The sequence below is a fragment of the Lepidochelys olivacea genome (genome assembly GCF_965140295.1).
Source record: "Lepidochelys olivacea isolate rLepOli2 genome assembly, chromosome: 4".
Taxonomy (NCBI): domain Eukaryota; kingdom Metazoa; phylum Chordata; order Testudines; family Cheloniidae; genus Lepidochelys; species Lepidochelys olivacea.
In genome coordinates this window covers 67733807-68310522 of record NC_140414.1, presented here as the reverse complement: position 1 = coordinate 68310522, position 576716 = coordinate 67733807, and the positions used below count along the sequence as shown (strand labels likewise).

The 576716-nt window shown below is 40.2% G+C and overlaps 3 protein-coding genes and 2 long non-coding RNA genes across 6 annotated transcripts; 2 read left to right on the top strand and 3 right to left on the bottom strand.

The window, feature by feature from the left end:
- Positions 1-186943: 186943 nt before the first annotated feature.
- Positions 186944-198952, bottom strand: LOC311519296. Of its 2 annotated transcripts, none has more exons than XR_014711247.1 (3): positions 198517-198952; positions 197385-197585; positions 186944-188699 (listed from the first exon to the last, which is right to left on the bottom strand). It is a non-coding gene; the product is annotated as an uncharacterized lncRNA (long non-coding RNA). The 2 variants fall into 2 exon arrangements; XR_014711248.1 differs by lacking the exon at positions 186944-188699 and adding an exon at positions 193767-193928.
- A 5822-nt stretch (positions 198953-204774) lies between these two features.
- LOC311519295 lies at positions 204775-476618 on the bottom strand. Its single transcript, XR_014711246.1, has 5 exons — positions 476512-476618; positions 284320-284474; positions 212321-212461; positions 207815-207882; positions 204775-204824 (listed from the first exon to the last, which is right to left on the bottom strand). It is a non-coding gene; the product is annotated as an uncharacterized lncRNA (long non-coding RNA).
- Positions 476619-476712: 94 nt separating this feature from the next.
- On the top strand, positions 476713-494617 carry CTSO (cathepsin O). The gene is made up of 8 exons (XM_084625686.1): positions 476713-476975; positions 479735-479843; positions 481743-481876; positions 485025-485192; positions 486187-486308; positions 489773-489936; positions 490461-490553; positions 492736-494617. The coding sequence occupies exons 1-8, from the start codon at positions 476793-476795 to the stop codon at positions 492768-492770; spliced, it is 1008 nt and encodes a 335-aa protein (XP_084481812.1). The 5' UTR covers positions 476713-476792; the 3' UTR covers positions 492771-494617.
- A 1687-nt stretch (positions 494618-496304) lies between these two features.
- TDO2 (tryptophan 2,3-dioxygenase) lies at positions 496305-510219 on the bottom strand. The gene is made up of 12 exons (XM_084627427.1): positions 510112-510219; positions 509619-509727; positions 507123-507213; positions 506210-506280; positions 504275-504402; positions 502227-502413; positions 501819-501926; positions 500590-500701; positions 500199-500256; positions 499702-499781; positions 498901-498991; positions 496305-497361 (listed from the first exon to the last, which is right to left on the bottom strand). The coding sequence occupies exons 1-12, from the start codon at positions 510144-510146 to the stop codon at positions 497208-497210; spliced, it is 1224 nt and encodes a 407-aa protein (XP_084483553.1). The 5' UTR covers positions 510147-510219; the 3' UTR covers positions 496305-497207.
- A 15215-nt stretch (positions 510220-525434) lies between these two features.
- ASIC5 (acid sensing ion channel subunit family member 5) lies at positions 525435-546650 on the top strand (the record flags this gene model as incomplete). The annotated part of the gene is made up of 10 exons (XM_084625743.1): positions 525435-525486; positions 529893-530199; positions 532408-532636; positions 533794-533916; positions 535023-535172; positions 536521-536668; positions 538739-538795; positions 541789-541957; positions 545871-545962; positions 546460-546650. The coding sequence occupies 10 exons, from the start codon at positions 525435-525437 to the stop codon at positions 546648-546650; spliced, it is 1518 nt and encodes a 505-aa protein (XP_084481869.1).
- Between the last annotated feature and the right edge of the window lie 30066 nt (positions 546651-576716).

Below are 576716 nucleotides of genomic sequence, written 5' to 3'. Positions count from 1 at the left end.
TACTCTGGTCATAGGTTATGCTAATAATCTGGGGGGGCGGGAGAAAAGGGGAAGGAAGATGGTAATTTATTGACAGGCAGATTATGGGAAAGGGTGTTCAGGCTACAAAAGTAACAGACTTAATAAAGGAATTAATGGAAAATAGTTTAAAACAATTATGGGATTCTGTATCTTTTTGGAGATGAGAAAGCAGGGATCTAGCATTCTTTTTATAATGAATCTTTTGCATGAGGGCCCTATGGTTGACTGCTGCAATCCTACAAATTAAGGTTTATGATTTAACTGGGAATTGGTCCTGCTTTGAGCAGGGGGTTGGACTAGATGACCTTCTGGGGTCCCTTCCAACCCTGATATTCTATGATTCTATGATAAGGTTGGACAAAGTGTACTATATGCAGTTTCTGAAAGGATTATAATGAGATTGTGTACCTAAGCAGAGGTAGGTGAAAATTTTTGATGAAACTTTTTTCCACCAAAAAATGCAGATATGGCAATACTGGAACATTTTCCAAAATCATGTTAGTTTCTCTTAATTGTTTTGGTCAACCCATTTTCTCCGCCACCCAAAATTTAAAACAAAACAAAACATTTTGTTTCAAAAATTGCAAAAATAATGTTTGGACTATTTGGTTTGAAATTACTTTTTTTTCCTTCAAAACTTCCTTTTCATTTTATTTTTTAAGAGCAAACATTTAAAAGCCGTCCAAATCAAAATGAAGTGTTTTGTTTTTTGTTAAAACAAAGCATTTCATTTGACCCCAAACAATTTTTTTTTAATTTTGCTTTGAATTGCCAGTGAATGAAAAATATCTGTAATTCACATCATTCTAATGCTAAATTATTTTAAAATACTTTTCAAAAATTTCTTCATTTTTTAAAATTTGTTTCTTTTCTTTGACTTACTCACATTAATGAATTCATCCTTACAATACCACTGTGAGATGAGAAACTATTGTTATCCCCATGTTACTTATGGAGAACAGAGGCACAGAAAGATTAAGGCCACATTTTTTGAAAGCTTCCACTAATTTTGGGTGTCCCAATTTCTGATAGTTTTTTTCAGAGATGTTGAACACCTGCAATTCCCATTTACTCTAAATGGGGTTGAAGATGCTCAATACTTCTGAAATGAATGGGACTTGTGCTCTCTAAGCCCCTTTTATCACCAGTGTGTGGGATTTTCAGAAGGTACCTTTTTTCAGATCATGTTGATGTAGTACAGTAATTGGATACACATTGGCAGAGAACTCTACCTCTGACATAGAAAAGGCTTCCCTGTTAAATATTTTTAGATAATCATATATGCTTCCGGAGCAAATGATCAAAATAATTGATTATTACCTGAAATTTTACCAGTTACCTATGGTAACTGTGGTACCTACACGAATAATTATATGTATAAGTTGGTTGTCAAACACCTTCTGACCAAATGGAGGTCTCTTTCTTTAGCAGTATGTTTATGGTTAGAATGGAAAGGGGAATTTGGTGTATTGTTAATGGCTTCCTCCCTTTTGTTCCCTGTGTTTGCAGCTTGGTTTCAAGCTATTCTTTTATAGTTAAAGTGAAAATTTAGGAGAATGGGACTTTGCCTTCTTCAGAAATCTCTGATTGAGCAAATCATTTAGGCATGTGATTTAGGGGAATGTCTACACTGTAGTCATGGGGTGTGTCTGAAGCTCATTTAGATATATCCAAGCAAGTTTCAATCTAGCTAACTCAGGTCTTAGATCAATGAAACCATGGCAGTGTGAGCTTCAGCATTGGCTAGCTGCATGGGTAATTACCCAGGATTCTGGGCAAACTTGTACAGTCCATGCTGAAGTGCATGCTTCAGCCTCACTGCTTTTGTATCCAAGCTATCTAGATGCTAGCTATCTAGACGCTATGCTAGCTAGGGTATGTCTACGCAAGTGGAAACCATACCTTGTGATTGAAGTGTCGACATACCCTAAGTCGAGTGCTAGTCAACAAAGCACTTCACCATAGGCTTAAATGCCATGGAAGTCAATGGAACTCTGTTTAAATGTTCTCTGATTAGGAATGCACTTAAGCGCCTCCTCAATTGTTTTGCTGAGAGCACCTCAATGTTGAAAAACCTCATTTTGTTAATATTTTTGTCTGCATTGTCATCCATATTCTGGTTACTTTCCTGGATATAGCATATCTTATCTGGGGGTTGCATTTTCAGTCTGCTTCCCAGTTTCCTTGGTCTATTCTTGAAGCTGGTGCCAACCTCTGGCTTTTTATTTCCACCTAATTATTTTCAGTTACACATCTGCATGTCATCACAACCATTCAGCACCAGGACAGGAGACCTATGTATGCCTACCTGGAATAGTTACTTCTCATAACTAATTTGCTAGCCTGATTGGGGATGGGGAGTAAATTCTCATGAGTTTTGTGGTTTTATAGCTTCCTGATAACCTGGGGGAAGTTTCAGTAGGAACTGTTCCAGAGGCTTATACATTTGGCAATGCATATCTGGATTCCCATTTAAGATATATATATTTTTTCTCCTCTTGCCCAGATTTTGAGCCTTGCAGCAACATCTGCTTAATGCAAATAGCTCCTATCTGATGTGGGTGGATATTTTCACAGCTTGCTGCCTTGGGCACTCACCACATACTGTATAAAATAAATGCTCATTGCAAACATGTTCTCTGCACAAGGTATCAAAAGACCAACATTTTTGATTACTGTCCCCTTGCTGCCAACAATATGCAATACAGGTGCATTGTGAAGATTACATGATTTAGGCGAGGCATACCCTAAAATAATCAATGTAGTGGAGCTTTGCATTATCTGGCTTTACAACTCACACACTCTGTTTCTGATATGTCCTAGGGAAACTGACGACCAGATGTTGTAAGCCCGTTAATGCTGATGTGAGGTCAGACCCTCTCATACCTACACTGCAGGTATAATTTGGCCCAGAAGACATTTTAAACAGCTTGGTGGAACACCTCAGTGCACAAAGCTGATGCAGGGACTCTTAACTCACACATACCTCCACTGCCAGCTCAACAGGCAAAAGGGAACATGGCTGGACAAAGAGAGGAAGCTGAAAGGCCCTTGGCCTATGCTAATCCTCTGCTGTGGTTACATCTTCTTGAGGCATTGGCAGCTGGAATAAGTTAGAAGCTGCTGTAACTGTACCTAAGAGTACTGGCGATGCACAGGGAATGGAAAGACAAGATAAGCCACTATTGCCTTCCTACGTTCCTTACCTGCTCTCAGTGTAAGTCAGCTATATCCCGGTATCTGGCGTCTGATCTTTTGTCCAAACATTATATTCCTATATAGTATATTCTGAGGCCTCAGAGCATGTCTATGTAGCATGTTTATGCTACAGTTAAAGACCCATGACTGGCCTGGGTCAGATGACTTGGGCTTATGGGGCTCAGACTGCAGGGCTGTAAAATTGTGGTGTAGATGTTCCAGCTTGGGCTGGAGACTGGGCTCTGAGACCCTCTCCTCTCACATGGTCTCAAAGCTTGGCCCAAGCCCAAACATCTATACACAATTTTACAGCCCTGAAGCCCAAGCTCAAGTCAATTGATATGGGCCAGCCATGGGTGGTCGGGTATGTTTACACAATAATTTGAGAGTCTCTTGGATATTACCGGGTGGGGATGGAGGAAGAAAGGGGTGAAGAGGAGGTGGTGTTTATAACCAGTGGGTATACTCCTATTACACAGTATTGAAGTTACAAGGATATAATATGGTATTTTTCCTTGATACACAAATCTGTTTCCTGTGTAATGATGGTACTTGCTTTTTTTAATGTGTCTGTTCTCTAATCTGTCTAGATATTGATTCACCACTGTGGTATCTGAATGTCTCCTCGAGACTGTGTATCTGATGTGGTGCTGGTACATGCATGTTCTACATGTAAGCATAAAGAGACAGAGCCTGGACAGGGCAACATTCAGGCTTTATTCTTCCTTTATTCATTGCTGTCTCTCATCAAACCTTTCCTGAAAGTACTTTCTGAGCACTTAGACATAATCACACAAGTTCTAGTGGCCCGTACTGGGAAGCTCTGTAATGTAACAACACCCTTAGTTGTGTTGCTGTTAATGAGGTACTATATTGTGCTTTGAGTCTCCACTGAGAAGACTAATTTTTGGCCCCTGACTGTCTATTTTGAAATGGTATCTTAGTGATCAATGAAAGAAAAATCATATAGTATCTTGTTGCTCGGGAGATGATGGAAAGGGATACAAATAGCATACTTAAGGGAAAACAGTGTGAGACTATATAAATCCTCAACCTCATAGATCTGACACTGAGAAATTACCAGCATTAAGATTTGAATTGGAATGAAGTTGTGGTCCTCTTGTCCCTTACGAAATAGTATGTATAATTTTTCTGCTACCATGTTGGTACGAGTGTGTCTATTCTGATGACTAAATTAAGCTTCTAAGCATGTCCACTGTGTTTCCAAAAGCATGTCCAAGATCAGAAGGAAGTGGATGCTTCTGCAGTTAAACTGACTGCAGTGGAGTTGGATTAGGCCTTTAATAAGAGGACCATATCTCTTCTCTCCTAACAAACCCAGCTCCTGAGTGTTAAGTAAACTCTGTCAGAAATTATATAACAGCAAAGACGGAATGCTTATTTTCTCCAAGTCTGCTGGATTTGTAAGGAAAAAAAAGTATCCATGTAAGCAACACCAATATATTCTCACAGAAGCATGTACTGTATCTGCGTACTTTGCATCCCAGAAGCAGTGTGTGTGTTTACATTAAGGAGTATTATATAGTGAAGTACAAACTGAGAACTTGCTTTGATTTTTTTTTCTAAAATAAACAAACAACAATCCCCCATCTTCATACTTTGAATTCCTACAGATCTCTTTTCAATTGTGTATTTCCACTTTAATGTTATGTATTTGCAATTACAAATGACACTTTCAAAAAATTAAAAATAGGATCCTTTAGCACTTTGCTAGTACTCCAGTTTATTATTAACTCCACTCTTAGTATATTATTACTCAGTGAAATCAGATCATTGGATTACAATTTTCTCCTGACTTGTTTGGTCTCTTGGTAAACTACATAACTTCATGGTAACCAGCAACATGTTAAGCCATTTAGAAGGTTCCTCACCCTGAAGAATAATGGAAGAAGATTGCTGCATTTCTGAGTTCTTTGCGGATGGATGAAATCAATTATTTCAGCACTATTAAGAAAGGGCTTGTGTCTCAGATAACAATTACAAAGCAGATGCTCTTAAACACCCAGACCAACCATCTGGATCATGTTGACTTCTTTACCATGGTGAAAAGGGTGAATGAAATACAATTCCTGCTTGCTGATGTCATGAGGATTCCTTCAGTCTAACCCCAGCTGGAGCTCCCAATCCTAAAGCATTTATAATTTTTAAAAAAGTTACAGATGTTATGTGTAAAAAAATGGCTTTAGTTTGCATTAAAGCTACTGCAGTCTGAAAAAAAGATCAATTGATGTACCTACTATATCTGCAATGTTCTTTGTCAGTCATTGGTTTTGAACAAAACAATTAAAATATTGATGTCTTTGGATAGGAATACATGACATTTGTAACTTCTAGCACTAGTAAATTTCTCTTTAATTAATGTTTATATATACATAAACTTGCTTAACCAGTATCATTTTTTTTTTACACATTTATTCTCATGGTGTATTGAAGTATTTTCTTGCCTTTTTGCTTTATGGTTTTGCCACGGAGTTTTCTCATTTCAGGTATCAATGCAAAATGCTCTCTCTAAAGTAGTATTCTCAATAGGGTATAAACTTTGGTGACAAACTGTAGCAGGCATTTCTATATGACACAGACAAAACTGTGCTACATTTTAGGTTCTTTGCTAGGTTTTAAAAACAAGGAAGTGCATTCCAACAAATCCAGTCTGACTCTTTCATGTGGTAGATTATCGCACATTTACTGCTTTGAAATCTGGTAATCAGATAAAGTTCTGCATAAAGCAACTGCAGCTTTTTGCTCTAATGTTTACAGTCTGGGCCAATTTGAGATAATTGATCAAGATGAAGGTACATTTCAAAGAAGAATTCCTTCAATGAATGCTGAGCACTACTGATTGATCAAAAGCATTGATCTTTTACAGTGAATAGAAGCAGATAAGCAGTTACTGTCTTGGGTGCGCATGTTGTGGCCCAGTGGCACTCAGTAGTCTTTAAAATGTGCAAGGTTGTTGGAAAAGTGAAGACGCAAAATCCAGTTTTGCTGTTCCTGTCAAATGTCTATAAGTTTAATCTTCTGAATCCAAATTTTTAATTTGCCACTTTCATGTCTAGACAGCTAGGCTCTAATGCTGGTTTAGGTTTCAATAGAGTAAATCCAGCCCATTTGCCTGTGATTGTGGAGGGCCCTTTGACAGCAGAACTGATTCGGTTTTGCTGAGCAAGATGTCTGGATGGCATGGTGGCGTGGGGTGGGTATGCAACTTGAAGATTTACCACAGCACAGAACCCTCCTCCCCTTCCTGCAGGAGGCTATACTAAAGCACATAACAACTTGTGCAGCCACTCCAAAGCTTGGGAGAAGTATTCCCCTTCCTGTCCCTACTTAGCACAGTTCTCTTGGCTGAACTCTGTGCTCTAGATTTGAGCACAGGTGAAAATGGGTGAATAAAACAGCAGTAGGTCACAGCGTACTACAGAACTTTTAGTGTCTGGTAGCAGGGCCCACATGATAACTCTAGTGTACAGCAGGCTAGTGTTCTGTAGATTTACACCCCAGATTGCCACACGCTAACTCTCTGTACAGACAAGCCCATGGTCTCTTTGTGATCACATCACAAAATCAGGGCTGGTTCAGAGTGGATTGACTCTTGCTCCCAAAGTGGCAGGCACAAGCCAAAGTGCCGTAAATTGCTTGATTTTGAATTATTCCTGCTCTCCTGAGAGGAGAATCAAACCTATTGTTCATAACCAAATTCTGAAATGTAAAAAAGAGGCTAGTATATATGCTACTGCCTTTTAATTAATGCAATCAGAACTACTCATTGTGTGACATAGACCCTTACTCCTACCAGCTAACGTTGATTCTCGGGTAACAAATGTTGAATGGATTACTGATTATGGAGTGGGAGGACCTGAATTCACTATCCTGGCTGCTGCCATGAAATTCTGAGTGACCATGAAGTGCAGCATAACTCTGCATAGCCTTGCAATTGTTACAAAATACAGGAAGAAGGAACTGTTTCTTTTCAGCATAAGATGTATTGCATAGGAAAATTACAGGCATAGGATTTATTGCTTTTGCCCTCCTAATTAATCCAAAAAATAGTATCCAACTTCTATCTAGCAATTTTACCATATAGTACCGACACCTTTAATGGATAATATACAATTAACTCTACTTTGCTTTTTAAACCCTTCCCATAGTTCGTTTCTTATGGATGCTCCTCTGCTTTATTGAATTTTTTACCTCCATGCTAAGAACAGTCTGAATACTGTCCCTTGGACTGTATTGATGTGACAAACCGCAGCACTGTGCAAGGTGATAGCAGATATCAGTGGTCCAGAAATAGTCTAGAAATCCTCCAAAATGACAATGAACCATTAAAGAGAAGATGCTGGGTAAAGGATAAGCAGTGTCAACATTTACTGGCAAGAAGAGTGATTTGAAATAGAGAATACATGAAGTTTAAACATTGGGATGATTTTATCGAAGCAATCTTCTCCCAATGTACTTTCTATCTGGGTTATAGATGCAGTGGGCCCAAGATAATGGTTTAAAAATGATGAATATGTTGAAATGCCTGGAAAGAGGTATTTGATCACTGAACAGCAAAGGTGCTTACAAGTTTACAAGTAGTGACACACCCTTGGGACTGTAGCGATTTGTGTGTATTTTAAAGCCTCTATTAATCAAGCAGGACAGAGAAGGCTTTATGCTGTATATCAGTGTTTTCCAAACTTGGGACGCCCCTTGTTCATGGAAAGCCCCTGGCGGTCTGGGCCGGTTTGTTACCCGACCTGCCAAGGGCTTTCCCTGAACAAGGGGCATCCCAAGTTTGGGAAATACTGTCCTAGACGATGTTGGGTGTAGTCAAATATTTTTGGGATGTGTGTAAATGGGCACTTAATATTGAGTAATGTTTAAATTTTAAGCTTTTATTTCATGTGCAGAAAGAGGTTTTTTTGCTGTATTTTATTGCATTGTACTTCTGTATACTATCTTACACTGAATACATAGAATTTTATACTTGGATTAAGACTAATCAGAAAACTTATCTTCTATTTTACCCTTCTTGAGGTATTCTAACTCTCAAATGCCAGTAGCTTTGCTTCACCCCTTTGACTGAATTGCCACAGATAATGAAATGATCTTTGATACATTGTTACCATAATCTGCCTACTTTGTTTGCAGAAATGTTTTGTTTTATACAACAGAATATATATGTGTATCTACTATCTCAATGCATGCTGTAGTTAATTTGTACAAGTAATTTGCATATATTGTATAAATAAATAATAGAAGCAGCAGAGAAATCAAAAACGTTCCCTATGAGCAGATTATTCTATACTTATCTATTAGGAAGTGTCTTGCCTTTGTTTTGAAACATCTGGGATGTTATCCAACACCCATCTGAAGTCAGTGGGAGCCTTTTCACTTGTCATGGAATCAGGACCTTGGTGAACAAAATATTGGACTAGAAGGACAACTGGTCTTATCTCCTTCTGCTGTTCCTTTGTTCCAGTGTTAACAGAATATTTGGCAGTAGAAATTATAGGTCTGCTCCTATTTTCACAGAAGCTAAAAGCAAAATTCTCCGTAACTAGAAAAGGCACAAACAGCACTGTTTCACTACACAGGAGTGCTTGCTCTTTACGCTGGTTAGGGAGCTTTTAATTAATATATTATATTTCACATTTTGCTTCAGTGATTCTGCAATGTAACTATGTTTCTTGCTAAGAAAAAAAGAATGCATTTACATATTCTGCTTTTAAATAGTGCATCTTGGACTGGGGCTTCATTGACATTGCATTACAATATAAACCCCACACACCTTGACTAGTTGCATAGAGGCAAAAGCTACAGTGCCTTGTCTCCCCCAGTGGCACCAACTGGCTATTTAGTAGGGTGAATTCTCTTTCCCCATGCCTTGCTCAAAGTTTCATGGGCTATGGAGCCGTAGGGCCGTACTAACTAATGTGGTTACTACTGCAGCAGTCCAGAGCATTGCTCCAGCTGAGTGGTCGCAACACCATTGAGATTTAAATCAAGCATACTTATGTCCAGAGGGCAGGGTGACTGGGCTAACATCAGTGAGTGGTGTTGCAACCTGGCCCATCGGGAGTCTGCTTCTGTATGGTGGAGCACCAGGGAGTCTCTGAGAACTTGACTCCTGGAAGCACTGGCTCATGCATGGTGTGGATTAATGAGAGGGGAAACTCCCCTGCTTTGAGAGACCAGGGGAATCAAGGACTGGACTCTTGTACACCCCCACAAAGAAATATCTGTGAGTTTGGGCTTAGTTTTTGATGGGTGGTGCAGCACTGAAATTGGGGACCATCTTAAAATACAATATTATAATAAAGAATTAGTATAGTTCTTATAAAGTATCCGCCCCAAGGATGGTAAGATCGTCTTTGTGGCTCTCTGGTCTGGATTCAAATGTATAGGTAAGCTGGCTCTTGGGAACCTAACAGTGACTCTCCTCAGCCTCCTGAGTTTCTGGTCTGTCCTGAGATAACACTGTCCAATGTCCTACAAATCCCAAAGTCTTCATTTGAGTAGGAATGTGGAGGGTAAAAGGGGCCTCCTTATTGTGTCTCGGCTCCACTCCAAAGTCCAAACTCTGCCAATAGTAAAAACAAATTCTTTGTCTTGGAGTTCCGGCTTGTAATTGGTTCTGGTAGTGTTTCTAGCCAGTTCTGTCTCTGCCCCACATCCTAGGCAGTCTGGGAAAAAGAGTTTTAAGCCTCTACTACCATTGCTACTAAAGTCTGGGGTACGTCCCCTGGAGAGTCAGTGTGATATTTCAGAAGCACCATCTCCAAAGGAGTTGCACGTATTATCCTAAATGATGATCATCCTCAATAATTGGAGCAGTGCACTGTTTAGCACAGCCACATGGCGGGGGGATAGCTCAGTGGTTTGAGCATTGGCCTGCTAAACCCAGGGTTGTGAGTTCAATTCTTGAGGGGGCCATTTAGGGATCTGGGGCAAAAACTGGGAATTGGTCCTGCTTTGAGCAGGGGGTTGGACTAGATGACCTCCTTAGGTCCCTTCTATCCCTGATATTCTATGATTCTATAAGCAGATAGCAAGACAAGCATAGGCAAATTATTCTTTGCTGCTGGGATTAGTGGGCCTTTACATGGAATTCTGTTTTACATTTTATGCCTCCATAAATGAGCAACTTACTCTATTGTTACATCAGAAAAAAACAGCTCCCCAGTTATTTGATCACTATTAAAATATGATGTCCTTTTTGATGTTTGTAGTCAAGCAGCACAAATGGTAAGCAAAATTCTGTGGGTAAACTACTCAACAAAGTTTTAGTAAATGAATGCTATATCCAGCCAGCAAAGTGGTCATCTTTCAGGGGGAAAGACTGATTTTAAGTTACTATGTGGAGCAAAGCTGTGGGAGTAAATAAATTATTGTTTGACCTTTGAACTATCATTGTAATTACACAAATGAAACCGAGAAGAACAATATTTTGCTTCAAACATTAATACATTTCCTTCCAAACTCTCCACACTGTCAGCTAGATTCTGATCTCGGCTACACCGCTATACATCTGAAGTAACTCAGCTGAACTGAAAAGCTATTCCAGGTTTACAATGGTTTAATTGAGAGACTGGAATCTATTCTTCTACTACAGAGCACAAGCCTGTTGCAGTTCTGCAAATGGTTCTGTGCGGTGGGATTTTTGACAAGGTGGTTGTTTTGATGAGATTTAGAGAGTCAGTTCTGGTTGGATTTGTAACAGCTTTTGTCCCTGTCATCTTTTATTTAGTCAGTAGAGAGATGGGAATAATAGTAACTGGAGCAAAGCAGAAAATGAACTACTTTTTGTATTCACAAGTGTAACATTTGGGTTTTTTAGGTTATTTGGCAGCAGCTAGGCCATTGCCATGACATACTGGTTCTATATGGTTATTCAGTGGAGATGTCCGGAGATAAATTGTGTTTAATGAGGAGCCTGCAATTTTACTGAAAAGCAAGCAAGAAGTCTTGAAAATCTTTCATAGGCTGAGGCCACCAATGCTCTACATTTCAGAGGTTAACTATTCTTGGAGTGTAATATATTTAGTTTTTCCTCCTTAGAGGTGGGAAACTCAAGGAATATCTTTTTAAAAAGAGGGATTTGCTTGCCAGGAGTATAATTCAAAGCTCCCACAACTCTAATGTAGAACAACATTTGGATTTTAGATGTGTAAAGTAAAAGTGAAAAGCTATGATGAAATGAGAGAATGACTTTGAAAGATACACATTTGATTTACAAGTTGTTTCAGGGATTTTTTTGAGCAATCTGTTGTCAGTGTTTCATTATAGAGAATTGCAATCAAGCTCCCCAGGAGAGAAGGAATATCAACAGATGGTGATTATCCTAATTGCACAGAATTCGTATTCTTGGAAGTGGAATAACCTTATCCTGCAAGATAGATTTACATGCTCAGTCAAGTTACAAAATGCTTCTGTTTTTCTCATGTTAAAGATTTCAGCCAAAATTGTGAAACATACAAATATAACACTGAAACTTTACTTGAATACTGTGGGTTTTTTAAAATAAAATATAATGTGTCTTGACTGTGTAGGAAACATATACACAAACATTTTGACTCATGTACGAAAAACACCACAAAGTACATTTTTTTCAGATATATAAATTTTAACAAATGTGTTTTTTTTTAAATAGATCATCTTTTAAATTTTAATGAGTAGGTCTCGTGATGACCGACCTTGTTAGTAACTGGCATTTCATATCATTGTTTTCTGGACTGATATCTACATATGAGCCAGTTTCTGTAAATAAAGACATTCTTTTAATAAAAACTTCAAAAGAACTTGTATCATGTGAATTCAATGAGCACGTACAACAGCCAGATTGACATTAAGAACAGAGCCTTTGGGAGACCAATGGAGAGAGGAGGATGAACTGTTTAAAGAAATGCTGAAGGGAGGAAAGGGTAATGGCTAAGGAAAGGGGCACAGGGGAGAGGGACTGGATGAGAAAGTCAAGTCAGAACTACCTTCTCCGTAGAGAAATTAAGGAGATCCCGGGAAGAAGAGGAGGAGGAGGAGAAAGGGTTTAAGGCAGAGACAAGTATTGTGAGTTTATAGAGAGGATAGAAGAAAAGACAGATGACCTTTATAGTAGAGGAAGTTCATGTGGTCCTTGGATGTCTATAAAAGACAAGATCAAAGGAATGCATTGAAATAAGCGCAGAGGAAGTGGCTTGGGATTGGTGGTATAGAGTGAGGGATGAAAACAGAAGGCAAAGGATGTTGAAAGGGAAGTTGAAATTGGAGCAGTTGGTATCCGTGAAGACAGTAGGGGAAGGAAGGGGACTGAAATCTTACAAACCTGGAAGACAGGACTAGTATTCAAAATTATCTTGACAAACAAGATGGTCTGAAATAATAGGATGGAATTCAGTAATAACCAACTGCACAAATACAAAATGGGAATGCCTAAGAAGGAGTTTTGCAGAAAAGGTGATCATAGTGGATCACAAACCAAATAAGAGTCAACAATGTAATACTGTTGCCAAAAAAAGCAAACACCATTCTCTGGATGTATTAGCAGGAGTGGGAGTGTTGTAATCAAGAGACTAGAAGTAATTCTTCCACTCTACTCAGCACTGATAATGCCTCAGCTGGAGTACTGTGTCGAGTTCTTTGGGAAAGATGTGGACAAACTGGAGAAAGTCCAGAGGAGAGCAACAAAATTGATTAAAAGTCTAGAAAACATGACCTACAAGGAAAGATTGAAAAAAAAATTGGGTTTGTTTAGTCTGGAGAAGAGAAGACTGAGGGGGGATATAATAACAGTCTTCAAGTACATTAGTTGTTATAAAGAGGAGGATGATAAATTGTTCTGCTTAACCACAGAGGACAGGGCAAGAAATAATGATCTTAAATTGCAGAAAGGGAGATTCAGTTTAGATATTAAGAAAGCCTTCCTAACTGTAAGGGTAGTTAAGCAGTGGAACAAATTACTAGGGAAGCTGTCTAATTTGTTTTTTAAAATCTCCAATGACAGAGATACCACAAACACCTGTCAGGGATGGTCTAGATAATACGCAGTCTTGCCTCAATGCCGGGCACTGGACTAGATGACCTGTTGAGGTTCCTCCCAGTCCTACTTTTCTATGATTCTATGAAAAAGTCAGGGATGCTGGTGGGAAGAAGGTCATGGGAAAATGATTAGTAAAGTCAGAGAATGCAGAAGGAGGAACTTATTTTACAGACAATATGGTGATGACTGGAAAGACTGAAGTGGCACTTTTGTGAAGAGTAGGCAATAGGGTGACCAAAGCAGTAAGTCCATGAACTGACTCAGAGTTTCAGATCAAACGAGGAAGTTAGAAATCAGAAATGTACAGGGGCACTGGAACAATTTGTATAGTGGGGGGGCTGAGAGCCACTGAACCAAACTGTAAACCCTGTATATGATGGAAACCACTTCAAGCCAGGGAGTGCAGCACCACCCCCAGTACACCTAGTTCTAGCACCTATGGAAGTGAAAGACAGCAGAGTCAGGTAGGTCATCACCAGAGGTTAAAATCACTGAGAGTAGGGGGCTGAGATGAAAGCAAGAGGGACAGCCAAATGCTGCTTTATTTGGCTAGGAAGACCTTCAGGACAGAGACCTTAGCTTGTTATTTGTTTGTAAAGTATATAGCATACTTTAGGTGTTATATGACAAATAATAAATTCAGGGGGGGAAGATTATGTAGAACCAGAGGACAACCAACAGTAGCCATGTGGAGGGAGAAGGAAGAGAAAACTCAGATGCACTTTGCAATCGGAAGCACTTTGAATGAGGAGACTGTGTGGGAGATGGGAGCAGAGAGGTACTGGAAACATGCAGTGAGGAGATAGGGGAGGGACTGCGAGTAACAAGAATTATAGAGCCTGATTCCAGGACTACCACAAAGACCATTAGGGTGGGAAGCATGATGGAGTGAGAGGCCACCAATGGCCTAATGAGGTCAGCTAGAGATTGATTAAGCCCTAAATGAGCCACAGTCTGAAGAGGAGAGCCAGGTTTTGGTGAGTACAATGGGTTAAAGGGATCAGTCATTCATTTTAATTTGGCAGGTATTTCCTCCCTCCAACTCTCTTCCAGTGCCATGCCCTGGTGATGGCTTCAGAGGAGCATGGGGATCTGAGTGGCCAGACACCATACTTTTCTGTATTTAACCCCCTACATTTGCTCCAGGGGATCTGTGGAACATGTTGGAGCAGGCGGTTCCAAAACACTCCCTCTCTTTATACTGTTCTGTAATGACCACTTCTTTGGCCTAATCCTAATCTCAATCATGGTGCTGTAACTGACTTCTAGTTTTGATTTATTTGGAATTAACCTCTTAATTGCTACTGAACTCTACATACACTCCAGCAACAGTAGTGTTTACACTGAAAGGAATGGAGTATAAACACACACTGTACAAAATATGACTGGTAGTGCATAGATCTGAGGATGTACACATGAGAAACGGTTAACTCCCTGTATTTTAATCCAAACTTTGTGTGTCGATTTTAAAATATTTATGTAAGCTTGCTTGGTAGTTTCTCTCTATTGTAATATAAATGGTATTTATTCCCACTGCCACCAATGCTGCTGCTACAGTTGTCCCTATATAAATGTTTCAAATAGATTCAACTTATTGTGACCTTCTTTGTGCATTTTTGGTGCCAGTGTCTTTTATTAGAGGTCTTGCTCAATGAGCCCCGTTGCCTGCAGAACTAAAATTAAATAATTGCTCAGGAAGAGTCCCACTAAAGTTGTTTTATTCCATAGTATTTAATGACAAATCTGCCCAACAATCTAGCTTTGCAGTTGTAAATACACTTGCAGTGTGCTTAATTTATTGCAGGTTGAAATGAATATATTTATGGCTATTAAAGGGATGGTTAGTGGGTAGACTGCAAAGCTGATTGAGGGGGAGTACTAAATTTTGTGGGAAAGTCGAATATGGGAGGAGTGGTAGATAATTAAACCAGAGTAGAGAGGAAAAGGTTTGGGTTTCAGGAGGCCACCTGGATGGACTAATTATTTTTCCATACTTTTTATTTTGCTTTGTTGTTTTTTTTACCAGAATATGGGTTTATACTGAGTCTAAATGCTTAAGAAGTAGGTCAGTAAGCATTACACCATCATAACAATCTCTGACACCTGAAGTAAGTCTTTATATTAAATTTGCTGTGAGGTTTGTGGAAAACATTTTAACACTCAGCATATTCAATTTCTTCTGGGTTTTTTTCTTTCTTAAAAAATCCTCAGATTAGTCTGGGAATCATTAAGTGCCAAATGCTTTCATAAAACCCATAAACAGTAGGCAATTCCAGAGTAAATCCATTTACTTCTCGGGAGGTTTCAACAAAACACATTCTTACTTATTCAAATCAGGGGGAATAAATCTGGACCTCTTTTTTAAAAGACTAGCTTTCAGCCCTGGAGACTGACACTGTACTGGATTTAAACAAAAGCTGTAACAAAGGAGTCATTGACAGGCTCAGTAAATTCTGGTGACATTTTGTAGATCTGCAATACATCTGCATGTGAGAGCTATTCTGTTAGTCCTCATTAAATTCTGCTCATCCTAGCAACATCAATATCCTATGAGAGAAAAATATGAGCTACACAGATGCTGAGTTTTGATCAAGCACAATAACAGTGACTGAGTCAGCTTCTGGGCAGAAAGAAAGATGGGCCTTATTTTCAGTGAGTTGCACTGAAGCAAAGCTTAAAACAATAATTTCATGTTTTACCTGTATTTAATCACCACATACTTTTCTATGAGTTTTCTTTCCCTTCAGAGCTTCTTTTTATACAAAAGATATCCTGGTAATTAACTTTGCATGATTTATTTTGAGATGACACAGTCCCTTCCTTCCTAGTGACTGCAGGCTCAAGCGCGGGGCTCCTATTACTGCTTAAGTAAAGCACGAGAAGCTGGCTAACTACAAAGGTGAACATTCTATATGCACATGCATATCTTGGGTTGCAGCCAGGTTAGGGTAGACCCATATGTCTGGAGCCATCTGTCTCTTGTCTTTTACTTAGATTATAACCTTTTGGGGGCAGGGGCTTTCTTTTTGTTCAGTGTTTGTACACCTCCTAGAACAATGGGATCCTGGTCCATGACTAGGGCTCCAAGGCCTGACTCCACCAAGTGCTGCAGTTCTAGGTGTTGACTGTGGAGTGATTCTCACATTAAAGGTGTGATTGTAGCTCCGGCAGGCATACCCTGCTTTAACCTAGCTAGTGTGGCTAATGATAGCAGTGATGGCACAGGGGTGCAGGCTTCAATGTGGCCTGCACAAATCCTCTAGCAATGCAAGTACATCCCCACATTAAGGCTAGCGTGGGCAACCAGAGCTGCAATCACACCTCTCACTGCAGTGTAGACATACCCTAAAAGTATAACACATACAGAAGCAATGCAATCAAGAACAAAGTGGAGCAAGTCAGACATTTTTTTTCTCATAGATGATTTAGATGGAAACAAATAATTTTGTTTTACTGAATTTTTTTATAGAAAATTTCAACTTTTTCATCAGAATCCCCAAAACTGGAAGGTCAAAACTTTTGGCAGAAAGCAGTTTTTTTACATTGAAAACCCACTTTTCCATCCAACAAACAAATAGCATGAACAGAGTTACAACAGACACAAATGTTGCAAGACCATTACAGCGGGAACACTATTTGGATTTCTAGCAAATGCAACCTAGAAGGTGGTGGTTTTTCTTTTTTAACAATAACCTCAGTTTGCAGGAGTGGTACCAACTCTCATGATATTTGGTGTTTTTCTTAAAACGCAGTCTCCTGTAATGAGGTGATTACTTGATAATCTTTGCTTGTGTGTGTGTTAACAATAGAGGGGGAAAGGCAAGTTTCTGGTCCTTATGGTTGCAAAGAAAAAGCTGAAAAACCATGGACACTAAGAGCTCAAAAATCAGGAAAATTAAAAGGCCTAATATTTTTTAATTCATATTTTTTAAACCAGTCTCATCGTGTTGGGGGCCTGATTCACGATTTTTGAATGCCTGCGGTTTTTGAATGCCTTGCACGGTGTGCAAAGCTGTGGTGCAGATCAGGTAATACTGAAGATATGCTTGTACTCTGGTGCGCACTGCTCTGAGTCCCTCGGCAATGTCCCTAGTCATAATGGGGGTGGATTATAAGAACACAGAGTCAAATTCTCTGCTTGTGTTCATTGGTGCAGCTCCATTCAAGTTGATGGCTCATACTCTTGGCTGCTAATAGCAGACTTAACTTTGAATTTTGCTTTTTATTTTATTTGCAGATGAAGTAATGAAAATAACTAGGGAAAGGTTTGGAAAAGTAACAGCTGTGTGTGGAAGAGAAGACTTAGCAAGGTGTGGACGTCAGCTGTTAGGATTGCAATATTGCCATTCAGCTATGGGTGTTGAAAAAAATAAATAAAAGTTGCCCTTAAAAGTACATGCTCTTTTTTTGCTATAATTACATTAGAAAGCTCACAGGCATAAAATGGTAAGGCATGTTGAGGTATCATACTCATGCATAGTGGAGAACTCTGCAAAGCAGCATATTGGAGAGGTTTTGAGACTAAGATTTTACGTTGATAGGGCACTGTATTCAGGATGAGTGCCCAAAGCAAACCGCATATTTAATCCCAAAACATAGAAGACACAAGCATAACCCACTAGGGAACAGGATTAATATGTTAGAGATGGGTTGTTTAGCATCTGCAACCAGAAAGAATTTGGGAGGTTAAAAGAGGATGGAATGAATGAATCACTCTGTGTGTCATCTCCAGACTGGATACATAAAAAGTAATAATCTGCAGAAGAAATAGAGCACTTTCTTATTGCTAGAATGTATTTAGCCCATAGCACTTGACTTTAATAATAAAAACCAGTGTTACTTTTCAGGGACAGAACTGGGGACATGGCATCATTATTCCAGTACTAATAATCCAAAGCAGTGATTGCATTAACTCCAGTTTGGCTGTGCTATCTATTGGGGTGGGTATTTGCTAGCAGGGAAGAGTTAATGGGGAGAGCCATTGCATCGTCCCAGCAGGTGATTGATGGGCCCTATAGCACAACGACCATATTCAGGAGTTATTAGGTACTTTCAGCATTTAGACATACACTGACCTTTGCAATGGTACCTGAAAAATATTTGCATAAACATCAGTCAGGCGTAAAGCTCTGGTTTGGCTAGGATGACAAAAACCCCTGACTTTGTTTCCACCACTACCATTGTGCTACTGAGTAACAGAGCAATGCCTGGGTTAGACAACTCAAGTGAAGTGGCAGGAGCAGAAGCAAGTTAGATGACCTAAGTGCAGACCGGGGTTACCAGTGGCAGATCTTCTCCAGGTTGGACCTAAGCAGGAGTTAGAGGAACGACTGACAGAAGAAAGGAACAACTCAGCCTAGTATACAGAGAAGCAGGACCATACTGAAATGGAGGCCCAAGAACAGCAGTAAAAGGCCCTCTCATTGGGCAGAGTTTTGGAGGAAATGCCAAAGTAAACAAACTTCTGTTTCTGAAGGCTTCTTTTTTCCAGTCTCCCACTTCCCTCCAAGACTCTTTAGATGGAGAGACTGCCAGCAGTTTATGAATCTGCATCTCTCCTAGGCAGACTTGAAAGAAGGGAGACAGGCCTCTTCTTATTCCCTCTGACCACTTTCAAGCTGCTGTCTTTTCCCAAATATGTGTGTGATCTGGTGACACTACTACTAATTAGCAGGTTGAGCAGCTTCTTCAGGGCATGAAAAGTCCTCTGCCTTACTTGTTTTTTGTAGAGAATTAACCCTTTTCCTGCCTGAACAAGTATAGAGTGTGCCCACCCCAGCACAACTCTGCTAAGGTCAGGGACGACACATCTTCTATGGTTCTATTTCTATACTGTGTAATTAAACCTCTTTTCAATGCTTACAATTTCAATTTCTAATGAATAGAAGAAACACCGTTACTCATCAGCAATAGACTTGTACTCTACGAGTTAAAGGCCTGGAAGAAGATACTACTTGACAGCACTAAGATTTATTTATATTTTTTTTAAATTCAAGTGGAAGAGCAATGGCCTTTGGAACGGTTGGATCCTTGGCTCGACATTCTAGTGGAGAGTGAGTCTTCTCAGATTGAAAAGGCATGTCTAGATCAAAGCGACTTTCATAATTCTCCCATGAGGGTTGCTGGAAGGCTGCTATTTGACTTCCGTGGAGCTTTTGTATACTGTAGGCATTGCATGGCAAGGCACCAGTAGTGGCAGAAGAAATTTTTGTTTGAGCTTTATATTCTCGCTCCTCAATCTTTGTTCACATGGTTAGGCACAGCACTTATTTATCACTAGTGTCAGAGAATGAAACTTTTCCTTTTGGGGCATTATTTCAGCTTGGGCTTCTCAAGGGCTGTGGGAGTATGTAAATTATGCTGCAACTGTACTGCTAGAATTGTGGGAGTTAGGTGAGGGTGGTATAGAGAGTGGACATTCTGATTCTTCATAGCTATAGAAGATAAATGAACATGATGGAAAGCATTCCTGGCTTCTTAAAGCACTATATAGAACAAAGTCTTGTCTCTGTAGATCTGTAACTTACTGAACTTCAGAAATGGCTTTTTTTAAACTTGTTAATTACTTCCCATAAGAGTTAAAAACCTTGACTTTTAAAACTTTTCACAGTTTTTGTTTTTTGTTTTGTAATACTTAAAAAAAAATAATTTTCTTTCTCTTGTTAGCTGTAACTTTCTGGCAGATTTCTTTTGAACAGCCCTGCAAATTGAGGCTTCTGGCTCTCTTCCTCATAATGACTGAATGATGAATGCAGTTTCTCTTGGCTTTCAGTACACACAGTGGAAGTCCCAGCTTGGAGTCATGAACCTCAGGCAATACAGTACACAACATGGGCTGAGCTGTGAAAATTGGAAATATGCACTTAGAGAGAGCAGGCTCTTATTAAATAGGAGGAGGGAAGGTAAAAACTTCTTCAATTTCACAAGTCAAAACTGTGATCAATTTGTGTCAATCAAGACTATTGCTAAATAAGTCTTATGAAATACAGTTAACTAATTAAAGTCTAACCCAAACTTTGTAGAATTTTATTCAAAAGTTAGAAAATGCTACTTTTTCCAACTGCAATAAGCATCAGTTAGGTACAACAGTCATTGACTTATCTGTATGATATTTATATTTGTAATATAATGTATGTGTCTTAGAGCTGGGACTAGATACACTCAGTTCCTCCCTGAAATGGGAGGAAAACTGCCATAGAAATGTATTGGGTACCAGCCATTTGAATAGCCTTAAAGACTTTTCAATCCAGGCATAAGTATCAACAGTGAACGACCATAGATCTCTTGCAGAGTGAGGTGATGATACTAGAGTTTCCAAAGAAAAAAGGTTTGTTAAAGTGAGATGGTGAGGTTAAAGGTGTAAATATACAATAATTTTAAAGGATATGTGACGGGGGTAGACCTTAATAAAATGTTTAACATTCTAAGAATGCAAACATCCCAAATGCCATGAAATTCATAGTTATGGTTACAAGTTGGAAAAAAAAAATTAAACAAAGGGATAACAAATGAAAGAATGAAAATGCAGCAAAGTGCCCCAAACAGTCTTCAGCTTTGCTGTCATGTTGCTGTCATCCTGTGCCCGTCCCGCCTCATGAAAAGTAGACAACATATGTGACAGATATCACAGCTAGTTGATATGTTAAACCCTGGATAGCTTTCTGGACCTAGAACTGAGGTGTCTGGTATAACATAAATATTGGCATTTTGCCCCCAATATAATCCATCTATATAAGCCATACTAGATGTAGTTTAAGATACCTCCACTATGGGTGATACAGATGGATTATTTTGTCAGGATTTAAAGGGACCTGCAACCACAGAGACCTCTGTGAGTAGCAAAGGGCTAAACTGGTTGTAAGATGTCCATCTCTTGAGGTGAGGGAAGTAAACCCCTGATTCTGTAGAGACTTAAACACGTGCTTCACTTTTATGCATTGACCATAATTTCAGTGGGACTATACACAGCGCATATAATGAAGCACATGTGTAATTCTTTGCAGGATTCGGGACTATGTTAGGAAGGTGGAGAGAGAGAGAATCTCCCCCACTTACTGAGAAAATAGTGTGGTACTGAGTTCTTGCTCTGACTGGATATTTGCAAAGTTCAAATCCAGAACTGTATTGGAATTTACCTGATGTCTGGGGCATTCAGATCTTGCATTTTGATCTAGTCCTTTTTTAGAGATAATGGGTTACCAAGAAGTATTTTATGTGCGCAGGACTCAATTTTTTACAACATATGTGTCTCTACAATGTATGCATGATGTGAAAATGAATGATCCATTTGCATTCACAGCATTCCCTTTCCGAGTCTGGAAAGTGGACATACTGATAAATATTTGTCACTCATTTTAAAAGCAATCATGGGCCTGATCCTGGGATTTTTTTCCTGAGCAAGGTGGCAGGCCTGCAAGATTGGTCTCCAGTTTGTTACACTTAGAAAGAAAACATACTTTTTCCTTCATTCCTTCAGAGGGTGATTAAGGTTATGGCCCCAAAACGGTGGCACATGTGGACACTTGCTCCCATGCAGAGTCTCACGATAGTCAATGGGACTTCTCTCATGGAGGTAAGGCTCCGCAAGGGTGGGTCAGTTTGCAGAACTGAACTGTTACAGTTGTGTTGAAAAGTATCTCCATAATGCTAGCTTTCTTAATTCTCTGAAGCCTGGTTTTACTACTGCTCCCCCACACCAACTCTTTGTGTGGACGTGCTTAAATACCCCAAAAGACTGATTCTTAATACAGGCAGTTCATAAATTAATAATGTTGTCAGTTTTGATTTTACTTCTTCAGGAAAGAGGAAACCCAAAGCAAAATAGGAGAAACAATGAGTTGTGAAAATCAGTGTTGTGACTTGACAGAGTTATCAACAGATAATATGAGAGAAATCTTGGAATTTAGATTTTTTGACTGCTGGAGCAGTAGCTCCCTGTGGACTGGAAAGATGCATAAATATTCATAAGATGACATTCTTCACATTCCTGAGAACTGAGATTTTGAAGACCATTGGTATGTGGCCCCATTCCAGCTTTTATGTATAAGAGACAATTACTTACCACTCATGTATATAAACCTGTAAGCTATTCTCAACCTTGACTATTCTGATTGTATTGCTCCATTGTAATATTTGTATCTGTGTGGATCATTTACTAGCGATACATTGCTAAATGAGCTCTATACTATTGAAGGCAAACAGGTATCTACTGGGAATAAATAATATCTTAAACTGTCCGAATTTGAGACCTATTTGCATTTTGTAATTAGTGCTCCATATAAAATGCCCCTGCAACTACAGTAGTACTAATATTAATCATCATAATGATTAATTATAGCAGTGTCAGACACAATCAAAAACCCCACACAGTTGACAAGATAAGTGCCTAAAGCTTATGATTTCACTCTCAAATGGGAGGGAAAATGTAGCCAATATGTAATAATTAAATTACATATATAGCCACTATAAAAATAATTTAGCAACATCTTCTGTTCAGATCGTTTGGGTTTGTTTAGCCTGCAGCAGGGGCTCTAGCTACAGGCCAAATTCCGTCACTGACATTCTGACCTGGTTTGGGGCTGTGCAGAGCTCTGACTGAGGGTGGAACATGTAGCACTGCACGGCTGATCCTTGGCTTTTCTCAGTGTTTCTTGTGTGGTTCATGGATCACATAGTACTTTTGTAGAGGAGTTGGAGATAGAAAATGAAGATAGAAAATGAAATGTCATACATCTTCACCTTTGCTTTATAGCTGCTCGTCTGGAGATTTTTCTTCCCTTTGATAATTGCCGGAGGCAGAGTGGGGACAGAGAGCCCCAAATCCTCAGCTGGTGGAAACAGTCATAGCTCTATCAACTATACTGATTCACAACAGCTGAAGATCTGTCCAAGGGACTGTATCTGTTTTTAAAATAATTCAGTCACCTTTTATTTGGCGACACTTCCACATAACTACATCTCATATCAAATTGTTTAAAACTCCCACAGTGGGATATGGACATTCCCTTGGGAGAAATTGTCTACTCTTGAGCAAATGCCTTATGTTTCCCCTTTCCGCCGCAATCTCATTTTCTTTACCTGATGATTCCAATACACTACCTGTGTCACAAGGCTGTTTAGCAAGCAACCTTCATCCCACATGGGTGAAGACTCCCATAAGAATGAGCAAAATTACTGTGTGAAGCTTTTCAAAGACCATAATCAGTAGAGAGGAATCTAAATGTTCAGGATCCCTTTGGAAGCAAAAGGATACAGGGTGCACTACAAATGATGCATGATCTACATAATGAATGATGTAAACTATGTGATATGAATTCTCATCTTTATATCAACCAGTTTTATGTCCAATGAAATATGCATGATTGCTTCTCAATTAATCAGAGAAATTAGAGATTGAAAAAGATTTATTAGGTTACCTCCTTCAGTGGAGGAATAATTATTATTTTGGTGCCCTGTCCATTTGGTGTTGGTAAGGTCTATTGTTTGCTGTGTGTAATCCCAAGAGAGACAGCTAGGTAGAATTATGAAAATTTTGGAATGAAACTGAGACTTATGGGTCTCGGGGACTGCTCAGCCATGCTAGGAGAAAAGGCTTCTTGTACAACCTCTGCATTTCCATTACAATCTGATCTTGAGGAATAACACAAGTGAAATCTGCACTTCAGTTTGGATTTAGATGAATGCCAAAAGAATTGGGAAGATCTAATGGATTTTTATCTCTAGATCTGACAGCGTCCTTTGGGGCTCATCAAACAAGTAGACAATTTTAGGCTACATCTGAATAATATAAATTACAGTGTAGGTTCTGATTTATTTTTTAAACTGTTCATCCAGACTTTTCTCACCATTATTTATATGTTTATAATAGTAGTGTCTAGAGGCCTCTGCTGAGATCAGTTATGCCCTGTTCAAATGGAGTAAGAGTCATTTTCCCTGCAAAAGAGCTTTTTTTTTTTTTTTTTTTATGGTTCAAGTAGAAATTTGGAGGCAGGGAGAATGTTGTTCCTCTACTTACCTGGTGTGTGATGTGTTTAACAAAGTGCTGCATAATCTGTCATTTAAACAAATGTAGCCATAATGATTATACTATTTGGAAGCTATTTTATTGTTTAAGGAAAGTGGCCCAGCAAACAAATACAGAACAAAGATAAATGTTAACGCTGCATCTTTGTTATTATCATGATATCATCAGTAGATAGCTATTGTGCAAAAAATGGAAAGGCTACCTAAATGGCTGGACAAATAGGGTCACTTCTAGCTGACCTAGGGATGGTTCTTCAAGCAGCTCTGGAGCAAGGCCCGTTAGAGACAGGAGCCGTTCAAGCACAACCATTCAATTTGGCTCAAGGTTCTGTGTGTGACTTTCTCTCTATTTGCTACTCCAATGTTTTGACAACTGGAGCGGTTCATACCTATAGAGGTTTGTAGTGGAGTAAATAGGTAATGTATGTGTCCAGAAGTGAGGTGAGTTCATTGGCAGAAAGAAAGCGAGATGGAGGTTCTGCGTTCCCTAGGAGAAGGGGGGAACTTAAGACATACCTGGTCTGTGAGAGGCATCATGACTCCACAGGTAGCTTAAATGATCACACAGAGCTCGCAGTCATCTTAAAGGAGCACTTACTGAACCCTACATGGCACTAGAGTATGACTAGTATAGATCATACTTGTCCTGATGGGTCTTTTGACCCACAGGTTACCTGCCTGCAGCTGCAGGTGAGGCATCATTGCTTGAAGTCGCATCACTAGCGCCACAGCAACATCTGCTCCCTTTGTTTCCATCTCTGTCTCTCGGTTTTTGTGCCTTATTATAAATGGCTTTCAACAGCTGCCCCTCCTGACCCGGTAATTGATGCCCCCTTCCTGTTCTTCACGTCTTCCCTTTACAATGTGCTTCTTCTGTGGGAGTACAAATCCATTGTTAACAGCATCATTATTGTGGTTTTTTTTAAGTACTTACCCCACAAGCTGTATGTATTACTAACCAGAGGTACTGTATGATCATATAGCTGTTAACCTCATTTTCCCGGCTCTTAGCCCTATGCTGCCGTGTCTTAGGCTGGACCCTATCTTGGAACCCTTTGTTCACTCAGCTAGTTCTTGCTCAGATGAGCAGTCTTACGTTCAAGTCAGTATATTGTTACAAGATCAGGCCCTAAGAACCCTTAGGGCCAAGGACAGTGTCTCTCATGTATCCATGAAGACTCATGGCACACAAGAGGAGACTTTTGAAGTTTACAGTGGGCACACAGTATGTTTCTGTTCCCTGATTGGATGAGCATAGCTCTTAAGGAGCCTGATTCTTCAAGGTACTCAAGAATGTTCATGACTTAAGGCACATGAGTAGTCCCACTAAATGTGCATGCTTATGTATCTTGCTGGATTGGGGCCACAATCAGGTTTCTGGTGTGAAGGCTCATGTCTGAATTCAAAATTTGCTTTTCCCAAATATTCTTCCATATTTTCTCTTAAAGTGTGCTGTTACCACAAACATTCCTCCTAGTTTACTCACTCATTAGAATACTCATGGGAAGCAAGCACAAAGGAGTATGGAGAGGAAGGGCGGTGGTGGTGGTGTGGTTAAACACGTGGACTGGGAATCAGGAGACTTGGAATCCTGGCTCTGCTTCAGATTTTCCTTTGTGACTTTAGGCATTGTGTCTCAATGCCCCATCTGTAAAATGGGATAAGAATACTTCCCTGTCTCAAAGGGGTATTGTGAGGATAAATATTTGTGAGGTGCTAGGGGACAAAGGCCATATATGGAAAGTGATTAAATAGATTAAACAAAAGTTGAAGCAAATATATTTAAAGTTTTGAAAGAGCAATTATAAAGCACTTGCCCAGCTCTATACAATATACATGCCTACTGTGCCTATTACCAGTACCTAAAAGTCAAATTGATACCACATATCTGTGATTGTTTCAATGAATTAATGTTGAATTTTGAATTAGGTGGGTTTTGCATGTGAACATTTCACACAGCTCAGTGCTAGTAATGGGTAAACTGATCAAAATGGAGTTTCCCACTCAGGTATTATTTTTTTACTTTTAAACTCAATTAAACATTATTCATAAAAATAAGCCCCCACTCAAAACTCATTATTATTTTCTTCCAGTCCCTGGTTTCTAGTTCTAAATCATAGCTAACATATGTGAACTAGAACAAGTGTACTAGGTAATTTTCTTTCTTCTACCATGTGGTCTGGTATCCTTTTTGCCCATTTTAACTAATATTCAGTGCTCAGCATCTCAGAGTATTCCCCAAGCACATAAAGGAATCTTTATTTTCATACCCTTCAAAAAAAGTACTCGTCTTTCTGCAATAATGGTCCCTAGGACTGTTGGGCAATTTTGGTGGAGCACCAAAATGATTCACCGATTCAGACTGAATACAGTGAATAATTTCCTTAAAAAGAAACCTGAAAACAAAAATGCTGAAAATGTCAAAATGGCGTTCATTCTACCAGATTTTTTTCCCCTGTTTTGTAAAGAAAACAGCAGCAGATGGATATATTCTGGTCCCCATTTTTTCTAAATTGGGGCATCACATATGATAGAGGCAATAGGACAACATAACAGGAATTATAGGGTGGAGATACAATAGTCCCTAGTGGTAATTCATTTTGCTTTAACTTTGCAGTGGATTCTCTGGGGGCTGAATTACTGGCTTATACAATAGGGTGGCAGTTCCATCTCTTCAGTGGAAAATAACTATAACATTCTGGCTTGAGTTTACCTGGGGAATAAATTATGACTATTTTATATGTATGTTCTAAATTGTGCTTTGTTACATCTGTGGAAATCCAGAGTAATTCCACCTATAAACTGGTGTAATTGCCAGCAGAATTTGGCCCTATGAGCCCACTTCCAAACACAGTCAGCAAGGGGACAGTAAAGCGTGCACAGAACTAGAACTACTAATGATTAGGAGTGACCCTTCTGGAACAGCTCAGGCGCATGATGAGACTCCAAAGCTCCAGACACACTGCAATCAGAAAACTAACATTAGCTCAGACAGGATGCATGAGTCAAAGATATTGCAATGAGATGAAAAACATGGTATTCAGGCATCTGCCGCCTTCCAACTGCCAGGCACTATTTGCGGTTCATGCTGCTGATCGGAGCATACTGGAAAAGAAACAAAAACAGTTTAAATTGGGTTTAGCAGCTAACACCTCTCATGTGACTTACTGAAAAAGAGAAGGTTTTAGCTGCAATGCCATGGACAGGGGGACAGCCTGTTTTTTTACTTTTTTCAAATCTGTCCATCTGAAATGGTAAGGTTTACAAGTCTGAAACTCAGAGTCTACGCTGACTAGAAAAAAAGCACATGTGGTCGTAAAGGTTGAGGTCAAGATTATGCTGTCTATTTTCTTTTATAACAGGTTCCTCTACTGAATTAATACCTGGGGTTCACACACAAACCAAAATAGTGATCTTATGATATGGTCCATTTATCTGGTTTGGCTTAGAGGCTAAATTAAAAACCGGAGCCTGGTGACCTTGGTCAGATTTTAAAATAGTTATTCCTCTTTCAGACCATACTTCACTTCAGTAGTAACACTTACAGGTATTTGGATGAATGATTGTAGTCAGCAAACGTTTCAACAACACAGGACATGACCTTCCATATACAATTTATGCCAAATAATGTGAATTTGCTGTGAGTTTTGGATTGAAACTATTGTTCTAATAAGGGAAAGTGTCTTTCCCTTCCCCACAAACCTTTAACTGAAACATGAACTAAATGTGAACTATATCTTGAGGTTTGAAAAAAAAGTAATTATATTATTTCATTATTTGTCATTTTTTATGCCCTACTTCTTGGATCCAGCTAGACAAGAGAACTGACTTTCTTGCCACATCAGTTTTGCATTCGTGCAACTTCATTAATTGCAGTGGTTATTCCTGATTTATACCAGTGTAAGAGAAAGGAGAGTCAGACCCAGGAAAAAAAGCTATTCTCCTGGCATTTCTGGCATTTTCCAGAAGCAAGATGTACCGAAATTCTTGAGAGAGGGTCTGTTTTCTTGAAATTTCCAGGCCAGTTATATTCACCCAAGAGGGTCTAATAGTTTAGATAATAATTACCTCAGCCTCTGAATATTTTGTTATTGTTATGAAATAGACCTAAACAGTTATTAAGATGGTTTTTACTGTAGTCATTCTTCTTTCATCTTTTATACAGATAGAGTCGATTTCAAAATAGTTTTGTGGGGAAAAAAACTGCACAGTGAAACCCCATCAGTTATTTTTAGACACACTATAGTAAGAATAAAAATGACCTTATGTTTGCTGTTAAATGTTCAGCTCCTTTTCCTAGCTTTATAAAACTGAAAAATAAGATTGTTACATATTTTTACTTGTAGCATTTTTCCCACTTACTAACCTTCTTTACAATAAATCAAGGAGATTGCACTGGTCAATGGGTGTAGGATTGCTTGCTTAGATATAACTGGGGGCAGAATTTGACTCTGTATGTATGCTTCCCAAACTCTCAATCTCTAAGTTTGTGTCAGTGCATTGTTTGGCCTATTGATTACATAAAAGGGCCCATTTTATTTTATAGAATAATTGATTGCCTCCAAGCATTGATTAACCACCAGAGTTATCTTCAATCAATCCCAACTGACCTAATTCTATCCTGTGAACAAACCCATCAGCTTTACTGACAAAATCCCCAGTGGGAGAATTGCAATAGGATATGTAGGGATCTGCCTAGACTGTCAATTTGCTTGATTTGTTAAGTGAGGCAGAAGCTCAGAAACATTGCTAGAAAATTGCTGAGCTTTCAACAATTAGAATCATATTTGCTGTGGCTACTTTATTCCAAAAGCAAAACCGAATAATGTCTTTGCTGCTTTATTGTCCATATCAAAGTGAGGTAGTCTCCTTGCCTTATAAGGTAAACTTTAGTCGATAACTGTCTGTCAGTCAGATACTTTATTTGACTAGATTGGTGTAGCTAGAAGGTCTTGCCAAAGGACAATTAGGACATCTACTGCCCAGAATATTTATTGTAGAACAGCTCAGTTATGTGAAAAACAACTTTTAAATGATGTGACTGTGACTGTTTTATTGTGCTTCTTTAGGTTTGGTAGGAGTAGATTTTCTTTGAAGACTTCTAAGGTTTCCTTTTGATTTCTTCCGAAACATTAACTGAACCCTCCCCCCAACCAAAAAAACAACCCACCTTCAAAAGAATAAAGACAAAAAATATGTTGAACATTATCCCAACAAACCTTTCAATAATGTAATAGCTTGTGAGAGCACTTTAAGCTTTCCATAGCTTTAATTTCTGATCTGAATATTTTCTATACATTTTGTAGTAAGCACTGAAATTATATGTAGAATCTCAAAAATAGATATGGAGGGCCAGATTCTCAGCTGTACCAGACCTCCACTTTGTGCAGATGAAGGGAATGTGAGGGGAAAGGTGTGTCTAATCTGCCTGGGTGCTACTCTAAATTATGCCACTTGCAACAGCCCCTAATGGTCTGTTACCCTAGCTGAGGATCACTGGAATGCAGTAGTGTTTTTGTATACCTTTTCATTCTAGCCATGCCCCCAATACATTACCTATGCCGGAGGTTCCTAGTTGGATTGCTTCATGGCACCCAAGGATTCTCTTATGTGAGAGGAATGCCTTGGTAACTGCCATCTGCTTTCACTTCCAGAATGAGGCAAACAGCCAAGGGAGGCAGAGGAGAGGCTCTGGGCGAAAGGGTGAAATTCAGCCACCCCAAAATGCAAGGGTAAGCATGAGCAAGAAAAAATCAACTGGACATTAATGCTCTCTGATTTCTATTTGCTATTGCAATTATTACAAAAAATAATTGAAGTCCTGACTATGGGTTAACTTTGAGTTTACAAAGCAGGGCGCACTGGCATTCTCCAAACATCATTAGAAAAACAGCCAGTTCAAACATCCTGCAAGTAAAGCTTGTGGCAAGTGGCTTTGGACTCCATACAGAAGATGGATTATGCACAAAGATGAAACTTATGCTTAGTAAAGGAAACTACAAATTGTGAAATATTTGGCACTTATTTGTTTGAAAGTGTAGTAACTGTTGCATCAATATGCAGAACTCAGAGTATTTTCAACATTGGGATGTTTCATTTTCTGGCCACAAGGATAAACAGAAAAATGGAAAGAGTTTTCGAACACTGTAGTCAAACATGAATCTTTATCGACTTTTTGGAACAAAGTACAGTTTAACAGATTATCCTGGTGAAACTAACAGAAAAACTGCAGATATGTCTTTGGGAAGTCAAATGTCTCTTTCAGTGCATATTTGATACAATAGGCCTTCTATAATTTTGTGTAAGGTATGTGCAGTCATAAAGAATTACGCAGACTGTTAAGGAGGAGTGCTTTTACTTTAGATCGATAAGGATCAGGTTAGCATTAGTGGTGCCAGCAATCAGATAAAATTTCACTTCAAAACTGGCGCTATGCTGATCTACCTGTATTCGTTACCACTGTTGTAAGCTATGAATTAGGCCCTGGCCTAATTATAATCGTTTAAAGTCAGCAGTATGTCATTACTAACTTTCTAACTATGGAGATGCTGGTGGTGAGCCCACAGGTGCTGTTCTACTTAGACCTCCACTTAAAGCAGCACTTAAATTCCACTTTAATGATTTGAAATTCTTCACTAAATTGGACACATTAACTCTGCAAAAGATAACGGATCCCTCACCCTCCACCCTGGATTTAACTGTAAAGATTTAAAGAGGAATGATTTAAAAATGCTCCCCTTTTAAAAAGTGCTTAAGGGAAGAGCTGATATATTCTTCTGAGTAACAGCCATGTTAGTCTGTATTTGCAAAAAGAAAAGGAGTACTTGTGGCACCTTAGAGACTAACCAATTTATTTGAGCATAAGCTTTCGTGAGCTAGAGCTCACTTCATCGGATACATACTGTGGAAACTGCAGAAGACATTATATACACAGAGACCATGAAACAATACCTCCTCCCACCCCACTCTCCTGCTGGTAATAGCTTCTCTAAAGTGATCACTCTCCTTACAATGTGTATGATAATCAAGTTGGGCAATTTCCAGCACAAATCCAGGTTTTCTCACCCTCCACCCCCCCACAAACTCACTCTCCTGCTGGTAATAGCCCATCCAAAGTGACCACTCTCCCTACAATGTGCATGATAATCAAGGTGGGCCATTTCCAGCACAAATCCATCACATTGTAGGGAGAGTGGTCACTTTGGATGAACTATTACCAGCAGGAGAGTGAATTTGTGTGTGTGTGTTTTGGGGAGGGGGGTGTGAGAAAACCTGGATTTGTGCTGGAAATGGCCCACCTTGATTTTCATACACATTGTAAGGAGAGTGGTCACTTTTGATAAGCTATTACCAGCAGGAGAGTGGGGTGGGAGGAGGTATTGTTTCATGGTCTCTGTGTATATAATGTCTTCTGCAGTTTCCACAGTATGCATCCGATGAAGTGAGCTGTAGCTCACGAAAGCTCATGCTCAAATAAATTGGTTAGTCTCTAAGGTGCCACAAGTACTCCTTTTCTTTTTGCTGATATATTCTTGTCTCTCTAAAACCACAAATGCCCCCAAACGCCAAGCTGGAGATGTGCGCGCACACCCACAGAGCCCCCCACCTTCTCAAGCTTAGGCCACATTTCTAACTTACATAAAAATAAAGTTATTCTTCTTCATTGACTGAACAGTTTCCACTCACTACTTTCCTTCTGCAGTGCTGTCATCCGGCTTCCCTTCCAGCAGATGTGATCAGCATACTGGATCCTCTGAGCCTGGGAGTTAGTCTGGCTTAGCAGGGGAGGCAGTGGGGTATATGGGAAGAAACAGGGCTAGTGAGGGAGCAGGGTGTCGTGCAGAGAGACAGAGGGAGAAACCTTAAACTATTGGTCCTCCCCCTCTCTGTGTCCCATCTATGGCCCCTTTTTATCTTGCGGCCTGGGGACAAGGGAGCTCAGTGTGTCTTGGCTATGCTACAGCTGCAGCTCTGCAACTATACGGTTGTAGGCCTGTAGTGTCCATGCCTCCTGCATTGACAGACGGGCTTTTCCCATTAATGGGGGTAAACCACTTCCCTCCCTGGCGGTAGGTAGGTCAATGCAAGAATTCTTCTGTCAGCCTAGCCATGTGTACACAGGAGGTTAGGCTGACTTCACTATGACACTCGGAGGTGTGAAAAATTCACACTCCTGAGTGATATAGCTAGTTTCCGTCTAAATTTTCAGTGTAGACCACCACTCCACAGCAGAATCATGGACTCACCACTTTTATCTGCAAAAATAGTTTTGAAACACTTTCTGTATTAATCCAGCTCTAAGCCATCCAAAGGGAATAGCTATAAATAAGCATGTATAGTAACAGGAATGATTCTAATAAATCACCTACTTTTTATCACCCTTGAAAACAATTTAATAAGCAACTTAACTGTTCAGAGGGAGAGCCAATCTAGCATATGCCATCATTGAAATAATTCTTCAGAGTCACTGTATCAAGATATATATGCAACATTATAAGAAAACTGTGCAGTCAATAAACAAGTATAGAATGTCTATAGTTATGACACTTCACATAAACATTTATTTTTTAATGTTACTCCTCTTGCTTTTTTCATTTAAACATGCTGGCTAGTTCCTAGAAGATGTAGCAACTTCCTCAGTAAGTAGTGAAAGACAAAACTGCACTACATTTCCTGGAGAAACTATAACAACACATTTCCAGATAATTACAGAATGAGAGAGAGAGTGAGATTTATTATTCAGACCATTAAATGAAAGGAACTCAACACCCAACAATATCAGAGGGGTAACCGGGTTAGTCTGTATCCACAAAAACAATGAGGAGGCCGGTGGCACCTTAAAGACTAACAGATTTATTTGGGCATAAGCTTTCGTGGGTAAAAAAACCTCACTTCTTCAGATGCATGGAGTGAAAATTACAGATACAGACAGAGATATATTTCAGAGTAACAGCCGTGTTAGTCTGTATTTGCAAAAAGAAAAGGAGTACTTGTGGCACCTTAGAGACTAACCAATTTATTTGAGCATAAGCTTTTGTGAGCTACAGCTCACTTCATCGGATGCATACTGTGGAAACTGCAAAAGACATTATATACACAGAGACCATGAAACAATACCTCCTCCCACCCCACTCTCCTGCTGGTAATAGCTTCTCTAAAGTGATCACTCTCCTTACAATGTGTATGATAATCAAGTTGGGCAATTTCCAGCACAAATCCAGGTTTTCTCACCCTCCACCCCCCCACAAACTCACTCTCCTGCTGGTAATAGCCCATCCAAAGTGACCACTCTCTTTACAATGTGTATGATAATCAAGGTGGGCCATTTCCAGCACAAATCCAGGTTTTCTCACCCCCCCCCCATTTTTTTTCCCCAAAAACCACACACACAAACTCACTCTCTTGCTGGTAAAAGCTTATCCAAAGTGACCACTCTCCTTACAATGTGTATGAAAATCAAGGTGAGCCATTTCCAGCACAAATCCAGGTTTTCTCACCCCCCCACCCTCATACACACACAAACTCACTCTCCTGCTGGTAATAGTTATAGTGGCACATGAAGAGAAGGGAGTTACCTTACAAGTGGAGAACCAGTGTTGACAAGGCCAATTCAGTCAGGGTGGATGTGGTCCACTCCCAGTAATTGATGAGGAAGTGTCAATATCAAGAGAGGGAACATTGCTTTTGTAGTGCGCCAGCCACTCCCAGTCCCTTTTCAAGCCCAAATTAATGGTGTTAAGTTTGCAAATGAATTGTAGCGCTGCAGTTTCTCTTTGAAGTCTGTTTTTGAAGCTTTTTTGTTGAAGGATGGCTACTTTTAAATTTGCCATTGAATGTCCAGGGAGATTGAAGTGTCCTCTTGCTGGCTTTTGTATGTTACGATTCCTGATGTCAGATTTGTGTCCATTTACCCTTTTATGTAGAGACTGTCCAGTTTGACCAATGTACATGGCAGAGGGGCATTGCTGGCACATGATGGCATATATCACATTAATAGATGTGCAGGTGAATGAGCTCCTGATGGTGTGGCTCATGTGGCTGGGTCTTCTGATGGTGCCCCTCTTGCTCTGTCAATCTGTTTCCTAATAGTGTAACTGATAACAAAATTCCCTGCTAAAGAGAAGAACAACATGATCAGCATGCTAGAGACAACTGTTCCTTGTTTTCTGAACTGGCTGCTTACACTGTTTTAGTTGGTCAGTACCAGAGCTGTTCAGTGGTTCTAATTTTCACTTCACTAAATCTCTGAGATTAAATCTGCCATTATTGGACTTCTTCAGATTCACAGCTGTCCTAAAGCGTAATCATCTACCCCTCTGTCATTTCCATCAGTTATCCCTGGAAATGCAGTGTTATCATATGGAAAGAAATTAGATAGTGATTATGCGGATGTGGCTATTTAATGGATGAGAGGGAAGATTTACCATTGTTTTTATAATTCCCCTTACAAATTTGTTAAAAGAAGAAAGCTCTTGGCAGCTGCTCCTCTACATCACTGAAAGTAATGAGAATGTGCTCCGTTGCTTTTCAACTAGCAGAATTCATGAGGTCTAGAGTCTGATGAAGCTTTACTAGAATGTTATCAAAGACTTATCCTCTTCATGGTCATTGAGGAGACACTACACCACTCCCATATGCCTTCCCCTGTATATATTTTCTGGGCTTTTCCCACACTCTTGCAATTCCTTCTGTGTCACCAGATTTAATTATTTATTTTGTTCTCCATGGTTAAATAGGGAATCCGTGAAGTACTTAGCCACCACTGCAATCCACAAAACTTCCACTTGCCTGCCATGCTCCTAAGGTCACTTGGCACCAACTCTTCTGCAGTAAAAGTTTCCTAGGTGCTTATGTTTCTGTCAGAGTTAGAATGACTCTAGAGACTAGCGGTTAGGGCACCTCCCTGCAGCCTAAACATAGGAGTCTAAACCCCATCAGACTTGAAAATCTGGGCCTTAGTGCATGGCAGACTCAGGCGGGGGTTAGATCTATCGCCCAGCTTGCCACGAACTAAACATACATCTGCATTTGAGCTGTGAAGTGTGATTCCCAGCTTGTATAGACGTATGAGTGGTAGCTCTGCTCAAGCTCGCACACTGAAAATTGCTAGGCCCCCAATTACATACCAAGGGGGTCTGGGCAAGTAGGTACTTGGGTGGCTAGCCTGACCCACCCCCTGCTGTGCTCCGACTACATTGTTATTTTGTAACATGCTAGCTTTAGAGCATCTTCATGAACTCAGAATCACACCTCCCAGCTACGTATCCTAAGTGTTTGTGTAAATGAGCCCTCAGATCATATGGGTATGAGGCTTCTTATCTCTGCATGGCTAGTGTACATGCTCTGATTGGTTTCACAGTAGCAGCTGTGTTAGTCTGTATCTGCAAAAAGAAAAGGAGGACTTGTGGCACCTTAGAGACTAACCAATTTATTTGAGCATGAGCTTTCGTGAGCTACACCTCACTTCATCGGATGAAACTGATTGTGTCTCTTATACAATATTCTTCCCCTCGTAGCACTATAGACATAGGATAGACCTGATCACTACAGTCGCAGGGAGGGAGTTTGCTAAATGTGCACAAACAGATTTGCAACAAGGGATGAGAAGTCAGAGATAGGGTGAATTTAAATAAGAGAGCAAATGAGGGTAGATGTGAGTGTGAGGCAGCAGGGGACAGGAAGTGTGGAAAGGGGAACGTTATTAGGGGGCTCCTTAGAGGAGAAGGGCAGAGATAGTAGAAGGGGAGGAGATGTTTTTGTTTGCTGCATATGTTTGGTAAAAAACAACCAACAAAAAAAACCCAAAAAACAAATCCCTCCGCTTTAGTGGCAACTAGAGTTCAGCACAAGATCCCCGAAGTCACATTGTTCCCATCTCCTCCTCATTTTGTGAGGTTGTCTTTGTAAGGATTTTTATTTTGACTTGTCTGTAATGTAAATCTCTAACGGAACATTTTTACTCTTTCGACTAAACTTTAATGATTTACATTAATTGCATTGTACGAAATACATGTGAATTCACTGTACTATAAAATTCTATATTTGTAATTCATCTACAGGAGTGTCCGGAATCCCCAGTCTAATATGGGCCCTATTGTAGTAGGCGTACAAACTTACGGTAAGGTCATGTCTGCACACACAAGTTATATTGCTTTAACTGCACTGGTATAGTGATCCAACCCCTCTAGTGCGGATGCAATTATCTGAGTATAAAAGTGCTGACAGCTTATTCCTCTACAGGAAGGGAAGTCAGAGATACCAGTCTGGCACCTTTATTGTGGTATAGTTACATGCACTCTAGGCGGTTGTACAAGTATCTATTTAGATTTAAAAAATCATACCCCTACCTGAATTATACTAGTACAAAAACAGCATGTAAGCCATGCTTAAGAGGCTGCTCCTGCTTTGAAGAGCTTACAGGTTAAAACCCTGACATTACAATGTACAGCACATGGTTGGACTATTGTACTCATGCAGAACCCTATTGATAGTCCTGTGTGCTATGACTTGCAGGCTGCGAGCCTACATTTAAAACCAGGCACAGTAAGTGGGTATATTAACAGATAGGAAATGAGCAAAGAGAGAGGCGAACAGACATTGGAACATTTTTATGTAAAATGGATGGATGCAAAAATTGGCAGATATAGAGAAACAATCAAATAAACATATCAGTAATCCGTGTTGACACCTGCCTACCTAGTAGAAAGTTGTTTCTCCATTTTTCCTTTTGGCCTCAGGGTGGTGGGGGCGAAGAGAGAGAGAAGAAGAGATAAATGGTTAACCTTTTGCAAAAGATTATTCAGAGTGAGAATCTGGCTGTAATTTATCTGCTAGTGTCCGATAAGACACTTTTAGTTTCAGTTAAAATTGAAGGGGTTAGGGAAGCATTATTAATTAATAACTGGATATAATATCCTAAGTGCCAATGATGAAATTCTGTGCTATCTGCAATCCATTTCTTAGGGCTATTTTGTGCTAGGCTTGTTAAAAAGTAACCACTGAAGTATTAGAAAAACAAGTTTTAAAAAGTTCCGTTGGTAATTTATTATATTTATTGACTTCTAAGGGATTGTTCAGACATTCTTCCTTTATTTGCATGGTCCTTGTGAGAGATTTTTGTCTCATTCCATTAGTGAATAATTAAATTGTCCATTGTTACGGATGTCTCTATCTCCCTGCTCTGGAATGCTTACATGGTGGAGGAGCTTTTTAGCTTTACATTCAGCCTCCCCAGACTACACCTACTTTCTTACCTTTCTGCGTGGCACTTAGGACTCAAAGGTGAAGGTATTAGGGACTGGTTATAACCTCTGGTGACAGGCAGCATAAGCTGAAGTAGAGCTGGAAATTCTCAGATAGAATGTTTTTCTCTCTGAGAATACTGATTTGTTAAAATCCAAAGATTTTGTGGAGATTGTTCCATTTCAATAAAGTTGCAGTGGAACACAGGCATGGTCTCCTGCCAGCTCACCCACCTGACTTCTCAGCAGCCTGGGCTTCTAGGTCCCCAGGTCTCTGGCAGCCCATTTTGTGGTCCGATGGGATGCCAGTAGTGTGGAAGCCCTGGGAACTGTGGATCCCAAGCTTTGAGGCTCCTAGATCCACAAAGGCTTGCAGACTCCTGGCTCCCTTCAGACCACTAGTCAGGTTAATGGGGAGCCAGGAGCCTGCAAACCCCAGCTCCCAGTTCCTCAGCAGCCTGCGCTTCCAGGGTCCATGGTCAAAGTATCTAAATCGTCTGCAAAATAGAATCACCTTTTCTCTGCACGACTCTAGTCCAGAGTACGGGGCACCTGACTGGGAGTCAGGAGGAATGAGTTATTCCTAGCCATGCCATTGGCTTGCTGTCACTCTGATATTAATTTAGATGGAATAAGTGGGCCAAATGTAATAAGTCACTCTGGTATTAATTTAGATGGAATAAGTGGGCCAAATGTATTGACATAACCTCATTACTGTTTAAGATTAAACAGTTTTAAAGGCAGGCTGGGGTTTGGTATACAGATACCTTAGCCCGCTTAGTACCATGACAAATACACCATTTAATTTTTTTAACCTTTTATTCAAAGAAGGAAAAACAGTTAAAGCATTTGAAATGTGGAGTATTAAATAAGGCTTTCATTTTAACATTCCCTTTAGCAGGAGAATGTTTTAGAAGGAAAACAAACAAGCCTTGTTTGACCTTTTTTTTAGATGGTATGAAAGATGGTAATAATTGTCATTTAAAAAAAGGAGAAAAAAAGAAAGATGAGACTAGCTGAGATGAGCTGCAGCTGTTGTTGCTGCTCTTGTTAATCCTGTCTGGGATTCAGTAGGAGCTGGTAAGGGGTAGCAAGGTCATCTGGCTTCCTCTCTCTGGCCTGGTCTAATCAAAATATTTTTAAGATCAGGATGATGAAGGCCCAGTGTCCCAAGATAGAGTTGGGGGAGGGAGAGACGGCAGCCATGATGGTGAAGCTTCCTTCAGTAGCTTTTTTTGTTCTTTCAAGTGTTCTTTTTGTTATTCTTTTGTTACTTTCCCACCCCATTTTTCTTTTAAGGACCCCCAAAAGAAAAGATAGGTGGAATAGCCCATCCCTTCATTACTTTGTTTACCAGTTAGGCCTAATATCTGACATAGCAATTTGGCTTCTTAACTTTCCGTTTCACATTTTCTGTTTTTAACAAGCATAATTACAACACAGTTCTTGAATCATATTAATTTGGTCTTTTTTGTTTAAACTAATTCAATTGTTGTCTCCCTTTTGCACCTTTTCCCATTAACATTTCTTATGGTACCTTATCATAACTCTTTATAAACTTTGACATATGTTTTACAGTTGATCTCACAATTTGGGTAAATTTTCCTGAGTTGGGACCTTAATCTCTTTCTGCCTCAGTTGTCTTGCCTGTAATGATGATTATGCCTACCTGTCTTTGTAAAGGTTTTTGAGACGTACAGCTGAAAAGGGCTAAGTAACAGCAATACCCAGTCTTGAACAGCTTTCTCCTATGGGTGAAGAGAATCACAAATTACATCGCAGTAGTGGTTTGTGATGTGTCTTATGATGTTGCGTCAATGTGTTGTTATAAAAGTCCTCATCCCGGGGAAAAAGGATTTCAATTGATCTCATGTGACCAGGTCCTGTAGTTTAACATTCTCCAAGCTGCATGGCGTATATATTTGAAGAAACCTGGGGTAGGACTCCTGTAATCATCCTTCTGTTTGCCAGATTCTGTATGGCCCTTACAGTGTGGCACAGTGGTGGGTGAGAAGAGAGGGTGAAAGGGAATGGTGGGTCATGGTGAACCAGTATTTGTGTTTCTCCAATCTCATTATATAGATCAGTGGTTCACAACCAGGGGTACACATACCCCTGGGGGTATGCAGAGGTCTTCCAGAGAATACATCAACTCATCTAGATATTTGCCTAGTTTTACAAAAGGCTATGTAAAAAGCAATAGTGAAGTCAGTACAAACTAAAATTTCATACAAAGACTTGTTTATACTGCTCTATATACTGCACACTGAAATGCAAGTACAAAATTTATATTCCAATTGATTTATTTCATAATTATATGGCAAAATGAGGAATGAGTATATGTAACAAGGATACTGAGTGGGATTGTATGCCCATGCTGAAGCCTGTGACACCACATACATCTTCATTGCTATTTTAACCATGTTAGTTAGATTAAAGCTAGTATGGGTATGCTGACCTGAGCTGCAATCACACCTCTGATTGCAGTGTAGACATAACCTAAGGGTGGGCTTTTCATTAACACTCAGCCTAATTCTGCTCCTACCAAAGGCAATGGGAGTTTTGCCATTGCCTGCAATGGGAACAAAGTTAGACCAATTCTTTTGAAAATCTCTCCCAACATCATAAATCTGAAGGGGTGGGGGAATAAAACCCAGATTTCCTTTCTCCTTCCAAACCAGCAATTCACAGTAGGAACTGCTTATTCTGTGATGGAATTTATCTGGAAACACAAATCGATGGATTGAGATGAGTTCCTTTAACTAAAGATTCTGGCCAGATAGAACATTGCTATTCAGTTTGAATTCAGCATCTTCAGGGCTTTATTCACAATTTGGTTTTCTTATTTTTGGGCCTACATAGCCTTCAGGGATTTTATAGTGACCCCTTTGGTGAACTTAGTTTTGACTTCAAAATAGACTGCCAGATCGTCAGGGATAGCCCATAAGAAGCACACAGCACAGGTATGGATGAATGAAAAGGCAGCATGAAATTCAACTTTTCACTCTCCCAGTCCCAGGCCAGCAATGTGCCATTGTGCCCCCCTCCCCCCGCCCAGTAAATAGAGTAGTCAGGAGGTTGCATTGTATTATGCTGGCTGCCAAATACCCCCAAGGTGCCAAAATATCAGCCAGGGTTTTGTGGGTCTTGGGGGAGCCCCAGCTATGATCAATATATTAATACAGTATTTTCAGCAGGCAGCCATCTTATAGAAGCTGCTACACCAGTTTTGTGCCACCAGGGGATCTTCCCATTCCTCCCATTGTTGATAATGCTGCCCCATATCCAATTTCAATTGGAGAGATGCAGGAAATCAGCTCATTGTACTTGAGCAACTGTCTGGGTCAGATTCTGAACTTTGTTCCTGTGGAACTTAAAGTATAGGATTTAGGAACAGTTCTTTTCCTGTAACCATTTTGATATGTTCTATTTGACAATAAATTGTTATAAACCAATAATGTATGTATCTACTTTACAATGAGTGTATGGAATATTTTTATAAGTTGAGTCTGGTTAACCTGTGTTTGTCAAATATTTGCCCAATACTTTGTCCCATTGCCTAGTGGTATGCAATCACATAACCAACAAGGATATAAAATGGTTGAATTAATATTAAAGATTAACATTAACACACACACTGAGTAGATCCACAGTGAATATTTCAGCAGATAATTTATTATTAAAGGCACGTAATGCTGGGTCATTTAGGGTTTTAAAGTAATTTTCTACTACATTTTGCCATTTTACCACTTTTCACATGAGAGTTTTGATGTTTTCAAATGCCTGATGGGGCTTTACAGTAACTAAATGTATATACTCTAATGACCAGTAAAAATGTCTACATTTTAATTTCTTTTTCCCCTAATGCTAATGGCTGTAGGCAATATTCAAATGCTTAATAAAATGAACTAGAATGTGTGAATGAATGCAGTTTCCTAAAAGTATGCTTAAGAAAACTTAAGTATGAAATGCTTGAACTGCATATTTAATAACTCTCACTCATTAAAAATAAAGATAAGAGTGAGGATTTATGATCTATTGCACTGAAAATGAAAGTTAGTTTTTCCTGTTGTACTAGTAGAATGCTGATGTTTCAATCATATTTAAATAATTCATTCTGAGAAGTTTTGAGCAATTGTCATTGTGGAATTTATGATATCTTAAGACAATTCAAAATAAGTGCATGGAGAGTAAATCCTATGGTGCTTTAAGTTACACTTGTGTTGCAAGTTAGCCCGAAAGTAGTTCTAAGCGAAGGGAAAAGTCTAAATTTTCAGTGTTTGGCAAATCTGTAGTGATGAAATTTGAGGCCCCCAGTGCTCCAAGCAGATGGACTTGGCTCCCATCTAGAACATCATTCACTTTCATGGGACTCTGAGTTAGCACACAGTTTCACTCATACAAATCAGCATGCAGGATGGTGACCAGGGTTGAAAGGAGTTTGTCATAGCTGGCAGAAGCAGCATGGCCAGGCAAAAAGCGTTTCCCAGAGAGCACAGTGGTTCCACTACGGCTACCATATACCAGGTAAGCAACAAAAAAGCAACTGAAGATAAAATAGGGTAAAGTAGCCTATTCCCCTCTTTATGTTGGCCACACCACACTAGACAACCCCATCACAGATAACTGCATAGGGAGAACCTCAGGAAGAGGCCCCATGTTGCAGGAAAGCCTGCTGGGAAACTGAACATTATTTCAGCATTTAAAATGTTTTTAAAATTATGAAATTTATCTTTGGATACTACTTAAATATATTCTGTAAACTGAAAATATGATGCATATTAATAGATACTGATTCTGATCGTACTTGCAACAGTTTAAAGCTGGAGTAGGATGGAAGCCAATGGTGATATTGCAACATAAAATCCATGTAAGTGAGATTAAGAATCATGCCTAGTATGTATATATTTTCCTCAAATACATTGATATTGGCTCACTTATATACAGATATGTAAATAGTTAATGTTGACATATTCTGAATATACTGCCTGACACTGTATAATGAAAACGATTCTCCTGCATTGAGTTGAGGTAGTGCCAGGGTCCGGAAAGGTGTGAAGAAATTTCCCTGAAGACCCCTTTTAAGCAATCATCTGTGGTTTGGGTTTCAGGTTTATTTTTTTTACATGCTTTCCGTAAAACCAAATAGACACATCCAATCACAGTTTCCAGCCACATTCTCTTCATGAGTCTTAAATCCTTAAACATCAAAGAACAGAACCTTCTAGAGACACACAACTATATAAACAAAGCAACTTTCTTGCCTGTAGGGCTTCCCATCTTGGCTTCTAGACAACAACCTCCTTTTCTCACCTAATTATACCTAATTACTTCCCAGATAGGAGTGTCACCCTGAGCTGATTCTGAAAATCTTTGCTGGAGTTTAACTCTAAAAATCTCAAACGGTTGTCTTGCTCAGAGTCTCTTAGGCTAGGTTTACATTACCACTTAAATCAGATCGCTGAGGAGTGTGAATAAGCACCTCCCTGAGCGACATAAGTTATAGCAACCTACCACCAGTGTGGATAGCGCTATGTCAGTGGGAGAGCTTCTCCCACTGACATAGCTACTGCCTCTCACGGAGGTCGATTTATTATGCTGAGGCATAGAGCATCTTCAGCAGGAATGTGCTACAGCAGTGCAGCTGCACTGATGTAGTGCTTCTACTGTAGACTAGCCCTTAGAATAATATTATCTAGCTCTTACTTAACCCATTTCATCAGTAGATCTCAAAGGTCTAGGTGCCTAGTGGGATTTTCTAAAGCCCCTAACTGCCATCGAGAAAGGAATTCTCAGATGCCAGCAAGCTTTATGGGGACCTGCCTAATTTGACCTAGTGCACTTGATAGGCACCTTCCTCCACAAATGCTTGCCTGAAGTTAGGCACCTAAACCAAATCAGCCCCTAGCATCTGAAACAGTCTGTCGCCGGCTTACACTTGATACATCCCTCACACTCCCTCAAGGTTTCCCTGTGCCTCCCAGCTGTCTTTTGTGTGGGTGTGCTGCCCTCCCCACCTATTGGAGCCACTTGCTTCAGGGTTGACATCTATTAGGTCTTAGGTATGCTCTGAGCGTGCCTCCAGGAGCGGACCCCACTAGTGAGAGAGGTGTCCCCCCCACACCTAATTTGAGAATCCTGCTTCAGGGCCTCCAAGGCTTCAGTGAGGGCTCTGAGCTGCTTATTAGCTGTGGCGTGGTATCAGGGTTTAGGAGTCTTTGCAAATGCCGACCAGCAGACATTAGGGAGGGCAGGGAACTTAGGGACCTACAGGGGGTGGTAGCAGCTGAGTGACTTTTGAAAAATGTCCTTGGTTCTGAAATGCTGAACCTATGTGTCTAAACAGGCATCTTTTGAGTATCTGGACTCTGACACTGGGTGGAAGGAGGGGGAAACACCCTGAATGGGGTGTGTGGAGGCTTAGGAGGGGGAGTGAAGGAAGGAACTACTTGGGGTGAGGGTGAAGTAGCCAACTCCAGGCTAAGAAGGAGGATCCCAGTGATTCCTATCTGCTCCTGGGCCTGCTTGGCCTACTCCTCCAGGTGCTGCTTTCTGCTTCCCAACCCAGTCCCATGCCCTGTGGCAGCTTCTCCTGCCCCCTCTAGGTCCCACTTTCACCTCCATCCTCCACGCCTAGCTGGGTGCGAGTTTATGTGGGGGTGAAGTCCCTACAACATTTCCATTGCAGGGGCATTAGCTTAACCCAACCCCTCATATGCCCTCCCCCCACACCCCCGGACCTCTGTTTTACCATCCCTGTTTGATACTATTGTGATGAGTGCCATATAAGTACCTTGACAGAATGGAAGAGTGGCCCCCAGGTCTGATCCATGCTGTAATCCTGCTCTCCCTCCCTTCCCCAGCAGATTTCCTGGTATTCACTTTTAAAAATCCTGCAGTCTAATCTTTCTGCCCACTCCTCCACCCTTGTTATAGCTGTCTCATCTTGCACCTCAGAGTTTTTTTTGGTTGGTTTTTTAATCTTCTTATTACTAATCCTCCAAACTGAATTATACTGTTAATGCCTTTTACACCCCCTTCACCGTCTCCTTTTCCTTCATAATCATCATCTCATTTTGCCAATGCCAAGGTTGGGTAAGTCAAAGGTTATGAGCAGATTCCATCATTGTCTATTTTGAGCTGCCAGTGATGAGTGTACCTGTGACAATACCCTAAAAAGGCATTATGACAGGTGTTCTCAGTATGGCTTTGACACTGTGTCCCCTTACATTTAAGGCAAGCCCCTGATCCTCTTTGCTTCTGGTTTTCTACCATACGTACATTACAGAATGTTATGAGGCTCAATCAATTAACATTTGTAAAGCATTCTGAAGATGAAAACTGATGTGCAAGACCTAAATAGTGTCATTTTCACCTTACTCTAAAACAACTGGTATACCCCACTGCTGGAAAGATGGTAGATTAGGTGAAATAAAGTGGTCTGATCCAGTATGGCAAGTCTTCTATTTCTATACATTGGATGATTAGCTCTTTCCAGGTTAAACTTACTAGAATCTTAATCAGATCTGGTTTTGCCTGAATTCACAGTTCCAGCTTTTGGCTTGTGCATTTTGGCTTGATTCACACATTTTAACATAAATGAAAACAGAACTCTGGATATTGGATAAACCACATTGAACATTAACACAATGATCTCATCAGGTGTGTCTGATCTATTGTCAAAGTATGATGGGAGCCGCATTAAACATAAAAGAAGACTTCATATATATTTTTTGCCATATGTGACGAGCCTCCCAAAAAATGGATATTGGACATTAGTCATACTAGCATAATAATTAGAACTGTAGTTCCCAGCAATTGTTTTGCATTATGTGCTACCGAAAAAGAAAAGAGTAGGCATCAACAAACTCACCTCATCTGGAAGACCTTACAAATACTGAATTGCATTTTATGGCCTTTCTTTCTCACCTGAAGTCATTAACACCATTTACATATATATGGGGGTTGTGTAGGGCAGTATTCTGTCATTGCACCATAAGCACAATTAGATGAGACTTCAGTTCCAAATTCCGCTGATTTACACCCCATGGAATCACAATGTGCAATGTGTATAGAATATAGATCTTAATGTTTTAGAACTATGCAGATACTCAGCATGCAGAAAGGCTACTGATTCAGACCATTTATATAATCCCTATGGACTAACTGTGGTGATGATGCAGGAGTAGACAAAATGGTGCTAGGATGGCTTCATTGTTTCACCTCTGATGATGTGAGAGAGTAGTGCTCATTCTCTCAGAAAGTTGTCATCTGCAGAGTCCCATGGGACTCAGTCTTATAATTTCTCATCAGCATACATATAAGGCTGTTTGGAGAGATCATAAGATGCTCAAATAAAAAATGCCAGCAATATGCCAGGACATCTAGCTATGTCCCTCCTCAGCAAGTATGGATATTGTTGTTTCTCCGTTAACCCACTGTCTGGAGGAAACTCAATCCTGGGTGAAAAGTAGTTGCTCAAATTCAGTGCAGGTAAGATAGAGGAGACTCTAGCAGGTATGAAAAAAATGGAAGTAGTGGGACCTACAGCTTGCCCACCTATTGTGGACATCCACAACCTTTTATTGTCAATGTGAGGCACTGTCTGAGGATGCTTTTGCGTTCCTTGCTTTTTCTAGCCATCCAAAGACCAAGAAAGGCCAGAAATGTCATCTTCCCTTGGTGATTGACTGCCCATTTCTCCTGGCTACAGACCTAGCTCCATGCTCTATTTTTATTACTACTACTACATGCTCCACCTAGGTCTGACTGTGAAAGTAACATGAAAACTACTCTACAGCTGTCTAGTATGCAGCATCCTCTTAACTAAGCAAGTTTGACTGATGAAACCACATCACATCAGTGCTTCACTTTTTGAACTGGCTAGCACTTATCTTTACAGTTTTCAGTGGGCAAAAAGCCAAGCTGTTTCAAGTAACCTTTTCCCCCATGATCTAATCAGGGTAAACTGCCCCAAGTATGGAGAAAAGCTGAGCCCAGGAATAGATATCAACTTCATCTACTCTTCTAGTTACTTCTTACTGCAACCCACTGACATACCTTGGATTTTGTCTGGATTAAGGCTCATCTCGCTTGCCCTCATACACTTTTGTTTTATGAGGATGAGATAGTCATTCCACTGCACAAGCTATTTCTAGTGTGAAAGCTATGCAGAGCTGGGTCTCTTAAGCATACTCAGTACACCTCAGCCCATGTATCCTTAAGATCTCTCCTAACAGCCTGGTAAACACATTGAAAAGAAGGGGCTATAAAACTGGCTCCTGCCATATTCCACACAAGAACGTTTGGGACCAAGAAGCAATTACCCAAAACTAAAACTGGTAGAAAAGTTTTAAAATTTGAATTATTTTTTTTCCTTCAAAAATTTTAATCCATAAAAATGGGTCAATTATTAATGCTAACTCTGATCCCATTTTTTGACCAGCTCCACCTAAAACTCTTTCTAAGAACTCTCAGAGGGAATGAATGGATCCATTAAGAAACAGGCTGACTGGCTGAATATTCTGTCAAAACTTCTGATAATTGGAATTTTGTCTAAACAAAATTTTTCATGAAAAGGTGTTTATGGGAAATTGCAACTTGGAATTTTAAATCAGGTGTGTCATACCCGTCCTCATCTGTGGACCAGGTTCCCTGGCTAGATTTTATCTCCCATCATGCACTGCGACCAGGCACTCATATTATTCATGATGTTTGGCAAGTGGATAGTATATCACAGGAGATGTAGTCTGGCCAGAGAACATGGTCTATACAGGACAGTCAGGACAGAAGGCACGTGAACTAATTCCCTCCATAAGTCACCTTGGAAACACTTCTCAATTAAAATTTTAAGTTTTCAGTTGAAAGTGTTAATATTTCACCAAAAATTTCCATGGAAAATTTCAGCAAAAATGAAATTTTCTCATAAATATTTTCTATGGGTGGAGGACCCCATTTTATGAGCAGTTCAAATGAAAAGCAACTTTTGTCAGTCCTTCTAGATATTTTCATCCTGCTAGAATTTAAAGGTGCATTGACAGAGTTACTGTAAGGAAAAATCTGTTCAGTATTTCAGGGAATGGTACTCTACTCAAGTGGTAGCTTATTCTTCTTATTCTTTAGGGCCAAAATTATGATTTATATAGATAATGGACCTGATTTGCCTCCTGTCCCTTTTTACAGCAGTGTCGATCTATTGTCACCTTGCAATTATTGTTGAATTTTCACTGGTGCTGTAAGTGAGAAGAGAGTTAGATTTGTGACTGGCAACTACAGAATACAATACTATGACAGATATGGTAATGTCCTGGACAAACACTACTGAATAAAGTTAAACCTTACTGAATTAATATTATGTACCTTATGAGTTCCTTGCATTAAAAATGCCAATGTTTATGTATTATTGTGAGATTAAATGCAATGTCTAAAGTGGGGGTGGGGAGACATTACTAATGTAAATCTGGGAAGTCTTATGAGTTTCAAAGGAGTATTTGAAACAATGTGCCAGACTAGAATGAACTTTTAAAGTTAAGCAGGTTTCCCAGGAAACCTTGAGAGGAAAGTGTAGGCAAATGAATGCCCTGCAGAACTCAGCCTTTCGAGGAGGGGATTCTTGTCTGTTTATTACCTGTAACAAGATTAGAGGCCCAAACTGTATAAAGGCGTGACTCTGATTTGTGGGTGTGCTTGTTCTGAGCCAAGGCACTTATGCTTTCACCTTAACAAATGTACTTGCTTATGTGGTAACTTATGCCCTTTTTATAGACTCTGAGGAAAAAGCAAAGTAGGCAATCTGACTTACTGGGTAGTTCACAGTGTAAACAGAATTGTGCAGTCTGGAAAAAAAAAATCCCCATCAGGAGAGAGAAACACAAGTCTCCAACCAAGAGAGGTGACAGCTGGGGAGCAGAAGCCTAAAAGTGGATGCCCTTGGTAGACCACAGAGAGGAAATATAGGAGCAGTTGCCCTAAACTTTGACAAATAAAATTTGTATAACTTTATTTTGTACAGTTTTTCATACAAAAGAAAATAGAGAAATTATTCCAGAGTGAAATTCATTGTGTGCACGAGTATAAGCACACACACAAACACTGTTAAACACCAAGTATCTCAAATGTGATGTGAGCTACGCATGAAAATAAGTAAATTACAAGTAAATTGTAACAAAAGAATACTCAGCTCCTTGACTTTAAAGCTGCAGTTTCTAAAAGCAAATTCTAATTGAAATAGCAATTTAACGTTCCATATCTGGTTTTATAGGCTGCTAATATTTCATCACATTCCATGGAGGTCACAGGGAGCAATCTTTCCACAGGCAGTGACAAAAGGAATGGTTGCTGTCTCTAAGGAACATTTCCTTGAAGTAAGATTTGTTTCTCAGTGTTACAAAAATATAATCTACATTAATAAAAAAAAAATCTCTCAGCTATTTCTCATTTGCCTTAAAATAGAAAGCAAAGGCCATGACTCCTTTTACTAGCTGATCTCAAGTTATGTTTAGACCTAGTAATGAATCTAAATGTAACAGAACAGATTTTCATCACAGGCCCAATTCTGCTCTCATTGGAACCACTGGGAGCAGAATGCAGACTCTTATTCCCTACCTCTAAACTATATGCAGTTCAAACTAGATTTTTATATATGTACAGAAGAGGCCTGATTTTCAGAAGCGCTGAGCACCTTAACTCTAACTGATGTCACCAGGAACTGCAAGTGCTCATGAATTAAAACTCAGGGCACAGCCCTTGGCTCATTGCAAGAATTAAGAAATTCTATACAGGTTATACTTGACCTTAAAAATCTATGGAATGAAATTACTGCTTCCACCCTGAAACACAAGACAGGTACCCAAAAGTCTGAAGGTATTGCACTTCCTGACCAGATTTTAAAAGTATGTTGTGTGAGAGAACATGATTTTCAATGTTGTATCTAAAAACAATATTATTGCAACCTAGGAAGTTAACTTTGTGGTCTAACTTTTCATAATTGACATCCATGGGCAGTTTATTAAAGATCTGTGCAAACTGTAAAAGAGCACCTGTAAAATTCATTCATATTACCAGTAGACTCATACCAAGAGCCACTCTGTAGGCCATGATACCCACAATATTCTGATAACTCTCAGCTCTCTGGGTTAGATTCTGAACAGCTTAACATTTTTAACAAAGACATCATTCAATTAACCTATTCGTCTTTCAAACTATAACTCTGTCATCAACATGCCAAAAAAAAAAAAAAAAAGTAGGGGGCAGAGAGGAGAAAATGAAGGACATATGGTAGTGATGTGAAGAAAGACTTGTGGATTGGGGGTGTTGAAATATACATTTTCTCTTTGGGGAGAAATTAGTGGGGATTAAAGGCTATAATACTCCCACAAATTTGGCACCATTACAGAAGGGCTGTTTTCTCCCTGCAAGTTCCACCTTATATAGTCATTTACACATATGTAAACTGGTAACAACAGTGACTGTTAGCATTTTGCACCCATGTAACTGACTAAACAGGACAGTGAAAATTGGGCGTGATCTAAGTGCTATCGCTACTGCTGTACAGGTTTTGTCTTAATATCTATTGTTGATTATTCAATTTGCATTTTTAAAACAACCTAAATATAAATTTATTACATGTGGCATTGTCTCAGACCAAGATAACCTGTCTGAGAAGTTCCTAAGTCATATACTAAAACAGTGGTTTTCAACCTTTTTTTCATTTGCTGACCCCTAAAAAATTTCAAATGGAGGTGCGGACCCCTTTAGAAATGTTAGACAAAGCCTGCAGACCCCCAGGGGTCCGCAGACCACAGGTTGAGAACCACTGTACTAAGATAATTAGTGTTACTATTTCTGGGCCCAATCCTACTCCTGTTAAAGCCAATGGCAAAACTCCATTTTCCCTTCAAATGGGGAATTTCAAAGTAAAGTATTTATTAATCTTTCAACTTTTATCCTAAAAAACAAAACACCACTTACCTCTTCTCCCCTCAAAACATAGTAAAGTTTTCCATCAGAACAAAGTTTGACTTAAAACTATAAAACCAGGGAGATTCAGAATTAATGCTATCTACACCAGCTGCAAGCCAAACTGGGTGTCTTGGAGAGACAAAACAGGTGGTCCCAGATCCCTGCAGTGCTCAGCCTAGTGTGTGAATTAAACATGTCTCCTGAATTTCCTTGCTTTGTAGATTTATCACATTAGTTTAATTATCGTAGTTTATTGATTTAATTGAAATTTACATTTTTATAAAGTTCTGAATCACCTCCATTGAGTCCGGTACCAATGTCAATGTCTGATTGTTTCATGATAGAGTTACAGCATCAATAGAATCTGAGAACACTTTCCAAGATACTTAATAACAATGTAGATGGTTTCAGACATTTTTTTTTTAGTGGATTTTAAAAAAACCCAAACAATTTAAAGGATGGATTTAATTACAGGGAAAGAAATGTATCAAGTGAAAATTAAGGATCATTCACATACAATCTTATATTCAACTCAGTGCTAATGAGAGATGTCCTTATTTACTGGCAGTCAAGACAGAGCTGGACTCTATGCGTGAAATCCTGGCCTCACTGAAATCAATGGGAGTTTTTGCTATTGTTTTCAGTGGAGCTAGGATTTCATTCAGAGAGTGAGATATTTCTTTATTGGAATAGAAAATGAGTGCAAAGACTCAGGCTAGTCTTGCCTATTTTATTTTTAATATGAACACTGTTCCTATTAGTGCTCTGAGAAGGAATCAACTGTAAAAGCATCAAAACTTACAAAATGCCAGCAGAGAGCTATGTTTAAACCGTCAGTCAGCCAGCCAGCAGCTTCCATCATTATCTATGTCCTCGCATGTATGTAACATGCTGGGACAAAGTCAGCTGTAGCATGAATGGGAGAAAGTCTCATGGAGTCTTAATTCCTTCCTGACCACAAGCCCACTCTCTTCAGAGCATGTGTAATGGTTTTGGGGGGAGGCCATACTAACAGCAGGTACAGTATTTCTCCTTCCTATTCCTAAGTTTGCCTTTCTGCTGTGGTAAGACTAGCATTTAGTCTTTTTTCGAGACTTGTGTCTGTGCATGTGTGTGTCACACATACACACAATTATACAATTAAACAGTTAAATCTCTGATAGGATGAAAGTGACAATCTCAAAGGGAAAACATTTATTAAACCTCAATTCATAAATACAGATTTTAATTATAACCCTTGAAATAACTGTGACTATTGGTAACTCTTTGAAAGACAACACTTTCGGGGAGTTCTCCCTCAAGTTTTGGTACTTATTACTATCACAAGCTGAAATGCAAAATATAATTAGGCACATGCTAGTCTCTTCTCTGAGAAGGGTAAAACCTCCCAGTCTCTGTGGAACGATGTCCAACTCCCCTGTAGGGTACTAAAGCTCCTTTAAAGACTGGAAAACAAGTCATAGTCCCAGAGTCTCCTTCAAACTTTGTCTGTCTCTTTAATGACTGTCTGCAATTTGCATAGGTTGCAACAATTCTAGTTGTCTTTTCCTGTGGAGTGAGGGGACCTATAATCTGAATACAACAAAGTGGCAAGGCCCTGGAACACAATCCTTACAGCAGATCCCTCTGGTTCTTGCACTACTCCACTGCTGAGTTCGTCAGTCTGACTCCCACTCATATTTATAAAAGTCTCCCTGATTTCCCGTTGGTACCATTCTCAGAGTGACTCTGTGTCCTGCCAGGCTGCTTGCCCTTAATGAAAATCATCTATGTAGCTTCAAACAGCCCATGGCCATACTTAGTACCCATCACACTCAATTTCTGGATGTTTCTTGTCCATTTAGAGTCATTCTGTCCACTTGCATCAAGGCTGCAGGCACACAGAGACTTCCAAACCAAGAACTATGTATCTTTCCCCACTGTTTCTTATTTACACCACTAAATGCTGCAATGCAAGCATGTGGTTACACGTGCTCCTGGGTTGTCATTCTCAGCTACTGTCCTCACATAACCTGGGTGATTTTATTTTAAGACTTTGCCTGCAGCGGGGAAGTTTTCTAAAGATTTCTCCCCACTATTGCTAACGTTGGTGCAGCTCAGCACATTTTAATGCTGGTAGCTCTAGTATAGATGTTGATAAACTCACGTCAACTGCCAGCTTTCTGCTCCTTGAAGGCACTCCAGAATTGTTCAGACACTCTGACACAAATCCTCTTCTATGTTTGTGGAGAATTCTCTATTTGTGCAGACGCTGTAAGAGATGATTTGTGATTAAACCCTGAGTAACTCCAGCAGGCATTATTGCAGTTGAGTGTAAATCAGATACTTTTGTTGATGTTTAAGTGAGTTCAGGTTAAAAGGACTTTGCAATGGGATCTATGGGTCAGAAGAAAAAGAAACCCTTAGTATAATAGGCAAGATTTTCATCTTTCTTCCCATCTAGCTATTCATTACACTCGCTGTTCAAATTCTGCCTCGGTTTTTTTGTATGCACAATTGTGCTATACCTGTACTTTTCCAGAAAACTGTTTGATTGGGCAATGTTTAAAGGTTTAAATGTGCATAGACTGAAAGAAAAATAAACTGGCTTATTTTAAATATAAGGTAGAAAATAAGCTTTAATCCTATTGTTACTGAAACACCTGCTGAGTGCTCAAGCACAAACAAGAGCACTTTAGCACATAGACACAAAAAAATTGCTTATGTGTTGTATTTTGTTGTTTACCATCAGCCTGGGGTTAAGGATCACAAAGGAGGCTGTCTGAACTGCACTTGTTTTTCAATCTGTATATTGCAGATCAGTCAGGCACTCCTGTTTGCCTTTTCTCATAATACAAGCATAAGGCGATACAAAATTAAAAGGCCATAAATATAAAATGAGAGTAAAAACAATACTGCTGTCCTTTTTGGCCTGAACAGTTAATTAATATTCAGGGCCTTGCAGATTGTTTCTGTTATGAGAAATTTCTGATAGAATTGGGTATTTCTTTAATGCAATCCTGTTTATTTGCAAAGAAATGTACATAAAATCCTCTTTCCCTGAACACACAGAAACAAACAACAGGAGACTGTTTCCTTGCTCACAGTTCCAAGCCTCGCTCCAGCCTGCACTTTACCCAAAAAAGTACCCTCTCTTGTGTCTCTCTCCTAGGACGACACTAAAAGTGCTTCTCTTGCTGTCTCCTACCTTTTCCAATTGCCTTCTTCCAAGCTTTTGGCTACTGATCCCACAGACAAACAGCTGCAATCGAATTAATTCCCCGTTTCTCGTATCACTAAACAGAAGGATATTTTCATAGATTCTGAGGCCTAACTTCCTGTATAACACAAGCCCTAGAACTGCCCCCAAATAATTCCTAGAGCATATCATTTAGAAAATCATCCAATCTTGATTTAAGAATTGTCAGTGATGGAGAATCCACCATGACCCTTAGTAAATTGTTCTAATGGTTAATTATTCTCACTGTTAAAAACTTACATCTTATTTCAGACCTGAATTTGTCTAGCATCAACTTCCAGATATTGGATCATCTTATATCTTTCTCTACTAGATTGAAGAATGTGTTATCAAATATATTGTCATGGTTCCTCCCCCACTCTGAACTCTAGGGTACAGATGTGGGGACCTGCATGAAAAACCTCCTAAGCTTATCTTTACCAGCTTAGGTCAAAACTTCCCCAAGGTAACAAATATTACCCCCGTTATCCTTGGAATGGCCGCTACCACCACCAAACTAATACTGGTTACTGGGGAAGAGCTGTTTGGACGCGTCCTTCCCCCCAAAATACTTCCCAAAACCTTGCACCCCACTTCCTGGACAAGGTTTGGTAAAAAGCCTCACCAATTTGCCTAGGTGACTACAGACCCAGACCCTTGGATCTTAAGAACAATGAACAATCCTCCCAACACTTGCACTCCCCCTTTCCTGGGAAATGTTGGATAAAAAGCCTCACCAATTTGCATAGGTGACCACAGACCCAAACCCTTGGATCTGAGAACAATGAAAAAGCATTCAGTGTTTTACAAGAAGACTTTTAATAAAAAATAGAAGTAAATAGAAATAAAGAAATCCCCCCTGTAAAATCAGGATGGTATATATCTTACAGGGTAATTAGATTCAAAAACATAGAGAACCCCTCTAGGCAAAACCTTAAGTTACAAAAAAGATACACAGACAGAAATAGTTATTCTATTCAGCACAATTCTTTTCTCAGCCATTTAAAGAAATCATAATCTAACACATACCTAGCTAGATTACTTACTAAAAGTTCTAAGACTCCATTCCTGTTCTGTCCCCGGCCAAGACGACTACAGACAGACACACAAACCCTTTGTTTCTCTCCCTCCTCCCAGCTTTTGAAAGTATCTTGTCTCCTCATTGGTCATTTTGGTCAGGTGCCAGCGAGGTTACCTTTAGCTTCTTAACCCTTTACAGGTGAGAGGAGCTTTCCCCTGGCCAGGAGGGATTTCAAAGGGGTTTACCCTTCCCTTTATATTTATGACATATATGTTCCTGCTTAAAGGTACTTATTATCAAGTCACCCCTTAATCTCCTTGTTAAATTAGGGTGAGCCTTCCTTGAGCCTTCCACTATAAGGTTTTCCTATCCTTAAATCATTGTTGTGGCTCTTCTCTGAGCCCTCTCCAATTTAACAACATTACATTCCTCTACCATAACAATACACTACATAATTAATCAGTGGAACTCAAATGATTTAAAAGCAGAATAGGATTAAAAAAAAATTAGACATTTGTGTGTGTAGTGAGTACTTCCACAGTTCCTCTGGATAGAAATAAAATATGCACAAGGGATATAAACCCATATTATTAATAAGACAGTATGGGCAAAGGAAAAAAGCTTCCCTTAAAGGTAGATTTTTCCATCACTGTCCATTATGAGAATTTTGCACCTTCCTTCAAAGCATCTGGGGTTGGCGATTGCCAGAGACAAGATATTAGATGAACTGTTGGGCTAGCATGGTGACTTCTGTGTTATTACAGTTGTGCCCATCGCAAGTGCAGCAGTGACAACTGGCCAAAAGTTCCTTTCTATGTGGCGCAGAGAATTGCAAAATACAGTGGAAGACCCTTAAAAGAAGGTAAAAGGGGAAATAGAACATACCTGGCATGCTCCCTACAAAGCCACCCACCTATATAATGGATGTGTGTTACATGTGATCTGCTGTGCTTGAGCCACAGAGGACGGGAGTCTTGCTCCTATCCCATTTTACACATGGACTTAATGGGGATCTGCAGGAGAGATGTTGCACCAAAGGTGGGACAGAGCCTGGGAGAAGTTACTCCATGTACTGTAGTACTGTCTGGCAACCCGAATGCCACTTGAAAAGCCAGCAAAAGTAAACGCATCTGTCACTAACTCTTGGTTTGTGTATTCTACCAGCTGGGCGAAGACTTAGGATAAGATGCAGGTTTGGCAGCAGAGCTGGTGGTACTAAGGATCCTGAGGGACCTTGCTGCTGGATGAAGGAATCATCCAGTGGACAGTTACAGCATAGTTGCCCTAAGATTCACAGTGTTGGAATTTGTTTTTCCTGTAGCTACTTGAAGGTCACACACCCTAACCCTTCAGCATGGCCACAACATACTAACCCTCGAGGGGAGAAAGTAGAGGAAATGCTGCAAATCTGAACTCATATCATTTTCAGATCCCTTTCCCCGCTCCCCCAGAATTGTCTGCAGGAAGGAGCACTAGTTTCTGATTGCACCGCCTTATTTTTCCCTAATGTTCACCATCAACTGTGTTTCAAACTACAGGAAAATAGAATTTCTTTCCTCTTTTCCAGGTTGTATCTACCATTGGTGAGTGACTTTAGTACTCATGAAAGAGGGGGACTAATGGTAGCTAGCAACAGCAAGATGCAGGGTGGGCAGGAGCAAGCCTCCCCCCACAACTCTGCATCAATCCTGACACCTGTCTCTCTGCTGTGCTAGTGCGGAGGTTTTCCTGAGTGACCACAATGGGTCCCAGTTCTGTAATATATACAAACTATTTTGTGTTCAACCAAATGGCAAAAGTAGTCATGCAGCTGATGCCCAGGCCTGACTGAAAGAACCCACTTAACTTGCGAACAGGAAGACATGTTGGACTCAAAAACCCTTCTTTGGCTACACTGGAATTCAGATGTTGACTTTTCAAACTAAAACAGATATGAATCATGAGAAATATTTCCTTCTTAGCCCCTCAAAGCACCCAGTACTTGTGGACCCATGCACCATACAGTTGTGTGTTGGCTTGAGAAATTACAACTCCTGTGCCAAAGGTTAATTTATAGTATTCATCCAAGTTTAGTTGCATAGTTTTAAAACTGTAAATAAATTCCTGTTCTTAAACAGCACAGGTTTTCAAAGCAGGGAGTATAATCCCCAGCCTATAAAAGGAAAAGATTTAAAGCAGAAATAGGACATTTGACTTCTGCATATTTTGAACATTTAATCACTCGCTTGGTAATATGGAGTAAGTTAGACTAAGCAGCATTTTTTTCAGCTGCTTCAGGAAAATACCTTTCTTTAATAAAGTCTTAATGGGCTATAGGCTGATTTAGCATCTGATCCTGCTTTTGCTGAAGATAACTGTATAACCGTTACTGACTTCAAGAGGGAACAGGCCCTTAGACTGTAAGCTCCAAAAAGGGCAAGAACCACAATATTTTGCTGGTTTTTCAGTGTCACTTATTCTTATGAAGCTCATTATATGATAATAAAAGGTTTTATTCTAAAATGCTATACTAAAATACTTTCGAAGTAGATTCAGTGAGGTCAGGGACAGAAGCCCACAGACAAGTATATATAAAAAAAGGTGACCTTCAGAGAGGGTTAGATGTTTGGGGGTGGTGGGGAGGATCATGGAAAACTTACAATTGGGTCAAAGGAGCAAGAAGGAAATCATTAGGTGAATCTGATCAACAATTTAGATGTTTGTACACACATGCATGGTTTATAGGGAATAGAACGGGAAGTATTAGTATGTATGCTAAACTCTGATTTAATTGGCTGGACAGAGACTTGGTGGGATAAGTGCTCATTCAGAAAAGACAGGCAGGGAAAAAGGGAGAAGCGGTTGCATTACACATAAAGGATATATACACTTGTTCTGAGGTCCAGAGGGAGGAGGTGAGAGTCTTTGGTAAAGATAAATGGGTTAAAAATAGAGGGTGATGTCATGGTGGGGTCTAATATAGACCACCAAATCAGGAGGAGGAGGTGGATTAGGCATTTCTATAACAAATAATAGAAATATCCAAAATACAGGACCTGGTAGAAATGGGGGCCTTAATTACCCAGACATCTCTTAGGAAAATGATACAGCAAAGCCCAAAATTTCCAGTAAGTTCTTGGAATGTATCAGGGACAACTTTTTGTTCCAGAAAGTGGAGGAAATAACCAGGGCAACAGCCATTTTAGACTTGATTCTGACCAACGGGGATGAATGGGTAGCAGCAAAACTGAAGGTAAAAGGCAATTTGAGTGACTGCGATCATGAAATGATAGATTTTGTGATTCTAATGAAAGAAAGGAGTGAGAACAGTAAAATAAGGATCATGGCCTTCAAAAAACAGACTAGCAAACTAATAGAACTGGTAGGTAACGTAGCATGGGAAGAAAACCTACGGGGAAAAGAAGTTCAGCAGAGCAGGTAGATCCTCAAGGAGACAATATTAAAAGGCACAACTGCAAACTATTCCGATGCAAAGGAAAGCTAGAAAGAATAATAAGCCTGGCTCCATCAGGAGCTCTTTAATGACCTGTACATCAAACGGGAAGCCTACAAAAAGTGGAAACATGATTAAATTGATGAGGACTGGAGAAGTACAAAAGAACAGCACATATATGTGGGGACAAAATCAGAAAGGCTAAGGCACAAAATGAGTTACAAGGGACATAAAAGGCCATAAGAAGAGGTTATTTTAATCCATTCGGAGCAAGACAAAGGAAAGTGTAGGTCCTCTACTTAGTAGGGAAGGAGAGCTAGTAACTGATGACATCAAGAAAGTTGAGGTGCGTAATGCCTATTTTGCTTTAATCCTCACTAAAAAGGTTAATGATGACCAGACACTCAACAAAATTAATATTAACTAACAGGGGAAGACACGCAAGCCAAAATAGGGAAAGAAGGGGTTAAAGAATATGTAGATAAAATAGATGTATTCAAATCAGCAGCCCTGATGAAATCAATCCTAGGGTACTTAAGGAATTATATGAAGTAATCTTGGAGATGTCAGCAATTATCTTTGAGCACTCCTGGAGGACAGGAGAGGCCCCAGAAGACTGGAGAAGGGCAAACATAGCACCTATTTTTAAAAAGGGGAACAAGGAGGATCCAGGGAATTATAGACCAGTCAACCTAATTTCTATATCTGGAAAGATGCTGGAGCAAATTATTAAATTATCATTTTGTAAGCACCTAGAGGATAATAGGGTTATAAGAAATAGTCAGCATGGATTTGTCAAGAACAAATCATGCCAAACAACTTAATTTCCTTCTTTGATAGGATTACTGACCTAGTGGATAGTGGGGAAGCAGTAAATATGATATATCTTGATTTTAGTAATGCTTTTGACACAGTTCCACATGGCATTCTTATAAGCAAACTAGGAAAGTGTGGTCTAGATGAAATTACTATAAGATGGGTGCACAGCTGGTTGAAAGACCAAACTCCAAGAGTAGTTATCAATGGTTTGCTGTCAAATTGGGAGGGTGTACCTACTGGGGTTCTGCAGGGGTCAGTCCTGCATCTGGTACTATTCAATCTTTTCATTAGTGGCTTGGATAATGGAGTAGACAGCATGCTTATAAAATTAGCAGAAATGACACTGAGCTAGGAGGGGTTGCATGCACTTTGGAAGACAGGTTTCAAATTCAAGATGACCTTAAGAAAATGGAGAATTAGTCTGAATTCAATAAAGACAAGTGAAAAGTACTTCACTTAGGAAGGAAAAATCAAATGCACAACTAAAAATGTAGAATAACTGTCTAGGTGGTAGTGCTGCTGAAAAGGATCTGGGGGTTACAGTAGATCACAAACTAATGAGTCTTCAATGTGATGCTACTGCTGCAAAAAAACTAATATGGCTCTGGGCTGTATTAACAGAAGTGTTGTATGTAGGACACAAGAGGTAATTGTCTCACTCTACTCGGAACTGGTGAGGCCCCAGCTGGAGTACTGTGTCCAATTCTGGGCACCACAGTTTAGGAAAGATGTGGACAAATTGGAAACAGTCCAGAGGATACTTGTGCTATGAACAGAAGTAAAAATTTCACAGTGCTACCAGAGAGTCTGTTCTTGTGGTACATCCAGTCCTGCTGGAAGCAATAAGGACCATGGATCTTGCCAGATACCATGATCTCATGAGTGTTCCAGACTGCTCTGGCAGACCCAAGAGGGCTTGATGAGCATCTAGGTTTATGGATGCACAACTGAACTGACCTAAGCCCAGAAATTTTTGAAGTTGATACATCATTACTAAGGCTGCGAGTCTGTCATGGAAGTCACGAATTCCATGACTTTTTGGGACCTCCGTGACTTCTGCAGCCAGCAGGTACGACTAACCCCAGGGCCGCCTGAGCAGCTCAGGTGGCCCCAGAGCCAGCCACCCCGCCCCACCCCCAACAGTGGTGGTCCCGGGCTACCCCCTGCTAGCAGCAGCTGCCGCAGTCCCCTCCTCCCCCCCGCCAGCAGCAGTCCTGGGCCGGCGGGGCCACCTTCCCCTCCAAGTATCAGCAGGTGCCCCGGAGCCACCCCCCTGAGCACCAGCTCTGCCCTGGAGCTGCCCCCATCCCAAGCACCAGCGGGGCACCCTGGAGCCGCCGCAGCCCCCAGAACCAGCAGGTGCCACGGAGCTGCCAACCCCTCCGCCCCCCTGAGCACAAGCAGGTGCCCTGGAGCCCTCCTCCAGATCAGCACCTCTGGAGTACCCCAGAACACCAAAGATTTAGTATGGGTATATAGTACAAGTCATGGACAGGTCATGGGGCCAGGAATTTTTGAATATTGCATGTGACCTGTCCATGACTTTTACTAATAATGCCCATGACTAAATCTTAGCCTTAATCATTACATAAAAATCTATTATAAAGATCTAAGAGATCTAAATCTTATAGCACTAAAGGTACAACATATTTGGGCCTTTTCCAAAAAGGTCCCAAGTCCAGAAAGATGCAGAATAGACTGGAGATGGGGAAGGGCCAGCCTATGTGTGGTCAAAATGTGGAAATAAATGGTCCTTGCTCTCCAAAGGAAACTCTTATGGTTAAGTCAGCTTTCATCTCTTAAAAACTTCTTCTCCCTGATTATGTTCCATATGATGTTGTGATGGTATACTGTATTACTATACTGACATTCAAAACCAAGATGTTTTAGTGAATTCAAAATTGGACAAAATGAGTGTGCCACTTCTTGGTTTAATATATGAAGCTCTTAAAGATTTAAAAGTTTATATTTTTGATATACTATGTCATAAATATAAAGGGAAGGGTAAACCCCTTTGAAATCCCTCCTGGCCAGGGGAAAGCTCCTCTCACCTGTAAAGGGTTAAGAAGCTAAAGGTAACCTCGCTGGCACCTGACCAAAATGACCAATGAGGAGACAAGATACTTTCAAAAGCTGGGAGGAGGGAGAGAAACAAAGGGTCTGTGTCTGTCTGTAGTCGTCTTGGCCGGGGACAGAACAGGAATGGAGTCTTAGAACTTTTAGTAAGTAATCTAGCTAGGTATGTGTTAGATTATGATTTCTTTAAATGGCTGAGAAAAGAATTGTGCTGAATAGAATAACTATTTCTGTCTGTGTATCCTTTTTGTAACTTAAGGTTTTGCCTAGAGGGGTTCTCTATGTTTTTGAATCTAATTACCCTGTAAGATATCTACCATCCTGATTTTACAGGGGGGATTTCTTTATTTCTATTTACTTCTATTTTTTATTAAAAGTCTTCTTGTAAAACACTGAATGCTTTTTCATTGTTTTCAGATCCAAGGGTTTGGGTCTGTGGTCACCTATGCAAATTGGTGAGGCTTTTTACCAAACCTTGTCCAGGAAGTGGGGTGCAAGGTTTTGGGAAGTATTTTGGGGGGAAGGACGTGTCCAAACAGCTCTTCCCCAGTAACCAGTATTAGTTTGGTGGTGGTAGCGGCCAGTCCAAGGATAACGGGGGTAATATTTTGTACCTTGGGGAAGTTTTGACCTAAGCTGGTAAAGATAAGCTTAGGAGGTTTTTCATGCAGGTCCCCACATCTGTACCCTAGAGTTCAGAGTGGGGGAGGAACCGTGACATACTACTTTAAGGTGTGGTGGTGTATTGGTTAGAAATGGCTAAGAAATGGTACTGCTACCTTCATAATTTAACCTTACGTCATGCTTGTGCTGCCTTAGAGTATAAATATATTTATGGTGACTTGTTCTGTATTTTGGATGTTGAAGTTTTACAATGAATCTATGCAATTCCAGCATTAAGCAGGTATAAAGAGCTGTAGCCACATACATGTATTTCATGGATGAAAATTAAGCCTAGGTTCTTCAGCATCAAAAGCATAAGTCTCTACCATTTGAGCTAAAGGAGAATTCCTTGGGGCCAACCGCTGGAGTGGGTAATGATCACACATACTAGGCCAGATTTGGCTCAAGTGTCTGAAGTCCATAGGAGATCAAATCTCATCTAGAGCGTTACTTTGTAATGAACTATACAGACACCATCGTCATCAGCAGGGATTGAATCCTGGACCTTCAGTGCCAAAAATATCTATCAGATGGGCTAAAGAATTAAGCTCTGTACAGTGACTTAGGCTTATCACGATCACTTGCACTAGGTCACTGTACTTCATCAGTATCCTACCTATGTGCAAGATATAACCTATAAGAATTCCAGGCTTCCCTTCTAATTTGGCTATTACCACTTGTACTAAAACAAAGGCTTGTAAATCTTCTGGACAAGGTATAATGCAGCCAGAGCCAAGCAGTTAAAAAAAAAAACAAACAAAAAAAACCAAAACAGTCTGGGAGGTCACTCCAAGTAAATTGGCAACAAAGAACCATAAATTGCTTCCTGAAGCAGAGATGGACCTTAAATTTCTAAGAATTATTTGAAAATCCTCTGCAAAGAGCTGCTCTGGAGGTGAACTCCAAGCATTATCTACACATGTGCAAATACTACCAGGCCAACAGTCTTTCTGTAGGTCAGCTCTGAAGTCTACTACAACCAGGGTCCAGCTGCTTTACTAAATGGTTTATAATTCAATATACCTCACCTTCATCCTCTTCCATTCCCAAATGCCTGAAGGTAAGGTTGATTCTCAGGCTCCTGTGAATGGTAACAGCTACATCTCTACAGCTAAAATCAGATTCTTCCAGTATACTATAAAGATTAACATAAAGGGAGAAAATATTCATTCCTTTATACCTTGCACATTAATTTCAGTGCCTACATCAGACAAAATATCATGGAAACTCCTTGGCTCTAATAAGCTCAGAGTTACCCATTTGCAATTTTTTTTTTTAACCTTCAGAGACAAACCTCACACTCAAATGACCCTAGGAGAACAGCCAGGGACTTTCCCTTGGACTGTTGTCTTATATGTCTGCTCAGTAACCAGTAACAGAATTAACAGTTGGTGTATTTATAGACCCACCATGACCACCACTATCTCCCAGACTCAAATAACCTGACTTCACCTTCTCTATCAGCTCCAGGATGATGCCCGTTACTTATTAACATGGTTCTTGGCAAGACGGGGTGGGGGCTTACTGTGATTATCTAGCTAACTTAATCCAAAGTTCGTCCAAACGTCATCCAAAGGTATGAGGTAGCACAATAACACAGTGTACAATCCAAACCAAGGATTCCATTAGCTCTCATTAATAATAGCATACTGAACTTCTGGGATCTTAAAACACTGATCTTTATCAATACACAAATGAAAACATCACTTGCTTCCCTTCCTTCCCCTTCCCTTATAGAAAAATCTCCCTATATTAAACATCTGAATCTTTCTGTAAGGGAAACTTGAATTTGTTTTTAATTGGAAAAATTAGGCTCACAGGACATTTTCAAAATCATTTCCCCCTTCATTGAAAGCTACCTTAGGATAACTTACTAATGAGCTATCTCCTACTCCCTTTCCTCTTGGCTTAATTTACAGTCACTAAGTTGCTGCTGAGCAGGCTGCTACACAGGCACAACCTGACATACCGCTTACCCCTTTCTGTGCCTAAGAAAAGCCACTCTAAAAGGCTAAAAATATGTAAATGTATTGTTCAAGGAATAAAGAGATTTTTCACATGTGGGTGTTCGTTCCCATCAAAATGTTGTTGTCAGGTGAATAGGAGCAGATCTTTTCACCACAAACCTGAGGAGTTTCTAATTAATATTTTATTCAAGCAGGCTTTATTCAAAGTGCTAATTTTCTATCCCCAGCTCCTAAGATCTCTTTCCTACAAGTGTTCTCCCAGTAGGCCGTCGTCAGTCTCCTTCAGCTCAAATTTCCCCCAAAAGTAAGCCTGAGATGATACTAGCACAGGGACTTCATAGCCCCCTTGCAATCAGCTAAAGAGAAGCTAATGGAAACATCTAAGCTCCCTGTCTCCAGGGCCAAAATGTTTGCACTATTGAATGGGGTGGATAAGGGATGTCTGTGGCATCCTAAGGAGAGTCTTCTCATTTGCTATATGTGCTAGGAAGTCTTGTCTATCTTTACAGCAAACTCACCATTTTATTAGCAGTGTTGGGTTTCAAAACTGACACGAATAGACAAGGCCCTGCCAAAATCATTAGATAATTTCAACCTCTTTGGTTAGTATTATAGTGATATTAAGAGAAATGCAGAAATAGATCAATAGATGAGATGGTCACACATGATCTTTGGACGTGAAAAGTCATAACAACAGAGTAATGCACTGGTGAATCAGGCATCTGGTTCTCCTGGCCTAAACCTACTTGTAGGAGAATGACATAGTTATACATGCCATAGTTACATTGTGTTCTTGTGAATGAAATAAATTCCTTAAGGTAAAGAAAATGATGTGTCAAATGAATTGAAGAGTAGCGGAGAGGTTCAGTGCTAATTATTTCAGTAAAGAAAACAAGCCCATTCCAATCTGCTTTGCAAGGAATATCTTGTAGGGAAGGATGGGCAATGCATCTCATTAAACATTTATGGTTCTTTTTAGAAACAAAATCTGGAAAGTTTACAAGGCAGGTTAGTACTTTTAGGAATGACTGAAAAAAAATGTGGTTTTGTTTTCTGGGGAAATTAGGCAGGTTCAAAAACAAACTTTTCCTGAATCAAATAGATCAGTTGACAACTTGTAGGGAAAACAAGAAAAAAAAATTGAAAATAAATAAACTAGGTTTATAATTGCATCACCTCATTTCCCCTGGAATCCCTGTTCTCGATTTGCTCTCTCCTGCAACCATTCTCTTTACTCCTAGGAAGTTTGCCTTTTCCTTCTCAGGTGCTAGTCCTTCATGTTATTGCTCATCCCTTCTCTGTGCATTTCTCTGTCTTTACCACTGAACTTGCTGTCTGTAGCAAATCACAGCAGCCCTTCTGTCCTCTAACATCCTCTCACTCCTTGAGATTTCCTGATCCAGACAACTACTTCATTTTACCCACCTCAGGCCTGACCCAATTACTGAAATGGCCATTTGATCAAGCCTCTGTTGTATAATCTGAATGCCTAATTTACAAATAAATGAGCTATCATTCCCTCCCTTCAACCAAGCAATCTTCATGAAAAGAGGGGATGAGGAAGAGTAAACACAGGCCAGACATAGAAAATTATATAATCAGTGCAAGGGATACCAAGAAAGAATAAGCTTAAAGCCCTGACATGGCGTTGACACAGTGTGCTGACCACAGACTGATAGTAACCCCAAATGGTTTTAAATGAAACAAAAGTTAAACTAGCAGCTGGAGCATGAGGAATAAATAAAATGCTCAGAGAACTGCTGAAGCTCTTGACAAGTCAACATCACTCACAAATTATTGGAAGAGCCAGGTGGCACAGCAGCAGCTAATTTCCTTAGAAGTAGCAACCCAAAAGAGCGAATCTACTGATCATGAAAAGAATGGAGGATGAAAGAATTAGGTTCAACTGCAAAAGCTGAGGTGCCCTATCCACTGCTAGAGCCAGTGATTTTTAACTTTGATCTATGGGGCTTCTCCATCTGTTCTTGTGATAGGAACATGGACTGACGAGTAGAGATTTCTCAGTACTGTCTAATTGGAGAAAATAGAATACGCTACACAAAAAGGGACTGCAGGCCAGGCATATCAAATGACATCTTGTCATAAATGCCAATACCTTGTTCCTTCTAGCCAGTGATCTCAAAACACTTATCAATCCTAATTGTTGCTATAGGTCAGCAATGGGGAAAGCAGGCACAGCTTCAAATGACTTAATTAGGAGAAAGAAAAGGAGTACTGGTGGCACCTTAGAGACTAACCAATTTATTTGAGCATAAGCTTTCGTGAGCTACAGCTCACTTCATCGGATGCATCAGGAAAGCTTATGCTCAAATAAATTGGTTAGTCTCTAAGGTGCCACAAGTACTCCTTTTCTTTTTGCGAATACAGACTAACACGGCTGCTACTCTGAAACCTGTTAATTAGGAGAAGCTCTTGCTTCCGTCAGGACTGGCTCCCGGTTCTGTTCATCTAGCCACATGATTCCATTCCTACACCAGGCACTCCCTCTGACAATTATTTACATAGATTCATAGATTCATAGATATTTAGGTCAGAAGGGACCATTATGATCATCTAGTCTGACCTCCTGCACAATGCAGGCCACAGAATTTCACCCACCACTCCTAAAAAAGACCTCACACCTATATCTGTGCTATTGAAGTCCTCAAATTGTAGTTTGAAGACCTCAAGGAGCAGAGAATCCTCCAGCAAGTGACCCGTGCCCCATGCTACAGAGGAAGGCGAAAAACCTCCAGGGCCTTCCAATCTGCCCTGGAGGAAAATTCCTTCCCGACCCCAAATATGGCGATCAGCTAAACCCTGAGCATATGGGCAAGATTCATCAGCCAGATATTACAGAAAATTCTTTCCCGGGTAACTTGGATCTTACCCCATCTAAAAACCCATCACAGGCCATTGGGCCTATTTACCATGAATATTTAATTACCAAAACCATGTTATCCCATCATACCATCTCCTCCATAAACTTATCGAGTTTAATCTTAAAGCAAGATAGATCTTTTGCCCCCACTACTTCCCTCGGAAGGCTATTCCAAAACTTCACTCCTCTGATGGTTAGAAACCTTCGTCTAATTTCTAATCTAAATTTCCTAGTGGCCAGTTTATATCCATTTGTTCTTGTGTCCACATTGGTATTGAGTTTAAATAATTCCTCTCCCTCTCTGGTATTTATCCCTCTGATATATTTATAGAGAGCAATCATATCTCCCCTCAACCTTCTTTTAGTTAGGCTAAACAAGCCAAGCTCCCTGAGTCTCCTTTCATAAGACAAATTTTCCATTCCTCGGATCATCCTAGTAGCCCTTCTCTGTACCTGTTCCAGTTTGAATTCATCCTTCTTAAACATGGGAGACCAGAACTGCACACAGTATTCCAGGTGAGGTCTCACCAGTGCCTTATATAACGGTACTAAAACCTCCTTATCCCTACTGGAAATACCTCTCCTGATGCATCCCAAGACGACATTAGCTTTTTTCACAGCCATATCACATTGGCAGCTCATAGTCAACCTATGATCAACCAATACTCCAAGGTCCTTTTCCTCCTCCGTTACTTCTAGTTGATGCGTCCCTAGCTTATAACTAAAATTCTTGTTATTAATCCCTAAATGCATGACCTTACACTTCTCACTATTAAATTTCATCCTATTCCTATTACTCCAGTTTACAAGGTCATCCAGATCCTCCTGTAGGGTATCCCTGTCCTTCTCTAAATTAGCAATACCTCCCAGCTTTGTATCATCTGCAAACTTTATTAGCACACTCCCACTTTACATATTTTAGCCCAGCCCATAAAAACTTATTCACTTTTGGAACTCACCTTCGAACATTTATTCACCTAGTCCATATGCCCCAAGTCACATTTATGGAAAATCAGAGCGAGCAGCAGCCTGGACATCTCAAAACTTTCATAAGGGACGAATGGAAAAAACCCAGACTCATTTTTAATGTTGTGGTTTGCTGAATCTTTAATTTCTTGTCATCCAACAGGAATAATGCTAATGGTGTTGAAGTGCACTTTCGGGAATGGATAATTTGGTTGTCAAATGACTTATTTACCTTCAGCCTTTAATTCAATTTCATAGAAACCCATTTATAGTATTACATACTAGTTTACTTTGAAAATTATTCCTTAAATAGACACTGAGTGCTTTACTTTGTAAGCATAATAGTCTTTTAACTTAAATTTTTTCTGGTATAACTGTATAAAATAAAATATAATATAGCCCAGATCCTACAATTTGCTGTAAGTGGGGAGACCCCTGCAGCCACATGGAGTCCCACTGAACAATTCTTTTATAGTGTCTCTAAAAGGCGGTGCGGTACGGTACTTTCAGGATGGTGGTTGCAGAACTAATAAGTCAATATTGCCTCTGTTGTTCATGTGTGAGCAGATCCTCTGATGGTATAAATTGGTATCTCTATTAACTTTAATGGATCTATGCTGCTTTACCCTAACTGAGGAGCTGACCACCACAGAGAACTAGTGATTTGTGTGGTAAGATAGCCATAGGGCAACAGACACTCAGAGTGTCGCGATATTCCTGATTATTGGCCATGACATGTTCACACAAGTAATCTACTATTATAATCTAACTGTGGAATCTCACATTCCTTACTTTAAACCTTAAACTTCCTCCTGCTCTGCTGATGCATCAGGCAGTCCAGTTCCTCATTTGATGTCACTAGCTAGTTGTGATACTTCATCTCAGGTGATACCAACACATTCAATATCCTCTGCCACTGTCTTCTGCTAGTTTTTCCTTGGCCTTCCTGGCTTTCTCTTTCCTCCCTCAGGTACGTCTCCCATCTTCCATATGGTGTAAATGCCCCAACCACCTGGTATTTCTTTCTTTGATGATATTTTCTAACATGTCCTGCTCTGTCAGCTTCCTTACTCTCTCCTGTTTTGTCTTTCCATTAAATGTGTAGTACCTTCCTCAACTATCTGTGATGGGTGGCTTCCAATCTCTCTCTCTCTCTCTCTCTCTCTCTCTCTCTCTTTTTTTTTTGTTAGCCCTTGTCATTGGCCAAGTCCCTGCTCCAGTACAATTGGCAAAGTATAATCTGACCTTTACTTTGATGTGGAGACCTTTGTTTGACCAGAGGTTATTCATCCTTCCAAAAGTGGTGTTTGTTTTTCCTAATCTCCCCTGAATATCTTTATCACACTCACCATATAGCAGAACTCTTCTACCGGTTTGATTTCTTTTTAATCTATGTGCACTTTTGCATCTCTTGTCCTACCTTCATAATCTTGGTTTTCTCTGCATTTACCTTCAATCCAATTTTTGTTGCTTCCTGTTCTACCTCTGATGTGAGGGCAATCGTTCTGTTCCACATCATACTTAGTAAAGCAAAGACAAGTTCATGTAACTCATCTCCACTAACCCATTTTACACTATCCATGATGTCTTTTGTTGCCCACTTCCTCTTTCTTTAACTTCTAAGTTAAAGAAGCCATCAGAGGCCTCAGACACGGAAAAGCTCCTGTAATTGACACATGCTAAAGATGGGAGGCAAAATTCTGATTATGTAGCTAAGAAAGCTAACTAAAACATGAGTGAAAAACAAGTGCCATAAGACTGGAAAGATGGTATCATGGCATTGCCAAAAAACCATGATTGTACTCAGTGGGCAAACCAGAGGGCTGTTGCACGGCTGTCAGTCTCGTGCAGCATATTGACTGTCATCATGCTAATCAGAATGAAGGTAGTGGATGAAGTATTATCAGAAGAACAGACTGTGTTCTGTCCAGTTAGATGATGTTGTGAACAGATGTTCACTTTTCAACAGATCATCAGAAAGCTACCGTTGTCAAAAACCCATCTTAATCTACTTTATCAACTTTAAGAAAGCGTTTGACTGTGTCCGCAGAGAGACGCTGTGGAAAATGGCTTGACTGTATGGTATACCAGCCAAGCTGATCAACATAATAGGGAGTTTACATGGTGGAAGTAGATGCACAGTAGGATTGGATACAGAGCTGGAGGAGTGGTTGGATGCTGTTACTGGAGTTAGACAAGTGGTTTGTTATCACCAATACTCTTTGCGTTAGGAATCTTACATTATCAACTTGATTTGTAATAACAACATTCCATTAAGATCTTAAATGATTGCAAGGAACACTTCTGTACTATTTGTCAATAACTTTATTCTGAAGACACTTTGGAATACAGTACACCCTGATTTTAAATAAATCTGACAAAACGCATCAGAAGAATGTTTTAGCCAGAATGCTCTTGATCTACATGAAACCCTTTTAATACACAGAGAAACCTACAGAACTACAAAAATAAAAACTTTATAACCTGTTCTGCCTTCTCCTCCAAAAGGGGGTGTCAGATGGGATTGCCTGGGCTGGCTTGTGAACAGGCTGCTCCTGGCTTTCCCAGAAATTCAGTTATCCAGTTAGTCTACCTCCTCTCCTCTGGGCAGGTCTGGCTTTTCTCTAGCTCCAGGGAGGTCTGGTCTAAATCTTCTATTATTCTGCATATCTCTGGTCCAGATTTCTGCCACCTGCCCTCCCACCATACACAGACCTTGTCCTTAGGACAGCATTTACTCTGAGCTAGATGATAGTAAGGGAGCTGCAACATTAGCCTAAGGCTCCTCCTTTGCAGGCTCCTCACCCCAGTTTTGAGCTAAGCATAGATCAGTCAGATGGGAAAATCTGGCCTTAGAGGAATTCAATTTCCAGTGAATCTTGTCTGTTTAACATGTAGAAGGACGGAGTTGTGGAACTGGCTAATTAAGTTATTTTATGAGACAGTATAGTACTGTAGTGTGGGGGAAATACATTACTTAGCTGTTTGTGGATTTGCCCTTATTCTTAAATTCGTATCATAAACCAATGAGTCGAAACATTTTTTAATGAAATGATGTATTCAAAACTAAGATTTTGCTGAACTGTTATTGTATTCATTTGGATGTTATATTCAGCATCAGAGCTCAGTGGACGTTCAGCTAATGAAGCAGTTTTGGGGACAATCTAATAATTTCCATTTTAAGACTTTATTTTGGATCTTTTTATTCTGATGAATAATTTTCTTTTCCAAGGGTTGACTGGGTTTGGTCACAGAGACCCCCTTGAGACGGTCACCTGACGTGCTGAAATTACCTCTGAGCCCATCTTCCCTGCCAGCTTGGGACTTTGAGAACCCTGCCTTGTTGAGCCAGACATGCTAGCCTACTGCAACACAGATGCAGGGTCTCTGCCATGCCCGCAAAGCTGTGGGCTTTAAGTGAAAACAGCTCTGCAGGTTACCTGATGCCAGCACCCAGACACCCAGCTCCCAGTGGGGTTCAACTCCCAAAAAAGTCTGTTTTACTCTGTATAAAGCTTAAAGAGGGTAAACTCATAAATTGTCCTCCCTCTATAACACTGATAGAGAGATATGCACACCACTGTTTGCTGCCCTAGGTATTAATCACTTACTCTGGGTTTACTAATAAACAAAAGTGAGTTTATTAAGTATAAAAAGCAGGCTTTAAGTGGTTCCAAGTAATAACAGACAGAACAAAATAAGTTACCAAGCAAAATAAAGCAAAAAACATGCAAGTCTAAGCCTAATACATTAAGAAACTGATTACAGGTAATATCTCATGCTCAGAAATGTTCCAATAAGCTTCTTTCACAGACTAAACTTCTTCCTAGTCTGGGCCCAATCCTTTCCCCTGGCACACCCAAATTTGAAAATCTGGAAATGAGAAATTCAAGGGGAAAGACTTGTGTATTTCTTTCCATCTTCATATTGCCTACATACTGTTAATAACTAGGGCCTTACCCCATTCACAGTTCATTTTCATAAATTTCATGGTCATATTTAAGAATCTTGACTTTCAGGATTTCAGATATTTAAATCTTAAATTTCATGAAGTTGTAACAAAGCATGAATATTTATTGAACAATGCCAAAATACAAACATGTAAAACTCTTAAGTCAGCATTTCCCAAACTGGAGATCCCGACCCTAAAGGGAGTTGCAAAGCTATTGTGTGTGAGGGTGGAAGGGGGGTCATGGTATTGCCTCCTGTACTTCTGCGCGGCTTTCAGAACTGGGTAGCTGGAACACAGCGGCTGCTGGATGGGTGCCAAGCTCTGCAGGCAGCGCCACCGCCAGGAGCAGCGCAGCCTTCAGAGCTGGATTCCTGGCCTGCAGCCGCTGCTCTCTGGCCACCCAGTTCCGAATGCAGTGGCCCCGCCAGCAGCAGCGCAGAAGTAAGGGTGGCAACACCTTACTATGCCACCTTACTTCTGCCGGCACCAGCACTGCACTCAGGCCTGGGGACCTAGCCAGCAGCGGCCACTGTCCAGCCAGCTCTGAAGGCAGCACAGGAGTAAGGGCAGCAATACTGCAGCCGCTTTACAATATGGGTCAGGACCCCCAGTCTGAGAAATGCTGTGCACTTGTCTATATTTCACCCTATAGTATAAAAGAGTATAGTATAGGGTAAAAGTACACCAAAGACCATGTTTCACGGGGGAGACCAGACTTCACAGTCTCTGACCAAACGTGCCAAACCCGCAAAAAACACTCATAAATTGGGCTTGTTTTTGGCTTAATTGGCTTGTGAGTTGCTTGTTGGCTAGTTTTTGGCTTGTAGCTTGTTTGGCTTGTAGCTTGTTGCTTCTTTTTTTTAAAGCGGCTCCCGGCAAGCAGGGGCAAGTGGGGAGAGACTCAAGGGTGCACAGCAGGCCCACCACAGTCCTAGACTGCACGTTGTGGGGATCTAGTCACATAGAGTGTTGGGGTTCTTAGGGATTGGCTTGTTTTGAAATGGGATTAGCTTGATTTTTGGCTTATTGTGAAAGTCGGGGTGCTTATTTACTGCATGAAAGTTGGCAACTGTGTGACCGTGACATGTTTTTTACGGCCATGAATTTGGTAGGGCCCTATCAATAACATACTCTAACACTCCATAAGGCTGTCACTTCCATCATAAAAAGTGACCCAGAAGCAATAGACATCTCAGCTTAATCAAAATTGCACTCTAACAAATGTTTAACAGTGTCTTTATATCAACAGATCATAACATCTGACTGTTGCACATTCCAAGCACTTAGAAACGTATTTTACTTTAACACGGCTGAGGTCACTGCACTATATTTGTGAGTAGATAGTATTAAAAAACTGGAAAAGATCAAGTGTAGGCACTTCTGATTCACTTTATTAATCAATACAGCTATCTTCAGACATCCTTAGTAAAACTGCATTGGATAATTACAGCTTTCATACTTTCAAAGGTTAATTGAAATGTGAAAGAGCTGCTCTTAGAAACTCTAAAATATAAAACTGCTTTTACTAAATGTGTTCTTTTAAACACAAGTTCTGCAGAAGGATTACAGATTTTTAAAAGTTTGTAGTTTCTTTACTCATGTTATCGAAGTAGCTACTTTGTTTCAAATTCCTCATAGACACCTACTCAGAAGCTATTCATTTGAAACTTTGGTGTGTGACGTGAACTGTTTCACTAATTTATTTTCTAAACATTCAGCTACTTTTATAGCTGCTGCTAAGCTATGCAATATTTCTGTGGCTCAGCCACAAGGTTAGCTATACTTATTTAGCAGCAAGACAAGAAATATTTCTTTAGGTTGATCTCTTGTGGGCTACAAAGAGACATGTTGCTTTTATACCTAAGATTTCAATTCAAACAAAATATGATTTCTGGGGTTTTGGAAACAGATCATCAGAAGGCTTCTATGGCTCACATGCTGAGATCCTAATCTGGATTTCGGAGCAAAATGTTTTTCCACATCATTTCAATGGACTGCTGACTCACCACTTTAGCAACCAACCTGTCATCCAATTAACAGGAACCAAAATATAAGCACTCCTCCCAATCCTTCTATATGGAAGGTAGCCAAGATTGGTGAGTTTATACTGGTGTAACTGAGCCTGCTCAGAGAGAAAACACATGCACAAAGGAGAATGCTGTGGAAAGGCTGGCTAGCTAGATGAGGAGTTCTGTCATTCACAATTAAAGGGATGCAGTGAGAGCTCTAGGCTGAATTTATCTCCACGCTCTAGTCAGTGTAGTTACCCCAGGGTGAATTTGGCCCAATGAATCTCTTTATTATATCTGCTTTCACTTAGCCAAAGAAGCTCTTCAAGGCCATGTCTTCTGATGATTGCAACAACACACTGTGTTTACTTGCAGCAGTGCAAGACTAGAAGACTAAGTCTGTTGCTTTTCAGTTTCATTGACTGTCCCATACTATGGAAAATAGTGAATGGCAATGTTTGCTATCCTTTCTCTGTACATCCATTTTGTATACCATTATCAAGTCCTCTTTTATGTGCTTCTCTAAGGTAAACAGTCCCAGTCTTTTCAATTTCTCTTTATATGGAAATTTGTCTATGCCAGTCTCTTCACTTGACATTCTGAATCCCTTCGATTTCTTCTATACTCTTTTTGAGAACTTTAAAAAACTGATTCAATAGAAATAATTTCTCATAACACATAATTAACCATGGTACTTGCTGCCTCATGACTGAGGTCAACAGCTAAGAAAGATTTAAAAAACAAAACAAAAACAGAACAGGCATTTATATGGACAGCTATACTGAAACAAAATTGGGGGGTTATTTTTAGAAGGGATATAAATCCTCACATGCTAGTCAATTCTGTAGGTACAGATTGGTTCTGTAGGTACAGCCCTAAGTATGGGACTGAGTAACAAAACAAATGCTGCACTCCACAGAAAGCTACGTATGAAAGTGCCAAGAGATTGCTGACCTATCACTGCTGTGGCCAATATGTGGTTTTCTAAAATGTTCTTATTTTCATCCTAGTAAAACCCCTGTGGAATATCAAGTTTGACTACACCAACTGTTAACATGTGATTGATGGATGGGTGATCTGTTCTTGCAAACCAGGATACCAGGTGGCAGCTGTTGAGAATGGTGGGGACACTTGTGTAGACACAGGTAAAAGCATTAGCTATAGTATGCCAATATTTTTTAACTAATTTACAGAAATGACAGCAGAGATGCAAAATTCTCATTAGGTTAAGTTGTTCATCCTCCTGCCAGTACAGACATGTTCTCTTTAACATAGTCGTTAGTGCTTTGACTGTTTTGTTTTAAAAGATACTCTACAGGGCTTCCACCACTTCCCTTGGGAGACTTTCACAACCAAAAGAGTATACTGCAAGGAGTATTTTCCAGAGAGCCTACATTTTTCCTGCTCTGTTTCATCTCATTACTCCTAGTTGATAAAAGCCTCTTATCAATGTTCTCTCTCCACTACCCCGCCCATAAGCACAATTTAAAGATACCATATAACATATTCCTTGGAGATGCTTCTAGAGCCATTCAAGAACTCACCTCTCCTTGTACTGCATAGCAGGACTATTTACTTCTTTGTCCTGTGCTCCTGGTAGAATGTTTTTTAAAGGGAGGGGAAAGATATCCGTTTTTTTTTAAAAAAAAATAATCCTACTCTTTTTTAAATGAAGTGAAGTTTATCAAGTCACAATAAAGCAGAGAATTAGGTCTGGAGAAGATGCTTTGGGCCAACATTTTGAAAAGTACTCTAAATTTGAAACTACCCTACAATTATAGTATCTTTTCATTGAGAGAAAGGTGTTTACACCATTAGAAGCATATATTGCAGTACAACAGAACATTAATGATCCTTCAATAATTGTTTTATACTAATTCTTTATTTCAACAAATGAATGCAATGAGTCTGTTTGCAAGAACAAGGTGACCAGAAGTTGGCTCCATATCAGTATGAAGTTATATATTTTAGTGGTTCCTCAAGAGTGCAGTAAACAGAGCACGACATGTAGGGATTAGTTCAAATTGATATGAATTCACCAACTCCCTTTAGGAAAGATCCTTCAAAAGAAAATCATGATGTAGTCTGACATTATGAAAACACTGTCAGGAAGCACATTAAGTAATTTACTTTCCAATTAGGAAATATTTATTAGCTACATGCAGAGGCATGTTGAAGCTCACACTCCTTTCTACCGTAGTTTAAATGACATCTCAGGATAATCTCATTTGCAGCTTCCATTAATCTTTAGCAATACCTTTCCAGTTATTCAATTAACCCAAGCTGTGGAATTCATTTAGTTTTGCTTTCTCCAGAGGAGCATACAGATATCTGAAACTATTGGATCGGCATTAAACAAAAAGGAACAAAATCAGTATTTTTCACATTCCCTTTAGAATTACAATACAAATATCAGGCTTAGAGACCGATCATATATAAAAGCATAATTCATTTACATTCCACTTACTTCCCATTAGGTGAGAAATTAACCTGACCTACTGGTCATAGGGTTGAGCAGAAGGACAAGAAATGAATGAAAGAGACTGAGTTAGCTTTTAGCTATTTGGAAATTCCCAAATATTAGCAATCTCTGAAGTACGTGCCTTTGTATTATAGCTGCGGACATGTCACTACTATAAAGCTATTTGAGATGAGATAAAGCATTCTGTTGTGTCCATTAGCAGTGGCAATACTTATGAATCTCACCATGTGAAAACTGTTTTACGGTAAAATACAAATAGTAATCTGGGGTCATCAGAACCCTTTTTATATACATACACAGACACACTTGCAAAACCAAAATTAAATTCCAGAAGAGTAAAGGAATTAAAAACAAAACAAAACAGAATGTCTGGTTGTCATAGGATAATCACCCCCACAGGGGATGAGAGGCGTAGGATTATGCCTGATGCTATGTAGTGCCCTACAGTTATGATTATCTGATAGAAACCACACCCCATTTTGTGCATTAGTTCTTACTTATAAAAGTGTGTTACTCATAGAATTCTATGAGTATAAATACAGCAAGGTGAGGGGAAGGAAAGTGCTGTGGTTTCTGAAGTACTCTGTAATCACAAAGAGATCAATAGATTTGTGTGATACCTTTACTGTTGTGACAGTTGGTTAATCTTATTTCAATTTCTTAGTGTCATTTTCACTCATCATCATGGATTACAACCACCAATAACTAGTTAGATACTTGGTTATAGTTAGAAAAGCCACTGTCTAAAACGTTATGAAGGAATTCTATATTTAGGCCCTGATTCAACAAAGCAAATTTTACATACTTTGTTCGGTAGGTTAAATGGTTTTAGTTAAACCAGGACAAAACCCTGAGCGGACACTTTCATTTCAGTTTGAAAGGTTCATTTCAGTTTCAATTAAGCCTTTCATTGGATGCTGGGCAACTAATTCCCTTAGCCTTTGAAAATCCTAGTCTCCACCTTCACTTTGCACTCAAACATTAGCGTGGATCTAAATCTTTGAGCTTAGAAAGATTTAAAATATCCTGGTCAGAAAGTTATAGCAATTCTTGGGTTTGGGTTTTTTTTTTTTTTCCGGTCTCTCTCTTGTTCTCTAAAAGTAAACAAGTTGTATTCTCAGATTGGAGAGGAAAGGAAGAGATCCCAAACACTGGCATACCATCTTTCAGCCTGGTCTCCTCATATTGTGTCAAATAAAAATAAGTGTTAACCCTCACATTTGGGTTTATTAATGAAACACTATAGTATATAGTATAGAGCTATAGTAAAGTTACTGTGACTTTTAACTCTTTCACATGTCAAAACCTTTATACTTTGGCCAATGTCTACAGCTACCAGGGAATGTACCATGAAAGCAATAGTAACTTGCATCTCTCCTTAGATGAAAGGTGCGATATAAGTGCCAAGTATGAGTATTGTTCTGACTTCCTATCAATAAATATACACATTAGGAATGTAAACAGTAAAATGGAGAAACATTCAGAGATGTTATAAAAAAACAGAATAAATGAGCATTCATATCTGGCACTTAAACTCTTCTCTTTTGGATAATGATGTTGCCAGAATTGTTTGCTTTCATTTAATTATTTATCACTGCATAATTATAGGCATATATACATTATACACTCAGTGTTTGCAGGGGAAATATATATTGTTAAAAAAACTCTGAAGTTGCAAACCTCAGCACTCAAGCAAGAAAATGTTAAAGTTCTGCACTCTTAACTCAGCCCTTTTGTGCATATGTACTATATTACAATCTTCAATTAAGCATAACATGTTGCTTTTTCCTTTATTCAGTGATTACAGTGGTCTGCTCCTTGTCCCTTACTGCTTAAAGGATTTATTGTTTTAGAGTACAGTATCTGTTTCTACTCTTAATTACTCTTCTTTTTCCATTTACATTCTCGAAACTATATGAGATGGCAGTTACTGCATCCTCAGGCCCTGCACAGAGGGGTATGAATGCCGAGATATGGAACACCATCAATTTGATTGCATCAAAGGCGCCCTTATTGTGCCAAACTGGATAATTCAGAATTACACTTTTTTTAGTCCTTTCTTGCTCTATTCATTTTCTCGTCCTTGATAAAAGAAGCAATAAGTCTAGATGTGGACAGTCTTGGAGAAAACTGCTTACTGCATTACTCTGAAAAGCTCCTGTCTCTGGAGAACACACTAGATTTCTGCTACAGCCTAAAAAACCTACAAGGTATTATACATTTTATTAGACATCTCTTCATTTTAAGTCGAGGAAAGTAAAAAACAAGGAGTCTGACCTAGCCTAGCAGAGAAAACAGATTGCAATGTGTATTTAGATCAATAGTAGGGTGGGTTGATGGAACCTTCATGTATATTACAACACAAGTATCTATTTGCATTCTTTCAGATGCAGTTTTCCATTGTTCTAAATTGGATTCTGCATATTCACAGTACGCTCTTGTAAAATTACTATTAAAAATTGGAGCTGACTGTAAAACCTTGGTTGGAAAAAAGATGAAAATTCTCACAAGTTCTCTCCAAACCCATTTTCTTATTAGTTTTATTAAACTGTGTATTCTGTGCCAAACATGTACCTGGCATGTTACAAACATGAGCGGTCATCCTTCCCTTGTGAATAAAGTTACACACATGCTTAAGTATTTGTGGAATCAGGACCACAGAGTATAATCCTATACATCATGTCAATCTTATTCACGTGACTTACAGAACTCATACTGTTAAGAACAGGCCTCATGGAGCAAAATCCTGCAGCTTTCCCATGATTTCAGTAGGAATTTTGCCTGAGTAAGATGCCAGAATTTTGTCTCGCAGAACAAGTCTGCATTTTTTACCCAGAGATCTTACGGAAAGAGAGGATAGATTCCCTGTCACACTGTAAATCAGGAATAATTCAATTGAACTCAATACCGGTGAGTGTGAGATCAGAAAACTGACACCTGACAATGACAAATTTACCATGTTTGGTGGCCTGATTGTGTAGTTCTTACTCAAGCATGGCTACTGCTTGAATGGCAGTCTTGCCTGAGTGAAAATGGTAGAATCAGGCCTATGATATTTGTATATCTGGTACTGTTTTTTCATCATAGCATAACTATTATAAATGTATATAATTTTTTTTATAAGAAGCAAATATCCGTGACACACACAAAACAAACAACAAATTTGGTCACTCTGCTAATTTTGGGCCAATTCCTGCAATCCTTTACTTATTACTCAGGCAGTACCCACTGACTTCTATAGGAGGGTTTCTGATAAGAATTGAGTAGGGACTCCAATATTGGTCCCTACATATTCATCTCTAAAGATTAAATAATATATAGTAATGGAGTGGTACAAACATTTTAAAGTATTCAAAGTAAACCTGAATGGACCACCAATGGGCCTTAATATTGATCTGGAGGAGATTCAAGTGATGGCAACAGGGTATCTGGCTTTCTATGTCTGTTCAGCCTTTTGGTCTCTCTGTGGAGACTTCAAACAAGATGGCCAGTTAGCACGAGTTTTGGCGATAGTGTGATGTGGCTACTTACTTATTGGAAACTGAACTGAGAATTCCAAATTCATTTCATATCAACAATACTATTAAAGTTGAAAGTTACATACACAGATTATATTCCACTGAAAAGTGCCATATCTATATTGTCAGTATTTCAAGATTTCCCTCTGCAATGAGACTATTAAAATATAAGGAGGCAATATTTGAGGTAAAGAGTTTCAGCTAAACAGCTGAATATTAAAAGTTATTCCATACTCAGTGTGACGTTGCACTCCATATGCTTTATGAAAATAGGCTTATGAATGTGAATATGATGTAACTGAAATATGCTTCTTGCAAAAGGACTCTTGTAAGGTATCATTACAAAGCTTATAATCTACTGACTGTGTTCATCCTATTTGTATGCATGTGTCATTCTTGTATCTGAAGCTAGAAATATGAAGTATAACCCTGAGGTCCTATTGTAATTATGCAAAGTGTGGGCCATTAGGGTGGTTTAGAATCTTGATGGCTCCCATCGACTTGGACAATTAGTTGTAAATGGTTTATTTACCTACAAGCCTACCTGTGGGCCAGCCCCTGGGTAATGAAGAATGAGGTCTCACAGGGACATGTGACCATGTCACCTGATAATGAAATCCATCTTAAATCTGGTACTTTTCCATTTAGTGGGGACCCAGAGAGAGACAGAAGATTCCGCCTTGTGCCAATGCTATAAAAAGGGGTGGAGCAAGACAGAGAGGGCTGCCAGTCATGAGAAAACCCCTGCTTTCCACCTAGGATGTCTGCTGGAACTAACAAGGGCTGTACAGTTTTTAAAACAAACAAACAAACAAACAAACAAACCCGAGAAAGCATTTAGGTTTTAGCTATAGTTCATGTGACCTGAAACTTATCAAAATCAATGCTGTGGAAACAGTTCTAACTTCTAAGTTGATGGTCTTACCCTTCAGTTACTTCAAGCTTTCTCTGCTCTGTGTCACACACCAATGGAGAGAGAAACTTCATCTGGTACTGGTGTTTATTCCTTTTCTTTCCAAGTAAGGATTGGTGGGCACTGGTGCATTTAGGGTGGTTCTTGGTTTGAGAGTTGCGTCCATCTCTTCCTTAGAGACATATTATCTTGAATGAATAATGCACGTAAGGTCCTATGGGCATAGGCACTACCCAGAATTACTAGTAACAGCCCATCCCAAATAAGAACAGGAACAAGATTTTGTGTTCTACAACTAGATTGAGCCATTTGAAACAGTGCTTGTTATAGGGGCCTCCTTTATGGAGTGTAGCTTGTTCCCACTCCCCCAGGGATCTCTAGCCCCACAGAACACACATCATGGGTCTGGGCAGAGAAGGATAGTGTTGTGGGAAGGGGCTAATGCCTCTCTCAGGCTGGTATATGGAGAGAAGAAATTAGTGGAGAATGTCCCTTCCATGCACATATCCTGGCAAAAGTATTCCTTGTCTTCCCTCCAACCATGTTAGGACTGAGTCTCATTGGTGGGGTGGGACTAGGTGGCAGTGCAGCTTGCCCTGACACTGCCTAGTTCACATGCACTCAGGACAAATAGCACAGCAGACTTACATCTCCATGATCCTCACACGTGCTCTGTTAAAATAATGTCATTGCTTTTCTCCCTCCCTTTTTAAAAACCAGATTTTCTTCCTAATTTTAAAAGTTCAACTTTATAAACGAGGCATCTGCTGGTTACGTCACACTTGGTACCCTTGGTAACCAAATGTACTTTGTCTGAACATGTACCCGACCTAACATTGAAAGGAAAACTCTGTAGCAGCTGGATCATTGTAAGCAATAATCTGCTAAACCTTTTCAAATATATCTTGTGAGCCTCTCCGTAATTACTTACTCTATATAAATGTCATTTTTCTGTCCTGATGAGAACCCAACCGTATAGTTAGGTCACATTTTTACTTATTCCCCCACCCCCGAAACAGTTTTTATCCCGGCTGTGACATCAAAAAGTAACATTCGCACATGAGCGTGCACATACACACACAGAGTATCTTTCCAGCAAAGATGCATTTTTTATATTTTGTGAGAATCCAACAAGCCATGTACGGAAAGAACAACTACAATTTATAGTTGAACTTTTACATTCCCCTTCTTTCCCCCATATGCTTGGAAGCCTTAAATCGAAAAAGTTGTGTGTTTTTCTCTTTGACAACAACTTAGGTCTTAAAGGACTACATCTTCTTGATAATCTCGTTTTTAAAAAGAGCAGAAGTTGTTTCCTGAGGTGATACTTTGAGCTCAACTATTTTTTGTGGGATTTGCAAGTTATATTCTCCTATTTTATGTATGCACATTTCCCCTGTTGTTGTGTCAGACACATACAAACAATAGCTATATAGGAGAAACCATGAAACAGATTCACTTTTGTGGATAGTCACAGAATGATATCCACTAGTAGTCTCACTTGACTTCAGTGGGGCTACTCATATGAGTAAGCACTCACTGATATGAGTAACTGTTTCACAGTTAGGCCCATTTTATTGTCAACTGCAAAAGTAAGTAACAATTATAATAATCTTATACCACTTGGTGATAAGATACCACTCTTGTACCCAAGAAAGGTGGCAGGGTTATAGGCAAGTGTTCTAAAATGGCTTGAATTTTTGGTGGAGGGGCACACAGCTGTCCCTCTACCACTAGGCCCCTCACTTATGGAGTCCCAAAAGAATCAGTTCTAAACAATATCTACACAGCCATTGGGGAAACTGCTTCGACAATATGGACTCAACTGCCAGCAATATGCAGATGACACACAGAACTATCCTTCACCATGTATGACAATACCACTACCACCAAGATGGCCCAGTGCTTGGACAAGATCACTTGGACAAGATGGATGAAGCTGCACCTGAGAAACACAAAAGTGATGTTGGTGGGCAGATGAAAGCACTTTAGGAGTTTTCATCTATGGTGTGGTCTCCTTTATTTGAAAATACTCACCCACAATTAGTCAATTAAGCCTCTAGAGAGTGTTCCGGGATTCCTCACTGATGCTGAGCTGTCACATAGCAGCATCCTCAGGTAATGCTTTCTCTTGGTGGCCAGGAGACTTCCCCTTACTGGTGGATAATGACCTGTCCTCTTTATTACCTCCTTTCTGGACTACAGCAATGCAGTGTTCATACGCATAAAGCAATCAGCTATTAGAAAACTCCAACTGGTACACAAAGCTTCTGCGCATCTTATCAGCAGCACAGGCTACTGCCAATACATCAAACCTGGCTTCCCATACACTATCTAGTCATGTTCAAGGTCTCAGTTCTTCTCTTCCAGGTGCTCAATGTCCTGGGCCCCGGATAGCTAAAAGATTGCCTAAAGCTCCAGATGAAGATCATAACTCCACTTCTCAGGAACTTTCAACCACAAGGGTAAAGCTCATCTGCTCAGCACACAGAACTTTCTTGGGGGGTTCTGTCTGAGACAATGCAACAAGCTCTCACAGAAGGTACAAACGTTGCCACCTTCCTCTCCAAGTGCAAGGTGCAGTTCAGTCTTGACTTAATAAAACACGTAGCGGCATTTCAAATAAAAACAGAATTCTCTTTAGATGTGGCCAAACGGTGCTGATGTTTGCTTTATAGTAATATTCTAGTAAACCCATTTACTGGCAGTAATACTTCTAGCACATATTAGAGAATAATTGCAGAAAGTGATTTTTTTCCCAGCTTGCAAATGCAAGTACTTGTCTTGGACACTCTATTTAAAAACTCAACTCTATGAGGAACAGAAAAATATGAGGTAACCCAACTGTCTGATCAAAACTCAACAAAAAGGTTTGGATTTCAGTTATTAAAAACATTCACAAATAGTCCAGGAATGATCTTCAAATTTAAGATTATTCGTAGCATTTATTCTCTGAATGATTTCATGTAATTAATTAAATTATAAACTCAAACTACAAAACAGAAGGCTCTTAATTCATAAACGGGGGTGAGGTGCGGGGCCAATAAACTATTGAATAAACTGCTCAGATCTAATTAGAAGCATTTGAAACAACAGTGGTCACTGAGTTCTGCATTTGTGCCACAGCTGTTAGTGACATAGCCCATATTCTAGTTTAGAAATTATATTTGTGTTGCAAATAAGGATATTAACTTTAGGAAGGCCTCAAATCTTCAGGGAAAATACACTTTCTCTCACTCTCTCTCTAGGTGAAATTCACTTTCCCTGCTTGGCACAAAGTCTAAATAAATGCCAATAAGTGCTGGAATCCACCCCTTGTGAATATGGCATAGCTCTTTTACAGCCACCAATCCACTCTAAACCAACAGCCCATTATATGGGAGCTCTGTGTGCTTCCTAAATGCAATGTCAGTGTTCTCCCTCCATGTCCTACCCCAATGCTTCATTTCACACTAGCATATCAGAACTGGCTCAGTGCTCAACAACCTGGTGTGCATAGAGTACAAAAACTTTCCTGTATGACTGCTCCATTTATATGTCCCCATCCCATACTAGAAGAATATTGCCTTAAAAAACAAAAACAAACAACACCTAGATGCACTTCAGATCTGCGCCCACAGACTGATTACACTGCCAGAGTAAATAAGAGCTATAAAACAATGGAGTTGTCAGTGTTTGTCATTAATATCACAGAAGAGGAAGAATTCCAGGATTAGAGTAGTGAGAAATCACAGGTGAAATATACCAGAAGTGTTGCTTGTTGCCAGTTTTCTAAAATAATTTCCCAGTAATTTGTGGTGCTATAGTTCTTTCTTGCCTTTCATATTTCTTATATAACTATGTTCTACCATGGAAGAAAAAATATTTCTCAAATTCAATATGTTTGTATAACACAAAAACCCTCCTCTCCCCTCTTCAATGTATTCAACATGGTGCAGTCAAGGCTGCTTCTTTGCCCAATATTCTGTATGTCACTCCTCCTTGAATCCCTCAGCTTACTTCCAGTGCCCTTCTGCTTCAAGTTCAGACTCCCATCTTCACATTCAAAGCTCTGCTCCTGCCTGGATCGGTCTTCATTGCCCAGTAAATATACTTTGCTCCGTTGCTTTCATCTTCTTCTGCTCATGTACCTGTGCCTTTCTTTATGTTAGTCCCTGTTCCTGGAAGGCACCACTATCCATTTCACCTACCCTATTGTCTTCCTACTTGGAGTCCTACTAATACCTCTCTCTAACAGGGACAATGAGAAAAATCAAAGACTCATTCACTATTATATACATGCAAGCCACAAGCAGCAGTGCTGTTATGGATTGAGAGTGCATAAATTACATTCGCTTTTTCAGCCAACTTTCCACCACAAACAATTTTCTCAACCCGCTTCTAAATTCTTGCTTTCACTATTTATACGTGTGTATGTGCTTTTAACTGTAGACCCCTTTTAGAAAGTCATTCCCCAGCAGTTACCACCCCATGACCTCTCAATCTTTAATAGTACTTGAAATAAGAAATAACTGCAGTTTATCAGATAAAAATGGTGGCAACTTCACTTTTTAAATGGTATTGGTGTATGGGTGTGCCTCAGGACACTATTTTCTCATGATCAGGATAAGAAACGGGGCAAACCCATCAGCACTAATAGGAAGTATCATCTGCTTCTATCCACCTTCTCTCTGTTCTCAGAGTGCAGTCATCACCACACATGGTGATAGCCTACTGTCTAACGTTTTGGAGTTCTGAATATTTTTAATACAATGAGTTTTCCTATGGGTTGTGGTACAATGGCACCCTGATGGTGTAAATTCTTACAGTGAGTCTAGATGGGGCCTGAACTCCTCTTACTAGTATTCCCAAGAAGCAGTGTTTGGAGCAGGATGGGGTTAAACTTCTGCTCTTTATCTAGCTGCGATTGTGGAGCTTAATCTGTAGCTGAAAGGGTGAGGTGGGGCATGTAAGCAGCTGTTACCAAGAGCAATGAAAGTAGGGCTATCCCTTTAGTATGAAGTTCAGTAAATGAATGGTTGTCATCCTCCCAGTTATATCAGGGTGCAAAGGTCAGTCCTAAACCAAATTTTCTGTATAGTAGATCACATTGTTACCACTAAACTACTGGGCTGTCCAGACAGAACAGGGCTGAAAGAAATAATCTGCTAGGGCTGGATCATGCAGTTACCATGACCCCTGACACAGACCAGGAACCAAAACATGACTCAGATATAGAGAGAGTCACAATAACTTTACCCCTCACACACCAGGCCAGCTGTATTGGTTGGTTGCTTAGGGAATGGGATGGAGTCAAGGCTTCACCCCCTAGTTATCTTTGCCCATCCACTTGCAAGGCAGTGGGATTAGCAGACTCACAGAGGCTGTTTTCCTTCCCATGCTATGACTCACAATCAGGTTAGCTTGTGCAGACAATCCTGGGGATAGGATCAAACTGATTAAGAACCACAGGAGAAAGCTAGATAACAGCTATAATCCCCCCCCCCGAAGTTGACTTCAGAAAAATCAAAACATGCTTCTAAATTTTGAGGTGAAACAAGCTTAACTTGACACTAGCTATACTAGAATGGCCTGGAGATTTGTTTGGCCTGCCTGACAAAAACTGCCTAGGCATCTCAAGCCTCTAAGTGCAAATCTCAGTTGCAATGATACGCACATGCAGAGTGAATCTCTCCACTGGATAGCAGACTAACTGACTTAACCCAGCTGTTCTGGCCTCCAGGTAGCAGATATAGCATCCCCTTCTGCTTTCTGAAAATGGAGCATTCACACCAAATTAACCTGGGGCAAGATCAATTGTCATCAGTAAAGGAATTAACTTAAGTCTGACTTTGCAGCTAGGATGTGCACTGCAACTGGGATGTGTCTATGAAAAGCGAAGCAAGTATTTTATAATGTAAAAATCTTTTAGGGCATCCTCCATTCTTCCACTATTATTCCTCTGGGTTTGAAGAAATGACTACAAGAGAAGGATAGATGGTACCAGTAGTTAGGGCACTAGCCTGTGACTTGGGTTCAATTCCTTTCTCTGACACAGACTTCCTGTGTGACTTTGGGCAAATCATTTAATTTTTCTTTGCTACAATTCCCCATCTGGGACTAAAAATAGGGATAGTAGTACTTCCCTACCGCACAGGGGCCGGGGGCCTCAGCTACTGTCATAAAGGGTGCCATATAGAGATAGCAATATTGCATTTCCTACTCATCCCTTATTGCATAAAATTAGTATCATATTAGTGAACACATATTTATACAATTGGAAGTTCCTACCTGACTCATCCATAGAAGGCTAAAATTAAGGGGATTATTGTCCTTTTCCAGTCTTTCTGTACCTTAAATGGAGGTGAACAATGTGGTTGCAAATCCAAGATAGTGAATAAAAATGACTGTCTAATCTGAACAGTTACTTCAGAAACACACCATTTAATACCACACAATACATACTGCTTGATAGATGTAAAGATTGTGCTAGTTATTCAGAGCATTCACATAAAGAGAGCAAGGGACCTTTTAGTCCCTTTAATATTCTACTCCTCCTTCCGGTCAGTCAGTCAGTCTCTCTAAATAAAGAGCATGGTGGTTTCATTTTACATACTGAACATGTGTAAAGCACTTTCATTTCTTCTGTAAAACCTGTAGCACTTGCTGCCATAGTAATGCTCCTACTCTGGTGCAAATGTGCTCGTAGAATGACACCTGGTGGATAGACAAATGAACGACAAGACATTCCCCTGTCATTCCATTTCCCACTCCCTTCTCTCTGTTCTCAGAGTGCAGTCATCACTAATTAGAAATACATTACTGTTAGCTGTTAAACAGGAGGTTCTCTTGAGTACTTATAAAATACAGAAGAGCCTGTGTAGAAAGTCAAAGCAAAATTATACACTACATATGCAATTTTTCAAAATCTAGTTTGGACATTTACATATAATAGTATCTTTAATACAACTGCGTGAATGAAGCTGCAGACAATTCCGTGTGTGGAGTGTTTTGCTTCTTTTCTCTTTGCCTCATTTTTACAACAGCTCTCGTTCAATATATAGCAGCATTTCCATGGTATGGTCTGTCTCGGTTTAGGACTCAGCCATAAACAATTACTCCAAGCTGAGGAATACAAAAGTACACACTTAAAATACTATTTTAAAAAGAAAACCATTTGGCTGTTAAATTTTAAGGATGAAAAATAAATTGTCTGCAGGCTCTCAACATTCTCTGCACTAATAACTCACAAATGTCTTTGAATTAAAAAACATCTGGCAACCGTTTAGTTAAAAGCAATTAAGAAATATACTGAAATCTAGAAAATAGCTCAGTAACTAAACACCAATAAATACTTTACCTGAAATGTTATGCAAAACATAAGGCTTGCAGCCTCTTGTTATTCAGATATAACACTGAAAACAGATAGATAGAAGCTTTCTTGTGGAGGGGTTGGAACAATGGTAAACCATGTGGAAAAAAACCATGAAAATATGAACATTGCAGACACTTGCATCAGATAGGGACAGCTTTGAAATACATTGGCTTTAGAAAAAGGGAGTTCTGAGCAGATATTTTCTGGTTTTTTTCTTCATCTTTATTAGGAAAATGTACATGCAGAGGATTTTTATAGCTTGTCAGTTCATTTGCCCACACTGTTTCTTCATCACCATGAGGACAATTCTTGGTGATACGATTGGCTGCTGTAGAGAGGATTATGATGTTGCAAACAGAGGACTATGGCGCTGATTCCTAGTCACGTGAAGTCTGCTTTGTATTGTTCCCCTGATGCAAAGCAGGCTAAAACCCAGTGAGGATCCAGCAACGTAAGGATTTCGCTTGTGTAAGGAGACACTTTGGGTGGCAGGCCCTTTTGTGGCTCCTAAACCACTACCCTACCCAGCTGCCAGTGAAGGGGATGTGGCTGGGACACACCTCCACTTGACAACTAGGAGGCTTGAAGCCACCTTTGTACCTTCTCCACTTCAGCACAGTTGGACATAGCTTAGGATCAAACCTATGACTTAGAGTGAGAATGTAGCAGCTGATACAGAAGAATCTAAGTATTCCTACTAAGAAAAATAAGGGTTAAAATAAAGGTGTTTATAATATATAAGCAAAATTGCCTCTATGCACAAACCCTCTCTGGAGTAGTGGTCATTAACGTCTTAGTATGCTACAACTAAAGGTATATAATGATTATAAGTATATAATGATTCACAAAGGCCAGGCTCAGTAAACTATGCCTAGTTGCTTTGTAGTGCAAAAGCTAGCTGACAGGCAGCAAGTTGTACACATGGGCTTGCTGCTCAACCGAATTTATACATAAAGCATTTAAAGCCTGGGCAGATTCAATAATTTATGGAGCGTTTCCCAAATAAAAAGCATAGCAACAGAAGGCGTGACCTTCCACAGTATCAACTTTAAAGCTGGATATTGCCTAGAGACAAGTAAAGCTGTTAGACTAGGAGTATGCACAGAGCTAATCCTTGAGATACAGTGGAGTCAGATCAAAGATAGCACTGTAAAGGCAGAGGGAGGATTTTTAAACATGGCCATTTAAACTGCTGACAACTGATGGAGCTCAATTAAAGTTTGCAATATCATGTTAGACCGGCCAGAATTTTAAATACATAATGCCCAGAGACTAACAATATAAACACCAATTTTAGTCTTATCCCTCCATGGATGCAATACACCTGGTGACAACAGAAGATGGATATTATTTAAAATCAAAACAAAAACCTTTGATTCATTGTAAGTTTTCTTAAAGAATTAAAAAAAAAAAAGTGAAATTCTTGATCAGCAGGCAAATATTAATAAAAGAAAAGGAGTACTTGTGGCACCTTAGAGACTAACCAATTTATTTGAGCATAAGCTTTCGTGAGCTACAGCTCACTTCTGCAGTTTCCACAGTATGCATCCGATGAAGACATTATATACACAAAGACCATGAAACAATACCTCCTCCCACTCCATTCTCCTGCTGGTAATAGCTTACCTAAAGTGGTCACTCTCCTTACAATGTGTATGATAATCAAGTTGGGCCATTTCCAGCACAAATCCAGGGTTTAACAAGAATGTCTGGGGGAGGAGGGTAGGAAAAAACAAGGGGAAATAGGTTACCTTGCATAATGACTTAGCCACTCCCAGTCTCTATTCAAACCTAAGTTAATTGTATCCAATTTGCAAATGAATTCCAATTCAACAGTTTCTCACTGGAGTCTGGATTTGAAGTTTTTTTGTTGTAATATAGCAACTTTCATGTCTGTAATCGCGTGACCAGAGAGATTGAAGTGTTCTCTGATTGGTTTATGAATGTTATAATTCTTGACATCTGATTTGTGTCCATTTATTCTTTTATGTAGAGACTGTCCAGTTTGACCAATGTACACGGCAGAGGGGCATTGCTGGCACATGATGGCATATATCACATTGGTGGATGTGCAGGTGAACGAGCCTCTGATAGTGTGGCTCATGTTATTAGGCCCTGTGATGGTGTCCCCTGAATAGATATGTGGGAACAGTTGGCAACGGGCTTTGTTGCAAGGATAGGTTCCTGGGTTCGTGGTTCTGTTGTATGGTATGTGGTTGCTGGTGAGTATTTGCTTCAGGTTGGGGGGCTGTCTGTAGGCAAGGACTGGCCTGTCTCCCAAGATTTGTGAGAGTGTTGGGTCATCCTTCAGGATAGGTTGTAGATCCTTAATAATGCATTGGAGGGGTTTTAGTTGGGGGCTGAAGGTGACGGCTAGTGGCGTTCTGTTATTTTCTTTGTTAGGCCTGTCCTGTAGTAGGTGACTTCTGGGAACTCTTCTGGCTCTATCAGACTCCAGCAAGAAAACTGTGGAATTGGAATTCATTTGCAAATTGGACACGATTAACTTAGGCTTGAATAGAGACTGGGAGCGGCTAAGTCATTATGCAAGGTAACCTATTTCCCCTTGTTTTTTCCTACCCTCCCCCCCCCCCCGACATTCTTGTTAAACCCTGGATTTGTGCTGGAAATGGCCCACCTTGATTATCATACACATTGTAAGGAGAGTGATCATTTTAGATAAGTTATTAGCAGCAGGAGAGTGGGGTGAGAGGAGGTATTTTTTCATGCTTTGTGTGTATAAAAAGATCTTCTACACTTTCCACAGTATGCATCCGATGAAGTGAGCTGTAGCTCACGAAAGCTTATGCTCAAATAAATTGGTTAGTCTCTAAGGTGCCACAAGTACTCCTTTTCTTTTTGCGAATACAGACTAACACAGCTGTTACTCTGAAACCTGTCAAGTATTAATACTAACTGCCAAACTGTTTTTCAAAGATCTGTATTACGCCACAGAATGACATTCAGCTACAGGAGATTACTTTTTTTTTAAATGGATCCATGTCAGACAAACAGTAAGTACTGAAAGGCTTGTGTCATAAATATAAAGGGAAGGGTAAACCCCTTTGAAATCCCTCCTGGCCAGGGGAAAGCTCCTCTCACCTGTAAAGGGTTAAGAAGCTAAAGGTAACCTCGCTGGCACCTGACCAAAATGACCAATGAGGAGACAAGATACTTTCAAAAGCTGGGAGGAGGGAGAGAAACAAAGGGTCTGTGTCTGTCTGTAGTCGTCTTGGCCGGGGACAGAACAGGAATGGAGTCTTAGAACTTTTAGTAAGTAATCTAGCTAGGTATGTGTTAGATTATGATTTCTTTAAATGGCTGAGAAAAGAATTGTGCTGAATAGAATAACTATTTCTGTCTGTGTATCTTTTTTGTAACTTAAGGTTTTGCCTAGAGGGGTTCTCTATGTTTTTGAATCTAATTACCCTGTAAGATATCTACCATCCTGATTTTACAGGGGGGATTTCTTTATTTCTATTTACTTCTATTTTTTATTAAAAGTCTTCTTGTAAAACACTGAATGCTTTTTCATTGTTTTCAGATCCAAGGGTTTGGGTCTGTGGTCACCTATGCAAATTGGTGAGGCTTTTTACCAAACCTTGTCCAGGAAGTGGGGTGCAAGGTTTTGGGAAGTATTTTGGGGGGAAGGACGCGTCCAAACAGCTCTTCCCCAGTAATCAGTATTAGTTTGGTGGTGGTAGCGGCCAGTCCAAGGATAACGGGGGTAATATTTTGTACCTTGGGGAAGTTTTGACCTAAGCTGGTAAAGATAAGCTTAGGAGGTTTTTCATGCAGGTCCCCACATCTGTACCCTAGAGTTCAGAGTGGGGGAGGAACCGTGACAGCTTGTTATTACAAAAATAGTTGATTTTTGCAGGATAGTACAAAATGTTACTTTTTCTTTATGTGGACACACAAATAACCTGCAGAGTTTGTGAAACCCTGCTAGGAATCCAGTAAAATCTAAATGATAATATATAGCAACCTGCAGCTTCCTGTCTGCCTTTGTGCTGTGTATGATCAGGTGTCTCTGGTACACCTTTGATTTAAAGACTTATAAGAAACATCTAAGCACTTCAAGTACTGTTGTTAGACACTAATGAGCTTTGCCATGGTACATTAGCTTTGTTTTTCTGATGTCACTGTATATGCCAAGTAAAAATAATGCAGCGTGCTCTGAAAGGTTGCTTGTTTCACAATCATATCCTTCTATGACACTGGTTATTTGTACTCTTATAGCACCTTTTATCCAAGTCTCTCAAACACATTACAAATGACAGCATCCTATAAATAGATAAAGAATTCCCATTTTAAAGATGAAGACATTGCGGCAAAGTAAGTGAAATGACTTGCCCCAAGTCATACAACAATTCAGTGGCAGAGCCAACGATAGGACTCCTAGCTTCTAAGTACTACCAGTCTAACCTGTTTCTGTTCAAGTGATACCATTTCACATTTAGCTTGCCATTGTCTGGCAAGTGTAGCATTTCAGAGAAATGCCTGCATTCATTGCTGTAATAATTTGTTTAAATTCTTCATGGATCTATCTGTAACTTGGTTGCAAAACTAGCTTGACTTTTTCTTATCATATAAACATTCACCCATTATATTATCGTTTTTCCATATTTTTCTCATGATTATGTTATCTAACAAAACACCTCTGTGGAATGTTAAGAGATTAATTGGCCCTGAAGAAATCAGGGTGTTTGTGACCTTTTCTAAACAGGTAATGTCTAATAAAAATCTCAAAACTCACTGGTATTTGGGAAGATTTTCTCTCCAGCCCAAGGAAAAATACATAACAAATGTATTATACACTATTTTCTCCTGCTGTGATAGGAAAGTTAGATTTGAGAAGGCTGAATTTAAAAGGTTACAGACAAGAAAGACTATCTGCTAAATATCTGTATCCCTACCTCCTAAAGATATTTGGTCTCCTGTTTGGCAGCCTTCATTACTCCCTTTGTGATACTCTCCACTATGTTTTGAGGTATATATTTAAACATAGAAATTAACCTATTTTTCTTGACTATATTTCAGATTCATACTATATAGAAGGCCTTGTATTCACTAGGTAATGAATTGTGCCTTTCAGATTGTTAGGGAATAAGAAGCCCTTTTTCCTTCTTTCATGCTCATAAAATGTACTTGGGGATTATTTTCACTTTTGTTACCTAGTCCCTCCTTGAATTCATAACTAATGCATTAGTAGGGCTATTAGTATGTTGAGATCAAGCACTAGTTCATATAGCTTTCAGCTTGAAAGGTAGGTCTTAAGTTAAGAGACAAATAATAAAAATGTGCTAGAAGATAAGTACAAGTACTAGCTGTATATAAAAAGTTTATTTTTTGCATTCAGACTACTATCTACATGGTGTATTTTTCAACCAAGGGTTACAAATGAGTAGTCTTTCTTGCATCGCTGCTTCTCCTGATCAGAGTAAAATTTCTGCCATGATTCTCTAGTACTATTTTTTCCCCTTTAAGTAGTTTCATTAGTATGCAGGATTAGATTATATTTTTTAAACAAAAACACCTTAAGTTTTTAAAACTAAAGCAAACATTCCCAACTCTTTCTTTGCTCCCCCATCCAAAAACCAAAAAACCCAAAACCAAACCAAACAAAAAAACACCCTACTTTGATGTCTATAACCCTGTTCTTCAGCTGTGGTAGGTGGCTGGTGCCTATGAATTTGCTATAGTATATTCGGCATTCTTTACATATAATACAAAGAAAAAAACAGCCTCTTTCTACCCATAAAGGTGTCCAGCTGACCATTTATTTCTAATGTCCTTTAGCATGCTGCACTGTTACAGCTTTCATGTTTGACAAACATCTGTCTCACAATAAATTAGCTTGATATGACTTAACATAGAATCATAGAATATCAGGGTTGGAAGGGACCTCAGGAGGTCATCTAGTCCAACCCCCTGCTCAAAGCAGGACCAATCCCCAATTAAATCATCCCAGCCAGGGCTTTGTCAAGCCTGACCTTAAAAACTTCTAAGGAAGAAGATTCTACCACCTCCCTAGGTAACGCATTCCAGTGTTTCACCACCCTCCTAGTGAAAAAGTTTTTCCTAATATCCAACCTAAACCTCCCCCACTGCAACTTGAGACCATTACTCCTTGTCCTGTCATCTTCTACCACTGAGAATAGTCTAGAACCATCCTCTTTGGAACCCCCTTTCAGGTAGTTGAAAGCAGCTATCAAATCCCCCCTCATTCTTCTCTTCTGCAGACTAAACAATCCCAGTTCCCTCAGCCTCTCCTCATAAGTCATGTGTTCCTGACCCCTAATCATTTTTGTTGCCCTTCGCTGGACTCTCTCCAATTTTTCCACGTCCTTCTTGTAGCGTGGGGCCCAAAACTGGACACAGTACTACAGATAAGGCCTCACCAATGTCGAATAGAGGGGAACGATCACGTCCCTCGATCTGCTGGCTATGCCCCTACTTTTACGTCCCAAAATGCCATTGGCCTTCTTGGCAACAAGGGCACACTGTTGACTCATATCCAGCTTCTCGTCCACTGTCACCCTTAGGTCCTTTTCCGCAGAACTGCTGCCTAGCCATTCGGAACCTAGTCTGTAGCGGTGCATTGGGTTCTTCCGTCCTAAGTGCAGGACCCTGCACTTATCCTTATTGAACCTCATCAGATTTCTTTTAGCCCAATCCTCCAATTTGTCTAGGTCCCTCTGTATCCTATCCCTACCTGCCACCGTATCTACCACTCCTCCTAGTTTAGTATCATCCGCAAATTTGCTGAGAGTGCAATCCACACCATCCTCCAGATCATTTATGAAGATATTGAACAAAACTGGCCCCAGGACCGACCCTTGGGGCACTCCACTTGATACCGGCTGCCATCTAGACATGGAGCCATTGATTACTACCTATTGAGCCCGACAATCTAGCCAACTTTCTACCCACTTTATAGTGCATTCATCCAGCCCATACTTCCTTAACTTGCTGACAAGAATACTGTGGGAGACCGTGTCAAAAGCTTTGCTAAAGTCAAGAAACAATACATCCATTGCTTTCCCTTCATCCACAGAACCAGTAATCTCATCATAGAAGGCGATTAGATCAGTCAGGCATGACCTTCCCTTGAGGAATCCATGCTGACTGTTCCTGATCACTTTCCTCTCGTGTAAGTGCTTCAGGATTGATTCCTTGAGGACCTGCTCCATGATTTTTCCGGGGACTGAGGTGAGGCTGACTGGCCTGTAGTTCCCAGGATCCTCCTCCTTCCCTTTTTTAAAGATGGGCACTACATTAGTCTTTTTCCAGTTGTCCGGGACTTCCCCTGATCGCCATGAGTTTTCAAAGATAATGGCCAATGGCTCTGCAATCACAGCCGCCAACTCCTTTAGCACTTTTGGATGCAACGCATCCAGCCCCATGGACTTGTGCATGTCCAGCTTTTCTAAATAGTCCCGAACCACTTCTTTCTCTACAGAGGGCTGGCCACCTACTCCCCATGCTGTGTTGCCCAGCGCAGCAGTCTGGGAGCTGACCTTGTTTGTGAAGACAGAGGCAAAAAAAGCATTGATTACATTAGCTTTTTCCACATCCTCTGTCACTAGGTTGCCTCCCTCATTCAGTAAGGGCCCACACTTTCCTTGGCTTTCTTCTTGTTGCCAACATACCTGAAGAAACCCTTCTTGTTACTCTTAACATCTCTTGCTAGCTGCAGCTCCAGGTGAGATTTGGCCCTCCTGATTTCATTCCTACATGCCCGAGCAACAATTTTATACTCTTCCCTGGTCATTTGTCCAATCTTCCACTTCTTGTAAGCTTCTTACAGAGTGTCTAAATGACCTACTAAGAAGTCCTGAGAGAGAAATTTTATTAAATGAAGATTTCTTCCATTTTGACACACTTTCATAAGATTGAGGTTGACAGACCTGGTAATTATTGATCCTGATGGTCATTGTACTGCGTGGCTTTGCATCATGAGTTCATTGATGTAGTGGTGATTTGAAGAATTCCCTCTGTAGCTGTTGCTCCTCTTCATCACGCCACTGCTTTTGTTAAGTATTATTTACCATCTCTCACATGATTCTGTTGAGAAATGTATTGGGGCGCTGGAATAATTTGCACAGTGAGGGTGCTGAGAGCCATTGAACCATACTGTTAACCCTGTTTATAAGGGAAATCACTTCAAGCCAGGGTGTGCAGCGGCACCCCCAGCACCAATGGAAATATTTTAATCTCATATTCTAATACAGATGGTATGAGAAGTTATATTGATGTCTCAAGACAATTCAGCACATTGTTTGAATTATTCGATTTTTTTTTTTAATATAAAAGGACATCCTCTAACAGCTGTGTTTTGTTTTTTAGAGGTAGCGGGAACTCTGTTGGCAGCAGGGCCGGCTCCAGGCACCAGCGTTCCAAGCAGGTGCTTGGGGCGGCAGTTAGAAAGGGGCAGCAGTGTTTCCGCCGTGGCAGCAATTCGGTGGCAGTTTCTCTGTACCTCCGGCTGCAGCGGCAAATCAGCAGCAGCTTCTCCCTTTTGCCATCTGTGCTGGCAGTTTTTTTTTTCACTGCTTGGGGCAGCAAAAACTGTAGAGCCAGCCCTGATTGGCAGTGTGACTGAGTGAACAATCCAATTTTTCATTTGGGTTCTGTGTTCACTTGATGCTTATTTGGCACACAGTTAATTGGGTTCGTTTTACTCAATTTTATTTTAGTGAGTGTAGAACTGTAACTAGTTTATGAAGGTAAATTCTGACATATGGAGAAAATTCACTTGTCCACATTTCCAGTTTATCATTAAGTGTACAGTAGAATGTTCAAAGGAAAAATATTTAGGATGATGGTAAGACATAATACCAACAGGGAAGCTGTAGGGGTTGAAAAGATTACTGTAATTTGATATTGCTATGAAAAGAAGGAGCTCCTGTTGCAAAGGTGAAGACTTTGAGGAATTACTACTTAAATATACCAAAGCAGAGCAAGTGGCCATGCTCATCCTTTGCCTAAGATCACTTCACTCATGTCTTCCTCATCAGATTCAAGATCTCTCAGTATTGCATTTAAGATTCTGCTAAATTCAGCTGCTACCTACATTTAAGACCACACTCCCTTCTCTCACTCCGATGTGATCCTTTGCATTTAGAATCCTTTTCCTAACCCACCCTATCACCATCACCGTCTCCTTCTTTAAGTCCCTCCTTAAACTACACTGCTGTCACAAAGCCCATAATTTCATTCGAGTCTACTCCCATAAGTGTTTGGTTTTTTTTAATATCTATACTGTGCTTCCCTGGATACACACAGGCTGTGGTCCAGCAGGAAGTGTTTTGGGTTATTAGACATGCTTGCTGATATTTCCTCTATTCTGTAGTCCTAAGGACATGGTGGGTGTATAATAAACACACTCTTTAAACTGAGCTACACCCTCCTTTGCCGAGTGGTGATGACAAGGACAAAGTCATAATACATTTCCCTCCATAATTTCTTCACCAGTAGGAAATAGCACATGGCAGACCACCTTCCAATTCAGCATCAATTCCAGACTGTCTTGTCTGATCCAATTATAGCTACTGCAGAGGTAATAAAAGGAGCTGAAACAGGTGAATGTAGTGGCACTAATAAAAAAGACAGCTTTATGATAATGACTTGCTTTTAAATGAAAAGCCTCAGAACCCAGAAGTCCAGTGAAAGTGTGATCTTAGAGTATGCAAAAGATACATATATTCTAATACTCTGTCTCACACCGTGCAGTCTGAAGGAGATAAACCAGTAGCTGTGCCACTAATTGGGGTAAAAGACCTCCCTTTCAGCAAGAGACGGGAGCTGAACAATATAGTTTCAGTGAAAAGATGTAGGTACATTTATCAAGCACTTCTGGGAAAAAAACTGAAGACAAAGGAGAAAGAAGACTGTGTTAAATCAGAATAAGTATATCCAAGACAAAATGCCTACAACAGACTGTACTGTATAGAATGAAAATAGATGATTCAACAAACTTCCCTTTCCTTTGCAGGTTTACTAGGGACTCTTCTCACCCTTGTTTCTTACTGTCCCCTCTGCCTGAGGTAAGAATGCCAACTTTTCTATTACTATACTCTACCAGCCTGCTCCAGTTAATGCAAATAGTAGTATTAAAGTACATCTTTATGAGGAAAACTAATGGTTTAAAAATAACGTGAAAAAATAATTTGATGAAGGTCTGTACTTAAAATCAAGAAGGATTCTAATATACATAGTATTTTAAGTATAGATCCTTTGAGTTTTACACACACACAGAATCAAAGATGTCTGGTCCCATAAACATGTTAACATCAGAATCATCCAGGTGCCAACACTGCAACTGGCTCTATGTAGGCAGAGCCCTATTTATTTCAAGAGGTTTCACTTTGGTAATTTCACTGAAGAACTCAAACCCCGAGTTGTTCTTATTCAGCCATCTTTGTTATTTTAGTAGTATGCTTTTGTCAAGCTTTTTGTTGGGGCAGAGTATTAGGTAAATATAATCATATTTACATAATTAAGTCTTCATAAGGGACATACAAGCGAAGGACTAAAACTAAGAACAAAAGTGTCTGTCAGCATTACTTAAGTGCATTTCATTATAGCTTTTCCTTGGAATCCAAGACTGATTTTGCAGTAAGAAAATTAATGCCAACCTTCTATCTGGATTGATTTCTAAAAGGTTAAGACTGCATGACAAGAGTATTATTTAAAAAACAAAAACACCACCACACACTTTTAGAAGGAAGCAATCGAGAAGCAAGTCAAAGCCTCACCAGCTACATCCATTACTGCTAGTAGCCCTGTTTAGGTTTCGGGGTGAGTTCAAAGCTTTGTGGAGGAAGTTCTCCCCTTGTCCCCTTCATTTGGGGCTCCACTGGAAAAAATATAATAATGGTACAATTTTAAAAGCAATTTCTAAATCCATAATCCCACGTTCAATCCTGATCCACTGACCACAGTGAAAATGAACGTGCAAGTTTTTGGTATTTGAGTCATACTCCTCCCCCTTCACTCCCCCCCAGGGAGGGTTGGGGACTTAAAATTTTGTTTTTTCAATGAAATAAAAAAATAAAAATCCTATAGAAAACAGGTTTTCTTCAAAGTTTTCTACCAATGCTTCTTGTTAGGCACCTAAATATGTATACATTGGCCTATAAGCTATTCCACTATACATTTAGGAGCATATTTGTTTTACCACCTACATTTTCTGTGTATTTCTAGGGATGTCAACAATGAAGCAAAGAAAAAAAATGGTAATATTGCAAGTGTGCAAAATGAATGCAGTGATAGTATAAAAAAAGCAATTGAGAAAGTGGAACAGGCCCTTGGTCTTCAGTGGAGGACCACACATGGTGACCATTTATACACCTGAGTGTTGCCGAATTGTCCTCAGAATTTATTTGTAGGCAGCTGAGCGGCTTGCGCAAAGGCTACAAGTGAATCCATTAACAGCAAAGGAAAAAAATTAAACAAGAACTCAATGTTGAACAAAATAGAGGAGGAAAGTCAAATGGAAATTAGAAAAGACTAAGATCCTTGAGGCTGATACTCTAGTGTTAGGGTTTGTGTAGAGTTAGAATTAGTTATCCATGCACAAAGAATATGTAACACGTGCTGGCCAGTGCAAGCAGTGTCTGATCATTTCAATCTTTATTGCCTGATAGTTCTCATTGAGTCTAATGGGAAACCATCATCTTCCATGAGCTCAGAACAATTCTGAGCTGAGAACCTAACTGAGGAAAGCACTTGAGCATGGGTTTAAATCCCATTGCCTTCAATGGTGAGTAAATTCTTTCCTGAATAGGGATGTTCTCCTGAGTCAGGGCCAAAATGCTTAAAACAACCCCATGACTAAGAAAGTAATTCAGATGTAACTTAATAATAATGCATAGGTGGGTGATGGGGACAGTGGTCTGTAAGTAACTGCATCACTTGAAACTATTATAAATCATCAATGTTTGGTCGGAGTACAGGTTTCAGCCCTTTCACCCACTGGTCTTCCAAAAGGGGAATGTGCTGCATTCAGAAAGCATGAAGGAACTCATGGTTGCTGGCATTGTGCGTTTGACGGTTAGACATGAAAAGCAGATTCTGACTAAACACTGTAAGGAAGCAATTTCTGGCCACTACCTTTGCTGTTCTGATTTAAAGAAATTAGGCCAAACTCTGTCCTTAATTAAACCTGTACACTGCCAGTATATTTCAGTTACATTTTAGCCAGAAAACCTTCCATTAATCTTCAAATCTGACTTTCCTCTATGGAAGGAACTAATCCACAACTTGCGGATTCCTTCTTGCTATGAAGTTACCCCAACCTATGTCTGAACATTCAGAAATATTTTGCAGACCCTGGCATGGTGCATCAATGATTGATAATTAACCTATTTTGAGGTGTTCATTACTAGGAGATTAGCTTGACCGGAGAACGTTCAAAGTCATCCATTGTCAACTCAGTTAATTCTGTGAGGCATTTACCCTTGTGCACAGGGCCAGAACAAGGACTAAGCACCATTAAGTACCAAATAAATTGTCTCTGTGATTGACTAATAGTTTCTTAGGCATCAGCATTTTTTAAAAGGTACCTGTTTTTTTGTTAAATTTACAAAGGGAGTTGAGGGTATCTGCCCCAGCAGAGATTCCCCAAGCATTGTGTGGATCTTGGGGATGGGATCAATGTTTAACCAACTTCCATTTTTAAGGAGGCAAATACTGCCTCTCCCTTGATGGAACAATTTGGGGAAAATTCCATGAGGGGAACCCCAGAGTGTTTTCTTGCACCCAAGGATGCCTCTGTTGGCTTTACTCACACTAACAGGAACTATAACTCATGAATTATCCTGATAATATATCTAGGACTGGTTGGAAGTTCTGCCACAACTGTTCTTCAATTGAAAATTGGGTATTCAGCTAAATGAAGTTTTTGATTTCCACTGAAAGTTTGAATTGTTGTATTAGAGAAATAGTGCCCGAAAGCAGAAATATTCAGCATTTCCAAACTATCATGGTGCCTCATGTCTCCATTCCCTTCTGTGTGCTGTGCTCCTCAGCCAGCCTACATCTCCTATGAGTCACTGCCTCCCCTCTCTAAGATGGGAGAATATGTTGCATCATGGGTAACAGTCCAACTAAGGATCTCAACCTCTAGAGGAGAATGGAATCATAAAGGTACCTGAACTACAATTCCCATGAGGCATTGTCACCGTTCCAAATAGAAATGTTTTGGTTTTCAGCTGAAATATTTTTAGACTGGAACTTCTGCTGAACCTCCACCCCACCAAAGCTTTCTATGGAAAAACATAAAAAGTAACATCTCAGTCATGAGTCAACCTCAGCGGTCAAGATGTAGTCACTACAAATGGCATCCTGAATGACAGCCAAGGTCATCCATGGAAATTGGATGATGATAGTCTCCCACGCTGGGTGAATCATCATCATAGTGTCCTGAACCATCCTCCAGTTGCCGCTTGTTCAGAGCTGGATGATCTGGCAGTCACTGTGGTTCTGGGTCCAGACATTTGTACTAATGCACCAACATTGGATGAAGTGAAGTGTGTCATCTCTAAACTGAAAAATGGACACACAGCCAGTGCCGATGGCATTCCTTCAGAGCTGCTAAAATGTGCTATTGATCCCATAGCAGAATCACTTCTGGCCATCTTTCATCTGGTATGGAGAACTGGAACCCTGCCAGCCACCTGGAAGGATGGTATTGTGATCTCACTCTATAAGGGCAAGGGACCGTGCAGTGAATGTAAGAGCTACAGGCAGATCACCTTGCTCTCCATTCCAGGGAAGCTGTTTGCGCATATTTTGCTGGCACACCTGTAGCCTTTGCTACATTGGAAGCATTGACACCAACAGTCAGGCTTTACGAGGAACAGGTCCACATTAGACACCATTTTGGTCCTTCACTTGTTGTCGGAGATACATCGAGAGTTTAGGAAGCCCCTGCATGTCGTGTGTATGTTGATCTTAAGGCTGCATTTGATTCAGTAGACTATGTCACTTTATGGAAGGCCTTAAAGGGCATAGGTGTCCCTACCACTCTGCTAGATTTGATTAGAGAGCTGCATAATGGAACCACTGCCAGTGTTCTTCTGAGGAACCAGATGTCAGGATCTTTTAAATCAGTATCTGGTGTTAGGCAGGGTTGCGTTCTGGCCCCTACATTCTTTTGTCGGGCAATGGATTTCATAATACAGCATTCCATCAGGTCCATAGGCATTGAGATCAGTGATCTCTCACTCACAGACCTTGACTATGCTGATAACTTTGTTCTTTTAGTACGGAGCCCCGACAGGTTTCGTGAGGCACTCCAGCATATGGAGGAGGAGTTAGCTAAGATTGGTCTCCTTATTTCATGGTCAAAGATAAAACTGAAAAATCTAGAACCAGGTCCACCCGTGTCTCCAATCTCTTTGAACAACAAAACTGTCAAATCAGTTTCTAACTTTTGCTATCTGGGTTCTATACTTACCAGCTCCTCCAATTCTCACACTGAGGTTCTCCATCGGATTGGCATCGCAGCATCTGCCGTGGGCTGTTTACAATGGGTATGGAATCAACATCATCTTAGTATGACAACCAAGTTCAGGATTTATTTGAGCTGTATCCTTCCCATACTGTTGTATGGCTGCGAAACAAGAACACTATGCCGCTCAGACTGGACAAAGCTGGAGGCTTTCCACACAAAATGTCAACATCGTATATTGGGTATAAAGTGGAATGACTTCATCTGTAATTCAGATGTTTGTGGTTGCTTGGGATGTTGTTGGTTGTAATTCAGATGTTTGTGGTTGCCATTGTCCACAGGTGGCACCTTACGCTTTTCGGACATGTCACAAGAATGCTGCAAGACGTTCCAGCAAACACCATTCTCTGAGTGGCTTGTAACATCCAGGATAAAATTCCACCAACAGAAGGGTGTAGGTGGCCAGGAGGCAGACATCTTATTACATGGGTTCATCAAGTCTGTTCCGATGTTGGACACTCAGGCCGTCAAATCTTTGCGATTGTGCAGGAATTGACCAAATGGTGAACGACTGCTACGGCAGAAAATGGCTAAGCATGGAAGGAGGAAAAAGTCAAGAGGTACCACTTGTGGGCCATTAATGGTGGTTTGGAATCTTGATGGTGCCCATTAACCAGGACAATTGACTGTAGATGGCTGTTTACTTGCAAGCCTTTCTGTGAATCAGACAGGGAAGACTGGAGACTTGGGGTCTGACAGGACATGTGACCATGTCACCTGGTACTGGAATCCATCTTAAATCTGGGGCTTTGCCATTTAGAAGAAGGGGTGGGGACCCAAAGAGACAAAAGATTACTGCCTTGTGCCAAAGCTATATAAGGGGGTGGAAGAAAACAAAGGGGGCTGCAGTAATGAGAAATCCCCTAGCTACCACCTGAGCTGGAACAAGGACTGTACCAGGGGGAAAGGATTGGGCCCAGACTAGGAAGGAGTCCAGTGTGTGAAAGAAGCTTATTAGAACATCTCTGAAGGGGAGATTTTTTCTGTATTTTTTATTTTATTTTGATTGGTAGTTTACTTTGTTCTGTCTGTTATTACTTGGAACCACTTAAATCCTACTTATTATACTTAATAAAATCACTTTTTGCTTATTAATTAACCCAGAGCAAGTAATTAATTCCTGGGGGAGCAAACAGCTGTGCATGTATAAGCTTTATACAGAGTAAAACACATTTGAGGTTTAGATCCCATTGGGAACTGGATGTCTGGGTGCTAGAGATAGGAGCACTTTCTAAGCCATTTTCAGCTAAGGCTGCAGCTTTTGGGGGTGTGTGGTTCAAACCTGGGTCTGGGTTTGCAGCAGGCTAGCATGTCTGGCTCAACAAGGCAGGGTTCTGAAGTCCCAAGTTGCCAGGGAAAACAGGCTCAGAGGTAGTCTCAGCACATCAGGTGGCAGTCCCACGGGGGTCTCTGTGACCCAACCTGTCACATGTTCATCTATATACACATACATTAGTAGTGTGGATTCTAGAGTGAAACTTCAATTCTATAAGATATTACTGCCAGAAAAACAACAATGGGCCTGATCCTTGGCCACTGTAGTGGTCCCTTTATATCAGTGGAACAGAAGAAAAAGGACTTTAAATTAGTCCCAACTGGACACCTGAGAAATCTCTTAGTTTAGCTACGTTACATACTACCTCACCTCCAGCATAGGAGGTATAAGAAGGCAATGGCTAAGAGCTTGGAGTCAGTGCAGTGATCCTTAGTGTACTACTCCAGCTAGTGTAAGCTAGAGCATCCCTGAAGCTGTTCTCATTGTACCAGGGGCCAGTTTGGTCCTCCAATGGCCCTGGGATGGGATGAGACAGGTGGCTTAGAGCCAACTTTGCTGCATACATAGTGCAAAGGAATTCTGAGCTGAATTCAGTTGTGGTGTTCTTCCCCCTACCCCACTCACCCCCAGATATACTTTTTGTTTTTTGAAATTAAGATTTACTTTAGGACTTCAGTATTTTAGGGCTTGCACTTGATATCCACAAAGTCTTTTTTTTTTTTAAATAAAGAAGCTGATACTCGTTGTAAACCACAGAACATGTTGTAAATACAATATTTTAACCATGGGCAGCCTTTCTATTTCTGCAGTGTTAAAAACATGAATGCAGAGCATTGGCAAACATGGCTAAACATCTATTCATCCTACATCTCCTCTTTTCATTATGCTGGCATTATTTTATAACTAAAGCCTTCCGGGTTAGTCATTACCAAATTATTACCAACATTTACAAAGGTTTGGCTCTGGATTCTTGTTTGGGTTGTTTCATACTCATTCATTCATTACTAATTATAAACTAATATCAGTAGTAGAGAATATTCAAAGTTAGTTTGCAAATGGAAATAAAATCTCACTCTGTGAATCAGTTTAAGGTCCTAGAATTTGGCTGTAATTTTTTTTTTTAAATTACTCATGTCTAAAAATGGCAGAAAACAAAACCACCAACACGTAAAAATCACATTTTGATTCTACAGAACAAACAAACACAATAGAGAGAACTGTGGTGATGCAAATAATGTATTCCTTATTATAATAAGTTTGTAGCAGGTTTATTGTCTCTTGCTTTTTATTTCTTGAAAGCTTAAGGTGATCAAACCAATGTTTCCCTAACTGATTAAGAAACAGCTTGACAGTCAAAATCCCCAAAGGAAATTTTTTTTCCTTCAAGTTCAACCTTGAGCTTGACAGTTCCCTGCAGCTGGGTCAGAATTGAAATGGCTTACTCTAATATAGTTTATTAATACTACAATGTCTTCCATGAGACTGTTTTTCTTTTTGAACACTTGCTCTATACAAAGAGGCACTACATTCCAAAGCTAGGAGTGAGACTGAAAGATACAGTTTCATTTAATTGGGTATAAGATGAATTATAGTCTTAGTAGAACCCTTTGAGGCAAATTCTGTCCTGACTTAAGCTGTGTTGACCCTTTGAATAATATCCTGTGAATCACCCCTAAAGTCAATTTTGGTCTTAATATCTTCATTCTTCTCTCATGCCACTTTTACACCTGTTTTTTCCCTTGACTTCAGTAGAATAGTTCTGATTTACACTTCTGAGAGCAGAGTTATTATTATAATCGAGCGTGAAAATATTAGGCCAAATTCTGATTTAATTTACATGAGTTTAAGTCAGTGGAGATATTCTAGAATTAGACCTGCCCAGCTATGTGTTGCATTAGCTATGACTGCAATCTGGATAAGAATCACAAGTATTACATTAGGCCTAATGTTTCTCCCACTGAAGTCCATGAGAGTAATACTGGGTCCAGGGTCTTTCAGAAAGACTTATAATAGAATCATAGCACTTGGAAGGGACTGAAGAAGTCATTTGGTCCAGTCCCCTGCACTCATGGCAGGATTAAGTACCTAGACTATCCCTTACAGGAATGTGTCTAATAACCACAGATACAAAGCCATTCACCATATTCTTAACTAGTGTAAATCAATGCAGATTCATTGACTTCACAGATCTAACTCAATTTAAAGCAGGTTCACGGCAGCCCTCAGTTTGGCCACTTTCGTGGCTCAAATCTGCCATTCACTCAGTTAGCATCATCACTGGCCAGCATGGGGAAAAGGAAGAACAATAATCTCTGCAGTCTCTGCTGATCCACCAAGAGGATCAGGGAACAGGCCAGAGACCTTCCCCTCTGGTGGAACCCATAGTCCAGGTCAACTCCTCTGGTATCAAGTAGGGAGTTGGGGAGGATGGAGGGAACCCGGACCCGCCCTCTACTCCGGGTTCCAGCCCAGGGCCCTGTGGATTGCAGCTGTCTACAGTGGCTCCTATAACAGCTGCGTGACAGCTACAACTCCCTGGGCTACTTCCCCATGGCCTCCTCCCAACACCTTTTTTATTCTCACCACAGGACCTTCCTCCTGATGTCTGATGATGCTTGTACTTCTCAGTTTTCCAGTAGTACACCTTCTCACTCTCAGCTTCTTGCGTCTCTTGCTCCCAGCTCCTTGCATGCACACCACAAACTGAAGTGAGCTCCTTTTTAAACCCAGGTGCTCTGATTAGCCTGCCTGTCTTAATTGATTCTAGCAGCTTCTTGATTGGCTGCAGGTGTTCTAATCAGCCTGTCTGCCTTAATTGTTTCCAGAAAGTTCCTGATTGTTTGGGAACCTGCCCTGTTATCTTATCCAGGGAAAAGGGACCTACTTAACCTGGGGCTAATATATCTGCCTTCTGTCACTCTCCTGTAGCCATCTGGCCTGACCCTGTCACAAAGTCTAGAATTCAATGCTGTCAGATGGAAAGTGTGCTCACCGTTGTTGTTATACTATTTTTTACATTAAATCTACCCATACTAAAGTATATTGTAATGGCGAAAATTTTTTTACTGTGTATTTGAAAGAAAGAATAGAATTAAGCTTGATCTAAAGCAACTTCCATAGTCATGCTAACATCTGCATAAACTCACATATGCTGTATAGTAACATATGTAGGGTTCTTTTTATTCATATTTTTCCTGATATGAGAAATAAATGGAATGAAAGAAATGTGTTTAATGTCAACTCAGCAGGCATCTTTTGTTTCAGCACTAAGCCAATATCTTGTCTAATATTGGCCATATCATTTCACTAGGGGACTTCAGTGTTTGGATCAGATTTACAAATTTTCTAGGGCAAGTAACTGTGCTTACTGAATGATATTTCTATTTAATAAAATATTTATGGTCAAAGACTTGAACTGTTGCTACAATTTGCTAAGCAATCAATGCATTCAGAGATATTTTAGTTAAGCACTGTATGTTGCAAAAGACTAAAACCGGACATAACTTTGTCCATCTGTCACACTGCATTTTGAAAGTTATTTACAATTTGATTTATCCCCATAAGTGATATCAGTGGTCATTTGCATATGCAGTTTATTATGAAACTCTCATAGGGCAAATTTTTCCCTGAGTGCATGAATTTATGGCAACTTTTGGCAAACATGGGCCAAATTTTCAAACACACTGGAAAGCATTATTATTTGTACTGTGGTAGTACCTAGGAGCCTCTGTCACAGACCAGGCATAGACAAGAAACAGGTGGATACAAACAGACAGAAGGAGCAGCACAAGGAAATGAGACAATGCGGGTCAGAATGATAAGCCATGGTATCAGCACATCGTCTGCCTGATCTGTGTAGAAAAGCATATGTGTACATTTGGAAATGTGTTCTTGTATTGAAAGAACGTGTACCTATTTGTCCCCTGAGAGAAGTCCTCAGAGATAGGGACTTTATCCTTCATCACTACTCATACTGTATTGAACATATTGATTAACAAATAAAATATATGGGCTATCACTACTCTCCATTTTTAACCAAGCTTAAAATAACATTCTCTATAGCTTTCAGGTGAAGCAACTGAGCTACATGTTATCATGCAAGGTCTCTCCATTTTTTAGTTGCTTGTGGTATGGGTGTCCTTTTCATTTGATGGGCAGAATACCATAGATTCTGAAATGAAGATCAATATCTGGAGCAAACAGAGCACATTCTATATTTATAAACAGAAGCAAGACAATGATATTGCGCTCAGACTGATATTGCTTCCTTGGAGTTCTAGTATTAATACTTGGGTATTGCTCTTGCTGACTAGATTTTCAACTTCTTTCCTCAAGTCTATGGAAAAAACAACGTCTTCTCTCAACCTCCCCTTTCTCCAGTGAGAATGTAAGCTCTTAAAGGCTGTGCAGACTGTGTGAAATATTTTAAGATATTTTAAATGGATTAGAATGTGGCAGAAGTATACAAGGGTGAAGAGTCCATGAGAACAGCGATGATAAGAAGTAGGCATTATGGTCTTTTCCCTGTAAAAAGACTTAAAGAACCACTCAACCTGAATAATTCAGAATGAAAATAAATGCACACAAGCGGCACATTGATAAACAGAACCAGCTCATGCATAGGACTTGAGCTCTGGCTCTCCTGGCAGGCAAGTGCTGAGATGCTGTGCCAGGTGCAGCATAACCGGAAAAAAATTATGAAGTACTTCATTATCCTAGTTGCCTTGCCAGGAGCTCTACTTGAATGCAGGCTAATTATTTGTTTCTCTGATTGAACAGCATTAAGAGTTTTATAAAGGCCCTCATGGTTACTGAGACAGAATGAAGTAAGATTAGTGGATTGGTGCCCCTAAATTAAAAATACCCTAATGAAATGAAGCATGTTAATATATCTATCCTGAGCATTGCTACAATCATAGGTTAAGTAGTCTACTCTCCAAAATTAGGGTTAGAAGAAAGCCAGATATATATTCAGTCAAAACATAAATAAAAATATAAAATCCTCTTTAAGAGCCCCAAAAGATGAACTGTTGATAGTTTACAGAATTAAGGTAGATTTCATCTGTCCTAGCTCATAACTCGGAAATTAAATGCATTCTGCATCTTCAGCTCCATAACAAAACTTTTTTTCAAATTAAACAAACAACAACAAAACAATTTAAATATTCAGTCACAAAATAGCCTCAATAGGATGTTATAGCCACTAGCCCAGACTAGATGGCACCTTTTTAATCAAACATTTCACTGTTTGATAAAAAGATACCATTACACTACAAACCGACTCCCACTGGCCATCTCCCATCTAAAAACGCCTTGAGCAGGGCTGGACGATACTGTGGTAAAATCGTCAGCAGCCTACCTATAGTAGCACACCCACTATGACTAGTGCACTGCTAGTAGGACACCAATAGTGGCAATGTGCAACAGCAGATTTCATTCACACTTGTGGGAGTTCAAGGGGAGAGTGCATGGCATGGATGGGCCTCCACTTATAAGTTAATAGAGCCAATGACCACAATAACTACCTCATGGATTTCCTGCAGCACTGGAAGGGGAGAATGCATATTTCTCTCCCATCTGCACTGCACTCACAGTTCACTGGACATGACAAGCTCCTCAAGGAACTTGAAAGGGGGAATACAGGGACACAGAGGTGGCTTTCAGACTTTTGGAGTGAGCAGGGCCTCCCCTCTTCCAGTCCCTACACAATCATTAGGGCAGAAGCTGGTAAAACATAAGGAAAACAGAAATGAGCCAATGAGAGATCCAGTATATGGAAAGGCTAAACCAATTAACTCACAACAAGATGTGTAATATGTATAATCACCTGGGAGAATGGAATTGCTAAGCCTTTTATGCAGATTCTTCAGGCAGTGACAGAGCATTGTTGCTACTTAATGCTTCATACAAGTCCATACAATACAATAACATACAATAACAAAAAGGAGCTGTTGGACAATCTTTCTAAATACGTTCACCTGGCTAGTGCTCACAATGACAAAGAGGAGTCTTGTGTCAGCAAAAGGTAGCACATCTTCAGTATGTTAGGGAGGGATCCAGCCATGGATCAGAACAGTTAAGCAATTCTAAATAGCATTAATAGAAGTTATAGTTAAAATCTAGGCATAAGGTTTAAGGCATAAGAACTAGAGAGGAGCTTTGCTTTTAGTAGAAAATTTAAGTAATTATTTAGTATCCCATCATTTCATTCTGTTATGGCTTAGCTGAAAGGTGTCTCTTTCAGGAGATAGGGAATACAGAAACAGACAGAATAGCAGGTAGATAAGACAGAGGGGACATGAGTGGGTAACACACCCTGGACAATTATACATGAAACAACATAGAAGGGGAGAATGAAGGAATATGGTGCTGAACAAGGAAAGATGGTGCATTACCCTGTGGAAATGGAGGACATAGGAATGATAAGGATGTCACTGTTCAGTGGAGCAATTTTGTTATATTGAGATTCATTACAGATATTTGTGGAATGGTCTGAGGTTCTGATCCAGCTGTACTAGACATCAGTAAGAATGTGCTCTCCCCTCAGGAATGAGAAAGAAAAAACAAAGAGATAACAGAACAGGAGTTAAAATGTTAACTAGAAGGAAAGGATGACAAACCTGTTTAAATCAGCTGTCATGGATTATCTCTCAGGTTGAATGGACCAGTGCTAGAGGAGAGACAGACAGATGGGAAAGGCCAAAAGTTTGAGCCCAAAATGGGGAGTTTGATAGAAAATTCTCCAGCCAGCTTTAGTAACCATACCCTCTCAGTATCTCTCATCAGTTGCCTTTGTTAGAATGTATTAAAGAGAAAGTCCATCATCACCTGCACCCATCAACTGGTCTCGTTTTTGTCCTTAGGCTTATCCTTTATGTTCACTGGATTGTAGCCCATGGCAACTGATCTCCTGGGAAAGGATTTCTCAATCCATTCCTCCGACTGAAACCTTGAGTATATTTAAGACTCAACACTTTTTTACACCCACAGGATAGGTCGAGGAATTCTCATCTCCTTTGGGGAAGACCACATTAAGTTACAGATAACAGCATTCTTCTTTAATATAAGGTTTATTCAAAATAGTTTCCTATATCTTCAAAAGATTTTATTTGTAGAACAGATCCAGATTTATAATCCTCATAAGCCTAGAAGCAATAAAGGTACTCTTCTTTCCTACTCTAATTTCTAGAAGGCAGTGTCCATTCTCTCCTCTCTCAGATCTCTTGTTTTTTCAATCCCTTGATCCACTTTGTCTCCATGGTAGATCTCATTATCATACCAGTATTTTCACAAAGTAGTGTCTGATTAGGTGAATCATCAGGAGGAAGTGAAAAAGTTTCTGTTTCCCATATAAAGATTACCATACCCGCATTAAGCTATCAATTCTCCCTCAATCCTACCTAGCTCCGGAAGGCTTGCAGATTCCTTTCTCCAAGTCCAGCCACACAGAGATCACTGATCACCCCCACCTTAGGCATCTTCCCCCATCAAGCTGGCTGAATTCTGATATTCATGTCCATTACTCTTGGCTATTTGTATTAATCTGAATATGTGGCTTATCTGTATCCCCCTACTATATTGGCCCTTTAGAGAGAGGCAGAATGGACTTTGATAAGAAAAATTTACACTCTTTTCTTACTATGAAATTAATATATCTATTAGAGTAAAACCTTCCAGCATATCCAGCAGACTAAAACACACATCTCCTGTTGCTCTGTTTTTACATTTTTCCTCCCTCGATTTTCCCATCCTTGCTAATGTATTGTGGTCATTGAGAAGTTGTTTCATCTTCATTCCTATATCACAGGATCTTGCAGATCACTTGGTATTTCTCATTGAAATGAACGTGTGAATTTATGATAAATCTTGCTCAGATCAGGAGAACCTGCTGCTTTAATACAGTTGGCAGTGTGATTTTTGTTCCCACTTCTAAACAGACTTCCTTAGCAAAAACTCATTTCCTCCCAGGTCTCTCATAGATTTATGCAGTTTATAGTTAAAATTGTAATTTTATTTAAAACCATTAAATTATTTCTCCTGAATCATACCTTAACTGATCAGCTAAAACTACAAATCACTTAGTAAAACTAAGCAAATATTTTTAAATATGTGGAAACAGTTATTTTAACATAAAGTAAACTGTAGTAATACCACTTATTTATTAAATACATAGGTGATTTAGATTCCTGAAGACAAAGTCTGCATTTATTTATTTCAATATAAATCCAGATTAATTCTAGTGATTTCTGGATTTACACTTGTAAAAAAATAACAAAATAATGTATATTGTCCACCCACTGCAAAAAAAAAACAAAAAAACCACCAAAACCAAAAACAAACAATACATATCCATCTGTGGAGGAATTCAAGGCTAGTATATAGAAATGAATAACTAGATTTATCACAAAAATATATGGATAGCTTTTTTAATTGCAAACAATTTCAAACATCTATCATCTCACAGGGATTAACACACTCTCTCTTATAAATTTAAGTAGAGAACTGCAAAGTAAGTTAACCATGGACCCCATGATGCCAACACAATATTTAAGTTGCAAATTATTGCAAATAACCTCAAAAGATGCAAAATTTAAATTGAAGTTTGGAGTAGATCCCACCTCAGACTCCAAAGATTAGAAGTGTTTAGGTTTAGGATTCCAGTTCAGTCCATTATAACGAGCAGCCTAATTACAAAATTCAGATTTAGGTTTAGTTTAGACAACCCTAGCAGAATTTGTGAGGAAGACAGTCATATCTTAACTCAGAAGTTAATATTTATAATTAATTGTCTTGGTTTGAAAAATAAAGCTCGCTTTACCCACCAGATAACGAGGCCCAGATTTTCTCTTTACATGGGTACAATTGCATTGCATATTTATAACAGAGGAGAATATCGATCTTTCTGTCCACAATAGGAAACCAGTATAATAATTAATACAGTGCACTTAAAACGGGGAATATTCTGCTGGAAGCTCTGTCTAGTCAAGCTATCCAACTAGGTTTTAAAATGATGCCAATTACTATTTCATCTGAACACTAAAGTAGTTTAAATTCAATCCATAAATAGCTTTGCGGCCAGGTGAAAAAAAGGTGGAGTGAATTTTTTTAAAATTAGTGCAATTTGATTTTTTAATTCTGTCTTCTCCTCTACTATTTATTCATTCCTCCCTTCCTGCTTGTGTACATTTATTTCCTCCTTTGAGATTTTTAATTACAGTTATGGGAAAGTTAATCTGAAGGGGAGTTTTACAGTCGGGGCCAGATTTTTTTTGTTGGTTTTACTATATGCAGTCTCCTTCCCAATCATGTTTATTTAGGAAGGGCAAATGTTATGTTCCTCAAAATATTTGCTTTTCCCATTTTATCCTTCCAAAGAAAGCTCTACTAGAATAGTGTAATGAAAATGGAGTAAAAAAGACCTGTGCCTTCCCCCCCCCATAAATGTCTAGAGATTTCAGATGTTTCTAGCACTGATATGATATGCATGAAAAGATTTCATGATCACCCTTCGTATTTGGAAACCCCCTCTCCTAGGCCAGAGGATTTTTTTCTGTAATTATATTAAAAGCTTAATTTCTATTCAAGCATAGGTGAACAATAAAGATTACAGGGGAGATAAATATGCACATGAAATTAAAAAATTCAAATCTTATCTTTCATAAACTAGTGAAAATGAGTAGTCTTAGTCAATTCCTTATTAATTGTGCACAATGCCAGAACTGCAACAAAGTTTGTTACAACTGACATCTTTCACTTTAGAAAGAAGCCCAGGATTAGAGTGGTAGGGGAGTTGCAGGTCAAGACTGTGGTACACTGGCACAGTTACATGGGACACTTCAAAAACCTTTGTGACCATCGAGGGCCTAAACCAATGCCTACTGAAGTCAGAGTAAAAACGCTCAGTGAATTTATTGAGATTAGATCAGGCCCAGAACAGCTGGTGAATTAGCTCCTCCTTTACAGGTGCAAAACACATGGATATTTAGCCCCAAGCCTTGCCCAGGTACTTAACCCTAGTAACTCATTGTGGTTTGGGGAAGCTACAAAAATCCGAATAATCTCCCATCTTCTGTCCAGCAAAGCCCATAATCATTAAATGGCAAAAGAATGGTTTCAAACACAACTTCAGCATTAGGGCTAGAATAGCCTACACAGCCACTTCTTTCTCCCCTCCATCACCCATTCTACCAGCATACCCTCTGGCTATTTCCCTCCCAGAGAGCCATGGCACATAGCTGCAGTGGGAACCCCCATGAAGAACTTCCTATAGAAAGAGTACAGACTTTCCTGCTCCATGCAGCGGAACCATAGCAATTGCGATAGTTCAGGGGCCCTCCTCACTGGGGAAGTGGAGGAAGAGTTGTATCTAAGAACTACATGTTATTCCCATTGGAGTGAAAGGAAATTTTGACTTTGACTTCAGTGAGAGATGATGTGTACCAGAATTTAACAAAAACAACTAGACCACACCCAGGACTTAAAATAAATAAATGTAAAAACCAAACACCTATCTTGCATGGAAGTGTAAATTGATCAATAAGGGATATGAATTGCCAGAATAAAGTGACTTTGTTAGAGAAGTATTATACCATCAGCATTACCAAGTCACAATATTCAGATTTCAGTCATTTTGTGTTTCATACTATAGAGAAATACTGCAATATTCTTAACAGCATGGTAATGATCAGTAAATGCGGTCTTTTAAAATGATGAACACTGCATAATTGTTACTATCTACGACAAACTGTCACTCTACAGAAAATAAATCTAAAGATTTTTTAGTGAGTAACAGAGATCAAGATTGAGAATTTAAAGAAAAAACAGCCTTGGGCTGAGGAACTTTTTTATATACTTTGCTGTATTTGTTTGATATGCTTTTGAATTTCTCCCCTCCCATAAGAGCACAGTGCTGCATTGTCCTGCATTGCCTTTTAGATTTTTTTCTCTTTTCAGATCTTTCATAGATGTATTTTTACATCATACTGCATGAACTGAAGCCCTTTCATCATGAAAGGGCTTTCCCTGTGAAAGTTACAGTGTGAACATTGTAAATGTGACCACATCCAGACACTGTAGGATAGCAGCATGCTGCAACTTTAGCTACTGTATATAACTCATTCAGAAGGTGCATGTACTTTTGCGAGACTTTGTCTTCAGCTTCCAGACAGCCTATCATATAGCACTCTATGCAGCCAGGGCCTTTATGGGAAACACATGATGGGAGTGGAGGGGTGGAAAGGACCTGATTAGCAACATGAATGTAGAGTAATTTTTTTTAGATGGCCCTGATTCTCCTCTCAGTTCCACCCCTGTAAATCAGAAGTAATGCCACTGAAGCCAATGTAGTTACACAAGAATAGATGAGAGGAGAATCAGGCCCAAGATTAGCATTACTATGCATTCCATTATTTGATCATATCTACCAGGAAACATTTTAAAGTAATTATTCAATTAATATCCATGTGAAGGAACTAAATGGACTTCTTCTCAATTATTCCATCTGCAGGACATCACTTGCCCCCTCCCTTACAGGGCAAGCTATGGGACAGAATCCCAGATGATCCACAGTGTTGGATCTACACAGATACTGAGGATCTTCAGTTGGCTAGGACAGTTTATCCTATCTGTATGGAAATCCTATGCTTCTCTGACCCCCCTTCCCAGGCTTCAGACCGCAAACCACAATGTCCAGATTGTTATTTTTAGCATGCTAGCATGAGCCCCACAAAGAAAAGCCTGTCAACCCAGGCTGACAGACTTGCTCCCAGAAGCTGCGTAGACATATCCTTTTGAGCTTCTTACCCTTCAGTGGCAGTATGGCCTTGGTGGAGTTTCACTGTGCTGGCTGCCCCCAGTGCCCCCTTCTAAGGAATAGGGCTGTAGAAATGCCAAATCCAGCCGTCTCTATACTACTACAGTGCAAGGCTCCACTCCATCACCCATTTCCCAGGCTGATGTAGAGAGCTCTTCATGACTGGGGGACACGGAGAAAACTTGTTGAGCTGGGCCCAGAGTGAGGGAGGCCCCGCATTGTTTGGGACAGGGCTGGTGGAAAGTGAGGTGTGGGAACCTCAGAGTAGAGTAGAACCTCAGAGTTATGAACACCAGAATTATGAATTGACCAGTCAACCCCCCCCCCCACACACACACACCCCTACCTCATTTGGAACCTGCAGTACACAATCAGGCAACAGCAGAGACAAAAAAAAAAAGGCAATACAGCACAGTTCTATGTTAAATGTAAACTACTAAAAAAAGGGAAAGCAGAATTTTTCTTCTGCACAGTAAAGTTTCAAAGCTGTATTAAGTCAATGTTCAGTTGTAAAACTTTTGAAGGAATAATTGTTTTTTTAAAAAACAGAGTTATGAACAACCTCCATTCCCGAGGTGTTTGTAACTCTGAGGTTCTACTATATTATCATCCTTCAAAATTATCAAGTTCAAATGGCTGAAGACATGGGATTTTAGGCGCCTAACTCCCATAGACTTTTGAAAATCTCAACCTTAATTATTTAGCAGCATACTTCTGATTCCCAGTCTGGCCAACAGAAGAGGAACTCATACTAAGTTGCATTCTAGGGTAGGATTGACCCCACCACTGCAAAAAGTTATCCAGATTGAAAACATGCTACCAGCAAGTTCAAAAATCCAAAGCACAAAAGTAGACAGAGGTACAATATGTGATCAAGATTACTAGAAGTGAAATGCAAAGCATATAGGAGAACTGAGTTAAGCAGAAGTTTTGGTGTGGAAACTCCTATTAGCCAGGTTATGAGAGACATGTAGCACAGAAATATATTTTTAACTAACCTTTGAAAAAATCCTCTTGGTACTTCCTAGTTCTTTGAGTGTATCCCAGAAGTCAACATTTCAAACAGTATGTCAGTTATTGGTCATGTGCCAACTATGTACTACATGTGAGATGAATGCATAGTCCCTGGCCTGCAAAGCTTGCATTCTAGGAGTTCACAAATACTCTGCTTTGCCAAAGTTATGGAAGGGGTAACTAACTAAGTACCTCCAGGATGATCTCAGAAGAAAGGATTTAAGAGGCTAAAGCAAAACAAATAATGGACACACTTGGTTTGAATTTGATTGAAAGATTGATTGTTCCAAATATTTGGATACTCGAACCCAAGATCTCTGGTACAGCATGGTGCTGCTGCATTACACTAATTATCCTGCTATAAATTTTGTCTTAAAGACAGCTATGAGAAGATCTACCCCAAAGTAGTGAGATCCTCCAGTTAGTATAATTGCTCCTATGTTACCCCTCATCCTTGCAGTCAGCACAGGGAATGTTGTTCTTGCAGGAAGGGCTGTAGTGGATTCTCTGATAATACTTTGGGGTCATTAGTAAATGGCTTCCTTTAGACTGTACTAAAGTAAGTTTTAAGTTACTCCAGAGAACCTGGGTGCACAGCCCCATTGCAGCTTCCACTTCTGCTACTCTATGTACTATTCACCCACAACCATGGATCTACATATTTAGGTTTCCACTCTGAAAGGTTTGCAATCTGTGTTTAAGGTCATTTGTGGAGCAACAAGCACACTTGTGAGAGTATTAAAAACAAAAGTTAGTTTTAAGCCTGAATGCTCAAGTATTTTATTCTGCATAGGTTCTTATTCCACTTTCCTCACAGTCATGCATTAAGCAGCATGAATAATATCTATCATGTGTTTGTTCTCTCATCATCTCACCAGGAGAAGTGTGTGCAGCAGAGTGGATTATAGCTTGAAATTTGTCCCTAGAATTCTCCTTGGAGGAGACACATGACATATGATATGGCAACACAGGATTACACACAAATATACATATTGTAGGGTACAAGTGTACTTTGTGACTGGTGGTTAAGATGTTTCAGGAATAAAATTTGCAGTCACTCAACCTGAGATCACTGGATGAAAATTATTTTAGACTAATTCCTAAAAATCTACTCCATACAGTGGAGCTATTTTATAGTGAATTCCAATTAGTGAAACTTAATACCAATGAAGTTATTTCAATGAATTTCAGCATGCCACTTGCAATTCCAATTTAGGCAAGCCTCACGCTACATGAATGTTTTTCTACAGAAAGAAGACTCTAGTGTAACAAAGTGATGAACAACATTTTATCCAATTAATAAAGGGTCTAGAAAGACTGAACCAATGTTGGAGACAGGGGATATGATGAATATATCTTACCCAAAATAGAAGTTCTGTTTTATCATGTGCCAGGTTTTAGTTGGTTCTGTAGTGCAGTCAGAGCTTTTAAACATGCCTGGAATTTAGTCTACCAGTCTTCACAGAAACAAGAAATCCCTAGGAGGCGGCTGACAAAGGTCTCACCCTTTACCATGGAAATGGCTTTTTGTGATATCTTTATTTGATAGATGATCAAGCTGGTCCTTAAAGCATCCACATCATGCCACCTTACATCAGCAGTTGTTTTCTGAGGGTGATAGGTTCAGGTAGTCAGAGGAAGCATTAGAGCATTAGCTGACTGTTCAAAGTATGCAGGTCATCAGGATGCAGCAGGATAAGACAGCCCATCAGTAATCAGAAGTTATTTCAGTTATTGGCTTTGTTCTAGGGGTCAGACAATCGTGCTCTTCATTTCTGTTAGATGTTGATGAACTTGGTAAGGAGGGGAAAGTTGCCTTTTCTCAATCTATTGAACACAGTTAAATAATGAGACAATTAAAATAACTTCTCAAGCATCTTTTTGTCCCAGGCATGAATTACCACCTTTGCTCTCAGTGGAGGTGGGAGCAGTCTGGCACCTCTACACAACAGTAACTCTATCACTCCAGTGAGACTATTTCATGACTTGTCAGAAAAACAAAGATTAAGACTCCATTCAGACTGATGTGAGTTTCTCTTAACCACCCATCATTAAGTTAATATGAGTATGAGGGGGAGATCTAACCACACAAGCATAGTAGGAGCAGCTGTTGGGAAGCATTGCTCCCACAAGCTAAGGAGGAGTGAGATTCTACTCATACTATTAGCATAGGAGGAATTCTCTCTCTAGTTCCCTCCTCTGCACCACCTCACCTTCACTCCTGACTTTCATCCTTAGGGTACCAAGAATGAACACACTCTTTCCTGAGAGACTGGTGCATCACAAATCTCTCTAATTTCTCTTTTTGGAACGGGGGAAGCGAAGAATGGAATACCACCTTTCTACCCGTCTTCCTCGATCCACAAGTGAAGGTTTCCCTGCCACTGAGACATCCCCTTGCAACCTACGTCTGCTGGATACCATCTCAACTTCTGAGCGGACAATATTATATTCCCTGCTTGCTTTCCCATGCAGCATGTTTCCAGTTCCACTTTGAGGATGGAGGGAAAGGTGAGAAGAAAACAGTCTCAGCACCTGATGTGATATGTTTCTTTTTGCTGGTTCCTGGCCCAATAGAGGGGCTGGAAGAATGGTCACACTGTGTCTATAGGGTGGGCTGGAGAGGGTGTTTTATGGCAGTTCTGGTCATGGGTTGGGTTTGTTCTAAGTTTCCAACAGCCAGAAAAAGAAGAAGAGTAGTCTGTACAGGAGAACACGCCTTCCAAAAAACACTGGGTATTGACCACTGCAGGGTCAGTATTCTTATCCATTGCCCAAAGGGTTAATGTAGAACTTTTACAGCATGCTGCATTTGAAAATGCACAAAGCTCAAAACAAAAATGTATTCATCTTTCCATTTTTTAAATGTATTTGCTCTGCATTATCTAGTTATTGAAGATTTGGGTTCAAACAAGAGCTTGCTCCTTCCCAGGCCATCTTGCCTTCTGGTTTGATTCAGCAGCAAAGTCTTAATGCTGAATATGCAACCACATCAATTGTCACAGCAGACAGACAGATGACAAAGGATTATGACAACTGCAGTGCAGATTCTAGCAGTGACTAAGATCTTTTTACAATGACCATGCACTACAATATTGGAACAGCAAAAGACCAGGCTATGTGGGAATTTTTAGTACTTCATAAAGCATTGCATTATATGAGACAGTAAGACCACAAAGATGCCATGGACAACATTGGAGCTGGGCCTCCAAGAAAGTACAGTTAACACTTTGAGAAAAATCAAAAAAATATATATTCTTTTCTTTGAACTATGACCGTTGAGCTTAGTGACCTTTCATATCTGTTGGAGCTGAATATTGTGTGTTTGTACTGCAATATGTTTCCATTCCCAGCAATCACTTAAGTCCTGTGCTAGTTCAGCAAATGCAAGTTGCCACTGAAACAATTTCTTGATGGTTTAAAAAAAAACAAACAAATTCTCTTTCTTGTTTCAGAGCACAATTATAACTTCACTAAAGGGAATCACTGGCAAGCATTAGTTCTATTTGGGAAGCTGCTGCAAACTGTCCCTTATAACACACGATTCTCCTGGAATGTTTTCAGTGCAAATGAAAAGTTAAAGAGAGGAGGAAAGATCTTAAAATATTGTTTAACAGTTGGAGAGAAGAGGGTCCCAAGTGAGGGTTAAGAAGTCTTTATATGTTTTCACGTTAAAGGTTTTTCAGACGAGTCGAGCCATTTCTGGTGCAAACAACATCAGATTTGGTCTTTGTGTAATATTTATGTTACTGGATTATGGAAAAAACTAGATAGACCACACCCTGTATTAAGCCCCCTAAATTCCTGAGGCAAAGAAGCCAGTGGAAAATAGAGAATACAGATACCAAAAAAACCCAAAACCTGATTTATTAGCATTTGCCATTGTACTTAGAGGTTCATTTGGCTTTCTACAGAAAGCAGATGCACAGTCTTACTAAACTGTGTTTAATTATAATTAAGATTATTTTTGTAGTGCCCACAAGTGAAAAAACACTTCAAACAAGAGTGATGACATCTGTCAAGCTGTCCTGCAGTGGCTCAAGAGCCTGGGCACCAACCTCAGGACAGACTGTTAAGAGGCAACTTGGCCCTGAGTTCTATACTTAGATTTCTATACCAAGTATCAAATTATACCCCTCAGTCATCATAATAGCCTAACCAGGAAATCAAACAGTCGCTTGGGTACTCTGATCTTGACACATAGGCAATCTGGCCTTTGTGATAGTCCCTTATACCAAAAAAACCAAACAAACCCACAATAATATTAAGGTTACTCCCAGTCCCAAAGAGCCAGTCACTTACCCCAGGTCAATTGTGCCTTAGATCTCACACCAAAGACAATTCTTGTAGCCAATCCTATAACAAACTAACTAAAGATGTATTAGCTAGGAAAAGGAAATGAGTTATTTACAATGTCAAATCAGGCAAACACACACACACACAAAGGGGATAGAAGCCTCTGTAATAATAAGCAAAATCTGTAAGTCCTTTAGGCCAGCCCAGGCAAAACCCTGGGGATCTCTTGCTCATGCCTAGAAAACCTGGCCCTCAGAGTCTAATCAACTTAGAGAGTCAGTTTCTCCTTGTCAGAGATTCTTATCCCTTTTCCCCCTTCTTTGAGCTGCCAACTTAGATGATGGGAGGTATTTACTTGCACATTTCCTCTTCTTAAGGGGAGAAGGGAGAGCAATCAAAATCTTTTATCCTCTGATATTCCACAATAGTCTGTCTAGTATCGATAGACCTTTTCTGTTGGGCAGGACCCAACACCTTCGGTTGGAAGCCAACATTTCACACTCATTCATGTCTTTCCAGTCTGATGATTTATACAAGTTAGAGGCTTATAGGGCAAACGCTCAAATGTTACTGTACAATATAGGATACAGATGTTATAAGTGCAACTTAAAAGCACTCAAAGTCTAAAAACCCAGCATATTTTTATAACTAATATTGTTTTAACAATACTAACACAAAGATTAACCATACCGGTTCCAGCTGCGTGAGTATCAGTGTTCATTTGAGGCATGGAGAACTTGGCATGAGCTGGCACCTGATTTGCTAGATTCACAAGATCCCTTCCCAAAGAATCTTACAGTTTGAGGCTTCTGTCCTGTAATTCGAGCCCCATGGGCAGACACGTATGACTGCATGGATCTGACTGCAGAACTGAGGCAAGATGCAAACCTGTGAGAGCAACAAGTATGAGAAAGATGCAGGGGGAAGGGAAGATGAGCTGCTATACAGACAAAACTGAATTTCAATTATGTCTTATGCAAGGACCATCAGATATCGTAGAAGTGTTTTATTTCTTCCACTTCTTCCATTAAATAGTGCCTCAACATTTTTAAGCAGTCAACAAAAGTAAAGGATGTGCACACAATGCTACCTGACAATGACTTTTTATGGGGCAGCCAGTGGCTAGGACTCTGCTCCCACCAGTGTCAAGTTATAGTTTTACCACTGACTTCAATAGAAGCAGCATGGGTCTCATTTTTGGAAACAATGGAATTGCTAGGCCACTTTGCTCAAACCTGTATCACTTTTGAGCTTGTCCAAGATGCTGAATGAAATGTGATGCATAGAGAAGTGTGTAGAAAAGGATGCCAATTTCAGGGAATTTTCATCTGCATATGCAAGTGACCCAATGTGTTAAGAACATAAAGGCTTCTAGCACCCATTGACAACTGGACAGGCTGTCTATGAAGCGCTACACCAGTAACCGAGTATGTTTTTCCTGCAGCTTGAGATACAATGCCACATACAGAACATTTAGGAGACACTTGTGCATAAAACTAATTACTGGATTATGATGTCCACAGAGTGTCAAATGGTTTAAAATCCTTCTGTTTGCTGCTTTACATTGGATTTGATGAGTGTATGATGGAAACTTTGGATAAGATGGATATTTTACAGCTACCTCTGAAATGCAGCATTGCTGTCTGGTAAAAGGTCTTGGCTTTGCAAAGAGACAGTGAGGGAGGCAAAGAAAGAGGAGAACTTGGCATTAGCACAAGAGAGAGTCAGAAGAATGGGTGACTACTGGATTTAGTAGTGGCAGTTTTACAAAAGGTATTTGCCAGTACTTGCTTCCTCCCCCGAGTAATCTGGACTCCTACCCCCACTCCTCTTGCTGATAGTTTCTATAAGAGAGGTTGTAGCTGAAGTCATCAGTAGATCATATCAGGAACAATTGAAGAGGATGCCTCTTTAAAACAGAGATAATCAGAACAATTATTGGTGGCTTGCATTTCTACCAATCCTGGAGTAGTGTTTTTGTTTTTGGGGGCAGCGTCGTTTGTTTGTTTAAATCCTACTCATGCAGGAGGAAGGAAGTAGCTCAAGATTCTAGGCACTACTTCAGTAAATGTGACTGGTATTGTTACAAATTTACAATATACAGTTACCTGTACTGATCACCGTTTTATAATGTCTTGCTGCCCAAAGTTTGAAGGTCTGAAGTATTCCAGAGTTAGAGGCAAATGGTAAGATTCAGATCGAGGTTTCAATTCCAAACTTGTGGAAAATGTGATGGGTATGCAATCAGATTTTGGTTTAGAACAAAGCCAACAGTTACGCAAAAGTGAGGAAAATGCTAATAGCCAGATAAGGTGCTGTAAATGAAAACTTTCCAGTGAAACACCCAGCTGAATATGTTTAGGTGGCAGTGACTTCAGAGCCAGACTTCTCAAAACTGGAGGCCAAAATTCAGAATCAAGTGTTGCTTATAATATAAGCCTCATTTAGCTATTTTGATCACTGTATTAATAGAAGGCAGTGTTGCCAACTCTCATGATTTTGTCATGTGTCTCATGATAATTATTGTTTTTCTCAAAGCCTCATCTCCGGGAGTCAAGTGGATGTGTGATGATTTCAGTCTTCACTCTTAAAGAAGAAGAAAGTTTCTAGCCCTCGTGGCTGTGGAAAAGCTTCAATATGTGACCCCAGTGCATTCTAAAGGCTCAAAAAGCAGAAAGCAAATTAATAGACTGCCAAATATATTATTTTAATATAGTCTTATGATTTTAAAGCCAATCACATGATTTTTGTGAGCTTGACTCATCATTTTTTAACATTTGGGGTTGGCAATTCTGATTAGTTGGTTGAATATCATCAGCTACAAAGTTTTGACTGTCCCATGATTTTGGAGTCATGAAGAATATTCAACTAGTATTGCAAACAGCAGGCTATCTGATTTGGAATTCAGACTTAGAATTTGTTCACTTAAGTAATTTGATTCCCTTAGGGCAACAGAGGTCCTTAAAGTGGGAGGGACGTGATTATCCTTGCAGCCTGAAGCATTCATCAGAAATTTTCATCAAACTACTGAAGGTTACTGTAGGTCAAGATCGAAAATTCAAGAATGCTCTGAAAAAGCATTTAAAAAAATGCAAATTACACTTCTGCTGAAATTCAGAATGAAATAATATAATATGATAATAGGAAGATAGTTTTGAAAAAGTTATTGTTGAAGAGCCTCAGAAAGATGGTGATGTAGTGTCACATGTCAGGTAGAAGAACTTGACAAAAGATGCTATTAATGTAGAACATTTCTCCACTGTTTCATGCAACTCTGGTGATGGCAAAGCCAAGGAAAGACTTATTGGAGTAACACAGTTTGCATGACCTCACTTCTGAAGATATTACACAAGTTTTGAAAGACCTCCACAAACTCGGTTTTGACCCTCAAAATACGTTCTTGCTTTGATGGTGCCTGTCAAGGTTCCTCCCCCACTCTGAACTCTAGGGTACAGATGTGGGGACCTGCATGAAAAACCTCCTAAGCTTATCTTTACCAGCTTAGGTCAAAACTTCCCCAAGGTACAAAATATTCCACCCGTTGTCCTTGGACTGGCCGCTACCACCACCAAACTAATACTGGTTACTAGGGAAGAGCTGTTTGGACGCGTCCTTCCCCCCAAAATACTTCCCAAAACCTTGCACCCCACTTCCTGGACAAGGTTTGGTAAAAAGCCTCACCAATTTGCCTAGGTGACTACAGACCCAGACCCTTGGATCTTAAGAACAATGAACAATCCTCCCAACACTTGCACCCCCCCTTTCCTGGGAAATGTTGGATAAAAAGCCTCACCAATTTGCATAGGTGACCACAGACCCAAACCCTTGGATCTGAGAACAATGAAAAAGCATTCAGTTTTCTTACAAGAAGACTTTTAATAAAAATAGAAGTAAATAGAAATGAAGAAATCCCCCCTGTAAAATCAGGATGGTAGATATCTTACAGGGTAATTAGATTCAAAAACATAGAGAACCCCTCTAGGCAAAACCTTAAGTTACAAAAAAGATACACAGACAGAAATAGTTATTCTATTCAGCACAATTCTTTTCTCAGCCATTTAAAAGAAATCATAATCTAACACATACCTAGCTAGATTACTTACTAAAAGTTCTAAGACTCCATTCCTGGTCTATCCCCGACAAAGAAGACTACAGACAGACAGACAGACCCTTTGTTTCTCTCCCACCTCCCAGCTTTTGAAAGTATCTTGTCTCCTCATTGGTCATTTTGGTCAGGTGCCAGCGAGGTTACCTTTAGCTTCTTAACCCTTTTCAGGTGAGAGGAGCTTTCCCCTGGCCAGGAGGGATTTCAAAGGGGTTTACCCTTCCCTTTATATTTATGACAGTGCCAAAGTTATGTCAGGATACAAAGGAGGCCTACGAGAGCTTTTGCAACAGAAATTAAGCAAATACCTTAAACACAAAACTTGAAACACCAATTACATCTGGTGGTTACTAATGTGTTTGAGAAGAACTTGATAGTGGTGGATGTGTTCTTATATTGTAAGACTATACAATTTCTTTTTCCCCAGGCATGAAGTGATTGTGCTTTACCAAGGCTAGCACCTCCAAAGCTTTATAGAAACAGGACGGACTGGTCATCTGAAAATCTTCCAAGTTTATTGAGGATTATTTCCAAGAGATTCAGTATATTATGTCACCCTTTGTGAATCGATATGGTGACCGAGCCATTGAAGCAAAAGGGCTGTTGAAAGTTATGGAATCATACATTTTTTTTTTCTTACCTGAGATCATGAGAATTATTCTGAAAGTTTGTGCTCCTGTGAACAATTACCTTCTAAAGGAACTAATGCTTGCAAAAAGTAGTTGAACTGATCACTGTTGCCTGTGAAGAACTTCATCAAAAGAGAGACCTTTGAAAATTCTCTCTAACATGATTTCATCCCAAATATCCTCTATTTAAATCCCATGGTACACCCACATCTTGAATACTACATGCAGATATGGTCACCCCATCTCATAAAAGATATATTGGAATTGGAAAAGGTTCAGAAAAGAGGGGGGGGGAAGATTAGGGGTATGGAATGGCTTCCCCAGGAGGAGCGATTAATAAGACTGGGACTTTTCAGCTTGGAAAAGAGACGACTAAGGGGGAATATAACAGAGGTTTATAAAATCATGACTGGTGTGGAGGAGGTAAATAAGGAAGTGTTATTTACTCTTCCTCATAATGGAAGAACTAGGGGTCACGAAATGAAATTAAAAGGCAGCAGGTTTAAAACTAACAAAAGGAAGTTTTTCTTTACACAATGCACAGTCAACCTGTGGAACTCTTTGGCCTTCAAAACATCCTCTGGAAAGACAGTATTCAAACAGATAACAGTGTTCAAAAAAGAACTAGATAAATTCATGGAGGATAGGTCCATCAATGGCTATTAGCCAGGATGGGTAGGGATGAGGTCCCTAGCCTCTGTTTGCCACAAGCTGGGAATGAATCACTTGGTGATTACCTGTTCATTCCCTCTGGGGCACATGGCACTGGCCACTGTCAGAAGACAGGATACTGGGCTAGATGGACCTTTGATCTGACCCAGTATGGCCGTTCTTATGTTCTTAAGTCAAAGTTGAAATGGCTGTATTAAACCACTGATGCATAAGAGAAATTGCAAAGAATATGAAGAAGTTCTAGGTGCTGCCAAGGAATTAAAGGAAGCTTTCCCACGTAGTTTTGTCATGTCTTTAGTGGTCTTGTTGTTTGCAGCATCACCTGCAGCTTATGAGAATGCCTTCTCTTGTTTGCAAAGAACGTCATCACATCAAAGGTGAGCATCACCCATGAAAGAAAGAGAAACCTAATTGTCCTATGATATAAAAGTGATTTGACTTCAGAACTGAAGCTGGGTGTCTTTGTGGAGGAATTTGATTTATCCAAGAATACTTCACCTTTAGTTTCATGAACAATCTTTGCTTTAGATAGCACTTTCATGTTAAGATCTATATTTTTATACTCTGAATCTTTGAATGCTTGAATATTTGTTACATTTATGTGATCAGTGTATCTTGTTTCATAAAGATAAGTAAAGAAGGCTTCTGATTGAGACTGCATTTTTCCCCTCTACGTACATGAACTTCTTAAGAAAAGAACTACTGCCCCTCTTGTCATGCCGTCTGTCCCCCTCCCCCTCACATACATAGATGTCCTAGTTCTGGGGCCAGTATTCAAATGTCTCTCTAAGTTACTTTGCAGTCAATTTCCCCACCTTCATATACACTTAGAATCATAGACAATTAGGGTTGGACGAGACTTCAGGAGGTCATCTAGTCCAATCCCCTGCTCAAAGAAGGACCGACCCCAACTAAATCATCCCAACCAGGGCTTTGTCAAGCCTGACCTGAAAATCCTGGGCAGCACTGACATAAAAGTTGCTTGTTTTACTGCAATATTTTATTGTGAATTGTGGAGCATGCTTGTATCCATTTCTCCTTATCTTCTGCAGGTTGTCTTTCAACTGTAGGTTCTTTGGGTCAGATGCAATATCTTCAGGTGTTTTCCTACAGAACCTAGCACAATAGGTTTCTATTTCTGTGGTATGGCAATACAAATAATTAATATTTATAAACTTTAGAGAGACAAGCTGGGTGAGGTAATATCTTTTATTGGACCAACTACTGTTGGTGAGAGTCCAATAAAAGATATTACCGCACCCACTTTTATCTCTCTAATATCCTGGGACCAACGCAGCTACAACTACATTGCATTTATAAATCATAAACATTTATTAAGTTATCAGAGGTAGGAACTCAATTGTATAGAGTTAAGAACTGATTTTTTTAGATTAAGCTTTCCAATTTCACTCATTAATCCTATTGATAATTCCCACTGTTCTTAAAGTGCTATGCTACCATTTCATTTTTATTAGGTCAAAATGTACAGCACAGTATTGTGATGGCTTCACTCAAGATCTTGAAATGTTTTTGAAAGCTTAAACAAACCATAGAACAGGCTGGTTCTTGTGTGCTACTGTTCCAAGGTATTCAAATTGAAGTCAGAATCGAAATTGGAAGAGTTTCCATAGCAACAAGAAATAAAATTATATCTCATCCATGTTTGAGTGGGTCTAGATATACAGCACTTACCAAGACTCTTCTCATCTCAAAAATTTTAGAGGAGCTTCTGAAATTAATTGGCATAGACTCAGACTCCAAAGTCTGAAGGGACTTATCACTGCCAAGGAAAAATTGTTCCCTATTATACATTTATTTGTGCTTTGTCGAGTGCAATCTTGTGTGTGTCATTTAACACAGCTCTGTCAATATTCTCTCTTGTATTGAGAAGCTGAAGAGTATCACCCAGATTTGCCAGGCACAAAAGATCAGGTGTATTAAAAAAAATAAATTCCACAAATATAGAAAATTTAATCTGAGTAAAACCTGGCACATTACTATTACTGATACTTCTCATTCTTATAATGTACTGTTAATGAATGCACCAAATAAATAACTACTGAAGGAATCCAGGAGTATCAGGTTTTTTCTTTTTACATTTTTCCTTTTGTTTTAAAGACTACTCTTCTTTTGATTTATACTATTTATAGTAAAGAAGTGATCAAAGAGTGCCCTTGAAAAAAATCCTTAATATACATTAAAATGAATAGACTGCTCAGCCTCCCAGATCACAGTATCAGAAAATAATAAAAATAAAAAAAGTCTCAGCTCAGAATTATCTTGACCCAAATCCACTCCAGAATATAGTTCCATCCATCTCCTTATGATGGAAATACATGCTTATGCTTGTAACATTAGGCAATAACACCAATTATACGTAAGAGCCATCATTATTATGTAATGCATGGCTCTCCACTGCCTTAGCAAGAGCCAAAACTAACCACAAAAGGTAAGGTGATGTAGTGCTGCTCTGGCAGCATAAAGCACTTTTAAATCCTATTTAGAGGGCCAATGGAAGATGCACCTGATGATGATGCTTCTGGTGCCCTCAGGCTGACATAGTAATTCATGCATCACCCCCACTTTCAGCCACTGCAAGGGGAAAAAAAAAAATGAACAAGGGTGCATAACATGCCCTGGGAACCCAGCCACGATAACAAGCCTTTGAGGTCCAAGGCAGCCTGTATAGCACAGAAGGGTATGCAGACTTACGCTATGGCACTAGAAGAGGTTCATATATCTTTCAGCTAGGGCTGGAGCTTGGGCTCTACCACACAGGCTTCAGAGCCCAAGCTCCAGCCTGAGCCTAACCCTGTACTGTCTACACAGCTGTTTTTAGCACCATAATGCAACCCTGAAACTGTAGACCCAGGTTCTGAGACTTGCTGCCCCAGGTTTTAAAAATCAGCAGACTACACTAGGACACAGGCAGATTAGGATCAGAAGACTGTAAACGCTGCCTAAAGCCACTGTTGACCCCCAGCCTAGATTCCTATGCATTCCTCAACACCAGCTGATGATTGGAGCCTCTTTCTTGGTTTTACATTGATAATTTTGCTAACAAACTTCTGAGGTGTAGTTCTTTCACCACACGTGTCCAAACCCATGTTTAAGAATGTCTGAGGTAAATCTGAATTCAACAGAATGACTGGTTGAAGGGACTATCAAACACTTCAGATTTCTTTGGAAAGCTATATTTAATGGGACTCTGACAGAGAGACCATAACTCCTCAGCTGCTCAAACTGTATCCAAACTCTTTGGTAATAAGAAGAGATTGGAAAGGGGACAGTAAAACAAGATCTTTCTCCCTATTCTATTCCCTGTGGTACTTGAAGCAGCTAGTGTGACATACTCACTTATACACAGTAAATCCCTCCCATTCTTTGGATATCTCTTAGGCGACATTTCAAGGGATTTTTTTAAATGGAAATTGTAGAAGTAGTCACTAAGGAAACATGACTTACTTTTGAACTTAGCTTTATTTCTACTGAAAACAGTCACAGATGTTGCACAGCTTTTGGCTGAATGAGTGGTGTCACAAATCAAATATTTCATAGATGAACAAAGTCTGGTCCAACAAGCAGATATGTAAATGACTTTGATTTTCAGATTAGGAAGGGTACACCTCATTCTTTGTTTTCTCTGTTGGTGAAGACCTATTGAGGGCAACAAAGAGCTTACCAAATACTAAAACCCACAATTAAAAATGAGCATATGACTTATCCCATAAAAGAAAATATGAGACAACGTTGCTTCGTTGGAGGGATATCTGTTTGCAAAGATTCTTCTCTATCCTTCCCTGTCACTTGTCGTTTCTAATCTTCACATCTCAAGTAAAAATAATGGACATGATTCTTTTCTTATTTACACCAAAGATTTCATTCTCAATGGAGTTGCTCCTGGAAAATGCAAGGTGTAAGGGGGAAGGGAATTAAGCACAATACTTATTAACATTAGTCCAGTGGGAAACTACTAGACAAGCTGCTCATAGTGCAGTGCTTTCATTATATAGGATGTGGATAACAACCATTTTATTCTTCCTATCCTCCTGAGCAGGATGAAGTTGTATATCACCGATTCAGCTATACGCCTGGAACAATATGTCTGGCCAGCACACTTATGACAATTTTTTAAGAAGAAAAATAAAGGGTGTTTGCCAGACTTAACATAGACAAACATTAATAAAGTGTTGGGATGACTGCAGAGGCCCACAAGGACTGGTATGTTGGAGCCAAGAAAAGCTAGTGTGATTAGAGAGGCCCAGAACAGCTGAACAAAGGAGCAAGAATGGTAAAGAAACGAGGCAGTGTTGCAGCGTTAGCATGGACAAGCTTGAGATGAGAGCCGGGGGAAACAGGTCAGGAGAGATTTGGAAAGCTCACAGATTGAGGGGAAATTGAGGAGGCTGTGCATCAGGATGACAATTTTGCACATATACACCAGATAAATGTTGGAAGCTTTACAAACTTAAGCTCAAGAATATTAAGGGGCTTTTTCATCCATCTCACTGGCAAGGCAAACAGCTCACTGCCTCTCTGAGCAGTAAGAATAAGATCACTGCAGTAATCAGTCTCCTACTGAAATCAGTACATTGCATTCACCTTTATAGGGCTTTGAATATTCATGTTGAAATAATAGAGATTACTTCCCAAGTGCCTCTCAATATTTTAAAGCACAAGAAGGTAAGGCCTTCCTTTGTGATATTCAAAGTGCAGAAGATAGCAGAACCAGTGCTGTTTCCTCAATTTCCCCACTATCTCTTATCTCTGAGCACTGGCTGTCTCTTGGCTTCTCAAGTCTCTGAACAGTTTCCTTTGACTCTCCAACAAATGCACGGGGGGATGGGGGGACACCGGATTTGAGGAGCACACACTTTTCACCTGCACGCAGTGCTCCTTGAGGCTTTCTAATGATAGCACACACGGGAATTTAGGAACAATATTGGGGCTGACCAGAAAAGGTGGTGGTTGTCATTTTTTAAAAAGAGATTTTAAAAAAACAAAGGAGAGAGTCTAATCTAGGTGGTAAAGTTTTGAAGATGGCAGATTTTACAGAGGGGTTGTGTGTGGGGGGTGCAGATAACATCCTCACGATTTGCTGCTCGGCTTGTACTGAGCATGCTCAGTAACACTGCTGAAGGCAGCTGCCCTCACTCCTCCCCCCACCCCCCTCCACACACCACTATCTGCAGGCACTGGTTGCCCCAGTCTGTTTAAACAGACAAACCACTACAACAAGATCAGAATGCTGTAAGTTTTCATGCCTCTTACTAGCCCCTAGTAAACGGGAGTAAGTCAAACTTACCCTAAATACTGGAATCACCAAACTTCATTCACCCTTGAAAATAGAAAGAGATGTGAGGGGAAACCAAGTAAGTATGCCCTACTGTTAGTTCACTTTTACAAAAAATAAGCTTTGAAAAAGTTAGGTCTCAAAGAGACACAGAAGGCAGATCTTGGTGACGTAGTAAATAAGCATATAATGATCTCTCTCTCTCTCTCTGTAGTGCATTCATGAGCAGAGTTGAATTTTTTGTTTGTAAAATGCATGGGGACAGCTTGAGTATGCAAGGCTTCATGTTAACCAGGTTCCGTTCTAATCTGTTTCTTAAATAATAGAACATACCTTGGCTTTGCTCATAACAGAAAAATCTGCAAGCCTATGTTATGTGTTAATGCAGCTCCACCATTGCCACAAAGCAGTTGTCTAGACAGGACACAGTCATGGTTCCAACAATATTGTCTAACATTCTTCTGAGCATAAGACTCCCCGCACTCTCAAACCAGATGGAGAGAAAGGAAAAAACTCTAATGCGTTAGAGACACTCAGAGAGAAGGGAGCTCATACGTAAGTAAACCCCCATCTCCCATGTACATTTTCCTCGTATAGACTCTTCGTCACCCCTACCCTGTGATAGGAACCCGTAGGAGCAAGAATCCTGGTTAATTGTAGGCATTGGGGATAAAGGAGGAGAGTCCCAATCCACATGAGCAGCTTTTGCCATGACCTTGATGAAAATACCATCGGCTGTTATCTAGGACTTTTTTTATTGTTTGATATATGTGTGCTGAATATTCTACTCTGGTGTGCAAGTACTCATGCAGTGGCTAGCTTCCATTAATCCAGATAACGCTTTCCTAGCTGAAATGTGATGTTGCTTTAGAAACCCATCATGATTACAAAACAAAGCGACACAAGAATAACTTGGGTAGTAGCTTGATAAAGTGTTTTCATGCCTCTGCCAACAAGGATTATGATCCCCCGTCTCCTCTTTCATGTGCACAGTACTGGTGCCAAAACCAATAGACAGCCTACAAAATTTATTTGGTAAGTAAAGAAGCCATACACATTGGAAAGCATTTAGTGAGGATTAGCATTGCTGTAGCTGGCCTCTTGTCTTTTTTCTCTACTGAATAACTCTTGTTCTTATCAGGCTGTGACATTGCTTTAGAGTCTAATGAGGCATCAGCCTGCAGACAGACAGACTTCTTCTGAGCATCAACCTTCTTTGAATGGGTGCCTTTGTGGTGGTGATGTAAGGGGCACTAGGAGAACCAGAGACTTGAATAGTCTTTCTTTCAGATATAAAAACTGGAGTTTTGCAAGGATGGTTTTTTTTTTGGGGGGGGGGTGGGAGGAGAGGACAGCAGGGAGAGGAGAGGAGGGAAAAGGAGGAACAGTCAATAGAAAGCTTGCCAAAAGGAAGAAGTTGAAGATACTCTTTGGCAAAGTAACAGAGTAGATACTGAACAGTATTAATGATGGAGATTAAAAGTTTAAAAGATATATTTATAGAAGGAATTTCTATACAGTAAAAGATGAGTTAACTTCTCTGTTGAGTTGTAAGCTGTCACATTTTAAAGTCAAACAACATGATCTGTCATACAGAAAGTCCTTCAAAACTTAGTGGTTTAGTCACAGCCTTACTCTGAGTTTTGGTTGAATGTAGAATTCAGGTGAGGGAAATATGAACCCATTAAAATCACAAAACCAACCATAATTATAGCTAGGACACCCAGGTTATATCCCAAACTGATTGCCTATTACTGCCATACTTATGCACTAAAATCTCAACCAGAAAAGCAGCCTTGACCAAACAGAGGATACATGCTGAATATAACCCAAATGTACCCTTTCCTCAGGTTTGGCTTGTTTGATAACAGAGCTAACCATAACAAAATATAAACCTCACCTTAAACTTGCTCCCCATGTTGTGGTAGTGGTTTTTTTTCCTACATGCTTCCTTACAACAAACCCCTCTGATACAAGAGCCCCTATTTTTCCTCCATTCTTCTATCCAGATTGGCACTAACAAGATCCACCTGTCAGCCTGAGTCAGAAGTAATTACTCTTAACCTTTATGCAGAGTTGTGACACATGGGCTAAGGGTGACCTTAGCAGAACAGCTTTTCATCCACACACCACCCCACAGGTTTCTAGAATCAGCCATCCTGTTACAATAGCATAGTCTGTGCCTTCCTCAACTGTGAGAACTATGGAGAAGTCATATCACATTTGTGTACCTCAGTTTACCTATCTGAAAAATGAATCTAATAATAGCTATGTATCTGATAGGGAGATTGTACAGTTTAATAATATTTGTAAATATTTTGAGTTTCTTGGATGAAAATAGTTTGTACATTAAATGCAAGGTATTATTATTGACAAGGTTTAAAGTATATACATTTAATTTATTAGTAAATGTTTTGGATATTTTGAAAATAAGCACCTACACTGAGAAGAAAATACCTTCCAGTACCTAATCTCTGTGACATATAAACTTATGTATAGGGGAGTTTTCATGATAATTGATAGTGTCAGGAAAAGCCTTCACTATTCTAGATTTAATAAGTAGAACATCCTAAATGCTAAAGATGTTTTGATTCAGTTTTATTCCTACTTATTATACTTTTTGTCTTTAAGGGTAAATTATATCACTCTAAATCGTATCAGTATGTTGCCTCATTATTATCTTCATTTTATTTCCCTATTTTGAGTTTATCTTCACAAATGAAATACCTTTTGCTTTTCCTGTTTAAGAAGCAAACACAACACAGTGGTCAAATGGTTAAACAGCAAAATCCATGTGATAATAAACACGGTGGTGATACTGTGACAAAAATGGTGACAATGTTAAATGAAACCAAGAGATTTTTTTTATAATAAATTAGATTTAGACAGACATAAATATATCAGTGGAAAGGTCCAACAAGCACAGTGGATTGGCAGGTACTTAAGGGAGGAACTGAAGCAACAGATACTAAAAGGACTTACCTGAAAGGAAGGTTACAACACCTCTGCTCTCAATGGCAGAGAGTGCTTTGAAAAGTAGTGTTAGTGTGTTTACTCTTTGTAGTAGTCAGACCAGGGGGGAAACACAACCACCAGCCACATAACTGACATTTCTGTTAGCAGGATTTAAATCTTAACACTACAGTCCAGATTGTGGCTCCAAGGCTGTTTCTTGCATGAGTGTAAAGGGGAGGGACTGGCTACAGTTTCAGTTCTTGAGCTGTCCCAAAGGCACGCATGATGAACCCACACAGAGTTAATCAGCAGGCTTTCAACCCAGGATCTTCAAGCACCATAGAACAAGCCATTCTCACTCAAGCCCTTTGCTGGTTTGTCACGCACGCACTGCTCCTCACAAGCACAAAACGGGTGAGGAGGAAGTGGGGCCATGACCCCACCTCCTTCAGCTGAGAACACATGCTATAGCGTCTCGAGGCATGCAGCAACTGGCATGTTTCTCTTGTCTGTCCCCTGTGCCTCCTACTGCTCCTGATGGTGTAGTATGGTTGTTATGAAATCTATAGGTGCCAAGCTTTAGGTGACATATTGTAATATGATCTCAGCAATTTTACTCTTCCGTTCATGTATCTGTGCAACTATTATAACTGTCTCTACAATACACAGTAGGGTTTTTTCTTTTCCTTTGGAAGATCACTTGTTTAACAGGGTACCTCCTGGAACTCAGATTATACCAGTTCTCTATCACCACAAACACACTGTACCCAACAAACCCCTCACAATATTTATCCTCACAACACCTCTGTGAGGTAGGGAAGTCCTATTGTCACCATTTTCACAGTTAGGAAACTGAGGCACAGAAAGGCTAATGGCTGTCCCCAGGTCACACAGGAAGTCTGGTAGAGCATGGAATTGAACCTAGGACCCCTAATCTGGTGCCCTAACCAGTGGCTCATCTTGCTTGTCCTCTGGATGGAGTTTATGGTGCTAGGTTTGAATTGTAAAAACTAGGGCTGTCAATTAATCACAGCTAACTCAAAAAATTAAATGTGATTAATCGCAGTTTTAATCGCACTGTTAAACAATAGAATCCCAACTGAAATATATTAAATATTTTTGGATGCCTTGTGGGAGGAGTTCTGCAGCCTGCATGATTAGGTGCCACATGTAAAATTCTGCAGGACTGAGCTCTGAGCTTCATAAACAGTCTAACTGATGGTGAGGCAAATAAGTTTTTCATTACCAGCTAAGTGTCAGAGTTTCAGAACCAATTATGTTGTTACATGATAGATCTGCCTTCCAGGTCAGATTTTCAGCAATTAATTTAACTTAAAGATTTATGGAAAACCCACTGCTGTTAATTACTTTGGCTTGATTCTGCTGCCACTGAAATCACTGTGCACTTTGCGATTGATTTCAGTGAGAATAGGATCAAGCCCTTTGTGAGTGATATATTTATCTGCTGCATTCTCTTGCATTATAATTTAGGACATTTTCTTGGGTTTCTATAATTGCATTTGGAAGAAATAGTCTGAGTGTTGGTTTCAGTGTTGGATAGATCTAAATTAAGTAACTGGATATAATTAAAAATAGCTCTCAGTAATCCCACGCCCATACTCTTGTGTAAAAGGTACCTCAAAGAAGTAGTCCCTCTGTCTTTACTTAGGCAAAGCTTGTATTGAGGCTAGTAGGAATTTGGGAAATGAAGAACTAAGTATAGACTTCAGGGTCAAGCCCATAGTGCTGCAATGTAGTATGGCATAAAAATAGATATTGGGCCTGTTCTCCTCTCATTTACTGTGGTATAAATCTAGACTGATTCCACAGACGTCAATTGATTTACAACAGTTTCTATTTAAGGTGCGTATGGCCCCTTTATTGTAGTATCTGAGCACCTCACAATCTGTAATGCATTTTATCCTCACAACACCCGTGTGAGTCAGGGACTCGCTATTATTGCCATTTTACAGATGGGGAACTGAGGCACAGACGGCTTAAGACCCAGATCCATCAATGTGTTTAGGAACCTAAGTCCCAGTTTTGGATACCACTGCAATCCCCCAAACCTCCACTTGTCTGCCACTTAAACCTGTAGGTGTCTAAACTCTCTTGGTGCCTAACTTTTCAGGGTAAAAGCTCCCGTGGTTCCTAAGTTTCTGTCTCTGAACATGTGCACTGCTATGTCACTCTGTGCAGCTAGACGCCTGTCTCATGCCTGACCTCCCAGGTGAATACTCTAACCACTGGGTTGAAAGTTTTAAGGAAGGCGATGCCACTGTCACCATGACCACCCTCTCCTCTCGCTGTTTTGGGTGGAGTGAGACAGGTGCCTGACTTGTTCTCACAGGACATGACTTAGACACCTCAGCCTCCTGACTTTCGGAGACGGGTTCCCAGCTATGAATCACAAACAGCAATAGGCGCCACTCTGCAGCACAGACGTAGGGGGTGAACTTCGTGAGAGGGGCAGGGCTTAGGACACATGCCCTCATCAGCATCTCCCATTGGCTTGTTTAGGTGGCTCACAGCCTAGTAGACTGGCTTTTGTAGATAGCACCCCTAGGTGTCGATCTCTCCCTTTCCATATCTTAGGGAGCCTAGGGGCCTGACTCAGGCATTGTGAATCTCTCATTGTTGTTCCAATGGTTTCCTAGGTGCCTAAAAGTTAGGCATTGCAGCACTTAAGTTTCTTTGTGGATCTGGGCCTAAGTGATTTCATCATGGTCATGATGGAAGTCTGTGGAGAAGCAGAGGCTTGAATCCAGACCTCCTAAATCCTAGATTAGTGCACTAATCACTGAACAGAGCGCACAATTTGATCCATTATATATATTGCATCCATGATTTGCTAAGTACTATATGGGGTCAATTTAGCAATTTATGCACAGCCCTGTCTAGCATTGCTTTATCCCAGGGAGTACATAGGAAGAGAGCTTGGATTCCAGTTCCCATTTTTAAAACACATTTTTAATGATTTTTAAAAACACTTCTGTACCCCACCAGCCTTTAACAGCATAACAACTTGCAAATTTGTTTAAAAAAAATTGAAATGTGCTTTCTGTCTGCTACTTCAGCATGTTTAAAACACAATACATTTTTCCAGGGAGCAGAAGCTTCATTGTGTGATGTCCTGATTCTCACTTTGAGACTTATCCATTTGTCCTACAAACCCTTTTATTCCCAGTTGATCAGCCATAAACTTTCATCCCCTCCTAGCACCTGCTCACTAGAAGTTCCAGTTACTTCTAAATCTTTGAGATTAGCCAAATCCTACGAATGGTAGAGGTTTGAAATCGGGGAATTAATCTGTGTGAAGTGGTGAGACCATATCAAACAATGCCTTTTTTATTTTGGGGTTTGACTTCCACTTCAGAATTTTTTTTTTAGCTGTTGGCTGGCCAGTATACATTTTTCTGCCTGTCTCTTATATATATTATATGTTACTATTCAGGATGGGTCAGAGAAAGTAATTGCTTTTGAATATTTTTGGGAAAAGAGCATTTTATGACAAAAATCAAAACTCACACAACGTTCTAAGGAATAACTTTCACCATAACATGCAAACCACTATGTGCGCTCAATTTCCGAAACCTTTGTGCAGAAACCAGAAGGGACCTGAACATCAGGCAGACAGATCATTTGACTGAAATCAAAACAGAGACGGCAAATTCACAACTAAGCAAACGTGTAATCACTCTGGCTAAAAAATCATCTAAGAGACTGCCAAAACCATTGGCAGAAAAAATAGGAAAATGTAAGTAAACTAAAAGAGGCTCTCTATAAAAAAGAAAAAGAAAAGCAGGAAGGGGATAGCTCAGTGCAACATACTTAGACTCCCTGGCAACATAGGTTCAAATGTTGTTATGGCTGATTCAGCCCTTCAGACCATCATCATTTTGAGGTGTATACACTGAATGTCATGCAGTCTACTGTGTAGGGATTTTAAGATTCCGGTTTTCTCTTCACGGACATTAAAAATCCCCTGTCCTTGTTTTGAAGTAGTAGCTTGTCTTTTGTCCTTGTCCAAAATTTCTATGATTGTGCAGCTTATAGTTGAGTTCTGTTGTTATTCCGAAGGATTGGCTGCATTGGACTGGTGATGCAAGATGAAATTTCATGTATACATGTTAAGTGTTTTCATCATCATTATTCTATAACCCATCAATCAGAAAAATTATTCCTCACACAGAATGATTCTTGCACAGAAGAAAATACAAGAAAGATTACTATGGTAGAAAAATCACGCTTAATACCTGAAAGAGAAAAAAGAACAGAGGAGCCCCAGAGAACAAGAAGATAAAAACAAGGTCACAAATAGAACCATGCATGGAAGTGAACAGAACATCAACACCAAATTATCTTGTCACTTCAACAGACTCCCCGCAAACAATTTTTGATCTAATACTCCCTTCTTCTTCTTCAGGTACAAACACCCATCTCTGGTCAACATCTTTCACCCTCTTGAAGGGGATGCACAATTAACAGCCATGTTGTTTGGAATAAAACACAATGGTTGAGTCAGAAATAACCAGAGCAAACACACTGAATAGTCATTAAAAAAAAAAAAGCTAAAGATGACTCAAGAGATATCAAAATGTACAGAGAAAAAAATACATGAGTGAAGGCAAGAAAAACTAAGGTAAAAATTTCAAAACCACCTAAGTAACTTAGGAATCCCTCCCAACACACATTTTTATCAGTCACCACTTTTCCTTTGTTCTGCACACAAAATAATAAGAGAATCTTCCCTCTGTAATGAAATCTAATCTTTGTCAGGCAAATCAGATCCCCTTCAGGTTTTTATCCTCCCATCACATAATCAGAAGCAAGCCATTATTTTTCCTATGGCGTGTTAGCTTACTACAAAACCATTATCCATAGCCTTCTGGAACTTGCAGAGTTTATAAAGTCATATATGCATTGTACTGAGTTTAGCCCCTTGACCAATAATTGCTGCGAGTTTTATAAATATGTACCTCTCTTCATGACAGAAATGGTCATCATGGTTTGGTGTGGCATGAAGGTTTTATTGGCATGAATCTGGGATGGCCACATGACTTTGCCAGCTGTGAGTAATACAGGTCACACCAAATGAGTGCTAATAAAATCTTTATATTACCCACAGCTTGGATTCTGTCTATGACACATAACATATTGAAAATATAATTTATAAATACTTTAGGGAGTTTTAGAAGATACTTGTCTACATCCCCTGGATCACCTGGGATGTGGTTTAATGAAAATCTGGGGTGAAGGGAGGTGAAATGATTTTCTTACCCCTTATTTGTGACTACTCCATCTTGGGGCCAGTGGGTAGAAGCCTAAAAATTTATCCCAACTGCTAACATATGTTCCAGCAGCCGAGGATCTGTCACTTTCATTTATTTCATGTATTGGTTTTGCCACTAATATTAGGAAACATTATTTTGTTTTGTATTAAATATTGTTGTATTTAGCAATACAGTAGTTCAAAAGTGTCAGATTCTCAGCTTCTGAAACAGACGTTAGCAATGCACTGGGACTCCTAGCACTGATGGTTGGGAAGGGGATGTTATAGAAACATTTATGGGGGCCATACACTAAAGTAGAATCCCACATCCCCACACCAGAGGAACTCTGCGGGCTAGATCAACATGGTGAAATCCTGGCCATTGATTTAAACAGGGGCAAGATTACACACACTGCATTTAAGTTCACTTTTCTTCAGGGGATATCACGTCCATCCAAAAGCTGTGAAAGTCTTGGAGGGCAAGGGAGTCAGCTGAGCCTCTCCCCTGCTCTGCTATTGGTGCCATCAACTGTTATAGGGAATCTCTGCCAGTTTGAAGGGCTGCTCCATTCTTGGAAGCTCCTATTTATTTCCAATAGCTCATGAAACTGGGGAAAAGGGAAGGCAGTGGCGACTGGTTTTCCTGGAAAAAAGTGGTTTTGTTTTGTTTTAATTTTTATAGAATACTTTCTGTTGTTTACAAAGGAGAGGAAAACAAACATATGCAGTGTCATCTGCTAAAAAAATATGGGGGAAAGGGAATTTTGTACATTTTCTATTTAATACAGGCCAGCGGTCTGAAAGGTGGTTTCCAAGCAAATAAATATTTCTTAATAAGCCTCTTTTGGACTTACAATAACATGAGGTATTCAAATATAGGGGAGGGTTCAAATGGAATACAAAAACAGAAATGATATCCTGCACATGTTGGAAATATTTCTATTGCCCCTGATTGTGAATCTGAATTAAGCAGAAACAAGACATCATGGACCAAACTCTGTTCTTACTTAAATCCGTGTAAATTAGGAATAACTCCACAAAATTTAATGGAGTTGCTTTTGATTTATACCCATTTAACTGAGAGCAGAAAAATGACCCTCTTTTTTTACTTCAGTTCATATTCTGCTAAGACTGTGAACATGTGAAATGCTATCATTCCTTTTCTCATCAGATGGTCACTTTAAGTAGGGCAAAGATATTGGAAAATGAAAACAGATAAAAATAGTGAACTTCTTAGGCTGTTATCATTAAAAGGTAGGACTAGCCAAGAACAGCTATTCAGCAAGCACTGGGTCTCTCTCTATTTTTTAAAATCATGGTAGTTTCTTTCTTTCTTTCTTTCTCCATCTCCAAAACCGAAATCTTTTGCAGTTTTAAATAAGTGCACCTATTTAAAGTAACCAATCTATATCCCAACAGGATAAGAATTATGATGAGTTACCATTGTTAGATTTTCATGCAAACTCTACCTCTGTATAAGGTATATTCATGTTACCTGCGAGGATATATCTGAGAGAGCATAGTATTTGTTTTAGGCCAACTCCTGTTCTGTTTATTAAAATGAATAGATCCACTGAAATAAATAAGATTACATTTATGAGTAAGGCAAGCAGGGCTCTACACTAATGTTAGGATGGAGTGGAAATTCATTTAGTTTAAATATTATCAAAATAATAGTTCAAAAGTGACATTCATATAAAGTACACTCCTGCTTATCCGAAAGGCCCCAGGGATAAGCGGAAGACCTGTTAACTAACACTGGACTAAATGGGAGACAACTAGGATTTTCAAATAGAGTAAATTCAGATAACAGGAATTATACTATAATCAATGTATAGTTTCAGAAACTATATTCAATCAGCCAAATCCTCGGCTGGTATAAATGTGCATAGCTCCACTGATGTCAATGGAACTTCTCCAATTTACGCTATAGAAGGATCTGGTCCAAAACAGGGAGGGGGATCCTATAATCCTTACTCCTGAAAATGATCCTTATTCACTTGTGTAGTCCCATTAAAATCAATGAAATTACTTTTGTGAGTAAGGATTAATCACACAAATAATATTCATAGGATTGAGCTCTTGGTGATGAGTCTTTAAATACAAGTTTGTAGTTGCATATAGAACTGTCCATAAGTTAAGAAACTGCAAGCTTTTCTTCTAAAAAATCACCACATTTACCATATAGTCCAACAAATCTGAATACAAAAGTAGTTTCACTAGTCGCTAGTCATAAGTATGATTGATAATTGTAGCAGTAGACATATATCACAAGAATCCTTGGAGGAAGACTGAGAACAGGACACTCTTTGAAGCCCTGTGCACAATGAGAAGTCATGTACGTTTTAAAAGCCAAGGAGTACTTGTGGCACATTTAGAGACTAACAAATTTATTTGAGCATTAACTTTCGTGAGCCACAGCTCACTTGCCTGGTGAAGGCAAGGAATTATGACGTGATTGGAAGAACAGAGACTTGGTGGGATAACTCACATGACTGGAGTACTGTCATGGATGGTTATAAACTGTTCAGGAAGGACAGGCAGGGCAGAAAAGGTGGGGGAGTAGCACTGCATGTAAGGGAGCAGTATGACTGCTCAGAGCTCCGGTACGAAACTGCAGAAAAACCTGAGTGTCTCTGGATTAAGTTTAGAAGCGTGAGCAACAAGAGTGATGTAGTGGTGGGAGTCTGCTATAGCCCACCGGACCAGGAGGATGAGGTGGATGAGGCTTTCTTCCGGCAATTCTCAGAAGCTACTAGATCGCACGCCCTGGTTCTCATGGGCGACTTTAATCATCCTGATAACTGCTGGGAGAGCACTACAGCGGTGCACAGACAATCCAGGAAGTTTTTGGAAAATGTAGGGGACAATTTCCTGGTGCAACTGCTGGAGGAGCCAACTAGGGGGAGAGCTTTTCTTGACCTGCTGCTCACAAACCGGGAAGAATTAGTGGGGGAAGCAAAAGTGGATGGGAATCTGGGAGGCAGTGACCATGAGTTGGTTGAGTTCAGGATCCTGACACAGGGAAGAAAGGTAAGCAGCAGAATACGGACCCTGGACTTCAGGAAAGCAGACTTCGACTCCCTCAGGGAACTGATGGGTAGGATCCCCTGGGGGAATAACATGAAGGGGAAAGGAGTCCAGGAGAGCTGGCTGTATTTCAAAGAATCCCTATTGAGGTTACAGGGACAAACCATCCCGATGTGTCAAAAGAATAGTAAATATGGCAGGCAACCAGCTTGGCTTAACAGTGAAATCCTTGCGGATCTTAAACATAAAAAAGAAGCTTACAAGAAGTGGAAGATTGGACAAATGACCAGGGAAGAGTATAAAAATGTTGCTCAGGCATGTAGGAATGAAATCAGGAGGGCCAAATCGCACCTGGAGCTGCAGCTAGCAAGAGATGTTAAGAGTAACAAGAAGAGCTTCTTCAGATATGTTGGCAACAAGAAGAAAGCCAAGGAAAGTGTGGGCCCCTTACTGAATGAGGGAGGCAACCTAGTGACAGAGGATGTGGAAAAAGCTAATGTACTCAATGCTTTTTTTGCCTCTGTCTTCAAAAACAAGGTCAGCTCCCAGACTGCTGCGCTGGGCAACACAGCATGGGGAGTAGGTGGCCAGCCCTCTGTGGAGAAAGAAGTGGTTCGGGACTATTTAGAAAAGCTGGACGTGCACAAGTCCATGGGGCCGGATGCGTTGCATCCGAGAGTGCTAAAGGAGTTGGCGGCTGTGATTGCAGAGCCATTGGCCACTATCTTTGAAAACTCATGGCAATCGGGGGAAGTCCCGGACGACTGAAAAAAGGCTAATGTAGTGCCCATCTTTAAAAAAGGGAAGAAGGAGGATCCGGGGAACTACAGGCCAGTCAGCCTCACCTCAGTCCCCGGAAAAATCATGGAGCAGGTCCTCAAGGAATCAATCCTGAAGCACTTAGAGGAGAGGAAAGTGATCAGGAACAGTCAGCATGGATTCACCAAGGGAAGGTCATGTCTGATTAATCTAATCGCCTTCTATGATGAGATTACTGGTTCTGTGGATGAAGGGAAAGCAGTGGATGTATTGTTTCTTGACTTTAGCAAAGCTTTTGACACGGTCTCCCACAGTATTCTTGTCAGCAACTTAAAGAAGTATGGGCTGGATGAATGCACTATAAGGTGGGTAGAAAGTTGGCTAGATTGTCGGGCTCAACAGGTAGTGATCAATGGCTCCATGTCTAGATGGCAGCCGGTATCAAGTGGAGTGCTCCAAGGGTCCGTCCTGGGGCCGGTTTTGTTCAATATCCTCATTAATGATCTGGAGGATGGCATGGATTGCACCCTCAGCAAGTTTGCAGATGACACTAAACTGGGAGGAGTGGTAGATATGCTGAAGGGTGGGGATAGGATACAGAGGGCCCTAGACAAATTAGAGGATTGGGCCAAAAGAAAACTGATGAGGTTCAACAAGGACAAGTGCAGAGTCCTGCACTTAGGACGGAAGAATCCCATGCACCGCTACAGACTAGGGACCGAATGGCTAGGCAGCAGTTCTGAGGAAAAGGACCTAGGGGTGACAGTGGACGAGAAGCTGGATAAGAGTCAACGGTGTGCCCTTGTTGCCAAGAAGACCAATGGCATTTTGGGATGTATAAGTAAGGGCATAGCCAGCAGATCGAGGGACGTGATCGTTCCCCTCTATTCGACATTGGTGAGGCCTCATCTGGAGTACTGTGTCCAGTTTTGGGCCCCACACTACAAGAAGGATGTGGATAAATTGGAGAGAGTCCAGCGAAGGGCAACAAAAATGATTAGGGGTCTGGAACACATGACTTATGAGGAGAGGCTGAGGGAACTGGGATTGTTTAGTCTGCAGAAGAGAAGAATGAGGGGGGATTTGATAGCTGCTTTCAACTACCTGAAGGGAAGTTCCAAAGAGGATGGTTCTAGACTATTCTCAGTGGTAGAAGATGACAGGACAAGGAGTAATGGTCTCAGGTTGCAGTGGGGGAGGTTTAGGTTGGATATTAGGAAAAACTTTTTTACTAGGAGGGTGGTGAAACACTGGAATGCGTTACCTAGGGAGATGGTAGAATCTCCTTCCTTAGAAGTTTTTAAGGTCAGGCTTGACAAAGCCCTGGCTGGGATGATTTAATTGGGGATTGGTCCTGCTTTGAGCAGGGGGTTGGACTAGATGACCTCCTGAGGTCCCTTCCAACCCTGATATTCTATGATTCTATGATTCATTGGATGCATGCAGTGGAAAATACAGTGGGGAGATTTTTTATACACAGAGAACATGAAACAATGGGTGTTACCATACACACTGTAATGAGAGTGATCAGGTAAGGTGAGCTGTTACCAGCAGGAGAGGAAAAAAGTCTTTGGCAGTGATAATCAAGGTGGGCCATTTCCAGCAGCTGACAAAAACGTGCGAGGAACGGGGGGGGGTGGGGGGGAGGAGTGGAGGGGGAATAAACATGGGACTAGAATGAATAAAACCAAATGACCACAACCTGTCTTATTTCATTTTGCTGCCCTGGTGGCAGATCTCTCTCACATCTATTTTTTTAAAAGGATAATTCTTTAGAAAGCATATGGGATAGTGAAGAATTATAACAATAAAAAACAAGATATATCCTATTTAGGAGAATGGTAAAGAGGAAGAAATGAAATTGGGATTTATTTCTTTTTCATCATGATGAGTAATAAGATCACGCCTCCGTCAAGTCATAAAATAACTCATTTTCTCTCAGGTCAATAATACAGATTTATTTAATGAATGGAACCTTGATTTGGTTGATGGAATCCCCAGTAAAAATAAATGTGGAAATTTCTTGACGACAAGTTAGTAATTTATTTATAGAATAGATATGAGGTCAGGGGTTTTTTTTAGTTTAGTTTTAAAGCCAAATTTATGTTCACTTTACTCAAACAAGTACTCCCATTGATATCCTGTTATATTTAGAAAATTCACCAGATAAATAACAAGGAAGTTCACATTAACTGAAGATCTTATTCCACTATTGGATATCCATGGGCACTTTCAGATCTGGTTGCAGGATCTGAGCTTTAGAGAATGCATGAGAATAATAATAAAAAAGCATCTTTGGTTTTATATACATTAGCTGGATTGCTAATAGGGATGGGAGAACCTCAAGCGGTTCTGAGTTAAGTGTAGATTCAGGTAAACTTCCAGAAGTTCAGGTACTTATCTGAACTATCAGTTTGATCTGCAAACTTACCAGGTAATCCTACTCCCATTGACTTCATTGAAATTCTTTTTACAATTTTCTCAAATCCACCAGGAAGGAAAAAAACAACAACAGTGTTCTTTTAGTAGGGGAAAATCATATAGTAAACAGTATTTATTTTTATTATTTGTATCAGGAGTAGCACCTATAGGTTTCACCCTGGATGAGGGCTCCATTTTGCTAATCACGGTATGAACACAGGGATAGTAAGAATGTAAGCCCTGAGGAGCTTACAGTCTAAATAACTGTACAGGAGGTACCTGCTGCAAAGGACAAGCATAGTAAATACCTAAAATATCATGAGATGAGGATCAAAGGTAAATTTGAAGGCCAAAATTTTCAAACCCGGGAGCCTAAGTTTTGTCTTTGGAATCCATATTTAGGTTAATAAAAATATGGTCTGATTTTCAGGGATACTGATTACATGTGGTCAAACACTGGGAAAATATTGCAAAAAAACGCATCAACACTTTCTCCTATTTTCTGAAATCTTGACTATTTTGTGTTGTAATTTCAAACTTCAAAAAAGCTTTGAATAGCTCCAGCACTGAGCAACAGCAGTTCCCATTGATTTAGGTTCTAATAATAATATGCTCTCTGAAGGCTTTGAAACAGCTCATATTTTACCGAATTAGATCATACGCTATACTCTTGTTATGCTGCACTGTAAGCATAGGTGTTTTCCTGATAATATCCCTAAATAAAGCTGTTGTCTACTCTCTAGTGCCCATTTGAAGAAAAAACATGTCTGTTAAAATGATTTGACTGCAGTAGAGCAATTTTTTTCCCATGTAAATTACGTTTTATAGAGTTTTGAGACACAGAAAATTAAACATTTAAGACTGTTTCCAAGTGTTTTTGAATTGTTTAAGGTGAAATGTTAATCAGTTTTCAGTTTGCAATATGTCAGTTTCTGCAGTAGCACATTTTCCCCCTATGTTGGAATTTTAAGTTACTAAATTGCCTCAGATATAATGAAATATCTTAATTAGGCATGTTAGAGTAGGCATTCAGGCGCATTATTTTTCATTTGTATGAGCATTTCTACATGAGTGACAAATCTTCATTTCTGTGATTATGTTTCTGTGATTATGTATCTGTTCTTTTATATAGGACCTCACTTGAATAGACTTAACTGGCCATAATAATCTATTTATTTCAGGGCGTTTTTACTATATTCTCTTTCTCATATGTTCTGTGTCACCAGAGCATAGTTAATGAAAATATATCAGGCCAAATCCTATTATACTTACCCAACCAAAACTTTCTATGGTAGGAGCTGTCCCATTATTTGTATCTCTATACATTATCTAGATAATGTAACATCTATTTTCCTTAAAGCTATTAATAAAATGTTGGCTTTGAAATGTAAGTTAATTATCAGTTATCCTATTATTTTTATCATTAACATAATACAAGATAATAGCTAAATTAATCTTGCAGTTAGTAAGCTTTGAAAAATTTAGATTAATGTTTTAGAGATGTACTCTTAAAGTACTCATTCCTGACTCCCCCCCACTCATTTATATACTTTCCAGAAGAAACTGTAGCAAAGACCTATCTCAATATTCATTCCCTTAATTTTAAGTTTAATTTTAATATGGCATATTGGATTTATGGTCAATATAATTATATGTTGTATCAAACTAATCTCCATCAAAGAAACATAGGACAAGGTCCTGCAAGAGTTTAGTGTGTCTTCTGCAAGGTTCTGAGTGCCCTTGACACCTATGGACTTCAGTGAGAATTGAGAACTCTCCTCATCTCACAGGATAGGAGATACAGTGCAATCCATAAAGATACTAAAGTGCCTAAGTTGCATTTTTAGGCATCAGTGCAATCCACAAAACTCGCGCTTGGCTTCCGCCTAACCTTGTAGGTGCCTAAACTTACTTAGTGCCTAAGCTTTTTCCTCTGGGCATGCACACTGCAGCTTCACTCTAGGTACCTGGGCACCTATCTCCTACCTGAGCATGCACAGTACTACTTCATGATAGGTATCCAGATGCCCATCTCCTGCCAAAGCCACAGAGTGATTCACAAACCAGGACAGTTAGGTGTCCAGCTGTAGGGCCCTGACCGAGTAGGAAGCTTCTGGGCATGCCAACTGGATCGGGGTCCTCAGGTGAGTTCACACAAAAGAGTGGGGAGGAGGAGGAGGAGGAAGAGTTTCCTTATAACCTTAAGCCCACTAGTAGGGTATTACTCACCTAGGATGTGAGAGAACCCCGGATCAAGTTCTCCCATTCTACTAAAAGGGGAAGGGATTTGAATAGGGATCTGCCACTTCTCAGGTGAGTGACCAAAGCACTAGACCATGGACTATTCTGTTATGAGTCTCCCTCAGTCTCTCCTATTGAAGTTGTTCCATTTTAAATTAAATAATTCAATAATTAATATTAATTGGGCCAGAGAAAGAGTTCGAATGACTCTTAGAAAGTTAGGCTCTGATGCGCAGCGTTGCAATGCCTATTGATCTGGGCCACCTTGCTTATGAACTGGAACAAAGAGTTTATACAGGGGAGTCCTCAAACTGGAAATTAAATTCAGGAGAAAAAGGGAAGTCTCTAAAAGATTAATTTAATTAATGTTATAGAAACCAATGGCTTGACTTGCAACTGATCAAGGGAAATAAAAACATGCCGACAAGATTGTGTGTTTGAGGACTACGTTGGAATTGCAAGCTAGCATGTTAAGAGTACAGAGGTTTCCTGGTCCTGCTTTCAGACTAGAGAGCTCTTTAGAGCAGTGTTCGGTCATTAGAATAAATCAATCTGGAAAGAGGCTAGAAAAATGTGGGATGAGTTGAACCTCTCTGCCTCAGGGAGTTTCCTTCTTTTTCTCTTTCTGTTTTGGGATTTTTTTTGTGTGAGTCTGAATTCTAAGAAATAAAGTAAAGTTATATTGCAATCTTCCAGCAAAGAGTACATTGTGTTTCTATCTAGCTTCTGTATGTGTGTTCCATGAACATAGCAGAGGTCTTCTTTCTTCATTTGTGGAAGTATTTTGAAATCTTGCATGTGTGAGCAATGTGACTGCAGTGGACTTTGGAGTAATGAGTACCCCCGAATCAGTTTTGAGTGCAAGATTCCTACATCACTCGGTTTATTTGTTTTTTCCATGCTAAAGAACAGCGGTAGCTTAATGAAGTAAATATTAAAGAAGTATGGGCTGGATGAATGGACTATAAGGTGGATAGAAAGCTGGCTAGATCATCGGGCTCAATGGGTAGTGATCAGTGGCTCCATGTCTAGTTGGCAGCCAGTGTCAAGTGGAGTGCTCCAAGGGTTGGTCCTGGGGCCGGTTTTGTTCAATATCCTCATTAATGATCTGGAAGATGGCATGGATTGCACCCTCAGCAAGTTTGCAGATGACACTAAACTGGGAGGAGTTGTAGATACGCTGAAGGGTAGGGATAGGATACAGAGGGCCCTAGACAAATTAGAGGATTGGGCCAAAAGAAAACTGATGAGGTTCAACAAGGACAAGTGCAGAGTCCTGCACTTAGGACGGAAGAATCCTATGCATTGTTACAGACTAGGGACCAAGTGGCTAAGCAGCTGTTCTGCAGAAAAGGACGTAGGGGTTACAGTGGATGAGAAGCTGGATATTAGTCAACAGTGTGCCCTTGTTACCAAGAAGGCTAACGGCATTTTGGGCTGTATAAGTAGGAGCATTGCCAGAAGATCGAGGGACATGATCATTTCCCTCTATTCAGCATTGGTGAGGCCTCATCTGAAGTACTGTGTCCGGTTTTGGGCCCCACACTACAAGAAGGATGTGAAAAAATTGGAAAGAGTCCAGCAGAGGGCAACAAAAATGATTAGGGAGCACATGACTTATGAGGAGAGGCTGAGGGAACTGGAATTATTTAGTCTGCAGAAGAGAAGAATGAGGGGGGATTTGATAGCTGCTTTCAACTACCTGAAAGAGGGTTCCAAAGAGGATGGATCTAGACTGTTCTCAGTGGTAGCAGATGACAGAATAAGGAGTAATGGTCTCAAGTTGCAGTGGGGGAGGTTTAGGTTGGATATTAGGAAAGCTTTTTCACTAGGAGGGTGATGAAACACTGGAATGCGTTACCTAGGGAGGTGGTGGACTCTCCTTCCTTAGAGGTTTTTAAGGTTAGCCTTGACAAAACCCTGGCTGGGATGACTTAGTTGGAGATTGGTCCTGCTTTGAGCAGGGGGTTGGACTAGATAACTTTCTGAGGTCCCTTCCAACCCTGATATTCTAGGATTCTGTGATTAAAGGTAACAGAATGTGCTACTAGATGTGTATTCTAGTTTTTAATCTCTCCTTTGGAATCACACACTCAGAGTTTCTAGTTGTGTGATAATTTCTTCTGACCAAAGAAGCTAGGCAGTGACTATCTCTTTCTGTTTCCATGTGCAGGAACACTGCAGTATCTCCTTACCATAAATTTGGCTACATGGACTTTCTGTCAGATGAAAAGGAGATCTCAGCATGATATGAAAACAAATATATTAAAAGACAGTTTTATGTAGAATGGTATTTTCCAGCCAGCCAAGCCTATTCAGTATATAGGCATGCTATTGTTTGTTTATTCAGGTTCTCCCCTTTCTTTCTTAAGGAGACTCTGGGTGCTAGGGTAAAATTTTGAAAAGGTGCCTAAGACACTTAGGTGCCTAAGTCCCATCGATTGAAAAGTCAGTTAGCCACGTTAAAAAATGTTACACTTCATAATGAGTAATTTGTGCATTGAATAGGATTTTGTGTGGAAACTATAGGACTGCAAAATTCAGATTTTAAGCAACAACAGTTTAAAGGATTTGGAAACACATCCTGTAAAATTCTTGTCTGTATCTAGGCCATTCTCAGAAAAAACTCGCATGGGACTTCAAAGTGTTTTTACCTGTATAAAGACTGAAAATCATCTGCAGCACTGGGCCATTAAGGATGTTTGGAAATGTTAGGAAGACGTTTTTTAGATTTTTTTTCAAACATGGACTTACTACAGTTATTCTTTCTGATCAAAGCTGCAACCAATAAGTCTGAGTTGAACAGGAAAATGATAAAGTACCGTTGAAAACATTCTGTGGCTCCATCAGATTTGCACAGAGTATTTTGTGCAGCTAATTAAAATCTTCCTATCTTGGGTGACATAGCAAATTAGCTCCCCATGTTCCTAAATTGTTACTCATGTTGATAAAGATCACCAGGTATCATGCTGTCCAAGGCTGAGAGAAGCTGGCACAGATGTGGCCTATCTTTTACAATCTGGCAATCACAGATCCTCTTTTTGTGCCTTTCTTTCTTCTTCTTTACATCCCAGTTCCTGCTGGATTTCAATCATGATTATATTGTAAGTCCTTTAATATAGCTCAGCTGGGCATCCAGCTCAAATGAATCTGGCAGTGATATCAGAAACTAAATTGAGCAGGGCACATATTGTATAAGAAAAACTATATTCTTGATGACACTTTAAAATATGCTTATTCTCATTCTGGAGCTGCATCCAGTCAAAGCACGCTACTACTGCTCTCTTCAGATGTGTCCCTTGCTCCTGGGAGTAGGATTTGAGAATGAGGCATGTTCTTTGAGAATACCTCAGTATTAGGTTCAGCTACCAAAAAAAAAAAAAAAAAAAAAGATTTAATTCATATATGCTGAAACTCTATTTAAAAATTATACTCCTGAATTTAAAATATGCAGTTTCTCCCTCTAGGACTCACTTTGAGAGGCTCCTGTTCTGATGTGTTTCTGTGTGTGTCCAGGCACAATGAGCATATTTTAAAGTGGCAAGTGCAAAGAGCCTTCTAAATGTAATCATTATCTTGAGGATTGAATTTAATACTCTACAGCTGCAATACTCTATAGCGGCTAATCTTTCTCCATAAGTCTCTCTCAATAAATTATCCTAAGTCCCACAGTCTGCTCTCTAGAAAAGTAATCCCTTGAGGGAACATCAGAGTGGGAATGTGGGCTGGATGAAGAACTACAGTGCATGCTGGTATATTTTAAAGAGAAACACAAAGCAACCTTTGTTTTTTTCATACCATCCCAGGGGATTTATTCTCCAGAGTTCCAATCCATTTTGAACAAATCACTGCTGGTCTAATATTTAGCTTTCCATGGATGAAATGCCGAAATTTCTTATAAAAGATCATATGAGCTTTGGTTCACATTTTGATAGGACATTCATGCAAAAAAGCATCTTACTCACGTTCCCACTACTTAAGCCTTCTGTAAGCTATAGGTTGCATCCCTAATTTACATATAGCACAGTGATATAAGCTCTGCAAAGGCTGTATGTTTCCTACATAAATATAAATTATTATTTGTTGCTTTTCAGTGAAATATTGATTCCTTGATTTTCACAATTTCACAATTTAACTGAGAAATTGAAATTTTCCTTCCTGGGACTAAAATTCACTGATGTGCACACAAAAAAATAAAAAATTAAAAGTCATATTCTCAGTATTGTTTGGTGCCTGCCATAGCTCTGGGAGAGGAGAAGAGGTGCCTATGTCACCACGTGGCTTTTTGACCCTCAGGTCACTGGGTACTGGTCTAGTTCCAAAGAACAGTTGAGAACAATCTCAGAACTAATATAAGTTGTTCTGACTGTAGTAACTCTATGGGGCTATTCCTGCAGCTAGGGATCTCCAGCCACAACAATACTAGAGCCATGCTCCCTTTTCCATGGTCTCCCAGCCTTTGCAGTGCAGTCTGCAGATAGATGGTTAATATGGCTTTAACACCAGTGACACAAAGCAGCCTTAGTGAGGGCCACAATCTGGCCAAAAGTCAGCAATTAAGAAGAGAGAGAGAGAGAGAGCAGAGTTATTTGCATACAAAGGTCTGGAGATGTATTTTACATATCTTAGTTTTCAATTAAATATAATTGTATAAAGTACAATGTTATTTTTAATGTAATTACTTCTTTTGTTATTACACACTATATACACAATAGGCTTGACCCTGCTCCCAGTGAACTTGATGGCAAACTCCAATATACACCAGTGGGACCAGAATCAGGCTCAATAAGAAAAATAATCATTAAAGTGACCACTCATTCCCAATGTTCTTCAAATGAATTGAGGGATGTTGATGCAGGTACAATCTGACACAGGGATGAGTAACTGCAATCATGGTGGGTCCCCTAAAGCAGGCCCATTGTTTATTACTTTCTGATCAAAGAGACAATTTTGCATAAAGACAGCTCAACATTCACTTCATGCTTATGCATCCCCCAAGGCAGTCCATACATAACAGTGAAGAGAAGAAGAGAGGGTAGGTACAGGGAGGGTCTGGGCAGAGCCTGGTTCCAGAGCTTGCTTTAGCATTGTTGGATGCACTTGCTGATGTGCTTTTTCTGAAAAGGAATGATTTCCTGAATTGAGGCCTAAGTACTTTTGTTAGATTAGGATTTCAGACAGCATGTCAGCAGGCAGCATGTTCATTTTTCTGATCAATATACTTATTGGCATATTTCAGTAATTTATTTGAATGATGGAAAAGCATTTTTCTAGAGATGTGACTCTGGTTGGTTATAATGTCCCTGAGTGGTGACTAGGGTGACCAGTCAGCAAATGTGAAAAATTGGGACAGGGGATGGGGAGTAATAGGAGCCTATATAAGAAAAAGACCCAAAAATCAGGACTGTCCCTATAAAATTGGGACTTCTGGTCACCCTAGTGGTGAGCCATAATATTAACAAGAATACCAGTGTAAATGGAATATATTTATATTGATGATACAGAAGGCAAAGGAGAAATAGAAACAGATCTGTGAGGAAAGCTAAGATATAATTTTAACTTCTTCTGCAGAGGATTTATGTATCTTTTGAGCTTTCTCCAGAAGATTTATCTGTTTATAATTTAGAACTGAATATTTTTCACATATCTTCCTGTGATACTTTATGCTCTGTACCTTCTTGATTTATGGTATAGAGCTATTCATTCTTCCACTGAAACTAAATGAGAAGATCAATTTGGCCTTTTAATTTCTTTAAGAAGTAAAGTCCTTTCATTTTATTTGGAAAGGTGCAATAAAACTGAATGCAACACTTCAGAATGATTCACCATATGATCTAGTGGTTTGAACAGTAACATTGCTATAAGAGCAGAGTATCAAAGGATAATAAGTTTATTTTTTTTACACAGATATGAAATATACTAATATCTCCCAGAAGTCTATTTTGAAATATTCTGATAAAATATTTTTTCTGTCCAGTGAAAGAGTGCTGGTAATGATTTTCAGATGATTGGCATTGAATTGGAAAAAGTTAACAAGGACTTTACTTAGAAATCCTGAAGCAACAGCTGAAAGTGCTTGGCCAATTTAGTGAACTACTATATATACTGCTTCTGCCACTTCAGGTGAAGCGAATGTAACCTTGGTGGCTGATGGCAGCAAAAAGGGCTGGGTTCAATATATTTAAGATCCCCCTTGACAACTAACTAAACCAGCTTGAGCTCCACCCAGTAGCCTAGGAAAAGTAAACACACACTTCCTGGCTGCCCTAGCAAGCAGAACTTCCCCACTTGCAGCACTCTGTACAAACAAGGAAATCTTTATTAGGGGAAAGAGAATACAGTCATAGATATGGGAAAACATAGAATATATGTATACACAAATAAAGAGTAAAATATTCTTTCATTTAGAAACTTTGGCAGCAGTCTGTCTAACTCCCTTCTTGTCCACCAGTGAGAATGTCCCACAGGTCCATTACCTGTACCAATTCAGCCATCTATTAAACCAACTCACACTGCCACAACTATTGAACACCTTGTTAAGCTCAGGATGTTCCACTCAGTGTCCTTATATACAGGTGTGTACATTTACATGCTGTTGATAAATATCACATAAGAAAAACATCACATACACTGAGCCACATAACTTGAAATGATAATGGAAGCTTTGCTTTTTATTTAAATAGTGTGGTTCCACTTACTGACACTGCTTCGTATAAAATGAGGAAGAGGGAAGAACACATTCCCCACAGAGGGTCTGAAGCAGCTTATGGGAAACCTCAGGAGAACACACCCCACCTCCAAGAGAGCCAACAGTGGACAAAGATAGCTGTTTTGCCTCCCTCCCTAACAGAATGTGGGGCAGCCTGGAGGAACCCTCCTTAAAGATGACTGGGCTGGAGGTAAATGAGGGCACTGTGAGGAAACTGAGCAGGAACATTACTGTAAATGTCCTCCCATAGCTTGCCTGTGAGCCCTTTCCTGTGGGCCTTTGATTTACCACTGGGAGGAAAGGGGGTGTCTATCTATTCTCTCACCTGTCTTTTGCCAGATTCTTTGCTTCCATACACTCACACTGATCTATTCAGGCTTTTCATCCAAAAGTATCAGCCTGTTGACTTCCGGCAGCCCCAGGGAATGGTACTATGCTGCTGATGTATCAACTTCCCTGAATGAGAGGTGGTATTCGGAGATATGAAAAGGAGGTGATCACTCTGGTGCCAAAAGTGTCAACAGAAACAGAATAATAATTAATAAAGAACAAGAGTAACCCTTTGCCTACCCAACTCGCACATTTAGAAAAAGTGACGAGTAGTAAAACATGAGAGCAACTGCAAAACATCACAATTGTGAGGAACTCATTTAAAGTGAAACTCAGTGTCAGAGTAAAGGGTTTTGTTGGGGGAACCTACTCTATGTGAGCCCTGAAAGGAATACAGAACTGCAATCTGTGCAATCTGACTGGAGCCACTACTTCTCACTACCTACTGAGTGTTCTTCCCATCAGCTATTTACAGCACAATCCTGCACCATTGCAATCAATGGACATTATGCCACCGAACTAAATGGGAGCAGGACTGATCCTATAGTGCCTCATAGCCCATGGTGACAATCCTTATGTAGAGTGGTGCCACACTCTTGCTTCTCTTCTCGACAGTCCTGCTGTAGATTTTAGCTGTATAGTGCACAGAATGATCCTGCATGCCAGAGACAGCTGTTGTAGAGCTTGGCTGTGTCTTAAACAGAGTGATGCTGCATGCCAGCAATGTTGTTTCTATGTTTTGGGTCTTTACTGGCCACCCAAGGACTACAGGATTTGGTCCTATAATATGATGCCATTGCAAATGAAGTATTTAGAAAAGAGTGTAATATGAAGCAAAAGAACCAATACATAACTATACAAATTTATTTACATTTTATTCCTGGAGGGGATCAGCACTGGCTGGGTTGTTTGGGCTCTCAGTTACAATCCTGAAGCTTGTTACTTCGAATCTCACTCATTCTCCCACTGGAACACGACCTCCAAAGTGGTTGGACATGGTACTGGCTACATTACTCCCTTGTGTACTGCTGGCCATGAAAATTGATGTGCCTTTAACCGATGAGCCCGTGGCTCAGAGGAAACTTTGGCTTTGACATTTTATTCTCTTTCTATAATTAAATATCTTTGATGAAGGAGGATATGAAGTATATTTAAGTATTAAATAAGGGTGACAGAGGGAAATAAAACTGGAGGTAGATTCAATGGAAACATTTATTGTGTCACATATGGAAAAAAACATATAGTATGTATAATGTTTTGGTGGAACATAATATCTATTTCCCTTATTCCTGGGAGTCATCCCACTAAAGCTTTATTTCAGTTGTGTTTAGCAAAGTGAAAACAGCTAGAATTGCCATGAGCTGAGCATAGCTCAGACTTATTCTGTGTAGATTCCTCCTCCAACTCAGCTCGTACTCCTCATTCCTGACATGCATTTCAAATGCTGGATGTCTCACTGATATTCATAAAACTACTCACCTAAGTAAGAGGTACAAGATCTCGCCCATACTGTAACTTCTATTAGCATTAACAAGGGTTGCATCAACTATGTCTTTTGTAGCAAGAGCAAACGAGGCTCCCTTTCTCCTTGTGTTCTAATGTTCTAATGTGTTTAAAGCAGTTTGACTTAAGTAATGAAGAACCTTATGGCCATAAAAGTTTCCAGTGAAAATATTTAAGATCAAAAGGTACTGATCTATTTCTGCTTTTCACTCAAAGACTTACTTTAAGTGTTGGGTTATCTGGGAGGAATTTTATTGCAAGAACTTACACATCATCAGCCAGCTAATAAGGCCTTTTCCTGCAAAGCTGAAACTGAACATTTCATAGGTTTTTATTTTCTATTTATTTATTTAAAGGAAATGCTTTGAGAGTCTGCACATGCAAGTTTTATAATGGACATTTCTGAACATTCTGAAACTTCAAAAGGATTTTGTTCTATTTTAGACATTTATTGTTTTTCAAATATCCATTAATGTGTGGGATACGAGTGCTGCAAAAAGAGAACTGCTTGTTTAGTCTTCCAGATCTGTACAACCTGCTTTTCCCATTCCTACTGTGAACTTCTTTGAACACCATTTCCATTAGGTATGCCAACTTTTTATATTTTGTGAGCCAAAGCCTCCTAATTTCAAAGCCAGCTTGCATCACCATGCAAGTTCAAGTTCTATTTTATACTTTAAGGATTACATTGATGAAATCTGACTCAGTTACCTTAGGGCTAAAAAGATTGAGGTTTTGATCCATGATCACTGTCAGCTTTAGCACACATTTACTTTAATCCTGCTAGAGTGTTGGAGCCATTTGGATTGTTTTTGCTGTAGTTAATTCAGGGTTTTGGACTGGAAACAATCCCTTAATTTTAATCATAAAAGTTTATTCATGTCAGCTACATTTTTGGCTCTATGAAAATTTTGATGAAATGTATAATATGTCATCTGCTCAGCTGTGCTTTGAGACCTAGGCAATTCTGTGTAACTTTTATAAAGTAATTGATTATGACTCAGTCAATTTTCAGTCAAACGACTTGCATACACACACACCTGCCTTTGCATGTACAAAATATAGGACACTGACTTGAGAAGTTATGCTAAATAACTACAGTGCAGGAAACAATCAAAAATGTAGAAAAATGGAAAGACACTCGAAAAGAGGTGGAAAAGGATACAGGTTCTCTGTGCTACTCACATTCCAGCACTCTCAAAATATTCATAGGTTGTTGTGTTTTGTCCCTGCCCACACAAACACACAAAAGCAATTGGAACTTTATAAAAAGAAAGAAATACCATGTCGGGTCAGTTCTTGTCCTTAGGAAAGTTCAGGATAACTAGAATTAGTTATTGGGCTGTACATAGCTCAGATTTATTCTGTACAAAACACAGTCATTCCACCTCATCCTGACTACAATACACTGCTGAACTGCATCTTGGGCCTCTCCAGAGTACAGGCCTGAACATACCAAGTGGCAACAAATTGTGCAGCAGTTTGGTGATGTGAAATAATGGCCTTTGTGGACTAGGATAAAATCAATCTATTTTTTCACTTGAAATTTATGCCCCATTTGAGTCCAGGTCTCCAAAAGTTAAGTGTACCTATCTACACATCAGTATGGTCACAGGCAAACCTCTTGATTACTACATTATTCATTGCAGAGGATAATATGTGAAGGTGAAAAATTTAAAAACACATGCAATAATATTCCAAATGCTTGCTCTTTATTGTTTCCAAATTGTACATAAATATTTACTAGAATACTGTATTTGATTATCACTGAATTAAGAATACTAATACAATATTATGTTTCTCTTTCTGCAGTAATATTTGTATTTCCATAACATACTCTGTAAGACATCACTTATTGTGACACAAGTCTTTATTCTCTTAAAGGAACACTACAGATTTTCTTCCTACGTTAATTTACCAAGCACAGTAAGTAAATATTTTTGGGTGAAATTTAACCAGATGCAGAGGCCTATGCAAAGCACTCTATACTGTAAGGCTGCACGTGGCTGGCTGTTGGCAGAGCAGATACACAAAGTACCTCAAGCAGCTTGTATATATTGTGAAGAGAGACTGCATAGTCCTCATAGACACCATAGTGGAGGGAGTAGGATGACCAGACAGGAAGTGTGAAAAATCGGGACAGGGGATGGGGGGGTAATAGGCTTTTATATAAGAAAAAGCCTCAAATATTGGGACTGTCCCTATAAAATTGGGTCAACTGGTCACCCTAGGAGGGAAGTGTGGGAAGGTGCCATAATAGCTGGTATTATGTAGATTCTACAATCATATCACCCTGTATAAGTAGCGTTGAAGGGGTGTGGCTGCTTCTAAAGGTGCAGCCACAGTGGGGGACACTAAAGTGCAGTTCTACGCCATGAGCTTGGGTTCAGGTTGATAGATATCCCCTCTCCAGTCCCTTCCACACACATACTTCACATATTTAAAGCTCATTTATTTGGGTTTTATGAAGATGAACTGATCTTTATTATACAAACCGAGTATTTTTGCCCATAATTTAATGTTCCTGTGTTGTTTTTTTTCTAAAAACAATCCCAGCTCATAAATTACACTACAATGCTGCAAACACACATGCGTTAGTAACTAACTTTTTGATCTCATGATCATTGTTCTCATGTACACAAAGTTACTTGCGGTTGTAAGTGTTTGCAGGATTTGGGATTATGAGCCAGATTTTCAAAGGTATTTAGATGCCTAAAGTTGCAGATATGTGCCTAGTGGGCACCTAAGCAGGCTCAGCAACCAGCACTCAGCTGGCATAACTTCTCAATGTGCAGCCAGACACACAGAATTCTATAGTGTATAGAAAAAAATACTGAGTTGAATGTATAATACTACATAATACTTGCACAAACCAAACACCTTGTTTACGGGCCCCAAGTTAACCTGTGAGATTTATGGAACGTGAAATCACACCTTCCCACACTTCTATCTTTGGAAATCTGCAGGCAACTGTAATATCAAATAGATGCGACTGTCTACAAGGAAATGAGTAATCTGAAGGTCCTTACCATCACCCCTAGGGCTGAACAGGCATGCACAAATAACTAATAGAGTTCTTACTTCATCATTTCCACCTAAGCAGGAAATACTACAGGTCATTTCAGCCAATGAGAAACAGGCACCTAGTTTGTGCAGGATCCTCAATGAAAATTTCAGTAGCCTAGAGGTGAAGGAAATTGGTTTTAAAAAATTACCACAATTTACAGAGGTGTAGGGAATAGAGGGCATTGGTCATAAAAAATTCTATTCTCCATTCGATAACCAGGTGCACACTTTCATGTTAAAATTGGGTTACATGACCACATCAAGTTTTGCTGTCACACAACGGAAGTAATAGGTTTAAGAAATGGAGAAGTTCTTCTACACTGGGGAAAACTCTAAAATATTATCACAGCTAAGAAGAACTTCATTCAGCTCATCAGTTATTCATACATTTCTTCTGTTGTTTTACTTATAACCAAACTGTTTAAACATGCTCCCACACAACTCCTCTTCCCTTCTTTTCAGGCTTAGCCCACAGCCATGGTGACAGTGGGTGAGGAGCAATCCAGTAAGGAAAAATGGTGGAAGGGGAAGAAAGGAAATGGCTGAGGGGAAAAGGGGGGTTAATAAAGTAATGAGAAGAGACACAAGGGAAATGACAATAAAAGGGAAGAGAAGATTTAAAAAAAGAAAGAAAGAAACAAGGAGAAATAGAAGCAGAACACGAAGAAGAGAAATCTACCTAAAAAAAAAAAATTGAATATTTTACCTCTTTTCTTTGTGTGAAAGAAGGACTGGGATAATGACTGAATATTACAATCCAGTTTAATCTACCTAAATGTCATAGGAATTAACAATAAAAATCCAGCGAAGCAAATTACCCTATGGAAGTATTGGCTACCCGGTTGCCATAGGTTAATTGATGTCCCTTTTAAAGGTGGGAACCTGGATATAAATAGAAAAGGAGTACTTGTGGCACCTTAGAGACTAACAAATTTATTTGAGCATAAGCTTTTGTGAAATACAGCTCACTTAAGTGAATGCATTCAGTGGAAAATACAGTGGGGAGATTTATATACATAGAGAACATGAAACAATGGGTGTTACCATACACACTGTAACAAGTGAGTGGGATGTACAATAGGGGATGTGCAAGGGTTAAGATTCAGTTCCAGTTTAATGTCAAGTGTGACACAGCTATGTTGTGAGTTTCTGAAATACAGGACCAGAATTTGATTTACCATTTCAAAGAACAAAGGCAGAAATAAAGAATATTGTTTTGCAAATATAATAGCAAAGATATTGAAAATTAAATTAATGCATCTTTAAGAAACTAATTTTAACCAGCTGAATTCTTATATTCTTCCAGTGGGTTGGAACTGTGTCCTTAAAATTACACACACAGGATTTTCATTTTCAGTAGCAGTTGCTAGGATCCACTTCTGTTTCCTAGCAACCTAATTTTAACCTACTTTCTAAATACATGTCTTAAATGTGCAGGAATTAGTTTTAGATTTTTCTAGGGAAATTATTTAGCTCTTTTATCAGTACAAAAATACACATATACTATCTTTTCTATAGGAGCTTATTTAAAATTTGCTATTTTTTCCTGAAATGAAGTGCAGTGACTGGGAACAGAGTTATCAAAAAACCCTGGAGCACCATAGCTACTCCCTGTTTGCAGTCTTTTTGGTGCTAGCCTAATTATTCACTCCTTCTGTACATAAAATTATGTGCACTGGTCAATGAAAAAAATTGTTTCAATGGGAAAGATTCTTGGATAATGGAGAAAGATACTGTAGAACATTATGGCTGTTTAAGGGCTCAGTCTTCAGGGTTATATATATAGAATTGCAATGCTTAGAGAGATCTTCAGGGTGTCATATACTGAATATTAAAGCCCCTGGCACGCACTTAGGCATGCTCTCAACGCCTAAGAAAATGCATATTAAATGGATGGTGTATCAAGGGAACATACTACTCCCTTAGCAGTACCATTCTCACAAGTGCTGTTTAGATATCTTTGTAAAATTGGAATCCTTTGTTCTTTTCAGAAGCAGAGCACTGGCTTCCCTCTAAGGATTAAGAGTGAGTAAGTTAGTAAGGTGACAGTTTAATAAATTTTAAGTGGGACTCTGTTTGCCTGGTCATACTGTTTTAATCCCCCCCCCACACACACACACACATTAAACAAATGAAATGAAGTAACATAGAGTTGTTTGTCTCCCATACTAAGCCTCCTGGGGGCAGGCAGTCTCCAAGAGGATCCCCGCATGGAGTTCCTCCGCCATCATGTCAGAAGAGATGGGTGGGGTTTGCCTCCCCGCGGGAAACCTGACATATCCCAGGGAATCTGAAGGATGCCTGGACTATCCATGTGGTGGCACTATTTCTCTGTCTCAATGATCACCCCCAATCCTTGGCAGTAGGTCACAGAATGGAGATCCAGAATGACTTCAGTAGAATTACAGTGGTATTACTGAGATCAAAATCTGGCTCTGAATACTTGTCTGAACAATGCAAACCTACAGAGATCCCCACCAAGTCTTACAGCCTTCTATTCTCACAGAGCTCACCCTCCAGTAAGGTCTAGAGACAGATCCTTCCTACCAACAACCGTGTATCTCCCTTCCTAGTGTAATTTCCCTGGGGGGAAATGTTCTTTGATGGAACCCAAGCCATATTCCCCCTTGGTATATTGTGGGATTGTTTCTCTTCCAATATACCATGTCTAAGAATATAAGACAAAATGCCTTTCCCTGACTGTCACGAGTACATGTGGTAGGCTCAGTCCATCAGGGATCCAAAAGAAATACCACGTGGCTGCAATCATATAATAAAAATCAGCTAGTCAAGCTTGCACCTCAAAAATGCACTCCGGAAAACTGACTCTGACCAGACAGTTGCCAGAGAAAAGCAATGGGGATATGCCCAATTTCAGTGACACTTTTGCTGACTTTTTTTAAATGCTACATTTTTGTGAAAGTTCCATGAAATCAATATTGGCAAATCCTCCCTCCTGGGGTCCCAGAACTCAGGCTCCAGCCCAGCCCTGAACATCCACACAATAATTTTACAGCCTTGCAGTCTGAGCCCCGCAAGCCTGAGTCAACTGACCTGGGCCAGCTGTGGGAATTTAATTGCTGTGTAGATGTGCCCTCTGAGTACTTTTTCCAGACCCAAAGAAGAGCTCTGTGTAAGCTTGAAAGTTTGTCTTTCTCGCCAATAGAAGTGGGTCAAATAAAAGATAAAAGTCACCCACCTTGTTGGACTCATTAACATATGTGAAAACCACTGACTTCCTATTACTGAGCTTTAAATACACTTGATGAATCTGGGACAGGAACAAACAGATCTAGGAGTAGAGAAACACAGCAAACATTCACATATACCTTTGGCTACACTGCTAGAAAGCTGCTGCTCAAAGTGAACAGCTGTATGTAGTTCAGTAGGGACCTGATCTAAACCTCACTGAAGTCAATGGAAAGACTCTTATGGACATCATTGTACTTTGGACCAGTCCGCAAATACACAAATAATATACTTACTCTACCACTGCTGATACAGTAAAGAGGGTATGGTTTGCAAGGAGAAAGAGAGAGTTAGGCAACTAGGATATGCAGAATCCACAGAGCCATGAGAGATAAAGAGATATTCTAAAAGGCTTCTGGACATATGTGAAAACATTTGAGGACAGTAAGAAAACATGAAAATGGGCATAAGATAGAATCACAGTATTTCCTTCATTTCAAGCTGCTGATCCTTTTCAAGAGTGACAGCTGTTGTGAAGGGTCACACAAAGGCCTATGAAGCCTTATTTGGTCATTGTAAGAGTATAATAACTAGTGAATCCCATTCCTCTGATTTACAGACTTTTAAAAATACAGTTCTAAAATTAAAACCAGACTGGGAGTGTGTGATTCTCATAGGGGCACTAATATTCTAAAGGCAGCATTTGATAAACAATTTGATCCACTAGATTCAAAATCCAGGTCCAGCAATAGAGAATAATAAAACAATAGTACCTAGTTCTTATATAGCACTTTTGATCAGTAAATCTCAAAACACTTTACAAAAGAGGCCAGTATCATTATCCACTTTTTACATGGGAAAACTGAGACTCAGAGAGGTTGAGTCAGGAAATAGCTTTATGAAAACAACCCAGAATAACACTGTTTTTATTGGCTTAACAGAAAACTGGTACTTTTAATTTTTCCCTGTCTATTTGTTATAAGGAGGACATAGACACAGTCTCTATTTTTGAAAGCTTGACCAAACTCTGAAGACATACCTTTAAATTAATTAAGCATGCCAAGAGCGTTCATCTTTTACTCTGCAAACTATTAGTCATAATACAGAGCAATATATATATATATATATATATATATATATATATATATAATGAGGCCATGTGATTCCTTCAAGTATGAACTCAACTCCCTGGAAAGAAGGAAAAAGGGGATGAAATTCTGAGTGATTTTGTTGTTGCAGATACATCCAAAACTTCCTATTTGCCAGAATGAGTAAATTTGCCTCTCTCGGATTAAATATTATAAGATTTCCATATGTATGAAATATGTATTATGTTAACAGCTAGTATCCTGGGATTAGATCTTTTGGCCCATATTCTCCTTTCACTTACAGTGCCTTCAGACCTATATAACTCACTTGGCTGTAGTGGAGTTACTTCTGCTTTAAACTGGCATAAATTAGAACAGAATCAGGCCCTATGTCTTGGTTCAGACTATTAGTGAGATATTTCTTCTCTGTTCAGGTGCAATCTCAGAACCCTTGCTCATTCCCTTGCTGGTCTGAATATGCCTATTTAAGTTAATGGGACTACTGGCATGGGAGTAAAAAGATTATTTTACTATCAAATATAACTATAGTATGACCACATATCCATTTAACATTTCTAGCAGGATGCATGAAAATGCACTGAGCAGCAGATAGTCTTTTTGATGACAAAACGGCAAGAGTAATAACCTTAGCATAGAATTTAATGTGATCCTGATACTCTGACATTCTTGTTGCCATGGCAACACTTGCAACATTTTATTATCGTAAGATCTTCCACTGAAGAAATAAGACTACACAAAGATAATTTGAAGAAAATACACATACACACCCAAACAGACAAAACCAACCTGTACAAAGATCCTTTGGGCTTTAATTCAATCAAGCATGCTCAGACTCGTAGTCATGAAAACATACCTCTTCAGACCTCCTAGAGAGGTTTTGCATGTGCATTGTCTTTCATCTATTATGCTCAGGATGAAAGCTTGAAAAGGACACATGAAAGCTGTCTATATTTCTAAATTTCAAAAACCACAAAACAAACTGCACAAGTTACTCACATGCGTGGGTGTTCGCAGGATCATGGCCTCAGACAGCCTTGCTAGGGTAAGGTGTGTGGTGGAGGGAACTGAATGGAGTACTTCTGCACCTGTATTTTCCAGCTGGCAGAGAGGATACTTGGGGCTGGTACCAGTCACCACAATTTAGAGTTATTCTGAAGCTGCTCTGAGTTATACTAGGAGGAAATTGGCTTCCAGCTGGCCCCAAGATCAGGGGAATACCCGGAATGGTAGCATACAGCCAAATGCACATGCCTTATATATATTTGTATCCAGTGTTGACAACTCTCATGATTATATTGTAAGTCTTGTGTATTTGTAGTTTTTCTTAAAGCCCCAGCTCCTAGAGTCCTGGGGTTACATGAGTCTCTCCGGGTTTTTACAATAAATAAATAATCAAGTTTCTGTCACTCATGGTTGTGGAGAAAAGCTTGACCACACAAGCCCTAAGGTTCAAAATTCAAAGGGCAAATAAAAAGAAACCAGAATTATTTTTTTTTAATATTATGCTATTTTGGGGTCTGGCTCATGATTTTTGAATGTTCAATTTGGCAGCTCAGTGCCTATTTCCCACTCGTCTCCACAATTTAAATGTCATTTGTCTTCTTGGACCCTGATCCTGCAAACACTCATGCATGTGAGTAATTTTATAGACAAGTAGTCCCAAGGACACGACTCACATGTGTAAAAGCCAGATTGATGCACTTAACTCTTTGAAGATTAAACCTGAGACTGTAAAATCCTCCGAGCAGGAGTGTTTGCAAAGATTCTAGCACAATATGGCCCCAGTCCTTTTTAGGGCTGCTGGACAGTGATACAATACAAATGTTAAAAATAATAGTAATATGAACCAAAGGCTAAAACGTGTGGACATAAAATGTGAAATAATGTATCATGAAAAATTGTTATTAGATATGTATTCAGCTACATATCAATGTTCATGGTTATTCTGTAGCAACTCTCTTTGTCTAGGATTGGAGCCTAAAATGCTGTAAATTTCTTTTGCCTACTGCGCTTCACAAATTATTTTTCTTTTCATTACAGGCAGCATAGCTGGTTACGCAGTGAAAATTTTTGCCTAGTGGGAGACATTTTGTACTTCCTGGCAGTTGAAATACTGTGTTCACCTGATGATTTGTGGAATGTTATTAATGTGCTGAAGAATTCTGCAACAGCAAACTAATCCACATTTCCAGCTGAGGTTATAGACACTGGGCAAATGACAGAAATACTGTATGCATTGAAATGTCTCCAGCTTTCTTGCATTTAGTGATCTGGAGGCTTTTCTGGTGTCCAAATTAAAAAAATATATATGTCTAGTTATATGTCCTCAGAATGAATAACAAACTACACATCAATCTTACACAGTCTATTCATGTTTCTTGGTCTTAATGATGTATATGCACCAGGTATTAGTAATATTAGTCTCCCTGTTATAGGGCACATGTATGTTGTATGTGTTGCTTAAACTGAGCCTAACACATATACATCAGAAGCAGAAAGCCTGCCAAACAGTCAGTGGGGCCATTGGATGACTGAGGTGCTAAAGGAGCACTCAAGGAAGACAAGGCTGTTGCAGAGAAGCTAAATGAATTTTTTGCATTGGTCTTCACTGCAGAGGATATAAGAGAGATTCCCACACCTGGGCCATTCTTTTTAGGTGACAAATCTGAGAAAATGTCCCAAACTGAGGTGTCAGTAGAGGAGATTTTGGAACAAGTTGATAAATTAAACAGTAATAAGTCACCAGGAACAGAAATACTAACTGTGGTATGTAACCTCTTACTTAAATCAGCCTCTGTACCAGATGTCTGGTGGACAGATAATGTAACGCTGATGTTTTTCAAACAAAAGGCTCTAGTGGTGATCCTAGCAATTACAGGCCTAACTTCAATACCAAGCAAATTGGTTGAAACTATAGTAAAGAACAGAATTAGCAGACACACTATATTTTGGAGAAGAGTCAACATAGCTTTTGTAAAGGGAAATCATGTCTCACAGATATATTAGAATTCTTTGAGGGAGTCAACAAGCATGTGGACAAGGCTGATCCAGTGTATCTAGGTACTTGGACTTTCAGAAAGTCTTTGATAATGTCCCTCACCAAAGGCTCTTAAGCAAAATAAGGCATCATGGGATAAAAGTGAAGGTCCTCTCATGGATCAGTAGCTGGTTAAAAAATAGGAAACAGAGCAGGAATAAATGACCAGTATTTGCATTTCAGAGAGTAAACGGCAGCTTTTCCCAAAAATCTATACTGACACCTGTGCTGTTCAACTTATTGATAAATGATCTGGAAAATAGGGTGAACAGTCAGATTGCAAAATTTGCAGACTATACAAAACTCCTCAAGATAGTTAAGTCCAAAGCTCACTGCAAAGAGAGCTCACAAAACTGGGTGACTGGGCAACAAAATGGCAGATGAGATTCTATGTTGAGAAGTGCAAAGTAACACACCCTGAAAAACACAATCCCAACTATACATACCAAATAATGCAGTCTAAATTAGCTGTTACCATTCAAGGAAGAGAACTTGGAGTCATTAATGACAGTTGTCTGAAAACATCTGTTCAATGTTCAGCAGCTGTCAAAGAAGCTAACAGAATGTTAGAGCCATCAGGAAATGGGTAGATAATAAGACAGAAACTATCAAAATGCCACTATTCCAAATCTATGGTATGCCTACACCTTTAATACTGAGTGCAGTTCTGGTCGCCTCATCTAAAAAAAGATACACTAGAATTGAAAAAAGTACAAAGAAGGGCAAAGAAAATTATTAGGGGATGGATCATCTTCCATATGACACATAACACAAGAACTAGGGGTCACCAATGGAATTATTAGGCAGCAAGTTTAAAACAAACAAAAGGAAGTACTTCTTCACACAACACACAGTCAACCTGTTGGAACTTGTTGCCATGAGATGTTGTGAAGGCCAAAAGTATAAGCGGGTTCAAAACAGAACTAGATAAGTTCATGGAGAATAGGCCTATCAATAACTATTTGCCAAAATGGTCAGGGATGTAACCTGATTTCAGAGTTATGAACAACCTCCATTCCCAAGATGTCCATAACTCTGAGATTCTACTGTAATATAATCTAGTGGTTACTAATAGAACCTTTTATTATGTATCTACTTTTGATGTTTAATACAGAGATAATACCTTTGCTTATCAAAATTGTCTCATCAGCCTCATTTTAAAGTACTGAGTGCTGCTATCTTGGATGCTCGTTCTTGGAAATTACCCCCACACCTCAAAAATAATATTACAGTTGACCTGACTGGCTGCTAATGCAATATGATCCCCAGAATTACTGAATTTCATAAGAGAATCTTCTAATTATGAATCCAACAGAAACCAGGATGCTCTTTTCAGTGTGAAGTACCTATAGGAGAGCATATATGATGAGTATCTACAATCAGTCCAATTTCTAATGAAACTGAGCTGTTAATGTATACATATTGGATATTTCAAACAGTCTTGACTTTTGAATCTTTGCCAAAAGTATACCTCAGTGATAGATTGGAGGATCTTAAGCTGGAACTTTTGGGGTCTTTTCCTAGTTCTACCACTGACCAACAGTGTGACTTTGTGCAAATCACTTAACTTCTCAGTGTTTGATGTATGGATGTAATAAAACTTACCTACATCACAGGGAAGTTATGAGGATTCATAAATTAAGGTAACATTCAAGCTTCATATATCCATGTACAACATCCACTAGAGTGTTTGGGAGCCCCACATAATTCTCTCTGAAATCCCTTAAGATTTGTACAGAATTTTCAGGTGAACAGACTCCACTCCAAATGGGCCTTTCCTTAGGTTTCTTTTTCTAAGGAAATAATAACAATCATAAAAATACATAGAACTTTTCACTCATAAATTTCAACTGCTTTATACAGGATTATCTCCATTTTATGGTGGAAATAATTGTTACATTATTATTATTCATAACTTTAGGAATATCTTTGATTTGTTAATATTCAATAACTAAAAATATCTCCCTTTTATCTCTTTGCCAAACAGAAATACTATGTATTTCCAATCAGGCTCCTCGGCTGGAGCAAAAGGATTCCCCATCAGAACTGTCTCCCATCATGGGCCTGAATCATGCACCAACCAGTTGGACTTTATTCCTATCACCAGACAAAATGTCACCTCCCATCATTGTCTATGAACTGATCATTGATCAGTAGGTCCAACAGTACCAAAGGCTTAGACAAGCCCCCTTTAAAAACAGACTGTGTTCCTGTCCTTCCTTCTCTCTGCTGGGGCTGGAGACCTACATTTTATTTAATTTATTTATTTATTGGTATGTGTTTTTCAAAGAAGGCTTTTCTTTTGCCTTTAAGCAGAGAAAGGAAAACCATTTCAGGATTGACTCATTTTTTATTTTATTTAAACCACCTGTCATAGCCAACCCATTGTTTATAATTGCCAGCAATTACCATCTCACTGTTTAATTCCAACGCTTGCTTTATTTGTGACTTCCATATTGATTACCTCTCCAGGAGTCATGGTCTAGCACACCTTTTTATTGTCTGTGCTGCGTTGATGGGCGATCTCTGTCGGTAGCCAGCTTAACTCGAAAGTTTATGCTCTGTCTTACATCCACGAACAACATGATAGTTTCTAAAAATGGTTACAGAGCGGTCACTGGCACTGAATACAACAGATATGACAGAAGAACTGCCTGCAGCAAATTTTTCTTTACTTCTCCAAAACACAGCTCTAGAGGGAAGCTGTATCAGTAAGTCCTTTCTATCCGTTGGGGGGATCTTTATCTAATTCAGAACAGAGAACATGCCCTGTCCAATCTGCAGATGCTGCCTGTCATACAAATAAAGGAGGCAAAGCCTTATACTAACAGTGAATAAACTGCAAATATAAACATTTGCATCAGAAAAGTAGAAACCTTGCATTCTCATTCTTGCAAAGATTTTCACACTTTCTATAGCAAGCACCAGTGTTGCACTCATGGAAAGCAAAGAAGGACACTGGTTTTCTATTATAGGTGGGACAGGTAGCACCACCTATTGTTAAGGTTGCTGGATATATCCCATTATAAGACCCCCATTTTCAGTTGCTTATAACTTTGCAAAACTTGAATTGTTTGGGTTGAAATTTTCCATGCTGGGTGTCTGCCACAGGCTGAAATTCACTAGAAAATCTCAGCCAAATTTGTTAAGCCATTTCTGAGGCTAGACAAAAAGGACATATTTTTGATCATGTTAAAATTTTGGCAACCTTCTCTTTGAGAATCTCTAACACCTGCATGCTTTGGAGCAGGGACTTGAATTTTCGGAGGGGTGGGGGTGGCTTTTGAATCAGGGATGGGCCTTTTGCTGTTATGTGAAAATCCTCTTAAAATTTGGCCACGTTATAAGTCTTTAAACTTATAACTACAAGTCAGTTCACACCTACTCAGTAGAGACTTGTTAGAGATTTACAGCATCCACACTGAACATGGTCTCTAGCCTGAAGGCTGCAGAGCCATAGGCAAGATAACCTGAAATTGCAGTTTTGAGGTGCTGTAGGGCAGAGTCAGAGATGGGGTCAAGGCCAGAACTTGGAACCAAGAGTAAGAAGCTTTTCTCTCCTGTGTTCATAGAATCATAGAATATCAGGATTGGAAGGGACCCCAGAAGGTCTAGTCCAACCCCCTGCTCGAAGCAGGACAAATTCCCAGTTAAATCATCCCAGCCAGGGCTTTGTCAAGCCTGACCTTAAAAACCTCTAAGGAAGGAGATTCTACCACCTCCCTAGGTAATGCATTCCAGTGTTTCACCACCCTCATAGTGAAAAAGTTTTTCCTAATATCCAATCTAAACCTCCCCCACTGCAACTTGAGACCATTACTCCTCGTTCTGTCATCTGCTACCATTGAGAACAGTCTAGAGCCATCCTCTTTGGAACCCCCTTTCAGGTAGTTGAAAGCAGCTATCAAATCCCCCCTCATTCTTCTCTTCTGCAGACTAAACAATCCCAGCTCCCTCAGCCTCTCCTCATAAGTCATGTGTTCTAGACCCCTAATCATTTTTGTTGCCCTTTGCTGGACTCTCTCCAATTTTTCCACATCCTTCTTGTAGTGTGGGGCCCAAAACTGAACACAGTACTCCAGATGAGGCCTCACCAATGTCGAATAGAGGGGAATGATCACGTCCCTCGATCTGCTCACTATGCCCCTACTTATACATCCCAAAATGCCATTGGCCTTCTTGGCAACAAGGACACACTGCTGACTCATATCCAGCTTCTCGTCCACTGTCACCCCTAGGTCCTTTTCCGCAGAACTGCTGCCTAGCCATTCGGCCCCTAGTCTGTAGCGGTGCATTGGATTCTTCCGTCCTCAGCGCAGGACCCTGCACTTATCCTTATTGAACCTCATCAGATTTCTTTTGGCCCAATCCTCCAATTTGTCTAGGTCCTTCTGTATCCTATCCCTCCCCTCCAGCGTATCTACCACTCCACCCAGTTTAGTATCATCTGCAAATTTGCTGAGATTGCAATCTACACCATCCTCCATATCATTTATGAAGATATTGAACAAAACCGGCCCCAGGACCGACCCCTGGGGCACTCCACTTGACACCGGCTGCCAACTAGACATGGAGCCATTGATCACTACCCGTTGAGCCCGACAATCTAGCCAGCTTTCTACCCACCTTATAGTGCATTCATCCAGTCCATACTTCCTTAACTTGCTGACAAGAATACTGTGGGAGACCATGTCAAAAGCTTTGCTAAAGTCAAGAAACAATACATCCACTGCTTTCCCTTCATCCACAGAACCAGTAATCTCATCATAAAAGGCAATTATATTAGTCAGGCATGACCTTCCCTTGGTGAATCCATGCTGGCTGTTCCTGATCACTTTCCTCTCATGCAAGTGCTTCAGGATTGATTCTTTGAGGACCTGCTCCATGATTTTTCCAGTGAGGCTGACTGGCCTGTAGTTCCCAGGATCCTCCTTCTTCCCTTTTTTAAAGATTGGCACTACATTAGCCTTTTTCCAGTCATCCGGGACTTCCCCCGTTCGCCACGAGTTTTCAAAGATAATGGCCAATGGCTCTGCAATCACAGCCGCCAATTCCTTCAGCACTCTCGGATGCAACTCGTCCGGCCCCATGGACCTGTGCAAGTCCAGCTTTTCTAAATAGTCCCGAACCACCTCTATCTCCACAGAGGGCTGGCCATCTCTTCCCCATTTTGTGATGGCCAGCGCAGCAGTCTGGGAGCTGACCTTGTTAGTGAAAACAGAGGCAAAAAAAGCATTGAGTACATTAGCTTTTTCCACATCCTCTGTCACTAGGTTGCCTCCCTCATTCAGTAAGGGGCCCACACTTTCCTTGGCTTTCTTCTTGTTGCCAACATACCTGAAGAAACCCTTCTTGTTACTCTTGACATCTCTTGCTAGCTGCAGCTCCAGGTGCGATTTGGCCCTCCTGATATCATTCCTACATGCCCGAGCAATATTTTTATACTCTTCCCTGGTCATATGTCCAACCTTCCACTTCTTGTAAGCTTCTTTTTTATGTTTAAGATCCGCTAGGATTTCACCATTAAGCCAAGCTGGTCGCCTGCCATATTTACTATTCTTTCGACTCATCGGGATGGTTTGTCCCTGTAACCTCAACAGGGATTCCTTGAAATACAGCCAGCTCTCCTGGACTCCTTTCCCCTTCATGTTAGTCGCCCAGGGGATCCTGGCCATCCGTTCCCTGAGGGAGTCGAAGTCTGCTTTCCGAAGTCCAGGGTCCGTATCCTGCTGCTTACCTTTCTTCCCTGTGTCAGGATCCTGAACTCAACCAACTCATGGTCACTGCCTCCCAGATTCCCATCCACTTTTGCTTCCCCCACTAATTCTACCCGGTTTGTGAGTAGCAGGTCAAGAAAAGCGCCCCCCCCCAGTTGGCTCCTCTAGCACTTGCGCCAGGAAATTGTCCCCTACGCTTTCCAAAAACTTCCTGGATTGTCTATGCACTGCTGTATTGCTCTCCCAGCAGATATCAGGAAAATTAAAGTCACTCATGAGAATCAGGGCATGCGATCTAGTAGCTTCCGTGAGCTGCCGGAAGAAAGCCTCATCTACCTCATCCCCCTGGTCCGGTGGTCTATAGCAGACTCCCACCACTACATCACTCTAGTTGCACACACTTCTAAACTTAATCCAGAGACACTCAGGTTTTTCTACAGTTTCGTACCGGAGCTCTGAGCAGTCATACTGCTCCCTTACATACAGTGCTACTCCCCCACCTTTTCTGCCCTGCCTGTCCTTCCTGAACAGTTTATAACCATCCATGACAGTACTCCAGTCATGTGAGTTATCCCACCAAGTCTCTGTTATTCCAATCACGTCATAGTTCCTTGACATCACCAGGACCTCCAGTTCTCCCTGCTTGTTTCCAAGGCTTTGTGCATTCGTATATAAGCACTTGAGATAACCTGTTGATCGCCCCTCATTCCCAGTATGAGGCAGGAGCCCTCCCCTCACAGACATTCCTGCCTGTGCTTCGTCCCGGTATCCCGCTTTCCCACTTACCTCAGGGCTTTGGTCTCCTTCCCCCGGTGAACCTAGTTTAAAGCCCTCCTCACTAGGTTAGCCAGCCTGCTGGCAAAGATGCTCTTCCCTCTCTTCGTAAGATGGAGCCCATCTCTGCCCAGCACTCCTTCATGGAACACCATCCCGTGATCAAAGAATCCAAAGCCCTCTCTCCGACACCACCTGCGTAGCCATTCGTTGACTTCGACGATTCGACGGTCCCTACCCAGGCCTTTTCCTTCCACGGGAAGGATGGACGAGAACACCACTTGCGCCTCCAACTCCTTTATCCTTCTTCCCAGAGCCACGTAGTCCGCAGTGATCCGCTCAAGGTCATTCTTGGCAGTATCATTGGTGCCCACGTGGAGAAGCAGGAAGGGGTAGCGATCCGAGGGCTTGATGAGTCTCGGCAGTCTCTCCGTCACATCGCGAATCTTAGCCCCTGGCAAGCAGCAGACTTCTTGGTTTTCCCGGTCAGGGCGGCACATAGATGACTCAGTCCCCCGAAGGAGAGAGTCCCCGACCACCACCACCCGCCTTCTCCTCTTGAGAGTGGTGGTCGTGGAACCCCCAACCTCAGGACATCGCATCTCATGACTTCCAACCAGCGGAGTCTCCTTCTGTTCTAAATGACCTCCCTACTGGGCCTAGGCAGTGTATTAGAGGAAGATGCTAATTTGAATACAGAGAGCACCACAGCAAGACCTGCAGGGTAAGAAAGGGAGAAGATTGGGACAAGGAGTCTGGAGTGGGGTGGGAGACTGGGACTGAAGACCTTCCAGAAGAGGGAAGGGAGACTGGGAGTTGGACGGATGGGGGGAAGAGGGCAGATCTGAGACTAATTGGGCAAGGAGACTGGGAGATAGGGAGACAGAGGAGACTTGGATTTGGGGAGAGAAATGACAAGACAGAGATGCAGTGCATGGGAAACCAAGACCACACAAGGATACTGGAACTGGGAAACAATGGGGCAGGAGGAGTGGGGACAACAGATACAGTGAGGATCAGGATGCAGATGGAGAAGTGTGAGTGACTAGTGAAAGAACCTTGGGCAAGGAGCCAATGAGGGGATGGGATATTGCTATTGGGCATGAAGCCCAAGGAGGAAGGCTGGGATTAGAACCAGTGGGGAGTGACTTGACAGAGGGGAGGGACAAAGACACATCAGATACAGAGTAGGGAGGCAGGGAGCTGGGACTGGATGAGCAAGAAAACTGGGGACAAGGAGCAAGGGGGATTAAGAGGGAACTGGAGTGGCTGGGCAAGAAAAATGGCACTGGGAATGGGGAAGAAAAGACTGGGACTGGGATGTAGAGCCCAGACGAGGACACTAGAACTAGGCAAGGGGAATGGAACATAAGAATGGCCACACTAGGTCAAACCAATGGCCCATCTAGCCTATCCTGGCTTCCAACAGTGTCCAGTGCCAGATGCTTCCGAGGAAATGACTAGTACAAGGCAATTTATCAAGTGATCCATGACTGTCTTCCAGTCCCAGGTACTGGCCATCAGAGGTTTAGGAATGCCCAGAGCATAGGGTTGTGATAAGATGAAAAGCCTGAGAACCGGAGACTGAGACTGGCTAGGTGAGGACAGTGGGTCTGGTAAGAGACAGGACTGGGCCAGGGGATGGGAGAGCAGGGGACAAGCTTGTGTGTGGGGGGGGGAAGGGGGGAAGGGAAACAGGCAGAAGAGTCTGAGCCCACTTGAGCACACTCCCCTCCAGAGCCTTGACTGGATGCCACATTCCTGAGTCTCATTATTCCTCTGCTGCCAGCAAATTGTGAAATCCATTGGCAAAGTGTCTCATCCTCCTCTGGTGCTAGTCCACACAAAGGATGACAACCTACTACTGCTCTTAGTTACTCCTTTAACTCAAGAAGCAGAGTCCATGTGGTGGATCTAAAGGTTCCCACCTGCTAATGACCTGTGTCAGTGTCAATATGGTCTTACATAATGAATTTGTGTTGTTCAGATTGCTTTTTTAAATACCTAGGAAATTACACACAAAAAACTACATTAAAACAGTAAAGTTGCAAAGTGAAGTTTTCATACATTAGGAAATGCCAGAATTAAGGTGTTGGTGTTACCATAATTTGTCCCCCTTGTGCATATGCATTATGGTGCAAGGGTCCTGTGGGGGGGTGAAAGTATATGTTCATTTTAAATTAAAAACTGTGTCATAATGCACAGGCAACTTTGAAACTTCCTATCTTTTGAGTATTTAAATTTGCAACCTTAAAATTAATAGAGGTAGAGGGGTATGTGTGTGTGAATATATTTAGTTTCAGTTTGTTCATCATCAGTTGGGAAACCCTTGTCTTCAGCACAGGATCACATTGTGTTGTGCTTCAGTATCTGGGCATGATCCAAAGCCCAAGTGAAGTTAATGGGGATCTTCCCATTTACATCAATGGGTTTTGGATTAGGCAAACAGACAGAGAGTCTGAAAGGCAGAGTATCACATTACTTGGTGGCTGTTTTCTTGTTGCTGTATATTTCCCCCCTTTATATTATGTGTATTTCATTCTATTCACCATTCTAAAATTATAGAATATTTATTATTGCAGCAGCGAAAACAAAATACCATCTTTTAAAATAAACCAATCAAGGGAACCTGTAGTTTGTAGGTAGGAATAAAACTTCAAATAGGAATGACAATTTATTATGATTTATTTGCACATTGTTGATATTGCATTGATTTTCCATAAGATATTGGGAAAAAACCATGTCCTCTAAGGCAAAGGACATATAATTTTTTATTAATAAACAAAAACTATCCTCACTTGTAAGAGGAAAACAAAAGGTAATCTGTTGAAACCTGTGGAGGATAAGTATCAGTTTGACTGTGTATGGGTGTACAGCAGCTGCCATCTATAGCTTATGCTTACAGTATGCCAAATAGTGTGTGTCTATCCTTATAGTATGCCAAAACAGTGTCTAATGTGCTTGTTTTATGATAATAAAATATTATTTCAAAGATCATTAGCTCTTAAACTCTGATCACGAAATCCTGTAATTGCAAACTGAAATTAAGTTTTATACATTGCTTCTGCATTGCGTCTTACTATTTGATGCAAAACCCTCTGAGAGACTTATCGACCTTAGTCACAGTGGACTTTGAATCAGACCCTAGATATGTTGGTTTTAGCCATGAAATTAACATAACAGCAGAAGTCAATGACGAATGGATGGGAAACCAGATACCTAGTTTACTAATATATACATTCAATCTGCTCAGCCCTACAATCTTTATTTTTAAAATAAAGTTGACATTGAATTGATGATGGAGAGCATCCAAATACATTGTGGCTTCAGTTCATGAGTAGCATGTATGTTATAAAAAGGGGGAAACTAAATTACTTGGTCTGATCTTACTTAGAATTTGTTCTTGTGCAGGGCATTGTTCACTGTTACTATGCAACTTTGTAATTCTGCCCACACACTATGATTGTTGTTGCCACATTATGATTTATGTTGAATGTTTAGGTTGTTACAGCTACATAGTTCAAAATAGTAATTAATTGGAGTCACTCAGCATTTTTGAATCAAATACTTTTTTCTGCAATATTTGGCTTTAAAAAAATGAAAAAGAGAATTTGTTTATGAAACATTTCAGGCTTTATAAAATTCTGTTTTTTCAAATATGTTAGCAGGGAAAAACAACAATGAACAAAGAATAGCCTTATGTTTGTTATGCTGTTCTTTTGGCTTCAGGTTTTATTTGTTTTTTACATTTATTTGTACTGCCAATTTTGATTGGTCAGCTTAGTCATGTGGCTGGACTTTTTCAAATTTTTCCCATAACCCACATTTTCTTCAGAAACTGGAGTAGTCCCCAGCCTGTCTTTGAGGCATTGTCAGTCCTGCACATAAAAATACATTAGAGATGGGCCTGCTTCTTGTCTCCATCCAAACACATATTACACTGTTTCTTGTTTTACATAACCTCTACAAGAGCAGCTCTCTGCATCTGTCTTTGTTTCCAGCTGCTTCTACAGGGATCCACGCTCTTCCCGAAGAGGCTGGATGCCTATGACAACAGGAGGCAATGACCTAGAACCTAGATCAATCCACTAAGAGTTGCTAATACTTAAAAAAGAACAAGGGGGAGGGAACAGGAGCCACACTCAGGGACTGAGTTGCCAACCACCAGTGGGAGAAGGACGTACAGGGGAGTAGGGAATGAATGAGTGATGCAGTTTGTTCAATGGAGCCAGGAGAGAAGAGGGACAGGTGACATGTCCAGGTGAAGAGCCAAGTGACAGGGCAGTATGTGCAGGGGAAGCGGAGGATGAGTGGTGCAGGTGACAGAGAAAGATGTACAAGGGGATCAGTGAGTAGAGGAAGGGGGAGATGAAATGTAATGCACCAATTGCCTGAAAGTATATGAGGGTGGTGCTTTAATTGTAATCTATCTCAAAAGAATACCACAGTAGCTTCTCTGAAATGCTCTCCCCACTCCCTGCCTAAGAGACCTGGGTTTGATTCCCTGACTTGACCCTGTGTTAGGTAATGGCTGACAACTTTGGAGAGGTAGTTGACTCTGATTGACATAGGTATAAAATGGGAAGAAAGCGGCAGTATCTTGATATTATTCAACAGGGACCTTATATGCCAATTAAGGGGTAGGATAGATAAGCTCCAAAGGGTAATTCAGACCAGTTCTCAGACACATACATAGCTGACATAAGGACTCAAGGAAGCATAATTAAAATAGATTTTAGGAAGTGGGAGGTGTAAATAATGGAGCAACTCTTGTTCAGTGAATTTTTAAATCCACACCAGATTTCATTAGTGACTCGAAGGGAGTCTAAATAAGAGGAATTACACTCTGAGGAAAATGGATGAAGGTGCAAAATTATATAATCTTAGAATCAACTCTGAATTTAGCCTTGTGGGTAGACTGTGTTAGCAACCAAGAAAAAGACACAATGTGCATAGTCTGTGACCCTGATAATAGCTCTCTGTATATGTTACTTACAAATTAAGGTTCAGAACTGCATCATGCCTACTAGCACTAGACCATTGTAGGTGGACGTACGAAGGACACCTGTGGAGAAATAGGCATGAGCAAGCACATATAGTTCCCTGCATTTAGAAGGATTTAATAAACAGCAGCATGATGCTTTAGGGCCACCTCAAAGAGAGCAATTGCTGACATGTTCAGAGCTGTTCTGTCAAGAGCTGCATTTTTACTGAACTTCATCATGACCTTGAATGCAAATCAAAGTGGGATGGATCTATCCCAAAGATTTATTGCCGTGGTTTGCTCCAGCCTTTTCTTAATAAGCTGATTTAAAAATAAGTTAGACAGCTCGTTAGTTATACTACAATCCATTTCCCCCGTAATTTTGGGGATGGCAAATGCCCTTGTTATTCTTAAAGCAGCATTTCTCTGCTGTGCAATACCGATCATACCATGAAAATCAGGCTAGTCCTCTCTCCACTGGCTGCTTAAAGAGCACTAATCACCCCATGGACTATTTCTTTCTCCCCTTCACCAAACTGCATCAACTACTTTCAGCAGTGCCACTCTCCATTTTAATGACGTTTGCCTACTTCTTTGATTTGTCTTACTTCTTCTCCTCCAATTATTCTTTCAGAGCTCTTAGTCGAATCCAAACAACCTTCCTTCTCTGTATTTGGCTAGACTGCAATATAACAGAAAGGAAATATTTCAGAAAGTTACCTCACTGGAAACACCACAGAAAAGAATTCTTGTGGCATTTCCATTAGGTGTGCTCTGTGAAGGAATAGTTTTTCCTTCAAGGAATTTTCCACTAAATTGCTATGAGAATACTATTTCTCTTGACACTTCCCTTTTACAGTAGCATATTTTTATTCAGCTTTTCTAAAGAACATTCTAAAGAGCAAAAAGACTATTTCCCCTCTCTTTTACTTCTCTGTTTGCTCAGTAGCCAACCACAACCATCACTAACTGGTTATTTTTTACATTTCATCTACAACTATGCATTTTAAAAGCAAAATTATCTCTCTGTGAAGGACTGTAATTATTTCCTTTATCACTAGGCCCTTCATTTGCTTTGGTCACTACAACTCTGCACTCCTTATTGCTTACTCACCACTCGCCTCCCATCCCCAAATTGAATGGTCTTGGAAACCAAACAAAAGCAGAGAGGAGAACATTTCAAATACGGCCATTTCACACTAATATAGTGAACTCTGCTCCCAAAATGAAAAAGGAATATAAAGGGTTTGTATACAGAGATGCCAAAATTTTCAAATCTGGGAGCCTACAGTTAAGCACCTCAATCCATACTTAGGTACTTAAATAGTGTCCTGATATTTAAAGATGCTGAGCACCCTCAACTCTCAGACCTCAGTGGGATTTGGGAGTGCTTAGTACTTCTGAAAATCAGGCCTGTTATATGAGACACCAAATTTTAGGCCTCCAGTCATTTGAACATTTCGGCCATAGTCATGGGAGAAAATACATAAGAAATGCTTTGCAGATGTCTGAGAATACAAAGTGACAAATTTAGCCCAAAGACGGTGGAGTTGTGGCCACTTACACTACCGCTGAATTTGGTGTGATATTTGTTTTTTAGATTAATTTTGTATGGCCTCCAGGAATATTTAAGAATGGGGCACCATATAAATAAAATCACATTAATTGTCATCACTATAGTATCTTAAGAAGCTAAGCATCTGCCATGGATGTTAACTTTTAAAAAGGAGAGTCCCCCAGTGATCTGCACTTTCTCAAGTGTCTGGAGAATTTAAATAATTAATAATTCTCTGAAGTGGGAAACACTTAAGCCAATGAATTCATCAGTCTTCAGAATTCTAGTTCCAGCTGAACCAATGATTTGTTGTGTAACCTTAGAAATGCCATTTCCCCTCTTATAAATTAGTGATGATGATGCTGAGTGGGATTTGAAAATTGCTCAACGGGACTTGTGCTTCTAAGTCACTTAGGTACTTTTCAAAATCCCACTCACTGACCTTACAACACAGGATTTTTGTGGGGATTTATTACATACACATGATAAAACACCGTGGAACCCCAAAGCACTAAGTATTGTTACTATTTAAATTAAAAATATCACAAATGAAATCTCGCTCAGAAATGTAGCCTTTCTAAACCAGGCACTTTCAGAAACATAAGTTTGTTTGAGCGAAACTGAGGATTGGGAAATTAAGTCCTTTTTTGAAAGATTGAACATGGCATAAAAACTTGATTGATTAGTAAAGAATATTCCTCAATGTTTTAAAAAGGAAATTTCTAATATTAAAATGGCTCTTCTACAATTATGAATAAGCCCATGCCAGCTCTAATTGTGGTCAATACAGAAACAGAATCAAGAAAGGATTTTTTTTTAAATGGTGTTTTGAAAGATAGCATGGTTAGCAGAAGAACTTGCAAAACAATCGTGAAAACTCTTAATAAAGAAACCCTCCTTTATATTATTCTTATATCTAGTCAGTTTAATTGCTTATGTTTATTTTGACTTAAAGAAATAGATGGATCAAATGAATACAGATGGTAAAAATGCAATGTTTGCACAGCCCTGAGACTGCTATCCTCCAGGGTCTGCCAAGACCACATTTTGATAAAATGCAAGGTATGCATCCGTTCTTGGCAAAGTAGAGGCATATTGTTAGAGTTGGAAACAATCCAAAAATGTATGTTTCACTCACTGTACCAGCTACTTCCCTAGCATATGAAATAGAGAAGTACTGAACCAACTGATAATTCAGTGGGAAGCATGTAGTGTTGGCAGGCATGCAGTTGTGTATCCCATTCTCCCTACTACAGTTCTTATTACTTGCCTGTAAGCACTGGCTTTGCAGTGAAAAATGATTAACATAGTGTACTGTATCATGACACAGTGATACTTAAGAAGTGTTGATGTACTATGTCATGTCATCATATTACACAGTGTGACATGTAACCTGCTGTGATTATGCTACACATCAAAACACAAAGTCACACATTCTTCACATAACTTTGGCCAACAACCCAGATAAAGACTCTTCTTTATTGTTTTCTACATAAACAAAAGTGGGTATTTAAAGGGGGCTAGATATTCTGCTTCAACTTCTGAACTGCTTTGTTACTGTGCAGAAGTTAATTAAAACAGATGTGTGGAAACAGAGCATCTTATGTCAAAATGAAATTATATATTCTTCCTTAAGTCAGTCCTTTGACTTTGATGACAATCATGAATTTTAAACAGTCATCTGGTTAATATTTTAATATCCCCAGTTTCATATTCCCAGGCAGAATTATTTCTATATAATTGCTATATACTTTAATTTACTGCTCTTACAGTACATTAAAATTTATTATTCAATTTTACTTTAATTATTCCTGCCTTACTTTCCGTCTTTCAACCCTTTAATATTTATTTCCATTAAAAATAAGGATGATATTTAGGATGATTTCAAACCCACCCACACAATATTGGCACTAATCCATCCTGGTGGAGTTAAAGTGGCATTTAACACTATCCCTTAATGAATGTTTAGAGAAGAACTGCAAAAGAATTAGAGAATAAGTGATACATATATAAAATAATCTATTCTCTAGTCAGTCAATAGATATAGAACAATATTCCATAATCTAGCCTCTCCCAATCCTATACTGACTTCAGCAATGCAGTTCTTAGTTCCTTTGGCCCTATTTTTCCCCTCGGGGTACAGATAATTTTCATTATCTTCAGTGGAATTACTCATGTCCTACCCCTGGAGAAAGTGTATTGTCTGTCTGGAGCCCTTAGCAGAAATCATAAAGTAATGCTGGAAGATGAGAACATAAGAAGTAGGAAATAACCATGTCAGGCAATTTAGTTAGAGGTAACATCGCTGAGTGATGCAAATCAACAGACAAGATAGTGTTCAGAGTAGAGGTTGTGGAGTGAAGGCCTAGGATCCTATTTGAGGTGCTCACATCTGAGAGAGAGAGAGAGAGTAATGCAGATTTGTGTGTGTTAAATGCAGATTAAACTAAATTGTTTTGGTTAAAAAAAAAAAAACCCAAATCCCCAAAAGTCAAAACCTTTTCTTTTAACATTTTCTTTAAAAAAAATAATGGGTTTTTTTCATTCAAAACCTTTTAAAATAAAAATACTTCTATTTTATCAAAAATAGTTAGAAAAAGTTGAAAATGAAACAAATATTTAGGGTTGAATGAAATGTTTTGATCAACCTAAATGATTTTTTCCCCAGTTTGCTGAAAAAATTCATTTCTGAAGGACCCAAACAATTTTTCCCCAATTTTCCAGATTGGCTAGTGAACCAAAAAATCTATTCTCCACACAGCTCAAATCTTTAGGTGTTTGCCAACTTGGCATCAGAGTATCAATTTTCATGTAATTTATTTTATAGCCAGAAAATCAGCCATGTTCCTTCATTGTTTTAACTACCTTTGAGATTAGTTGTGAAAGGTACATACAATAAAAATAGTATCCACATGGAGGGAAATTTCATTTAAGATAGTCCCTACTTTTATTCCTTTATATTTTTCATTTTCTGCCAGAGTTGCCATTAAAATGGCAAACCAGGAAAGTGAAAGGCCTGCCATACCCACCTCGCTTTACTATAAGTATTTCAATTATATTTATTTTCCAGTTCTTTTTCAACTATAGGTATTTCATTAGCAATAAGTGATGTGGAAAGCAAGTAGAAATTGTAAGAAACAGAGCTTTATTAAAAATGCTAGAAAGTCAGTATTACTGGGCGAGGGTCTGCTGTTTGTCTCACAGTTCCCACTGAATTTCCCATTCCAAAAATAGAAGTAAAACTTCTGTGTGGTAACTTTGGCAAATGCTGACTTTTAATGGCGAGCACTCTATCATATCTTCAGATACTGACCAGAGGTGCCGATTTTGTGATTTCCCTGAAGGTTCTGGACCCCCTCTCCGCCCCAGACCCTGCCCCAACTCCACCCCTTTCCCCAAGCCCACACCGCCTCTTCCCACCCCAGCTCCACCCCCCGTTCCTCCTCTTCCCACTGCCTCTTCCTGTCCCTGCTCCTCCCCCACCCCCAACCCCCATCTCCTGCACACCAATGAACAGCTGATCAAGGGTGGGCAGGAGGTACTGGGGGGGGGAGGGAGAGGAGCTGATTGGTGGGGCTCGCCGGCAGGTGTGAGTCACTGTGGGGAGTGGGAGGAGCTGATCAGCAGTGCCTGCCAGTAGGTGCTGAGCACCCACTATTTTTCTTGCATTGTGCTGTAACCCCAGAGCACCCACAGAGTCGGTGACTATGATACTGACAACGGATTGAACTCCATAATCAGATTGTCATGTACAATATCCACTGACTTCCATTTAGTCAACACATTCATAATTTGCCTTCAGGAAAAATGTATATTAAATATTTGCAAAGATGGCTTGCACGTTTTTGGAAAACATTTAAATATTTTCTCTCTCTCCGTTTTCTGCAGGTTCTCACAGCACTCTGCAGAAACACAATATAATGAATGTGTGTGTTAATCTGTCAGTAGTGAAAAGCTTTTAGATGTAATGTTTAGCAGACAGGTCTGCGCTAATGAAGGTTTCAAAGAAACACAATAAGGGACTGAACAAATTATTTATTCTTATTAAATCTGAGCACCTTTATTGGAATATATCTGTTTTAAACATTCCAATTTGTTTAAATGTTTGAACTTGCCAGAACCAACATAGAATCATGAAATAGTTTTTGTCATTCTCCAAGAAGAAAGTTTAACTGAAAGACCATTTTCTTGTTGACATTTCACCCCAGGCTCATATTATCCTCATTTTAGATAAATACTGCTGTGCACAAAGGAATCTGAACAATTTGTTCATATACAGAATGACTATGTTGACTTTAACTGGGAGCCTGTCACCACCCTGTAACAGAATTGCATGACTGTTTTTGAAAGCTAACAAAGACCATTCCTTTTCAAATACATATTCCAGGCACTCCCGTCAGAAGTACCTGAAAACCACATTTTTGGCAAGAGAAAACATTTAATTTGGCTCATCCTTCTTCTAATCTTATCAAAATTTATATTAGAACAATAAACAGATGACATGTCCATGTTTTGCCAGGTATTTTAATGATTTGCAGGGAGTCCAGGCCCCCCAAAAAGCCCAACTGTGATTAATGCGCTAGCAAGATCCTAACATTCTGGCAAAATATGTACCCTGCTAAAAGGGCATAAGGTACAGTTTTCCAACTGTGAACTGCAACCTTGCCAAAAGGAATTCAATTGTTTAAAATACTAACTCTGTGCCAAATAATGCCCTCACTTTCATATGTGTACCTCCACGACTCCATACAAGGTTGAAGAGTTGTAAATCTGGGCAAAATATGGCTTTCTGAAAACAAACCCATCTCTTTTTCTCTCATGTTATCAAGTCTAAATTAGTTACATAATAATAACACCAAATGAATGGGTTGGTGGCTGAATCCAAACCATGGGCCTGATATTGCAAGGTGTTGAGCGCCCTTAAGTCCTTGTAACCTCATTATTTGAAATATAATCGACTGCAAAGAGAGAAGGGCACTGAGTCCCTCTCAGGACTTGGTTCTTAATCCCTGGATAGGTGTTTTTTATTCCTTTAGAGGGGCCAATTTCTCTGCATCATTTGCCCCTAAGAATCCCCTTCCCCTCTTTGAGAAAGTGTTGAGTAGTGGTTGGCAGACCTGATAACGTTCTCAGAACAAAAATCCCGCAGCAATTAGAAGTTCTAAAAGATTTTATTTAAATTTGCTAAGTGTGCAGTAGGCAGCTCTGAGCAGAAGGCCAACTTTGAGGGCATACATGGGACTTAAATGATACACAAGGTTTACATGAGCCCCCTGAATAAGGATCAAACTTACCCGCAGTGGATAAACTGGATAGGTAGTACAATATCACAGTGATGAGTGCAGCATCAGAACCCAAATAGAATAGAACCTTGGATTTGTAGCTGGCAGCTTTCTAAATTCTAGGCCTAGCTCTGCCACTGGCTCATTATATGGCCTTTGGCAAATCACTTGTAAGTCTCAGGTTATGTCTTCACTGCATAGTTAACTTGAGTTATCCTAGCTCAAGTGAGAGCAGCCATACTGTGAATTAACTATTGAAACTAAAGGAACTAAAGAGCAGCTCTGTGGGTACTCTAAATTATGTTGGGGTTTGAATTGATCTCATCAGCATGGAATTCTCTATTTAAAGTTGTGCACATCTCTAAGAAAGAAATAATTGCTCCTCATGCACTTTCCACAAAGCTAAGAACAGCTTTTAAAAACTGAAATCAAAATTGAAAAGGAACAAGAGTGTTTCACCTCACTCACCCATGGGTAAGCAAAAATGTATAGTGTCAACCACTATACATATTCTGACCTTCATATCCACACATCCTATTAGATGCATAATTTCCACTTGGCACAATAAAAACAGTTATTTTTGTAAATTTGTTCTTGTCTAAAGGAGATCAGAAATGAAATTGGTTTTTATTGTAGTTAAGTCTTTTTCATGCATGCCTCCTCACCACTGTGAGTGTGACCTTTCAGTATAAGGTTTTCTTTTTCTAACCTTGAGTCAATCTCACCTAACTATAATAAACCTTAATATTTCCCTTTTAAAAATCACTACTTTAAGAACTTTAGAATTCAGCTACAATCATTCCGGCTATACATAGTCCTTTGCTCAAAAACATAATTTAGATTAGAACATTTTGGAAAAAGAAGACACACACATACTTTTTCACTGTTTACATTCAGTCTGCCCAAGAAGTTCTGCAATGAGTTTGACAGCTGTCTTCATCTTTTACATGGAGCCGCTGCTTGCAGTGAATACAGTTCCTAGCACGCTATCCTCAATCTTGCTTCAAATATTTAAGCTTAATGGGTCAGAACAAGATGGAATTTTGTATGCTGGGATAGGTGAGAGCTGCATATTAATGAGGACTGATACAATTTAATTTATTCAAATAGCTTTTAGGATCCAAGTGTGTTGCTGATCTGGGCCCTGGTTCAGCAAGTTATTTAAGCATGTGCGTAACTAAATACATGAGTCTAAATACATTGTCTGGCTCCGAATCAGTTTGAGCACTCCTGATTCAGGCTTTCTCAAATTTTTCAGACCCCCAAAAAGTGAGTAACTTCTGAAGATTGTGTGATTTTATCTAAATACTTTGATTTCAGATTTGTAATTTATGGAGATACATGCCTATTATAGAGTGATGGTCATTAAAAGCATTACACTTTTGCTTTTTAGTCTGATGACTTCACCACAGTATTCATGACATTCTCTAACCTTATGTACTGTGGTTACTTTTAGAATACAATTGCAAAGACTTCAGTGGGGAAATCACTGTATGGTCTACTGACTGCTTTTAGTATTTTGAGAACTAGAATAAGTTTGACTACTCTGCATTGTGTAGTTGCTTTTTCAGTAATGTTTCAGAAAAATGTGTAACAATGAAAGTCAATATCACAAATATGATGACACATTGGGCTAAATAGTCAAAACATCACGTTTTCAACACATGCTTTCAATTTGTGTGTCTTCCAAAGTAGCACACAGGAATACAGATATTTAAAACAAGGTATGTTGGATAATTATGTGAACAATGCTCACCCTCCCCCCAAAGCATGGCATTTCCAATCATATCTTTCATGTCATTTTTAAGGGTGAAAAATGGATTGCTCTATCCTGACATTTTTGCCATTTTGAGATTGAGGCAGTTATCTTCTGAATATGGTTCATTCTATAGCTCCCAGAAGATTATTTTCATGTCTTTTGAATAACATTCTTGGCACAGTCTTGCAGCTCTATGTCAAAGGAAACAATATAAAGATTTATTCTCTTGGGATTATTATTTGAGTTGATGGTGTGTGTGTTCAATGCTTAAGAAAGTTATAAATGATGTGATTTCTGCCATTACAAACACTCTTTGGCTTCTGTGTGTTCAGCTTGTCAAATTTTCCCGAGAGATCAAATGTGTTCTGTTTGTCATACTTTTTTTGAAAACTTACAATGACCATGGATGAATAGTTATTCTGGCCTCATTCCTCTCTTTGGACTTAACTAGAATCCTTGTTTCTTTGCTGAGTTTAGTTGTCATTTGTGAAGGCTCAGTATTCGTTCACTTCAGAAGAAATTCATTTTTTAAAAAAATTCTTCTCTATAACTAACCTTCTCTGTCCCTTCACCTAGCCTGCCAGCAGGCCTCCCTTCCTGCAAGATCTCCAACTCTCCTCACATTACTGGGCCCAGATGAGTTTCTGCTGTGGATTCATTCTGATTCATTTCTCATGAACTCTGGTGCTTCATATGCCTCTGGCTGAAATGTGTGCCACAGCGCATAAGAACTATATGTACATTGTTCAAGGCCCAGAAAAAATTTTATTTGTGTCATAGTAGCACAAAAGAGCTATTGAGAACATTTCATTGTGCTAGGCACTGTACAAAAATAGACAGAGCTGTTGGAAGCCCAGAGGCAGGAAACGATTAAATAGGACAGTTGTACTGCTACTGATCAAAGAAACTGAACCAAACATTTTGGTGAGTTGAGAAAGTTCACTTAACATTTTCTGCTCTTACTTGCATACCACAGAATCATAGAATATCAGGGTTGGAAGGGACCTCAGGAGGTCATCTAGTCCAACCCTCTGCTAAAAGCAGGACCAATCCCCAACTAAATCATCCCAGCCAGGGCTTTGTCATGCCTGACCTTAAAGACCTTAAAGCCACTTCTTTAACTTACTGGCAAGAATACTGTGGGAGACCATGTCAAAAGCTTTGCTAAAGTCAAGAAACAACATGTCCACTGCTTTCCCCTCATCCACAGAGCCAGTTATCTCATCATAGAAGGCAATTAGATTAGTCAGGCATGACTTGCCCTTGGTGAAGCCACGCTGACTGTTCCTGATCACTTTCCTCTCCTCTAAGTGCTTCAGAATTGATTCCTTGAGGACCTGCTCCATGATTTTTCCAGGGACTGAGGTGAGGCTGACTGGCCTGTAGTTCCCAGGATCCTCCTTCTTCCCTTTTTTAAAGATGGGCACTACATTAGCCTTTTTCCAGTCGTCCGGGACCTCCCCCGATCACCATGAGTTTTCAAAGATAATGGCCAATGGCTCTGCAATCACATTCGCCAACTCCTTTAGCATTCTTGGATTCAATGCATCCGGCCCCATGGACTTGTGCTCGTCCAGCTTTTCTAAATAGTCCCGTACCACTTCTTTCTTCACAGAGGGCTGGTCACTTCTGTCCTGTGGAAGAAAGACAAACATGGCACATCCAGTGCAGGTCACAGCAGCTGAACGCTCCCCATCCATATTACCTTTCTTCTACGAGCTTCCTCAGGAGTTGTAGTAACTACTCAGAGAAGCCGGCAAGATGTAAGCCTCAGTGGGCTGTCCCCAGGCAAACTCCCTCTGTTAGCCTCTCTGCTGTTCGCTGCTCAGCTGGTTCACAGCTGAGTGGCTTTTTATAACAGTCAGGCCCACTCAAGGCTCACCTGGAACAAAGCACTCCCAATTCACACTTTTCAAACAAACAACCCATCAAGCACATGGTCAAACTGTCCCCACAACAGACACTCAGCTGTAGCTCACGAAAGCTTATGCTCAAATAAATTTGTTAGTCTCTAAGGTGCCACAAGTCCTCCTTTTCTTTTTGTGAATATAGACTAACATGGCTGCTAACCTGTCTGAAACCTGTCACCAACACAGCCTCCCTAATTCAGCCCTTAGCATACCTCCTCTCAGACAGATCCCAGGCAAACTCCCTCTGTTAGCCTCTCTGCTGTTCACTGCTTCTGCACCTCTTGCTCTCAGCAAAGATCAGAAGCAAGGGTACCCACCACCGCCACAAATACACACTCATTTTGCAGGTCCTCTTTAGTTAAAAAAGACATCTTGATGTTAAAATTTGAACTTCATATTCAGTTAAGTACCAATGGCACAGTTAAAAAGAAAAGTCACAGCTTAGCAAAAATTTGTGCAGGATGAAGAGAAAAATGGGAACCCTGCAGTTCAATATTAACCTCCATAAAGCAGCATGAGACATATAAGGCTAAGTTATGGGAAACCTGTGGTGCTCCACAGCTCTGCAGGGTGGGGACAACCAAGGACTTGATGAAGTTACTGTTTCTAAGGTGATGTTTATCAGTTAATTTGTACAGGTAACTTAGAGTGACAAGCTCCATATCCCAAAAATCAGGCCTCAGCCATCCAATCTTCCTTACCTGTGATATATTTGAAGATCTAACTCCTTATATCCATCTACATGACTGACAGACGCAGCACACATATGAGCTTAACCAGCTGACACTACTAGGCGATACATATGTTTGCTTTTAAAATGATCATTTATCTAAGAAGCTGATATTCAGATTTTACAAACATATAAGATGCATTCCAAAACTATACCTAATGATCTTTTTACTCCAGAGAGGAGAAATTTTAGTCTCTCTGGTAAATAATACTTTAATAGGTTGCCCAAATTACTGTATGTATTTAGCAGAGAAGTTGGAATGACTCCAAACCCACAATTCTTGTCTTTGGTATATATAATATACTATACATTTTCCAGCTGTCCATGATGGGTTTGGGGGAAAGAAATCACACACACACACAAAAAATCACCGAAGGTCTGAATTAAACAACTAACATCAAGAGCTAACATTTAGAATGCTGTATGTTCCAGACTGCTTGCCAAATGAATGGTAAACTGGGACATATATATGTACATGCACAGACATTGAGTATGTATAGCCTCCTAAGTGCTAAGGTTGATATTATGAACTAACGATCTGACACTCACACCTGTTGTCCTTTAACACTGCTATGCATTCAAGATGTAAAATTATGTAGTATTGCAAAACTCCAAGCACTGAGGACAGTGTGTCTCAAATAAGAAATCAGGCTGAAGCAAAAATTGTATTCTTATTAGCATCTTAGACACAATTCCACCATTGATCCCCACAAGCTTTGGGCAGAGGATTTACAATAGCCTTAAGAAGTCCACTGTCAACAATTACCTTGTCTTAATTATACAACCCAAAATCCCTCACCATACTCCTGGTGATGAGGTACTCTGTGGGTTATTATAGCCTGCAATACCAAGGCAGGAGGTAAAGATTAATAGTTAGCCTGGATCATAGAATCATAGAATATCAGGGTTGGAAGGGACCTCAGGAGGTCATCTAGTCCAACCCCCTGCTCAAAGCAGGACCAATCCCCAATTAAATCATCCCAGCCAGGACTTTGTCAAGCCTGACCTTAAAAACTTCTAAGGAAGGAGATTCTACCACCTCCCTAGGTAACGCATTCCAGTATTTCACCACCCTCCTAGTGAAAAAGTTTTTCCTAATATCCAACCTAAACCTCCCCCACTGCAACTTGGATTATCTATGATAACTCTGACTTGTCTCACTATATCTCTTAGTCTGACCATCATTATCCATTTGTATTTAACTGCTAAGACTAGCTGGAAATATGCACATTTTGTATCATGTATTACAATGAACTTGTTTTCAGAAACCAATATGTTCAGCTGACATCATCTTGGAGGAAGGCAAGGATCTGAAAGCCTGAAGAAACTAGCTCCAGCATCACAAAAACCCAAATTCAGAAGTCCTTACTGAGTTTTTCTTCAATCCTTACTCAGGTTAACTTCTAGTGAAGACAATCAGACCTCACCAGAATGTGGAATGAGGACCTGTCCTTGACTGCATTGTTGGGAGTTATGCCACTTTTGTGACACTGTTGTCATAGAATCATAGAACATCAGGGTTGGAAGGGACCTCAGGAGGTCATCTAGTCCAAGCCCCAGCTCAAAGCAGGGCCAATCCCCAACTAAATCATCCCAGCCAGGGCTTTGTCAAGCCTGACCTAAAAAACCTCTAAGGAAGGAGATCCCACCACCTCCCTAGGTAACGCATTCCAGTGCTTCATCACCCTCCTAGTGAAAAAGTTTTTCCTAATGTCCAACATAAACCTCTCCCACTGCAACTTGAGACCATTACTCCTCGTTCTGTCATCTGCTACCACTGAGAACAATCTAGATCCATCGTCTTTGGAACACCCTTTCAGGTAGTTGAAAGCAGCTATCAAATCCCCCCTCATTCTTCTCTTCCGCAGACTAAACAATCCCACTTCCCTCAGCCTCTCCTCATAAGTCATGTGTTCCAGACCCTAATCATTTTTGTTGCCCTCTGCTGGATGCTTTCCAATTTTTCCACATCCTTGTAGTGTGGGGCCCAAAACTGGACACAGTACTCCAGATGAGGCCTCACCAAATGCCGAATAGAGGGGAACGATCACGTCCCTCGATCTGCTGGTAATACCCCTATTTATACAGCCCAAAATGCTGCTAGCCTTCTTGGCAACAAGGGCACACTGCTGACTCATATCCAGCTTCTCGTCCACTGTAACCCCTAGGTCCTTTTCTGCAGAACTGCTGCCGAGCCATTCGGTCCCTAGTCTGTAGCAGTGCATGGGATTCTTCCATCCTAAGTGCAGGACTCTGCACTTGTCTTTGTTGAAACTCATCAGATTTCTTTTGGCCCAATCCTCGAATTTGTCTAGTTCCCTCTGTATCCTATGCCAACCCTCCAGCGTATCTACCACTCCTCCCAGTTTAGTGTCATCTGCAAACTTGCTGAGGTGCAGTCCACGCGATCCTCCAGATCATTAATGAAGATATTGAACCAAACCGGCCCCAGGACTGATCCTTGGGGCACTCTGCTTGATACCGACTGCCAACTAGACATGGAGCCATTGATCACTACCCGTTGAGCCCGACGATCTAGCCAGCTTTCTATCCACCTTATCGTCCAAGTCCTTGTCCCAGTCCTGGACCCTCTGTTGGGAATTCCATGAATCCAATTACCTTGTGTTTGGATCAGGCAGAATAGGAGGCTGACTATGAAAGGCTGCATGAATACCCCTGGTCAAAACTTTTAAATCAGTGGAAGTTAATTGCAGAAACTTTTGCCCAGAGATCCCCACTGCTGAAGAATCTTTCCTGAAGAAGATTCAGAAATAGGAGTGCTATGGAGCCTGTGGGTTGAAAAGCAGGGTGAGAAAAAGCACAAAGAAACAAGGCCTCTTTACATGTAAGCCCATGATACCACTACATTCTCTAAGATCCATGTGAGTCTTGGGATTCTATGGGATTTAAGGTAAAACCTAGTACGTTTAGTAGGGGGAACCCCCTCTTTCCCCTTTGAGGTTATAATTTATGGAGAATTCCAAAATAGAAACTTCGCCAAGTTTCCCTACCATTCTGAAGCAGCTGTCCATGAATTTTTCTACAGGAAAGTGGGGGAAGGGCTATCCCTGCCAAATGACTTCAAAATATTGATTAAAGTATTTTGTAACTGGGAAGCAAATAAGTGAATAGAAGGTGGAGAGGATTAGTATATAATTAATAACCACAAGGTGTATTTGAGCTTGTCTTTGTAACAACAAATCAGAGGGTGAAATTTAATACAGTAGGAAATATAAATTATACTTGTACCTCTTTATAGATCACTCTCTGTAGATATTTGTTGGCATTAATTTGTGATAATTATATTAGGCTCTTAATCTTCCTGAAACACTAGAGACTGAATTCTGTATGCCAATGTAATAATGAATTAGCCAAAAGAAAGTTGTATGTTAAAATAACGGTGTCTTTATTTTACAGTTTGATGCTATGGGGCAGATTCTTAGTTCATACATTGGAGCTTCAGTGGAACTATGTCAATTTATACCAGCTGAGGATTTTCCACATAGATCTCATCTTGCCAGGTGTTGCATGCCTTTTATTCCCACTGAAGTAAACAGGAACAGAGGGCCCTCAAATACTCAGAACCATGCAGGATTGGAACTTAGATTAGTACAACAATACAAAGGATTCTCTTCTCCAGCTGAGGCCAACCTTTGGTTCATACGACTTGTAACATTTACATGTAAACCCTAATGCAAAGTCCATTAAAGTCAATAGTGTCTTTCCATTGAGTTCACTGGGCTTTGGAGCAGAGGCTTACCATGGAGAAGAAGCTCACAGTTCAAGTCTGAAATGGTTGACTAACGTCCTGTATCATTCTTTTGGGTTAAAATTCCTAGATATTTTTACTGCACTATCAAGAGTCTGGACTTAATGTTTCAGTCAGAAATCTGATGGACCTTTTACAGATTATTTAATTATAAGGGATCTGATTTTGTTTCATTATGTCCTATTATAAAACAATGACCAGTAAACACTGTAAATGCACTAATGATTTGAAATTTTATTACTCACTTTATTTACCCATTTCAAATCATTACAGGGAATACACTCAGTAAATGGGTTAAATGCAAAGATCATTTGCACAAGAGATAGGTGACATTGGCTGAAGCTTGACAAGATCTGCAGCACTCTGATCAGTATGCTGATGTACAACATTTGGAAGTCAATGTGATATTTGGGAGATTCTTCCAACCTTTCAGACCAGGATTTGAGTCAGTACCCTGCATTTAAAAAGGGTGGGAAAATATTTGAAGAAAAGTTGTCACCAATGGAAATGAGGAAAACAAAATACAAAGAATTTCTCTTATTCCTAGGATTGTTCCCAGGCAACCACTAGTATTCATTTCTGCTGGCAGCCACTAAGCACTATGAAAAGTTTCAGTCTGCATAAAACATTAAAATTCTAATGAGCTTTGCAGCGTTTACAAAATTCCAGAAAATTAAGCACAGTGGGGATGAGTTGTCATTAACTGCATGAACAGGATACTACACAGTAGCAAGAATGTCAATTGCTTTCAAGTTACCATATTGTTATGGCAAAGTAGCATGTGGTATTTTCCCATTACTCCATAAATGACACATTATATGTCAGAGCTACTCTAATAACTTATTCTCAAAAGGTTAATACGCTAAACAGATGTCAGGACTGAATGAAATCTTTACTACATAAACAAGTCAGATAGGGAATCAAGTTTTTAGAATGCTCTCCTTTTGATTATAGTGTAATGCGAAATAAAATAAAACGGAAGTAGAGCTGGCTATAGCTGCAAAATTCAGATCCAGATTTGAAATTAATTTTTTTTAAAACCATCCCTATTAAGTTTGAGAGTGTTTGTATTTAGCATTAAAATAAGGATTATTCACAAAGAGTTCTGAGTGAGAATTTGCTATTTCATCTGTGTTGTTTAACAGTGTCAAGCCATATAAGCCACAGGGTATTGATTCTGTTCCCTGACTAGATGAACGCATAAGCCATCCATCACAAAATACTAGAGCCTGCCTATACAGAATTTGATATCAGTGAATACCCCAAGTGTCTTTGAAATGTTTTTTTATGCAAACATGTGCGCTTGTAGAAGTCAATTACATTAGAAAAATTATACCAAATTGGAATGATCATGACAAGAGAAATAATTTTTAAAAATCATGCAAATATCTACAGGATTTTTTGTTTGATTGTTTGTTTGTTAAAACGTATTTGCCAACTCTAATTACAACATTAGAGATGGGCCCCAACCAGCAGAGTTTGCATCTGGGACCAAACTTTGGGGATTTCTTAGATCCCAGGCATTGGTTCGGGTCTAAAGTACAGCTACATATATAGTCACATATACAAATGTGCAATGTACTTTTCAGATACCTAAAAGTAAGCATAGTCTATATTTAAAATGTACTGGACAGTCCTGGAGACTTTAAAACACCACCTGTTGAATAGGGATGAATTCCACTGAACAACACTAGGTTCTGTTTAATATTGCTGCTATTTTAAGATCAGATTGGTCAAATTTCTTGTTTAAAAAGAGCCCACAACTACAGCTTTTACACTGAATAATACTTACTCATATAAAGTAGTCCCATTGAGCTCATTGAGAAGCAGATAGATCTAGTGGCTGGGGCACTTGATTGGGAATTAGCAGACTTAGGTCCTTGGCTATACTACTGGCGATAGGACCCAGGCTCAGTGTCCTAGGAAGCACCTTCCAGTCCTACATCCTTAAGTACTACTAAACAAAAGTGTTGAAGAATTGGATCTTTTTAAAAAGAAATTTGCAGAATCTGGCCCCCAAAAAGTGAAATGAACAAACAGACAGAACTTGCAATGCCATACTATTAAGGCATAGAAAAACACCTGCGTACATGACATGCTTATAGTTCAGTGATTTACGTTAAAGTTCTTTTGTGCTGACTGAATTAACAGCATGTGGGTATGACAGACTCCTTTCCTGACAGCTGGATAAGAGAAGTGATTTTTGCTGCTTCAATTAAGATGTCCATTGTTGTGGATAATGTGAACAATTAAATGAAGTTTACATCTAAGCAATAATTTCATCCAAAAGTTACAGCATTGTTACAAAAACACAAGAGAACCAATGTCTAACCACTCAAGTGCAACCCATCCCTCTGGGATGCAAAAGCAACTATTTGTCACAGACACAAATTCACAGCAGCTTCCATTTACTTTGCTATTGGCAATTTTAATGAGTTGAAACTAACACCCCAACTAGGTAATGACTATGAAAATTAGGATGATTCCACAAACAATTACCGGTACATTGCTGGAAAAAAGTACATTTTTGTGATTTCTGTATTCATTTTTACAAATGCATCATTATAGATAATTATTTCATATACTGTAATTAATTTACATGAAAAGTATGCATAAATTTATAGCAGGTCAAGTCCTATGATCACTTCTCAGTTTTAAAGCCAATGGTGTTTGCCTGAGAAAGAACAGAGTAACATTCAAGAATGAACTTCAGGGTTTATCAATCATGCATCTTCCTGTAAACAGTATAAAACAAGTCTAAGGTATTTTTGTACACAACAAAATCATTAGAGCTTTATGTTTGTACCTATAAGTAAATCAAAACCTTTTAATTTCCTTGTATTTCACTTTGAATGTTATTCATAGTAGTTGAGTAATGTATGTGTGAAGCTGTCATTCTCTTTATCATCAACCATAGTTCAGCCAAGCTAATATATTAATCTCTTAATCTTTCCTTCATGCTCTATCCCTGCAGTGTTAGTCAATGTGGTTGCTTTTCCCTGATTTCATGCAATTTATCCACCTCCTTGTGGTAGAGAGATACAGAGTTATAGGTGCATTTCTAGTTAGTTTCACCAATTCCATATAGCAGGGGACTTTTATTCCAATGGTACATGTGTATAGAGCCCAAAATTGCATTTCCTCCCTCCCCATCATATCACATGGCAAACTCATATATAATTTGCTGTCCTCTATATCTCTTAAGTCTTTTTCATTATTACTGATTTTCACTTTATTTAAGTGTTTGAATAGTTAGTTTCAAATTTCTCCCTCTACTGAATATCAGGATTTCTGGTCATTCTTCCCTAAACAGTTACTCACAAAGTGATTCCTATTGAAGCCAGGGGAACTCCACACGTGGATAACAATTTGCAGAGTCTTACTAATTTATATATCTTTTTAATGCTCTGCCCACACTTCTAACTAATCCACTTCCTGTTTTATTATTTGACTGTGATTTCACTTCCTAATTTAGTTAGCATTTCAGAATTAAGGTCCTGTTTCAACAAGATATAAGCCAATGCCTAACTTTAAGCATGGTAGTAGTCTCTCTCACTTTACTGAACTGGGATTTTTATTTATTTTTACCCCCAGATCATTAATAAAGAGGTGAAATAAGATTGCTGTTTGGCCCAATGCCACCCCACAAGACACCTCTCCCAAGCTCAATAAATCATAAGTCATTATCATCTTTTATCTGTGATCAGGTTTCAGTCTATGTGACAGTGCTCATATCTAAAGGAATCTGAATAAATTTTCCAAGTAATAATTTCTCAGGCATTTCTAAGATGTCCATATCTACTGCAAAACATATTCTCTTCCTCCAATAATTTTATAATTAGCTTTAAGAGAGTGATCACATTTGTCTGGCATGATTTGATTTTTCAGACCTATGCTCTTTATTACTTACTGTTTATTTTCTCTAGGTGCTTATGTGACCGGGATAGCAGAGCAAATTAGGCATACTCCTTTTCCTTCCATTTAACACGCTGCTGAAATACAGGCCAGAGTTCTATCTCTCCAGGATTTTTCAGAAAGCATCTCACAGAGTCAAGCTCAGGGCCATTGTATTAGGCCCTGGAGTTAAGGTTCATTAGTAGCTCTCAGACACCTTCAAAGAAAGAATGCCTCATCATTGCTTAGTAAACTACAATTTGAGATTTAATGCAAGCAAACAAATGAACCAAGATTTTGAAACAGTCCATAAATCACTTTTACATTTTTTTAAAAAAACAATATGTATTAGGAAACAAACAATTAGTGTATCTTTCTAGTACAGACTTCCCTTTCAGTGACATACTTCTTGGTGATACTTCTTGGTCTGCAGAAGAGAAGAATAAGGGGGGATTTGATAGCTGCTTTCAACTACCTGAGAGGTGGTTCCAGAGAGGATGGTTCTAGACTATTCTCAGTGGTAGAAGAGGACAGGACAAGGAGTAATGGTCTCAAGTTGCAGTGGGGGAGGTTTAGGTTGGATATTAGGAAAAACTTTTTCACTAGGAGGGTGGTGAAGCACTGGAATGCGTTACCTAGGGAGGTGGTAGAATCTCCTTCCTTAGAAGTTTTTAAGGTCAGGCTTGACAAAGCCCTGGCTGGGATGATTTAATTGGGGATTGGTCCTGCTTTGAGCAGGGGGTTGGACTAGATGTCCTCCTGAGGTCCCTTCCAACCCTGATATTTTATGATTCTATGATTGCACCCACCCATGGTTGCTACTTGGACTAAGACTCCTTTTGGTGGTTCACCTGTGTTTCCCCGTCCCCCCCACCATGGACCTGCTTCTACTACTTCGTCCTGGGATTCCCCTACATCTCCACACACACCTAGGGTACCTTAACTCCAGGGAAGGTAGATGGAGTATTTATGGCATGTGCCCAGGATGGTGAGGTAAATGGGTATTTGAGGCAGGAAGGTGCTGGGCAACTCAGGGAATGCTGAAGTTGTTTGTGTGGGCGCATAGGGACTGCTGAGGTCACTGGGAGATGGGCTGCATTGTGGGAGTGATAGAGCTGGGAGGCACTCAGAGCAGACTCTCTTCCCACCTTCTATACTGTACCACTGCCCTGGTCTGCCTCCTGGTTGATTCTCCATGGTGGCTCAGATTCATCAGGGACCAATGAGAGAGAGAGATGCTGCCTGAAGAGTAGGTGCCACATCACTGCAGTATCTGCTCCCAGCCCACCCATTTTCTGGGACTGCCTGCAGAGTGGAGTGGCTTTCCAGCCAGCCCCAGTAAGAGGGAACAAAGTGGCAATGTTACCTTTTCATTTAGCAAAGGAAAGGGAGTTCCACTTCCCCTTCCTTTTTTCATGCACAGTGCACACTCGTAAGTACCAGGGACAATGAGGATGGATAGGAACATTTTATTTGGCCATGTTGTTTAAGAAAGTCAAACTATTCCCAAGGAGTAGAAGAAAAAGCAGATTGGTCAATAAAGTATGGAAGTCTATGTTACAATGACTAAATGTCATCTGTTGTTCATCCTCTTTTTTCAATCCACAAAAAATTGTAATGAACAACTTGAAATCTCCCAGAGCACCACTTGCGTGAAGATGAAGATGCATTGTATCAGATCCATTTCTAAACCAAATCTAATCCAAAATAAAATGATGAAGAGATTGTATTAGATGTCAGTATATTGTAACCTGTTGGAGATACAGCCATTTACATGCCTTCTTTGATCCAATCACGATTGTCCATATGGGGACAAGCATCTGCTCCTACATCTCAGAAGTATTATCCCTTCTGAGAAATTCTGCCTCCTCACCCTTGATGAGGATATCTCCATGATATATACACAGCTCTTACCTGTACCAAATTTTGTACTGGAACACTGGAAGTAGCTGGATCGTCCTCCAATGTCAGAATGAAAGTCCAATAGCAGTTGCTCCCTTGGGGCCTGATTCCAAGCCCCTTGAAACCAACAGATGTCTTTCTGTTAAATTCAATTGACTTTATATCCAGTAGTTAATGGGGAAAATAAATAATAATAACAACAAACACCCTCTCAGAGGAAACAGTATCTTGCTTTTCCAGTGTGGTGGGAAGCTTCAAGCCATTTTAACACCATAAAGAAATGGTCATATTTTATTGTAGGGCCCTCATTGAACAGGATAGTAGGGTTGTGACTTGGAAACTCTCTTCCTTTTTCCCTTTCTGAGCCTTGATTCATGTCTCTCCGATTCTTCTTCCTTCTCACTTTTAGTTTCAGTTGGATTGGGAATGCTCTTCTGTGGAGGTTGATTGATTACCTATATCTGGATGCCTCCTAGTAATTAGACTGGCAAAAATGAGATATTTAGTGGACTTTATGGAAAATTTTGCTCTGCTCTGGAGGTAGTATGTCTTGTTTCACTGGTTTGTTTTGGGGGTGGAGGGGTGTTTGTAAATCTCATTCTGTATCCCACGAAATAAGGCTCACATCATCCCAGCTTCATTTTCTGCATCCTAAAATCTCAAGAACTGTGCTTGTAATTGGTTTACAAGTGGTCAGAAATCTTGTGAGGCATGTAATGTTTGTATTATAATGATAAATGTATAAGCCTTATTCCTTTTTGTATTAACACTGATCTCCCATAATGCTCAATAGCTAAGCACAATTATTGTAGCCTACACATTAATGCCTAGGTTTTTGTTTATTTGTTTTTAAGGAACCTCAATTTGACCTGCAATTTTGCATCTACTATTAAAGGTGAAAATACTAGTAGTTTGACATCTAACTACCTAATTTGAGAGTGCAATCAATAATTAAATACCTAATGCTAGTATTTGTACCCACAGCTAATTGTACCACAAACACTGAGGGCTTTTTTTGGTGGGGAAAGGAGGGGCAGTGTTTTTTTTTTTTAAAAAAAGCAGTCTGTTTTGAGGACATCCCCATTCTCCACTATGGACAAACAAGTCAGTTCCCCATTATTATTATTTTTGTCACATGCTCTATCTGTTGTACATCCTTTGTTTGCTTGAGCTGGTAATTCCCCTAAATAAATGACAGAGAGTGGTTGGCACCTTCATTAAAAACTCTGAATTAAAAATCTGGCAAGACTTTGAGTAACTCCTTATCCCTATGTTTTATTACAAATAAAACTATTAATTGTTTTTTATGAATATGCCAAATAATTCCTATGGAAGTGACCAACGAACACGTAATTGGGCATAAGGTTTTTCTACATTCTTCCCAAGCTATTTTATCTAAACTGTAACGTTAACATTTCTTTTTGTGAAATGTGCTGGATGACATATCACACTGGAACATTACTTGGATTGAGTCAGTGAAACAATATATATCACCAGTTCATATATCATGCATATATAGTGTCCTGGCACAGCTTGACATAACATGTCACATCTCTGATACTTTAAACAAATTTCTTGGCTGTCAGTTAAAAAGGACAGATGGGCACACAACACAAACATACAGGAACAAAGAAAGACCTGCAAAGAGATTCTGATCACCTTTTTCAATATCTGATTTCCTTTCCCCAGCCCCACCACTTGAACAGTAAAGGACTGGTTTAGGAAAATATTCATCCAGGCCAAGGGATGCAACTTTCCTGGCTACCTTAACTAATGGGGGAAAAAGCTATTCTAAGATATATACAATAAATAACTAACAGTGCTTAATGGAGAATAACTCAAAACCCTGACATTTTTGGGCAAGATGCAGAAGAATTAGGAGTATAAAATGTATAAAATATGGAAATGAGTTTTATGAGAATTCACCTCTAAATGTAAAGCTCACTGCTTGCAAAAACTGACTTAGAATCACTACAATTTTGAGATTTTTTGGGGGGGGGGGTGTCTTCATTTTTGCCCAGCTATGAAACAGCTCATTCTTCCTGCTGTTGGGCTTCTCACCTTTTAATACCCCCCCTTGTGGTCAGAGTTAGTGACAGCAGCCTTGCCTCAGCTTCCCTTTGTATCAGTTTAGAAATAGAGCCTGCAGTGTTCAGCCACTGTTACAACTTCAACCCTCTGGCAGGGTCAGTTGAGTCCCTCCCCTCTTGGAGTAGTAGGAGTCTTAGTCCCCAAGGGCCTAAGTGATCTGTGATGGACCTTCAGTCACTAGCCCCTGATATCTCCCTCTCTTCTTTGTGTGAGAGGAACAAGGAAGGTTGAATGAGGGACAAAAATAAAGTCCAAAAAGTTGTGTGGGGACTGCCACAAGTCTGAAGTCTCAGCAGTTTCTGCCACCCTTCCTTGTGGAGGATTGTAGGGGGATCCAATCCCACCCTCTCCTCTAAATCCCTGCCCAGGGATCCTCGGTTACTGGGCGAGGGTCTGCTGTTTGTCTCACAGTTCCCACTGAATTTCCCATTCCAAAAATAGAAGTAAAACTTCTGTGTGGTAACTTTGGCAAATGCTGACTTTTAATGGTGAGCACTCTATCATATCTTCAGATACTGACCAGAGGTGCCGATTTTGTGATTTCCCTGAAGGTTCTGGACCCCCTCTCCGCCCCAGACCCTGCCCCAACTCCACCCCTTTCCTTGTGGAGGATTGTAGAGGGATCCAAGCCCACCCTCTTCTCTAAATCCCTGCCCAGGGATCCTCAGTTAGGCAGTCAAGGACTGTTTGCTTCGGTCACCTGCTACTTCCCCGGACTGTTTCCCACTTATGGCCTTTGCAGGCATCTTCTTCTCATGATCCTTCTCCTAGAGCATTGGTCTGTTTGGGTGGCTTTCCTCCATCTGATGGTGGGGAGTTTTTCCACAGTGACTCTCAGCCCCTCCAGCAGCTGCCCTGCTCTGTCTGGGTTGTAGCTTTTTATCCCAGTAGTCGCTAACGTGCCATTTAGCTCCAATTTGGAGAGTGATTGCTCTCTTCACTAACTCTTTTCTGCCATGTGGGGTCTATACACCCCATCACGTCCCAGTGTCTACCTTCCAATGTAAAACCCAATGTGACAAAAATCCAGAGTCAAGGAAACAAAAAAATTAGTCATCCAGGAAACTCAATCATGGGAATCATTCCTCTAACGCAAATAACTCCACAACACTGGCATGGTTCTTTATTTCTGATCTAAATAATTTTAAATAATAAGTAAAGGAACACCAAATGTGTAGGAATGTAGGTAACATTGGGACAAACGCAAATGACATAGCTTGACAGGAGGTATTGCTAAGAGATAATGAAAACATAAGTTTATGGTTATTTTTCAGCAATAATAAGTTGTTGAACAAGATGTCCCCTTTTTGCCTTACTGCTGATGATAGTTTATGGCTGCTAATAGCCTCTATACAGAGAAGTGACCATATCTAATATTTTGAGTTTAAGCTTTGTTGGGCAAGGACTGTGTCTTTGTTCTCTTCTGAGTGGAGGCTAGCTTATATTTGGGCACTATTCAATAATAATTAAAATATTACTATTGATACTGATATTAATTTGATATCCTACATCAGGTGGTCTCTAAGAATACCTCCTTCAGGAGGTGCCAATTCCATAAATGAGGACATTCAAGTTGACAGCACCAATAATTTGAATGGAAGTAGGAGAGGAAAAACATTAGCACTGAATAGGACTTGAATTTTCCTTCCAGAAATTCTTATACAAGAACAAATATAAATGAACAACAAAGTCTAGTGAAACTACAATACAAGAACATATCTTAGTAAAACTAAAGTATTTTCTGAATCTAATAAATGATGGCTTTTTATTGTCAATCACTGAGCACACTACCCAACATGCTATGTCATACACATACCTGAACAGTGATCTGTGTCTGCTTCTCCAGTAAAAAATAAGTGGTTATCCCGTATCCCCTTTTCTCTCAGTGAAGCAGGGGAAGGTAGGGAATAAGAGACAAAAACAAAATTAAATGAAAAAATGAAAGCTAGAGGTAAGGGAATGAAATAAAAGAAACCATATATAAACAGACAGAGGATGAGAGAATTAAAAACAGGATTTAAAAAGAGGGAACAAGTAACTAAATAAAACAAAAAGTGCATGGAATTTAAAAAAAGGGAAGTGCAGGTTAAACTTGGAAAGAGAATTGCAAAAGCACGAAAAGGAAAGTTAACTAAATGGACAGGATAGCGTTAGCATAAACTGCACACTGAGGAAAATACTACTCAACATGCCTACGTGTTGCACCACCAACATCTAAACAATGGAGTGTAATGAAAGATACAGTCAGAAATTTAATATAGTATAAACTTATTTTTAGTCTTGGTTTTTGTTTCATAGGAAATAGCTGCACACCGTTTTACGTGCCATCATTACTTTCTCCTATTATGATAATTATTTGATTCATTTGGAACTAATCATAACCTTAGTCTCAGTCTGGGTTCTAAAAGTAAGTATCAATAACATCATACCTTTCTCCTGCAACTGAGGAACCTACTAGTTTCTCGTTATACGGGTGGTGGTACCTGACCTACTTTCCCACAAATTTCCAAGATTCCCCCATACACAAAAAATGTTCTTAGGAACATTTAAGTTATTAAAAAAAAAAGCTCCACAGAAATTATTTCCAAGAAGTGTCCCAGCAACCCTTTTCCAGAGATGATTTGTACATTTGTTTATAAAGCCATTTATTCCAAGCACCAGCATCTATTGGAAAGTTTTTCATACTATTACCAACATTAAAACCACTTGGGATTTTCATTTTAGCACTAATCATGATGCTCACATTCTTCCCCAGGTCAGTATTATATGTACTGCTCTTCACCACTGCTAGACACAGAATACAAAGAACACATTCTCCATTATAATCTGCCTAAAGTAATAAAAATCCGGATGCATTTACATTCAAATGTTACTATATTGCTTAGTATATGCAGTTTGGGGTCAGGGTCTTTTAGGAAGGGCATAGGAAAAATAAATTTCTAAGATGTTAAAAATCTATAGCTATGGAACTAAATAATTCTTTGGCTTTTTTTAAAAAAAAATAATTGGTGGGCTAGGTTTATTGCAACACAATGAATTAATATGCTAGCCTTACGTAGATAGGCTTAGACTAGGAGTTCAAAATTTGTTTTACTTCTATAGGTTACATCTACAATAAGTTTAAGGAGCAAATTCCACTACACTAGCTGGAAATCTTGAAGTCAGTGGGTTTGCAATAGTGCACATGAAAAGAGAATTAGGCTCTAAATATCAACCTTAAGTTAAATCCCACCCCCATTGTAGTCAATGGGAGTTTTGTGATTAATTTCAGTGGGGGCCAGAATTTTTGATTATCCCCAAGACCTATGTTAAGGTTCTCCAAATCAGTATTGGTGCTAGTAATAAAAAAGTGTTCTGAAAATTGCCCCCTCCCACCCACACACTATTTTAAAAGTTACCTTTAAATCATCCATGTTTTCAAAGTTTTCAATATTTTTTCTCTTTCTCCTGCCTTTGTTTGCCACTGGGGGGAAAAAAAGGAAAGGGGGAAAGACAAATACAGAAAAAAGGGAGAGAAAAGGGAAGAAAGAAGAGGAAAATACTCAAACCCTCAATTTTTCCACAGTTTACATTTTCAATAAAAAAACCAAAAAATTCAAATAAATGAAAAAAATCACTCCTTTTCAAAACACGTGGAATAAAAATGAGTTAGAAATGTGTGAAGTTTTTCATAAAAAATCTTGACCTATTTTGATCAGCTGTAGTCAAAAAATAAGCCAGCTGTGTCTAGGTAGAACAAAGATCATACAATTTTTACAGCTGTAACCAATATGTTGTGTTAACAATTAGTGCAACCTTTTCAGACTCAGGTTTACAAACTGCTTCCTAAGAGGAAATCTCAGAAGTTTTGGAATATTAGTTTTGATAAAGAAAACAACCAGATATTTGGATTTACCACTGAGAACCTCAATCAGGCCCTGATTCTGTCCCTTCACAGGCAACTGTTTTCCCTCCCAATGATAAAGTCATATATCTTATGGGAATGGAAAAATGGAGATTCTCATATACCCTGGGGTTTTTCGTGAATATAATGTTTAGAGATCTTTGGGACAAGATCTGCAGGTGGAGGAAATTTGTAAAACTCCCTGGATTCCAGTTGAGTTACAGATTTACAATAGTTGAGGGTCTGGCCCTCTAAATCCAAGAGATACCTCTTTCTGGGTTCTAGGTAGATGAGCATAAAAAAAGTCATCTTCTCTAACACACCAACAAAAGAGCCAGACCCTACACATGGGAAAACACAAGAACTACTCTCGCCATGAACCTCAAGGGCAAAAGTTACACCAAAAGACAAGGGGTATTTAAGCATTATCTCTGCATATGGGGATCTGGAAGGGATAATTCCTTCTGCAGCTCTACACTGCCCCTAACACAAGGACATATATTATTTATACAATCTGGCCATAAATGCAACAGTAGCAGAGGAGTTACAAAGCCCTGGTCCCTTACATTGGAGGGGCAACTACTTTGAAGTCCCCAGAAGATGCTACTTACCAGATTGGATCACTGATCCATACAGGAAATTTTCAGTGTGCTATTCTTTTAAAAATGTACTATATAAATAAAAAACTGGAAAATGCAGAGATAGGAGAAGGTTAAGTTGTGCATAGTCATAGATTCCTTTACCGTATTCTGTTACCATGGCATCCACAGCAGTGCCCAAAATAGACAAAGCCGTTTCATCTTCTTTTCAGATAATCAACATTTTATTTTGTGTGCAACAATCGGAACATGGAACATTAAACCCTTAGATAAAGTGTACTGTTTAATGCAATAAGAAATGCTAAACTATTATGCAAATTGTGGCACAGAAAATGTATTTAAGTGTATTTTTAAAAAGCATACTGTAGTATTTGAGACTTGAATCTTCTGATTGAAATAAGCTTGTAAGATTTGTTTCAAAAAGACAATGTTAAACACATTTCAATGTGCTTTGTCATCAGGGACTTTATTTATTATGTATACCCCCAAAATGGTGCTTATCTCCATATTTACTAATAGGAAAATGGAAAGTTTGCAACTCATTTAAAACTTTAGCAAAACAGAGAATAAAGTTAATATATGACTAATAAAAATACCACTAATATGACTAATAAAATACTACTAATACCAATAATAGTACGATCCTAAAACCCATGGGATCTGTTGTTTTCCGTGGGATTCCATGACAGTATAAGGCTCTGTTATAGAAGATCCAGTTGAAGGATCAGATGTATGTTAATGCCAATACCAATAATACTTTGCACTTCTAATAAAATGCTGTGAATGTTTTTACAGTTCAAGCTTGCAAGTAGCCTTGGATGATATTCTGGCCCCATTTAATTTAGTGACATAACGATCATTGACTTCAACAGGACTGGGATTTCAACCCTTTTATACTTTCCAAGTTTGTATCCATCTATTCAAAATCTTTCAGAAATAACTGTTTGTGTGAGACTTTGGCCATTTCTAAATTGGAACTGAAAAGCAGGCCTCTTCTGTTTTTGGAGCCAACTCAAAATGAAACCATAGGAATGGATTATGGACATGATTCAATTCTGAGCCCCTTCCACAAAATCTGAAGGAATTTAGCTTCAGTGTCCTTCCACACTGATCTAGCTATAACATATATAATAAACATGTACCCACTTTTTTAATTTTACTTACCAGGTATCAGAACAACCTGTTAGAAAGCACTTAAAAGTTTGGAATACATGCAATTAAAAATGTGTCATACACAGCAATTTTCATGCATTAATTACTACTTACTAACAAAAGGCCAAATCCTGAAATCCTTTCTCGGCTTTTAACAAGGCCATCAGGATTTGGTGCATTGTAATTATGGATGTTAGCTTAAATATAAAGTATTACCACCTGATCTTTCAGCAAGTGTTCTAGTTGTAATCATTGTATCACCTCTCTAATTCTAATCCAATATAATCCATTCTGCAGGTAAAGAAAGGTAAAGAGTATACTGAGAACTCTTGTGGAAGGCAGCAAGTATGCAATTGCTTAGTCACCAAGCAAGCAATCTACAGTATACGTATAATGGTCAAAGATAATTATGTGTACAACCACTTTAATGCACATTAAGTCAAGCCAGTACAAGCTGAAGAAACTCCCACGCAATGACAAAATATTAAGTGCTCCAACATAGCTTAAATTCCTATAACATTTTCATTTCTAGAAAAGTAATAAAAGCTAATTAAAGAGTTTCATTTGTATTTTCCATTTTGCTGCAGCCCTAGACCACCACTTATTGTGTGTGGATACAGTATCACAAGTATTACAGTATTTTGGTATCTATTGGTCATTTTTATCATGCTCAAATTTATCATGGAACAACATTCTAGTAATGAAATAGTCTTCATTAAGAGCACTTATCTGGGCAGGGTGGGAATTTCTCAAGAGTTCAACATTTGACTAGATCTGCTTCCAGTGATGTCAATAGTAAAAAAAAAAAAAAAAACTTACTTCAATAGGAGTAGCATTAGGCCAACGTTGAGCAGTTTTGCAAATCCCATCCTAGTGTATCCAATAAACTGAAATTAGAGAACAAATGTTTGCATTTCATTTGTGGTCCCTAGCAGAGGATTTTTACTCTAGTGCTTTATGAATATGAAGGGATTTAGCCTTAACTCCCTCTGAGGCACTACATGTATTATTCCCAATTTAGAGATGATGAAAGTAAATCAAGGAGAAGATGGTTTACCTAAAATTATACAGGCAATCTGGTGAAGAGCTGGGAAAAGAAGATGAGTCTCCAAATTCACAGTCTTATGTATAGCTTTCAGGGCATAAAGAATAATAATAATCCTACCAAACGCTGAAGACTTGTTCAACATAATAAATCAAAACTGTAATTTATCTAACTGCCTAGGACAGATAATTCTTCCAATCATGTTGCTACCAGCCTGGTCATAAAAAAAATACAAAACACCCATCCGGATCCTGCTGAGCTTATGATCTCAGGTCTCTAGTCATCTGACCATATTAATCTCAGATCCCAAAGCCTGGCATCTTGTTACATATAAATGTACTTAGAATACTCTCCAGTCCTTATGCCAAAAAGACTGAGTCCTCCAGAGTAATCCAGTTAGTCAAAGGAGCAGAGTGGAAGAGGACTTCATTTGGCCTTACTATGACTTTTGAACCCACCAGAATTATCTTCTTGACTAGCCCCTGGCCTTCTAGAGGCCAAGTGCCCCAGCCAACAGCTAGGCCAGATCTGAAAAGGTGTTTTGTCACTGGTTATTGATGACAATACAATCGAATCTATGTGGCCCCACCAAGTGTGCCCCAGCTTAAGGTTGAAGCAAAATACTGAACAAAAAGTAAAAATTTAACTATTTTAATTAGCTTTTGTTATTTAAGAAATGGAAAAAAAGACACTGTGGAAACTAAGGTGTGGAGCCATTTATCATCATCATTTTGGCACTGAGAGAGAGTTTCTTCAACTTACATTGCTTTGACTTTATATACATGGCTCAGGACAAAGGAAAATAAAGAAATGGCCTAGAGAGGCCAATTAAATGTTGCCATAGGAGAGAAATTAAAGAACTAGAATAAAACAGATTTAAGGAAGACCAGACCCAAAGTGGAAGAACAGAGCTTAATGGACTAAGGATGCCAGAAAAGAGGCTTGATGTAATCTGGAGAGCTGACAAAAAATAAGGCCAAATGTGGAAGTTGGCGGAACAGATGCTGAATGAAAAGGTAAAATGTTGGAATACTTAACATGTATTTATGCTTATAAAATGTGTGATTTCTAAACACAACAATAGCAAAATCCATTAAAAAAACCATGGTTTATGTAGCCATTAAATCCTTATCAGATTGTTGTAGTCCCTCAGCCTTTAACCTTGTAACCTGGCAATATATCTGAGGTATGAATTAATGGTCCACTAAAGCATGTCCTCATGTGTCTTCTTGATTAAGTAATTTATAAGTGAACAGTTAAAAATCATTACATAAAGCAATAACCATGACTATTACAGATGATTAGCTACAGGAAAATGAAAATATTTGTTTTGATCAATTTTTCCAGAGGATTAAAAAAGATCTTTACTGAGCTTTCAAATTCCAGTTGCCATAGCAACTATATTTTTAGTTGCCATAACAACAACTCGGTTTTAAATAATACTGTTACCTCTCCCTCCTCCCCCCTAGAATTCAATACATTCCTGTGGCCAAGGAATAACTAAGTATTTTGCACATAAAGAGGAAATAGTGAATCTATATCTTGTGTCAGTTTCACATAATGGCAGACTGGAGGTTTGGCCTTGTAATGTGAGGAGACTGGAAACCAAGAGAAAAATATGTATGAGACTTACAATCTTCATCCATTTATCTTCTTTCTTTCTAATTGAATGAGTCTGACATTCCATCATCAACATCATCATCAGAACCTTATAGCCTTCTGATCTTGTCTGGATTTCCCTAACACCTGGATTGCTATTGTTCGATTCATCTGGAGCATTCCACAAACCTTTCCCCCTGCAATACTCCTTGCTTCCCCCCCCACCGCCAGTTTTGTGCTTCTGGCTAATGTGGCCTTTAATCCCATGTAAACATGAGCTACAAATTGGCCTCTACTTAGGTTACAATTTGTTGACTCTCAAGCAAAATACATACACAAACATATCCCCACACTATGTTTATTTTCTGAACATTTCAGGGCAAGAATATAATTTCACTACAGCAACAAATGGTAATAAAAGCTTCACCCTGTAATTGTGTCTCTCTGAGTACACTGTCTGCATCGCATTCTTTCAGGTTACTAATTGGAAGCATCAGGAACCAAAATAAATCCCAAATTAAAACATGATGATTAAAAAAAGAAAAAAAAATCACCAAAGAGAATAACACTAGGTATTGATTAACCAAAATTTAATGTGAGATGTAGGATGTTGCTGTTACTTCCTTAGCTGCTATTTCTCTCTTTATAACTGGAAAACATTTCATTAAAAAAATCTGAAACATGGCATGCTGCCAAAGTTGAATGCAGAGAACGCAAATGACAGGACTGAATAGCACCGGGGCAGGCACTCCCTTCTTCCCTTTCAATGGGCTGTTAAGAAAATTTGCTGTTGTAGACATAACAAGAACTAAAAGTGTTGTGTGGATGTACTATACATCAGAGCCTGTCTAGTTCCTACCAGAATAATTTCCTATCCTGTTGCACAGAATAGTTGGCAATTTTCGTGTGGCTTTGAGCCAGAAGTGGGAATAGGCAGTGTTTGTGACTCAAGTCCTGTGCACATTGTAAAGGAAGATTAGTGCCAGTGCATTTCTCATTTTCCATGTTCTATCTGCACCTATACAAAATGAAATGTTACAAGGACAAGTTTGCATTGATAGCTTGTGATTCAGGAAAACAGAAAGTATCCATTGGGCCTAGAAATAGAGTTGTGGGATCTCTCACCTTAGTTTATTTATGGTAACAGGAGATGTGACATTCAGTTCTTTCTCCAAAGAATGAGTTAATAAATATATTGGTCACCTTACCTCCATCCTTTATGGCCAGTCTAATATTTTTTGAGCTGTGTAGGATTCTATTGGTCCAAGGATAGTCAATAGGCAGACTGCAGGCCAAATCCAGACCACCAGATGCTTTTGTACGGACTCTGAAATCTTTACTTATTGTCATTATTATTTTTTTATTATTATTTTCTCTGGAGTGTGGACCTTGATTATACTTGACCAAGAAATTTGGACTTTGACAAAAAATAATTGACTACCCATGTCCTAGGCAAACGTGCATAATGCTTTATCATTTTCTTTATGTAATATATATCTGTATACAGAAGATTGTACTATATTTCTCATCCTTACAGCTGAGAGACAAAGCCTTTTAGAAATAAACATGGGGAGGGAATTAGAAGGCTAATTGTACCCCAAATAAAAATAATGTAGATAATTTAAATAAGGGTAATTGAGATTTATGTGGAAAATGAATACTCTGTAAAACATTTGTTTACTGGTTACGGTTACTATGACCTGAAGAAGCGCTCTGGGTAACTTGAATGTTGGTCTCTCTCACCAACAGAAGTTGGTCCAATAAAAAAAGATATTACCTCACCCACTTTGTCTCTCATGAGATGAGAGGATATTCATAAGAGAATGAACTGTATGAAAGGGAGTCCTAGAAGTGCTGGAAAAAAATTCTGTGATCCCGAGCTCTTTTCCAAACTCACATTTATCAGCACAGCATGAAGTGAAACAGGTTGTTTTGTCTTGTATGTTCTGACATTTGCTTCCACTGAATTTTGGTTAGGATTTTATTTCTTCCCTTAGTTGTCATGGAAATAGGCACACAGCAAATTATAACAGATAAAGCACTGCTGACAAAAAATAAGCTGACCCAGTTCAGACTGTGCTGTCTAACACTTGCAGTGGCCATCTCTCACTGTTTCCAATAGATCTGAAGCAGTCTGCCCTCAGGAAAGAGTGTGGCCCTTTGGTCACCTCATGTGATTATAGAAGGGCCAGGAGATGAGACTATGGAGACAAAAAAATGCAGGGAGGGCAAGGAAATCCTAGATGCAGCAGAGAGAGAGAGAAAATATGGACAGAGGAACATTGGGTGAGGCAGGGAAACTGAATGTGGGGAGAATGGGGAAAAGAATGTGATGAGACAGAGACTGGAGGGCAAAAAGGGGACAGAGGAATATTGTGGGCCAAGCAGGGAGATTGTGTAGTGCAGGAAAATAATTCTTGTTTACATAGGAAGTTTTTAACCTTATTTTTGGGTACAGTTTGTCCTTTTCTGTGCTTACAGAGAAGTTGCAGTGTGCACCAGTTTGGCTGCACCCATTCTCAGCAACTGGCAGTTTGACAGTACGGAAAAGACTTGAGAAGAAGGAAGGGAAAACGTGCAGGGCAGGAAAGGAGAGAAGCTGACAGGAGACTTAGAGGGACGAGCTAGGTGAATAGAGAACATGGCAGGAGAGGAATGGGATGGAATAGCAGCTTCCTTACCTCTGAAGTTGAGAGAGGACATGAAGCGAGTCCCACTCCAAGCAGCTGAGGAAGAAGCTTGTATCTGCGTATGCACTGAAGAGTGAACTTTGTCTATTCGCTATTAACAGTCACATACAGATTTGGGGAGGGTACTTCTCCCTAAACATTAAAGTCAGGCATTAGACCAAAATTAACTACTTTTTATATTTTAGAAACTCATGATGATTATGCAAAATTTCATGATTTTTTAACTCAAAGTTGGCAATACTGAGTATGTAATCATGTAATTAAAAAGCTATCATACACACAAGGCGATTCTGTTATAGTTATACAAGGTTGAATTGGCAACCTTATTTTTCTTTTCTGATTTCTGAGTGCCTCATTTTACAGTCTGAACATTCCCTTTACACAGACCTTGTTATGAAATTAATATAATTTTTATTAATTTTAGATGGCCTGAGAAAAGTTACATTTTTCCCTGTAGTCAGCAGTCCTCAATGTATAAGTATCAAAATGTGAGATTGTAGATCAAAAGAGCACTTGAACAGTTGAAATCAGAGAAGAATGGGTATTCTCTCTTAGGTCAGCAGTCTAAATTCAGTAAGGAAATATTTTTCAGTATACTCACTGTCTATAATGAATGAATGTACCAAATGTCAGGATTCTAGCTCAGTAGGCATGATTAATTTCCATGTTACTATCAGATTATTATAAGTCTTTGTATTGCACCAGAATGGATAGATGGATACTATTGGTTTAGATATAATTAAAGATGAAAACTATGGCCTCAACCACAAAGGGATTTAGGCATTGCAATGCTCAGCATTGTGGTGCCTAACTCTTAGGTGCTTTGTCACCCAGTAGAATTCGGAGCCCCAGGTTAGGCACATAGGCTCTCTCTGCAATGCATGGGGAGAAAAAGGCACTTCAGAATGGGTTCCACAAAACTCAGTATGCTTAGCAGGAGCTGCCTGAGTTAGCCCATAAGAAATGCTGAGGTGAATGATATGGTCTAAGCCCTGGTTTGACAGAAGTGCGTATCTCCACTTAGGATTCATAGCCATGAATTTTCTCTGGTAGTCAGGCACCTAAGCAGTTTCCCTCAAGAAAGGTGGCAGCACACGCTTAAACACACGTTTTATAAAAAAAACCCAAACCTGCAAGTTTGCTGCCTTAGTAAGGCTCTCTACACAAAGTTCTCACCAGGAGAAAATTTTCATGTGGTGAAAATAGTGGATAATGATGGGTTTCACACAGAACATGAAAAATGGGTGTTTATCATGCATGCTGTAAGGAGAGTGATCACTTAAGATGAGCTATTATTAACTGCTGGAAATGGCCCACCTTGATTATCACTACAAAGGGTTTTCTCCCCCCTCCCCCACTCTCCTGCTGGTAATAGCTCATCTTAAGTGATCACTCTCCTTACAGTGTGCATGATAAACCCCTATTTTTTCATGTTCTGTGTGTATATAAATCTCCTCACTGTATTTTCCACTGAATGCATCCAATGAAGTGAGCTGTAGCTCACGAAAGCTTATGCTCAAATAAATTGGTTAGTCTCTAAGGTGCCAGAGGTACTCCTTTTCTTTTTGGATAATGATGGAAATTCTAAGAATCATAATTATAGCAGTACTAACTGTTGCCATTTTAATGACCTGAATTTAATCTAGAAGATAAAGGGAATTTGAATGCTGAATTGAATAACTGCAACAGTGATGTAAACAATTTTAATTGTAAACCCAGCACATAATCTTTTCATTGGGAATAATGGATTGTGCTCCCCCCGAAAAAAATCTGTTAAAAGCACCACAAAAGGATAATACAGCTGGCAATATGCATCACTTATCAGAAGTGTGCTTTTGCTGATTTGAAAACGATATATAAGTTTATAAGACTGGCTTTAAGTTTAAATTTCTAGAAGTATTAGTGCTCACAAAAGTAAGAGACTATCTTGAGCCAGGAATAAAATTAATACAGAAAGAGAAACTGAGGTACAGAGAAAGTAAATAATCAGAAAAAACACAATGAGTCATTTCTATGACAGGCATAGATCCCAGATCATCTGATTCCCAGCTCTATACCCAATCCAGTAGACAATGGTGCCTCTTGAGGAGTGGAGGCAAACTATACAAGTGTTCCTATATAGCTCTAAGAATGCCCTTCACTCCTGACGAGAAACACCATATGTACTCCCCGGGGTTTTGAGCTGTGAACAAATGTCTACCAAGCTCTCCTCTATTTATAATTTCAGATTTTAAACCTCCCCTTCCCATAAGAACACCACATACTACATCACATGATGGGTGGATGAGGGAAGTGTCCAGAAACTAAATATTGATCTGAATTTGGTGGCTAGTCTTCAGTTGAACTAAAATCCAGACACAAATATCCCCAAACTGCACAGAGTTCAACAGCCAGACCAATCACTTCTATCTAGGTGAAGTCTCTCTGTACAATGAATGCCATGCTAGGTGTAGGTTCAGAGACAAACCATCCCCATGGACTGCTTCTGAACTTATTGTACTGTAAAAAGCCTCAAGGAGCATAGAGTAGGCCTGGCCTATTCACCACCTTGAATGTCACTCTCATGACCTGAATTAGTTCTTCTTGTTGGCTTGGAAGTAAGGATGGGGCTATGGGCCTACTGTGAATTCTAGCATTGGCTAGGTGACCTGGGGTTGGACTAGATGACCTCCTGAGGTCCCTTCCAACCCTGATATTCTGTGATTCATAGTACTAGACTTGAGCAGCCTTTATGCTTGGAGAAACTAAAAGATTGCTATTATAGTCACCCTAAGTCACATTTTGTGGCATGTTAGTGGGATAAATATCAGCATTTCTACAGTCCATGCTGTCACTGGCATGTAGACAAATGGAGGATTTAGTGCTCCAAAACTGTCAGTATGAGGAACTAAATTCACTTTAAAATTTGAATAGTCTTAGCAATTTCTGTCTATGTCGAGTAATCACTCGTACTACTTTTTGAAATTGATAGGTTCATCTCAGGAAATAAGTGCAGAATTACATATTTCAGATAATGTTATAAATATAATGGAGCAAAAACGGTGAGGCAGAAGGTTCTCTGACAAAAGCTGTCTAGAGAATTAATCAGAATCAGTTACAGATGTGTTAGTCAGGAATGTTCCTTTTCTGAAAAGGCCCCAAAAAGAGAGCCTTTCTTCTGAGCCAGTTTTCTAGTGTACAGTAGGTTTACAGCCCAGTTGCTTGTGATTAATGAATATGACAATACAGTTTATAATAAAGTCTGGTGTTTTCATTTTTAGCTTATTTTTATGACCCAAGAAGCTTTCTGTTTTAGCTGAGGCTACTCCATTCTTTAGCAACAGAGAAAATTCTTTTACCACATGTGTGAATAAAGATTAGGAACACATTAAGCTTTCAGTTAATGGAACAAATACACTAGGTCTTGAAAGCATAATAACCACCAAGCCAGTGCCGCACCTGTACTTTAATCAAGTCTGCTGTTTTCCATGCCCTTCAGCAGAATGACTTTGAAACTCTACTTACACAGTAAAATTACAAGCAGTTTTATTGTTAAATTTAAAACATACTATATGTACCTAGACTTTTCCTCAGACACTTAGTATTCCCTAGACATTTCAAGGTAGGTTGTGTGCATTTTCACACAACAATTTTATATAAACCATATTGCCAACTCTCTTAATTTTATCACATTTCAGGTTATTTGGTGTTTTGCTTAAACCCCCCGTTGCTGGAATCCTGCGAGAACATGAGAATCTCAGCTTTCATTAAAAACAAAAAAAAACCCAGACATCATGTTTCTAGTACTCATGGTTGCAAAGAAAAGGTTAAAAACCTTCTACCTAAAAGACTCAAAACCCACAAGACAAATAAAGACCCCATTTTAAAAAACATTTTTAAGACAATTTCATGATTTTGTGGGGACTTAGACTTTTTTTGATTGCTCGGGGCTGGCAATACTGAATATTTGTGGTGGGAGTGAGGCCCAACTGAAACTCCAACTCCATTCCCTCCTCCAACCCCTGAAAGATTTTTTTTTTCTGTGGGATTCAGTCAGAATTCAAACTAGGACTGAGATCTGATTTTTGAAACTCGCACAGTTCTTGATCTGAATGGCCCTGACATTTCAGGGGAGAAGGGATTAACATCTCGATCTGGGTACAAATTCTGTGTCTTGACTCTCTATTTAAATTAAACACAGAAGATGATCTAGCTTATTAATACATTAAAACTATGTGATATCATAATTCAAATTAGCTGGTCTCATAACTACTTTTTACCCACTGGACAACTGGAAAGGAAATGATCAAATACAATTTGTCATCTTAATATTTATCTTTTCAATATAATATCTGCTAAATATTTAATACTCAGTGTGACCTATTTCTTTCTATTAATATGAAGCAAGGAAGGCTGCTCTTTTGGAAGACTGATAAAGCCCTTTTAGGAGGCCTTTCAGCCTCTCTTTTCAGCTTCTAAATTAAAAAATAAATAAATTACTCATTGGCCAAATTATAGCAAACTCATTTGAAGAGGAAATGAAAGCCAGAATTTGTAGGAACAAAATCACCTTTATAGAAAGAGTTATAAGATATTATGAATTGCAAATCATTCAGGTTTTACATGTAATGTCACCCTCAAACTGCCATTAATGCAAAATGTGTGACCACTGTAAGTATCTCAGATGCTGGATCTTGTAAACAAACTGAACCATTTGGATTAACCATATCAGGAATACAAAAGGAAACAGACAAAGCAGGAAAATAATGCTTTAAAGGTTAACACAAAAACTATTTAAGACATATTACACATTTTTTAAAATATAAGATTAATTATCTTGCATTCTAGAATAAGTTAGAATACAAGATTCCTCTAAGCTTCTAAAATCATTCAAATCATGAGTAAAGTTACTCTGAAAAACTTCTGGGACAGATAAGGACCAAAATTGTACAAACATATGGCAGAAAGGGTAACTAATATCCTCCTAGATGTTTATAATGCCTCATTCCAAGAAAGATATATTCCAGAGACATTAACAGTTCGCTTTTAGGAGGCTGATTTTTAGAAAGGCTAAGATCTGGATGAGCATGATTCATATCAATTCATTTTCCTTGTGAAATTCTGGCACTTCAAAGCCAGACTGATATCTGGCCCCAGAATTATTCCAGCCCTCAACTGAGAACTTATTGGCAGTCCACCATGATGAAACATACCAGCACTGAGCTGAAGCTCTGAGGAGTACAGCTCTGTCCTCTGCTAAGTGAAGAGGCTATACTTCAGTTGCACTCCCTCCCTATTGCCCAGAAGCAGCATTTCCTGTGAACAGACAAAAGATGTGTATGTCTACTTGGCTGAGTAATGGACTTTACAAACTCCATACTGTGCAAAGACAGAAGGAAAGAGTCTTTCCTACTTACAGGCAAGCAGCTCCCTCACAACCCCACACAGCTGCCAGACCTGCCTATCATGGAGATAGACACCCACAGCTGTGACCAGTAGAGAAAACAAGATCTGACATAAAAGGGAGAGAAAGGTATGAAATAGCAAATGGTGATAGCTTCACAGCAGGTTGCCTCTGAGAAAGGAACTAGAAGGAGACTGTGAATCCTAGAATTGAAGGGCTGATAGACTCAAGTTAAGGTGAGGTTCTCTGAACTGACAGAAAACAAACAGAGGAGGGATAGTTAGGAGAAGCTGGGAGACCACAGCAACAGGCAATGACAATCTGCTTGAGTTAAGACTCTAGAAATAAAGGGCTTGAGTTTGCTCTCAGTTACACCTGTATAAATCAGGAGCAACTCCGCTTGTCAACCAATTATATCCTGGTATAAAATCAGTATATGTGAGCTCAGTGCCAGGAGCAAAGACTTTTACAGCTGCAGAAGTTTTTGTCCTGCTGCTGTTCTTGGTCTGCCCTGCATGTGACTTCAGAGGCTTTCTCCCAAGCTAGTTAAAATGAAGAACTTTTTAATTACTCAGGACTGCTGTATGGTGTCAAGTGAATTCCTTGTTGGTCTAGTTAGTATATGTGCATACAAGATGATTCTTAAGCATTCAATTTTTTGCAAATGAATCACCCAGGCAATGGGAATTCAGGGGAGTTAGGTACCTAGGTGCTTTTGAAAATTGCAGTGGGCACCTAACTGTAACTTTAGGCACCTAAATACCTTTAATAGTTGGTCCTAAGTCCATCTCTCTGTTCTGAAGGTGACCTCAGTAATGCAGTAGTAGTTTGTATTCAGAGTGTCAGAGACCTAGGACTTTGAATATACAATTGGGTGAGCTATCTGTGTTACTAGTCTGCACTTGCATCAGCTACAGTTAATGATTTCTTCAATAGACACACTACAGGACGGTCATCAGGGCCATCTAGCACTCCCTCCCTCCACCCTGGTCACTGTCATTGCTTTCATTTCCTTGAGTAGAGGTGGGGCCCTGTTTGCGATTGTGGGGGGAGATCATTCTCCCACCCTGGACACACCCAAAGAAAACACTCACTGGATTGCCATGAGGGTTTAATGGGCAGGGCCAAGAGTCCAAAGAGGAGCTCCCCCTCTTTGCAGCATACTCCCTGTTCATGGCAGAATGTATTTCAGCTGCTGTCTGTCCCTAAATTAATACTAGAAGGAGGATTTTCCACAGCCAAGAAAGAGCTGCTAAGGAGGTCAACAAATGAGCTATCAGAGGTTTGAAGAGTAAGGTCTCTTCTCTGCTGATTCCTACAAGCTGCAGGGTTAGGAAACTTTCCTCATCTCTCTGCTGTAGCCCTTAGGAGGGACTATTTGAAGGAAAATCTACAAGGTTGCTCTTTCAGTGTTTCCTGGCCTCTGCTATCCTTTGTATACACGTTTCTGCAGAGCGGAACAGTTCAGTTCATGATTTCTTGCATTTCCTTTTGCAGCATTAGCTACCATTCTGAGGGAATAAGTTCTTCAGGGATAACAGTATTAGGAAGGGAACAAAAATGATCCAGTTATGGTGGTAATATACTGCTCTGTGTATCACATCCAGCTGGTTCTGGGCATTATTAATGTTTATAGAGCAGCTTCTAGGACAGCATCTGGCTTCACATGTCATGTTGAGAGAGGAGCTGTGTCCCAGTTTTGTCCTTGGCCATTTATTATATGGCTATGAACAGGATTTATCAATTTACAACTGAGTCCTCCTATCATGTCTAAGTAGTGTACATCCCAGTAAACACCACAAGATTCTTCCCACTATTACGGCAGCAAGGCCAGGCCCAACAATATTATTCATGTACAAGAATTGATATATGCTCCAGATATTTTGTCTAGTTTCTCATAAATCTTAATATTCCATACATTAACATCTAACAGCCCCTGCATTTTCAGTGAGATGCAGGCTAATTTACTCACACAGTTACCAATAGATTTAATGGTATTTAGATGGGTAAATAATCCCCATATAATCTTATACTGTGTTCAAAGTTTTGTGGAAAACTATCTAGAAATTCTCCAGTGGAACGTAATGAAGTATGGTCACTAGTTGATCATTCATCCTATTAGTAGAGCATATGAGTTCAGAATTTTATCTTTTGGAATGCAAGATATGATCATTCATCCTTGAACTTTAAATGTGACTGTGTATACTAGTGTGTGCACTCAAGGCAATAAAGCCATGTTTTACACATTTATAGGATTATCACCTATTTGCTTTTTTATGTGTATGGGGGCAAATGAATAAAATAGAAAATAGAGACTGGCTAATTATTTTATATATATATATTATATAAAATGACCAAAATGCCACCTTGTATATCTTGTTTGACACCACTGTGTTAAAAAGTAATTTATACTCATGCTGCAGTATAGAAATTGAGCAAGTAACTGTGAAACAGTTGACACAAATGTATGGTGGTTTTTTTTATAAATGAACTTTCTTACCCTCAGTCTCTAATCCGAGAGGGTCTTAACAGTGATAGTAGTTTCTCCGCTAAACAGAACACCTTTCTGTGATCCTTTTATATCTTTGATCCACTCCATCATCTCTCAGGGACACGCAAGCAGGCATGCACCTTAACCACTTTACAACTAATTCTGAAACAGCAAGAAATAAACAATATGTGAGAAGCTGCCCTAAGTGGATACACTGAAGTTACATAAGTGAATTACCTAGAACTCTTTGGCCCTTACGAGAGGGCAGCAAATGTCACTGAAACACTCAGGTTTTGCTGAATTATAATTCTACAACTATTGCTTACAAAAGCTACGACTAATAAAGGGCCAGAATAAAGAAAAATCTCTATCTGGCTTATAGCTAGAGACTTGAAATAGGTTGTGAAAAATGCAGTCAACTTGGTAATTTAGAGCATATGCTAACCTCTGAAGGTTTTTAATATGCTAGAGCCAGACCTACTTTTATTAAATCTGACACTGAAAAAGAAGAACACCTCTCTCATTGTAAGATGCCAAAATGACGACACAATCAATAGCAGGGCAAAGGTTGTTTATAGAACACACACCCTTGAAAAGAAAAAAAATAAAGATCTTTTTTGGATAAGCTAAAGCATTTTTCCAGACATCTGGTATGGACCTTGTTCATTCTCACAGATTTGTTGTCATGCAGAAAAGGAAAAATGGCATTAATTCAAACCAGCAATTTATTAAACAGGTTTTTATATCTTTAATTTGAAAGAATATTGAATAATTGTCACTGAAAATATTTTTAGAGACAGAATTCTAACAGACAGCTACATTTATTATTTTAATCAATTATTTTAACAAATAGGCACTCCATTTACTGGCACTCTGAGCGTCCATTATTTAATGCAGCTCGTTTTGGAAGACCTTTGTTCTAGGTTCTTTTCAGCTCTGAGTTATTGTTAAGAGCCAAGAGTTCTGGCAGCTGTTGCCAGCTCTGTGTGATTTGTTTAAAACAAGGGGAGGGGGGAGTTGCTTAGCAACATCAGATCATACTTTTGGTACCCTACTGTATCTCACATTCCAAAATATTCTGCACATCTTCAGAATTTAAAGAACCAGTCTAATTAAGAATCATATTTTAAAAAGGGAATTTCCCTCCCTATGTTACCAATGGTTAGAAATATGAGGGGGAAGGGGAAAATGGAATCTATTATGAAATCTCATTTGAATGTTGCTGATTGTGGATTTAAAATCTTGCCACAGATCAGTAGGGAATAGAACTCCTGCTCTCTGCTGCAGAGCTACATCGGAGTCCCAATAGTCTGTGGCATCATGCAGTGGAGACGGCACTAGATGGGAGCAGGGCAAAAAGAAGTTGCTGTTTTCAAAGTGCCATCAGCAAGGAGCTTGATGGGGTAGATAGAAAAAGGGTAATATGGCTTATGCAGACTTATGATCTTGTTTTCTCTGTACTGCTGCAACTTTAAAGGTTTAGGAGGCTGCTGTTTGAATGGGAATTAAATATTTTCATGATGGAAGTCTCCAGAGGGCCAGATCAGAATTGGGACCTCATTTCTATATGAATACACAGTGGACTCTGGCCCTGGTCTGAGGAGTTTACAATCTGCTGCCAACTCATGAGGCTGACTGAGTGTGTTAGAGGGCAGACACATGCAGAAATTTGCTCTTCCTTGTTTTGCTATTTTTTTTAATCTAACATAAGTAAGACTGGAAGTAGGGGTTTGCTCTCTGCATTTGAACAAATGTAACATGGGAGCATGGGAGAGAAGAGGACAATAAGACTGGAGAGTGACACAGTTAGAATGGAGGCTGGAAGGCACACCATAAGGAACAAGGAAGAGAAGGGCACAGAGGAGAATCAGGAATGGAAAGCACAGACAAGTGGGGAGAAGTATAAAGACAAGAGTGAAGACTAAGGAGGCAGGGAATAAAGGAAAAAAGAGTCATTGGGATTGGAAGCTTCCACCTGTGGTTCCTCAACTTCCATAACCACAGTGTCCTCTTTGCAATTCAGCCCTCTGGGTAGGCCACCATCCGTGTTTCCCCCTTGCAGAGGTGCATATCAAGGTCCTATTGTCCAGCCTCTTCCCCAGTGGTGTGGACCCAGGCCTGCCCAGCACTACCGGTCCCAACCCAGTGACCCTGTAAAAGCAGCTTCATGTTGTCTCTAATTTCTCTCAATAGTGCTATATTTCCCTGAGCTGCTTCCTCATGGCCCCAGCACTTGCTTTGCTCTCATCTCAGGGCCCTCAGCTGCTCAGACACAGCAGCCAGCCAGTAGCTCTGTCTTGATCCCCCAGACCCTGCCAGCAGCTGCTTTATCTAAGGTGCTTACAGTTCTCTCAGCCTTCAAGTGATATAGTCCTTGCTCCCAGCAATGACTGACCCTACTCTGCCCTGCAGTTCTCTTTTATCTGAGCCTGCCCGGCTTGGATTGGTTGCTCCCTGCAACTCCTTCCTGATTGGCTAAGCTTCATGCAGCCTCTCTAGGCTGCTCAGAGGACTCCTCTCCATTGCTCCTTTTGGGGTAGGGCATGGTTAACCCTTTCTATACCTGTACGGATAGGTAGCCCATCACACACAAGAAGAGCTCTCCTCACGAGACTTCAGCTACCTTAAACCAAAACATAGTTCCATTTTTCGGATCTGACCCAGAACTAAAACTGTAGGGGGAAGTAAATATCCAGTTATTAGTATCCAAACTGCCAAGTTACAAAATAGAAAGGAGTTAAAATTTGATGTTCTTTTTCAAGAATAAGTCAAAGAGCAATTTTAGTCTAGACTGATAATATGCACATATATTTGCACAGTACCTGCTTAAAGAAATACCTTGCATAGGAACAGCCTTGCTAAAATAAATAAAATAAAAAAATACTTACAGTTCACCAGACCACAAACATATAAAATGAAGATTTTCAAAATAAATACTTGCTATAGAAATAAACTTTTAAAAAGAAAAACCTCCTTGCTCACCGAAAGGCACCATAAAAAAAATCATTTATCTGACAATTCTGTATAAGAAAGAATGAAATCTGTGTAGCTCTCCACTCTAAAAGTACTGGAGTAAGGGTTGGGACAAGAGATGACATTTATTAAAGATATCTGGTAATTACTGTATACCCATCCTATATCCCTGGGCCTTCATCCTTCAGTTCAACGTATGTCAGTAGAGAACTGCTGGGGGCAGCAGTACACCTGTGAATAGTGAATTGCAGGACCGGAGCCTTGATTTTGAACAGTTCTTAAACTGCTTTTGAATAATAAAAGTGGAGGGGCACTGAGCAGTGGAAAATGATAAGAGTTCTTACTCCAATAATTGTCATTAACACTTGAGCTGGTATTCTGAATCCTGTGGAGAAAACCTAATTTCAAAATAACTTTAAAAATCATACATATCCATATATTTCAGTTTATTTACCTGCATCAATGTTTCTGGCTAGCTTCCGGAGGGCGGGGGAAGGTGTGTGAGAGAGATCTATCAAAAAGGCTGTATGAATCATCTCTAGCTGGTTGTCCTGAATCCCAGCATATAAAATAGAAGGCTATTCAGAAGCTCTTGGGATGCAATATAGATCTTGGTCATCAAAAGTAATGAGCCCCTCTTGTCTTGTGCTAGCCAACATATTGCTGAGGAACACATAACTATTAGGTTTCATTAACCTACATTAAGACCTCTTCAGGTAATGTCAATGTGAGGAAAGTTTCAATATTCAAAAACAACTCCATACTGTCACATGGACTGCATGGGGAATACATTGTGTGGGACTAAGCTTCACTCCTAATTCAAGTACTGTGTTGTTCAAACCATGGGCCGTGTCAGTGGCATTGGAACAATTTGTATAATGGGGGTGCTGAAAAGCCATTCAACAAAACTGTAAACCCTGAATACGATAGAAAGCACTGCAAGCACTGTCACATCCCCTGCACTCCTCGTACCAGCACCCCTGGGTCGTGTCCTACGTTTCTCCAGTAAAACCTGCAGCAGGGCTGTTTTTTCAGAATGCCATGAAATCCACTAGTCTAGCCAATTTTAATGATAGACAATACTTTGTGTGTGTGTGGTGGTGGGGGTGGGGGTGGGGGCAGGAGAGAAGATAGCTAGAAACAACCACCCTCACATTATCCAGTGTTTTAGAAAACAGAAACCAAAAGGTTTTTTTCTGCTCAGTAGACCATGCTGAGATATGCTAATGTCTAAGGTAGAGAATGTCACCTAGGAAATAAAGTGACAGGAAAGGAGGATGACTGCAAGTGAAGCTTGGTACACTTGCTACAGGCTGAAAAGCATTGTCCTGTAACAGTTATGTGGCTCCTTTTTTTGATTTGTCCTGTCCATAGCTTAAAATAGTAATCTCTTTTCCAAAAGAGAAAAGAATACTGGAAGAGACCACAACAATCTAATCAGTCTGTGGTAAAATAAAAGAAAAACGTTTGCTAAGAAATATCTACCAAGCATGGTGTTTTTTGGTTTTGTTTTGTTTTGGCCCGTTATCTCCCAGTCAGGAATGTCAAGGCTCTTAAGTGCTGTCATGGTGCTATGGGATTGCTGTTCTGAAGATCCTTTTATATTATTGTTACAGCTTCTTATCTTGCACTCATATCGTGCAACACTCATCACTCTGTGTCAGAAGCTAGTTCAGTACCTGCTGCAGCAGGATGTTATGGATAAAGATTCTGTTTAAATTTCAAGTACTTTACTTACGTTAATGAACATGGACCTATTCCTAATGAATCATCTGAGCCATTTACTTAGTCACAGGGTAGTATAACAGCAGGTCTTTACCGTGGCAGTGCTAATTGCACAAGCTATATAACAACTCCTGAAAAAACTACAGAAGTTATTTTTTATTTTGCCTAAAAGAAAAGGAAAGGAAGCTAAAGTTTCAGAAGCCGTTCCAAGTGTCTTGTGGAAATGTAGTTCTGCATTTGAATGCAACTCTTACAAACTGACACCTCATTAGAAAACAAAATCCCTTCAGTCAAGAATGAATAACAATGAAAGAATTACTAAGGAAGCTAAACATAGCATAACAGAAGGTAATATATGTCCTATGGTCTGAAAATCATTGTACAAAAAACAAGACAGCAACAAGCCACCATAGGAGTTTTCTCTGGGCTCTGCAGAAGATAATTTTCAGAAATTTGCATGCACACTTTTCACCCCTCTCAAGGGAATGGGGCCCTCTTGTACAAATTGTCAGCTTCTGGAACATACCTAATATGATAAGAAAGTCCTGTAGCAAACAGAACAGCAAAAATTATAAAAAATTGGATCTTAAGCCAAGAGAAAGGTAAAGCAAGGTTGAATTATCTCATTTTCTCTATGGATTGAAACCCACAAAACATTTAATTTCAATTTCCATTAAAGCTAAACAGAAAAATAAAGAGATGGGCGAGAATGGCAGAATTTCAAATCTCTAGTGCTATGGAGGTGATGAGACTCTGCTATTTGGTTCAACACATTTTAAAACAGGAAGCCAAATGGAACATTTGGGTTGTCTTGGGCTTCAGATCCTGAACTTTACTGAGTGGAAATTTGGGTCTGGCGATTTGGTTCCAGCCAGTCTCAGGTTTAAACACATGTTCATTAAACAATTCCTAAAAAAATAATATTTGGCACCTGCCAATTACAAGAATAAGGAAATTTTAGGAAAATTCTTTCATTTGATACACTTCATCCTCCAAACTATTCCTGCCTTTGAATATTTTCTTCTCCCTGACAAAAAATAATTTTGGCATGGCAGTTCTTCTTGATAGTCCCAATGGTAGAATTTAGATAGTAGGAAGCAATAAATTATATTGGCATTGTTGATGTTGTGCTTGTCAGTGAAAGTGAAGAGTTGATAATTACAATTGATTTTTAACTACATGTTAAAGAAGGCAAAAACAATGACTTCTGAGAACAGATTCTTTCCCCAACAATATAATTTAGTTTTAAATAAGAAAAAAAAAAACAAGTGGAGTAAATCCTGCTCCCTAATTTTCATGGCATACGAGCAACTCGATCATTTCAGACGTGGGAAATCTTGGCAAAGTCCTGGTTGGTATTCATGTGAATAGAGAGTATTTGGAAGATAAGGGCTGTATCAGAACAAAATTCATGTTGGTAAACTGCCTCTTGCTGGCAGCATCAGGGTAGTAGATTGAAGTATAATGTAACTATGAAATAATGAGTGTCATGGAAACAAAAGCCCCATCAGTATATAAAAACACTATGGATAGGAGCATTTGTTATTTCAGATGGTCACGAAAAATTGAAGTTGAATTTATTTTACCCATGTATTAAAGACAATTATGCAACCTCTGGAAAATAGGATGATGCAAAGGAATGCACGAAGGAAAAGTTTGAAAGGAAATGCAAAGCAACTTGAAAATATTTCAAGAGTAAATGACAATTATGAAAGAAGGTTGTACAAAAGGTTTCCTGACCTCACAAATGACATTTAAGCAATGATGACAAATATGTGGAAACCATAATCATGAAAATTCAAGGATAAAACTAGAATTATAGACAGATGCAGGGACAGAAAATACTCGCTGAGTTATCTAGTCAGATCCACCACATTTTGCAGCACTAAATAAGATGGGGAAATTGTGACCAAGGCCCATGGGTGGTTCACTACTCTGTCACCAACTCGCCAGGCCTAACACACTCATTACACCTAACACACTGCTGTCATGATATATCCCCAAAAGAGGACATGTAATATATCATTGGAAAACTCATAACTCATGATCACTGATATTTTTGTGTGGTGTATGTACAGGTAACATATGCAAGATTACAAAACATATGCTAAAATCATAGAAAATGTGTACCAGGTGGGACAAAGTACTCCACCGCAGACAAAGGAATGTGGTTCCATCTGCTTGAATGTGTCTCTGATATAAATTAGGCAAGGACAAAGAAGAGCACATTTACATGCAAGGTAAGCAAAACCATCATGAGAGCAAGTAGGGAAAGACAAATACTTAACAATATCAACGGAGGATAGAGTCTGCGTGTTTCATAAGCCTGACTCTTGAAGCAGGGTTAGTGAATTTTGGGAAGACAGCATGGCTTCTACAGCTCAGTAGGAAAGAGATGGTTGGGCTGGGCTTACTTGTCAAAGTCTAGACATTTCAAAGGTTTATTGGACTATAAAACAAAATGAGAGAGAACCCCATAGTTATCCATCACCTGGGGGATTCAAGAAGCCACAGCTCTTGGAATCACAGAACACTGGATCCTTCAGCCAAGGGGGTGGAAGTCTCTGGGAATTGAATATGTGTGAGAAACCTGCTTAGGCAAAGATTGTACTTGCTGAAATTAAGTTGTAGTCTCAGAAGTGTATTTTTACTTTTGCTTGTTTGTAACCATTTCTATTTTCATTTGTTATATTTGGTATCACTTCAACCTATAACTTTTTGCTTAATAAACTTGTTTTACTTTTACTATAACCCAGTTCAGTTCTGTGATTGAAATAAAAGTGTTGATCAAGCCCAGTCAAGTTAATGAGCTGTAGTATATTATCTTTTTAAAGGAGCAATGAACTTAATGACTTCTGTGAGTGCTCCTGGAGAGGGCTGGACACTGCAGGGAGACATCTTTGGGGAACTTGGGAGTTGAGGTTCACTGTTAGTTGCAAGGCAAGGTTTGGATTAGTAGAGTACTGAAGAATTTGCTGACAAGGCAGAGAAGCTGGTGTGCCAAAGTTGTCACAGTTTAGCAGTAGCTAAACTCTCACTTGCTGAGGGGCCTCACAGTAATGGGAACCCCAGCAGAAGGTTTTGTGGGGGAATACTGGACTGACAGGGTGTTGGGGGTCACTCTGCAAAAAGAAATTGGGCAGTAGAAGCCAGGATATGACCTGCATGCTTATATGATGGCTGTGGGCATCAAGGCTGTGGGCCACAGCAACATAACATTTAAGGCATCCAGAATTACAGGGCAGGTGTTGATTGTCCTGGGTTGAAAGACAAAGTGTCACACTTATCTACTCTATTCTTGAACTTCAGTAGTAATGATACCTCCACAACTTCTTGAGTCTATTCTGTTGTTAGTCACTCTTTCTGTCAAGAATTGTTCCCAACCAAATCTTTGCTTTGGGCCATTACTCCTCATCCTGTCATCTCTTGAGATTCTGAATAATTCAGACAGTTTACTCTCTGTAAGTTTCAAATGCTCAGTATTAAAGTAGATTAGACATTTAGTTGGAACGTGTACTCCCATTCCTCCTGGTATGAAATGAGTTTGGTAATTTTAGTCCATTTCCCAGTGCACAGAGGCCTACATCACGAAACATGACTCCCCAAAATACAGCAACAACGAAATCAGCTAACACAAGAATTGATTGTTACCCTCTTCTAGGGGCTAAGCACTGAATGAAGATTGAACTATCCTCTCAATCCTAGAAATTTTTCCCAGAAATCTGGAGAAAGACAACAGGAGAATCCTCATCTTCATAAACTAGAAAGGAAAATAACCCTTATGGTAGCTTAATCTGGGGATCTCAAAGTTTGGTGCCATTCCTTTACATTTTCTGTACTGAATAAAGCAATTGATGATATAGCAGATCTATGTCAGAATGTAAAATATCAACTCCAATCTTGGCATAAGAGTGAAAACAATCATATTAGTGATATTTGGGTTCACCAGAAATTAAGTTGCAGTTTGCTAACTCCTCTACGTGTGCTCCAGCAATTTATTACAGTTATATATTTCCTTCTAAAGAAATTGGGATCAGCCACTTTAGAAAAATTAGTAATTTCCTGAAATGCATTTTTCACCACAAATAGATAAAAACATTTCTTTTTATAATACAGTGATATAATGTAGTCTGGACTCTGTTTCCATGTCTTTCGAAAAGGCTTATATTTTATTAGAATACAAAAGTTGAAAGGAAATTGTGTACTTCAGAGGAAAGAGTAATGATATTTTAAAAGTTTTTTTTTTTACTATTATTTTCGTTTTCCTTACTTGAACTTTTTCAGAAAGCGCCATAGCCAGCAACTGGAAAATGACAAAGAAAATTGAAAACCATATTTCATTCATTCCAAAGCCATTTAAATGTGAATTGTAGAAGATTTGAACATTAGTATCACCTCAAATGCCTCAGTAGAGTTATACAAACAGCACTAAAGTGCTCAAATTAATAAAGCATTTTTAAGGAGAGAAGGGTATTCTAGTCTACTCACATAGCAGGGAGCAGAAGCTCAGGAGTGCTAATCCAACGATAACATTGACTACTTCGGTGACATTGGCCAAGTTCCATAACCTCTCTAACTTTGTTTCTCCACCTCACCAACTGTAAAACGGGGTTAGTGGGCCATATTCAGCTCACAATTACATCAATATAAATCTGGGGTAATTTCACTGAAGCAAATAATTGAACCAAATTCATTATCTACCTTAGGAATGTACAGTGGTGATTAGTTTTTCTTTACATTACTTAATGATTTAAACTCATTTTCCAAGGCACAGTACAGCAAGACATGTCAAAGATACAATATGTAAGACAAAACACTGAGATGGAATTCTAATAAAAACAGACACTTCCTTGCAACCTGTGAGATCCATAGAAGATCTATCACATTGTGGGAACAATTGGACCGCAAAATGACATGTAATGGAAATTGAGCAGTTCATATTTGTATGTATCTTTCAAGGTGAAAAATGCTACACAAAATGCAAAATTGTTAATTCCTTTAGTGGTTTTAAAAATTGCCAGAGTGCTGCCGTGGGTGACTTGACTTGCTAATAGTGATCAGAAATCCCAAGATGAGCTGGAATGCTGAAGTATACAACTGATTAGTGCTGGAGAGTGAGGAATTGCTATTAGTTCATCTAGCATGTGATTAGTTTCTCTATACAGTACTTAGAAATAGCAAGGACTTGCCTCTCATAGTGCAAGATAGCTGACCTACTTTTTAAACGCAAAGTCCTGTTACTGATTACTGACATCAGCACGTCAGGACTGGTATTAGCTAACAGGAATCATGGGATCCATGGCAGCACTTAGTGCTCTTCAAAACAACTATAGAGGTATAAATCTTTTATTTTTTTGTATATTTCATATATTCATTATGGCAACAAAAGATTGGAAAAATGTTCAGATAAATAAATGTATTACCTTTAAATGCTATTTAGACCAGTATAATATCAATGTCATCATTAACCCCATAGTTTCACAAATTAGAATGTCTAGACATAAATAAAAAGTCTTAGGATTCCATTCAACAGATAGTGATTGTGTTAATGCAGTCACCCTATGGTAGAGGCTCAGCTGATAAATGTTATGAAGTACCATGTTCACACTTCCATAATACAGATGGGATTTTCAAAATTGTTCACTTCTTGCTTAACTCTGCTCCAACTGAAGTAAATTGTAAAATTCCCATTGACTGCAAGGGGAGCCAAGTTAACCCAAAGCACTTAGCACTTATGCAAAAATCATAGGTAATAAGGAGGGAAGAGTGAAACATCTGTCAATGAGCAGTGGGAAAGATCCTCAGATGACGTAAATTGCCATAGCTCTGCCCCCTGAGGTCCTGCTCTAGGGACTCTAAATTACACTAAATATACCACATTTCTCTAACCTTACCTGGAAGTCCCCGAATGTATGAACCATAACTATGAAAGTTAAACAAATTGTTCAATTTTCTGATAATCTTTCCCGACAGAAAATTTTACGTAATATCCAGATTTTTTTTTTTTTACATTTAATTATTTTTCACCTGGTGTTGGTACTGTTGTCCAGGCTAACAATCTTTATCCTCACTTGAAATCTTTATCTTCACTTGTTGCTTTAAAAGTATTTAAATGCATGACTTCTGTTGTTTATGAAGTTGTATCTCTTTACATAGTTTGTGAACCCTCTAAGGGTGCTCACTGTGTTCTATGATGTAGAAGCTGAGAGAAATCAGCCAGAGCAGTAGTATGTATGTATGTAGCTAGTTCTTGTATGTTTCTGTACATTTAGTAAACATAGTTATTTGGGCCCCAACTTTCTCTTTGTTGTTTCTTCCTTTTAAAAAACAAAAATAATATGAAGACACATCAGACCCTTACAGTTTTGATAGATGTAAAAGAATTCAATACAGTTAACCTTTCTTTCTTGGGCATATTTAGATCTGTGGCAATTTGGTTGTCTTTTCTGAGCTTTCTTAATCTCTCAGCCTCTTCTTTTAAAGTGGGAAGATTGAGTCTGACTGACTTCAGTTGGATTACATACCTTGGTAGGTAGGCATTACATAAGGAAGGCCTTGAAGGATTGAGCTTTAGAATTAGCTTTAATATTCCAGGTGCTGTCTCATCTCCTTACAGCTAGGCCCCAGAGGAGGACAATTCTGCTTTGTGGAAATTTTCAAGGTTTCCAAATTTGTTTTTATTCCACATTGTAACAAAATAAAAACCTTGTAAATATTTGAGCAAAAATGAAATTGTTCTGAAAATGGACATTTTCAGATCAAATCCTGAGAGACAGAGAGTGTGTGTGTGGTGGGGAGAGGAGTGGGGAGTGCATTGATCTGGGATATGGGAGACACATGGTCATGTCTGTACTCCATCAGATTCATAGAAGACTATTTGATCCCAGATCACTCTGGAGCAAGGACTTAAATCTAGATCTCCTCAGTGACTTAACCATGAGGCTCTACAGTCTCTTTCCTGTGCCCACTGAAAACTTTGACAAAACAGCATATCTTGGAAAAATTTCATTTAACCAAAAATGTCTTGACCAGCTACTAATAATATATAAACTCCACTGTCTCCATGAGAGGGCTTTATAGTAAATACACATCGCAGAAATGAATGATCATTTTTATAAAGACAACATACATCAAAAATGAGTTTATAGTATCATTACTTTCCTGAGGCTTCCAGTCAAAAATAGGTTAAAACTAACTTGAATCTTTCTTCACATAACACATCTGTAGGAAAGACGAAGACTATGGGTCTAGTCCCCTCTTACTGACATTAATTTTATAGCAGTATAACTGCACTGGCTTCAACGGAGACACTTTTGAATTACACCAGTATACTACTAGTTCACTATAAACATTCAATAGCCATCATTATAACTTGATTTATTTTCAAACTTTAATTAAGAGGAACCCAATTTACTTGTCAAATTCAAAAGACTGAAAAAATATGTATCAATTATGTTTGTTTGTTTACACACTCTTTTCCTTTCAGTGTGTGTAGTTTTGCAATTAGCTGGTGCTGTTTTATACCAGTATATTTATTACACAAACTCTGAAAGTTACTTCATGCAGGACTTGGTCATGAATATGAGATTATTCATGGATGCATCTTTTTGGATATACCTCATTAATTATTATTAATGTAGCACCAAAAGTGTGCAATATACTTCACATCCAGTTAAGACAAGGATTCTACCACAAGTATTTTACAGTCTCAGCAGACACATAGGCAGCAAGAAGGGGAGGAGGTGCAACAAAAAGTGACTGAACAAGGTTCCTCAGCTGTTTAGATTCTTTTATTTAGTCTAGTTTGCAAACACTTTGATGGGACAACTGGGTTTGGGGGAGGAAGGCTTATCCTTGAGATGGCAGCAGGATATCTAGGATGGGATGTTGGATGTGCACATCTGAATAGACAGAGATTGGGGTGGAAAAGAAGATCTGTCAGGTATCCACCAGCTAGAACAGCTTAGGTTCCAAGAAATATATCATAGAGGAAGAAGAGGAGATGGCCCAGTATAGAGTTCTGAAAGATTCCGGGGTATTGGGAGGAGCAACTGATGATGCAGAGAGAGGGATAAGAGAGGGAGCAAGAGGGCTCTATGACCAACAAAAGAAAATACAAATCTTGGGCCATATAATTTCTTTGGCTATGTCAATTCAAAGAGAGATTTTATTTTTCCCCATTTACAATGTAAGGAAAAACAAGCCCTCATCTGTTCAAATTATTTTAGGTTATGTTGTTGAACATGAATCAGTGAAATTAGCTGAAAGAGCTCCACACTCCTCAACTTCCTGAATTATCAGTGCACATTAAATAAGAGTTAATAGAGTAGAGTCTTTAGTATTGAGAGAAACAATACATACTTTCACTCAAGATATCAAAGTATCTTTATTTATTCCTCCTACTGTACCTCCGACTGCACCACTTCCTCTCAGGCTAGCCAGGACTGCATTTCCTTAAGTGTCTGACAAAAAACTAGAGATGTGAAAGTCCTATTAGGTAGTTTGGTCGTCGACCAGCCTCCCCCCTTCACCCGCACTGCAGGACTGTTTAGTGCCCCCAGAAGCATATGAAGTGGCAGAGGCAGCACTACTTATGTTAGGACCTATTTGAAAAGATCACGGCAAACATGCCTTTCAGGGAGATGGGAGAAGAGGAGTGCACACACAATTTCACCTAATATTTTTGTTCTTCTATATACACCTTCCTGTATAAGGAGGGCAAGATACCACTAATTCTACTGTATAGATTATCAATAAACAAAGAAAAGGCATAGCAAGCTTGAAATAGCCTACACCCTCTTTCTGGCCTTTCCTAATCTCTAACTGCATAGAATCGGAACCCATTTTCCCCACAAGCCAATGTGATGTAGTGCCACCCGGCAGGCACTGAAGTCTTTTTTCCATCCGAGTTTTTCATCTCAGGTAAGGTTTCCTGCTGCTGCTGGCTTTGGCAGAAATCTATGGATTTCCTCCTTGCCGTTTCTGTTCAATATTATACTTCCAGTGGTTTAGCTTTGCATATCGTTGGAATTTAAAGAAGCAGAAGGAAAGACATACGTCTTTTTATTAAAGGTTGACCCTATGCTTTTTTAGCTCTTTCTGTAATTTTTTTAAAATACTCCTTCACATCATTTTATAAATTAACACAAATTGTTAAAGAAATAGTTTGGAACAAAATGCCCACTTTTATAAGGGGACTATAGCTCAGAGCCTACTATATGTAGTGGTGTTTTTTAAAAGAACGTAGGAAACACTAAAATTTGATCCCCAAGACTTAGTTCAGAGATTTGGTTTATTTGAGTGTTTTAGCCAGAGCTTTTAAGAAATGGGTTTTTTATATGTGAGTTAACTGTACTGATTACCAGCTATTAATTCTTAGGCCCCCATCCTCCAAAGTACATCATGAAAGCTGACCTTTGCACCCACAGGTAGACCCACTTAGTTTTACTGCTCAAATCCATAGAACTCCAACCATGAAGATGACACCTTCCAAGATCGGGAGCCATAAATGTTTCATTCCTCAATGTGATCGTCTCCCTTTTCGGTCTAGAATATACAGGAAGATTGATCAAGCTCTCTGCAGTCAGAGACACCAATGAGAGAGGAGTTTTGAGGCCTGGCTCATGTTCACTTGAACTTTTAGAATTAATAAAGTCAAGAGTAAGAAAAAGAGAAAACTGTACAAAAGTAAAGCTGTACAATTTGTTTGTTTAGTAAAATGTAAAGTAAATTAGTCTCAACGAGCAACAATTTATGAAATTCATATTAAACAAAGACTTCTCTAATAAAACTATTTTAATTTAAAAATATACCAGGGCTGGTTAAAAATAAATGCTTATTTATGTTCATAATCAGAAGCTTGCAAATACTCTAGCACAACAGCCAAACCAGTAGGGAGAAGGATGTGTACACTTGATTAGGTAGTCATAATTTGCTGCCACTCATTCCCCTTCCCTAGAAAAGTCCCTGTCCATATGCTGGGTGGGAAAGGAGGGCTGAGTAGGGAGGATCTTATACCCCTGAAGTCTATTCAAATGTCCAAGGGTGATTCTTACTCCCTACATAGCCCATGATATTTGTGAAGACTTTTCTATTATTGAACTTTAGTATTCAGGTCAGTTTAGTCCTTGAGGGCCAAATTCTGATGCTTCACTCATACTGACTAATACCTTACTCCATAGATTGTGAGCACCAAAGAGAAGGGGCAGTCCTTTAAGTATTTGGCAATCACTCAGTATACCATGGGCCATGCTGTAAATAAATAACAAATGATAATATTAGACTCTGTTCCTAGTGAACAGAAACTGTCAAAGAGCTGACATTCTTACAAAGTTATATTTAACAGCAACAGTACAGATATCTTCATCATGTGTTCATCTGGGAATTTTCTGAAGGTTAAGCTTATTGGATGAGAATAATACAGGCTATTCTATGTCTTTGATAGGCCTGCACTTTTGAGATGCAGCCAGCATGTGCCATTTGAGGCTGTTTTATTGTGATAAAGTACATTTATTCAAAAGTTATTTGTTTCGGGTGGTGCCAAGAATGTGTTAGATTCTGTAATCAGAGTTACCACCACAAAAGACAACACTGCTGATAGACTTAAATGAATTCTGTGTCTTTTGTGCTTTGCCTACAGAACTCCACCTTCTTAATAATTACAGCTAGCTACATAGGCAGTTGTCCTTCTCACGGAAACTGTGACCATCAGAATATTGTAGGGTTGCATGTGTTTTGTTTTTTAATTATCTTGAAAAAATTTAACCTGGAGAACGACATAGTTAAAGTAGCCCTGTGCAAGTGAACAGATGAGTCTCTCATCAAATAGAAAGCATACTGCTCTAATTTGGAGTCTGTCCCGTGAAGTTTTGAGTATCTCCTGCAAGGCTCTTAGCACACTCAACTTCAAGAGAAGCTGAAGAAAGACAAGGTTGTTCCACCCCTCCCAGAACTGGACTGAAAATATTGTCATTTTGGTAGGATTTCTTCTCCAGTGAACTAACGCCTATGGGACATGATGTGCTGCCACAATTAGTAAATTTTCTACTATTTCATGACAGGGAACCATTAGGAGAGTAGCCTTTATTTTATATGACAATTTGAAAAACACACTAAGATCACCTCTGGCCATTCTAGCTATTCTAAGAACAATAAAACCGTGTAAAAATGGACTGAGAGTGTAAGTTTTCTTTGATAACTCAAGCATAGCCACCCTCTCTCATGAAACATAGTCCTAAATAGCTTTGAGAAGTAATATCACTCCAGGTGTTTCACTTATGGTTATAGTCACCAAGTTTAATTAGCTACTGCTCTGAGCAAAGTTGGAAAAAAACCTCTCAACTTAATTTACCACATTAAACCAACCAAGTTCTACATATTGTTCAACTCATGAGCAAACCTGCTGTTCTACTAGTGACATATACTGTATTTATGATTAAATTCAGCATGAAATAGGCATACTATAATGGTTAGCAGGATTTAATGTTTTAAATTCCCTTCCTTTCACACTGACTACTGAAAATATTATTGATCATAAAGTTGTGAAACAACCATTCAACAATAAAAATCACAATTTGTCTTACTGAATTGAGCATAGTAAAAAAGAAACGGCTCTATCAGCAAGCATTCAGTTTGTAATTGCACGATGCAGTCTTGTCTTAATTAGTGTTATTTAATCATTTTTGCTTCAGCACATTTGTTTCTCAACATGTTTGGTTCATATTACTGCAAGAGAATTCATTATCACCTCCCTCAACTTTATTTTAATTATTTTTTTTAATTACAGTACATCACTGGCAAGTATGCAACTTCAAGTCAACTAATTCTCATATTCTAGTTTACATTAAAATAAAGTATACACTTAAGATGCATTGATAATTTTCCTTAGGTTTTCCTCTACACCTAAATCATGTTATGTGCTGATACATCTAGCCAAAAGGTTGCCATTCAATAAATAAAAATATACTCTGTTAAATACCACTTGTAGGTGATAGGCATAATAATGATTAAACATTTGCTTACCTTTGGTTCATTGTGTCTGCTAAATGTAAGTGAGATTGTCAGGTTGCTCACTTGCAAAAAAAAAAAAAATTGTGTTGATTACAGGGACAGGTGCATAGGTGAACAGTGCCCTAAATAACCGGTACTGCTGGTGAAGAGTAAGTTTATTCAGGTATATGTTGTTTCGAGTGATCAAGCTTTATATTCATTTGCTTCTAATGCACGGTTTCATATGTGACGCTTTTGGTGGTCATGGATTTTTTTACTGCACTGCATCCACAGGAAAAAATATCACTACCTATAAATCAATTATGTATTGGAAGTGTAAATAGCTCATTCAGGGACTGATCTACAGTCTATTTAAATCAATGAGAATCCTTTTATTGACTTCAGTAGGATTTGGGTCAGGCCCCTAAGGGTAGGAGGAAAGGAAGTAGTATATTTTACATCTCCATTCAGTTTCAGGTACAGATGGATTTTTGGAGGAGCTGGGGAAGCGTCCTTAATCAATGCCTTTCCTTAGATCCTACTTGATGCACAGGCCCAGTGAAAGGATGCGTCCTTATGACTGAAAGAAAGGGAAAGTCAGTGTAGAGATATTTTATGAAAGATTGTGATTTGGAGATGCTCCCTCATACGGGACAGTGTTGTGAGTGTGGGAATTTGGAGATGTGCCCTGAAGGAGAGGGTTTGGGAATACTGCATGGCTCTGTGCAGCAGATCACTACAGAAGCTCTCCAGTTTGTTTTATTAAAGTTTTATTCCTTTCTCATTCACTGGTTTGTTATTTAATGAACCTCTAGATCATTACCGTCAGGGGAAAAAGAAGAGCCAAAATACTTAATTGCCAGAAGAGAGAAAGAACTGTAGAACAACCTGAGCCCATCAGTAGCAAAATGGTCACTTTAGGACTACAGCTTTCTACCTCTTCTGGATTTAAAAGGCCAACTGCCAGAGGAAAACATGCTGAGCTAGGTCCCTGAAGGCATCATTATTTATGTGGATATGCATTTTCAGTGAGAAAAATATTTTTTAGTTTGCTATAATCATCTGGAGCAATGATCTTGGCCCATCTCATAGCCAAAGAAAAATTCTGCAAATCCTTGGTCAAATCTAGCAGGAGTGCTAGTGCGAGGTGATTCACTGATTAATGAATTATCTGAAATATATAATTTGTTGTTTTTATCTACTGGAGGACATCTACTACAATATACATTATCACGGAAAATAAGCAACTTCTACTATGGGAACACTACTTAGTACCAATTCTTACATTAAATGAATATGTTTCTTCAATTGATAGGATTGTGAAATTTTGCTTATGTAGATCTTCATTTATAACAAAGTCTCTTTTAAAGTACTTTAAATATTTTGCTCATTTACAAATGGATCTGTAGATTGGTAACTAGTAAAGAGTAAGGAAACAACAAAACAATGTGGTAGTAAACACTTAAATAGAGAAAAAAAAAGGGGGATGGCATTTACTATTGTAATGAAAAATGCCCATCTCTCGCTTAGTGCCCAGTCAAAACTCATTTATTTAGATCAGCAGGAGTTAGATTGAAAATTGTTTATTACTAGAGCTTGTTGAAAAACAGACACAAATGTTTTGTACATTTTTTGCAGAATTATATTCCCTTTCTTCAAAGTTTTTTGTACTTCAACAAACCGTAGGAACCGCTTTATATATTATATAGAGGCAAACTTTATGCCTTTTGAGGTCATTCAGTGTGCATCCTGCAGTTCACATTATTTACACTATATATTATTTTGATGTTATTTTATTGCAGGGTACCCCTAAAGTCTTTTAGGTACTTCAGATAAGAAATAGAAAGGAAAAACACCAGTCCCAGATGTGTTGTTTTATTTCCAAGTAATCCACTCATCCTATTAATAACTCATTGCTAGTAAGTTAACAAGAGTGTTTATTAGGTACATAGTTAATTTATATACAGAGCATCTTAATTCAGGTCAATCTATCAGTCTACCCTAAAATCAACCACTTCCTCCCACTGTCAGCTCCCTCACCCTGCATATTCTATTAATGATCTTAAAGCTACAATAACACCTCTCCTTTTTTTATTTAAAGCACAAATTTATTTATATATATATATATACACACACACACACACACCCAGAATTATGTTAACAGCTTTCTATAAGTCTTAATAGGTTCATTTGACTTTATGAACATCTACTTTCTATACTTGCTGTATTATTAAAGTTATTACTTAGAGGAATGGTGTCATTTTCATGTTCTTGCTGCTCTTATTGCTGCACTATATCAGCTCTTCGAGTAAAAGATTGATATCTATACACATTATTAGTCATGATATCGTAAGATTGAGGCACTACCTCTTTTGTAATAATGGCTTTCTGAGCCTAATTTCTACCACTGTATATACATATTGTATCATTCTGTTTCAAGTAGAGTAGTTTCCGTGATCCTCATAATAATTCTTTTGATATAAACTTGACTGACATTTATACTTATTCCTTTCCTTATATCCTTCTTCAGAAAACAGAGGTAATCTGTTTCTAAGCTTTTTTAAATAACTCTGCAGGCGATAAATCTTGTTGTAATGGTGATGTTCTATAATTTAATAATGGCAAATATAAATAAGTATGTGTTTCTTCAGCTGTTGTAGTAATCTTTTTATTATTTTAACACCATTTTCTACTAGCCCATTAGATTCTGAGTAAGATGAATCTGATGCAATATGATTGAAATCATACGCTATGGCAAAACTTTTAAACTCCTGACTGTGAAATTGAGACCCATTATCAGTCATTATCATATTGGGTTTGCCATGCCTTGCAAAAATTTTTATTAATGACTTGTTTGGAACATGTTTTTTCTAGTATAGATATTTCAGGAAAATGTGAAAAATAATCAGGAACTATGACACATGCATGTCCTTTATATTCAAATAGATCTAAACCTAATTTAGACCAAGGTCTTACATTTTTTCTTAAATAAATATAATGAGTTGTTTAGACTGAGCCTTTCTGGATTTTGATGTATGTCACATTCTTTTATATAACTCTCTATCTTTTAGTTTATGTATGGCCAATACAGAACCTCTCTTGCTCTACAGTTACATTTTTCTATGCCTAAATGTCCCTCATGTGTGCATTTCAATCTCTGCTGTTAACCTAAAAAAATTACTACTCTATAACTTTTAAACAGAATTCCTCCAATTACTGATAAGTCTTGAATAAATTGCGTATGTGGCTCTGGTCTCTTTTTATTATATTCTTTTTCAATAGCTGTACTAAACCTCTGTAAATTCTCATCCTGTCTAGTTGCTTGTACCATTCCTTCCCATACTTTATCTGATATAGGAAACTTTTAAAGTATATCTACATGTACCACATCATCATCATCTTCTTCAGTTACACTGGTTACATCATAAGCTGTAGAAAGAGCAACAATTAATGATTTAATCAGCAACAATTAATAATTAGCAACAATTAATCAGCAACAATTAATAATCAGCAACAATTAATGATTTCCATGGCTGGTATTCTATTTTTTTCAGTTGTATTTATATGATTTAAATGAATCAGCTGGTATGTCTTGTGTTCCTTTTTGAAATGTTAACTAATGCTTTATGATCTGTTTCTGCCAGTAGAGATTTACCAGATATAAATGTGAATCATTCTGAATGCAAAAACCAATGCCAACGTCTCTTTTTCTATTTGAGCATACTGACATTCCTTTTTTGACATAACTCTGGATGCATAAGCAACTGATTTCCATCGATCACCATACTTTTGGTAATAGCAGTACTCCTAGGCCTTTTCTGGATGAATCTGAAGGCAATTTTGTAAGTCTGTTGCTATCAAATGTCTTTAATACTGTAGCTGTTTTTATTAGTTGCTTAAAATGCTTAAATTCTTGTTGATGATGTTTGTCCCATTTCCATTGATTGTTTTGTAAAAATAAAGCCCTTAACGTTGTTGTTTTTCTGCTAGGTTAGGCATTTATTTTCCTACAATACTTAGACCCCAAAATTTCTGTAATGACTCCTTCTATTTTGGGAAAGCAATATTACCAAGGGCTTGTATTCATTGTAGATCAGCCTGTAATCCCTGAATGGTCAGTTTTTCTACTAGAAACATTAATTCTTACACTCTAAATTAAACTTTTATTATTGTTAAGTTTCAATCTGCTTCTTTTTGCTTTAGATAATTCTCTTCTAAATTTCTTCCTCATATTATTCCATCATTTATGTATTCTTGTGTGCCATCTATATTTTTTAAAAAATCATTTGTATTGTTCTATAAAATACTTCTGGAAACTAACATAATCCAAAAGATAATCTTTTAAAACAGTAATGTCCAAAAGGTGTGTTAAACTTACATAGCAATTGACTTTCTTGCTCCAATGGTATTTGCCAAATCCATGCAAAGCATCTAAAGAAGAAATGTCAGGAGCAAAATACTTTTGTCCAGATATTTCTTTTCTGGAAGGTATTTTTAAATGTTCCCTTGTAGGAGCAGGATTTTATATTTGTACTAGAAGAATTAATATATGATTCGATCATCCTGCCAGCCACCCTTTTTGAATAGCAGAAAGGAATGACCCTCTGGGACATTGGTAAAAATGCATCTGACAGACTGCCAGGGTCTGTACTGATGTTAAGGCAGGGACAGACCAGAACAATCCTTATGACTGATTATGGTCACCTTCTGTTTTAGGATAAGATTTCATTACAGTATTTGTTAAAAGTATTTTGCTTCTTGTATGCATTGCAAACTAAGTTGGGCAAGGTTCTTTTGTAATCCCTTTAGTAACCATATAATCCTTTCCAAAAAGGACTCTGCCGCTTTTACAGATCCAGACTAACACGACTACCCCTCTGATACTGGACGCCATGCAAAGCAATGCATGTAGCCATATGGAGTGGAAATCCATCAACCTCATGAAGAAACTTGCACAAGTACAGACAGATATCATCTTCCTTTCCAAATGCAAACAGATGGACATCATACCAAATGGGCCAAAGGTGAAAAATCTATTGCTATCTACATACTGCACAGACCACAGTGAGAGATTATGTCATACACTATCAAAGAAACTGAGGAACCACCTGATCAGTATCCTATACAGCAAACAGGAAAACATCAAAAAAGAGCTCTCCAAGCTGGAGACTCTCATAAATAACCAACTTCCATACAAACGGATTTTACTAAAATAAGACAGGAGATCTACATTACACACTTCACTTCTCTACAAAGGAAAAAGGAGGAAAAATCCTACCTGCCACATGAGGCCACAACAGTGGTACCCCTAACTCACCCAGCAATATCGTCAATCTATCCAGCTACACACTCAACCTGGCAGAAGAGTTTGTCCTATCTTGGGGACTCTCTTGCTACCCCGCCATCCCCGCAAACATGATATAGTTCTGTGGTGATCTGGAAGCCTACTTTTGCCATCTCCGACTCAAAGAATAGTTTCAAGATAACACTGAACAGCACACTGATACACAGAAACCCTCCCACCAACAGCACAAGAAGAAGAACTACACATGGACTCCTCCTGAGGGTCGAAATGACAGTCTGGACATATATATAGAATGCTTCTGCCTTCGTGCACAGGCAGAAATTGTGGAAAAACAACACTGCTTCCCTCATAACTTAAGTCGTGCAGAACGCAATGCCATCCACAGACTCAGAAACAACCCTGACAGTATAATCAAAGAGGCTGATAAAGGAGGTGCTGTTGTCATCATGAACAGGTCTGACTACCAAAAGGAGGCTGCCAGATAACTCTCCAATATCAAATTCTACAGGCCACTTTCCTCAGATCTCACTGAGGAATACACTAAGAAACTGCACCATCTTCTCAGGACACTCCCTACACTAACACAGGAACAAATCAACATACCCTTAGAGCCCCAACCGGGGTTCTTCTGTCTACTATCCAAGATCCACAAACCTGGAAACCCTGGATGCCCCATCATCTCGGGCATTGGCACTCCCACTGAAGGCCTGTCCGGATATGTGAACACTCTCCTCAGACCTTATGCCACCAGCACTCCCAGCTATCTCTGTGACACCACTGATTTCCTGAGAAAACTACAATGCATTGGTGATCTTCCAGAAAACACCATCCTAGCCACCATGGATGTAGAGGCTCTCTACACAAACATCCCACACACAGATGGAATAAAAGTTGTCAAGAACAGTATCCCTGATGATGCCACAGCACAACCGGTTGCTGAGCTCTGTGACTTTATCCTCACGCACAATTATTTCAAATTTGGTGACAATATATATCTCCAGACCAGTGGCACTGCTATGGGCACCTGCATGGCCCCACAGTATGCCAACATTTTTATGGCTGACCTGGAACAACGCTTCCTCAGCTCTCGTCCACTCGTGCGCCTTCTCCACCTACGCTACATTGATGACATCTTCATCATCTGGACCCATGGGAAGGAAACCCTGGAAGAATTCCACCACGATTTCAACAGCTTCCACCCCACCATCAACCTCAGCCTGAACCAATCCACATGGGAGGTCCACTTCCTAGACACCACGGTGCAAATAAGCGACTGTCACGTTAACACTACCCTATACTGAAAACCCACCGATCACTAGGCCTACCTTCATGCCACCAGCTTCCATCCCAGACACACCACATGATCCTTAGTCTACAGCCAAGCGCTGAGGTACAACCTCATTTGCTCCAATCCCTCAGACAGAGACCAACTCCTACAAGATCTTCACCAAGCATTCTCAAAACTACGATACCCACATGAAGAAATAAGGAAACAGATCAACAGAGCCAGACATGTACCCAGAAGCCTCTTGCTGCAAGACAAGCCCGAGAAAGAAACCAGCAGAACTCCACTGGCCATCACATACAGTCCTCAGCTAAAACGTCTCCAACGCCTCATCAGTGATCTACAACCCATCCTGGACAATGATCCCTCACTTTCACAGGAACTTGGAGGCAGGCCAGTCCTCACCCACAGCCAACCAGAAGCATATTCTCACCAGCAACTACAGACCACACTATAGTAACTAACTCAGGAACCAATCCATGCAACAAACCTCCATGCCAACTCTGCCCACACATCTACAGCAGCGACACCATCACAGGACCTAACCAGATCAGCCACACCATCACCGGTTCATTCACCTGCACGTCCACCAATGTACTATATGCCATCATGTGCCAGCAATGCCCCTCTGCTATGTACATTGGACAAACTGGACAGTCCCTACATAAAAGGATAAATGGACACAAATCAGATATTAGGAATGGCAATATACAAATACCTATAGGAGAACACTTCAGTCTCCTTGGACACGCAATAGCAGATTTAAAGGTAGCTAGCCTGCAGCAAAAAAACTTCAGGATCAGACTTCAGAGAGAAACTGCTGAGCTTCAGTTCATTTGCAAATTTGACACCATAAGCTCAGGATTAAACAAAGACTGTGAATGGCTAGCCAACTACAAAAGCAGTTTCTCCTCCCTTGGTGTTCACACCTCAACTGCTTGAAGAGGGCCTCATTCTCCCTGACTGAACTAACCTCGTTATCCCTAGCCTGATTCTTGCTTGCATATTTATACCTGCCTCTGGAAATTTCCACTACATGCATCCGACAAAGTGGGTATTCACCCACAAAAGCTTATGCTCCAATACGTCTGTTAGTCTATAAGGTGCCACAGGACTCTCTGATGCTTTTACAAATCCAGACTAACGTGGCTACCCCTCTGGTACCTTTCCAAAATGTTATCCTGTCTGAAGGTCTCTGTAAAAGACTGTGTGAATGAGGAATGTATGCATCAGGAAAAGATAAGGTGTGAGGGCCATTGTTATAGCCAGGTGGTCAAGGAAGAAGGAGTGAAGAGACTTAACGACACCAGAGACACAATCAGTGCATCCATGATTGAGGAATGGCCGATTGACAACCCTGACGTGGAGGCTGGCACCCCTAAAGTCAAGACAATTGATTAAATCAAAACCAGGACAGGATGACCCTCTCGGAGGTGTTTTGGAATGTTAACATCAAAAGATGACACCAATTAAGGAGTAACCGGTCACAAACTGACACAGCAAAATCCATAGACTCCAACAGAGGAGGAAAAAAAAAACCTACAAGAACAGGGTGGTTGGCCATGGGACTTTGGGTTCATTTTGCCACAACTCCAGGAGCATTGGATCGCGACCAACAGAGCCCAGCTCCCCTCTGCGACCAATCAGGCTGGCCACTAGATTGATCCAGACTCTGGACTGGTAACTATAAACATCAACTGGTGGGACTGCGTGTGTGTGTGTGTAGCATATGCTAACTGCTGAATCCTCAATAAATGTGGCATATTGCCTTTTTCCCTGAAAAAGGTCCCGTGTGCTTATTATAAGCACAACACCCTTTTAACATACTTATTTAACTCTTTTGGATCCACACATAAATATAAGGATCCACCTTTCTTTTCTACTATTACTAATGAATTCACTCACTCACTCATTTGGCTCTTCCACTCTTTTTAATTATATGTAAATTAACGAACCTTCCCAATTCTTTTTGTATGCTATTTATCAAAGCTAAGGGCATTTTCTAGTTGCATCTATAACTGTTTTGTTTAATTTAACAATATTTTATACATTATATTCAATTTATCATGGTCAGTGAATAACTCTTTAAATTGGTGTTCTATTTCTAGTGTTTCAGGATCCCAAATAGTTTGAATTCTATTAATTTAGAATATTTAGTGTATTTAGAATATTTAGAATATTTAGTGCTAAAAACATGTTTGTAAACCTGGAACAGAAATACCTTGTCCCTTAACTGGTACATATCTTGTTATCTAAATTATCTTTAACTATGATCTGTAATTCATAAATACCCATAACAGCATTTTTTCACCACTATAAAATTGTAAATTAATATGTATTTTTTCCCTCTTACTACAGGTTTTACTTTTAGAAATTTTATAATTTCTTCTGGAATTACATTATCCTGTACACTACACAAATTACACTGTGCACTTCAGAAATGGTTTCAAAATACCCCCAAATAAATTTTCTTCATTTAGAATGTCAGCTCTGTATTCCTTATTTGGGATCTTCTGTGAAATGATTCTGTTTCTTGCAGATATGGCAAGTTTGACCATATGCTGGACATTGTCTAGGTTGGTCTCTTCTTCCACATCTAGAACATTCTTTCTTATGCTCATATGTTTTAATTAATATTTTCACTCAGTTTTCTTCCATAGACTTGTTTTTAACTTGTTCTTAAGTCTATATTCACATCAGTTTGTTTTCTTTCTAAAATGTGCAATCATTGTTCAAGCAGTTTGGCGAATTCTCATTGCTTTTTTCAAATTTAGATCTGTCTTTTCTCAAAGTCTCTCTTACACTGATATCTTTTATACCCATTACAATTTGCTTTCTTATTGACTGGAAATTAGTGTCTGACTTCATATCTTTAAATTGTTTAAAAAAAAATCCAGAAGTCTCTTCCTCTGTTTGATTTCTTGAGTGAAACTGAAATCTTTCAGATGTTTCATTTCTTTTTGGTAAACAGTATTCTTCATTTTTTTTTAAATACAAACTCAGTCCGCTCGTTCTCTATTACACTTAAATGAATTTTATAATTAAATTGCTTCAGCAGATGCAATATTCAAAAAGATGGCAATCTTTTGTTCATCTTCCTTCTGAGTAGATCCTGATGCCCTCAAAAATTAATCAAATTCTTGTTTGAACATTTTCCAATTTCCTGCAGCATTTCTTGACACTTTTAGAAATGTGGGGACTCTTAACTGAACCACCTTATTTCATTCAAACTTTTTTTTTTATAAAACTTCTGAGCAACCTTTACCTCAGTTTGTTTTTTGTTTATCTTCTTCTAGTTCTATCACTTAGCCCACTCCTGGTTCCATGTGGTGGTGTATATTCAAGTAATCCACCTAGTCTTAATAATAATTCATTGCTAGCAATTTAACAGTGTTTATTTGACACATAGTTAAGATATATACAGAGCATTTTATTTCAAGTCAATCTATCTGTCTATCCTCAAACCAGCTGCTTCCTCCCTCTGTCAGCTCACACACTCTGGATAGACTATTCATTCTCTTAAAGACACAGTAGCACGACACCCCAGACTTACAAACTACTGCCCCAGATCTACAATGATATGCAAGTGTATCCCCATACCTGCATTTATTCTCACTTACTTCAGTAGGGGTCTACCTGTGCATTTCTTTTGGCAGGATTAGGGCCTTATGTTATAAAGTGTGTGGAGCTGGTATTGTGTCTTTCTATAGTTTCAATGGGGACACTGCATGAGCATAGAAATCTGTGGCAGACATGATGAATAAGCATGAGGATCGCATCAATACAATCTCACAGTTTAGTAGCATATCCTCAGTTCCTGGGAGACCCTTTGGTCTCTGGTCACAGCATTGCACAGGGTCTTCATCTCTGGCACTTGTTACTGGCTTCTCCCTTGAACCTGCAATGACCTTTCTCCGCCTGCATCTTCTCCCAACTTCCACTCATGGTATCATGTGGCATGGCCCTCCATCCAAGTCACATAAAAAAGTCTAATCCCTGTCTGGGGTAGCATGACCAAGTCCAAATGAAAGTCCAATGAAATCTGCAAATAGTCCTCTCTCAGGCTTCACTGGAGCCGCTTTGTTGACTCTACCTCAGGGCTTCCCCTGGAGGAGCCTAACCTTCTCCAGAGGTGTTCTTCCTCTGCTATATCCTCCCTTTAAACCCTATTCCAGAACTTCTCTCCTCCACAAAGACCTTTCTCCTTTGTGGTCTCTTCCAAGCTGAGCTCCCTCCATCTACTCATAAGGCCTACCTCCACCTCCTCTGGCCAGAAGGCAATCAATCAATCACCCCCAAGGTACAGAGCATAACTAATTTGTTTTTTCCCCAATCCAAAGATAAACCCCATCACACAAGGTAAACATGCTTAAAATGAGTAACGTCTTAGTGTCTGATTAAGTTTTTTTATTTTAATAATTCAGGAAGACAAATGTACAAGTTAGTGAATGTCATTGACTCACTTATGGGCATTGCAGAGTAAGTGCGTTTTCAGAATTTAAATGAGAATAAATTTGGTGAATTAGAGCACAGAAAGCATTTCATGTATATTGGCAGCATGGAAAGATGCTTGTGGAAGAAATGGCTGAATGCAATCAAGGCTGGTATCATACAGTGGACAAAAAGTTTTACCATTTGATGGTATCATAGCACCTAGGAGCCCTGTTGACTGACCAGGACCCCATTGTGTTAGGCGTTGTACAAACAGAAGAAAAACTGAAAGTTTTTACTGGTTCTAGCCATATTCCCATTCTGAGATGGAGTCTGCTTTCCTTAATCACATTGAATGGCACCTTATTCAGCAAGTTTCTCTGTTGATTTCAAGTAAAATGCTATGTAACATGAATAAAGAGTGGCAGAATCTGAACTGTGTGCATAGGGAATGTCTCTCCAGCTGATACTTTCAAAATAAATAAAAATATCTAAAGTGCTCTCAGTGTAGTAAATCTTTTAAAAAGAATTTGCAAGACATGCAATATCTAACTCCACTCCTGTGTAAACTTAATACAAATAAATAAATCACAAGTACAGTGAGTGAAAAGTTGTATAAGCAGTGATTGCAGTTGGAATTGACAGTGACTATGATTCACTCAGAAAATAAAGCTTTCTTGGAAATAAGCCATACCTGGGGCACTGCACACATGATAGACTTTTGTTTCTTCAGAACTGTACAGTACATTATGCTGGACCACATTATAACATAAGATGATGCAATGAATCAGTTATTCAGGAAATAAGTTCCAAAAAGTGTTCATTCCCTCCTGTAAGCATAGCAGACAGTTAAATGTTTGCCCAGCTCACAAATGGACCAACAGCTCCAGTTCTTCACTACCATAAAGTACCTGGCTTTTCTTCCAGTGTTGTTGTTTTTTATCATCTTTCTTCATGCTGCCCTTCAGAGCAAGTGACACTGATTAACAGCCTGCTTGGAGATGAAAAAGCTCCTGTCAGAACTTCTATCCAACCTTTGTGTTTTAATGAGAGATGGGCCTGAGCCAGAATCCTAAACCTGAATGTTGGGAATGTACAGTTTTCGGTGCAAACCTCATGACTCTGGTCTATCTATCTATAAAAAGGGCCAACTCCATATCCCCAAATCTGAACATCTCAAATGTATTGAAAAGTTCAGAATAACAGCTGGATGCAAATCAAAACTTTTGAGACTCAGACTCAACTCTGCTTTAGACAAGTTTCCATCTCATTTCCTAAATCAGTCTGGACTGTTATGTGAGAAGAAAGGGCTTTCATCACATACTCTGTGCTCCTGTTTGTATTTGCCAATAAAGCAGGGAACCCAGACAGGTACCGAAGAGACTAGGCAAATCATATCCAGGCAGTGGTGAACCCTTCCAGAGCAAGAATCCATGCATTCATTAGGTTACCGGCAAGCGGAACAGCTTGTCTTTCTGTTTGGTTTTGACATTTATTATCCTGTCCATTTCCTGGTATTGGTCCTGTACACATGTGCTTTTGTATGTTTGTGATGCTTTTCTGGGGTTATCCAGGCTTGTGAGACATGTTAGTACCACCTGACCTTAGCATGAGGAAGCCGTGTCTGTGCCTGCTTTGGATCCTTTCCGCAATACCACCAGCTTACAGGTTATCAATAGGCACGCTCCAATTCTCATGTCCTCCAAGAATGTCCCTGGAACTCCCATCCCTGATCCACTGGACAAAGAATTCCTAGATCCTCGTCTCATAAAGGAACAGTACACCCAGCTTACCAGTTACACTGCAGAACACAGCACTGCTCAACACACAGCCCTTAGATGTGTTTAAGGAGAAATCAAGTGTAAGTTCATTTGACACTGAACAGAAATACAAATGATAGCAAGCAGAAATATTGGAAACAAAGGGTTACCTATAAAACTAAATCATAATGCACATATTTAAATCTAAACTTAACTAATACCACATTGCCAGGTCATACAGAGAAGAATTTTGGGAGAGCTTTTGCTATCATATTAATCAGGCTTGGCTGTGATCTTCTGTTCATGAGACAAACACACTGTCCTCTTGGCTCAGTAGAAAGAAGCAATTTGTCTCTGTAGTACAGTGATAGTACAAAAACCCATTGTCTTCACTTGTAAGCAATATAACCCTCCTTGCTTGTGTTTTTCTGTCTAGGATCTCCCCTGGAGACTTTGCAATCACTAGATTAGCATTTTGCTCAGATAGTAAATAGGTGTTCACTGTAGAATATACAATACTGAATTAACATGTAGACAGATCAACAGATACATCTTCCTGAAAAAGTCTTGTTTTTGTCAATTTCTGGTGATTGGCACCAACTCTCAGATTTTAAGAACATAATTTTTAGTATATATACACATAACTCCTTACATATTTTCTGTATTATGATCCCCAAGATACAGACTTTCAGAGATCTTACACGACGCTCTTTGGTGAACTAGTATGTAGATACCACACCCAGGGTATCCCTGCAAACCTTATGCACCCGTGTGCCCTCTGCCACTTGGACCAAGAGGTCCCAAAGTTATACCTCCCCTCTTACATTGACTGAGTAGGGTCAGCCACTGGCATCAGTTCAGGCCCCTATTGTCTGGACAGGGCATCAGCTACCACATTTTCTCTACCCTTAATGTATAGAATTTCCATATGAGATTCTTGGAGGACTATACCCCAGTGCAGCAGTTTGGAGTTGCCACCTTTTGCTCTGTGTAGCCATACCAATGGAAAGTGATCTGTGAGAACCCTGAACACCCTGTTAAATAGGTAGGGTCTTAACTGCTTAACCACCCACACATATGCCTAACAATCTCATTCTATGACAGAATACTTTTGTTCAGTGGGGTTTCATTTTTTACTCAAAATCAATGGGATGCTTTTTGTTACCTTCCCCTGTTTGCACTAGTATCACTCCTACACGGGTTAGATGCATCAGTGCACAGATCAAACAGGTTGTCAAAATCTGGACTGGCCAGAACAGGCTTTCCTCACAGAATTACTTTTAGCTCACCAAAGCCTTTTTGACAGACTGCTGTCCACATCAACATGTTAGACATGTACAAAAAATCAAAACCTGTGAGAATGGACACAAGATCACTGAACTCTCCCCACAAATCTGTGGTAATAAAGAGTCATAAAAGACTGGACTTGCTTTTTTGGTTCTGGGTACAGGCCAGTTAACAATGGATTCCACTTTCAAGGGATCCAGGAAAATTTGGCTCCCTCCCACCCAATGACCTGGGTAAGTGACTTTAGCTGTCCCTGGCACTTTCACTGTTAGACCTCCATCTTTGAGTCTTGCCACAACAATTCCCAAGCATTTTTTATGATCTTGCCAGGAATTGCTAGAGACTGCAATGTCAGCTATCTAGGCCCCTTCAAAGTCCTGCAACCCTTTTAACACCTGGTTAACTAGCCTCTGAAAGATGTCTCCTGCATCAATTAGCCCAACAGGCAATACTTTAAACTCAAAAAGTTCCAAATCAGTAATGGTTGATTATTTTTTTTCCTGGGCTTCACAGTCCAAGGGAATTTGTCAATATCCATTTGTTAAATCCAGGGTGTTCAGGAATTTTGCCTGGACTAAAGTGTCTAGCATGTCATAAATTCTGGGCATATATGTATACATTAGGAACTGCCATAGCATTAAGCTTTCTGTAATCAACATAAAACCGCATGAGCCTATCCTTTTGTGGGGATCATAACAACTGAGCAGCCCAGGGACTCTCACTCAGTAATTATTCCCACATCAGGCATGTTTTTTTATCTCCTTAAGAATTTGCTCCCGCATTTTACCAGTTATCTGGTACGCTCTGCTGGGTGCAGGTTGTGATCCTACACAGGTGGTGTCTTAGAATGCTCCTCTGTTCAGCATATCATGTTTACAATGGCTTCTTAGTTGTGATGCCTTTTAAACCTGTTTCTATGCCCAGCCTGAGGTGCAGCCCTACTGTAGGGGTTTCATATGTTGTAAGTAACCTTGTTAACCCTTTCTACCACCTCAAAAGCTCCCTCCCAGCATTCTGCATTTTGTACTTTGTTTTTTAACTAGGGATTAATACCAGCGCCAGATCACCCACATCAAATGGTTGTTCAGAAAGTATTGTAATCATACCATTCTTTTTCTGAGCTGTTTGGCTTTTTGTGAGTTTTTCTGTACCATTCCCACTACAGTTTTTAAATCCCCTCTAAATCTTTGCACATTTTCAGCCACTGATTCCCCTTCCACCTGAGTGCTACCCTTCCAGGAGTCCCTGATGAGATGATCCAGGGGGCCTCTGACTTCTCCCATATAGAAAGTCAAATGGGGGCAAATCATATGAAGTCTTGGGACACCTCCCAGCAAGCAAACATCAGATTGGGATGTAACGTTACCCTATCACTGGCCATCTTGTTTGCATATTTTCCCATCCCAGCATAGATTCTAGGGTCCCACTGAACCTCTCAACCACATTGTTTGGTTGTGGATGATATAGGACAGATTTTAATTGCTATACCTCCATGCACATTCCATGTGTCACTAAATAGCTGGAACATGAAATCTGACCCAAAATCTGATATTTTTTTTATTAGAAAATGCACTCCTCTGAATATAGAAAACAGTTCCTTAATAATGGTTTCAGCCTCCACAATAGACAGAGCAACTGATTCTGGGTACCTGGCAGCAAAATCCACCATGACTAATTGGTATTTCTTTCCCCTCTGGATTGGCTGGGATAATGGCCTTATGCTATCCATAGGGACCCTGCAAAATGCTACTTTGATTAGTGGTAGTGTGTGCAAGGGAGCCCTGCAGTACCCTACAGGGATTTTCTGATTCTGACATGAGTTAAAAGCCCTGCAGTAATTCATTTTGAATATTAGGCCAATAAAAGTTTCTCTTTTGCTTTTCATATGCCCTTTCTATTGCCAAGTGACCAGCAGAAGACAATAGGCTAGTAACATTAATGCCACATGATGCCTTAAGGGCACAATCAATTGTTCGTAGGGCTCCCCAGGACTTCTATTTTTACCCACCAAGGCCTCCCTGTACATCCTTCCTGCTTCTATAAAGAATTCCTTGCCCCATTCGCTCTACCTAGGGCATTACTGTGAAGGGCCTCCCTTATGCTTTCCAGTGAGGGGTCTGAACTTTGCTCTGCAGCAAACTGCATTTGGCTTTTGCTTTCACTGAGAGCTACCTCCTTCACTTAGTGGAAAATAGCAATGTCTCTCGTGGACAAGGGCTCAGATGCATCTTCCCTGCCTCCTCACGGCTATCCCCATCTCCTCAGAATTTACCTCTGGGAACTCAGAAACACATTCCCCTTTTCTACAGGTCATAATATTAACAACTTTAGGGAGTGAGATAGCGTCATTCCAACTAATGCATCAGCTGGTAAATTCTTAAGAACTCCCACATTCAAAGTATCCTTTAAACCTTCCCAATCTAATTTATTGGGAACTAAAACCACTGTGGTTTTAAACTCCCCTAGGATTATATCAACCTCCCTACTCACATCTCTCCTTACTAAAGAAATCCATGCTCCAGTGTCTTTCCATCCTTCATACACTTTACCATTTACCTTGGCCTGGTTAATGAACGTTGTGTACCTCCAGGGTGTCAGACTTGACAAAATTAATTACAACTACGACCTCTGAAATCTCTGACTGGAGGGTAGCTGTAGTAACCTGGACAGAGCAGAGAGTGGGCCCCCATATTTAGGACATTGCTTCATGTGTTTAAGGGACTCACATAAATAAAGCTTTCTTGGGTCTTCCTCTTAGGCTAGGTCTGATAGATATTAGTAGGCAGCCATACTGGGGAGGTATGAGTTTAGTCCCCCCCTCCACCCTCCTTTTCTGCCCTGAAACACCCCCTTTCTACTTTGCTATAGGCTTTTGCCCTTTCCTTTGTGACCTGTGCTCGTACAAACAAGTCAGCTGCTTCCACAGATGTTAGAGATTTCTCCCACATTGCAGCCCTCACCTCTTGAGAGCAGACATCAAAGAACTGCTCTTGAAGAAATAAATCTATGAAGTAGTTTTAAGTTCTTGCCCCTTTTTATCCATTTTTTCATATAAGCCACCATTTTTATAAACATATTCCCCGTGATCGAACTTGTCAGCCTAATCAAGGTTTCTAAATTTTAAGTGATATGTCCCATTTTTTTACCTAGCTACCTAAACCTCTGGCTTCTCACCACTCAACAACTTCTAAAATGTACATGTGTGTTGTCAATGCAAAAATCTGCATCATTAAACATTTGGTGAATGTCAAATTGAATTTTGACATCATAAACAACAGGAAGAATATACTGATTGAATATACATAATTCAATTTTTAGAAACCATATTTTTCTAAAATGTGACTTAATCTGTTACAGAATGTTCAGTTTGCTGCACCAGCGTGCTATAAAAATCCATAGTGCCTTTCTACAGAATTTGGGCCAGATCTTCAGATGGTGTAAATCAGCATTGTTTCCCTGAAGTCAGTGGAGCTTAGTGGAGACCCCTTTAATCCAAATGGCCTCAGAATAGAACAGGTCTTATTTATAAGAGGAAAAAGGACTATTAAGGCTTATTTGTGCTGTCCTCAAGAAGTTATACCAAAGGAAAAGGCATAAGACAGAATCAGACACACACACTAAGAACTGAGATTAAACAAAAAGCTGTTGGCAATATAATTAATTCATAAAAACCTTCAAACACATTTCGTCACTATAGATCCAGTACCTGTCAGAGATGGCTGAGAATAATCTTGATAAATGAGAGCAATGGGTTGATATCAATAAAATGTGGTTCAATAAAGACAAATGCAAGGTAGTTCACAAAGGAAGGAATAATCAGTTATTTAAATATATAGTTGAGGAATAGAGGTTAGGCAATATTACTGCAGAGACGGACGTGGGAGTTTTAGACCATGATAAATTGTATGCAACAATTCGGTGCATTCTCAGAAAACAAATACTGTAGGACCCATACTGGAGAACTTGGGTCCATGGAAGGAAGGAAGATCACTCTCTGAAACATGCTTCTATTCCCTGACCCTGGAGAAACCCATCCAACAGGTTATATAGAGCTTCTGCCTACCTCGAGGGGCCTGAGAGGCTTCTACTGAAGGTAGGGTTACCAGGGGAGGAGCTGGCTAGGCCGCTTTGTGTTTTCAACCATCCAGAAAATGCCTGGGGAAAAGCAGCACAAGTTAATAGAGCCTGGCACTGTGCTAACTTAAGTTGCTTCACTCTGTGAAGCAGAACCTCTACTTTAGAGACAGTTCTGAGGGCAACAGTAACAGGGGAAGTTCGTGCCAATATGATTCCTCCAGGCCTGAATTGGAGCTGGTGAGGCTGGTCAGCAGAGTAGAAAGGCAAAAGGGCAACTGTCTAGCTGTGCCTTATGTCCTGTGGTTTCCCCTCTTCTGCCTCCTTCTTCCCCTCACCTCCACGTCCTCTGGTGGAAGAATTAATAGGAAGCTATGGGGTGAAATCATCAAAATTAACAGCAAAACTTTGTTGACTTCAGCGGAGTCAGGATTTCATATCTGCAGTTGAAATCTGCAGCATTTCCTTTGCTCTGCATGACTTCTCCGCAAAAGCAAACTCTGCCCAGGAGATTCTCATCTCAGTTATATGGGTTTAACATGGGAGAAATTTAACAGATCTCAGTAATTACTTGTGATTTACACCAAAGTAAGTAATGTCAGAATCAGGTCCTAGATAGGCTTATGCAATGTTAATAGGAGCATATAGGCTCTTTCTATTCAGTACTGATAAGGCCTCAAAGCACTGAATGCATTACATTTTCATAAGGCACATTAGAAAAGGTATAAAGAAAAGCAATATGATACAAGCTTTGGAAAATATAACCTGTAAGGGACAGTTCAAGAGAACCAGCCATGTTTGGTCTAGAGAAAAGACCCTACCTACAAATATATTCAGGGTGTTATAAAGACAGCTCAATTACAATCATTAGTCAATATGAATAGGACTTGAAGCAATGGACTTAATGCCAATGGTGAAAATGTGGGTAAAGCTCTAGAACTAAAGGAAGATTTATTTTGAACTACTGAAGAAGCTACCAAGGGAGGCTGTGGAATTACCTTCACTGAAGGTATTCAAGGCTAAATATGTCATTCATCTATCAGAAATGGCTTAGGGATAATAAAATTTGCCCTGCCACAGTGCAGGGATGAAAACAATAAGCTAAATATTCCTTTCAACCCTATGATTCTATGCTAGTTATAACTATTGAATATGTAATAAATTAATTCATACCTTAATAATGAATATTTACCTCTGTTAGTGCTTTCCATCAGAGCACTTTTAATAGGTCTCTATGTATCATAATGATCCTTTTATAGATAGAAAAACTGAAGCACAGAAAGGTGAAGTGACTTGTTCAAGGTTACACAGCAATTGAATAGCACAGCTACATATAAAACCCATTTCTTTGGGTTCCCTTGACCCCTCCCCCCCCAAAAAGCAACCTTAGAGAAATTACACTTTGTCATAACAAAAGAACTTGACCCAAAACAAATCCATGCCAACATGTTGCAAAAAAACATGTGCGCGCATACTGAGCACTGAAACCATTTATTTGTCTCAGCAAGACAAACTGTTTCATGACCAGTTAAATTTTATTTTGGAATATCTGCTAACACCTTAGCCAGAATTTTGTAAGAGTTCCATTTTTTCCACTTGTGCAAAAATATAGTGCATTCTCCTGAGATCAGGAGATGAAGCAGAAATGAATCTCTTTCTTGGAGTAAAACCTTTAAAATAATCACCATAGTTGTGTCCTGGTATAGACTACTCTATCATTCAAGAAAAAGCACAATTTTCTAACCACTAATAGCTGATCAGCTTTATGTATAAGTTCTGTGCAGTGTGTCATAAAGTGAGGTTCTACAAGACATGCAGAGTTAATGGAGATTAGGGGTCAAGACAATGACCACACCGCACCTTAAGGGGGCATTGTCTGGCTTGCCAGAGGAAGGGGTACACTTCTAAAGAGTAGAGAGGCACGGACATTGCTGCAGACTCAGAATGGGTCAGCATGGGGATGCTGACTCATCCCTCAGGTGACCAGAGCAGAGGGCAGATTATACAGGTGAAAGCCAGGCAGAGCAGCAAGGACTCCAGCTCTCCAATCTGCCTGCCACTGCGTGGGAACAGGACTGTAGCAGGCAGGTTGTGGGAGAAGGTGAGAGAGACCAGGTTTCAGACTTTGCTTCAAGTCATAGCAAGTGGGTGAGATTGGGACTGGGGGCTTCCCCTGTCAGCGAGGCATAGCAGCAGTACTAGAACAGGGTGGGGAGGGGGTCCTTGCCTCTTGGACAAGGAACTGGACACGGGACTGGAGCTGGCAGATCCCAGGGTAGCCTAACTGCTTATCAAAGGATAAACGGAGGTGAATCAACTAAGGTTGATCCAGGGAAAACAAATTCCTGTGGGTGAGCTGGCTGCACTTGCAGGTGGGACAGGCACAAGAGAATTGATTCAAGTGGTCTGGATCTGGGTAAGCATTCAGCCTACTGACAAACGTAAGGGCAGATAGGCGATTGGAGATGGTGGAGGATGCAGTCATCGGGGTACGAAAGACACCATCTACTGCAGCACACATTCCTCTGTAACAGGTTGTGTTGGTGACCAGATCCTGAAATTGCGCACGCACATACACACCACACGCACCCACCCACCAAAAAAAATAAAATAAATAAAATCTCTCATAGCTCTGCAATGTTCACAAAGCCACTGACCTCTATGCGCCAGTGAAAACCATCTTACCCCAAGGTTCCACAGTGCTAGAAGCATCCACTTGGGTTACTTGCTGGCTCCTGGTGTCAGCTCCCAAAATCCATCCATCTGAAAACAAGACAATGCATCTGCATCAAAGCATGTGCCCAGGGTTGATATTAGCATTTTAGAATTGGAAAGGGTACAGAAAAGGGCAACCAAAATGATGATATCCATATGAGGAGAGATTAAAAAGTCTGGGACTTTTCAGCTTGGAAAAGAGATGACTAAGAAGGGGTATGATCGAGGTCTATAAAATTGTTAATGGTGTGGAGATAAAAGTGTTATTTACTCCTTCACAAAATGCAAGAACTAGGGGTCACCCAATGAAAATAATAAACAGCAGGTTTAAAACAAACAAAAGGAAGTACTACTTCAGACAACATGCAGTGAACCTGTGCAACTCATTGCTAGGAGATGTTGTGTAGACCAAAACTATAATGGAGTTCAAAATTTTTTAGATAAATTCATGGAAGATAGGTCCATCAATAGCTACTAGCCAAGACAGTCAGGAATGCAACCCCATGCTCTGGGTATCCCTTGCTTCTGTTTTCCAGAAGCTGGGAGTGAACAACTGGGGATGGATCATTCAATGATTGCCAGTTCTGCTCCTTCCTTCTGAAACCTGGCTTTGGCCACTGTCAGAAGACAGGATACTGGGCTAGATGGACCACTGGTCTGACCCACTATGGCCACTCTTATGTTTTTAGTACCTAAGTCCTATAAGGATTCTTCTGGAAGGGCTTTGGAATTCTGGGATATACCCTGGGAGGGGCAAGCAGTTATTTTAAATTTGTGCGAGTCAAAGACTGATCAAGGAGACTGGGGTGAATCTATAAACCTACAGGAAGGTGGTAAGCCTGGGGTCTGCCTAGTGCAGGCTTTCAGGGCATACACTGCAATAAGACCAGGGAAGGATGGGCCCCTCCCTATGCACAGTGACAGGAGTCCTCTCACAGCATATCAGTTGGTTACAGGTTGAGATGGGGACTGACAAGGTTGGGGCTCCCAGCACATGAATTTGGTTCCTACTCATTCAGGACTGCTGCAGCAATGGCACAGCTGGGTATGGGGGCTAGGGCTATTCAGGCAACTGACTGTTGGCATTCTGAAATGTACAGACCATACGCGAGACCTCCACATGGGGAAAATCAGTGTTAATTTTCCATTGTGTTTTCATTCCAGGTGCAGGAAGATGGGCCAGGTAGATGGTGGTGTGGATCTGTGGGCACAGTATTGTTTACTGGGCGTATAGACAGGGTTCCAGATTGTCTGAGCGTTCACAACTGGGGCTTGGTGATGAAGCAGTCCTGAAATGGAAAAGAAGGGGGGCATCAGCTGGTCCATAACATGCCCCTTCTGTACACGGTGGGGGCCTGTGAGTGGGCATCAGATATAGTTGTGGTGGACCTTGGGGGAAATTTGGGAATGTGTAAAGGGGTAGCCTTAATGCATAGTCCCTATTAGTTCTTGGAACTTCCCAGGTATAAAAATTGTATTCACATGCTGCAACACAAGGTGTGGTGGGAGCTGTGAAGATCCCTCTGGCTGGCAAAGCCAGGAGATATGTGAAGAAGGAGGTGGCCAAATTTGGGGCTGGGGGGTCATAGAAAGGTCTGTAATTTCACAACCAACATAGGATATGGGGCACCAGAATTATTCAAGGAGGATGGGGTTCATCCTTGGAGGCTGACATGTTTTTGCTTGATATTAAAGGGGGCATTAAGTCTCTGGGAACCAGCCAAGCTAATTGCTAGTGCCTTCTTGTGGCAGATGTCCAGTGCAGGTGCTCCCTAGGAAAGGGATAGTGATCAGATAAACGGGGTGTTAAATGGAAAACAGGGGGGTTTACAGCCTCTTTACAGCCCACCTTAACCTGCATTTAAGGGGTTGGAGGATGGCAAAGTCCCAGCAGCAGGTTGGCAAGGAACCAGGATGGGAAAAGGGAGGGGCTGGCAAAAGCCCCTGGGTAGATATTGAAATGATCATGGATCACTGTACACTTATCCACCAGGTACTCCCAGACAGTGAGTAATAAAGTTGTGGCCTAATCCAGAGCCAGCATCTCCTATACTTCTTTTGGTTTAGCTGAACAATTACTGTGTACTTCCGTTCACCTGAATAGCATAGAATCAGAACTGAAAGGGACCTCGAGATGTCATCTAGTCCAGTCCCCTAGGGGGACATATTTTATCTGGATAAATTGAGAGACTTCTGATAATCAAGAGGGCATTGAATAAGCAGCAGGGGGAGGCGGGGGGGAGTAAAATGTCAGACTACCACTTTGAAAATGACAAAATAATCAGGTTGCTAGGGAATGCTAGCTCACACAAAGCACATTGAATACAGAATCATAGACCATCCCAGTAGTCAGCTACAATACAGCAAAGAACTCTAATAGCAGCCTGCTCTTTAGTGCAATATAAATTTTTCTACTGCCGCTATGTGTGACTTTCAGAGGAGCAAGATGTTCAGGTAATCATTATTCTGACTCTCCATCCAGAGTAAACACTTGTTAAATGCAGCATCTGCTTCAGAGGTAGAGGGTATCTGATCCAAAGGTGCTGCTACCTTTGACTCCTCATTATCCTCTTCAACTGTGTCCATGAGCTCGTTATTCCAGGGAACGTTAACAATATCTTTGTCCAACAACTCACCACAACCCTCATTCTGAGCCGCACAGTCCATCCATTTCTGGATGGCATCAGGTTCCAAATCAGTCTGCTCAGCAGTTGCATGCAGCTCATTTCTTGCCTCAGTTTCCTGGGATACTGTAAATGCCTTAGGTTTGGGTTCATGTAGGACCTCTGATTTTCCACAAAACCTGGCTACTGTTTCCTGCCAAAACTTAGACCACAATTCAGCCAATAAGTAAGAGGCATCTTTTATAGCTAGCAACTTAATTGAACCCATCAGAGTCAGCTGCTCATTTTCCTCATCAAGGACATTAGCCAACAGTTTAGCACTGTACACACATTTAAGGGTTGATAGGATGGAATTTTGAGGTTGTGTTGGCAGGCAAAAACGAACACTGGACACCACCACTGATGGAAATGGGCTGATCAGAATCAGGGTAGGCATCTGCATGGTCTTTAATGAGACTAGCATGCTGCATGAGGTTAATGACCACAAATGCATTTGGACAGCTGGCACAAATTTTGAAATGTAGTTTCAGTTACAATCAATGGAAAGATAAGCTTAATGGCAGTTAACAGTGACAACTTTCTTTCAGCCCGCCACACAGACATGTCTCAGTCACAGTTGGAGAAAGTATTCTCCATTGTTACACAGGGTTGCTAGGCACTATTGAAGAGCTGTTTCATTTCACACAGAGATGAAATAGTGATGGGTCAAACAACTCGTATTATATGTAATACAGTAATATATATGTAATACAGTATCACCTAGGAGCTCCAGTCACAGACCAGGACTCCATTGTGCTAGGGGCTGTACAAACACACAAAGAGAGAGACATAACTCCGAAGTACAGGGGCTAAGTATAAGACAAGAAACAAGTGGACAGGGGAGCAAAAGAAACAATTAGACAATACTAGTGCTTCTCAACACAGGAGATCACAAAATACTATGTGCTGATTCCTACATTGCTCAATAATAATTCCCATTAATGAAAGCTATGATAGTAGCCGAGTAAGGATTTTGTCCAATACATGTTATTACCTTATCTTCAGTGCCCAGTTCAACAGGAACCAGAAATAAAGACAACTAAAATGATTGTAAACCTATTCAAAGAGTTATTAGCAATTGTACAACACTAACAAATACTTGCTTTGTGAACTTTATTTAAATGTCATATGTATTTCAATCAAATTCTGATAGCCAAAAAAAAGGGGGTGGGGATTTGGATTCCATGCATTGAATGATTTATCCAAATGGCATCCCCTCGCCTTTCCTGACCTTTGGGGTTTTGAGAAAGATGGGACTTTAGTCTGAACCAAAACCAGCCCTGTTTTTCCTCTACCTGACATATAATGCATACAACAGTTCACCTTCTGTGATCAATAAATTCTGTATTTATGTCAGGGTTAATATGAAAAAGATGAGTCTTCATCTTGAATGGTTAGAGACACATTTAGAAATGTTTCTCACCAATTACTGTAACCTCCCAGATCAGTCGACCTCAGACCTACTCTGGGTAGTAACAGATCGCTCACTCATGTTCATGTAATGCAGTACGCTATATAACCTATTTTCTGATTTCTATTGTAACTGATGGAATGGTTGTATATACTCTAATTATATTGCTACTTGTGTAATCGGGGTAATTTTTTCAATAGTTACCGTCAACCAGGCCCTTGTTCATCTGTTTTAAACAAATGAATATCATGTTTATTTTAAATCACTTTTTCTCTGTAATTGGTCAGTTGGTTTTAAATAGTTCTAGGGGAAAAAAATGTTTAAATAGTAGTGATTAATAATAATGTTATGTTGTAGTAGTACCTAGAAGCCAACATTGTACCAGTTTGGTACAAACATAGTAAATGTGCTGTTAACGAGATAAGTATCTGAATAATCCAACAGAGATGGCATCTAGAAAAACCTTTATTGCTCAGGGTTGTGATATATCTGTAACTTGAACTCTATGGCAATGATTGCATTGTTCTCAAAATATAAAAAGCGTTATAAATTCCCAAAATAAGGATGCATGATGGCACTCAGCACTACTATAGCTGTAAAAGCAAATGATTATCAGAGAGACAAGCACATTATTTCCATTTTGGGATGGATTTCGGTGCATGTGAAAACATAAAGGTCATTTAGCTAATGCTTCTGTAATAGAACCATTTCTCAGAGTGTTTGCCTGTGGATCCACATTTCTCCCACATCAGAACATGGTTTTTGACTAATAGAAATAGCTACATTTGCTGACTTAGCCTGTTATTGTTTTACCTTATGTCAGCAAAAATGCGTAATTATTTTTTATTTATCCAGCACTTGTCCTGGGCTGTAGACATGCCATATAATTTAAAATATGAAATAACTAGTCAAAAAAGGAAGCCATGTTTGTGAAAAATGTCTTTTTCACTTCAATCAAAAAGTGTTTTAAGTTCCAATATTTTCAACTTGCAGTAATGCTGGTCAAAAAGGGCAGTACTTTTTGTAAAAATGTTTGCAAAACACATTAGCCCTTTCTTGCCAAACTATTCAAAATTCAAATTATTTAGCCAGATGCAATAAGAACGGTTATAAAATTCAAAATTCAGTCCACTGCTTCCGTTATAACAGTAAGCCACCAGGTGCCAAAACTCCACCCATTCAAAACCAGGGCATTGAACTCCAGTGAAAGGTTTGAAGTCCCACTATCCCAAAAACCCATGAACAAAGGTGAGCTTTGAAGCATGTCCAGAAAGTTAACAAATACAGGCTTTGGCTGATGAAGCAAGGGGAAGTGAATTTCTGAGAACAAGTCCCCCACAGAAAACATCTTGCCAATAGTTCTCTCTCAAGTGGGCTTCTGATCAGGTGCATACTCTGATCACAATTTGCAACAGAATCATATATAGTAAAGACAATGAACAGAATGATTAGTTCATTTTACTGGAAACATGCCAATATGAGTTCTGTGCAGAATAATCCCAGGGAACTCAAAGACACATAAAACTTGCTTGGTTTAGAGTTTCATTACAAACTGGGAATTCAATGGAATGAAATTCAACCCACATTAATTGGACAACTCCCACAATTTGTGCGAACATGGGCCATGCAGAATTTGTGGGTTTGCATGGCTTTGGTGTGAAACTGGGCAAAACTTGCATTTTGCTTTGAGTTCTGGATCCCAGTTGAATCCAAACTCCAAAAGCGTAATTCAGTGAACAGAAAGCTAAGTAGGTCAAAGCTAAAGAAAATATGTAAAACTACAGACTTTTTCATAGCCACAATAGCACCTCTTTTACACATTATTCATAGCTAAACTGAGATTTGAGAAGAAGCTATCTGAGGCCTTGTCTATATGAAGAAATTAATGAATTAAATTGGTTTATAAATGGATTTGGTTAAATTGTCACAACCCCACTGTGTGGACAATCTTATTTCAGTTTCAGAAAGAGTGTCTTATATTGACTTCATAGATACTGAAACTAGGGGTGCTGTTGCACTCCCTGGTTTGTAGTAGTAACAACAACCCAAATTCATGGTTTCCGCCTTCAGTACTCCCACTATAAAAATTATTCCAGCACCGCTGACTGACTTAGCTAAAGTTGGTAAGGAATCAACTTAAAATTCATGAGAGAAACTTAAATTGCAACAGAAGTGTCTATGAGAGGGTTGCACAAATTTAACAAAATCGGTTTCTAAACTGATTTAGTTAATTGATACAATTTTCTCATGTAGACAAGGTCTGAGTAACAAGCAACAGTGAAACTGGAATGTATTTTTCCATATAAAACAAAGAAAGATTCTTCTGTGTCTGGCATTTTGCCTAGTCACCTCAGCAAAGTGCATACAATATGGCAGTCAAATCCTATGAAATCAAAATGGCAAGATTTTACACACACTTTGAACTTACTTTTCACAGGTGGAAAAGAGACAAGGTACAAGATAGCAGAGAATTAGAGTCATGCTATCAAGAAATAAATATCAAATTCACAGTTATGGTAAAAAAAGACTTTCTAAAATAAACACCTAGACACAGGAAGAGGATGATTTACTTGCCAAACAGAGAGCTTCAACAGATTAGAACAATCCACAATATCAGAACTGCAGAGAAAGTAAAGGAACAAACAGTAAGTTAACAGAGCTGAGGGTGTCGGCTAAACCTATCCTAGAGAAGCCCTTACTGAAACAGCCAGAGAGACTAAAGGAATGAGTATTTGTGTACACTGCTTTAGGTTGATATGGATTCAGTTTCTTGCTTTTCACCAGGATACCTTGTATAGTATTGTGAACTCCTCAAGTTGGGGAAGGGTATGTTTAGCTCTACCAACCGGCAGTTAGTTACAATAATCAGTACTGTATATGTGATCACAAAGGCATTAATGAATTTTGCAGATCAATCAAGTTACTACAGTGTCTTAATCTAAAATATTTATGCCTGTATCTGTCATTTTCATTCCATGCATCTGAAGAAGTGGGGTTTTTTACCCACGAAAGCTTATGCCCAAATAAATCTGATAGTCTTTAAGGTCTTTAAAAACTCCTAGTTGTTTTAATCCAAGATGATTTTCAGATAAATTACCAAAATGGAAAGAAGTGTTACTGTACCCATTTGCCTGGAGTGAAAGTTTAAAGGTAGAGCAGAATCAAATATATCCTTAAGGTTTAGAGGACCCTGTATGTATTGGTTATAACCCTCTAAGAAAAGGGGACTCAAAACAATTTTTCAAGGCTGACACAATGCCAACCCACCAATTTGCATTAAGGTCAAGCAATTATCCATTCTTGAACATTTTGCTTAATCCCATATTGACTCTAAGAGAGAGAGTGTCTGCCTGCCAAAGAAACATTTAAAAAGCAGTAAGAGTACTGTCTGCATGCTAATGCTATCTAAGACCTTAAGGGGACAGAATATCTGCTAATGCAATTGTGCAGACACAGAACACTACAAGGTCAAGAATTTATTTGCAGTCTTTGGAAGATAAAGCAACAGTTAACTAACAAGAATAGGATTTGTTAAAGGGCAACTGATCTGCTGTAGAAACATTATAATGTGAATAAATGCAGTTGGTGAAGCCTAATGAATAAGCAAATTATTCCAGTGAAATCAGTAGCATTAAATGGAGAAGGAACTTCAAAAAATAATGTGGAAATATCACTTCAGAACATCTTAAAGTGCCATAAACAATATATAATGATGCAATTGCAAAGCGATTTAAACTTGGATGCATATTTAAGACTACAAGTATTAGTCAAAGCTGAGATCAAGAAGGAGTGCAACTTGTTCACAGATCTTGGATATAAATACTTCTAGAGAGGAGTTTGGAGAGACTCAGTTAACACAGCAAAAGGTTCTTTTAAAATAGACAAAATAGCAGATTTAAAGGTCAAGGGCTCAACCTACAACAGTCAGAGAAGTAATATTTATTTTAATGAAAACAGAAAGCTCAAGGAGACACACTCAGATACGATGGTGATAAGCATGATATAGATCCCCAGACAGATATATAAACACTGCAGCTTTATTTCTAAAGAGCATTGCATCAGAGGTGACATTTTTTATTGTAAAACTTGAGATGTAGAAAACATTGCAGCCCAGCATGTTTATATTTCCTTCACTAATAAACCAGAATCTTTAACTCACCCTTTGTGTTTCAGAGTAATGGTCACACACTTCTCCATTAACATGCTGGCTATGTCTTCACTTGGAGCTAGGAGTGGGATTCCCCAATAATAAACTTACTGGTGTTATGTCTCATCAAGCTAGCATGCTAAAAATAGTACTGTAGCTTGGGCAGCAGTGAGCACCCAGCACAGGCTAGCTACCCTGACTATGTACATTCATCTTTTTATGATGAATTATAAAATGCATTTGAAAAAAGGAGCAATCTCACCAGAGTTTGCTTGCCTACTCATGTGTGGCCTTGAGATGAAATGAGTTGTTATAGCAAAATCCATTCTGCCCATCTCTGGTGGAATCTAAAGATTCCATAGCACCTTAATAAAAGAATAAAGAACAAAGTCTGGCCAGCAGTCCCCTCTCAGTAAAACAGGTGCTAAGGTCCAAAGGCATATGTATAAACACACACACCGTTAAGTGCATGATACACGTTTATAGTCATGGGGCCTGATCCAGCTCCCTCTGAAATACATGCAAAGACTCCAATTAACTTAAAACAGCTATGGAGCTGACTAATAGTCACTACAAAGTACTGAGCTGCACTGTAGTTACTGCACTGCACTTTTCTACTGGGATTCTGTCTGGTACAGCAACATGATACTATAAACAAGAAAGCTCTTAAGTTAAATGAAAATTTTCTCCCCGGGAGGGAGCGCCAATTTCCCTACCTCACTACTCTACTCTACAGCCTTTGTATCTTGACATGTCTCATCCCAGCTGAGGATGGTCACACCATTTCCTGCAAATGCCATCAGCGTCAGATAAGTTGTTTGAAATCAAATGAGGCAAACTCTCCTTACGCAGTAATTGAACATGCTAGGCCACATTCATCACTGGTATTACACTAGACATATAATTTTTATTTCCACTGATTCCAGTGGGCTTACACCAGTAAATGGGTTTCCACCAGGCATGAGTTTGTAGTTCCAGAAGCTGCATACCTGAGAGTGTGACACATTTCATGGAGATGGTGATATAACCGCAAAGATGTGACATCCCATATTTGCAAGGACTATTCAAGGTTACTAGCCATAGCTGGCTCATCCATCCCAGATGAGGGGTTATTATTCCCATTTCACAGCTAGGGAAATGAGGCACAGAGACATTAATGCCAAAAATGTGCACAGTTTTTGGGTGCCCAATTTGTGACTACCAGGGTCTGATAGTGTCATAGTTCATATGCACAAAACCTGACTGAGCTCTCATAAGTCTTTTTTAGGCCCAGGTGCTCCTTACTTAACTAAACAGCAGTCCAACTATTTAGGCAATTAACTATCCACAAGTGGATAGTGGTCTCAATCTCCTTAGAGAGCCTGTCATAGGTAAGCTGGGTGCCTGACCCGCTCTGACAAGGTGCTTCCATTTTCTGGTTGATGCCGTGGGGGCGGGGAGGGAGTCAAGGCAATGGTCCCTCCTTCACACTGCCCTTTCTCCTCCCCATTGATGACATTAGTATGGAGCAGGGGTGCAAAGAGGATGAAAGGCTCCTTGCGCCCTCCTCCCTCAACATGTGTTCCCCCCATGCAAGACAGCAATAAGTGGGCCTAAGGAGCTGGGAGGCCGAAGGACATGCTGTAAAGGAAACTGGCAACACAGATGCACCCAGAGGAATGGCTACCCACATCACATATAGCAATGTGGGAGGGGAAGCATGCTCTGCAGAGTCCCTATATTCATCCGTCACGCATCTGGGGTGGGGACTCAGCAGAGCCAAGCCCTCTGCCCCCCTCAATACACTAACCAATGTATCCATGCTGGCACACCATCACCATGCTGGGTATAGACCTGGTACAATTTGCTCCCTCCTTGGAGCAATGGGGGAACAGAGTGGAAAATCGTGACTCAGTTACAGTCTCCTTCAGAGGCTTCTGCAGGGGCAGCACACCACCATGCTGCCCCTTGTCTGGATCTTGTGGCAAAGCCATGATTCAGCTTTATATTATTTCCACTTACTGATGCTGTTGTTTAAAGTGCAATGGTGCCTCAACCACCTTGCCCATGTTTCTGCATAAGTCATCTTTTGGGTGAGTCCTCCAGACCATTTCTGGTCATTAAAAGCTCCCTGGCCCTTTTGGAAAGAGTAGAAGTGTTATTTCCCCTAATATTCTAGCCCTACTCTAGCTTGGGTAATTATACTGTACTCAACTAAGTTTCCTCCTGTGATTTCAGTTGGATACCTGAGCCTTCTTTACTTTGAAAATGTTGGCTAGTGCTCCTGTGTTCTGTTAAGCATCCATTCTTTAAACAAACATTTGGCACTTCTGGTTCTTCCATCATTTTGCAAATTCTTCCTGGGACCGAGATTTTGTGCAGTGTGTTATGGTTCAGTCGAGAAGAAGTTTAGAAAGTAGGAGAAAACTGAAAGTGGGCATCAACACTGCAATATATAATTATTAAACCTTTACCTGAATAATATTTAGACCAGCTGTTGGTACCAAAAAATGCATGTAATATAAATTCACTGATGTTAACATTTATTTATAAGCGTTTCATCAGCATTAGAGCCACCAGTAAAGAGTTCTTAAGGAAAATTCAAAGCAGTCATCCATTTAGCTAGGGTGAGTATTAATCAGGTCAAAACTAAACTGAATGCATTATAATGCGTTATCAGGACATTGATTAAGATTAAATCTGTATTTTATAATAAATCTTTGAGCCAGGGAACATAGACATTAGAAACTGTAGCCTGTCCATTATGGAGGTATGATAATTCCCTGCCAAAAAAAAAACAAAAAAAAAACATAGGAGGTAAAAAAAATATGTTGAATGAAAAAACATGAATTAAAAAGCCTTCTGTTCTTGAATTCTAAGTTTGGACTGATGGCTACGCAGGACTCAGACACTGCAGAAAATACTTACTGCCAGATTCTGCTGCCCACGTATGTTCCGAGCAGTACCTTACTCCATGAGAGGTCTCACTGATTTGAATGGGATGATTTCGCAGAGCAGGATACTTACTCAATGTGAGGAGGGTGTCAGAATCAGGTTCTAAGCGCAGGAGATCATAAGACAGACTTTAAACAATATATTTTACACCAGTTATGTTTATCCTGGATACCAAGTCACATTTCTGCATACCAATTTCCACACTAGAGAGAATTTTTACAGATTTTTGCCTATTGAGAATTTGGCCCACTGATTTTCACTCAGTTTTCCTTGGGAAGGGGATTGGAAGAATTACCACTTGCTGCAGTCTATGGCTTTGCGAAGGCAACACCCTCAGCGAATTGCACAAAGTACTGAAACAACTTTGCTGGTAAGACAGCATTTTTCCTGTTTCCGTGTCAGTTGGTCACCATTTAAAAAAAAAAAAATCTATGTTTGACATCTATAGAACATAAAATTTTGACTAGTGTATACAGCATGTCAAAAATCAGTCCTGCAGGAAGTTGATGGACAACAAGCCAGGATTTTATTATGTAAATGGTAGTGAACCATATTACAGTGCAGTTCAGCTTTCACAGTTGCACTTGAATGTTGTCAGAGAAGGAGAATAAAATGAGAGAAGAAATAAGGGTAGGTTTCACTCTTGGGGGGAAATCCACCCCCATCCCCTCCAGCATTCAACCCTGTAGCTGCAGAGATCTGGCGGGTGAGGGGGGGAAAGAGAGAGAGGACACCTCCCTCCTACAACAGGGAAAGAATGGCAGTAGAGCTTCTTTCTTAAGGCTTGAGTAGCCCATCAAAGTGTATTTGTAATTTTTTAAAATGGCTTCTTACTCAGTGAACTTCCTCCCTGTGGTATATCTGCGTAATAGGATGTAAACAGAGCTAGGCAGAAAACTTCTCATCCATCCTGAGACAACTTGTTTCAATAATTTCAAAACATTTAATTTCAATTTCAACCTTTTTTAAATTTTTTTTTTTTTTTAGTCTAAATTTACTGAAGTTTTGAAACGGAGAGTCATTGTTGGGAGGGAAGCCATGTTTAGGACTGATACAAGCCTGTTGTGAATTTAAGAGTCTGTGCTGATAAAGTTTAGTAGCATAAGCAGAACTGCACATCTGTAAGAAACTGCAGAATAATCGTGTTTGTGAGGAAAATAGAAGCTGAAGTGGCCACAGAGCCTGAAGAAACTCGTCTGATCTAACACAAAATATGTACTGACGGAGGTGGAGAATTGAGATGGAAATGAGACATTAAGGACATGTCTACACTAGCAATTTTGTCGGCAAAACTTGTCCCTCAAGGGTGTGAAAAAAAACAACAACATGTCCCTGAGCGACATAAGTATTGCTGGTATAAGCGGTCATGTGCACAGTACTATGTCACCAGGAGACGCTCTCCTGCTGACATAGCTACTGCCGCTCGTTGAGCTGGTTTTGTTATGTCGATGGGAGAGCTCTCTCCTGCCAGCATAGTGCTACACAAGTGCTCTTATAGTGGCACAACTGTATCGGTGCCATTGTAAGCTTGTAAGTGTAGACATGGCCTCATACAGATGTAGAAGAAAAGATGATAAATTATAAATAAGGCCTGTGTAACAAAGAGAAGTTGAAGCAGTGAATTGTCCAGCAGTGGAGGCAACTGCATGGTGAGACTGTACTGATGAACCTTCCACTTGTGAGTAATTGATGTTAGTCCCATCTGCTGAATAAGTGAATCCCTCTATCCAAGGGGGGGGAAAAAAACTGATTTTTTTCATTTTCAAAATGCCAAACCATCCCAATTTTGAAACTTTTGTCCAATATTTTTTGGGATCAGGAGATTCAAAGCCAACTCTGTTTTGCAAACAAAAACTGGTTAACTTTTTTGCTATCTGTTTGAATGTCCTTAATTAATTAGCTCAAACAGAAGATTCATGCAACACAGTGTACAACTCCCTTGTTTCTATTGATGGACATTCAAACTACATCGGCCTCATTATCAGAGCTGATGAAACTGAGAAAGGAAGAAGAAAAATATCATCCTTAGTATGTCTGCTGCAGTGGGGGGATTTTTGTTTTGTGACTCTGAATGTTCAGAGGATGTGGAGAGCAAGAGCCTCTTTCAAAGGCTTGAAACAAACATATGCCCATAGTATTCTTTATATGCTTGTAATCATATTATAATGATTAACCATACATCAGAGATAAAGCTGTGTTTTTCAGCCCAGACCCTCTGAAAACTTTGTATAATTGCTGCTAACTCAGTTGCAGATTTCAGATCATTGTGGTGAAAAAGTAGATTCTGCTGGGTATTTGCCACAATACTGCTGCAGTAGCATGAATTCTCTTAAATGCTAATTTGTAAAATGAAAGCTTCTGCAAGTGAACTGTAAGTATTTAGCCCCACATTTTACATAATATACAGACTGCAGGCTGGTTTCTGCTCTATTTTTATACTGTATCACTTCATGTGATTATCCACAATAAGAGATTGAACCATCTGGTGGGCAGTTTGCCTAATTGTGCTATCGAGCCTCTGGTACTCATGTGTTGTGTGAGAAGAGTGTTTACCACTGGATTTTATCTCCCTGGGTGCTAAGAGGATTGTTTTAGGTTTATATAATTTCATTGGATTCATAAGGGCTATTGGAACAAAGACAATTATGGTGAATTCTAAATTCCTTAAGTAAAGTGGCTTATTTTTCAGGTCTTTAAATCTCCAAATAAATGCTCCGTAAAACCGGGTAAAGGGTGCATGTGCTACATTCACTACTTTTGGAAATCTTCGTGTCACTACAGAACTTACACACAAACGCTGATGGTTTCCATCTCCTTGCTTTTTCTTCTTTGTTGAACTATTCTTGGAGGAAAAAAGATTCTCCTCCTTATTACAACACTACTGCCATCTCTAAGATCTCCTTATTCATTGTTTGGAAAGCTCCCTCAGTTTCACCACATTTATACTACATTTGGCTCTAACCACTGCTACTATTCATTCACTTCCATGAGCACTAAGTTTACCAAAACATTTTGAGATGGAGCTATTTACATCTAGGACACTGGAAAGAATCCAACCCACTTAAGTAAGGATTACAAGTTACCAGTACCACCGGATGTCTGCTTAGTAATATGCAGTCTGTGGTCTTAGTTTTGTACCATTTGGACAAGTGCCTACCACACAAAACCACTATCCAAAAATCCAATAATTGACACCCATATTGGCAGAGTCAGCAGAGAGACCAAAACTTAAATAGGCAGAAAGACTATCTTCTAACCTTAGTGGTTCTCTAGGTCAAAGTTGAGCTCTGGGTACATATACATGCTTTGATTGTCAATGGGGATCAAATGCAGCACCAAACACACTAGCCTCTACCAGCTGAGTTAAGGGAGACCTCCTTTAGCCCTGGGAAGTAGAGGGCTGTATAGCCACTGGGATATGAGGAGTCATGATCACATGCACTAAGGTAGTGTACTATTGCATATTGCTGAGGGATGCTTGCAATGCAGCTGCTGCTGCTTATACAGTACCTATTCAGATGATCCAGGGGCTTTGATTTCCTGTTTCACTGGTAACTTACATTTTTAAGATAGAAAATTAAAGGGACACATACAATTGGTGAATGTACAGTTAGGTCTCATTTTAATTTTCAAGCATATTCATTATTAATTTATTAGAGTTGACTGGAGAAATTCTGAAGAAACTTTTTTTTTTTGCCAGAATTTGCTGATTCATCAAAATTAGAATATTTTCCATGAAGTTCTTTCAGACACCAGGTATTATTCTAGTGGAATCCCACCTGCTGGGATATTTCTGATGGAGATCTCCTGGTTTTCTGCCAGCTTGCTGCCTGCCCAGCTCCTCAGCAGCCAGGGCTTCCAGGTCTACAGCTGTGCGGCTGTCTGCCTGGTAGACTCCATTCCCTTTCATGGAGAATTTCAAAATTGTGGGTTTTCATTCCAAATATGAATTTTGAGTTTGGAATATCAAAGTGCTCTGTGAAACAGAACGATCTTTCTTTGCCCAGATCTATTTTACATTTATATCATGGCAGTAACCAGAGGCTCCTATCAGGATCAGGTTTTATAGCATTGGTTGCTGTACAAACATATAGTAAGAGCCGATACCTGCCCCCAAAGAACTTGGAATCTAAAGGTACAATTGGGACCCATGGTGCATACCCATACAGCAGTGTAAAGGAGCATAAGCCCCTCATGAGCTACCTATGTTGTAGGGTTGCAGTCCAAGTGGGGACAACAACCTAGGATGGGTGTGAAGAGGGCAGACCCTTGATTCTCTACCCTGCCCCCCATCCAAATGCACTGGCCAACATGTCTATGCCATTTCAAAGCAGGAAGTAATTTCTGCCAGGTATAGGATGCAAATTACTCTAGGAGCCAAGGGAAGCAAGAAAACAGCTTGTGACTCTGGGTTAGTCTACACTGCAATAAGAGGCATGGTTGCAGCTCAAGTAGGTATACCCATGCTAATTTAATCTAGCTAGCACAGTAAAAATAGCGGTGAAGATAAAGACCTATGCAAATACATTCCAAGGGTTTTCCAGGTAGGCTTGTACAGTCCAGGCTGAAGCCCATGCATGCCACCACATCTTCACTACTGTTTTTTGTAGCCACACTAGCTAGATTAAAGCCAGTGTGAATATGCCTACACATGCTGAATCATACCTCTAGTTGCAGTGTAGACAGCCTCTGAGGCAGTCTGGTCTCCAGTCTGCTCTTGGTGAACCAAAACTATGTGCTGGCTCTCATTTAAATCTTGTAGTAAAGGCCACAGCATAACCCTGGGAAGCATTTATGAGTGCATATTCCTGCATTTTGCCTGACTGCTTTAGTCCAGACAGAAGGATCATTATAACTTTATGTATCCTGCCTATTCATAGGAACAGAATGGGCAGAGAGAGAGTAAAAGAATAGTACAATCAGCAAGTATGCAGCTGAAATAGCAAAGAATCCTCATGCCTTAAGCTTCTTGTGAGCTGGTCACCTTTGTGAAAATTTGAGATTTAATGTCTATTACAGACATGGTTTTGGAAACCTGACTTTTGTCTGGGTCTAGAGAAGTGAAATAAAAATAGGATACCTTTAGGGTGGGTGGAATGTAGGCATCAAAGTTAAAAATACAAAGTTATTTGGACATTTTAAACAAATCAGAAAAATAGAAGGAAAGCTGTTCAAAGTCAACTCCTTCAACCCCAGAAAAGTCCTGAACTGAAACTGACAGCCAGCCTTATTAGCTGTTGTTGAAAGCATTAAGGAAAACTAACAGAGAACAAAAATTGTAACAAAAAAATCCAGTAAGCTTGCCCATTGCTCACTGCCCATCTCCTCTTCCCTACTTCAAGTCCCTTTACTTAAATGTCATATCAAACTCAAATGTTGTCCTGCTTTCAAGGTCCTACACCTCATTGCACCCCTCTTTGTACCTCTGACCTTGTTTTCTTTGCATGCCCTCATTCCTCCTCCATTTCACTGAGGGGCATCAGAGAAGCTATGTCATTTGTTTCTCCCACTTCCCTCCTTCATGCTGTTTTTCATGCAGCTCCCTGTGCATGGAACAGCTTACCTCCCTTCCAATCCCACTCTCCCTCAAATCCCACTCCCCATGCTACAACCCTCTCTTCATTGAAATCCCTTCTATAAGCATACTCCCACCATGTTGCCAGCAGACGCAAGGATTTAAAAGAAACATCAAGATGGGCATATGCCTAAACTATGTAACAATTTATATTATTACTCGTCCTATCTTCCCCATTCCACGTTTTTGATTTTTCCCTCTTGCTTACATATACTTTTAAATGCAGATTGTAATCTCTGCAGGGGTTTACTTTTTCTATGAAGCACCTACCACAATTTTGGGTATGAAACAAACAAACAAACAAAACAATGAGGAAAAGTGAATTATATATTACCTCCTACTACAGTGTTTGGATTTATTTTAAGGCTACTTGTCATTTTCTTAAAATTCATTAGTGTAAAATTCATTAGCTTTAGTGTACTGAGTTGTGTTTAAGATTCAGTTTTTAACCTTCATATTTCCAACTTCTCTTCTCTATTCATGTAGGAGCCTAATGCTTAGTAAGGGCGACTTTTCCAAGTATTGGTACTCTATAACCTTCATGTACATCTGAGAGTGACAAAAAGTAATGTTTTATAGGCTACCTCCAAGACACTAGTATACTTGGCATTTCTGCTCATTTCTATAACTAATGGAAAACTTCTGCAAAGGGACTAATTAAAAAAAACCCTTAAATTTTAACATCTTCATAAATCTACCATGTTCAATATTTTAATCCTTTTAGACTGATGAGTACGGAGCTTCTCTTGAAGCTGGCATTTATACCCTTAGGCTTTCTTGGTGCCCCAGGCAAACTTTCTTCCAGCACTCTCCCTTGCACCTGAGTGTTATGACTTAATGACAAAGTACTTTCAATTCTAATCAGTTTTAGGGCAGCAAAAAAGAAACAGATGGCTGAGCCTGAAGCTCACTGGTGATAGAATCAGCCAACCCTGCTGCAATACTATAAAGCTTTATAACAAATCGTGTCTATCTGGCAACTTCACAGTTGTGTCTCTGGTGCACATCATGGCAATGAATTTCATGGAAATGGTGGGAACAGAACACAGTTTAACAGCTTCAGAAACACCCACCATTATCACTATGCTAAGAGAATATGTATTAGCTTTTTGCAATATGGAACCTATGACACATAATTAAGAATCATAGAATATCAAGGTTGGAAGGGACCTCAGGAGGTCATCTAGTCCAACCCCTGCTCAAAGCAGGACCAATCCCCAATTTTTGCCCCAGATCCCTGAATGGCCCCCTCAAGGATTGAACTCACAACCCTGGGTTTAGCAGGCCAATGCTCAAACCACTGAGCTATCCCTCCCCCACAAAAACATTGCTACAAGAAAAGTTCTGCTTGTCTCTACTCTACACATAACGTATACCCACAACAACAAGTTTGCTACAGTTTTACCAAAAACTCTTGGAACACAAGAGCCTCAAACCTCATGGACAGGGAATAATCAATGTAAACATGCTGAAATGTCCTCTCCTAAAAATCTGTCCACTAGAAGAAGAAAACAGCAGGGCTATTGTCTTAGTTTTGAAGGCTTTTAAGGTCACCCATTGGCTTTTCCTTCCTCCTGCAGCAATTGACACAGCTATGGAAGTACAATTTGGACAGTTGATCCACTATTAGGCATTTATTTGATCAACTGCCAGTCTCCCCACCCAGGAATGAGGGCCTCATTCATTCATTTTGCTCTAACATTATTCCACAAAAACATTGCTACAAGAAAAGTTAAACGCAAAAAATGTATCCAATGTACTGTAACAACCTATAGAATGTATAAACAGTCAAACTTGAGACCCACAGCAGCCTGAAACTGGATAACCCTTCAATATAGACTTACAGGAGAGAGAGGGAATAGCAGCATACTGTAAAATGTTTGGTGGAGAAAAATAATTTGGCTCAATTCACTTCTGCAGGCTGCACACAATTAAAAGCAGCATATCTACTCTATTAAGCCCACATCATGAGGAAATAATGTGAGTACTTATTACTTATTTGTATTACAGTAGCACCTAGAGGACCCAATCAGGATCAAGACTTCCTTTTACTAGGTGCTATAACAAACCCACAATAATAGACGGTCCCTGGCCAAAAGAGCTCACACGACAACGAAGACAATCTAGAGAAAGAGAATGCAACATGTGAGGAAATGGAGGAGTGTGATGATTGGTAAAACATTAGTGTGGATTTTTTTCTTGGAGGTGGATATAGTTTTTTTTTCTTTTTTTTTTTTTAAATGGGCTCTGTGGCTTTTCAACCAACTGTTTTTTTTCACATAACCTTTCCATGTCTGCGGATTAATTTTAGCAGGGGATGATTAGTTCCATATATATTTTCCACTCTTTTTCCCTCATTGAGGGATGTTACACTGTATTTAGAAATTTGCCTTGTGCATTTAGTTAATTTTACAATTTTTAAAAGCTGCTACTGTCCTTTATAGACAGAATATACTCAAATTTAAAAAAGAAATTGTTCTCACCTGCTATGAGAGGGGTTACAAGCACTCTCTTGCAGTATATCTGTATATCAGAATACACTAAGGAAAGCAAAAAAGCAACTCTGTTCCGATTTCCTCCAACAGATTATCACAAGTTGCAAGATAGCATAAAGACTAAAAGTTGTATGCAATTTTCCTCACAGACTTCCTCCAGTCAATTTTATTAGTTTGTGACTGATGTTCATGAGGACTCATGATCACTGGGTTTGTCTCTGATCTTAGGAGGGTGGCACATCAAAGTGACCAAACTGGGAGCACCTTTTCTGGAAAAAGAGCACTGGGCTTGTTTCATTAACTGGGGTCAGCCACCCTGTAACAGCTGGACTCCTCAGTTCAAGTTCACTTTCCATTATGAACCATGCCTATGTGACACCACCTCCTCTCACCAAGAGGCGAGACTGTGGTACAGCATGCCCAACCAGGGAGCCTAGCCTATGGAGAGAATGGGAGTACAATAAACCCAAATCACCCCCATGAAGCACTGTGACAGCATTTCACAATAAAAATATTTCCGTTTTCAGCCAAAATATTTGGGTTTTGGGTGGAATGTTTCAGCCAAAACCCAAGTGTCTCCTGAATGTGCTCATTCACCTGCACATCTAACCAATGTGATATATGCCATCATGTGCCAGCAATGCCCCTCTGCCATGTACATTAGCCAAACCAGACAGTCTCTACATAAAAGACTAAATGGACACGAATCAGACGTCGTCAAGAATTATAACATTCAAAAACCAGTCGGAGAACACTTCAATCTCTCTGGTCACTCGATTACAAATGTAAAAGTCACAATATTACAATAAAAAAAACTTCAAAAACAGACTCCAATGAGAGGCTGCTGAATTGGAATTAATTTGCAAACTAGACACCATTAAATTAGGCTTGAATAAAGACTGGAAGTGGATGTGTCATTACACAAAGTAAAACTATTTCCCCATGTTTATTCCCCCCCCCCTCACTGTTCCTCACACATTCTTGTCAACTGCTGGAAATGGCCCATCTTGATTATCACTACAAAAGGGTTTTTTCCCTCTCCTGCTGGTAATAGCGCACCTTAACTGATCACTCTCATTATAGTGTGTATGGTAACACCCATTGTTTCATGTTCTCTGTGTATATAAAATCGTCTTACTGTATTTTCCACTGCATGCATCCGATGAAGTGGGCTGTAGCCCACGAAAGCTTATGCTCAAATAAATTTGTTAATCTCTAAGGTGCCACAAGTACTCCTGTTCTTTTATAAATCCTAGTCATTTTATCTGAGATTACTCCGTCTTCAGCGACCATGTTCCCTGCCCCACAGGGATTCTTTTAGGCAAACCTGGAACAGGAGATACTGGCTTAGGAGGGTTTCCCTAATGAGTCTTAGAGACCTTCTTTAGCACTGGAGTCAGAGGAGAATTAAGCAGTACACTGTTATTGGCAATGCATTGTAGCTGTCTTCAAGTCTAAATACAGTATTTATATTTTGACATAACTAAGAAAGCATTAAAATAAATATTTGATTTCTTCCTAAACTTCTTATAAGGTTCAGAGATACTATTTTTAGTGTGTAAAATATTCTATAGCAGTCCTATTATAGCTAGGACAACAAAATGTGAATTATGAGTCTCTCTTTCTCTGTATATATCGTAGTAATGGTTGGAGCTTAGTCGCTGAGAATAGTCGGTCATTTGGGTCCAGCATGCAAGGTAGAAAATATCATTGCAAGACTCCCCTTGAAACAGTGACCCTACAGGTTGTGTTTTCATAAAAACCTATGATATTCAATAGGCTTATTAGTGCTGGAGACTTCATGAATTTGTGGTTATGAATAATATTTTAAGGGAGAGTACCTTTCAACATGAAGAAATACAAATAACCTTGATTCTTCAGCAGTTATAACAAATGACTCTCAATGGGGCAGACAAGGGAAAAGAAAATCTAGGGTATAAGTGGCCTTTCAAGTAATTATAGTATCTGAACATTCTATATTTTGGGACTTGACAGCAAGGAGATATTCAAGGACAGGGTCTTTCTTCATTCACCATTATGGGAAAGTTAAAATCCCAGAGAAGGACAAAGCACTCACAAATTGCAGAAGTGTGAATATGACAAGACAAACCTCCCCCACCTCCCTCAAAAAAGACAAGCTGCAAGTCCTCCATCCACTAAAAAATTAGAGGGTTTTTCTTGATAATCTTCCAAAGGTCTGTAAGAAAAAACTCATTACATTAGAATCCCTTATTATTTGCCTTTACTTGTCCTCTATACACTCTGTATTGCCAGCCAAGAGTTAAATAAATGACTCATTTATTTTCTGGAGTGAGTCTCTGATTTTTACTACATAATGTGGAATGCAAATAACTTTTAAAAAACCCTCAGAATTCACAATAGATTCCAGCAGCTTTCTCAAACTACTAAAGCTATTGCTAAAACAAATATGAATTTAGACTACAAAAATTAAATAGGTGCTTTTTATATATGGAAAAGCATGCATTTTGGACGAAGTTACTAAGGTTGTGGTGGAATGGTTCATATTTGATCCAAACCAGTTTATTCATCCCTAGCAGAAATTAAGTGGATGAATTTTTAAGGAAGATTCGCCACATTATTTAATAAGTGATGGTGGCAAAGTTCAGAGAATATAAGTAACAGCTTCTCTTAGGTACTGATCCATAGCCCACTGAAGTCAATGAAAAGATTCCCATTGACTTCTGTGGCCTTTGAATCTGGCCCTATGGATCAGATTCTACAAGGTACTAAACATCTTCTGTAACATGCTGAGCACCCTAAACTTCCAAACTCTCAGGTGGGTGCTCAGCACAAGGCAGGTGATGGGTCATACAACTAGAGAGAAAGAACTGGGTCCATAATGATTACCTTTTCTTGTAGCATTACTAATAAAAACATATACAGGTACTGAACGTTAAAGCAACTTAACATTAGCAGGTATCCATGAGAAGGATTTAAGAACCATTCAAGACACCTTTGTTAGCTACTAATCCATTCAAATGTCTTAAAACATTCAAGCAGATTGTATAGGGTACAGGCTTGATAAAGAAAGCAACACTAGATTGAAGGGGAAAAAAGTCAGATGACATTTTTGCAAGCACTATAAGTTTAGGAGACATCTGGCTAGAATAGAAAGTAGTTAATCTATTATTTAAGAAAGAGGAGATATGCATTCAGAAGTTACAAGTTAGTTTGTTGAATGCAAAAGTCCTGTTCAGATTATCATGGGCCACATTTTAAATGTGTCCCAGCCCAAAACACATGGAATATTTGACCCTGTGAAGACCACAAACTGGAACCAAATCCTGCAAGTCCCACTGAAGGAAGAGTAGATACATTCTCTTACTCATTCAGACTACACCGTGAACCCCTTACATTGGTGAGGAGTTACTTGTTCAAGTAGTCCCATGGAAGTCAGTGCGAGTAAGGGAGTCACAATCTGGCTCTCAATGGGATGACAGTTTGGATAATGCCACCTTTTTAAAGGTTAAATAATGTTTCAACCCACTGCACAAAGAGAATTTTGCATATTTCCCCAGTGCAGGTGGAGTATGTGTGTACTCCACATACTATTGTCTTTTCCATGTAAAGATTGCATGTTTTAAAATGACCAAAGCACAGAAGAGAAATATCACATCTTAAAAAAAAATTCAACCATTATTTATAAATATTATAAGCACGTATGCTTTGTTAACTAAGTCATGTTTAAAACCAAGAAGCTCTCATTGAAAAATTAAAAAGTGTGCTTTTAAATAAAGACAGGATGGAATTGTATGTGTATTGTTGTGGTAAATTCCACCCCAGAAGTAGTTATCATTCAGACCTGTGAAACTTTTGTACGTAACATGTAAAAATCTTTTGGGATCCTTCAAAAAAATCGTAATCATACAACTGGAAGGGACCTTGAGATGTCGTGTCCCATCTCCTGCATTCATGGGAGGGCTAAGTATTATCTAGACCATTCCTGACAGATGTTTGTCGAACCTACTCTTAAAAATCTCCAATGATGGAAGTTCCACAACCTCCCTAGGCAATTTATTCCAGAGCTTAATTACCGAACAGTCAGGAAGTTTTTCCTAATGTCCAACCTAAACCTCCCTTGCTGCAATTTAACCCCATTGCTTCTTGTCCTCTCCTCAGAAGTTTAAAGAGAACAATTTTACTCACTCATCCTTATAACAATCTTTTATGTACTTGAAAACTGTTATCAAGTCCCCTCTCAGTCTTCTCTTCTCCAGACAAAACAAACCTTTTTTTTTTTAAATCTTCCCACATAGGTCATGTTTTCTAGACCTTTTAATCATTTTTGTTGCTCTTCCTCTGGACTTTCTCCAATTTGTCCACATCTTTCCTGAAATGTGGCACCCAGAACTGGACAGAATACTCTCGTTGAGGCTAATCAGTGCAGAGTAGAGAGGAAGAATTACTTCTCGTGTCTTGCTTACAACACTCCTGCCAATATATCCCAGAATTATGTTTGCTTTTTTTGCAACAGTATTACACTGTTGACTCATATTTAGATTATGATCCACTAGGAGCTCCAGATCCCTTTCTGAAGTACTCCTTCCTAGGCAGCCATTTCCTATTTTGTATGTGTGCAACTGATTGTTCCTTCCTAAGTGGAATACTTGGGATTTGTCCTTATTGAATTCCATCCTTTTTACTTCAGACCATTTCTCCAGTTTGTCCAGATCATTTTGAATTTTAATTCTATCCTCCAAAGCACTTACTAAGCTGGTAGAGGTTGCATCATCCACAAACTTTATATGTCATTATCTAAATCTTTGATGAAGATATTGAACAGAACTGGATCCAGAACAGATCCCTGCGGAACACCATTTCATATGCCGTTCCAGCTTGACAGTATATTATTTGCTGCTCTGACTTGGGGTTACAGGTATATGCATCCAGGGAGACCAATATATATGAAATGACTATTCTTCTTCCAATATATAAAAAAAAAAAAAGAGGTTACCAGTATCCTGCAAATCTATAGAATAGAGATGTGGTTATAATTATATGCTTCATTTTCAAAGGCTGCTATATGTCAGTTCTGATTGCTTTAATGAAAGTTACTTAGCAGCTTTTACCATATTCTGTTTGCACTGATCAGTTTAAAAAGTTACCACCATTATGAGTCACCATGCAACCTGCTGGAGTCCATGTAAAGAAATATACACTAATGTTAAGGTTCCTTCCCCACTCTGAACTCTAGGGTACAGATGTGGGGACCTGCATGAAAGACCCCCTAAGCTTGTTCTTACCAGCTTAGGTTAAACGCTGCCACCACCAAAGTGTCTAACAATAACAACAGGGGAAGTGCCCACTTGGAAACATCTCCCCCCCCCAAAAAAAATATTCCCTCCCAAGCACTACACCCCCTTTCCTGGGGAAGGCTTGATAAAAATCCTCACCAATTTGTATAGGTGAACACAGACCCAAACCCTTGGATCTTCAGAACAATGACAAAGCAATAGGTTCTTAAAAGAAGAATTTTAATTAAAGAAAAAGTAAGAGAATCACCTCTGTAAAATCAGGATGGTAAATACCTTTCAGGATAATCAGATTCAAAACAGAGAATCCCTCTAGGCAAAACCTTAAGTTACAAAAAGATACAAAAACAGGAATATACATTCCATTCAGCACAGCTTATTTTATCAGCCATTTAAACAAAACAGAATCTAACACATATCTAACTAGGTTGCTTACTAACTCTTTACAGGAGTTCTGACCTGCATTCCTGCTCTGGTACCGGCAAAAGCATCACACAGACAGAGAGGGCCCTTTGTTTCCCCCGCCCCAGCTTTGAAAGTATCTTGTCTCCTCATTGGTCATTTTGGTCAGGTGCCAGCGAGGTTATCTTAGCTTCTTAACCCTTTACAGGTGAAAGGGTTTTTCCTCTGGCCAGGAGGGATTTAGGGGTGTTTACCCTTCCCTTTATATTTATGACAGCTTATATATTGTCTTAGCTTCTCTGAAAGATCATAAAATAAATTTCATTTTCCAATTACTTTCAGACAAAATGTCACTGCTTTGTGTTATCCTTAGAGTACTTAGAATGGATAAAGAATAGGAAAGTCAATAATCATTAGTAACCATGTCATCCAATATTTAAATCACTAGTGCAGTATTTGGATGTACAGTTCCCTCTGTTTGCTAAATTGCCTAACCATAGACACTTTATAGCCTTCTATATTTTAGGATTTGGACCCTAAAAGAAAGTTACTATCAGGAATGTAAATGAGGCTTTGCATATTTTCACAGTGCCTAGAAACTGACTTTTACCACTGCTTACAGGCCACAATTCAAAGCACTTAAGCACATGCTTAATTTTAAGCATGTGAGTAATTCCATTCCAATTCAGACTCTGAATCAGCAAAGCCCTTAAGTATGTGCTTAACTTTGATCATAAGCTTAGGTGCTTTGCTGAATTGAGGCCATAAACAGGAAAAGAGGGTTGCCAAGTTTTTCATTTGTACAGCCTTATGATCTGTAGATGAGCAGCATCCTAAACACTCAGCACTACTGAATACAAAGGGTTTCTCATTATTTCTGTAGAAGAGATTACTCCAAACTAACAACTGGGAGTGAGGGCATTGGTTTGAACCAGCTCGAACCTTGCCCTTCCATGACATCCAGTCCACATCTGAAATCGTGCAATGTAAAATGTGTTTTATGTACATAGAGTTTATGTGCCAGTCGATCTTCAGCTGGTGTAAAGCAGTGTAGCTCCATTCAGTTCAATGGGCTATGCTGATTTATTGCAGCTGAGGATCTAGCCCATAACTTTTTTTTAATATACAGTATATTACATGCAAGAACTGAAATATATGAAAGTAGCTGCTTTCAAGTATAAATAATATATGCTCTGATACATTAAGTCTTTGATATAAAACATATGCTTCATACATATTTTTATATATTTGTTTTAATATTCAGATTAATACAAAATTCTTAGCCAAAACTCAGATCCTCCAGCTGAAAAGCCTCAAAACCATCTGCCTCAAATCATCTCAAAACCAATTCCATTCCTTATAGGTTTTTATACCACGCTCAACACAGTAGTATCTGAGCCCCTTTCAGTAGTGCATTAGGCAATGTGCATACATATGTCCTGGTTGTTCTCGGATCCTTTCCCCATAGAAAGAAGCATGTGCAATGGAGTGTCTTGTTGTTGGTTTAAATAAGCAAACCTGTTGCTACGTGTTTATATTTGAGAAGGCTAGGTCAAAGAAATGGGTCTTGCATTTGGAGGGGAAAATGATAGAGATGCTTAGTTCTTGGTAGAGTCAGGATAATCAGCTTCAGGAGAAAGTTCTGTCTCACTATCACCAGGTGCTCTACTCACCACAGGATGGCACCTCTTCCTGGTCATTCTGGGGGTTGACTCTTCCAGACCAATACCCCTTCCAGTGATTACACTCTCCCACTCTCTCAGCCTGCAGCCCCTCTCTCATTCCAGGAACTTCTGCATCATCAGGCCAGGTCACTGTGTGGTTTTTGCTTTCAGGCACAGGCAGGAAAGAGAAGAGGGAGGAATATGTATCAAAGTCCATACTCATCAACAGTCGCAGGCAGTCCTCCCATTCACTCACCCAGATTCCATTCCCTTAATAGCCAGTAGGGGAACGCAGGCCTTCTCTCTACTCTGGGTTCTGGCTCAGGGACTCTCTAATCAGCAGCCAAGGTTTGGTTCCTTGCTGCCTTCCCCCAAACTTCTTCCTTACCTCCTGGCCTTCCCCATTATTCTGGGTTTGCCAGTCTCTCAACTCCCTCCTCCCCAGGGGTAACCATAGGCTATTTGTCTCTATAATCTCCAAACACATTTCCCTCCTCCCAGGGAGTGACTGCAGATTACCTCACAGGTGCCTCCTTTGCTTCCAATATCCTGTCTTCATACAAGCACCACCTGTTCCCACACAGGCAAGCTTCCTATAATTAGGGCTTTCCTCCCAGGCTTAATTCTTCCAGATTGCAGCCTAACTGGCTGATTGGGCGCACTTGACCCAATTCAATTCTTGCAGGGCCAGTGTGGGGAGTTCACCCCCATCACGGTCCCCCCACAAACAATAAATAAAATAAAGATAGCTATACGACTATCCAGGCCTGTGCATGCTTGTGTTGTAAATGTATTACATATCACAGGTAAAGCTAAGGATTTTGCCATAGAATAGAGGGTACATTTCACCCTCAAAGGCATCTAGGCTTTGAAATGAATACATGAGAAAACTGTACGACGAGGATACAGCCACTCAAAATAAATGTAAATGCAACAGAGAAATTTGGAATTATTTCAGTCATAATACTGTTTCATTACATGGGAGGCATACAAGATATTCATATTTGAAAATGGTACCATGAACAAAAATTATCAATATGTCATCAATATATTTGAAGATTACTGCCCTCCTACCAAATCCATATTTACACAGAAATAAATTAAAGTATATATGAATCATTACTTTTACTTAAATGGACTTTGGATCAGGCTCATATGGAGAGACAGAAATTAAAAAAGGGAGAGGGAAATTGTAAAAATACATTTTTGTTCAAGGCTTGATGAAAATAGGATGCTATTATTGTGTGGAATAGCAGAATCTAAAAGTTGCAATTCTTCAACAAAAAAAAAAAAACCTTCAAAAACAGACTCCAACGAGAGACTGCTGAATTGGAATTAATTTGCAAACTGGACACCATTACATTAGGCTTGAATAAAGACTGGGAGTGGATGGGTCATTACACAAAGTAAAACTATTTCCCCATGGTTATTTCTCCCCGCACTGTTCCTCACATGTTCTTGTCAACTGCTGGAAATGGCCCATCTTGATTATCACTACAAAAGGCTCCCCCACCCATTGTTTCATGTTCTCCATGTATATAAAATCTCCCCACTGTATTTCCACTGCATGCATCTGATGAAGTGAGCTGTAGCTCATGAAAGCTTATGCTCAAAATAAATTTGTTAGTCTCTAAGGTGCCACAAGTACTCCTTTGCTTTTTGAAAAATGTGACGTTTACTAAATTTACTGTGACTGCTCCATGATTTTTTATTACAAAATGCTGTGACAAATCTGCAGCCCTAGCTATAATTAACTCACTCCAAAAATCTTAGTCTTTATAGTCAAAGAAAAATCAAACATCAGAAAAGAGATAATGCTATATACACAGGGACAAATCCCCAAGAAACAACAACATTGGAAGTACACATTCTTGAAAGCTTAATCCATAAAAGACAGTAAATGATAAAGAAAACAAAGACTAGTAACACCCCCGACTCCCCAACTAACCGGAAACTGTGCTACAGTGATCATATGTTGGAGATATGAGAAGAAATAAATCTATTGGGTCACCACAGGATTGTTTTTTACTGGCAACTTCCAATATTTTAATTTAGAAATCGAACTTGGGGTAAATTCAGGTCTCATTTTATCCAACCCCCAAGCATATTCATTTATTTTGTTTGAGAGGTGTTGAATAATTATCAATTTCAATTCACTGAAACAATGATGATTTCTTCTGTAGACCTGAGATGTTATTGTTAGGAAGATTTTCCTTATATTTAGTCTAACTTTTAGCTCACTCCTCATTTTATATTGCCTTAGAATTAGATCACACTTCCTTCCCTGGTTCTCACACTCTTCAAATACAGTAGATAATTAGCATTTCACCAGCTGTCTTTCTTCAACCAAGTGCCAACACTGAACAATCCTACATTCTTTATCTCATCCAGTAGGACATTTATTCAAAATGATTTATGAAATCATTTATAATTTTAAATTTAGGCCCAAACAGGAGGATATTTAAGTACATGCTTATCTTTACTCACATGCCTAAAGTCAGACATATGGTTAAACATCTTGCCAAATTGAAACCTTAGTTATTACAATACATATTATGCCAATTTTAGAAAGGATAAGCACCTACAGGTAAATCCAAAGGGATTCTAGTTTGGCTTTTCCCCCCAAACCCCCCCCCCCTTTTTTTTGCCCAATTTTGCAAGCACTTTGCTGATATGATGGTGTAATGCTACAATATTTATTTTTTGAAATATTACCTTCTGGGGGCAATTTGGGTATAATCCGGTGGTGTACACTGTTTCAGAAAGTCATGAATCTTAGATAGCTACAGTCACTAGGACACTGGGTATTTTCATGGTGTCATAATGTAGTTATTACCGTGTACTACAAAGTGAAACATTATGATACAAATGCAACATTATGATTTGTTATTTATATAGCATGGACCATGCACAACAAATTTAAATAGAGGTTGCAAATTGTTAAGAGTTAATGATCACTCAGTAGGCAGGAGTAATAGGTGAAACAATGGGAATGCTTAGTTCTCAGATTGCACTTTTCATTTCTTTTCATTTTTATAGCACTTTACAAATACTAACTAATTCATCCTCAGAACATTCCTGTGAAAGTAGGGACGATTTCCACTAATAATTCACATAAAAAGTGGAAGGGTTTTTCACAGCCAATAGTGTAAACAGAACAGTTTGTGGCTGAGTTAAGTTTCTGTTGATTACAGTCAGATTTCGCAATTTACTCTCTGATTAATCAGTTGGATATCTTTCCTCTCTCTAATTACATGTTTTTCCCCCTCAGTGTAAGAGCACTCTCCCCGTTTGAAGGATATATAAAATAATGAAGTTGCAGCAGAATTAGAACACAGTCCAAAAAATCAGATAGCATGCTTCTGGCATTTGCACAGTGTACACCATAATGCTTCTTACAGTCATTCTTTTGGAATGTTGCAGGCCTTTGTCTTTCCACCAGCCCATTAATCACAAATGTTTTAAGCATATTTTAAAAATCAAAGGCTGGATCCTAACCTGCTGATCTGCTAGCAGCAGGCATCCTCTATGCATAGACCTCTCTCTGCCACTGTAGAGAGATTTCATCACTGTCTCCCGCAGTCCCTCCCCCCCCAGTCTAGATGGGACTCTAAAGGGAAGTTTTAAAAAAAAGTAGTGTCATTTCCAGTGTGTCTGGGGACTGAAGCCACTTACAAAAATTCCTCTCCCAACCCCAGGGAAGCATAACGGAGGATATTCCACAAGACATACCTTGAAGGGGCCCTCCTGTGAGTTTTCAGATGGAAGGGGATAATCCTGAACCAGTGTTTTGATTTGAGAGCATAACATTATTTATTTTGCAATCTCCCGACAAACCTACCTGATGTAACCCAATACTATTTACACCAAAATGACAAAGAACAGATGCCCAGACCTGGTTATTAGACCACAAGGACAATAGTTCAATTTGAATGATCTTGGCTAGGAAGTGTATGTCATTTGTGCTTTGAATATTATTTCCATTTGTAGTTTGTAATGATTGTACCACAAGCTATAGATGGATGCCTGGCAAACTGAATTATGTAGCTTGCAAAAGTGGAGGTTTCCACTATGCCTGTCTGTTCACATCTCTCTGAATGATCATATATTAGAACAATGAAGGAAGGATTGATTTAGCTGTAAGTAATCCATATGCAGTAAACATCAGTAGCAGAATCATACTGCTATGACCAAGTTAGCTGCTAAGGATTATAGCACTGTGTATCCTGTATAACTAAACCTCACAAATAAATCCTCATGCTGATTAATGAAATATGCCTTCAGTCTCAGAATTCTCTCCTTTTCTATCCACTGAGTTTTTTCAGACTGTCTTAAATGAAGATGTATGTAGCAGCTCTTTGATCTGCCAAGGCCTGTTTGATTCTCCGAATGACTAATGCACCTGAGAATGACAAGGAAAGAGTGCCATCATTTGACAACTACATCTTACAGCTTTTCGTTCACACTGCAAACTGTTTGACCTACTTAAACAGAGAAGGATTACAACAAAAACTTGAGAAAACACAAAGAATATCATTCCACAAATGGATCTTGGTTTTTCCCCCAAAAAACTGATAATTCATAACAAAGCTCCTGCAGTATCTATTCAAAAAAGCACTGGGAATAATATGATTTTGACAGCTATGTGACACTAATGGAACTGTAAGCTTTTAAAAGAAAATTCATTATTGCATGCAATTAAATGCCTGCCAGCTACAGGCAATTATGCCTGTCATAAATATAAAGGGAAGGATAAACACCTTTAAATCCCTCCTGGCCAGAGGAAAATCCCTTTCACTTGTAAAGGGTTAAGCAGCTAGGATAACCTCGCTGGCACCTGACCAAAATGACCAATGAGGAGACAAGATACTTTCAAAGCTGGAGGTGGGGGAGAAACAAAGCTTCTCTCTCTCTCTCTCTGTCTGTGTGTTGCCTTTGCTGGGACCAGAGCAGGAATGCAGGTCAGAACTCCTGTAAAGAGTTAGTAAGCAACCTAGTTAGATATGCGTTAGATTCCATTTTGTTTAAATGGCTGATAAAATAAGTTGTGCTGAATGAAATGTATATTCCTGTTTTTGTATCTTTGTAATTTAAGGTTTTGCCTAGAGGGATTCTCTATATTTTTTAATCTGATTACCCTGTAAGGTATTTACCATCCTGATTTTACAGAGGCAATTCTTTTACTTTTTCTTCAATTAAAATTCTTCTTTTAAGAACCTGATTGCTTTTTTCATTGTTCTTAAAATCCAAGGGTTTGGGTCTGTGTTCACCTATGCAAATTGGTGAGGATTTTTATCAAGCCTTCCCCAGGAAAGGGGGTGTAGGGTTTGGGAGGATTTTGGGGGTGGGGGAAGGGGAAGGAGTTTCCAAGAGGGCTCTTTCCCTGTTATATATTTGTTAGACGCTTGGTGGTGGCAGCAATAAAGTCTAGTGGCAAAAGGTAAAATAGTTTGTACCTTGGGGAAGTTTTAACCTAAGCTGGTAAAAATAAGCTTAGGGGGGTTTTCATGCAGGTCCCCACATCTGTACCCTAGAGTTCAGAGTGGGAAAGGAACCTTGACAATGCCCTTGGCATTCTCAGGAATACTGGATGGGGTGTGGATGAGCCATGCTGTAGCCAGAATCCCAGAAGGAACTCTGGCTGGCTCGTGTAGAATTGCTCCCTAATTGCTACCTGGAAATATATGCTAACAAAGCAGCTACACAATCATTTCTGAAGGTACAGTGTGTTTCTCCATCCAGACCTGACTAATGCCAGGGGGAAGTAGGGCCATGCCCCTGCTCACTTTCCACTTTTTGGGAAGTTTTTTTCTGCAGAAGAATAAAGAGGAAGGTAGGCCTGCAGTCCACCACTACATTGTGGCTGCAGGTGCAGCAGGGTGAAAGAGAGAGATGAGAATCTTCTTATAGGTTTTGTGCATCTGTACAGAGTCCAGGAGTGACAACTGCCATCTTGGCCAACACACTGGGGATTGACCAGGGGACTTCCAGAGACAAAAGCATAAGCTGCTACAGCTTGGCTAAAGGTACGATGCTCTGGTGTTAGGGACTGTAAAAACTCATATCCTCTGTGGATTGACACAGTGGGGGAACCTGCAACATATATTCACCAGTGGGTTACCCAAGTACAGTCTGACCCTGCACATTTAAAAGGCTTATTATTTAAGTGTAGGATGCTGTACTGCATAGAATTGGGTGAATTTTTCAACCAAAACATTTTTGTTGCAAAAAAAAAAAAAAAATGCAGATTTGGTGTTACCAGAACATTTTGGTGGGGAGGGGGGTTTGGAGGAGAGAGGTGTGTTTTTTTGGTAACATTAGCTGAATTGTTTTAGGCCAAAATTAAAAAGTACTTGAAAAATAATTGAAACATTTTATTTTGAAACAAAGCATTTTGTTCACCACCATTTTTTTTTGGATTGGCTGAAAAGTTTTTTTAAATTTGTTATTCAGTCAACCCAAAATGATTTTATTTATTTTTCAGAATTGTCAGTGAACCAAAAAATCTGTTATTCCCATAGTTCTAATACTGTATTTTTTTTATTCAGAGCCTAAATGAGCATATATTTTAGGATATATGCTTAAAGTTTTCCTCCTCACTAGTTTTGACAGTCTGGCCCAAGGATCTACGCCATCTTTGAAGTTTATTGTTACCTGATGGGATCCCCTCATCTTTTCTTTCCTATTCCCTGACTCTGCATCAGAATAGTAAAGGGAAAAAGCAAAAAGGACAGTTGCATTTTGTCCTATTTCCTATAGCAGCTGTCCATTAGCATGATTAAATACTGCATTTATTTGACAAATAGGAAAGCAGAAAACTGTCAAGAATAATCCCCCCTCCTGGAAAAAAATTCAGTATAGCTTTTAAGCAATTATTATTAAGAGTTATTTGTTAAGTACTAGCGATATGCTAGTACAGGACATAGATGAGTCATGGACCATTTCTAAGGAGCTTACAATCTATACTGAGTGATTGCATAATCATAACAAATTTACAAGCAAAGGTGACTTGCTTGGAGAGGATATTAAAAGGTTTCATTAGATTGTTCCGAAAGTACTGAAAAAACTTCTCCTGATACTAACCATAACATTAAAGAAATCAGAGAGCTGAGATAGAAGCTTTACTAGGAGCCACTGTGGGGTGTAATGGGGAACATGCTCCCCATCCAGCTTTTTACTATCTACGGATGACCTCACAGATGCAGTTGTAGGTCTCATGTATTCTCACACCCATTCCCCCCCCCAAACTTTTTTCACATTTTCACCTATTCATGCACAACCTCAAAAGATGTGAAAAGGGGATACACAACAAGAATATCAAAAGTTCCCCTTCCCATATACATGGGAACACACTAACCTAATCATGTGCTTAAATGCTTTCCTGAATCAGGGCCTTAGAATTCCCAACTCGCACATCTCCCTTCCAGTAGTATTTACTCCTTTATATGGAAAGGAGTCCAAAGCTAACACTGACACCCTCTAATGCTCCTATCTCCTTACCAATCTCCACCCCAAAAAACCCCACAACCCCCCGAAAAACCCTACTCCAAGCAGAGTTTCGAACTTGAAAAGGGAGAGGTGCCAGAGACTCCATGAAGACCACAAAGGTCTTCACTACTACTATTTATTCTACACAAAAGTTGCTCAGATACTACAGTGATGGGCAGCAGTATAAAACCCTACAACAGATGGATTGATTGATCTATAGATCGAGCACAAAAACCTTATCACTATCCTTGATGATGTAATGTCATGCATAGAAGTATTGTCTTCTTGATGGTGTGTCATCAGTAGGATGACCAGATGTCCTGATTTTATAGGGACAGTCCCGATATTTGGGGATTTTTCTTATATAGGTGCCTATTACCCCCATACTCTGTCCCAATTTTTCATACTTGCTATCTGGTCACCCTAGTCATCAGGACAGTGTGTCATTAAAAGGAAGTACATATGGGTAGATGAGAGTAGAAGGCATTTGATATCTCCAGTTAAAGGACCATCTTACATCCCAGTCTCATCTTGCTGGCTGTAAGTCTACAACAGAGAACTGTTTCACATTACAGAAATATTCTGAAATATTTATCAGTCTTCCATGAAATTATATACAGAACTTTATTCCTGTCTACATAGCTTTTGTCATAAATATAAAGAGAAGGGTAACCACCTTTCTATCCACAGTGCTATAAAATCCCTCCTGGCCAGAGTCAAAACCCTTTCACCTGTAAAGGGTTAAGAAGCTAAGATAACATCACTGGCACCTGACCAAAATGACCAATGAGGAGACAAGATACTTTCAAAGCTGGAGCAGGGAGAACAAAGGGCCCTCTGTCTGTGTGATGCTTTTGCCGGGAACAGACAGGAATGCAGCTCAGAATTCCTGTAACAAGTTAGTAAGTAATCTAGCTAGAAATGCATTTGATTTCCTTTTGTTTAAATGGCTGGTAAAATAGCTTGCTGAATGGAATGTATATTCCTGTTTTTGTGTCTTTTTGTAACTTAAGGTTTTGCCTAGAGGGATTCTCTATGTTTTGAATCTGATTACCCTGTAAGGTATTTACCATCCTGATTTTACAGAGGTGATTCTTTTACCTTTTCTTTAATTAAAATTCTTCTTTTAAGAACCTGATTGAACCTTAAGAACCTTTAAGAACCTGATTGCTTTTTCATTGTTCTTAAGATCCAAGGGTTTGGGTCTATGTTCAGCTGTGCAAATTGGTGAGGATTTTTGTCAAGCCTTCCCCAGGAAAGGGGGTGTAGGGCTTAGGGGGGTTATTTTGGGGGAAGACGTCTCCAAATGGGTTCTTTCCCTGTTCTTTGTTTAACACGCTTGGTGGTGGCAACATAGGGTTCAAGGACAAGGCAAAGTTTGTACCTTGAGGAAGTTTTTAACCTAAGTTGGTAAGAATAAGTTTAGGGGGTCTTTCATGCAAGTCCCCACATCTGTACCCTAGAGTTCAGAGTGGGGAAGGAACCTTGACATGGTGGCAGAGTGGTGGGATCATTTTGAGATTTTTTTTTAGATCATTTTTGAACCAGAAGCACAGCATGATTTTAAAAGGTTTTGTAAAAGAGGATTGCAGCTATAAATTTTGTGTCTCTGCCTGGGGGGAAGGAGCAGCAGGCATAACAAAGGGATCTTTCTTTTTTGAGCTAGAGTTTTCTCTACCTAAAGGCAGGGTAGTTAACCTCCTGCAGGGAAATTCACAAGTTTTTCACAGACCTGAAGAGGATTTTTTTTTTAATCTAAGAGCAGCTAGAGGGATTTTCTGTCTATTTTCCTGGAGACAAAGGTGTTAGGTTTCTTTTTCTTTTTCAAAGGATTTTTCTGTAGGCTGAGAATAGCTATTACAGCACAGCAAAATTTTACAAGCCGGGTTCTTTGTGGTTTTCTTTCTAACTCTTGGGTGTAAAGTTAAACAGAGAGGCTACGATGACAGAAACCAAGGCAAAACACAAACTGGAGTTAACCAGAATGGAGGCAGCAAAAGAGGCAGAAAAAACCCAAGAGGCTGCCCACAGGAGAGCTATGGAGGCAAGGAAAAAAGAACTGGAGGAAAAGGAAAAAGAGAGGAAGCATGCACTGGAGATGGAGAAGACAAAGGCTCAGCAGAATATACCAACAAACCCTAGCAATCCTTCTTCAGATACCACTTCCCATCCCATAAAGTTCCCCACCTACAAGCCAGGTGATGATACCGAGGCCTTCTTAGAAAACTTTGAAAGGGCCTGCCTTGGGTACAGCATCTCTACAGACCAATACATGGTAGAGCTGAGGCCGCAGCTCAGTAGACCCTTAACCGAGGTGGCGGCTGAAATGCCTAAGGAGCACATGAACAAGTATGAACTGTTTAAAGAGTCAGACTGGAGCTAACACCCGAGAATTCCCGTCGGCGGTTCAGAGCCCGAAGGTAGAAACCAGATGTCATTTACCCGACATGCCTACCACATTGTGAAACATTGGGATGCCTGGATATCAGGAGCAAGTGTTAAATCTCCAGAAGATTTGCCCTTCCTAATGTAAATGGAACAGTTCTTAGAGGGTGTTCCTGAGGAAATAGAAAGATACATCTTAGATGGGAAGCTCCAAACTGTAATCGAGGTGGGGGAGATTGGAGCCAAATGGGTGGAGGTGGCAGAAAAGAAAAAACTGGTCACAGTTGGAGCAGATACCGGAAGGGACAACCTCAGACCACACCCTACTACCACGGGAAGCCCAAGGCCCCAACTACACTCCAAGGAACACTCCAGCCGCCTTATCATCCCGCCACACCGTTCTCCGGCAACCCACCTTGCCCCAGTGACCCATCAGCTGGACGATGTTTTAAATGTAACGAGTTGGGGATGTAAAGGCTAACTGCCCCAAGAACCCCAATAGATTACAGTTCATTGCACCGGAATCACGCCAGAGGTCCTCAGGCCCAGATACCTCCCAGATACCCTTGAAGCGGAGGGAAACTGTGAGTGTGGGCGGGAAGAAGGTCATCGCATGGAGGGACACCGCAGTGCAAGTATTGGCTATCTATGCTTCCTTAGTGGACCCCAATTTAATCAACCAGAGATCCAAGTGATGATTCAACCCTTCAAGTCAAACTCTTTTGACTTGCCTACAGCCAAGTTGCCTGTCCAGTACAAGGGCTGGTCAGGAACGTGGACTTTTGCAGTCTATGATGATTATCCCATCCCCATGCTGTTGAGGGAAGACTTGGCCAATCATGTGAAGCTAGCCAAGAGGGTGGGAATGGTCACCCGCAGCCAGGCTAAGAAACTTGTCACACCTAGCTCTAATCTGGAAACTTCTACCAGGACCCAGTCAGAGGTGATGGCATGGGATCCAGTTCCAATGTCAGCAGCAGCAGTAGTGGATCCAGTCCCAGAGACCCAGACAGAGACAGTCCCAGAACTGGAACTGGTGGAACAACCAGCACCAGACCCATTGCCAGCACTGAATCCAGTACTTGCAACCCCAACACCAGAGGGCCCCACCAAACCTACACGAGCAGCAGCCGATAACCCTACACAAGAGGCTCAGCTGGAGCCTGAATCCCAACATAGTGCACCAGTGGAGAGCGGTTCACAGTCAATAGAATCAGCCCCATCCCCTGCATCACTTCCAGGGGGACCAAGAGTAGGTCCACAATCCAAAGAGGAACTGATATCTCCAGCATCAAGGGAACAGTTCCAGACTGAACAGGAAGCAGATGAAAGCCTCCAGAGAGCTTGGACGGTGGCACGGAGCAACCCACCACCTCTGAGCTCTTCTAATCGATCCAGGTTTGTTGTAGAAAGAGGACTTTTATACAAGGAAACTCTTTCTGGGGGACACCAGGAAGACTGGCATCCTCAGAGACAGTTGGTAGTTCCAACTAAGTACCGGGTCAAGGTATTAAGTTTAGCCCATGATCCTCCTAGTGGCCATGCTGGGGTGAACAGAACCAGAGACATTTTGGGAAAATCATTCCACTGGGATGGAATGGGCAAGGATGTTTCTACCTATGTCCGGTCTTGTGAGGTGTGCCAAAGAGTGGGAAAACCCCAAGACCAGGTCAAAGGCCCTCTCCAGCCACTCCCCATCATTGAAGTTCCATTTCAGCGAGTAGCTGTGGATATTCTGGGTCCTTTTCCGAAAAAGACACCCAGAGGAAAGCAGACTGACTTTCATGGATTTTGCCACCCAATGGCCAGAAGCAGTAGCTCTCAGTAACACCAGGGCTAAAAGTGTGTGCCAGGCACTAACAGACTTCTTTGCCAGGGTAGGTTGGCCCTGCGACATCCTCACAGATGCAGGGACTAATTTCCTGGCAGGAACTATGGAAAGCCTTTGGGAAGCTAATGGGGTGAATCACTTGGTTGCCACCCTTTACCATCATCAAACAAATGGCCTGGTGGAGAAGTTTAATGGAACTTTGGGGGCCATGATATGTAAATGAGCACTCCAATGATTGGGACCTAGTGTTGCAGCAGTTGCTCTTTGCCTACAGAGCTGTACCACATCCCAGTTTAGGGTTTTCCCCATTTGAACTTGTATATGGCTGTGAGGTTAAGAGGCCATTACAGTTGGTGAAGCAGTAATGGGAGGGGTTTACATCTTCTCCAGGAACTAACATTCTGGACTTTGTAACTAACCTACAAAACACCCTCCGAACCTCTTTAGCCCTTGCTAAAGAAAACCAACAGGATGCTCAAAAAGAGCAAAAAGCCTGGTATGATAAACATGCCAGAGGGCATTCCTTTAAAGTAGGGGACCAGGTCATGGTCTTAAAGGCGCTCCAGGCCCATAAAATGGAAGGGTCATGGGAAGGGCCATTCACAGTCCAAGAGCGCCTGGGAGCTGTTAATTATCTCATAGCATTCCCCACCTCTAACCGAAAGCCTAAAGTGTACCATATTAATTCTCTAAAGCCCTTTTATTCCAGAGACTTAAAGGTTTGTCAGTTTATAGCCCAGGGAGGAGAGGATGCTGAGTGGCCTGAAGGTGTCTACTATGAAGGGAAAAGTGCTGGTGGCATGGAAGAGGTGAACCTCTCCATGACCCTTGGGTGTATGCAGCGACAACAGATCAAGGAGCTGTGCACGAGCTATGCGCCAACATTCTCAGCCACCCCAGGACTGACTGAACAGTCATACCACTCCATTGACACAGGTAATGCTCACCCAATTAAAGCCCAACCTTACCGGGTGTCTCCTCAAGCTAAAACTGCTATAGAACGGGAGATCCAGGGTATGCTACATTTGGGTATAATCCGCCCCTCTGGCAGTGCATGGGCATCTCCAGTGGTTCTAGTTCCCAAACCAGATGGGGAGATACGTTTTTGCATGGACTACCATAAGCTAAATGCTGTAACTCGCCCAGACAACTATCCAATGCCATGCACAGATGAACTATTGGAGAAACTGGGATGGGCCCAGTTCATCTCTACTTTGGACTTAACCAAGGGGTTCTGGCAGGTACAGCTAAATGAATCCGCCAAGGAAAGGTCAGCTTTCACCACACATGTCGGGCTGTATGAATTTAATGTACTCTCTTTTGGGCTGCAGAATGCACCCGCACCTTCCAAAGACTTGTAGATGGTCTCCTAGTGGGATTAGGAGAATATGCTGTGGCCTACCTTGACAATGTGGCCATATTTTCAGATTCCTGGGAAGAACACCTGGAACATCTACAAAAAAGTCTTCGAGTGCATAAGGGAGGCAGGACTAACTGTTAAGGCTAAGAAGTGTCAAATAGGCTTACACAGAGTGACTTACTTTGGACACCAGGTGGGTCAAGGAACTATCAACCCCCTACAGGCCAAAGTGGATGCTATCCAAAAGTGGCCTATCCCCGAGTCAAAGAAACAGGTCCAATCCTTCTTAGGCTTGGCCGGATATTACAGGCGATTTGTAGCATAATACAGCCAAATCGCCGCCCCACTGACAGACATAACCAGAAAGAAACCGCCAAATGCCGTTCAGTGGACCAAAGCATGTCAGAAGGCCTTTAACCAGCTTAAAGCGACACTCATGTCTGACCCTGTGCTAAGGGCCCCAGACTTTGACAAACCGTTCCTAGTAACCACAGATGCATCCGAGAGTGGTGTGGGAGCAGTCTTAATGCAGGAAAGATCGAATCAAGAATTCCATCCTGTCATGTTTCTCAGCAAGAAGCTGTCTGAGAGGGAAAGCCACTGGTCAACCAGTGAAAAGGAATGTTATGCCATTGTCTACGCTCTGGAAAAGCTACGCCCATATGTTTGGGGATGCGTTTCCACCTGCAAACTGACCATGCTGCACTACAGTGGCTTCATACCACCACGGGAAATAACAAAAAACTTATTGGGTGGAGTTTAGCTCTCCAAGATTTTGATTTTGACATCCAACACATCTCAGGAGGTTCTAACAAAGTGGCTGATGCACTCTCCCGTGAAAGTTTCCCAGAATCATCTGGTTAAAATCATCCTTGAGATGTGGAAAATATTGTTAGTCTTTATACACTTGGTAGTATATTTAGAGGTGCATGTGTCTTATTAACTCTGTTTTTGCCTAGAGCTCCAGGAAGAAATCACAGCCAGCGTTTACCCTATCTGTGATTTTGGGGGCGTGTCATAAATATAAAGGGAAGGGTAACCACCTTTCTGTCCACAGTGCTATAAAATCCCTCCTGGCCAGAGGCAAAACCCTTTCACCTGTAAAGGGTTAAAAAGCTAAGATAACCTCGCTGGCACCTGACCAAAATGACCAATGAGGAGACAAGATACTTTCAAAGCTGGAGCAGGGAGAACAAAGGGCCCTCTCTGTCTGTGTGATGCTTTTGCTGGGAACAGACAGGAATGCAGCTCAGAACTCCTGTAAAAGTTAGTAAGTAATCTAGCTAGAAATGCATTAGATTTCCTTTTGTTTAAATGGCTAGTAAAATAGCTGTGCTGAATGGAATGTATATTCCTGTTTTTGTGTCTTTTTGTAACTTAAGGTTTTGCCTAGAGGGATTCTCTATGTTTTGAATCTGATTACCCTGTAAGGTATTTACTATCCTGATTTTTAAAGAGGTGATTCTTTTACCTTTTCTTTAATTAAAATTCTTCTTTTAAGAACCTGATTGAACCTTAAGAACCTTTAAGAACCTGATTTGCTTTTTTTCATTGTTCTTAAGATCCAAGGTTTTGGGTCTGTGTTCAGCTGTGCAAATTGGTGAGGATTTTTATCAAGCCTTCCCCGGGAAAGGGGGTGTAGGGCTTGGGGGGGATATTTTCGGGGAAGACATCTTCAAGTGGGTTCTCTCCCGGTTCTTTGTTTAAAATGCTTTGTGGTGGCAGCATAGGGTTGAAGAAGAAGCTAAAGTTTGTACCTTGAGGAAGTTTTTAACCTAAGCTGGTAAGAATAAGAGGGGGTCTTTCATGCAGGTCCCCACATCTGTACCCTAGAGTTCAGAGTGGGGAAGGAATCTTGACAGCTTTCAATCAGCCTCTTAAGCATAAAACATTATTAAAATAAATTGGGAGCCAGTGCAAATATTCTATCAAAGAGAAAAATCATTTATTCGACCTTGCCTTGTTCCTTTCCTAAAGCTCTATTTTCCTGCCCACTTATAAGGAGGAGTGAAACTGAAGTTGTTAGTCAAGTGGCTAAGATGAGTGTGCAGGAGGAACAGCTGCAATCAGAAGCTGTATAGCCTTTGGTGATTCACAGCTTCTCTGAATTTGCACAATGACACCTACGGGTCTGATTACACCCTCTCATATTGAACAGATGGCTGCTTTCCTGCCCACCAAACCCTATCCCAGAGCAGTACTGAGAACACTGTGAAGGATAAAACAATGAGATACTTTTCCTGTAGTGCTAGTACTTTCTATTCAGAAGTCTGAGTATAACTATAAGAAGAACAAATAGGGCTAGATTCTCTCCTGTGACAGAGAGCTCTGCTTAGTGCAGAAGAGAGATGGGAACATCATAGAGCTGGTTATAGTGCTTTGATCCTCAGTGTTGGGCCCAGGTCAGATGCAACTTAGAACAGCTACTCAAATGCTCTAAGTTGTACCACTTGAGAAGGGTCTTTAATGGACCCTACACTAGTGAAAGATTGGAGTAGAAGAGCTCTGCTTTGCCACATCCCCTTCCTGCTGCCTATGCCAGATGTGGGTACCACAGCCCTGAGACTTAAGTGTAGCACACTTGTACTAGCAAGGAGCTCTCCTACAACAGGGAACCCTCTGCTGAGGATTTGTGGCCAGACTGTGGTCCATTTGCACCACCTGGGCACTGCAAAAGGGCCTTATAATGCAGTAGAAAATCTGGCCCATGTTCCTGAGTCCAAGCCACCTGTGAATAACCCTGGAAGTGCAAATCAAACAGTGTAGGCGTATTTATGAAGGCCAGCATAATCAGTTGCTGCTAGTAGACATTATAGTGAAATTTCCACCACGCTTTGAATAAAGTTAGTAAATGGAACTGACCCACACTGTTGCATATCCTTCTCCTGAAAGGCTATTTTGTATTTTTACTCAACCGGTAAAAAGGAAAGCATGACCAAAAAGAAGCAGAGATACTGAGGGAGACGATATTTGAATTGAAGGATAAGTATCTGTTATGTTGCAAAGTTTGTCCTAGGTGGCTTGTTCTCAAATATTTCTAAGACATTTAATTTTGAGATCCTCCTGTTCTAAGCAAAAGTTAAAATGATACTGAACAAACCCTTTGTATTCTCACATTGCTGGTCTATGAATCACCTTAATTAAGGGGAATCATATTAACACTGCAGACATGAATCGTGTGCCAGTGTTGCGATCATTATGGCTAAATATAAAAAATAGTCAAATTCTTCTCTGAGTTACATTAGGGCCAATCTAGAGTAACTCCACTGAAGTTAAAATTTATTCGTTTACTTTTTAGACTGATGAATACTAATAGTGATAATTAACAAGTGTCCGTATTTATAGAATAATACACTCCTAAACACCATATTTTATATTAGCTGTATAGGCCAGTTTTCTGTTATACAAATGCATCTTCATCTGCTCTAGCCTTGAATCACAGGCCTGTTATAATATTAAAAAAGCACTATAAAAATACCAACTGTAGATAGATGAGTTCTCTCTTCCTATGCCATGTAGTGTGTTGTTTGAATGCTGATTTTGCTATCAATACACAATATCTTATATTTTTGATTCCTAGGCATTCCTACCCACTTAATATTGGATTTCCCTTAAGAACTAAGAAAAGGAGTACCGGTGGCACCTTAGAGACTAACCAATTTATTTGAGCATAAGCTTTTGTGAGCTACAGCTCACTTCATCGGCTGTAGCTCACGAAAGCTTATGCTCAAATAAATTGGTTAGTCTCTAAGGTGCCACAAGTACTCCTTTTCTTTTTGCGAATACAGACTAATACAGCTGTTACTCTGAAACCCTTAAGAACTGTATCCAGCCTGGACAGTGATATTATTCATTCTACTGTAATGACATCATTGAAATTAAAAGAAATTAAAATTAAAATTCCATTTGATCAGGGAAAGAAATGGCTATAAGAAAATATATTTTCTGCAATATAAAAATAATTCTTCATAAGAGAAAGTAGTTTAGTTCTTTCTTTAGCATTACTTTTTGGGAGCAACAAAACAGAATAGTAAAATGAAACCCATGATTATTCCATTCAATCAAGCCATTAAACCAGAAAAGCCCTTTGAATGGAAGCCAATCTATAGAAAGCATGTAGAAGAGTAGCCACTGCAGTGCTGACCCATATGATGGGTGGAGCTATGGGTCTTATCCAGATGTTCTGCTCTTTCCTGCCATTAGTGCTCTAACCCTGGAAGACAGGCTGTACTAAGTGTGGTGCTAAAGCCTGATCTACACTAGGAAATGAGGTCAGTATAACTGTTGCTCAGGGGTGTGAAAAATCCCCTTCCTTGAACAATGCAGTTAAACCTGACCTTAACCCTCCAGTATAGACAGTACAGGGTCAACGGGAGAATCCTCCCCTCATACTAGCTACCATTTCTCAAGGAGGTGGAGCACCTGCACTGATGGCATCTTCACTGAAGCCCTGCAGCTGCACCACTGCAGTGTTTTAAATGTAGTCAAGCCCGCAGATACAATGATTATGGGCACCACATAAGAATCTGGACAGCTGATGTGAGTTGTGTGTATTATTTTTATAAATATCATATGCACCTCAGTTTACCTGACTGCATAGAGCTAAATCAAAGGAAGCTTTTTAGGGAGGGAAGCAAACAGGAAATGAAACAGTGACAGAGATAAGGCTCCTCCAAGGAACAATGGGGACCACTATTAACAGGGGGATGCCCCTGCCTGGCTCCATCCAAGATAGCAAGATTTACCCTTCACAGGCGGGAGCCTATTCAATATACCCTGTTCAAAGAGGATATTAATCTACTAGTAATGTTGAACTCCATATGATTTTATGAAAATATGCTAATGAGTGTGAATATAATGTAACTGGAATATGCTTCATGCAAAAGGTCTCTTGTAAAATATCATTAAAAAGCTTATAATCTACTGAGTGTGGTCATCTTATTTGTATAAATGTATCATTCTTGTATCTGAAACTAGAAATATGGAATATAACTCTGAGGTCCTATTGTAATTATTGCAAAGTGTGGGCCATTAATGGTGGTTTGGAATCTTGATGGCTCCCATCAACTAGGACAATTGGTTATAAATGGCTCTGTTTACTTGCAAGCCTTCCTGTGAATCAGGCCAGGAATAATGAAGGCTTGAGGTCTCCCAGGACATGTGACCATGTCACCTGGTACTGGAATCCATCTTAAACCTTGTGCTTTTCCTTTTAGAAGGCGGGGTAAGGACCCAGAGACCCAAAAGATTCCTGTCTTGTGCCAAAGCTATATAAGGGGGTGAAACAGAAAAAAGGGGGCTGTAGTCATGAAAAATCCCCTAGCTACCACCTTAGCTGGAACAAGGACTGTACCAGGGAAAAGGATTGGGCCCAGACTAGAAAAGAGTCTAATCTGTGAAAGAAGCTTATTGGAACATCTGAGGGTGAGATTTACCTATATTCAGTTTTTTAAATGTCTTAGGCTCGACTTGCATGTTTCATTTTATTTTACTTGGTAACTTACTTTGTTCTATTATTTGGAACCACTTAAAAAGTACTTAATAAAATCACTTTTGCTTATTAATTAACCCAGAGAAAGTAATTAACACCTGGGGGAGCAAACAGCTGTGCACATCTCTCTATCAGTGTTATAGAGGGTGGACAATTTATGAGTTTACTCTGTATAAGCTTTACACAGAGTAAAACAGATTTTTGGGGGGTTTGGATCCCATTGGGAGCTGGGTATCTGGGTGCTAGAGACAGGAGCACTTCTTAAGCTGTTTTCAGTTAAGTCTGTAGCTTTGGAGCATGTGGTTCAGACCCTGGGTCTGTGTTGGAGCAGACTGGCATGTCTGATTAGACAAGGCAGGGTTCTGGAGGCCCAAACTGGCAGAGAAAATGGGCTCAGAGGTAGTCTCAGCACATCAGGTGACAGTCCCAAGGGGGTCTCTGTGACCCAACCCATCACACTACTATTGGGTCCTGGACCTAGAAAAAGTAGTGAGTGGGTTGTAAGAAGCACTGAATAGGAGACAAAGAAAGAGTCATAGAAACCACAGCAGGGCAGGGCAGGCTGTTTCTCCTAATGCAGAGATGGAGATAACTGGGCTGCAGTGAATTCACCAAAGCTGGCAAAGAAAGGTTAAGGTTTATGTAAGGGGAAATATGCATATCGACCTTTATCATTTTTAGCCTTTGCTTTGTGTAGTTTGTACCTTTGGGGGAATGAATAAACAGTGCTTTGTTTTGAAGAAGCTGCTTTTGAGTCACTTTAAGCAGCTTGCTGGTTGCAGGTCTTTGGCAGAAAAGGTCCCAAATGCACTTGGGCCTGTCATGTTAACACAATTGGAAAGCAGGGGAACTTCCATCCAATGGTCCATCCCTAGAGTGGATGGACCATAGGCTCCCCTCCCTTTCCCCCACAAGAGAAGTGCCAGAAGACAGGCTGACTAAAAGGGGTCTAAAGAACAGCTTCCCCTGTAACCATGAGAGATACATAGTTGAAATCATAGATGATAGATGCCATAACACAGTAACAATGTTGCAGTGTGATAAATTCTGTTTGGGGTTCAAAGTATTTATCAGCTAAACTCCAAAGTAGAGGCAAAAATTCACCAATCTCTAATTAGTCATTGTTAATGAAAAAAGAAATATTGTCCTACATACAGAAGATAGGCCTATTCATCTCAAAATTGCCATGATATCTTTAATTTCCACCTAGACAGTCACCAGACAGGGGCACCAGCAGACTCAGTTTTGCTCTTCACTTTATGAATAGAAACTGTAAAGGAGTAACAGCTACATTGCCAAGTTAGCCCTAGATATGGTCCCTGCTTATATTAGGACTAGAATTCCTCCACAACCTTCTGCTTTTCATCATCTGACAGTTGCTCTTGGGACAGTTGCTACTGGGCTGTTAGACAAATCTACTCCATCTTCTTGATTTAAAATTATGATTCAGAGTATGATTTAAACATGAATCTTCTAATATATAAACTGACCTTATTAAAGGGACTTTTAAATTTCCATATAAAATGAGGATTCCCCTCCCCCCTTGCTTGTTTCCTAGTTACAGCATTATGCAAAATAAAAATACCCAATTCAGCAAAAATGGTCCATAAACAAATTAGCATAGACTGTTAGTACTGGGTCATTATAGAATCATGATAGATTAAGTCTAATGTGCATCATTATTCCCATAAGAAAATGTTTGCTTAATATGCAAAAGTATGTAAAGCACTTGTACATTAGAAGATTTTGTGCTGTTTGTTTTAGTTAGAAATATGCTAATTACCTAAAACTGACTTAGCCAGCAACTCAATGTGCCTGCAATTTTGCAGATAGTTTAGAGATTTCAGTTTCATCATGTGGGTAGGATGTTTCACACTAGTGCTTTTATCAAACTAAATATAACTATTGGCCTTTGTTGTATACAATATCTGTGTGAATGCACACAGGATTGGAATGGTGAACTTGGATGAAGCATTAAAATTTCTTACTCCTTCTCTGAACACCAAACCTTTACCTATTTAACAAATATTTAATATCAGAAAAGAACCTTTTCTCCTTCAGTCTTTTTGTATCTGAAAAAATATTACCATTATGACTACGTTATAACTTATACTGTGTGAGTCATTTCTCTTTCCCTTTCAAATGGCATTCTAAAAGACTCACTGAATAGGCAAATGGATTCTTAGATTCTGCACCTTCTTCTGTGTAGCATGCCACTTCAAACCGAAACAGGAAATAGTTAAACAGAATTGGAATAAGTTGAAGTGTGTGAGTGAGTGCATGGATGATGTGGAGGCTCCTGGATTTCTGCCTTTATCTGTACTCTTGTGAATGGATCAAGGTCCATAAAAATCCATATTTCCTCCCCTTTAGACATGAGTTTCCCCTATTTACACTCCTGTTGTTCAGAACGTTCAAATTCTTGGTCTCCTTGAAAACTTAGAGGTGGGTGGTAGTGCTAAAACTGTGGTTCTTAACCTTTCCTGCAGTCTGCACCCCTTTGGTTCTCAAAATATGTTCTCTTGCCCCCTATAAATCAAAATGTGTTCTCGCACCCTTATCAAAAATTGTTGAAGTAGGTCAGTTCTTTAAACCTAGATTTATTTTTGTTTGTATATTACAATAATTGTTAAAAAATGTATAATGTTAATAAATACATAGGTTTGATGAAACAAAGTAGTTGTACTTATGTGCCTTAATTTGTGTTTTCGATGATTTACCTTCTAAAAAAATCTGGCATGTCTCGCACCCCCAGAAAGGACATCTCTCACGCCCAGGGTTAAGAACCACGTAGCTAAAAGCTTTTCTCAATGAGATGACTCACATTTCTTTTCCTTATTCTAAATTGAATTTAGTACCATATGAAAGACACTGTATAGACAGCCCTGAAGTCTAAATTCCTCTGTCCACAAAATAAACAGCAGTGTCCCCCCTCACACCACTCTACCAATGTGTTATACACCTGAGCTAGAGAAAATATTTCTCAGAGAGGGAGGGTAATTTGGTCTACATGGTTATTCAGTCTGCAGCCAATTGTGAATAGAAATGGGAAAACTGTTTCAGGCAAAACAAAGACCTTCCTCAAGCTGAACTGACCATAACTTAAAAAAAAAAAAAGAGAGAGAGAGTCTCCACAACAGTAGCATGGAATAAATAATATTCTAATCACCACATCTAGTTACAAAGCTGCATGAATCACTCAGAACTTGAGCAGTGTTTGAAATATAATAAGGAAAGGATAATTACTGACTGAACATAAAACCATGGGCTGACTGACTATGCTTATTAGGACAAAGACATTGTAAAGTAGTTACCTCCTTAAAAATATTTTGGTTAATTTAAGAGTGGTAATTTTTTTTAAATTACAAAATAACCAAATAAAAGTGTACCTTACTAGAATTAGGAAGTCTCCTACAGAGTTTAGGACCTGACTCAACAAGATACTTAAAGCATGTGCATTTCTTAAAGCAGGTGAATAGTTCCGTTCCCTTGCTAAATCAATGTTTTGAGTGAAGAACTCTCTGTCCCTGCTCTAAATCATCAAACTAGTGCTCCTGCTGGGAAATAAAGGTAAAGAGGCAACCTTCAATGGAGAAAGATACCAGCACCATTCACAGTTTTGGAAGTAGTTTTTTTTTATAAGGGTGTTTATATATTCTTATCTAATAAGTTTTAATTTATGCTGAGTCATGATCACTGATCATTGCAATTTCACTTTCCAAAGACCTCACCATCTCTCTTTGCCAGACTGTTAAGACAACTCTCCCCAGCACCAAAGGTGGGAGAGCAGGGCAATACGGTCATACAGTCTTCACATAATGCTATACATCATCAAGCCACCTTCCAAACAAGGGACTAGGTTTACCATAGCCAACTTAAGGGAGGGTGAATGGGCCAGATTGTGCTCCACTATAGCCCTGTTGGTGGAATCTTCCTGGGGGATGTGGTGACTATCCCTCTCTGGCTAGTGCTGCCTACTTCGGGGGCTACACTAGCTTTTCCAGGCCCCTGGCAAGGGGCTGCTTCCTCCTTTTGCTGCTGCTACTTCGACCCCCTTCGGGGTCAACTTTCTACAGCTGGGGCCCTCATCCTTTGTTCATAGCCAGTGAAGCTGATATGGGCCCTACAGTTAAGCCAGTTTTAACTTAAATAGTATTTTAAGTAATCCCCATGCACATCCCTATGATATGGATAAGTACTAATGGGGGCAACGTGTTTCAGTTGGCCATATGCCCACTTACAACTGGTGGAGATTATCAGTTCAAATCAAACAAACAACCAAAGAGATGATGGTTTGGCAGGTGTCTTGTCATTGTCACCAATGTGCTGGATTTTATCTGTTCCCGCCCAATTTACATTGCTCTTGTACCACTGAGCAGAGAAGGCTCAGATATTCTTCCCAGTATTGCCCCCATAGTGCTGCTGCTTCCACTTCCTGAGTGAAATGACTGCGTGCCAGTAGGATGCCAAGGAATATTGCACATGCCACAGAGGGCATGGCTGGGTAGCCTCTGGGGTATGATCTCCTTTCCCCAATACATGCACACAGGGTAGTGTCTAGAGAGTGCATTCTATACCTTTTGTATAGCTTTAGCACGTGATACTGCACACCAAGACATGATACACTCCTGGGGGCATTGTGTCTGCCCCTGCCTTACACAGATGTGTGCCATTTATCTAAATAAAAGGGAGCCTGATTTTCAGAGGTACTGAGAAAGAAAGTCAGGCTGCTTTAGGCACAGAGTTTGAAGCTTTGGCCAGCATCTCTAAGTGGTGCTCTATGTGCTGCTCATTATAACCATCTCTACCTCCCAACCTCAGTGTTTCTCTTAGCTTCAAGAGCCATAATTTAACCTTTGATTTAGACTTGAAAGCTTCCATATTCCATTTTCAATCCCCTAAGCTATATGTTCTCCCTCACATTTTTTAACTTTTCTATTATTTTGTTAATCTATTTAATTTGATAATCTCAATTATAACTGTATTTTAAAGAATCCTTATTGAGGTTATAGGGACAAACCATCCCGAGGTGTAGAAAGAATAGTAAATATGGCAGGCGACCAGCTTGGCTTAACAGTGAAATCCTTGCTGATCTTGAACACAAAAAAGAAGCTTACAAGAAGTGGAAGATTGGACAAATGACCAGGGAAGAGTATAAAAATATTGCTCGGGGATGCAGAAGTGAAATCAGGAAGGCCAAATCACACCTGGAGTTTCAACTAGCAAGAGATGTTAAGAGTAACAAGAAGGGTTTCTTCACGTATGTTAACAACAAGACGAAAGTCAAGAAAAATGTGGGCCCCTTATTGAATGATGGAGGCAACCTAGTGACAGAGGATGTGGAAAAAGCTAATGTACTCAATGCTTTTTTTGCCTCTGTCTTCATGAACAAGGTCAGCTCCCAGACTACTGCATGGGGAGGAGGTGACCAGCCCTCTGTGGAAAAAGAAGTGGTTCGAGACTATTTAGAGAAGCTGGACGAGCACAAGTCCATGGGGCTGGATGAGTGCCAAAGGAGTTGGCGAATGTGATTGCAGAGCCATTGGCCATTATCTTTGAAAACTCATGGCAATCCGGGGAAGTCCTGGATGACTGGAAAAAGGCTAATGTAGTGCCCATCTTTAAGAAAGGGAAGGAGGAGGATCCTGGGAACTGCAGGCCAGTCAGCCTCACCTCAGTCCCTGGAAAAATCATGGAGCAGGTCCTCAAGGAATCAATTCTGAAGCACTTAGAGGAGAGGAAAGTGATCAGGAACAGTCAGCATGGATTCACCAAGGGCAAGTCATGCCTGACTAATCGAATTGCCTTCTATGACGAGATAACTGACTCTGTGGATGAGGGGAAAGCGGTGGACATGTTGTTCCTTGACTTTAGCAAAGCTTTTGACACGGTCTCCCACAGTATTCTTGCCAGCAAGTTAAAGAAGTATGGGCTGGATGAATGGACTATAAGGTGGATAGAAAGTTGGCTAGATTAATGGGCTCAATGGGGCTCCATGTCTAGTTGGCGGCCAGTATCAAGTGGAATGCCCCAAGGGTCAGTCCTCGGGCCGGTTTTGTTCAATATCTTCATTAATGATCTGGAGGATGGTGTGGATTGCACCCTCAGCAAGTTTGCAGATGACACTAAACTGGGAGGAGAGGTAGATACGCTGGAGGGTAGGGATAGGATAAAGAGGGCCCTAGACAAATTAGAGGATTGGGCCAAAAGAAATCTGATGAGATTCAATAAGGATAAGTGCAGAGTCCTGCACTTAGGACAGAAGAATCCCATGCACTGCTACAGACTAGGGACTGAATGGCTCAGCAGCAGTTCTTCAGAAAAGGACCTAGGGGTTACAGTGGACGAGAAGCTGGATATGAGTCAACAGTGTGCCCTTGTTGCCAAGAAGGCCAATGGCATTTTGGGATGTATAAGTAGGGGCATTGCCAGCAGATCGAGGGATGTGATCGTTCCCCTCTATTTGACATTGGTGAGGCCTCATCTGGAGTACTGTGCCAGTTTTGGTCCCCACACTACAAGAAGGATGTGGAAAAATTGGAAAGCGTCCAGTGGAGGGCAACAAAAATGATTAGGGGACTGGAACACGTGACTTATGAGGAGAGGCTGAGGGAACTGGGATTGTTTAGTCTGCGGAAGAGAAGAATGAGGGGGGATTTGATAGCTGCTTTCAACTACCTGAAAGGGGGTTCCAAAGAGGATGGATCGAGACTGTTCTCAGTGGTAGCAGATGACAGAACAAGGAGTAATGGTCTCAAGTTGCAGTGGGGGAGGTTTAGGTTGGATATTAGGAATAACGTTTTCACAAGGAGGGTGGTGAAACACTGGAATGCGTTACCTAGGGAGATGGTGGAATCTCCTTCCTTAGATATTTTTAAGGTCAGGCTTGACAAAGCCCTGGCTGGGATGATTTAGTTGGGGATTGGTCCTGCTTTGAGCAGGGGGTTGGACTAGATGACCTCCTGAGCTCCCTTCCAACCCGGATATTCTATGATTCTATATGATTATATTCCAGTAGCATTTACGGACACCATCCAAAACAGATCCCATCAGCAGTGTGAGTGGTCCCAGTGACCACTGCTGGCCAAAAGAAGCCGATCTTGCATACACGGTGCACCAAGAGAACAGCCACATGGACAATCACTCAAAGAAGAACTTAGTCTTCCTATTTTTTGTAAACCATATTTATATTAATTGAGTCAAATGCAGTAACAGAAAATGTACCCAATAAAGCTACTCTTCTGGGTGCTGAAAACTTGTGTGAAGAACTTGTGTGGACCACTAGAACAAATGACTCAATGTTCAACTGTACAGTCTACAAAGACTAATATTCTAATTACTGAAAGGCAACAGATGCAAACTAGACACTCTTAATTTTATGTACCATCGTGCCATCAATATAAACACACCTAAAAGATGCTCTGTATTAATTGGTCTAAACCAGAGTGTGAATTTAATTTGTTTTTAATGCACTGGAAGGAAAAATGATAATGCTATTTTTGCTATAGTACTAGGAATGAAACAAGCAGGTTTCCCACAGTTAGGATGGGTTTCAGTGGACCTTACTGCCACAGTTTTATGATCCCTGACTTCTGCTTTGTGTTTTGCAAACTTCTTTAGGCATGATGCATTCTGCTGTGTGTCTCAATCCCAAAGTTAAGAGGCCCACCAACTGGAGGAGTTTTAATACTCCCGCTATAGCTGGAAAGAGAAAAGGAAGGTTTGTCCTCCCACCTTTCCAGAAGTTAAAGGATATGGAAGATTCTCTGCAGACAGCAGAAAATGAAATTCTGTCCCAGCCTATTCTAGATGAAACAAGATGCAATTTGGCTGGAATACAGGCCTACCTCTCGGACATTTGTACAAAGAGGTATTTAACCTAAGGAAATCTCTAAATCCAGATGAAAGTCACTTGATTTCAAAGTTCTCACAGCCCTAAACAGCATAAGGAACTGACTATTTTCCATAGCATTTTCTTTCCTAAAAGTCTATGATCTCTCAACTTTCAGCAACCCATTTTCTGTGGATCAAAATCATGAAGTTCTTATTTGGGGAAAACTATTCATTAAATGAAATGGGTATTCTTGAGTAAGAACAGAGTGAAAAATGTGCAAGGACTTCAGGATTTCACCCTTTTTTTAATTTTTTTACATTTAGAGAACCCAGTAATGTATTATCAACATTCCAATAGCCTCATTGTGTGTGCTGTATATTTAAATATATCAATTTAATGTAACTAATGAAGAGGAAAAAAGGCAGAGATATATTTAATGAATCATAGCATTTCCAATAAATGTGGTAATGCCTATAATAGATATATATGTGCTTTAAAAATACTGTTTAACTTTCTTTTAAGTCATGGTACATAAAGTTTAATACCTTTGTTTAAAAAGGAAAAAAATTGATCCTGCATTAAATAGATTACAGAAGAGCAATAATTAGAGATTATTATATCTTGTAATAGTAAAATGGAAGAATACCATTTATCAATAAGCCTATAGTTAAGCATACCTGCTTAGTTTAAATTAGCACACATTTTACAAGGACACAGAACCTTTATAAATATGCAATTTTATAGTTATTAAACTCCATAAAGCCTACATAAATTATTCACAATACAATAACCATTGGTAGAAAAAGTGAATAAATACATCCACTTTTCTCTTTTTAGTTTTTGAAGTGCCGTAATGCCCTGGAAGAAATATGCTGGAGTTTTAGGACTCTAAAATTCTCCTTTAAGATTTTTCTACAGTATATCACTGTAGCCATTTCAAAGGAGAAAATAATTATGTTGGCAACAATGTTACTCTCCATTTTAGGGAACAAGAATGAACATTTCTTAAGGGAAAGTTGGAACAGTACTTTTTAGTTTTTGCATGTCTGATTACATATCAATTTTTAAAAGGAACTTGAAATTAGCCATGAATACATTTTTATTTTAAAATGTACATTGGCGCTCAAAATACCTTGCAAGTGACTTTCCATGGTCCTTTTATACTTTACAATCATGTAAATAGTGTATCCTCAAATGTCCTTGAAAATGAATCTACAGTCTAATTTCCTGCCCCCAAACAAGTAAACCATGTTGCAAATATTTCCCCTTCCTTGGGAATGAAGATAGCAGTAAGCACGTATCAGAAACAAGCAAGCTGTCATTCCACAAAATAATCTGACTTACAAACTTCTGCTAAAACAGTTTAAATATAGGCTTTATCAGTGATCAGTAAACCAGTGGAGAAATACACTGAAAAACATGCTAATTCTTTAACCAGAGTACCAAATGATATGAGAATATAATGGTCCTTGATAGTTCCCAGTGTCTGACTATGATCAAGCCTAATATCAGTTTAGTATTGATATGGCACATATTGGAGGATTGTATCCTATTCTGGGAGTGGGATGCAGTTCAGATCTAACAGCATTTATCCATTTCAAACTAATATGATCCCATAAAATATTTGTTATAGGAAAAAACTAAGGATACAGTATGCCTGGCTTTGTACAGGTGTGTAAGGTGGTTGGTGGAGAGGTTGCATGAAGCATCCCCATACAAAGGCCATACACCATCATAGGGATTGCAGTCAAATCTAATGGGTATTGCACTATCCCACAGTGGCATTAGTTTTTCCAAAGGGAGAAAATCCATGCCTACTACTTCACTTCCTGCTAAGGCCAGTAGATCTGGTTAAATGAAACTGAAAGGTAAGGCCTTAGCTACCCCATGGAGTTCTAAGAGACACTGATATGTGCCTGATAAAGGCAAATATCTTTAGAATTTCTCACTGGGATGGTGCACCTCCATACCATCCACAATGCAATTCTAACTCACAAGGAGCTACATACAGTTTGATCTTGGAATTTGTGTTTTATATTGCCCTACAGTTATTGAAAAAAAAATCTCATACAAATATCTCCTTTTCACCTGACTCAGGGAAGCTGGAAGCAATATTTCAAAATTTATATTGACCTATCATTGTATAAAATATTCATCTTTCCTGGTGTATGCCAACATTAGTTTTTGCTTCTAGTCTGATGGCAATGAATCATTGTTCAGCTGCCTAATAAATTCTTCTTCCCCAGCGAGGAATTTAACTTTCACACTTCTTCCTTTGATCTGCTGTTGTCTCAGATAAGCTAGTACCATCGCAATTTAAGTTTAATTAATATACGGAAGACTTGACTGGAAACAAACCAACGCTTCCATTACTTAGTAACTGTGTTCACAAATCATCATAAGTAAAATCAGTGTTTCAATCATTAGTATATTGAACTCATCATATAGACAAGAACGACCTATGACATAGCAGATGCAAACTTACACATTAATTTAACAGTGCTTGTTTTAGGTTCTCTTTTCAGGCCAGCCACTCACTGGAATTAATAAAAGGAGACCAATTATTTTCAATGAGCTTGGATAAGGCTCTACGTCTATCTAAAGCAAAGATATGCTACACTTCCTAAAATAAATTCAAAAGGGAAATAAAACCCACACTGATGATTCAAAGAAAACAGTGCAACATTTCCTGAAAATATTTCTATTTTCCTCTGTAGTATATAGGGATACACAAGCATTATGTCATGAGGCAGGCTAATTGTAAATACTGTAACCCAGTGGTTCTCAGACATGGGTTTCAGACCCCATTGGGTTGCAACCCCATTTTTTGATATGCCTACACTGGAAACTTCAAAGTGCTGCAGCGGGAGCACTCCCACGGCAGCATTTTGAAGTGCGAATGTGGTCACGCACGACCGGTGGGAGAGCTCTCTCCCAGAGCTCCTGGTAATCCACCTCCATGAGGTGGATTTTAAAGCGCTCAGACTTGCTGTGCTCAGGGGGGTGCTTTTTCACCCCCCTGAGCCAGCAAGTTAGAGCGCTAGAAAATATAAGTGTAGACAAGCCTTTGAGCTTGCGCACTAAAAATAGCAGCATAGACGTTGTGCTTGGGCAGAAGCTTGGGGTCATAAGCCCACCCAACTGTCTTGGTCTGAGCTCAGGTTGCTAGCTGTTGACTTCTGTGGAGTGAATTGATACTTCTATTTTCCAAAGTTACTGTGTCTTACAGCAGTAAAACACTTAAGGGCCAATTCTCATTTCACTCTGGCAATGTAATGGAGCTTTAAAGCAGGATAAATGTAATTTACTCTATACTACCACTTCATCACAAAGTCACTGTGGAGCTTTTTTGACATGGTGTCAAGCCATATATGATATGTACAGCTGTAATAAATAGGGCTTATAAGCTGTTGGAGAGAATTTTATTAATAATTTACTATTCAATATCATTATTTTAAAAAATGAGCTGGTTCATCAAGTTGATTTCCTCAAACTTTCACAGCACTGGTCTAAAATTCAGTTTTGACATACCTTGATATTTGCTTGCTTCAGTTGTTCAGCAATTGGAAGTTACTGTGTGATATCCTTGTCAGTTACTACAATTTCTTGAGCTTGGCTGGTGGAGTTAAGGAAGTGAAAATGTTCATGTTTACTGATATTTGGAGGATGTGACCTTTCCTACCTGTGGGCCTCTTTACATTGTTATAGCCTTTCACTTTAAATCAATTCACTTTAGGTGCCTAAAACTGAATCTATCAGAATAATGCACAATGTTTTCTGTAACTAGTCATTCAAATTTTCCAAGAATTTGTATGCACACTGGAAGTGCATGAAAATCATCCAGTCAAAGTATAGAAACAAGCCAAATGACTTATTTAACCAGTGACAACTAAGCAATAAGCTCTGAAATGCACATATTTAGTGTCAATCTATAGCAGCAGTGGGCAACCTGTGGCACGGGGGCCACATGCAGCCCATCAGGGTAATCTGATTGTGGGCTGCGAGACATTTTGCTGACATTGACTGTCTGCAGGCACAGCCCCATGTAGCTCCCAGTAGCCGCTTTTCACCATTCCCGGTCAATGGGAGCTGCAGGAAGCAATAGGCTGCAGGAACGTGCTGGCCACTGCTTTCCACAGCTCCCATTGGCTGGGAACAGTGAACAGCAGCCAGAGGGAGCCATGGGGGGCCGTGCCTGCGGACACTCAATGTCAGCAAAATGTCTTGCGGCCTGCAATCAGATTACCCTGATGGGCCACGTGCAGTCTGCAGGCCACAGTTTTGCCCCACCACTGATGTGTAGAGTTTATATTCAAAGACATTAATCAAATACATTCAAAATAATGAATAAGAAAGAAGAATCCAGGGTCTGCTTGCAGCTATTCCATGAGCAGAAAGAGGGTATGTTGACACTTAGACACTACGACTGGCCTGTGCTAGCTGACTCAGGCTCATGGATTCAGGTGAAGAGGTTTGTTTATTTGCAGAGTAGACATTTAGGCTCAGGCTAGAGCCTGAGCTCTGGGACCCTCCCCCTTCACAGGGTCCTAGAGCCTTGGCTCCAGCCAAAGCCTGAAAGTCACACTGTAGTTAAAGAGCCCCCTTTGGCTGATCCCCGCGAGCCCTAGCCAGCTGGAACAGGCCAGCCATAGGTTTTTAATTGCAGTATAGACATAGCCAGCGATGCTAAGGTCATCAAATAAATTATTTATTCCAAATGACTGTTAGCTGTACTAGAAATTAAAGCATATCTGCCATTAGCATTCATTGAAGTCACACATATGGGTCAAGTGGAAAATGAGCTTAGTATACCATGTTGGTACAAGCAGAAAGTCAATTATATTGCTTCCACTTCCTTTACTAATGAATTTGGCCCCAGTTGTTTTTCTGTCATGGATCTTTTCTCAAAATCTGATAGCAGAGTTTGCTAAACTCAGTGAAAGCTAATAGTACAGGTTATTAATAGATTTTCATCATGCACATGCATAAAGAGTGGTGCACAAGCAGTGGGAATGGATAGAATTGTACAGTCAGGGCCAAAGTGAAGGTTCTTGAAAAAGGTCTAATAACATAACATTTTCCTCTCATTTTATTCAGTATCAGGATCACTTCAGGAAAAACTGTAAGTCATGTACAAACAACCTGTGTTTGTTCCGTTGTGTTAGCCATTTATCAGACAGATACTGTTAGCAAAGGGAAACATGGAAATCAGCTGGAAAGTATTTGTTCACTGAGGCACATGAACGGAAAATCTGTGCAAAAACAGGACAATGTTTCCTCATCTGTGGACGTAACCGTGGGTCACACTTCACTGGCTGTGGAGAGAGCACCCAGGGGATCCCCCTCTCCCCCTCTCCCCCGCCCCCTGCTCTCTCTGCTTTGTATTGTGATACTTCTGCCAGGCAGAGCCAGCAGAAACCAGGGCTGGGTTCAATATCATGGGGTTCCTTTCCATCAATACAACACAGAATGAGCTTAAGCTCCCACTCAGTAACCTGGTAAAATTACACACTACCCCTGGGCACCTCTGAGAGGCAATACTTCTACACTTGCAAGCACAGAGTCTGAGTGTAGAAAAGAACTTTTAATAAATGGAGGGAAGTAACTCAGTGTTAATTTGGGGAACCACCACAAACAGGGTTCATAAACATAAACCATGAGCAAAAGACCCACCTCCAAGTAAGTTGGGCAGTGTCCTTTTCCCCTCAGTCCAGCAACCCAGAAATCCCTTTAATGTGCCTGTCCCTTTCTCTGCACTCCACTCACAGTTGCTGTCCTTGGTCAGTGTAGACCCAGAGTTAAAAGGTGCATCTGCAGAGTTTGCCTCCCACTCTGGGTAGAGGTAAGGAGGCACCTTACTCGCTCCGCTGCTCAGGCATTCACCTGCTGCCCCTCTCCGCCAGCAACCCTGCTGGCTGCTCACTGCACTTCTCTGCCAGCCCACCCTGCTGGCCACTCGCTCTGCTCACCGTCTCATCAGCCACTCGTTTTTCCAACCGAACATCAGTCACCTTCTGCTGCCACCTGTCTCTCTACTGTGACCTCTGCACATCAGAATCTTAGTGATTTTCAGCTCTTTTCAGGATGGACAGAAACACTGCCCCCTCTCAAGTGACTTCAGCTTTCAGTGATTGAGCATTTAAAATAACAAAACAGACTCCCAATGAAGCCTATTTAGCTCTTTCTTTGAACAGTGAGGAGGAACAGGTTAAACCAGTCTAGGGAGAACACTTGGGGAGGGTTCACAACCTCCTGGCTGGGACACCTGTTCCCCTCTCTCTCTTACCCTTCACAGGCCTCTGGCATTCGAGCTCCGGGCTTAATGAGCTCCTTTCAGCTGAGCGTGACCCCCTCATTCGGAACAAGATAAGCACAGTTCTGCTCCCCTTTATTCACAATAATGCCAACATTGGTAACAACATTTCCCTACCCCTGCATTCAGTATTAAGGTGATTTGTAACCCAACACCAGCCCAAGTTGATCACTTTGAGCAGAACACCGCTCTATCTGCTGAATATCTAAGATCCACTTCCTGGACACTACAGTGCTAATAAACGATGGTCACATAAACACCACCCTATACCAGAAACCTACTGACCGCTCTTCCTACCTACATGCCTCCAGCTTTCACCCTGACCACACCATACGATCCATTGTCTACAGCCAAGCTCTGCGATACAACCACATTTGCTCCAACCCCTCAGACAGAGACAAACACCTACAAGATCTCTATCAAGCATTCTTACAACTACAGTACCCCACTGTGGAAATGAAGAAAGAGATTGATAGAGCCAGAAGAGTTCCCAGAAGTCACCTACTACAGGACAGGCCTAACAAAGAAAATAACAGAACACCATTTGCCATCACCTTCAGCCCCCAACTAAAACCCCTCCAACGCATTATCAAGGATCTACAACCTATCCTCAAGGATGACCCAACACTCTCACAAATCTTGGGAGACAGGTAATATTACCTTGCCTACAGACAGCCCCCCAACCTGAAGCAAATACTCACCAGCAACCACATACCACACAACAGAACCACTGACCCAGGAACCTATCCTTGCAACAAAGCCCGTTGCCAACTGTGCCCACATATCTATTCAGGGGACACCATCACAGGGCCTAATAACATCAGCCACACTATCAGAGGCTCGTTCACCTGCACATCTACCAATGTGATATATGCCATCATGTGCCAGCAATGCCCCTCTGCCATGTACATTGGGCAAACTGGACAGTCTCTACGTAAAAGAATAAATGGACACAAATCAGATATCAAGAATTATAACATTCATAAACCAGTCAGAGAACACTTCAATCTCTCTGGTCACTCGATTTCTGATCTCAAAGTGACTATCCTCAACAAAAAAACTTCAAAAACGGATTCCAATGAGAGACTGCTGAATTGGAATTAATTTGCAAATTGGATACAATTAACTTAGGCTTGAATAGAGACTGGGAATGGTTGATTCATTTTAAAAAGTAACCTATTTCCCCTTGTTTATTCCTTTCCCCCCTCCTTCACTGTTCCTCAGATGTTCTTGTTAAACCCTGGATTTGTGCTGGAAATGGCCCACCTTGATTATCATACACATTGTAAGGAGAGTGATCACTTTAGATAACCTATTACCAGCAGGAGAGTGGGGTGGGGGGAGAGAAAACCTTTTGTAGTGATAAACACCCATTTTTTCATGGTCTGTGTGTATCAAAACATCTTCTGTATTTTCCACAGTATGCATCCGATGAAGTGAGCTGTAGCTCACGAAAGCTTATGCTCAAATAAATTGGTTAGTCTCTAAGGTGCCACAAGTACTCCTTTTCTTTTTGCGAATACAGACTAACATGGCTGTTACTCTGAAACCTAAGCACAGTAGGTGTCCTTATGTAAATACAGATTGCTCTTAAAGTCTCTCCCCCTCCCAGCTAGCTGTTGGGGAAGAATTCAGCAGACCCTGCTTACAGTATCAATGCACAAGAAAATTTGGGGAATTCGAAGGGGAGAGGAAGCAGCTCTTAGATACATACCTAAATGGATCCACTGGCCAAATATCATCTCACTGGGAGGGAGGGAGGGAGGGACAGAGAGAGAAAGAGAAACAGAGAACAGGACACAGGCCCCAAGGCTGCAGAAGCAGCCATGGAATAGCTCCACTGGTGTTTTACATCCTAAGAAAGGCAAAAATTCCATTCCAACAACTCCCACTAAGAACACTTGCATGAATCCCATTTTCTTGGGAGCTGCACAGGAATCAAAGAGCTGGCACACACAGAGATATCAAGTTTATCAGAGAAAGAACTCCTGCTATCCATGAAAGCAGTAGATATTATGTCAGGAGCAGCTGAGTTATTTTGCTGTGTCTTTTGCCTCACAATCAGTTTTCTTTCAACATTATAAAATTGGAAACAAATCTCCAGCTTCATCTCTCAGAAACCGATAGGATCATTTTCTACTTTCCTCCTTGTTTCCTTCTCTCCACAGCTTTGTGTTCTCTCTAGTGTTCACCTGCAAAACCATTCTAACATGGGCTGTTAGTATTGTATCTTAGGAGAATGCAGATTGCTTTTGGTTATATTAAAACATTCAGATATTTGGAAGGTTTAGCTGTGTTTAACAAGTAGAAAATATTTGTTTCATTAGACATGGTAAAATATGAATTCATATTTTTGTATCAGCAAAATAAATGACATGCATGACCTGACCAGTATTCCTGGCCAAATAGTTCCAGCATTTGTCTTATGGCAGTTCCTATTTCTAGCATTGCTCATCACTTCAGAAATGTCAGAGTTACACTTCTGCTTATGGATGCATTTCAGATGCAAGTATTTGGGCATCAGTAAACAGTTCTCTTTCTGCATGAATAGTTGTTACATTAGCATGCATTCTCTTCTCCTTTTGACTCATTTTCCCACACTGTGGCGTTGTCTACACTACAGGAGAAATTCGATCTAAGCTATGCAATTTGAGTAACTGAATAGAATAATTCAAATCGACGTAGCTTAGACCTACTTACCGCTGGGTCCACACTACGCAAAGTCGACAGGGGACACTCTCCAGTCAACTCCCCCTACTCTTCTTGGTCTGGTGGAGTACAGGAGTCAACAAGAGAGCGATCTGCAGTTCATTAGACTCGATAAATCGACCGCAAATGCACTGATCGTCGCTCATTGATCCCCCAGTAAATAGACAAGTAGACAAGCCTTGAGTCACTTTAGTGGTTGTGCAGCACATGCATGCCTAATCTAAGATATTACAATAACTGATGACTCAGAAGGTACGTATTCCACCAGCACACTGTAACCAGGCACAGACTCACTGGTGGCACCTTCTGCTGGTCATCTCAGGGAATTAGCATTCCAGCCTCCGGAGCGCCCTCTGTCAGCCAGTGTTTCACCTTGCTGCTGGCTCCTGTGTCCCACTCGGTGCCCCTTTAACTGAGTGCTGCTACCTGGCAGTACCCCGCAGTTCTGGGTCTTCCCCTCTGAGGGGAACCCCCCTACCCACTATCCCCACCTCACCTCAGTCGTAGGCTCCTGCTAGTCACCAGCTAACCCCCGTGCCCTGGAGCAGACTGCAGTATGAGCTACTCATCACAGGCAAGCCTGGGTTTGGACCTGCTGCCTCTGGCTACCCATGGGCTGCCCCCTACAACCCTAGTATCTAATAGGCCTTACCAGGCATGCAACCTGGTACTTTCCTAGGTCAGAGCTCCCTGGCTCCCTTGGCCTTTCCCCAGCCCTGCTCCAAACTAGGTCCTCTATTCAGGTCTCTGCAGCCAGGTCCCTCCCTCTCAGGGCTAGAGAGGGAGTCCCTCTGCTCTTGGCTTTTATAAGGCCTGCTGGGTCTGTTTGGGGCATGGCCCCCAGCTGTGGCTGCTCTGCCAATCAGCCCAGCTTTTCCCCTGCCCCAGCCCTCTCCCAGGGCTGTTTTAGGCCCTTCCAGGCAGGAGCAGGTGGCCACCCCGCTACACACATGTTGGTGAAATATGTCCTATTCTAGTACACTACTGAAAGCTTTGTATTTACAGAAGGCTGCTTTCTACATATGCAATCATAAGGCAAGTGGATGCTTCCTACTGAGATCAAAGAATATAGTTAGAAAAATTAAGTTGTTGAGTGTCATAAATTCATAAATAAAAGTATGATTGTGATGGGTTCGCGCTCGAGACTGTCACTTGATGAACTGGGATACCACTGAGAACAACCCTCCTGCCAGAACAGGTGCCCCTCCACTCCAGTCTTGCTGAGTTAGACACTCCAGTCAGCTCCAGCACAGATCCAGAGGTCAGGTCACACCTCTTTGTAGTTCCCTGAAACTGAGATTCACTCAGTCCAGGGGCTTCTCAGTTAACATGGACTTTCCCAGCGCCCAGTGTTCAGCCTTTCTGGGAGCCTGAACCCCAAATAGATCCATTTTACTCTGTATAAAGCTTATACAGGGTAAATTCGTACATTGTTCGCCCTCTATATCACTGATAGAGATATGCACAGCTGTTTGCTCACCTAGGTAGTAATCACTTACTCTGGGTTTATTAGTAAACAAAAGTGATTTATTAAGTATAAAAAGTAGGATTTAAGTGGTTTCAAGTAATATCAGACAGAACAAAGTAAGTCACCAAGCAAAATAAAGCAAAAATATGCAAGTCTAAGCCTAATACATTAAGAAACTGATTACAGCTAATATCTCACCCTCAGAGATGTTCCAATAAGCTTCTTTCACAGACTAGACTCCTTTCTAGTGTGGCCCACAGGTGGTAAGTGGGGTTTTCTCATGACTGGCAGCCCCATTTGTCCTGCTTCCCCCTCCTCCCCCACATTTATAGCTTTGGCACAAGTCAGGAATCTTTTGTCTGTGCTTGTCCCCATCCCCGCCTCATCAATGGAAAAGTATAAGTATTAAGATGGATTTCAGTATCATGTGACATGGTCACATGTCACTGTAAGACCCCTAGTCTCCATGTTTCCTGGGTTGGCCCACATGTACACAGGAAGGTTTCCAGGTAAATAAACTATTTACAACCAATTGTCCTAGTCAATAGGAGCCATCAATATTCTAAACCACCATTAATGGCCCATACTTTGCATAATTACAATAGGACCTCAGAGTTATACTTCATATTTCTAGCTTCAGATACAAGAATAATACATGTATACAAATAGGAGGAATATATTCAGTAGGTTATAAGCTTTGTAATGATACCTTACAAGAGACCTTTTGCATAAAGCATATTCCAGTTATATCATATTCAAACTCATAAGCATATTTCCATAAAATATATGGAGTGCAACATCACAATGATTTAAAAAAGTCTTTTTAATTAGGAATAATACTTAAATCAGGGATAGGAACACATCAGTCCATAGTTGCTCTTCTGTTCAAATATGTTTAATTTCTTGTCTCGTAAGTAACCTATTTCAGCAGACACTGTGCTATTAAAATCTGTCTATAAAACTAGGTACTTTTATTTTTCAGAAAATTCAGAGCTCTAGCTAGCACTTTTGTCATAATTTACTCCATTACATTTTTTTGTTTTTGAAGACCCCTGAGTTAAGGCTGGAATGCTAGTCTGAATTCTAAATTTAAGTCTGAAATTGATTTGTTCTGTGGATAGTCAACTGATATTTAATGTTGTGTGGAGTAAATATAAATTAGAGTTGTTGTTTATAAATACCAACATGAAAAGATGAGAGCTTAGTTGACTGTAATAGTTCAGAATCCTGTATCAAAATCATTCAGAATAAATATAGGTTTCAGAGTAACAGCCGTGTTAGTCTGTATTCGCAAAAAGAAAAGGAGTACTTGTGGCACCTTAGAGACTAACCAATTTATTTGAGCATGAGCTTTCGTGAGCCGATGAAGTGAGCTGTAGCTCACGAAAGCTCATGCTCAAATAAATTGGTTAGTCTCTAAGGTGCCACAAGTACTCCTTTTCTTTTTTCAGAATAAATATGTTACTCAACACACATTTTCAGCTACTAAAACTTTTATTATTTGGTAATTCCCATGAGCAAAGTTGCTGAGACAAATTCTGCCCTTGATGATTCCCTGGCCCCTGAATTACAATGGTGCATTTGTCAATGGGGTCACAACTGAGGGTAAAATCCAGCAGACTGGGTTTTTGTTCAAACCCAAGAAAATGAATAATGCTTTTGTTAAAAAATGAAAAAAGTCATAAAGAGAGCTTCTGCAAATGTCTTCTATAACATGCAGAAAAGTAATACTAAAAGCTGAAGCCTAGTGTGTAGGTTATCAAAATATCAATCAACTATTTGAGTTGGCAAACACTTATTTTCCTCATCTGCTCTGTTCCTCTGATCATCAGAAAAGTAAGCAATAAATAATTCATGATGTTTCTGCAGTGGAAATATTTTGGGGAAGTTAAAAAGGTGAGACGTTTTAAACCAAAGTCATAAAACTTTGCTTTTGTTTATTTTTTTTTACTTAACACTTCACAGTTTGTTTCCCCCTTTCTTTCTCTGCTCCCTTTTAAGTCACTCAAGTTTCTGGTTTTAAAAGTCTAAACTATATAATTCAGTTTTTATATTTGCAATGGTTTGTTTACTTTACAGATGAGTAGTAATTTTTAAGGGTTCTATCCATTAATAATTATCCTGAGGTCACTGACTTTGGCCCCATAGTAAGACAACTAATGCACTAGGTCAGCTGCTCCAGAAAATCCATTTTTTCCCTATTTACATGAGTCTGAAGCAAAGGGGGTAAGGAAGGAAAGCTAATCATATTACCAGTTGGTCGACCTGACTAAGTCATATGGTGATCCACCATCATGAATGAACCTCTTTAAAAGATTAAATTAACTCAGCAGTGCAGCTACATAATTTATATTGAACTCAATCTAATTTCTTACCCCTCCCTCACTACTCCCCACAACCTCTCATCCCATTAAAAATAATCAAATATCACCAGTTCTCCTATAACCTGGAAGAATGTCTGAAGCTCCTAATCCTACCCAGGCTCTCCTCATTCCAAGGAAAAGTAACTACTTTTTAAAGCATTGTCACTACCTACCTACCCCCCACCCAACCACCCCCGCCACACAGACACACTTTCTCCCTTCCCAACATGCTTGGCCCCAAAACACACAAAATCTCATCAACTCTGGCAACTACAAATCCCTGAATTATTTGGTTCTGGCCTGAAATCAGGACAAGGGCTGGACAAGGAAGCTGTCCAAAAGGCTGTCTTTAGTGCTGCAGGGAGTTACAATGATATACATAACTCTGAAACATGTGTGGGAAAAGAATAGGTAGCTTTGTGGTGATAATACATATTTTTGGCAACTGAAGATTCAGCTTTATGGCCTAGATCAGGATTTGCCTCCATATGTAACATGCTATTGAAGCTAGCAATATGTCCAATAGCACGAGAGCCTAGGGCCTTTAAATTAAGGTATGGCCCATCAGTGGCCCATCTAGCAATAAAACAGCAGAGCGATTGCATAACTCTGAAGCCTGTTCATGACCCTTTTGGACTGAGAACCCCTGACCGATCAACCTGGGAATAAAGTAATGTGCAAACTAAATAGACCATCTTTGGATGGAGGGAGAGGCACAAAAAGGGCATGCTTCCAAGGGTTTATTATATTGTTTGGAGTTGGTTTTACTGTGGTTAGTTTTGGTTTGGGAGTGAGAAGCAGCTCCTGGCCATATTTTTAACATAAGTGCCAAGACGGAAAGTACTTTTTTGGTAAATGTTTATTATATAGCTAAGTAAATAGATAAATATTAATGTAAAGAGAACTATAGAAATGCCTAATTCAAAAATAGATGGAGGGCATTCAATCTGTCTCCTGTAGTTATGTGTTAGAGTTGGTTTAAAAAAATTCTCTGTGGAAAATTTTGAATTTTCAGTTATTACAAAACAAAAATGAAAAAAAAAAGGGGGTTGATTGAAAACTGAAATTTTCAGCTAGGAAATGCTGGCATAGTCCCTCAAGCAGTTGTTGTTCAGGTGCCTTGTGGTCCCATTTTCTCTATGGATTAGGCTACATCTTCTATGATCCACACAGTCTCTCCTCTTACTGACCCTTTGCAGTGCATGTTGGGAGTCTCTGGCCTCAGTGTAACATGGGAGATTGTCCATTGTCCATTGAAAAAAGTTTTGATTGAAAATCTTTAAACAGCCCTAATGAGTGCATTTAAAACACTTCATCTACTTGTGATTTACTTCATGACAATAATCATTTTAATGATCTAGAACAAAATCTGTTAATCTTTATAGGTCTGACCCTGCAGATCCTAAACTGAATGTGGAAAAAAAATCAATAATACTATGAACTAAAAAATGAATAAAATGCTGTAAGGTTACCCCTCTGTTAGTAGGCAAAATGGGTAACCAAAACCCCAGTTTTCTCTAAACCAACACAAATTTTCCACCTGTCTCAAATGATGTCTGTGGCACCCAGGGCCAGTTTAGATGAGTTGCTGTACCTAAAGTCATATAGTCAAGTGGCCAAGGTAAAAGCATTTTCAAGTGTCCTGAGTATGTTACCTAGGGAGAGAATGATTCTGCAGCCCTTATTAATTCTGAGTAATACCTACTAACATGAGGAGGCCAACTCACTTCAGAATTGCACCTGGAGTTTGATAGTTCACGACCTGGACACTGAGCTTAGCCTTATGCCCAAGAAAGAAGGGCTTCTGGCATAAGAAACTCTCTGAACCCTTCAGGATGGTTGGCCTAGATGAAAAATTATGTGAGAGAAACACATTAGGACTGGGTGGTGCCCATACTGAAGAACACTGACTCACTATCACCAGGGCTGAGGTGGATTAATTGTGCCTTCAAGATCTATTCCCCTTCCATGTGTGAAAGATGTAGGAGGAATAATTGTTTGGAAGCTGTAGAGATGGCATCTCTGATCATAGGGCATCCCATTATATACAATGCTGTGGAAGGAATGCAGTAATCACATAGTTAAACCAATTTTACACCTCATTAAAATCAGGGGGTACCACTGATATTGTCTTTAATATTAACAGCCCAGTGTGAAATATATTATGAATCTGATACTTCTGGGTGTTAAGTCTATGTAATAATCATTCATAAATAAACTTTTGGTGTAAAAGTTTTTGTTAAGTCAATGATTGGAAAAAATATCTTTTTATAATTCATAAGCACTGACTAGAGCTCTGTGTTAACTGAAAACCCAGGCACTGGCTGTAGCCCTGAAAAAACATCCTAACCCAAACAAATCAGAATTAATGCTTGGAATAGAAAAGTGTGTGAGCTCTGCTGCAGCCAGGTCCTGTTATATGAGTTTTAGAGTGTACATTACCAACAGATTAAACTAAATTATCAAATGCAAGAGGCTGTCTCTTTACAAAAAAAATGAAAAAAGAAAACCCACACAATCAGATTATTGTGAAACAAAGCAAGGAAACTGATGTTTCACCCTTAGATTGTACTGTTTTCTTAGGTGTAACAGAACATGTGTAGCTAACATCACATATTGATGGGAGACTCTTTCAGCTCTTAAAAAGAAAAGGAGTACTTGCGGCACCGTAGAAACTAACCAATGTATTTGAGCATAAGCTTTCGTGAGCTACAGCTCACTTCGTTGGATGCTCCTATAAACTCAATGTAATGTTCAGGAATAGTGCCAGATTGACAGTACTTAGTAACGGAACCCTTATGTTTATTATCCACAGAACAGGAACAGTAGTGGCAGTCCGGCCTTCTGCATACTGCTCTGCCAATGTGCCTCAGATATTTTTCAGAGCAACAGCTGCTGGGAACATAAGTTTATTTTTAGCATATTCTTGGCCTCTCCACTGCAAATGCCAGCAATAGTGCCACATTATAGTGATGGATCACCAGTCTTAGGGTACGTCTGTATTATGGGCTAGGCACGTGATTTCCCCTACCTACCTATATTCATGCTCGCTCTCATCACACTAGCATGAGTATGAATAGCAGCATAGCTGGGATAGCATGGCCACTGGCAGCGGAGGGAGGGATGAACTGTGCCGAGTACATACCCTCCAGGGTATGAGTTAGGATGAGTATGTGTACATGAGTAGGGTAATCATACCCCTAGCTCGAAGTGTAGACATAGCTCAAAAGGAAATGGACTGTGACCATGAACGGAACTGATATAGGCCAGTCAAACAGTTGTCATGCTTTGGGTCACACCCACTAGGAACAATGGGTCAACTTCCAGCTGGTAAACTATGAAAACAAAGCAATGTCGTTTGGTAGGGAAAGATGTATGTGTAGAGGGAGAGGGGAAACATTTTTCTTAATTATTCTTATGAGAACAAAATGAACAGTTTCCAAATGATATTTTAAGGGCCTTACTTTCAGCTGCTCTTACTTGGGCCTCCGTTTTTGCAGATATAACTTTATCTCCCGCATTATTTCCATATGGATAAGGAAATTCTTGTGGTTGTAATAAAGTAATTGGGTAAGTAGCTGTAATAAGGTAAATGGCTAAAGGATTTAATGTCCACAAACTGTGGGCACAAAAAGTAAGGCCAAGTTTTGAACATGACCCTATATGTAGATGATTATTATTATTGTGGTAGGAATATGATCACCAAAACCAACTATTTATATAAAGCAATAATTTGCAGTTGGACAGCTTTCATCCAAGAATATCAAAGACCATTATAAATGACATTTAAGCATCCTCTAACAAGCTTATGAAGAAACTACTAGCATACTCCTTTGTCCCTTTGGACTAATCACACATGTAAAGTAAATGTATTTCTCAAGTGGGGCCCGACCTATCTAAACCAGATTCATGAACTAACATTTCACTAAATCACTTCATCATTTAAATCTATTTTAGATTCTGTGCTATCTGTATGACTAAAACCACATTTTTGATCAAAAGATGTAGAAATTAGGTATTTAGCAAGAGATCCTTATGGCCATGGGTAATCTGCACTGCGCTGTTCCAGAAGCCTGTTGGGCCATTTAAGGTTTATGGTGCCATAGCTGTTTAAACAATGACATCAAGTGCCCAGGAGGCTTTAGATTAGCTGTTTAAATAAAAAAATTAATTCAAAAGAAACTGGTCATTCTTGAAGCATGTCAAGTAGAGGAAGAAGTTAGAAGGATTTCCACTTTGCAGACCAATTCCACAAGAAAAGTGGCCAGGCATGATTCAAAGAACACTGCCATATCCCTACCTGGTTGTCACTGCTAGTTTTTAATTCTGTGCCAGTTTAAAACAGGGAATGTAAAATTCCAGGTCAACAGTGTTGCAAACTCTTGGAATTTTATCACCAGTTTCATGCTAGTTGGTGTTTTCTTAAAGCACCAATTTGCTAGAATCAGGTTATTGCCAGAGAATCTCAGATAAGTCAATTTCTAGTTCTCCTGGCTGCAAAACTTCCAAATGCTCTAAACACCAGAAGGAATATAAAAAGATCCCAACATTTATTATATTTGAAATCTCACAATTTTTAAGCCAATCCATGATTTTGGGGGCCTGACTCTTGATTCTTGAGCTCTCAAAGTTGGCGTCATTTGATTCATCACTATCCCATTCCAAGGTTTTACTCAAAAGACAGACAGATGACATCATGGATGCAGTCACAGAAGAGAAGACACTGCATACAGTCACAGCTTGTACTTTGTAAGGGAAATCCCAGACTGCTAACTTTGTTTACAGCACAAGACTAGAATTTTAAAAGGAGGGCATGCCCAAATCTCCTCTGCCTGAATAGCTCAAGGATTATTGGGAAATGTAGTTCCAAAGCACTCAGGGTGTTGTGCTGGACTAGGGTAGGACAAGCCTGGAGAAGTCCTTCACCCCACATTGCCTAGAAGAATAGACAAGCGATCCATTGCTTATTTTGGTGTTTGATTTCGGAAGACTTAGCATCTTCACCCTTTAAAAAAAAAAAGTCAGTTCAAAAAATTGAAAAAGTTCATTTTTGGACAACTCAAAAGAAAAATATTTTTCATTGAGCCAACTAGCCAAAAAAATCAGTTATTCACACAGCTCTGCTCAAGAGTGCCTGTATGCACAGTGCTTTGCTAAACCATGTGATCCTCATTCAGGTAAATTTCTCAGTGAAATCCAACTCCATTTTTGGTAGTTAAGGACAGCAGAATTGGGCCCATTATTGTTGAACCAAGTTTAGTCAGATGTGTTGAAGGTACCTATCCCCACTGGGGGGCGGAGGGGGATCTTTTTAAAAAATAAGGAGGTATCTGATCACAAAAATAGCTTTAAGGAATTTCTTAAAAACAAACAAAACAATGTTTGTTTGAAGTTGATTTACTATCAATCCAATGGAAATGAACACCTCTTTCCAAACAAGTTCACCTTTCAGTGGAAAACAAGAATAAGCAATTTAAATCAGAGGGGCAGTTTCCCCCCAAAAAGTAATAAGCACCAGAAGGAAAATTTATTCTTGTCCATAATATCCCAGTAGCAAAATTAGGCTAGTGATTATTATTGGACGACCTTGAAACGAAGATGCATCCAGCCATGCATGTAATTATTGCTGATAGATTGTGTCATAGATTGTGCCATGTCTTGTCTGGAACCTGAGAAACAATTCATATCCCACTATGATTGGGGTGCTATCACTTCTGCAGTCTGATTGCATTTGGATTATTTCCAGCAAGAAGCACATCAATCTTCCCAATGCTGGTAGATCAGATGCTTCACCAGCACTGATTTATTAAGGGCAAACTAGTCAACAAACCTTTTTTTCCTTTCCTGCTGCATGTTGACTGCTGCACAGTGTTTTCTTAAAGTGCTTAATACAGGATCTGATAGGCTTTTCTATTATGTTACACCTGTGTTATGCTAATGTCACTCCAATGAGGTCAATGGAATCGCATCAGGGTAAAACCAGCATAATTCAGAGAGTAGTATCAGGCCCTGTCAAGGTTCCTCCCCCACTCTGAACTCTAGGGTACAGATGTGGGGACCTGCATGAAAAACCTCCTAAGCTTATCTTTACCAGCTTAGGTCAAAACTGCCCCAAGGTACAAAATATTCCACCCGTTGTCCTTGGACTGGCCGCTACCACCACCAAACTAATACTGGTTACTGGGGAAGAGCTGTTTGGACACGTCTTTCCCCCAAAATACTTCCCAAAACCTTGCACCCCACTTCCTGGACAAGGTTTGGTAAAAAGCCTCACCAATTTGCCTAGGTGACTACAGACCCAGACCCTTGGATCTTAAGAACAATGAACAATCCTCCCAACACTTGCACCCCCCCCTTTCCTGGGAAATGTTGGATAAAAAGCCTCACCAATTTGCATAGGTGACCACAGACCCAAACCCTTGGATCTGAGAACAATGAAAAAGCATTCAGTTTCTTACAAGAAGACTTTTAATAAAAATAGAAGTAAATAGAAATGAAGAAATCCCCCCTGTAAAATCAGGATGGTAGATATCTTACAGGGTAATTAGATTCAAAAACATAGAGAACCCCTCTAGGCAAAACCTTAAGTTACAAAAAAGATACACAGACAGAAATAGTTATTCTATTCAGCACAATTCTTTTCTCAGCCATTTAAAGAAATCATAATCTAACACATACCTAGCTAGATTACTTACTAAAAGTTCTAAGACTCCATTCCTGGTCTATCCCCGACAAAACAGACTATAGACAGACACACAGACCCTTTGTTTCTCTCCCTCCTCCCAGCTTTTGAAAGTATCTTGTCTCCTCATTGGTCATTTTGGTCAGGTGCCAGGGAGGTTACCTTTAGCTTCTTAGCCCTTTACAAGTGAGAGGAGCTTTCCCCTGGCCAGGAGGGATTTCAAAGGGGTTTACCCTTCCCTTTATATTTATGACAGGCCCTGTACATGTTACAGGTAAGAAAGTAGACAGTTAAAAAGTATGCAGAAGCTCAAATCAAGTACTTAACTATCAAAGTCATAAGATACTCATTATCAATGATGCAAACTGTTCCCAGAAAAAGGGAGGTCAGCTTTTGAAATCTGGTCTCTAATACATCATACTTTTTTCAGTTCTAAAAGCTCACCATTTCTATTGATCAATGTTCATAGCCTTTCAAACCCTCAAGATAATGCTAATTCAGTTCATTTGTGTCTTAAGGAAATATTTATAGTTTAAATTAAAAAGATATCAAAATTTGAAGGACCAAATTCAGAGGAGAGCCTAAAGGAATCCAAATGTGTGAGTTAATTACACTCTCTATCTACACTAACTTACACTTTCTTTGACTCCCATCCACTTATCCCTGTGTATATCACTTCTTCATTTGGTCCTCTGAATACTAAAAGAGGACATTGCTGTATCACAATAGGGCACATGTACTTGATCTTACACCACACTCATAGTGGTTGCTTTTTCTGCTACATAACTCTTACTTCCCCCAATTTACAACAGTGTTAAATTGAGAGGTGATGGGTAATGGGTTTTCATTATTATGTTGGTAAGTGGACAGTGTCCAAGTCTGATACTAATTGGCTTAATTTACATGGTGAGGGAATATGAAGATGTAAATGACACCAACTTAGACTCTTCTCCGAATTTGGACCAAAAGGTATGCAATGTATTACTTTATTTTGGAGCTAGTGAAGTCACCTTCACTTCTTACAGAGAAATATGAATGATTTTTAATGAAGGTATGTCTTTTAATTGTTACTGAACTGAATTCCAATCTAAAACCCCCTCCACAATCAGCTAAATTCTGCTCTCAATTACAACAGTTTAAATCCAAAATACTCCAGTGTAAATGTGGAATATCTCCCTAACATCAGCGGTTTAAAGAGAATTGTTTGAGAGTAGAATTTGACCCCATGGACTATACTGTCCTTTCTCTGACACAAAAATACTGTCCTAATACAACAAAGAATAACCACTGAACATCTGAAATATGCCATCCACCCACCTCAGTGGGGAATTTCACCTGGGGAAATTTGAGAGCCAACCCCAAATTACTGGTTATGTGGTAGGAGCCTTAAAACCCCCAAAACTGGAACCAAATCCTAGTAGGGGTGATGAGTGGGTAACTCCCCTCTGATGTTCAAGTTTAATAAAAGTTGCAACCTGATGCTTAAAATCCATCCATATATTTGTTCTCATTTCAACGATATGTCCGCATCAGAGATTAATACCTTAAAAATCCTTATCTCAAGGAATATGGCTGTTGCATTCATGTGAGAAAGGAACCCCTGGCTCTGCCACGGAATGACCTTGGGCAAGTCACTTCATTGTTCTATACCTCTATTTTCCATTCCACATTTTGTCTGTCTTGTAAATACAGATCGTAAGCTCTTCAGGATGTGGATCATCTCTTACTACATATTATATATGTATATATATTTGTATACAAACATACACACACACACATTTATATATGGTGCTTAGCCCAGCTGAACCCTGTTTCTAGCTACGAAGGTGAGATTTGAAGAATATAATATATAATAAAGGTAGCAGCTACAGCTAGATTATTAATATTTTGTGTAACAGAGAAGATGCTAATATTACTGGTGTACATAAGGAACTGGTTAGACTGCACTTGAAAAAAAGAATAACCAATAGTGGTCAGAATCCCTAAAAAAATAAAATTACTCTTGAAATGATTTAGTACAAGATATAGGATAATTAGACTGAGGAAAAAGGTCAATCTCACATTGGAACACAGGGACGATTTACAGTAATTAGTTATTTAAAAGTTATGCTGATGCCATTTTTGGTCAAGCATATGATAAAAGATTCTTCTGTGACAAATCTGGAGGTTCAGATTATGAAGGAACAGTGCTCACTGTTTTTTTCTGTTATTTTAAATCAAGTGTGTTGCAGTATCTTGCTGCTATTGCTCTGAAATTTATTCAAATAGTAGCATTTGAATGTTGTCCCACAAGGATACTAATGGAAATGAAACTTGTTTCTCATGATGAGGGTGTCCCAGGGAGCAAAATTAAAATAATAAAATTAAACAATTGATCCAGTAAAGATATCTTTACAATTTCAAAGCAGGACACTAAAGTAATGTTTTCTCTAGATTGGAAATTAAGAATTAAATATAGTGAATACTCAGGCAATGAAGTCAAACTGAGAAGAACAGCTATATAATCTCATAGGGGGTGGTTTCTGGAGCAGAGTGAAACAGCAGCATGGTAAATTGATAAAAATTAGGAAAGAAATATTTATCTGTACTAGAGTAAGATTGGATTTAATAATGGAATTTTCAAAAGAAAGAAATGGTGTGCATAGGAACAATTGTACCACATGGATATGCTATAATGCATAACTTATATTGAAAAATGGCAGTCTCTCAGGAATCCTATGAAGGTCATAATTCATTATCAAAAACTAAAAACAGATGGTAGGGCTCTAACCCAAGTGAGATGGTATCCATGGCTTCACAAATTTTACTGGTGAACTTCCATGAATAGGGTTCGGACATTCAGCAAAATTCAGAAGAAAGCTTTTACTCTAAGTGCACAAAATTGATTAAAAGCAGACATGACTGGTAAGAAGCAAAACATTTTCTTTATCACTGTACAATACTGTAGCAAACAAAATATTAGCCAAGTGAGAAGAAAGCCAGCAAAGCTGTATGCTGCAGCAACATACATATTCTTTCATCATGTTCTACAAGTAATTTCCATTGACTGAACTGATGGGGAGAGGTGGCATGGTATTTTTGGTAGAAAGCACTGAAGGCTCGGAACATCGTTTCCTGTTGCATTCTTGCCCAAGTTTAAGACTGGCAACTTTTAGAATATGATGTTAAACAGTCTGGCTGTGTAGCTAGCAGGGAATTTATTGTCAGTGGACATCAGGTACTAAGTGTGATGGCTTTGGTCACAGAGACCGCCTTGGGACTGTCACCTGATGTGCTGAAACTACCTCTGAGACCATTTTCTTTGTCATCTTGGGACTCCAGAACCCTGTCTTGTTGAGCCAGACATGCTAGCCTGCTGCAAGACAGACCCAGGGTCTGAACCATGCCCCCAAAGCTGCAGACTTAACTGAAAACAGCTCAGCAAGTACTCCTGTCTCCAGCACCCAGACACCCAGCTCCCAATGGGATCCAAACCCCAAATAAATCCTTTTTACTCTGTACAAAGCTTATACAGGGTAAACTCATAAATTGTCCACCCTCTCGAACACTGATAGAGAGATATTCACAGCTGTTTACTCCCCCAGGTATTAATCACTTACTCTGGGTTTACTAATAAACAAAAGTGATTTTATTGAGAATAAAAAGTAGGATTTAAGTGGTTTCAAGTAATAACAGACAGAACAAAGTAAGTTACCAAGAAAAATAAAACAAAACACGCAAGTCTAAAGCCTAATATATTTAAGAAACTGAATACAGGTAAATCTCACCCTCAGAGATGTTCCAATAAGCTTCTTTCACAGACTAGACTCCTTCTTAGTCTGGGCCCAATCTTTTCCCCAGTACAGTTCTTGTTATTTCCAGCTCAGATGGTAATGAGGGGATTTCTCATGACTGCAGCCCCGTTTTTCTGTTCCACCCCCTTTTATAGTTTTGGCACAAGGTGGGAACCTTTTGTCTCTCTGGATCCCCACCCCTCCTAAATGAAAAAGCACCAGATTTAAGATGGATTCCAGTTCAGGTGACAAGATCACATGTCACTGTAAGCCTTCTTCATTACCTAGTAGCTGGAAGACAGGCTTGCAGGTAAACAAACCCATTCACAGTTCATTGTTTCTGAAGCACCCTTAATGGCTTTCACTTAACGTGTTTACATCAGTAACACAAGTTTATATGACAGGTTTCAGAGTAGCAGCCGTCTTAGTCTGTATCCACAAAAAGAAAAGGAGTATTTGTGGCACCTTAGAGATTAACAAATTTATTTGAGCATAAGCTTTCATGAGCTACAGCTCACTTCATCAGATGCATGCAGTGGAAATACAGTGGGGAGATTTTAATATACATAGAGAACATGAAACAATGGGTGTTACCATACGCATTGTAATGAGAGTGATCAGGTAAGGTGAGCTATTACCAGCAGGAGAGGAAAAAATAACAAAAACACCTTTTGTAGTGATAATCAAGGTGGGCCATTTCCAGCAGTTGACCAGAATGTGTGAGGAACAGTGGGAGGAGGGGCAGGAGAATAAACATGGGGAAATAGTTTTACTTTGTGTAATGACACATCAACTCCCAGTCTTTATTCAAGCCTAATTTAATGGTGTCCAGTTTGCAGATTAATTCCAGTTCTGCTGTTTCTCATTGGAGTCTGTTTTTGAACTTTTTTTTGTTGAATAATTGCAACTTTTAGGGCTGTAATTGAGTGTTCAGGGAGGCTGAAGTGTTCTCCAACTGATTTTTGAATGTGTTAATTCTTGACATCTGATTTATGTCCATTTATTCTTTTGCGTAGAGACTGTCCGGTTTGGCCAATGTACATGGCAGAGGGGCATTGCTGGCACATGATGGCATATATCACATTGGTAGATGTGCAGGTAAACGAGCCTCTGATAGTGTGGCTGATGTGATTAGGCCCTATGATGGTGTCCTCCGAATAGATATGTGGGCAAAGTTGTCAACGGGCAAGCATATTCCAGTTACATCATATTCACACTTATAAACATATTTCCATAAAACATACGGAATGCAATGTCACAGTGAGGATGAAAAAAGGAGAGCAATTTGATGTGGTGACAATATTGTTTGGGCATTGGTTCTATATATTTCTCTTTTTTATATGTGTCCAGATAATATTTATGTGCCCATCATGTACTAAGTACCATATCATTACCACATAAATAGCTACATGATCACAACTTTCCTTGTAAATTATTTGGGCTTGATTCTGTTGTCATTTGCATGGGTGAAAATCAAAACTAACCATTATAGTCACTGGAGTAAAAGAGAGGAGAATTAGAGCACAAGTTCCAGGGTCCTGATTTTCAGAGATACTAAGTACGCACAACTTTAGTTAGAATCAGTGGGAGCTATGGGTTCTTAACATCTCTGAAAATAAAGCCAATAGGGTTTAATTTTGCATGTGAAATTACCCAGCATATGTTTTAAATCAGTTAAGTTCCTAAATAATTAAAGAGCAGTTAGTTTTGGTATTATAGAATATTTTAAACACCATCTTTAATTAAAAATATTTTAGGGAAAAACATTAGCAAGGTAGTCTATGTTTTGGGTTTATTCACACTTACATTTAATCCCTACCTGCCCCTGCAACAGAGCCTTCTATCCCATTATTTTATAACCCATAGTAACAAATTAAGAATAATTGACAGCATGAAGTGATCCAACTAAATTATTCTTTCATAAACGTATGGCAAATCTAGAGGTAATAATATATAAGCAAATACTCATTTTTATGATGCTTTTGATATTATTACTCAAGACTTGACATATACCACAACTCAGTCACTCATTACTGTCTAGAAAAGAATGCTAGTATTTTCCATTATGCCAGCTAAATGAATGTGCTGAAGTATATATCTGTAGGCTGCAAAGGGTTAAAGAAACACAAACTTTTTTCTGATGGCAGGTGGTCACGAAGCAGCCCTTTTTCACTACCTACAGGAAAATGTGTCCACAGGTATTATGCTAACCCCACTATGTTTGCCATTGCAACAAAAGCACCTCAGGAGTCTCATATTACATAGAAATGCTGGGAACAAAGGAATGCAGAGAGAGCATTTAATAAAAAAAGTCTTTTCTTTTGGTTCTCATCACCAGATTTACTGTAAAAGTAACCGTGTTTTATGTAAAATTGTCAGGGCTCAGGTAAAAGCACCTGGTGACCAGCATGCTCTCAGTTTTATTAGAAACACTCTACCAATTTTTAATCCAAAAAAATGGTAAAAAATTTTCAGCCTAATTCAGACACTGGAATCCTTCCCCTCAAAAATAAATATATAAAGTGAACTGGTATTACTGTACCAGTTTTGTACTAGATTCATACAAAGTCTTTCAAAAAACAAAATTATGGGATATCCATAAAGACATAGGTATAATACATCAACCACATTATTCTTAGGGATACAAATATCTTAACCTTCCCAGCCTCTAACTAATGTCATGTGTACTGCAATAAAACAAAATAATTCTCCAAGAAATGTTGGATTTTTTTTTCCAAGTGCTCAAGCACCCCTCACTCAAACTACATATGGTTTCTGCAGGAGTCCTCCTTCAGCGATGGCAGTTGAATCAGTGAAACAGAAGCATTCCAAGACTGGAAACAGCATGCTCAGGTGTTAGAAAGGAGTTGGAAAGGCCTCTGCTCCTCACTAGAATACTAGCGATTGAGAAATGAACAAGGTTGGACCTCGCTGGGGTTGTGACAATCCCCCTCACAATGCCAACAACCCACAGGCTCTAGGGTGATAGCAAGTGTGAAAAATCTGGACGGGGGTGGGGGGTAATAGGCACCTATATTAAAAAAAAGCCCCCATTATTTGGATTGTCTCTATAAAATCGGGACATCTGATCACCCTAACAGGCTCCCACTGCCTCCCAACACCCTCACTAGAAGTTTATTTCCACTGAAGAAGCGGGTTGAGTTTAATTGTGGGTGCATTAACTAACCACCTGTGGACGTGTTGCAACATCTTTTATTTTGATTGAGCCAGTCAATGGGAAGCCTTGGGTATGTTAGGAAAAATGTGTGGATAGGTCATGATTAGTTAACACACTGCAACCTAACTTGAACCCATTTTTCCTAGTGTAAGCATGCCCCTAGGATCCCGACCGGCCCACCAGTCTTCTCACAGTGTGCCAGGCTCTTCCACCACCTCAAAAAATCTTTTCTCTCCTCTCAGCAGCCCTCTTTCAGAAGCTTCACTGGTTTTAGAATTTGCACGTGGATTTACTTTTAAACAGAGTTGCCCAGGCATAAGTGAAGGCAGAAATTTGTCCTTTAATTGCTCCATCAGCTGAACTTTATTTTAGTTTTTTATAAAGATATATGTTGAAAAAATACTCTATAATAAAAGGCTTGAGACAATGGAGAGTACCCTTTGTTAACTGGTTCCTAGTGAGTCTAGTCTCAGTGCTTTTCTACACTAGTAGAACAGGAGCACACCAGCACTACCTGTTTCATCAGAACACAGTACTTTCTCAGAACTCACTTTGTCATTTCACCCCTGTCCATGTCAACATTCTACCAGGCCTAAAGCCATGTCAGCAATAATCACCCCGGCAACCAAGGAAGGGTTGGGGTGGGGGCATGAAAACTGAAATAATTAAATTTTATTTCTCAGTGATATCAAATGTTTCCACAGTCCCACTGCTGCATTAATCATCTATTTCCCTAGGCTACAGGTCTATAAAAGATCAGTCTCAAATCATCTAAGACAAAATGAAACAGGAGAAGTCACAAAAGAGAAATTAAATGGGTACAGCCACTACCTCTAGGCTTGCTTCTGACAGTATATTACCTCCTTTGCTACTGGCGCTCTTGCTAGTGTCTCCAGGGCACTGAGTGAAAACAAATGCCTCCTTGAAGAATAGCCTGCCACCAGGAATATTTTTTTTTGAAACCCTGTTATCATCCAGCAATAGACTTCTGATACAGTACTGTTTCCATTAACAGAGTGTGTTGTGGTAAGCAAGCACTTCTAAAAAAGGTATCCAAAACTTTTGAATAAAATAATGCATTTCAGTTCTCTGCATTTTCCCAAAGTCATTACCATAACCACTGCCAGGCAGCTTCATTTGATTTTCTTTTCTTCTGTTGGAAATATACGCAGCTCCACTTCTTCATAAATTCTCCATAAGTAACTCTTGTTATGCCTCAGTACAGTTCATGAGCCCATGTGTTTTATAGCACAGATTTTTGTCAGATGGGTCTACATTAAAACACTCTTAAGGAAATTAGAGTAAAGTTCTTATCATAAATCCAATTTCTGTCAACCTTTATTTAGTACCAACTAAAAAATATTATTGTTTTTCACCAGATTAATTGAGTGACATGATGCAATCTTGCCAAAGACAAAAAACTAATTCTGCATGTCCTAACATAATTAAAATTCAACAGTTTAAACAGGAATTGGATAGACAAGCAAATAATTTGGTGGTGGGCACAGTAAAAACCTCAATAAAATAGGATATCTAATGCTTAATCAAGAGTATCCTAGCTATAAATGGACCATTTCCATATCTTGGAGATCTTGTGAGGAAATCCTGCAGAATATGCTGGTTGATGGGTAAACATTAAAAGGAAAAATTGATTCCTGTTTTTTTTTTTAAGAATTATTTTAATAAGTTACACCCAGAACATGAGTTCTTAGCTCTGTATATTTATAGTGTGCAAGAGACACCATAAAATAAGTACTGACTTTTTCATTGGAATTTTTAAAAATGGGTTACATACATTTTCTGTAGACTTTCCCCTCTTTGCACTAGTATATCAAACGTTTATTCTGTTAGTGAGCTTTCAAGCTTACACAGAGCTCTTCTTCCGGTCTGGGAAATGCACTCAGTGTCACAGCTAAATACAAGTGGAACAGGATTGTTTAATATAAGGAGATAATACATATTTCAAGGGACCGTTCAAGGTGAAGTGGCCCATTAACCTTTCTCCACTCACAGGGCGGGGGAAAGGAAAAAAAAAACTGGGGGAAGCGTTAAGTGAGTCATAGATTTATTGGACCAACATAAGTTGGTCCAATAAGAGAGATTACCTCACCCGCCTAGTCTCCCTAATATCCTAGGTCTAACATGGTTACAACAACACTGCATACAGATATTTATTCTGGAATATTAATTCAGACTTCAGTAGAGAATTGATGTCAGCTTGTTATTATTATCAAATTATTTTCCAGTGGGAATTTAATGGACTATCACAAAAGTTTCCATGACAACAGCATATAACAAGGTGCTCAGTTAATACCAGAGTTGTTGTAATAAGATAAGCTGCTGACATTTACATGAGAGCAATTTAATCAAATTTATTATTTTCTTTACACTTATAAAATGTCTGAAAGGGCTGAGAAATGCTAATAAGCCCATCTGACTGATGTGATTTAAACTCCACAGTTCATAAATCTGAGGGATTCTTTCCTTATGGAATTTCTTGACTGGAAGAAGTAGAGTGATGCCTTTGTGAAGATGTGTTATCCAGCTATATAATTCCGACAGGAAAGCAGGGTAATTCAGCCAGCTCCTCTCAGAAAACATGAGAATTAGCATGCTCTTCATCAGATAGTCAAATCCTGCTGGGTTTGTGACCTCACTGCTATTAACCTGTTAGAAGCTTATTCATCTCACCTTGCTCCTTTGTGCCATGGTTTTCTGATTGCTTTGGCTGAGTGCATCAGAAAGGCTGCTGCTGACATCATCACCAGGCACTGTGGTCTGATCCATACTGAAACCGTCAAATGAAACTGGTACAGAGAAACAGTAGTTGGCTTATAAAATAAGGGTTGAAGCTGGCTGTTTATTTTGCATCTGAAAGCTTTATGAAAAGCTTAGAGAAAACCAGAGATCAAAAGTGGAGTTCTTCAGCAAGGAGGGCGGGGGAAAAGATGGGATACATTTGCTTAAAGTTACTTTTTATTTACTTTGTAGATAGATCAATCTTGTGAACATTGATGCCTTCAGAACCCTGGCAGTTCAAGTCTTCTGTTTACACATAGAAAATATATAGTACAACATGGGGCACACCAATGCAGGTTTCCCAAAACTATCCCACCAATGTGCCTCATCTCTGACTCAGAATGTGAGAGGTACTTTGAAGGTTAAGTCTCAATGTGTATTCAATCCTTGGCCTCTGCTGAGACAGTCAAACAGCGTGCCCATGTTCATTTTAAGTCATTTTGAGATGGGCTGACAAGATAGCTCATGAAACACTGTTTTGAACCCAAACTACCTCCACTCAGCCCCAGCCAACACCTCGTCCTGCAAGGAATTATTTTATTTTTCAGAAAAGATCACCCATATCCAGAATGACTTCAGAAGCCACTAAGAGTGACAAGGGACAGTAGGACCTAAACACTACACTCACCTCCCAAGCCTCAATGCGCAATGTAGAAATCACAGAAACATCAATGCCAATCAAGGCCATCTGACCCCTGCTCCTGCTGTACAGAAGAAAATTAGAGCACAGCTGGGACTCAAAGTAGCAGAAACATTTCAACATCTCTTTTGGTGAGGGGAATTAGGCATCCACCCTAGGTAGTCTGACCAGTACCAAACACTCCAACAAATTCCAAAGGAATCCATCACTCAACAGGAGAGACCATGCAAACTACTTCCATATGTCTAACTCATCTTTCCTGAGCAAGATGATCGAGAAGCTAGTGCCAAGAAGGCTAAAGTATCACCAAGTATTAGGGGGTAGCCGTGTTAGTCTGTATCCACAAAAACAACAAGGAGTCTGGTGGCACCTAACAGATTTATTTGGGCATAAGCTTTTGTGGGTAAAACACCACTTCTTCAGATGCATGGAGTGAAAATTACAGATTCAGGCATTATATAATGACACATGAAGGGAAGGGAGTTATCTCACAAGTGGAGAACCAGTGTTGACAGGGCCAATTTGATCAGGGTGGATGTAGTCCACTCCCAATAATGGATGAGGAGATGTCAATTCCAGGAGAGGCAAAGCTGCTTTTGTAACAAGCCAGCCACTCCTAGTCCCTATTCAAGCCCAAATTAATGGTGTCAAATGTGCAAATGAATTTTAGTTCTGCTGTTTCTCTTTGAAGTCTCACCGTCATCTCAGATCCCTGTCAGTCAGGCTTCAAGCTCAGGCAGGGTACAAGAGACAGTATTTGTTACTCTGGTAGACAACATTCGTTTGTTAACCAACAGGGGGAAGTTTGAGTGCAGGAAGTCTGAGTGACAGAACTGGATCTTGATGATTGAACTTAACCCCTCAAAACAGAAGAATGATCACAGGCCTCAGTAAGTTCTTCACACACACAGAAATGCGAAAACATATAAACGAATAAAGCTACTTCTTCTACAGAAGGAAGGAAGGAGTGAGTATTTCTATTTTAACAGTATTTGAGACACTCAAATATTACGTTGGGGACCAGATACCTCAGATACTAAAGTTATAAGTGTAGTATTAGAATCTATATAGAACAGAATATGAAATTGTTAAATGAAAGAGGAAAAATTTGCTGTTTCAATTTTTACCTTGATTTATTTTAAATTATTAACAACTATAATTTGAATTACATTCTTGCTGGTACAGTATCTTCAGGACTGATATCACAACAGCTAATACTGACTAGGTAAAAATCTATGTTTTCACTCTGGCAAAGTATTTCCAGGCAGAGACTGAGGTTTCATGGGCGACATAAAAGAATTCATTTAATGTACTGTGCATACTGGTAATGAAAGTGATTTATAGATAAAATTTAAAATACTCAAACATGACTAAATGAATCCTGGCCCATCTCTAGAATACATTAGCACAGTAACTTGGTTCTGTATGAATGTTTTCATATGTGAGAAGAGGGAGAAGAAAAGTCAATCATGTTGGTTTTAATTGTTCTATTAATTAAATCATACAGGCTGACATTCACTCCTCTTGCTCAAAGTGTGAATTCAAATCATACACACATTCCAATACACAACACCAGGGTCTCTGAAGTACAACCCTTCTATAACTCCAACTACAGGCCATAGATGGGCATAGCAGTAACTGCTTGTCTGCAACTAAGTATGAAAGCTTTGAATTATTCTGATAACTTGGTCCATCCTCAGTCAGTCTTCAAATCTCTCCTATGCAGCTGCCTTTCTAAGGCCAGCACAGAGGTCCCTATCACAGTATAGGGGCTGGGTGTGCAGAGCCCTCTGCATACAGAGGATCCCACAATACAGTCCCACTGCGGAACTTAAGGGCTTTAGAGGATCTTACATAGGCCATCTACACCTCTGGTGAATTTCTTCCTCAGTTTATTCATCTGGGAGCACAATGAAATTTTTTTGTATATGGAAGAGTGCACCTGATAGAGATATGCCTGGCCAGCTCCCAGTTGAACATTCCCTGGGAGCAAGAACTTTTTGCAGTTTATAGTATAGAAGCAGGCATGTTTTAAAGTAACAGGATTGAATACTTTTATACTCAGAAGCAATGCACATTTTAAAAAAAGAAAAAAAAACCCAAAGGGTGAGACATTCCAGACTTTCACAACCTCACTTATGATGTATCCACAAGTGCACAGTAGTATTACAATTAAGAATCTGAGCTAAAATAAGCAATAAAATGACTAGCATGTAATTAATAATATATGCAAGTTTTTTTTATTGTCATTCAGTGATGTTTACTTAAAAGTATTCCTATTTAATTGAACTTCCCCATACCCTGACTTTGTTCATCCATGAGCTCTATGTATTTCTTCTCGCTGAAATCACCTCACATCATTATTGTATATTTACTGATAAGAAGGGTCTCATTCCAGCAATAAAGCCATGTGGAATGTATTACCCGAAGGTCTATTAAGCACATAAGCGTCAGCATTTATTTACAGCATTGAAAGAAAGGAATCCTTAAAAGGTTATTTAAGCTATGGCACACAGACTAAAATATATCCAGTGTCCTATTGATCTGACAACCAGCCATAACTGTCTAGAATAGTTCTAAGTAGCACACGGGTACACACTCAAAATATCTCCCGGAAAAATGTTACCAATTAAAAAACCCACAACAAAAATAGTTCTGCTTTTGAAAGCCGTTATGCATATGTTTGTATAATCCTGTTGGATACCTATTGTAACTGAAAGGTATGCGTCTTCCTCACCCTATGAAAGGTAATATTGGCATGAATAAAAAAAATCAGTGTCTAAGCTCCTCCACCCATGTGACACGTTGCCTGCTTTCATTGAACTTTTCATCTTGAAAAGGGGGAAGGGGGGAGTAGCTTGCCATTTCTCATTACCAACACAATGCATACATTTATTCAAGATCAGAAATAGAACTCTGGGGAATGAAGAAATGTTTTCATGCCTTCTGCTCCGCTGAAAATATAATAGCTCCACCTTGAGGCATAAGTAGGTGAACAGCAGTCAAATGGTATAAGCCAGAGTAGAACTGAAGATGTATTTCAAGATGCTGTCAAGCACAGTAGCAACCTCAATTAATAAAAGTGAGCTTCTTCCGCCTTCCCTTTCTGCCTCTTTCCTGAGCACAAAAAAGTGTTGGTGTATTCAGGCAGGATTCACCATGAATCCGTACTGACTGTATAGTGAGAAGAGAAAAACCATCTTAAAGGGATATTGCCAAAGATTTTACAATTCAGATTTGGAATAAGTTGACAACAGTCCTACCTGTGAGACTTTACATTTGAGTCTCTCTTCTGTTATATATTCATGCACTTAAATCAGCTATTCCCATGAGTGTTCCTGCTAAGACACTCTTTCATTGTTTTAGTATTCACTTTCAAAGAATATGGCAATGTCAGCAGAGCTGAAACATCCTTATTTCATTTGACTCAGTATTTACAAAAACATTGAGAGATTTGCTTAACACTAATTTATAAGCCACTAATTTTATCTTTTCATAATGATCCCATATGCAATGTTTAAGTTCAAGTATTTTCTGCATAACAAGATTCTGGGATTGTCACTGTAGGCGTCACTCTGAAGCCTAGAATGTCTGTTGAGTTAGTGTGATGCAACAGAAACTTCTACAAGCATGGCTGATAGCTTTTTTCATTCAAAGTATCACCAGGTGTAATCATCACTGGAATCTGTGGTCTGTTTCCACACATATTGGTAAACAGAGGCACACGATTTTATGAATTTACACCCATCTGACCAAAGAGGTTTCTAGTTAATTTATTATGGGTCAGAACCTCAGTGGTATAAACTGGCTTTGCTCTATTAACCTCCTGTGGCAAAATATTCTGCTGTAACGCCTCAGTGCAGACATTACCTAGGCCAATGGGAGCGGTTCTCCCATCAGAGTAGGTAATCCATCTCCTGAAGAGGCAGTAGGTAGGTCAACAGAAGAATTCTTCCATGGACCTAATACTGGCTATACAGGGGGGTTAGGTTGGCTCAACTACGCTGCTCAAGGGTGTGGATTTTTCACTCCTGAGCAATGAAATTAAGCCTGATTAATTTTCTAGTGTAGACCAGTGTCATTTACTAACTTTTGAATGTCTGACTTTGTAATCTTAACTTTTTTTAACACTGGGTTTTATTGCATGTAAAAAAGTACAGAGGTACAAACTGAACAATTGTAATAGCAAGACTTTTCATAGAAAGAACTTTTTAAACTGACCACTATGGGAAATTTACAGACAGCAAATTTGAAATATGTAAACAAACATTTGCCCTTGAAATCAGTTTTTAAGAAGCATGCTCACATATTAGATAACAGATACATGTGTCCATTCATCATTTACCAGGATTATTATTATTTGTGTACAAAAGCACCAATCAGGACTGTGCTTGGCACTGTACAAATCCATATTAAAATACATTTCATGTCCTGAAGTGATTATAACCTAAAATCTTGATCCTGCAGTGAGCCCCTTGCAGGCAGATGGAATCCTGCATTCAGTTGACTTCACTGGGGTGCTACATAGCTACAGACGTCCACAAGACTGCATGGAAGGGACTCCTGTCTGACAGCGTGTGACCAGGGATAGCTGCTTCTGAGCCTCTTGCTTCCCCCGGAGGAGCTGCCTACGCATGCTGCTGCTTTTCACCACGATGGTTCCTGATAGAGCCCTGCAGCTCTGTGGATATTTGCTGTATATCCATGGATATAAATTTTGTATCCATGTAGGGCTCTAGTTGCGAACCTGTCTAGGAAGTTTTGAACGGAGGGGGTGGAGAGATTTTGCCAAGTATTGTTGTCAGGTGGGAGGGGGCAGAACACAAAGGATCAGAGAGAAACACAGACAGTCTGAAGGACCAACTGAAAGCATGACGTCCCACCTTGGGAAGAGGTTTCTGGGCCAGGGTGCAAGCTGAAAAGAGTGTTCTTGGTGCTGTGAGCAGAAGAAGCTGTGTCCTGCTAGTTGATTCCTTCTGCATTCAGACACTGAGAATTTTGTACATTCATTGTAAATAAACAAGACTGCATCACAAATTTCTCTTCCTAACTTGAACCTCCCCGGGGCCCCAAACTTTGACTAGATATTAGGGTTAAAAGGGGCAACAGTAATGATCTCAGTATTCCCTACTGACTACCTGCTTCCTAATGGTCAGTACTGAGTAGTTGCAATGAATTGCTAGTGAATGACAGTGAAAGAATTTTGTATGGAAATTTTTCAGCAAATAGTGAAACCGGGTTTGTTCAATATCTTCATAAATGATCTGGAGGATGGTGTGGATTGCACCCTCAGCAAGTTTGCAGATGACACTAACCTGGGAGGAGAGGTAGATACGCTGGAGGGTAGGGATAGGATACAGAGGGACCTAGACAAATTAGAGGATTGGGCCAAAAGAAATCTGATGAGGTTCAACAAGGACAAGTGAAGAGTCCTGCACTTAGGACAGAAGAATCCCATGCACTGCTACAGACTAGGGACCAAATGGCTCGGCAGCAGTTCTTCAGAAAAGGACCTAGGGGTTACAGTGGATGAGAAGCTGCCATATGAGTCAACAGTGTGCCCTTGTTGCCAAGAAGGCCAATGGCATTTTGGGATGTATAAGTAGGGGCATTGCCAGCAGATTGAGGGACGTGATCGTTCCCCTCTATTCGACATTGGTGAGGCCTCATCTGGAGTACTGTGTCCAGTTTTGGGATCCACACTACAAGAAGGATGTGGAAAAATTGGAAAGCGTCCAGCAGAGGGCAACAAAAATGATTAGGGGACTGGAACACATGACTTATGAGGAGAGGCTGAGGGAACTGGGATTATTTAGTCTGCGGAAGAGAACAATGAGGGGGTATTTGATAGATGCTTTCAACTACCTGAAAGGGGGTTCCAAAGAGGATGAATCTAGACTGTTCTCAGTGGTAGCTGATGACAGAACAAGGAGTAATGGTCTCAAGTTGTAGTGGGGGAGGTTTAGGTTGGATATTAGGAAAAACTTTTTCACTAGGAGGGTGGTGAAACACTGGAATGCGTTACCTAGGGAGGTGGTGGAATCTCCTTCCTTAGATATTTTTAAGGTCAGGCTTGACAAAGCCCTGGCTGGGATGATTTAGTTGGGGATTGGTCCTGCTTTGAGCAGGGGGTTGGACTAGATGACCTCCTGAGGTCCCTTCCAACCCTGATATTCTATGATTCTATGAAACATTTAAAGAAAATTATAAGTTGCTCATAGACTATTTGCAAGCAGAAAGCAGATTTAATATTTTTTCAGCTTTATTTCAAAATTGTATTTTATAGATGTACCTTGAACACATAGTCTGTCCAAATGATGCCTATTAGATCAATTAGATTGATTAGTTTAGACAGACAAAAGCAACAACATTTTGGCCAGGTTAGAGAGCTGCAAGTCAGTACACCACAGAGGATGTGTCTATACAGCCCATGGAAGCAAGCCTCACAGCTTTCAAAATACCTGTGTAGATAGTTCTTTGAAGTTGCAGCTCAGACTGGACCCCACCCCTTTCCCTAGACTTCAGAGAAGATATCTGCAGTTGGCTATGTGGTAGACTACCAAGGAATGGATCAGGGGCTAGGCACTAGGGAAGAAGTGAAAGACAAATGTTTGAGATGTTATATATGAAGAATCAACAGGGTTTAGTATCGGACTAGATACTGGGTGCAGGAGGGAGGTGACACTGAGGTATCAGGCCTGAGAAATGAGAAGGTTGATGGAGTTACTAACATGCTGGAAAACTGAGAGAAGAAAAAGTATGGAGTTTGTATTGGCAGTGGAACATCCTGGAAGAGAGACTAGAAATACAGTTGCAGTTAGTAGATTAGAGACCAAGACAGCAGGGGAGAAAATCTTGGGTCCATTTAAATCAATGGAATTTTTGCCATGGACTCTAAAGGAGCCCAGATTTCACCCTTGGGGTGTGTCTATATAGATAGATAGAGAGAGAGGTGTTGTATAGGTATATATGCACACCCTAGTTTCTCCCCCTACTTAGTCTCATATGTGTTACCCTTGCTTTCTATGAACGTTGTATTTGTGGTTTCAGAGTGGTAGCCATGTTAGTCTGTATCAGGAAAAAGAACGAGGAGTCCTTGTGGGACCTTAGAGACTAACCAATTTATTTGAGCATAAGCTTCCATGGGCTAAAACCCACTTCATTGGATGCATGCAGTGGAAAATACAGTAGGAAGATATATACACACACACACACACACACACAACATGAAAAAATGGTTTTTGCCATACATGCTATAACTCCTTGTTCTTTTTATTCTATTACTGTTAATTTATAGAAAGGAATAATCTAAATCCACTGCTCATTGAAGTCAATGGGGGACTTTCTACCGACTTCAATGGTCATTGGGCAAAGACCCTTGATGCATGGACAGGAGTATAAATAAAACTTCCAAAGATGTGGTATCACACTAGCTTTCATATTTAAATACCAATGGCTCTTAGTGTTTAATGATTTTTCACTACTTATGATTCATACACAAAATGTACTTCTAGTCCCCCAAACTGTGGCTTCTTTCAAAGCTTACAGGCAGGCCTATTAACTTTAACTAAATTTCTAATTTTATTAAAGGAAATGCAGTGTTATGATAGATGTAGAAATGCAGTGCTTCAACTTAAAAAATAAGTATTTAACCTGATTTCAAAACTCAGACAGCATCTATAATTTGCAATGCAATCCCATCCCTTTTATGGTTTATTAAAATAAGCGTTAGTGAAACATTTTAATTCTATACAGCTGAACAGTCATATAAATTTATGAGTGCAACGGATGTTTCTACTGGCTCATTTAGGCTGCTTATCCTTACATTCCCCTCAGCTGATGAGGTGCCCTTCTATATTACAAGGAATTCCTTTTACATCACAATGGTACAGCTGGTTCAAAACACCACCTGCACTCAAATGCCTGGGTTGTATGTAGCTACACTGTACAGAATTTAAAGTTGCTTTCTGAAACCGATGATGGAGTTTCACACTAGAGTGGGTGAAATTTACCATGTGAAAAGGGCTAGTGCAGAAGGCCTGTGTACCACTTACATTCTACTTAAGACCTATTTTGAGGGTGTAAATGGCACTTCAGCTTTGCGATGGCCATTTGTGTTGGGAGAAGTTTTACTCTCAGGTTTTTTCCCCTCCCTTCAGTTAATGTAGTTAGGGCTTTCCCGCCCCATTTTTTTTTTTTAAAAATAGGGGCATATCACTAGAGTACCTACTTATAAGTACAGGGAGGGAGGGAATCACACTCTTGAAATTCAAAATGAATTTCAAAGCAGTGCTAAGACTTCAGTCACTATCTCCTAGCCAGACCTGTTCAATAAAAAGCTTAAAAAGCTTACAAAATATTAAAACATTATTATTAGTAGAATAATAGCACTTACAAACCCTAGTTATGGACAACAACCCCATTGTGCCAGTACATGAGACTCATAATTTACTCTAAAATAGATTTTAAGGGCTAAATTTTAAAACAGCAAAGCTTCATTGATATCAATGACCTGCAACTCACCTGATGATATGAGGTAATGAGTCATCTCTGAACTAGAGCCTGATTAAGCCACATGTGGTGATAAGTCATTTCTTTGCTAGGCTCTAGCCAATCCACAAGCCAGAAGCTGGTCTGGTGACTCTCACAGCAAGCATATAAGCCACACCAGTGAAACAGCAGCTCAGTCTGCCCTGTGTCACTTCATGACTTAGAATTCTCTTGCCTGGTAGTGGTGACAGATTCCACAGGGCTGCTCTTGCTCCAGCCCTGGTCTAATTTCAGCCTTGTTCCCAGTCCTGCTCTAGCAATACCTTTGCTCCAACCCTACTCTTACTTTGTTCTGAACTTACTCTTGACTCATGATTCCAGCTCCAACCTTGGGCTCCAGTTCCTGTCCTGGCTGCCACTACTCACACCACTAGGCCTGACCCTCCATATCTTGGTTTCTGACAGATATTTCAGTACAACTGCTAATTTTAGGCAAACATATTTCCATATATGAAGTGTTCAAACTACTTGAGCTGTTTTGATTCAACACATAGGTCCAGGTTTCCATTCCCTGACACGATGAGCTTGACATCATCAGCTCAATGTCTGGTTGGCAGCTGGTATCAAGAGGAGTGCCACAGGGGTTGGTCCCAGGCTGGTTTTGTTAAACTTCTTTATTAATGATCTAGATGATGGGATGAATTGCACCCTCAGCAAGTTTGCAGATGACACTAAGATGGGGGAAGAGGTAGATATGCTGGAGGGTAGGGATACGGTCCAGAGTGACCTAGACAAATTGGAGGATTGGGCCAAAAGAAATCTGATGAGGTTCAACAAGGACAAGTGTGGAGACCTGCACTTAGGAAGGAAGAATCCCATGCACCACTACGGACTGGGGACTGACTGGCTAAGCAGCAGTTCTGCAGAAAAGGACCTGGGGATTACAGTGGACAAGAAGCTGGATATGAGTCAGCAGTGTGTCCTTGTTGCCAAGAAGGCCAACGGCATAGTGGGCTGTATTAGTAGGAGCATTGCCAGCAGATTGAGGGAAGTGATTATTCCCCTCTAATTGGCACTGGTGAGGCCACACCTGGAATAGTGTCCAGTTTTGGTCCCCCCTACTATAGAAGGGATATGGACAAACTGGTAGTGGAGGGCAACAAAAATGATTAGGGGGCTGGGGCACATGACTTACGTGGAGAGGCTGAGGGAACTGGGGTTATTTAGTCTGCAGAAGAGAAGAGTGAGGGGGGATTTGATAGCAGCATTCAGCTACCTGAAGGGAGGTTCCAAAGAGGATGGAGCTAGGCTGTTCTCAGTAGTGGCAGATGACAGAACAAGAAGCAATGGTCTCAAGTTGCAGTGGGGAGGTCTAGGTTGGATATTAGCAAACACTATTTCACTAAGAGGGTGGTGAAGCACTGGAATATCTTACCTAGGGAGATGGTGGAATCTCCATCCTTAGAGGTTTTTAAGGCCCGGGTTAACAAAGCCCTAGCTGGGATGATTTAGTTGGGGATTGGTCCTGCTTTGAGCAGGGGATTGGACTAGATGACCTCCTGAGGTCTCTGCCAACCCTAAAATTCTATGATTCTATGACATTGTAAATAAGAATATTCACACAAGAAAATAGGCAAATTTTGAAATTTGCTTTTCAACAAATATTCTCCAATATTTACTTAAAGTGTATTATTCTGGCAATCTTTCCTGTCAGTGAGCTTGTTTTCTGGGACACTCACAAAAAGCAAACAAAAGGCACAAATACAGATAAAGTGGACACATTTAACGTTGGGAACAAATATTTACAAGTAATTTTTCAGCACCTGTCCCATTCTAGTCTTGAGTGAAGTTTCAAATATGAGAAGTTATGTTGTGGTTTCTAATACACAATAGTCCTAGGATGATCCCATCAAACACTTTGAATTCTGACAGGAGACAGAATTTGAGCACAGATTTACCGAAGTTGACAGCTTGTGCACTAACCGACTGATATGGCAAGTTCTTGGCACTGTTTTACTTACACATTACTATCTTCTATGACTAGATAATAGCAGTCTCTTCAGAGAAGGAGTTGTGAATGTCTGCAGAAAATTTTCATTTCAAAATACGGAACTCAAATTCTCAAAGATTATGGCACATTCCTGCCATCATCTCTGGACTGTACACTTTAACTTTCAAAGTCCAAACAATTATCCCGCTGAGCAAAGTGTGTGAAAATTGGGCCTCCAATCCAGTTTGTAGAGCACTGCCTGAGAGTTCAAGGTGGCTCTTGTTAGTGAGTGACTCATGTCCACTGTGATTTCTTATTAAGACTTTATATTATTCTTTCCTTACTGTTCCCTTTACAGTAAAAATCATCCAGACTGAAAGTCCATTATTGCTCTTTCTCTATGAAAAAAACATAAAATAGTGCACATCTTTTACCAGATGGGAGAATACAAGAAGAATTAAGCTATCAGAGCTGCAATATAAACAATTACTGCAACTAGGAGATAAGCAGGTTTAACTCTTGAGACATATTTTTCATAACTCTTAAGACTCCAAATTTAAGGCTCAACTGCAAGTTCTTCAGCCCAGTATCTTTTTTTTATAAGCCCACAGGTAAACTGTTAAAGTGGCTAATGGGAGCAGTGAGGAGTTAGCCATGCGACTCCAGTGGAAGTTTTACAGTAAAATCAACAGGAAGGGCTTGGAAAATGTACCCCTAACATTAACCATTTGATTCTCCCTACTCTCTTTTGTTCCTTTTTGGTTCCAGGTACGTAGTTGAATTGCCCACCTCACTCCAAAGAAAACTACATACTCTGGTTCCAGTTCTGCAATGTACTGAATCAGGTGCCTAACTTTGGCCTCCTATGAACAGCCCCATTGAAAAGAAATTCAAGTCAGTGGAGTATCATATTTCAGGAAACATTGGCAGTCAGCTACATCCCATTTTTGTTATTACATCAACACTAAAGAATGTAATCAGATTTGTGGGTCCAATTTGTGCTAGGACTGTACAAACCATGTGAAAATTTCCTGCCCCAAAGAGTTTATGATCAAAGAAGGTCCTGATGTACTTTATGCCACTAATCCTCCTCCTTTCCCCAGAAAAAAACAATTATATTCAGAACATGACCACTGGATCCCTTTCTTGAAAAACATTCAGTTTCCTCATGGCCCGATGCTCCAGTTTTGTGGCCAAATTTTCTAACATAGTACCTGATCTTTATTAATGCAGGTACAGCTGTATTTCCATAATCACTCATGGAGTGCATTTGCTTGGGTGCTCTCACTTGAACACTCAAGTGATGGAATTTATATGCACAAAGTCCATCACTTGGCTCCATCACAATGGAGTTGTACTGGATTTATACTAGCTAAGGATCTGGCCCCATATATTGAAAATTTGGACTTAAATGTATTCCTTGGGTTGATCTTTGTAGCAAAACAGTGCATGAATTCAGGCTTACCATAAAAAAAAAGTGGCTACCATGCAAATACTGTAAATCTAGACGTAGGGAACCCTCTATCAGAACTTTCTTTTGTGGTTATTTAAGTGAAAATTGGATTGAAAGTCCTTCTAAAGAGTAATAAATTTTCCTGTCTTTCCCTTCATCCCATACATTTGGGATGAGAATTTTATGACTAGGGCATGGGTACTTTATTACTGATCTTCTGGCAATAGCTATCAGTTGAAGATTGCTGCTTCTTCACCACCTTTTCACCATAGTGAAATGACGCAGTTTGCCAGATATAATTTCATCCTTATGCTTGCAAACAGACTGTTTAAGTAATTGCCTGCATGAAACATTCAGACCATTATTTTAAAGCTAAAGGCAAAGAAGGTTATAGTCTTTGCCAGTTACTAAAACTGCGGTGGAAGGACTCTGTGTGATAGTATTATCACTTTACACATCAGCCCTAAGAAAACCAGTAGCTAAAGTGAGAATGCTGATTGTTTTTTTCCAGAATTGGCTTTTCCTTGCCAATTTAAAAAAAAAAAAAGATTTTTCATGTCACAAAAATGTGACCATGTTTTAGTAGGGTTAGTGTCAGGTACCTTTTTTCTGAATCCTGCTATCTACCCTGCATCTTTCACAATCAAGAAAAGAAAAACGTGTTTCATTGTAGAAGTATTTAAACTGAAGAATCTGTTCAACTATCATGAAGAGCATCTCTATTTTTCAGTGAGATGAGCTGGGTCAGAAATACAGTTTTCCTGCCTGAGCCCGTTTCCATGTACAGAAATGCTCCATCTGTGGGAGATTAGATACTCTAACACGCTCCCCACAAAGGCTTTCAGGTTACTGTCAGTGCTATTGGATGGCAACCACTACACTTCAGAGTAACAGCCGTGTTGGTCTGTATTCGCAAAAAGAAAAGGAGTAATTGTGGCACCTTAGAGACTAACCCATTTATTTGAGCATAAGCTATGCATCCGATGAAGTGAGCTGTAGCTCACGAAAGCTTATGCTCAAATAAATGGGTTAGTCTCTAAGGTGCCACAAGTACTCCTTTTCTTTTAACCACTACACTGAATGCCTTATAAAGCCATATTAATGGTCCCCCACTGAACATCGTATGCTCAAGGACTGAAAAGAATGATTAATTATACACAAAATAATTGACATGGGGGCAGATTTTGATTCCCTTACTCACTCAGGTAGCACCTTACTCTCCAAGTAGCCCACTGTAGCCAAGGGTATCACAAGCTGTCCCTTAAGAAAGAATGTTCAGGTTTCAAGCAGGAAAATGGTAAAATGACTGACTGTAAACAGCATCTGAATGGTGTATTAGAAACAAGGGCTTGAAAGAGCTGCTGGAACATCTTTCCCATCACTACTACAGACATGCCCTTTATATTAAATCCCTCTGTACCTTTTGTCTAGTCTATTCCTGAATACTTCTAGTCATGGTGCAGCAATGATCACCCTTAGCAATTTATTCCATTATCTAGCCAGCCCAACTCTCAGAACTCTTTTCAAAGTTAATAGAAGTGTGAATTTTTAACTGCACTGAGATGTTCACAGGCGTTTCAAAGAATAAATGAAAAGCCCTCTATAAAGCTCATGAGCCAACTAGACCCAGAGCCACATTGGTGATATCCCCACAGAGTGTTCTTATCTAGACCCCCAGGACCAGATTTTCAAAGATATTTAGGTGACTAAAGATGCAGATAGGTACGTAGTGGGATTTTCAAAAGCAACTTCTACATCCATAGGACTCTAAATAACTTTAAAATCTGGCCCATAGATAAAAGGGACAGCTGAGCACAATATAAGCAGTAAATCTGGGAAAAGTACTTGAAGGCATTAAATTTTATATATTTATAAAGTATCTGGTAGGTGGGTAAGCTAATGAATATTGCTCTGATTTAGTGATGCCAGGAGCACCATTAATGCCCAGTTGGATAGCAACAGGGTTGGATGGAAATATGCCATGGAGAATGTCATGGAGAATATGACCCTATTCTAACTTTGCCCTGTCTCTAAACACTTTTGGTGAAATCTGTGTCCACTGAAACTCCCATTGACTTCAGTGGAACTAAGATTTCTCCTGCAGACTCTAAACCAGGGGTAGTCAATTATTTTTTGTCAAGGTCCAAATTTCTTGGTCAAGGTATAGTCAAGGTCCAGTCTCCAGAGAAAATAATAATAAAAACAATAATGATAATAAGTACATTCAAAGAGTTTAGGGTCTGTTCAAAAGTGTCTGGTGGTCTGGATTTTGCCTGCGGTCTGGCCCCTTGCTCTTATCCCTTTCGATCACAAGATGAAAAAACATTATTATACTACTAATGCCAGCATATTTCTGATTGCTTAGTTTAGTAGATTGAATTCCATTTAATAGGAATTTATTAACTTGACAGCACTTGGAATGGAAACCCCCAAGAGAGAATAAATATGGATCAGCATTACATTGCCTGTTATTAATCACTTTTGATCAACAGCCAAATGGGGGGTTTTTTGGTTTGTTTTTTTAATCAAACATGACAGATAAGGCTTTATTTGGAAGTGAGCATATTTCATTGTAACTGAGAGTAACTTTTAATTAAGCTCTTGGACTTGTGATCTTTGTTTTTAGGCAAACTTCCAAATCAGTTCTGTTTTACAATCTCTCGCAGCTTTACAGTTCAACATTAGCCTTACCTCAGACAATATTTGTTGTCAATTCTGAGTGGGTGTGCAATTCCACAGAGCATTGTACTGGACTGGTCACCTTCATTCAAGTGTGTCTGTTGTGCAGCTCTGGATGTATGAAGTTGTGGGGGTGGAAGAAAAAGTAATTGTTTTCCTTTTCATGCCAAAGTACCTTTCTGAAGTTTGATACCTCAGCTTAATAAATGTGCCATTCTACAGTGAATTACAATTGGTTCTTTAATGGGTTTGATACACCTAAGTGTGCAGAACCAATGAATAATGGTATTTTGATAGCTTTATCATCCACATGAAACTTCCTTTAATGTCTGTTGTGGGATCGAGTCTCTTACTTATACTGTGGACTTGACTGAAAGATCATTAAGTGTATTTATTTTCTTTTTTTATAGGCAGAATCATCTCTATCTGTGAGCTGAGAACACCATACCCACTATCACAGTGCCATGCATGACCTTGTGCATTGTATTTTATATGGTATTAGTTGAAAGAAAGTACTTTTACTAATAATACAGTTCTGTTCTTGCTCTATTGTCAGCCTTGAGTCATCCCTCAACACAGATCCTCTCTTCAGACACCAGCTATTTGAAAAGCTAACATAAAGAAAGGTCTCCAGCAAAGTTTTTAGTGTTACCAGTGTCATTCCATAGCTTGAATGCTACCATTCAAAATCTAAGCCACACAATGGCTCGGGCTTGATCTTCTAGGCCACTCTATTGATCCAGTCTTGCGTATATATATATTTTTTGCAATTTGCAGTGTTGTTTGATAAAGAGTTTATGTTGAATAATTTGAGATATTTAACATTACTCACAATAGTTATATTTCATGCACTGAGGAAAAGGCCACCTTTTCTGTATAAAATGCTATTTTTAAGGAGTTCATAGGACTAAGCCAGAATAATTGCATATATAAAAAAAGAACAGATCAAAACAACCAATAATATAAGAAGCTGATCTTGTCCAGTGAAGTCAGTAAGAGTTTTGCCATTGACTTTGATGAGAGCAGGATGAGGCCCTAAAAGAATTAATCTGAATAACTTTTTTTGCAGTTGGACCTAATCCTACTTTCTTTGGAGTCAATAACATTTTTGCAAGTAAATTAAAATGGAAGACTGATCAGGCCTATTTTCAGACATCTTATGGGACCTTATTCAGACAGAATAGTTTCAAGGTAACATAAATAACCTCACAAGGGGAAAAGGCATTTCTATAAAAGCTTCATTTTAAGCTTGAGAATGTGCAAATAATGTGACCTCTTTAAAAATAGTCTCTCACACCTGGTGCATTTCTTCCTTTTCCTTGGCATAGAAAACTGACCCCATTCTGTCTGGTTTCTAAAAATATTTTCAATGAACTGCACCTCTTTGGTTCGGTATCTTGGTGGTGATAAGATGACTGAGCACTCCATAAAAGAAGTTCATAAAAAAAAATGGAGAGAGAGTTTGGATGGGAGAACGGGGCTGCAGAACTATATCCAATCTGTACTGATTTCTACCATTAAGTACTAAAATAAAAGAAAACAATGAAGATGAACTGTTAGACACTAAAGGCACTCTAAAAGAACTCAGCCTTGATTTTTGTGTGTGTGGAAGAAGAGTAGGTTACCTAGGAAATGTTATATGTATTGCTAACTGAGAAGCAAGTGTTTTTAGGAAGCCTCCCTATCCCCCATTAAAATGATGGCAGTGCATCACCCTTTGCATTCCCATTAGTGCAGGACTCCAAATGTGCTTGACACTTGCATGGCAGGTGAAAAAGATTGTACCCCTGCTCCCCTGAATACAAAGGCCTGACACACATGAACTGAGTGATGCACAGCCCTGGACAGTAAAGCCACTGGAGATAGACCCTCGGTTAGTGTAAATTGTCACACCTCCATTTAAGTCAATAGAGCTGACAATTTATACCAGTTGGGGATCTGCCCCATGGTACTGAGGATATCTTCTATATGATCTTCAAACTTCTACCTAGAAGATCACTAGAAGAAAGGAATGACCAATTCTTGCACTTAGATTCAGTCTGAAAGATACCACCTCTGGCAACACTTTTTATTCATCACCCAAATTGTGCTAGGCATTTTACATGAGAAAACAACAAGGCTCTTCAGTTTAAAGTAGACAATGATCAGTCAAAGGATGGTGTAATAAAAGTACAAGTGACTGAGAAGTTCTGAACAGAGTTTGTCGTCTTAGTTCCAGATTTTTTAGTGCATATCTCGGAGACAGGACCAGGGTTTATGGGAAAAGTGTGTTTTAAGAAGGGACTTAGCAGTGAACTGCATTGCAGGGTCAGGAAATGAAGTCTTAGGAGACCTGACCCAATGTGACCTAAAAGTCACAGCAGAACTACAAGAGGCCTTCCATCTTCCTGATGTTTTCCTTTTAAAATACACGTCTTCAATTATACCCCCTTTACACTGAATATGAGCAGTTTTGTCCCATGTAGAAGCCCTGATGCAAAATTACAAAATAGTTGTTACTAGCTCAGATCTATAAAATGATTTAGATTTAAAGTCTTTGTGGAAAAAATAATCACAAAATAAAATTGCATAGAGCATTACTGATGTTCTGGAGCCCTCAGCAAATTACTGTAAATATCTAGGCAATCATTCGCTCTCAGCTATTAAGCAAAAAAGAGTCATTTCCATAGTAACCACTATACTCATAAATTACACTGTATGCTGATAAAAAGCAACTTCTTCAGTAAATCTACACGGTTATGTGAAGAGAGCTAAGCGGGTTGGGTGGGGTTTAGTTAGTTATTTGAAATGTCTAAGAGCAAATCTTGTAGATTCATATCTCAAAGCTGACTGTCCTAATTAGAGCTATGCAAATAACTGATTCTTTTGGTTCTCTGGAAGTTCCAAGACATCCCCAAAAAATCATTCTGACACAAAATGAAGCATTTTGTTTTGACTGAGCTTTATGTAGCCTCAATAGTCTATCTTGATTACATAATGATGAAATTTTGTGTTGTACCTCATAGATTTCAGGCACAAAGTGCACCCATATATATGGAATCTGAAGCCTCAGCTCAGTTGAAAATATTTAAGTTCACATTTCCTTGATTAGTGTAGAATATTTGCCTAGGGAATTTAATATGGATGAAGTAAATAAGATTCTATAGAAATTTCACTAAAAAAAATCCATAATACTTAGTAAACAAAGGAAAATTCATATATAGATAGATTATATCTATCTCTAGATCTTAGAGAGACAGAGAGAGAGAGTGTGACATTCATAGGAGGTTTTTAAAAGATTCTAGAAAGTATCTTTCTCCCCTTATGGAAAATACCTGCAGAATTTAATAGGGATGTAACCAATAAGATTCAGTAGAAATTCCTCTAAAACCCTAACTAAAAAAAAAAAAATCAGAAATTAATGGAAAATGATTAGAGTATTCATATAAATAGATATTTTTAGAATATAGAGACTTCTATACCATACTATAGAATTATGAAGTTGGTTTTAAAATTCTCTACTATAAACTTTTCTATGGGAAAAAGTAATGTCTTTTTAATTAGACTTTTTTTGGCAAAGCAAAACATCCTCTCTGTAGTACTACATGTCAATATACTATTTTTCATAACCTATTCCAAACCTCAATCTGAAGGCTCCCAATCCTCCACATAAAATTGCTATACCAACAAACTAGTGTGACTTTATCATTAACATAACAAAGATCAAAGTGTAAACAATTTGTTAAGGAACAAGTTTGCAATACTATCTTCACATATGAAGATCTATGAACTTAAAAACTGTATCACTATAAACACCAAATTTATTTTCAGTTATGGCTCTATAAGAACAATCCAACTCTAAATTGGGAAAATGAAACAAAACCTGATGGCAGATTTCGCAAATATGAACAAGGATTTTACTTCCTCTGACAGAACTAAAACAAACTTTTTAAAAAATCTTCCTAAAAGTGGTACTGAACTATTTCTGGGTTTAAGTCTCATTGTCCTTTCGCACAAGCATGCTCACTCAGTATTTGTGTTCCAGGACAAAAATAAAGAAAAATTAATTTTAATAGCTTGGCAGGTACATGAACCTGAGGGTAAGGAAAACTTATTAAAGCAGAGGATGTGGTGAATCATCACAACCACTATGGGAAACAGTATCACCTCGTCACAGATTCCTTGGTAATCATTTTTTTCCACTCTATGACTCACCATTCGTCAATGAAGCAGAAAATGTAACTCCTTGTATCTGGACACTTTCAGTGCCAAGTCTTGAAAATTGATCTTCATCTGATGGATGTCATTAGCATTTTGGAACACCTTTTCTGTCTAGGGCTTGTGGCTATACTTAACACAGAAGGGGGTTTTGACCTTTGGAGACAGCATTAGTTAATGTGACAGTGTTATCTGTAACTTTGGCAGAAATACTGGAACAGCCTTTTCTTTATACCAATGGTTAAAATTAAAATACTAACCTGAAAATAGACTATATAAACTTATCTTTTATTAGGGTGGCAAGAAGATGATCTTCAGTAAAGAGTAGTGAAAAGCAAACTGGGATCAATGCCATGCATGCCTGAATGATATTTCTTTTTCCTAGCTAGTCTGATTTTTTCCATATTGTATGTAAAGGGAACCAACTCTTCCTTAGTTCACCTAGGGAACCTACCGCCCTAACTCCCCCTAGTATTGTGATAGAAATATAGTTTACCGCACTATGACCTATAGATGTAATGTGCTGGGCTAGGGCATGGGATCAGATTTTCTCCAGTGGTTGGTTCTAGCACCTATATCTTCTATTACTATCCCTCAACTAAAGTACATATTCTTTAGTTCAAGGGGGAAAATGTATAGAATCATAAAAAAGGAGAGCTGGAAGGGACCTTGACAGGTGTCATCTAGACCAGCTCCATGTGCTGAGGCAGGACTAAGTATAACTAGACCGTCCTTAATCAGTATTTGTCTAACTTGTTCTTAGAAACCTCCAACAACAGGGATTTCACAGCCTCCTTGGTATCCTATTCCAGTACTGAATTATCCTTACAGCTAGAAAGCTTTTCTTAATATTGACCTAAATTAAGCTAATTACTTCCTATTCCACTTGCAGTGGACATGGAAAACAATTCATCCTTGTCCTCTTTATAACCATCCCTAACATATCTGAAGACATGTCCCCCTCCCACCCCACCTCCATTTTCTGTTCTGTCAAGACTAAACATGCCCAGTTTTTTAAAATCTTTCCTCCTAGGTCAGGTTTTCTAAACCTTTTATCATTTTTGTTGCTTTCCTCTGGACTTTCTCCAATTTGTCCATAGGACACAGTACTTCAGTTGAGACCTCAAGAGTGTTGAGTTCAGAAAGACAATGACCTCCTGTTTCTTACATACAACACTCTTGTTAATACACCCCAGAATGATATTAGCCTTTTTCATAACTTCATGACTTTGTTGACTCTTACTCAATTTATGATCCACTATTACCCCCAGATCCTTTTCAGCGGTACTACTACCTAGCCAGTTATTCCCCATTTTGTAATTGTGCATTTGATTTTTCCTTGCTAAGTGTTTTGGTACTTGTCTTCACTGAATTTCATCTTGACAAATTGGAGATTTGGTCTGAATTCAACAAGGTCATTTTGAATTCTAATCCTGTCCTCCAAAGTGCTTGCAACTCCTCACAGTTTTGTGTCTGCAAATTTTATAAGCGCACATTCCACTCTGTTATCCAAGTCATTAATAAAAATCTTGACTAGTACCAGAGTCAGGACATAACCCCTGGGGGATCCCACTCCACAGCAAACCATTGATAACTATTGTTTGAATACAATCTTTCAAATGGTTTTGCACCCACTTTATAGTAATTTAATCTAGACCACATTTCCCTAGTTTGCTTATGAGAATGTCATTTCAGACTGTGTCAAAGCTTTACTAAAAATCAAGATATTTCACATCTGTAGCTGATCCCCAGGCACTAGGCCAGTGACCTTGTTAAAGAAGGAAGTTAGGTAGATTTGGCCTGATTTATAATTTTGGTCCTGAAGTTCCAAATTCATTTCTCACTGATGACCGTGGTTTCTGTATGTATTGGACAGTTGTGGTTACAGAAGCATTAAGTGGAAGCCAGTAGTTGATGTTTTACAAGCCGCAGGTGAAACAGAGCAGCTATAAGAAAGCAGAAAAGTGAGACAGAAGCTAGCCTTCAAGTAGCTTTATCAAACAAGCTGTATGCTGACTGATTGGCTGTAGAAACCTGAAGTAAAGTCGATATACAAGTTTCTTAAGGAGAGCTGAAAAGGTTTCTGGGAGTCTTCAGGTCTATGAAAACCCAACTGACCACGAACTCAGTACAACTGAGGGAAAACCACATAGCCACTTCCTGTATCAGAACCAAAGCACTGGCAAAGTCCGACAGAGAAAAACATGATGGGAGGAAAAAAAGATCCGAGGACTGAAGGAACACTGAGATGTTGGGTAAAAGCAGAGTCTTTTGGCCTTTGAATAAACAGTGAATATTCTTGTCTGCAATAAAAAGAATTGCTATACAGTTAGCACACTTCAAAATGTTATTACATTTGTTCAGCCACAGAACTGTTCTCACAGAAATCAGTCACAATCTTTCTAAGCTCCCTTCCTTGTCTGATCAACAGAGCCCCCTTTTCACTGTTGTTTCTACTGTGTACATTAGGTAATCATCATCCTGCCTCTACTTGCTACAGGACTCCTGTGAGGGATACAAGCTTTTCTATGCATGTATCATCAGCTAAACCATGCCCTTGGTTAGTAAGGCAATTAGTCGTGTACAGCAGGGGGCAGCCATGTTTGTTCACCTCTTTACACTCATGCGGGTAATGTAGACTTTTAAATGTTTCAAAACAATCTATTTTTATTCATAAAAGAACTATTGAATTCTTATCAGCTATGTTGTTTTGTCCTAAATACATACCTATGGAGCAAGCAACAGTGAAATGGTTGACCTATGCCAGCCTCACTTGGGGAGGGAATTTCCTATCCTGACAAGTGCGGCTGCTATTTCTCTGCTACTGGTTTTTTTATTTCTTACTGTATACTGGCCAGGCTATAGGAACTGTAACAGCATCTCCCTGTATTATGTTACAGATATCCCTAGTGCTGCGCTTGAAGCCCTGAGTCTCTCTCCCCCTCTCCCCACATCCCGCTGATCTCAGACAACAGAACTATGGCTTTTACAGCCAGTGAGTGGAAATTCCCATAAATTTCCTTTATTATACTGTATGTTACCCTACTGCAGTACACCCCGTTCTTGGTGTACAACTGTGCAGAGGTTACTATACTTTTGTAGTGTCCTACCTTTTGAGACCCGGCCTTGACCATGATGGTCTTGCCTGAGCCTTGAGAGAAAACTAAATATATTTCACAATGTGGTTAATGTCAATATTTCTGTAAATGTGATGGAATACCAGGCAGTGTTTTGAGGTGCCAGTTGTCTGTCTTGGCATGATGTCATCTTAATTTCTGTAAGTCCTGTCCATGAGGGTGAGCTAATTCATTAAGCTAGGTGTAAAGCAAGTTTTTATGCTGTTCTTCTGCTTGAAGAAATCATTCCTGTCACTATTTTGAATAAATATTGTTCATGTGATAATTATGATGGGTCAAAGGGTAACTTTGCATTTCCTAGTAATGGCAAGGCTACAGGAGACTAATTCATTTACAGCAGATTAATTCAACATATTGCTGGTAACCAGAAACACATTAAAGCTCATATTAATGCTTTCATTCAGTCCCTTTATAGACAATGAAATGTACAGTAGGACAATTTCATTTGTTATTTGAACTTCTGCCTATCATCCCAACTCTATGATGGCATTCTTAGGGCGCTCCTGGGCGCCCAGAGCAATAGGGTCACCTATGCACAAGATTTCAGGAAAATATGGATATGAATTAATACTTGGATGTTCCACTTCAGCCTCCAACTCCACTGCACATCCTAAATTTAGAATAAGTAAATAAGCATATGAGTTAGGCAGTCCCATTGACTTCAGTAGTACTACTTCCATGTTTTACTGTTTTCCAGAATCTAGGACTTAGAGATTGTTGACCTAAAAAGAGACACTTTTACTTGCACTATCCTGTACTGTTGAAACGGAGTTAGGATTTTACCCCACTATGCTCTTGCTAAAATATCCATTGTATTGTATCATTTTAGGACAGGGAGTGATAAATTACTTCACTTTAGCCACTATCCATGAGTAACTCCAACACACAGTACTAAGTAAGGATTTAGTGTATCCAACTAATCCTTAAATCTGGGTCAACTCATGCCTAAATGGTCAGGATCTCAGTACATGTCATCTACTTCTTGTCCTCTCTACCAGCTTCAGAGCGCATATTGAACCAAACTAGATTTTTTAATAACGGGTAGCTTGAGATCTGCCTTTTTAACTCACCTTGAATGTTTTGATTTACTCAGTAAAGAGGTATTTCTGGAGCTGCTGCTGTCTCCTATAATCATAGAAATGTAGGGCTGGAAGGGACCTAGAGAGGTCACCAAGTCCAACCCTCTGCACTGAGGCAGGACCAAGTAAATCTAGACCATCCCTAACTCATCTGTTCTTAAAAGCCTTCAATGACGGGGATTCCACGACCTCCCTTGGAAGCCTATTTCAGAACTTAATTAGCCTTATAGTTTGAAAGCTTTTCCTAATATCTAACCTAAATCTCCCTTATTGCATATTACACCCATTACTTTTTGCCCTACCTTCAGTGAGCATGGAGAACAAGTTATCACTGTCCTCTGTATAAAAGCTTATCAGGTCCTCCCCATCAGTATTCTTTTCTCAACTCTAAACATACCCAATTTAATTTTTGCACATAGGTCAGGTTTTCTAACCCTTTCATAATTTTTGTTGCTCTCTGGTGAACCCTCTTCAATTTGCCCACATCTTTAGTAAACTGTGGCACTCAGAACTGGACATGGTACTCCAGCTGAGATCTCACCTGTGCCAAGTAGAGCAGGACAATTACCTCCTGTTTCTTACATACAGAACTCCTGTTAATATACCCCAGAATCATACTCTTTCACAACTGCATGACATTGTTGACTCATTCAATTTGTGATTACTATAATTCCCAGATCCTTTTCAGCAGTACTACTGCCTAGCCAGTTATTTCCCATTTTGTAGTTATGCATTGATTTTTCTTCCTAAGTATAGTAGTTAGTACGTCCCTTTATTGAATTTCATCCTGTTGATTGCAGACCAATTCTCTGATTTGTTAATGTCATTTTGAATTCTAATTCCGTCTTACAAAGTGCTTGCAAACCCTGCCCCCCCAACTTGCTGTCATCCACAAATTTTTAAGCACTCTCTCCACTCTATTAACCAAGTTATTAATGAAAATATTGACTAGTACAAAACCCTGTTGGACCCCACTAGATATGCCCTTCCAGTTTCAAAGCAAATCCTTGGTAACTACGCTGAGTATGGTCTTTGAACCTCTTTTGAACTTGCCATATAAAAATTTCATCTAGACCTCATTTCCCTATTTTGCTCATGAGAATGTCATGTAGGATTGTGTCAAAAGCTTTACAAAATCAAGAGCATGATCCTAATTACTCATTACTGATCAAATCTGACAGGTTTCACAAGTTATTTAGTTCTAGTATTAAATACTTTTTTAGCATATGAGTCAGAGTGATCAAGGGGCTTATAATGGAATGCAGCTTTTCACTTTTAAGTCACTACCTTGATTTAAGTACAAATGGATGTTGCCACGAGATGGGTGAACCAAAAAGGATTTTGGTTTGTATATGCATACAGAATTTCAGAAGCAGTGCTGAGCTTATGAATCATAGAAGTTAGACATGAAAAACAAATGGAAAAGTGATGAACATCCTAGAAGTTAAAGATGGAAATGATATTTTTCATCTCTACCCAGACCTGCCAATGCAGGACATTAGTCATAGAAATAAGTCCAAAAATAATTTTGAATAATGAACAAAATTCAAGGAAGTCACAGTTCACTCAAGGACAGTTAGGTTAAGATTTTCAAAGGACTCAGCTTTTGCCTGACTTCACTACCAGTAAAGTCAGTGGGAATTTTATCACAGACTTTAAATGGGAACAGAGTTCGGTCAACACTGAGCATCTTTAAAAATTACACTCAGTTATTTGTGCCAACACTAGTCTGTACCATTTGGGGTGGGTTGGAATAACTGACAGAGGCTGTCAGATGAACCTAAAATTGTTTATGCTATTCTAATATGTTTAGTGCAATATAACCTTAGAATCATAGAAGATTAGAGTTGGAAGAGACCCCAGGAGGTCATCTAGTCCAACCCCAACTAAATCATCCCAGCCAGGGCTTTGCCAAGCTGGGCCTTGAAAACCTCTAAGGATGGAGATTCCACTACCTCCATAGATAACCTTGTTGAAGTTCATTAACACTGCATGTTCTAAATTATATTGTTTCTGATCTTGGAGACTATTTGTTTCGGGTAAAATTTAAAATATATTATCTATTTGCTAAGCACGTGTATAGAAATAATCCAAGTTATTGAAGCTGTAATAGTAAGAACCAGCAAGAACCACTATTAAAAATAGACTTGGCTGTATTTCTTAAGCATTAAGTGTTAAGCACTTAGCCACTAAACTGCTAGTCTGTTGATCCTTCAACCAGTCAGGAAGCCTACTACAAGCCAGCTATACTCATTAGGTTAACTAGAGACTGAGTCTGCTGCAGGCCCTGATTCCTGTCACCCAGAGAGAATAATCTTCCTTCAGGCTTCTGCAAGAATCTGTTTATAATTACTAGTGCCTCTTACAAAAGATACTCAGGAATTAAAAGCATATATTTTTTAGTGTTCTGTCCAGTATGGCACGGAGTATTTGTTTTAAGTGATGTAGGTAGAACCCATCTGCTCTCTTAGCATTTAACTCTAGGTAAATAGTACATTTTTACTGACATTTATAGTGCCTTACAAGATAACATTGCCTTTGGAAATTCTGTTTTAAATTGAGTTAATTGAACCTGTAGAAAGTGTGGTAAGTATGCTATGAATCAGCAGCACTGGCTATGACTTTCAAAGGGCAACACAACATAGAAATTGATTTTTTCAGGCTCCCTGAAAAGGAATCCACTTGTATTAAAAAAAAGTAATCACTGATAGTAAAAAATTAAAGAATGAATAAGCTTGTAGCTACACTAAACCCAGCATGTGGCTTTAACTCAATATTTCAGGCTAGCAATAAGTATTTGTTCTAATTTTTCCAATGTACCTTGAGAATATGTAATATAGTGAATTCAAAGACAGACATGTCTCACATGTGGGAGACTAAAGCTTTGTGAGTTTAAAATGGAAGGAATTATAGAAACAAAAGTTATTACTAGTTATTAGAAGAGAATACAGAGCCTTTTACTTAGAAGTCACTGGTCTGAATCCAGCCCAGACAAGTAGTGAACAAATGGTAATGTCATTTTGTGCTTGAGATGAATGGATGGTCTCAGTTGAGTGATCATTGGGCAGGGCCCACTAATAAAAGACACCACCACACTTGGCACTAATTAGCAGTCTCACTGAAGTGGCCAAGGATCCAAAATAACTCTTGCTATAGAAGGACTGTTTATGTAAAGTTAGAAAACAAAATATTACAGCAGAGCAATAGCTCTGCTATAGTTAAGATTCAGATCAGCTTTCTGTTTAAAGCTAGACTATGTGCTCTAAAATCTACATGGTTACCTGCATTGAAATTTGGTATGCCTCATGGTGCTGCAGGGTTCTTTAGTTATCTAACTTTGGAGCCAAAGGGTTCCTGAGGTAAAGCACCCCTCCAAAAGCAGCTTTTCTTGAAGTTGAGAGATTCTGGCAACAGTCTTTTGTTCACAGATGGAGATCAACGTAGGCCTCAGATCATTGCACAGGATCTCCAGTACTTGAAGGTAGCAAACAGAGTGCATGGCACCAACCAACCCTTTCTGAAAAATCAAATATTTGAAGAATATTTTTGCTTCTATTAGGTTCACTGAAAGACGCATGTGCTTCTTACTCCTAATAGATTACACTGAGCATGCGCAGATAGAGGAATTAACAGAATTAATTGTTAGCATGAAAATTAGGAGGCGAACTGGATAGCTCAAGTGGATAAAGAGTAGTCTTTCTGAACCTGACCCACCTAGAGAATATCAGCTTAAATTTCACCTTAGGCAGAAATCTGGAAAAGATTGTGAGGCATATTGCTAAAAATCTGTCTATCCTTATTTGTTTGGGGTTTTTTGTTGGGAAGGGGTACTTATCACAAGGAATGGTGGAATGAGGTGGAGAAGGAGTGACATACACACGACTTCTCACATGCTTAAAAAGTTACTTTAACTACCAGGTAATAAAAAGTAAATAAAAAAAGAGGGCTAATGTTTTGAGACATAGATCATGGATGAGGTTTCTCTCATTGACTCTGTTAGCAACTATACATTGCAAACATTTCACTATAACAATATGTACAAGAGGTGGGAGGAGCACATAGCCATATGGCCTAGTGGAAACACCAGTGGACTGGGACTAATCCTAGCTCTGCTATTGGCCTGCTGGGTGACGTTGGGAAAGTCACTTCACCTCTGTGCCTCAGTTTCTCATCTGTAAAAAGGGGGATAATGATGTAACTTTGAAATATACCAATGAAAAGCACTATATAAAAGCTTGATCTTTGATCATTGCCTAGCAACAGTAGCATATCAACTGCAAACCTAGTTAAGAACTGCAACAAGCTCCTATCAACATTTCCTTACAGCTTAAAGAACTAGGAAATTGAATAGCAAAAAACTTCATTAACACAGAGCTAAGATTGCCCTGTGATAGCTTCCAGATTGTTGAGTTCAGCAAAACTCAAACTTCTGAAAGCCAGGAGACAGAGTTAAGGTAAATGTCCACGCAACATTAACTTTGCCCTCTTTGAACGGTGCCCCACAACTCCCATAACACACACTCACATTGTAGTGGACAGGTGCTACCTGTCAGGAATCAGGGCCTGCAGCACTGGCAGGCTCAAGGCAACCAAATGTGTATAGCTGGCCTACTTAGTTGGAAGAGGCAGCAGACTGGCTTTCAAGCCAGCAGCTTACCATCTACACAAAGTATTTGCCCATAGCTACGATAGCACTTCTGCCTTTCTCAGGCCTGGTCTGGCCCCTGCTCCTGTCTTGACTCATTTCAAGTAAACTGGTTTTGACCCTTGGCTCTGGCACCAGGCTACTGACTGATCATGAGGCATGACTACCCACGTCCTAGTCACATAATATCATCTGCGCTTGCCCTACACTCAAACACAGAGCCTACTCCTCTGAAAGAATACCACACTTATCAATTTTAACAACCCCTTCACACTTACACAAAGCATACTTTTATTTCCTGGTTTTTGAAAGTTGAGTTTCACGGAACTTGACATTCTGGAAGGGCACAAGCTATCACCAGGCAACCTCAGCCATTCATTAATGATGGTTTTTTGACATTTAACATACAAAATCTTCCCAAAACAAAAGTTAACCTGGAGTAAGCTGTTAAATATTATTCACCCTAAGTACTTAACAGATATTGAGAATGTACAGAGGATCAAAATGTCAAGTGCTGGAGGGTAACACAAAGATTAACTAAAACAAGTATGCTTGGGCTTTTCCACTATCCTACTCTGTATGGAGGTCAATTAAACCCCCGTACAGAGAGAGTGTAAAATGCTATCTGATAAGAATCTGTTATACCCACTTTGCACAGATGTAAGTGACTACACAAGGCACAGGACAACAAAATCAGGCCCACTGTGTGTTTCGGTAGGTGCTCCTCCCACCCTTTTTTTTTGGACAAAAGTCAACATTTTCTGCTGAAGGAAACATTTTCTGATTAGCTCTAGTTAAGTCTACTTAAGGGAGTTTTAATTGAGCAAATGAAGAGTTGTAAAGAGATAGTGGCAGGAGGCTTAGCCAATCCAAACAAAATGACAGAACACCAAATCTGAAGATGAGAACTCTGAAGCAAAACAAAACAAACAATAGATCAAACTGAAAAACCACAGGCCAAGTTTGTGACAAAGGATCTATCAGATCTTCTCCCCAGATTATTTCATTCTGCACCTTTACATTTCATTGTTTCTCTTAATGGACCTTTATAATCACAATCAGAGCCTACCAAATCCCCTGCCTGTATAACCCGTTTACATGCTTGAATTGAAGAGATTGTTGGGTTATTTTCCTTTGTGGAAGTATAACATTGTATAAGTATAACGTTGTATAAGGGGACATGCTGGATACATTGTATATGAGAGGGCATGCCAAAACATGTTACAAAGTATCTGAGGGAGCACACGTAGGGACAGTTAGCTTTTGAATGGAGAAGCAATTAACATAGAGCCAGCACGTCTAAGAAGCAGGCATCAGAATGGAAGGTGTGAAGGGCAATTAGTTAAGTTAACTGGAAGCTGTTAAAGGAGATTGTTAAGGGTGGCAGGTAATTGAAGATACGTGACTGGTCTCAGGGATCTCGAAGGGTGGTGACTAAAATCTTTTTCTTCTTTTGTCTGTAACTTCTCTGTAACTTGTTCTCCAAAAAACTGTATAAATTAAGAGACACAAGCCCCACTCGGGGGGCTCACTTCTAAATGTATTAGCAGAGCAGCTTTGCTAATAAAACAGAGTGGTCTGATAAATTGTGAGTCTGAGTCAAACTTTGACACCTTCCTATTACATTAATGAGCAAATCTTTGTGAATGCAAACAATGCTAAGGAAGAGCTTCATTTTGGTTCCGCAGTATTTACTGTTCTCATTTTCTACTGCTCTTCCCAGACATGGGTATTAGACAAAATAGAATGACTAAGTAAAGAAAAAAGGAAAACCTCTCTTACCGACTCTATGAAACTGCTTCCTGAAGCATACACCTCACAAGAATGAACTCCAAATGCAAAAAAGCTTGTTTCTATTTGTCCATTTAGTGAAATCAAAAGATGTTTTGTAAGAAAACAGAATACTTTATTAAAGGAACAGTTAGAAACAGTATAAGCCTTACACAAAAGTCAACACAATCAAGGATCATCAATTTCATCACATGCCTCCAGTTGACATCAGCCTTTGATTTTGGTTTTTGCTCACTGACTATTTATAATGGTGCCCTTACTTCATGAAGCAGAAAAACTAGTCCTGTTCTACAGCACATGGGAAGAGTTTGATTTGAAGGGACAGCAAACGGGATGCACACTCTTGCATGGCATGCTGCACAGCTCAAGGCAGAGTCACAAGGTGTCAGCACACAGGTGTTGGGTGGAAGTAAGGGAAGAGCAGTATCAAAGGGACAGTGAGAAAGCAAAGTATCCTTGTTTTTTCCTCCCTCATACAGTTCAGCCTTGTTAGGAGATACAAAGAGCTCATCTTCTGCCTCTGTGGAGCAGCTCCACAGCCTTGGGTAGAGGAAGCTTTCTTCCATTCCTCCCACAACTTCCCAGCATCCAATCAACCTTCTGTCTGGGCTTACGTCAGGGCTGAATTTGTCCCATTAGTAGAGCTGGCTAAAACTTTTCCATCAGAAAATTGGGCTTTGGAGCTAAATGAAGGTTTCAGTGAAACCTGTGCGCTTTCCACTGAAAATGTGTGTTTTTTTGGTAAAATGTTAGTTAGGCTAAGCCACTGTGGTGCCTCATGGGAGTTGTAGTTTAGTTGCCTCATGTCCTCGTTCTCCTCTGTGGGCTAGGCTCCCCAGCAGGACTTCATTTCATGAAGAACCATGGCTTTGGGACTCCCACAATGCACCAAGAGGTGAGATCATGGTGCATAGCAGGCGATTAGTCAAACTAGGGATCTTGGCCTCTAGAGAAAAATGGGAGCATGAGCTACACCTTACTGATATTTCCAAACTGAACTATTTTTAAGATTTACATCAACAACAAAAAAACCCCAACATTTTCCATGGAAAATTCATGAAAGTTAATTTTATTTTTCCTTGAAGTTTTCTGTGGAAACAAAACATTTTTCCAACCAGCTGAGCCCCTTAGCTAGATTCCCTACAGTTTGATCAGAAACCAGAGCACAGCTTCCATTGACTCGAATAAGAAATTTGTGTATATAGTATTCTCAAAGAAGACGCTTTGCTGCATCAGACAAAAATAAGCTATTTGAACTACTGTACACTGTCTCAATACTAACGTAACACTTATTACATTTGCTGAGAGGTGGAACAGACTGCCATTTTGCTATATACATAAGAATTGGAGCTGCTACATTTTATTCAGCAGAATTTTGACATTAACTTCAGAAGATTCTCAGTGACATTAATCCATGGTCTTAGTTGCAGCATCTTTACTTTGGTAGATCTTTGATAATAGAGGAATAATGGGAGGAAGATGGTGCTTCAGTGAAATCACTGGACTGGGACTCCAGCGTAGCTACAGACTTCCTGTGTGACCTTCAGTAAATCACTTAATCTGTATGTCAATTCTCCATCTGTAAAATATGGATAATGCTACATCACACGCGTGTTAGGATAAATCTCTCTTTTGTGAAGTGCTCAGATGCTATAATAAGCACCAGAGAAAATCCCCTAAATAAATCATTAGACTAATAGCAATGTATAACATCTAGCACATTTTCTGGTACAAAGTGTGATGGATTTATTGCATGTTTACTGTTGATTGGACAGAATGTCATACATGTAGGCTTGGTTACATGAATGGCTGTATCTTTGCCACTTCGTTAGGCACCATTGCTGTAAATAAAAACCATACATGACTTAAAAAATATTCTCTGCTATTTCTGCAGGAAATTTGTTGCATTTGCATGATAACTGCATTTCAGTTCCTATGTACAAGCCATGGTAATAATGATTAAGGAAGACACCTGTAAATTTTATATTAAGCTGACACAGTTTTCCTGTTAGATTTTTCACCAGTTCTCCTGTTGTGTAGCTGTCTTCTTAGATCTGCCCTTCTCACTTGTATGATTTGTTCAATGACTCCTTCGAGATTGTTTTGTTCACCCCAGCAGTCCTACTAAAGGCTGCCAAAGAAAGCATGCCACACGCAATTTTGTAGTTAGAATCATAGAATATCAGGGTTGGATGGGACCTCAGGAGGTCATCTAGTCCAACCCCCTGCTCAAAGCAGGACCAATCCCCAACTAAATCATCCCAGCCAGGACTTTGTCAAGCCTGACCTTAAAAACCTCAAAGGAAGGAGATTCCACCACCTCCCTAGGTAACGCATTCCAGTGTTTCACCACCCTCCTAGTGAAAACATTTTTCCTAATACCCAACCTAAACCTCCCCCACTGCAACTTGAGACCATTACTCCTTGTTCTGTCATCAGCTACCACTGAGAACAGTCTAGATCCATCCACTTTGGAACTCCCTTTCAGGTAGTTGAAAGCAGCTATCAAATACCCCCTCATTCTTCTCTTCCACAGACTAAACATCCCTAGTTCCCTCAGCCTCTCCTCATAAGTCATGTGTTCCAGTCCCCTAATAATTTTTATTGCCCTCCGCTGGACTCTTTCCAATTTTTCCACATCCTTCTTATAGTGTGGGGCCCAAAACTGGACACAGTACTCCAGATGAGGCCTCACCAATGTCAAATAGAGGGGAACGATCACGTCCCTCGATCTGCTGGCAACGCCCCTACTTATACATCCCAAAAGGCCATTGGCCTTCTTGGCAACACGGCACACTGTTGACTCATATCCAGCTTCTCGTCCACTGTAACCCCTAGGTCCTTTTTTGCAGAACTGCTGCCGAGCCATTCGGTCCCTTGTCTGTAGCGGTTCATGGGATTCTTCCGTTCTAAGTGCAGGACTCTGCACTTGTCCTTGTTGAACCTCATCAGATTTCTTTTGGCCCAATCCTCTAATTTGTCTAGGGCCCTCTGTATCCTATCTACCTCTCCTTCTAGTTTAGTGTCATCTGCAAACTTGCTGAGGGTACAATCCACACCATCCTCCAGATCATTTATGAAGATATTGAACAAAACAGTCCCGAGGACCGACCCTTGGGGCACTCCACTTGATACCGGCTGCCAACTAGACATGGAGCCATTGATCACTACCCGTTGAGCCCGACAATCTAGCCAACTTTCTATCCACCTTATAGTCCATTCATCCAGCCCATACTACTTTAACTTGCTGACAAGAATACTTTGGTAGACTGTGTCAAAAGCTTTGCTAAAGTCAAGGAACAACACGTCTACTGCTTTCCCCTCATCCACAGAGCCAGTTATCTCATCATAGAAGGCAATTAGATTAGTCAGGCATGACTTGCCCTTGGTGAATCCGTGCTGATTGTTCCTGATCACTTTCCTCTCCTCTAAGTGCTTCAGAATTGATTCCTTGAGGACCTGCTCCATGATTTTTCCAGGGACTGAGGTGAGGCCGACTGGCCTGTAGTTCCCAGGATCCTCCTTCTCCCCCCCTTCCCCCGCCTTTTTTTTTTGCTCCCCACTTCTTAACCAAGAGATTTTTTTCCTCCCTATGAAGAAACAAATCTATTTGCTTTTGTAAGATGATTCACTTAAATTGTAATGGTTTACTTGTTAGCGTTTCATCTCTAAGCCGAAGCTGTCGTCAAACTTATTTTGGTTACATTCAAGCCACTTCAATATTCAGATAAATTCACTCATGGTTTAGTTCCACTTGAACTAACACTGGAAGCTCTGCATCCTTTATACTTTGTAATAATTTTATAAGCATAATGGAAGCACATGGCATCTGCAAAATGAAGTATTTTAATTGCCTTTGTGAAGTCTCAAGGAGTTAGAGAGTATAGGACTGTCCTCTGTGGCACTATACTGACTCTTTTAGAAACAGCTTTTGTTCATTTGAGTCTATGACTTCAAGTACCACATATTCTTTTAAATGTTTTGTAACAAATAATAAAGTCTCATTGCATAAAATTGATTTTAAAACCTTCAGAATTGAAAGTGACCAGTTTCTCAGTATGCAATTTAGTATGAACTCAAAAGTCTTCAAGGGTAGTTTAGATTATAGAATAGATTATATTCAGTCATGCTTGTATTCAGCCAACCTGTTCTTCTCAGATTAAAGACATAAGCAATTACAGTGCAGTCAGGAAAACAAGGACAAGAAGGTTCACATAATATCCTGAAAACTGAAGAGATACCAGATATTCTGTAGTTCTCATTGTCTTTGAGGAAAATGGCCTTCTTTTCACAGGTAAACCAAATGGCTAATCATGAAAAACTGGCATTGATCTCTTTTACATTTAAGCATCTGGGGCAATGTGCTGTCCCTCTCTTCTCATACAGATTGCTAACAAAAGTAAAGGCTACAAACAATAAGTGAGGTTTTGTTGCTTGATCTCACAGTAACTTTAGATGTTTAATCACCACACAGAGGAGTCTTTACTTCCTCTGGTCTGCCAGCCTTCTGGATTTGAAGCCCAGTATACTAAACATCCTTCTCCCTTTACATCCATGCACACTTTTAAAAACTGAAATAAAAAAGTTTTAAATAGCTGTTTTGTTCAAATATTTTATACTAATAAAGAGAACAATGGAGAGACATACCTACATGCCAGATTTAAACAGGTGCATTTTTATTGGTTTAAGTGGAATTGCACCTGCTTTGATTAAATTATGTTACACCACTACCATTTTACTAGCCTAACGCATGATTAGCAAGTCTGCCATTAGATTTTGTGTCTTGGACACTGCTGTCTGTGTTGCAGTAACCTTATTGTTTACAGGGAAGACTCTTGTCATAACGTCGTTCTTCCATCTGGGCAATACTGAACTAATCTAGATTATGTTGGACCATGAAGATTGTTTTGGTGACTCACCTTGATACTTATATTTCAGTAGTTGCTATCCACTTCATGCGCAACTACATATGGTTTGTGCACAGAAAGCTCTGTAATAGGAGGCACCCCACATGTCTATATTCGTCCTGGGGCCTGAAGTTTTAGCAGCTTTTTCTTTTGTGCTTGGGCATTATATCCTTACTGAGCCTCAGTCTTGCTGTTGCATGACTTAAGAATCAGACTCAGAAACCGGTGATTGGTCCAGTTCAAGACTGTTGAAGCCCTGCAGCACCTTTTCATAGACCAGGGGTCGGCAACCTTTCAGAAGTGGTGTGCTGAGTCTTCATTTATTCACTCTAATTTAAAGTTTCGCGTGCCAGTAATACATTAACATTTTTAGAAGTTCTCTTTCTATAAGGCTATAATATATAAACTAAACTATTGCTGTATGTAAAGTAAATAAGGGTTTTAAAATGTTTAAGAAGCTTCGTTTAACATTAAATTAAAATGCAGAGCCCCGCCCCTCGCCGGATCAGTGGCTAGGACCCGGGCAGTGTGAGTGCCACTGAAAATCAGCTCACGTGCCATACGTTGCCTACCCCTGTCACAGACCATCATCATTTAAATCAAAACCTAAACTATTTTTGATGTAAACTACCCTAAGAACCGTTATAATCTTTAGCCCAACGATTAGGGAATTCAATCAGGATGTTGGAGACCCTGATTCAATTCCCTTCTCCTGCCATGCCTGATGTGGGGGGGAAGGGATTTGTGATGCTTCCCAGGATCATGAGGCACCTCTCCACCATCTGCCCTTAGCATGGAGGAAGTCTTGTCTGCCTGCTGTGAATCAGCTCCCTGAAGCCACCACCTCTGGCAATACAAGCACTATTTTCCAGGCCTTGCTCTCTGTGCGCAGGCTAACAATAGGCACATAACCACTGTGTCCTCCAAGCATCCCCCTGGAGCATCCAGCCCCTGTTCTGTGCTACACACTCATAACTGCTATTCCCAAAGAAATATTACATGTCACCTTGTAGGATTCAACTCAGGATCACCTCTTCATGTAACACACAGCACTTTATATAAAGAGATATACAGATTACATTATGTAGATATATTGACAATAAGTTTATCAAAGACCAGAGACAAGTGATAGTGAGAATATTGGAAACAAATGGTTACATAAGACAATCATAACATGCTTTCCAGACTCTGACAAGATAACTTACCATAAGTCCTTCCCCTGCATTTTCAACCACATTGGTTAAGATTCCTTCTCATAAGATCAAGCCCACTGGCAACTTGTCCTTCCATATTGAAAGAAGGAGGGTCTATCTCCATACCCCTAGTTACACCACTAAAAATTCCATTCTCCTTTACATGTAAGCAGAGCTTTCCCCTGCTGGTTCCCTTCTTCCTGTAAATTTTCTCTTTAATGATTTCAGTCTTTCATTAGCACTTGGCCCAGACTGTAAAGGGATGCCCATTGTGAACTATACAATACTTAATTTCAGTGTAAACAGAAACGTTTCTTTCCTGAAAGAAAGCCTGTGTTTTTCACCTTTCTGGTGACCAGTCCCTAGTCACAGAACTTACCATCATTTTTAATCTCTCTCTGTCTCTCACACACACACACAATCTTTTGCAATGATCATAATTACCATTGTGACACAGGCTCACACATTCATTTCATTACACATGACATTCTTTTGGTGAAACCAGAGGATCCCTCTGCCAGCTGGTATCTGGAGGTTCCTGGGTCATATGATTTAAACTGGGGTTTCCCCACCTTAGTGGGGAACCACTGGACTACAGGGAGATTCTGACGTGTGTCTCCAGTTGAAGTTGTTTCACTTTCCTTAAATAAATATGCATTAGGTCTGAGAGAATGACTCTTTAGAGCCCAGATCCACAAAGGGACTTAGGTACCTAGAGTCCAATTTGAGTTTCATTTACACCATTGGTAACTCCATTGTGGATGAGATCTGAATCATTTATTTTCTAGTCTATGATATGCATAGCAAGGTTAAACCATAAAGAAGAACGGAGATAGGAAAACAGACATCAAGCCAGCTGACATTTTATTTAACTTGTACAAGGAGAGCAGCAACCTCCTGTTCATTCATTCTTTCACAATTTTTACAAGCAATTAGATTTAAAAACAAAACCCCCTCAAATAGGTTTCAAGTCAATATAAATTTCATTTGAGTGAATTCTGATAGATTGTATCAGGTCTATGAAGACAGTGAAGTCTCTTCCCCTCTCCCCCCCTCCCTCCATATCTGTACCTTCAACACTTAAAGTACTTAGGAAAATGAGAAATGCAAACTTCCTAACAGGCCTCTTGTTAATCATTAAGATAGCTATAACATCTTTAAACACTTAGCAAAATGGTTTCTAGTGGTACAGAACAGTTTCCCAGCATTTGACATTATAACAAAAGAGGTTTGGGGAGAGTAACAAAAGCTTATTTGTTTTATGGACTTAGAAACTTAACTGTAATCACTTCTTATGAGATGTCTGAAATATTTCATGTATTTGCATGGTCCAAATTCTATTTTCTTAATGAATGTAGATCCATTGTATTGTAAAAAATATACGCTGATATGCAAGCATCCTGGGCAAGCATGCAAGATTCCAGTGAATGACCCAGCAATAATTTTTCACTTGCTGTACTGCTATATAGGAAACATCTTTACAGAATACAGAAGTTTGGACACTGAAGTCATCACAGAATAGCAAGAGTGAAAGAGACATTCTGGAAGAACAAACCATCAGCTGAGAAAGGACACATGTCTGAAGCCTAAATTCCAACTCTTAAAAATGGAAATTTGCTGTGTTAAATCATAGAACTGGAAGGGACCTCGAGAGGTCATCTAGTCCAGTACCCTGCACTCGTGGCAGGACTAATTATCTTGACCATTCCTGACGGGTGTTTGTCTAACCTGCTCTTAAAAATCTCCAATGATGGAGATTCCACAACCTCCCTAGGCAATTTATTCCTGTGCTCGACCACTCTGACAGGAAGTTTTTCCTAATGTTCAACCTAAACCTCCCTTGCTGCAATTTAAACCCATTGCTTCTTGTCCTATTCTCAGAGGTTAAGAAGAACAATTTTTCTTCCTTCTCCTTGTAACATACTTTTACATATGTCCCTTTTCAGTCTTCTCTTTTCAAGACTAAACACACAATTTTTTTTCAATCTTCCCTCAGAGGTCATGTTTTCTAGACCTTTAATCATTTTTGTTGCTCTTCTCTGCACGCTCTCCAATTTGTCCATATCCTTCCTGAAATGTGGAGCCCAGAACTGGACACAATACTCCACTTGAGGCCTACCTAATCAGAGTAGAGCAGAGTGGAAAAATTACTTCTCATGTCTTGCTTACAACACTCCTGCTAATACATCCCAGAATGTTCACTTACTTTGCAACAGCGTTACACTGTTGACTCATTTTACTTGTGGTCTACTCTGACCCCAGATCCCTTTTCACAGTCGTCCTCCCTAGGCAGTTAGTTCCCATTTTGTTTGTGTGCAACTGATTTTCTTTCCTAAGTGGAGTAGTTTGCATTTGTCCTTATTGAATTTCATCCTATTTACTTCGGACCATTTCTCCAGTTTGTCCAGATCATTTTGAATTTTAATCCTATCCTCCAAAGCACATGCAACTCCTCCCAGCTTGGTATCATCTTCAAACTTTATAAATGTACTCTGTATGCCATTATCAAAATCATCGATGAAGCTATTGAACAGAACCGGACCTGATCCCTGCGGTCCCCACTCGTTATGCCCTCCATCATGACTGTGAACCACTGATAACTACTCTCTGGGAACAGTTTTCCAACCAGTTTTGCACCTATCTTATAGTAGCTCCATCTAGGCTGGATTTCCCTAGTTTATTTGTGAGACAGTCATGTGGGACAGTATCAAAAGCCTTACTAAAATCAAGATATAGCAATTGCTTCCCCCCATCCACAAGGCTTGTTACCCTGTCAAAGAAAGTTATTTGTTTTTCACAAATCCGTGGTGACTGTTATTTATCATCTTATTATGTTCTAGATATTTGCAAATTGATTGCTTAATTATTTGCTCCATTATCTTATCAGAAGTTAAGCTGACTGGTCTGTAATTCTCTGGGTTGTGCTTATTTCCCTTTTATAGATGGGCACTATATTTTGTCTTTTCCAGTCTTCTGGAAACTTTCCAGTCTTCCATGACTTCTCAAAGATAATCACTAATGGCTCAGATATCTCCTTAGTCAGCTCCTTGAGTATTCTAGGATGCATTTCATCATGCCCTGGTGACTTGAAGACATCTAATTTGTCCAAGTAATTTTTACTTGTTCTTTCCCTATTTTAGCCTCTTCTGATCCTACCTCATTTTCACTGGCATTCACTACATTAGAAGTCTGGTCACCACCACCCTTCTTGGTGAAAACATAAACAAAGATGTCATTATGCACCTCTCTGCCATTTCCACATTTTCTGTTAGTCTCCCCCGCCGCCCCACATAGAGTAATGGGCCTTCCCTGTCCTTGGTCTTCCTCTTGCTTCTAATATATTTGTAGAAGGTTTTCTTGTTACCCTTTATGTCTCTAACTAGTTTGATCTCATTTTGTGCCTTGGCCTTTCTGATTTTGTCCCTACATACTTGCGTGTGGGTTTTTTTTTTAATATATTCATCCTTTGTAATTTGACCTAGTTTCCACTTTTTGTAGGATTCTTTTTTGATTTTTAGATCATTGAAGATCGCCTGGTTAAGGGTGGTCTCTTGCCATACTTCCTATCTTTCCTTACAGCTCCAAATACTCAATGTATAGTTCAAGGATTATTAGGAAATTGATCACAATTTCATGAAACCATCTGACTTTTTTCCTTTGTGTTTCAGATTATTTATTGTGACTAATGTGTTTCAGGAACTCCAGTTTGATCAGATATTTTGAATAAATGTCATAATTAGACACACACTCTATTTTTCTCTTGAAGAGGAGATCACAGTTCCCTCATAGGAGCTCCTTCATTACATTAAAAAGGCAAGATTCATAGCTTCAGAGGTTGTTGAATGTCAGGAGGTCTGTGTGTCAAAAAGCAGAGGCCATTGTAGAAAATGTACAACCAACACTCTGCAAGGAAAAGTCCTTGCAGTAACATAGTTCATACTGTTTAATCTGTGCTAAAGTTTCCTTTAAGACAATAAATTGACTGCAGAACTGGCCTAAGGTCACATTTTCATGACATATCAAAATATTGTCAAACCCAACAGCAAAGAATTAATTGGTATTTCCCAAAAATGGCACAAGACTTTTGGGGCTCAAGGAAAGCCATTCACAAAAACCAACAACAATTGATTTATCCTTATGTTTAACATATCCTTATCCTTAAACATATCCTTATGTTTAAGCAATAACCAGATACAAAGGACACAGGAAATAAAAAGAAAATTATCCTTCAAAATGAACAGGTTCAACTGGCTATAGATCTAATTGCCATAAGCAAACTTCTCTGAACTCTTGTTCTGGTGGAACATTGTTATTAGTATGAATAAATTTTTGGTTATAGTGGCACCTGCTAGCATTTCTGTAGTTGATGGTCTGTCAGTTTCCATTATAAACCCATATTCTCAGGAGTTTAGCTCTGCTATAAAATATTGCTCTGAGCTGTAACTTTAGAATAAAAGACTCAGATGTGGATCTCTTATATCCTATTTCATTTAAATCACTTTAGCGTAAAGTATGTAAGCACACAATAAGGGTCTCCTATAAATTCAAAATCATTCATTTTTTAAAAATAGTAAGAGTGACTGGGCTCGTTTCATTCTTCCTCATGCTCCTTGACACTTTCTACTCTCCTTCCTATTCCATCCACTTCTCTGTCATCACTCTTCCCTCTCAAATCACTATACAAACTTGTCACTTTCTACAGAGCCATGTCTGCCTGTGAGAAAGCCTTGCTGTGGGTTGTCTACCCTGTGGGTTTTTGCACTGGGGTAGCTATATTAACAGAACAGCGCTGTACTGATGGCGGGGGGGGGGGAGAACATGCCCGTGCAGTTTGCCCCTGTAGCATGACAGCTACCCTAAGGATCTGGATGGATTCAGCACCTGAACAACTACACAAATGCAAAACACCCTTATATCAACAAGCCCATGTGTAATTCTGCTCCTCCTCAGCTCTCCCTCTTTTCAAATACGATCTAAAAAATAGAGCTTTATTTCCCTGCCCCACCTCAGTTCCTTTTCCATTGTTATTTATTTATATGTAGAAAAAAATATGTTTTTAATAAGAAGAGTGAAAGTGCCACATAGATTGAGGGTGGCTGTACATCAGAGGGAAAAGATCTAAGGAAGTTATGCCATTATTAATTCATTTTTTCAAAGACATTTAAGATTTAGTTTATCAAAAAGTGTCTGGTTTTTGTTTTTTTACTCTTCAGGATTGACTGTAGGTGCAATCCTGCTATAAATACTCCCTTCCCCCAATCTAACTTGCATTTATGACATTGTGTTTGCCACCAAACACATTTTTCGAAGTTGATTGGTGTGACAAGTTGTCATATTATTTATTTCTGATGTTGAAACAGCTCTGTATTTTGTAAATGGGTCACAAGTTAATTAAAAGCTGAATGCTAAAATAAATGAAGGGCCAGGATATGAATTTCAATGAACTAGAACACTTCTAACTAAGAAGAGAAGATTCTTGAATAGCACATTTCTTTTTGTCTCATTGTCCATTACCAATGAAATGGACATAAGGCTGAGGTGACCTCTGTAGTACTTTATTTACATGTTAAGAATGAAAGTGCTGTATTTTGTTCAAGTCCAATTTTACATAAACCTACAGTATATATATATATATATATATATATATATATATTGCTGTAGATCAGTTTAACAGGGAAATAACTTCTCTATTTTAGAGTACTAATTGCTAACGATGGGAGGTTTGGACCTGATCCTGCAACGTTCTTGGTGTCTCCTGAAAGATAAGAGCCTTAAATACAACTTAAGGAAAGTCGGGGAGCACCTTGTATGGTCATACACTTTGTTTGGATAAGCATCCAAAACATTTATTCAAATCTCTTTAGCTATATGGCTAAAATTTCACATGACCCAGGTCTTGCTAAGATTTCTAGTATTTCCATATTCCATCTCACTGCTACTTTGGTTATTTGTTTTTGTCAATGCTTTGTATGAGAAAGCTATAGTCAAGTTTTAGTCCTATAGTATCTTGCAGCCTCTTTCTGGGAGTGGTATAAAACCCACGATTAGTCTTTATTTTAAGTAGGACTTGCAAAAATAGAGCAGGTTGGAAAATTATGAGAACACTAATGTCAAAACAAATTTGCAAATATGTGGCACAAGCCAAACGTAAAGACCCCCATGTAAATATTTAAAATTAGAGGGAAACAAGACGACAAAACACTTTTTAGTTTAGGTGCTTCTCACTCTGTAGAGGGGAATGTCCTACTCCCTTTCTACCCCCGAAAGACCGAAGGAACATTAACCAGTGGACCAGCCCCTGGCAGTTGCCAAGGGACCAGGGAAGGCTGGAGGGTTCATAAGGAAGACTAGAGCATAGAGCCTTCACATGGATAGCTGTTTTCCGAAGCTGATTTCCAGAAACTGTGAGGAGGGGTGGGGAGGAGAGATAGAAAAATCTAGTCAACAACAACAACAACAAAAAAGGAGTTTCTTATATGGGTCTCTCATGAAGGTGCAATCTGACCCCCATCATTTCTGAACATGGAAACACTTAAGGGGGCTGATCCCCGTTTTAAACCAGTGAAGGAGGAGCAAATCGTGTCAGGTTAACATTAGCAGAGTTTAAGATTAAAGATTGAGTGATCATCTGATTAAGTCATAAATCTGGGTTTGGATGTAAATGCACTTGGAGTAAACAAGTACATTGGTGAAATCATTATGACTTCCCTGCATTGCTCACAGAGAGCAGCTTCCAACTGAGACAAGCTTACCACAGCTGCTACTGCCTCAGGGAAAGATCTAGGTTCACTTCCTAGCTCTGCTTCAGAGTTCCAACAACACCTGAATAAATCACTTACAGATGGGAACTGAGGCACAGAGAGTAAAAGGGAGATGGCACAAGGAAGGGTTACTATCTGGCTTGCCTATTTAGACAGAAAACACGTTGAAGTGACATTTGATTATATAGGTAGTAATTGACAAATCAGAGGAACTGTCCCAGATTGAGGTGTCAATAGAGGAGATTTTGGAACAAAAGTTGATAAGTTAAACAGTATTAAGTCACCAGGACCAGAAGGTATTCACCCAAGAGTTCTGCAATTTCATATCTGAGTTCCTTCAGAACAACTAAGTATGGTATGTAATTTATCACTTAAAATCACCCTCCAGTCCTCTGATACAGAGGCTATCTAATGAAATGCCTATTTTAGAAATGCTCCAGAGATGATCCTGGTAATTACAGGATAATAACCTTAACTTCGGTACCAGACAAATTGGTTGAAAACTACAGTGAAGGACATAGGTGCTAGAACTAGGGGTGTGGGGCGTGCTGCCACATCCCCTGGCTTGAAGAGGTTGTGATGGTTTGGACCCCCTGTACTGGGATTTCATGAGCCTCTCTTGCTCAACCAGCCTGTGTTCCCTTTCCCTGCTTTGCTGAATTAGGCTCTTCAGCCTCTTGAATCACGCGTGCGCGCGCACACACACACGTAGGGCCACACCCCACTGGAGTCATCGAATATCAGGGTTGGAAGGGACCTCAGGAGGTCATCTAGTCCAACCCCCTGCTCAAAGCAGGACCAATGCCCAACTAAATCATCCCAGCCAGGACTTTGTCAAGCCTGACCTTAAAAACCTCAAAGGAAGGAGATTCCACCACCTCCCTAGGTAACGCATTCCAGTGTTTCACCACCCTCCTAGTGAAAACATTTTTCCTAATACCCAACCTAAACCTCCCCCACTGCAACTTGAGACCATTACTCCTTGTTCTGTCATCAGCTACCACTGAGAACAGTCTAGATCCATCCACTTTGGAACTCCCTTTCAGGTAGTTGAAAGCAGCTATCAAATACCCCCTCATTCTTCTCTTCCACAGACTAAACATCCCTAGTTCCCTCAGCCTCTCCTCATAAGTCATGTGTTCCAGTCCCCTAATAATTTTTATTGCCCTCCGCTGGACTCTTTCCAATTTTTCCACATCCTTCTTATAGTGTGGGGCCCAAAACTGGACACAGTACTCCAGATGAGGCCTCACCAATGTCAAATAGAGGGGAACGATCACGTCCCTCGATCTGCTGGCAACGCCCCTACTTATACATCCCAAAAGGCCATTGGCCTTCTTGGCAACACGGCACACTGTTGACTCATATCCAGCTTCTCGTCCACTGTAACCCCTAGGTCCTTTTTTGCAGAACTGCTGCCGAGCCATTCGGTCCCTTGTCTGTAGCGGTTCATGGGATTCTTCCGTTCTAAGTGCAGGACTCTGCACTTGTCCTTGTTGAACCCCATCAGATTTCTTTTGGCCCAATCCTCTAATTTGTCTAGGGCCCTCTGTATCCTATCTACCTCTCCTTCTAGTTTAGTGTCATCTGCAAACTTGCTGAGGGTACAATCCACACCATCCTCCAGATCATTTATGAAGATATTGAACAAAACAGTCCCGAGGACCGACCCTTGGGGCACTCCACTTGATACCGGCTGCCAACTAGACATGGAGCCATTGATCACTACCCGTTGAGCCCAACAATCTAGCCAACTTTCTATCCACCTTATAGTCCATTCATCCAGCCCATACTACTTTAACTTGCTGACAAGAATACTTTGGTAGACTGTGTCAAAAGCTTTGCTAAAGTCAAGGAACATCATCAGTCACAGACTGAAGTCAGCTCTGTGTGAGAGGACTCTCCCAGCACTCACATGCACGCTCATTTTGGGAGATAAACCCAAAATAATACTGTCTTGCGCTGTATGGAAAAATCTACCCTCTTCCTTAATGCGAAGAGATATGTGCATGACTTCCCGCCACCCTGTTAGAAATTACATGAAGTGGGTATCATCAACTACAAAAAGGTGAATTTTAAATGGTTAAGGGGATAGCAAACAGAACAAAGCAAATTACATTAGTAAATACACAAGAACTGAAGAGTGAGCTTAACACACTAGATAGGCAGGATACAAATTAACAAATTCTCACCCTGAGTGATAAACAAGCTGGCAGATTCTTAAGGCACAAGTTGCCTTGGCTTTCCCAGGTTTTCTTACATAGGCTAAAGATATTAGCCGTGGACCATCACTTCTCACAGTTCAGTCTTTGTTCCTCAGGTGTTCTATAGGGAGAGTGAGGACCCCTCATGTTGTCATTGTACATCTTTTATATCTTCCCCGCATTTGTAGAAAAGCTTTTTTGCTGTGACCTGGGTCAAACAGTTCCCATTGTATAGAGCTATCTCAGAGGTTTCTCTTCCACACAGTTCCTGGGGTAATGTTTGTGTGCATTTCTTCAATGAGCCACTAACATTGTTTGGCTTCATCCAACATTGCATGTCTGAAATACAGAGACATGGTCAATATTCCCAGCTTCAGATATAAAAAATGATACATGCATACAAATTGGATAAACACATTCAGTAAATCATAACCTTTCCAGTGATGCACTTTACGCAAGATGGCTAATGTAAGGTATCTCAGTTATGGGATATTCATATCATAAGCATATTTCCATAAAAAATATGGAGTGAAACATCCGTGGTTTCCACCATATACAGGGTTTATAGTGTGGTTCAATGACTCAGTGCCCCCACTATACAAATTGTTCCAGCACCCCAGTAAAGAAAAGAATTCTCAGACACATAGATTAACAATTTGTTGGGGGAAAAGTCAACACAGCTTTTGTAAATGTAATTCATGCCTCACTGATTAGAATTCTCTGAGGTGGTCTGAGGCGAAGCAATGACACACCAGCATGGCTCCTCCTGCTGGTTGTCCTGGGAATTAGCTCTTCCAGCCCAGAGCGCCCTCTGCAGGCCAGTGTCTCGCCTGCCGCTGGCCCCCTGTGTCCCTCCCAGACCCTGGTGCCCTTTATCTCAGGGTTCTGCCCTCTGCAGTACCCCTGCCGTCTTTGGGTCTCCCCTTCCCAGGGAACCCCCAACCCTCTATCCCCACCTTGCCTCAGTAGCTACTGCCAATCATCATCTAGTCCCCCCCCTCACTGCGGCAGACTGCAGCCTAATCCACTCATCACTGACAAGGGGGGTTTGGACCTGCTTTGGCCTTTCTATCAGGCCACTGCCTAGGAAGTCGCCAGGCCTGTGCTCCCCAGCACTGCTCCATTCTTTGTACCCTGAGCTCCCAGGCAGCCATGTCCATCTCCCTCCAAGGTGGAAGAGAGACTGACCTAGCTCCTGGCTCACAGCCCTTTTATAGGGCCAGCTGTGGCCTGATTGGGGGTGGCCCCAGCTGTGGCTGCTTCCCCAATCAGCCTAGCCTTTCACAGGAGCAGAGTAACTGCCCTGCTACATGGTCAAACAAATATGTGGACAAGGGTGATCCAGTAAATATAGTGTACTTGGGACTTTCTGAAAGCCTTTGACAAGGTCCCTCACTAAAGGCTCTTAAGCAAAGTAAGCAGTCATGGGATAAGACGGAAGGTCCTCTCATGGATCAGTAACTGCTTAAAAGACAGGAAAAAAGGGCAGGAATAAATGGTCAGTTTTCACAGTGGAGAGGAGTAAACAGCTGGATAAATGATCTGGAAAAAGGAGGTAAACAGTGAGGTGGGGAAATTTGAAAATGCCAGAAAATTACTCAATATAGTTAAGTCCAAAGCAGACTGCAAAGTGTTGCAAAGGGATCTCACAAAACTGGGGTATGAGGCAACAAAATGGCAGATGAAATTCAATGTTGATTAATGCACATCACAATCCCAAGTATACATAGAAAATGATGGGGTCTAAATTAGCTGTTAGCACTCAAAAAAGTGATCTTGGAGTCATTGTGGATAGTTCTCTGAAAAACATCCACTCAATGTGCAGCAGCAGTCAAAAAAGCTAACAAAAAAAAGTTAGGAAGCACTATATAAATCTATGATATACCCATACCTTGAATACCATGTGCAGTTCTGGTTGCTGAATCTCCAAAAAGATATTTGAATGTGAAAAGGTACAGAGAAAGGCAACAGAAATGATTAAGGGTATAGAACAGCTTCCCTATGAGGAGAGATTAAAAAAAAAGACTGGGACTTTTGATCTTACAAAAGAGATGACTAAGGGGGAGAGGGAGGGAGGGAGGGAGAGAGAGATGATAGAGGTCTATAAAATCGTGATTGGTGCAAAGAAAGTGAATAGGGAAGTAATATTTACTCCTTTACATAATACAAGAAGCAGGGGTCATCCAATAAAATAGGTAGCATGTTTAAAACGAACAGGCAGTCAATCTGTGGAACTCATTGCCAGGGGATGTTGTGAAGACCAAAACTATTTTTTTAACCCTGGTATAGATAGGTTCATGGAGAATAGGATCATTAACGGCTTTTAGCCAAGATGCTCAGGGATGCAACCCCATGCTCTCGGTGTCCCTAGACTCTGATGGTCGGAAGTCGGGAGTGGACCACAAGGGGATGGATCACTTGAGGATGTCTGGTCTGTTCATTCCCTCTGAAGCACATGGCATTGGCCATTGTCAGAAGACAGGATACTGGGCTAGATGGACCATTGGTCTGACCCAATATAGCCATTCTTATGTTAAGTAGAAGAAACAGCCTGAGCTTCACATAAAAGTTTGACATGCAGTGCTGGCAATTAGGAAAATCATGTCTTTACTTACAAACTGATTCAAATAGATATTTACTGATTTATAATAATGAGCCCATCATCATCACTGGGTCCATTTATAGTTTTTAAATTTTATTTTGAAATACCTAAAATTGTTTTTAGTCCTGCAATTGAGAAGAGAACACACATGAGCAAGTACAACACTGAACTGAGAAGGATGGTCTGTTATTACTTATGAGCTAACAAGGTCACATAAGCTGACGCGAACAGGAGCTGCAGACTGGTGGTCCAGAATATTACTGTATCCAATATAGATCATGTGGCACTCAGCAACTGGCCATAAAGGCAACATGTTTCCGTGTCAATGACTGCCCCTCATGGCTGATGCTACTTTTACAATATTGCCAACGTCAAGAGTTGAAAACTTATGAAACAAGCCCCCCAAAAATCATGAGATTGAACCAAAACAGTAAGTTTTGGGTTTTATTTACTTTCTGAGCTTTCAGGATGCATGTGGGATGCATTTTCAAGATAAATAGAGTTAAAACTTTGGGGTCTTATTTAATAAAAGCAGATATTTTCGTATGGTCACTTGGCATGGGGATTTACGTAAAGCATCAAATGTCATGAGACTCATGATTAAAAACCAAGTTAGCAACACTCCTTATAGTTTTCTCTGTGCGCATCTCTTCCATACACCCAAGTGAGCTACTAAACTTGGGTGACAGGATGACCAATTAGAACTCTAAGAAAGAGGTACTACACATTCACCACTTTCACAGGCTATCCCTATTCTATTCCATCATGCTTAACTTCCCACTAACTGGAGAATGCTGCCCCTGCAAGTCTCTCAGTTTTGTACATTTAGCTTTCTATGCACACCCATCACTATGGTATCCAAATATCAGAAGAAAAAATAAATAAAACATCAAGGTCATTCGACAGGATAATAGGGGCAGGGATAGCTCAGTGGTTTGAGCATTGGCCTGCTAAACCCAGGTTTGTGAGTTCAATCCTTGAGGGGGCCATTTAGGGATCTGGGGGCAAAAATTGGGGATTGGTCCTGCTTTGAGCAGGGGGTTGGACTAGATGACCTCCTGAGGTCCCTTCCAACGCTGATATTCTATGATTTCCAGTAATTTATCTGGCTATACAGTAGCTCCAGTTTAAACAATTTAGGAAGATTCAGTCACGTGAAGTGCTGAACCCCCTCAATTGCCACAGACCATTTCTTCCACAATAGTTCTTTCTACTTCCTTTGTATAGGAATCAGAATCCAGTACCAAACTGGCATTATAAGGGACTAGAGTGGTTGTATTAATTCCTTCCTCAGCCCTATTCAATTAAATCATGCACCAGATCAGCTCAAGGGCCACATATCCAACAACCAGTCTTTAAAATAGGTCTCCATTCATACTGCTTGTTTCTTTTTAATTTGAGGACTTTCCTACAGTCTGGGCTAGAATGTTCAAACTTTCCTTTCCCTTGAAACCTTGGTGGAGCAAAGCTAAGGCTCACTGGCATAGCACCTCCTGCTGATCATCTTGGGAATTAGCTCTCCAGCATATAGAAGGCCTCCTCCTGGCCGGTGTCTCACCTGCTCCTAGCCCCTCCCGGACCCCGGGGCCTCTTTACCTCAGGGTTCTGCCCCCAGCAGTACCCCACAATCTGGGTCTCCCCACCCAAGGGAACCCCCAACCCTGTAGCCCCACACTGCCTCAGTGGCTACTGCCAGTCATCATCTACCCCTCTCACTCACTGGGGCAGACTCCAGTCTGTAAACACTCATCACCAGCAAGAGGTTAGGACCTGCTGCCTTTGCCTATTCCCAGGCTGTATCTCTGCAGTCCCAGTACGTTTGATAGGCTTTCAACAAGGCCTTCAGCCTGGGGAGTTACCAGGCTGGAGCTCCCCAGCTCCTCTTGCCGCTCCCCAGCACTACTCTACCTCAGGTACCCATCTCTCCCAGGCAGCCAGGTTCTGAGAGACTGACTGACTGACTCAACTCCTGGCTCACAGCCCTTTTATAGAGCCATTTGTTGCCCGATTGGGGCATGGCCCCAGCTGTGGCTGCTTCCCCAATCAGCCTAGCTTTTCCCAGCCACAGCCCACTCCAGGGCTGCTTTTAGCCCCTGCTTTCTGGAGTTGGGCAGCTGCCCCACTATACTTGTGTCTAGTCATATCGTATTGGGCCATGTCATAAAACTAAAAGGAATATGGAACAACATGACATGTTGGCAAAGAAGCCAAACAGGAATTATATTAAGCCATTCTACTCTTTTCCCCCAGAGAGGCCTTATTGAGCCATATGCTGAACTGAGATATACTCCACAGAGACTCTAAACATAGATAGATGTTAAAGAGGAAAGACCACAAATCCCAGTCCAGTGTTTTTCCATACAGGCAGACATCAAGTTCTGGTAGTAATCTGAGTAAATTAAAAATTTCTCTAGAGAATTATTCCATTTTAATTATCCCTAGGTTGTTTACTTGAGTTAGTTTGCTACTTCTAGATGTGTTCAGGTGATAATTCATATCACCAGTAGTTTTGCTTGGAATCAGATATACCAGAGTGCCAAATGAACCTTAAGTACTGGTATGCATAATGCAGCTAAAATAAAATTGAAATAATGCACAATTGATAGCTGACATGAGCTGATTTTAGATCATGATAGACCACATAAAACCACATAGTTGTTGGTAATCAGTACATTTATGTTAGAGGAAAAAAGTAAAGAACTTTTGAAGTTAAAACAGGATATAGCTTTTTATAGACAAGTCATTCTTGCTCATTAAAAAAACCTCATTCTTGTTAAATAGGGTTCTTGGACTAGATCAACAAAGGCACTCAGGCATTGCAATGGTCACTGTTGGAATACTTAATTTTAGATACCTTCGCACCCAATAGAATCCACATCCCCAAGTTAGGGACCCAGGCTCCCCTATACAAGGCATGGAGAGAGTTTAGGCCTCTAAGAATAGGATCTACAAAAACCAGCATGGTCAGCAGGGAGCCATCTAAGCTAGCCAACAGTGGTTGAGCCAGGATTTGCAACCATGGGGGCCAATGGGTAATTGGTGGTGAGGGCTGGAGACTGAGTCCACCCCACACTCACCTGGGTGTGGCAGCTCCCATCCTGCAGGCTGGGTCTAGCTCCCTACTCTGGATGTTGCAACACTCTATCCCAGTTCCACTGAGATTTGCCCCACCTGTCCCTCCATTGTGTGCCATGTCACAACACCAGGAGCTGGGCCCAGACCCGTGGAACAGGAGCCACTACTGCCAAGTGAGTGCAGGGCATGCTCACTGTTCTCCAGCCCCATGTGAAATGGATCCACATCTATACCTAAGAGATGCTGGAAGGGGGTGCGGGAGGGGTCACCCCCATGTCCCCATTAGCTCTGTTACTGCTAGCCAATAAGAAATGTCAAGGAGAGGGGTTTGGCCTTAGTCCTGTCTCTCTCAGGGAGTTAGGCACCTGAGCCTGGGCCAGAGGGAGCTTCCTATCTCAGCTCAGAATATTCAGCCATGAACCCACAGCCACGGGCAGCTGTGGGGCGGCCATGCCTGCGGACGGTGGTGTAAACAAACAGTCTCGCAGCCTGCCAGCAGATTACCCCGACGGGCCGCACGGGCTGCAGGTTGCCCACCACTGGTTTATAGCTATTAGAAAACAATCCCCTCCAAAACCTGGAATTGAACCTAGGAGTCTTAAGTCAACATTCCTCTGCTCTCAAACATCTGTTAACTGCACATGCCTCAGCCTCCTTGCATGCCTGATCCACAGATGAGGATGGCCTCACACTGCCACCAGCTATTCTGCTAACTCAAGTGGCAGTAGTTGGTGCTATGGACTTTAAAGTGCCAATCCTGCTGATGACCCATGTGAGAGGGTCAATTTGGTCCACAAGACTGGTGTGGGTTTTTTTTTTTAAACCTTTTAAAAAACTAGAAAATTTTACACAAAAATCTACATTAAAGAACATTAAGGTCACAAAGTCAAATACTCAAAAGTTAAGAAATGAAATAATTAAGTTTATGTAACCTTAATGTGGCTTTCTTATGTGTATACATTTCAATACATTGTTTCATTACATGAGCACATACATATATTCCACAGGATTCCTGCCTCATTCAGGGCACAGGATGAAAAGTGCTGACTCAGAATTTTGTAGTGAATGAGTCTGTTGCCTGTAGGAACCCTTCCTGGTTTACGGGAGAAGATGGAAAGTGTGTAGTGAATAAGTAAAGAGACTGAACGTAGAGAAGGATGATTTTGTGGTTAAGGCTGTTGAGTGCCACCCAGGAAAACTGGATTCTATCACTGCCTCTGCTACAGAAGTCCTATGCGATGCTAGGCAACTTAGGCAAGTCATTTGAACCAAACTTTCACCTGTTTAATTGCATTCCTGACTTCAGGTGTCTCAAGTTCAGCAAATTTTGGCTTCTAGTTGCCTAAGGACTGAGCTGTTATAGCTATAAACTGAAGTCAATTGGGACCCAGTTTTGAACATAGGAAGTGCTATAAAAATGCTAAGCACTCTGAAAAAGTTAGATAAAATTGTCAGTGTCCACTAATTTTGTGTGCTCAACTTGAGACACCTAGGGCCTATCTCTGTCTGTACAAAAGGGATAATACTGCCTCACCTTACAGAGGTATTAAGATAAATTCATACATTAAGTGAAATATTCATACTGTGATGAAAGCACCATGAAGAAATTGATAGTTCTATATTTAGAGCAGGTTTTGAATAGGGTTCTGTAATTAAAGAGAGGGGCCAGAGATGGAATGAGTATAAAGAGAAATATTGAATAACTACTTATTCTGTGAGCAGCATCCATCCTGTGTGCTGAATGATGAAGGGGAAAAATAATGTGATCGTGTAATTGAAGACTATCATAATGCATACTCACAAGGGAAGCCAAGTTTAGGTTGTCCAGGCAACATTAATTCTAGCATTTCCTAACTTCTGAGCGCTAGACTTTTGCGACCTTAACATTAACAGGGTTTTTTTTGTATTTAATTTCATAAGTAGGCTGAGATGTCAAAGTTGCCATATGCTATTTGGATGCTTAATTGCCATTAACATTGACGGGGGAGGAGGGGAAAAAAACAACAGTGGAAGCCTTTCCAATTACTTTAGAGGTCTTAACTTTATATTCCACCTGTTTTCTCATTAGGATAGTGCTCACTCATATGAACTTAAGCAAAATAAGCTATTGCATACTTAGAATATTCTATATACCTATTAATGTATGTGTTTTCTTATTCAGACCTCCCTTCAAGTTTGGATGACAGTATGTAAAAGGATCCCAGCATGGGATTTTTTTGTCAAGTTGCTTTATCAAAGTCTTTGAGGTGTTCATGCCTTTTTTAAAAAAAATAAAAAACCCTTAATAAGTAGAAATTGCTTTAACAACAGGTGAAAGTATTTTGCTAAAGTTTGCCATGGATGAAAGTAAACACCAGCCCAGAATGGATGCCAACAAGGAGGCAGAATCAGGTCAGTGATATTGCTGCTACAGTTATTGCAAGTACAATAAAATGAGAAACAATGCTGACAATTTAAAAGTGAACACTTTTGTACTTGTGACACCATGTGAAAAATGCATGTGTCCTAAAAAAACCCCTCTTTTTAATTTAAACAGATTACCATACACATTATTCATAAATGGTTATTGCGTGGCATCACTAGAGGTCTGAGTTAAGGTTGGGAGGGTATTTAATTATACATCTCTACACTAGCATCTTTGGACATTTTAATCTTACCTCAATTCTTAATTTCCTGGGTTTATTATGCTTATTTTAGGGATATTTACAACATCCCTGTAATTCCCCCCATCCCCAGAGAAATATTCTACTGTAGCTCTATTTTAGTGTAGTGTTTCTCTGAAAACTAAACAAAATAAACATTTTCAGTTTCCTTATCATGCATCCTGAGGGAATAATAGAATTTAGTTAGAAACCCTAATATAGATAAGACTAAAATCTTGGCTCTATTTCACTTTGGAATGGTAAAATGCATCTATTCCATGATAAATAAACCTTGAATGTTCAGGCTGGCACAGAGCCATAGCAAAAAGAATTCTGGATAAACCACTTGGAGTTTGTTAATAATCAAATGTAGGAAAATTAGAATGTTTGGTGTGAAATGTATATGATTTATATCAAGATCTCAGCATCATTAATGCAAAGCCTTATTCTTATTGACAGTACGGTGCCTTTATGTTACTCAGCACGTGGTACATGAAACATGAAAGGACTCCATGCTTGTAAAACTAAACTGATTCTTTATTAAGAGAACCATTTATAAAGGTGCTGCAACTGCAGTTAGCATTCAATCCATGTGCATGTACAAATTGAGTTCTTGGTGCCTCATCCAAATTCTCCCCTTGTGTAACCTGCTGTGCTCCTCCCTCCAACTTCAAAGGGACCGGTCTTTCTCCTTATACAAGTAATGAAGTACAAGTGACAAGTAATAGCAGTGGTACGGCTGGAAACTGAACAACAAAATCACTGGGAATTTGAGATACAAAAGATGCAATCAAAATGAAACAAAATTCAAGATCCATGAGTGCAATTCGTATATTGGTGAACTCTTACTCAAACAAGTAGCCTTATTATAATCATTTTGAATGCAAGTGAAGCCCTGCTTTCCACATCACTAATATTGTCAGTGGGACTACTCAGGAGTGTTCACAGTGTGAGTAAAGGTTACACACTTTGGCTCTTAATGTTGCTATCATCAAGCGATAATTATACAGAATCCATTCTATATACAAATTCCTAAAAATAGGACAATGTCTATGAATTCCCTAATAAAATGTAAAATAAACTGTGTGGGTGGACACTCATTCTTTCCTCGTGAATTATAGAACCCAAAGCTGTAACTATTAAAAAGGTTTCCCCAAAAACAGAGCTTCATTAGAAGCGATACTACAGTTGAGTGCTATTTAAATTTCAACAGCTGTTAATTACTGGTGGATTGGGAATAGTGCTCTTTAAAAAAGGCACTTTAATTCAAACACTGTATTCAAGGTGATTCAACAGGAACTCATGATCAAGAATGTTAAAATCCACCAGACTTATAAAAAGAATCAAGGTAGATATTCAGCAGAATACAAATGGGTGAGGAACATTTCTGAATATAAAATTTACTGAAGTGGTACCAAAGGGTTAAGAAATGAAACTTTATTGCTCCAAATGTAGTGTTTTCCAGTATTGTTTCTAGTTGCTTAGTTTGATTTTAAATTAAGACTGAAAATGGATCTTTCCCTCTTGTAAATGGGCTCATGGGATATTTTGCTGACATTCTGTATGTTAAGTAGTTAACCTTGCAAGGTACATTGCTTATGGTGTTACTGCTGCAGCATTTTGTTTTAATAAAAGGCTCTTGTTACTGAAAGTAAATGCATATGTTCTCACTTTATGTCTGCTGGAAATATCAGTCCATTACCATTCACTACCCCTTTAACTCATTCCCTTAGGTCTAGAAGCAGACCTGTTTCCATTCAAAATTACAAGTAACGTAAAGAAATGTTAAAAAAAAACAAAAACAAACCTAGGAAGAAAAAAATCTTTGCCTTTAATCTACACTAAAATTACAGCAAGGAGTGTGAATATGGACTATGGAACAATTTGAAGGAATGCTTTTTTTAGCTTTAATTACTGCCGCCGGGCCCCCCCGCCCCCGGTAGCCAATAAAACCCTTAAAAACCTCATACTCCTTTGTTACAACATAAAGAATATAATAGTTTCCCTTCCTATCATACAAGTAAATTGCACTCTAGTTACAAATGTCTGTATATACAAAAAAGAGAGGACTTTATGCTAGTAACTGAATGTGTCACAAGCATATTCCGCCTTAATACACATCTCCCATGAAGCCTACCATTGCCAATATGCCAAGCAATGAAGTACTGTCACCCTTGTTTACAGAGAGTAAAACATTCTGCATTGCTTTGTGATAAATCCTTTGTCTGATTTCTAGATACTGTATATCATGTGTCAGAATGATGTCTGCTCATTTAGGTCCAAAATTAGGTATGCACTTAGGTACTTTCCTAACTTTAAGCATGTGCTTAAAGACCTATGGAAATGGATGGGACTACTCAGATGCTTGAAGTACAGTACATGCTTGAGTAATTCAGTCAGTCAATGAGACCTTAGGCACCTCTTCAGAAAAAATAAGCAAAAGCAGAAAGCATACGGGGAGTGAAAAATGGGAGGGATTAGCAAGGAAAGCTACCTTCCTGAGGTCAGAACATGTAGGGATAAAGTGAGAAGGGCCAAAAGCCATGTAGAGTTGGACCTTGCAAAGGGAATTAAAAGTAATAATAAAAGGTTCTATAGCCATATAAATAAGAAGAAAACAAAGAAAGAAGAAGTGGGACCGCTTAACACTGAGGATGGAGTGGAGGTTAAGGATAATCTAGGCATGGCCCAATATCTAAACAAATACTTTGCCTCAGTCTTTAATGCGGAGCTCAGGGATAATTGTAGGACGACAAATGGGAATGAGGATATGGAGGTAGATATTACCACATCTGACGTGGAAGCCAAACTCGAACAGCTTAATCGGACTAAACTGGGGGGCCCGGATAATCTTCATCCAAGAATATTAAAGGAACTGGCACATGAAATTGCAAGCCCATTAGCAAGAATTTTTAATGAATCTGTAAACTCCAGGGTTGTACCGTATGACTGGAGAATTGCTAACATAGTTCCTATTTTTAAGAAAGGTAAAAAAAAGTGATCCGGGTAACTACAGCCCTGTTAGTTTGCCATCTGTAGTATGCAAGGTCTTGGAAAAATTTTTGAAGGAGAAAGTAGTTAAGGACATTGAGGTCAATGGTAATTGGGACAAAATACAACATGGCTTTACAAAAGGTAGATCGTGTCAAACCAACCTGATCTCCTTCTTTAAAAAGGTAACAGATTTTATAAACAAAGGGAATGCAGTGGATCTAATTTACCTCGATTTCAGTAAGGCATTTGATACAGTTCCACATGGAGAATTAGTTAAATTGGAAAAGATGAGGATCAATATGAAAATTGAAAGGTAGATAAGAAACTGGTTAAAGGGGAGACTACAGCGGGTCACACTGAAAGGTGAACTGTCAGGCTGGAAGGAGGTTACTAGAGCAATTCCTCAAGGATAGGTTTTGAGACCAATCTTATTTAACCTTTTTATTACTGACCTTGGCACAAAAAGCGGGAATGTGCTAATAAAGTTCGCGGATGACACAAATCTGGGAGGTATTGTCAATACAGAGAAGGACAGGAATATCATACAGGAAGATCTGGATGACCTTGTAAACTGGAGTAATAGTAATAGGATAAAATTTAATAGTGAAAAGTGCAAGGTCATGCATTTAGGGATTAATAACAAAAATTTCTGTTATAAGCTGGGGACGCATCAGTTGGAAGTAACAGAGGAGGTGAAGGACCTCGGAGTTTTGGTTGATCACAGGATGACTATGAGCCGCCAATGTGATATGGCTGTGAAAAAACTAATGCGGTCTTGGGATGCATCAGACAAGGTATTTCCAGTAGAGATAAGGAGGTGTTAGTACCGTTATACAAGGCACTGGTGAGACCTCATCTGGAATATTGTGTACTGTTCTGGTCTCCCATGTTTAAGAAAGATAAATTCAAACTGGAACAGGTACAGAGAAGGGCTAGTAGGATGATCCGAGGAATGGAAAACCTGTCTTATGAAAGGAGACTCAAAGAGCTTGGCTTGTTTAGCCTAACCAAAAGAAGGATGAGAGGAGATATGATTGCTATCTATAAATGTATCAGGGGGATAAATACCATGGAGGGAGAAGAATTATTTAAACTCGGTACCAATGTGGACCCAAGAACAAATGGATATAAACTGGCCATCAGGAAGTTTAGACTTGAAATTAAACAAAGGTTTCTAACCATCAAAGGAGTGAAGTTCTGAAACAACCTTCCAAGGGAAACAGTGGGGGCAAAAGACATATCTGGCTTCAAGACTAAGCTTGATAAGTTTATGGAGGAGATGATATGATGGGATAGCCTAATTTTGGCAATTAATTGATCTTTGACTAATAGCGGTAGATATGCTCAATGGCCTGCAATGGGATGTTAGATGGGGTGGGATCTGAGTTACTATAGAGAATTGTTTCCTGGGTGTGTGGCTGGTGAGTCTTGCCCACATGCTCAGGGTTTAGATAATGGCCATATTTGGGGTCAGGAAGGAATTTTCCTCCAGGGCAGATTGGCAGAGGCCCTGGAGGTTTTTTGCCTTCCTCTGCAGCGTGGGGCACGGGTCTCTTGCTGGAGGATTCTCTGCACCCTGAAGTCTTTGAACCAAAATTTGAGGACTTCAATAACTCAGACATAAGTTAGGGGTTTGTTACAGGAGTTGGTGGGTGAGATTCTATGGCCTGCGCTGTGCAGGAGGTCAGACAAGATGATCATAATGGTCCCTTCTGACCTTAAAATCTATGATTCTATGATTTCTCACATTCTGAAAGTTAAAGTATGTGCATTAGTACTTTGCTGAATTGGAGCCTTGGATAGTTACCTGTCCCATGGGTTATCATCTTTCTTCTGCAAGTTTTGAAGAACACTGAGTATACCATTCAGAGTAACAGCCGTGTTAGTCTGTATTCGCAAAAAGAAAAGGAGTACTTGTGGCACCTTAGAGACTAACCAATTTATTTGAGCATGAGCTTTCGTGAGCTACCTCACGAAAGCTCATGCTCAAATAAATTGGTTAGTCTCTAAGGTGCCACAAGTACTCCTTTTCTTTTTGAGTATACCATTGTCACTCAGCTATAACAATCATGCTACATAGCAGCATTATTAAACAAATCAAATCAAGATTGCACATATACAGACCACAAGTCACCCTTAAATACATAGGCTCCTTCATTATTGTCATGTTCTGTTCACTTAGTACCTTAGGAATGCAGTAAATACTGAGCTAACATTATTTAGTTATCTTAGGAAACTGACAAACATTTGTAGGGTGACCAATGCGCACTGGTATGTGAGAGAGAGCCATACATGAGACGTGTAAGTAACCCTACAACCAAACTAGTTTTGCCAAAGCAGTTTGTTTGAAGGAATTATTAGTGCACATGGTTTATGACAACATATTTTAAATTTAAAAGGTGGTATTTTACAATGGCTTTTTACTGCCTTGATGGCTCATATGTTCTCTCTTTGCATTTGGATAGAGGCATAGGTACTCTGCCAGATTTTCTTTCAATGCATAAGATGAATGGGTAAATAAGAACACATACTGTAGAAGGGCATTAGGTCAGTATTCATTCTGCAACCTATTTTATAGTTAGAGATTGTGCATATATATGTATATATATTTGCATCTTACCTTCAAAGTGAAAATAGAGGTTACACAATGTAAACAAGTCTTTATTCTGATCCATCTTAATACTTGCCAGATGTAAGGGGAACAAGAGAACACTTTCTCAGGCTACTGTTATGGCCAAGTCTAACCTCCCAAGAGAGACTTCTTCAGAGATCAGTTCCTTATGCTCATAAAACAAATGAGCTTGTGTGAACCTGTTCTTAGTAGTTGCAGAGTTAAACTATGCATGACTCTTGACTGCTCATAGCATGAGCAAATTGCAGCGTTCCATGAGTAATTTTTACCTTTGTGCTAATATTTAGGTTTTCTTGTGGCTATTTAACTTTGTAGTAATACAATCAGGCATATTTATAGTGCATAATTACATCTAACTAGCCATTCATTCTTCTGGGCTAGAGTAAAGAACCAGCGCTGTTATAAAGCTCGCTTCACCCAGTTTTAGAAGCAACAGGGTTTTCTTTGTAGTTTTTCATAATTTTCACCCCCTTATTGTTTCATATCAAGGCTTATAAGCCAGTATTAGTTCATAAGCATAGCAAGATTTTTAAAAATATAGAGAAATATATCCCCCTACAATTTAAATTACACCTCTCCTTATATAGGACTTTTCACACAGATCTCAAAGCACTTCCTATCATTATCCCCATTTTACACACCCAGATACAGGGAAAGCAACTTGGCCAGGGTCACCCAGCAAACCTGTGGCAGAACCAGGACTTGACCCTTATTCTCCCAAGTCCCACTCCAGGTCCCTATCCACAGTTTCAAGCTTCAGAGGGGTAGCCATGTTAGTCTGGATCTGTAAAAGCAGCAAAGAGTCCTGTGGCACCTTATAGACATATTGGAGCATGAGCTTTTGTGGGTGAATACCCACTTCGTCAAGCATCCGACGAAGTGGGTATTCACCCATGGAAGCTCATGCTCCAATACGTCTGTTAGTCTATAAGGTGCCACAGGACTCTTTGCCGTTTATCCACAGTTTAATCTTTTGGCTCTACTGCCTGCTGCAGTTCTGCTTAAGCACAATTATGCTACACGGAAGCAGCTCAGCACAGTACAACACATCAATAAGGAGAAGCAACAGTATTCCTAGCTTGAAATATTCAGTATTTTCTCCTTCTACGCAATCTGCAATGTATCCAGGTAAAAGTCTATAACAATGCTAAAGCCCAAACATCAGCTGCCAGAAAAATTGGAGATCATGGCTAGGAGAGAGGCAAAAGGTGGCAGTCTGTGATTATGCCAAGAGAAGAAAGTTGTAAGAAACAAGACAGCTAATTCTCTAGTAAAGGTTATGGACTCTTCTGGACCTGATCTAGATTAGCTGTTGCTAGGCTGTACGTCGGGAGATGAAGCCATCAGATGTTTGAGACTGTACCTTGCTAACATACAAACAAACAAAACCAAACAGCAATACTACTTCATAATCTTAACACAGTGTACGAAGTACTTTGATTATTTAGTGTCATTTTGGTCAGAAGATTGCATTACGATACATTGAATTTTACTTTATTGTGCACTCCAGAGCAGACTGATGTTCCTCATACCAATGGACTCTTTGAAATACATTGATACTGTCTTAGTCTGCTATTTTAGAATCCCATAAACTATCAGTTCAGTGGGAATTACATGTTAATCAAAGACTGAAATTAACAGGCTAAATTCCGGCCTCCTTCGATCTTGAGTTTCAGGGAACAATCCTCTATAAGATTATATGAAGTGGTGTGGGGCAACTGTGTCTCACACACCACAGAATAACATGATGGAAACTGGGCAGAAATTTATTGAGCTCCCCTCCTCCCACACGCCCCATTTGTGAGTAAGAGACTGTGCCTCATATAAGGATTACAGGATTTGATTGTCTAGCATCAGATCATACTTCCATTCTACCCCCTCTTCGTTAGCAATGAACCAACACTAAAACTTTCTCAGCATCCAGCTTCTTGTTAAAGAATGATTAAGATGAAGCATGTGGTGAACTGGCATTTGCCTGAGTACATAAGTATTTGTTTAAAAAAAGAAAAAAAAGAAAAACAATTTGAAAAATACTGTCCAGCTCAGCAGTCTTCAGATACAAGGAACAGCCACTACATAGCAATTAAAAACCACCACCACTCCTCAGGACATTTGCAGATAAAACTAGCCACCATTTTCATGTTGTCAATGAATGGGAAACAAAACAATATCTCATTATATTCTTCTAGTAAGAGCTTATCTAAATGGAGGTCACTATCTGCTAAATGGTTTTAAATCAGCTTTTACTCCTAATGTTTATTTTACATAGGCAGAAGTTATGCCAATTTCTTACCTGGAAGTTAGCATCTTCAAGTCCTGAACTTGTTTCACCAAAAAGAACTATAAGGTATTTCATACATAATTTTCCAAAAATGTTATCTGAAAATATTTTCACTTTCAATTATGGCAGCTTCCTAACTTATAATACAGCTCTCAGACGGGAACATACATTTTTCCTTTTTTAACAGTTTGCACATTAAATAAAATGAGTTATATTTATCTTGACTCACTCTCAGGCCTTTCACAGCTTTGGTTCATTGCATTCAGAATAACCTGTTCAGCCGCACAGATTTCTGTTATTAGGAAATATAATTTTCTGTAGTTATGCAAAATTGTATTTCAAATTAGACAGTGCTGCACATCACATATTAACCAAATGTATTTTGAACTAAAAAAAAAAAATCTCTTTCTTAAGCACAGTAAGCTTCTATTTAGAATCTATGGGCCCCATCCTGCAAGCACATATGCATGTGAGTAACTTTAGTCACATGAGGAGCTCATTGTCCCCAGGTAATTGTTTGCTGGTATCTGTAAATATTTAATATATGGTAAGGATTCCCTTACTGTATCACTATTTATGGGATTGAAAGCTAAACAAGTGTTGCCTATCTATTTGATATTATTTTACACAGGGATTTATGAAAGACAAGGTGGGCAAGGTACTATCTTTTATTGGACCAACTTCTGTCAGTGAGAGAAGCTTTTGAGCTTACACAGAGCTCTTCTTCGGGTCTGGAAAATATAATCAATGTCACAGCTAAATATAAAGGTCAAAGTTTAGCATAAGTAGTTAGCACAAATTCTAAAAAGACAGTTCAAGGTGAAGTGGCCCATTAACACCCTTGTTAGGACGGAGGGAGTTACTTGGTTACAGTTTGTTGTGATAAGCCGTAAATCCAGTGCCTTTATTAAGACCATGATTTTTAGTATCTAGCAAAACTTATGAATTTAATTTCCCAGTCTCATCTCTTGATGAAAGGGTTGAGCTGGTTTCCTTGGAGGATGAGAACGGTGTGTGTGCGGGGAGGGGAGAGCGCGGGTGTCAGATATAGACTTAACTTTGTGAAAAGTGTTCATCCACAGGTGGTTGTGTTTTGGTCTTATTTTTATCATTGTTTTGTGGGTTCATTTGAGAGCATAGTGATTGTCTGGTTTTACCCACAGTTGTTACTAGAGCATTTAGTGCACTGAATGAGGTACACCGCATGTTGATAGGAACCATGAATCTTGACAAGTGTGTTGATCATTGTAGCAATGGAGATATCATAGAATCATAGAATATCAGGGTTGGAAGGGACCTCAGGAGGTCATCTAGTCCAACCCCCTGCTCAAAGCAGGACCAATCCCCAATTAAACCATCCCAGCCAGGGCTTTGTCAAGCCTGACCTTAAAAACTTCTAAGGAAGGAGATTCTACCACCTCCCTAGGTAACGCATTCCAGTGTTTCACCACCCTCCTAGTGAAAAAGTTTTTCCTAATATCCAACCTAAACCTCCCCCACTGCAACTTGAGACCACAACTCCTTGTCCTGTCATCTTCTACCACTGAGAATAGTCTAGAACCATCCTCTCTGGAACCACCTCTCAGGTAGTTGAAAGCAGCTATCAAATCCCCCCTCATTCTTCTCTTCTGCAGACTAAACAATCCCAGTTCCCTCAGTCTCTCCTCATAAGTCATGTGTTCCAGACCCCTAATCATTTTTGTTGCCCATCGCTGGACTCTCTCCAATTTTTCCACATCCGTCTTGTAGCGTGGGGTCCAAAACTGGACACAGTACTCCAGATGAGGCCTCACCAATGTCGAATAGAGGGGGACAATCACGTCCCTCGATCTGCTCGCTATGCCCCTACTTATACATCCCAAAATGCCATTGGCCTTCTTGGCAACAAGGGCACACTGCTGACTCATATCCAGCTTCTCATCCTCTGTAACCCCTAGGTCCTTTTCCGCAGAACTGCTGCCTAGCCATTCGGTCCCTAGTCTGTAGCGGTGCATTGGGTTCTTCCGTTCTAAGTGCAGGACCCTGCACTTATCCTTATTGAACCTCATCAGATTTCTTTTGGCCCAATCCTCCAATTTGTCTAGGTCCCTCTGTATCCTATCCCTGCCCTCCAGCATATCTACCACTCCTCCTAGTTTAGTATCATCCGCAAATTTGCTGAGAGTGCAATCCACACCATCCTCCAGATCATTTATGAAGATATTGAACAAAACCGGCCCCAGAAATGTCTGCATATTTGCATCTGTTGTTCTGGCAGGGTTTGGTGCTGCTTTGAATTGGTGTGTCCTGGTCTGTGGGGAGCTTGCTTCTGATGAGCTTGTAGAGATTGTGAGTTGTCTGACAGCCAGAAGAAGGGAGTTCAAGAAAGATTTCTTTCAGATTGGGATACCCATCGAGTATGTGTTATAGTTTGATGATCCCCTGTATGGGTTTCAGTGTGGGGTGGTACGTGACAACTAGGGGTGTGTAGTCAGAGGAGGTACTATTTTTGTATTGAAGCAGGTTCTCTCAGGCTATTTGGGTGGCCCATTTCATGATGTGATCTGCTTCTCTGGTGGAGTGTCCTTATTTTGGGAAAGTAATTTTGAGTGTGTTAAGATGTATATCCTGGACTTTTTCCTCAGAGCACATTCTATGCTATCTGAGTGCCTGGCAGTCAATAACAGATTTCTTGGTGTGTTTTGGATGGTTACTGATCAATGAACTTAGGAGTGGTGATCTGGGGATTTATTGTATATAGTTGTCCATTGTAGAAGCTGATTGTGCTGTCCAGGAAGTCGATGCTGGTGTGGGAGGGTTCCAGAGAGCTTTATGGGAGGGTGATGTTGGTTATAGTCATGGTGAAAATCTGAAAGAGTTTAGGTCATCTGCCCAGAGGATGTGTCTTGGGTAGATCACTGGTTTTGTGGTACATTTGTCCAGAAATTTCTCAAGCTGGCTCATGAAGAGGTTGGCATATTGGGGAGCCACAGAATTATAGACTTTAAGGTCAGAAGGGACCATTATGATCATCTAGTCTGACCTCCTGCACAATGAAGGCCACAGAACCTCACCCACCCTCTCCTGTAACAAACCCCTGACCTATGTCTGAGCTATTGAAGTCCTCAAATCACGGTTTAAAAACTTCAAGGCACAGAGAATCCTCCAGCAAGTGACCCATGCCCCACACTGAAGAGGAAAGGGAAAAAAAACAACAAAAACAAAAACACAACCCATGGCCTCTGCCAATCTGCCCTGGAGGAAAATTCCTTCCCGACCCCAAATATGGCAATCAGCTAAACTCTGAGAATGTGGGCAAGACTCGCCAGCCAGACACCCAGTTACAGATCTGTAGTAACTCAGATCCCACCCTATCTAGTATCTCATCACAGGCCATTTGGCATATCTACCGCTAATAGTCAAAGATCAATTAATTGCCAAAATTAGGCTATCCCATCATACCATCCCCTCCATAAACTTATAAAGCTTAACCTTGAAGCCAGATAGGTCTTTTGCCTCCACTGCTCTCTTTGGAAGGCTATTCCAGAACTTCACTCCTCTGATAGTTAGAAACCCTCGTCTAATTTCAAGTCTAAAGTTCCTGATGGCCAGTTTATACCCATTTGTTCTTGTGTCCACATTGGTACTGAGCTTAAATAATTCCTCTCCCTCCCTGGTGTTTATCCCTCTGATGTATTTATAGAGAGCAATCATATCTCCCCCTCAGCCTTCTTTTAGTTAGGCTAAACAAGCCAAGCTCCTTGAGTCTACCTTCATAAGACAGGCTTTCCATTCCTCGGATCATCCTAGTAGCCCTTCTCTGTACCTGTTCCACTTTGAATTCATCCTTCTTAAACATGGGAGATCAGAACAGTACACAATATTCCAGATGAGGTCTCACCAGTGCCTTGTGTAACAGTACTAACACCTCCTTGTCTCTACTGGAAATACCTCGCCTGATGCATCCCAAGTCTGCATTAGCTTTTTCACAGCCATATCACATTGGCGGCTCATAGTCATCCTGTGGTCCACCAATACTCCGAGGTCCTTCTCCTCCTCTGTTACTTCCAAGTGATGTGTCCCCAGTTTATAACAAAAATTCTTGTTATTAATCCCTAAATGCATGACTTTGCACTTTTCATTATTAAATTTCATCCTATTACTATTACTCCAGAAGGTCATCCAGATCTTCCTGTATGATACCCTGGTCCCTCTCTGTATTAGCAATACCTCCCAGCTTCATGTCATCCGCAAACTTTATTAGCACATTCCCACTTTTTGTTCCAAGGTCAGTAATAAAAAGATTAAATAAGATTGGTCCCAAAACCGATCCTTGAGGAACTCCACTAGTAACCTCCTTCCAGTTAACCTTTCAGTATGACCCATTGTAGTCTCCCCTTTAACCAGTTCCTTATCCACCTTTCAATTTTCATATTGATCCCTATCTTTTCCAACTTAGCTAATAATTCCCCATGTGGAACCGTATCAAATGCCTTACTGAAATCAAGGTAAATTAGATCCACTGCATTTCCTTTGTCTAAAAAAATCTGTTACCTTTTCAAAGAAGGAGATCAGGTTGGTTTGGAACGATCTACCTTTTGTAAAACCATGTTGCATTTTGTCCCAATTACCATGACCTCAATGTCCTTAACTACTTTCTCCTTCAAAAATTTTTCCAAGACCTTGCATACTACAGATGTCAAACTAACAGCTTTTAGTTACCCGAATCATGTTTTTTTCCCCCTTTCTTAAAAATAGGAACTATGTTAGCAATTCTCCAGTCATATGGTACAACCCCTGAGTTTACAGATTCATTAAAAATTCTTGCTAATGGGCTTGCAATTTCATGTGCCAGTTCCTTTAATATTCTTGGATGAAGATTATCTGGGCCCCCTGATTTAGTCCCATTAAGCCGTTCGAGTTTGGCTTCTACTTCGGATGTGGCAATATCTACCTCCATATCCTCATTCCCATTTGTCATTCTACCATTATCCTTAAGCTCCTCATTAAAGACTGAGGGCAAGTATTTGTTTAGATATTGGGTCATGCCTAGATTATCCTTAACCTCCATCCTCAGTGTTTAGCGGTCCCACTTCTTCTTTCTTTGTTTTCTTCTTATTTATCTGGATATAGAACCTTTTACTATTGGTTATAATTCCCTTTGCAAGGTCCAACTCTACATGGCTTTTGGCCTTTCTCACTTTATCCCTACATGTTCTGAACTCAATAAGGTAGCTTTCCTGGCTGATCCCTCCCATCTTCCACTCCTTGTAGTCTTTCTGCTTTTTCTTAATCTCCTCTCTGAGATACTTGCTCATCCAGCTTGGTCTACAACTCCTGCCTACGAGATTTTCCCCCTTTCTTGGGATGCAGGCTTCTGATAGTTTCTGTAACCTAGACTTGAAGTAATTCCAGGCCTCCTCCGCCTTTAGATCCACAAGTTCTTCAGTCCAATCCACTTCCCTAATTTCCTTAATTTTTTAAAGTTTAGGGTTTTTGATTTAAAAAACCCTAGTCACAGATCTATTTTTGTTTATCCTTCCATTTATTTTGAACTGAATTAGCATCATGGTTGCTTGAACCAAGGTTGTGCCCTACAACCATTTCTTTTATGAGGTCCTCACTACTCACCAAAACCAAATCTAAAATGGCTTCCCCTCTTGTTGGTTCAGCAACTACTTGGTGAAGGAATCCATCAGTTATCACATCGAGAAAAATCTGAGCCCTGATATTATTAATAGGACTTGTCCTCCAGTCTATATCTGGAAAGTTAAAGTCTCCCATGATCATACAATTCCCACTAGTATTTACTTAATTAAAAACATTAAAGAGGACTCTATCCATATCCAAATCGGATCCCGGCAGTCTATAGCACACCCCAAGCACTATCCCAGGGGGACTCCAGTAGCTTTCTTCCCCCATGTGATTTTTGCCCAGACAGACTGTCTTATCCATTCCATCACTTCTTATTTCTTTACAGTCCACCTCATCATTGATATACAATGCTACTCCACCACCTTTGCCTTTATTTCTTATCTTTCCTAAACAGCACATACCCTTCAATACCTGTACTGCAGTCATGACTATCATTCCACCATGTTTCTGTTATCCCTATAATATCTGGTTTCACTTCCTGCACCAATAGCTCTAGTTCCTCCATTTTGTTACCTAGGCTCCTTGCATTAGCGTACAAACATCTTAATTTTTGCTGTTTGGCTTCTCTCCCATTCTTTACCCGAGTACGCACAGACATTCTACCACCAGTATCACCTATTAGACTGGTATATACACTACCCTTCCTCCTTATGTCCATTTTCCTACCGGGCTGTATCCTTTCTTACTTCGTTTTCTTCCCTCTCAATGTTAAAATCCAGCGTGGAGATTACCTGGACATCTTCCAACCATCTCCCCCAAATTCCTAGTTTAAAGCTCTCTTAATCAGCTGTGCCAGCCTCCATCCTAGAAGTCTATTTCCCTCCCTACTCAGGTGAAGTCCATCCCGAGAGAACAGTCCTCTGTCCATGAATGCTTCCCAGTGGCCATACATCCCAAAGCCCTTCTTATAGCACCACTGCCAGAGCCATCTGTTGATCATAATCTTGTCACATCTTTGTTGCCTTTCTCTAGGAACAGGCAGAATCCTACTGAAGATCACCTGAGCCTCGATTTCCTTAAGCATCTTCCCCAGCCTGGCATAGTCTCCACTGATAGGTTCCAGCGAGAATCTAGCCATATCATTTGTTCCCACATGAAGGACAATCAGTGGATTCTTTCCCGCTCCCATTAGGATCCTCTTCAGCCTCAGGTTCACATCCTGAGTTTAGGTCACCTGCCCAGAGGATGTGTCTTGGGTAGATCACTGGTTTTGTGGTGCATTTGTCCAGAAATTTCTCAAGGTGTCTCATGAAGAGGTTGGCATATTGGGGAGCCATCTTAGTACCCACGGCTGTTCCCATGGTTTAGGCAAACTGTTGAATACAAAATTATTATGGGTAAGGATGAAATGGATACATTTGGCAATGTGTTTGAGCTAGATATTGAAGGTTGTCCATCATCCTGTAAATACTTGAATCAGGCAGCTATGCCTCCATTGTGAGGGATGTTGGTGTATAGGGAAATGACATCCATGATGACAATGATGTGTTCTGAGGAAGGATGTTAATGTTGCAGAGTTTGTGGAGGACGTAGGTTATGTCAGGGAGGAATCTGGCCCTTTGTGTGATGAGTGGTTTGAAGATACTCAAGGAATATTGGGACTCATAGAAACTAAGAATGTCATGTCCAGATATGATGGGTCTGCCTGGGTTCCCTTGTTTGCGTGTCTTAGGAAGCATGTGGAAGATCTCTGTGGTGGATGTGTGGATGAGTTTGTAGGAGTTTATTTGGGGAAGACTTTGATGATATGCTTAAATTCCTGAGCAAATCGTGATGTGGGGGTCTTCTTTGATTTCTTTATAGTAGGTGGTGTCAGAGTTGTCAGTTGGCCTCATTCACGTAGTAATCATGGTTGAGGACCACAATGACACCCACTTTGTCAGCTGGTTTGATTTCAGGGACTGTATAGCCAGTAAACTCTGTTTGACATTGAGCATCATAGTTAATCAATGCCTTTCCCAGACCTAAGGAAGAGCTCTGTGCAGCTCGAAAGTTGGTCTCTCTCACCAACAGAAATTGGCCCAATAAAAATATATTACCTCACACACCCTGTCTTTCTAATATTCTGGAACTAACAGCTACAAGACTGCATACAGGGATTTATGAAAAAGTTATTTGGTATTATCAAAGAAATTTCACTCTAGTAGACACAATATAATTGTCACTGGCTTATAAAATATTAGCAACTCTCTGGTCCACGAGCAATAATGATTTTTCTGGAAGTCTACCTTTCAGGTAACAGCCATCCTAAGACTGTTAAAGACCTTAGGAAAATCGGAGTATTCTTAAATCACTATAACAGTTTAATCTGTAGTTTATACCGGTCAACTACCCACCGCCCCCCCAAAAAAGAAGACTTACCCCATAATATATAGACATCTCTTTCCCAGCTGGATCCCAAAGTACTTCATTAAATAATGGGACAAATTTCAGTCCATCATGGAACTTGCTCCTAGAATCATGGAACTTACTCCTACATTAATGGAGTATTATGAGTCTATATTCTGACCATCACTTCCAGCCATTTGGACTGTGGAAGATTACCCTATTAGGAGCATGATTAACATATTGGTAATAGTGACTGATCTCAATTGATACAGGGTGCGGGGCGGGGGTGGAGGGGTGTTCTTGCACCAATGGGAGGTTCATGCTAGCTGACTCCTAGGCCTTGTCCTGGAATGACCGTCCACGACTCCCATTACAAAAGGCTTCCAGGGTCACATGTCTATACATTTATTAGAGACCCAGAATCATCATCTTTCATATTGCAACTTGAAAAGCAACACTGAAGGTCAACATCCAAGTTTTTCCATCAACTGTGTGGCTTCTGGTGATGTGGAATGAATCAAGACTGCCACTCTGGAGAAAAGGCATAGGAAGCAGCAGCAGTTCATTATATGTTCCATGGTTTAGATGTTTTCTCTACATTTACATATTGGACTGTCCATCATTTTTCCATTTGTATAGTAGATAATTGCAGTACCTGTGAGGTTCCGATATAGTTTTCTGTGATTCATATGTAGCATGGTGAAGCCATGTGGTTTGTCTTTAGGATCTGTAATCATGTCTTAATTCTTGACCCCTCTATTTTCACACAGCCCCTGTGGACAGTCCCAAGATTAAGGCTGCTAACCAGAAGGGGTTCCTGGATTCAAAAGTGGCATCTTGGGGGTGGAGAAATGAGGGAGGAAGCAAGACAGATGTGTATATCCTACCACCATCCCGCTGAAGAGAAGCAGCAATAATACAAGAACACATCTTCATGATAATGAACCTAGACTTCCCAAGGACAGGAAGCCAGACTATAGGCATTGACTTCTGAACTCCTGTGACAATTCTCATGGCAGTTTTCAACTGGACATTGACAAGTTTTCTAACTAAGCTACCTCCCCATACTCGCACACAATATTCAGCTGCTGAGAAGACAAGGGCCAAGGTAGCTGACGTTAAGGTCTGAGCCTGTCCTCTCCAACTAGTCCCAGCTAGTTTGTGGATTATATTGTTCCAAGACTTAATCTTGGCAGTGGTCTTCAGGTGTTGGCCATATGCAGCATTCTGATTTGCAATCCAGAACCACTCCAAGATATTTCAGGAAATCCTCATATCTAAGTTTGATATTGCAGAAGGTGAAATTCAGGGACTTGTGTGTTGGGTGGTTGCTCAGGTGGAATTTGGAGACCATTGGGTTTATGAGGTTTCTGTCAGTCACCATAATCATTTTTTCAGATCTTCTGTGAGGGTGCATTCCCAGAATAAAGATATAAAAATTTCCACTCTCCACTCCCCAAGTTGGTTTTTTGGTATGCTTGTAAAGTACAACCATTAGTCAAAAAGTTTGTCTTATCTGGTATGTGTGTACTGTTTAGGAAGGGACTTTTGTGCCAGCATATAAAATGTTACTGGGTCTAGTACCAGTACAAAGAATTAACTGAGTTCACTTTACATAGTAAATACAGCTCAATTGTAGCCAATTCTGGGGTTGGAGATTGGCAATTAAATAGACAGCTGATACACACCACCAGAAAGAGAGAAAGGATTGGCCACTGGTGAAAATCCCTGTTCTTTCAAAAAGCAGACAGAACTGTACTGTTGTGCTCAGGAAGGGAAACACACCCGTGGATAATATTATTCTTGGATATCGTTATTTCCCTAACTTGCACACAATTTATACTGGCTAAATATTTTATCTGAGAAAAGGAAATTTTCACTTGAAGGAGGGAGTGAAGATAAAACTGAAGTATTAGCATTCAAACCAATTTTTTCATCCTCTGAATATATATTTCTCCTCCTGTTGGAGCCTTAAAAAAGCCATATCACCACCTTCAAGTTGGAGGCAGAGGGATGAAAACCTGCCAGATCCCCAGACTGCACATGTGGAATAGGGTAATGTCATCCCTCTGAATCACTCCCCTTTCCACAACCTCACAGAAGCCCTTGAGAGCTTGGGCTCTACAATACAAGAGAAGGTGAATCAGATAAAACCACTGGCTCTGAAAAACCACACACAATTCTAAATGTATAGGAAGTCTAGGACAGCAGGGTAAGGCAGCTCTGAATGTACTTCTGTATAGATACCCTAAATAGGTCCTTTTATTCCTCAACTTGGCAAGGAAATTTGGAAGGGTAATAGATGCAGAAATCTGTTGCTTAAATGACTTCTTAAACCTATCCAATTTACAAACCTACCGTTACAAATAAAATTACACACCCACACACCACATTCACTTTCAAGCATACTGAAGGAGCTCAAACACCACACATGCTTTTTGCAATAATAATCAGTCTGGTAACATTTTTGTGGAAGACACCATCCAGCATCTCAATGTAACACCAAGCAAAGAAACATTTTTCTTGTGCAACATTCATTCCACAGAGGGACACCATGAGATTTCTCATGCCTATAGCATTTTAATAAGGTGGCAGCAGGTGCAGCCTACTGCCCTACGTGCCTCTTTCCTCTAAGAAACAATGATATAGTTCAGTCCTGTGTAGTGTTCTTTAAAGGAGTCTCTTCTATTGATTCAAAGGGTACCACAGGGAAGGAAGTCACCAAAGTTGCAAAGTCTCATCAAGTCCAGTAAGATCTCCCAGTATTATTTCACAGGAAGTATTCTCTTAGAGTGCTCCCTCAGAAGGAGGCGCCCTCCTGTTGAGGTAGCTGTGAACTAGTGAGCTGAGTCAAGAGACCTGGGTTCTTTACCTGAGTGCCACAAACTTCCTATACTTCATTTAGGAGCTGGGGATAAGTGCTTTGAGATCTATCAAAGAAAGGCATGACTTAAGTGTATTATACATAAATAATACCATTTCTGCTGTGAGACTGAACATTCTCTGAAAAGATCCTGCCTTTGTTACTAATGTGACAGCTCAGGGGCTCCTTGGTGTGGAGGAAAGTTCTGAAGTATGACCCAATTCCATGGTAACAGTTAATATGAGAAATGTATAATTGCTTCAGTAATAAAAAGGGGAAACAGAAGTATTGCTAGTTCCTCTTACTAGCTGGAAAGGCAACAAGAGGAAGCCAGGTGCAAAATGGCCACTTGTCTCTGCTAAATTTAAAGGGCCAGTCCTCAAAAGGGGTGCTAGGAAAGAGTTTGTATTAGGTCATAATATTACATGGGGATTGCTTAGCAGAAACCAGACACGTACAAAGAAAGGCACTTTCATGGAAGGGATCATTTCTCTATCATACCACTATATCAGAGCTGGCTATTTTATAAACACAGATATTTCCAGAGAGGGGAGTGGAAGGGCCTTGACAAATGACCTGAGGCAGTGGAACACAGCAAATAATGCCAAACAGGGACTTGTATTTCCGTTGAGGGTTTTATTTTTGGGGGGGGAGGGAGGAAGGAGGGTGCAATATTTACTATTAAACTACAGAACCTAAGACTTCATTTTAAGTGATTTTAGATTTCTGGATATTTTACTAACAGGTGTAGCCATTCAAGTGAGCTAACACCTGTAAATCCAATCTTGCAAAAAGACATGCAGTGAGATTCTGTGCGGTACCTCCAAGAAGCTCAGCATAGAACTTGTACCTACATGGAGAGGATGGAGGCTAAAGTGGCTATAAATTCAGAGGGGTAGGAATAGCTCTTGGTGTAATTTAGCAAGCTCTTCACATTGCCAAGGGACAGCAGCAGTGCTCAAGAGCTCTGTGGTCCATGGCCTTGCCCAGGCATGCCACGATGCCCCAAGCATGTGGCCAAGCCCCATATGCCAAGGCTTGAAAGGGGGTCCTTGGGGTGGAGGGAAGAGGAACAGCTTTATGGCTTCTCAGTTCTTGCCTCTGATGAATTCTCCTCTGGCCATATCTGGGGCTTTTAGAACCTCTTTATAACACTGACCTTTTTACCTGGCATAAAAAGGATCCAAAGCAAGGGTGAGGAGCTCATCTATTGGCTTAAGTGATATCAGAGTTAGGGCAAGACTGAGCACTTTTGAAAATCCAATCCCAGTAGTAAAAGAGTAAGGCTAGTCCTAAATATAGGTCTCTTACTTTTCTAGCTGATAGGAGGTTCTCTGTAGCCCTAGCTGCTGAATGCTTGAGCATAATTACTTATACCATTTTGAAAAGGCAGTAATACCTGACTTGATCTAGGTAAATAATTATGAACAACATGTGAATGACCACCTCAATTTGTTGCAAGAGTAGAGCAAAAATTCTTGCCAAAAAAAAAAAAATAAATTAAAAAAATCCTGCATTTTCTTTTTGGCCCTTCCAATTAAGGGAGATAATGCTGCTACCAACTTTTCAAATGCAGCCTTCATCTAAAATGTTAGGGTTAAAAATGAATATGAAAACCAGCTATCCTTCCAAGGTAAGGTTAAAGTGTGAAAAGCATGTACTGATTGTTTGACTCAAACAACACTTTTACTGCTGTCTGAATCTCAGCTTGACAAAATAGAATTCAGACTACGGCCCCTGGAATGCTAATGTAGCCAGGTGAGTCATATATGTCAGTGTCAGATCTAACACGTAATAGTATTTTTAAAAAATCCCAAGGATATGGAAGGAGTTAAAAACAACCCACAACTCCAAAATCCTTCCTAGGATATCTGCATTCACTGTTAATTAGTCTCTGTTTCATATAGAAAAGAGTCACTACAGAATGGAGCATTAACACCTGCAACCTCTTGACTGATACTGTATCAGTATATACTATGCATATAGTTTTGCACTGAAGTCTGTTTTCCTCTTTCAACACGTTTTTTATTTCCTATCCTCCCTTGGGTTCCTGTAGCCTGAAGTGTTAGCAATGGCATATTCTGTTTATTGGGAGCTCTTAGAAAGTGATATTAGCAACCTTGTCAATAAACTGAAAGCATTTAATTGAGTCAGGGCTAGGTTTTAAATTTATGCTGATTAACTGAGACTCCTTACTGCTATTCATGTGCTGTACTTTTCTAACCTGACCTTGAGGTAACCTTTCAAAGAGGTGCATGGAGGAAAGTAACAAAAGGACCCTTTCACAATTTACTACCCATGAAGTGTTAGTTTACATTTAAATTTTAATGTGGGGTTTGGACTTCTGCACAACAGTCCCATTAGAGTTCAAATTTATTTTTTTTAAAAATGCAGAAAAGTTACTCCTTAAAACAGGATATTTTTTCTTCCCAACAGATTAAGAGATAAAATGAGTATTTAATACCATCAGCACAGCTGTGGAAGTTTAAGCCGTAGTCTACTTTACAGTTGTAAAATCCAAATATCCAAATATATGGCATGATGTCATTGAGTTCTCACTGGAATGGTTGTGTGCTTCTGAGCCCCTTGAGCGTCAAGAAAAATGTCAGTTTCATTAGAACTTACAAAAGCAGAACCTGGCTCCCAAATGGGGATGGAAGGTGAGAGCGGGAGTAGAGATGAAGTTGACCAGGATCACGATTTTTTTGTTTACATCTAGAATGGTAAACAGGAGAGTGGCCATCTTAACCATTTTAATTTTGTAGATCCAGACAGGAAGGGAGGGGGAAGAATTTTTTTTTAAAAATGGTGAGTGTGTTATATATCCATACATTGATGGATATGCACAAGTCATGACCCTGAAAATCTCTCAAACAGTACAATGTTGTTTTAATCCAGCATCAGTAAAATAAGGCTGAGAGTAGGCACAAGTAAAGTCTGTCCCCAGACATAACTCTTTGCACTGAATGATGATTAAGTCAAACACTTGTGCACCGAGAGCGAGATTCTGAGTGGCATAAAAGGAGTCTAAAAATACCACCACAGATGCATGGTAACACTTTTCTCCCATCCTTCTTTTATAATTCCACAGTATTTTGTGAATCATGTTTTATTTCCCTCATCCCAATCACCATTAGAGAGTAAAGAAAAAGCTTACTGCTCTGAGTCAGTCCATTCTTCCAAGAAGAAGAACCACCTAAGAAGTAAAATGAATTTGACTACCTGCCGCAAAGCAGCATGAAGCTGAAGCTTTTTTGGGTAACTGCATGCTAAAATTTGAAAGGTGGTTTCTCTGGTAGGTGACATATACCACCAAAATTGGATGGCAAAAGATGTTAATTTCTTGGTAATAAACAGCCACAAACCTTTGATCAGATCCTGTCACCCCCACTACAGTCTGGTATTTAATGTATTTAAGCAAAATGAGGCAAATCAAAGAAAAAAGTTTTTAATTGGTGGTTTAACTATATGATTAATGATGTCTCTTTAAAACAAATGGCTCTCCAGCTTCAAACCCCTGTTTTTGAAAAAGTCAGCTTCTTCTCCTTAATGACTCCATTTAATCGATAGGCAAGCTGAACAACATATTGTATGAAACCCATTAGGTTTAGCATTTTCACAGGAGCGGAAAAGTCCCCTGAATGATGTGTTACTAGTTGTTGATAACCAGTCTGGAAGTGATGAATCACCACCACACAAGCTGTAATTCAAAATGAACAGTAGCTTGCTTTGAAACATACAGCATAACAAAAATAGTTTCCATATTAAAGTAACCTACGACATTTATGATGAAAAGTGAAATTTAAAGTGCAAAGAATGTAAACCTCAGACTTCTCTTTTATTCAGAAAGATAGGAAATTGTGGGCAGTCCTGCCAATTTGGAAGCATGCATATGCGCCACCCCTCAGGATTTCAAAATTAGGCCTAGTCTACACATGAAAGATTTGTTAACGGCAAACTATTCGTGTAGACAGTTTCTATTGTCAAAAGTGTCCTTTTGCCATTGTAGCTTATACCAGTTCCTGTAGCAAAATAAGCCATTCCTGGCAAGATATATACTACTTTTTGCTGGTGTAACTGTATTTATACTAGGGCATTTCCCAGCATAGTAAATATGGGGAGGGGGAAATCACACCCTTAAACATAGCTATTCCAGCAAAAAAATTTTAATGTAGACCACGCCTTAGAGCCAGTAGATTGATCTGACCCCCTTGAAAGTCTCCCGAAGGGACTATAGAATCTTACTCTACTATTTTTAGGGATAATTCAGCTGATAGGTCCATGGAGGGATTTTCAAAGGATAAATGCCCATGAAAAGTAACGACTCACCAAGGGAGGAGGTGGCTGAGGGTAACTGAACAGCTAGGTAGAAGAATGACATCTCAGAAGTAAAGGCATAATGTTAGGCTCACCATGTAGAAAATAAAAGGTATTAGTGACATGGCTAATAAATAAATTGCAAAATACACTATATCCAGCATTTAAAGCTCTTTTGAATATTATACTTGTAATATCAAACTATGGAATGTATAAAGATGTTGGGAGGGGGTACCATCAGCATGAATACATTAGTAATATGAGCAATCACCTCCATTTTAGTGCTGAGTTATTAGCGCTCAGACTCTACTGAATGAGAGTTCAGTGTTGGGATTTGAATAGTAGTGGATCCATTGGCCTCCACCTTCTCCTTATACAAGCCACTTGTGTGGGCTGTCCCTAGCCTAACTGCCTAAGGTGTTTCTAAGATGCCTATCACCTTGGTACCCAAGTACCAAGACCTACAGTGAAAATAGTACTAATTCTCTCTGTCCCCATCCCACAAACAGGGGTGTGTGACCTGTACTCATTCTGTTGCATTCAGGGCCCACCACGCCTGCAAGGAGAAGCAGGCCAGGATTTGTTCTTAAACATCACTGGGGTCTTAATCCTAGAAAATGCTGAGCACAAGAGCTGCTCAGGAGCTTTTCAACAAACTATTTTTTCCATTACCAAATGATGATTCATCAAGACGGTTTCTCACATCCAACCTATGAGAAAGTCAGGCCACCCTCTTCAATAGCCCACTGATTCAGACCACCACCAAATTATACTGTCAGTCTCTCTCCTCTTGGAGCTGTTCCACTTTGTATAAATAATTAAATATTCACTGGGGTAGAGGGAAACACAACACACACGCTACATTGCCCTAACGTCTAGATTATGGAATCCCTCTCTACCCCGGTGAGCATTTAATTCTTTATACAAAGTGGAAAAGCTCCAAGAGGAGAGAGACTGACAGTATAATTTGGTGGTGGTCTGAATCAGACAGGACTTGCTGGGTCTGCCACATTCCAGGTACATACCCTAAAAAAAAAAAAAAAACCCTGACTAAAAATTTCAAAAGGTCTCTCACTAGGCAGGACTTCCCCTCAGCTTCTCAAGGACTCACTACCATGCCCACAGTCTCTTCCAGATAGTTTTATTATCTAAACTTAGACAAACAAGCAGCTCCACAACTCAACTTTCACATCTCAGGATCTTGCTACCTCCCAGGGGCCTCTAGAAGTCTTGCTTCTATATGCATACAACTAGTTCTGATATAGTGGCTGCCTCTCTGATCCTTTACAGCCTCAGGTGAAGACCCACCCAATTAACTGATCCAACTGGGAGCACCTGTTCTGGCATAGGGTGCTGGACATACCTCAGTTATAAGAGCCAGCTACCCACCTTCTCATTTGCACTCTACATAGGGATAAAAACAAATACCAAAACCTCAAAAAAATTAACAAAATGGAATACTTGGCTTTTGTCTACTGAGCACCGTTGCCATAGTCCAGTAAAGCACATATATAGTCCCATTGAAATCATTTGCTGAAAGTTCAGCACATACTTAAATATTTCGCTGAATAAGGACAAGAGCATTTAGCACCTTCCAGGATCAAATCTGAAGTTAGTCAGAAGGGTGGGTTCCAAATATTTGAAGTTTCAACAATTTTGGGGGAAAAAAATGCAATTTATGTTGCTTTTCCAACCACCTTTTAGAGTGACTGAAATGTTTTCAATTTTTTCTGTTAGCCAGCACTAAGAAGCCATGTACAATTTTACAATGAGAGATTGTTTTTGTCATATTTGTAATTAATTTGAAAGATGAACAGGGTAATTCCATTGTCCAGCCATTTCACAATTTGGAACATTTCAGCCTGTAGGCCATAGTAGAAATGTTACTGGCATGAAAGCAAAAGGAGCTTTATCAAAGCTTATGAGTCTGTAACAAAGTACTCTTGGACAGAAAAGTGATTTTGGAAATAAAAACTATATAAAGTTTATAAAATGTTTATTTTGTTGTTCAGTGCAAACCTTTACATTAATTTAAATCTTTTCATGTAATGTAAAATCAAAGATAAGTTGTTTCCTCATTTCTACTTAGGATATTTTTGTGAGAGGCAGTAGGGCTTTTTGCTATAATGAAATAAAAGCTTGAAGAATTCTTCATACTGCTCTATACGTAGTTCCTAAGATGGTTTTATAATGAATGTTTATAGATTTTCAGCATTATGTCTTCAGAGTTTCCCCTACATTATCTCCAAAAAGTGACTCGAGAACCTGAATTCATAAGAAATTTGTTTAAAACAATTTAAGTATAATGGGTTAGATCTTCAGCCTATGTAAACTGGTGTAGCAATTTAGAAGTCAGTGGAGCTTTTCCCATTTACAGGATCTGGCTCTATATTTGTTAGGGATATGGACTTTGTAAAGCCTGGATACTTTAGACCATACCATTACCTTTTTACGTGCTCAAATGCAAAACTATGAATAGATCTCAGATTATTCATGCAATGACTTTAAAGGGTCAAATATACTTAAATATGTAATATAAACTCAGAACTCCTGAAAAAATTAAATGTTGTGCAGTTATGATTTACCAATTTTTTTTACATACAGACTAAAATGGAAGTTCTTCCTCACGCAAAAGTACTGAAACCAGTCGGTGTTTTGCCGGAATAAGGAGTTTAAGACTAGGACCACAAGGATTTTATTGTGATTAATAAAATGCAGTTGTATGCACATAGTGGAGACGCAGTGCAGGTAAAAAAAAAGTGTTACAGTAGAGGGGAATGTAGCCTCAATATAGAGGGCTGGGCTGTCACCTCCATTTACACTCTGGGGGGACCCTATGCATGGTAGGAAAGTGAAGAAGGAGATGCACTCTGTCTAATACCATGCTTGCTCTCTTGTTCCATCAACTTGTGCCTGCCCTTGTTCCATGAGGAAGGAACTTCTCATATTTCAGAAAGTGGGGTAGGCAAAATAGCATGAAGACCTTAATATTCTCTGTCAAGTTTTCTTCCCCACTCTGAACTCTAGCGTACAGATTTGGGGACCTGCATGAAAACCCGCTAAGCTTATTTTTACCAGCTTAGGTTAAAACTTCCCCAAGGTACAAACTATTTTACCCTTTTCCCCTTGGCCTTTATTACTGTCACCACCAAGCGTCTAACAGATATATAACCGGGAAAGAGCCCACTTGGAAACGTCTTTCCCCCCAAAATCCTCCCCAAACCCTACACCCCCTTTCCTGGGGAAGGCTTGAGAAAAATCCTCACCAATTTTCATAGGTGAACACAGACCCAAACCCTTGGATCTTAAGAACGATGAAAAAGCAATCAGGTTCTTAAAAGAAGAATTTTAATTGAAGAAAAAAAGTAAAAGAACCACCTCTGTAAAATCAGGATGGTAAATACCTTACAGGGTAATCAGATTCAAAACACAGAGAATCCCTCTAGGCAAAACATTAAGTTACAAAAAGACACAAAAACAGGAATATACATTCCATTCTGCACAGCTTATTTTATTAGCCATTTACACAAAACAGAATCTAAGGCATATCTAGCTAGATTACTTACTAAGTTCTAAGACTCTATTCCTTTTCTGTTCCTGGCAAAAACAACACACAGATAGAGAACCTTTGTTTCTCCCCCCACTCCAGCTTTGAAAGTATCTTGTCTCCTCATTGGTCATTTTGGTCAGGTGCCAGCGAGGTTATCCTAGCTTCTTAACCCTTTACAGGTGAAAGAGTTTTTCCTCTGGCCAGGAGGGATTTTAAAGGTGTTTACCCTTCCCTTTATATTTATGACATTCTCTATGGGTGAAAATTGGGTTGGGCTATAGAAAAATGTCAAATGAACATCTTCATTGCCTGATCTCCACAACAAAACTGTTTGTTGTCTGGGTATACTGCAAAAAGGACAGGAGACTTGTTATGGGTTTTAATCATGCCGCACCTTTATTATATAGATGTCTGGGACTACCCTGCAGAAAAAGCGTAGAGTGCAGGAAAATCCATGCTTATTCAAATAAATTCTCTGGGGCTTTCACCAGTCCCCCTTTGTTTAATCCATGCTTATTCAAATCAATTCTCTGGGGCTTCCACCAGCCCCCATTTGTTTCCATCCAGGTCCGCCAGCCGACCCATGGCTTGGATCTTACTGTCCTCCAGCCTCGTCAGTGGGTTAAGGAGGGCTCTGAGAACGGGGAGCGTGTTGGCTCCCTGCCATACCAATTATAGGAGTCCCCGAACCCCCTCTCCTGTTCTGTTCCTTTATCCAGTACCTCCTTTTAAGTCCTTTACCAGGCCATTTATCTGGTCACTGGCTGCCCTCCCGATGGAGTACCTGCACTGAACATCCGCCCAATATTACAAAATAAGTTGCGACATATGGCCTACCACCTTTTCTATTCACCAGAAAAGGTCCATCTTCACACCCACTGTGAGGAAGGCAAAAAAACCCACTCCACTGAAGCCAATTCCGGTGGTGCGGGAAAAATTCCTTCCCAGCCCCCCTTTAAAAGGGACGACTAGTGTAGTACCCAAAGCAGGTCCAGAACCCAGCCTGCCATTTGCCTCCACTATGGGAGGGAGGGTGGGCGCTGGCTTCCTCGCTGCTTGGACATAGAGACTTGCTCCACCCAGGTTTTGTACCTTTATGCACATTCCTGGTGTTGAGGGGGGTGAGTCATTTCTGCAAAGCTGACCACCGAGCACCTTTTACAGCACTTTCTGACCTTCTTCCTCTGCCCCCCACCCAACCACAAAGCAGAGCTGCCCTTCTTTGTGTAAGCCCAGACAAATTCTGCCCCCCTTTAATTGTGGTGCAGTCAACTTCAGCAAGACCCCTCTCAACTAAACTAAGAGTCTCTGCAAAGTGTCAGAATTCCTCCGTTTTTCTATCACATGGACTGTGACCCAACGGGGGAAAAAAAATCAAATCACCAGCAGTACTCGCCACCCACCCACTATTTTTCTTACCTGTAATTAAAGAATCGTTTAACTTCTCAATTAGGATTTGCCAACACCTTATCAATTTAGAGATACTGTTAGAAGGAGAAGCAGTCACTTTTAGCTGCATTGTTAATAGGCTTCCTAAACTGCAACTTCTTGCCCCTTGTTTACATTTACAAGCTGCTATTTTGTGCATTCAAATCAGGTATCTGCCAGCTGTACTTACAGTTGCCTGTTTCAATTCAAAAATATGGGGCTTGCAAACAGACACATTATCAAATATTGCAGCCCCACTTAAGAATGGCCATTGGAAATTTGTTGTTCTTTTGTTATACAGTAAGCAGCAATGGAAAGCATACTATATGTGATTTTCACAACACATAATTGTGTTAACCTTAAAAGGAAAATCTCCATGATGTATTTTAGGTTAACAGTGAATTATTTTGTTAAAAATGAAAGGAAAATGTGATTTGAAATGTCCTGCTTTGTGTACAATTTGATAATGAGTTGTATAAAATACGAAATAAAATAATCAGTTGTCTAGCTTAATATGTTTACCTACATAAATATAGATGCAGCTATGTATGTACGGAATTACTCATGGAGTAAAATACAACTCCACTGAGTAAAACTGGGAGATCTAAGCCCATAATCTCTTATTTGAAGATTTTTGTGACAAGTTTAAAGGATATATTTAAAGCATGTTAAATATTCTTAGTATATCTCCTAATCTTAATTTGTTTATGAATAAAGTAAGAGGTTAAACACAGTACCATCCTTATCTTCAACTTCTTTCCTTTTGACAGTTCTTACCTAATACTAAGAGTGGAATAAGTTTACTTTATAGCCTGTGAATAGGTTTCTTTCTTCAAATGATATCCTTTTTTTTCTTTAAATTTGTTTTGGTTGAATATATTTACCTGGTCTCTGAATGTTTATTATTAGGCTAAACATGAATAAAGAAGCTTGGTGTTTTATGTCATCCACTTGCTTTTTCAGAAGTCGTGGCATTTTGTTGGTGACAATAATTACATAGTTTAATATTCATATAATCAAGAAGCCTCTACCTATCTATATATAACAATCCTGAAACCATAAAAGGTTTTGAAGCAAACAGCTCTGCAAAGTTACCCAACATACCAGAAAGAGCCATTTCTAACATCATTCAGGTTTTTTCCATCAAAGCAATGATTATTTTAATGGTTGCTGGGAGGGATTGCTGTTTCAAAACACTTTCCATTAGAACTCCCTTTTTTAATATACCTTGCTAACTTTCCAAAACTTGCATCTTTTTAGGCTGAAGTTTTCTGTATATGCTCTCTGAAAAAGAAGGTGATATTTGTGTTCATGAACACATGTATATACAATTTGAGCAATAGCTATTAAGTCAGAGTCATTTTTTAGTTTTGAATATTAATATACATTAGTGAATATTCAAATATATTTCTCTCCTTGTGGAACAAAGTTTCAACAGCAATTTTCTGAACAGAGCTATAGCAAAATTGATTGGAATTTCAAACTTGGCATGGATGTAAGGCAGAATCCTCCACCCTCTGAAGGAAATATAAGTTTGTATTTTACTTCTGTGAGTGCAGGATCAGGGCTTAGGTCCTTTTAAGGAACATATACATGCTTAGCTTTGGCTTGGGGGGAAAATAAAAGTAAAATAGTTAAACTATTGAAACCACTTCTGAGCATGCTTCCTGACCCCTTGCTAAAATTTCTGTACAAATTCTATTCAATTTCTTATACCACCTTCATCAGTAGAGTACTGGAACACCTCCTAGTAATCCATTTAGTGACACAACTAACATCTGTCAGGTGTGGTTTAATCTCTCTCTAATCCTCTACCAAGGGAGAAAAAAAAACCTTCAACAGAGCTTAATGAAACCTCTTCTCTTTGTGATGTTATTGCACAGTCTGCCTGCCTGGCCTAGTGGTCAGAGCAGGTCAGAACCAAAGTCAGAGTCCAAATTCCAAAGCCAAGGGTCAAAAACAGAGTCAGAGCCAGAAATCAGAGCTGAGAGTCAAAACTGAATTACCTGGAATCAGGGAAGGTAGAAGCAGGACTGGGAAAGGACTGGAACAAGGGAGGGTCTAGGCTGGAGCAAAGCTGGGTGCAGGGCTTGAAGTGAGGCAAGCACAGGGAGGCAGAGAATCCACAGACGTGCATTTGGCAGCTGCTGATCTTTTGTCGTTGTTGGTTTTGGTGCAGCAGTCCCATCGTACGAGGCTACGACCGCCACTTCTTCATTCCTTGTTAGCGTGGAGTTTTTTAAAGATATACATCCTCTTTGTTTAGTATCTTTAAAGAAATGCAACAAGGCTTTTTTTTGCACTAGTCCATTTTCCTGACATTCTCACTAGTCCCTCCAGGGAAAAATCTTTGATTCCAAGTTTACTCAATTTTTCATGAAGAAACATTCTTTCCATAGAATATTGCCCACAATGCCATAGAATATGATCAACAGTTTCTTTGGTTTGATACATATTAAACAGCCCACCTGTGTGTCTTTTTAATGAGTTTAACATATCATTTAATGCACAATGTCCTGCTAGCACTCTAAAAATGACTACTTCACTTTTTCTATTATGCCTGGATTGTAGTACTCTCTTTGATTTTTGAGCATGCATCATAAACCTTTCATAGAATCATAGAATATCAGGGTTGAAAGGGACCTCAGGAGGTCATCTAGTCCAACCCCTTGCTCAAAGCAAGACCAATCCCCAACTAAATCATCCCAGCCAGGGCTTTGTCAAGCCTGACCTTAAAAACTTCTAAGGAAGGAGATTCCACCACCTCCCTAGGTAACGCATTCCAGTGTTTTACCACCCTCCTAGTGAAAATGTTTTTCCTAATATCCAACCTAAACCTCCCCCACTGCAACTTGAGACCATTACTCCTTGTTCTGTCATCTGCTACCACTGAGAACAGTCTAGATCCATCCTCTTTGGAACCCCCTTTCAGGTAGTTGAAAGCAGCTATCAAATAACCCCTCATTCTTCTCTTCCGCAGACTAAACAATCCCACTTCCCTCAGCCTCTCCTCATAAGTCATGTGTTCCAGACCCCTAATAATTTTTGTTGCCCTCCGCTGGACTCTCTCCAATTTTTCTACATCCTTCTTGTAGTGTGGGGCCCAAAACTGGACACAGTACTCCAGATGAGGCCTCACCAATGTCAAATAGAGGGAAACGATCACATCCCTCGATCTGCTGGCAACGCCCCTACTTATACATCCCAAAAGGACATTGGCCTTCTTGGCAACAACGGCACACTGTTGACTCATATCCAGCTTCTCGTCCACTGTCACCCCTAGGTCCTTTTTTTGCAGAACTGCTGCCGAGCCATTCGGTCCCTTGTCTGTAGCGGTGCATGGGATTCTTCCGTTCTAAGTGCAGGACTCTGCACTTGTCCTTGTTGAACCCCATCAGATTTCTTTTGGCCCAATCCTCTAATTTGTCTAGGGCCCTCTGTATCCTATCCCTACCCTCCAGCGTATCTACCTCTCCTCCCAGTTTAGTGTCATCTGCAAACTTGCTGAGGGTGCAATCCACACCATCCTCCAGATCATTTATGAAGATATTGAACAAAACCGGCCCCAGGAGCAACCCCTGGGGCACTCCACTTGATACCGGCTGCCAACTAGACATGGAGCCATTGATCACTACCCGTTGAGCCCGACAATCTAGCCAGCTTTCTATCCACCTTATTGTCCATTTATCCAGCCCATACTTCTTTAACTTACTGGCAAGAATACTGTAGGAGACCGTGTCAAAAGTTTTGCTAAAGTCAAGGAACAACACGTCCACTGCTTTCCCTTCATCCACAGAGCCAGTTATCTCATCATAGAAGGCAATTAGATTAGTCAGGCATGACTTGCCCTTGGTGAATCCATGTTGACTGTTCCTGATCACTTTCCTCTCCTCTAAGTGCTTCAGAATTGATTCCTTGAGGACCTGCTCCATGATTTTTCTGGGGACTGAGGTGAGGCTGACTGGCCTGTAGTTCCCAGGATCCTCCTCCTTCCCTTTTTTAAAGTTAGGCACTACATTAGTCTTTTTCCAGTCATCCGGGACCTCCCCCGATGGCCATGAGTTTTCAAAGATAATGGCCAATGGCTCTGCAATCACATTCGCCAACTCCTTTAGCACTCTCGGATGCAGCACATCTGGCCCAATGAACTTGTGCTCGTCCAGCTTTTGTAAATAGTCCCAAACCACTTCTTTCTCCACAGAGGGCTGGTCGCCTGCTCCCCATGCTGTGCTGCCCAGTGCAGCAGAATGGGAGCTGACCTTGTTCGTGAAGACAAAAGCAAAAAAAGCACTGAGTACATTAGCTTTTACCACATCCTCTGTCACTAGGTTGCCTCCCTCATTCAATAAGGGGCCCACACTTTCCCTGACTTTCTTCTTGTTGCTAACATACCTGAAGAAACCCTTCTTGTTACTCTTAACATCTCTTGCTACCTGCAACTCCAGGTGTGATTTGGCCTTCCTTATTTCACTCCTGCGTGCCCGAGCAATATTTTTATACTCTTCCCTGGTCATTTGTCCAATCTTCCACTTCTTGTAAGCTTCTTTTTTTGTGTTTTAAGATCAGCAAGGATTTCACTGTTAAGCCAAGCTGGTCGCCTGCCATATTTACTATTCTTTCTACACATTGGGATGGTTTGTCCCTGTAACCTCAATAAGGATTCTTTAAAATACAGCCAGCTCTCCTGGTCTCCTTTCCCCTTCATGTTATTCTCCCAGGGGATCCTGCCCATCAGTTCCCTGAGGTTGTCAAAGTCTGCTTTTCTGAAGTCCAGGATCCGTATTCTGCTGGTTTCCTTTCTTCCCTGTGTCAGGATCCTGAACTCGACTATCTCATAGTCACTGCCTCCCAGGTTCCCATCCACTTTTGCTTCCCCTACTAATTCTTCCCGGTTTGTGAGCAGCAGGTCAAGAAGAGCTCTCCCCCTAGTTGGTTCCTCCAGCACTTGCACCAGGCAATTGTCCCCTACACTTTCCAAAAACTTCCTGGATTGTCTGTGCACCGCTGTATTGCTCTCCCAGCAGATATCAGGGTGATTGAAGTCTCCCATAAGAACCAGGGCCAGCGATCTAGTAACTTCTGTTAGTTGCCGGAAGAAAGTCTCATCCACCTCATCCCCCTGATCCGGTGGTCTATAGCAGACTCCTACCACGACATCATCCTTGTTGCTCACGCTTCTAAACTTAATCCAGAGACTCACAGGTTTTTCTGCAGTTTCATTCCAGAGCACTGAGCAGTCATTCTGCTCTCTTACATACAATGCAACTCCCCCGCCTTTTCTGCCCTGCCTGTCCTTCCTGAACAGTTTATATCCATCCATGACAGTACTCCAGTCATGTGAGTTATCCCACCAAGTCTCTGTTATTCCAATCACATTATAATTCCTTGACTGTGCCAGAACTTCCAGTTCTCCCTGCTTGTTTCCCAGGCTTCTTGCATTTGTGTATAGGCACTTGAGATAACTTGCTGTTTGTCCTGCTTTCTTAGTATGAGGCAGGAGCCCTCCCCTTTCGCGTTCTCCTGCTCGTGCTTCCTCCCGGTATCCCACATCCTCACTTACCTCAGGGCTTTGGTCTCCTTCCCCGGTGAACCTAGTTTAAAGCCCTCCTCACTAGGTTAGCCAGCCTGCTTCTGAAGATGCTTTTCCCTCTCTTTGTTAGGTGGAGCCCGTCTCTGCCTAGCACTCCTCCTTCTTGGAACACCATCTCATGGTCAAAGAATCCAAAGCCTTCTCTCTGACACCATCTGTGTAGCCATTCGTTGACTTCCACAATTCGACGGTCTCTACCCAGGCCTTTTCCTTCTACGGGGAGGATGCACAAAAACACCACTTGCACTTCAAACTCCTTTATCCTTCTTCCCAGAGACACGTAGTCTGCAGTCATCCACTCAAGGTCATTCTTGGCAGTATCATTGGTGCCAACGTGGAGAAGCAGGAAGGGGTAGTGATCCAAGGGCTTGATGAGTCTCAGCAAGCTCTCCGTCACATCGTGAATCCTAGCTCCTGGCAAGCAGCAGACTTCTCGGTTTTCCCGGTCGGGGCGGCAGATAGATGACTCAGTCCCCCTGAGGAGAGAGTCCCCGACCACCACCACCCGCCGCCTCCTCTTTGGAGCAGTGGTCATGGAACTCCCATCCCTAGGACAGTGCATCTCATGCCTTCCAATCGGCGGAGTCTCTTTCTGTTCCCTTCTTTCAGATGTATCATCTAGTCCACTCTCTGCATTAGTACCTGTGGAGAGAACATGAAAACGGTTGCTTACCTTTATCTGCACTGCTGGTACATGGACGCTCTCCTTTCTTCTTTTGGAGGTCACATGCTGCCAAATTTCTTCACCATCCTCCTGTCACCGCTGCACAGCCTGCTCTGAATCTTCAGAACATTGTGCCCGTAGAAGCATATCCTGAAGTCTGTCCAGGAAATCTTCAGTTTCTCTTATGCAACTTTGTGCTTTTGTTTCCTTAGTTCATAGTTCTTGCCACTCCTTTGACAACTCCTATGTGACTACACTTTTAAATTCTTATCTACTCAAAGGTATCTTAATATTCACCTCTTCATCTTTTTAGAGCTTGTTTTGCTGCTTTGTCAGCCATTTCATTTCCAGATAGTCCGATATGCTATTGTTACAGACACTTGCATGTGCTATTTCTGTTGTTAGGGACATTATTTCACTTATGTCATTTCTGATTTTCAGAGTCCTTGTTCTGATTGTCATAATGCCGGACAAGAAAATCAGATAAATTACAGCTGCAGCCAGTCGTACATCCCTTACCCAGGTTAGTGCCAATGTTATCCCCATTAGTTCAGCCATCAAAACAGTCACATAATTTGATACCCTTTCAGATTTCTGTATTCCAGGATTAGGAACACAAAAGGCTGTTCCCACTCTACCGGAACTGTCTTCTTTTGATCCATCTGAATAAACGTGGCAAAGTTAGATCTAGTAGTTTCATCCTCAGATTTATAGGTGCTTCTCCAGTGGCTGTTTGCAGCACATACCCCGGTGTTATCATTGCACCACATGCCAGTCATAGAGCTTGGGCCTGGAGCAGTTCCAATTTTCTAAAGAACTGTTTGATGCTAAACCAAAAGCTTGGCATCTGTAGTCTAAAACTGATCTTATTAATGTTCTATACATCATCATCAATACCTTATTGGCACCCCCATTTGTTTCCAGCTACACTTTTAAATAAGTTCATCCTACTTTTATACTTTTGTCTGATATTATCTACGTGACCTTTCCAAGTTAATTTATTATCAAACATGACTCCTAGGAACTTAAACTTTTGAACTGTCTGAATATTTTCACCATAAAGAAATAAGTCCCAGTCTTCCCTAATTTTCTTCATGGTTAAAAGCATCCCCATAGTTTTTGTAAGTGAGAATTTAAATCCCCAATCATTTCCCCACTTGGAAATTCTCTGGAGTGACTCATTTGTCTTTTCCACGGCTACTTTAAGTCTTTTATGCTTTGTCCATACAGCACAGTCGCCTATGAAAAAGGAAATATCTATTCCTGTCTACACACTTTCCAGGAGGTCATTTATCATAATGGAAAACAAAGTAGGGCTAATAATATTCCCTTGTGGCGTTCCATTTGTAAGCTTGTTGGGTTTTGATAATGCTGTTCCCACTTTGACTTGTAGAGTTCTATCACTTTAAAAGTCCCATATCCACTAAAACATTCTTCCTTTCATTCCAACTTTGGCTAGTTTATACAGGAGGCCTCCCTTCATAGCATGTCAGATGCTATTTCAATGTCCAGGAAGACTTACAAAGTTCTTAGTCCTTATGCTTTTTTGTTGTGCCATTTCTAATCTCCCTATATGGTCAACTGTGCATCTTCCTTTTCTGAAAACACTTTATAGCCCAGTTATAATATTTTTTCTCCAGGGATTCCATTTGACTTACATTTATCATTTTTCCATGATTTTCCCCACACATGGTGTGAGGTCTATAGGCATCAGGTTTTGTACGTACCTTGCCTGGTTTCCTAATTGGTATCACCAATTCTTATTTCCATTCTATCAACAGCAGTCCTTCCCCTCACCCCCCGCCCCAATATATCATTATATAACTACAATAGGATCTTAAGACTCCCTTCTGACAAGAGTTGAAGCATTTTGTTATTTGTATTATCTTTATCTGGGGCTGTATTTTTCCTTTTTGTAATGCCTGCAATAAACTCCTGCATACTAAAATTTTTGTTTAACACATCAGTATATTCTCTGAAGTCATTTATCAATTTAAAGTTTTATTCAGTAAATCACCTTTTTTTTTTCATGAAACTCATTGCTTTAATTTAAATCACTATTGACCTTTTGGAATTCTTTTGCTGAAATGCCTGTCTTTGCTAAGTTTACAATAAGATCAGGTTTACATTGATTTTTACTTAAAATTCCATTCATTCTTTGAATTTGCTTCTATATTTTTGAAAGCTTTGAATCCTTGTTCAATACCCCACAGAAATTTCTCCAATTTTTTTTTGGCTTTTTGATAATCCTTGCATCACCACTTTACATATTTTAGAATTCATTAAGACTTTACTATTCAATGTGTGTTTGGCATGCTTATATGCCTTATTTATTTGCTTGATTGCTAATTTGCAATCTTCATTCCATCAGGGAAACAAATTTCTAAGTCTGGGGGAAATATGATGATTTGTAGCTGGCCAGATCAGCTGCTGCTATCATTCCTTTTATTGTGCTGTTATAGAATTCTGTTAGGTTGTCACTTGTACAATCACTACATAAATATTTAACACATTTAATCTTGGAAAGGCCACAACCAGCTTTTTGAAAATTCCAGCTAGGAATCTTTACATTTTCTACTTTTCCTTGGCCTTGATGCTCAATAAGAGTGATCACTTTGCCATTCCATCTTCTTTAGGAATTTCTCAGCTGCATTTACTAGTTATATTATTTGTTGCAGTTCCCAAATCCAAACCAGAAAATGATTCATCCACTATTTTAAATCTTGTAGATGCTCCTGTATTCAATATTACCAAGTAATGCCTATCAATAAATTGCACTGGGTATTTACCATTTAGGTCAGTTTTCTTAATTGCCCTTAACTCATTATGACTATTAAAATCTCCACAAATTATTAATGGGTTTTGGAGTTATTAGTTAGTTTTTCTAATTCTGGAATAACTAATGTTTACATGTATTTTAAACATTATAAATCTGTACATAAGTGTTTTTGTTCTGCATGAATCTCAATAGAATTATATTCAAAACCTAGTTTTTGCACATCTATTTCAATCTAACTAAGTGCCTCTTCTAAAAATATACAGACTCCCCCACCCCCACCCTTCTCTTCTGGTACCTGCTCAACCCCTTCAGACTATACTGTATTTTGGTAGATTGAACACATGTTTACTCATTAGCTACATTTTTTGCATACATATGACATCAGGCTTTTTTCCCCCATTTCAAAGATGGCTTTCTAAAATTCCTGTCCATGCATTATTAAACTTCATGCATTCCAACTAAGGGTTGTTAAGAACATGTTATACAAGCTGCATTTTGCCTTATTTAAAATAACATGATGCTATCTATTGAGAGGTTGTCTATCTTTAGATTTTTTCTGCTGGTTTTGTTATGATTTTAATCCTTTCATTTTTCCCCTCATCTGCAAGGTTCACTTAATTACTTCAATTTTGAATTGTCTTATAGACCTGGATCTTGGTGTCCTGCCATAGGTCACAGTCCATGAAAACATGTCGGAGCAATTTCCCAAAGGAAGCACTTGCGCACTGGATCCTGTGCTGGATCTCACTGTTGATTTTTGCATTTTAATAAAGTTGGCTACCAAGGTAGCAAAAGTGCTCAGCTGTCTCCAAAGTCTGACCTTTGATGGTGATTTGTGGTGGGTCATGTGCAAGGCCTGAAGCAGGTTGATAGAGCACTTTAGTCTTCCCAATATTTAGTGAGAGTCCTAGGCTTCGGTAAGCTTGTGCAAGAAAATCCAGTATGGACTGAAGGTCATTCTCAGTGTGCGTGAGGATCTACACAGGGTCAGAGGTACACAGGATGTAGCAGGGTCAGATGGCACACCAGCTGAAGTTGACAAGATTGACAATTATAGCACCTCACAGGAATGTGGGGAGAAATATATGGTGTAAACCAGAAAGACTGATACTCCATTTGGATCCTATCCAGAAGTGTCCCACCTTGAAGCATTATGTGTACAGGCATAGATGTCCAGTTTTCTCCCTCTCTCCTACTAAGCAGCCATTTAAAAAACAATACTTCACCTAAACTAAATCTTCACCTATACTCTTTTTTGATATCATCCTCAGATAATCCTAGTGACACTCCTTATATAACCCCTCTTGCTCCCATCAGGAATTTAGGCAGTTGACAAGTAACTTCCATTTTCCCTCAGGTTTCAGTTTTAAGACATTTTTCAGCTTGCTCCTTGTGTGTACATTCTATCAATAGATCTCCACGCTGCATTCTTTTAGCTCTTTCTATGGCACAAACACTTCTTATCCATTCTGCCATTTTTCAGGGGGTTAACATCACCTATTTTCACATCACTGTCACTGATTTGACATTTTTGTTTTTAATTTCTATGCATTCATTCTTGTTCAAATCTTGATACAGCTAGCTTTCCCCCTCCCCCCGCCACCTTTCCTGCTCTGAGACCATTCCTTATTCCCTGTGGCTTCTCCTATAGTCCAAGGAAATTTTCTCTCCCTGGCTAGCATTGTCAATTTCAGTGATCAACCTTGTTTCAGCTGGGGGCCAAGGCAAGCCACAGCCCTCCACTCAGCTTGCACCTGCAGCACATCATCCTCACTCATACATTAGCAACTGATCCTCTGCAGCAGCTGGGCTTCAGATCAAGCCACCTGGCTGCCATAGCCAATCAGGTGGTTCTGCTGAGGCCCAGCAGTGCTCATTGGCTGTCTGACAATTGGGCAGGCACAGCTGTGGCCCTTATTCCTGAGGGACAGAGCCAGGGTCTATGGCTCTCATGCTGATGTGGAGACAATAAGCCTGAGGGAGCACTGTTTAATTTAAAAGCATATCAACATCCTTCAAGAAGTGCCTTAATAGCAGCAACAGAAGAAAATGTGTGAAAAATATACCATGGATGATCAATAGCGTAGCTGGGGGGGAGCAGGGCAGCGACCGCTCTCCCTCCGAGCGGAAGTGGCGCCTTTCTAATTTTTACTTACCCGGCGCTGCTCTGGGTCTTCGGGGGAGGGACAGGCGGCGCTCCGGGTCTTCAGTGGCACTTCGGGTGAGTACAAGCGGGTGGTGCCTTTTTTTATCTCCGCTCCCCCTGTTTTTTTCACCTGGCTATGCCACTGTGGATAATGTGCTTTTATGATTGCTCCTCAGTTTCGTGTATATTATACTGTTATTCAAATTAAGCCTTCATTTTAAAAAATTAATAAAATCAGATCTTTTTCCACTGTGAAAAAAGCTACAGCCATCACAAAGAGCACCAATGTGCTGCTGTCCTAGCAACCCAGCCTTCCAGAATGCTCTCTTCACCCACAGATCCATTCTTAGGCCTGTCCTTAAGTGTGTGCATGAATAAGTCCTATTCACTTTACAGGGATTCAAGCATCTGCTTAAATGCTGGTGTGAATAGGGATGGACTTAGGCATAGTCATAAGTGATTGCTGAATTGGGACCTAAGACAACAAGTGTGGGGACTCACTACATAAAATAACGTAACATTTTCCTACATCCTGTTAAATAATATCAGATTGTGCTCTGCTTCACTCTCTTATTCTGATATAACTACTTTTATTTACAATTAAGACAATGTAATTGCTTTATATTAATTTGCCTACTCTGGTGCACTGTAGTGTTAGATATAAAATAGCACCACAGTAAAAAAAATATATTTTTGCATTGCAGTCATTATTTGAATGGCTGTGTCACTAATCTTCACCATCTCTGGAAAACTTCCTTTATTATTTGGAAGTTTATATGACAAGATCACTTTGGAAAATGTTGCACTACTTCTGATTGTAACAAATTAGGGCCTTTTCAAAATAATGAGACATTTTAGTTGAGTTTAGACTTTTTATATTTGCTGGTTTATAGATAATAATTTGTGCAGGGACAGTATGAATTAATCTTAAACTGCTGTTCATGGAAGCAGAAAACTGGAGCAGAAAGAAATTCAGCAATTATTAAATTATGCCAAGCAAGAAATCTAGAAGGCCAACATGCACTTAAGTCAAGAATTTTGGGCTACATGTTCGGTTCACCAAGTGCTGAAGAGCAGAGCAAAATCAAACTGATGGAGGAGAGCAATTGATTCACTGCAGATTAACACACACCCATATGCAATGGAAGACCCTGCACTCCAGGTGCCCACAACACAGGGTCAATGGTTTGGGGGAAGGAGTTTTTGGAGGTGGGAAGGGACCAAGAGCGGGGTAAACTGCCCTCATGCCCTTTTGGAATTGGCAGAAATCCACTTAAGTGTTTATAGAACCCTCTGATTTCTACTCCTGGGGAAGGGATTACCAGGCAGGCATGAAGTGACTGTTAAAGGCTACATGGATCTCACAGGGCTATGTGCTGCCAGGACTGAAGAACAACTGAATGGTGCTTGTCAGATATGGTCCAGGATTGGCAGGATTGTGAGTTCAGCAAAATCTGGGGGATCAGCTTAGATTCACTCCACTGCCAGGTCACACTTCTTCCATGCAAGGCAAAACTTAACCTCCCCACTGAAAGGGAGAGGTCACTTAAATGTCAGGAGTGCTACCCCATGGAGTGTTGGGTGCATATTTTATCCTCCTGTGGGTTTATCCACAGAAGTGTAGCATGTGGTCCATTATTTTCTCACCTTTATTCCTTTCCTGCCTGTGGAAAAGTTAGAACCAACATGCAAGATGACATTCTTCACTGGGTTAGGTGTTTTTTTTAAAACACATTTCAACTAGAAAATGTTTACTGGCACACCATTTCATTTTAATCCTCTAACTGTGCTCCGATGCCACAGTATCTCTTGCACTAAGCTGTGCTATGCAAAGCAATATGATGTTATGAGATAATCCTCACTGGAAGTTGACAAGATGTAAAATATATGCTAAAAGGTAACCTACATAAACATTAATAACAAATTCATGAAATGAAAAATAAATAAAAGTATGGACATAAATCTGGTCTAACTTCCTAAGAGCCTTCTGCTGCTGAGCACAGGGAGCCATTCACCAGCCCTTGTTTGTGCATTCTTTTTTGTACTTGACTCTCAGTTCCTTCCCTCTTCGTTCAGAAGTGTATTTAGCAGGGAAGATGAAATGGAGAAGTAGAGATTTAAACCAGATGTTGGGGTGAACCACCTGCAACATAGCCAGATTCCTTACGTTTGTTACCAAATTTATTTTGGAAGTAGGCACACCATGTTCTGTTTTCAATTGAATTAAGTGTCTTTGGAACTATTTAAATATATTGCTTCCACAAATTCACAGTTAAGCTTCCTAGGTTCCTTCTAACATTTGGGGCAAGAGGATGGGATCTGTAGTTCCTCTTCATTGCACTCTACAGGGCATGCAACTCCAAGGAGTTCTGGAGGTATGCACTGTTTTGAAGTTTTGGAATAGCCTTCCAAGGGAAGCAGTGGGGGCAAAAGATCTATCTGGCTTTAAGATTAAACTCGATAAGTTTATGGAAGAGATGGTATGATGGGATAACAACATGATTTTGGTAATTAACTGATTTTTAAATATTCATGGTAAATAGGCCTAATGGCCTGTGATGGGATGTTAGATGAGGTGGTTCTGAATTACCCAGGAAAGAATTTTCTGTAGTGTCTGGCTGGTGAATCTTGCCCATATACTCAGGGTTTAGCTGATCGCCATATTTGGAGTCAGGAAGGAATTTTCCTCCAGGGCAGATTGGAAGAGACCCTGGAGGTTTTTCGCCTTCCTTTGTAGCATGGGGCACGGGTCACTTGCTGGAGGATCCTCTGTTACTTGAAGTCTTTAAACCACAATTTGAGGACTTCAATAGCTCAGACATAGGTAAGAGGTTTTTCGCAGGAGTGGGTGGGTGAAATTCTGTGGCCTGCGTTGTGCAGGTCAGACTAGATGATCATAATGGTCCCTTCTGACCTTAGTATCTATGAATCTTGCTTATCACTGTGGAAAGTAAAAAAACGGTTACTCACCTTCTCGTAACAGTTGTTCTTCAAGATGTGTTGCTCATATCCATTCCAATTAGGTGTGTGCGTGACACATGCACAGTCATCTGAAAGTTTTCCCCCTAGCAGCACCTGTCAGATTGGCTGTGGAGCCCCCTGGAGTGGCACTTTCATGGCGCTCAATGTATGACCCTGCTGACCCAACGCCTCCTCAATTCCTTTTTGTCAGTTACTCCGACAGGGGAAGGCATGTGGGTTTGGAATGGACATGAGCAACACATCTCAGAGAACAACAGTTACAAGAAGGTGAGTAACCATTTTTTCTTCTTTGAGTGATTGCTCATATCAATTCCAATTAGGTGACTCCCAAGCCTTACCTAGACGGTGGGGTCAGAGTTATGGAATTGCTGAGTGGAGCACCGCTCTACTGAATGCTGCTTCACCTTTGGCATGCTTGATGATGGTGTAATGGGAGGTGAACATATTCACCAAGGATCAAGTTGCTGCCCTGCAGATTTCTTGTATCAGGATCTGGGCCAGATGAGGCCTGTGCCCTTGTGGAGTGTGCCATAAGTGTCGGGGCTGGTATCTTGACCAGCTCATAGCACATGCGGATGCAGGATGTGATTCAGGAAGATATTCTTTGAGATGAGATGCAGAGTCCTTTCATCTGGGCTGTCACCGCTACAAACAACTGGTTCGACTTCCTGAACGGCTTAATGCACTCGATGTAGAAGGCTAGCACCCGCCGAACATCCAGAGAGTGCAGCCTCTGCTCACAGCTACTGGCATGAGACTTCGGATGAAAACCAGGCAGGAATAAGTCTTGGCTAGTATGGAAATGTGACACAATCTTAGCAAGAAAGGCCGGGTGAGGCCTGATTTGCACCTTTACCTTGTGGAAAACCATTTAAGGTGGGTCAGAGGTAAGGGCCTTTAACACAGACACCCTCCTTGCTGATATAATGGTGACCAGGAAGGCTACCTTCCAAGACAGGTAGAGAAGGGAGCAAGTTGCCAGCAGTTCAAATGGAGCCCCATTAGTCTGGAGAGGATAAAATTAAGGTCCCACACAGGAACAGGCTGTCTAATCTGAGGATGTAGCCATTCCAGACCCTTGAGGAACCAACCAACCACGGGGTTGGTGAAGACGGAGCGTCCAGATACTCCCGGGTGGAAAGCCGAGATAGCAGCGAGGTGTACTTTTATGGATGATGATGCCAGGCCTTGCTGTTTCCAGGTGCAGAAGGTACTCTAGGATGAGGGGTATAGGTGCCGTAAGTGGGGGTGTATGATGCTGGTCACACCAGCAAGTAAACCTTTTCCATTTTGCCAGATATGTGGCCCTAGTGGAGGGTTTCCTGCTGCCGAGTAAGACCTCCCTTACCTGTTCTGAACACAGAAGCTCCATGGGGTTCAGCCATGAAGCTTCCAGGCTGTGAGGTGGAGGTACTGGACGTTGGGGTGACAAAGATAACCATGGTCCTGAGTGATCAGGTCGGGGAGGAGCGGCAACATGATCAGGGCATCCACCGACAGCTCCAGGAGCATGGTGTACCAGTGTTGTCAAGGCCACGCTGGTGCCACCACAGTTATCTCCGCCCCATCCCTGCAGATCTTGAGTAGGACCTTGTTTATGAGAGGGATCAGGGGAAAGGCGTAGAACAGGAGGCCTCCCCAAAGTAGCAGGAATGCATCCATGATTGAGCCTGGGCTGTGGTTCTGGAAGGAGCAGAACATTGGGCACTTTCTGTTGCTCTGGATGGCAAACAGATCGGGAAATGGGGAAATGCCCATCTTTGGAAGATGGAGTGTACGACATCCAGTTGAATGGACTACTCGTGATTGCGGAAGGATCTGCTGAGGTGGACTGCCAGTGCATTCTGAACTTCTGGTAGTTAGGATGCTTCCAAATGAATGGAGAGGGTTATGCAGAACTCCCAGAGCCAGAGAGGGCTTCCCAGCATAGGAGAGATGAATGGGCCCTATCCGGCTTGTTGATGTAAAACTTGGCGGTGGAGTTGTCCGTCATAACTGCCATACACTGGCCTTGTAGCTGGACCTGAAAGGTTTGGCATGATAGTTGCACTGCCCTCAGCTCCTTGATATTGATATATAGGGAGAGCTCGTCCTGTGACAAGGCCCTGCGTTTGGAGGTCTCCCAAATGCATGCCCCATCCTACAGCTGACGCGTCTGTTACCAGAGACAAGAAGGGCTGGGAGCTATTGAAAGGGACTCCTTTGCACACCGACTGACGGTCGAGCCACCACTGGAGGGACTCGAGTACTTACTCTGGCACTGTGACCACTGAGTCCAGGCTGTCAAGCCTGGATAGGCTTGGGCGATAGGCTGAAGCGAGCCACACCTGGAGCGGCCTAAGCCTCAGTCTGACATGCCAGATCACATAAGTGCAGGCTGTCATCTGGCAAAGGAGACTCAGGCAGCTCCTTGCTCGGGTACCACCTGAGGCCTTGAATAATGTCTGTCATGGCTTGGAATTGGGTCTCCAGCAAAAACGCTCTTCCCTGTACTGAGTCCAACACCGCCCAAATAAACTATATTCTTTGGGTCAGTGACAAGGTTGACTTGTTCATGTTGAGGAGGAGACTCAGTCTCTCAAAAGTGCATCTGACTAATCGCACTTGAGACTCAACCTGCTCCCTTGTGTGCCCTCTGAGCAGCCAGTCATCGAGGTAGGGGTATACCTGCACCTGCCTCCTTCGGAGGAAGGCTGCTACGACCGACATGCACTTGGTGAATACTTGGGGGGACAGCTGACAGTCCAAAGGGGAGGACCATGAACTAATAATGTTTGTGGTTGACCACATACTGTAGGAATCATCTGTGTGCAGGCTGAATAGTTATGTGAAAGTACGCGTCTTTCATGTCGACGGCGGCGTACCAGTCTCCCAGATCTAGAGAAGGGATAATCGTACTGATGGAGACCATTCAGAACTTCAACTTTAACATGAATTTGTTGAGTCCTCGCAGGTCTAGAATGGGTCTGAGACCCCCCTTGGCTTTGGGTATTACGAAGTATCGGGAATAGAATCCCTTGCCCTATAGCTCCCAGGGAACCTCCTCCACCACTTCGATAGTGAGGAGTGCCTGCAGCTCCTGGATAAGGAGTTGCTCCTGAGAAGGGTCTTTGAAGAGGGACGGGGAAGGGAGTGGGCGGTAGGGAGTAGAGGAGCAGAACTGGAGAGAATATCCCACTTCTACTGTGCAAAGAACCCAGCAGGCTGATGTTATTTGGGACTAAGCACAGTAGAAGTGGGACAGACGATTCAAGAAAGAAGGGGAAGGATCTGGAATAGTGGCTGGTGTGCCATCCTCAGGCACACCTTCAAAAGGCCTGCTTTGAGCCGGACTACGGTTTGGTCGGGGCTTGGTCCTGCCCGGACAGGGGGTGGGAAGGCTTACGCCTGCTGTTCCTGCCCCTTCTCCTAAAGGGCTCCTGCCTCGGCCGAGGAGGATAGGAGTATTGCTGCTGTTGCTGTGGCTTAAAATGTTTACATTAGTTTGCAGGGGTGTGCATACCCAACAATTTCACTGTAGCCTGCGAGTCTTTTTGGCTATACAGCCAAGTCCGTCTGCTCCATAAACAGGCCTGCCGCACCAAAAGGCAGGTCATGCATGGTCTGTTGGACCTCAGGTGGAAGCCCCGAGGCCTGCAGTCATGAGCTACGCCTCATGGCGATTCCAGAGGACAAGGATGTGCCACCGAGTCTGCAGCGTCCAGTGAGGTCTGTAAAGAGGTCCATGCCACTGCCTTGCCCTCCTCCATGATAGCTCCAATCTCCTCTCTGGACTCTGATGGCACCAGCTCCTTAAATTTCAGCATCAAGTTCCAGGAGTTGAAGCTGTATCTACTCAGGATTCCCCGCTGGTTGGCAATCCTGAGTTGTAAATCCCCAGTGGAGTACACTTTGCACCTGAACAAATCCAGGCACTTGGTGTCCTTTGACTTAGGTACTGGGGCTTGCTGTCCCTGCCTCACCCTCTCTTTTACTGCAGCCACCACCAATGAGCAGGGTTGCAGGCGTGTGAAGAGGTATTTGTACCCCTTAGAGGGGATGAAATACTTTCTCTCCACACCCTTCGCGGTGGGAAGGATTAAGGCCAGAGTCTGCCAAATGGTCTTTGAGTTGGCCTGGATAGTTTTGATAAGGGGCAGAGCCATACTCGATGGGCCTTCTGGAGCCAAGACCATTGGGTCCTCTGACTATACCACCTCACCCATATCCCATGCTACCCTCTGTAGGAGGTCCTGGTAGGCATGGCTGTCTATGGGGGGTGGTCCCGAGGTGGAGGTGCCCACAACCACCTCATCCAGGGAGGATGAGGAGGCAGCTAAAGGGGGAATGAGGTCCTCCTGACCTTCTTGGTCCCCAGGAGCCTCCTGCCCTGCCTCTATTTCAGGGCCAACCACCCCAGGATATGGCTTGGGGATGGGGGTCTGTTTCACGGGACGTAGTGTGGCCAGTACCCCCTCAGCACCCCTAGGGGTGGGGCGAATGGCAGATGCCTCCAGCACCCTTGGTTTGGAGACTGCCGAATGGGTACCCTTGGATTGGGTGCCCAGGGCCTGGTGGTATGCTCCTGGGGTCCAAAATGGCCACTGCACTGGTGCCTGCCACTGTGCAGGCCATGGCCCTGCACGTACATCAGGCCTTCCCCGGGCCGACCGGTGCCGCCCAAGTCCAAGTATCTAGACCCTACCTCCGAGTCTGAAGACAGTGCCGAGTGGAGCTGGGCTGGGGAGCGGTGCCGCGGGGCTAGGGAGTGGTGCCATGAGCGACGTCTGTGCGGAGACATGGACTGGTGCCGAGAAGACCATTGCTGTGAGTGGGACCTGCTGCGCAGTGGGGATCAGCATGAGGATCAGCATCGTGACTGGGAGCACTGGCACGACCTGGAGTGATGCCGCAAGTCTGACCAGTGCTGCGAGTCCGACTGGTGCCGCAACTGTGAGGGCTGCCAAGACTCTGAGTGACACCAGGACATTGAGCAGTGCCGGGACTCAGAGTGGTATCTTACCTCTGCTGGCAGTGCTGAAGGACAAAGCATCACTGGTTTGCCTCGAGACAATATCGCACAGTGTGGCACCAGAGGCAATTCCACCACTTCACATGATCCAGCTGGATCGGGTTTGACGGTCCCCCTTGCAGGGCCAAAATTGACGGTGCCAGCTCCAAAATTCTCGGCACTGGGTGTTCCTCCCTGGAACGCGGCCCATTGGTTGGCTCCGAAGGGGTGGGTTCCAGAGTCAGAGATCCACTCCTCGCTTTTGCGCTGGGGAATGGGACCGGTGCTGGGCTGTTCCCACTGGTTTCGGTGCCGGGCAGTGGTGGTGCCATGGATCTCTTGCAGAGTCCTTCCATGGTGCTGCTTATGCCACTGCTGTGGGGCACTGAGCACCGATGAGCTTGGTTCCAGGTCTTGCTGCGCCGATGCGGGTTGCGGTATAAGTGCTGCCTCCATAAGGAGCTGCTCTGGGAAGAAGTCCCAATCCTTTTTTGTTTTGGGGAACAACCCTTTACAAATCCTGCACTCGTCTGCTTGGTGTGCTTCCCCCAGGCACTTTACACAAGCTTTGTGGGAGGTCGCACATTGGCATGGGCTTCTTGCAAGACTTGCAGGATTTGAACCCCTGGTACTTAGGCATACCCTGAGTCCCCAAAGGGAGAACGCGGTCGGGGTGGTGGGAAACCCCCACTCCCAACACCTATCTGTTGCCTACCGGAAACTAATTAACTAAACTGAACTGGGCTAGAGAAAACTGTATTACTACACTAAACTGAAAGACAGGGAAAATGAGGAGAGCTTGCTAAGCAAGTCACCACAGTTCCAACGACCTTCACTGGCGATAAGAAGGAACGGAGGCGGCGCCAGGTCAGCAGGGTCATATATTGAGTGGCATGGAGGTGCCACTCCAGCAGGCTCCACAGCCGACCTGATGAGTTCTGCTAGGGGAAAAACTTCCCGATGACTGTACACGAGGCACACACACGCCTAACTGGAATTAATACGAGCAATCACTTGAAGAAGAACAAATAAAATGTCAAATTAATCCCTAGTGTGCCTATATTAATGTCAATGGAGTTACACCAGTATGAATTTGGGTCATCTTGTTTATAACATTAGCAAGTAAACACAGGCATGTTTCAGATATTGGTCATATGATTTTAAATTTCAAAATAAAACCAATACATTGGATGATGAGTCAAATGATGTGATCTTTCCCAACCAATTTTCTTTAATTAAAAAAAATTGTAAGAATAAAGCAGACTGAAATCCCGTGAAAGGAACTACCTTAATGAACTACCCAGAGAACAGTTACATGAGTGAGCAAGATATGTGTTTGTTAGGGACTTTCAGTAATTTAGGAGCAGGGGGGCTGAGGACTTGATCCAGAGCCCACTGAAGCACCACCTTCCAGACATAATGTGATACTGTGATACAAACACAGTATAAACTGTTAAAACAATTTCTCTGAATAGTTCAAAAGTAGAAGTCAAAGATTTTAAAAATGGTCCTGTGATGAGGTTCACTCACTAGAGCAGCACCTCCTACTGGCTGTCATGGGGATTAGTTCTTCCAGCTTGTGCACCCTCTCCAGGTGGTGCCTCTCCTATCTCTTCTCCACCTGCAGACCCACCTCAGTCTATGCACCAGAGCATCCTGTTCATGACTCGGCCCTCCAGCCATGTCACCATCTTTGTTTCTCCTCTTCTAGGGGTAGGTATCTCAGTCCAATCCTGCCACATCCCCAGGCCCACCCACTACTCCGAATCCCAGCACAGGGAACCTGTGGATAGCAACCTCCTGCTGCACCTCTTTAACTTCTGTCTCTGTTGCTTCATTTATCTGGGCCACTTGCCTGAGGTCCCAGCACCTTCTTTTCACTCTCCTCAAGGCCTTGAGTCAGCTAGTCCCTGCAGCCAGTCAGGAGCTCCCTCTTGCTCCCCCCATCCCTGCTAGCAGCTGCTCTATCCAAGATACTATCCTATTCTCTCAGGGACACAATCCTCACTCCCCGAGCACCCAGCAGCCACTGACCTGCTCTACCCTGCAACTCCCTATTATGCGATCCCACTGGGCTCTGATTGGCTGCTCCATGCAGCCTCCCTCCAATTGGCTGCTTCCCATGCAGCCTTACTAGGCTGTTTTGGAGGACTCACTGCTCCTCTCTGAGACAGGGTGTGGCAAGCCCATGACGCCTCCATTAACCTGTTGCTCTTTGGTGTGGGTGAACACCCTATCACAGGTCTCTATTCAAACTGACCAGAACAACAGTGTTCAATCCATGTTTTCAGGAACCATTTTAAACCCCATTTTTAAGTTTCTTACAGAAGAAAATGTCAGTCCTAGATATATAGAGAAACATGGTGCTCAGGTTCTCTGAATAGAACAGAATGCTCCAAAGTTAGAATACTTTTCAGAAAGAGGTAAAGCCTTAAATAGGGAAAGTCATTTGAGATTCTGCCACACGGTCTGTTGAGATAAAAACCATCACAAAGAGGAAGGTGGAGAGTTAAAAGATAGAGAGTTGAAAGATGGAAAGTTTCAATAAACTATTCCGAGACTTAAATGTGAACAAGGTGAAATGTTCCCTTATTAATACATTAGAAAGGGAGGCTGAATAAAATAATGATCCTAACCAGGGCAAGTGGGAAGAGGAACATTAGAGAGGTAGGTTTTAGCTTACAGACAACTTGTGGATGGAGAAAGGACAGACTTATTTTAGGAGGGTTTTTCTCCTCCATGCCCACAAAGCAGAATTCTGCTAGCTGTGATAGTGGTTTTGTCCATGTAAAACATTGACACCACTCACACAGAAAAATAAGTATATATGTACATTCTGTCAGACATTCAGACACCTATATAATGCTTTTAGCATTCATCTCCCCCCTTGAAAGAGACCAATGTCACAAATACACAATAGGACAGCAAAAAATCTAATTAACCCACAAGCAAACTTTTCATATGAAACTAACCAGATAGTGTTCAAGTTGTTAAAGTTGAAAGATCCCTTTACAGTTACAGTAGATTCTCTTATCTTTCTCTGTCTATGTGTACATGCTGACGGGAACTTACTATTAGTATCCATCTCTGTTACAAGATAGATTCTCCATTACATCAATTGACAGTGTGATGACCTGTTTGCTAGTAGCAGAGCAATCAAGCCTGCTATGATAAATGGGTGAATATTGTCTTTTTATTCATTCACTTTTCTTCATCTTTATCATATATCCCACCACAAGTACAAATGACATTGATAACCTCTTTTCCCCCATTAATCACAAGCAGTCTGTTCTTTCATTTGCCCCAGGAAATCATGTAATCTAATAACTGGAAAAATGTAAACAAATGTCATCTTTCCTTTTCTTTTAGCGACCCTGTGTCTCTCTCTTTAAACTGGTGAAAAAATACATTAAAAGACATCCAAGATGTCTTGTGACCAAGAAATTTAATAACTTAACCTTTATAACCTGCATTTGCGAACAATTTTTTAAATGACTATTTATTATAATCAAATTCAAAGTGTACTGTTATCTTTCGGAAGATCAGCATTCTAAACCAGCAAACAGATTTTGTGTGTGGGAAGCTCATTGCTTCATGAAGTGGGAGCATATACATTTTTTAACTCCGTTTTGAGGAACTTAAAGATTGTCTATGTCAAGGAACCAACAGCTGAAAATGACAGTTACCCTTTCTGTGAAGGGAAAGGAAAAAAAAACAGAGTGGGGGAGGGTTTGGGATGAGTTGAAAGATGGTGACCAGTTGCACAGTACTTGCTTTTCGTTTGGCCATTATATGATAGAGCCCAAACATATCTGTAAAATTAATATTATTTTGTCATTTATCTCCCACTGTATTAGATAACTGAACTGACTTACAGGAAAATATAACTGTACTTGCTATCCTCTTCAATTCTGAACAAAACAAACAGTTCATATATTAAAATGCAAACTCAAATTCTAATCCAAAAAAGGATCACTTTTCATAAGATTCGTATAAAAAGTCATTGCAACCTCATTATCAAAAAGAGAGGAAATACAGAGAAGAGCAACAAAAAATATTATTTGGCTGGAGAAGTTATGATCCTCACACCCAACTCCAATCATAGAAAGGACTTCAAGGGGCCCATGGACCTACCAGAAAGATGTGAGCTGGAAAACAGCTCTGCTCCTCTTGCCAATCACTGAGCGTTTGACCAGCCAGTTGTCAGAACAGTGGGTGTAGGGAGTTCCATAACAGCCAGAAGCTAGAGGTTAAGGGCTTCCACTGCCAGTGTGAAAAACTATTCTATCTGACTCAGTTAATTATGCAGGGATTGCCCACAAAGCCAGACCTGATTTTCCGTTGCCCTGCTCAAGGGCAAGGCCACTCCAAAAAACCCTTACTATGCAAAGGTCATGTGTTTCATGGGAGTTATAGCATGTCACATTTTAATATGTTAAAGGACTGCAACATTCACAACAGTTAATATGAGTCACATAAGTCCAATGGAGTAGCCAAGACACACTGGAGGTACTCAGACACTATGCAGATAGGCACCAAAGAAATGCCGGCATATGCTAATTTTATAGTATTTACCTATCTGTTTACATATTTACTCTCATGGTAGGACTGGGAGGAGAATTCAGCCTTGCTTGGTGACCTTCTGAAAATCTGCAAAAGAGTGGGTTGGTACTCCACAGTATGATGAAGATCCATAGAAAAGCCTCTTAGTCCTTCTGAATGTATTTAATGTTTATAAGGAAACCCTGGGGCTGGGAGAGGTAGGAGTGAACCTGAGAAGAAAGGGGACAGGTAGGGTGGGAGAATGTTGTTCAAATTTCATCAGTCCAGGTTTCCAGAATTTGGGGTGATCAAGTTCTGAAGAGGAACACAGACCAAACTTAATTTGGGGTGAGCCTGGGGTTCTGTGTGAGCATGTCAGAGAGCTCCCGGATTCCTCTTTGATGGTAACCTCTGGTTAGCATCCATGAGTAAAGTTTCTACCACCTCTGGCTGACTAGGATACTGTTTATTCTTGCAGATAATTACTTGGTCTTAGTTTTACATGCCTTTGTCACTTCCAGTGTGGCCTACATCAGTGCAATATACCTGGGAATGATGCCATTAGCTTTTAGGAAACTCCAACTAGTACAAAACCCTGCAGCTAGTCTCTTCAGCAATGCACACTATTGTGAGCACCTCACATCTGTCCTCCATTCTCTACACTGGCTTCCCATAAAACATTGAGTCAAATTCAAGGTCTTGGTTTTTATCTTCAAGGAACTCAGTGGTTAGGGCCAGGCATATCTAAAGGATCACCTTAAAGAACCAGGATGAAGACCCTGACTGTCAACTCTGCTCCTCAGATAGGGGAACTTTCTACCATCAGGTTACAGCTCCTATGTACAGGAGACAGAGCTTTCTCAGGGGCCAGTCTGAGACTGTGGAGCAAGCTCCTAGAGGAACTAAGTACCACTGTCTACTACTCCCAGTGCAAGACATATTTCTTTGACTTCCCTTCTGTAAAGCAAACATATAACATCATGTATATATCATTCAGCTATCATGAGTTTAAATAGCTATGTAGCCACAGTAGCATAGACAGTGGTAGCAAAGGCATGACTGAGCCACGTTGAGTACAAACCCGCCTGAAACTGGTACGTATGTTCTCATCCCAGCTTAGCGGTATCTCCACTACCACTACACATGCTACCACAGCAGCACTGCTATTTATACTCACGCCAGATTGATGAGAACTGAGTATGTGTATGCAATATGGGTAACCCCTAGCTCATAGTTTAGGCATAACCTTCGGTAACCAAGCAGGTGTCTAAGTTACACTGCTCCCGATAGCAGCCCAGCATAAGAAACTAACATTTTCTTACGCTCTCCTGTTATTTACTTTTCTTCCTCCCTCCACTATTCTGGTCCCTTGACATGTGATTTACAGAAACCTAGATTCCCTTACACTTGTTAGGCTCAGGGAGCCACATTCAGAGATGTAATGGAAGAGGGACATTTAATTACATGCTGGTAAGTGGGAGAAAATCACAGTAAGTCAGACATGGGGAATCAAGATAAGTCTAAGGAGGTGTAGAGGGAATCAAAGCTCTGGTAACATACTCATTTAAAGGGGTTTGTAAAAGATGCAAGTTACAGCAGTATAGACTCATGTAAACACCTAAGAATTTGTCCCATTCTCTCACTTCAATACAAATATTTCTATGCTTGTATAAAATAGTATTAATAATGCACAAAGGTATAAATCACTATACAAAGTGCAAATCAGAGGAGCATCTGAGTCTGGGGTTCCATCCATTAAATGAATGCTTTCCAGCAGTTAATCTTGACTGCAGTTTTCTGATGCTAAAATATGACTTGCTGTGTATAGCTACTGGAGACTGGAACCATCTAGTATGAAGAGCTACTATACTGTCCTATTAGGGCAGGGGTTATCAAACTGTGATCTGTGGATCATGAGTGGTCCACAGAGAGTTGGCAAATCATGACTCCTCCTTATTATTTCCTCTTGCTATATTGCATTTTAAAAAGCTGAAAAATAGATTAAAGTTTCCTAATGTTATTTTTCCAGGGAAGCAATTGCTGTAGTAGCCATAGACTGCCATGGAATCACAAGCAGGAAGGCAGGCCGTCTATAAGACCATCTCTGCATCAAATGTTTCCAGTGTCTATGGGGATCTATGATATACACCCAGGCCGGAGAGGAGAGGAGACTCCAGGGAGAAAATTCACGAGTATGTTCAAACTGGCATGTCGATGGTATGAACAGAGAAATTGTCTTCTTCTCACGAATTATCAATTTATTAATGTCAGCTGTGGTGTATAATCTACTATCTGAAATTCAGTCATCCTTCATAAAGAACATAGAACACTCCTTACTTTCACTATGTGCCTTCGCTAATGTATTCCCCAAGGGATAACAACTCTTAAAGGAAATTAAAGCATCACATCCTCTATGACTGTCTCAATTGCTTTAATCTTTTATGCACTTGTTTATACATCTCAGAATAGTCTGTACATTTCTAGTTCACCAGGAGAGATTTGATGAGATTATGGCAGTATTTAAAACACTGTCATTTTCATATGTTGACTTAATAAAATGAATTCATGTTAAGATTAAAAAGAGGCCCAAGAAAATGTAATAAATGCATCTGTGCAGGTATTTCAGTGCTGCCAGCATTGCTCTTATGGTGGCACAAAATCATGGCCTTATTCTTCTCACCAGTATTAGGAGAGAAGGGGAACTAGATCAGGTAGATGAAGTGGAACAGGTGTTGGAAGCAGGTTGAGCATAAGACTCTGCAGTGTGATCCCCTTACTTGCTGCGTACACAGAAGCCCCTTCATTCTAATTGTGTAAAATCAAGGTTCTGAGAGTCAGAAAGGAACATGACCAGGATAGAATGAGGGGGAACTGGAGAGAAGCCACACTGCATTGTGCCTTGGGGGCACAGCACCTGATGAAGCCCTGTTGCTCAAATAAATTTGTTAGTCTCTAAGGTGCCACAAGTACTCTTTTTTCTTTTTGTGGATACAGACTAACATGGCTGCTACTCTGAAACCAGAGGATATGATGTGATTGACAAAGCATCTAAGAGAATCAGTTCTCACCTGCAGAGGCTCAGAGACCCACTGGGTTGGAAGCAGTGATCCTTTTGGGTTCTTGGGCTCTGCAGATATGCCCCTCCGCTGAGGTTAGGAGGAAACCTCTACTCCTTGCTGAATTTCCTGTTCCCTCTATCCCTCTTTCATGAATTTTCCCTCAGGAGGGTATAATATAGACCTCAGAAAAGAACAAACAAGTCAATTTTATTTATGTCTGCAATTCATATAAGATATTAAGCCTGGTATGTACTAGAAACATTTTTAGAAAGCTCAGTTCTGATCACACAGACCAAACAGAGAGGCATATATTGTAAAATCAGCTACTGTAATGCTCAGCAGCACATCTGAGATCAGAATTTAAATCAAAACCTACAGGTTGTTTGTGCTGGTTGATCAAGCAAGATCTTTAAAATAAAGAACTCATTTAAAAGCAAGTGTTTTGTCCATGGAGCCAGAGTATTGAAAGACAAAAAGTCAAACCCAGTGAGTCATGGATTCTAAGGCCAGAATAGACCATTGTGATCATCTAGTCTGATTTCCTGTATAGCATAGGCCATAGAACTGCCCCAAAATCATCCCTCAAGCATATCTTTTAGAAAACCATCCAATCTTGATTTTAAAATGGTCAGTGATGGAGAATCCACCCCAACCCTGGATAAATTGTTCCAATGTTTAATTAATCTCACCATTAAAAATGTTCACCTTAGTGCCACTCTGAATTTGTCTAGCTTTAACTTCGAGACATTGGATCATGTTATTCCTTTCTCTCCTAATTGGAAAGCCCATTATTAAATATTTATTCCCCATGTAGGGACTTATAGTCTGTAATCAAGTCACCCTTTAGCCTTCTTGTTACACTAAACCGATTGAGCTCCTGGAGTCTATCACCATAAGGAATGTTTTCTCATCATTTAATCAACTTGTGGGTCTTTTTCTGACCCGTTTCCAATTTATCAACATCCTTCTTGAATTGTGGGCACCACAACAGGATACAGTAGTCCAGCAGCAGTCACATCAGTGCCAAATTCAGAGGTAAAATAATCTCTCTGCTCCTACTCAAGATTCCCGTCTGATTATCCACTATAGCCCCAAAATTTTTTCAGAGACACTGCTTCCCAGGATAGAGTCCCCAATCCTGCAAGTATGGCCTACTTTTTTGTTCCTAGATGTGTACCTTCAGAATTGTCAATTTTTAACGTTCTCTCTAAAAAGCTCATGACCTTAATACTAACCATTTCAGCTGCAAAGGGTTAACAGTTTGTTTTCCAGCCCTGTTTAAAAATCCACAACATAGACTTCTTCATTATTTAACTATTATTGATCTTAAAATGTATTCTAGTTTGAACGTGGATAGAGTTAAATGTGAAAAGACTTATATAACACTCAAATGTTCTGGCTGTTTTAAAACTCCAGTTATGTAACAGTTTTCAGAAAAACTAACACAGAATGGTATAAGAATAGCGTAACCTTTTCTCAGGAGTTTCCATAGCAACCCGCTTGAACATCATTTTAAACAGAACTTCGGTATTCCTTTTTATTACTTTGAAGTTTATCTTACTGCTTTGGTTTATAATGCAAGACAAAATGTTGCAAAATATGAGTTAGAAAACCCTGCTACTAAATTTTATTTGCATATAAACAATAATTCACTGATGTTTATATTGATATAGTAGATACACAGATATTTGTGCATGTAAGAAGCTATGCTGTATATATGCATGTATATATAGTAGGTGAAAGCAGTATGGCATTTTGACCCCCACTGTTTCCTGAGTGGAGCATCCAGCATAATAAAGCTTAAAGAAAATGTACTGAATACTAGTCATTAAGCTCACATATAAAACACTAAGGATAAAAATTTCCCACTGCCATACGTGATTTTGATCATTTATCCTGCTAAATTCTTCTATGTTTTTGTTGTCATTATTTCCAACTGTACACAGAGCTGTATACGGAGGACCTGACTGTGCTCTTGCTCATGTTGTGAGACACACTGCAAGATGACCTCCGACCTGAGCAGCTCCTGACAGCTCATACCAGTTGACTTCAGTGAAATTATTCCTGATTTTACAGTCAGGCTCCAAAATTTTAAACATTTTACTCATTTCATGTTTAGTAAATCACTGGGTGGGTACAGGAAAAACACTTCCTTATAAATAAGTTAACTTGACAAACTGTGATGGCACAGTACTGGCTTAGATTGTACTTACCTAAAGTAAAACATCCAATTAAAGCTGGTAATGCATTTTCAGACAGCCCTTCAATAAATGATGGAGTCTCGCTGGGACTGGATTTAGGAACACTGTTGCTGATTTGTAAATGATTTATCTTCAGCTTCTTTTGAACAAGAATTTATGAGAGAGCAGAAGACAAAAATATGCCCAGTACTATTTCAGGAAACAGGAACTGAATAGTTATTGTATTTCAGTGAGTGATATATGGGCAAAGATTTTAGCAGTATGCAGGACACATTCAGCAGATATAAGTTTACACTACTACTATGCTGAGACTCATGGTGAAGCTGCTGCATCATCAGACTCTAGAATACATGCAAAGACTCAGCTGCACTGGAAAGGGATATCAAAAACATGTAATCTCCCTAAGAAAAAATCACTTGCAACTAATCAGTTTTCGGGGCTAAACTTGCATTTGAATCACTCTATTTTCTTCCTTACAATTACTGAAGACCATTTCACAGCCTGAGGCCTAACACTTCAATGAATTGTTGACACATTCATAAAAGATGCTTGATGTATCAAGCAGTGTGCGCATATTAGATTTATTAGATTATGGTCTCATCAGATTCCCCTTTCTAGTGCACAAAGGTGGTGTTTTAATAACAAAAGGGCCATTCCCACACAGAATGATTATAGGCCAAAACCCACTGAAGACATTCTTAATGTACTTTAGAAAAGCTAAACAGGCAAAGTTGAGATATATGTAACTTACCAATGATTTACAGACCAGTGTATGTTTAAAGCTTGTCTTTTCAGTTAAACACTGAGATTACAAATAGATTAGTCCTTCAAAAAATGTTAATCTATTTCATATTTTGACCTGCATTAGAGATTGAAGAATTATCTCCTCATCTCATCTATTTGAGGTCGGGAAGGAATTTTCCTCCAGAGCAGATTGGAAGAGGCCCTGGAGGTTTTTCACCTTCCTCTGTAGCAAGGAGCACGGGTCACTTGCTGGAGGATTCTCTGCTCCTTGAAGTCTTTAAACCACGATTTGAGGACTTCAATAGCTCAGACATAGGTGAGAGATTTTTCGCAGGAGCGGTGGGTGAAATTCTGCGGTCTGCGTTGTGCAGGAGGTCAGACTAGATGATCATAATGGTCCCTTCTGACCTAAATATCTATGAATCTAAGACAACCAGAAAAATTAATCCATCAAAAATAGTATTAGTGATGATAGATCCTTTTAATTAGTGCTGTAGAAAGTCCTATTGCACTACATGCAGATTTTGCAGTTAGCTTGCAACAAAGATTAGTTTCAAAAGTAAAAAGAAAAGGAGTACTTGTGGCACCTTAGAGACTAAGCAATTTATTTGAGCATAAGCTTTCGTGAGCTACAGCTCACTTCATCGGATGCATACAGTGGAAAATACAGAAGATGTTTTTATACACACAAACCATGAAAAAATGGGTGTTTATCACTACAAAAGGTTTTCTCTCCCCCCTCCCCACTCTTCAAGCTATTACCAGCAGGAGAGTGGGTTGGGGGGGTGGGGAGAGAAAACCTTTTGTAGTGATAAACACCCATTTTTTCATGGTTTGTGTGTATAAAAACATCATCTGTATTTTCCACAGTATGCATCCAATGAAGTGAGCTGTAGCTCACGAAAGCTTATGCTCAAATAAATTGCTTAGTCTCTAAGGTGCCACAAGTACATCTTTTCTTTTTGCGAATATAGACTAACACGGCTGTTACTCTGAAACCTTTCAAAAGTAAAGGATTGCATTAAGCATAATTAGAAAAATCATACTCCTAAAACACATAACAAAACAAACCAACCCTTTTGAAAGAGTGAAAATTATTAGGAAAATCTGAACATATCAGTGGTCTGAAATGGTAGTGATTTTTAAAACTCTGGCTGAAATGAAGTTAAAGTACAGTTTGAGACAAATACATTAGTTTTATGTATATTTGAACAAATATTGAAAAATGTTTCCCACAAATATTTGTTCAAATCTTCTAAAGAGATTTTGTTTTTACTTTGGACATGTTGGTGCCCTATTTGTGATTGTTTTTCATAAACATTTGTGCAAATGACTTTGGCTACCACAGATGAACATGGAAAACAAATTTTAAGCTTACATGCTCAAATGTTCAGATCAAGTGAATTTAAAAGTTGGTTTCTGCTGGAATTTGTGCTAGTAACTGCTCATATGGAGTTACAGAGGGCAGTGTTGTGATCTGGGAGTCTTAAGTGGAAGAAGAAAAGGAGTACTTGTGGCACCTTAGAGACTAACCAATTTATTTGAGCATAAGCTTCCGTGAGCTACAGCTCACTTCACTGGATGCATACTGTGGAAACTGCAGAAGACATTATATACACAGAGACCATGAAACAATACCTCCTCCCACCCCACTCTCCTGCTGGTAATAGCCCATCCAAAGTGACCACTCTCTTTACAATGTGTATGATAATCAAGGTGGGCCATTTCCAGCACAAATCCAGGTTTTCTCACCCCCCCCCAAAAAACACACACACACACACACACACAAACTCACTCTCCTGCTGGTAATAGCTTATCCAAAGTGACCACTCTCCCTACAATGTGCATGATAATCAAGGTGGGCCATTTCCAGCACAAATCCAGGTTTTCTCACCCCCTTCCCCCCTCCCCCCGACACAAACTCACTCTCCTGCTGGTAATAGCTCATCCAAACTGACCACTCTCCTTACAATGTGTATGATAATCAAGGTGGGCCATTTCCAGCATAAATCCAAGTTTAACCAGAACGTCGGGGGGGGGGGGGTAGGAAAAAACAAGGGGAAATAGGCTACCTTGCATAATGACTTAGCCACTCCCAGTCTCTATTTAAGCCTAAATTAATAGTATCCAATTTGCAAATGAATTCCAATTCAGCAGTTTCTCGCTGGAGTCTGGATTTGAAGTTTTTTTGTTGTAAGATAGCGACCTTCATGTCTGTGATTGCGTGACCAGAGAGATTGAAGTGTTCTCCGACTGGTTTATGAATGTTATAATCCTTGACATCTGATTTGTGTCCATTTATTCTTTTACGTAGAGACTGTCCAGTTTGACCAATGTACATGGCAGAGGGATATTGCTGGAAGAAAAAAAATCTTACGGCAACCTTAATCAGATCTGCTTATAACGCACCTTAAAAATATTCTCTATTCTCAGAGTTGGGATTAATTAAGTATCTCTTACTAGAGCAGTTATTTTTCTTCTGGACTGACCCCAACAGTCTTTCGCTCCACATGCATCAGGATAGAATCAGCTCCAAATTCCACTGCACTGTTAAGGCTAAGAACATCTCAATTATTTAACTGTTGGGGCCAGTCAGTCTGAGCTTTTAACGCTGAAAAGAATGTATTCTGTATTTTAGGAATTATCCTGCAAACAGAAAAATGGGGATAGTTAATTACATCAACATTTGCTGATTCATGTTGACATTATTCCTTTGACATAATGGTAATAAATTACTCAAAGTACATTTAAATTGTACTCAAATAAATTCCACTGCCTAGCATCTAGTGTAGTCCCTTAAATCTATATGAGGTGGGTGTAAAAAATCTGATTTGGAAGCATTTTACACCCACTTTGCATTCACTTTACATGGGGTAAATTATGACACAAAGTACCTGGTCGTAGAAAATCAGCCTCTTAATATTTAATCAAATATTGAAGGTATAGCAAAATAATGGTATAGCATCAAACTTAAATACTACTACTACACTAAGACATTTATTAGATCAAGTCATATCAGACATAGCTGCAGAGGGTTGAACAATAAGGTGGCCCCGCTCCTCAGTTCTTAGAGGCTTTGAACTGGTGACTTCTGAGCAATCCCAGAGCTGATGCATTATTTCAGGGATAGGAAGTATCTATCAGTACCTGCTGTCACCGGAGCTAAGGAGGGGTGTCAGAGTAGCAGCCGTGTTAGTCCGTATCCTCAAAAGGAACAGGAGGACTTGTGGCACCTTAGAGACTAACCAATTTATCTGAGCATTTTAAGCTTTCGTGGGCTACAGCTCTCTTCATTGGATGCATAGAATGGAACATATCCTAAGAAGATAGATAGATACACAGATAAGCTGGAAGTTGCCATACAAACTGAGAGAGGTTAATTAGGTAAGATGAGCTATTGTCAGCAGGAGAAAAAAACTGTTGTAGTGATAATCAAGATGGCCCATTTAGACAGTTGACAAGAAGGTGTGAGGATACTTAAGGAAATAGATTCAATATGTGTAATGAACCAGCCACTCCCAGTCTCTATTCAACCCCAAGTTAATGGTATCTTAGTTTGCATATTAATTCAAGCTCAGCAGTTTCTCATTAGAGTCTGTTTTTGAAGCTTTTCTTTTGCAAAATTGCCACCCTTAAATCTTCTACCCAGTGGCCAGAGAGGCTGAAGTGTTCTACATTGTTTCAGGCCAGGGGGTTAGGATGTGTATACAACACTCTCCTCTTCAACCATAACTAAGAGAAATTCAGGTTACATTAAATTATACAATAGGAAATCTAACACCAGAAATGAAAAAGAAACTGTATCTCTAAATGGTAACCTGTCAACAAGCAAGAGCAGTGGCTGAGTCCAGACCAGATGGCCACATGCCATGAAAAATAAACAGAATGTTTTATCTTAAATAGACAAGCAGGAATGTATTCTGATCATAATTACACATTAACACCTGTCTGTGAATTTCATTTCTGTAGCCCCATAGATTACTGTGCAAAGGCAAGTATCATAATTAACACAACAGGACATTGTCACCAGCATTATTACAAACTAGTGCCACATCAACAGCTTACAGGACTATTGTCAAGGTGGATAGCCCCAACAACTTAAAGACTGACTTTTATATTAGCTTACGCTTGACAAACAAAGAACACTCAATACAAACGTATTTCCAAAAACATTATACTCCTTCAGGTATACCTGTATTAACTAGAGCTGTCTGGAAAACAGAAAACATGTATTGACAAAAAGGATTTCTTATTTTTAATTGAAATTTCAAACATTTCTGACCATCTCTAATATTAAGGATTTTTTCCCTCAAAACCTACCATCAGCGATGGTGTGGAAACAAATGTGATGTTTCAAATGCCAAATTATTTTATTACTGCCCTGAAGCATCCAATAAGATAAGATGGACTGAATAAACTCTTGTTTTATACTTTGTTTGGTAATTAAAACATGCAAAAAAAATTGAGACAAAACACGAAAATATCAAATTATTTCTCTATTAAGCTGGATATATTTCTTGAAAGCCTTTTTTTATGAATGACCTTTTTAATGTTCTTCTAAGTCTCCCTCAAGACAGAAGGTTGCAACTTTAATAAACTCCCAGCCACTCAGCTAGAGGACCCAATTACAACAAACCTGAAGTAACAGGTTTCTTCTCGATCATGAGAGGCATGTGCAGAGACAGTTGCTCTTCCAATTTGCCATCTGTTCAGTTACACATCAAAACAGCAAACAACATGAGCTGATTGATGCTGAGATCTTTTGAAAATCTGGCTACATCACTTAAGAATCTAAATGGTAACAGAGCTCTTTTGAAAGTGTGATTTTCAGAGCCCCTACTCTACGGGCAAAGCCAAAGGGCAGTGTGATATATTCAGGAACCAGAACAATGCTGATGGATCTAAGTTGAAGCTTGATAGATTTGACAGTATTCCTTTAAAATTGGGATTTTAAGACCCAGTAACACAGGAAGGGTGGAATAAATTCTTAAAATGTTTAAAATAATCCCAAATAGAGTAAATATTCCTGAGTAATTAATGGAACTTTGTTTCTTTGTGGAATGGTTTCTGACATCATCTAATTTTTTCAAAACAATGTAATTTAATCTTCTGGGAAACTTCACTTGCACTACCATTTAGGGAATTCTGCTGAAAGCTGAAATTATTGTTTTGTAAGAGAAAGACTAGAGGCTGTAAAAAGATTTTATCCTTCCCCCAACAACTGAAGCTGCAAGCCAAGGTCCATAACTGAATAAATACATAAGACCTGATTCTACTCTCTAGGTCGGACACTGATTTTACATCAGGGAAATTTCATTGACATCAATGGAGTTATTTTTGTTTTACATCCATGTAAATTCAGAATGAGGCCCACAAAATAATTGTGAGAACACATATTTGTTTACAGTGCTGGAAAATGCATCAATTTTACAACACAGTCAATGTTTCATTTGAAATAATTTTGAATATTGCTTAAATCCAAACATATGCAACGAATAAATAACCCCACAATTGTTTTGGCTGAGTGATTTTCATGCTGCTAAAATTTATATGAACTTAGTTCATTTTTGGTACTTCCTTCTGAGTTTCAAATATGCTCAAATTCTTATTCATAAAATGATAGGTTTTCCTTCACTGAAATGAGTGCAATCTCAGCCCCTGGGCATTCTGCCTTTCAGAATAGTAAACAAATATTTGCCTTTAATTTTGGCTCCCAATTTTTAATCTGTGTAATAACTCTGAGCTCTTTGTATGAGGTGCATTTTTATTACTTGTTTTTTCCAAATAGCAACATTTAAGTCACAAATAGCCCAAAATAAAGACGGTATTCAACAGAAAGCACAATCATTGAATAACAGAAGGGACCTCTCTAAATGTATTTCCTCACCTCTCAGCAGGGTACTATAGCTGGAAATGAATTGTTGGGGAAAGTACAGTATTCAATAAGCAATTTTCAATAGTTTTTTTTAATAGTTGCTGTGGCTGTAGTGCCATAATGTAGATGCTTCCTACAGCAATGAGAGGGGTTTTTCTGTTGTTGTAGGTAATCCACCTATCCAAGTGGCAATAGCTAGGCTAACAGAATAATTCTTCTTTTGTTCTAAGTGTGTATACACCAGGGTGAGGTTGGCATAGCTGTGGCTCTCAGGGGTGTGAATCTATAGCAAGAGCTAAACATTACTAGATCCACAGAGGTCACCCTAACATCCTTTCAGTTACAGCTTTAATTTTATCCCAAATCCATTTACTCTGGCTAACCCTGAAATATATTAACACACACAAAACAAACAAAAAATCCACCCTACGTTAAAATACAATACAGTATTAGTGCATGGATGGCATGTTTGTTCTCAACTTATTCTCAAAGCACAGTGCTTCCCAAGCACAATGATATGGGTTAAGTTTGTAATAAGAAGCCTTAACTAAGAATTTCCTACATTTAAGTCAGATGTCTAGTGTTCGTTTTTTATAACTGTGTTTAATTAGACACACTACAAGAAACGCTCACTGAAACCAGTAATTTCTTGCTCAAGAGCAGTTAGAAGAAACATGTCTAATATAGTTGTTCAACTGCAATTACCATACACAATGTAGAAATTAAGTAGAGCAAAAAAAAACCCCAACAACCTTGCAGCAGCAAGTCGGAGTCCAGGTCAACAGACTCAGTCTCTCAAGTCTTGAGCTGTGGGGCTAAAAATAGCATAATAGACATTCAGGCTTAGGCTGGAGCCCGGAGTTGAGGTGCTTCCCCCCCCACCCCCCAAGCCAGGTTTCAGAACCCGGAATTAGGTTTGCCAACTTTCTAATCTCACAAAACCAAACAGCCTAGCCCCACCCCTTCCCTGAGGCCATGCCCCACCCCACCCCTTCCCCGAGGACCTTCTCCACGTTCACTACATTCCCCCTCCCTCGGTGGCTCACTCTCCCCCACTCTCATTCACTTTCACTGGGCTGGGGTAGGGGTTTGGGGGGCAGGAGAGCGGACTCTGAGATGGGGCTTTGGGCTTCGGGCTGGGGAGGGGTGGGGGGGCTGAGGGATCTGTCTGGAGGTTCAGGCTCTGGGGTGGGGTCAAGGATGAGGGGTTTGGGGTGCAGGAGGGAGCTCCAGGCTGAGGGGTGGGGCAGGGGAGTCCAGGGTATGGGACGGGGCTCTAGGGTGGGGCAGGGGGTTGGGGTGCGGGAGGGGGTGAGGGCTCCATCTGGGGGTGCAGGCTCTGGGGTGGGTCCGGGGATGAAGGGTTTGGGATGCAGGAAGGGGCTCCAGGCTGGGGGGTGGAACAGAGCAGTTTAGGGTGTGGGAGGGAGTTTAGGGCTGGGACTTGAGGTTGGGGCTCGGTTGTGGGCTTAGAATCATAGAATATCAGGGTTGGAAGGGACCTCAGGAGGTCATCTAGTCCAACCCCCTGCTCAAAAGCAGGACCCATCCCCAATTAAATCATCCCAGCCAGGGCTTTGTCAAGCCTGACCTTAAAAACTTCTAAGGAAGGAGATTCCACCACCTCCCTAGGCAATGCATTCCACTGTTTCACCACCCTCCTAGTGAAAAAGTTTTTCCTAATATTCAACCTAAACCTCCCCCACTGCAACTTGAGACCATTACTCCTTGTCCTGTCCTCTTCCACCACTGAGAATAGTCTAGAACCATCCTCTCTGGAACAACCTCTCAGGAAGTTGAAAGCAGCTATCAAATCCCCCCTCATTCTTCTCTTCCGCAGACTAAATAATCCCAGTTCCCTCAGCCTCTCCTCATAAATCATGTGTTCCAGACCCCTAATCATTTTTGTTGCCCTTCGCTGGACTCTCTCCAATTTTTCCACATCTGTCTTGTAGCGTGGGGCCCAAAACTGGACACAGTACTCCAGATGAGGCCTCACCAATGTTGAATAGAGGGGGACGATCACGTCCCTCGATCTGCTCGCTATGCCCTTACTTATACATCCCAAAATGCCATTGGCCTTCTTGGCAACAAGGGCACACTGCTGACTCATATCCAGCTTGTCGTCCACTGTCACACCTAGGTCCTTTTCCACAGAACTGCTGCCTAACCATTCGGTCCCTAGTCTGTAGCTGTGCATTGGGTTCTTCCGTCCTAAGTGCAGGACCTTGCACTTATCCTTATTGAACCTCATCAGATTTCTTTTGGCCCAATCCTCCAATTTGTCTAGGTCCCTCTGTATCCTATCCCTGCCCTCCAGCGTATCTACCACTCCTCCCAGTTTAGTATCATCCGCAAATTTGCTGAGAGTGCAATCCACACCATCCTCCAGATCATTTATGAAGATATTGAACAAAACCGGCCCCAGGACCGACCCCTGGGGCACTCCACTTGACACTGGCTGCCAACTAGACATGGAGCCATTGATCACTACCCGTTGAGCCCGACAATCTAGCCAACTTTCTACCCACCTTATAGTGCATTCATCCAGCCCATACTTCTTTAACTTACTGACAAGAATACTGTGGGAGACCGTGTCAAAAGCTTTGCTAAAGTCAAGCTTACCTCCACGTCCCCCAGTCAGCAGCATAGCGGGGGGCTAAGGCAGGCTTCTTAGCCTGGCTCCCAGGCGGAGGCATGGCAGGCAGCTCTGCGCGCTACTCTCACCCTCAGAGACTGCCCCCGCAGATCCCATTGGCCGTGGTTCCTGGCCAATGGGAGTGCAGAGCTGGTGTTCGGGGCAGGGGTAGCACATGGAGCTCTGGGCCCACCCCCAACCCCGCCTAGGAGCTGCTGCTGGCCACTTTCAGGGCCCGGACAGGACAGAGCCAGGACAGGTAGGGACTAGCCTGCCTTAGCTCCAAAGCACCGCCAACCAGACTTTTAATGGCCTGGTCAGCGGTGCTGACCAGAGCCGCCAGGGTCTGTTTTCGACCAGGTGTTCTGGTTTAAAACTGGACACCTAGTCACCCTACCCAGGATCCAGCCCGAGCAAGGACTTCTACACTATTATTTTTAGCCCTGCAATGTGTGTGCCCCTACCCCGAATCAGCTGACTTGAAACTCTGAGACTCGCTGCCCCAGCTCTTTTTTTGCTGTGTAGACATACCTATTAGTCTTGTCTACACTGAGAAGAAGTCCCAATCTCAGCCTTCAAACATGATTCACATCATGGAGCTTGATATTGGGTAAGTGTCCTGGATCAAATTCTGACCACGTCTAAGTCAATGGCAAAACTCCCATTGACTTCAGTAAGCCCAGGATTTAACCCCAGGAGTGCAAATGTGGTTTACCTTGTCTACACTCAGGATTTATATCAGTGCAACTACATTGGTAACTGGCATAGGGCATATTCTCAAAACATGCAAGGCATTAGGCGTGGTTTACATTACAAAGTTAGGTAAATGTAAGACAACTTATGTCGACCTGTAAATGTCTACATTACAATGGTACTCCTGCCTAAGTAAGTTGCTCACTACGTCGACTTTATAACTCCACCTCCGCAAGAGGCGGTAGTACTTAGGTCGATGTATTTAGGGCAACGCAGTGTCTGTGTAGACACTGCATTATGTACATTGCCAGTTGGCTGTCAGCTCCGCACGGGGTTCACAGCTGCTCCCATCCCGCCCTGGTGCTGACAGCCCAACTTGAGGCGGGGAGGGGGCAGCTGTGAGCCCTGGACCCAGCTGACAGCTTGGGCTGTCAGCACAGGGGTGCGGGATGGGGGTCCCAGCTGAAAATAGAGCTGACAGCTGAGGCTGTCAGTCTCAGGGCTGCCAGGCTCCAGCTGCCAATGTCCCACAATGCCTCACCTAACGTGGTGGAAGCGCTTTTGGTGAGGATGTGCACCACCCACAGAAGGAGCATAGTGTGGATGTGAATCACCACTTTAATTACTGCGGTGGCTATATGTCGACCTAACTTAGGTCGACTTAATTTTGTAGTGTAGACAAGCCCTTACACTTACTAACTCATTACGACAAATCTTCTTAGGACAAATTGCTCAGGGCTTGCCTACCCTTAGACAGCTGCAACAATGCAGCTGCGCCACTGTAGCAGTTAGTGAAGATGTTAGCACCTATGCTGACGGGAGAGCTTCTCCCATCAGCATAGGTTCTACACCTCCCCAACCAGCAGTAGCTATGCTGAAGGGAGAACCCCTCCTGTCAACATAGCACTGTCTACACTGGGGATTAAGTCTTTATAACTGTCCATACCCCTGAGCGACACAGTCATACTGACATAAGTTCCTAGTGTAGACCAAGCCACAGTTTGCCTCCAGGTATGTCATTTGAGAGTTCGCAGGTGGACATAAAATGTCTCTTTCTGAAAGGTTACCAACAGTACAGTATAAAAAGAAGCTATCTGGCAAATTTTGCGCATTATTTTAACATCTTATTTCCATGGGAATGCTGTTCATAAAAGTTAATAGACCTGGTTACTGCTGCTTAACTCCCTATCAGAATTGAATTATCTCACCAAGTGCCTTAACCAGTTGCTATTTAACACAGCTCATTATTGCCTATGGGTTTAACACCTTCTAACAACATATCTCGTCATCTCAGACATAACTTACTGAATTAAATTTGTAAATCTACCTTTCTCTGTCATTTGCTACGATAAAGTAAAAACTGTATATAATTCTTTTCTTTGACCTCCTCACACTCGGGCCATTAACAAATCTTAGCTGAAAAGATTTAAAACTCTGGGCATCTTCTAAACAGCAGCATTTTAAAAGACAATAGGCTACAAAATATTTATTTTTTGCCCTCTGGTCTTGTGGAATTGCTCCTCTTCCCCCTTCTCCCCCCACCCACAATAACATTGTTCTGAGGTTCATGACAAGACAGAAGTGGGTACTTTATATCATCAAGAAGTTGGGCGTTTCCCTTTGTAATCAGACACAGTGCTTCGCTCATAGCAAGGTATTAGCCTTAAAAATAATAACAACAACAATAAAAATAATAATCAGCTTTACATGTTCCTAAAATGTAATATGAAGCTGGACCCCTGAAGTGAAAAGGACATGGCTTTCCAGGAAGGTATAAGGATATGGAAAAACACCAATAAGATCAATTAAATGCTGAAACCAACCAAATATAATTTTACATATTTCTTAAACTAGTTTTTCTGTAAAATATTGTCACATAAAATACACAATAGATGGTACAGTAAAAAGGTTTTAATGGTGCTTGTTTGGGATTATCTGTGTAATTAATTCATGGCTTTCCTATGTAATACAGTCTATACAAACTCAAGTAAAGAAGACCATTATGTATCCCTCTTTATGGGTTTGATTCTGATCTTACTTATACTAGTGAAATTCTTTTAATTTCAGTGGAGTAAATCCAGATTTACACTGGAGTAACTCAGTACACAATTAGGTGTTATATCTGTATCCATCTATATCTATAAGGAAAACAGACTGGAAAAAGATAGCCTTGTGAAACAGAACAACAAACCAGTATTTTGCTTTGTCAGTCAGTCCCCTACTGTTATTTGCTGTTCTTCCATTCTCCCAGATAATACTGAGAGTCATCAGACAAGGGCACAAGCATTATTATTAACACTGTCTCTCTGTCCCCATGAGCAAGATAAACTGACACACCTGTTTAGCACACACAGAGGGCAAACCCAGCAGAAACACAGTTTCCTCCTGATCTGCCACACAGAATTTTTATTGTAAATTAGCCTGGGATACATGTACTTTTTCAATAAAGGCGAGTTTTATAACAGCGCCTTCTACAAATGTTTTCAAAAGTCCTTTGCTGCCCTCAAGCGTTTAGTAAAATATTTCCTTCATACTGAACCTTGAGATTGGCTATGCATGAGTTAGTAAAATATCTTTCCTCAGCAGGACAACTGAGGCATATATTAAGAACAATTGTGTGTAGTCATCAGGTAGAGCCAAATTGCCTATTTTAGGGTGCAAAAATTATATATTAAAATTAAGCAAATACAGTTAAATTTGTAAGCATCATTTGCAAACAATAGATTCCCAGTTATACTGGTATAACGCCAAATGCTCTGCTGGCAAAACTTCATTGAAGTCAATAGTGTTAAGCTGGAAGAGAATTTGGCCCACAGTATTCAAGACATATTGGAACAACTATAAAAGTTTCCATTAGAATTAATTTCAATGTTATATTTAAATGCGTACATCTTTGTGCTGTTTCTGAAGTGACTGGCAAAATGAACTGTCATGTGCAATTATATTCTTCAGTGCAAAAATGATGTGAATGCTATTTTAAATCTGAGATTTTAAACCCACTAGTCAGGAAATTCAAAAATCAAGATTCTCACAGAAGTCTCATCTCCGACCGTTATAATTACACTACCAAGTAACGTTGGGTCATGTGACATAATAGTCAGGAAAGGCTGACTTTATAAATATTGATTAACTCTGTGGAGATAGTTTAACCAGACATATGTGGGGTAATGCTGAAGATATGCATTGCTTGTTATATTTTGATGCTGAATAATGCAAAATGTTAACCCACAGTTTTCTTGCAAAAATTTCACGATAATTATAAACCGTACAATACTCTTATTGAAATGAAATGACATGACATGAAAATTTTCAAATGAATATTTTGTATATATATTTGTATGGATTGTAAATCATGTATCAGATTCCATGGCTAAAATATGAATTGCAATTAAATATATCCAGTGGGCGTTTTTAATGATAAAACCAAACTTGGACTTTTTAAAAGTACTCATTTCTATATAGTCTTAAATACTGAAAATGACTTGTCAAGGTTCCTCCCCCACTCTGAACTCTAGGGTGCAGATGTGGGGACCTGCATGAAAAACCTCCTAAGCTTATCTTTACCAGCTTAGGTCAAAACTTCCCCAAGGTACAAAATATTACACCTTGGACAGGCCGCTACCACCACCAAACTAATACTGGTTACTGGGGAAGAGCTGTTTGGACGCGTCCTTCCCCCCAAAATACTTCCCAAAACCTTGCACCCCACTTCCTGGACAAGGTTTGGTAAAAAGCCTCACCAATTTGTCTAGGTGACTACAGACCCAGACCCTTGGATCTTAAGAACAATGAACAATCCTCCCAACACTTGCACCCCCCCTTTCCTGGGAAATGTTGGATAAAAAGCCTCACCAATTTGCATAGGTGACCACAAACCCAAACCCTTGGATCTGAGAACAATGAAAAAGCATTCAGTGTTTTACAAGAAGACTTTTAATAAAAAATAGAAGTAAATAGAAATAAAGAAATCCCCCCTGTAAAATCAGGATGGTATATATCTTACAGGGTAATTAGATTCAAAAACATAGAGAACCCCTCTAGGCAAAACCTTAAGTTACAAAAAAGATACACAGACAGAAATAGTTATTCTATTCAGCACAATTCTTTTCTCAGCCATTTAAAGAAATCATAATCTAACACATACCTAGCTAGATTACTTACTAAAAGTTCTAAGACTCCATTCCTGTTCTGTCCCCGGCCAAGACGACTACAGACAGACACAGACCCTTTGTTTCTCTCCCTCCTCCCAGCTTTTGAAAGTATCTTGTCTCCTCATTGGTCATTTTGGTCAGGTGCCAGCGAGGTTACCTTTAGCTTCTTAACCCTTTACAGGTGAGAGGAGCTTTCCCCTGGCCAGGAGGGATTTCAAAGGGGTTTACCCTTCCCTTTATATTTATGACACGCCCCCCAAATCTCAGCTAGGGTGAAACACTGGCTGGGATTTCTTCCTGGAGCTCTAGGAAAACAGAGTTAATAAGACACATGCATCTCTAAATATACTACCAAGTACATAAAGACTAACAATATTTTCCACATCTCAAGGACGATTTTAACCAGTTGATTCTGGGAAACTTTCACGGGAGAGTGCATCAGCCACTTTGTTAGAAGCTCCTGAGATGTGTTGGATGTCGAAATCAAAATCTTGGAGAGCTAAACTCCACCGAAGAAGTTTTTTGTTAGTTTCTTTGACGGTGTGAAGCCACTTTAGTGCAGCATGGTCGGTTTGCAGGTGGAAACGCCGTCCCCAAACATATGGGCGTACTTTTCCAGAGCGTAGACAATGGCATAACATTCTTTTTCAGTGACTGACCAGTTGCTTTCCCTCTCAGACAGTTTTTTGCTGAGAAACACTACAGGGTGGAATTCTTGATCAGGTCCTTTCTGCATTAAAACTGCTCCCACACCACGCTCGGATGCATCTGTGGTTACTAGGAACGGTTTGTCAAAGTCTGGGGCCCTTAGTACAGGGTCAGACATGAGTGTCGCTTTAAGCTTGTTAAAGGCCTTCTGACACTTTCCGGTCCACTGAACAGCATTTGGCTGTTTCTTTTTGGTTAGGTCTGTCAGTGGGGCAGCGATTTGGCTGTAGTGCGGTACAAATCGTCTGTAATAACCGGCCAAGCCTAAGAAGGATTGAACCTGTTTCTTTGACTTTGGGACAGGCCACTTTTGGATAGCATCCACTTTGGCCTGTAGGGGGCTGATAGTTCCTTGACCCACCTGGTGTCCAAGGTAAGTCACTCTGTTTAGGCCTATTTGACACTTCTTAGCCTTAACAGTTAGTCCTGCCTCCCTTATGCGCTCAAGGACTTTTTGTAGATGTTCCAGGTGGTCTGCCCAGGAATCCGAAAATATGGCCACATCGTCAAGGTAGGCGACTGCATATTCTCCTAATCCCGCTAGGAGACCATCTACAAGTCTTTGGAAAGTGGCGGGTGCATTTCGCAGCCCGAAAGGGAGTACATTAAATTCATACAGCCCGAGATGTGTGATGAAGGCTGACCTTTCCTTGGCAGATTCATCTAGCGGTACCTGCCAGTACCCCTTGGTTAAGTCCAAGGTAGAGATGAACTGGGCCCTTCCCAGTTTCTCTAATAGTTCATCTGTGCGTGGCATGGGATAGTTGTCTGGGCGAGTTACAGCATTTAGCTTACGGTAGTCCACGCAAAAACGTATTTCCCCATCTGGTTTGGGAACTAGAACCACTGGAGATGCCCATGCACTTTCAGAGGGGCGGATTACACCCATCTGTAACATATCCTGGATCTCCCGTTCTATAGCAGTTTTAGCTTGAGGAGACACCCGGTAAGGTTGGACCCTAATTGGGTGAGCATTACCTGTGTCAATGGAGTGGTATGCCCGTTCAGTCAGTCCTGGGGTGGCTGAGAACGTTGGCGCGTAGCTAGTGCACAGCTCCTGGATCTGCTGTCGCTGCATACGCCCAAGGGTCATGGAGAGGTTCACCTCTTCCACACCACCAGCACATTTCCCTTCATAGTAGACACCTTCAGGCCACTCAGCGTCGTCTCCTCCCTGGGCTGTAAACTGACAAACCTTTAATTCTCTGGAATAAAAGGGCTTTAGAGAATTAATATGATACACCTTAGGCTTTCGGTTGGAGGTGGGGAATGCTATGAGATAATTAACAGCTCCCAGGCGCTCCTGGACCACGAATGGCCCTTCCCACGATGCTTCCATTTTATGGGCCTGGAGCGCCTTTAAGACCATGACCTGGTCTCCTACTTTGAAGGAACGCTCTCTGGCATGTTTATCATACCAGGCTTTTTGCTCTTTTTGAGCATCCTGTAAGTTTTCTCTAGCAAGGGCTAAAGAGGTTCGGAGGGTGTTTTGTAGGTTGGTTACAAAGTCCAGAATGTTAGTTCCTGGAGAAGGTGTAAATCCCTCCCATTGCTGCTTCACCAACTGCAATGGCCCCTTAACCTCACGGCCATATACAAGTTCAAATGGGGAAAACCCTAAACTGGGATGTGGTACAGCTCTGTAGGCAAAGAGCAACTGCTGCAATACTAGGTCCCAATCATTGGAGTGCTCATTTACGAATTTACGTATCATGGCCCCCAAAGTTCCATTAAACTTCTCCACCATGCCATTTGTTTGATGATGGTAAGGAGTGGCAACCAAGTGATTTACCCCATGAGCTTCCCAAAGGTTTTTCATAGTTCCTGCCAGAAAATTAGTCCCTGCATCTGTGAGGATGTCGGAGGGCCAACCTACCCTGGCAAAAATGTCTGCTAGTGCCTGGCACACACTTTTAGCCCTGGTGTTGCTTAGAGCTACTGCTTCCGGCCATCGGGTGGCAAAATCCATGAAAGTCAGTATGTACTGCTTTCCTCTGGGTGTCTTTTTCGGAAAAGGACCCAGAATATCCACAGCTACTCGCTGAAATGGAACTTCAATGATGGGGAGTGGCTGGAGAGGAGCTTTGACCTGGTCTTGGGGTTTTCCCACTCTTTGGCACACCTCACAAGACTGGACATAGGTAGAAACATCCTTGCCCATTCCCTCCCAGTGGAATGACCCCCCCAAACGGTCTTTGGTCCTGTTCACCCCAGCATGGCCACTAGGGTGATCATGGGCTAAGCTCAAGAGCTTGGCCCGGTATTTAGTTGGAACTACCAACTGTCTCTGAGGATGCCAGTCTTCCTGGTGTCCCCCAGAAAGAGTTTCCTTGTATAAAAGTCCTCTTTCTACAACAAACCTGGATCGATTAGAAGAGCTGAGAGGCGGTGGGTTGCTCCGTGCCGCCGTCCAAGCTCTCTGGAGGCTTTCATCTGCTTCCTGTTCGGTCTGGAACTGTTCCCTTGATGCTGGAGACATCAGTTCCTCATGGGATTGTGGACCTAGGCTTGGTCCCTCTGGAAGCGATATAGGGGATGGAGCTGTTTCTGTTGACTGTGAACCACTCTCCGCTGGGGCACTATGTTGGGATTCAGGCTCCGGCTGAGCCTCTTGTGTAGGGTTATCGGCTGCTGCCAGTTCAGGTTCGGTGGGGCCCTCTGGTGTTGAGGTTGCAAGTACTGGATTCAGTGCTGACACGGGGTCTGGTGTTGGTTGTTTGGCTGGTTCCGGTTCTGGGACTGGTTCCGTCTGGGTCTCTGGGACTGGATCCACTACTGCTGTTGCAGACATTGGCCTGGGGTCCAGGTCCATCACCTCTGACTGGGTCCTGATAGAAGTTTCCGGAACAGAGCTAGGCCTCACGGCTTGTTTAGCCTGGTTGCGGGTGACCATTCCCACCCTCTTGGCCTGCTTCACATGATTGGCCAAGTCTTCCCCCAACAGCATGGGGATGGGATAATCATCATAGACTGCAAAAGTCCACATTCCTGACCAGCCCTTGTACTGGACAGGCAACTTGGCTCTAGGCAAATTGAAAGAGTTGGACTTGAAGGGTTGAATCGTCACTTGGATCTCTGGTTTGATTAAATTGGGGTCCACTAAGGAAGCATGGATAGCTGACACTTGTGCTCCGGTGTCCCTCCACGCGGTGACCTTCTTCCCACCCACACTCACAGTTTCCCTCCGCTCCAAGGGTATCTGGGAGGTATCTGGGCCTGTGGACCTCTGGTGTGATTCCGGTGCAATGAACTGTAATCTGTTGGGGTTCTTGGGGCAGTTGGCCTTTACATGCCCCAGCTCGTTACACTTAAAACATCGTCCAGCTGACGGGTCACTGGGGCGAGGAGGGTTGCTGGAGGACGGGGTGGTGGGACGATAAGGGGTCTGGAGGGTTCTTTGGGAGGTAGGTGGGGCTTTGGGCGGCCCCCGGTAATAGGGTGTGGTCTGGGGTGGTCCCTTCTGGTCTCCACTCCAACTGCGACCAGTTTTCTTCTTCTCTGCCACCTCCACCCATCTGGCTCCAATCTCTCCTGCCTCAATTACAGTTTTGGGTTTCCCATCTAGGATGTATCTTTCTATTTCCTCAGGAACACCCTCTAAGAATTGTTCCATTTGCATTAGGAAGGGCAAATTTACTGGAGATTCAACACTTGCTCCTGATATCCAGGCATCCCAATGTTTTACAATGTGGTAGGCATGTCGGGTAAATGACATGTCTGGTTTCCACCTTAGGGCTCTGAACCTCCGACGAGACTGCTCGGGTGTTATCCCCATTCTGACTCTCGCCTTGGATTTAAACAGTTCATACTTGTTCATGTGTTCTTTAGGCATTTCAGCTGCCACCTCAGCTAAGGGTCCACTGAGCTGCGGCCTCAGCTCTACCATGTATTGGTCAGTAGAGATGTTGTACCCAAGGCAGGCCCTTTCGAAGTTTTCTAAGAAGGCTGCAGTATCATCACCTGCCTTGTAGGTGGGGAACTTTCTGGGATGGGAAGTGGTACCTGGAGAAGGATTGCTAGGGTTTGTTGGTATATTCTGCTGGGCCTTTATCCTCTCCATCTCCTCCACATGCTTCCTCTCTTTTTCCTTCTCCTCCTCCTTCAGCCGCATGAGTTCTATCTGTCTTTCATGTTCCCTTTGTTTTTCCTCAGCCTGAAATTTGGCTAATTCCAGCTGTAGTCGAGCTGAGGATTTGGTCATTCTAACCTCTCTGTTTTTAACTAACTTTACACCCGAGGTTTAGAAATAAACAAACAAAACTTGGCTGTAAAATTTTGCTGTGCTGGAATAGAATACCTATTCTCTGATAGTGATTGTCAGCCTACAGAAAAAGACAATTCCCTTGTCTCTGCTCTGGGCCCAAATTAAAGCAAAAAACCTCCAACTACTTGGAAACCTGCTTACCCAGCCCAAAGAAGAAAAAAAATTTCTTTTCAAACCTGTGCTCCTTGTAAAACAAAAAAAAAATCAAAATCCTAAAAAAAACCCTGCCACTTTTGTCTCCAGGCAAATGGGTAGAGCACACACCCCCTATTTACTTTTAGGAAGAAAAGAAAAAAAAAAAAACCTCTGGGTTGGAAGACTGTGAATTTCCCTGCAGGAGTTAAGTACCCTGCCTCCAGGCAAAGAAAACCTGCAATTCACAAGATAATCCCCTTTTGTCTCTGCTTGGCCACAAAGCAGAGAGAAACCAAGCTGCTTTCAGTTTCAAAGCTGCCTTCTGGACTTCCTAAAAATTCCTTTTTAAAATCTGTATTTCTAGTTCAAAAAATCTCAACTGGATCTCAAAATGATTTCAGGTTAATCCCACCACTGTGCCACCATGTCAAGGTTCCTCCCCCACTCTGAACTCTAGGGTGCAGATGTGGGGACCTGCATGAAAAACCTCCTAAGCTTATCTTTACCAGCTTAGGTCAAAACTTCCCCAAGGTACAAAATATTACACCTTGGACAGGCCGCTACCACCACCAAACTAATACTGGTTACTGGGGAAGAGCTGTTTGGACGCGTCCTTCCCCCCAAAATACTTCCCAAAACCTTGCACCCCACTTCCTGGACAAGGTTTGGTAAAAAGCCTCACCAATTTGTCTAGGTGACTACAGACCCAGACCCTTGGATCTTAAGAACAATGAACAATCCTCCCAACACTTGCACCCCCCCTTTCCTGGGAAATGTTGGATAAAAAGCCTCACCAATTTGCATAGGTGACCACAAACCCAAACCCTTGGATCTGAGAACAATGAAAAAGCATTCAGTGTTTTACAAGAAGACTTTTAATAAAAAATAGAAGTAAATAGAAATAAAGAAACCCCCCCTGTAAAATCAGGATGGTATATATCTTACAGGGTAATTAGATTCAAAAACATAGAGAACCCCTCTAGGCAAAACCTTAAGTTACAAAAAAGATACACAGACAGAAATAGTTATTCTATTCAGCACAATTCTTTTCTCAGCCATTTAAAGAAATCATAATCTAACACATACCTAGCTAGATTACTTACTAAAAGTTCTAAGACTCCATTCCTGTTCTGTCCCCGGCCAAAACGACTACAGACAGACACAGACCCTTTGTTTCTCTCCCTCCTCCCAGCTTTTGAAAGTATCTTGTCTCCTCATTGGTCATTTTGGTCAGGTGCCAGCGAGGTTACCTTTAGCTTCTTAACCCTTTACAGGTGAGAGGAGCTTTCCCCTGGCCAGGAGGGATTTCAAAGGGGTTTACCCTTCCCTTTATATTTATGACATGACTTATCAGAAAGACAAAGGAAGAAGAAAATAACTTTTCTGAAGATTCATTTGGACATATGCAGCAGTGCTCCTATCTACTCTTCAGTTATTTTAAGAATACTATGATCTGCTTGAGCAAATATAGCATTATGTCCTCTATTTTTAAAATACTTAGACTTGATAAATGCAAGTGATTTTATATTTTTAAATAAAATTGCATTGCACTTAAACCAAACGTTCCAAATGGCTTCTGCATTGTGAGCTTGAATTCAATTCATTCTACTGTGGAACTGTAGAGGGGAAAATATACAGAGAGCCAGGTTCTCTCCTATGTTGGGAAGAAACCCTCAAAGGAGGCAGGAAACTCCTTGAGTTTTATGTGCACAGTTTCTTCATGGTTATTTCATTAGAGAGGCAGGGCTGCCCTAAACTCCCACAGAGAGGACAAAATGATTGGTAAGTCCCCTAACGCAGAGGATCCTGTCTGATTAAAATCATGGTTATAGACTTTGGTTATTAAGGTTCAATATCTCCACTCTCTACATTCAGGGTGAGGGCCATTCCAGCTCCAGCTCCTTCTCCCTGACTATGGACATTCCTTTCTTGTCACTTCTACTAATGTGTCCCATCAAATGGACTAAAAAATATTGTAATTTATGCAACCTGTGGGGCAGCAACAATGAATGCACAAATTGGAACTTGATGGTATCGGGCTACCCAGATCATTACACCCTAGGAACCAAAGATGAAGAAGAAAAAAACCTTGTATGTATCTACTTGCTTACTAGCTAGATACAACCAATTGCTCAGGGAACTGCAATAAGTTGAATGTGCTAAAGATGCATCTTTTCAGTCCAACTGCCTTGTAATCATTTGATTAATAATTTCATTGATCTTGTATGTGGTGATCACATTCAGTCTGCTCTTTGGGCCAAGATCAAGAATCACATTATGCTGAATTATTTCTGATCTGGAAAAATATTGATTCTCTTCAAGCATTTTTTTTTGTGTGTGTTCCTGACCAGAAAGTAGACAACTAGCTTATGAGCCAGGACACCTTCCATCATAAAATCTTGTACAATTGTCTACATTCAAATCCAGCTATCTACTAGGACATATGAATCAGGTATTTTTTCTGCCCAGTGCAAAACATCTACTGGTTGAATTAGAAAAATATCACTACACTTATACACCTGGAATATCAGACAGGCTCAATGGCAGATCAGAACATATCAAGTTGTCTAAATGATGTCAGAGGAACAACCATTGAGCTCTTGGAACATCTTCCAATAGTATTTCTAAAAGCAGAGACTGTGGCGTGCAATAATTGACTGTTCATCTGTTTAACCTTTGCATCTGTACATTTGCTATCACTGATATTACTCCTGATATCCGGTTCCCATTCTAATCCTCTATTATGTGTACGTCCACATTCTGGTCTCCATTTCCCCACTGTAAGTCAGTGGTAACTTCACTTAAATCAATTCTGGATTTACATCAGGGAAACAACTATCAGAATCTAAATGGCTCAAACTCTCCAAGCTCTTGCATGTGCCTCAAGATATTCTAGCCAAAGAGAATTACACTCCCAAAAACAGCACTGCTCTAACTTAAGCAGCTGGAATGGTCCCCTGACAAGTGTTCCGCTGGGCCAGAATCACCTGAGTTTGGTGAACTCTAGTCTTACACTTTCCTACCCATGGTCACAACCCTGGCCCACTCCTGAACACTACTTATGTGGGGGGTTAGGAAAGGGGCCATAAAGCCAGATATGATCGCTTTACAGTGCTGGGAGACTTATCTATGACAAAAACTTCTGTGGCTTCTATTGTGATTACTGGTTTATTCTGAGGTATATACATGTAACTCTGCATTCCAGGTCTAATATTAGGGTTCTTTTCAACTGTCTCAGCCTTACTTTTCAATTGCAAATAGTACGTTAATCTTCTTCTCTATTGGCCCAAGTACGTAGAAAAAATTGCGAACTACAAAACCAACTTTGTTTCTCAACTTTCTTCTGAGATGGCGGAATATTACTCATTTTACAACCAAAATGTGCTCAACTTAGTTAGAAAGTTGGTTTTGTCAGGTAAGTTTCTTTAACCAAACACAAACAAACACAGAGATCAGAAAAAGAGGAGAAAAGGAAAGGAAAAAAAGAACAGATGCTTCTTTGGCAGTCTGGTAGGAGTTAGCTGGCAACCCTTGTCAGCTGCAGGTGAAGGAGCAGGATCTTATAATTTTACTATAAGAATAGAGGTACAAGTGTATGTCTTGATTTCATTTTACCAGCCACCCTTTTTGAATAGCAGAAAGGAATGACCCTCTGGGACATTGGTAGGAATGCATCTGACAGACTGCCAGTGTCTGTACTGATGTTACAGCAAGGACAGACCAGAACAATCCTTATGACTGATTATGGTCACCCTTTTGTTTTAGGATAAGTTATAATGTCTACTATATGTACTACAAATTAGACACTCTAGTTAAATATAGATTTCTTTGTTTTAAGGTTTAGTAAGTAAAAAGACAGGATCTTGTACTATGTCTATGTTAAGGAGATCCAAAATAAACTGATACTGTTTGTATTCTCAAAGGTCTCTGTAAAAAGACTGTTTGTGCGAATGAGGAATGTATACATCAGGAAAAGATAAGGTGTGAAGGCCATTGTTATAGCCAGATGGTCAAGGAAAAAGGAGTAAAGAGACTTAAAGACACCAGAAAATCATCAATGCACATCCATAAAGAAGGAAGGGCAAATTGATGACCCTGAGCTGAAGGCTGGCACAGCCAAAGACAGGACAATCGATTAAATCAGAACCAGGACAGGATAACCCTCTCGGAGGTGAATTGGAATGTTTACATCAGAAGATGACACCAATTAAGTAGTAACCTGTCACAGACTGACACAGCAAAATCCATAGACTTCAACAGAGAAAAGGAACTATAAGAATAGGGTGCTTTGCCATGGGATTTTAGGTTCGTCTTGCCACTACTCCAGGAGCATCGGATCACAACCAACAAAGCCCAGCTCCCCTCTGCGACCATTCTGGCTGGCCACTAGATTGATCCAGACTGGTAACTATAAAAAACATCAACTGGCAGGACTGTGTGCATGATGTGTATGTGTGTGTAGCTGAAAAGCATAGGCTAACTGTTGAATTTTCAATAAATATGGTGTTTTTGCCTTCTCTCTTATAAAAGATCCCGTGTGCTTTGTATAGCACAACACAGGCTGGAGTGGTGGCTTTTTCCCCGCAAGTAGCCAGGATCTCTAAACCAACTAATATCAGATTGGAAAGGCTGATTCAGAGGTGTAGTCACACTGCTAGATAAAATTTCTCTCTCTCGCTCTCTCTCAATGGTAGGAACTCACAGAGACAGTGTCTGAGAAACAGACAAAACCAAATCTTGGACTGTACATTGATAAAACCCAAAAAACATGCTGGCTTGACATTGAATAGGTTTGATATTTATAATATGGATCAGAAAATAAAGACAAGCAAAAAAGGACAGACACAAAACACAACCCAACAAAAGTAAAAACATAGATGAAATAAGCCCTTGCCCACTTTTGGGTTGTTCTGGGTTTTATGCTACACATTCCATGGAAAGCATCAAAATTATTTACAGCAGCTTGACTAGCATTTCCAATAATCCTTGTAGTCCAAACAATCTTAAATCAGATTAAGAAAACCTTGAACAAACTCAAAATATGTGTGCCTTAGCAGCCCTTCAACATAACAACAAATGTCCATTTCTTGAAGCAAAGTTCAAACAATGTTCCAGCATGAACTGGGGTCTTCACAGCATGATTGGGTAAATGATTTTTAAGCTTTTCCTCAAAGTTTAGGAGAATAATGCATAGTTCATCGGTCTTAAATCTGTTACAGTAGCTCTATGGGAGGTAGGCTAATTTGGTTGATCCCGTTGTAATGATGACACTTATCAGATTAATAATGGGAACTGGCAAGCCAAAGGACATGCACTAGCTAAAGATAGACCAGCTAGTAGCTGAACTCCCCAAAGAGTTGCAGCTACCAGGCTCCCCATCTGCCTATCCCTACAAAACAGATACCTGCACTTCAGTGAGCAGTACAATTACAATACCAACTCCCTCTACAGTTCCACAGTCAGCAAATCATCAACCATTAGCTGGCAAATGGAAGTCAGATCAGAGTAAGCACTGAGGAGAGTAAGAATGTGGCCGTTGAAAGGAAGGACATAAATGAGCATACTCGCCACTGTTTTCCACACAGACACATAGCTTACCATTACCGGTGTACACCACAGTCCACTAACCACAACCCTAACTCTGCCCCCACAGGGATAACATCCCTTTCCAGTACCTCTTACTCCATCCAATACACCAAAGTATTCCCCAACCCTTCCTTCTAATCAGTGGTAATAGAACTATGCCCTGTATCATTGACTGACCCTTTTCATTATTTTTTTTCTGGCAGTTTTCTCAGTTACCCTAATTCTCCTTTGTTTGGGGGCAAAAAGGAGAGGGAAAGGCAGCTATTTTTGCTACTATGACAAGTAACTTCTTTTGATGCCTGAACAAATGCTTGTAAGTTAGACACTTTTTATACAGTAGTCCAAAACTGAAATTTACAGGTCCTACATTTCATTTAGATGGCATTTTTTTCATTTATGTTTATATTGTCAGCAGAAGCACTGAATGTCACAAATGGTCATCAGCACTAACATTGTAGCTTGATTTTTAAAGGCAGATACTATGACACTAAGTTTATAATTATATTATAGTGTACAAGCAAAGGTAATCAGCTTCATGGTTCAGACCATTTACCTTCAGAGTCAGTAATAACAACCCTACTTCCTATCCACGGAATCACAAGATTGGCTAGTTGTATTATGGCCAGTGAAAGAGAATGCCTTTCCACATTTTTATTATGCTTTAACAAATACATGAGGGAAGGAGCAGAAATGTTTAAGAAATCAAACCAGCTGGAAAGCAATGCAATAAATGTAATCATGTAAATGTATTACTTATTTATAAATAAAACCTTCACTTGCTAGAGCTTAAGTGATAGAAATTTACAAAAGGATTTTTGTCCTCTTCACATACACTCAGAGTGTAAACATTCATAGGCACCACTCCTGCAAACACATACCCACATGCTTAACTTTAAACTCCTGACTAGTCTCATTGAACTTAATGGGACTGAAGTCCTTAATGTTAAACATGCCTATAACTGTTTGCAGGATTAAGTGACAACCCAAGATAACCAGGAAAAACAAAAACCCAAACAAACAGAAAAAGCTGTTTGGACAAGACAAAACCGTACAAGGGCCAACCACAATTGTGCTGGAAATCCTAAAGCTATTTTAAAGTAGTCAGGAAAGATGAGGGCCTATTTAGGAACATAGGACTTGCCAGACTGGCTCAGCCCCATAGTGCAGCAACTTGCTCAGTATCTTGTCTCCAACAATGGCCTTGGGAAAAGCTGTGAAAACCCGCCAATAGGAAGATGTGTGATAACCTGCCCACGGGAGAGTCTCACCCCTAGGAGGTAGCGGCTGGATTAAGGCCCGAAGCATGACGTTAGTTGTCCCTTCCTACAGCAGGGAGCGGGAGGCTGCAGACGCCTGGTGAAAGTATCAGTCGGACGAAAGCCGGGGGGAGGGTGGCTCCGGGGAGGGTGGCTCCAGTGAGGCGCGCTCCTAGCGGCGCGCTGCACACACTGCCGCCGCCGGGACAGGAGGAGGCGGAGCCGCCGGAGCCCGGAAAGTGAAAGGGAAACTAGACCCGCGGGTGCTGGCGCGGCGAGCAGCCCCGGGCTCCATGAAGCTGCTGGGGCTCTGGCTCTTGTGCCGCCTGCTCGCCGGCGGGGGCGGCTCCTCCCCGCGCCCCGCGGGGACCCAGCCAGAGGGGAGCAGCGGCGGCCGCACGGAGTTGCCCGGTTTCCGGAACCTCACCCGGGCTCGCTGGGGCGGCGGGGATGGGCGGGAGGAGGCCGCCCTGCGGGTAGGTACCGACTGCTCCTGCGCTCCCCCGGGGGGAGGGGGGCGCTAAGGAAGGGGGTTAGGTCGGCTTCTGCCTCTCCGGCCGCAGGCCCGCCCCGTCTCTGCCGGCAGCTCCCCGTCCTGCACCCTGCCACCCCCGGCGCCTCCCTGCCTGCAACCCACCCACCCTGCCCGTGTACCTCCCCAGAGCCAGCCGCCCTGCCCTGCCCCGCCCCCCTACCCTGCCCGGGGCCTCCCACCCACTGCCTCTGCGTGGCAGAACGGGTCAGGAAGAGGGCCCACTATGTGCCACCCACCCACACGTGGCTGGCAGCTCTTCCCCCATACTCGCCATCAACCCTTCCTGCCGGCCGGCCGGCCAGCCCCCTTTGCCTCCATACCCACCACCAGTCCTGCCCGCTGCACAGCCTCCACACCTGCCATCCATGATCCACCCCTCCTGCCAGCCGACTGCCCAGCCTCCACTCCGGTCACCCGCCCCTCTGGCTGGCCGCTAACCCTCCACACCTGCCTGCCAGCCACCACGTCTCCATAGCTGCTACTCCCCGGCCTGCCACTCAGCCTCCACACCTGCCAGGCACTCCTGCCACCCAGTCACCCATCCCTCCAGCCACCCAGTCTCCATAGTACCCCCCAGCCTGCCACTCAGCCTCCATAGGTGCCACCTAGATCTCTTGCCTGCCAATCACTCAGCCTCCATACTCACCACCCACCCTGCCTTTTGGCTGCTCAGCCTCCATACACGCCACCCAGCCCTCCTGCCTGCTGCTCAGCCTCCATATCTGCCACCTACTGCCCTCTCCCCACCTCAGCTCCCAAAGCTGTCCCTTTGCATGGTCGTAAACTGCTGCTAAAACATTCCCCCACCATCGTGAATATATGGCCATTCTTGATCCTATAGCTGACAGGAAGCAGTATATGTAAATTTCAATCAGTGTTGTGTGGTGGGGGGATTATGTAGTATGTGGTGAAATGGGAACAAGTCTTATGTGCCTCACACATCTTTTAAAGGTAATATGGAAAAGGAGGGAATTGTGGTTTTTTGCTTTTAGATGTATTAAAGAAAGAATTAAGATTTGTATTTAAATTGATGCCTGAATTTTCACATTAAATATATGCCTTATTCTGCACTGTCTTGCACCTTGTGTAATGATTTACAAAGGTGTTAAGTGGGTGTGAAATATCAGCAAATCAGAATGGTTATGGCTTCTGCATTCTTTGCAGGGATATAAATAGATAACACCAGGGAAAACATAGTGGAGAATCAGACCTATCTTGTCTTGTCTACCTTGTTTTTCCCCCAGGAATTTTACGGATGACTGAGAATAAATTGGTTAGTCTCTAAGGTGCCACAGGTACTCCTTTTCTTTTTGAGAATGAGTGGAACTGTAACATTGCAAGTGACAAGTGATTACAAATGGATCAATTCAGGAAGAAAAGGATATTTAGTCAGAGGATTGAAAACACTTTGGGCCTCATTCACCACTGTGTACTAAAGTTTGCATTGACATTTTAAAGAAAATGAAAACTGAAATCTTCTTTCAAAATAAGAGTAGAGGCATAGCAATGGATTTCCTGGGCCACAAAACCTGGCTCTGTTTGGAGGAAAGATTTCCCCAAACTACTATCTGTACTTTTCAATTTCCCCATAAGGTGTCAGCCTTGATCTAACAAAAAACCCTGAGTTTGCCCAGTTCTCTGTCAGATGATGATGGTGGCGTTTTTGGTGGTTGGATGTGTAAGTGGGAGTGGGCAGGGGAGAGATGAGGAATTGATGGGATAAGTTAGAAGAAGCATGCATCCGATGAAGTGAGCTGTAGCTCACAAAAGCTTATTTTCAAATATATTTGTTAGTCTCTAAGGTGCCACAAGTACTCCTTTGCTTTTTGCGGATACAGACTAACAGGGCTGCTACTCTGAAACCTCTTAGGAGAGAGAGAGAGAGTGAGTGTGTTTGTGCGTATGAGAGAGAGATACAATCAGTACATAAAATGTGTTAGAAACAAGAAAAAAATTACAACTTCAAAAACAATTGCCCATCATAATATTGGAAAATGCATTTCCAATAGCCCATAGCTGAATAAATTGAGCCAAATCATATATAGACTATAATATCTAAACTCCAAACAAAGGCATACAACCACTAATCATAAACAAAACAAAGAACATCAGCAATCCCAGTACCAGATAACTTACATCTTCTGTTTTTCAGAATGGCCATATTTGCTTGACCCAAAATAAAGTTTGCAAAGTATTCTAAATATCTATTTGTGAACCTATACTTAGAGAGAGGGAAGGGGTAGTGGAAGAAGAGAAAAATTATAAATGGGAGGAGAGAATAAAAGAGAAAGTGGTATGTGATATAGAGAAAGGAAAAAAAGATGTAAGGATTTTAGGTAGAGAGAAGGAAAAGAAGAAATGAGACACCAAAGACAGCAGAGGAAAAGATATACTGTGCTCTATAGAGAAAAGAAAAGGTAAAGTGAAGCCAAGAATGGAAAGAAGCTACAACAAAAGTAAGAGACAGTTTAAAACACAGAAAGTTGATAGAGAATGTTACAACTAAATACAACACATAATAAAGATGACACACAGTTTTTGTCCCTAAATTCTGCAAGCACTTGTGGTTTCATATTAGCCCTTGGTTAATATGCTTAGTACTCAGACATGTAGATGTTGGGTAAACGCTACAAGCCCTGCAAAGATGGTTAAATTTCTTAAATGAATAGAAATTCAGGAATTTGTAATTTTCTTTTCTAGGAAAGTATTAAAAGAATTAGGCGTTTGAATTCTTTATCATCAGGTGACAACATGACTGCTTTTTATGGAATAAATCAGTTTTCTCACTTGTTTCCTGAAGATTTTAAAGGTAAAGAACTAACATGCTGCTAATCTCATATTTTTATTATTTTGCTCTGTAATTCTTGCCCTCCCCTCTTCTTGTCATATTAACAAATTGTTTCAAATTAGCAAACAGTTAACTATATTTAGTACTGATTAAAGTCTCTGTAAGTATTTCTGAATGCTACAGCAGTGCTCGCTTGGGTTCGCAAGGTTGGATTGCCACAGAACTTGAACCTGATTCAGAAACCAAACTGTTGTCTGTTTCTTTCTGTTGGTGTTAAGAAGGTCCTTTAGCTACAGCCATCAAGTTGAAAGGCTGATCTGTTACACACGAAGTATTAAAAGAAGTGTGCTGAATCGCTTTTATGCTGTGTGAGAAAACATCTAGGTGTTCTCAAAGATTGACTGAAAATACTTCTGCATTGTGATGGTCCTTAAGGAAACACACACGTTTGCTATATATGTTGGTCTAGCTGTGTTAAATCATTTTTAGGCTTTGTAGGACTGACTTTCCAATTCAGTGCCTGATCCAAAGCTCACTGAAGTAAAGGGAAAGACTACCACTGACATCAGTGGGCTTTGGATCTGACCACACTGGTGACACAATGGAATTGCCAATCCGTGAAAGAGGTTTGGATGAAAGGTCCATTGCCAACCCACCAAACCTCTATCAAGCACCACCACACAAATAAAACTATACTTCAAGTGGAGAGTCATAGAGTATGGTTTTATGTACAGACATACAAAGAAGCAATTTTACAAAATCTGATACAAAAAAGTAAAATTAATGCCCATGACTTTTTAAAAAATCAGTCTTCTTTTGCCCTAAATCTTAAACTTTCTTGACTGTTATCTGTTTATAGCACAGTAATAAGGCCTAGCTCTTCTGCAGTACTTTTAATCATTAGCTGTCCTTATCCCCATTTTTCAGATGGGGAAACTGCGGCACAGAGCGGCAAGGTGATTTGTCAAATGTCACCCAGCAGGCCAGTGGCGCAGCCGGGAATAGAACCCACATCTCCTGAGTCCCAGTCCACTAAGCCTGGATAAATGTGTGGCTTAGGTGGCTATTGCCTATTGCATTCATAAATGTATATGTTATACACTTTTGGGGTTAAATCCTTCCCCTTTGAAGCTTTTCTTCATCACTTTATGGAACTGAAAACTGTGCATCATCTAAACTGGAAAAAACTTTGCCTGCCACAGCTGTACTTGTTTGCAATTAGATATCTGTGATGGCCAAAATATTGGTGGGTTTATCTATTGAAATTCGTGGGCTGTTTTTCAATCCATCAGCCTTTTGGAAGGAAAAACCATGGCCTAGACTGAAATGATGAGTGAAATAGACACTGGCACAGGCTAGTAAGATCTAGAACAGATCAAAAATATTTTTGCTGAAGGATGAGGTTTCACTTGCAATGAACATTTTAACGAAATTTTTCATTTGACAGGCATTTGTTTTTCAGTGCTTATTGATTGTTTTTATTCCCTCCCTCCTTTTTCCAGTGGGTGGGGAGGAGCGAAGGGAAAAATTAAGAATGCATGGGATTTTTTCCACGAAAATGAAAAATAACAAATTTTGTGAAAAATTTAAAAGTGAAAAAATTCAGGTTGTTTTCCAAAAATCAATTTTTGTCCAATTTTTTGACCAGCTCTAATAGAACCCCCTAATAGATAGGCCCACACTCAAATTCCAGAGGTATCCCTTTTGCTAGGAATACAGTTTATTTTAAAATAGATCTAGAATATAGTAATTGTTTTGGATTACTTGAATTTTATCTTTATATATTTGAAAAGAATTTAAAATGCTGTATGGTACTCAAAACTAAAGCTCACAAACAGATTTTAATAACTTTCCAGTGTTCTTTCTGTAATGTTACACAAACTATTACACCTTAAAAATTGTTTGTATGTCTGTGTTTAGCTATTTATTTAAGAAGCACACCTTACAGAGTTCCCAGATACACAGAAGTGCTGAAGAGAAAGGAAACACTGTTACCAACAAAGTTTGACTGGAGGGACAAGAATGTTGTCACCCAAGTGAGAAATCAGCAAACAGTAAGCTCTGGATTTTCTTTTCTTCCTAACATTCAGTATTTTATTGTTGCACATATTATGGATTAGGATTAATAAATGTCTCCTACCTGGACTGCTCCTGGTGGCATGCTCAGGCTTGAAAAGGAGTTCTACATGGCATATGATACATTTCAGCGTACATCATTGTCTGATTAATTTGTAGAGTGGCATTCACTGGAGGAAGGCTTAATCTAAGGGTCCCGTTCAAATTCAGATTATAGAGATTATATTTTGCCTACGTAAAACTCACACGTAGTGTCTGTTTGTTTGCTGTACACTAATGTTGCTGTGCTCTGCTAAAAATCAGTTTATTCGTCCTCAGAAATGGCTGCATTTCAGTGGTGGATGTTATCATTTTTATGTACTCTATTTTAGGATCCTTCTAGATGAAAGGCACTGTTAAGCTTAAAATTTCATTTAAAAGGGCATTATGATCACAGAGATCAGAAGGGGATATACAGATATATAAATGACAGGGATCATTTCCCAAAACAATGACAATGAATATCTGGAGCTGCCTTAATTGTATTAAATAATGTGACTACCATGTATCTATATACTGGAGCTAATTGGAAATTTTCTGTCTAATGGTTTTTCGTAGAAAAATGTGTCTTCTGCAAAACCAAAATTTTCTGTGGAGAAAATGTTAATGTTGCCAACATTTTTTATTTTCCTTTGAGAAAATCTAAACAAAATATTGTATTTCAAGTTGGTCACCCTAAATCAAAACATGACCAGGGAGTCCATCCCACAAAGAGCAGTTGGGTCCTGAGGTACCCTAACCCTGACATGCTCCTGTAGCTCAGATGGACACAGCTCAGTGATGAACTCAGTTAAAATGAAATGTTTTGATTTGCTGTGAAAAACTGAAATTAAATGTTTTTGATTTGGGAGTGTTGGAATATTTTGTTTCAATAAAAAGTATCAAAACAAAACACTTAAATGCTTCTAAATCCAAATTTTTCAGAACTCTCTGTTCTCTGAAAAATGTCAATATTTTGACTTTTGTCCCAAATTGGGATGGAAATTCTGATTTTGAGATCAGTTCTACTATACACTTTATGTGTTACTGACTCAAGAGCAGTTCTTTGAATGCAGTGCTGACATGCAACAGGAAAGCCTCTTGAGATTTAAACAGTTTGTTTTCACAAGTGCATGGGAGGGCTTGTCTGAAAAAAATAACAACATAAACCCAATAAATGTCTAAATTCATTAAAAAGAAGAAATCCAACTGATATAAAAGTATTGAAAAAGGTATGTAAAAGGTCCTGCTTTGAGCAGGGCGTTGGACTAGATGACCTCCTGAGGTCCCTCCCAACCCAGATATTCTATGATTGATAAGACAAAGCTCTAATTAGCTAGATTTTACAGCATAATGAAGTTTCTTGGAATATATAAAGGACTTCTAAACTTCTTTGATTATAGGCAACAAACATTACTTTTTAATGTATGATCAGAACAAAAATACCTTGATATAGTATATGGTTTGCTTGTGTACTGATTTTTAAATTACACCAGTATAAGGAAAGGAATTATTCCCATATACATTATAATTGAGTACCTTTACCTGTGTAGAGGTCAGTTAAAATGTCTACAAGCTATAGAGTTATATAATAGTATACACTTGATACATCTATGGTTTTTAAATCTCCAGTCTGATTGACTAAAACTATTTACACCCCCAGACTTACATGTTCAAGCCTTTGTATTTTTCTAAACAGAATGAGACAAATTTACTACCCAGCCTTGTTATTTGTTTCTATTAGTAGCTCAAAAGTGAGAGGCTATTGCTATGTTAACTAGTTAACTATAGCTAAACAGACTCTCTGCTAGGAATTCCCTCAGTGTGGGGAAGTCTCCAAGGGATGTAGAATTCAATTCCAGTGCCTCCCTTTCCACAAACCCTACAGGTAGTCTGTTGGGAGCAGGCAGGGACATATCAGTGGCAGGCAGAAGGGTAGCCATAGCAAAGTTGGTTCCAGCTATCTCAACCTAGTTACAGTAGCCTGCTGAAGCAAACACTAGGCTGCTCTAACCTGCACCGAAGACCAGGAGGAGAATCAGGGAGTCATTATTCATTCTCTGATGCCTCTCGTTCACTGCTGCATTAACTGTAACTTGTATAAAGCTGAGAACCTGGCCCAGTATTATTCTCTCTTTTGACTCTTCATAGTATAATAGTCCCTTTGGGTATGTCTGCACTGCAATAAAACACCCGTAGCTGACCCAGGTCAGCTGACCCAGGCTCTTGGGTCTTGGGCTGCGGAGCTATAAAACTGCAGTATGGATGTCCGGGCTTGGGCTGGAGTGTGGGCTCTGGGAACCCATGCTTGGGGAAGGTCTCACAGCCCAGGCTCCAGTCCAAGCCTGGACATCTGCTCTACAATTTTAGAGCCCTCAAGCCCCGTGAGCCTAAGTCAGCTGATCTGGACCAGCAATGGGTGTTTTATTGTGATGCAGACATACCCTAAATCATGCTCCTCCAATCATTTATGCCTTGTGCCTGACCCTTTATGTGTTGTCGTTTCATTCTTTCACCTAATCGTTGCTTTTCAAAATATAAATTAGACATATCAACTTTCTGTAGCAAGCATTATTTAAACATAACTGTTGAAAATAGACTAGATATATCCTTATTAATTACATCATGTTAATTTTAAAAAATTCCATCTAGTTCTAAACAAAACAAAATTATTTGGTAAAAAAAAAAAAGTTCCAGTATAACAAAAGAGTCAAAACCCAGATTAGGAGAATATTATTCACAGGACAGAGAGTGGTTTAGGGTCTGTATACTGAAGAGATCATGTTAGTGTTAGTAAGGATAAATTGGAGAGGAGTATAGAAAGAGTTCTTAGAACAGGAAATTAGGAATGCTAAATCATGGAGGAGTACAGAAGAAAATTCATTGTTCTGTAAGAAATAGTAAAAAGGCTAAGTTTAATTTTAAAACATGATACTGGATACAAGAAGACACTGTTTACTGTGATTTTTGTCTGATGCTGCAATAATTAAAACAATAAGAAGAAACATACTCTATTTAAGCTACTTCCTTTTCTTTTTTTGTTTTTTGTTTAGCAGTTATAGGCAGAAAACTGTTCAATGACAAATATTGGATTTTTTCCCCCCCCAGTGTGGAGGCTGCTGGGCTTTCAGCATTGTGGGTGGAATAGAATCTGCCTATGCAATCAAAGGGAATAATCTGGAAGAACTCAGTGTACAACAGGTCATTGACTGTTCATACAACAATTACGGCTGCCATGGTGGCTCTACTGTTGGTGCTCTCAGCTGGCTGAATCAGGTCTGAGTCTTTTCATAAATCTTAAACTGTTCCTTAGAGATTTCCATACTAATGTATTTTATAAAAAAAAAATAAAAAACAGCAGATAGCACAAAATGTGCATGGATTACAACATGTCTAAGTTATTGGGACCTAGTTAGTTCCACATGGAATCCAGAGTACCTAAAGTTTGAACTGTGTATAAGTTGGAAGATTTAAATTCATTGCTTATGAATGCAACAGATCAGCCCTCAGGGATCCACTATGAGCAAAACAGCATCTGGAATTCAACAGCATCTTAATTTCAATTCACCATGAATTTTAGGGCCTGATTTTCAGTGGTGTTAAGAACCTAAGCTCCCATTCAGACAAACAGAAGGGGCAGGCACTCCATGCCACTGTAAAATAAGCCATTTATTTAACTGTCATAATATGGATTTACATGCCAAAGTATTCTATTTAAAGAGCTCTCCCTTCCTGAGGAATAAGGTGGATGTGAGTCAGGATAGTAACAACTCCAGATGACAAATTTAATTTTTTGTTATATGGGGTGCACATCCCCATTCTTGCAGGACTCCTTGCATGGCAGCTCAGGAAGCTGAAATGGATAGAAACATTGCTGCATAGGTCCTCTTCCTTCCACCAAAGGCATACAAGGCATACAGAGGGTGTTTCATTAGCCAGTAGGTGGAAGTAGCCTGTGTAGAAGGTTCACAGCTGCACTGTGGCTGGAGAAGAAGGATTCCTCCCTGAGTTCTCCCCTGCCAGCCCAGCCCCAGCTGTTCAGATGCTGGCTTGAGGTTTTGGCCATATAAGATGAATTGTTTGTGAATACAATATTTTACAGAGGTACTCATGAGGTTTCAGTGGTTCTTAAAACTTCTGTAGGGGGTTAGTGTGCATGAATGCACAGGCTCCACACCACTTGGAATTCTGCAATGCCAGGAGATTACTCAAGAGACCAGCTTTTATACCCTCTTTAGCACCAAACATTCATTAATATATCTTCTTGCAGACACAAGTAAAATTGGTGAAAGATTCTGAATACACTTTTAAAGCTCAAACTGGACTGTGCCATTATTTCCAGCCCTCTGATTTTGGAGTTTCAATCACAGATTATGCTGCGTATGACTTCAGGTAACCACTATTGATTCTTTTTATTTGCTGTACCTCCTCCCTGTGTCCATGGGCTATGAAGTGAAGCCAGAGCCTTCACTGCATTGGGAAGCCAAAGGTTATTTTTACTTATGGCATTAGTCAGTCATACAGGTATATGTTAATCTTGCCGCCGTATATAAAATCATACTCATTTGGGCATTTGTGGTCCAGATCCTTTAAATCGCAGTAAGAGTAAAATGCAGTTGTTGTAGCCATGTTGGTTCCAGGATATTAGAGAAACAAGGTGGGTGAGGTAATATGTGTTACTGGACCAACTTCTGTTGGTGAGAGAGACAAGCTTTTCAGTAACACAGAGCTCTTTTCAGGTCTGGATCATAGTAAAAATAATTTTCAGCTCCTAAAAAGTCAAAGTGCATTCTCTCTTTGGTTTCAATTTTATGCAAGTACTTTTTGAATGTTAAGTCACCTATGCCTCATGAACAACGGATCCTAGTGCTAAGTATCAGAGGGGTAACCGTGTTAGTCTGGACCTGTAAAAGTGGCAAAGAGTCCTGTGGCACCTTATAGACTAACAGACATATTGGAGCATAAGCTTTCGTGGGTGAATACCCACTTCGTCGGATGCATGTTGATTCTAGTGCTGTCATCAAACTTCACGGAAAAAAAAAATCAGCAAGCATTTGATTACTTCAGTCCATATATATTTGCATTCCTTTCCACTGCAAACATCCCTCACTTTCCAGCCTGTGACTTGAGCAAACACTGCTGTTGACTGAAATTGGTAAAGACAACTTGTTTTCTTTTTAATTTTGCACTAGGTTGACTTTCTAATTTTTTTCAATTATTGTCACTAGAATACAATTTGCTTTCAGAAACACCACATGAAAAATCATTCCAGTAGCAGGAGGCTGACAATCAGACACAAACAGGTAAAAATAAAAAACAAGGAGTCCTTGTGGCACCTTAGAGACTAACAAAGTTATAGGGGCATAAGCTTTTGTGCTCAAATAAATTTGTTAGTCTCTAAGGTGCCACAAGGACTCCTCGTTGCTTTTGGTGATACAGACTAACATGGCTACCACTCTGAAAGCTAAAAATAAGTAATTCTGTAGCTTATTGTTGAATAATTTTGGTAATAACCAAACTAATAATACTTAGAGTGGCTGAGAATATTTCAGGGCCATTGCATAACTCCAGTAAAAAAAGAATTGTGAGAGGGTCTTAATCACTTGATTTAACTGCTTGTGTTCTGAGAGCAATACATTTAAAATAACTACAGAAAAGTGTAAGTGGACAAACTAATTTAGAAATTCCCATTAATGATTGACTAGTGATGTTAGCCAACACATTCGTTGTACAGCATACCTTCTTTCACTAAAACATTTAGTTATATTTCATTAGAATTGCAGTTTTGTTAGCTAAAATGTAATACTTAATACATATTCTAATACAGCTTTGGTGACCAATTGTCCAAAGCCTACACTTTGGGGGAAAAGCTGTTATCTGGGTATACCGCAAGAAGGACAGGAGACTTGTTGTGGGTTTTAATCAGGCTGCAACTTTATTATATAGATGTCTGGGACTACCCGGAAGATAAAGTGTACAATGCAGGCAAATCCATGCTTGTTCAAATCAATTCTCTGTGTCTTCCACCAGCCCCCATTTGTTTCCGTCCAGGTCCCCCAGCCGACCTATGGCTTGGACCTTACCACCCACCACCCTCGTAAGAGGGTTAAGAAGGGCTATGAGAATGGGGTGGGGGGTTGGCTCCCAGCTGTACCAGTCATAGGAGTCCCCAACCCCCTCCCATGTTCTGTTCCATTATCCAGTACCTCCTTTTAAGTCCTTTACCAGGCTATTTATCTGGTCACTGGCTGCCCTCCCTATGGAATACCTGCATTGAACATCTGCCCAACCTTACAGAATAAGTTCTGACATATGGCCTACCACATTTTCTTCTCACCAGAAAACATCCTCCCTGACACCCGTTGTGGGGAAGGTGAAAAAACTACACTCTATCGAAGCCAATTGTAGTGGTTTGAGGAAAAATTCCTTCCAAGCCCCCCTTTAAAAGGGGCAACTAGTGTAAAGCCCAGAGCCAGCCCAGCCCAGCCTGCCATTCGCCTCCACTATGGAAGGGAATCATAGAATATAAGGGTTGGAAGGGACCTCAGGTCATCTAGTCCAACCCCCTGCTCAAAAGCAGGACCCATTCCCAATTAAATCATCCCAGCCAGGGCTTTGTCAAGCCTGACCTTAAAAACTTCTAAGGAAAGAGATTCCACCACCTCCCTAGGCAACGCATTCCAGTGTTTCACCACCCTCCTAGTGAAAAAGTTTTTCCTAATATCCAACCTAAACCTCCCCCACTGCAACTTGAGACCATTACTCCTTGTCCTGTCCTCTTCCACCACTGAGAATAGTCTAGAACCATCCTCTCTGGAACTACCTCTCAGGTAGTTGAAAGCAGCTATCAAATCCCCCCTCATTCTTCTCTTCCGCAGACTAAACAATCCCAGTTCCCTCAGCCTCTCCTCATAAGTCATGTGTTCCAGACCCCTAATAATTTTTGTTGCCCTTCGCTGGACTCTCTCCAATTTATCCACATCCTTCTTGTAGTGTGGGGCCCAAAACTGGACACAGTACTCCAGATGAGGCCTCACCAATGTCGAATAGAGGGGGACGATCACGTCCCTCGATCTGCTCGCTATGCCCCTACTTATACATCCCAAAATGCCATTGGCCTTCTTGGCAACAAGGGCACACTGCTGACTCATATCCAGCTTCTCGTCCACTGTCACCCCTAGGTCCTTTTCCGCAGAACTGCTGCCTAGCCATTCGGTCCCTAGTCTGTAGCTGGGAGGGTGGGTGCTGGCTTCCTTGCCGTGTGGAGCAAAGAGACTGTCCCCACCCGGGTTTTGTACCTTTATACACATTCCGGGCCAGGGGGCGGGATGTGAGTCACTGCTACAAAGCACCTTTTTTACAGCAGTTTCTGACCTCCTTCCTTCCTTCCTTCCTTCCTTCCCCTGCCCCCTCCCGCAAAAAAAACCCCCCACAGAGCTGCCCTTCCTTGGGTTTGCCCCACTTTAGTTGTGGTGTAGTCACTTTGAGCTTCAAAAAACGTATTAAGGACTCATTAAAGTTTTCTTTGTAGTGTATTAACATATTTTATGGATTGTCAAAAGCCATTCTAAGTGAGGAGGAGGAGAGTCACAGTTACATAGTACCTACTGTTCCCCTACAATTGTACCCAAAATCTACTTAATTATCATTTCTTTAATACAAACAGATTCTTTGCTTTGTATCACCTACTTTATCCTGTTTTCATCTTGACATGTAAACCTGTGATATTTAACTTTGACGGGAAACAGCTTGGTTATTTGAATATTAAATTGGACAGAATCAGCTGAGTGACATGGAGTTGTTTTGACACATTAAAGTCTAACAGTTTTGAATTATGACTCTTCTCTTTTTCGTAGTGGCCAGGAAGATGAAATGTTAAAGAAGCTTGTTAACTGTGGACCTTTGGCAGTGACAGTAGATGCAGTTAGCTGGCAGGATTATCTGGGTGGGATCATACAGTATCACTGCTCCAGTGGAAAAGCAAATCATGCTGTTCTTATCACTGGTTTTGATAGAACAGGTAAAATTTCATTAGTTAGAGTCACAAAACTGTGGCTTTTATATTTATTCTGCTTCACTGAATAATTTTATCTTTTATAAAAAAAAAAAAGGTGGTTAGAAATTAGTATATTTAAGCTATCTATCTTAAAACAAAAATAGTTAAACGTTGAGCCCATATAGGCTCTGTACTTGCAATGTGATCTATGCAGACGGACCCCTCCCCCCCGCACCTTTGCAGAGTCCCACTGACAACATAGCAATAAGAATACAGGTTAGCATAAATTTTGTCAGTCTAGTATATAATGTAAGTATAGGGTTTCAATATTAGTTCCTGAAGAATGAGGCTCTGCTATACCAGCAGCAGTATGACATCTGCTTGTTGGCTATACTGTTAATAGTAGATTCCACTACCATTACATCCAGTCACCATGAACTGAAAAATTATAAGGACTGATAAAACTCTTAATGCATTGTCTAACTTATCAGGTTTGCGAAATTTGCTGTTTTCTGTAATTATTTATGAAAATGTCTCTCTTTTTACAGGTAGCATCCCTTACTGGATTGTACGCAACTCGTGGGGACACACATGGGGAATAGATGGTTATGCCCATATTAAAATAGGTAGTAATGTCTGTGGTAAGTCAAACAGTTGGTTTGAACAGTAAAGGCACATACTGGGCAATATTTTTCCATATATGTGAAAGGACCTGGAAAACACTTCAGCTAGAAGTTCAGATTGTAAAAACACAAAATCACTTTATTTATAAAAAGAGGATGAGATGAGTGCAGGTGAAAAACAACACGTAAATAAAACAAAATCTTTGCTAGTGGCACTAATTCATACATTTAAATAATCAGTTAATATTCATAAAGCTCCTTGGAAATTTAAAGCTCTAAGGCATAACAAGTTAAAGTACATGTTAGTTTAGTTAAACTACATGGGCATGGAGAACCTTATTATGCAAGGATTCAGTCCTGCAAGCAAATCTGCAACCATGTACTCTTATACCTGTGCGCAGCCCGGTGATTCTGCAGAGATTGCAGGGTTCTTGCCTGCAGGTTTTCCTTCAATAGTCCCTAAATTACCCATCACCAAGTCTCCTGACAAAGACCATCTGCCATTTTTATTCTGAACTTTTTTAGGGTCTGATTCTGTGAGGGGATGAAGTCTCGTCAGCAGCTCACGAGATCAGACCCTTATTCCCAAATGAGGGTCTCACATCAGATTACAATAATTGGATTAGTAGTTAGTCTGACTACCTTTTGTACAGGAATCCTAACAGCAACTAATGCAATGTTGGGTTTGTTAATCTGTCTCAGGTTAGATGTGTCAGTTTTTTGGACTTACCTACCATATTTTACACATACAGGGCCTGATTCACGATTGCTCAGTACCTTGGGTAGTCAATTACAGTAGTGCAAAGTAAGTATAAAATAGTATCAAATCAGCCTGAATAACATTTTGCACCCACTTTCCGCTGATGTGATTACATAAAGATCAGGGCAACACGAATCAGGCCCTAGGACCAAGTCCCTCTTGGAAGGAAAATTGGGCCCTTATTTAGCTGTTTAAATTTGATAATATTCATTTATTATTGTATGAACTAGCTACCTGATAACACTGTTGATTTGAGTCTTGATAACTAAAGCAAGCCAACTGTAGAGGTGGACCAAAAAAACAATCAGTAAAATTAAAGCTCACTAATTCAATAATTCTCACATTAACCCACTTGTCTCTTCATCTTTCTCAGCAAAGAAACAAAACCAAATTGCCTGTGCCCTAAATTCAACATAGAGGAGCAGTAGAAATTCTATGAATCTATTAATCTTAGTTTTTCTCTGTTCTTAATTTCTCTTTTTTGAACTAGACAGTTCTTCCTGATTTAGGACTAGATTGTGACAGGCTCTTCAATTGATGCAGAAGCTTTCCCTTCCATCTCCTACCCTCCTCATTTTGGACAAGAGCCTGTCACAGTTGCAGTTAGGTAGAATTCAGGGACTGTTCTTTGGTGCACCTTTGGGAGAAGTACAGCTACTCAAAGCGGGTTGAAATGAGTGTGAACAGGGGTGTGGACTTCTGTACCCTGGGCATCATCGGGAAGGATTATTGAGTCGCTTTTTTTCCTGGAGCTTTTGGTGGTGAAAATGTGGCATGCCCACCACTCACTACACAGGGCTGTTTAACTCACCCTATCTGTCCACTACATTTAGGAGCACTAATAAGAGAGTAGAAAAGGAGGGACAATTGTAGTAGGGCCCCCCAAACATCTGTAACTGGGATAAAATGGGGGTAAAATGGGAGGGTGGGGCTCCAGAAAACATGCTATACTGTATACACAAATTTCTCTAGATGGGCCTTGTGTAATCTGTGGAGGACCTAAAACATGGCAGCACATCTGAATGGTAAAATTTTACCAGCAGTTTTTCCAGTCCTTAGGGGAAAAGGGAAAGGATTTTGAGTCTTAGGCTAGGAAAACTACAGCTCACATTTAAACATCCAGTTGTGCTAACACTTTGTAAGTTCACCAGAGTTGCATTAAGAAAAGAACCGAAGATCTCTAATGTTAAAATAAAGGAGAACTCTTTTATTTTATTTGGGGAGGTGAGATCTGTAGCTGTTTTCATACAATATAAAGGAGTAAAAGGGAAAACAATTTAATTTTGTTTCCTTTTTCTTTGCATTTCACCTATCCTGGCTCATGAAGTAGGACTTTGGGGGGTTAAGTTTCAGTTGGTTATTTGGGACAGCAAGTTTAGTTTGAAATAAATGCGTTCTTAATACTTACTCAACATCTAGTTTGTGTTTTACTTCTTCTAGGTATAGCAGACACAGTGTCATCTGTGTTTGTTTGACACCGACTGGCCGAACAAAAATGCATGCTGCTAGTAGTCATTTGGCAGATACCAGGATTCTGTAAATTTACACTTCTTCAATATGAAGATATTTTACTTCAAAATTTTAAAAAATGATTTTTGTATGAGGGGTTGGTCTGCTGGGCATTACAGACATGGCACATCCAGAATTCAGGAAGATGCTTCAGCTTCCAGAGTCTGTGCCCCTAAATCTGAGTGGGGCTGCACAGACAACTCTGCAGAATACCATACACTTGACCCTCTGTTCTGAGAAAGAAAGAAAGATGAAACAAGGGTCACACTGTGGTGGTCAGTTTGGAAGTTTGAGCTTTACGCAACGCCTATTGAAATATTTGAAATGGGAACCCTAGATGGAAGGCATGGAGCAGTGGAAGTTTCTCGGTCCCAAATAATACCCACTGACAAATCCTGGCAGTGAGTCCTAGAATGTCACTAATGTCACAATTGGTTCAGAATGAAATGGAACAAGGGAAGAAATGACAGGAGATAATGTTGTTTGCTGGAGGTTTTCAATCCAGAAATCTAGCGGTATGACAGGGTGCAGTCTGAAGGCACTTTAATATGAGGCGAAGCATGATGTGTCTATCCATTTCCTCCTCTTTTATTTTCAAAAACCTTGTGTGAAATGACAATTCTTTATCACTCCTGTACTTTCTGAAGTGCCTGGATTGGCTTTTCTTGTAACTTTGTTTGACAGCAGGTGCTGTTTGCACCAGCATGGACTTTCTCTCTTTCTTCTGCTTTCTCTGCCTCTCCTCTTACGGGCCACTCTGCATTATATACCTAAACAAGCAGGTTGCAACCACATTATAATCTCTCCTAACAGCTCACTTGTATTATGAAGGCTAAAAGAAGCAGGGGGAAGGAAAGAGAGCATACCACACAGTGATGGAACCATCAAAATGTATATATGCCTTCTTGTGTAACCATGCAACTTCATCTCTGCTCACCCTCCCCCTTTGAGTGTCTTTGACCCTCACCTCTCATGTCTTATTAAATCTAGTTTTTATGCTCCTCAAGGCAGGACATTTGGGGGGGGAAGTGCCAGGGCATTTTGGAGAATTCAGAATGGATTAATAGTTCTTGTAGTCCCATGTACTTGATTACCTATTAGTTCAGAGAGCACTTAGCCAATTAGGGGTACTGCAATAACCAACCTGAGATACAAAAGCATATCTGCTGTACCCTCTCTTTGCATGTAAGGTTGCAGATGGGCCATTTCATTCTTTAAAAAGTGTTGGAGTAGCACTTGCTTCAATCTCCCCTCTCTACCTCCATTAATTACACTTCTGCCAAAGCAAAAGGGAAAGTCAGACTATGATTGTCATGGCTAAAATATGCCTATAATTCACTAAATTTGTGTTTTACATATTAATATCTGTCTTCTAACAGTCTATCCTCTTCCAGGGCTAATCATCAGTTGTCGCTAATTATTAGCAGGAGAATGAAGAATGGCTACTGAGATACCTCATTTTCTCTCTGTATTTCCCCAACCAGTACCTTTAACTGGCTTATCGCAGAGATCATCCCACTAGCCACAGATTGCTGGATTCATTTCTGTACAAGACCCATTTATCTCTGCCCTTCTCCCATGTGTTGGTCAGAGGAAATCTCTGAAACATGATTATAAAGGCATTGAATTTTTTGATCTGCAGAATATAAGAGTAGAAAGCAATGTCATTTCTGAATTTTAAAGCATTCCAGTATCATATATTTATTTAGTAACTTTTGTGAATTTTTGTTTTTCTTGTCTGTGGTAGTTTGTTTTTGCTGTGCAGAAATAATTGTGAATCAATAGTTATTTTTTTATAAAAACAGATTTGTAACTTTTAGTTGAATTGTGAAGAGATTTTTACAAATATTTTGCTCTATGTTCACTTTGAACAGGTTTGCTAATTACAATGTTGAATATGTGTTTTAACAATATTCTTTCTAAATAAAGAATTTTGAACATTCACTTATATCCTATTCTTATATTCGAAATATGCTAAAGGGATAAGAAAAGCGTAATGAAGTTCCAGTAATGGCTGCTGTTTCTGTTTACTTACAGTTTTGCTAACTCTCCCCAGTTTATCCTGTGTCTCACAATATTTGCTGTTTGTGTTAGTGCTATGCTCCATTTGTCATTCTGGCTTAGCAAAGAAAAGGTTAAGGAGTGACTTGACTACAGTCTATAAGTATCTACTTTACTTATAAGAGGAACAAATATTTAATACTTGGCTGTTCAACCTAGCAGAGAAAGGTATCACATGATCCAATGGCTAGACGTTGAAGCGAGGCAAATTCTGACAGGAAATAAGGCATATTTTTTTAACAATGAGTAATTATTCATTAAAACTACTTACCGAGGGTCGTGGTGGATTATCTCTCTCTGACCATTTTAAAATCAATATTGGATGCTTTTCTAACAGATATGCTCTCGGAATTATTTTGGGGACGTTCTATGGCCTGTGTTACCCAGGAGGTAAGCCTAGATAATCATAATGGTCAATTGTGGCCTTAGAATCTATTAATCAGATCTTGGATTATCAAAATATAGGAGGGAAAATTCCTGAGTGCAAAAGTGCTGTTTCTTTAAGTTGTCTTGCTGGTAACTTGTTCTGCTAGCAAAATTGAGTTGGTAGCAATGCATGTATTTAGGCTAGCAAGAGGGAGGTTGCAACTTCACTTTTGTAAACCAGTGAGGTAAGGCCACTCAGTGGAGATACCAAAAAGGGTTCTAATTACAGGCAGTTACTATGGCATCCAGTTTCTGAAAGGCAGACTTTAGAAACTAAAACACAAAGGACGCCAAGTATAATGCTTCCATTTGGAACAGTTTTCTATTTTTTCATAGAATTATAGAACCAGAGATTAGAAGGGACCGCGAGGGTCATCTAGTCTAACCCCCTGCCAAGATGCAGGATTTGTTGTGCTTTCTAATGAAGCCCCTTTGCTGTAAGAGAAGTTTTCCTTGGATATGAAAGACTGGTGAGGACAATTAAGCAGTAACATTTATTACTTATTGGAAGAATAGCATCAGTACAAGTTCTAGCTGAGGTCTGATACGAGCAATAATGATTTTTTTGTGTTTGGGTCTTACGTTTAAAAGTTGTTTCCATCTAACTGCTATTGATAGTCTATTTTTCAGTGAACAAGCATGAAGAGTATTAAAAACTTCACCTGATAATTTATGCCTCAATCTCAACAGGTTGTAGTGTTCAAATACAAAGATTTAATGGACAAGAATACCTACTGTCTCCACATCCTATAAGGTAATATGTTTTAGTCCTGATTTGAGGCAAATTGGCAGAACGGTTTGATGGAACTTTGTATTACTGCTACCCTTGCTATACCAGTACTTTGGATAAATAAAAAAGGACTTCTCTTTCTAATGCCTTCATTCTGGAACCATTTTTATACAACTAAATTCCTTTTAAAAAAAAGAAAAGAAATAAAGAGCTTTAACAGCCATTTATTTGAAGTGAAAAAATGAAGTATGGAGACTAAGTATTTAACAGAATATCAGATATTTATTTTGTTACTCTTTTACAGTTATGCATTATTACACATTTTTATTATGACACTAAGAATCAAGATTTTTCTCTTTTCATATAAATTATTTTGGGACACTGACAGGTCCAGTTTGGCTCAATATTTAGACTTTTTAGCTGTATAAAAATCTCAGTACAATAAAAATGTCTTTTTAAAATTTAAGGAGGGACATATTTTAAAAGTAAATCCTCATCATCCTAAAGCATTTTTTAGTGCATGAAAACCTGAAAATTGACTAGAAATGAACTAAACAAAAGTAAAACTGATTAGTCCACTTTCATTGTCCAAGCTGCCAGAAATGCAAAAATAAGCATAAATATAGAAAAGTAAATTGGATTATTTAAAAGAAATTTTAGAAATCCTCTGTGATTTTTGGTAACAAATATTTCTAAAAAAACAAAGTGAGCTACAGCTCACTCACGAAAGCTTATGCTCAAGTAAATTGGTTAGTCTCTAAGGTGCCACAAGGACTCCTTTCTTTTTGCGGATACAGACTAACACGGCTGCTACTCTGAAAGAAATATTTCTTTAAAGATACTGAGCAAAATGAATCCCTAGCATTAACAACAGAATTTCAACTGATCCAGTATTGCTAAGTGTCATATCTCTATATACTGTTTCCTTCAGCAAACTGTGCCTTCTTATTTCTGTAATGTTCTAAAAATACTTCAATATGAATATTTAGTAGTTAGTATCATCTCTAAATCATACTATTTATGTGTCCAGAATTCCATCACATGTTTTAAATCTTACACCCTGGCTTGCATAAATATATATACATGCTTTGTAACATTTAATAAATTTAAGGGACCTCACAAAAGGTCAGAACTGGTTCATATGACCGTTCAGAGTTCTTTAAAATGGATCACCATGGCAGGTTCTTTAATCTGAATCATCACTACTAAAGTAGGAGCTGTCACAATATTCTGCTGTGTAAAGGAATTTATGAATAGTTGGGTTCATCTTTGGTATCCAGTGTCTTGGCACCAAATATGTTGAGAGGTTGAACAAATCTACGAACACCTTGTACCTGTCACTGAAAAAAGAAAATCAGATGCATTAACTTTAATATGGTAGCCTGGAGAGGCCATAATTGGCCTCTACAAAGCCTAATCTTGGTTCAGATCTAACAGATTACATTACAAAGGGCCCTGGGAACTCCCAATGTGTTTGAATGATATACTACACAAGCTAACCCCCATGATCTTCTAATGGAAAACATCTACTAGTAATGATTTCAGATTCTTTCCACCAAGTGTGGCAATTCAGGCTAGAGCTGAATGACACAAGATTGATTTGGGTTCATGTGGTTTCAATCTCCATGATTTTTCATTCTTAAATGAGCCACAAAGTGAAACTCAACCAAAACTGCCATCACGTCAAAACCATGTTTTTTCATGTTTTCTACTCACAGTCATTAGCTGATTTAGACTTGAAATTTAGGTTCACCGAAAAGCCTGAGACCCTTTTGTAACCCTACCCCAAGTTACATTTGTACTAAAACCCCAAACCTGCTGCATTTCTACTTTGACTGATGAAAATTACAGACAAATCTTATCTCAAACATCATGTCAGGGGAGTGGGCTAAATCAATATTAGAGCAGTTGCCAAAAGCCAAAGAGTGTTTGAAACCACTAGTTGCATAATACCTTCTACCCAAAACAAAACTAAAAGATTCCAGCTAGATGAAGAGATGTTTCCATGTGTGCTTCAAACAATCCAAAGTGTTTTTTGCATTTTGCTCTCCAGGCACAAAACTCAACTGTCAAGGTATGAGGTACAAATATAAGCTTTAAGGTGGCCTAACTGACTGAATATAAGAAAATATTAAATGACTGAAACTGTGCATATTCAAGAATGAGAAAGAGCTAGTTGAAGCTGAAACTTCCAGCCCAATTTAGTTGCCGTGATGATGGATGCAACAGGCAGGAAGCTATTTTTCCATCTGAAGTGCTGCGCTGGGGAATTGGTCAGTGAGACATGGAGCCAACATCCGTGATCATCTGTTCCTTGCACAGCAGGGAAGACCAAAAATTCTGAAGGATGATAACTGTAACTGATTAATTAGACACTCCCCGCCCCCGCTCTCGATTATTTTAATAAATCAATCTTCATAACTACATTGACTTATGGACTATCCCCTCCTGTCACTTGGAAAAAAATTCTCTCTCACAAGTTGACTGACAAAACACAAAGGAACTGAAAAGCTATAAACAGTAAAGCTAATAGCTTTTACCAGCATACATTCAAGTGTTCGGTCCCTAAATTCAAAGAATAGTTTAACTTTTTTAAGATAAAAGGTCACTATCTTCCTGCTATTTAAACCCAGCTATTTATATAAAGACGCCAGTGTTCAAAGTGTCAGTAGACACTGGTTATGTAATACTAATTGCTTATTTTCAGTAATTTTGGGCCTATGCTCTTTTTTCTGGAACCTTTCACGAATACTAAAATACTTTTTACCTGGATATGACTGAATGAAAAGTATTATTCATATTAAGTAATGTACTGTATGCAGGTTATGGAGTGGTAATGAATAATATTATGAAGTTTAATAATTTTTCTTCATGCTTACCTCACTGTTGAGCGCAAATACTGGTAGCCTGATGATCCTCCTGTGCCAGCTTTGCTGCCAATCATTCTGTGCACCATGCAGACATGGTTGTCTTAGCAACAGAAATAAATAGAATTTGGCATTTCTAACTTACTTTTTATATTAAGTTGCTGCTTTAGGATACAAACAAGGGTTTGGTTACAATGATGTTGACCATTGAAATGCCAGTTAAAGCTGGCCATATAGCAAGTTGTATTGTATCATAGTTATATGTGAGGTACTCAGGTTCAGGGGAATGCTTATGACCATTTTCCTGGGACATCAGAGATAAAGATCAGAGAGGGTGACTCACTAGGTCACCAGGTAAACTCGTCACTCTTCAGCGTGTTGCATACTGACAAAGGAGTACTGTTGACTATCATCCCATAGATTGCAACATATTTCACCCTGTTTTGTAGATGGGGGGTAAGACAGTGCAAAGAAGGGGTAAAGAAGAGTCATGAGCTGTGGGGAGAAACTGGGAAACATACAGTAGTTCCCTTAGATAAAAAGACGTTGCCCCAATTTTAGGCACAGCATGGAGGGGATAGGTTTAGTTTCAAAAGGAAGGCAATGGCTGTTCCATATACATGCATCAACAGCTAAGGAGGTGTCACACCTACCCTCCAGATCAAAGCAAAAGCAATTGTCTTTCGAATAAGAAGGGGAAAGAGGTCTTTTGAATTCTAATTGAACACACCTTAGTTACAACTATAGTAATAAAGGGAAAAACAGTCTTGTACCTAGAAGAGATACTACCACAAAATAGAAGGGGAAACTTACATCTCCATTTGGTCATGAGTACATCAATATCCATTAGAGAAGTAAGAAGCTGAAAGGGAACCTGAAAGCGAGGCTCCTCTCTTGAAAAATGAAAGACAAGACACAAAGATAGTTCTTATTACCTTATTGATATTTTCTTATGTCATGTTTGTCAAAGTACCACTTCAAGTGTGCATAGCATTGACTTTGGTAATTTTTCCCCCTCAATTTCTTCTACCAATACAAAAATCAGTATTCTAATAGGTGCTTTCATCCTCCTAAAATAGGAGTTGCATTTTGTTCCATGTTTATAGCAATTTGTCCTTAGGAGAATTTAAGGACCCTGCTAAAGTACAGTATATGATTTAGAATAGCTTTTCAACAATTAATTGCAATAATAAGTGGATCGCAAATTGTGTACATACACAATTTGTGGTGCATAATACGTCATCTACCCTTGACTTCTTCCTTCTGTCAGAATTCCCACTAAATCTTGCAGCAATATCGCCTTACTGTACCTGTAGAAGTAGATCATTAAAGCTCCTTTCAATGCGTTATAAGAGAGTCGTCTTTCTCCTGCAAAATTACAGATTTTATTAGTTTTTGTGTTAATTTTCCTGCAAATGTCCAGAGTCCACTATAGTATAAACTAAGGATACAAAAATATATGGTAGGAAAAAAGTATATATTATAGTGTTTAGCTATCAGAGTTGCTTCAAAAGTAGCTGTATACTGAATGCCATCATTACCTCGAAAGTTGCCAAATCATAAAACTCAATATTAAAAAAAAAAGCGAATCACAAGTAACTTTCTAAGACAACTTCCTTCCTTATATTTTTAAACTTCTTTTCACAAAGGGTCCAGTTACTGTTATTAAACTATCTTTTTCCAGATGTGAACATAACTTACCTTTACTAAGAAGATGTTCATGGCGTTTTTCATCAAATAATGAAACAAGTATCTCTTTTTGTTTTTGAAGTTCAGCCAGTAGGTCCTCTTTTTCCTCTGACTCTTGTTTGGCCTTTAAAATATAAAACAAAATGGTTATTTTTAGAAGAGGCCTACAGTTTTTGATTTATTATACAGTTGCAATTTTCAGCATCATACTTCTATGAATTTACACATTTAGTGTAAAAACCATATTTTCAAACAAGTCAGATATACCATTGCCTATGCAAAACAAAAAAAAATTACAATCAGTGCATGCACAAATGTACCTAAATCTCTACATTAGTTAGCCAGTTTTCATACCCAGTCAAGATCAATGCATGCACAAGATGGGGACACAATTACATAATTAGTTATTTTTTTAAAAATCTGTCCTTAAGTTCTGAGACATCTGATTTTATAGTTTCTTCATTTGAATGAAGAAAGAAAAAGAAACCCAACAATTAGAAAGATATTAATCTTAGAACTGGTCAAAGTTTCCCAGATTTTGAATATAGGATTTTTTTTTCATTAAAAATGTGATTTGACCTAAAGAAATTCACTTCCAAAAATGAATCCTCAAAATACCACATGAGAGCATTTTGTTAGATACATAATCACTCACGTCTAGATATTTTTTGTCCTCTTGAGCAACTAAATGATTTGTTTTTAAAAGCAAAACATTCTTCTCATGGTAATATTCATATATAGTTCAATAAGTTCAATATCAGTATGTAGAAGTCCCTTCTTGTCAAACCCATGTGTACCATTTAGTAAAGCAATGTGAAACAGCACAGTTCCACCTCGCAATGGTGTATGCAAACATTTCCTTCCATACGGATTCCCATGGACTTGTTCTTAGAAGAGTTGCACTTTGATCTTCAGACTCAAGTGCCTGGGGTGAAATTCTGACCCTAGTGAAGTCAATGGCAAACTTCTTATTGACTTCACTGGAGCCAGGATTTCAACCCTGTTTTTTGCAATCAAAAAATCACTCAAATAGCACACATTTCTGAAGTCAAATAATAAACTGGCCCATAAATACCTGAAAGAAGGGCATAGTTCCATTGCTCCTTAAAAACAACGTTTGTTTAAGACTGAATGAACCAAGGGAAAGGAACAAGGATTGGGTTAAAATGTTAACTAAAATGGCAGGATCTTCTTTTATCACATATCTTATGCTTGTTGAGAGACTAAGGTACATAATTTACCTGAACTATTGCCAGTTCCTTTTCTAGACCTTTTAACACATTCACTTCAAATTTTCCCCAGAAATTAAATCCTTCTGGTTCTAGTCCTGGTGTTCTTTCCAGCCATGCCTTAAAAATAAAAGAACATACAACAAATAGGTGATACAGATCATGAGTTACTCTTAAATGACCCCAGAGTTGGGAGGCAAACTCCCCACTTCTAATCCTATCTAACATTGACTCCCTCTGTAGACCTGAACAAGTTACTTCAGCCCAAAAAGTGTTTAGGCACCTCACTCCCATTGATTTCAATAAAATGCCTAAATACCATTGAGAAACTGGGAATTTCTCTCTCAGGCAATTTCTCCTTCCATAAATAGGGTAAGAATATTAATTTAAAATAGGGCAGGTCTATACTTAAACACTTACCTCCACTAATTGCAGAAGTGTTGGCTCCTGCTCTGATTTAAGCAGCAGTTCATTCTCATGTCCCTTGAAGTTATCACGGTAATGCCTTCTGTTATAAGGAACTCTCAGACTCTGCGGAACACCAATCTTATTCTCTAATAGGCGGAACTGCAGGCTCTGAAAACCTGATGCTGGGCTCAAGTAATCTCTTTGGGTATGGAAGAAGATAGAGCAATTACATATTATTTCAATAATAAGGGTATTTTGTGGTTTTCCTATCCAAAACTAAAAAAAACCTACATAGACATTTCTAACATGAAAAGCATTTCAAATAAGACTCTCTGATATACTACAACATTGACATCTCCTTTGTTGCAACCCAGGTATCACAATGAAAATCTGATTTCTTTATTTTTAAGTAAATAACAACAAATTATACATTGAAATCAATATTTAAAAAAACACATTCAGGAGGAAATTTAACATGAATATTAATTTATTTCTAAACATACACAGCCAAACAGGTATTAAGAAAGGTGTCTTAAATCATTAAAATTAAAATAAACAAACTATAATATGTTTATTGGTGTTTAAATTATTTCATAGATCTGAACAATTTTTTGTTCGGGGTTTTTTCTGGACAAAAGGATAAGGTAGCGGTGTCACCCAGGCTAGTTTTTTGTTATGTGGGACTGATGTAAAATTAAACTATGTTGGCAAGTTGGAAGAACTAATTAATAAGAATAGCCATGATTCCCATTCCTTGGCAGTTTTAGTGGTTCAAAAATAAAGGATAAGATGATTATAATAATGGAATTGAAAGTCATTGATTTGGTTGTATAATTGCTTATTATACAATAATACATTTCTGAAAATTGCAATGGAAGATCTCTCAAAATAGATGGTTAATCCACTTATTTCTCTCTCTCCCCCTTTTCTTTTTAAGTTTAAAAATGGGAGAGAAGGATTCTGGCAACCTTTAAGGGCCATGAATGATATTTTGTGGAGTATTATGAAGTGGTAATAGGGCGAATTAGAAATGAGCTGTAGCTCAGGAAAGCTTATGCTCAAATAAATTGGTTAGTCTCTAAGGTGCCCCCAGTACTCCTTTTTGCAAATACAGACTAACATGGCTGTTACTCTGAAACAAATATATAGGTTGCCAAAAGGATCCAGGAAGGGCTGGGAGTTGGATGACATGGCCACAGGTGACCCAAGTGGAAACCACAGGAAAGCTAGGAATGGGGGTGCATGCAGCAACAGTGGAGCTTGGGAGTGAAAGAGTTAGGAGTTCTTTCCTGGAAGCGAGACAGGCAGATGGGTCCCAGAAGCCAGGCTAGCAGCCAGAAAGAGGTATTCAGGCTTCCAGGCCCCACTGTCTGCTTCTATTGGTAGATGGAGAGGAGAAATTCCTGGTGGGAAAGGGGGAAGTGAAGAGAGATGGAGGGTTGGTGGCAAAAAGCTGGCAGCAACATGCTGCTTCCACAGGCTTTTGAAACATTATATTTCAGTGATCCAGGACCACTGCAAACCTTATGAAGTTTAGATGTGTGAAGCCCCAGAACCAATGGGTTAAAACATCTAGCTCATGCTCTAGATGTGGAGCGGGGTTTCTCTCGCCCACACAAGTTTATGAATTGACATAAAATGTTGCAGAGAACTTATGGCTGTGAGAAATGTAAGGAAATTGCTAAGTCTTAGCTTGGCATTACCAAATGACAGGACAGTTTGATTATTTACATACTGTTATTTTAGTTTTGTAATGGTGATCTCAGCTAGCAAAGTCACATACCAATAATTAAGACAAACACCTGTTTAAAAATCTCACAATACATTGGACTTGCAATCAAGTTAGAGACTGTTAATGACCTTTATCGGTTACTAGTACAGCTGCTTCTCTCCCAAATACACACTCATGGTGCTGACCTAATTGATTTAGTTCTTCAGCTGAGTGGTAGAGGCTCAGGCTTTCTGCTCTGAAAGTCCTGGATTCAAACCACACTGTTAGCTCTAGTGAGGACAGTTACATAAGCACTGATGCTAATCAATAAAAAATAAATCATATTTACCTGAAATCAAAGAAGTCCAATGCAGTCATAGTTTCTAGAATTGAAAATTGCTCCACAAGTAATTTAAGGATCATTGAAATTCTGTGCATTCGAGCAACAACCTTGAGCATGTTTCTCTCATCTCTCACCTTATTAGAAAAGAAATACTTATGACCAGATTGAGAATGATGAGCTGATAAGCCGTTTATACCTTTGTGTTCTACCCATCAATCTCTTTTAGGGTGTTATTCATCCATCACTGCAGTAGCTCAGTGTATTCCATGTCAAAATCAATAGCAAAGTCTTGTATTAAATGTAGACTCCTGCATATAACTAAAATCATACTTTTTAGGCTTATGCTTAAAAGATCAACTGTGAGGGCTTTTTGTCTGGCTGCTTACTCATTCTAACTGGGTCAGTTATAAAGGAATTATTTTCCCCATGTTTTTAACTCAGAAAGTTACTGAAAGAGTTGAAAGTCTAGGCCAAAGTCATCCACAGTGTAATTCTATTAGAGTCAATGGAGAAGCAGACCAGAGGAAGCAGGAGCACTAATGTGGCTAAGAAAGTCGTGGCACAGCTGAAAAGATGCTTGCTAGCAAGCAGAAGGGGGAAATAAAGGAAGAAACAGGAGAAGTGAGTGGGGAAGGAACTGCAGAGCCGTTCCCAAGCCAACTCTGTGTCAGCACGTCCATTGCCTTCAATGGGATCAGGATTCCTCTTGAGATTTCTGAGGCAGTCAATGAGCACGACCAAGAAATATCAATGGAGGGATGAAAATGCTACATTTTAATCTTTTTCATAATCCTCCCACCGGTTTCTGAATTTTAATTTTTCAACATTTTTAATTACTTTTCAACAAAATATTACTTTCATGGAGAAATGTATCCCATTTTAGAGATGGTTAAAATTTTCTGAATTTCAGATTTCAACAGAAAATAATCAACATACTAAATTTCAGTAAAAAAAAGGGGGGGGGGACGACTAATTTTTCATGAAACTTTTTGCATTTTTTTTCCACATTTTACTACCAGGTCTACTTCCAAACAACATATATATCTTTATAACATCCACAAGTGCTGGATTTTCATTTACAACTATCAGTTTATTATTAAAATCTCATACAGCCAGCCATCTCTGATTGACAACACATCAGAAGAAACTCAAGAGTTTGTCATTACAATTCATAAGTGTATAAAGAATTTTGCTTCAGGGCAGTGTTAATAAAAGCTCAAAATATTCACCTTTTTTTTCCCCCAGGTGTCATCATATAAGCATCGGCTGTTGATTTGATAATTCCTCTCCAGTTTCATCAAATCACATCCAAATACCAGAGGATTTTTTTCCTATTTTATTTACCAGCAATTTATACACTGATGAATAATAAAACATTACGTATTTTGCATAAGCAAACCAGAAAATTCAGAGGAAAGGGACCCTTTCAACATAAAAATAATAATTTTAAATAATTTATATTTTAAAAAAATCATTTACAATTATTATTTTTATGTTGAAAGTGTCCCTTACCTCTGAATTTTCTGGTTCACTTATGCAAAATACTTGTTTTTATTATTCATCAGTGTATAAATTGCTGGTAAATAAAATAGGAAGAAAACCTCTAGTATATTATATATAATTTTTCCCCTAGCCATACTTTTTTGGCAGTAAAATACCACACAAATAACCATCACCAGAGCTTGTGACTAGTATGGCCAAAGTGATTGCTCCTGAAGAGTGATCTGTGTAGGCCAGTTACTTTAGAAGATACAGTCCTCAGAGCAGTGCATGATTTTACAGATCAAAATATGTGGACTATCATAATGGCTAAGTGGTGTCACTAAAGAGCTGAATTTCAGCCTTAAATCTCATTTTTGTGGTATATGTGGATATAGTAAAAATCAAACTTTCAGAAAGAGGCTTGGGTTTTCATATGATAAATATTTGCACATAACTTACACGGCCATTCTGAAAGATCACCCGAACTGAGTCCAGTTCCCACAGAATCTGCTTAAACCAAAGTTCATAAGCTACAATGAGAAAGGCATTGTTAGTGTTAATTTCATTGCCATTGTTGGTATGTAGAAAGAAGTTAAGCAAGTAGATTCGGAGGTTAATTTCCGAATTTATTGTTAAACCTTCATTTAAAATTAATGTTCTATTTCCGTGTGTTTGCGGTGTAAGAGATACTGATTTACAAATGTACCTGCTGTTTAAAGAATCTCTCCCTTCTTCAGACCATTGTTGCATGAAATAATTTAGCACCTGAGACTGTTAACAGAACTAATCACAGTATATTCACTTTTGGAACTCTAGGGTGGCATATAGCAATTTAACAACAGTTGGGCAGAGGGGAAAACCTGGCCAGGCTATCAAGACAAACCAGTGCTCTTACACAAAGCACCCTGGGATGTGTAATGTCCAAAAAGATAAAGATGGAACCTCAGTTTTAGCATGTCATCTAAAAAAGACCCAAATACAGTAAACAGCATAGTACTCATTTTACTATTTCAGACGGCTGAACCTGCTCCATCACAATTGAACCTATGGTTCTGAGGAGTCTAGGAGTTCTAAACCTGATGCTTAGGTCACTAAGCCATCTCCATTCTTATGTATATAATTAATTATGTTGAAGAATATTCTCATTCTCTACTAAAACTCTTCAAATATGGATTATGGACTCTCTCTCTCTCTCTCTCTCACACACACACACACACACACAAATACTGTGTTGGCAGAGAAATGGGAGAGAAAGCTGGTATTCATGAAGGAATTTATAACTGTGTCCAAAATCAGAACAGCTTCTGTACTCCAAAACAAACAAATGGTGTGATTGCACCAAACAACTACCTTTTTCTGTCCTGCAGCTTACCTTGATGGGTCACAATGAAAAGATGCTCATCATGGATCTTGTTTCCTTTTTTTTCACTCTGCAGCTGTTGAGCATTCAATATTTTGTCCAGCTTTAAAAGAAAGAATTTTTGTAATAATCTCAAAGCTCCACTGTTGGGTTTTGGACAAAATGTTTCTGATGGGAATTTATGTGAATACAACAAAACAAAACAAACCCCCCACATACTGGTCTTTAGTTGCATTTTATTTATTCTACATTTTAATAGTGAGCAAATCCATTGATTTTTTCTGTTGTTTACAACTGGGGATAGATGAAAGAAATATGATTCTGCCCCCTCAGTGGGGCTATTTGCAGAATAAAGTACTATTTGGAAAACATACCTTATGAGAAGGGCCCTACCAAATTCTTGGCCATAAAAAACACGTCATAGACCGTGAAATCTGGTCTTTTAAGTGCTTTCACCCTAAACTATACAGATTTCATGGGGGAGACCAGCGTTTCTCATATTGGGGGTCCTAATCCAAAAGGCAGTTGAAGGGGCGTTACAAGGTTATTGAAGGGGGGGTCACGGTATTGCCACCCTTCTTTCTGCACTGTCTTCAGAGCTGGGTGGCCAGAGAGCAGTGCCTGTTAGCCAGGCACCCAGCTTTGAAGGCAGTGGTCTGCCAGCAGCAGTGCAGAAGCAAGGGTGACAATACCATACCATGCCACCCTTACTTCTGCATTGCTGCTGCTGGTGGCTCTGCCTTCAGAGCGGGGCTCCTAGCCAGCAGCTGCCACTCTCCAGCTGCCCAGCTCTGAAGGCACAGCATCGCTGCCAACAGCAGCACAGAAGTAAGGGTAGCAGTATTGCAAATCCCCCCTACAATAACCTTGAGACCCCCCACACACACACACACACACTCCTTTTTGGGTCAGGACCCCTACAATTACAACAACATGAAATTTCAGTTTTAAACAGCTGAAATCATGACATTTACGATTTTTAAAATCTTATGCCTGTGAAATTGACCAAAATGGACCACAAATTTGGTAGAGCCCTAATTATGAGAGATACTGGAAGTCTAGACACTCAGTCTATTTAGTTTATCAAAGAGAATGTTAAGGGGTGATTTGATCACACTCTAAATACCTACACAGAGAACAGAAATTTGATAATAAAGAGCTCTTCAGTCCTGCAGACAAAACTATAACAAAATCCAATGGCTGGAAGTTAAAGCTCAACAAATTCAGATGAGAAATACGGCACAATTTTCCAACAGGGAGGATAATTAAACCATTGGAACAAATTACCAAGGGTTGTGGTGGATTCTCCGTCACTGGAAGTTTTAAAATCAAGATAGGCTGTTTTTCTAAAAGATATGCTCTAGTTCAACCACTACTTTTGAACTTGAAGCAGAAATTAATTCAGGGAAATTGCCTGAGTTATGCAGGAGGCCAGATTAGTTGATCACAATGGTTGCCTGTGGTCTTAAAATCTATTAATCTCTAACATGAAGAAAAATGGCAAAATCTAGCCATCTAATGACTTTTAGATACTCATGTGTTCTTTCAGGCAGTATAGTTCAAAAAGCCATTTGAACAGCTTTTTCATTTGCTTTTTATTAAAGATGATAAGGAAAGGATAGGAAAGGAAAATAGCTAATGTAGTCTATAAATAATATCTGAATGAAATTCATTTTCAATGAGGCAGAAGTCCTGTAGAAAAAATGCTATGGTGATCATCTTATTAAAGACCGTATTGTATGAAGACACACAAGCGTGCTGAATCAAAGTTGCCCAGGAATCTTATTACTGGAATTTTCTAACTTCTGACTGTTGACATTGTTTTTTAAATGTAATTATGTAACTATATAACTATTGGGACAAATTCTGTATAAGACTAGAGCAACTTAATTTATTTCAGTTTACATCAGTGCAACTGATGAAAAAACTGGGTCCATGAGCTAAATTTAAGACATTTTACAGACACTTAGATGTATTTTTTTCAGATTACAGCTCAGGGAATTTAAGCAGAATGGTTAATGGGAACTGCACAGCCCCTGCTGAGCATACTGAAGGTTTGCCCTGAGTAACCATCTGCTAAAATAATGAATCTTCTGCTTTGCTGTGATTTATCAAGGTGATGTGTTATATGCATCTCAGTGTAACTCTCTACTTCAACCCTTCTCCATTCACAATTTAGCTGCAGGACTAAAAATAATTCCCATCTAAACAACAAAATCCAATTTGTTTTCTCAAAAAGTTAAAAAATAACCAAGCGTCCCATTAACATTAACAGGTATGTGAGCTGTCATGGAATCTGGGGTGGGAGATGTTTGTTTAACTCAAATGTCAAGAGATACCGATGCCTGTGGATACATCCTTAGAGCTGGGAGTGAAACAGTGATCAGAAGGACTTGCCTTGATTGTTGACCTTCGCTGGCAAAGGGAGGGAAAGGACAGTGCCATATGTCAACATCTCAGATTGTAACAGGCATCAGGGCAGTAACATAATCCAGTCCTCACACTTACATGTAGATAGTCGCCATAGATAAGTCCACCTTTGCTGGCTTTATTCAGCCCTTCTTGTGACTTGTCTTCTCCTTCCTCATCCTCCAAAGACAGTTTATTAAAATTAAATCTAGGAATAAAAGAAAATTACAAAAGGAAATAACAGAGCTAAAAATATCAGAGCAGTAATTGTGCCTAAAATTCAGGCACTGATCTGCTTTGGTGGCTCAATTTCGCAAACATATATGATAAGCAAAATAAACAGCATGTATCTATCTTCAACCTTTATAGCACACACATCACTATAGTATCTAGGTACATTCATATCTAGTATATCCCAATAGCCAATGCTCAAAAGAATTCTTAGTCCAGCTCTCTTCATTCACTGTTGTCTATATAATTATTTAACCCTTGGTAGTTAATGAATAGCCTCCTTTTGAATTTTACACTTACCATTCACATTGTATCTATCGTGTTAACTGACATTATGCAGTAAATAGAGAAATATACTCACTGATATTTGTTCCCCCAAAATGGGCACCCACTCATGACTCCAGAATCCAATAACTCGCTAAGCAATGTTCCCCAGGGATATAGTCTATGAACATTACCAAACCTACTGCAGCTGCCTTTTATGTAACCTGATCTTAGTGTACAGGCCAATCCCCTACTACTCCATCTGCCCATCCCTGTCATTCAGTAATAATTACAGAAGCTATCCTGACACAAACCTCAGTAAGTATTTGTTTTGTTGGCTGTTCTGTTAGTTGAGTCACCCAAAACAAGAAGAGTTGCAATGCTCATATTGGTCAAATGTCACATACTTTGAGCAGCTTTCACTAAAGTTCTTTTGACCTTGGTCATTTTCAGTCAGGCACATAGTATGGGATCAAAGCTAATACAAATAATAAAACAAATCAATGGGAATTCTGTTTATAAGTCAAGGGCAGAATATGGCTCTAAATATTGAATCTCATGGATTACTGACACAGGACTGTAATCTTTAAACACTTAAGTCAAAATTTCAAGGCACTTTTGATGAAAAAAGAGTGAAGTCTGTGTTGGGCAGAGATGGACTATATCCCAAAGGTGACCTGAACCCCTTCTGGAATTAACTCCAAAATAATATTTTTTAAAAAGATTACTTACACAGTCTCTCCAATTAAAAGCAAAACAATTATTTTATTAATAAATATCCATGTAAATTCTCATAGGGCAGATAACTCCCCAGTGGTTTAAATATACTAGGGTTTCTTAACTCTTGAACTATATTCCCATGTAAAAACCCCATGCATATTTGTTGACAATGGTTACTCAGTTCTGTTTAATCATCAACTTAACCACAATGGAGTAATGGACACACATGCTGGAGTAGCTGAGATATGGTTCTTTCTCCTCTGTGCCCCCAAGTTGCCAGGATTTTCAAGAGAAACATTATCAATGTTGGTTTCAGAGTAACAGCCGTGTTAGTCTGTATTTGCAAAAAGAAAAGGAGTACTTGTGGCACCTTAGAGACTAACCAATTTATTTGAGCATAAGCTTTCGTGAGCTACAGCAAGTGAGCTGTAGCTCACGAAAGCTTATGCTCAAATAAATTGGTTAGTCTCTAAGGTGCCACAAGTACTCCTTTTCTTATTATCAATGTTCTGTTTTACTGCAAACACTCCAGCCGCTCCCCTAAGCATCAGAATCTGCCTCTGATGCCCCATGACAACCCTCTGGTGCCATCAGCTGCTCTTGCCCCTGTGAACCAACACATTTTCATACCCGGGTGTGTGGTAATGGAAGCTATAAGCTCCCAAATCAAGTGACTTTAAGTCTTTACAAATAAAGGGCTAGATTGTGCTTTTAACACATTAGCCATGTAAAGAGAAGATTGAGTGACCGGAGCAACCATGCAGGAGTGATGGGGCATTCTGCTGGTGCAGTGCAAAAAACATTACGGTACTTTGAACACTTTCTGTTCTGATTCAGCAACAGCTGATCAATCAATCACATAATGTATAGGTCAGACAGGATGCAACACAAAGAAAATTCCTCCTGACATCTTCAAAATGCTTAAAATATGTTAAAGGGCGAGGCGTCTGATGAGCCCCAAATAGCTTTAAGGGGGGAAAAACCCCACCACCTTTATAACACCCATGAAGCATAACAAACAGAAGTAGAAAATAGACAGTACTCTGAACACCACTGTTGCTTCATTGACAAAGATTTATAATTTCCTTCTGACCGCACCCCTCTCTTCACCATCTTCTACTGGCTAGCTTAGGCAGCTTTTGGTTTAGCATGCTGGTTTTTGTGGTTCACTTCAGTTTGTGGTAAGGAGCTGGGAGCAAGAGGCGCTAGGAGCTCAGAGTGAGAACGCGGACTGTTGGAGGACTGAGGAGTAGAAGCATTATCAGACACCAGGAGGAAGGTCCTATGGTGAGGATAAAGAAGGTGTTGGGAGGAGGCCATGGGGAAGTAGCCCAGGGAGTTGTAGCTGTCACACAGCTGTTCCAGGAGGCACTCTAGACAGCTGCATTCCACAGGGCCCTGGGCTGGAACCCAGAGTAGAGGGCGGGCCCGGGTTCCCCCCAAACCTCCCAACTCCTGGTCAGACACAGGAGGAGTTGACCTGGGCTGTGGGTTCATGAAAATGGCCAAACTGAAGGCTGCTCTGAAGCTCCCAGGCGAGCAAATCCGCCAATAAGCACAAGACCCACCAAGGTAGAGGAGGAACTTTGTCATATTAGTTACACCCATGCTATTCCAGTGAATTCAATGAAAGTAGAATTTGGTCTTTGGATCCCACAACACTTCCAGCATAGTAAATAATGGAGAAGCAAGCAACATTACAGCCACTTCTCAGAAATTCTATTTGCAAGTTATACATGACATTACTTCTAGAACCTCATTATTCTGTGCTCTCTCAGCCCCCAGTTCAGATAAGCACTTAAACACATGCTTAATTTTAAATGTAAACATGTGCCTAAGAGCTGTCCTGAACAGGGATGCTCTTCCTGAATTGAGGCCTCAAACACATAAAGCATAAATTTCCTTTTCCTCTTAGTTTGTATAGTTGTGTTGGATGCATCAGCATTGTCCATTAACTTGTGTTTACTAGGGGCGCAGTCCTGCTCCCTTTAACGTGTACATTACCACATTATCTATTTATATAGTTGATTATATTAAAGGAGGTTTCCTTACACACCATCTCTAGTCTTCAGTTCTTTATTATTATTATTAATTATCTGTATTGCAAAAGCACCTAGGAGCCCCAGTCATGGACCAGGACTCCATCACGTTAGGTGCTGTACAAACACAGAATGAAAAGATGGTCCCTTCCCCAAAGATCTTACAGTCCAAGTGTCAGACAAAAGAGAACAGACAAATACAGACAAACAGACCAATGGGTCCTCATTTTTTAATCTAGTTTCCCTTACAGGTTCCATGAAAATTGAGCCTAGCATAACTTTTCATTACAACGTATAATCCATGCTCTAATCCAGCAGTTCTCAAACTTTAGCAACTCGAGGACCCCCATTTTGTTGTAAAATTTTTCGCGGACTCCCAAGTCCCCTGCTCAGCCCCAGGCCCTGCCCCCACTCCACCCCTTCCCCCAAGACCTCACCCCACCTCTTCCCGCCCCCGCTCCACCCCTTCCCCTCCTCTTCCCTGCCTCTTTCTGCCCCCTCCCCAGAGTGCGCCCCATCCCTGCTCCTCCCCTGCCCTCTCAGTGCTTCCTGCCCGCCACTGAACAGCTGTTCCCTGGCATGCAGGAGGTACTGGGAGGGAGTGGGAGGTGTTGATCAACGGAGCCAGCAGTCCCAGACATGATTCCACCCCCTCCGCGAGCGTGCCCTGTCCCCTCTCCTCCCTCTCCCTCCTGCACGCCACTGAACAGCTGTTCCCCAGCGTGCAGGAGGCACTGGGAAGGAGAGGGAGGAGTTGATCAATGCGGCCCGCAGACCCCAATTTGAGAAACGCTGCTCTAATCATTTATGCATTTCCTCTTGTTTTATTATGTATAAAATTGTGAATGAAAGATAATATTAAATAACAATGCTTGATAATGATTCTACTAACAAAGACTTTAAACATATAATCTTTGATCTCGGTTTCGGCAGGAAAAAGTACTTTGACAGATCAGTTCTGTCACAAAACATCAATATATAAACTGCTGTGCTATTAAATTCACATCAGAAGCAAATGTTCCCATGTGTTCAATGAGTATTTTGTAATTTCCGTAGCTTGTAGTGCCCTTTGCAGTTAACCGTCACTTGCAATTAATAGTTTGTTTTAAGTCAAATAAAGATTCAATAACTCAAGGTTAGACAAATAAGGAAAAAGGTTGACACAACATTAATAACCCAATCAGCCATTTGTACTTTGTGGGAGGAATAAAGTTCAAGGTCTTGCAAACTACCAAACAACTGATTTGTAAAACATAGTGAAGAAAGGTAGTAACCAAGAGAATTTTTTTCAAATGCTACATATGACTGGCCTTCTAAACACAATGGGCTGTTGTCTCTCCTCAATATTTCTATCATTATTTCCAAAGTATATTCAGAAAGATATCCTCACAGTTGTTACCAAAACTCCCCTTTTTCCCCCAATTCCTAGATACTAAGGTCAGAAGGGACCATTATGATCATCTAGTCTGACCTCCTGCACAACGCAGGCCACAGAATCTCACCCACCCACTCCTGCAAAAACCTCACCTCTACCTGAGGTATTGAAGTCCTCAAATCATGGTTTAAAGACTTCAAGGAGCAGAGAATTCTCCAGCAAGTGACCCATGCCCCATGCTACAGAGGGAGGCGAAAAACCTCCAGGGCCTCTTCCAATCTGCCCTGGAGGAAAATTCCTTCCTGACCCCAAATATGGCGATCAGCTAAACCTGAGCATATGGGCAAGATTCACCAGCCAGATACTACAGAAAATTCTTTCTTGGGTAACTCAGATCCCACCCCATCTAACATCACAGGCCATTAGGCCTATTTACCAAGAATATTTAAAGATCAATTAATTACCAAAATCATGTTATCCCATCATACCATCTCCTCCATAAACTTATCAAGTTTAATCTTAAAGCCAGATAGATCTTTTACCCCCACTGCAATGAAAACAGTACCTACAAAGATAAACCTTAAATAGATGCACAAACTTGTAGACTTTTACAGCACGCTGCCAAGCTATTATTTTGGAGAAGGAATCTCATTTCCTTCTCTTAATAACTGCTCAGGATTTGTGTTGCAGTGACTAGCTCTCCAGCTGAGGAGAGCTGGCTGCCTTTCCCTCCTAAACCTGTGGATGCCACTCAAAAGCCATGTGAAAGGAACTAGAGTTCATGTACTAGGCATGCATCTGATGAAGTGGGCTGTAGCCCACAAAAGCTCATGCTCAAATAAATTTGTTAGTCTCTAAGGTACCAGAAGTACTCCTGTTCTTTTTGCAGATACAGACTAACACGGCTGCTACTCTGAAGAGTGATATAAGGCACTCCCATTCCTCCCAACATGGCTGAGCACATGTTGCTGCTTGTTTTGTAACACAGTCAGCACAGCTGACCAAGAGGAGAGACCGGGCAGGGCTCAGGACATGAACTCTAATAATGTTGCACCGACAGACCGGCTGACTGTGTGTTGTGTGAAGAAATACTTCCTTTTATTTGTTTTAAACCTGCTGCCTATTAGTTTCATTTGGTGACCCCTCGTTTTTGTGTTATGAGAAGTAGTAAACAACACTTCCTGATCTACTTTCTCTACACCAGTCATGATTTTATAGACCTCAATCATATCTCCCCTTAGCCGTCTCTTTTCCAAGCTGAAAAGTCCCAGTCTTATCAATCTCTCCTCCTATGGAAGCCATTCCATACCCCTAACCATTTTTGTTGCCCTTTTCTGACCTTTTTCCAATTCCAATATATTTTAATTATATGCTATAATTTGGTCAGACAAATGCTTAAGCCCCTCGATCTTGACCTCCACTTCCTATTCTAAAGTATTGATAGATTGCCTATCACTATATTGCACAAGCATTGGCTGATGAGTGAATCCTGAAGTCATCCCTTTGTGGGGTGAAGCAGGGAGGGCAGGTCCCCAGTCTGTTCCTGATTGACTTCATGCCTGCATACCCTGAAAGTTTCGTTCATCCAAAATTTTGCAATTTGTCCAAGAATTCATACCAGACACAGGATATTGGTTATTGTACCCTTTTTGTTCCACTCATTGGGGAGCAAATACAATACCATGTAATTTAGGCTATATCTACACTCTGAGCTAGGGATGGGATTTCCAGCATGCACAGATGTACTCTCATCCAGCTAACATGCTAAAAATAGAAGTGTAGACATGGTAGCCTGAGCAGTGGCAGAAGCAGCACAGGCTAGCAGCCCTGAGTACAAACCTGCTTGAACCCCATGGGTACATATTTGAGGTGAAACCCATGCTGCTGCTGCCCTTGTCCATGCAGAGGTGGATTAAGGTTTCATGGGGCCTGGGCCAGAGCAACTGGGGGCCCCCTCCCCACCCTTTCCACCTGGGGTCCCATCTCCGTTCCACCCCTTCCACATACAGCTCCACACCCTTCTGCCCCTTCCCCCCGGGTTGCTGTGGCTTCTCCCACCCACCCTGCCCAGCATTTCTGCTAGGGCTCCAGGTTCCTCTGCCCTGTGGCAGATGTCTTCTGGGGCAGGGCCCCCATTTTTCTGGGGCCCCCCAATTAGCCAGGGTTCCTGGGCATGGGCCCCATCGGCTAATCCGCCACCGTGTCCATGCTTCCGCAACTATGCTACTAGTTTCAGCATTCCAGCTCCATGAGAGTTAGTGTGACAAGAGCTGGGAATCACACCCCAAGGTCATAGGATAGACCTAACCTGAGGTGACCAGCCACACCATGCAAGTAGTGGGTGGACAAAGCAACTAATTGTTAGTTTCCCATAGCCTGAAAACCATTTGTGCAAACTTAAATACGAACAACATACATACCAAAAATTCATTTTGCAAAGTATTTGCTTAAAAAATAATTAAAAAATAAATAAATAAAAAAGAGCTCAGTTCATAAAACATTTCCACTAATTATTCTATGTTTCTGTTGTAGTACAATGATATAGTTTGGCCACGATAGATAGGAAAACACCAGGAGGAGCAAGCTAAGACTTTACTTTAAAGAACATGATGAATTTCCAGAAGGTAAATAAAAAGAAAACTGTAAAACACATAGGGAGAAAATAAGAGATAATCAGTTTAATAAACCAAATAAACTGACTCCTCCTTCTTTTAGGGCTTAGATATGAAGAACATTGATCCCCTTGTAGGAGATTTTTTAGAAAGACTAATTTAAGACCACAAGGCAAATATCTAATTTTAGAGAGGCTCACAGTTCATATTGCTTTCTCTCATCAGATGTGCATGAAAAAGTGATGTTTCAACCCAGTGCAGAGGAGCCATGAAATTCTCCAGTAAGGGCTAATGTGAGTTAAATGATGCAGTGGACCTTGTGTGGGCCTTATGCATTAGAATGCATTTCACTGCTAATGAATAGATCAACAAATACCTCCCCAGTAATGTATTGGACATAACTGAGAGGAGCCTTATTGTTTGGTATTTAATTTGATGAGAACACAAATGCAATTCTAGATTTGCCCCAGCAGATGGCCTCATTTGTGATCAATAATCAGTACTCTTTACAAGAGCTACAGCAATTACTAAAGAGCCTTGTAAAACAATAGATTTTATCTCTAACAACAATAAGGACCAGAGGTGCTTAAAAACAGAGCTTAATTCTGTTAAATAGTTCTTGGTGGCCACACAACAAAATGGAGCCAACTCACAATAAGTGAGCAATAGGTGAGGGTCTCATCCAAAACCCAGACTCCCATTAATTTCAATAGCATTGGATCAGGCTTTTAGTTCCCCCCTCCATTCCCCCATAGAAAAATTTAAACCTAAGGTTCTGTTTCTGGGCAGAACATAGCTAGGACGGGAAATGGTGGTGGTCTTCCAAAAAAAAAAAAAATCCATCACAGTCCTAGAATATCTGGTATTGTCTATCAGCTGGTATTAGAGGCTCAGTTCTTTCTTTTTCATGTTACGTCCTCTGGCCTTGCTCACACAACAACCTTCAGCCTGTTTCCATCAGCAGCTGCCAAAATGGTTGGCTCTAAACTGGTTTGTGAACTGATACTGCATCACTAATTCTCAGTGTCTCTGTTCAGTGCATGATTTTTAGTGTCTAGCAGAGTAATGAATTTAAGTTCCCAGACTCATCTTTTTGAAAGTGCTGTGCAGGTTTCCTTGGAGGTCAAGGATGGATAAGTCAGATATAGAGTGATTGCTCTGTGAAAAAAGTGTTCACCCACAAGGGAATAGGGTGTTATTGTCTTTTATCATTTACCTGTGTAAGTTCATTTGAGAGCACAGTGATTGTCTGGTTTCACCCACTTAATTGTTGTTGGGGCATTTAGTGCACACGATGAAGTATACCACATTTAGTGCACACGATGAAGTATACCACATTTTGTGACAGTCCTGTGTAGGATCCATGGATCTTGAAAGGTATGTTGTGTTGATCATTGTAGCTGTGGAGATATGGCTGTAGGTTTTACATCTGTTGTTCTGGCAGGATGTAGCATCACTTTGAGTTAGTGTGTCTTGGTCTGTGAAGAGCTTGCTTCTGATGATGAGCCTGGAAAGGTTGGGGGTAATGTGAAGGCCAGAAGTGGGGGTTCAGAAAATATTTCTTTCAGGATGGGTTGTAGTTGTTTCATGATATCCTGTATGGGTTCCAGTGTGGGGTGGTAGGTGACAACTAGGGGTGTTCAGTCAGAGGGGTGTTTATTTCTGCATTGAAGCATGTTCTCTCAGGGTATTTGGGTGACCCATTCCATGATGCAATCTACTCCTCTCATGGAGTGGCCTTGTTTGATGAAGATGGTTTTAAGTGCATTAAGGTGTATATCCCAAACTTTCTCCTTGGAGCACTTTATGTTGTACCTGTGTTCCTGTAGATAACAGATTTCTTGGTACATTTGGGGAGATTACTGGATCTATGAAGGAAGTGATGATGTGGTGATCTGTAGGTTTCTTGTATATGCTTGTGTCAAGGTTCCTTCCCCACTCTGAACTCTAGGGTACAGATGTGGGGACCTGCAAGAAAACCACCTAAGCTTACTTTTACCAGCTTAAAACTTCTCCAAGGTACAAACTATTTTACCTTTTGCCCTTGGACTTTTGCTGCCACCACCAAACATCTAACCGGTTTTATTTTATTAGGAAAGAGTCCGTTTGGAAACGTCTTTCCCCCCCAAATCCTCACCAAAACCTTGCACCCCCCTTCCTGGGGTAGGTTTGATAAAAATCCTCACCAATTTGCATAGGTGACCACAGACCCAAACCCTTGAATCTTAAGAACAATGAAAAAGCATTCAGTTTCTTAAAAGAAGAATTTTAATAGAAGAAAAAGTAAAAAAGAATCACCTCTGTAAAATCAGGATTGTAAATACCTTACAGGGTAATTGGATTCAAAACATAGAGAATCCCTCTAGGCAAAACCTTAAGTTACAAAAAGACACAAAGACATCCATTCCAAGATATCCATTCCATTCAGCACAGCTTATTTTCTCAGCCATTTAAATAAACAGAATCTAACGCATATCTAGCTAGATTACTTACTAAGTTCTAAGACTCCATTCCTGTTCTGTTCCCGGCAAAAGCATCACAGAGACAGACCCAGACCCTTTGTTTCCCCCCCTCCAGATTTGAAAGTATCTTGTCTCATCATTGGTCATTGTGGTCAGGTGCTAGCGAGCTTATCCTAGCTTCTGAACCCTTTACAGGTGAAAGGGTTTTTCCTCTAGCCAGGAGGGATTTTAAAGGTGTTTACCCTACCCTTTATATTTATGACAGCTTGTCTGTAGGGTTCCATTGTAGAAGCTGATTGTGGTGTTCAGGGAGTTGATGCTTGTCTGAGAGTGTGCCAGAATGAGTTTAATGGATGGGTGCCGGTTGTTGAAGTTGTAGTGGAAATCTATGAGGGAGTTTAAGCTGTCTGTCCAGAGGATAAAAATATAATCGATGTATCTCAGGTTGATCATTGGTTTTGTGGTGCATTTGTCCATAAATTCTTCTTCAAGGTAGCCCGTAAAGAGGCTGGCATATTAGGAGCCATCCTTTTACCCTTGACAGTTCCCATGGTTTGGACAAAGTATTTGTTGTTGAATGTAAAATTGTTATGAGTGAAGATGAGTTTTGCAATGTGTTTGGGGTGGATATCTGAGGATTGTCCATAGTCTTGTAAATATTTGAGGCAGGCAACTATGCTGTCATTGTGAGGGATGTTGGTGTATAGGGAAGTGACATCTATGGTAACTAGAATGGTGTTCTGAGGGAGGTTGTTAATATTATGGAGTTTGTGGAGGATGTTGGTTGTGTCCTGGAGGAAGCTGGCCCTTTGTGTGGTGAGTGGTTTGAGGATGGTTTCTATGGGTCCCGTTATTCCTACAATAAGAGTGCCTTGCCCAGATATGATGGGTCTGCCTGGGTTCCTGCACAACACTTTCAAAAGATGAGCCTGGAAACTTAAATTCATTATGCTGCTAGACACTAAAAATCATGGTCTTAATAAAAGACACTGGAGTTATGTTTTATTACAATAATCTGTAACCCAATAGCCCCCCCCCACCCCTTTGTCCTATGACTAAAGAGGTTTCAACAAGCCACTCTACCTTGAATGGTCCTTTACAATATGTGCTAACTACTTATGCTAAACCATCTGTTCCACCTTGCATTTTGCTGTGAAGCTGGGAGTACCTTTCCCAGACCTGAAGAGCTCTGTGTGGCTCAGAAGCTTGTCTCTCTCACCAACAGAAGCTGATACAGCAAAAGATATTACCGCACCCACCTTGTCTCTCCAATATCCTGGGACCAACATGGCTACACCTACACCACATAATTCTCAGTTAATATTTCATCTCTGCCCGAAGTTGACCCTACCACGAGTGTCTTCCTGTAAGCAGTTCAAAACATTACTCTTGTGCAGAGTAGACAGGACCCCCTATTCAAGCCTGTGTTTTCTGGCTGACCAGTCTTCTTTCCTCTCAGTCCTCTCTAGAGTTCATTGTTCCATGGGCTGCTGATGCTGCTCAGCGTGCATGTCATCTAGGCATGCTGTGCCCTGCAGAAGCAGAATGAGTTAGCCACCCAGATTTTCCTAGAATGTACAGATATAAACACACATAGGTATTTGGGTTCCTCCAATACCTCTTCCAATCAGTTCTCCAAGAACCCTATTCAACTCCAGTCTCATCGCTCAGGTTTCATTATTGGCATGCACAAAGACTACACAGAGCTGATCAGACTCACGTGTAAGGATTGAGTACAGGGCTAACCACAAATCCAAAGAATACAACTATTTGTTACTTTATATGCAAGTTTAACCCAGTACTGATGCATGTGTCTTCCATTGTACGTTATCTCATGCACTTTATAACTGGTTAGATTATTTTCAAGACCAATCCCTGTACATATCATGCTTTGTTCTCTTGCCACATGTACAAAGCACATTTTGTTAGTTTTCTCCCTGTACTTTGATAGTTTCTTCCCTTTGTGCTTATCCTCCTCCCACACATTCTAAGACATTGCTGCTGACACTATTGTTTCTTGTTCCTGTTTTTACACAGCTTCTCTCATTTTCCTTGTCCTTGGCTGCTGGGGTTTGCGCATACCAAGTTGGATCTACAGTAGACAGCATGGTACTTGTGGACACATATACATAATTGTAAAGCAGAAAAGCTGCAGCATGGACATCACTTGAAATCATTCACAGATCAGTTACAATAAATATGCACTTGAGTGTAGGAAGGTATAAGGCCCTGTCTGAACAAGAATTAACACCTTTATCATACTAACTCCTATATTTAAAGGGCATGTGAGTATTCCATTGAAATAAATGAGATTATTTATATTTAAAGTTAAGCACGTAGGTGTCTTTTCTTTCAGTGATTTATTTTTCCTCACCCTTTAATTGTGACAAATTGTAATTCCAATGCAAAATCAAGAATTTCTATGGGTTTCAAGGACTCTCAGATTAGCAGAGTTTGCTTTTATCAGATTGCTGTATACTGTACATGTCAAAAGAATCAAGGAATAAATCCACATTTTACTATTATGGGTTATGCATGTTCTGCATAGAGGGAGCCATGTGAGCAGCAGGAGAATTTTCCCTTTGCATTGATCTCTGATTAGAATCAGTGCTTGGTTGAGATTTGCCCTCTGGAAACAGATGCTGGTGTTGGGCTGAGATTCCTTGAAGAAGAGATTGCCCTGCATGCTGTTTGACCACCTCTGTTTCAGGACAGGTGAGTGTGTGTAAATAAAACAGCTTATTCTTAGATTTTTTTCAGCCTCCATGTCACTGATTTCTTCTCCACTAGGAAGGGGAACCTGAAAGCCCCAAACATCTACTATCACTCAGCAGTAGGGAAAAACTGGTGACATTTCTTGCCTAGGTAGGGTAGCACTGTCGTCCAAAGTCGTCGTTTTTGTTTCAGTACATCCCTGACGTGATATTAAGTATGGCATGATTTGCTATTAAGATTCATATGGAAACATAAAAGACAAAGGGTGAGTTCTCCAGTTCTGTATAAGCCTACAAAGTGCAGTGGACTAGCTTTCCCTAATTTGGCTTACTATCACAATTAAAACATGTGATCAACTGGGCTAACAATAGACCACCCAAGCACTAGGTACCACTTGAGCGAGACTGGAGCCCAAGTATGGTTACTCATAGTAACTGTTGGGTTGAAAAGAGCTTTAGGTCACCCAAAATTTAAAAAATGAGCACCTATGCATCTACACCACTTGAGCAGCTCTGTACACTTTTTTTTTTAATTCTTGTTGCCCAGGCCCTCTCCTTTAGCTATGCTCATTTATAATCAGATATTTATCCCTAGGAAATATCAAAGTGACTGTTGTGGGTAAGACCTGAGATTATTCAGTTTGGACAGCTGTCCCTGGATCCTGATTTTAAATCATACCAGGAGATGTAATAATGTGAATGATCTAAAGAGCCTGTATTTTCAGTATTTACTAGTTAAATATTTCATTGTGAAATCAGGATACATGTCAGTTCTATCTAGACCTTTAACCATGCTGGGGGAGTTGTCCCAGGAGCAAGCTGGAATAAAGCATTTAATTTCTAAGATATATACAATTTTCACTGAAAAAGATGTTGATAAGAAAACAACCCAGATGAAAAGATGGGAGAGAATTTGGACAAAAATCAATCTGGATGAGTGTGTATCTATAAGTGAAAAGCGATATGTGTCTTCAATTTGTGTAGCTCATAAAGGATTTTTTTATATAAATTACTGTATAGATGGCATTTGACTCCAATTAAGATCCATTATATTTTTACTACTAGAGAGGTGCTCAGAGGATTGCCAGGAAGGGGGAACATACTTCACATGTGGTGGTTGTGTCCAGCAATTGGATAGTTTTGGGAGGAAATTATTAAAAAGATTAATCTATGACAAAATTCCAGCTGCCTAGAAATCCCCTAACATGATTAAATATAGATCCTTTACTGGAGCATTACATAATCTTCCCTCTTATCTCAATTATTTACTTATTACACTCTTTTAGATGCTATAGTTCATCTGACTTCCAAAACATAAAGTTCTTCAACCAAACTCTTTTCTTCGGGAACTCATCTTTTTTTGAGGTATTATTATTTATAAGGATCCTGTTCATTGCTGCCTTTCCAGTGTCCCAGAGAACACTTTCATTGACCCCTTCATGAACATTTTCTTCTATATGTTTCTGAATGGTTTTTCCAGCCCTTGAATTCAACATACAACAAAGCTCTATCCAACTGCTTGGCCCTTTGTTTTTGCAGTGAATCCTAGTCTTTCAATCTAATATGTGCAGGGGGTTGATCAAACCAAGTTATAACTCCCAGGTTAGTTTTTTCGATCAAAGTAGCCAAGCCCCTAGAAATAAAAATCATATCAGTCCTGGAATAAAATCCATGAGTTGCAGAATAACATGTAGTTCCTGATGTCCAGGTTCATCTCCCTCCAGACATCCACCAGATCCTCATTTTCAATGTGATGCAACAAATTTGCACTTCCTCCTCCTGAATACCCTCTGCAAACATTTGATCCATACGATGTGGGATTAATCACCTTGTTAAAATTCCCCTTTAGAATATCTCCTTCCCTAAAATTTCCTAAATCCCTAAAAACTGATAAAAAACAAAAAAAACAACTTACCCCTACTGGGAGCATATACATTGGCAAACGTGAGAAGTTTACCTTTCATGAACCCCTTAATTAAAATACATTAGAACTTTAGAGATATGAACACCTCAGGAATGGAGGTTGTTTGTAACTCTGAACAAAATGTTATGGTTGTTCTTTCAAAAGTTTACAATTGAACATTGATTTAATACAGTTTTGAAACTTTACTATGCAGAAGAAAAATGCTGCTTTCCCTTTATTTTTTAGTAGTTTACATTTACATAGAATTGTTCTGTGTTTTTTGTTGAGCTTTTAGTTTTGTCTCCACTGCTGCCTGATTGCATACTTCAGGTTTCAAATGAGGTGTGTAGTTGACTGGTCAGTTCGTATCTCTGGTGTTCATAACTCTGAGGTTCTACTGTATGTCTGCTCTTGGTATGTATGAGTTGTGCTGACAATTTAATTGCTTTTTATTGTTAGCAGCTAGAAATTGTACTACACATTACTGGAAAAATGTGACCCCCTCCTTCTATAAAATTATGGTATAGTAAAACATAGACTGGTGGGTCTCAAACTTTTTTACTGGTGACCCCTTTCACATCGCAAGCCTCTGAGTGCAACCCCCCCTAATAAATAAACACACTGTTTAATATATTTAACACCATTATAAATGCTGGAGGCAAGAGGGATTTGGGATGGAGGTTGACAGCTCACAACTCTCCATGTAATGACCTCATGACCCCCTGTTTGAGAACCCCTGATATAGACCATCCTTGTCACAGGAAAGCTTTCACACCACATGCATGCATAAGAGAAGTGCCAAAAAGAGGATAGTGATTTAGAAACTTGAACACCTTTTTAAGTGTACTCAAAGGAGGTGGGCTCAATAGCCAGCAAGCCAAAATCTTTAACCAGATTCTGTGAATATTAATCTGATCCTGACTCACTATGTAAAATGGAGTATGTTAATGTTTTATTGTAACTTTGCCTTTGTAAAAGGTTTTAAATAATACAATAAATAGTACATAAATAAATACTAACAATAATGAAGAAACCACACAGACACAGTTAATTTCCAAATAAACATGATTACTAACTATATATAAATATATAAGTCTAGCTACATATATATGCTGCTTCTCTGTAGGTTCTGTTGGCTTCTGCTATAGAGATGGAGGCCTGTTAGAGGGCTCCCAAACTATTTAAACGTTCCTGTACACTCCTGTATTCTGTTCCTGGAGACTCCAACAACATTATATTGCACAGTCTCAAATGAAACAAAGTGTTATTAACTGAAATTATTTATTAAAAAAGAAAAACTATTTGCACTTGAGGCAATGTACTTCAGCACAAAGACAGACTCTCCACTGTTGCTTCCCCAATATTATATGTACTTAACATTATATACCCTATCCTGCCATAAAAATTAATCTTTTCTTTTACTTTGCAGCTCACGTTATTTAGAAAGCGAAGCATAGCAACATAGGCAGGCAAATTGCCCAGTGTGGTGTGCCATCTAATATACCCACCCCTTTAGTTTTCTATAAAAGTCATTAACTAGCAATGATCAACAATGAAAAGGAAGCTTTATGTACGCATTCCTCCCTTCTGAATCTATGAACAGCCTAATGGAGCTGTTTGGGAAATGTATTGGATTTGATGCCAGAGGTATGTAACAAGAAATATTATAATGCATTAACTTATACTTTACCTTTACTTGCCTTAAAATAGGTTTTTAGCATCTACAACCAAAATGAGAGTGGGGAATAATCTCCTTTCATTTGGAAGCTTGCTCCAAAGTTTTATTCATATATGGTGAGAATACACAAAGAAGAAGAGAGAAACAAATGATGTAATGAAAATTTAACATAATGAGTGTGACAGATGGAAATATGTATTTAGAAGTAGTAATAACTTATCTTTTAATACTACAGTTTTAACTAGACAATAGCCCCATAAGTGGTGGCATTATTTAATAATTGGTAGATTTTAAGGCCAGGAGGGAGGGACTATTGTATCATCTAATCCGACCTCCTGCATAACATGGGCCACATAATTTCCCTGAATTAATTCCTGCTTTAGGTCCAATATCTGTAGTTGAACTAGAATGTATCCTTTAGAAAAAAACATCCAATCTTGATTTTAAAATTTTCCACCACAACCTTTGAGAAGTTATTCCAATGGTTAATTACCCTCACAATTAAAAAAATGTGCCTTATTTCTTGTCTGAATTTGTGTATTTTTAACTTCCAGCCACTGGATCTTCTTATACCTTTGTCTGCTAAATTCAGGAGCTCTCTATTTTCAGATTTTTGTAGGTACTTCATAAGTGAGAGTAAATAATTTCTTCTCTTTGATAAGCTAAATAGACTCAAGGAGCTCTATCACTGTAAGGCATGTTTTCCATCATTCTCATGGCTCTTCTCTGAACCCTCTCCAATTTTTCAACAACCTGCTTGGTGTGGACATCAGAACTGGACAAGATATTCCAGTAACAGTTGCACCATTGGCAGATACAGAGATAATATAAATTCCCTATTGCAAATCAATGTTACCTGTTTTATATATCTAAGGATCATATTAGCCCTTTTGGGCACAGCATTGCACTAGGACAGGGGTGGGCAAACTACGGCCCATGGGCCACATCTGACTCATCAGATCATTTAATCTGGCCCTCAGCTTCTGCCGGGGAGTGGGGTCGGGGTTTGCCTTGCTCCGGCGCTCCAGCAGGTGAGCTGGGTCGGGGGCTCCCAGGAAGCAGCCAGTACGTGGCGGAGTGGCCAGGCTCTGCTTGCTACCCCATCTGCAGGTGCTGCCGCCGCAGCTCCCATTGGCAGATAGGGCAGTGCGTAGAGCCGCCTGGCTGTGCCTTGGAGCCAGAGGAAGACATCTTTCTGGTAGCTGTTTGCGGTAAGCGCTGCCAGGAGCCTGCACCCCTGAGCTTTCCCCCTCCTCCCGTGCCCCAATCCCCTGCCAGAGCCCTGATGCCCCTTCTGTCCGCTGAATCCCAGCCCCACCCCAGCCCAGAGCCCCCTCTTGTACCTCATTCCCAGCCCCACCCCAGAGCCCTCACCCCTCATTGCCCCAAAAGCCTGCCCCATCCCTGATCCCCGTCCCGCCCTCCAAACCCATTGGTCCCATACCGTAGCACCCTCCTGCTCTCTTATTGTTCTCTTAATTCTTTATTAATTGAGCCCCATATCAGCCATTCCATTATTTTGTTAGTTAAATATCATTAGCACTCATGTTGTTTCATACACTCAGACACAAATCTTAAAACACTTTACCTGTACTGAATTACATACTTGTAACTTCCTTTCAATATATTGGAAATGAAAATATTCACATTGCAAATATATGATCAGGCAGGTTGCTCTAATATATTTAGACATTGCTGTAGAATGCTCAGTTACCATCGTGTTCTAAAATAGTATTTTCATGAGAAATCTGTAAGTGACATAAAGACAGTCCTGAAGCCCTTACTCACATAATGAGATAGGGCTGAAGGAGCAGACTCTAAGATACTTGGTAACATCATGTATTATTACAAAAGTATCTACATGAATACATGCAGTATTATGTGTGCTTATTGTAGTTGCTATGTACAGCACTGGAATTGCATGTTACGTATTTGCACATGACGTATAAAACACTATTTTGCTGAATAAAGTAGCTTGAGTTTTGTAACAGTACATCGGTCATATGATATACAGGTGAATGATACCATACATACTAAGCACAACCCTAGCCAGTGCAGCAAGTTGGAGCAGAGATACAGGCAAACATGGTCTCTGTTATAAGGACTCCCTTGTGAACTCAGCCAGGGCTGGATTGCTTATGGTGACCTGAGGGAAACAGATTCAGACACATGCAATTAATTCACTTTGCTTATGCTCAGAGGAGCAGATCCAGCTACCACTGATACCAATTGCTACATACACGTATGGTGACTTGGGGAGAAGTTAACCACGACTTACCTGTGGTGGTGAGGTCTGAAGTCCCATATGTTAGCTGGACATCTCTCCAAGAAACTTACTTGAGCTCAATAGAGAGATTCTGCCTGGCTGCATGTGTAGGGGTGATCTAGGGTAGGATGGGTTCCTTGCCCTGTAACAAGATTTAGCTCAGACCATTAAAAGTATTTGAGGAGCCTTGGGAATAAAAAGGTGCTACATAAATAAACATTTATTTGGGATTTTCAGAAGAGCTCAGCATTGGTCTAACTCTACTTCTGTTGGAGTCAATGGAATCTTTAACAATGATTTCAATGGGATCAGAGTCAGGCCAGTGTTGCTTGCTTATGAAAACTCTGCCCACAGTGCCAAATACTGCACACAGTTGCCAGCATATGTATGGTGGAGTCCAGGGGTACTACCAGAAGATGTAAAGATGTGGAGTAGTGACTTTTTTTTTTTTGGATCAGACTAAAATATTGGCCTTTAGCCAAGATAAAGGCCTACACTTTTCTTTTTGTACTCAGCCCTGAATATGGAGGTGGGGGGAGGAAGAAGGGGAAATGCACAGCTGCACTTTTCAGAAAGACATCTAGGAGGCATTGTGATGGTCACAATTTCTTCCATGCCCCACTCTTCCTCTGAGGTTGAAACAGTAGTTAACTGCAACTCCTGAAAGGGTGCAGCTCACTTCCTCCTGCTGGCCCAGCCAGCTTGTTGCCCACCATAGGTTAATGGCAGAAGGTTAATGGCAGAATCAAGAATCTACCTATTTCTCACCCCTCTCCATCCTCCATGACCACTTGCCCTCTGGAGTGGGTGCATCTAGGATGTAGCCCTTGAGCTCTGCACAGAACCACCCAAATCCCAGGTAGTCTTAATGTGGCCACAGGGAGGCATTAGGGGGTGGGGCTTACACCCCATTGGTTGCTTTCTGTGGCTCTATTAGGGATAATGTTCCATCCCTAAATAGGCTGCAGAACTACTGAACCTACTTCCTGCTAAAATAAGGTTTATGTGGGTGGATGGGTGATTTGTTGTTTTTTGAGGGCGTGGGAGGTAGGGAGGGTAGTTAGTAGCTGTTATGGATTGGGCTGAGGGAATCACCTATTCTCAGATCCTCAATATTATTTCTAGGTGAAGCGTCTTTAGGTTACTATTGTTCTGTATTTTACATGACGAGCTAGCATACAATATCCTCCACATAACCACCGTTAACTAAAGCACTTTGGCAAACTGTTGATCCTACTAGGGCTTTGTTGTACATAGTCATTGTTAAAATTCCCTCCTTTTGATGTTGTGAGGTAGAAGGCTCTATTCCAAAACCTCAAAGGAGGGTTTAACACTTAGCATTTTGTGTAACTACTATATTTTCAAGTCCTTTATTATATACACTTCTGTAGCTCTTCAACTATTTTAAAACCAATGAAAAAAGCTGGGGGTAATAAGATAAAACCTCTCTGCTTTAAAGGTTTGGAACCATACTATACCCAAGAAAAAATCATGTAGAGTTAGCTCTAACCTTTGAGGTTGTAGCCTTCTAACTTTTGTCCTGAAACATTCAATAATGAGAGAGTGAAATTTATTTAAAAATATTGTTTCCCCTTTTAGCTCATTTGTAAGACTCAAGGCCTGACCCTGCCTGGTTAATAGGAAGTTACTAGGAGCTCCAGCTGCTCAGCGTCTCATAGTAGGTGTGCAACATTCTGCAGATTACAGCCCTTATTAAAGTACCTCACCATTTAAGCCTTTGTCATAACATGCCAGGCTGAAGAGACTGTTAGTTTAAACTGAAGGACTACAGTTAAACTATAAGGATATGTTATTTCGTGTTCTCTGTTGCCAGGGCTCTTGCTTTTTCAGTGTCTCTTTGCAGTGGATGTTCAGGATGGACTGAGCTAATCTTCTCTTGCACAACTGTCTCGGAATTCTAAAACACCTTCAGGAGGGAGCTTTCTATTTTAGAAACAATATACCAGCTGGTTATAAACTCCTCTCTGGAGGGGCATTAGAAGTCTGTTTTGTGAAGAACTTCTGTGTAATGTAACATTTAAATCACTACCCTTTAAAAATTTTAACAAAAAAACCTACTGCTCACTTCTTATCTTGTCCAATGTTAAGGGTTGCTGGAAAAGATAAGGCTATACTTAACAAGGAAACCATTGCCTTCTTTGGAAGAAAGAAAGAAGTTTGACCATGAGTTTGCCACGTCCACTTCATTCCATGGGTTGCACCATATTGTCCAAACCCGGAGCAGGATACGAAAGGTCCTGTGGATGTTAGTGGTCCTGGGCTCTATCACCATTGTCGCTTGGCAAATCTGGAATCGATTCACCAATTATTTCAGCTGGCCAACCACAACTTCAATAGTAGTTCAGTATGTGGAAAACATTGAGTTCCCTGCTGTGACTTTTTGTAACTTGAACAGGTAAGATACATCAAATACATGCTGCAATAACAGATCTCTTTAATGTCCTATAAGGCATAATTATTCTGCAGAACATCTATTCAAATAAAAACTAAACACTGGGACAACCTACAGTCAATTTTTAACCTGGTGGACAGGGACTTAGTTTCATGCTGCTAGCGGGAGTTGACTGAATAGAAGAAATTCCTGAGCAAAATTTTAAACATCTTACTGCACTCAATACATCTAACTGCTCACAGAGCACAGTTCAAGGATACAACAGGCAAAGTATGTTGTTCAGCATTAAGGGCCATATCCTATTCGGTTTATTCAAGTGAGCAGCTCTTGACTTATTTGAACAAATTAGGTAAGTAAGACAAGCAGAGTTTGGCTCTACAGGCTCTTTCCCATAGTTCTGGGTAAAATATTTAACTGAAGAGGAAGACATTTGAGAATCAGGGAATTTTTGACACTGAATTTCACTATAGAAGAGAGAGATTTTAAGAGATTGTTTTAATACCTCTCAGGTCAGGTGTCAGACTCAGTGTGGGCCATCAGAAATCATACTTTACTGACAGGTAGAATGTACATACATTATATAACCACAGGGTGATAAGTATACTTAGGTGACAGATGCTCATCCTGTAATCTTTTCTAAGGGACTGTTGCCAATCCCATCACAGAGACCAAACATATAGGCCAAAATTTGCAAGCCTGGGAGGCTAAAACTAGGCTTCTAAATCCTTTTTTAAGATCCTACATAGAAGAAACTGGATTTTCAGAGGTGCAGAGCCCCAGCAGCTCCTGTTGATGTCAGTGGGTTGATGGGTATTCAGCACTTCCGAAAACTGGGTAACTTTTATTTAGGAAGTCATTTCAGAAATCTACACTTGAAAATATTGGCCATAATTCCCAAATCAGTTTAAAGTGCAATAATATTTATATACTTCACACAGATTCAGCTGGATACTTTTTAAAATAGTATATTGAACCTCATTACTATAGCAGCCATTAGGTCCAATCTCAGAACCCATGCAGCGTTTCCCCACAATGTTCCACCGGGGAAATGAGCTTTGCTGTCTCCCATCTCCCAGCAGAATGAGTCACAGGTTTAACTCTCAGATGTCTGAGGCTCCCCTGGCCCTCAGTCCCTCCAGCTATAAAGCCATAGCAGGTTGTGTTGCAGAAAATGCAATGCCACCACTAGAATCCCATTTAGAAAGCAAAAGATACTACAAAATTATTAAACTAAGTAGGCAAGGTAATCACATATGCACCATGAAGAGGGTGGGTGGTGGGAAATACTATAAAAATACAATGCAGTTATTGTAACTATAGCTGCAGAATGTTATAGTAACTTATCAGCAATTCAGAGCGTGACAGCTGGCCACTAACACGTCAGTGTGCTTCAACCCCCATCTGTTCATTTCAATCTTTATTATTTCTTTCTGGATTTAGTTAGCAGTCCTACTTTTGGAGAAAATGACAGTCATGGATGTGGTGTGCTTTCAAAAGTAAAATTACAACCAAAGTTAACCCAGGAAGGAGTAGCATTTTGTTGAGTTTCAACAAGATCTTTCTACCCATCCAGCCCACTATTTTTAGATATTAAAGTCCATTTGATCCATTTATTATCCTGCAGTATAAGGATACTTTCATATTAGTATTAGCATAAAATAGCAGTCCCAGAATAAGTCACATAATAATGGCTTATTATTCTCTGTTCAACACCATAAGTTCAAATCTACAATGGCTGTTCAGCAAATCCCTAATTCATGTCACCATAAAAGCATTTAACATTTTATATGGGAAAGGTGTTTTTAGGCCCCATAATATTTTAGGATTTTTAAACTGATGCTAGGTGTTAGATCCCCACCGTCACCCATGATTTATACCACTGCCTGCCACCAGGCTTCCTAGTAGTGGATGTCGGCTGTGCAAGATGGTTAGAACCTCCTCTACTCCAAGAAGTTGTGGATGTATAAGGTAGGTACAACCTCTTCTGCTGAGACACTGCTGTAAACAGACCAGACTGTCTAAGTGATGCACCGGGATATTCTTAGTTTTCAGGCACACAGGGTAACTTGATTTATAAAAAACAAGATTGTGTTATCCATTCATTGCGATGCGGAGTAAGGTGTGATTCCGGTGGACTAGACAATTAGTGTTTCGGGGAGAGTTTCAGAAAAAATACTGCGGCTACTGTTATAACTGTTCTCTTTCCTACAGATTCCAAGCCCATGCAGTAGCCAACCTCAGTATCGTTTTTTTCCTTTGGAGCATTGTGGCTGGAGTTCTTCGTACATTTACTATTGACAAGTTCTCTCAAGAGCTAACGGATTTCCTTCAGGGACACCAAAACTTCAGCATTAAAGAGTTTACAAGGAATAATGGCTTTTATCTCAACAACAGCACTTTGCTAGAATGTGATTTTTTTGGGCAGCCATGTTACCCGGAGGTAATATTTTTGCTTTTATCTTAAGAGTAACAATGTGACTAAAATGTGATATTGTCTCAAAAATAGGCTGTTTACAGGTCTTATCTACAGTCACGAAATAAAACTAATCTGAATCACCAAATGACACTGTGGTGGGTAAGTCTAATTTTTCAAAGGCCACCTTTCAAGTGCCTCACAAGACCTGATCCTGCAGCCCTTATATATGCAAAATAAATCTCCCACTGATTTCAGCAGGAGTTTCTGCACATGGCTAATCAATGGGATTACTCATGTGCTTAAAATTAAGCACATGCCAAAGTGCTAGTCAGGGCTTTACTCCTCCCATGAAAACATATCAATTACGTGCAGAAATAAGAGGGATACTTCAAGAAAGCCAAAGTCAAATTTTTAGAATTTGAGCAAAAAGAAAACAGAGGGCCTGATTTCTAACCTCACTTTACACATATTTTATATCAGTGTACTTCAATGGAGTCACTCCCAATTTACAGTAAAGTGAGAACAAAATTAGATTGACAATCTTTCGGTGTCACCTAACCTTTATTGAGAACCTACAGCATGCTTAGAATTACTGATAGGGTTGTGTTGACTCTAATTTAAAATATATTAGCAGTAACAACAAGCCCCTTGTAGCTAAGACTCCAAAGCAATGAAAGACAATCAAAACAGCTAAATAGTATTTAGTCACACTATTCAGCCCTAATACCATCAGAGTAATATGCAAGTACTAGTCCATACTCATCTAGTTTACTATAGTTTCATCCATTCACTTGAAACAAGGAGCAGCTACTGAACTAATCATCATCTATTGAAAATTAAACTACTTGGAAGTGATCACCCATTTCCTTATGGAGAAATCCTGCAAAACTTAACCAGGTTAAAACCAATAGGATCCTATAAAGGTTACTCTAGGTAACCCACAGATTTCATAGAGAATGATAGTCCTTCTACAGAACTCCGTAGGCTGGTTTCTGTCAAATAGATCTCATACTGTAGGACTGTTTCTATGAGTGATTTACATACTCAACTGCCATTTTCACAGGATCACAAGCAGATCATTTAGAAAATTTAGCCCATAAAACATCCCCAACCCCACTAATTTAGGTTTAGATTCTCTCGTTTCAATTTTTACTTTTCTGTTTGTTTTCATTGTTTTAAAGGATTTTGAACACGTCTTTACTGAATACGGAAACTGCTTTACTTTTAATCACATGGATCTTCCAGCAAGGAGAAGAGTGAGTCTTTCTGGAAGAGGCTTAAGTATACTTTTTGATATCAAACAGGTATAGACATCAAATAAGATATATACCTAAACATCCATTAACTTGTAGCTTCAAAGATTTGAAAGCTTGAAGGGACCATTATGTTAATCAAGTCTGATCTCCTGCATAACAAGGGCCATATAATTCCACCCATTAATTCTTGCATCAAGCCCACTACTTCTGGAGTGAGCTAGATCATATGTTTTAAAAAGACATCCAATCTTGATTTGAGAATTCAAGTGACAGAAAATCCACCACATCCCTTGGTAAATTGCACAAATGGTTATCATTACATTTGACTTGTATGAAATTAGTAATCGAAGGGCAAATACAGGACTTGCTACAGCTTCAAAAACTAGAAGTAGTAATGTGAGAATGAAAACGAATTTAAAATATCTTCAAGGTAGTGCCCTCTGCTTTATTCACTGACTTATTTGATTTTCCATTGAAGTCTGTTCAGAACTCCAGGAGACAGTCATGTGGGGCCAAATCCTGAGTGGTGCGGAATGTTGACTTCAATGGGAGCTGCAGGTACTCAATACCAATTAGGATTTGGCCCTAAATTGGTTACCTCAGATCACTCTTGGCAGATTTCATAAGATACCACCACCAAATACAGAAAACCGTATGGGGAGGGAAATTCATGGGGAGGGAAATTTTCTAAATGACATCAAGGAAGAAAACTAAAAAATCTATGGTGATTTAAAAAAAGGGAGGGGAAGCAGCTGAGCACCAAGTGTTTCTTTTTAAGCAATGTAAGGAGCAACAGTGGCAGCTTCTGGAGGGAATAATGAGAATTGTGCTAGAACATGAAGACTAGTGCCATGTAAAGAGATGATTTTCAGGGTTGTGAAGAAAGCTTGGATTGTCCCTCATTGGAAGTTAAGGAGGGGAGAGGAAAGAAGAAAAATTAATCATTTTGTAAACTGGGAGGAACCTTAGATACCAAAGGACATTGAATTTGATTTACTTTTATATTTGAGCTTGTTTTTTTTAATTGTCAGAGGTGATTTGTCACCAGTCACTGGAGATTCAAATCCAAGCAAAATGGTTGATGCAGCTTTAAAGCCCCACAGGGTAAATACATATCAAGCCATTGCTTTTCTAAGGAATTCTTTTTCTACCAGGCACAATTCACTGATGACCCTACCTTTGGCTTTCTTGATGCTGGTATAATTTATGTTGTCCATTCACCTAAAGAACCTCCACGTTTTGATGGCTTAGGCTTATCAACACCAGTAGGTATGCATGCACACGCTGCAATCAGCCAGCAGAAGGTAAGCAATTTGTATCAGTATCATTCCCTATCTTGCAAATGTATAAGTGCATTTCTAATCTGAAAAGTGATAGTAAAATTGGTATTTTGAAGGTTCAGTATTCATTATGTCTCAGTGACTTCCAGAGGAAATTTTCTTTGTTTACAAGTAAAAAGCTGAATTCTTTCCTGGTCCCATATATCACTAGTAATGCAGATGATACGGACCAAAGTATGTCTGCTTTTAGTTCCACCTTGAAAGCCCGTTGAAAGCTAGTGCTACAGTGGTACTACTATAATTTGAGACAGTAGTATCTTTATTAATGGGGATGATGCATGAAGAAAAAAAAGCAACTTGACTTTCAGAACCCAGGCTGGACTGGCAATTAGAAAACAAGCATAATTTTACTTGTGAACTGAGCAAATTTGCTCTAGAAGTCATAGGGACAATAAAAATAGTGCCCAACCGTACTATATTTACATACAATTTTTACTGAAAAACACCAGCCTGAAAACAGTGCAGATTTTCTATACTATACGCAGAGAGATCATGGAGGTAGTGGATTTTCTGCAGGGATTAAAATTACTCCCCTGTGTTTCTGCTAATTTCACTCTTGGGATGCTGTTTGAAGGCACATTCCCATAGGGCATCCATTTCAGACAGATATTTTAGACCTGCTTAAAGAGGAAGTATTTTGACCACTATCCTATTAAACCACAAAATGTGCATATATGTGCATTTTAAAACAAAAATACTCTTCAAGAACACTGTTTTGTGTTTCTCCTTCATCAGTGGACAAGATAGCTAGAAAATCAAAAAGAGCAACAGTCAAATTCTTTTCTCACTGAATTTAGGATTTGACCCTGGAAATTCTGCTTTCTGAACTGTTTCAAGGTGCTAGTAATATCACCAACTCTTGAACTCAGTTCTTAGAGAGGAAGTAAGTCCCTGATCCTGCAATGAAACCAGTCAGAGTGGACCCTTCTTCCTTGTAGAGCCCTACTGAAGCCCAATCTTCCAGGGTTCAAAGTAGCAGCCCTGTTAGTCTGTATTCGCAAAAGCAAAGGAGTACTTGTGGCACCATAGAGACTAACAAATTTATTTGAGCATAAGTTTTCGTGAGCTCCAGCTACAGGGGTTTGTGCTATCAGATTGCACAGCAGAATCAGGACCTCAGAGAGAAACCGCTATATTACTTTTTAAAAATAGTTTGATTTTTAAACTATACTTTGTTACTAATTTGAGATTATTTTTGATAGCAATTCTGCTTAACTTTTACTCAAGCGTCAGTTAACAATACATCAGATAAAGCTCTGTATTTAAAATAATGACAAGGATATTTTAAAGAATGCTATTTTTTAATCTAAAGACAGTTATCCAAGAATACCCTTGGGGAGAGTGCAATCCTAACATCAAACTTCAGCACCACAAGATCTATAGCACCTATGGATGTTTGCAGGAATGTAAGGCCAGGCACATACAGGACAAGTGTGGCTGTTTGCCATTTCTGCTTCCAGGTACTTTTTGAGACATGCTACGTTTGTGCTTCAAAAGGTGCTCTGTGGCTCTTTTTAAATATTCTGCCTTGTCAAGTTTTACTTTCATTTAGAGAGCTCAGTCATCTCAGAATCCTGAACCCAGTTAGTACAGGTTGAAAAATTTAATAAAGTTTTAATGAATATTTTAAATTTCATTTTTTATGTCAAATTTTGATGTTTTAGTGAAAGGCATTGAAAAGGTTTGACCAGCTCTAAACCCAACATCTGCTCAGACATCATTCTTCTGATGCACCCAGAAATGTTAATGAACATCCAAGATTACACCACAAACCTGTAATAGCTTCTGTCTTGTCTTTAAATTGACCCCTAAAGCACTGGGGTTAAAGCACTTGACTCAGCTGATGGGGACTAGCAGGACTGTAATATATGTGTTATGATCAAAACATCAAAATGCTCAGAGTGAACTCTCTTGAATCACATGGCCATCAACAAGGGTATTTTGGGCAGATTACTAGATTCACCCCAGGGCAGGGAGGTACACATTGCAAGGGTGTAGATTTTTCATCTAATCTAGTTCAACTTCTTATTTTACACTATTTACACAGAGACCACCCATCATAAAAAACAAACATTAAAATAGATTTTACGTAAACCAGATTATTTCAGTATTAAACAGCAGATGGTAAGCAGCAGCAGGAAATGTATAATATAAAAGGTGAAGTTAGCCTGTGCATTGTATTTAGTATATTCTCTCTAATAACTTATCTAGATCTTTGTGTGTCAAGAGGTAAGGATTTCCTAATGCTGAAGAAAAGGGAACCTGACTATTGCATCCCTTCTTTATAACTCAGATCATCTATCCCTACACTAGCCCTCCCAACTCCATGCCACCCTGTTTTCTAGCACTCTAGCACTCAAATAAATCAGAAGACTATCCCCCTTAGTGCTAAGTGCAGAGGGAATTACATCACTTACATTGGATTAAAGGCCTTTCCATTCCCATTGAGTCAGGCAACTTATTAAAGTGCCGAACTTTAGGCACCCACTTTAGAAAGTGTTGGTCTATTGAATCACCACTTTTCTGTAGAGAGTAAACTTAATTGCTCATTAGTAGAGTTGGGCAGAATTTTCTAATGAAAGTTTTGTTGGAATATGCTGGTTTGTCAAACCTGAACCGTTTCATGAGAATGGCTTGAGTTCAACAAACTTTCATGGAATCAGCCAAGATTCTGTCGGAAGTCTGCCTGGCAGGGTGCCAGGGACCCCAGCATTGTAGGGTCTATGGCTCTAGGTCAGATGCACCACTCCGGGACTTTCCAGGAACTGGAAACCTGAAGCCCTCTAATGAGGGTTTGGCTCCTGGCTCTGCATCAGGCAGCCTGGATGCCCTTAGAACCCCAGCTCAACCCATATTACATAATATAGAAATCAAGGTTACAGATCTAGCATATCTATGAGAAAAAAAACTGAAGTGATAAGGCACAAAGAAGCCCAGCTGCCTCTGAACAGCTATGAAAAGGACACATTGGCCAAGAAGGATGTGCCAGTAAGGATAAGCCTGGGGTGGAATCCTAGCTCTCCTGAAGTCAATAGGAGCTTTGAAATTTACTTCAATGGGGCCAGGTCTTTAGGCTGGCCTTGCACATAGTTTAAAAACTATCAATCAAAATAGTAAGAATAATACACACCTCACTTCCTTCCCCCAATTTACTTATGTAATTAAGAACTGAAGTTTCTGACCTTACCTCCCTAAAATATTTGTTTTACATAATATATTGGGTGGATGCCCTGAAGTCCATAGGCAGGATTGATAGACTCACAGCTATAATGAAATTTACTCTTATTTTTAAATTTTACAAAGTTTTTTCTGTTATGTGCCATATTGTGTTGATAACAATGAACAGTGCTGCACCAAACTGATCTTGCAGTCACTGAAAATGTGGAATAAAGCTGTAGATTTCAAAGGTGTTACTTTGTATTTACACTACTGCAACTGAGAGCAGAAACTGACCACTAGCTTTAGTGAAGTAGTTAATTTGAATTTGTATACTCCAAGCTTTAATTATTATTTTTATTACTGTTTTGAAGGAAACGGAACAGAATGTGACCTACAAAAATTCTACAATTGTGTTTCTCCTGCACTCTGTAAGTAATGGTTTAATTAACATATTAATATTTTTCTATTCTTGAGCTTCATTAAAAGTACATTAGATGGCTCCAAGTGTGCACTGGAAAATAGCTAGAAATTGGTAAGAAAATGAATACAAAAAACATTGCAACTGAACTAGAACATACATGGTTAGGTCATTAGACAGTCTCAAAATGAAGAATGGCAATAGGACACTGAATAAATGTCTTTTTTTAAAAAACCTCGTTACCCATGTTATGAATGGCACCTTACATTTTAAAAACAAAGACTGCTTACCTATTCATTTGCACCATTTGTTTGCATTTCTGCATTTTCTGAGTTTGGAAACTGCAGATGAGTCTGCTTCAATTTTCTACTTAGAGACAGCTTTACTTCTTGGGTCTTCTGCCCTAGTGCAAGGCTCTTGCATTTCTAGTGCTGCAGAGGGTTAGTGAAATTTTTAATCTGTTTTCATGAGTATTTGTAAATGGCCGCACTTTTATTCATGTTAGGCTTTGTAAATGTAACCCTTTCACCGAAAACCCTATTCCAGCAATTGTGCTGCAGAAACTTCCTCAGAGGGGTTTTTTGGCCTTGAAGGAAGGATTTATCACTAGCCCATACCCTGCACTTTTACTCAGAGCCCAGTCTGGCTACTCTGGGTCCTGCACTTAAATTCTGCTTCTCTGGTTATTAGAAGTGCTTAGTACTTTAAATATTGGGCCCAAAAATTAGCGGTTACATGTTATTATTATTATACAGCTATCATTTCTTTCTAGTACTAGAATAAATAGATATCTTCGCAGGAGGAAACAAATACCTTTTCAGGGAGTTAGACACTCTTATTGCACTAACAAATCACTTAAAAACTTTAAATTGGAATAATATTTTTTGTTTCTAAAACAAAAATTAGTTCTACATTTGTTAAATATCACAGTAATTCACTTCTATGTGCAAATGATTAGTGCACACTAGGTTTGAAAATTGTTAGTCACTTTTACAAAGTGCATTCTCCTGTTGCAAGTGATGAGCTGATGTATTATTTCTCATCAGAGTTGGAAAACACCTTCTCAATACTGTTTTGTATATCGTTACCTGAACTGAATCTTCATTCTCAATGGCATGAAAGTGTAAGAAAAAGCCAATAAGGTCAACTTTTTGCTTCTATTGGAAGGCTTCTAAGTGTCAGACACATGTGGTGCTCAAATTAAATCTATTATGACTGAGGCTGGATTTTTGTCACCACTCTTAAGGGAGGCATTGATTCCATAATGTTCATGTTCCTAAATATCAATGATCTTCGACATTTAGGGATTTTAGGGAGGAGGTATTTCAGTCAGTAGATATTCTGAGAAGTAGCTGAAAGCTTCAAAGAGAACCTTGAAAGATAGAATAAATGTAAACTCTGAGTTTCATGAAGGTGAATAGGACAAGAGCTCAGAAACAATATAGCAGTGACACAAAGAACTAGAACAGTAGGCTTTCACCGAGAGCTTTAATTCCACATTGGGATACAAGATGCTCAGGTGCTAAAATAAAATAAATAAATATAGTTATTTAATAAGTGCCAAATATTTATTATTTTAAAAAAACCCTACAAAAACCACATGAGATCCATGTTGAGTTTACCAAGGTTTACTCCAGGGAAACAACTTTTATATTATGGTCACAGTGGAGGTAATAAAGTCTGACCAGATCTTCAAGTCCATTTCCCCTGAATGCATGAAGTTGTCTCCATGTAGACAATATAGCTGATACACACTAAACCTTGGCAGAAAAGGCAAGGAAGTGCCAAAATTACTAACGAAGTTTATGTTAGTTACACCAAATTGAAAAGTTAAAGTTTATTTAGGAAAACCACTGTCAGAGGGCCAGATACCGTTCTACATTTTTTTAGTGTGCTTAGCACAGGAAAGGGGGTTGAGGGGCAAAGGCTGGCCACTCCACTGATGAGACTATCTAAAATAGAGTTTGCTGTGGCCATGCTCCCTGGGATCTCCCACATCCTACAGAAAAATTCACCTTACGCTTGGAGTAGGGGAGCATTTGCTGTGAGAGCCAAGGGAGATCCTATAAACTTGTACTTCTTTATGCTATTCCAGCAGCATAAAAGGGAACACAGTGCCAGGCTGAATTTGTATAAAAGGCTTAAAAATCCTGTCTATAGAATTTTGACAATTTTAACTGTTTTCTAGCACAGTGACTTTTCCTAAGAATTGCCATGACAAAATGACAACCCTACATGTGGAATTACTCATTGTCACAATGACCATACAGATCTGAATATCTGTGACTTCAAGTAACAATGCCAGAATGTAGAAACACACAAAAGAAGCGTAAGACAGAAGAATGGATTCTGTCTACACAAAAAATGTTGCACATACCGTGCTTTAACGGGGATTCTTCTCAGATAGTGTAAAACAATGGGATTATCAAAATGGAAATATATTAAATGGACAAAATGTTCTTACTGAGATTTGCAAGGTAGTCATCAGGAACTAACAAACATTAGCCCACAGAACATCGACACCAATCCTGCAATCACATCTGCACACAGAGAAACTCCATGATAAAAAGGTCAGCAAGACATGGTCCAATGGATTAGCCTTGAGCCTTAGTGGCAGAAGTCCTACATTCCCATTTCCAACTCTACCATGAACTTTCTGTGTGGTCTTGCACAAGTTGTTTATAAGGACCTGAGCATCCAGCCTCTCACTGGAGTGAGTGAGAATAGCAGGTTCTGAGCACCTTTGGGAAAAAAGAAAAACCAGGCAGTTAAGAGTCCTGTGCCTCAGTTTCTACCACTATAAAATGGGAATAATAATATTCATTCACTTTTGTAAAATATTTTGGGATTCACATATAAAGAGCCATCTATAATGACTATGATACTTATTGGAGTCAATTCTATGAGTTAGTTTCCCTAACTTCCTTTGTATAAAACTAAATATTACAAACTTCACATTCCTTCGAACATACATTGTATTGATTCATTTTCCTGAAATTTCAGATAACATAGAACAAATGGGACTATGTACGGTGGGAACCCACAATTCCACTTGTCCTGTGCCTTGTGAAGAAACAGATTATCCCACCACTGTCACCTATTCAAGTTTTGTGAATGAAAAAGCCTTAAAATTCCTTTCCACGAAGCTGAAGAGAAGTCCAGAGTATGTCAGGTAATCTTATTTAAAACTTTGTCTTTACAAGGAATATGCTGGATCACTTACAGATGCCATCTTTATTGATTTATTTCCAGGGCCTGACTAAAATGTGAACTCTGTTCAGTTACATGAGCTCTTGCTTTGTATACAATATTAAGAACAATGCCTGCAATAGATGTGAAGTATGCTCATAGGAAATTGACCAAGACACAGTATTTTATTGTTTTATACCTGTTGCTATGTGGGTATCAAATTAGATAGCCTATGAGACTAGTGGTCTCAGGTATTTTCCCCTGCAGTGACCCCTATATTAGAAATATTATAGCCATCAAGGTTTAGAACCCCTCCCACACCTAGCCATAAAGAAAGATGTCATGGCTGTGATCCTCCTGAAACCTGTTCATCACCCCCAGGAAGAGAGTTTGTACAATAGGCAATAATGAGATCTTGATCCTGATACAACTGAAGTCAATGGCACAACGCCACCCTACATCAATGGAAGCAGGATTTTTCCTTCCCTTAAGATAAAGTAGAAGTACCTGTAAAACCTGAGGAAAATGAACTGTTCGCTGCTGTGGGTTGAAGGTTACAGGTCGAATGTTGAGTTTTATCGATATTAGGCTTAATATAATTCGCCCCTCACACAGAGTACTCAGATAATATTTGACGCTGTATCAATTCCCAAGAAAAAGTAGATAAGGCAGATAATACAATACTATTTATTAGATTACCAAATATTGTATAACATACAAGTTTTCCAAAAGGGAGACCTTCACTTGGGAAAGAAATCTTTCAGATGCTTGTGTAATCTACTTTATCAATTGGTCCAATAATATATATCACATACCTACATAACCTCACAGATTACATTAGCTCAATAATTCATAGATTCATAGATATTAAGGTCAGAAGGGACCATAATGATCATCTTGTCTGACCTCCTGCACAATGCAGGCCACAGAATCTCACCCACCCACTCCTGCGATAATAAAGATCTCTGTTTAGCAAATGTATGAACTAATGTAATCTTACCCATTTCTCCTTAAATTTGTAACAGGAAAAACATGAGCAAGCACTTGATATAGTCTGTTTTGATAAATTCTTACTGGATTTACTTACTAAAAGTAGTCTTCAAGTCTGGAAGAGGAGAACAATTTGTAGAACATGACATTAGGAAACACAGAACCCAATTGTCAAAGGGTCTTTAACTCAGTCCATAAAAACTGTTTGTATATCTGTAAGCACAATTAGAAGCACAAGTACAGTAGAACCTCAGCTTTACGAACACTTCGGGAATGGAGGTTGTTCGTGACGCTGAACAAAACGTTATGGTTGTTCTTTCAAAAGTTTAGAACTGAACATTGACTTAATAATACAGCTTCGAAACTTTACTATGCAGAAGAAAAATGTTTCTTTTAACCATCTTTAATTTAAACAAGCACAGAAAGTTTCCTTATCTTTGTCAAATTTTTTTTAAAAAAGATTTCCCTTTATTTTTTATATTTAACATGGTACTGTACAGTATTTGCTTTTTCTTTTTGTCTCTGCTGCCTGATTGCATACTTCCAGTTCCAAATGAGGTCTGTGCTTGACTGGCCAGTTCATAACACTGGTGTTGTGATTGAGGTTCTACAGTAAAATGCAGTAGATGTGAATAGGTGCATGGACAGATACTATATACACAAAAGACTGTAGATCTTTTAAAGAATTGTTTGGAAGTTTTGGCCCATAGAATATCCAAGTTGCTTAATTGTTTGTGAGAGTGTTGAATTTCTTGTTCTTGAAACCATGGTTAAACGTATATTTTGCACGTGAACAAAGGGCATACAAAAGGCATGCGAATTAAGCATATTATTAAAAGAAATCTATATTAAGCCATTGAAAAGTCCACAACAACATTATGTATTTCACTTTGTCAATTATTTTATTGTTTTTAAACATTAGACAAACCAGCAATTACTCAATTAACCAAGTCAAAATACCAAAAATTATTCTGTTACCAAGTCTGTAGCCAATACGAATCAAGCCAATATATTAATTAGTACATACCATAAATTACCAAATGTAGGGATCTATTGATTTTTGAGGATGTAACAGGGTAGAGCTAACTATTTACAGCCTTATTACAAATATACACAATAGCAACTCCTCAGTAATGCTAGGAAGCATAATTAATAGGATCCATTAACAGATGGATTTATTGTTATTATCAGATGTCATGTACAGTTTAGAATGGTCACCTGATGAGATTGCAGAAGAAAATCTTGGGCAGCAAATACTTCATTTTCAGTGAAAGTGGGTAAATGAGCTACCTTACATCGTTACACCTAAAAACTGTAGTCATGAGTTTCCATAGAGAATTCACATTATTAAAAACCATGATCACATCTGTGTTTAACGATATTTCCTTTCAATAAAGTGAAACACTTATTTTTGTGTTCTAATCTACAGTGATTATGGAAAGAACTCTTATGATCTCTGTGATTAAGGTGTCTATTTAGCAGCTATGTGGAATCTCTTTCCTGTTAACTATGGTATCATAGGGCCAGATTCTGATATCCTTATTCTCACTGAGTAATGCCATAGGCCCAATCCAGAAAAGACTTAGTCATGTGCTTAATTTTACACACTGAGTAGCCCCAATGAAGTAATGGGGCTAATGGCAGAGGACAAAAGCTATACATGCACATAAGTCATTGCAGGATTGGGGCTCTAAGTAGCCTGGTCTACACTTCCTAGGCTGGCATAGCTATGGTGCTCAGGGCTGAGTGCCATGCTATTCCAATCTAGCCCGCAATGTATATGCAGCTAAGTCAACAGAAGAATACGATCAACATAGCTCCCATCTCTTGGGGAGATGGAGTTCCTACAGTGACAGAAAACAAACGTTTGGCCGTGGTACTCTCACGCCTGAGCTATGGGCTATTTTGATGTGGGGCTACTTCAACCTCGCTTTTTGAAGGTGTTCTATTTTGGATAAATAGTTAAGAGTAATTAGGCCAGAAACTCTATAGCCTGATGGTTAGGGCACCCACCTGGAAGGTGCGAGGCCCTTTTCAAATCCCCTCTCTCTCAGGTAGTGGGGGGTAGAATGGGGGGTGGGGGGGAAGAGAATTAAAACCAAGTCTCCTACATCCCAGGTGAGTGCTCTTACCATTGGGGTAAAAGTTATGAGATAGGTGGTGACTCCTCCTGCTTCTCCAGCCAGCTTTTGGACCCTATGTGGTATGCAGCCTCTGAGTGTGCCAACTAGATTGGGCTTCCCAGGTGAGATAGGTGCTCCTCCATCTATTTTCCCCTGGTTCATGTATTGGTGGGAACCAGGCATCCAGATGCCTAGAGCAATACACCAGCGCACATTCCCAGAGGCAAAAACTTAGGCTACCAAGGTACTTTTACAGTGGAAAAATTTAGCACCTACATCATTTGGCAGCAGATGAGCATTGGTCTTGTGGATCACACTGTAGCCTAAAACTCTGATTTAGGTGCCTATATTTGGGGTTTAGGTGCCTAAGTACCCTTGTGGATCAGGGCCCTACTTCATATCTTTGTCCACTCAGGCTTACTCCCTATAATACAGTCTTCAGCCCTGATCCCTGCATGGTTGGATCCCTATGCCTGTGCAGACTTAACTATATGAAAGGGGTTTTAAGAGGGAAATTCTGGGTGTACCTCCACAGTAATGAACAGACAGGCTTCCAGCACTTCACAAGAGAGATTGTTCCACACTCTAGTAGACAACTGCTAGGAAAATTTCCCTATCATCTCAAATTCATTTTTGTCAATTTCATTTCATTGCACTTTGACAGTGACGATCATTCCTGTAACATTTTTCCAGTAGGAATTTAATTTCTAACTATACAGCTAATGACAGAAATAAGTAGCAGTACTGACTGTCAAATTAGACTATATTTGTGTTTGTCATCAGGGAGAATCTTGTGTATATTGACATTAAATATCATAACCTGAACTACAAAATGACTCGGCAGCAGAAGGCCCGGAGTGTATCCGAGTTGCTTGGTAAATATTCATTGATTAATATTTATTTTTCTTTCAAATCTATTCTTTTTCCAGACACTCCGGTCAAGTTTCTGAGCAAGAGTAATGTCCACCTTATTCTATCAGCAACTGTCAATCACTGTTCCAGAACTTAGGTTCTAAGAAGAATGTGCTGCTGTCCCATTAAAAGAGTCAGTAGCATAGACAGTACCTCTAATGGAGATTAAGAGCCATATTCTGCTTCATTGTACCTAAGGGAGTTCTGGGGACAGTGATCACTTTTACTAAAGTTTTCTTTAAAAACTTGTAAATACTGTACAATGAGTTATGTTGGGTTGTAGGTTTTATTTTGAATATTTGAATATTTCTCCCATAAACATTCAAAAACAGTTAATTTTTTTAAATGACGAATTATATATAATTAGCATCTTTAGTACTGGAACCTAGCAGGGTTTTCTTTGCTTGCTAGACTAAACCAAAAGCTTAGGCTGACATGCATTTATTTTCTTCTATTACAGCTGACGTTGGTGGCCAACTTGGTTTGTTTTGTGGAGCCAGTATGATTACAGTCATAGAAATTGTTGAGTATGTTTTCACCAACTTCTGTTGGCTGTGCATCTTTCTTCTACTGAAAGCTCCAGAAATGCCCCAGTGGAATATTCCAGCCCAGAACGAGCAGACAGACAAGAAGGGAATACAAGAATGCTAATGGCTTGTCAAGGCACAAAGCCTCACTGTCTCCTGTAACTTGCCCTCATTTTTAATATACTAAGAGAAAATTGATATTTAACCTCAACTGGTTTTCCCCACTTAACAGCTATAAATAACGCAACAATGGAATTCTTAACAATAGTCATTGGAAAGACTCTGTTTCTTTCTCTTACGATGAGAGATGTAATCTTTATCTAACCCAATATAATTTTTAGTCGCTGAGCAAATGGTTTCTGCTGGCACATAACACTATTGCATGTATGATGGAGTTGAAGACTCTTGCAGTTTGAGTAAGCTAAATTAATGGTCTCACAGAGATAATTTCAGCTCTTCAGGGTCACTCTCCATCACTCTCAAACAAATCTTCCTAATAATTATTATTACAGAAGTGATGATGCACTGCTGAAGAAGAGGGTATCCCCACTGACCTGCCACAGTCCACCTGCAATTATGGTTAAATGTCCCATTAAAAAGTCTATGGAAGTTTTGCCATGAAACTAACTCAATGGAATTAGGAGTTGGCCCCTAATGCATAACAACATTTAAATTAGGGTGTGTCAGTCCCAGATTAGATAAATAAATAAAAACCTATGAGTCAGCCTACCACAGTGCTTAGAAAGGCAAGAATACCCTTGGCATTTGCCCTTAATGAGAGTGAGAGCTGGGAAAGGATAACCAAAACTTGACATTCTTGGTCTCCTTAAACACAGCTTGTGGTAAGCATGTGACTTTTTGTATTGAAAAAAAGTATTAAAAGGTTATAATTAAACTGCTGTAAAGGTTACTCACAGTAACTTAATTACCTTATCTCACATACTTATTTCCACTAATAACAGACTCAATAAATACAGTAAATGAAGAGACTTCAGGGCGACTTAACAAAGTTTCCAAAATTATTAAACAGATTGAGGAGGATTAAGGTCCAAGTCCTGTGGAAGTTAACAGAAAGAGCCCAATTGTTTTGGACTTGGATCAGACCCTAACTGTACATACTTGTGAAACGTTCAAAATCTTGTTACCAGAGTTAAAGAATTAAGTGCAAATAAGAGTTCTCAGCCAGAACTACTTCATGCATAAAGTAGTCAAGATGGAATAAGCTACCGGAGAAATTTACGATGGAAGCAAAATGTAAATGGACAAAATAAAAACTTTGATAGCAGAAATCTTAAAGTTGTGTTTACTAAGGTGTGTTATAGTTTAAAAAAAATAACTATTTAAAAATTATGGAAATGAATAGGGAAGGCCTGTATTTATAATAACCAGAGCTTCAGACATTTTTGAAGGCAGAGGACCATATTTTACCCTGATTTAAACTCTCAATTACCCCACTGAAGTCAGTGAATTTAGTCTCCTAGTACAAATGAAAATGTGGAATTTGGACAGGATAGTAATGAGCCATTTTTAAAGTAGAGACAAACTGAAATTTGTAGTCAACATTGCAAAATCAGAGTCATTTCTTTTTAAGCATCTTGTTATTCAAAATTAGTTTGACCTATTTTCTTGAAACCTTACAGACAATTCTCCTTAGCTTTCAGAGTGAATTCTGGCACTTTTCAGGCCTAACCAGCTTTGCTAGCCAATAGTTCCATAGTTCCACTAGTTAAATTGGGCTTATAATTAAACCTGATAGTAACATGGAGAAATTATAACCTTTAAGGCACTGATCTGCATGATTTCTGATCACTACAAAAATTATAAGACCATATGAATAGTCCACAAAGCGTACTCCTCTATTCATGTGGCATGTCAATATGGTGTATATAGTCCCATTTACACTGTGCCTCTCTGAGCAGCCACACAATACTGCATGACTGGCAAATTCAGATAATTTCTACATTGCAGAAGCAAAGCAGATACGATCTTTCCCCAAGGGAGTAATAAATGTATTTATGCAAGCTGTCAGATAAAATTAAGTTTTGAATTAATAAAATTCCATCAGTAGGCAATGACAGAGCTAGCATTTCTTTCTGTGACTCTACTTTAAGCCCTGAGATAATGACCATTTCTGCACTCAAAAAAAGAGAAAAGGCCTCAATTTTACTTCTCAGTAAGTAGGAGTTTGAGTGAACTTAAGGTCAGCATATAGATTGGTGCATAAAACAGCTAAGGCCATTGCTTGCTGGGAAACCTTTTTTTCCTGGTAATATCAAATCTGTTAATACCAGAGAAACAGTAAGAAGAAGAAATTGCTGTCCTGAGGAGGAGGAGGGGAAAAAAGAGCCTGTCCTGTCATACAGTGGAGCAAAAAAGCCAGCAAGATCCCACATTATTTTCTAAGGGAAGACGTATAATTGCTGTAAGACTAGACCTTTACTTTGTGAAATCATGATATTAGAGAACTTAACCCCAACTCCAGTTATGTGCCCACTCAGTCTTGCTTCTGATACTTATAATGGGACTTAATGCCTCAAATCCAAACAGAAAGGAAAGAGTGATTGAACATAATAATCCAGCACAATATAATACTAAATAGAACAAGGTGTTTTGTAAGTGGTGCAATGATTTTGCTTTGATGCTCCTAATAAGCACCGGACTAAACAATTAGTATAGTTTTGCTGTGTGGAAAGTTATCAGGTAGCTCCTTTTCGAGTGAGTGAAAGACAGGACAAATGATATGTAAAGATTAAAAAGGAAACAAGCCTGACATGGAGGTTAAAGTGAAAACAACCAGAAGCACTGGACCAAATTTACCTTAATGCAATTGCATTGAATTTGGGCCAGAACCTCTCAATTAACTGGCTATCAATTATTTTAAAATGAAAGCCAGAAAGAGCTTTAAAGAAAGTACGGGGTCAGAGTTTTGTCCAAAGTCAAATAACAGAATCAGTTTTTGTTTATTTGCAGCAATGGCTCATGATGAGGTTATGTAATGCAATCGATTCTTCAGTACAGCTAGATATAGCAGATGTGCTGTGCAACACAGTGGAAGCTTAAAATGCTTTCTTCTGCTTTGTGACATATGTCTGATAAATGCACAGGAATGACTTGTGAAGTTTAAAGGAGAAGATATTGAAATGAAAAAATAAAATGGATTTGTTGGATGGGTAGGAACAGGAAGTCCAAATAATGAGAAACAAAGATTTTTTACTGAAGGACAATCTAACCATTCTTCAGCAAACAGAACTTTGCTACTTACGTATCTGACCCTTTTCCAGTGCTTCTCCAAAGGTCCAGGTTCAAAGGTTCCTTTCAACAAGCTTTCTCCAATCTATGGGTTTTACTATAAAAAAAACAACTTGTTTTAATCCTAACAATAAAATTATTGTAATGAGAAAAGTGCGGTTTCTTTGGGCTGCCCACAATTCTTAAAAATCTGCCATGTATTAGGCAGCATGACTCATCTGAATTTTAAGGCGGGTGGCAGTAGATGGAGATTTGTCAGCCAGGAGGTGGCATTTCCAGCTGCCTAGAAGTTGTGGTTGTTCCACAGTTAACTACCTGATGTAACACACACTGAAAAGTGCAAACTCTAAGATTGAAAAGCCATTAAGAATGTGTTTTGTTTTAATATAACATTGATCAGCAATGAGGGTTTGTGTGTCTTTTTCTACACAGGTTCTGTTATTCTAGAACATTATGTTCCATTACAAAGAATATTCAGCTGATGGGGAGATAGTTTTCTTACAGCTCCCTTCACACTACTGAGTAACATATAGATCAAGCAAAGATCAGAGTAGAATAGCTCCTAAAAAACAAAGACAAAAACATTATGATCCAATCAGTGGAGTCTCCAACTCCATTTCAGAATCAGAAAGTTTAGATGAAAAACGAGATTGACAAAAACACAGGTTGCATCCTTTGAAAAGTTTTGCTAGCTTTCCCCTGTAGCCAGACAGCCAGCCCCTCCCCCCCCCCCCCCCCCCCCAGACCAGCATTGCTGGAAACACAGAAGGAAGCCGGAACAAGGCACTTAACATATATTCCAGCACAGCCTTTGAAGCTGTGAAAAGCACAGGTGTGCTGCTACAATGTGCCTCTGGGAACAGATACAACGATTAAGCTCACAGCAGGCAGAGGCCCTGTGACAGACATGGCTCTTAGCCCCTACTAAATAGCGTGATGCACACACACCAACATCCTAGGTGGGAAAATATTTACCCTGATAAAAGAAATGTCCAGTAGTCGAAACTTATTGTTTCTCTCCCTTGCAAGTGTAAACTACTCTTGCGAAAGCTGGCGTCACCCAGACAGACCAGCCTCAATTTGGCATAAGAAAGGAGAAAGAGAATAAAGGAGTACAGAGGTATAAGTAGGGGACCTACAGCACCATGATTTTTGAGTGCTTTTCACTATCTATCTGCTGGTCAGATAAGTGACAGCCTCCCAAGGCTTCTGCAGCTAAGAGGGTCCCTAAGCCTTGTCCCTTATTCGTCTTTCCGCGGAATTGGGTGACCGATCCTGGCTTGGCACCGCTGGAATCGAGAGATGCAAGGAGGGTAAGAAGCACCCACACCTGATCTCCTATCTTTAGTGTACACATATTTTGAAATAGAGCTCTATACTTTGTTTTCTTTCTTTGGGATTGTGGCTTCAGTTTTGTAACTTGTTTGTGTGTGTAACATCTCTACATTTAAATAAGTAGGCACTAGCAATTTTGTAACCACATGATTAGAATCTAGCTTAATAAATTTTGGTAACCATTTGTGCATAAGCCTGACTTGTTTTCTCTGGTTTACTGTAAAGCAGCCAACACAATTAAAGAACCTCAGCCGTTTTGGCTCTAAAGCCTGGCCATTAGGTGAGAGTATTAAGAGCCTAGCGTTGAGTTGTGCCGCCTCCACGGGGCAAACTCTTGGGGCACCTGTCAGTCAATCCTGGCTGCCCGCTGCGAAGGAGCTCTGAGCTCTAGCAGTTAAAGTCACGGGTGGTTAGGACCTTGGGGCATCCGTCAGCCTAGCCCGGGCTGCCCGCCGCGAAGGGACAGTGCATCCTAGCGGTTAAAGTCACGGATGGTATAAACGGGCATAGCTGGCACCTCACCAAACATCCTTGGCCGTCGGCTAACAGAATTGGCGTCACGAACAGGATTGTGATATAGGCTGCACTACAATAACACAATGAAACCAGTCATGATAAACACCACAGAATTCCCTGAGCTAGAGAAAAGTTTGACCCAAGAGGGATGGGGAAATCCTCTGTGGAGCAAAGAACTGCTGGAGAAATATTGGGGAAAACCAGCAGAGATCTGGCAGCATTTCTGTAACTGGAGAACTGCCTGCAAGATGAAGAAAGGGAAAGGAAAAGGTGCTTGTATATGGCTGCTTACTAATATTTGGCAAGCTGCCTGTAAGGATTATCAAAGTCTGGCAATAGAATTTAATAGGCTACAACAGGAAAGGGACACACTGCGCAAGGAATGCCAGAATTTAGATACCAGAGTAAGAACACTGAATAGGGATATGGAACATCTTCAGAAAAGATTACTTCCCTTAATTGAGAAAGAAGGGATAGAACGAAGGGAAAAGCTGGAGACTAAAACACGCAGTATCAACCGGGCTAAAGTTGAGACTGCTCTCTGGCTAGACCCTGAGGAATGGGATGGAGACATTTGGGATTCAGCAAATGAGTCCCCCTCCTCTGAGGAGGAAGGTCCCTCTGTAAAATTAAGACCAGCTATCACACATCACAAATCAGAAGAACATGAGGAAAATTTGAGTGGGGCAGAGCTGGATGAAGAAGGGGATGACAATTATCCATCCACCCCTTCAAAAACAAAGAAGGGAGGTAAAAAGGGAAAAGGGAGTAAAGCTCCAACACACTTTACCAAAATTACCACCCGCCAATATACTCCCATGGAGTTAAAAACAATCCAGGGAGATTTTGCTAAAAAGCCTGAGGAAGGTATAATAGAGTGGCTGGTCCGCCTCTGGGACACTGGGGGTGGATATATACGCCTGACAGCCCAAGAAACTGAGCGCCTTAACTTAGGTGCAGGAATATTCCGGGAACATTCAGAGGGGAACACCCCTAAAACACTTTGGTCTCTGGCTTGTCGATGGGCAAGAGGTATTTACCCAGCAGACCGAGATGAACCCACAGTAATGCACTGGACCAACATAGATGAGGTAAAAACAGCTCTATTAACTGTGGCTGTCATTAGCATGCTTGGCCAAAACCCTCAAGAGTTAGCCTATGAAAGCCCATGGGAGGGTCAGGTAGATGTAGATGATCTCAGACCCCTGCTTAAGGGAGTTCTGAGTAACCACAGGGCTATGGCACTGTCCCTTAGATCAGAAGCTGCAGCACATAACAGTACCTTTCGGGCACTGCTAAACCTTCTGGTGTCATACTTTAGAGAATTCGGAGACATCAGAGCACTGACAGGCAAAGCTAAGATGCGTTCCCTTCAGGGAAACAAGGGGGCACCATCTAAAGGACATAAAAACAAGCGAGAGCCAACCCAGGAGGAAAAGGAGCTTAGAGCCAAGTTGTGGAGACAATGTCTGGCTTTAGGTTATCCCAGAGATGTGATAAATGGACTGCCCACAGAGCGGCTAAAATTATTCACCACCTTTAAAAGAGCTGACTGGGAGACAACTAATGCTACTCCCAGTGCACCTCTGCAGCTCTCTCCTCTTTCCCCACCTGCAGACACCCGGTATACTCCATTGCTGCAGCAACTGCAAGAGTTACCAGAGCAGGGAAACTAGCTTGCGGGGGTCAATCTCCTCTCCTAATAAACCAGCTTAAATCCAAAGAGGAGAAAACAACAGCAAAAGACCCCCGGATACATGTAACTGTAAATGACAAACACATTTTTCCTTTCTTAATGGACACAGGGGCTCAAATGTCCATGATTAAGCGAGAACGTTTTCAGGGCTCGCCACCTACTGGCCGAAAGCAAGTACTTGTTACAGAGTAAATGGCAGTACCATAACTTACCCATTAGTTAAGATAAAACTGGATATCCCCTTGCAACCCCACCATCAGCCCCGAAAATATGAGGTGATTTTGGGCAATGCCAACATACTGGGCATGGACGTTTTAAGAGGAAAGAAGGGAAGGACTAATGGGGAAAGATGGGCTTTTGGAGTCAGTTCTGTTCCTCATGCCACCCACCTGGAAGAGGAAAGCCCTCCCCACTATTCTGTAAACTTACTTACCAGCGCGCCTGCTCTCCCGCCCTCAACAGTAACAAACATAAAGCAGTATAATGTCCCAGCTGAGGCCATAAACCCTGTTACTGACCTGATCAAAGATTTGGAACAGCGAGGAATTTTAATTCGTACCCACTCTCGCTTTAATTCTCCTGTGTGGCCCATCAAGAAACCAAATGGCAAATGGAGACTCACTATAGACTATAGGAAGCTAAACAGTAACACTGGACCATTAACTGCAGCAGTCCCTAGCATAACAGATATTGTAAACACCATACAAACCTGGGATAAACCCTGGCTAGCAGTATTAGATGTAAAGGACATGTTCTTCATGGTCCCTTTGCAACCAGCTGACCAGGAAAGATTTGCTTTTACTTGGAAAGGTGTACAATACACTTTTACCCGAATGCCACAAGGGTAAACACTCACCCACTATTTGCCATGGGGCACTGGCAAAGGTCCTAGATGACCTTATACTGCCACCCAATGTACAAACTGTGCAATACATTGATGACATCTTAATAGGTGGGAAAACCTCAGAAGAGGTACAGGAGGCTATGAATCAAATCAAAGGAGCACTAGAAGCCCTTAATTTAGAGTTACCAGCTGAGAAATGCCAAGGTCCCTCCCAAGAGATAAAATTCTTAGGTACTGTATGGATGGGAGGTAGGAGGTCTGTGCCTAATGACACTGTGCAAGAGCTAAATCAGGCACCCTCCCCTGAAAGTAAAGATCAATTGAGACAGATTTTGGGAACCCTGGGGTTTTGGAGAAAACATGTACCTGGCTTTGCCATTATAGCCAGACCACTGTACAATTTGTTAAAGAAAAGTGCTGCCTGGGAATGGGCTCCTGCCCATGAGGAAGCCCTCAGGCAACTGATAGGGGAGATACACACCTATCAGGCTCTGGGTCCCATACATCCTGAAGCCCCATTCCATTTGTACCTAACTGTGGGAGCCACTGAAATGTCTTATGCTCTCTGGCAAGAAAGTGACACTGCTCCCAGACGACCAATTCAGTTTGATTCCAAGGAGGGCAAGAGGTGCTGGCATCACCGCCACCTTGCAATCTGGGATGTAGTGTGGTGCATCAGGGGGTGGAATGTAGCCAGCCAGCCAGCCAGCCCGCCCCCCCCCCCCCCCACAGACCAGCATTGCTGGAAACACAGAAGGAAGCCGGAACAAGGCACTTAACATATATTCCAGCACAGCCTTTGAAGCTGTGAAAAGCACAGGTGTGCTGCTACAATGTGCCTCTGGGAACAGATACAACGATTAAGCTCACAGCAGGCAGAGGCCCTGTGACAGACATGGCTCTTAGCCCCTACTAAATAGCGTGATGCACACACACCAACATCCTAGGTGGGAAAATATTTACCCTGATAAAAGAAATGTCCAGTAGTCGAAACTTATTGTTTCTCTCCCTTGCAAGTGTAAACTACTCTTGCGAAAGCTGGCGTCACCCCGACAGACCAGCCTCAATTTGGCATAAGAAAGGAGAAAGAGAATAAAGGAGTACAGAGGTATAAGTAGGGGACCTACAGCACCATGATTTTTGAGTGCTTTTCACTATCTATCTGCTGGTCAGATAAGTGACAGCCTCCCAAGGCTTCTGCAGCTAAGAGGGTCCCTAAGCCTTGTCCCTTATTCGTCTTTCCGCGGAATTGGGTGACCGATCCTGGCTTGGCACCGCTGGAATCGAGAGATGCAAGGAGGGTAAGAAGCACCCACACCTGATCTCCTATCTTTAGTGTACACATATTTTGAAATAGAGCTCTATACTTTGTTTTCTTTCTTTGGGATTGTGGCTTCAGTTTTGTAACTTGTTTGTGTGTGTAACATCTCTACATTTAAATAAGTAGGCACTAGCAATTTTGTAACCACATGATTAGAATCTAGCTTAATAAATTTTGGTAACCATTTGTGCATAAGCCTGACTTGTTTTCTCTGGTTTACTGTAAAGCAGCCAACACAATTAAAGAACCTCAGCCGTTTTGGCTCTAAAGCCTGGCCATTAGGTGAGAGTACTAAGAGCCTAGCGTTGAGTTGTGCCGCCTCCACAGGGCAAACTCTTGGGGCACCTGTCAGTCAATCCTGGCTGCTCGCTGCGAAGGAGCTCTGAGCTCTAGCAGTTAAAGTCACGGGTGTGGAGAGGCTCTTAGTGCTGCCATTGGGGCACCTGTCAGTCAGTATTGACTGCCCGCTGCGAAGAAGCTCTGAGCTCTAGCAGTTAAAGTCATGGGTGGTTAGGACCTTGGGGCATCCGTCAGCCTAGCCCGGGCTGCCCGCCGCGAAGGGACAGTGCATCCTAGCGGTTAAAGTCACGGATGGTATAAACGGGCATAGCTGGCACCTCACCAAACATCCTTGGCCATCGGCTAACAGCCCCCCACCTCTCTTTTTCTAATGAGGTCTACTATAAAGCAAGACAAATTCTATAAGGTGAATAGCTGGGCATCTGTGAAGGTTGAGTATCAGTGGCTGAGGGCTTTTCATGTATGGATAGGTTAAAAGGAGATAATGTTGGCCAAAGAGGAATCTGAATGTGGGTCAGGAAGTAGCTTACCCAGCTGGGGACAAGGAGAAATGAAATATATTCTAAAAATGAAGGGCTTGGGATAATGTTCTACCAGATTATGAGTGAAATTTGGCTCTCACTTAAATCCAATTAAATTCCACTGAAGTTCCTCCAAATTTACACAGATGTACCAGCAGATTTCTACTTAAGTTTCACTCATCACTAATTGCTGTTAATCGCCAGCAGATGTCCTACTTACTCTTGACTTGTTCTGTTGCCCAATCTGTAAGTGCAGATTTCATATTCAGAGCCAATGTTCTCAGCATTGTACTATCAAACTCTTGTGATATTTAAAAATACTTCGATCCTTCATGAGCTTTGGAAATGCCTCTAAAGAATTGCTTGTAAACCCAGTATGGCTTGCACTGTTCATATTTTTTAACTTCAAGCCCAGTCAGATTTCTTTATTCCTTTCTTTTACATTTTCACTTACTATTATGGAACAAGAAGTGTGTTTACAACACCATATACTACTTCCAAAATTATACTAGTCCTAGCTAAACTCCGACGGTAGGGAGGTGGGGAGAATGCAAAACTACTCCAAACTGAATCACTGGGATCAGTAAATTGATTAAGATAAAACAAGAACCAGCCCATTGAATTTTGTCAATGATCAGAGCAGTTTGCATATATAGGCTCTCAAGTTTTGGGGAAAGTTTCATACACTTGCTCTCTTGCAACATATGCTACCACACTTAGCTTTCGTGCAGGTAAACTTTAGGGACAGCAAGGTGACTTGTTCCACTTCACTGGCACCAGTAGTTCAGTGGCAGGACCCAGCAGACTCCTTTGGTCTCTGCTATGGTTCTTTTGCAGCTCAGTAAGTCTCAGGGGCCTGCCCAGAAAGCGTGTGTGCATTTGAAATCCCAGAGCATGTTAGGTTATAGCAGTGCATTCATTCCAGCTGTTAGAGCAAAAGTATACAGTTTTAAAATTATGTAGATGATGCACTAATGTTTATAATGTACCAAGTTAATATAACTGTATCCCAAGTTAAATACATGCTCAGGCTGACCAGCAGATACTTCCTGTATCCTGAGTTTTAATAGCTGTATCTTAAAGTTAGTATTATCATGATTAGATTTTTTCACTGTTGAGACATGACAGGGTTATAAATAGGCTTGGAAGGATTAGATTTTTATCAGTAAATGTCTGTCAACATCAATTTTGCAGTACAGATACAAAATGAAAAAATATTTCTGATAATTAAAATTTACAGACAGCATTTTTCTTACCTTTGCCTACTTGAGAACTTATTAGAGTTTGATTTAAGGATATTTACTTCGTATATGTGATGTTGACAATGTATTTTAACCATTATAAACCTTTAACTTTTTGAATCTCAATGTCTATTGTCATTTAATTATTGTCTGCCTTCCCCATAATTTCCCACAACAGTGAAAATTTAAAAGAAAAACTGCTTTAAAATAAATATTGATATTATCAGAACTATAAAACCCCCAAATTCTGTCAAATGTAATTATAAATGGTTTGTGTATGTAATAGGAGCATGATGTTACTGTAGATTTCAGTACCAGAATCACAGTCCCATTGCATGCCACAGAACCTCACCCACTCCTGTAATAGACCCCTAACCTCTGACTAAGTTACTGAAGTCCTCAAATCACGGTTTATAAAGACTTCAAGTTACAGAGAATTCACCATTTACACTAATTTAAACCTGCAAGTGATCCTTGCTCCTTGCTGCAGAGGAAGGTGGAAAAAACCCAGGGTCTCTGCCAATCTGACAAGGGAGAAATTCCTTCCTGACCCCAAATATGGCAATCAGTTAGACCCACCAGCCAGACAGCTGGGAAAGAATTCTCTGTAGTAACTCAGAGCCCTCCCCTAGATGATCATGATGGTCACTTCTGACTTTAAAGTCTTTGAGTCCTGCTGTATATGCACCTTACATGACTATCCTGGCCCTGAACATTGTTAACCGGGCAATTAGAGAGTATGTCCATGAAAAGCTCTCCACACTGCTCTAACAGGAGAGGTACCATGAGTCTCTAAAACACTAGTGGCAGCTTCTTCTGAGGGGAGATATCCCCTCAAAACTGATTCCCATTTCCCATTATTTCCCCCCTCCCCCCCAAAAAAATTTACTCCATCCAGGGGGAGAAATTCCCCCACCCAAATTGGTAAGAGTACAGGCACAGCCCCCACCCTCACAAGCCATTCTTTCCAAAAAACCTGCAGGCTGGCAAGACTGTGGGAAGAAGATTTTCTTTAATTCAGTTTTTAAGAGTTAAAATTAATGTTTGGAGGGGGGGATTGAATTTGGGGTCAGACACTCTTGATAACTGCTCAAGCTTGGGAACACGAAGGAAGGCAGTAAAGAAGGGACTGGGGTAGGGTTTTCTAATCTTGGTGTTACCAGAGATCAGGAGCGGTTGAGCAACAGTGCATGGTAGAACTGTGATACTTTCGAACAGTTGTGCCAGTGAGAGCTCAGATAAGCATCCAAATGCCGAGTCCTTTGAGGCTTTCCTATCACTAGAGAAATACGTCATTTGGCTATGCTGAGGTTGGGTAGTTTAGCTGTGTTAGTACTAGGGCTTTGTCAAGGTTCCTCCCCCACTCTGAACTCTAGGGTACAGATGTGGGGACCTGCATGAAAAACCTCCTAAGCTTATCTTTACCAGCTTAGGTCAAAACTTCCCCAAGGTACAAAATATTCCACCCGTTGTCCTTGGATTGGCCGCTACCACCACCAAACTAATACTGGTTACTGGGGAAGAGCTGTTTGGACGCATCTTTCCCCCCAAAATACTTCCCAAAACCTTGCACCCCACTTCCTGGACAAGGTTTGGTAAAAAGCCTCACCAATTTGCCTAGGTGACTACAGACCCAGACCCTTGGATCTGAGAACAATGAAAAAGCATTCAGTTTTCTTACAAGAAGACTTTTAATAAAAAATAGAAGTAAATAGAAATAAAGAAATCCCCCCTGTAAAATCAGGATGGTAGATATCTTACAGGGTAATTAGATTCAAAAAACATAGAGAACCCCTCTATGCAAAACCTAAAGTTACAAAAAAGATACACAGACAGAAATAGTTATTCTATTCAGCACAGTTCTTTTCTCAGCCATTTAAAGAAATCATAATCTAACACATACCTAGCTAGATTACTTACTAAAAGTTCTAAGACTCCATTCCTGGTCTATCCCCGGCAGAAACCAGCATATAGACAGACACACAGACCCTTTGTTTCTCTCCCTCCTCCCAGCTTTTGAAAGTATCTTGTCTCCTCATTGGTCATTTTGGTCAGGTGCCAGCGAGGTTACCTTTAGCTTCTTAACCCTTTACAGGTGAGAGGAGCTTTCCCCTGGCCAGGAGGGATTTCAAAGGGGTTTACTCTTCCCTTTATATTTATGACAGGCTTGCTTTCTCCTTTCTAACTAATTAGCCTTGCCATAAGAGTCAGTAATGCTTTCAGGACATCACAGGATTCTAATGGAAAAGGGGGCTTATAATATGTGCTGTCACAACACGAACAGGAATACCAACAATTATAACTTCAGCATCTCTCATTTTAACTAATCAATATTCTGTCACTGTCTCCTTAACTAACATGATGTACCCAGTATAGAACCCTATGTTAGTGCAGCCAGAGTACCTACATCCTTGTCCACTTCCAGGTGTGGGTGTATTACAAATGAATATAGGACATCCTCTGTGTTGCTATATCCACCCCATGTTCTCTCCCTAACCCAAAACATGACAGATATAGCTGCCGTGATAACTCTGCACCATTTATTGCATGTGAAAAGCCACAAAATTTCAAACTGAATATGAATTTTACATGTCAAGTGATGAAAGAGTTTTGGGGTCCTCAAAATTATGTAGGACACAAAGTAATGAGGTCTCATAGTATATGCAAAGTAAAAATTGTTTTTTTTATTAAAAAAGTTTTCATCATTTTTGAGCATCCCTACGTCTTAAGCCATATAGCCATTGCAAAATGACTTCATTCCAGTAGCAGTTTTCATAGCTGGTACCTGCAGTCATTTCTGTTAAGTGCATAGATGTGTCCTTGCTGGTACTTGCCTTATTCCTGGGGTAATCCACTCTAACACAGTGGGTCTCTGTCCCCCATTAGCGACTACAGCATGGAAAGAAGTTTATATACCTGTACTACCTCTAACTTAACGAAGCTGGCCCTTTCTCAGGCAGTACTGGTTCATTTTAGATCCAGAGAGTCTAGATGACCTGACCAGACAGATTGTTACACAGGGTATAGCGCCCCCACCCCTGAATTGGAAATACCCTTGACATCTCTAGTCCCAATTTACAGGGTCAAATATATTCATTAGGGGCTGATTCAAACCTCAAACTAAATGGGAGTCGTTCCATTTCCTTTAACAAGCTTTGGATCAAGTTCTTCATAAACCAAGATTATCCCTCTTATGTAGTTTGAAAGTTCTTATAATTAGTCTGTAAATATTACACCATATCTTGACCCTTAATTGTAGTTTTAATAAATGGGATTTGAACTGTAACAACCCAAGCAGCCTGTTAGAAGGAAGTATATGAATACAAATGGCAAATAATGCCCAGCATGATACAAACCAGACATATAAGGAGACTTCGTTTAACTAGTGTAACTTTATAAAATGTCTGAAGACTAACTCTTAAGAGATTGTTTACTGTTGAAATAAGAAAATTCAGCTAACAATAAAAATAGCTAAAGAGACTTGTGGTTGAAATCGTCATTCATAGATTATTTACAATGACGATGAATAGTCACTGGGCCAGGGAAAGCATGAAATGACTTTATAGTCTGATGGTCAGGGCATTCACCTAGGTTGGGGAAGATCCAAGTTCAAGTCCTTGTTCCAAAGACTAATTATTTATACAAAGTAGAACAGCTTCAACAGAGGAGATTGAGAAAGACCCACACCACAATATCCCATAGGTACAGCGGCTAGGACACTTTCCTGCAAAGTGGGAGAATTAAACCTGGGTCTCCCAGGTGAGTACCCTAATCATTGAATTAAAAGCTATAAGGAGACCACTACATCTCCTCTTCCATGAACTTAGCCCTCTAAAAATACCCAGAAACAAAACATTTTGAGCTGAACAACATGTTTTGTTTCACCAAAAATTGATTTTCTCAATTTGGAAATTTTTTTAGTATTTTTCAGATTCAGTTTGGCCTAAACTGTTTCCCCCCGCTTTCAATATTTTGGAACTGTCAGCAAACTGAAAAGTCAATTATTCACCCAGTTCTACCTCTGAGTCAATATAAGATAACTAAGGAGTATTAGAGAGCAGGTCACCTTGCACTACATCATTGTATTTCAGAGCTTTACCCTCATTTTAAATGAGGACTAGATTACAAATTGTTATTTATTTATTTTGTAGTAGCGCCAAAGACCCCAATCAGGACAGGGGATCCATTGTGCTACATTCTGTATAAGCACATACAAAGATATGGTCCCTGCTCCAAAGACCTGAGAAAAATGTAAAATACGTCTGTTTTCATTAATTACTTGCACACTGATCTTGAGAGGTATTCAGCACCCTTACTTGATTCAATTTTATTATGATAATTTAAACCATTTCTAGTTATTCCACTTCCCTTGTCCATCCCCTACAGCAGGCCCAGTTACTACCACTACTTCACAGTCAACTTGCCTTCAGCGCAAAATAAAGTGGCCATATGTCAAGGTTCCTCCCCCACTCTGAACTCTAGGGTACAGATGTGGGGACCTGCATGAAAAACCTCCTAAGCTTATCTTTACCAGCTTAGGTCAAAACTTCCCCAAGGTACAAAATATTACATCCGTTATCCTTGGACTGGCCGCTACCACCACCAAACTAATACTGGTTACTGGGGAAGAGCTGTTTGGACGCGTCCTTCCCCCCAAAATACTTCCCAAAACCTTGCACCCCACTTCCTGGACAAGGTTTGGTAAAAAGCCTCACCAATTTGCCTAGGTGACTACAGACCCAGACCCTTGGATCTTAAGAACAATGAGCAATTCTCCCAACACTTGCACCCCCCCTTTCCTGGGAAATGTTGGATAAAAAGCCTCACCAATTTGCATAGGTGACCACAGACCCAAACCCTTGGATCTGAGAACAATGAAAAAAGCATTCAGTTTTTTACAAGAAGACTTTTAATAAAAAATAGAAGTAAATAGAAATAAAGAAATCCCCCCTGTAAAATCAGGATGGTAGATATCTTACAGGGTAATTAGATTCAAAAACATAGAGAACCCCTCTAGGCAAAACCTTAAGTTACAAAAAAGATACACAGACAGAAATAGTTATTCTATTCAGCACAATTCTTTTCTCAGCCATTTAAAGAAATCATAATCTAACACATACCTAGCTAGATTACTTACTAAAAGTTCTAAGACTCCATTCCTGTTCTGTCCCCGGCCAAGACGACTACAGACAGACACAGACCCTTTGTTTCTCTCCCTCCTCCCAGCTTTTGAAAGTATCTTGTCTCCTCATTGGTCATTTTGGTCAGGTGCCAGCGAGGTTACCTTTAGCTTCTTAACCCTTTACAGGTGAGAGGAGCTTTCCCCTGGCCAGGAGGGATTTCAAAGGGGTTTACCCTTCCCTTTATTTTTATGACACCATAGTTAACAGCTAATGATAGTGCTTGTTCTACCAAGGTAATGAGCGTACACCGCAATGTGCTGGCTCCACTATTCCGACCACTTCTTAGAGTGTAGTCAAAGCCCAATCATGCAATCCTTAACTCATGAGAGCTGTCTCATTGACTTCAATGGGGCAACTTGAAGGATTGGGTCATTAATCTATGAGAATATTCTATTCTATTAAGGTTCAAGATTTGGAGGTCTCTGTTTCCAACATAGGACCATATTTTCTGGCATGTTCACTGACTGTGAGTGCCCCAGTTTCTGGACGTCCAGCCTGAGATTTTCACAGAAGGTGAGCTGGGGAAGAAGGGCAGTTTCAAGGCTGAGATCTGGAACATTCATTCACTTGAGGTTCTAAAAAATAGGCAAACTGGGGACATCAGACTTTACAAACTGCCTAATTAATGCACCTCCAAAGGTGAGCAAGGGAAGACTCAATCTGTTGGAACAAAAAAAGGCTTCCAGCACCAAACTTAGCCACCAGAATGATCCTTGTAACTTTTGAAACTCTTTGATGGGAAATACTGTGCACAAAGAAGTCAGAAGAGCTCAGAAAATGGAGCAACTCAATTTCCTGTATTCCTCTCCACCCCTAACTATACACCCACTTTTGTGAAAAGATGTAAATGTTCCTGGGAAGTTAAGAAATCACTAACATAACATTTAATCTACCTTCCCAAGCCAAGGTTCAGTTTCTTGGACAGATTTATATAGATTCCCTGAGAATGTGAAGGCCTTTCTCAATGCCAAATCTTCTTAGCTCAGAGGGATTTCACAAGCCAGAGCAACTCAAATACAAAGGCATTTTCGTCGACTCTTATAGGTGTCTTTTACCACATGTTTACAGCAAACACAGACCAACGTTTTCATCAGCTGTTTGACATTTATGTTTAGTATCTAGTCACATTAATATCTTAAGAGACTGGAGCCTCTTTCCAACAATGAGGTGGAAGTCAATGGAACCAGAGTGCACTCCACACCTGACTGGATCAGACCCTTGATGTTTAACAGATAGGAGACCTCATCTGGGGGACTGCCTCAAATCTTTGCCCTCTTATTTCACCTCTCCTTCCTCTAGGATAAACAATTTGAAATGCACCTTCTGAGGGCTGAAGTTCTTAGTGAATTTGTATCCAGCAATAAACACATCCTGATTCATGCCTCAGGAGAGTTTTCTTCACCAGTCTCCACAGTTTTAACAGTCAATATAGTTGAGAGTTCAGTTGTGGGTTACAAGAGATCTGTTAACATTGTTTAAACTTGGGCAGTTTTCTGCCATTATTTTTCACACAGAGTGGTTACAGTTAAATTGTGCACAAAAGTGTGAAATCAATCATTTTCAGAATTGGACCCCAAAAGGGGTATAGGATGTAGGAGGGAGTCATAGAGTTTAGGGCCAGAAGGAACCACCAGATCATCCAAGTCTAACCTCCTGCACACCACAGATCATCATCACCACCAAACCCAACAACCCAAATTAGACCAAAGTATTACAGCCCAGAGAAGACTAAAGTATTATGTGCCATGGGCAGAGAATGGGAGGGGACTGAGGTGCACCATTACCAGAGAACTGTTGTAATAATTGGGCCTACAAACTTACAGCTGAGCTCACATTTAGGGTAAGTACTATGTGAAAGTACATAAGTTGTCACAATAACCTATAATAACAAATGGAAAAAAAGATATGAAAGGGAGACTGAAAGATGGAATTAGTCCAAACAAAAAGATCTACTGATATAACACAAGGACTGTGTTAAGACCGTGCTTGGTAAACAAGAAAAGTGTGGCACTCGAAATCAGTGATCCAAAATTCGTATGTCAGAAACTAGGCGTAACTGGTGGACAAAATGATGAGGGCATAGGCGATTCCACGCCATCATTCCCCATTTTGGGTCCTTAAAGAAAGAAACTTTGGGAGAAAAATTGGCTGCTGGAGAATTTCACCATTATGGCTGCCATCACCACCATCTCCTGGGACCCCAGGCCCTAGTCCTTCTGATCCTTACAGCTATCCTGACTAGACCAGGCCAGAGAGAGGGTCCCAGATGACACTGCCACCTCTACCAAGTCCAACTGAATCCCAGACACCATATGGATGAAACAAGATCAGACTTCAATCATGACAGCTCCAGCCCATCTCAGCTACCTACTTCTTTCCCACCCCGCAAAAAAGACAGTTATTAGCATCTTTGATATCGTCTAAAAGACTCTCATGTGAGTAGGATTTTCTTTCTAAAAACTCTGTTAAACTAAAAGGAGAGGGGGAAAAGGGATGTTGTTAAAATGAAAGCCCTATTTAATACTTTACATTTCAAATGCTTTAACTGCTTTCCTTCTTTTCTTTATCTTTAATAAATTATTAGTGTGAGTGTCATGGTATTAAATAGGGTAAAGTCGCTATATATGAAGCCCAAACCTTATCTAAAACACTGTTTAATATTCAGCAGTGCCTGAGTTATATTAACACCTTTGGCCCACATATCCACCTAAATTAATACAACAGATCACCAATACCCAGACAATCCTGGCAAGTGACCTCCACCCACCTCCTGCAGAGGAAGGCAAAAAAAGCAAACCCTCAAACCTCTGTGTCTGTTACTTCTACTAGTTTGATCTGAATTATTTATTCCTCAATTTTTTCAGGGACACAATGGGCCAAATGAAATGGAATTACACCAGAGATAAATTTATCCCACTGATCTAAAACCCTGCCAGAGGGACAAACAGCAGAAATCATTTATTTAAAGAGTTTTAACCTTCAAAGAGCCAGCTAAGAAAAAAATCAAGGGTTACATTATCTAACTTTTCAGCAATGAACCATATGACTGAAAGTTTGAATGAAAACCATACTGTGATCAGAAATGTAAGGTTGAGGAACTTTGAAACACGCATTCTACAACACAGATGCATCGGTTCAGTTAGGATTTGCATTATTATTCCACTAATTATTAATTTACATAAGTAGCAATGAGACATTGTACTTATTTCTGTATGCAATTTTTTACAAAATACCATTTTACTTTCAGCAACAGAAGGAATAGTTGACCATTTGAACAACTTCCCCTTCTCAGCTAGCTGGGTTCAGGTCATCAGATCTGTCTTTTCCAGGCTTGCCACTCCAAAGCTCAATCCTCACCCACTCCAACCACTAGAACATAACCTTAAATTGTAAGGAGCATGAGAAGAGGTTGTGGTTTTCAAGATTTTAACTGTATGGCTTTCTGGGCTCTTCCAAACCCACTATAGGTTGGTCCCTCTGGCTCCTTTTATAGCATTGGTTAGGCATCCTGTTTCTGCACAAAATGCCTGCCTGTGGACTCATGTTGCAGGCACAAACCCCGAGTCAATGTGCTTCAGGCTGCATTCACTTAGATATTGAGCTTTGCATAACCATTATGTAAAGAGGGAAGAGTACAGCAGGGAGCAGCTCCTCCTGCATGCTGCCTCATAAATTCACCTATCCCATCCCTATCTCTGCATACTGAAATCTCTCAGGAGTAGCCAGGTTCCATTATACCAAGTTGCACACTGATAGAGCTGCAGCATTTTAACAAACCCTAAGCTGTTTGGCCAAAGTCAAGCTTTCTGTTTTTCTGAAGCAAACTTTGCATCAACACAGACTCTTAATTTAGGAACAAAAGATGTTCCAAACTCTGGCCCTGCTACTGTGGTTAGTAACACAGATAACTTATTGATGTTTCCAAATGCTACGAGCAAGCAAAACAATTCTTGTGCATGCTGCCAAAACACTGCAGCTCATTTATTCAGGATATATAAAGGGAGGGGGCAGGGAATTGCAATAGAAACAGACAAGGAATTGCAGTAAACACTCTCTCTAACATGAATCCAAGCCCATCTGTTTCATCTAAAGTTTCGTAATTAAGTTTGGACAGTTCTTTGAAAATTACAGCACATTAGAATCAGAGGCCTTTGGCATATTCCCCAGGATTACAATAACCTGGAACTAACAGTAATAAAGTTGATGTGTTTCTTATTGTTTGTAAGAATTTCTGCCTCCACCCTTATTTCAGAGACATCTTCAACCTGTCTTCACTGTTCAAAATTCATTGCTTGGAATGACTGTTTCAGCTTCTAAATTGCAAGCTGCAACTGGTAATGCATAACGTAACATGCCCTGTAGCCAGAACATCAGCATGACTAGCCAGCACAGACTCTGCCTGTGCCCCTGAAGGTGCTATCTGCCTGAAAGAGGAGGGATAGACAGAGCAGCGCTAACTGGGTCTAATGTGGAGTCCACTCTGCGCCCTCTCCAAGGATGGCAGAACTTACTCTCACCTATGTGCTCCACAGGAATCCCCAGGAGGAATTCTGCTTGGGTCCCTCCCCAGCTTGAAAAGTCAGAATCTAGCCCTAGAAAAATGGATTGTGGCAAGATAAGCTGTTACAGAGAAAAACTGATCAGGTTTCTAAATGAAAAAAATACAGAGGCTCCCAAAATGCAGTCATGGACTGCCAGTGGTCAGAGCGCTTGCTGGTGATCCAAGGAGAATTGTGTGGATGCCTGGGGCCAGTTTTCAAGAGCAGCCTCTAATTTTACGTGCCTCAGTTTTTGGGTGCTCAACTTGAAACAAATTGGGCATGATCTCCCAAACCCACAACCCCATTTAAAGTCAATGGGGAATAGAACTGCTCATCAGGTCTTCGATGTTTCCGTACAGGAACACGGAAACTGAAGCTCTCAGAAATCAGAGGCCACTTTTGAAAGCATTGGCTATGGTGCTGGCTCTTCCTGGTTCAGCCTTCTTATTGCTTTAACAGTTGGCTAAAAATACATTACTTTCCTAGTATTACTTTGGCTTGCAACAATTGCTGTGGCTACCTGAGTGACATTATTTGATCACCAATGGGAGGGGAAGTAGTCTGCATGATTGTGACTGGGCATGGAGATAAACCACGCCACACACATACACACACACACCTATATATAGTATGGTAGAGTGGTTTTCAAACTGCGGGTCACAACCCAGTACTGGCTCAGGGAATGTAAGTCAATGGATCGTGGCAGCTCTGGTTAGCACCGTTGACCTGGCCATTAAAAGTCCCTTCCTGTTCGGACACCGGGCTGCGCCCTGGAAACGGCCAGCAGCAGGTCCAGCTCCTAGGCGGGAGGTTACGGGGCTCCGCGTGCTGCCCCCCACCCCGAGCACCAGCTCTGCACTCCCATTGGCCAGGCAATGGGAGCTGTGGGGAGGGGGAGGGCAGTGCCTGTGGGCAAGAGCCACACAGAACAGCTTATGCACCTGCACTTAGGAGCCGGACCTGCTGCTGGCCGCTTCCGGGGCGCAGTGTGGTCCATAGTGCCAGGACAGGCAGGAAGCTTGCCTTAGCACTGCCACTGACTGGGAGCTGCATGAGGTAAGTCCACGTCCCAACCTCATGCCCCAATCCCTTGCCCCAGCCCTGAGCCCCCCCCAAACCTGGGACTCCTTCTTGCACCTAAACTCCTCGTCCCTGGCCCCACCCAGAGCCTGCACCTCCAGCCCAGAGCCCTGACCCCCTCCTGAATCCCAACCTCCTGCCTCAGCCCAGAGCCCCTCCAAACCTGGAGCCCCCTCCTGTACCCCAAACCCCTCATCCCCAGCCCCACCCCAGAGCCTGTACCCCCAGCCCAGAGCCCTGACCCCCTCCCATACCCCAACCTCCTGCCTCAGCCCAGAGCCCCCTCCTACGCCCTGAATCTCCCATTCCTGGCCGCAGCCATCACCCCCGCATCCCAGCCCTGAGCCCCTCCCACACCCCAAGCCCCTTATCCCAAGCTCTGTTGCGTCATGGGCATCAACAATTTTCTTCAACTGGGTCCCCAGGAAAAAGTTTGAAAACCACTGTAGTATAATATGTCTACACTGCAAAGAGAGACCCATAGCACCAAGTCTCAGAGCTCAGGTCAATTGACTCGAGTTTGCAGGGCTTGGCGTGTGGCACTAGAAAACAGCAGTGTAGACATCCCTGCTCAGGCTGGAGCCTGAAACCCATGGAAGGGGAAGGGTCTTGGAGCCTGGACTCCGGCCCAAGCAGGAATGTCTATACTGCTATTTTGAGTGCCACAGTCCAAGCCCAACTGACCCAGCTACTGAGACTTGGCTCCACAGGATTTTCTTTGCAGCGTAGTAGTCCCTAAGATAAAGTGACAGTAGATAGCACTCAAGAATAGTCTTGGGTTTTGTAGGAGGAATAAAACTTGTTGTACAAGTGCAAACCACCTCCTTTGTGCAGCTCTTTACAACAGTCTATTAAGATGTGATCTATGCTATTAAATGTTTAGAAATCTCTGAGGTAGCATATAATCTTTGGTTTATAAGCCTCCTCTCCCCCCCCCCACTCATTTTAAAATTAAAATAGGAGCTGACTTCTAACAAGTGATATATGTACATAAGTAACCTTCTATTTTAGGAACTGTACGTTCAAGTTTCCTTTAATGGTATTTATGGGAATACTCTGTCTAGTTCTGGAAAAAAGCTTCATGATTTAAATTGAATTGGAAATCATAAGGGTGTTATATAATCCATACAAAAAGTCCTTTAATAAATGAAGATATTTTAACTGTTTTGATTCAGATCCTCAAATACTTTATGTTCATTTTAAATTACATCCTTTGCCCTGAGACAGTGGTTATGACACAAACCACCAATACTTCTACCAAAAAGATGGCAGCGGTTTCAGGTACTCCTAAATGAACCATATGATACATTTCTCAAAGAGCAGGACCATTAGTGCCATGCAGTAAGATGAACTTTTCCAAATATCAACTGAAACAGTCACATGGCTGGACAGTGGGGATTGCACATACCAAAGCGGGGTTAGGAGGAGTGTTCCAAGTTTCTTGAAAGCAAACAGCTACTCAATTTAGATTTTCCCACACATGAGTGGTTTCAGTGGTACAGCCGTGTTAGTCTGTATTCGCAAAAAGAAAAGGAGGACTTGTGGCACCTTAGAGACTAACCAGTTTATTTGAGCATGAGCTGCCGTGAGCTACAGCTAAGGTGCCACTAGTGCTCCTTTTCTCTTTCTACACATGAGTGGCATCTCAACCATTTACCTATTCATTCATAATGACAAAAATAATGACAAAATACTCTCACTACATCTGCTGGCTCTTGTGTAGCTGCTGCTATCACCTTCAAACCCTGCCCACCATAATTTTGATTATAGATTTTCATATACAAGGTCAGCAGATTTTGGCTAATTTCAGACTACACGGGAGAGGGGATTCCAAAGGAAAGGTGTCCTCACCGAGAATGCTCCCTCTCTTTTATACCAAGAGCAGTCCAGCTCACACAATCCCTGGGTGGAGAGGTCCTAGAGTTCTTATTGGAGTTCAGTTTAGCTTTCTGTCCAAGTAACGGCACATCTAAAATTTCCTCATTTACATTAAGCACGGGCACCATTGCTGGGACAAACACTGCGACTAAGCCTCCTGCACTAGCGTAACACATCTTTGCTCACAGGTGCTGGTACTAGGGGTGGTGCTGCACCCCCTGGCTTGAAGTGGTTTCCATCGTATCCAGGGTTCACAGTTTGGTTCAACAGCTCTCAGCAACCCCGCTATAGAAATTGTTCCAGTGGCCGTCTAGGCTACCACCAGGCCTTTGAAAGACACTTGTGTTCCACCTACAAACTGTAGAACTGTTCTCCCCACCCACTGGAGCAGCAACGCACAGAGAGACTCCCAACACAGTTCTCCAGAACATATTTTATAATGTGTGGTGTAGCAGCAGGTGCTTATTTGGCAGTATAGTCTTACTAAAATAAGTAATTTCTTTTATTATAAATAAAAACACCATATCCGTGGCAGATAGAAGATGATATGAGTTGGGGAAGAAGTCTTAACATTTTTTAGCATGCTTGATTCCTGGCAGTGTGTTTCAATAATGGGGTTTGACGTGACTGAGACTGCATGTGTCCCAAGGAGCTACATTTTCATGCTATAATAAGTGGGATTAATGACGGAAGTAACAGGCTGCTCCTTTACCTCTCACTCTACACCGGTGGGAGCCTGGGACTGGCAGCCCATTGTGATGAACACTGCCCCTCAGGGGTGGCAGTGATTTCTGATGTAAGTTAATTTGTTCACATAGTTTTAACTTGGACTCAACCAGTCTGCTCCTAGGAGCCTTCCACACTCTGTTAATTTCACTCTCGGGAGCCAAATTCTGAGAAGTGTTGAGAAACGGCATATCCCATGGATTTAAGTAGTATTTTTGCCCGAGGAGGGAATTCAGGAGAGGGCTGTTTAACACGACCGGGATATGATTCTAAAAAGAGGCAATCAGACTAACGTGGTACAGTGTTACATCACGGTATAGTTGGATTGGGGGAGGGTATTATTTTGGGGTTTTTTAAAATGTTTTCCTTTGAAAAAAGGAGAGGAAAGAGGAAGGAAAATCTACACATTAAAAAGAAATTTGTTAAAACACAAAGTACTGCTACTGAAGGGAGGCTGACGTATGGTGAGAACAGAACAGATCAGGCACAATCATCCCATCAGTTGTGCAGCCCCATTACCTTTAAAGCCTAGCTGGGATGATATCTTGGTATTAGGCTATGTTTACACTGGCACTTTCGTTGTTTAACACTTTTGTCACTCGGGCTGTGAAAAACACCCCCCCCCCAACAACAACAGTTTTAAACAACAAAAAGCGCCAGTGTGGACAGCCCTTCGTCGGCAGGAGCTGCTCTCCTGGTGATGAAGCTATCGCACCTCATTGGAGGTGGTTTTAATCTGTCCCCAGGAGAGCTCTCTCCCGGCGATAAACACCAGCTACACAGAGCACCTTACAGCAGCGCGGCTGCAGCGGCATAGCCAAGCCATTGTAAAGTGCGTAAGGATAGACACGGCTGCAGGTGTTTTTACCCTGTTTCTTAACACTGTTCTCGCAGAAGGCAACCCCACAGAGACTACTACAATTAAGATGAACAACACTCCATTTAAACTCCAAGGGCCAAGCTGTGCTCTCATTTATACTAGCACATCCAAATGCAGAATTTGATACTAGTAATAGACTTATATACTAGTCATGTGCTATGGTGGATCCTGAAAACAAACAAACTAAATCCTCATATAAGGTCTAGCCATCTCCCAGCCAAGTCAATTAAAGTCTAGCCGTTGATTTTATTGGGCCCTAGAGCTTAACAGTCTCCCATGTATGATCAATGGGTTTATGTTTTTGGATAAAATCCCTGAGCCCTTTCTTAGTCAAAACTCACACTGAATTTACCAAGAATTTTGCCTGAGGACTTCAGGATTTTGCCCCTGGGTTGCAAATTAGAGTTTCACATCTCTGCAGACCCTGAATAAATATCTATCTTTAGAAGAACAGAAATGGTCTCAGTTAGCTTTCTCTTTTCAGGGATATCGGTTTACCTCTCCAGGGCCTTACTCAGGGCCCAACTGAGCCCCCAGTCCACAAGCAAAGAGTCCCTATCCTCAAGCAGAAATGGAGACAAGGTGCCCACTACTGTATGCCATCCTTCTCCCAGACCATGAATATCTTTCCATCAGCAACCTCACAGAGATCAGCAACTAGAAGTAACATAAACTTTGGGTATGTTGTTTTTCCTACAAAACCCCCTTCTTTGTGGGGATCTCCCTTTGGACAGGGGGAATCAAATAGTAGTCCTTCACACCTGGACCCCATTACAGCTGTATTGCTATGTAGTGAGGTGCCAGGACCCAGAGCTGGGGCAGAAGCCCAGAATCTTGGAACCTTGCTTCCTAGGGTGGGGAGGAGGAAATCTGTAGGTTTATGAGCTGGACCTCTCAGAGAGATTTCTTTCATTTTGCCCCCCTACACATGCACACCCCATATGTTTTTCTGTGGAGGGGTCAACTGAACATTTAGTTCCAGGGTTTTCTGAGGCAAAACTCTTATTGAAGACAGGAAGTATTATCAGTGAGGTCACACACAGAAAGAATACATGTGAATGGCTAATGGCAACGCAGTAGAGACAATAATCTAACACAAGCGAGGTCACTCAGAAGGGTACAGAGAGATAGACATACCTAACCTGGATATAAGAAATTGCCACAATTTACTATTGCCAATAGCTCTTCCTATGTCAACTCTGTTGGACTCACACATGTCTGTCAACTCAAAATTAGTGCTCTCATTGGTATACATACCGTTGGAAATGCAGTGAATGGATGTATCTCATCAATGCAGTCAGAAACACATTGACTGGAAAAGAGAACAACAGATGTTTCACTCCGTCAGTAATTAGTCTGTAAGGGACAAGGGCGAGTAACATAAGCCAATACATACTACACACAGGTTCCAATAAAGGCACACTGTTAGTACAACATCAGTATAAGATGCAGGACACGAGTGACTTATTTTTAGTTTGTCAGTGGCCCATCCTGCAAGTCCAGACTGCAGCAGTGACTTCATGTCGGCACCAATAATACCTATATTCTCACATGTTATGAGAAACTGGTGTGATTTGAATCTGTTTGCTCATTTCTCCTTTACTTTTGGAAAGGAGTATATTGAATGTAGAAGTTGACTCATATCACATTGCTTACATGTAAAGCCACACATATTTTATACACTTTGTATGAAGAGGGAGCAAGCCACACATGCATACACCAAATTCTGCCTCTTTTCTTCCTTGCTCATAAGTGGAGCATAGAGTAACATTTGGGTGTAATACTGTAAAAATGGTGAAGTAGTTCAGCAAAAAAAACCCACAGGCCCTATCAGTTAACCCCCTTTCTAGGGAGAGCTTTATCTCCTAATATACACAGACAGGTTGAAAACATGAAAATTGCCTTTAGATCAGCATTTCTTACCCACAGATGAGAGCTCAGAGAACAGCTTTGTCCCATATCTCCCCTTCCTTTCCTGAAGCAGCTGACCCCAGAACCCCTCCCTAGAGCACCTGCATGAGCCTTAATTGCTATTTAACTCTTTGTTTCCTAGGGGGCTGGGCAGTTAAGTGTAAACAAAACTGATAAAATTTAGCATCACAATCAGGGCTTATTCCAATAGCTCACAAATTTCTTTAGCCCATGACTCTGCTGTATTCCCCCAAACCAGAGGTCCCCAAACTGTGGGGTGGGCCCCCGTTGGGGGGCACAGAGGAACATTCAGGGGGGCACCTCTAGATCCCAAGCCAGCCCACACAGGGGAGGGAGCGCTACCCAGCTCCACTGCTGGCCCTGGCCTTAGCTGCTGGCCTTATCTCCGCTCCCAGCTCCTGCCCCAGCTGTGGCCCCAGCCCCCTTACCCCTGTCCATGTCTCCCCCTCTGGGAGCCACAGCCCCTCTCCTGGCCCTGGCTCGGGGGGAGGGTATGGAAAGGGGTAAGGGGAGCAAGAGGTAAAAAGTTTGGGGACCACTACCCCAAACATTTACTAATTCTAACCAAAATGTTGTTCTACCCATTCCTTGCTGATACTGCTCTGGGGACTCATGCACCACGACAGACTGGCATATATGAAGTGGCTTGGTAAAATCTTTTGGCCATCCTACACCTATGACAAACTTGCCATGCACAGTATTGCCAAGTCTTGCAATTTCATCAGGAATTTCATGATATCTAGTGTTTTCTTAAAGCCTTGGAGTCAGGTGATTGTATGAGGAGCTGAGCTTTCAAGTTAAAAAAGGGTAAGTCTCTAGCCCTTCTGGTTGTGGAGAAAAGCTTGAACAGGTGAAGTGAGTGCATCCTTAAGACTCAAAACCAAGAAGGCAAATAAAAGAACCCAACATTTATTATTTTTAAAAATCTCATATTTTTAAGGCAATCAATCATATTTTTTGGAACCTGATTCACAATTTTGGGACATTTTAAGGTGCCAATATTATATCCTCCTGCTCATCCTTTTTCACCAATAATATCCACTCCCAGCACTTGTCTTCTTCATCTCCCCCCACCTACTGAACCTTCCACCCCTACAATAATCATTCAGTCCCACTCATGCCATGACACCAATAAAAGCAACACAGCAGCTGAGGCAAAAACCTGCTGAGTAGCACTAATAGACCCTCTGAACTCCTTTTACATTAGAGCATAAACATTCTCTTTTGTGATAAATAGCTCTTAAATAATAATACCTAGCTCTTATATAGTGCTTTTCACCAACAGATCTCAAAGCACTTTACAAGAGAAGTCAGTATTAATAACCCCATTTTATAGATAGCAAAACTGAGGCACAGAGCTGTGATGTAACTTGTGCAACGTCACCCAGCACTAGAACCCATGTTGCCCAAATACCAGTCTAGGACTCGGTCTACTAGGATGGTTCCCTCAGTCAAGAGGGCTCTCTCACACACTACAGACCTATAGGCCTGCTCTTTTAGTTGTTCTTAAATCACTCTTACCAGCCCGATTTTACAGTTTTATATACACAAGGCTGAACTATTCAAATTCCTTTCTTATTAACAGCTACATAACAATACTGTGGGGATCTAGGAGATGGTACACTTTGCTCTGCCTCAACATTGAGCCAACAGCCACCATAGCATTAGGAACATCATGTTGTTGGGGAGCAGGCTTTATTGAAGGAGACAATAAAACCGTGGCATTCTTCACCCCAGCAAACTCAGTGAGCTGTCCAAATTCCTGTGCAACCTAATTTCCTCCCTGAGGTTTCGACTGGAAAACTTATGCCTCATTTCTCGCCCCAAACTAGGTGTATAGTATTAATCTATGTTTCATGTCAAAGGCGGCTGCATTTCCCTAGTGAATGAACTTACCCCTCTATGTAGTTTATACATAAAACTTTGCAAAGCAAATTGAGATTCTTTCCAAATGGAGGATGTTTTAAACATGCAGTATTACATAAGGGCTCTGGGAGATGTCTTTTCTTTCTATTTCAAATGGTATGGACAAAACACATTGCCATCAACCACAGGATTTTAAGAAAGAATTCCTCTGTTTTACAGTAAAGGACATCAATGGACATATATCTTATCCAAGTCTGAGTTCACACTGGTGATAAATCAGTGCAGTTTCAGTGGTGTTACTCTTGATTTTCACAGGGCTATGTGAGATCAGAATCTGACCATGCACTGAAAGGCACAGACAAAATCATAAGTGGAGCACTACCGCTAGCTCTTGGTTATGAGCAGACATTAGAGCTAACAGAATTGAGCACGACAATCTAATATGAAATTGTGTTTATTTTTCTTCTAGACTGACATGCTGTGCCATGAAGAGCTATGCAGGCCAATCCTGAGTGGCACTGTGACCCCATGCACCAGGTTGCAATGCCCAGAGCAGAGAGGCCGACCCAGCCCGTGGGACAGGAGCCACTTCTGTGGGGTGAATGTGGGTGGGTTCACTCTCTAACACTCCCCATCCCAAACATACCATGGGGCCTCCTATCTGCAGCAGGCCAGGATCAGGATTGTAGTGCTTGGGAAGAGGGTGCTGCTGCCGGTGGTCAGTGCTCCATCATCAGTTTAGTATAGTGCACCCATTGAATTGGGAGTCTACATCCACTGCAGTAGGGACATTAGGATCTGAGGAATGGCAGCTGTGCAAGAGAGAAGCTTGTCAGTCAAGTTTATTGATTCTCTATGCCTGATCTCAATGGGGCATCCCTTCTTCAGCATGCAGTGCCATTTATGACAATCCACTGGCATATTTTTTGAATGAAGGGAACCAAAGGGCTCCCCGTGGCCACTCCCTCCTCCTCCTCCTCGGCACTGTCGCTGATGTAGCACCTCCTCCGCGGGTGGTTGAAGGCCCTCGGAGCTAAAACAAAGTCCAAAGTTCTCACTGGGGTGGTGAAGGAGTCCATGT

Bases quoted from the DNA above. Each gene is read 5' to 3' on its own strand.
- CTSO (XM_084625686.1), top strand. From the start codon at position 476,793: ATGAAGCTGCTGGGGCTCTGGCTCTTGTGCCGCCTGCTCGCCGGCGGG. The intron at 476,976-479,734 runs GTAGGTACCGAC...TTTCTTTTCTAG, and splicing joins GGGAGGAGGCCGCCCTGCGG to GAAAGTATTAAAAGAATTAG. The intron at 479,844-481,742 runs GTAAAGAACTAA...GTCTGTGTTTAG, and splicing joins GTTTCCTGAAGATTTTAAAG to CTATTTATTTAAGAAGCACA.
- TDO2 (XM_084627427.1), bottom strand. From the start codon at position 510,146: ATGAGTGGGTGCCCATTTTGGGGGAACAAATATCA. The intron at 509,728-510,111 runs GTGAGTATATTT...TTTTATTCCTAG, and splicing joins TTTTGGGGGAACAAATATCA to ATTTAATTTTAATAAACTGT. The intron at 497,362-498,900 runs GTAAGCATGAAG...TTCTTTTTTCAG, and splicing joins TATTTGCGCTCAACAGTGAG to TGACAGGTACAAGGTGTTCG.